Raw genomic sequence first — 576,716 nt, 5'->3', positions numbered from 1 at the left:
CGAGTCTTACCTCCAGCATGGGTGTGCGTGTTGTCCTTAGCGTAAGTTAGTTTAAGTTAGTTTAAGTAGTGTATAAGCTTAGGGACCAATGAAGTCAGCAGTTTGGTCCCATAGAACTTACCATAAATTAATTAATTTATTATATACTATAATTAGATGTTATTTTGGTCCCACTACTCGCTTTCAAACTTAATCTGTTATGTTATGACATTATATGTATATCAAGGGTGTCACAAACTCCTAGGGTCAAAACTATACAGAGCCGTAGATCACCATGAACTGAGTGCTACGAGATTAAGAATTAATGCTCGAAAACGAACATTTCAGGTGGTACAAGGTCTTCATGGGGAACTCATCCGAAGCACAGGTAACAGAAACTTGTTTTCTGTCACTCGTTTGAATGGATGGACAGGATGCCTTCTTCGCGATAACGGTGTAGAACTTGTAAGCTGCACCACTTGTTTCCAGGATGTAGCGGAGTGTGCGCTGATTTGAAACTCCCTGTCAGATTAAAACTGTGTGATGGACCGAGAGCAAACTCGCTACCTTTGCCTTTTGAGGGCAAAAGCTCTACTGACTGAGCTACCCAGGTAGCCTACTAATCGCGACCTTTCCTACATTCCAAGCTTCACGGAAGTTCTCCAGCATTCCGTGCCGGACTAGCACTGCTGGAAGTAATGATATTGCGGGTACTAAGTTTATCAACAGCCTAGAATACTGTTTCTGCACGGAATCTTTCGCTCTGCAGCCGAGAGTGCAGTGATCTGAAAGTTCCTCGGTCGGTAGAGCATTTGCCCGCGAAAGGTAAATGTTCCCAGTTCAAGACTTGGTCCAGCACAGTTTTAATGTGCCGGAAGTTTCGTACCACTTGTTGTGTATAGTCTGTCTGTAGTTTCAACATAGTCATGCACAATACCACTTCGATATTAATATCCGTGAGCACCTGAACAACTGATTCTCTGATTGCTGTATCGGGAGGTAAGGTACAGTCCTATGACCAGTGTGTTTGCTGGCACTCACTCCTCTGGATTCTTTATTACGGGGTTGCATGAAATCTTTCATGTATGGCAACAGAGAAGTAACTGAAGATTTATTTTATCCTAGTTGCCTGTCTCATTATTCAACAGAAAACAAGGATATTTGAGAGTGGGAGCTGAATTTTTGTGTAACGAAGAGACAGCGATTGCGATTTTCGACAGTTGTTCTTATATTACATTACTGTTCTAAGGCTTAATTTGTTTAGACTGACTATTCAATTGCGCAACAAGTTCCTTACATCAGAGCTCTTAGTTCAAGATCATATGTAACTCTGCGTTCGTTTAACTCAAATATGACATTAAATTAGTGGAACTGACATGTCAGCACAGCCTGCCAGTTATTCTCCTTCCAGCTGTATTGACTATTTAGTTCAAAAAAATGGTTCAAATGGCTCTGAGCACTATGGGACTTAGCATCTGAGGTTGAGAGGTGGCATGAGCCCCCTCTCATATTTCTATCTTACGATTTTCCTCTCTAATTGCATGCAGTGAAAAGTCGCTATTCCTTCACACGCGGACTTCCCACGCAGCGTCTCTCGTCACCCGGGTGGTCCGGTGACAGGCGGGCTTGCTGATCTGGAAAGGGTTAAGCCGACGGGTGTGAGGAAGTCGAGTGAATGCTTTGCAGACGCCGACACTGTCAAAAGACACGCCCGGAGGGGTCTAAAGTAGCGACTAGGCTAGAGGTTCCGTTACTTCGCAGAAACTTTGCGAAAACACTTTCTGGCGGGCTACCAGCGAGGCGTGGGAATGACTTGTGTACCCAGGCAGTTGTGGCGGGAAAATTCCCGCGCTTTCTGCAAAATAGTAACTGTGATTGGCTTGCTCAGGGCATAGCTCCGTGATGTAGCAAAATCAGCGCAGAAATCGGCGCCAAGAATCTCCATTGGTGGAATGGTAGTGCTCCGGAAATAGAGTGGAATTTTCCGCCGGTTTTCGAGTTGCTGATTGGAACGTTTAACCACGGCCACTATCGTGGGGGCAGGAATGTTGTGTGTTCGGCCTGTACGGGTGCTCTAGGTAGTCGGCTCTCGCCTTTCGGTCGAGGACGTCGAAGCAACCAGCCATCGCCTCCGGTACGCCAAATCGTGTTCTTGCAGTTAAGAAGACAGATTGGTAATGTATGTCCGCAGCACCGGCAGACAGGGATTTTCCTAGGTGATAATCAGAGCTCAGCAGAGCGCGCCTGTTCGTCTTTTTCTAACTTTGTTCTGTCTTGGGTAGCAGCAATTAATGTTGGGTTGGCTATGTGTTTTCTCTTAAGATTTGAGTTGCAAGGAATTGGCTCCACATACCACTTCGTCATAATCCTCACAATCTAGTTTAGGGACAACTTCACATTCACAGCGTTTGTTTGAGTATCCAATTTGAGCCAATTTGATGTATTATAAATGTTCCATGTGTATTTGTTTATTATTTTGTGTTTAGTCTTAATAAATCATATTGTTATTTTGGACAGAACTTTCATTCTGTTAATCGGTAGAGCAACCCTATCATTCCTCACTATGTTAATGAAACCTTCGTTTATTTAACTTATTTATCAAATTAAATTATTGCAGGTGCCAAACTCTCTTCTACTCCACTGGCAGGGTTGATTAGAGTCAGCTCGCATATTTTTTTTTATCCTTGTGCAACAGCAAAAGTCGGAGTTAGAATAGGGGGGGCTTAGAGCATCATTTACATATGTAGATTCTAGAAGAATTTAGTGTTAAATACACTGCTAGCCCCGGCACCTCACAAGGTCATCAATCTCCTAGACTTACAACTACTTAAGCCTAACTAACGTAAGGACATCACACACATCCACGCCCGAGGCAGGATTCGAACCTGCGACCGTAGCAGCAGCGCGGTTCCGTACTGAAGCGCCTAGAACCGCTCGGCCACAACGGCCGGCTTTGTAGGACATGGTCAAGATATTTAATCGATCTGGGAAAGAACAGAAGCTTAAGAATAATCCCGTAATATCAAGCCATTGCATTTTTTCTCCTTTTCAGGTGCATTACTATCCGTTCAGACACAGGACCTACCCGAAAAAAGAGTTCTATCGTGCAGAAAATATTGAGTAAACCAGCAAATAAGGCAAAACAAATTTCATAAACAATTTTTTTCGTCTGAGCTTGAGATACAGTGTCGTGGATCTTAAAGTGCCAAACGAACACCACCCGACAGGCTGACGACCTGTTCCCTTTGACGTTCCATGCCGAAATGGACCAAGGCCAGCAGCACCGCGCCAGAGTTATCTGGCAAACAGATATCCCAGGAGATCCGCAAAGCCCGTGACGAGAGGCGAATGAATGCCCGTGCTAAGGCGGACGACAGGAAAACTGCGTGAAAACACAGAGTTACCGCTTCCACCGAAACCAAACCGCATCTACGTAAATCACAAGGCATTTATAATAATCTTGGAGAGTTCATGTCAATCGTTATCAAATCATATCCCTCGCTTTTTGAGGATAACTTCCCTTGCCTAAAAATTTCACATTTCTGAAGACGACTGCGTTGTCTGGTGCTCTGATATTCATACATTTGTGCTGAAAATGTAGCCAGATATTTTTTCAGTATTTTGAGGAATTTTGGATGATCATAACATCTCGCATTATGTGATAAACAGCGACGTACAAATAAAATATATTGTCTCAAAAATAAAACCTCATCTGGATTTAAACGTGTTTCTAACAGAGTCAAAACATAATACATATTGTATTTTCTGAAATATGTAATGCGCCACAAAATCAGGACATTTTTCGAGAGATACTGAAATATTTGCATTATTTAAACCCCTCTATAAGGGCGGCAGTAGGACACTTGTCGAATACCGACCCGTTTCTCTGCTCACCTCCATTTCCAAAAATCTGAGAAGGTGACGTGCTCCGGAATAGTGTCCTAAAACAGCGACTATAATATCCCCAGTAAATCACAGTTTGGATTTGAGAAGAATGCCAATTATACGTCCACTGACCAAATGTTACAAGCATTACTACACAAAATAACACCAGTTAGTATTTTCTGTTGTCTTGTTAAGGCATTTGGCTCTGTGAATCACAATATTCTCTTAGATAAACTGAAGTTTATGAAATTAATGGTGTAACGAACCAATGGATAACGCCATATCTAACCAAAAAGAGTACAGAACGTTGTGCTTAATAATTGAAGCAATGTATGCAGGGGCGATTCGTCTACTGGGGAAAAATAAGATACATGGTTCCACAGGTGTTAATCTTTCGTCCACTATTACATCTCATATATGTAAGTGACCTTCCATCTAATATACAACAAACACAATTAATTCTTTTTGTAAAGGACTCTAGCACTGTAATCAAATCATACACACAAAAAGCAACAGAAAAAATGATAAATAACGTTCTTAATAGTATTATTGAATGGTTTCCAGCGAAAGGTTTCACTCACAATTTAAAAAAAGACACAATAAATTCAGTTCTTCACGGCTAGGCGTACTGCACAAATGATAGACATACACATGGTGAGGAAATAAGAATTAGGATGGAGATTAAAGATTTTTAGGAATCTATATTAATAAGAATTTAAACTGAAAAAAGAAACAGATTTTGAACTCCTAAAGCAGCTAATTTCAGCCACATTTGCTCTTCGAAGCATTACAAATTTTGCAGGGAATTTACCTATTTTCATTGAGTGATATATTATGGAATAATGTTCGGATGTAATTCACATTTAAGAAGAAAAGTTCATGGTGCAAAAATGTGCTGTAAGGATAACATGTGATGCTCACCCAAAACCTACTTGTAGACATATGTTTAAGAATTTACGTACTTTCAATATTTTTTCACGATACGTGCATTTTCACATACAGTTTGTTGTAAATAACTCACTAAAATTCAAAGGGAACGACGTGTAAATAATTATAACGTCATAAGGAAGACTGATAAATTATTCCATATTGAGGAATTAAATTTTGAATAAAAGTCACCGTTATTGGCGGCCGAGGACTTCCGGCATAAGAAGTCACTCTCATTGTGCTAACGGCCTTGTCAAAGAGGACAGAGGGGGCGGACAGAGTTTCGGGGCACTTTCTTGCCCTTGGGGCGGGAAACTGACCCTAAACGCTGAAGGATCACCAACTATCAAGAGCATGAGACTGCATAAGGTTGTGGAAACCACTGTATTAATGATACATAATGAGTATCCACAGGAAATGTGATATATAATTGAAAAAGTGTCATGATGATCTCTCCATTGGCAAAAGATTCCGCGCTAGTTTCCCATTCGGATCTTCGGCAGGGGACTGCCAAGAGGGAGATGGCCATGAGAAAAAGACTGAATAATCAACGAAAGGATAACGTTCCACGAGTCGGGACGTGAAACGTCAGAAGCTTGAACGTGGTAGGGAAGCTAGAAAGTCTGAAAAAAATGCAAAAGCTCAGTTTAGGTATAGTAGGTGTCACTGAAGTGAAATGGACAGAAGACAACGCTTTCTGGTCAGATGAATATAGGGCAATATCAACAGCAGCAGAATATGGTATAATGGAATTATGATTCATTATGAATAGGAAGGCTGGACACAAAGTGCGTTACTGTAATCAGTTTAATGACAGGGTTATTCTCACCAGAATAGGCAGCAAACCAACACCGATAACGATAGTTGAGGTATATATGCCGACGTCGCAAGCTGAAGACGAACTGGTAGAGAGAGTATATGAGGATATTGAAAGAGTAATTCAGTACGCCAAGCAAGATGAAAATCTAATAATCGTGAGAGACTGGGATGCGGTTGTAGGGGAAAGAGCAGAAGAAAGGGTTAAGGGAGAGTACGGGCTTGGTACTAGGAATGAGGGAGGAGAAAGACTAATGGAGTTCTACAATAAACTTCAGATAGTGACGAATACGCTGTACAAAAATCGCAAGAGGAGGAAGTATACTCGGAAAAGGCAGGGAGTTACGGGAAGATCTTATTTAGATTACGTCATGGTTAGGCAGAGTGTCCGAAATCACATACTCTATTGTAAGACGTGCACACAAGCTGATATAGACTCAGATCACAATTTGGTAGTGACGATGAGTAGGCTGAAGTTTAAAAGCCTAATCAGGAATACTCAGTCGGCAAAGAAGTGGGATACGGAAGTACTAAGGAATGAAGAGATATACTTGAAGTTCTCTCAGCTATAGATGCTGCTATAAGGAACACCTCAGTAGGCAGTACAGTTGAAGAGAAATGGACATCTCTAAAGCGCGCACTCACATAACTTGGAAAGAAAAACGTAGGTACGAAGAAGGTAACTGGGAAGAAACCATGGGTAACGCAAGAAATACTTCAGCTGATCGATGAATGAGGGAAGTGCAAAAGTGTTCATGGAAATACAGGAATACAGAAATACTGGGTGACACAGAAAAACAGGAACATTAGCACAAACCAATAAAATTAGAAGTGATGAAGGAAAGGAATTGCATTCATAGTAGTTGAAACCTTACAACTTTGCCATTTACGAAACAATGATGGCATTTATCATTTTTTTTAAATTATGTGCTTTAGATGGCGTCCTCCTCTGCGAATGTATACGTGAAATCTTCTGTTGAGATTCCTCATTGACCGCTGCAACATCTCAGTTGGGATATTGTAAATTGCATCCCAAATTCTCTGCTTTAACTCATCCAGGATTCCTGGTCGAGTCGTGTGGATTTTGCTCTTGAGGTAGCCCAACAAGAAAAAAATCACAAACGGATAAATCTGGCATTCTAGGGGGCCGGGGAATGTTACCGAATCGTGAGATCACACGGTTGCCAAACGATTCTCGTACATGTGCCATTGATTGCCGTGCAGTGTGTAATGTCGCTCCATCCTGTTGAAACCAGGCTTCTTAACGTTTGGAAAGTTGTTCAACGCAAGTGTAACGAAAGTTCGTAACATCTCCACGTAACGATCTACATTGACAGTTATCGTGTTTCCCTGTTCATTTGCGAAAAAAATACGGTCCGATAATCCCATGTGATGAAACACCACATTATACTGTCACTTTACTAGCTTGTAAAGGGTGCTCATGAACGTCATTGGGATTTGTGTTTGCCCTGTAACGGTAGTTCTGTTTATTTATATAAACTGTGAGATCAAAACGTGCCTCATCTGACATCCACAACTTGCTTAGAAATTCATCGTCATTGTTATTTTTGTTATCATTTGTCGACAGAATCCTAATAGTAACCGGTAATCGTTGTCCTTCAATTGTTGCACCATCTGTAGTTTGTACGGATGAAATTTTAAATCAAGATGAAGAATTCTGCAAATACTCTGCCGGGACATTCCAACCACTGCTGCTTGCTTACGAATTGAACGCAGTGGGCTCCGTAAGACAGACTCGCGTACAACGCCAATGTTCGCTGGAGAACGCACATTTCTTGGACGTCCTGTTGGTTTCTTCTTGAGGGCAGATCCAGTCTCTTCACAGTTGTTAATCCAACATTTATCGCATGTTTCGATGGAATGGCATCATGACGTCCTAAATTATAAAAACGTCTAAACTCCCTTTGCGCCGCTAGAATTGTTTTTATAAAACATTTTTATGGCTAACGCACGCTGTTGTCCGTTCCACTGATCCATGAGTGCTGAAATGGCGTACTGTTTACTCGCTAACACGAACCCACAGTGCTGCCACCTGCCTGTGGCTGCCCCTACTCATTTCAAACATCCCCGTTATTCTGTGTCACGCTGTACAAGTCACTTAGCAATGAGACAGGAAGCGCAGGGAATCAGAGCAGAAATGACTCCATGAAAAATATAAAGAAATCGAAAAAGAAATGATTGTCGGAAGGACTGACTCAACATATAGAAAAGTTGAAACAACCACCAGCGAAATCAAAAGCAAGATTAGAACATTAAGAGAGCAATGAGATTTCCACTGTTAAATGCAGAGGAGAGAGTGGACAGTTGGGAAGAGTACACTAAGGGGTGGAAGACTTGTCTGATGGCTTGGTAGAAGAAAAAAAGAGGGGTCGGAAGGAAAGAGATAGGGTATCTATGATTAGAATAGGACTTTAAAAGAGCTTTGGAAAGTTTAAGATCGTATAAGGCAGAAGGGATATATTACATTCCATCAGAATATCTAAAAGAAGGCGGTAACAAACGACTATTCCCGTTTGTGTGTAGAATGTGTGTAGAATCTGGCGAAATACCATCTGACTTTCGAAAAAACATCACCCACACAGTAAGACCCGACAAGTGCAAGAATTATCGCGCAATCAGCTTAACAGCTTATGCGTTGAAGTTGCCGACAAAAATAATATACAGAAGAATGGGAAATGAAATTGGGGGATGTGTTAGATGACGATCAGTTTGGCTTTAGGAAAGAAAGGGCACCAGAGGCATTTCTGACGCAGTTGGTAATGGAAGCAAGACTAAAGAAAAATCAAGACACGATCGTAGGATCTGTCGGCTGGGAAAAACGGGTAAAATGCAGTACGTGTATACAAATGCTGAGAGGGAATAACGAGATTGCAGGACCAAGAGCGAAGTGCTCGGGTTTAAAGGGGTTTAAGACAGGGATGTAGTCTTTCACCCTAGTGTTCAGTCTGTACATCGAAGAAGCAACAATGGGAACACGAGTGAAATTAAATTTCAGAGTGAAAGGACATCAATGATAAGATTAGCTGATGAGATTGATATCCTCAGTGAAAGTGATTAAGAATTACAGGATCTGCTGAATGTAACGAATAGTCTAATGAATACGGAATGTGAACTGAGAGTAAATCGAAGAAAGACGATATAATGAGAAGCAAGAGAAAAGAGAACAGCGAGAAATTTAACATCAGAATTGGTGTTTACGAAATAGACGAAGTTAAGGAATTCTGCTACCCAGGCAGCAAAATAACCCATGACAGATGGAGCAAGGAAAACGCTTACAAGAATGGACAGTATGGTAGCACATCCGTTAAGACATAACGAATAACTTCCATTGTACTAGAGGGAGATGCAGAGGTTAATAACTGTAGAGGAAATCAAAGATTGGAACACATTCAGCAAGTAATTGAGAACGTAGGTTGAAAGTGGTACGCTGAGATGAAGAGATTGACACAGGAGAGGAATTCGTGGTGGCCACATCAAACCAGTCATAAGACTGATGACTCAAAAGTTTAGGTTGACTCTGGCACAAAAGAAGGAGATGCACGATGCTGCAACCGCAATTTTTAACGAATTACATAATGATAAAAAAAAAGTCAGAGATTTGTCGAAGTTAAATTTGAAAACAAACTGATAATGTTTCTCCTTGATAACTTCTCCTACTCCGTCGTAGAATTTCTGTGTAGGTAATATGTAAAATTTGAAGGGTAGGAATTTATAATTCACATCATCAACAGACATTTGTAAGTTGATTAGTTACTTTTGTGTTCTGTGAATAATTTTCAAGATTAATCGCAGTGATGTGGAAGCTGTAAATTTTACATTCGCTTTACACCCCATTTGTAAATACGACCACTTTATAAACTGTTATAAATGGTTAGCATGTGTAATGTGAATGTAAAATCACTCGTCCCACGTCACTACGATTAATACGACAAATGATCGACAGACCATACTAAAAGACAGCGGAAAAAGTTCTGAAGTCCAATACATTCGTCCTCGAGAAAGGAAGGCGGTTCTCGAAAATTATTCTGTGGAAAACGACTGTAATATATTAATATTGTGCCTCATAGTAAAGGGAGGGAAGAAGTAATGTATAATGTCCTTTCCCATTATTCTATAGATCTCTGCCCTCTGTCTCTCTCTCTCTCTCTCTCTCTCTATATATATATATATATATATACGAGGGCGGTTCAGAAAGTAACCTCCGATTGGTCACAGTGCGGGTTGTGGGGGGAGTAGCGACGCCATCTGTGCGTTCACGCACTCAACAGGTCAGTCGGCATCAAGCCGTGGTCGAGTGAACGTCGTACCTGCGCTAGTTTAGTTTTTGTGGCAGTTTGAAATGTGTGCTGCAATAGAAAACCCCGCCAAATGTGAAGTGCGTGCTGTCATAAGGTTTTTTACAGCCAAAGGATATTCTGCAGCAGCTATTCATCGTGAGCTTTGTGCCGTGTACGGACCAAGAGTTATGAGTGAAGGAGTTGTCCGTGAATGGGTACGTTTATTTAAAAGTGGACGAGAAAACGTTCATGATGAAGAGAGGAGTGGTAGACCATCATTGGTGACTGACGAACTCGTTCAGACAGTTGATGCAAATGTTCGTGAAAATCGACGTTTCTCAATGTCGGAGTTGTCTACTGGTTTTCCACAGATTTCTAAGACACTCTTGTACGAGATAGTGACAGCAAGATTGGGTTACCGTAAGTTCTGTGCACGATGGGTGCCCAAAATTCTTACCGACCACCACAAAACTCAAAGAATGGCCTCTGCATTAGACTTTCTGTCACGTTATGAGGACGAAGGAGAACCATTGTTAAACAGAATCGTGACCGGTGACGAAACCTGGATTAAGTACGTGAACCCTGAGACAAAAGAACAATCAAAGATGTTAGCACAATCAAATTCGCCTACCAAACCAAGAAAAGCCTCGCAAGATTTTTCTGCCAGAAAACTGATGGCAACGGTGTTTTGGGATGCCAAAGGGGTGTTGTTGGTTGAATTCATGGAACGTGGTACGACCATTAATCAAGACGTGTGCTGTGAAACAATAAAAAAGTTACGACAGGCTATACAGAACAAACGCCGTGGTATGCTGACTTCCGGTATCGTTTTTTTGCACGATAACGCCCGTCCTCACTCTGCTCGCAGAACAACGGCCCTTCTTGAGTCCTTCAAGTGGGACGTTATCAACCATCCACCTTACAGCCCAGACCTGGCGCCAAGTGATTATCACCTCTTCATGCATTTGAAGAAATGGCTCGGGTCACAGCGGTTTGATGACGACGAAGAGCTCAAAGATGCGGTCACAGGCTGGCTCCAGGCACAAGTGGGTGATTTTTATGCAGAAGGAATTTCAAAGCTTGTGAAGAGATACGATAAGTGCCTCAATCGCTAAGGAGACTATGTAGAAAAATAGTGCAAAGATGTAGTTGTAAGATGTATATATTAAAATATTTTTATTTAACTTGGTGTATTTTTTAAATCAACCGGAGGTTACTTTCTGAACAGCCCTCGTGTATATATATATATATATATATATATATATATATATATATATATATATATATATTGTCCAAAGGTGATATGCGGTACGAACCGGTAAACTGAAAGCAACTGTCTTCCACAAGGTTTTCTGTTGATAACAGTGTTATTCTTAGCTTTATCCACTATAAGCCAATCTCACAGAAAACTTTATGCCACTGCTTTTGAGTGACCTGTATGAGCAGCAGTTTCATAAACTTTGAACCATTCACGCACATATCTTTCTTATAATCGGTAGGCGAATCATCTCAACGTCAAATTATCAAGACCAGCCCGTACAATCATTCACCGCGATCATTCGTCAAGGATTCTGCTGACTCCTGCTGCCCTCGGGACGAACTGTGATAAAAGGATATATATATATATATATATATATATATATATATATATATATGTGTGTGTGTGTGTGTGTGTGTGTGTGTGTGTCTGTGTGTGTGTGTATATAAGATTTAAGAAACTGAATCAAAATCCTCAAAAAATTTAAATAAATGTAAGTGAAAGGAGGGAAAAAATAGTTTACCGTATCCTTCATAATTGCAAGAAACCACGGTAATTTTCAGGCGTAACTGATTTTCCGCCCACCATCTAAGATTTCGGACCTGCTGGGATCAGTAAAGCATAATTTATTATAGCGGAAGGCAGGAATTTACAAAATACCTTGCCAATGTGGTATGATGTATTTAGGACAACACTGACTTCAAAGGTGCTAGCTCTTTAGGCGAACTATCTGCATCCGACACCGTATGGGCCCTGTGTACAAGGATTTTAAGCACAGTCATGGTTTGGGATGGGCTATGGAAACTTGGAAGAGTGCAAGTACGAATCAGTGTGAGTGGGCTTACGATAGACAGAATGTCCCAGAGAGCCGTCACTCTTCCGTCTAACCAAAACAGCCAGGCATTGGAGACAACTATCTTTCTCCATTCCCGTAATAAATCCAGTGATGTCTTGAATAGAGTTACGATGATGTAAAAACTCCATTAACTTGTCTTCTCCGTGGGGCCACTCTATGAAAGTTTAGTGAAATGGGCTGGTCTACCAAGAGGACAGATCTGAACCCAATGGAACACTTTTGAGATGATTATTGAGACGATTAGAACATCGACTTTGCACTAGATCCCAGCGTCCAACATCACTACCTTCTTCGGCTTTGGTTCTTGAGAACAACTAGTTACTGTTCGTCCACAGACATTCAGATGCTTCAATGAAAATGGCCCCAGTAGAGTTGAGGCCGTTGTAAGTGGACACCCCATGTTAATGTCCATTAACCTGTGCCCGAATGCTTTTGATCATAGTGTACGCCTGCGGTTTTCCCCATTTGCGCCCCGTACCGTCGATAATGTGAGACCACGTTAGTGTCCTGTCCTCACCACATGACAGGCTTGTAACAATACAGGCGGTTCTCAGTCTCGTGGTCGGCAGGGGTCATAATGTTTTGACACATCAGTGTAAGGTCGAAATAATGCCACAATGGGAGGGGAACGGCGAACGGTGTTTTTTCACTCTTTTTATCAACACTAAAGAGAAAATATTTAAGGATAACAGGGATAAAGACAGTGATCAACTTCTTTAATTTCAACTGACATCACGAACGCAAGTGCTAGCTCCTTATCCTGTAGCTACAAAAGAAACATACATACGAGATGCGACAATAAAATATTCAGACTGATTTTCTTTGCAAGATGTGGCAACCCTGCAGGCTTGCGTAGGCACAATGTCTTTGACCTTGGTCTATAAGCTGCTTCTAGTCCAAGCAGCACATCGATGCAACTGCTCAGAACTGCTCAGTCGTGAGTTGTGGTGTAGTAAGTTAACATGTGTTTGTGTCTCTCGTCACGGAAATGGAACCGCATGATACTGCGCAACGGTATGCCATTTCTTTTTGCATTAAATTTGGTGAAAACGAAACGACAACTTACGGTAAGCTTCAGAAGGCTTTTGGAGAGGAGGTTATGTCAAGAGCTCAAGTTTTTCGTTGCCATAAAATGTTTATTAAAGGCAGAACGAATGTTGAAGATGAAGACCGCAGTGGACGACCATCAATGTCACGGACGCATTTCAACTTGGCCAGGGTATGTGAACTCGTACGATCTGATCGAAGATTATCCGTGAAAATGATTGCAGAAGAACTGAACATCAATCGAGAAACGCTTCCTCTAGTAATAACTGAAGATCTTGGTGTGAGACAGATTTGTGCAAAAATGTCCCCAAAAATCTCATACCACAACAGCGAGAAACACGGAAAAATGTGGCAGCCGATCTGTCAGAGCAAACTGAAATCAATCCAGAATTGTTGAACCGTGTTATCGCTGGTGATGAAAGTTGGTTTATTCAGTACGATCCAGAGACAAAACGCCACTCTTCAAATTGATCATACAGACCAAAAAAAGCTCGCATGTCAAAGCCAGAAGTGAAATACATGCTTGTGTGCTTCTTTGATTGCAAGGGAATTGTTCATAAAAAGTGGGTGCCTCCTGGACAAACAGTTAACCAATATTACTACAAAGATATTTTAAAAGGACTTCGTAAAGGAAGGGAACTACTTTGAAGGAGACAACACTAATCTTGACTAAAACGGTAGGCAACTTTTTTTTTTCACATCAGTCTCACTACTTTATTGTCGCACCACATATAATTCAAAGAACAATAAAACTTGAAGGTGTCTAACATAAATTGGGTTGTGGAAACTGAGTGTCGCGGATAAGTCTGTAACACCACAGAAAACAGGTTTACTCCAATAGAAAGTTGTCTGTGGGTAGCAATTTCTTTTGCCCAAAAGAGTGTTCCGGTTAACCCTTTTCATGTACTTCTAAATCGTGTGGAATATTGTTAACTGCAAATTATATGTGGCTGATATCCTAATTTTAATCCGAAAAGGCACGGATTTAAATTAATTCTGGAAAGAGAGTACTCTACTTGTAATGCTAGTTAATGTCACGCGCCTCGTACCTTTATGTCACTTTGTATTTAGATAGACCCAAAAAAAATTATAGCTCCGGTTTAAAAAGCTTATTGCAGTACACACAGAAGCTAAAGTCAGCACGTATGATAAAACAATGAAGTTCGTTAAATGTGAAACATAAAGGATTTGTAGATACAAGCTCAAATATTAGTAGCTACTGCCCAAATATCTTAACTACTGCGACGCCTCGTTCGGTATTTTATGAGCAGAATCAGGCAGTGAAGAGTCACATTTTAGGCTTCATGTTAAATACCAGTCTATAAGAACGAATGCACTTGAGGGTTCAAGTCCGTTTTGTATCTTTCGCATACACGCGAGAGAAATTGTGAGATCACTGAGAACACAAAATTGTCTAGTAATAAAAACAGCAATTCAAATTTTTCATTCTTATTTTTGCGTGCCTTTTAATTTTTACCTCCATCACTTGTTCCACTGCTTTGCGAGGATAATGTTTAAAAATGCAGTGCTGTCGTAGGGAGTTTGTTGCACTTTATCCTGGCACACTCTAGCAACTTAACTATTTGCATGCAAATACCCCACTTCCAATCACAGTGTTAATCTGTATCAGCTGAATGGGGTATTCTTCTTGCTGCCGGTTTCGTCGATTTATTCGGTGCGTGCGAACCCGCTTGCCTTCCTTCTCGCGTCCGCTAGAGCTATACCCGATATAGATCAGGAGATTTATCTTCTGGACTCCGTCCTCTTCCGCACCCAGCGCACGTCACCCCGTTAAAGGAACCTTAGAACCCAGAAATCCCTCGTAAAACGTCCTCTAAAGTTTCCTCAAGGGGAAGATGCTTTAATGATCGTTTCATTCACATTCATGGAGAGCTATCGCTGCTATTGGGTAGTTTACGGCCGTTTATATTCGTATAAGGGGCAGTCAAATGAAATCGAGACAGATGGAAAAAGTATGTTAACTGTGTATTATTTCAAAAGTAATTCCTATCACTCTTAATTCATCTAGCCCATTGTGAGACAACACTGCCAGTGCCTTCAGAAAAAAAATTGCGGTTGCCTACGGAGTGGAGGGGGGCTGCTAAGGGGGAGGTGAACATGAAAAAAGATTTAATTACTAAAGAAAGGATAACGTTCTACGTGTTGGGCTGCGTAATGTCAGAAGTTTGAACGTGGTAAAGAAGCTAGAAAAAAATGAAAAGGGAAATGCTAAGGCTCTATATAAATACAGTTTTGGCAGTGACGAAAAACGAAAAGAAGACAAGGATTTCTGGTCAAACCAGTATCGGTTAATATCAACAGCAGCAGAAAATAGTATAATGGGAGGAAGATTCGTTATGAATAGGAAGGCAGGAGAGGGAGTAAGTGAACAGTTCGGTGACTGGGTTGTTCCCATCATAATCGATAGCAAGTCATCACCGACAACAATAGTTTGTACACGCTAACGTCCCAAGCAGAAGATGAAGAACTAGAGAAATTATATAGAGGTACTGAATTGGTAATTCAGTGCGTAAAGGGAGATGAAAATCTAAGTCATGGGGGGATTAGAATGCAGTTCTAGGAGAAGGAGTAGAAAGAAAGGGTTATGGGAGTATATGGGCTTGGCAGTAGAAGTGAGAGAGGAGAAAGACTGATTGACTTATGAAGTAAATTTCAGCTAGTAATATCTAATACGCCGTTCAAGAATCACAAGATTAGGAGGTGTACTACGCAAAGGCTAGGAGATACGGGAAGATTTCGGTTAGATCACAACATGGTCAGGCAGAGATTCCGAAATCTGATATTGGGTTGTGTAACGTACCAATATTTGATATGATAAGCATGACATGAAGTATTGCCCTCAGGTATCAGGCTGGCACATTTATGGGCTTATATAAATTTTTAACAACTTATTTCAATTATCTGGTCGTTTAGAATACAATTTATTATACTGGTTCAGATCCTGCAAGTTAATGTCATTCCGACTTTAGCAAGTATATATATATATATATATATATATATATATATATATATATATATATATATATATGCTCTGATGCGACTGTTACTAATCGATACTCGAACATAAAACATTAACAGTTCTCATTTTGCAATTGCGGGATAGTTTTTGTAAGGATTAGCATTCCGTCTGTATTCATGTCATAAACTCATAGAAATGGAACATTTTTCAGCTAATAATCTTCATTATAGGGGAAACTTCATAAAAAAGACATTGTTAGTGAACGCACTTTACGAATTTCAATATTAAAGGCAAAAACCGTGTAAAACTTTAAGCTGAAATGTGAGATGAGCGATTAAAGGCATAACTGAACGACGTCAGTCTGCATACACTAGCATGAGTTTGATTGTAATCCATAAATTTTCCGTTTCTAGTAATGGATGACGTAGGCAGTAATTGTTAGAAATATATAGAAGCCACGAGCGAGTCAGTTTTGCGACAGTTTTTGTCAGGCATTTCTGTTAAGTATCACGCAACAAAAATGCTATTTTGAAATCAATAGCTACACTGTCGAGCACTCAGCAAGTTGCAGCAAATTTTGTTGGGGCAGATAACTCGCAAATTCTTTTAAGACTACTGCAGCATTGGACATAGCCCAGAAATGAAGATAAGTATTTGCTAATTAACTGTTACGCCATGATACATTTCAATTGGAATGCGTACTCAGAAGCGGCTGTAGACTCATATCACAATTTAGTAATGATGAAGAGTAGGTTGAAGTTTAAGAGGCATCAGTATGCAAAGAAGTGGGACACATAATTACTAAGGAATGAAGTGATGCACTTGATGTTCTCTGAGGTTACAGATTCTGCGATAAGGAATACCTCAGTAGACAGTCCAGATTAAGAAGAACAGAGATCTCTAAAAAGGGCAGTCACAGAAGTTGGAAAGAAAAACTTATCATGTTACTTTAAATCCGTCTTGATTGCAAATTTTTTTTTATTATTATTCATATGATCGGTTTCGGTTCATTCAGAACCATCTTCAGATCTGAAGATGGTTCTGAATGAACCGAAACCGGTCATATGAAAAAAAAAAAGAAAATATTTGCAATCAAGACGGATTTAAAGTAACATTATAAAATCACTGATTGCTGTTATCCCATAAGACATTATGTCTGTTTTTGCAAAGAAAACGTAGGTACAAGGAAAGTAACTGTGTAGAAACCACGGGTAACTGAAGAAATGCTTAAGTTGATCGAAAGAAGAAAGCAGAAAAATATTCAGGGAAAGTCGGGAATATTGAAATGAAAGTCACTTCGGAATGACATAAGTAGTAAGTGCAAGTAAGCTAAGGCGAAATGGCTGAATGAAAAATATGAAGAGATCGAGAAAGAAATGATTGTCGAAAGGAGTGACTCACAGACAGAAAATTCAAAACAACCTTTGATGATATTAAAAGCTAGGGCGGTAACACTAGGAGTGCAATGGAAATTCCAACTGTTAAATGCAGGGGAACAGAGCCGACAGTTGGAAAAAGTTCACTTAAGTCCTCTGTCAGGGGGAGGGCTTCGCGCCCGGGTTCAGGGATTTTCTCTGCCTCGTGATGACTGGGTGTCGTGTGCTGTCCTTAGGTTAGTTAGGTTTAAGTAGTTCTAAGTTCTAGGGGACTGATGACCATAGATGTTAAGTCCCATAGTGCTCAGAGCCATTTGAACCATTTTTTTAGGGGGAGGGCTTGTTTGAAGACGTTACAGAAAAAGGGAGGCTAGTCGTAGGTAAAAGATAAGGTATGCATCATTAGAATCAGAATTTACAAAAGCTTTGGAAGAGTTAATATCAGATACGGCGGAAGTGATAGACAACATTCCATCGAAACTTCTAAAATCATTTGGGGAAGTGGCAAAAAACGACTATCCACGTTGCTGTGTAGAATATATGAGACTGGTGATTTACCATCAACTTTTGAAAAAGAAACGTCGTTTACACAATTCCAAAGATAGCAAGGGTCGACAAGTGCGAGAATTGCCTTACAATCAGTTTAACACCTCATGCGTCTAAGCTGCTGACAAGAATAACATACAGAAGAATGGAAAAGAAAATTGAGGATCTGTTAGATGACTATACAGGCACCGGAGAGGCAATTCTGACGCTGAGGTTGATAATTGAAGCAAGACTGAGGAAAAATCAGGCCATGTTCGTAGTGTATATCGATCTGGAAAAAGTGTTCGATAATGTAAAATGGTACAAGGTGTTTGAAATTTTGAGAAATGTATGGGTAAACGATAGGGAAAGACGGGTAATATACAAGACATACAAGAACCAACAGTGAATAATAGAGTGGAAGACCAAGATTAAAGTGCTCTGATTAAAAAGTGTGTAAGACAGGGGTGTAGTATTTTGCATCCACTGTTCAATCTGTAGGTCTGTAGACGGAACTAAAGGAAAGATTAAAGAGTAGGACTAAAATTCAAGTTGAAAGAATATCAATGATAATGTTCGCTGATGACATAACTATCCTGAGTGTAAGTGAAGAAGAGTTACATGATCTGCTGAATGGAATGAAGAGTCCAGTGAATACAGAATATGGACTGGGAGGAAACGGAAGTAAGGTGGAAGTAGTGAGAAGTAGCAGAAATGAGAACGCGAAAAACGTAACAGCAGAATTGGAGATCATGAAACAGACTAAGTTAAGTAATTCTGCTACCTAGGCAGAAAAATAACCCATGACGGACGGAGCGAGGAGGACACAAAAAGCAGAATATCGTTGACTAAAGCACTCCGTCTTCAGGCCACAAGTGACCCATCGGGACCATCCGACCGCCGTGTCATCCTCATTGAGGATGCGGATAGGAGGGGCGTGAGGTCAGCACACCGCTCTCCGGATCGTTACGATGGTTTTCTTTGACCGGAGCCGCTACTATTCGGTCGAGTAGCTCATCAATTGGCATCACGAGGCTGAGTGCACCCCGAAAAATGGCAACAGCGCATGGCGGCTGGATGGTCACCCATGCAAGTGCAGGCCACGCCTGACAGCGCTTAAATTTGGTGATCTCACGGGAACCGGTGTATCCACTGGGGCAAGGCCGTTGCCGTTGGCAAAAAGGACATTGCAAAAGAAGTCTGCTAGCATCAAACATAGGCTTTAATTGAGGAAGAAACTTCTGAGAGTGTACATTTGGAGCACAGCATTCTGTGGTAGTGACTCATGGACTGTGGCGAAACCGGAACAGAAGAGAATAGAAGCATTTTTGTGGTGCTACAGAAGAATGTTGAAAATTAGGTGGATTGATAAGGTAATGAATGAGCAGATTCTTTGCAGAATCGGCGAGGAAAGGAATATATAGGGAACACTGACAAGAAGAAGGAACTAGATGATAGGAAGAGTTTTAAGATACGAAGAATAACTTCCATGGTAGTAGAGGGAGCTGTAGAGGGTATACGCTGTACAAGAAGACAGAGATTGAAATGTTGTTGTTGTTGTTGTTGTGGTCTTCAGTCCTGAGACTGGTTTGATGCAGCTCTCCATGCTACTCTATCCTGTGCAAGTTTCTTCATCTCCCAGTACCTACAGCAACCTACATCCTTCTGAATCTGCTTAGTGTATTCATCTCTTGGTCTCCCCCTATGATTTTTACCCTCCACGCTGCCCTCCAATACTAAATTGGTGATCCCTTGATGCCTCAGAACATGTCCTACCAACCGATCCCTTCTTCTGGTCAAGTTGTGCCACAAACTTCTCTTCTCCCCAATCCTATTCAATACTTCCTCATTAGTTATGTGATCTACCCATCTAATCTTCAGCATTCTTCTGTAGCACCACATTTCAAAAGCTTCTATTCTCTTCTTGTCCAAACTATTTACCGTCCATGTTTCACTTCCATACATGGCTACACTCCATACAAATACTTTCAGAAATAACTTCCTGACACTTAAATCTATACTCGATGTTAACAAATTTCTCTTCTTCAGAAACGCTTTCCTTGCCATTGCCAGTCTACATTTTATATCCTCTCTACTTCGTCCATCATCAGTTGTTTTGCTCTCCAAATAGCAAAACTCCTTTACTACTTTAAGTGTTTCATTTCCTAATCTAATACCCTCAGCATCACCCGACTTAACTCGACTACATTCCATTATCCTCGTTTTGCTTTTGTTGATGTTCATCTTATATCCTCCTTTCAAGACACTGTCCATTCCATTCAACTGCTCTTCCAAGTCCTTTGCTGTCTCTGACAGAATTACAATGTCATCGGCGAACCTCAAAGTTTTTATTTCTTCTCAATGGATTTTAATACCTACTCCAAATTTTTCTTTTGTTTCCTTTACAGCTTGCTCAATATAGAGATTGAATAACATCGGGGAGAGGCTACAACCCTGTCTTACTGCCTTCCCAACCACTGCTTCCCTTTCATGTCCCTCAACTCTTATAACTGCCATCTGGTTTCTGTACAAATTGTAAATAGCCTTTCGCTCCCTTTATTTTACCCCTGCCACCTTTAGAATTTGAAATAGAGTATTCCAGTCAACATTGTCAAAAGCTTTCTCTAAGTCTACAAATGCTAGAAACGTAGGTTTGCCTTTCCTTAATCTTTCTTCTAAGATAAGTCGTAAGGTCAGTATTGCCTCACGTGTTCCAGAGATTGAAATACATCCGGTAAATAATCTTAGACGTAGGTTGCAAGTGTTACTCTAAGATGAAAAGGTTGGCATAGGCGATAAATGCGTTGTGGGACGCATCAAACCATTTAGAAGACTAAGGACTCAAAAGACCGGAGCCATGTTTGTTCTAAGGCGTGCACCTCTTCGTCCGAAGCAAATCGACGTCCACGAATGTCTTTCTTCAGGCTTGCAAAAATATGGACATCGCTTGCGGAGAGATCGGGACTACATGGAGGACGTGTAAGGGCTCTCCACGGAAACTATTTTTCCGTATGTCTCGTTTTCATTTGACTGCTCCTTATGTATATAAATGTGTATAAAGGCAGACACGAAAAAGCATTAATGTGCATTAACAGTCTCCTTTGTTTAGCAGTCGATCGTACGCCCCCGGTAGCTGAGTGGTCAGTGTAACAGGATGTCAATCCTAAGGGCCCGGGTTCGATTCCCGGCTGGGTCGGAGATTTTCTCCGCTCAGGGGCTGGGTGTTATGTTGTCCTAATCATCATCATTTCATCCCCATCGACGCGCAGGTCGCCGAAGTGGCGTCAATTCGAAAGACCTGCACCAGGCGAACGGTTACCCGACGGGAGGCCCTACCGACACGACATTTCATTTCAGCAGTCGATCATTAACGTTGGAGTAAGTCAGTGAACAAAATGGAATTCTAAACTGGACTCCTGTTCCAACTCTTACAACTCGACGTCAACGGCACTGCTGCGTAAAACATAATATGGGAGGGAGGGAGGTAGAGAGAATTGAGGAAAAATTATAGAACTGGAAACGTGTAATGTTAAATAAAAACGACCGCAACGTTTTGCGATGTGTATGTGGCGCTGTCAGAAAATGAAATGTAGGAAGAGTAATGCACCCTGTCGTTGCACTAGAACGGTAGGGGCAAATATATTAATGGTTCTGGTGTGTGCACCCGAAACGCGAAGTGGCCTGCAAACGACAACCCAAATTGCTTTTATTGCCACAGCCGAGTTTCATCGTTATTTCGCAGCATTACTGGGTAATCTTATAGACCAGGCAGCTTTTTTAAGCAGCAGCGCCCTTTATCTGTCACGGGCAGCAGCTAATGACGTTCACAGAGCCGCTAATGGGTGTCGCTTTCGCGTTATTAAAAATAAAATCGGCCGCCATTAAGCGGCGGCCTTTGATAGCGGTCAGGCAGACCCGTCCTCGGTGGCCCGTCACGGGGACGCCAATTAGGCCAGCGTGGGCGGCGATTTATGGGCCGTCCGGAGCCGGCGCGAAGTGAGGCGGAAAGAGCCGAACGCAGCCGAGCTGTGTCGTTTCGTGAGGTACGTATCGGACACATCCTTACACTTGCTGACTGGCAACCAACACAATCGTTGGTCAGTGACACGTTGACGTCTAACTATAATTTACCATCGGCCAGCACGATTTTTACGACTCGATTGTCCATATGTCTAACTGGTCCCTTTGCCCTACAATGCAGAACGGTTGGTTTAGTTGTTTGCCCTGGGTAACTATTACAATAATTTGAAATTCTAATCTCTTCCCCCTCCCCAGTCTCCGTCTAAACAGGAAGGATTTGTGCGACATAAACGAAAGTTGGTAGGCCTATTTCTACATCTAAGAGACGTCTACCCCAGTTTCGCGCCAGTTGCATGAAAGTAGCGCACCACTACGATGATACAAATCAAGTTTCCTTTAAATACACGTTGCAGCGGTCGAGAGCTTTACATACCTTTAAGATAGGACGTGGTGAGTTGACGTTAGCCAAGAATGCATTTAGGGCTGCAAAGACGCCACTTTCGACACCTTGCTAGGTGTGAACGAGGTCGTGTAATAGGGCTACGAGAAGCTGGATGTTCCTCCTGCGATATTACAAAAAGACTTCGCAGTAATGTAGCCACTGTACATGATTTCTGGCAGCGGAGGCCACGAGAATGTACGGTCGCAAGAAGACTGGGCTACGGACGGCCACGTGGTGCGACCAAGAGGGAAGTGGACCTGGAACATAGTACTGCATCTGCAGCAACAATGTCAGCAGTAGTTGGCATCACAGTGACACAACGAACTATTACAAATCGATTACTTCAAGAATAGCTCCTGCCAAGACACCCTTTACCGTCCATTTCACTGACCCCAATTCACTGCCATTGGCAACTTAAGTGGTGTCAAGCGAGAGCTCATTGGAGGGCAGAATGGAGGTGTGTTGTGTTTTCTGAAGACAGCTGTTTCTGCCTCGGTGCCAGTGATGGCCGTGTGTTGCTTAGAAGGAGGACAGTTGAAACCCTGCAGCCAACCTGTCTGCATGCTAGACACACTGTACCTACACCTGGAGTTAATGGTCTGGGTTTCAGTTTCGTATGACAGCAGGAGCACTGTCGTGCTTATCCCACACACCCTGACTGCAAACGTGTTCCTCAGTCTGGTGCTTCGACCTGTTGTGCTGTCATTCATGAACAATATTCCAGGGGGTGTTTTCCAACATGATAACGCTCACCCACATACCGCTCTTGTAACCGAATATGCTCTCCAAAGTGTCAGCATGTTGCCTTGTAGTGCTCGAGCAGTATATTTGTCTTCAGTCAAGCACGCACGGCGCATCATCGGATGGCAATTCCAGCCTCATCATTAACAAGCATTAACTATCCTTGTATTGACCGACCAAGTGCAACAGGCGTAGAACTCCAGCGCATAAACCGACATCCTGCATGTGTACAACACAATGCGTTCAACATCCCAGCGGTTACACAAATTATTCATGTACCAGCGTTTCATATTTGTAATGGCTTATCTCGCACCTATGATCTGCAATGTTAATCACACAAATATGTTACGTAGGTAAATGTATTACCGAAATTTTATTATTCTCCATTAATTATTGTTTGGTACTACGATTCTTTTTCTGTCAATGTATATACACAAGGTGATTCAGCTGCCCCTACGATTCGTTTAATGCAGCCCTCACTACGTCTGTATCAGGAACAGTATGCAGACATGCGACAGCCACGTAATCGATGTAAGTTCCCTCTCAGAACTTTGGGTGACGGTTAGTAAATGGAATCATACTGTAAAAAACACGAGTGGGTATTGGCTGTGCGTTACACGGTATTCTTGGATCAAGATATACCTTATGTTATGTTAACCGGGGACCTAGAAACGACGAAGAGGCTCCGTCACCCCCGCAGCCACAGTTGTCCGCAACCCTACCACGACTACCGCAGTCCATTTCACCCCTCCGCCGCCCCACACCGAACCCAGGGTTATTGTGTGGTTCGGCCCCCGCTGGACCCCTCCCAAGGAACGTCTCAAACCAGACGAGTGTAACCCCTATGTGGTAGAGTAATGGTGGTGTACGCGTACGTGGAGAACTTGTTTGCGCAGCAATAGCCGACATAGTGTAGCTGAGGCAGAATAAGGGGAACATGCCCGCATTTGCCGAGGCAGATGGAAAACCGCCTAAAAAACTTCCACAGACTGGCCGGTTCACCGGACCTCGACACAAATCCGCCGGGCGGATTCGTGCCGGGGACCAGGCGCTCCTTCCCGCCCGGAAAGCCGTGCGTTAGACCGCACGGCCAACCGGAAGATATACCTTACTTCAGCCATATTATCAGAAGAAAAGTTGCCCCTCACTATATAGCGGAGATGCTGAGTCGCAGGAAGGCGCCACAAAAAGACTTCCACAGTCAAAGCTTTCGGCCATTTAATGCCTTCGTCAATAATAGACGCACACACACACACACACACACACACACACACACACACACACGCACACTCACGCAATCGCAACTCACACATACGACTGCAGTCTCAGGCAACTAAAACCACAGCGTGAGTTGCGTTTGCGTGAGCGTATGTGTGTGTGTGTGTGTGTGTGTGTGTGTGTGTGTGTGTGTCTGTGTGCACGTATGTGCGTCTACTGTCGACGAAGGCCAAAGGCCGAAAGCTTTAATTGTGAGAGATTTTTTTTTATGTACCTATCTGCGACTCAGCATCTCCGTTATATGGTGAGAGGCAAGTTTCCTTCTCATAACATTGTTACATTACATCCTGGGTTTCCATTGTTTGATTTACTTCAGCCATACTTATCCAAGTGTCTCAAATCTTTCTTTGTGTAATTAGTTGGGTAGTCATACAGATTTTGGATGTCCCTGCAAATGTGTTCCGTTTATAGTAAGTTATCTTTCGTAAATGATTCAGAAACGTTGCCTGATGAAGTGTATTTCACCATCAGAACCAACGAAATTACCAGGAGATACAAAAAAGGAATTGTGGAAGTTACAACTTTCCGGTATACCACCTCTGAACCGTCTACCAAAGATTATCTACTATAAACGGAATAAACTTGCAGATACATCCAAAACCTATATGTCTACACCGCTAAATACACAAAGAAAGATTGGAAACACTTAAAAAAGTATTGTAGAAGTAAGGTATATCTTGGTCGAAAAATAGTGTGGAACTCATGACCAATTCTGACTTGTATATTTTACAATATAATTCCGTTTGACAACAGTCACCCAAAGCTCTGAGACGGAACTCATATCGATTACGTGGCTGTCGCCTGTATGGATACCGATAGCAATGCAGACGTAGTGCAGGATGCATAAAACGAAACGGTAGGAGGAGCTGAGTCATCATGTAGATGTCAGCCGGAAAGAAAAAAGGGACCTCTTGTTGGCAAAATCACTTGTTCAGTATCGTCCGAAAACAGTGGTCTGTCTCAAACATATATACATATATATTGCAGTTTAATACACTTTACTTTGTCCTCTACAATTTACAATTAATAACAAAACAATCTCGAATAGAGAAAACACTCACCTCCATACCATTAAAGTAGTGAATGTCGAGCCTAGAATAAGGTACCTCTCGTCACTTAAGAAGAAATAACATGACCGACAGCGGGTCCCTTTTCATTAACGCACCTTGCCAATACGCATCATTTTGAAAACTGGTCTCTCCTGGCAATTGAAGCAGCTATTATTGGTTTCTGTCAACAGAAGAAAGTTTCCTGATAAGAATAATGTCAGCCTCGACTGCAGGTCGTAGGTTTACAAATCGAGTAATATTAATGATATTCAAAATTTGTAAGGTTTACTTATTATGAATGGTTATTTATTTTAAAAATTTATTGTACCTTACTCAGCTTTTGTAAGCAAGTATTGATAACAGTGCAAACAAGTGGGTATCGATTAGCATAGCAACACATCTGCTTGCATTTTTTCTATTTTGTTGAGTGTCTATTTAAAATTAAAACTGATTATAAGGGTTTAGGTGTCTACCTAGAAGCGAGTGAAGCTAAAGGTTTCGATGTATTAAATAAGATAGATTTCGATAATTACAGTAACATCAGTGTTGAAGATTATAATGTGTATTCAGGTTATTTTTTGAAACATGTTTAAGCAGCGACGAATCAAGTGAAGATGAAGACCTGCCTGAACAAGAAATACCAGTTAACCCTGCAGAAACTTCTTTATTAAAAACATTCCAAATGTGGATGAACATTCAGTAAGTAATTTCGAAAACCTTGTTAACACTGACGACGCTATAGTTGAAACAAAGGGAAGTCATGATGTTGAAGACGTAACTGATGGGAATGCTGACCAAAGAAACCTGGTCACAACCGAAAAATGTGATAGTTTAGTTGACAGTTTTGATGTTGAAAACTATCATAGCCTTGTGGGCAATTTTCTAGAAACTGGTTACGAATATAAAAAAAATGATTGTCAGTTTTTTCTGCTAATGACTTTTTGCAAACGAACTCTGAATACAATGAACTGTATCATTACGATGACAATATTAATAAGACAGATCAAGTGAATTTAGATCAACTGTGTCGCCTCACTTCTGATGCTATGTTAACATGTAGTTTGAAGAAAAAAACACAGAAAGAAGTACCCAAACCCATCACATATGAATCTAGCTACATGTTTGGTCATCAGATCAAAATTAAAAGCCTGAAACGTCTTACTAAAGTGTATAATGCTACAGGATTGATTGCAAAAGTGCAAGGAAATTCAGGGAAACTGAAAAATGCTTTAACGTCTTTTTCGGACACTGAGTTTATGGTAAAATTTCTGAACAGTTACGCAGAACAGCACGCTATTATATTGCCTGACAGAGACGTTTAGAACTACAACCTTCTAGTGATTCAAAAATTAAAATCTTTGAAAGTTACGAAGACTCTTTTACGGATGACATGTATCAAAAGCCTGTACGTTCGAAGATATTTTACAACATTTGGAGGGAATTTTGTCCCGGTACAGCAGTTATGAAATCCAGAACAGACTTATGTTCTTTACGCCAAAAACATTTTACATTTTGTGCAGAAATGGTTTTCGATCCTAAAGAGAATATAATAATAATAATGTCGTGTGACTAGGGCCTCCCGTCGGGTAGACTGTTCGCCTGGTGCAAGCCTTTCGATTTGACGCCACTTCGGCGACTTGCGCGTCGATGGGGATGAAATGATGATGATTAGAACAACACAACACCCAGTCCCTGAGCGGAGAAAATCTCCAACTCAGCCGGGAATCGAACCCGGGTCCTTAGGATTGACAATCTGTCACGCTGACCACTCAGCTACCGGGGGCGGACTCCTAAAGAGAAAAAACTGCGAATGATTGAGAAAATGAGATCCCACCTACAGATTGTTTCAGAGAAGAGAACGTATTATTCCGATACCATAAATAAAATCAGATAAGAATATGTAAATGGTGACAGAACTTCTTTTCATTACAGTCTGGATATGACACAAGAACTGCACGTATCAAACAGTCCTCTGCAGCTGGGCCCTATTTCTTTTTTTTTTTTTTTTTGTGCCATTTGAAGTTGGTATTCTGGGTGTTATATGTGAAAGCACAGGTAAACATACGAACTATGTTATTCCTGAGAGTGCCAGTACATCTAAAGATTCTAATCTTATCGTAGGCTTCAACATCTTTTAGAAAATATCAGCTCAGTAGAAGAAACAATGTTTACTCATGCCGACAATTGCATTGGCCATAACAAAAACTTCATCTTGATGAAGTACTTGGCATGAAGGATTCGCCAATAGAAAAACAAGAAAATCGTTGTGTCATTCATGCCAAGAAACTATACAAGATTTGCTTGCGGTTGGGTCTCTGGCCCTTAAAAACAAGTTCAGAGTAACTTACGTCTCCTCTTTGTCGCGTCTGGCTGACTACATTGAAAAATCAACACCAATAACTAATGTTAGTTTCACTGAGATGGTTTAGAAAGGTGAAGTTATCGTAAAAATGCATGACTGCTTAAATTTTTTTCGCAACAATGGTGCCAAGAAAGAGCACCTTATAATTGAGTACAGCCGGTTGTGGAGAGCCAAGCTAAAGTGAATTGCAAAATCAAAATTGCAGGGACTTTGTTCGTGCGCCAGATATTTCCATTAGAAGATGGACATCACGGATTTCTCATTGAAGTACCCCGAAAAGGAATGACAAGGAAACGTCAAGAACGCCTCTTCAAAAACGCCAGATCATACACTAAAGACGAATTCAAACACGTTTTATATGCTCAAGTTGAACCTCAACCCATTGCTGAAACCAACAGTAATGCAGCTGCCGACCCCCAGTTTGATGATCCACAAGCATTTCCTGGACCATTACAGAAGGGTAAAAAATTCTCAGTTTACGGTGTAAACTGAATAGTTGTGAAACACAGTTTTATAATTTTAAAAGAGGACTGTTTAAAGCTGTGTTTTGGCCTTAATTTTTTCTTTATTGTAAAATATAAAGGTTCCGCGTTACTTTAAACTTTTGAATGCATTTTTCTCAAAATAACCATTTTCATTTAATTAACTTTAAATATCTGTAGCTTAAACAAAAAAAGAATAAAGTCGTGATTGTGCACCAAATTACACAGAATTTAACGCTTGATTTGAAAATATTAATAAGTGAAAATCGAAAATTTCCGACATAAGTACCTTTTCTTGCTTTCCGCCTCACATAAGTAGAATTTCTGCCTCTCCCATCCCGCCTCACTCTCTCTGTCTCTCTCTCGCTGTCTCTCTCTCTCAGTAGCTATGCATCGCGTGACCAAAAAATGAAGCAGCCAGAAGGAATGGTTGGAGGTTAATGTCATTTCATCGTACACACGTCGGCAGATATATAAATGTCTAGAATGGAAATCCTCAAAGGGACTAGAAAAAAATGGTTCAAATGGCTCTGAGCATTATGGGACTTAACATCAAAGGTCATCAGTCCCCTAGAATTTAGAACCACTTAAATCTAACTAACCTAAGGACATCACACACATCCATGCCCGAGGCAGGATTCGAACCTGCGACCGTAGCGGTCGCGCGGCTCCAGACTGAAGCGCCTAGAACCGCTTGGCCACACCGGCCGGCGAAAAGGACCTCATTTTGAGTCTCCATTTGAACAGTAGGTCGAAAACTGCCACATCCAGACTTGTGGGGCATTCGATGTCACAGTGGCCCAATCTTGGACTGCACTGGGACGTCAGGGCAGGCATACTTGCCGTCATCGATCAGGTCGACCGTGTCTGAAGACAACATGGGAGGATTGTCTTACTGTACAATAGCGTGCTGGAAAAAACCTACAAATTTTTTATTCTGTTCCCAACATTGGTTGAGGTATTACATATCATGCATATTAATCGGTCGACTTTCGTTTCGCTGACGCAAGTTATTGTTGTTGGTGCTACGTTTCCAAATCTCATTGCTGAGCGTGGTCTCTCCGCTCTCAGTAGTGGTTGCCTCAGTGATGCGAACGGTTAAAATTGTGAACGGTTTATAGGGCTTGGCGTCTTATCAGCATCGGATGACAATAATTTGTCCGAAAAGATATGACGGCTTGTGTGGAGTTACAAAGCCAAATTGCACCCAACGCACAGCATACCAGCTGAGGAATTCTATCTGGTAATTGTCCAGATCATTCTGTTCCTTTTTAATCATTTTCTTCTGTGCTCATGAAGTTCCTTAAAATGTGTATCCCTTCGTCGTTGATGCACTGATCAGCAATTTTTTTCTGGCGACATATCACTTGTCACTTGATATAGCACGATGGCATTTTCATGTGTATCTTTTATGTAGCATTTGCTCATAGCTTTTGATATATTTTCAAAACAGTTATTTGTAGGTTAACATTTAGGAATAGAGAATTGAAAATATACTGTTATGCTAAGTTTCTGTCTTGCAGGCGTACCCGTGCACCATCTCAACATCTTGTATCCCTCAGAGAAATTAACAGACACATTTGCATAAATTGTATTTAACTATGCAGCATACAGCTTTCTACAATGTTCAGTATGACACTATATACTACAGAGATTAAAAAGAATAGAAAGAATTACTATTCACAAAGCAGGAGAAAAATATTTCAACATGAAGTTACTTCGTATCATGAACTGCCAGGGCTTACCTGATTGTCAACACTACGCTCATGCAGGCTATTTAGCATGTCGCTGCACCCTTGTGGCTGTCCAATGGTACAGTCTGCCTATCACTTGTCACTTGCACTATAATATGTGACACAGAGGTTTTCTTGCATTTTTCAAGGGTGTTCCTCAGTACAGGACAGATTCTCTTAAGCAAATGTATTTTCCTTGAACAACTAATTATTTCTCTTTTACGTACCAATTCGTCTTGCCTAATATCAGAAGCATGTAATTATTCAGTGCTTTTGCAAGCGTAGCTAGGACAGATTGACGTAATTATTGCGTTTTATAACTACCTGTCATAACATTGTATAAGATTAATGTATATGGGAGTACTCGCATTTGTGCATATGTGGAGGTATGTGAAGTTTAGAGGACGTTAGTAACTGGCACAATGTTTTGCGTTCCTTCAAGGGTAAGGTAAAATATTCTTTCTGGCTCTCCTAGCTGTCGTATTTGTTTTCCTCTGACAGGTGAAGACACCTATATGCCAGGGTCCGTAATCATTATTTTCCCATTCTTAAAACCGTTTCACACAAAATAACTGCTTTACAAGCAGGGTCACAATCGTTACCTCTTCCTTAGCACTCCCTTCATAGAAAGTGGAACATGCAAAGCATCGTTTCCATTATTTTTATAAAAATAACTTAATTAACTAGTTAGATTCTTGTTTCCCACAGGTCATCAAGCTTGTTCATTCATTCATATTCATTGGCACAATGGGCTCCTATAGAATATTTAAAGAATATCTGCCAATAAAATGATGTGTTTATATTTGTATCCTTACAGATAGCAAGTATTTCAAGTAAGTTTATACTTCTTGTCCGTTGTCAGTCACATTTAACTTTCCATTATGATGTTTTTAATGATTTATACAGTTTCTCCTCCACATAGTACCCCTTTTTCTGGGAAGCAGCTCGTTTTTAGTATCATATGCTGCAACATATTATGGTTGTAGGTGTAGTATCTACCTTACTTTTAGTGTAATTGTTAACTTAGTGCGAGACTGTATTTACCAATATATAATTAGTTTGTAAATTATTGCGTTGTACACAGCTGTATATATACATGTATACTTGTCTATATCATGTAGCTTAATGTAGTGTTATCTGCTGTATCATATCCCAAAAATACGCCACACAATTTATGTGCATCGATTGCCTCTCATAGAATATTCCTATCTCTCAATATGTCGCTACGTAGTAGTGTTCTCTATGTTCATGTCTTTTATTTAGCACTTTCCCCAGATAATGTAAGGTCATAGCAAAGTTATATACTACATACATACTTTTCAAGTATGTTCCCTCGTAGTGATACGAAATGGATCTTTATCCACGTGCCTTCCTTCAGAAAGTGTTTAAAATTTACTCTTATCACTACCTCCATTTAAACTTATTACTAACTGTTTACATATTTACGCTGACCTATCTTTTATCCAATGCTTTCTGTGTTCACATGTTCGCTGAATAAACTTCTTCATGATTTTGTGTACATGCAGTTCTTTGGTCTTTTCCGTTTTGGGATATGCTAACAAATAACAAACTGGATGTGGAACGTCCATTATCAGGAAAGGTCGTGAATATAGTATCCACCACGTTTTGTTAATCTTTTTACCTCTACTAGTTTATGGATGTGTTTGTAACAATACCTGGCCTCCTATCTGGAAGGCACAAGTCTGGCCTAAATTCTGGTTGTACTTGGCCTTTCTTTTTTGTGCTTGTTCACCCAAATAATGGCAGTTTGTTTTAATTTCTCTTTGAGTGAAGGTTCATACGTGACAAAGGTTTTGACTACTCGTCAAGTTCACTTTTCCCCAGCATTAGCTCAGAAGATGGATATGATAAATTATGAATTGAAAAGGGGCAATGTGTTCTAGCAATTTCGTTTGCTTGTTTGGAATATAAGTCCTAATAAAACGATTAAATTCTTTGAATTTATGTTCAGTTGGGCTTGCTCTTGGGTGGAATCGGGCTTACTAAAATGCGTTTTACTTGTTGTTCTTTAAGAAAGGTTTTCCGTTTACGATTTGTAAAATGTGATGCATTGTCATTTAATATGATCTTAGGTTTACCTGTTTGGAAAAACAGTCCTTTACTATCTCCCAATTTGTATTAGTTACAATATTTCTCGTAGCATACATACATACAAGTTTTGTAAAGACATCGTACACGACAATCAAATAGTTGACACTTCCCATCCCTTGAGGAAACAGTCCAGCTGTGTCAAGTGGCACCAATTATACTGATTTCGTTGCAGTGATAGGATGTAATTCATTCAGGCGAGACCGAGTCGAGTGTTTGATCTTCTGATATATGACGTATAGACGCACCTTACAGCGCAAATTTGGAGAGTGGCAAGACGATATAATTTTCTCACTACACTTCTTTACTCCGTAATGACCCCACGTGTGGTTTGTAAACCAAATAAAATCAATTACGTAATGTTCAGATATATAGACGCACCAAAAGTCCGATTCTGGCGCTCGTCCGTGAAATAGCACAGTTTTGTATATTGTGTAATACTTAAAAAAATTGTTCAAGTGGCTCTAAGCACTATGGGACTCAACATCTGAGGTCATCAGTCCCCTGGACTTAGAACTACTTAAACCTAACTAACCTAAGGACATCACATACATCCAAGCTCGAGGCAGGATTCGGATCTGCGACCGTAGCGGTCGCGCGGTTCCGGACTGAAGTGCCTAGAACCGCTCGCCCACCGCGGCCGGCTGTAATACTTACCTAGCTTTCCTACTTTCTTGTTATTCAGTTTCTCTTTCACCTTTCCCCAACGAGGATCCTTTTCTTGTAAACTGCCCATTTTCTTGACACAGTTTTAAGTAATAGGGTCTATAATTTTCGTCTTGTGTTAATAAGATTCTAAAATCTGAGGTTTGTTCATTTAGATCTGTCTAGAAAGTGTAGCCGCTGTAATGTTTTGTTCCTCTTTCATATGTAGTATTTCAAAACTGAATTCTTCTAAAAATGAGAACCAACAAGCTATTAGTTTGTGCCCCCTCGTGAATATCCTACTACGTAACGAATCTTCTGGTGTTCATTCCAAGGGTACTTATAAATGGTGGGAAAATCGAATTTTTTTATGACTCTATTAAATTCAATAGTCTTTCCTGATTACATTGATCTTTCTTGATTACATTGATATACACATTATAGCGTTTCAAATGAAAAATGAGCTATATATACTAAATTTTAAAATTACGGTCATATAGACCACCACGCCCCCTTTATTTGCGTTACAGAAACCAGTATTATTTCGAAAGGAACTGTGAACTTTTTGTTTTCAGGGATTAAACGTATGACACATTGTATGTGTTGCTAACTGTACAGGTTTCTAGTATCTGTAAATGATTATATTTTCTAATATTTACTTTTGTTTCGCTGAAGCAGTTTGTTCATGTGTTACTGAACGTTTGTTGCCCACGTGCTACATATATTTGTGGAAGTACATATCCTTTAGTGCGCAATAAATACGAATTATACCACGCATCAAGAAATTCAATAGTAGGAAATTCCGTGGTAACCAGTTCACAAACAAAGCAAGCCACACTGTTGAAAGTGACTTATGTATCAGTTCTTCAGGGAAGAAGCTCCCACATGGCACTCCTCCTGGTGATTCAAATTTTTGTTTTAACAATGACGCTGTATGTAGTGAATTTGTTGTTGTTAATGTGAGCATCTTATCTTCTTTGATAAAGGAAGTGGCGTAATGTATACAATGTTATGGTGTGGGCTGTCTGGAAATAACTGAAAAACAAAGTAGCTGCCGGGTGTAGTGGCCGTGCGGTTCTAGGCGCTTCAGTCCGAAACCGCGTGACTGCTACGGTCGCAGGTTAGAGTCCTGCCTCGGACTTGGATGTGTGTGATGTCCTTAAGTTAGTTAGGTTTAAGTAGTTCTAAGTTCTAGGGGATTGATGACCTCAGATGTTAAGTCCCATAGTGCTCAGAGCCATTTGAACAAAGTAGCTGAAAGGGTTTAGCGTCAAAATTAGTTGCTCTGTGTAGATCCTGCAATAAGTCTACCTCGAAAATGACTTCGAACATTGTGCATAATTCATATGATGTGAATTTGAAGTTGTTGTATGCAATGCGTGCAATAGGAAAAGGAAAAAAGGCTGCTCAAAAGTTTTGTGGTTTGATGGACCTTCCTCCTCCTCCCAGTAGGTTCCGCAAGTACATAAAAATACTTTTAGGTGCCTTGACAGTTGTGTCTAAGGCATCTTTGAAACGTGCAGCAGAAGAAACTAAATATTAGTGGAACCAGGGGCATTGCTGTTGCACTTGATGGGACATGGCAACGTTGAGGACAACGTTCCTTGAATGGTGTTGTAACTGCTACTTCTCTGGAGAATGGAAAAGTTATTGATGTTGAGTGCTTATCTAAGTACCGCCACACCCGCCATGGTAACACTGAAGGACATATTGAGCATCAGTGTTCTAAGAATTATGATGGTTACAGTGGAGGTATGGAGTGGGATGGAGCTCTAAAAATATTTCAGAGGTCGGTGCCAATTTATAAAATTAGATATACAAAGTACCTAGGCGATGGGTACTTTAAGGCTTTCAGTAAAATTAATAAGTTCAATGTTTATGGTGATACCTTGGTAACAAAACTGCAGTGTTGTGGCCATGTGCGAAAGAGGACGGGTGCTAGATTCAGGAAGCTACAAAGAGAAATGAAAGGAAAGTTGCTATCTGATGGAAAATCCCTGTCTCGTCGAGGCTGTTTGACAGAAACTGAAATAGACCTTCTTCAGAGCTATTATGGACTGGCCATTAGACGAACTGCACCTCTGAATGGTGTTACAGCAATGAGGAAAACTGTATGGGCCACCTACTTTAATAAGTTGTCCACAAATTACCAACCAGTTCACGGACTTTGCCGTAAAGGAGCAGATTCTTGGTGTGGTTACCAAAAGCAAAAGAAAGTCGTCAAATATACCATCATAATTATTCTCTTCCTGAGCCTGTTATGAATGAAATAAAACCAATTTTTAGAGACCAGAGTGACCCAGTTTTGCATTGTAAATGTCTTCAAGGGGGCAATCAGAATACAAATGAAAGTTTCAAGCATTGCATAGGGTAAAGATTACCCAAGAATGTTTTTGTAGGACTAAACACATTAAAAGATGATGTACTAGATGCAGTGGTATGTTTCAGTGATGGAGTGATAGGAAGGTTGGAATTCCTGAGAAATTCAGGCATAAAATGTGCTTCTAATATGGAAGATCAATTACTTGCATGTGACAGGCAACAGGTGAATGAAGCTGAAAGATTCGCTCTTCAAGTTACCAATGAAGCAAGAAATGCTAAAAGGAATGCCAAGAGGAAGATTGAAGATGGTGAAATGTTGCAGGATGAAGACTATGCTTCAGGAATGTTCTGAGGCACAGTTTAGTTGGACTCATATCTTCATTCGCAATTTCCCACAAGCTGAATTTTCAGAATTCAGATACAAATATTTCCAAACATTTATAAAGAATTCCTCAAATTTTTTTTCTGTAACTTTCAATAGTCCATACGTATGTAGTAGACCTACGATTTATTGCGGAATCAACTAAATTATAGAAAAAATAACATTTTTACTAGAAAAAATTATAAAAATTAAAATGTAATGTATGATATTCTTTTATCCTTGTAATATACATCATGTCATGCACATCTGGTAAAAATTTGGTCTCCTTCAAACATATAACATTGGATTAAATGGTACCTCAATTTGAGGAAGCATTTTGGAAAAAATAATTGCATCGATTTCTTTGTAATTTTTGTAATAACCTTAAGCAGGTTCCAAAATATTAAAAATACTTCTAATTTGTTTAGAAAGTATGCTGCATTACCTGATATCAACAAAAAATCTGTAAAACGTATACATTATAAAAAGTGCCTGAAAGAAATGGGTGTTGATTTTTTTAATATTGAGGCGGAAAAAGTACCCTGTATCCTTAAGCGGTAGAATATCTCGAAAGATCTACGGGATGCAACTTCTTTGTTTCCGTAGAAAATGCGTGCACTGTTTATGTTTTAATGGGCTTTCCTCAGTCAAGATCGTCAACCGGCAAAATTTATTATCATGTCCATGCCGTATAGTTACCAGGGTCACGTATGCACAATACCCTTGCTGTACATAAGGTACTTATAACCGCTCACATGCCCCATGTTCTCCTTAGCTTCCATTATGTGTAATACCTGATGAATCCATCATCATTCATGAAAAGAGGCGAGGTTGGACTGTGTTCAGATTGGGAAAGTGTACGGGCGCTGATGACTGCGCAATTGAGCGCCCCACAAAGCAAACATCATCAACATTGTATATTTCACATATAGGCTGCACATTTTGTTTCACTCCTCTTTAAACATTGCGCCCTAAAATTATCAGTTTCAGCGTCATTTCCTTTTTACTCCATATTGATGGTACACATTACAATTACAGAACAACCTTCAGTCTCACTATCCATTCCTACATTCTCCTGTAGGATTTAAAACACCTCTAAGCCCGTCGTTCCATCATCGTCGCAAGCATCAAATATACTGTTCGCTTTCTCCGAATTAATGATATCAGTAACTGCAACGATCTCACAATTAACTACACAAATTATAGCCTTGTCTCTCTTAAACAAATCATCACTTATTTCCGCTAAATAACTACAAACTTTATTACAATTAACTCATTACCTAAAATGTCCATTACCCCCATCGATACATTATAAAAATCATCACATACGTCACTGTCAACCTCCGTCGATATACCATATATATTGACGATAAGGCATTGCTCAACATTAGAACTCACAGTACACCAGAATTCCTCCAAACTCGGATCTACCCTTTTTCCTTTACTTTTTCGTCCCTATCAGATGCCTCCGCCACTTTATGCTTTAACACACCCTCTAACATTCTTTCACATTCATACTTCAACATCAAATCAGAATACATGCTTTCATCCAGAGCCATAGGTTAACTTCAATCGGCAGAAGTAAATGCACGAACTCTTTCCTCCGAGATCTCTAAATTAGCAGACCTACGCAACATCAGCTGAAGAGACTATTGCTACACCGCCTTCACAAATACCTTGAGACACTTCCCTCGACACACCACCAAACTCATCTCCAGTTGTCTATGCTACAGTTTCGCCGCCTTCACGGATAGTTTCGTCTACTTCCTCCAATACAAAATTATCTATATTTCTTTCACTTACATTACTATAATTGCTGCTACTATCTGGTGCCTCATTAGAATGCGTCATACATTGCACCTCGAACAAATTCAGATCCACCTCGGCCTCCCTTTTCATCACAGAATCTTCCAACAACCATATATTCATTCCATCATTCACTTCCTTTCCACAAAATAGATTTTTCAGTCCAGTATCCTCATTATCGAATCTCTCAACACTGTTTCCAATATTTCTTGCGTCCTCTTGCGCTTAAAATGTTTCCTCATTTTATATTTGTTTCTTAGAACCTCCAACATGTATGGTTTTTTTGCCTTATATTCGACACCTACAGATTTTTTAAAAATAACAAGTCCTTTTCAGCGCCGGTTTACTTCGCCATCTTCGGACCTGAGATGCAGCGATCTCTAATTTCCCGACCTTGTATTCGGGCGTTGCATTTGGTGAGGCTCGTGCATTCAAATCTTCGTCCCCGTTATCGATTTCTGTTATGGATGGTCCTGTTTTCATTTCCCTTTTGAAAGTTATCATTACGGTGATAAGCATTTCTGTTACAGTCATTATAATTATGCCAGCCCTGTTGGCCTTGCGGTCTAACGCACGGCTTTCCGGACTGGGAAGGAGCGCCTGGTCCCCGGCACGAGTGCGCCCGGCGGACTTGGGTCGAGGTCCGGTGAGCCGGCCAGTCTGTGGATGGTTTTTAGGTGGTTTTCCATCTGCCTCGGCGAATGGTGGCTGGTTCCCCTAATTCAGCCTCACTTACACTATGTGGGCGATTGCTGCACAAACAAGTTCTCCACGTACGCGTACACCACCATTACCATGCAAACATACGGGTTACACTCGTCTGGTGTGAGACGTTCCCTGAGGGGGGGGGGGGGGGGGTTTCACCGGGGGCGGGCCGAACCACACAATAATCCTGAAAGAGTGATTCGATGTGGGGCGGTGGAGAGGTGAAATGGACTGCAGTAGTCGTCGTGGGGTTGGACCACTGCGGCTGCGGCGGGGACGGAGCCTCTCCGTCGTTTCTAGGCCCCCGGTTAACATACAATACAATACATTATAATTATTGTGAGTATTACTATTAACTCACATCGTAGTACCCATTTCCCAGTCTACTGTTCCAATTATGTAGCTTGAATTTCAACGCCTGTTAAAGTTTCTCAACAAAATCTAAAAAATCGTCAATGGAATTTGTTGGACTATGTACAACATCCCATTATAAAAATTCCGTTAAGCGTCTCTTGAGCATCGTAATTTCTGTCAACACTCCCAATGGTCAATTTATATGCATCTACCGAGCCAGTTCACGCACACAAAAATTCCACGTCGCCCCACTTCCATGCCTGAAACTTGATCCGTTTAGGAACTCATGCTGAACTCATGTTTTCTTCGCTTCACCTCAGAATTTATTCGGGAGACTACCTTCAAACACTTCACAGGTAGTAATTAAAGCTGTCATTAAATTTGCCCACGGTTGTACATTGCCATCGAGATGCCTTTTGGAGAACTCTTGCGACATTCCTTGCACAAAACTAGCTCTATATGCAACAAAAAAATCAACTGGATCGTATCTTCGATCGTCTGGAAAACACTTCGTCATTCGTGAATTGTTCCGTGGAACATCTATTACAGTAGTTGCCCGATTTGCTGCTGAATAATTTAATCCCGCGCTCCTATCTTTAAACTGCTGTTCATGCTGAACAGTTTTTGTAATTAATGCAACTTGAAAATGTTCTATATCTTTAAGCACTTCTTTCCCACATTCCACTACATTATCTTATGATGTATTAACTGACTTACTGGTCACTTCCTCAAGCTTATTGTGTCTCAGCATACAATTCGTGACATCCCTACCCAGCTCGTCCTGTACCTTTTCCAGCTTCTCTCCGACATCTTTTTCTACCGTGTCGCCTCTGATGTTTTCCAGAAATTTTGTACTTGTCTACTCTCACACTCCTAACTTCTAATTTTGTGTCAATAACCCCTTCAAGGTCTGATTTAATTTTTTACACTTCAGCTTTTACACTTTCAGTACCTGAACTGAAATCGGAATTTCCCTGTTCCATTTTTGTACTCAATGCCCCTATACTAGATTACATTTCTAGCAAAATTGGCATTAAAAGTGACGATGTATTGTCTGCAAGCTTACTTCCCCTCTCTGGTTATGGACTATCTGGCCCATCATTAAGTTCCATTTCAACATAAGCACGTTCCGATTTGGCACTAAGTGGCGCACTAACGTTATCTGAACCATTCAGACTGGATGATTGCTCATTCGTTGTAGGCTCCATCACTGACGACGTTGCTGCGCGTTCACACATATTAATACTGTCGGCTCATGTACTTCACTTATCGGTCATGCTGGTTGCTTCTGCTGTACTGATGCTGCCGAGTGTGTACATGCTGCCGATGCTGACGAAGTCGCCACTGGTGGCCGGCACTCCCGTTGTCGCCATCAATCCCCACTGCTGCCGGCCACTGCAGACACGAACTCAGTATGCTCTGCGGAGCCTTCACTCTTAAAGCACCGCACCTATTTTCCCCACACCTAACTTTTGTTACCAGCTCTAACGTACGCAACTGATGCAAAATCGTTTTGTAGAAGCCCTCATGCAAACTGCCTATAATGCAATAGATTTGGAACTTGGATCACATTGCAAAGTGTTAGAATTACAAATGCAGTTCTAAATGGATTAGATTCGTATCCCAGATAAGAAAACCCCGATATCAACGGTACCTAACGGTAACTACTAGCGTAGTTCCTCTTCCAGACAGCATCAATTGTGTCTTTACCTGAGTGAACTTGTACTTTGGATACTTAGGCTATGCAAGGCTCTGTTAAAAAAGAATAGCTCGGTGTAGTCATCGGGTCGATCCGCACACGTCTGCCTTTGTGCTCTGCAGCTAATTTACTGCAGATAACAACCTGTAGCTGCGATCCTGCTGTCAAATAGTCTCTCCATTGGCAGAACTGTTCAAATGGTTCAAATGGCTCTGAGCACTATGGGACTTAACATCAACGGTCATCAGTCCCCTAGAACTTAGAACTACTTAAACCGAACTGACCTAAGGACAGCACACAACACCCAGTCATCACGAGGCAGAGAAAATCCCTGACCCCGCCGGGAATCGAACCCGGGAACCCGGGCGGCAGAACGGTGACTTAATGAAATACACTGAAACACAAAATAAAACATAAACGAATTATTTAATAACAAAGCTTCTGTTCAAACATCTGTAATTAATGTAGACGACAGAGAATTAAATTTAATAACGGTTATCCACGAAAGTACATCTCAAACAAATGGGAAGTGATCCTATAATATTCAGTATAACTAGAGACAGAAAATACGCTTAGCAAATGCAATGAAGTTATGTTGAGAGTGTTACGAGAATGGTAGCAAAATCGCTAGACTAAGTTGTAATCAAAGAAACATGATAACTAAGTCAATTTCGTAATCACAATACACGGAACATCAACCAGCTCAAATCAGTTCACATGCGATACAGAGATTATTAACACACGTGACATTTCTCCGCATTTCCATAATATAAGCAGAAACAGTTAGAGTACTACTCTGGAGCACGTTCAAACCTCTCGAAATATGAAGTTCTTTCAGAAGTTAGTGTGGGAGCAGCCATTCGCTGCTCAGGACCTATCACCCACTCTATTAAAAACCACGCAATACCACAGGCAAGTCTTCCTGCTTCCAGAACGAGCTTCAAAGTGTCCAGAATCGCTTCCCTTGAGCTCTTCACTCCAAAAGTCCCAGTCTCCACTTGATTCCGGTAGTCTTTCACGATTATCTGCTTCGCCATTGGCTGAAGGCCGTCCCCACCAAAAATACGTTGTTCTTGCATCCTACAGACATAATTTGACTCATCCTGACCACCTCCCAGACTAAACTAATATGTTACAATAATATTTCAATAAAGAATTGTTATAAGTATTCGGTCACACTCAGATCATTCACAATAGTTACATTAAAGATTTGTTCATAAATAATAAGCTAATATTCTTGTGCAGGTGCACTCACGATAAATGACATCAGATTGTCGTTAATATTATTCAAACAATTATTTAGGCCTGCTTGTCGAAAGTGTCGCTTGGTATTCTTTTACAAAGGTGATGTTAGCTAATGAATGTGATTGACCTCTTCTAAAATTTCCGTGAGTCCGTATTATCACTTGTAGTTAATATTTAAATAAAGTTACTGGCAAAACAGTGACCTCTTCATTAAATAAATACACAAATATGAGGAAATATAATGAATTCAGGTAATATTCATTTGCTGTGTAATTCTGAAGGATACTATGTTCTGACAAACATTTGCATAATGAAAAGACATAAAAATGTAAAAAAAAAAATCCACAAGTAAAATTGATACACTTCTCATGATGGGGGTTCACAGTCATGTAGAATTTTGTAAAGGTCATCATTTCGTCACTGTCTGTAGATATTATATGTTTCACTATTGCAATTTCGGTCTTTGGGTATTTTCAAGTGCTACTGTGTAAGATTTTGCTTCAGCACATGTCAGACTTTAAATTCTTCCGACATGTGTACATGTTATCGTCTAAAATAGGCCTTTCAATTGTAGAAATACAGCAACATCAGAGAGGTTCCCACTCATCTGATGTTACTGTACTTCTACAACGAAAAGGTCTATTTCTGATGATGATAAATATTCATGTCGGAGTACTTTAAAGTCTGACACGTGCTGAAGCAAAACTTTTTACACTACCCTTGAAAATGGCCCAAATGGCTGAAATTTCGGTAGTGAAATAAATAATTTCTACAGTCAAGTGCGAACATGATGTCTTTTTAAAAAATAGATACAGATATGTAGCTTTCAGAAATACTGTTTGTTGAAGTTGCACAAAACATTTAAAAGTTGTTAATTTAAATGTTGATTGTGAAAATATTTAGTCACTGTATGTTATTTACAAAAAGAAGGGACCGGTTAGTAGGACATGTTCTGAGGCATCAAGGGATCACAAATTTAGCATTGGAGGGCAGCGTGGAGGGTAAAAATCGTAGAGGGAGACCAAGAGATGAATACACTAAGCAGATTCAGAAGGATGTGGGTTGCAGTAAGTACTGGGAGATGAAGAAGGTTGCACAGGATAGGGTAGCATGGAGAGCTGCATCAAACCAGTCTCAGGACTGAAGACCACAACAACAACAACAACATGTTATTAACTTTTGTTGTTTTAAATATATTGAAATTGTTAGTGTATCGTTCTATGAACTTCATTTTTCTACAGTAGCTGATGTATTCACATTTGCTTTAATAATTGACTCTAAATTATTATAGATTCTCAAATTTTTTGGTGGGTCTCCTGTTCAAAGGCCGTGCTAGCAACAGCCGTCCAAATTCCCAGCTTCGGGATTTACCCATTTCCGGCGACGCTGCTCGTCTTTGCAGCTGGTCAAGTGCCGCAGCTCGTCCAGAGCCCTGGGTCCACCAGCATTCACCCATACAACAATTTCATCTCATGACATCTTCATTATACTTTTACAAAATTAGCTACAAATATTTAATTTGTTTCGGCATTTGAGCTGTTTTCAGGTGTTTCTGTTGACATAATTATAAAGCATTTTATTCCTTGCCCATGTAAAAGATGCAAAAGTACGATGAGATTTTTATATTATACTTACATGTGGATGGAGTGACGTCTACGAAACATCTTGGAACGCAATTATTTTTATTTACTATGTTGTTACTGTAGGTCACATATTTACCTTCTATAGAAATTTCGTGTTACTTTTTGAAACTTATCAAATAACAGATCGTTCCATTCATATATTATGTTTACAAATAAATTATATTTAAGTAGTCAGAGATTTGTGTCAGTGACAATTTTTCGTTATGTAGGTGTTTGACCTTAATGTTGTCATTTGTTTTTTGTTTATCGTGTTGTGTTCATCCCCTTTTTTCATGTGTTATGTTAACAAATTTATCGAGAAATTTTTTATGTTTGAGTTCCATTTGTTCGTTTAGAATGTCATTAGGATATTTATATGTGTGTGTGCAAAATTTCTAGTTCTTCCAAAATGTTCCATGCTTGAACTTCTGGTATCCTATCTAGAATTTGCAAAGCGTTTTAGAATGTGTTCATTCTGTGGATTTTATTTCTTAAGTGTAGTTAAAAATTTTATTGCTTTATTGGTAGCTTTTGAAATCTCTAATGTTTTCTTTAAATCTTATACTATAGCTTCATCCTGTTTCTCCAATGTAAAAACTATTGTGGTCATCACAGGCAATTTCATGTACACCTGATTAAATAAATCACTCTTACATGTGTATATGTTCTTTTTAAAAGAATCCCGCAGGTTCAGTGAGAGCCTCGGGTGCTCATGCATTCTGTGCAAAATCATGGGTGCAGATTTTAAAAGTTGCCTTTGATTTCTGTTCAGTTAGGTACCCGAACTGGTGGACTGGGCCAGGCGTACGTCTTCCCCATTCCCCCCCTCCCCCTCACCTCCACCCCACCAACTCCAATGCCGGCCCTGATTGAAGGATATCATGCGTCAAGAAGTAAGTAAGCAGGGATATTTCAACTGTGTATGCCGAACCCTTAGGAGAACAATGAGTAAAAGAACAATGTATAGCCCGCATCTCGTGGTCGTGCGGTAGCGTTCTCGCTTCCCACGCCCGGGTTCCCGGGTTCGATTCCCGGCGGGGTCAGGGATTTTCTCTGCCTCGTGATGGCTGGGTGTTGTGTGATGTCCTTAGGTTAGTTAGGTTTAAGTAGTTCTAAGTTCTAGGGGACTGATGACCATAGATGTTAAGTCCCATAGTGCTCAGAGCCATTTGAACCAGCCAACAATGTATATGAGCAAATAAATTGTACAAAGCAAAGGTTGTCTCGAGGTGCGTATAGTGCAGATGATCATCGTACAGAATGGCTATGTCAAAATTCAGGTACCGAAATGAGATTCATAAGTTCAGTGTTTGGCATCACAAAAAGAGAAGGAATGAAAGCCGTTGACAAAGGGCAGCAGTAGAACAGCTGGAGCTTGGAGGAATACGTCATAGGCTACAGAAACGAACTGTGGATGCACATACAGAAAATATGCAGTAAAAGACAACCTGCAACACCCCTTCTTTTTCCCCGGGAGAATGAACAATTATTGACAAACAGACATGTACAACTCATCTGAAACTGGTGCAGTTATGCCTCCTCACACTTGACGGTACGGAAGAGGACGGTACGAAACGTCAAAAAATTACACAGTGCATTTCGAATGGCGACACTCACACAGGCCGTCAACAGAATGGAACGGTTTCGAACGAAACGGGACGTCAAAATCAGAGTTCCTCGGGAAGAAAATTTTGATATCGACTTTGGTGGGGAAGGGCATCGTCATCTGCTAACAAGGAAAGTTAGCCTAGTAATGCTTTTTAGTTTTCTTAGTCTTTATTTTATTATTTTGCTTTGTTTGCATGACAAAATGTAACTGTTCGACAAGGACTTGGATATTTTTTCGTTGTGCGTTCTTCTGCAAGAGTGGCCAGGTATCTAAAAAGCAAAAAAATATTTAAGTATTTGCAGTAACTGGATAGAGTAAAACCCTGTTCAGTGAAAATATCAGAATTAAGGAACTAGGTAAGATAAACTTTACTGATGGCCAAAGCAAGTCACGGAAAAGTGGAACAACACGAAAAGTGTCGCCCTAAGAATTCGAAATATCGATATTTACTTGTATCACGGATGATATTCCATAACATCACTTTCTCCGCTCCTTGCTGGGCTGACTGAAGTGACGTGTAGAGGTGTGGACGCTCCCTTTAGCCGCGAGCAATCCACAACTTGACGGTGACGCGCCGTCGGTTCTGTTACATTGACGTCTGGTGTAAATCGGCCATTCGTAAGGGCTACTGCTTGACAAAAGAAGAAAAAGAGCAGTTTGTTCAAAGCCACAACTACTTTAGAGTACCGCTCCACTCACCTTCACATTCCTGTAGGAGCGGTTATTCTGTTGCCGAAATTATTTACCAGAGCCTGATAATCAATGTAACACGTCTTTGTTCAGTAATGGTGGGTGTGTAGCAACGATTGTGTGTCCACTTGTTTAAAACTGTAATAAAAAGCAAACAAAAATGTCAAAAGGCAATCAGCACTATTTTACAACTCCACACCGATTCAGGTCGAAAAACGACAAAATTATTCCCACTTGACATCGTTTACCAAAAGAGGAATCAGCTGATAGAAACGCTGTCATAAAAACGTAAGAAAATCATTAGAGCCAGTTATGATAATAGATAATAAATGTAAACGTTCACTGTTTGCAGTCCTCTAAGCTCAAACTTGCTCGAGAGATTCTTTCAAGTACTACATGAGTATTATTAAAGTTGTGGACACCTGAGCATAAATGACGATGGCCTTTATCCGACGTGAATCATCGTAATTGAGGTAACAGTTTGAAAGAAATGCTGTCGTAACACACTGGTTCCTTCCTATTACGCTCGTTAAACACATTTATTTATCTTTCGCAGTTAGCATAAACATATTTTGTGAGCGTAATTGATTCCTGTGTCCTTTCCCTGAAATGCGTGAGCCGCGCCAATTGTAAAACCAGAGCGTTCTCGGAAAACTTCCAGCCTCCTGTTCTACTGTCAGGAAATTAGATGTATGGCTCCGTGCATTTCCTCCCCAATTTCACACGCGAACTCCGTATAATACAGTTCCGGGGTTGCAACTTTTCTCTTTTTCCGTGGAAGCAAATAAACGGTACGAACGACATGACTGCTCGACTTTTTCAGGCTCTGAACTGAAATGCGGTCGTAAAACACGGCAAGCTACTGGGCCGGTTATTTTTCTTCCCAGAAGAACGACGTCATTGTGGACCCTGGCGTGCCTGCTGACAACTGCTCCGGAATCGTAAAATGGTGACAGGTGAGGCAGAGTTTTGTGAGTAGGTGAAAGCGAGCGTGCCAGATCTGTGGTACTGCTCGAGACTGCATTATTATATGGCAGTCTTGCAGTGATGTACTGTCTTGGGACAAATAAGGTCTTTGGAAAAGTCATTATTAATTGGTTTTCTGCAAATGGGCTTGCTCTAAACTTTGAAAAAACACAGTACATCCAATTTTCTGCTGCAAAAAGTACAGTTCCTTCAATAAATATAACACATCAACGGAAGTCAGCAGACAGGGTAGAGCATACTAAGTTTTTGGGTGTACACATAGGTGAGAATCTTAGTTGGAAAATTCACATTTTGGATCTCCTAAAGCGACTAGGGTCGGCAACTTTTGCGATCAGGATAACTGCCAGTTTTGAGGATATAGAAATTAGTAAGCTGACATACTTTGCATACTTTCAATCTCTGATGTCATACATAATAATATTTTGGAGTAACTCAACATTTAGACAGAAAGTATTCACTGCTCAAAAGAAAGTGGTTAGAATAAGTGGGGTTCATAGTCGCACATCTTGTAGGCATCTTTTTAAAATGTTGGGAATTCTTACAACCACCTCACAACACATCTACTCACTAATGAAACTTGTTCACAACAACATGGACCAGTTTAAAAACAATCGTGATATTCATGATTATAATACCAGAGAAAAGAAAGACTTACACTATCCTTTGCTCAACCTATCTTTGGCACAGAAAGGGGTAAAATATGCTGCTATAAAAATTTTCGACAAATTACCAGACGAAATAAGGTGTCTGACAGACAGCAATAATAGCTTAAAAAATAAATTGAAATCGTATCTCCTTGACAACTCCTTTTATACCACAGATGAATTCTTGAATAGGAATAAATAAATCTATAAACATCATACATGCATTTTTTGCCATGTAAGAGAATGGTGTAAATAATGGAAATATTAATCTTTAACTCTGTATTGTAATATATATATATATATATATATATATATATATATATATATATATATATATATTAAAAATTTGTTTCATATGTGCATTTCTTGTGCATTTGACACGTTCCACACCATAATGGCTACTGTACCGTGCGATTGACCAATGGAACACGCAACCAACTAACTAACTAACTAACAGAAACGTTCTGTTTTGTTCATGAGGGCAAGGAACTCCTTATATGACACGCGCTCATTATGTTTATTAAAATGTATTTTCCATCTAGATTACGAAATAAGGCTGTTAGTCTTCATTACATTTTGCGGGTTATGCCAATCTGACGCAAATTTTTAAACTCAAATATACATAGCTCAGTCTCCTTTTCCCTCCATTATTGTTTCTATGTTTTGATACATTTTACCATTACTTCTTAATTTCAAGGCCTACACACTTCTTATTTAATCTAAAATACTCCTTGTAATTGTTTTCTCCAACACTTCTAATTTGTCTAATTTTTAATTTGGTTCTTGCCATCCACTTGCATAAGTAAACTCATTCTAATTTATCTACGGTTTTGTAATGTGTTAATTTTCAGTTTTTCGATATGCATTTTTTTAGTGTAAATATTATTAGTTATTCCATATGGACTTCCGTTTTTAAGTAACCTTACATCTATGGAAAATTACTGCGATCCATTTTCTTGAATCAGCTGTGCTATATAGTTCAATGTGTTAACATTCACAAAAAAGTTTGATTATTTTTTTATGTTATTAAAAAGATTTAGTTTTATCCGCCAATTTTCTTAAACTTGGAACTATCTGTTCTAGGAGACTAACTTCTCTTTGTAGTTATCCAAGACTGTAATATTAATTAAGGTCTTACGCAAAGGTCAGGCAGCTTATTTCAGTACACAATGTTCTTCCTAGCCACACTGCATTCTTTTAAACCTTCATTCCAAATTCTTAGTATTTTTTCTAATACACACTTGAAGTGAGGGGAGTTACGCCGTGACTTTTTCTTACAACTGTGTTTATTTTAAAGGATTGAGAAATCTCTCCCATGCGCTTCTGTTTCAAGATGGTCTCTGTAGAGGTTCAACAGATTACATTTGCCAGGTTAAGTGTAAAACGAAATTCATGGATTATTTAGTGTGGGGTTTCTTTCAAATGCTTTCCTGAAATCCTGAACTTTTAAAAAACCTGTATTGAATATTCAGTTTTCAACGATGTACCATATTCTTCAAACTGAATATTAGTTCTGAACTGAATCTGCCTTGACATTCATGTAACTGTTTGCAAAGAGAAGAACTATTTCATTTCTGCTCAGCATAATTTTTATAAATATTTTACTGGAATTTCCTGGGAGATATAGTCATCTGTATTTATTCTTTTTTTGGGTCTTCTTGTTGGGGAAAATCTGTATTAGGGACACTTTCTATGCAACTGAAATCTTTTTCAGAACCTTTTTGGAAACCTTTTAAGGCCTTTCTCTGTGCCCATTTCACATATTTAGCTGTTATGCAGTCATCCTCCACAGCTTTGCTATTTTTCAGAGTTTTCCTTCATTAATTGTTTGTGTCTTATTCGTTGTCACAGAAGTCTGAGAATTGTAATTTATGACTCAGTTATGGTAAATTTAGAAGTTTGTCAAAATTTTTTTTCTTTTTTCTTCAGTTTTATCTAAGCCAATTCCATATTTTTCTTCTTTAAAACAAATATTTGGTGCTTGATAGCTCTGTCATTTGTTCTTTTAGATCTGTTAGAAATATATGGAATTCTTTTCTGAAGTGTTTTTTCAGCAAGTTATGATTTTCCTGATCTGTCCTTGAATTCTCTCTGTTATGATAACTGTTTCTTATTTTTTGTGAGTAAATTATTCGTAGTTTTCATTGTCTTCAAATCATTTCCTTTTTCTATTTTTCAGATCTTTCCGTTAACACTTCTGTTCTTCCTTTCCAGTTTAATTTCCTTTTAATTTCAGCTAAGCCAAGTGTCTTGTTGGGTGTGATGCTTGTTTCCTTGGATAGATACTGCCCAGTACTGGGATCAGTTACTCGAACTTCATCTTGAAACTGCTCTATTACTTCTTGTGCTATAGTAATATGCGTTGTATTACTCTAATTTACACCTTATTTTTGCTCTCCTTGCACATGCATTTCTCCGAAGTTTTTAGAGTTATATCTAATCTTTGTAGTAAAGATTATAATTTTTCAGATTTCGCATGTTGGCGAAGGGGTGAATACAGTTTTAACATTAGCAGTGCATAACAGAAAATAGTTTTACGACTGAAATAAAAAACAGTGCATGGACTGCAAAGTTAATTTAAGACATATAGAGTTCAGAGTCAATTGATCAATCCAGCACAACGTTAATAAGAAAGTTTGTGATTGGTATTGTTTATGATCACCCATGTGACTCTCTGGTTCACGTCGCAGAGATAACATGAAAGCTTTTTTCGGCATTGTGTCGTACTGCTTCTTGCGATTCCAGAGATCTTTAACGGTGCCTAATTCGGGATAAACCACCTTTTTAGACTGTTGTACAGCAGAACTGATATTTTAGAATAAAGGTATGGCCTTCATTACTCTAACAGACAAACAGCGAAACCTGCTTGTCCCGATTCTAGAAATCTGCCATCTGAAACAAAGAACACATTATCTCACACATGTAACACTTCTAGTATATCACAAAGCTCTGTCCAGATTTCGTCATCTTTCACACATGGGTATCCTCGAAGGTCTCAATACTTCTGCTTTGAATGCGGAGCCACATGTTAATAAGATGCTGCTTTTTTTAAAAAAGCTGTCACATATTTCAACAGGAATTTTGACCAAAACTAGAACAAAAGTTCCTCTAGTGATTGTCCGGACACCAACACTTGTTGAAATATGGACTGTTACATAGGACACTATAGGCAGTACTGCTGAAACGGAACTTGTAGTCCCATTCCATATATTTCCAATAAATTCCGGTACAGGAAACTATAGCCACAGTGTTTTGACTCTGCAGAAGCGAATTCCGTGTATAACAAACAGAAGAGAATGGACTAAGTGGTGTTTATTTATTCATTTTATTTCATGTGTGGCACGTTTCCTTGTATCCTTTCCCTTATGCGACCTTGCACTGTATGGATGAGATAGTATGTGATGTAGCAGAAAGCTCTGGTCTGAGGTCGTAGCATTGCATGTATAGAGTCGTTCTGTGTTAAGATAGTACCAACCCCCTAAACGTGAACAAGTTCAGCAAAGATGGTGAGGAACTCAGGTCAGAGAGATCGCAAAGGCCCGAGGATTGGCTCTGTTAGGTTGGCGAACCATTCCCTCCACCACCTTTGAACGAAGAACGGTTAGGCGAGGTGTCCGGTGAAGCGCTTGTTCCTGGGTCACGGCGCTGGACAGACATGGAGACGCAGCTCTCGTTTTGGTAATGTTAACAAAGGTATTAGATTCCAGAATGAGATTTTCACTCTGCAGCGGAGTGTGCGCTGATATGAAACTTCCTGGCAGATTAAAATTGTGTGCCGGACCGAGACTCTAACTCGGGACGTTTTCCTTTCGCGGGCAAGTGCTCTACCAACTGAGCTACCCAAACACGACTCACGCCCCGTCCTCACAGCTGTACTGCCGCCAGTACCTCGTCTCCTACCGTCCAAACTTTACAGAAGCTCTCCTGCGAACTTTGCAGGGCTAGCACTCCTGAAAGAGAGGATATTGTGGTGACATGACTTAGCCACAGCATGAGAGCACTTGCCCGCGAAAGGCAAAGGTCCCGAGTTAGAGTTTCGGTCCGGCACACAGTTTTGATCTACCAGGAAGTTTCATATCAGCGCACACTCCGCTGCAGAGTGAAAAACTCATTCTGGAAACATCCCCCAGGCTGTGGCTAAGCCATGTGTCTTCAATATCCTTTCTTTCAGGAGTGCTAGTTCTGCAAGGTTCGCGGGAGAGCTTCTGTGAAGTCTGGAAAGTAGGAAACGAGGTACTGGCAGACGTAAAGCCGTGTGGACGGGGCGTGAGTCGTGCTTGGGTAGCTCAGTTGGTTAATATTTTGGAGGATGCCGGCACGGTAGCTCAGCGTGTTCGGTCAGAGGGTTAGCTACCCTCTGTAACAAAATACTGAGTAAATGGATCAACGTAGAACCTAAACGAGTGTCATCGGACGTCCGCCCCGAACAAATTACACGAACAATCACGAACAAAATGAGATTAAAAAAGAAGTTGGTAGAGCACTTGCCCGCGAAACGCAAAGGTCCCGAGTTCGAGTCTCGGTCCGGCATACAATTTTAATCTGCCAAGAAGTTTCAGGTATTAGATTGTTTGAAATCTGCCCAGTAATGAGGTCCAGATGTTGAAATCAGGTGCGAGATTACCACTAAACCCCATAAGGCAATTTATTTTCATAATTTAATCGGATTTCAGTAAAACTTTGCGTTTGTGCCTTGGTCAGGCCACACGCCATGGGCCTTAAGCTCACAGTCCTATTATTACTCTGTGCTTAACGGAAATTCACTCATTCAATGTATTTTAATCTGCTCTTTCCTTTACAGTAACATTTTGGGGGATTTTTATTTATTTTTCATATGTTTTCTTTGTGAACTTGCTTTAGCGCCACGTGGTCCGTTGGAGCAATCGCCACATTGATAAACTGGAGTTTCGGTCTGAAAATGTATTTTACACGGTTAATAATCATACGATAGTGGGCGCGTGTAAAATAGGGAAGGAATAATCTTGTGTGTCCGTAATTTTCTGGACTTCTGTTGGCTACCGAAACTTGGCCACGTGTGTTGAGTAGCATTGAAATGATGATGTTTCTTGTGCTCCCCCAAACTATTTGATTTGTTGTCGATGTTGTGCGATAAGTAAAATGCACGGTTTAAACTCGTGCCACTAGAAAAAGTATCAGATTTTAATGCCGATTAATTTGATAAAGGCTTGCGAAATACTCTTCCACCCTGACATAATTTTGTTGGTAGTATCTTTACTGAACTTGTTCTGAGTCACCTACAGCAATTGAAGATAATAAGCATGGGTTTAGGTATAACTGTGTGTTTGTGTACAATTACATTGAGGCCAGGTGTGCGCTTCCCTGTCCCATTCCATAATTACGTGGCGAAACTGATCCATGTTAACTAGAGAGACCAGTCATGATGATGTACCTGGTGATCAAAAAATCAGTATAAATTTGAAAACTTAATAAACCACGGAATAATGTAGATAGAGAGGCAAAAATTGACACACATGCTTGGAATGACATGGGGTTTTATTAGAACAAAAAAAAAAACACACACACACACACACACACACACAAATATTGCTAGACGCGTGAAAGATCTCTTGCGCGGGTCGTTTGGTGATCATCATGTGCTCAGCCGCCACTTTCGTCATGCTTGGCCTCCCAGGTCCCCAGACTTCAATCCGTGCGATTATTGGCTTTGGGGTTACCTCAAGTCGCAAGTGTGTCGTGATTGACCGACATCTCTAGGGATGCTGAAAGACAACATCCGACGCCAATGCCTCACCATAACTCCGGACATGCTTTACAGTGCTCTTCACAACATTATTCCTCGACTACAGCTATTGTTGAGGAATGATGGTGGACATATTGAGCATTTCCTGTAAAGAACATCATCTTTGCTTTGTCTTACTTTGTTATGCTAATTATTGCTATTCTGATCAGATAAGCGCCGTCTGTCGGACATTTTTTGAACTTTTGTATTTTGTCGATTCTAATAAAACCCCATGTCATTCCAAGAATGTGTGTCAATTTGTACCTCTCTATCTACATTTATTCAGTTTTCAAATTTATAATGACTTCTTGATCACCCGGTATATTGCAAGAGAAATACGACTAGTTGTTGAAATACCACCGGTACTGAATAAATATCAATTAATCTCTACCGTTGACTGATTACTTGCTACCTCCTTAGTAAAGAATAGGTGAAAATCAGTACCAAAGTTGAATCCTGGGTCATGAAAGCAAATAAAAGCTGTATACTGCCTACTAAGCCTTGTATAGGTGCCTTCTGTAGCGACTCAAAAAAATATTGTGTTATCAGTTGCGTTCAAATTTTTCCCGGTTGGTGAAAACCTTCCGCTAGAAATTATTAGTACCTGGCAATAACTCCCAGGGGCCAGTAATTTCGTGGACCACACGAATTTAAGAAACCATTTACTACAGACGGCAGCTTGCAGAGCTGTAGGACACGATAAGGCGACGGTAATCTTCCTACTTAGGTAGAGTTTTACCATCACCAGTATTCGAAGGTTACGTTGCACTGCATGTTGTTACCGTAGGTCCTGATCATACTACAGGCCTTCATCGCAGTGTATCGCACACCTTTTCTAATACACCTGGCTCCATTTGGATTGTGTCACGTGCACTGGACACACGCTCTTGTAACGACTCCACATTGTCCATTGGTTGGGCGTAGGCCAGTGCCCAAATGTCCCCATGGCCAAAAATCCAACGGATTCAGGTGCGGTGAACGGACAGGCCACCGCCCATGAAACGTTGCTATGAGGTACTGTCGCAAGAGCCGTAGATAACTGAACGGTGCTCCGGACTGCGTACACCACAGTCGTCTTGCTGCGCGGGAACCGTTCTCCAATAGCACTGATGACTATCGCGCAGACACCGGTGACACACGGCACCTGTCTGGTAATGTACGTGGCACTATAAGCCTGTCACCGAAAATTTATCCCCCTTCGTTGCTACAGAAGCGATTCTGAGGCCTCATTTCCATGATTGTTCGAAGATTTCCATCACGTACGTATGATAGTAATTTACAATGCAATCTATTCTGAATCCTGCCTTGTGTGTAAGTAAATACAAGTTCTGAACTGCGGATGTCTCAGCTGTTATTGATTTCCGGATATATCATTATAGGAGCTTTCCTTTAGTTTAGATCAGAACTACCTCCTGTATGAATTTGTGACACACTATTTAAACGCCATGCATACGCGAACAGATGACGGGTTTACAAAGTACAGGCTGTTTTGTGGGCTGTAATCAACAAACAGTACATCCATACCATTCTACTTGAGATGTAGCTTCACGCAGAGTGATTCTTTTGGAATGGATCAAAGGGAGTCAGTTTCGATGTCCACGACATGCCGACAACTCTGCTGTGCTATTATTATCCTCCATCTTCCTCTTAGATCTGTATGCCTGAAACAGTCTGAGTTCAGTGACATTGAGCGAGGGGATTTTTTGTCCTTTATTGTTATTTCAATACCTTATACAATAGGTGGGCTGGCAGCGGCAATATTACGCCGCTCTTCGTCCATAAGTAGAACAAATAGACACAAGGAAGACTCAGAAAAACAAAACATAATGGTGGACAAAAAACAGTAGACACTTAGTAAAAAACACAGAACCGTTCACAGGTGGAGTATAAGAAAAAATAACTTTCAGCACTTCTGCACGGACACTGATGACTGAAACAACACACGTGAATGATGGAGCGTGGACGGTGAAAACACTAAAGCACTAACACGACGGCACACACACAGAACCGATGGTGATGATCTCCGGCGCGTGAATGTTCACTTGACGTGTGTGAGTCCGGGGACCTGACAAAAGGGGAAAAGGTGGGGGAGGAGGGAGAGGGGAGGGTGTAGATACCAGTGGCAGTGGAGATGGGAGGGGGAGGAAAGAAGGTATGGGGGTAGGGGAAGCCCAGAGGAGGAGCGAGGGAGGAAGGGAGGAGGGAGAGAAGGGAGAGAGGGTGCCCCAAGGAAACACAGGGTGGGGATAGGGAGGATCAAAGTTGATAGGAGGGGTAGATGGAGAGGATGAGGGCATCATCAGGGAGGGGGAGTTGGTGGAAGTCACCTTGGGAGAGGGTATGGAGAGTGGAGAGATGGAGAGCAGGTGGGACGTGGGAATACAGGCACGCCGGCGGACAGGAGTCAGTAGACAGGGTAGAGCATACTAAGTTTTTTGGTGTACATAGAGATGAGAATCTTAATTGGAAAATTAATATTTTGGATCTTCTAAAGCGGCTAGGGTCGGCACCTTTTGCGATCAGGATAACTGCCAGTTTTGAGGATATAGAAATTAGTAAGCTAACATACTTTGCATACTTTCAATCTCTGATGTCATACAGAATAATATTTTGGAGTAACTCAACATCTAGACAGAAAGTATTCACTGCTCAAAAGAAAGTGGTTAGAATAATGTGTGGGGTTCATAGTCGCACATCTTGTAGGCATCTTTTTAAAATGTTGGGAATTCTTACAACCATCTCACAACACATCTACTCACTAATGAAATTTGTTCACAACAACATGGACCAGTTTAAAAACAACCGTGATATTCATGATTATAATACCAGAGAAAAGAAAGACTTACACTATCCTTTGCTCAACCTATCTTTGGCACAGAAAGGGGTAAAATATGCTGCTATAAAAATTTTCGACAAATTACCAGATGAAATAAGGTGTCTGACAGACAGCAATAATAGCTTCGAAAATAAATTGAAATCGTATCTCCTTGACAACTCCTTTTATACCACAGATGAATTCTTGAATAGGAATAAATAAATCTATAAATATCGTACATGCATTTTTTGTCATGTAAGAGAATGGGGTAAATAATGGAAATATTAATCTTTAACTCTGTATTGTAATATATATATATATATATATATATATATATATATATATATATATATATATATATTAAAAATTTGTTTCATATGTGCATTTCTTCTGCATTTGACACGTTCCACACCATAACAGCTACTGTACCGTGCGATTGACCAATGGAACATGCAACCAACTAACTAACTAACTAACAGAAACGTTCTGTTTTGTTGATGAGGGCGAGGAACTCCTTATATGACACGCGCTCATTATGTTTATTAAAATGTATTTTCCATCTAGATTACGAAATAAGGCTGTTAGTCTTCATTACATTTTGCGGGTTATGCCAATCTGACGCAAATTTTTGAACTCAAACATACATAGCTCAGAGGCAAATGAGACAACAAGTGCAACGTCAGTAAGAAACTCAGTCTCCTTTTCCCTCCATTATTGTTTCTATGTTTTGATACATTTTATCATTACTTCTTAATTTCAAGGCCTACACACTTCTTATTTAATCTAAAATACTCCTTGTAATTGTTTTCTCCAACACATCTAATTTGTCTAATTTTTAATTCGGTGCTTGCCATCCACTTGCATAAGTAAACTCATTCTAATTTATCTACGGTTTTGTAATGTGTTAATTTTCAGTTTTTCGATATGCATTTTTAGTGTAAATATTATTAGTTATTCCATATGGACTTCCGTTTTTGAGTAACCTTACATCTATGGAAAATTACTGTGATCTATTTTCTTGAATCAGCTGTGCTATATAGTTCAATGTGCTAACATTCACAAAAAAGTTTGATTATTTTTTTATGTTATTAAAAAGATTTAGTTTTATCCGCCAATTTTCTTAAACTTGGAACTATCTGTTCTAGGAGACTAACTTCTCTTTGTAGTTATCCAAGACTGTAATATATTAATTAAGCTCTTACGCAAAGGTCAGGCAGTTTATTTCATTACACAATGTTCTTCCTAGCCACACTGCATTCTTTTAAACCTTCATTCTAATTCTTAGTATTTTTTCTAATACACACTTGAAGTGAGGGGAGTTACGCTGTGACTTTTTCTTACAACTGTGTTTATTTTAAAGGGTTGAGAAATCTCTCCCATGAGCTTCTGTTTCAAGATGGTCTCTGTAGAGGTTCAACAGATTACATTTGCCAGGTTAGGTGTAAAACTAAATTCATGGCTTATTTAGTCTGGGGTTTCTTTCAAACGCTTTCCTGAATTCCTGAACTTTTAAAAACCTGTTTTCAATATTCAGTTTTCAACGATGTACCATATTCTTCAAACTGAATATTAGTTCTGAGCTGAATCTGCCTTGACATTCATGTAACTGTTTGCAAAGAGAAGAACTATTTCATTTCTGCTCAGCATAATTTTTCTAAATATTTTAATGGAATGTCCTGGGAGATATAGTCATCTGTATTTATTCTTTTTTTGGGTCTTCTTGTTGGGGAAAGTCTGTATTAGGGACACTTTCTATGCAACTGAAATCTTTTTCAGAATCTTTTTGGAAACCTTTTAAGGCCTTTGTCTGTGCCCATTTCACATATTTAGCTGTTATGCAGTCATCCTCCTCAGCTTTGCTATTTTTCAGAGTTTTCCTTCATTAATTGTTTGTGTCTTATTCGTTGTCACAGAAGTCTGAGAATTGTAATTTATGACTCAGTTATGGTAAATTTCGAAGTTTGTCAAGAATTTTTTTTCTTTTTTCTTCATTTTTATCTAAGCCAATTCTATATTTTTCTTCTTTAAAACAAATATTTGGTGCTTGATAGCTCTGTCATTTGTTCTTTTAGATCTGTTAGAAATATATGGAATTCTTTTCTGAAGTGTTTTTTCAACAAGTTATGATTTTCCTGATATGTCCTTGAATTCTATCTGTTATGATAACTGTTTCTTATTTTATGTGAGTAAATTATTCGTAGTTTTCATTGTCTTCAAATCATTTCCTTTTTCTATTTTTCAGATCTTTCTGTTAACACTTCTGTTCTTCCTTTCCAGTTTAATTTCCTTTTAATTTCAGCTAAGCCAAGTGTCTTGTTGGGTGTGATGCTTGTTTCCTTGGATAGATACTGCCCAGCACTGGGATCAGTTACTCGAACTTCATCTTGAAACTGCTCTATTACTTCTTGTGCTGTAGTAATATGCGTTGTATTACTTTAATTTTGCTCTTCTTGCACATGCATTTCTCCGAAGTTTTTAGAGTTATATCTAATCTTTGCAGTAAATATTATAATTTTTCAGATTGCGCATGCTGGGGGAGGGGTGAATACAGTTTTAACATTAGCAGTGCATAACAGAAAATAGTTTTACGACTGAAATAGAAAACAGTGCATGGGCTGCAAAGTTAATTTAAGATATACAGAATTCAGAGCCAATTGATCAATCCAGCACACCGTTAATAAGAAAGGTTGTGATTGGTATTGTTTATGATCACCCATGTGACTCTCTGGCTCACGTCGCAGAGATAACATGAAAGCTTTTTTCGACATTGTGTCGTACTGCTTCTTGCGATTCCAGAGATCTTTAACGGTGCCTAATTCGGGATAAACCACCTTTTTAGACTGTTGTAAAGCAGAACTTATATTTTAGAATAAAGGTATGGCCTTCATTACTCTAATAGACAAACAGCGAAACCTGCTTGTCCCGATTCTAGAAATCTGCCATCTGAAACAAAGAACACATTATCTCACACATGTAACACTTCTAGTATATCACAAAGCTCTGTCCAGATTTCGTCATCTTTCACATATAGGTATCCTCGAAGCACTTAATACTTCTGCTTTGAATGCGGAGCCACATGTTAATAAGATGCTGCTATTTTTTAAAAAAGCTGTCACATATTTCAACAGGAATTTTGACCAAAACTAGAACAAAAGTTCCTCTAGTGATATGGACTGTTACATAGGACACTATAGGCAGTACTGCTGAAACGGAACTTGTAGTCCCGTTCCATATTTTTCCAATAAATTCCGGTACAGTAAACTATAGCCAGAGTGTTTTCACTCTGCAGAAGCGAATTCCGTGTATAACAATCAGAAGAGAATGGACTAAGTGGTGTTTATTTATTCATTTTATTTCATGTGTGGCACGTTTCCTTGTATCCTTTCCCTTATGCGACCCTGCACTGTATGAATGAGATAGTATGTGATGTAGCAGAAACCTCTGGTCAGAGGTCGTAGCATTGCATGTGTAGAGTCGTTCTGTGTTAAGATAGTACCAACGTCCTAAACGTGAACAAGTTTAGCAAAGATGGTGGGCAACTCAGATCAGAGAGATCGCGAAGGCCCAAGGATTGGCCCTGTTAGGTTGGCGAACCATTCCCTCCACCACCTTTTGTAAGAAGAACGGTTAGGCGAGGTGTCCGGTGAAGCGCTTGTTCCTGGGTCACAGCGCTGGACAGACATGGAGACGCAGCTCTCGTTTTGGTAATGTTAACAAAGGTATTAGATTCCAGAATGAGATTTTCACTCTGCAGCGGAGTGTGCGCTGATATGAAACTTCCTAGCAGATTAAAATTCTGTGCCGGACCGAGACTCTAACTAGGGACGTTTGCCTTTCGCGGGCAAGTGCTCCTCTACCAACTGAGCTACCCAAACACGACTCACGCCCCGTCCTCACAGATTTACTTCCGCCAGTACCTCTTCTCCTACCGTCCAAACTTAACAGAAGCTCTCCTGTGAACCTTGCAGGGCTAGCACTCCTGAAAGAGAGGATATTGTGGTGACATGACTTAGCCACAGCCTGGGGGATGTTTCCAGAATGAGAGCACTTGCCCGCGAAGGGCAAAGGTCCCGAGTTAGAGTTTCGGTCCGGCACGCAGTTTTGATCTGCCAGGAAGTTTCATATCAGCGCACACTCCGCTGCAGAGTGAAAATCTCATTCTGGAAACACCCCCCACGCTGTGGCTAAGTCATGTGTCTTCAATATCCTTTCTTTCAGGAGTGCTAGTTCTGCAAGGTTCGCGGGAGAGCTTCTGTGAAGTCTGGAAAGTAGGAGACGAGGTACTGGCAGAAGTAAAGCCGTGTGGACGGGGCGTGAGTCGTGCTTGGGTAGCTCAGTTGGTTAATATTTTGGAGGATGCCGGCACGGTAGCTCAGCGTGTTCGGTCAGAGGGTTAGCTACCCTCTGTAACAAAATACTGAGTAAATGGATCAACGTAGAACCTAAACGAGTGTCATCGGACGTCCGCCCCGAACAAATTCAACGAACAATAGAGAACAAAATGAGATTAAAAAAGAAGTTGGTAGAGCACTTGCCCGCGAAACGTAAAGGTCCCGAGTTCGAGTCTCGGTCCGGCACACAATTTTAATCTCCCAAGAAGTTTCAGGTATTAGATTGTTTGAAATCTGCCCAGTAATGAGGTCCAGATGTTGAAATCAGGTGCGAGATTACCACTAAACCCCATAAGAGAATTTATTTTCATAATTTATTCGGATTTCAGTAGAACTTTGCGTTTGTGCCTCGGTCAGGCCACACGCCATGGGTCTTAAGCTCACAGTCATATTATTACTCTGTGCTTAACGGAAATTCACTCATTCAATGTATTTTAATCTGCTCTTTCCTTTACAGTAACATTTTGGGGGATTTTTATTTATTTTTCATATGTTTTCTTTGTGAACTTGCTTTAGCGCCGCGTGGTCCGTTGGAGCAATCGCCACATTGATAAACTGGAGTTTCGGTCTGAAAATGTATCGTACACGGTGAATAACCATACAACAGTGGGCGCGTGTAAAATAGGGAAGGAATAATCTTGTGTGTCCGTAATTTTCTGGACTTCTGTTGGCTACCGAAACTTGGCCACGTGTGTTGAGTAGCATTGAAGTGATGATGTTTCTTGTGCTCCTCCTTAACTATTTGATTTGTTGTCGATGTTGTGCGATAAGTAAAATGCACGGTTTAAACTCGTGCCACTAGGAAAAGTATCATATTTTAATGCCGATTGATTTGATAAAGGCTTGCGAAATACTCTTCCACCCTGACATAATTTTGTTGGCAGTATCTTTACTGAACTTGTTCTGAGTCACCTATAGCAATTGAAGATAATAAGCATGGGTTTAGGTATAACTGTGTGTTTGTGTACAATTACATTGAGGCCAGGTGTGCGCTCCCCTGTCCCATTCCATAATTACGTGGCGAAACTGATCCATGTTAACTAGAGAGACCAGTCATGATGATGTACCTGGTGATCAAAAAGTCAGTATAAATTTGAAAACTTAATAAACCACGGAATAATGTAGATAGAGAGGCAAAAATTGACACACATGCTTGGAATGACATGGGGTTTTATTAGAACAAAAAAAAAAAAAAACACACACACACACACACGCACAAATATTGCTAGACGCGTGAAAGATCTCTTGCGCGGGTCGTTTGGTGATCATCGTGTGCTCAGCAGCCACTTTCGTCATGCTTGGCCTCCCAGGTCCCCAGACTTCAATCCGTGCGATTATTGGCTTTGGGGTTACCTCAAGTCGCAAGTGTGTCGTGATTGACCGACATCTCTAGGGATGCTGAAAGACAACATCCGACGCCAATGCCTCACCATAACTCCGGACATGCTTTACAGTGCTCTTCACAACATTATTCCTCGACTACAGCTATTGTTGAGGAATGATGGTGGACATATTGAGCATTTTCTGTAAATAACATCATCTTTGCTTTGTCTTACTTTTTTATGCTAATTATTGTTATTCTGATAAGATGAGCGCCACCTGTCGGACATTTTTTGAACTTTTGTATTTTGTTGATTCTAATAAAACCCCATGTCATTTCAAGCATGTGTGTCAATTTGTACCTCTCTACCTACATTTATTCAGTTTTCAAATTTATACTGACTTCTTGATCACCCGGCATATTGCAAGAGAAATACGACTAGTTGTTGAAATACCATTGGTACTGAATAAATATCAATTAATCTCTACCGTTGACTGATTACTTGCTACCTCCTTAGTAAAGAATAGGTGAAAATCAGTACCAAAGTTGAATCCTGGGTCATGAAAGCAAATAAAAGCTGTATATTGCCTACTAAGCCTTGTATAGGTGCCTTCTGTTGCGGTTCAAAAAAATATTGGGTTATCCGTTGCGTTCAAATTTTTCCCGGTTGGTGAAAACCTTCCGCTAGAAATTATTAGTACCTGGCAATAACTCGCAGGGGCCAGTAATTTCGTGGACCACACGAATTTAAGAAACCATTTACTACAGACGGCAGCTTGCAGAGCTATAGGACATGATAAGGCGACGGTAATCTTCCTACTTAGGTAGAGTTTTACCACCACCAGTATTCGAAGGTTACGTTGCACTGCATGTTGTTACCGTAGGTCCTGATCATACTACAGGCCTTCATCGCAGTGTATCGCACACCTTTTCTAATACACCTGGCTCCATTTGGATTGTGTCACGTGCACTGGACACACGCTCTTGTAACGACTCCACATTGTCCATTGGTTGGGCGTAGGCCAGTGCCCAAATGTCCCCATGGCCAAAAATCCAACGGATTCAGGTGCGGTGAACGGACAGGCCACCGCCCATGAAACGTTGCTATGAAGTACTGTCGCAAGAGCCGTAGATAACTGGACGGTGCTCCGGACTGCGTACACCACAGTCGTCTTGCTGCGCGGGAACCGTTCTCCAATAGCACTGATTATTATCGCGCAGACACCGGTGACACACGGCACCTGTCTGGTAATGTACGTGGCACTATAAGCCTGTCACCAAAAATTTATCCCCCTTCGTTGCTAAAGAAGCGATTCTGAGGCCTCATTTCCATGATTGTTCGAAGATTTCCAATTCCAACCGAATAATTTTAGCTCTGCGATCGTCCTCCAGTAACTGATCCATTGCCTTCGATGCTGTGTGCCATGTTTACTCTAATCAGGCGAACTCCCTTTCCCAAGTCCACAGCTAGGCCTCGACCGCATGAAATGCACAGGAAGTATAAAGGCGCCAATAAGAACTTCCTCATACGGCCACGACCTATATTAATACCGCAATGTACCACTCCTAGCCCTTCACTCGTGATGATGTCACAACTCACTCCATCACACGACCGACGAGGAGAACACGGCAGGAGTCATCACCCGATTTCTCAGGAACTTCGCTCAGTGGAAGAGTAGTCGAAAACTGATCCGTAGATACTCGACCGTTTCTGAGGAAACAACGGTCAAAGTTTTGGACGTATTTTCGGTGTACTTTATTTGCTTGTTACCGGTCCGTATATGCAAATGAAATGGTGGCTCAGTGGTAAGCAGAGCAGCATCTTAATTTTGGGCCCTGTATTCGAAACCCGATTATCGTTTTTATTTTATTTCATTTTAGTTTTGTTGGTTTTGTTTGATTTTATATTTTTTTGAAGGTTACTACACGAATGTTTCTTCTCCGATTATGGGATAAAGGGTGTTATATTAATTGTAAAATTACAAATGAATTTCACAGTAAGTGTCGTTCATTTATTATGCATATAATACATATGTGTATGGTAAGTTGAGGGGTTACAATCTTTTTTAATTCTCATTTTTTTATGTCTCATTTTCTTATCAATTCTTATGTTAATTCTTATATTTTGTTCATATGTTTATCCTTCAGGAAGATTTTATATATTCCCTTGGATTTACTGATTATAAGAACATTCGAAACAGATATTCCGAACACCACGAGCATCGCCAGAATGCAAGTTTGCCTTAGTGACATTTCTTCGCATGAATTTCATCCGGGAAAGAAACGCCGTTAACAGTACTGAAAATTTCTCTTGTTGGCAATAATTTCACGGCAAACCATGCATAACGGAATACTTTCCAAAAACTGGCGCTTGCAATTGAATATAATTCAATATAAATTTACAGGAATTTCACCGTAAACAATTTAAATTAATTTTCTCGTCCTTTTTTTTATTTCATTGATCTGACCTAGAATCAGTAGACGAATAAGGGCAACACAATATCAGTGTGGAATGGAAAACACTCGTTTAGTAATCTTCTGTAGAAATGGGTATATAACTGAAAAACAAAGATAAATGTGATGAACGGGTTTCGAACACAGGGCACAAAATCAAACAGCCACGACGCTATCCACTGTGCCATCATCCCGTCCAAACAGAGCTCACGGTAAAAGGCACACAAAGTACCTCGGAAAAAACCGAGAAAACCTTGACTCGTTTTTCCAGAAACGGTCGAGTATCTACAGATAAGACTTGTTCGCCTATTTTGAACTCTATTCCACTGAGAGAACTTACTTGGAAATCTGTTGATAGCACTTGCCGTGTGCTCGTGAGTCGGCGAAAACGGTCGATCGGCTTATGTCGGCACTGCGCCGGCCGCCACCTGGTGGCGAGAAAGGTGAACACGATCTCGGCAGTTAAGAAAAGGTGTACTAATACATACAGGGGTGCCTGTCGCACGGGTAAAATGATACGTAACTATCTGTTCCAGCATTATTTGCTCATGGTTTTATTTTCCCCACCTACTGAAAAGTTGATACGTGTAACTCTCTCTCTCTCTCTCGTACTTCTCGTTTTCTGGTTTAACATTTAGTGTGCTCCAAGTGTCACCACGCTCTCCAGGCGATCATTGTAGGCAAAACCACCCCTTCCTTCCATCTCCTCGATTTCTGTATCACCATTTATGGCCGTCCTGTCGCCCTCACCCCCACCCTCAAGTACCTTGTCGTCACCCTTGGCCGTCGCCTCTCCTGGACCCCCCATCTCCAGACGATCCAAGCCAAGGCACGCTCCCGACTCTGTCTCCTCAAGCTCCTTTCTTGCCACACGTGGGGTCTGGACCCCTCCACCATCCTCCACACCTATAAATCCCTCATCCACCCTATCCTCTGCTATGCCCATCCTGCCTGGATCTCCGCCCCTCCTACCTTTTACAAATCCCTTCAAATCCTAGAACGCCATGCTCTCCGCCACACCTATCCCATCCGTCTCCTCTCCCCCACGCGGATCCTGTATGACCTTATTCCATTCCCACACCTCCTCGTTTTCCTCGAACGGATACAGATCCTCTACACCTCCCGTAAACTTGATCCCCCTCACCCACTTGTCTCTCCCATTCTCTCCCACTCCTGTCCGCCGCCACGCCCGTATTCCCACGTCCCACCTGCTCTCCATCTCCACTCTCCATACCCTCTCCCAAGGTGACTTCCACCACCTCCCCCTCCCTGATGATGCCCTCATCCTCTCCATCTACCCCTCCTATCAACTTTGATCCTCCCTATCCCCACCCTGTGTTTCCTTAGGGCACCCTCTCTCCCTTCTCTCCCTCCTCCCTTCCTCCCTTTCTCCTCCTCTGGGCTTCCCCTACCCCCATAGCTTCTTTCCTCCCCCTCCCATCTCCACTGCCACTGGCATCTACACCCTCCCCTCTCCCTCCTCCCCCACCTTTTCCCCTTTTGTCACGTCCCCGGACTCGCACACGTCAAGTGAACATTCGCGCGCCGGAGATCATCGCCATCGTTTCTGTTTGTGTGCCGTTGTGTTAGTGCTTTAGTGTTTTCACCGTCCACGCTCCATCATTCACGTGTGTTATTTCAGTCATCAGTGTCCGTGTAGAAGTGCTGAAAGTTATTTTTTCTTATACTCCACCTGTGAACGGTTCTGTGTTTTTTACTAAGTGTCTACTGTTTTTTGTCCACCATTATGTTTTGTTTTTCTGAGTCTTCCTTGTGTCTATTTGTTCTATCTATGGACGAAGAGCGGCGTAATATTGCCGCTGCCAGCCCACCTATTGTATAAGGTATTGAAATAACAATAAAGGACAAAAAATCCCCACACTCAATGTCACTGAACTCAGACTGTTTCAGACATACAGATCTAAGAGGAAGATGGAGGATAATAATAGCACAGCAGAGTTGTCGGCATGTCGTGGACATCGACACTGACTCCCTTTGATCCATTCCAAAAAAATCACTCTGCATGAAGCTACATCTCAATTAGAATGGTATGGATGTGCTGTTTGTTCATTACAGCCCACAAAACAGCCCATACTTTGTAAACCTGTCATCTGTTCGCGTATGCACGGCGTTTAAATAGTGTGTCACATATTCATACAGGAGGTAGTTCTGATCTAAACTAAAGGAAAGCTCCTATAATGATATATCCAGAAATCAATAACAGTTGAGACATCCGCAGTTCAGAACTTGTATTTACTTACACACAAGGCAGGATTCAGAAGAGATTGCATTGTAAATTACTATCATAATTGTAATTGTTGAATAACCCCAGAATATACGTAAACTGCTGTGAGAAAAAAGCTAGTTGGACATTTCATTTTTGTAATGGTTTTAAGACTTGTTAACAGAGCTGTAAGTAATATGATGATTTACATTTATGTTGTATAAACGAAGTTGGATAATACTTGCTGTTTAAATCTCGTTGTTTGTGAATCAATTGTGAATAATGTAGCTTTAACTGTCGGATGTTTTTGAAAAGACAAACTTAGCTTGCAATATAACTTTGCTAAAAAAAAAGAGAGTTAGTAATTCACTATAATCAGTACCGCCTCCCAGTCCACGTCATATATTTCTTTAAAGAAGCTGAATTTTCTTAAATGTTCTCGTTTATCAGCCAAATGAATTTCATGTCCATCTCAAGTATTATGGCCAGCACTGCACACTGCTGAGCCTGTAATTAGCATATTCATGTTTTTTATGAGCGACCAGAATATATCGTGTTACTCCATTGCTGCTTTAGAGGTAAGACACTTTAATTTATTTGTTTTTTGAACGGGGCCAGATGATTCAGTGCCTAAGGGGCTGAATGTATTTTGCAGTGACTGTATTTCTTTATTGGTATTGGGAGTTGCATTGGTCAATAGATTCGTGAAGTTTTGCTAACAGTAAGACAGAGTAAGCACATCACTTGCACTTCCCCTACACGATAATACGAGTTCAGCACTCATTCCACAGATCAGACTTCATTCAACATAATAGTTAAGTTACATCATAGATAAAAGAACGTTACAACCTTAATCTTACCTAAGCTTTGTTCATATTCTACAGAAAATTTTTAAATGTTTTCAAAGCATAAAGGGTGGTTCACCTGCCCTTCTGATGGGTTTTATGCAACTTACAACACCTTCAAAAACCACATGTGAGATTTTCATATTCGGTTGCTCACTGCAGACAAACTGTTAGTCCTACAGAAATAAAGAACAGGATACTTTTTGTAGGAAATTTAATGTCTTAAATTTTGTGCGGGATACGTTTTCCCTGTGGACCATAGGTTTTGAAGTTCAAGAAAACGCGCTTGAAGGTCACTTTTTTATGCTTTTGTTAAATAATTCGAGAACTACGACCTCTAACGAAAAAGTATCCCAGTACAAAATAAATTTCCTTCAAAAAGCTCCTGTTCATTTTTTTCTGTAGGACTAACAGTTTGGGCATAGCGAGCGAGACACTACGAAAATCTTGCACATATTATTTGAAGACGTTGCAGGTTGCATATAACAAATTGGTGGGGGAAGCTGAATCACCCTATATTTGGCATATTAAACTTTGTCTTGTTTAGCCATGTATAACTGGCATCTCCCATTTTTTTTGTTGTCAAATGTTACTAGTCGTGTAAACTGGTCTCTTATCGACTTCAATGCTTCTTTAAATTCTCTTTCTCTCTGTTACTGTTTTTATTATTTTTTACCTCGTTAATATAAAGGTTGTTAAAACTATTGCGAGGCTCGAGTTGGCTTGTTAGGAACAATGCATCATCATGTTGCGTGGTTTAATGCTTACGTCAATGGCTGTGAACCTAATTATTTGCCGATCGGAGTGGCCGAGCGGTTCTAGGCGCTACAGTGTGGAACCGCGCGACCGCTACGGTCGCAGGTTCGAATCCTGCCTCGGGCTTGGATGTGTGTGATGTCCTTAGGTTAGTTAGGTTTAAGTAGTTCTAAGTTCTAGGGGACTGATGACCAAAGAAGTTAAGTCCTATAGTGCTCAGAGCCATTTGAACCACTTGAACCTAATTATTTCAGAGATCCGTCTGTTTTACTAAAGTGGTAATGGAACTAAACTTCTTTAATGGTGACGATGTAAGAGTTACTTACTTAATTCAATTAGTCATTCGAAGGTCTTCATTGTTTGTTACTTTTAGAAATGTTTTCTGACAACTGAAGTGAGTAAATCTCGTTCGATTCATTTACTAATGTTGAGATCTGTTTTCAAGGAAAACATTGTATTAAGAAATTCTATGATGCGAAACTTTATTATTTCTGCTGGCCAAACTAATTTCGGTTGTTAAAATTGTTTGTTGTTAAGAATTGTACTTATTCATCGCCTGGTGCTTTACCACCCTAAGCCACCCTAAGCTGCCTGCCTGCACTCTACTATACGTAAGTTGTCATGTGAACTAGTCCCACCTGTTAAGGAACTACCCTCGGTAGCTACATGTTTTCGCTGGATCACCGCCTGAAAACGCTGATGTGGGAACTATTCAATAAAAGAATAGCCAAAACCTTCTTCATAAGTCCAGAATAGGGAGTTCACCAACATTTAACCACATTTGTAAGATACTACCAGTGATGACCAGGTCTCTTTAGTTCTTCTTTCATCACAAAGTAAAAGTTCATACAGTAAGGAGAAGTGAATAAGAATTGCTTCATTTGCAATTAAGTATCAAAAGTCACAGAACGGTAATAAGTCAAAAATGTTGTTCAAATAATCCTACAAGTATTTTGATTGTCTAATGGTTATTATTGTAAAAATATTCTCTGAGCACGATGTGCACAACTCAAAGGATTCCCGAGGCTATTCCAGGGACTAGATATTCCAGCCGAGGGCTATGAGCGAAATGAACAAACCGAAAATCGCACGAGCTTGGGCTTTATAAAGACCCGCTCCAGTATATTACAGAACTTTGATAATTTGTAACAGTTTACGGATTCCAAAGGGCAGAAAGTTCATCTTTTATTGATCACTGATTTTATCGTTATACAGGGTGATTCAAAAAGAATACCACAACTTTAGGAATTTAAAACTCTGCAACGACAAAAGGCAGAGCTAAGCACTATCTGTCGGCGAATTAAGGGAGCTATAAAGTTTCATTTAGTTGTACATTTGTTCGCTTGAGGCGCTGTTGACTAGGCGTCAGCGTCAGTTGATGCTAAGATGGCGACTGCTCAACAGAAAGCTTTTTGTGTTATTGAGTACGGCAGAAGTGAATCGACGACAGTTGTTCAGCGTGCACTGAGAATCCGCGGGAAACAACTCTGTATGAACGTGACTCGCCTAAGGTGAACGTTTTCTGTGCCATTTCAGCCAATAAAGTTTTTGGTCCCTTTTTCTTCGAAGGTGCTACTGTAACTGGACTACAGTATCTGGAGATGTTAGAGAATTGGCTGTTCCCTCAGCTCGAACAAGAAGCACAACAATTCATATTTCACCAGGATGGAGCGCCACCACATTGGCACTTATCTGTCCGTAACTACCTGAACGTCAACTACCCGAGGCGATGGATCGGCCGCCAGGCAGCCCGTGACAGAGCACTTCATCACTGGCCTCCAAGAAGGCCTGATCTTACCCCCTGCGATTTTTTCTTATGGGGGTATGTTAAGGATATGGTGTTTCGACCACCTCTCCCAGCCACCATTGATGATTTGAAACGATAAATAACAGCAGCTATCCAACCTGTTACGCCTGATATGCTACAGAGAGTGTGGAACGAGTTGGAGTATCGGGTTGATATTGCTCGTGTGTCTGGAGAGGGCCATATTGAACATCTCTGAACTTGTTTTTGAGTGAAAAAAAACTTTTTAAATACTCTTTGTAATGATGTATAACAGAAGGTTATATTATGTTTCTTTCATTAAATACACATTTTTAAAGTTGTGGTATTCTTTTTGAATCACCCTGTATTTTGTTTGCATATTATTTCGCGTGAGCAGTATCTACTGAAGTATGCGGTACTAATTTATACCATGCGGTACTAATTTATACCTATACAATGAGAATTTCGGATTTATGAGCATGGGATCCATCTTGTATGTTAAAATTTAGTCACTGGAAATTTATTAATTTTTAATTAGGTCTCTCATTAATATGCGTGTCTTTAGATTCACAAAAATCAGGTGATGAGAAGTATTTCAACAGAACCCGAAAATTTTCACTAGTTCAGCAATAATCGGCAGTGAACGTCTGGAGCAGGTGAAATATTTAATTAATGATATCTTTTAAACTAATTATGTTTGGGTTAATATAAACACTTTGCCGAAAATAAGAAAAATAGCTCTTTAATTAGGAACTGGTCCTCCCTTCTGAATTTACCTATTACCTCATTATATGTTTCCTAAGGATAGACGTAGGAAGTTTGGAATAACTTTTGACTGTCATCATTACTGGCAAAACTGATTAGCTCATTGTAACCAGGACAACAAACTGAATGATCTTAATAATATAGTTTTGTGAGGGGAATTTGTTACTATCATTTCGATAATGTGCATACGATGCGATTAATGTAAGAACTTTAACATGGAGATTTTGAAAAGAAAGTTAGTGAAAATTTTATATAGCTTTAATACATGCAACATGAGGGCATACAAAATAGGATGGTTGTGGTCAACCTGCTCTGTCGTGAAGTCTGCAGGTTTCATGGCCGCTGTCATTGAAAGTAAAATTTTCTTTCTAGTTTGTTAGGACCCGTCACGGTCCTCTTCAGTTTATTCCACACGATCGAAGTTCCGACCCTCTGCTGAGATCTTCTTCAGTATCTCCTGGTGCTCGCTGTTAGCTAACTTGAAGTAACGACTGGGAGGATGGGGAGAGTAAGTTCAGGATTATTTCGAGGAGAATCTGGAAGTGTACTTACACTGTGGGATGGTATGAACGTCAGTTTCCCAGTGTTTCCACGTTTTGCTCTCGTCGCCAGTAGGAAGGAGAGAAGCACTGCGGGCTGTTAGCTAACAGCGCGACGTCAGCTGTCGTTACGCACATTTGCTGTGCGTATGGCCGGCCGAGGCTATCTTTAACCAGTCGCGACGCATCCGCGTGCGTGGCAGCCGTCCCCGATAAACACAAGTAGCGGCGACACCTCCCGGGGGCAGCCACAGCTCCAAAGTCTAGCTACTGGGGAGCATGCAAAGAAGACAACGAACACCCATGGCTTCATTACAACAACCGAAGCCGCTATACTCATATCTGCGACAGGTAAATGGGCTGCATCTTGATGGCCAGCAAGTTGAAAAGACAATTGAGGATCTCTTGGCTGGCGCTCAGTTGGACTTGAAGAAGGGCAAAAGCACCAGAGAGGTCGTTCTGAAGTTGCACTTGATAATGAAGGCAAAACAAGAAAAATCATGACACTTTCATAGGACTTGTAGATGCAGAAAAAGCAACCGACAACGTAAAGTGGCACAAGATGTTTGAAATTCTTGTAAAAATAGATTTACGCCTTAGGGAGCGACGGGTAGTATCCAATATGTACAAGAACCAAGGTAGAACAGTTAGTATTGAATACAAAAAGAAAATTGTTCGGAGTAAAAAGGGTGTAGCCTACTGTATGTGGCTGCACAGGGCTTTTTTACTGACAGTTATTGCAGCAACGACATATGGTAAGTGTACATCAGAGTTTATTAATTTTAAGTATTATGTAGCAAACACAATGTTTATATGAACGATGTTAATTTTTTTTAGAACTACAAATGTGTGTATTTGTTCGTATACCAGTCAGGTTCCTCTCAGAGTATGCTGATAATATAGCTCCATATTTAGCAATTATATACAACCACTCGCTCACAGAAAGATCCGTACCTAAAGACTGGAAAATTGCTCAAGTCACACCAATACCCAAAAAGGGAAGTAGAAGTAATCCGCTGAATTACAGGCCTATGTCATTAACGTCGATTTGCAGTAGGGTTTTCGAACATATACTGTATTCGAACATTATGAAGTACCTCGAAGAAAACGATTTATTGACACATAGTCAGCACGGTTTCAGAAAATATCGTTCTTGTGAAACACAACTTGCTCTTTATACTCATAAAGTAATGAGTGCTATCGACAGGGGATGTCAAACTGATTCCAAATTCTTAGATTTCCAGAAGGCTTTCGACACCGTTCCTCACAAGCGTCTTCTAACCAAACTGCGTGCCTACGGAGTATCGCCTCAGTTGTGCGACTGGATTCGTGATTTCCTGTCAGAAAGGTCACAGTTCCTAGTAATAGATAGAACGTCATCGAGTAAAACAGAAATAATGTCCGGCGTTCCCCAAAGAAGTGTTATAGGCCCTCTGTTGTTCCTGATCTAAATTAACGACATAGGAGACAATCTGAGTAGCCGTCTTAAATTGTTTGCAAATGATGCTGTCATTTACCGTCTTGTAAAGTTATCAGATGATCAAAACGACTTGCAAAATGATTTAGATAAGATACCTGTATGGTGCGAAAACTGGCAAATGGCACTGAATAAGAAAAAGTGTGAAGTTATTCACATGAGTACTAAAAGAAATCAGCTAAATTTCGATTACACGATAATTCACACAAATTTGAAGGCTGTAAATGCAACTAAATACTTAGGGATTAAAATTACAAACAACCTAAATTGGAACGATCACATAGATAACGTTGTGGGTAGAGCAAACCAAAGACCGCGATTCATTGGCAGAACACTTAGAAGGTGCAACACATCTACTAAAGAGACTGCTTACACCACGCTTGTCCGCCCTATTCTGGAATATTGCTGTGCGGTGTGGGATCCGCATCAGATGGGACTGACGGATGACATCGAAAAAGTTCAAAGAAGGGCAGCTCGTTTTGTATTATCGCAAATTGGGGAGATAGTGTCACAGACATGATACGTGAACTGGAGTGGCAATCATTAAAACAAAGGTGTTTCTCGTTGCAACGGGATCTTCTCATGAAATTTCAATCACCAGTTTTCTCCTCCGATTGCGAAAACATTCTGTTGCCACCCACCTACATAGAGAGAAATGATCATCACGATAAAATAAGAGAAATCAGGGCTCGCACAGAAAAATGTACGTGCTCGTTTTGCCCGCGTGCCGTTCGAGAATGGAACGGTAGAGAGACAGCTTGAAGGTGGTTCATTGAACCCTCTGCCAGGCAGTTTATTGTGAATAGCAGAGTAATCACGTAGATGTAGATGTTTCTTATGTTTCCTGAGTCCTCTTAGAAAAGGGCTGTTTCTCCAGTCTTTTTCGAAGACGCTGATTTACTGCTTAAAAATCTTATGACTGCCATTACTGGGCCATGACTGAGTAGGTACTGACAGCAGGTACTGAAACAGAAGGGGAATACTATCAAAATAATAAGCTGTCGCGGCTTCGCGGAGGTTTCATGGTAGTTTTTTATGTCCCTCGCGCGTCTTGGGAGAATAGTTATTTCCTCGATGAGCGGAAGTCACAACGACGGAAGTCTTAGGCGGTATCTCTGTAGAAACTGCACTTATTGTTAGAGAATTTATCAAATCGGTGGACCATTTCTTAGTAATGCACTGTCTCAACGATGGAGGGGCCCCATTGGCCTACAAGATGCCTCATCTCACGGTACGTATTTTTTTTTCTTTTATAAGGGTTTGGGAAAGACTCCGCCTACGTGCTTACCCTTCCAACGAATACAGGTGAACTGTAATGCGGCTTACCAACAGTAATGAATGCAGGAACTACAGACATGCTCACAGGAGTGTGAGGCGAGTTTGATTATCGCCTACATGTTTGTCGTTTTTCGGTGGACGGTACATTCAACACCCGCGAAAGATAAAGGAAGTCTTTATTCTAAATGTAACTATCAAACGTATCCCAAGGTTGTATGTGCTTGCATGTCAAAAGTATGTCCTCGTAAAATACAAGGGTAATCCCAAAAGTAAGGTCTCCTATTTTTTTATAAGCACATAGACCTGTTTATTTCTACAATGGTTTACATCAGTTTACAGCTTCAACATTTAGCTATTTTTCGACACAATCACCATTTCTGTCGATGCATTTTTGTAGACGCTGTGGCAGTTTTTGTATGCCCATGTCATACCAGATCGCCGCCATGCTGTTCAGAAAGTTACGAACCTCTTCTTTGACCTCGTCATCGGAGCTGAATCGCTTTCCGGCCAAATGTTCTATTAACCAGTCCAAAAAGCTGTCTTGCACGGCTGCAAGGCGGTGAAGAAATGCGCGGGAAGCATCAACTCGTTGACGCATGTGGTCTTCAGCATGTGTGGCACCTATGTTGCGCAGACCTTCCGGTACTTCAATGTTTCCGTTAAAATTCTGTGAGCGGTGCTTCGGAAAACCTCAGGAACCAACGTGCAGAGATCATCCAGGGTGCTCCTCCGATCCTCACGCACGCTTTGCTCAACCTTCAACACTGTCTCCTCAGAAATTGACGGTCTCCCGCTCCTTTGCTCATCGTGAATTTCGGTCCGACCAGCTGCAAACTCTCTACACCACTTACGAACATTTTTGACATCCATGCACGACTCACCATACACTTCCGTCGATTGGCGATGGATTTCAATCGGCGCAGTGCCCTTTGCGTTCCAAAACCGAATAACTGCGCGCAATTCGCACTTGGCGGTAACATCCAACGGGAGCTCCATTCTCAACGTCTGCCAAGCCAAGACTAAGCGCCTCAGCGCGGTGTGCGCATGTTTACTCACAGCGCGTGAAGCACTCTTCATAACAGTGTGACCAACTGCCACACAAATAGAGTTCTGTACTTATAAAAAAATATGAGGCCTTGCTTTTGGGATTACCCTCGTAAAATGGTTCTATGAAAACTAATGTTGTCGAATGGATAAAATATAAAAATGCAGCAAATGACGCAGGGTAAAGGGAATACTGACGTTTAAAACGGATACTGACAGAAAGTCAAAAGTGTCAAAGCAGAAATTGCTAGAGGAGAACTGGAATACCTGTAGAAACGTGCATGAGTTTAGGAAAGTAAATTCTATGTGTATGAACATCAAAGAAATCTTTGGACAAAAGAGAAGCAGCTGTATGAACATGAAGACGTCAGATGCTAAGCTAGTATTGAGCAGGAAAGGGAAGGGTGAAGGATGGAAGTAATATGTAACACTTAAAAGAAAAATGTCGTACGCCATTGTTGGCTGTGGTATCCCTTGGGGTGGGTTCAGCCGCCTATAGGATAGTGTGTTCTGCCTCCGCTCATACTGGTTCCTTTTCTTTCGGATATGTGAGAGTTGTGTCTTATGTGTATTTGGGGTGTGCAGGTGAGTGCAACGGACGCATGTATACTTTAACGTTATGCCTGTGTTCTACGATGATCATTAGATAACGGAGAGAGGTAAACCAGGTGCCGGCAGAGATCCTACTCTTCTCCAAAATCACTATGGGGGCCGCCGAGCTTAATGTCCCCATCCGACGTACGGATCACCACCAACACACGTGCCCTCACATCATGAGACACTGCGAAGAGGCTTGGAATTTAATCTAGAACATTGGCACAAAGACTGGAAATCAGAAACTTTACGCCATTACTTCTCCTCTTACCTCTCCTCTCCTTGCTGGCTAAATACAGACAGTGAAAATTCCATCCACCACGAGGATTCGAACCGGCTTACCTCCGTGACGGCGGGACAATTCCAGATTTTATGTGGAGAAGATTGCCCCAGTCTTCCTTGACCGATATGACCATTTTTTACTTGGAGGCGACTTCAATTGCGTGCTTCCGCCAGAAGATCATTATCCACGTTATACCCCATGCCAGGGGCTGCAGTTGCTGGTGCAGGATATAAATTTGATCGGCACTTGGGAACCCGTGCGTGACGACTATCGGGGATATACGTATGTTACAAGTCGCTTAGCAAGTTGTATAGCTCGAATTTGCGTCACACATAGTCTCACAAATGCTGTCCTTGATGTGGAATTGTGCCCTGTGATGCGCGGTCTCATCCCGACGGCTGCGGGTGTGGTGTCACCGCCAGACATCACACTTGCTAGGTGGTAGCTTTAAATCGGCCATTAGTACATGTCGGACCCGCGTGTCGCCACTGTTAGTGATCGCAGACCGAGCGCCACCACACAGCAGGTCTCGAGAGACGGACTAGCACTCGCCCCAGTTGTACGGACGACTTTGCTAGCGACTACACTGACGAAGCCTCGCTCCTTTGCCGAGCAGATAGTTAGAATAGCCTTCAGCTAAGTCCATGGCTACGACCTAGCAAGGCGCCATTAGCCTTACATAGCAATTGATACTTATCGTATAAAGCATGTCTCATCAAGAACGATGTACACAACAAGGATGGATTAAAGTTAAGTATTCCAAAAGCTACGTACTTTTCTTTATAGCATTCATTACGTATCCTGTTTCAGACCTCACGCCATCCTTCGTGTGTTTATAGCGTGCATTGCGGTCCCCTCAAATCACACTGTGTCGGCACTTCTGTCGACACATCAGCGGGTGTGGAGGAGAAGAGGCACTTGGAAGATGAATGTAGCTCACCTCCGAGACCCGAAATGCAGATGTTTAATTGAAGAAACCTCGATTACATACGAACGACGTCCTCTGACGTATCTTTCGAAGCTTCGACGGTGGCTGGAATGCGTCAAACCTGCTTTGCGTCGAGCACTGGTTGCATATGGACGGGAGTAGTCGGTATAGAGATGGAATACGATGGACTTTTATTTCGCGGTGCTACGGCAGCTCTCTGTGTAGGCGCCTTCACAAGCTCGGCACGCTGCAATTAAGCGGACAGAGACCCAGATAATTTCCCTAATCTGAAGCAAATTAGAAGGAGCAGTGGTACGAGTGAGAGCTTTTGATCGAGGCCGGGGGGAACCACCGTCGATGTATCACATCAGCGAGAAACGACGAAGTCGGAGGGCTTTTTAATACACGACGTGGACATGCCGGATGGTAGAGATCTGAAATCGCAAAAGACGCCAATGCCTATTTGGAGCATTATAGTCAGCTTTACGAAGAAATGGAACACTACGTGGCAGCCTTCCACGAAGTTCCTCGGAAACTATATGGGATCCTTTATGGGGAATGTTAATGGAGGAGTTTATGGATGATTAAGTGGCGGAAGATCTATTTAAGGGCACAGAGAACTCGTCACCGGGACCCAGTGGATTTCTGTTACAGTTTTATTGGACTTTCACAGACCTCATAGCTCGTCGATGGACTGCTACATAACACAAATTGATGTCCCTCAATGTAACCTTCCCACATGTCCTTTTGGAAGGTATGATTTTCCCAGTCCCCAAATCTTCCAGCGGGACAGGGATACAGGACTACCGACCGCTGATGCTTCTTAAGAATTAAACCAGCATACTTGCAACGCGTCTAAAACGTATTCTGCTTCAAGTGATCTCACTCGACCAAACCTCGCTCGGTGGGAACAGCAATGCACAGACGACGTTCAGTCACTATCTCGATGTGGCAACAACATGTATTCTCCATGGTGTCCTGGCATCGGTATCGGTGTGAGGCACGTGTATCTCGCAGAAATAATGACGCACGTGAAGATTCCCACATAATTTTGCTATCGTCGTGGCGCAATTATTCTGTGGTGCCTCCTCCAGAGTGTTCGTTAATAGTCGTCTGGTCGGGCCAATCAGTAACTCGAGAGCGGTCAGACAGGGTGGCCGCTGTCGACGATACTTTATTGCATACCTCTCGAGCCGTTACTTTGTGGCCTTCGGAACGGACTGACAGGAATCACGATGAGGGACCTCACATTTATATGTAGAATGTATGCGGATGACCTGGTATTCGTAGCACGGTCGGAAGACGAGGTGCGACTGGCACTGAATTGGATCGGTCTGTACGGAATGGCTACAAGAATTTGGGTGAACGTGGCGAAGTCGGAAGCGATCAACATTGGCAGAGGGCTCCCAGTTGACAGTGCGGCACCGTTAAGGATGATGGACGAGATAAAAGACTTGGGGACTATATTCAATAACGAAGTTCGTCTCACGGCACCGCTCAATTATAGACGTCTCCTACAAAAAATTAGAACGATTGTTCGAAGTAAAATGTGAAGAGCTTTAGAATGATGCAACGGATCACCTCCGTCAAAACCTATCCGGAGTCACTCTGCCCACGTCCTCCCGTTGCCGGTGGTTACAGCGGGCCGGCTCCTTGCACCGTTAGGATATTTTGTGAGCGATGGTCTGCTTTTTAAAGTCAGCTATGGAAACCTTACCCTCCCCATTAGGCGGAGGGGCCTTGACCTTGTCCATGTCTGTGGATGTACAGCTGCGACCTATCTTAGCGACATGTCGTCATGATTAAGATGTGGATTCGACACTAGACACATTTGACTGGCACCGTGAGAGAGGAATAGGCACCATTCTCTCCCCTAGCGTCGATAGCGGTGGCTCGCATCTCACTGTCGCTTATTGTTTTGTCGAATACATTTCTGTACAAACGGACCTACCGACTATCAGGCTTGCAACGGCACGAGATATACAGTCTGTTACGTAAGAGCGTGATCGACATTACACGCAGATGGTAAAAGAGATCTCTTTCTTCCACAGCCCAATAGAGGGAACCTTTGTCTTTCATGCAGTGTCCCTAAAGTATTAGTTTAACTTGAATACTTGACTGAGGTGCACAGGAAGAAACATGAGTACAGATTTGTGTCTGCGTTTCTCTGTAGCCACCTCAAAGGTCCGAAAATGAGTCACTCCGTGGCGTCTAAATATATGAGAAAATCAAAGTCGTTTGTACAAGAGTGGGTAACCATTGAAGAGCCAAGATCGCACAAAATATTTCTTTTTTTGTTCAAGACAACCGGTTTCAACGGTCATAGCTGTCGTCTTCAGGTGTAAAAATTTTTTTTGGTAGTACAATGAGTTCATTTTACGCTGATCTCAGGCACAAGATATCAGTTGGGTAAAATCCACCACATTATAAATGTTTGTTATAGCTACAATACTTAAAAACATACAGCGTCTTGTCTCAAGGCTCATGCTCACAGCATGTATAAGAACATGATGCTCTGTGTTTTTAAATATCTTAGCGATGACAAACGTCTATAATGCACTAAGTTTTACCCACTTGACATCTTGTGCGTGAGGTCACCGTAAAATGAATATGTTCTACAACAAAGAAAAGTTTAAGACCTGAAGATGACAGCTAAGACTTGAAATTGGTTGTCTTGAATAAAAAAAAAATATTTTGTGCGATCTTGGCTTTTGAATGGTTTTTAACAACTTTTAGAACAACTTTACTGACGTATTAGAGATATCCATGTCTTTCAAATCTCTCTTTGATAGTGGAGTTAGCGGTTATTGGAATTACAAGCTTTTCACAGACTGATGAAGTTACGTGGTTCTCATTGCAGTTCAGTGCAATGTTTTGAATACTAATAGACATCACCTGAAATGGGAACCTTCTGCAGAAGTGTGGTGTTTGGTGGAAATAATGATAGCTTTCTTACTTCGAGTAGTAACGCAAGCTATCGAATCACGGATATTACTTTTCCCGGATAAGACATACTATCCCCGAGTGAAAACCAATGCAGTGAGTTGGATACGAGGTTTGACACAGTTTTATCTTTTCCGAGATGATTAGAAGAATGTACCTGATATTTGGGACTTTCGGCAATAACGTAATTTTTTACTTTTGAAAAATCCAAAATGACTATAATACGCTAACTTTTTAAGATGGTGACGATGATGATTTGGGTTGAGGGGGCGCTCAACATCATGGTCCTCAGCGGTCTGACGAGAAGTCAACATGCAAATCTCATGGGTGGGGAGATGGCTGTCTCCACATGCGGAGCAGTTTATAACGCACTAAAGTTTGCTGCCCTTCCCCAACAATTTAGGGATGAGGCCAGTTCACAAAATTTCACCACTCTTGTAACACTGTATCGGTATCTGCGAGGATGGTGGGCAGATCACCAGCGAAACCGAGGTCTGCCCTAATATCAGTATACAGGTCACATGTAGCCACAATATGCTGAATTGAAAGCGGCACGCCACAAACTCCACAGAATGGTGGATCCTCCCGCCGGAGGGGGAAGCCATGTGTGAAAGGGCTACGCCCGATGCGCAGTCTGGTAAGCAAAACCTCCTTCCAGCGGCGAGGCTGACACGAAGTCCGCCAAGCCTTTGTGATCGATATGAGTGACCGCAGTTTGTTGTCTGTCACCTGCAACCATTCCGTCACCCACTGACGCATGATGCATCTGTCAGAAAATGAGATGATGGCGTGCAACGGGATGGGACATTGATGGACAGCACTATCACAACATGCTTCCTTGGCTTCCAAATCTGGTGTGCAGCTTTTCTTGCACTGTGTCAAGCTTAAAATCACTTTGGGCCTCTGAAGATATCAAGGTGACAGTGCGTTCCATCTCTGGGTGTGTATTTTCATGCCCGAGAGATCCAGAATCTTGAGACAGTCTGTAGCACGTATACCAAATGGCTTGGTCGCTTGGGGCGGATTCCTGAACAGTCATTCGAATGTTGGTTGGGTCACTGGACTAAATGCCAATGACTGAGGTGACGCTGAGATTTTCAGCGCCTGTCGAGCCAAAAGTATACATCGCTGAATCCAGAGTGGTGGTTCACCAGCCTCTGCACATAGGCTCTGAACTGGGCTGGTCCGAAAAGCTTCAGTCGATATCCGAATGCCGTCATCTTCCAGGTGTGGGAGCCATGTTAATTTCGAGTCAAATAATAAACCGAAAAAGCGTACAGTGTGTTGAAAACGTATCCCCCATTGGAGGCACTGGTTGGTTAAAACTCCGACGTGCATGGTTAAAATTGACACACATAGTCTTCTCAGATGAGAACCGAAAACCAGTTGCTGGACTTAGGTTTCCAGCCTCCTAATGGTCAGCTGTAGCTGCCTCGTCGTCGTATGATCAGAGGAAGAGCAGAAGATTGTAAAGTTATCCAAAAACAAAGAGCATTTGACAGGGCTCCTAAATGTGGAGGAAATGCCATTGATAGCGATGGCAAACAATGTGACACTGAGGACAATGTCCTGAAGCACACCATTCTCCTGAACATAGCAGTCAGACATGGCATCGCCAATGCGATAACGAAAATGCCGGTCCTCGAGAAAGGATTGGATCAGAAGCGGCAGGCGTCCACATAGTTCCCATTCATGAAGTTGTCGAAGGATGTTGTACCTCCAAGTAGTGTCATATGCTTTTTCGAGGTAAAAAATCACACAAACCAAATGGTTTCTGCTTAAGAAGGACTCCTATATCGCCGTCTCCAGTAGAATTAAGTTGTCAATAGTGGATCGGTAGCGCCTGAAACCGCACTGGGAGCGGCTTAGGTGACCTCGGGACTCGAACAGCCAGACGAGGCGGCGGTTGACAGTGAGTTCAAGAGTCTTACCCATACAACTGGTAAGGGCGACACTCCGATAACTGTTAGGAGCGCTATGGTCCTTGCCTGGTTTCCAGAATGGAATTAATATTGCCTACTTCCAAGTCGTGGGGTGTTGTCATCAAACCAGATTGGATTGAAACAAGAGAGGAGCTGACCTTTCGCTTCAGGGCACAGATGACGAAGCGTGGCATAATGGATGTCATCACGTCCTGGAGCAATGTCTGTGGCTGCAGACAAGGCTGGATTCCAGTTCCCACATGGTGAAAGGAAGACTGTAGACTTTCTCATTACGCGAGAAGAAATTGAGCTGCCTCATCTCTGCAGCCCGACGGAATACCTGAACAGCAGGAGCCTGTCTGGATGACGTAGTAACAGTAAAGAAGTGTGCAGCTAAAACGTGGGCCATGTCTTCTGGCGTGTCCACCAAGACCCCATTATTTGACAAGGCTGTAAGGGGACGTGTACTACCCTTGAATGAAGTCCGTCTTATTGATTCCCAAACTTGCGCAGCGGAAGTGGACCAATTACTGGAAGTCGTGAATTCCCTCCAGGAAGCCCTCTTCCGTTCTTTGATCACTCGCCTCACATGTGCTCTCGCAGACCTGAAGGTATGAGGATTGTCTGTAGTTGGACAGTGTTTTAAGTTCCACAGAGCTGTCCGTCTGGCTCTGATTGCCAATCGACAGTCGTCATTCCACCAAGGTGTAGCCCATAGTCTGAGTGTTTACTAGACCTGGGGATGGATTCTGCGGCAGCCCTTTGGATCTCATGAGTAATATGGGCCACCGCCTCCTGTGCACAATCCGTTTGTTCCAAAATAGCCTGTCGACTGTACTGTAACCAATTTGCCCTGTGTATCATCCACCTGCGTGGTCTTCTGTTGACCATCGTCCTAGTCGGTAGACGAATCTGCACTGGGAAGTGGTCACTAGAATGTAAATCTGGAGCCGCTTCCCACTGAACTGAGTATGCAATAGCTGGGGAACAAAAATAAAAGTCAACATCTGAAAAAGACCCTGTAGCAGAAGGCAGATATTCTCAGAATGGACGAGTCACTCGATCATCCGACCGCTGGAGCAAGTGGTAGCCGAGCCCTACAGCACATTGTGGGCACTGAAGTCCCCCACAAGGAGGAATGGCCGTGGGAGTGCCTGGAAGAGGTCTGCCAGTGCGTCTGCATCCAACGTGTCATTGGGGGGGAGGGGGGGGCAGCTACAAAGAACACACTGTGATAGTAAAGGGTGCGATAACTTTCACAGCAATTGCTTGAATGGTCGTGGTAAGAGGGACAGGAAAAGAGTGTCATCTGTCATCAAGGAAAATAGCCACTCCACAATTAGCCCTGTCTCCAGTAGTATCGTCCTTCCTGTATATGTGGTAGCCCTGTAATGTAGGTGTGTTTGTGACTTTAAGATGCGTTTCTTGTAAGCAGCTGCAATTCTTCCAAATGTGGGCGATATCATTCAAATTCCACTGCAACACAGAAGTCCCTGTGAAAGCCATTGGTTAGCGATGGTTGTTATTTTCTTTCTCCCTCGGAGACGGTGATTTACCAGGAAGGTCAGGGGGAACGGTATCCGGTTCCGTGCTCTCTGGCTCCTCCGGAAAGTGAGAGAGCTCGTCGATCCGAAGGTTTAACTACCGCTTTCTTGGATATGGAACTACTTTTCTAAGGACGTTTTTCTTAACTGACAAGAGGAGGCGGTTTCCTGGGTTGGGAGGATGACTTACTTGGCTTCTGATGTTGGGGAGCGGCCTGTGGCTTAGGTGGTAAGCCTACTGCTGACGGCTTCCGAACGACACCAGTTGCAAGTGGAGCGTTTCCCCCACAGGTACATCGGCAAGTGCATGTGCTCGTACTTGAATCTGTGGTCTGAGTTTGTGTGGAGGCATCACATTTAGCGATTAGTGTCCTAAGGGCTGATGCAAAAGAAGTAACAAAAACCGGTGGTTGCATGGTTTTGAAAGCCTTTTTAGCTTCACCATAGGGTATGCGTCCCTTTACTTTCAACTCTTGAATTTTCCTTTCCTCGTTGTAAACCCCACAATTTCTGCTCCACACTGGGTGATCCCCAGAACAGTTTACACATTTCGGTGGAAGTGCACAAGAAGTCCCTGACTCGTGAGCTGACCCTCCAGGATTGCCACACGTAGCCTTCCCGTTACAGCCCATAGTGGTATGGCCAAATCTCTGACATTTATAGCATCTCATGGGGTTAGGAACAAACGGGCGAACCTTAAGGCGGATATAGCCTGCAAGGATATGTTCCGGTAATTCTGGACTACTAAAAGTTGGAATAAATGTTGCCGATTTTTTCAATTTACCATTGACTCTCCTCATATAATTCTGCACCTCCGTGACGCCCACATTCTTCCATTCGTCCTGTAACTCCGCGGGGTCCATCTCCATTATATCGGAGCAGGTAACCACGCCTTTACTGAAGTTAAGGGTGTTATGCAACTCAGCCTCGACTGGGTAGTCACCTCAGGCCTTACATCCGAGAAGCTTAGATATTTGGTTGGAATTAGCAGTTTCAACTAAAAGTGTTCCATTACGAAGTCGTTTGACACTTTTCAGAGACCCAGAAATATCTTCCAATGCCTTGTGAATATAGAAAGGAGATATCTTCTCAAAGCTTCCCCCGTTTCTCTTGATTACAATGAAAGTGTTATGGCACACTAATGCCCTGTTACTATGATTCTGAGGCTTCTTTTCGGGAGGACTGACCAACCGAGCTCTCTTTGAGGAGTGGGTGTAGGTGCTGCCTGACGGTACCACCGTCCCGTGAGGAGGAGTAGTTTCAAGAGACATTTCCATAGACATCCCAGAAGACGCTAGGGAAAAAACCGTCGATCCAGGCAGAGACTTGCATGCCTGAGCAAGCCTTATACAACTGGGGCGCGGCACGTGCCCCAGAGGTTGCCCGCTAAAGACTGTTTTACCTCAACAGCCATTCACCTCCTCAGCACGTAGCATATCTTGAGGTTGAGGGATTTTTACACAGGTGAGTACCTTCCTCGCGGTCCAAGCGGTGAAGCCAAGACCCCCGTTCTCCGAAACACAGAACATTCCATCCCTGCGCCCCACGGTGGTCGCTGAAGTATGCTCAGAGCTTACGGTGACAGAGGACTGGTGGCGCTTACCAGTCCTCAGCTCAGGAACCCCGGGGTCGCCAAGCTCGTGCTCAGCAAACGAATGCTGAGCCCCTGAGGGGAAACTTTTTAGGAAGTGCCTTTCTAGATCCCCCGCGCTGTTGTGGTGTACCGAGCACGAGAACTCAATTAATATACACTCCTGGAAATTGAAATAAGAACACCGTGAATTCATTGTCCCAGGAAGGGGAAACTTTATTGACACATTCCTGTGGTCAGATACATCACATGATCACACTGACAGAACCATAGGCACATAGACACAGGCAACAGAGCATGCACAATGTCGGCACTAGTACAGTGTATATCCACCTTTCGCAACAATGCAGGCTGCTATTCTCCCATGGAGACGATCGTAGAGATGCTGGATGTAGTCCTGTGGAACGCCTTGCCATACCATTTCCACCTGGCGCCTCAGTTGGACCAGCGTTCGTGCTGGACGTGCAGACCGCGTGAGACGACGCTTCATCCAGTCCCAAACATGCTCAATGGGGGACGGATCCGGAGATCTTGCTGGCCAGGGTAGTTGACTTACACCTTCTAGAGCACGTTGGGTGGCACGGGATACATGCGGACGTGCATTGTCCTGTTGGAACAGCAAGTTCCCTTGCCGGTCTAGGAATGGTAGAACGATGGATTCGATGACGGTTTGGATGTACCGTGCACTATTCAGTGTCCCCTCGACGATCACCAGTGGTGTACGGCCAGTGTAGGAGATCGCTCCCCACACCATGATGCCGGGTGTTGGCCCTGTGTGCCTCGGTCGTATGCAGTCCTGATTGTGGCGCTCACCTGCACGGCGCCAAACACGCATACGACCATCATTGGCACCAAGGCAGAAGCGACTCTCATCGCTGAAGACGACACGTCTCCATTCGTCCCTCCATTCACGCCTGTCGCGACACCGCTGGAGGCGGGCTGCACGATGTTGGGGCGTGAGCGGAAGACGGCCTAACGGTGTGCGGGACCGTAGCCCAGCTTCATAGAGACGGCTGCGAATGGTCCTCGCCGATACCCCAGGAGCAACAGTGTCCCTAATTTGCTGGGAAGTGGCGGTGCGGTCTCCTACGGCACTGCGTAGGATCCTACGGTCTTGGCGTGCATCCGTGCGTCGCTGCGGTCCGGTCCCAGGTCGACGGGCACGTGCACCTTCCGCCGACCACTGGCGACAACATCGATGTACTGTGGAGACCTCACGCCCCACGTGTTGAGCAATTCGGCGGTACGTCCACCCGGCCTCCCGCATGCCCACTATACGCCCTCGCTCAAAGTCCGTCAACTGCACATACGGTTCACGTCCACGCTGTCGCGGCATGCTACCAGTGTTAAAGACTGCGATGGAGCTCCGTATGCCACGGCAAACTGGCTGACACTGACGGCGGCGGTGCACAAATGCTGCGCAGCTAGCGCCATTCGACGGCCAACACCGCGGTTCCTGGTGTGTCCGCTGTGCCGTGCGTGTGATCATTGCTTGTACAGCCCTCTCGCAGTGTCCGGAGCAAGTATGGTGGGTCTGACACACCGGTGTCAATGTGTTCTTTTTTCCATTTCCAGGAGTGTAGATGTTAATACAGAGTAAGAACAGACCAGGACAATGGAACGGTCTCCACAATATCTTGCGAGAACGTGCCCGATTCCAGCATGAGTAGCATCGGGGATCGGCGAGACATAATTCCAATATGGCGTCAGCAGTCAGTTATTGACCTGTAATGAAAGAAGAGCAGTTATATGTTTTATTAATTCAATTGTTTTCACCTCCTGTTACCAGAATTTTAAAATAAAGTGATTTAGACGATCGCTCGTGTAAAGCGGGAAATCCGCGTTCGGTTCCCGGTCTGGCAGAAAATTTTCACTTGTCGCCATTGGATTTATTTCAGTGCCCAATTACGTCTGAGGTCTAAATTTCTCTTACGTCATCATATTTTCATTATTTTATCAGTTTGCTAGTAAACCTCTGCCCCGGAAAATACTAGGAATTTCGTGTGCTGGTCACAAATTACCGATAGTTTAAGAGGAAAGGAATTTTGAGCCCCGAGATGGCGCTCTTTCATATCGCAAACGTGTTCGGTAGGCTTGATATTCCACCTATCGAGAACGCCTTGTGAAATTCATATTGTTGCTTCCCTCTCCATTACGACAAGATACTATCCTGTGGCATGAGTGGATTGTCACCCGAAAATGCCTCGTTAAGCAAAAAACTTTGAATCGTGGTATCATGATTGGAACAAGAGACCGGGACATTAAAGAGGTGGTGCAGAATTGTTATGGCGCCTTTTGCTATAGCCTCCCTGGGAGATCAGTAGTGTATCACCGCCACCACCTGTCTGTGCACCTGAGTATGACGAGCAGACGGTCACTGGATCGACATGGTCCCATACGTGAGTTATCAGGAAGCGTGATTAATCTCACCAGGAAACTCGTTTCCACTATTCCTGTGCAATCACGAGACTCAAGTGCTCACTGCAATCGTAACTGGTGACATCAGCCACTCATTGGGAGAATACCCGTGGATCGTTTGCTACGTCACCCCTTTTCCAACAAAGTACGATAGTAAGGAGCAATGCCGTTGAAGGGGATACTAATCCGTTTCTCAGTAACAGGACTCTGCATGGATCTCGCCTGAATACTTTTCTTTAATGTTAGCTTTTCATCATAAAGGGTGAACTCTTGCTAATTTAGCGTAAGATAGAGAAAGGATGCAAATGTTGCTTCGCAAAAGAAACTGACACAGGGAGGACAAAAACGTAGTCCTTCACGTAAGCTCACAGATAAAACTCATAAGGTGTGAGTTCCGCAGAGCTGGGAGGCCAGGGTCGATGAAGTTCATCTTCTGCACCTCCACTGCCAAAACAACGTCCTAGAATGGTGTCATTCACGTAGCATCGGACGTGCTTAAAGAGGAGGAGCAGAAGATAAACTTCATCGCCAGTGGTCTCCAGACTCACACCTTGTGACTTTTATCTGTGCGGTTACGTAAAAGATAGCGTTTCTATCCCCTTACGCCTGACAATCTTGAAAGTCTGCGAAATCGCATTGCTGAAGCTGTGAATTCGACAACGAGAGACCAGTTGTTTCGTGTGTGGCAGTAATTGAGCCACAGTTTTGTTATTTGTCGTGTAACACACTGAATACATAAAAATTTGAACTTTGCTCTTTCCAGGAACGCTGGAGCTGTGTGTACGTATGTCTTTTGTAGTTTGGAAGCAAAAATTTTTGAAATCTATTCCTTATTTTTGAAAAGTCCTGTATTTCAAATTTTAGAACCATGGAAGTGGGATCTGAACTTCTAATTCGAAATTCATTAAAAAAAAATGATGACGCTCAGTAAGTAGCATACAGATCCATAGAGATAACTGCTATGAGATATAGGAATACAAACATACCACATTTTCGCTTGGCGGTAGAAGCAAGAATTACTATTTTTTCAGAATACTGTGCGAGCACTCCGATTAATACCTATGATGTTTCAGCGTCCTGCGATGTATAGAGACCGCATTACAGCACTCGGGACACCGTCAGTTTAATTGTAAACACCCGGTATGTTACAAAACTGGCTCTGAGCACCATGGGACTTAACATCTGAGGTCATCAGTCCCCTAGAACTTAGAACTACTTAAACCTAACTAACCTAAGGACATCACACACATCCATGCCCGAGGCAGGATTCGAACCTGCGACCGTAGCGGTCTTTCGGTTCCAGACTGAAGCGCCTAGAACCGCTCGGCCACACCGGCCGGCTGGTATGTTACATGATTTCCAGGTTTGCATATGAGTTTTCATTGTCCTCGACCCCTCGAGATTAGATTTCTTTGTTTCAGTCGTGGTATTTTCTATAGTACTAGGATCAACATTGGTTTTACATTAATTCATCCGTGAATATAGGTTGTGTTTCATGACACACTTTCGCACATATTTAATAGTAGTAACACAGGTACTTGTGAATATATGGGTTTTTTTCTGCTTTTCCTCCTGTAAGTTTTTCTAAGTTTTATAACATTTATGATCAATTTACAAGTTCTTGCTTAAATTTTTTTCCACTCACAGTCAATGTGAGCGTAGTTGACTGAAAACATTCTGCCAAGAAATAATATAACGAGAAATTTTTTTGTCAGATAGGTTTTCCTTCTTCTTTGCATGCAGCTTGTAGCAAGTTGTTCTGAGCGAACGTTTGTTTTAGGATAGCCTGCTGAATGTAACTTCGGGGGCTGAGCCACGCGGGATTAGCCGAGCGGTCTCAGGCGCTGCAGTCATGGACTGTGTGGCTGGTCCCGGCGGAGGTTCGAGTCCTCCCTCGGGCATGGGTGTGCGTGTTTGTCCTTAGGATAATTTAGGTTACATAGTGTGTAAGCTTAGGGACTGATGACCTTAGCTGTTAAGTCCCATAAGATTTCACTCACATTTGAACATTTTGAACTTCGTGGAAACTTCCTCTGCTAAATACCTCCACTTGGAGTTGAAATTTATGTGCGGCTCCATCTGCAAAAGGAAGATGGTTCAGATATGTCTCATAAATGCATATTAATTCTTATTTTGCTAGCTTAGGTGTACAAAGACTTCACAGAATACTAATCGCACTACGTCCTGCTATATTACGTTATAAACACAAACTACGATACCGTCGTGAAAATTAATGCCTTGAAACAAATGTTATTAATCTTCTACATCTGTATTCTCCATGTTTATATGATTATTTTTCAACACAATCACCCTGGTGACGAAAACATTTCTCCCAACGAGATACCAGTCTGTTGATATCGTCACTGTAGAATGTTTAACTTTGTTGATGGAGCAACAACTTCACCTCTGCTTGCACTGCTTGATCACTATGAAAGTGAAGTCTTTTTTTCTGTATTGTTATATCATACTCCTGCCCATGTACTCCGCTAGCCACCAAGCGGTGTGTGGCAGAGGGCACAATTCGCACCAAAGTCATATTTCCCCCCCTTCGTTCCACTCACAGATCGCTCGAAGGAAAAACGACTGTCTGAACGCCTCAGTACGAGCTCTAATTTCCTTTATCTTTGAATGGTGATCATTGCGCGATTTGAAAGATGGTGGTAATAATATATGCTTTACATCCTCGGCGAAGATCGGATTTCGGAATTTAGTGAGCAGCCCCTTCCGTCTTGCGCGTCATCTATCTGCAAGTGTGTCCCAATTCCAACTTTCTATGAGATTTGTAACGCTTTTGCGATGGCTAAATGTACCAGTCCCGAATCTTGCCGCTCTTCTTTGGACCTTCTCAATCTCTTGAATCAGACCCAACTTGTTATACGCAGTAGGTTACACTTACTAATATTGAGCGACAACTGCCAGTCATTACACCACACATTTATTTTCTGCTGGCAGCGGCACAATTCGCCGCTCTTCAGCCGAGAGATTACATAAAATATCACAGAGGAATGTTACATATATAAAAGACGGGGATAAAGGACGAAGTTTACACGTGAGGAGGGAAAATTAATTGGAGTTAAAATATACGAAACAAGGGGTAGTTTGACGAGGCACATTTACATAAAATCCACATATAATTAAAATGACACTAGACTAAGGCTTATCACATAAACAGCAGCGGCACGAAGGGCACAATTAAAAACGGCGCTCACAGTGGGGGACGATGACTGAGCACACATTGTATTTATGTAACATACATGGTGCTCACCAAAACATGACAAAGTAACTAGGTTAAAAGTGAGAGGACCTGTGAAGAGAGGGGAGATCAGAGAGTAGGTTAGAGAGGAGGGGGGCGCAGCAAGGAGCCGAAGGGGGGAGCCAGTAGCACACCAAGGGGCACGAGATGGGAAGGGTGGGAAAGGGAGCAACCCAGGCAGGAGCACAAGGAATGGGAAAGGAGAAGTGAGAAGTATTGGGGGGGGAGTGAAGTCTTCGAAGGTGTTCTTTCAGTTTTGGAAACAAAACAGACGAAAATCTGATGGGACCAACTCGGGACTGCATGGACGACGGTCGATGAAAGTATTGTTGCAGATGCCGCAACGCTCAAGGAGAGAGTGCCCCATGTGTGGACTATCTCTTGGAATTCGAAATTCGATTACAGTACGTTGTTTCTCACGTACCGACATACACTACTGGCCATTAAAATTACTCCAACACGAAGATGACGTGCTACAGACGCGAAATTTAACCGACAGGAAGAAGATGCTGTGATATGCAAATGATTAGCTTTTCAGAGCACTCACACAAGGTTGGCGCCGGTGGCGACACCTACAACGTGCTGACATGAGGGAAATTTCCAACTGATTTCTCATACACAAACAGCAGTTGACCGGCGTTGCCTGGTGAAACGTTGTTGTGATGCCTCGTGTAAGGAGGAGAAATGCGTACCATCACGTTTCCGACTTTGATAAAGGTCAGATTGTAGCCTATCGCGATTGCAGTTTATCGTATCGCGACATTGCTGCTCGCGTTGGTCGCGATCCAATGACTGTGAGCAGAATATAGAATCGGTGGCTACAGGAGGGTAATACGAAACGCCGTGCTGGATCCCAAAGGCCTCGAATTACTATCAGTCGAGATGACAGGCATCTTATCCGCATGGCTGTAACGGATCGTGCAGCCACGTCTCGATCCCTGAGTCAACAGATGGGGACGTTTGCAAGACAACAACCATCTGCACGAACAGTTCGACGACGTTTGCAGCAGCATGGACTACCAGCTCGGAGACCATGGCTGCGGTTACCATTGACGCTGCGTCACAGACAGGAGCGCCTGCGATGGTGTACTCGACGACGAACCTGAGTGCACGAGTGGCAAAATGTCATTTTTTCGGATGAATCCAGGCTCTGTTTACAGCATCATGATGGTCGCATCCGAATTTGGCGACATTGCGGTGAACGCACATTGGAAGCGTGTATTCGTCATCGCCACACTGGCGTATCACCCGGCATGATGGTATGGGGTGCCATTGGTTACACGTCTCGGGCACCTCTTGTTGACGGCACTTTGAACAGTGGACGTTACATTTCAGATGTGTTACGAACCGTGGCTTTACCCTTCATTCGATCCCTGCGAAACCCTACATTTCAGCAGGATAATGCACGACCGCATATTGCAGGTCCTGTACGGGCCTTTCTGGATTCAGAAAATGTTCGACTGCTGCCCTGGCCAGCACATTCTCCAGATCTCTCACCAATTGAAAACGTCTGGTCAATGGTGGCCGAGCAACTGGCTCGTCATAATACGCCAGCCACTACTCTTGATTAACTGTGGTATCGTGTTGAAGCTGCATGGTCAGCTGTACCTGTACACGCCATCCAAGCTCTGTTTGACTCAATGCCCGTGCGTATCAAGGCAGTTATTACGGCCAGAGGTGGTTGTTGTGGGTACTGATTTCTCAGGATCTATGAACCCAAACTGCGTGTAAATGTAATCACATGTCAGTTCTAGTGTAATATGTTTATCCAATGAGTACCCTTTTATCATCTGCATTTCTTCTAGGTGTAGCAATTTTAATGGCCGGTAGTGTGGTTACGTTACACACCGCCATGTTACACGCTACAGTTCGAAGCACTCTAGCGGCAGAGGGCTCAAAACATGTAGACGTGAAGAATAAAGACATAGAATGTTAGCAACGTTTGTTTTATTTAAAAAGCTATAAGAGTTTTAATTTAAGAAATTCTGAGGCATTTTTTTTCATCACACTAACTAATATTATTGTTATAGGACTTTTGTTATCAGGTCTATTTTTCTCAGCTACGAGTTACATCGGATGACAGGAAGCTCAGTGTACACATGACATTTCCTGGACAGTGTAAGGCACTGAAGAATCTACCGATTGTCGCTTTACAGCATTTCCCATACCAGGCCTACCATGACTACCTGAAGTCCATAGAAACCAGAGATCTGAACACAGTTCAAATAGTGACTTTTGATAACACTATTTCCAGTGTTTCAAGGATGTGTCTGTAAATCATAAAAATCAAAAGGTAGGATACATTAAATGCACGTGTCAGCATATCAACTTCCTGTTTTTTGCTTACTCCGTAAATCTTTACCCATCGTTAAGACGCAGGACAGATCAACTCACGGAACTATGCAGTTTTAGTGAACGCTCCGTGCGATGCGTACCGGTTTCTATTTGTGTTTGCCAAGAGGTTTCTCAAATACGCCTACATGTTAGCAGCTATTCTTGAACCGAATTGGTTTCTCTCGAGTTGGTGTGGTGCCAGATTCACATTAAATACTGCAGACCATCTGCCTGCTCTTCGAGAGGCTCCTTTTACTGTTTGTAATGCGGTTTGAGGAAGACGGACTGTTAGCTTGACTCAAAATTAAGGCTAGGGTCGCTAACAGGTTTCCAGATATAATCGTCTGTTGAAGCATTCACAGAGAACTGGAAGAGTTTCAGGCCATTGTTGAAATGCGGCGTGGTTACCTTAACATCAAAAACCGAATATGGGCACAAACAATAAACGGAGAAGAGTGAATAAGTCGCAAGGATTCAACGGCATAAAAACACCGCTCGTGAAAGGCAGGTATGAACATTTAAGTTCTGACTCAGATACATTTCTAGTTTGTTCGTAATTTTTAACACGGACAATCATCTGTTGAGATTTGAGCTACGGACTTTTTTTGTACATAAGTGTGTTTCGAAAAGATACGCTATCTGGAAACAGAGCTGACATACTTGTCGCCGTGGATGGGAATCTCAGATATATTGAGGAATAAATTTAGAATGCGCGCACAGTTGTTACAAGACGGAACTAGATTTGTAATTTCTGACTTAGAACACACATCGAATTCGTCTGCTGAAATTACTAAGCAATCAAAGACAATCCCAAGAACATATATTATCCAAACTGCTGAAATTACTAAGCCATCAAAGACAATCTCAAGAACATATATTATACAAACTGCAGTGGATGGAGGAGGTAAGGCATTCAGTTTCAGAGTGGCTTGTTGAACACAAATACAATATTATGAAAACTTGAAATCACTGTCAGGAATGTTTCCACCGAATAAGATGGTGTAGTGGAGAAATGAACTGAGTATGGCGTTATCATTTCTTAAGGTCAGTAAATAACATGAATACACTTGTTACAAAAATTTTATTGGCGTATTTCGGGCATACTCCATCAGACTATCGGAAATAAACTACACTACTGCCCATAAAAATTGCTACCCCAAGAAGAAATGCAGATGATAAACGGGTATTCATTGGACAAATATATTATACTAGCACAGACATGTGATTACATTTTCACGCAGTTTGGGTGCATAGATCCTGAGAAATCAGTACCCACAACAACCACCTCTGGCCGAAATAACGGCCTTGATACGCCTCGGCATTGAGTCAAATAGAGCTTGGATGGCGTGTACAGGTACAGCTGCCCATGCAGCTTCAACACGATACCACAGTTAATCAAGAGTAGTGGCTGGCGTATTATGACGAGCCAGTTGCTCGGCCACCATTGACCAGACGTTTCCAGTTGGTGAGAGATCTGGGGAATGTGCTGGCCAGGGCAGCAGTCGAAAATTTTCTGTATCCAGATAGGCCCGTACAGGACCTTCAACATGCGGTCGTGCATTATCCTGCTGAAATGTAGTGTTACACAGGGATCGAATGAAGAGTAGAGCTACGGGTCGTAGCACATCTGAAATGTAACGTCCACTGTTCAAAGTGCCGTTACTGCGAACAAGAGGTGACCGAGACGTGTAACCAATGGCACCTCATACCATCACGCCGGGTGATACGCCAGTATGGCGATGACGAATACACGCTTCCAATGTGCGTTCACCGCGATGTCGCCAAACACGGATGCGACCATCGTGATGCTGTAAACAGAACCTGGATTCATCTGAAAAAATGACGTTTTGTCATTCGTGCACCCAGGTTCGTCGTTGAGTACACCATCGCAGTCGCTCCTAACTGTGATGCAGCGTCAAGGGTAACCGCAGCCATGATCACCGAGCTGATAGTCCATGCTGCTGCAAACGTCCTCGAACTGTTCGTGCAGACGGTTGTTGTCTTGCAAACGTCCCCATCTGTTGACTCAGGGATCGAGACGTGGCTGCACGATCCGTTACAGCCATGCGGATAAGATGCCTGTCATCTCGACTGCCAATGATACGAGGTCGTTGGGATTCAGCACGGCGTTCCGTGTTGCCCTCCTGAACCCACCGATTCCATGCTAATAGTCATTGGATCTCGAGCAACGCGAGCAGCAATGTCGCGATACGATAAACCGCAATCGCGATAGGCTACAATCTGACCTTTATCAAAGTCGGAAACGTGATGGTACGCATTTCTCCTCCCTACATGAGGCTTCACAACAACGTTTCACCAGGCAACTCCGGTCAAGTGCTGATTGTGTATGAGAAATTGGTCGGAAACTTTACTCATGTCAGCACGTTGTAGGTGTCGCCACCGACGCCAACCTTGTGTGAATGCTCTGAAAAGCTAATCATTTGCATATCACAGTATCTTCTTCCTGTCGTTTAAATTTCGCGCCTGTAGCACGTCATCTTCGTGTTGGAGTAATTTTAATGGCCAGTAGTGCAGATATAAAGTATACTAAAAGGTGATAGAGAAACTAACATCGATGTTAATTAAGTCACCAGCTGATACGCTACTAAAGTACTAAGTTTGTTTATGATATTCTGATGATGAGCTATTCCCGAAATTCGTCAAAGAAGTTTTATTGAGGTGAGTTTTTAAAAATACAGTTGTAAAATAAAATTAAAAATAAAAGCAATATAATAACGATATTTTTACATGAAAAACAAAAGTGCTTCTTTAAGCTCAAGAGCAAATGATAGTCACTTAGTGCTAGGTCGGAGCTCTTGTTGACTAGATTCTTTCCAACCATATGACGCGATGAGACCTTCAGTGTGATGAGCTAACTGCAGGCCGATATGGTCGTGCAGCAAACGCTCTCCTTTTCTTTTGGGTTGCATGGCGCAGTTCGTTAAAGATCTCAAAATTTTCAGCGTTGACTGTGCTACCTAGAGATAAAAGACAAGCAAAACACTCTGACTATTCGCAATGACTGTGCACATAACGTTCCAAGCTGAAGTTGTTTACGGGAACTTCAGTCTCTTAGGGGATGTTGAAAGTGTGCATTCCAAGCACTATTGTTTTTATGTCGGTGTAACTTGAGAAACACATGTTTCGTCACATGAAAAGCCTTATTCCCTTCGACACTGTGCCTCTTTAGGAAAGTCAGTTCAGTGGATAAAACAATTGGTTTTGCACAGCTTGTGAGATAAAGGTGAAATTGTCTAGCCGCTGTATTCTCGAATTTTTTATCGAGTTCCTCCACAAGGTCATCACTAATGTCGATAGGTGGCCTGCTTCGTTTCTCATTGTGAACAGACACTGAGATGACCAAAGTCGTGGGATAGCGATATGCACATATATAGATGGCTGTAGTATGACATACACAAGTTATAAAAGGGTAGAGAATCGGCGGAGTTTTCATTTGCACTCACATGATTCGTGTGAAAGACTTTCCGAAATGATTATGACGGCACGACGGAAATTAACAGATCCTGAACGCGGAACGGTAGTTGGAGCTAGACGCATAGGACCTTCCATTTCGGAAATCGCAGGGAATTTAGTATTCTGAGATGCACAGTGTCTGGAGCGTGCCAAGGATAACAAATTTCACTTGTTACCTCTCACCACGTACAACGCAGTGACCGACGGTCATCACTTAACGACCGACAGCAGCGATGTTTGCGTACAATTGTCAGTGCTAACAGACACGCAATACTGCGTGAAATAATGGCAGAAATCAATATGGGACGTACGACGAATGTATCCGCCAGGGCGGTGCGGCGAAAGCTGGCTTTAATGGGCTATGACAGCAGACGACCGAAGTGAGCGCCTATGCTAACAGCCGGCCGCGGTGGCCGTGCGGTTCTAGGCGCTCCAGTCCGGAGCCGCGCTGTTGCTACGGTCGCAGGTTCGAATCCGGCCTCGGGCATGGGTGTATGTGATGTCCTTAGGTTGGTTAGGTTTAAGTAGTTCTAAGTTCTAGGGGACTGATGACCACAGCAGTTGAGTCCCATAGTGCTCAGAGCCATTTGAACGAAACCTATGCTAACAGCACAGCATCGCCTGCAGCGCCTCTCCTGGGCTCGTAACCATATTGGTTGGACCCTAGATTACTGGAAAACCGCGGTCTGGTCAAATGAGTCCCAGTTTCGGTTGGTAAGAGCTGATAGCAAAGTTCGAGAGTGACGTTGACCCTATGAAGCCATTGGCCCAAGTTGTCAACAAGGCACTGTGCAAGCTGGTGGTAGCTGCATAATGATGTGAGCTATGTTTACATGGGATGGTCTGGGTCCTCTGATCAAACTGAAGCGATAATTGACTGTAAATGGTTACGTTCGACTTTTTGGAGGCCATTTTCTGCCATTCATGGACTTCATGTTCCCAAACCACTGTGGAATTTTTATGGACAACAGTGCGCGATGTCACTGGGCCACAGTTGTTCGCTATTGGTTTGAAGTGCATTCTGGACAGTTCGAACGAATGATTTGGCCACCCAGATCGCCCAATATGAGTCCCATCGAACATTTATGGGACATAATCGGAAGGTCAGTTCGCGCATAAAATCCTGCACTGGCAACCCTTCCGCAATTATGAACGGCTATAGAGGCAGCATGGCTCCAATTTCTGAGGGGGCTTCCGACGACTTGTTGAGTCCATGCCACACCGAGCTGCTGCTCTATGCTGGGTAAAAGTAGGTCCAACACTGGATAAGGACTTATCCCATGGCTTTTATCACCTTAGGTCATCTTTAAATGCTATACAGGGCATTAAAAATAGGTACGGCCAAAATTTCAGGAAACATTCCTCACACACAAATAAAGAAAAGATGTTATGTGTACATGTGGCCGGAAACGCTTAATTTCCATTTTAGAGCTCATTTTAGTTTCGTCAGTATGTACTCTACTTCCTCGATTCACCGTCAGTTGGCCCAATTGAAGGAAGGTAATGTTGACTTCGGTGCTTGTGTTGACCTGCGACTCATTGTTCTTCAGCACTAGCATCAAGCACATCAGTATGTAGTATCAACAGGTTAGTGTTCATCACGAACGTGGTTTTGCAGTCAGTGCAATGTTTACAAATGCGGAGTTGGCAGATGCCCATTTGATGTATAGATTAGCACAGGGCAATAGCCGTGGCGCGTTACGTTTGTATCGAGACAGATTTCCAGAACGAAGGTGTCCCGACAGGAAGACGTTCGAAGCAATTGATCGGCGTCTTAGGGAGCACGGAACATTCCAGCCTATGACTCGCGACTGGGGAAGACCTAGAACGACGAGGACACCTGCAATGGACGAGGCAATTCTTCGTGCAGTTGACGATAACCCTAATGTCAGCGTCAGAGAAGTTGCTGCTGTACAAGGTAACGTTGACCGCATCACTGTATGGAGAGTGCTACGGGAGAACCAGTTGTTTCCGTACCATGTACAGCGTGTGTAGGCACTATCAGCAGCTGATTGGCCTCCACAGGTACACTTCTGCGAATGGTTCATCCAACAATGTGTCAATCCTCATTTCAGTGCAAATGTTCTCTTTACGGATGAGGCTTCATTCCAACGTGATCAAATTTTCACAGTCAACATGTGTGGGCTGACGAGAATCCGCACGCAATTGTGCAATCATGTCATCAATACAGATTTTCTGTGAACGTTTGGGCAGGCATTGTTGGTGATGTCTTGATTGGGCCCCATGTTCTTCCACCTAAGTTCAATGGAGCACGTTATCATGATTTCATACGGGATACTCTACCTGTGCTGCTAGAACATGTGCCTTTACAAGTACGACACAACATGTGGTTCATGCACGATGGAGCTTCTGCACATTTCAGTCGAAGTGTTCATAAGCTTCTCAACAACAGATTCAGTGACCGATGGATTGGTAGAGGCGGACCAATTCCATGGCCCCCACGCTCTCCTGACCTCAACCCTCTTGACTTTCATTTATGGGGGCATTTGAAAGCTCTTGTCTACACAACCCCGGTACCAAATGTAGAGACTCTTCGTGCTCGTATTGTGGACGGCTGTGATACAATACGCCATTCCCCAGGGCTGAATCAGCGCATCAGGGATTCCATGCGACGGAGGGTGGATGCATGTATCCTCTCTAACGGAGGACATTTTGAACATTTCCTGTAACAAAGTGTTTGAAGTCACGCTGGTACGTTCTGTTGCTGTGTGTTTCCATTCCATGATTAATGTGATTTGAAGAGAAGTAATAAAATGAGCTCTAACATGGAAAGTAAGCGTTTCCGGACACATGTCCACAAAACATATTTTCTTTCTTTGTGTGTGAGGAATGTTTCCTGAACGTTTGGCCGTACCTTTTTGTAACACCCTGTATATCATTTTCTAACCACCACTTGCGCTCACAGCCTGCGTAATCTTGACTGATCCTGAGATGAATTTCTGCAGCATTCACGACTATCGAATTTCAAAAACGAGGATCAGCCCCTGTTTCACAATAGGCAACATTTTCAACAGCGGAGCCATTTTAAACACACATAATTACACTTTCAAGCAAGCGAAAGATACAGTAATGGTGTTTGTGGATAAGTGAAAGTTGAAGATATTTTGCGATGCTTACTTACTTTAAAAACTTGTCTCGTATAAGACGGAAACTTTTGTTATTCAGCATCTGAAACAGCGTTATGGGCGTGCTCAGTTAATTACAGACTGCAGTGGTAGCAGGCGTCTTGCGCAACCTAGTGTCGTAAATCAAAAGCAGGGACCGGACTCATGCTCTGGAGGTCGCCGCTTTGTATCGTCGTGAATCCATCCAAAATAAGGTATTCTCTGGTTTTCATAAACTGCTTCAGGCAAATGCCGAGAGTGTTCCTTTAAAAAGCAAACAGCCTTTCACAATACGAGCTTGCGCTCCGTCACCAATGACCTCCCCGTTGGCGGTAAGTTAAACACTAATCGCTTACACGACACTTCGACGGTTGTGTATCTGTCTGTGTCGGTCGGTTGTAGTTTTCAGGCCTGCAGTGGACTGGACACGCTGTAGATTTTTTTCCTACGTTTAACTGTCGTGTGTTGTGCGGTGCATAGTTTAGGACCAGCCTGGGGTTTATCTACAAGAGTCTGGAGAGCTCCCAAAACAATACAAAAAAAAGACTCCAGTTGTTTGGACTATTACACCAGTTGCAGAGGTTCAGTCTAGTTCTGACATCCCATTCTGTGCGTTAGCATGTTTAGTGATTTGCTGTTACTGCCAGACAGCCTAGATGGAAAATATAACAAATTTTCCTGCAATTACAGAAAGAGCTACACTCCTAAATTCGTACTATAGTGGTCATCACAGACAGACTGCTCAAATAATAATGATAATCATAATATCTATAAAGGGCTGTTTATAGCCTTCTGCCCATGAAACAATACAGAAATGAATTACTTTAGAAACATGACGTGACATTCTACAACAGCCCATGACAGATGAGTTTCCAAATATCTAAAACTGTATGTTTCCTTTTCAACATACAATGAGTGGCCAAAAGTTTAAGAGGCTCTTAGATGTTGTTACGACGTAAAGTCAAGCGCTAGCACCCGCCAGTCAGGCACGACAGAGAAGAGAAGAGATGACTGTGAGACGAAGTCAGCCAATCGCATGCTGACCGGTCCTCTCTCCAGGACGACAACGCGCCAGCAGCGACTCCTATGTGAAGAGGACATACGTTCCACTACCGACTGATGACGGCCCAATTCAATAGCAGCTTCAAGATTAGGCACTTGTGTAGCAGCGTCAACTCTATTCACTTCGCTTGTACCTCTGTGTAGCACAGACTTGGAATTGTTTATACTGAAGAAGCTTGATTAATTTGTATGTTGCCTTTTGCTTGCGACACATCTGTGTAACTGCAGAAGTTAAGTATTGTCATTTTCATTTCGTAATAAGACTCATTAATACGACTTGTTCGAATGTTTGTCTAACGAACTGAATATGCAAGCTTCCTAGACATGACACATGTGATGTCAGTCTTCGGTTGCTGAATCACAGGTGTGGCGCATTTGTCTCCGTTCATTACCGGAAGATATGGTTTCCTGACGTCCCACATTCAAATCGGCTCGTATGGCTCTTCGGAGACGACGTGACGTTCCTTCGACAAACACTTTGCGGTCGTCCCGTGCGGCAGCAGGCGCTCGTAGAAACATTGCCTTCGTGATATTGAAGAGCCACCCTAGACAGTGCTGACCTCAGAAAATCTGAATTTCTTCAGTAATCCCATATACGAATATGTTGTTTCTTTGCGTCTAACACCGCTTAACATCTCACGTTCAAAATCGGTTAACTCGCCACCTGTTGTCATGTTCGCTCCACACCTGTGTGTGACAGAGTACTCACAAGGGAACCTCCCCAACTATGAAAAATATGAGCAAAATATACAAACTGAGTAGTCCATGTGCAAGATAGGCAACATCAAGGGTTGCATCAGCTCAGGAGCGCCGTGGTCCCGTGGTTAGCGTGAGCAGTTGCCGAACGAGGGGTCCTTAGTTCAATCCTTCCCTCGAGTGAAAAGTTTAGTTTTTTATTTTCACACAATTGTCACATCCACAAGAAAACCTAAATCGGTCAAGATAGAAGAATCTTTTTACCCATTCATGTACAAGTTAGGTGGGTCGACAACATATTCCTGTTATGTGACGCACATGCCGTCACCAGTGTCGTATAGAATATATCAGACGTGTTTTCCTGCGGCGGAATCGGTTGACCTATGACCTTGTGATCAAATGTTTTCGGTTCCCATTGGAGAGCCACGTCCTTTCGTCTACTAATCGGACGGTTTTGCGGTGCGGTCGCAAAACACAGACACTAAACTTATTACAGTGAACAGAGACGTCAATGAACGAACGGACAGATCATAACTTTGCGAAAATAAAGAAATTAAACTTTTCACCTGAGGGAAGACTTGAACCAAGGACCTCTCGTTCCGCAGCTGCTCACGCTAAGGACGGGACAAAGGCGCTGCTGAGCTCACACTATCCTTGATGTTGCGTATATTGCACATGGACTACTCAGTTTGTGTATTTTGCTTATTTTTTTTCATAGTTCCACACAACATCTTCCTGTTATCTCGATTGATCTGTGTTCAGTTTTTCAAGGCCTATCCACGTGTCAACTTATAACTAAATCTGAGCGGGGTGCGATGGGGAGGTTCCCTTGTCAGATACTGCATCATAGTCCTCATCGAGACGGGCGTCATACGTACCGCATCCTAACCCTTCCTGTACAATTTGGCTACTCACAAGAGGACCTTCTGGGAGGTGCATCGCGTTATGAGCTCCCACTCCGGCTGCTTATAGTGTGGGTACGCACCTATCACACCCTAAAACTGAATTTGCCAATGCGGCCTCGTTTTTGAAATATTGCCTGTTTAAGTTTCGGCAGCTCTGTATATACAGAAAAGTTTCACTCTCGTGGAAAGTGGGCGAGTAGCCGAGTGACAAGGGAGCGAGACTCCCGTCGAGGCGACTCTGGTTCGAGACCCGTCTACGCTACTTTACTTTACTTTTTTTCAAATGCCTTTTTTAATTTATAATTAACCATCAAAATTCCGCATGGAATTGATTAAAAAGAATTACAAGCCTGTACAAATCAAAATTGCACATTGAATGTCAAATTTTGTCAAAATTTGTTAACTCCTGCCGTTCTTCATTGTCAGGTGGAGCTCAGAAAAGACCTCCTTGGTCTTCCACCAAATGTTCAATATTGTCAAAATTGCACTGACAACTCGAGAACAACTTGCACGTTTTGCTCCATTTTAAAGGATAAACGTCTGCACACTCTAAAGCTAAGCTTTCAACTGGCGAGAAAAGTTTATTCGGCAGTTATAACCGTCCCTGCTCACGTACACAGACAGTAGAATCCCTTTATTCGAAGAACGGCAGATACAAATAGGGGAACGCCAACGGTCACACACCATAAACAGGATTAGGCGCGACGACGCGTCAGCGATCTGACAGGTATAAAATTTTCCAGGACCCTGTCCCAACATTTATATGGCGGGTTTATGACTATTTTCGAAGAAATATTTTAAAAACTTCTCTCAATTTTCAGGTAAATAGGCAAATTTATGAATGCCAACGTTTTAATTACGGTTAATTTCTTGTTAAAATAAAAGTAAACGCAAAAGATTGAAACAAAACGTGACATTCAATTTGTAATTTTGATTTATAGAGGCTTGTAATTCCTTTTAATCAGTTCCTTGCAAAATTTTCCTGAGTAATTATAAATTAAAACAAGCATTTAAAAAAAAAACAGAAGTGGTATAGACGGGAGTCTCGCTCGCTTCCCACCTTTTTTTTTCGGCTACTCGCTCACCGTCCACAATAGTGAAACTTTTCTGTATATAAAGAGCTGCCCAAACTTTAACAGGTAATATTTCAAAAACGAGGCCGCATTGGCACCTACAAACTAAGGGTGTGATAGGTGCCTACCCACACTATAAGCAGGCGAAGTGGGAGCTCATAACGCGATGCACCTCCCAGAGGGTCCCCACGTCAGTTTATCGCCACAGTCCATCAAGCATGGTCGGAATTCCACTTCTTCCTTTTTCACTACTAATCAACAAATGCCGTGGTAGTATTTAGGCCGTATTGCTGGACAATACAGTTCGCACCAGGCGAATTAGCCATAAATATTAGGCTACATTCGAATTCATCCAAGATAATAGACCAGAGCACACCTCACAAACAAACACTGTCCCAACACGCCTTGAAGGCCCAAAGATACCCACCGGCCACCGTGTCATCCTCAGCCCTTACGCGTCACCGGATGCGGATACAGAAGGGCATGTGGTCAGCACACCGTTCTCTCAGCCATTGTCAGTTTTCGTGACCGGTGCCGCTACTTAATCAAGGAGCTCCTCATTTGGCGTCATAAGAGCTGAGTGCACCCCGCTTGAAAACGACAGTTGGCAGACAAGGACGGTAACTCCCATCCAAGCGCTAGCCAAGTAAGGCAGCGCTTTACTTCGGCTATCTGACAGGAATCAGTGCTACCACTGCAGTAACACCGTTGGCGAAGCATACATTATACCTTGAAAAAGGTGTCTTCTCTATAACCGACCCAAAGTTATTCAGACACCACCTCATCGGTAATTCATGAGATGATACTAGGATCAGGGGAAATACGAACAAATAGAAAGACAACCTGAAAATGTTTCTGAGGGATAAATGGGAACTAACTGTGCTCGAGTAAATCGCAAAAGTCGTTGTAACACGCAACTGCGTTTGTAAGCAGTTACAAAGCAGGATAGAAATCCCTCGAAATACTGAGAACCGATGTTACTCCTACATTCAAGAACAGTTACGTTATTACCGAATATTGGAGACACTAATTTTTTACAGTGACAAGGTGTGAAATAATATTTCTGGAACTATTGCCTTATTATTTCACCTAACTACACTACTGGCTATCAAAATTGCTACACCAAGAAGAAATGCAGATGATAAACGGGTATTCATTGGACAGATATATTATACTAGAACTGACATGTGATTACATTTTCACGCAATTTGGGTGCATAGATCCTGAGAAATCAGTACCCAGAGCAACCACCTCTGGCCGTAATAACGGCCTTGATACGCCTGGGCATTGAGTCAAACAGAGCTTGGATGGCGTGTACAGGTACAGCTGCCCATGCAACTTCAACACAATACCACGGTTCATCGAGAGTAGTGACTGGCGTATTGTGACGAGCCAGTTGCTCGGCCACCATTGACCAGACGTTTTCAATTGGTGAGGGACCTGGAGAATGTGCTGACCAGGGCAGCAGTCGAACATTTTCTGTATCCAGAAAGGCCCGTACAGGACCTGCAACATGCGGTCGTGCATTATCCTGCTGAAATGTAGGGTTTCGCAGGGATCGAATGAAGGGTAAAGCCACGGGTCGTAATACATCTGAAATGTAACGTCCACTGTTCAAAGTGCCGTCAATGCGAACAAGAGGCGACCGATGTGTGTAACCAATGGCACCCCATACCATCACGCCGGGTGATACGCCAGTATGGCGGTCACGAATACACGCTTCCAATGTGCGTTCACCGCGATGTCGCCAAACACAGATGCGACCATCATGATGCTGTAAACAGAACCTGGATTCATCCGAAAAAATGACGTTTTGCCATTCGTGCACCCGGGATCGTCGTTGAGTACACCATCGCAGGCGCTCCTGTCTGTGACGCAGCGTCAAGGGTAGCCGCAGCCATGGTCTCCGAGCTGGTAGTCCACGCTGCTGCAAACGTCGTCGAACTGTTCGTGCATATGGTTGTTGTCTTGCAAACGTCCCCATCTGTTGACTCAGGGATCGAGACGTGGCTGCACGATCCGTTACAGCCATGTGGATAAGATGCCTGTCATCACGACTGCTAGTGATACGAGGCCGTTGGGATCCAGCACGGCGTTCCATGTAACCTCCTGAACCCACCGACTCCATGCTAATAGTCATTGGGTCTCGATCAACACGAGCAGCAATGTCGCGATACGATAAACCGCAATCTCGATAGGCTACAATCCGAACTTTATCAAAGTCGGAAACGTGATGGTACGCATTTCTCCTCCTTACACGAGGCATCAAAACAACGTTTCACCAGGCAACGCCGGTCAACTGCTGTTTGTGTATGAGAAATTGATTGGAAACTTTCCTCATGTCAGCACGTTGTAGGTGTCGCCACCGGCGCCAGCCTTGTGTGAATGCTCTGAAATGCTAATCAGTTGCATATCACAGCATCTTTTTCCTGTCGGTTAAATTTCGCGTCTGTAGCACGTCATTTTCGTGGTGTAGCAAATTTAACGGCCAGTAGTGTATATGCCACAATTTACATTTCGAAGAGAATGTGTTTTTCATTTCCTGAAACTCCATTTATTAATTAAATGTGTATTTCGAAATAAAACACGTACTACTGGAAATACTGAAAATGCTGAAGATTATCGACAGCCTCTGCTGGTGTTACATCCTTAGGTGCACAAACATACCTGATGAAGAGAAGTGCAACACCACTTTCTGCTTCTCGTGTGAGTGGGAGAAACAGGACCACCAGGGAACTAACACATTTTCCTGTCTCCCAAAGCCATGTTCAACAGTGTTACGGCGCTCCGGTTATGCACCGTCTTAAGATTTATCCCAGCAAAAATAGAAATTTTGTGTAATGAGAAAAAGTTACACTGCGAAGCTGCTATATGTAGTTGTTGCGCTAACGTATAGCAGCTGCCTGTAGGAGTTTATTCTAGTTACCCAAATGAAGATGACAGCTGCGAACGCAGCACATTTCACCGCAGTGGTGGAAAAGTCTCGAGAAAAGGACGTCTGCTCTTTCGACTAGATGTTTAGAAGCAGCAGCGTTTTCAAATCTCTGATATCAGATGAAAGCTTCTGAAGTAACCAGTACTGCTGAGCCTTCTAACTATAGCGCCAGAGGCTCTAGATATAACGAGAGTGCCAAATTCATGAGAAATCAATTAGTCTCGGCGGGAAGAGTGAGCGCTTCTGTAAACAGGGGGAGTGACTCAGAGGCACGAAGTGTTTGAACAGTTTTAAATGTCCTTCGCGGGATCTGCACTCAGCGAAATGGAAGGAGAAAAACACAACCAATTAATTAATTACGCAACCGTTATAAACCCTGTTTTTTAAAATCTGCTTGCGATCAAAAATTGCTGTTATTGTATAAATGATTTTTTTCGAGAACACGTAATATTGTTCATCAATAGTTTTTTACTTCACATGCGCGAGGTGCCTTCAAGAAGTAAGTTACACATTATATCTCGCGCTTAGACCACTGCACAAAAAGAGTGGCGCATTTTCAGCAGAGAGTACATGTTCTGGGTTTCCTGTAGGCACAGTTCTGCTGCGGTACGGATAACAGGTGAATCGCAGTGTGGGAGTAAAATGGTGCGGAAAACGTACTCCAAAGTTGAAGAGCGCGCGACGGTACGGTTTTTGCGGACAAAGCGTCTAAATAGCAGACAGATTCACCGCGAAATTCTAGTGGTACGTGGTCCATATGTGATGCCCTCTCCAGTCATAGCGTAACGGCGCCATAAATGTGATCAAGACCGCAGCAGAAACGTGGATGATGATGATCGGGAAGGAAGACGCTTGACATCGACCATAGGCGACCCTGTCTGGGGAACCGAGGAACTGACTCGCAGCAGTCGGTGATTTTCCAAAGATAAGGACGTTCACACAGCGGCTCTCGAATGGCTCCGTGACCAAAGAACGAATTTCTGTTGTCGAGGAACTCAACGATTGGTGGAATGTTCCGACCGTTATGTCGGAGACTTGGTGATTGCCTTGACAAACAGCGTCATGTATGTGTGTCACGTTGAAGTGTAGTGCAGCATTCAATACGACTTACCTGTTCATCTTTTGGATTTGCAGCTCTTATATTTCTTCTGTGTTCGCAGTTAAAGTTATTGATTACAGCGTCCGCCTTTTATGCAAAACACTGTTTTTTTCTTGTTATGCAAACATGTTTCAGCATCTGTGTGCCATAATTGGGTTTTGATTGTTGGACAAGTGTAAAAGTGAATATATTTTAGATTGTAACTCATCAAATAAAAAGAGGCCTGAAGACGATTTTTGTTCGTTTTTGTTGTTAACTTGATTTCACATCATATGGTTTTGCAGGACCATCTGTATGGTGTACTGCAAACCAAACGATGTAAATGTGAATTTTATAGCGAGTTCATCTATCCCTTGAGTTTCGCTACGGTCGCAGGTTCGAATGCTGCCTCCGGCATGGATGTGTGTGATGTCCTTAGGTTAGTTAGGTTTAAGTAGTTCTAAGTTCTAGGGGACTGATGACCTCAGCAATTAAGTCCCATAGTGCTCAGAGTCATTTGAACCTTGAGTTTTTAAAAACTTGATTTTGGGGTGGCTGTTTAAAAACAGAATCTATGCAAATACTAAAAGGAGCCCGCCAGGGCTTTATACTAACCCCATTACTGTTCAATTTGTATCTGGAAAAGATTTTTCGATCCAGTCAAGTCTCAGAATTATTTGATGTAAAAGTAAATGGAGTGAAGATCTGGAACTTACGGTATGCCGACTACACAGCTTTGTTTGCGCCATACGTAGCCGAGCTACAGAAATACTTACAGAAATAGATACAGCTGGTCAGCATAAATGCTAAGAAAACTAAATTGATGTCAAATGAAAGAACCCCTGGTCAAAACGAGTCCCTAGTCATTAACGGTAGTAAAATCGAGAAAGTAACCAAATTTAAATATCTACGGTCTGTGATAAGCTCGACATTTGATTGTGATGCGGAAATCAAGATTCGCTGTGGGATTGCCAAAGAAACGTTCCGAAAGCAACGAAAGGTGCTGATATACACCGATATGCCGCTCCATCTGAGAATAAGGGTGGTACAATCCTATGTTATCCCCATCCTACTCTATGGAGCGGAAACTTGGTCAATTAAAACAGCATCTGTAAAGAGATTAGAAGCAATAGAAACGTGGTTCTTACACCGGTTACTAAAAATACCATAGATTGAGAAAGTGAGCAATGCTGAAGTCCTGCGTGTAGCCGGTGTGGATAGAGAACTAATGGGGACAATTAAAAGAAGAAAGCCATTATGAGAGGAAATAAATATGAACTTCTGCAATTAATTCTAGAAGGCAGAATAGAAGGAAAGTGCCCACCAGGAACCGCGGGACTGCTACGGTCGCAGGTTCGAATCCTGCCTCGGGCATGGATGTGTGTGATGTCTTTAGGTTAGTTAGGTTTAAGTAGTTCTAAGTTCTAGGGGACTGATGACCGCAGAAGTTAAGTCCCATAGTGCTCAGAGCCATTTGAACCATTTTTTTGCCCACCAGGTAGAAGGAAGCCTCCTCCTTTCTCTGCACTATGCACACATATTAAATACAGTTTGCACTTCTTCGGTTTTGCAAATGTCTCTCCACCTCGCAAAACGCGGTGTACACGATGTTGTTGTGTGTCCTAACCCGTCGGTGTTCATTTGTTCCCGAGTGAGTTTGGCGCGGAATTTGAATTTTGTTTTCTTCTCTCTCTCTCTCTCTCTCTCTCTCTCTCTCTCTGTGTGTGTGTGTGTGTGTGTGTGTGTGTGTGTGTGTGTGTGTGTGTGTGTGTGTGTGTGCGTGTGTGCGTGTGTGTGTGTCGAACCACCCGATGATGCACCCGATGGCACACAAACAAGCAATCTTCAGATTCATGCTCCATAGAGTGAACAGAACAGCCACAAACAAACAGACTTACGCACACGAGCTAAACACAGTAAAACAAATACTAGAGGAAAATGGTCACAAGCCCCACTTGATAGCGAAATTAAACCAACAAATTTTGATTGGATTGGGTTGTTTGGGGAGGAGACCAGACAGCGAGGTCATCGGTCTCATCAGAAGGGAAGGACGGGGAAGGAAGTCAGCCGTGCCCTTTCAAAGGAACCATCCCGGCATTTGCCTGGAGCGATTTAGGGAAATCACGGTAAACCTAAATCAGGATGGCCGGACGCGGGATTGAACCGTTGTCCTCCCCAATGCGAGTCCAAAATGCTAGCAACTGCGCCAAACGCATTTCTAAAGGGGAAAACAGCGAACGCACCACACACACACAAAACCTTACACAACACACAAACAATGATCATATACAAGACACAGCAGTGCAACAACCCTCACACAAAACAAAAAGTCACATACTCACCTACAATAACAAAATAGCACTCAGAATAGGCAACATATTGAAGAAACAGGGACTTCAAATAGGATACAGGACAGACAACGCAACACAGAAGAATCTCAGAACACGGGAGACACCCACAGATAAATTCAACAGATCAGGAATATATGCACTCACTTGCAACACTTGCCAATCAGTATGAACAGGACAAACATGCAGGAACTTTAAGTAAGAGCAGGCTTAAAAATACTGAAATCCAGCCACAGCCTATACCACAAACTAACAATAGAAGCAAACTTCGACATACAGAAGACAAGAGCAGAAGGGAAACAAGTTTTAAATGAATGCACTCTTTAAAGGCGCATTATTTAAAACATCAAAGGAACTTTACGGAAAAGGCAACACAAACAGCTAAAGGAGCTTACACACACACACACACACACACACACACACACACACACACACACACAGAGAGAGAGAGAGAGAGAGAGAGAGAGAGAGACTCACTCTGGAACAAATAAAGGGCGACGGGGTTAGGACACACAACAACATCGTACACACAACATTTTGCTAAGTGATTGTAAAAGCGAAAATACGCAAAGCACATTTAACACCTGTGTGCAGTGCCTTCGGAGTGAGAAAGAAGAAGGGTCACTCACAACAATACGTAACAACAAATACGTACACAAAACAAGTTGCCCCACCAAAATCACGTTCTTAAAAAATCAAGGGATAGATGAACTTGCTGATAAAATTCACATTTGAATCGTTTGGTTTACAGATGACAAGCTATCATTGCAGGACACCATACAGATGGGCCTGCAAAATCCTATAATGTAAAATCAAAGTAAGAACAAAAAAAAAAAAATAGACTGTCTTTCGGCCTCATTTTGTTAGATCAGTTACATCCCAGAATGCGTTCACTTTTGCAGTTGCCCAATAAGCAAAAACCACTAATGATGACACAGAGGTGCTGAAACATGTTTAGATAACAAGAAAAAACAATGTTTTGCATAAAAGGCGGAACCTATATCCAATAATTAAAACGTAACTGTCGTGCCGTAGTAACGGTTAACTATTTGAAGTCACGGCGAATAACTTCAAAATAGTGAGAGCATAGTCTATCCTATTTGAGAAGACCACGAATTTTCCATAATGAAGACAGAATTTGGGATTAACTGCAACTTTCGCATCAAACTGCAATGTTATTTTCATAAGAGGCAATCGATTTAAGAAGGGTGTACCGTTTACATGCATGGCAAAACAACTTTTGTGTAGTTTTTATAGTTAAGCATAGAATCTAAATTTTAGTTTCCCTTTCGTAAATGTTAAATGTGGCCTCCATTGGACGCACGACAAAGAAACAGGCGAGAGTCAAATTCATCCCACACTTCTGAGAGGATGTGTGGAATTGCTGCATTCACTGCTGTCGCTATGCGGCGTCACGACTCGTCTAAAGTTGTTGGAACTGGAGGCACGGAGACGGAGTCTTTCACAAAACCACACAAAAAAAATGTACATACCGCGAAACCATGTGAATCTCAGAGGCCTGTGGTGCAATGCAAGTCCGTACGCCCCTTGCTCCGTAGGAAGTGCAGTATCGTACTCTCGAGGAAAGTCCAGCCGCTCTGCTCCGGTTGAAACGGTGAACTCAAAACGCCTCTTATAGCTTTGCCACCGCCACCTCGACGCGACACACACTGGGTAATGAACGAGCGATCGATCGAGTGAGCGAGCTGCACGTCTGCACCAGGGAGAACCCTACTGGCAACCACATGAACCGGCCAACTACAACTGTTGCCGAGGTAATCCCTTACTCGCGAAGAGTGAGTTAAAATTGATCTCAAGTTTCTGTTTTCAACTACATCTAGGTCTGCATATATACTCCACAAGTCACGGTAAGATGCATGTCGGAGGATAGCCTGTACCACTACTAGACGTTTGCTTTCCTTTTCCACTCGCAAACAGAGCGAGGGAAAAAGGACTTTCTATATACCTCCATAGCAGTCCTAATTTCTCTTATCTTACCTTCATGGTCCTTATGTGAAATGAACGTTGGCGGCAGTAGAACCTTTCTGCAGTCAACTACAAATGCCGCTGCCTTCAATTTTCTCTATAGTGTTTCGCGAAAAGAACGTCGTGTTCCCTGCTGGGATTACTGTTAGAGTTAACAAAGAATCTCTTTAACACTCACGTGTTAACTGAAGCTAAGGTAACAAATCTAGCGGTTCGCCTCGGAATTGCTTCGATGTCTTCCTTTATTCCGACCTGGTGGGGATCCCAAATACTCGAGCAGTAGTCAAGAATGGGTCGCTCTAGTGTTCTATACGTTATCTCCTTTACACATGAACCACAATTTCCTAAAATTCTCCCAATATACCCCTAATACAGCACCGAGCGAAGCGGCGCAGTGAATAGCACACTGGACTCGCATTCGGCAGGACGACGGTTCAAACCCGCGTCCAGCCATCCTCATTTCGATTTTCCGTGATTTCCCTAAATCGCTTCAGGTAGATGCCGCGATGGTTCCCTTGAAAGGGCCCGGACGACTTCCTGCCCCATCCTTCCCTAATCCAATGGGACTGATGACCTCGCTGTTTAGTCCCCTACCCCAAATCAACCAACCAGCAACCCCTTATGTGCTCATTCCACTTCATATCGCTTTTTAATGTTAGGCCTAGATATTTAATCGACGTGACTGTGTTAAGAAGCACACTATCACTGTATGGATTTTGCTTCCTACTCAAATGCTTTAACTTACATGTTTCTATATTTAGAGTAAGCTTCCATTCATCATAGCAACTAGAAATGTTGCCAAAGTCGACTTGTATCCTCCTACAGCCAATCTACGACAACACCTTTCCGTACGCCACAGAGTCATCAGCAAATAGTCGCAGATTGCTGCTCACACTGTCCCTCAGATCATTTATGTACTCGTATATAGATAACAAGAGCATTCTGTCACAATTCCCTTGGGCACACCTAACGATACCCATGTCTCTGATGAACACTTGCCATTGACGACAACGTACCGGACTCTGTTACACAGGAAGTCTCAAAGCCACGCACATATCTCGGTGCTTAAGCTGTGTGGTCAGAGCCTCGTTAACAGTCTGTACTGTGTCAAACACTTTCCGGCAATCTTCGTGCGTGTTGAAGATATGCTTTTGTCAAATCGGAAGAATCTTTTTGAAGCACTTGTGTTACAAGTGGCTGAACAATAATGTCATAATTTTTAAAGCAGCATTTTAAGATATTTTATCATTTCCACTGCAGATGTTTTAAAGATTTATCAACTACAAAAATTTTCGTTTTGTGTAGTTTGTGTGTTTATTCACAGAACGAAACTACAAAGTCCTGAAGCTTACATAATATTACTTCTTGATGATGTTAAACAAACTGAGCCGTGTGCGGCTCGTGTTGGTACAGTTGGTGGGTTGGCATCGTGTAATAGGGACAGTGGCGTCTCGTTTTCTTCTTTTGTTTACTGGCACTTTTGTTTACTGGCTGTCCGCGAGTGGCAGCAGCAGCGTTTAGTACCTGTACTATCTTTGGAAGGACGTGAAGTGTTTTTCCAGGTCGGCTGTGTCGGTAGTTCGGTTGGGACGGAGCAGCAGACAGGTCCGGCAGCGTGAGGACATGGGTAGGGTAGGGGGGGGGGGGGGGGGGTGGGACCACTGGCGGTCTGCAGGCATTGCCGCATCGAGGGGCTATAGTTGCGTCCACCGGACGCAGGACGTTTAGTTGAGTGAGCATTAATCCAGTAGTGAAACCTCCACTATTTTGTGATCATGCCGTTTGTTCGTGCGTTGCTGCTCGTAGGGTCACCGTTAAGATGAACAGCAACAAGCGGAGCATGTCGAGTTGGCGGAATCTATTAGCCATCTTCTGTTGCTTGTTATTAGTTTTTGAATTTTGTGTTATTATTGGTGAAGTGCAACCAGCGATATTTTACTGCCTAGTGGTCGCTAACGCCCCAGTTACCTGCCCTGTAGGTTAGCGCATTTTTGCGGTAGTGTACTTTTCCTCGTCTTGCCGATGCTGTCCGTCATGACGTGTAGTTCGACAGCCTCCTTGATTGCGGTGTGGATCGTGGTTTCTTTTGTCTGCCTTGGTTGTAGTAGTCCCTTCTGCCTTTCGATGTTTTAAACACGAGATTCTGAAGACATAGTGCTCTATGTCACTTCGCCCTTGCTTGAATTAATCCATCGTTGCACTGGTTATCACACGTTAGGTGGATTTGGTTAAGAGGATTGATGTGCGTTTAAACCGTCCCTAGTTTGAGTTCCCATCCTGTTACGTGAGCATAACTCTTGGCTGCCTCTCTCACCGCTTATCAGCTGTAGGGACTTTTTCTCAGGTCGATCCTTGGAGCACTATCTGTGGATCACTCCCTTCTTTATTCGGTCAGATTGTGTCAACTGTTTAAAAATAATATTTTATTTAAATTATTCCTATTGCTTGTGACCTTCAGACGACAAATAATTTGGATTCTTCTTAATAATGCCTTCAGCCGCCAGTGTAGCTTGTGTTACAGTCTATTCTTTAATGATTGTTTTAAAAATTATTTTGGTATTTTTTAACATGTAATTGTCTTCTTCATTTGTAATTGAGGCCTTCAGCCATTAATTGTTCTGAAGTATTGCTCCTCGCCTTCAGCCGACAAATAATTTGAATTCTTTCTTAATAAGGCCTTCAGCCGTCAATGTAGCTTGTGCTACAGTCAATTTTATTAAATGATTGTTTTTAAAAATTATTTTGGTATTTTCAACGTGTAGTTGTCTTCCTCACTTGTAATTCAGGCCTTCAGCCGCTAATTGTTCTGAAGTATTGCTTGTGGCCTTCAGCCAACAAATAATTTGAATCCTTTCTTCATAAGGCCTTCAGTCATTTTTTAAAATGGTTGTTTTTAAAAAATTATTTCCCTAAATAAAGTGTATGTGTTTACTGTGCAACCAACGGCAACTGATTAGGCCCCGTCCACACCTTTTCCTGCTTTCCTTAAGTCCCACATATCAGAAACATTCCCCAGAATATGGGTGTACTCAAAACACACGAAAAAAAATTTTCTGTAGCAGACGCATTTCTACACACAACACGGCAGAGGCGTAAAAATTGCTAAGTAAAACTTTAAAAATAGACTCATCGTAAGATGATCTGTCGTTATGACTGGAATCCCTACAATCTCTACAGCTTAGAAATAGATTGTTGTGGCTTCAACGCAGATCACATGAATCCGGTCGAGAAACAATGAAAACATAACTTACAATTTCGGACGGTGATTGAAACTGCCGTGCTTCTGAAGGATGATAAAGGACTATGCGAAGTTACTTGGTTCCTGTGTAAGGCGAAACAGCTCTACGATAGTAGTGCTGCCACATGAATTTGCAAAGCGCTGTTATCCTGACGTCATCATGCAGCTTTCTTATCGAGTCTGTATAATATTTACTTTGGAATATAACGTCATACAATAGATAAGCAAAACACAGCGAAACCTTGCAAACACTTCACTGTCGAACACTAGTGCACCTAATTCTTAGCTTCCGGTGTGATTGGGCTAATCTACACTACCCTACCGATTCATATGGAACTACAGAGCTATGTTCCGTGTAGTGCAACATTTCACAATCAAATATTTTTGGGACACTGTCGGGAAGGACAAATCCAGCAGGCAAAGCTACTGCGTGCCAACGTTTCTCTAGTCTCAAACAATACAACTGCTCTGTAATCCTTGAATCAGCCATTGCGACAGTGGAAAGCTCCATGTAAGGTATTGAGTTTCCTTGAGCTCGAAAATAGCGGCTTCCCATCGCACTGGACAATAGAAACAGCCATTTAGAAAGAACTCGATTAGAAAGTATTTTTGATCAGATTGGTGGAGCGAAAGAAGAAGCCTAGAAGTCAAATAAATTCATTAGACTATAAGATATTTGATGTGCATGTTGTGCGGTTACAGCCATGGGCGTCTGCAGACATGCATCCAGGAGGACGCAAAATTGTAAAATTGTCTTCTTCATACAACTGATTCGATGAGTTTCAGAATATATCGTGCCAGAAGGAATAAATTTCGCAGGAATTACACGGAACTTACAATAACTTAAACGTTAATAAGTAAATGATTTAAGACAGATTGCTTTACAACATAAAAGGCCATATATCATCGTATATGTGAAATATATATTTCTGTGCTATTAATACAAGTAAAAGTGGGTTCTATTTTACTCATCCATGTGAAATAACATCCTTCCTATGGTTAAATTCGGGGTGTGAACGAGTAATTCTAAGAAATATTATATACGAAGAACGTGTACATTGAAAATTAAAAATCTGAATCTGCTAAAAAAAGTGACGAACAAAATTATGGTCGATTGGTGACAAAAATGACTGCCAAAAACTACCATATTTATACTCCTCGAAGTAGAGAAACAGGGAAAGAACACTTTTATAACTTTCAGGCCATCGAAAGTATTGTTAATCAGATATCACACTGAAGTCGAACAAAATGTGTTTTGATAGCTACGTTCTCTTTTTTTTGTAAACTGTAACCCAGGACAAGTCTTCTATTAAATTTATATGGGAAACCTACCGATACAACCCTCAAATAGCCCGTAAACTTTTAAGCAAAGCTCATATCGTTTGATACATTAGTCTGCAGCCTTACCAAGGTGTATTTGCCGTCGGGCACGGCAGTTTTTAATCTACAGTTCTGTAGACTCACAGAGAACTTTGCTAAAATGCATTAATATTTAATAATGAATAAAAATTGTATACCTTCAGATACCAGGCGGGAGAAAGTGGTTCAGTTGCCTTCACTTCGCAGACGCTCAGTGTCGATTGAGTAATTCCTCCAACGTTCGAGCAACACAGCTTGTGCTCAAGTAAGCGGACAAAGTGGCTTATTGCACACCAGTACTCCAATCACAGAAAGCAAGCGATAATGGCGTCAAGTACTATACGGAAATTCTTGCTTGCTCTGCGGACACTGCGTTACATCCAGTGGCAGTGAACAGATCTAAAAGAAGGAAACGGTTACTATGAATGAAAACAGGATGGACAGACGGTAGGAGAGGAGAATCTTGACATTTCTTTAAAAATAACTTCTTTCAGAGGATGAATATTCATTTTCAAATGAAGTATAGATGTGTGAGGACTATCGGACCTTGTCGGACAGAAATCAATAAAGCAGCACACCGTAATGTGGAAAGCAGTTAGTTACCTCTTCCGAGAAATTTTTGGCTACCCTAATATTTCACGCCATTGGTGAATCGAAGTCAGTCAAAAACTGCATACCTTTGTATACACAGGTACACAGCCGCTGAGAATTTCTTGAGGGAAATCAGTTTCCTGCATAGGGTGGTTTTATTTTTGGAACAAACATTTCATTTCGTGCTTTCACTGTTAGGCAATTTCGCCCTCTTGGACACTTTTAAGTTATCCGGTACTGAAACAGTATGAAAAGTTACTGAGCTTTAGTAACAGGAAGAATACACAGAAAAAAATATTTACATACCTCTGTTAATTGTAACACAGTGAAAGACTACTCATTTAATATACTTACTTCCACACATATGTTTGGAGGAATCTTCACGTAATGGTGTCCTCAGTAAAACTGTATTATGACCATGGTTGTAACAAGCATAATCTGCATATACTTCACCACTCAGACGACTCTGCGACTATAATGGTTGCAAATTCATCGACCTCCGTTATTGGGTGGAGAACTGTAGGGCCCCCCTAGACAGGTCAGGCGTGCACTACACGCCGGAAGCAGCTACTAGGGTAGCAGAGTACGTGTGGCGTGCACACGGGGGTTTTTTAGGTTAGAGGGACCCCCCCTTGGGCGAAACGATAAAATACCTGACGGCTTACCAGAGAGGACATTATCATCGTTGATAAAGAACGTCCGTCCTCAGAGACCAAAAACAGGAAAAGTCAACGTAATATTGGTAAACTGCAGGAGTGTCCAGGGCAAGGTTCCTGAATTAGTATCTCTTATTGAAGGAAATAGTGCGCATATAGTATTAGGAACGGAAAGTTGGTTAAAACCGGAAGTGAACAGTAACGAAATCCTAGACACAGAATGGAATATATACCGCAAGGATAGGATAAACGCCAATGGTGGAGGAGTATTTATAGCAGTAAAGAATTCAATAATATCCAGTGAAGTTATTAGCGAATGCGAATGTGAAATAATCTGGGTTAAGTTAAGTATCAAAGGTGGGTCAGATATGATAGTCGGATGCTTCTATAGACCACCTGCATCAGCAACCGTAGTAGTTGAGCGCCTCAGAGAGAACCTGCAGAACGTCGTGAAGAAGTTTCGTGATCATACTATTGTAATAGGGGGAGACTTCAATCTACCAGGTATAGAATGGGATAGTCACACAATCAGAACTGGAGCCAGGGACAGAGACTCTTGTGACATTATCCTGACTGCCTTGTCCGAGAATTACTTCGAGCAGATAGTTAGAGAACCAACTCGTGAAGCTAACGTTTTAGACCTCATAGCAACAAATAGACCGGAACTTTTCGACTCCGTGAATGTAGAAGAGGGTATCAGTGATCATAAGTCAGTGGTTGCATCAATGACTACAAGTGTAATAAGAAATGCCAAGAAAGGAAGGAAAATATATTTGCTTAACAAGAGTGATAGGGCACAAATCGCAGAATATCTGAGTGACCACCATCAAACGTTCATTTCTGAGGAAGAGGATGTGGAACAAAAATGGAAAAAATTCAGAAACATCGTCCAGTACGCCTTAGATAAGTTCGTACCGACTAAGGTCCAAAGCGAGGGGAAAGATCCACCGTGGTATAACAATCATGTACGAAAGGTACTACGGAAACAAAGAAAGCTTCATCATAGGTTTAAGAGTAGTCGAATCATAGCTGATAAGGAAAAGCTGAACGAAGCGAAAAAGAGCGTAAAGAGAGCAATGAGAGAAGCATTCAACGAATTCGAACATAAAACATTGGCAAACAATCTAAACAAGAACCCTAAAAAGTTTTGGTCATATGTAAAATCGGTAAGCGGATCTAAATCCCCTATTCAGTCACTCGTTGACCACGATGGCACCGAAACAGAGGACGACCGAAGAAAGGCAGAAATACTGAATTCAGTGTTCCGAAACTGTTTCACTGCGGAAAATCGTAACACGGTCCCTGACTTCAGCCGTCGCACGGACGCCAAAATGGAAAATATTGAAATAAACGATATCGGAATTGAAAAACAACTGCTATCACTTAGTAGCGGAAAAGCATCCGGACCAGACGAGATACCCTTAAGATTCTACAGTGATTATGCTAAAGAACTTGCCCCCTTTCTATCAGCAATTTATCGTAGATCGCTGGAAGAACGTAAAGTACCTAGCGACTGGAAGAAAGCGCAGGTCGTTCCCATTTTCAAGAAGGGTCATAAATCAGATGCGAATAATTATAGGCCTATTTCGCTTACGTCAATCTGTTGTAGAATAATGGAACATGTTTTGTGTTCTCGTATTATGACGTTCTTAGATAATACAAATCTCCTTCATCATAACCAACATGGATTCCGCAAACAGAGATCATGTGAAACTCAGCTCGCCCTATTTGCCCAAGAAATTCACAGTGCCGTAGACACTGGCGAGCAGATTGATGCCGTATTCCTGGACTTCAGGAAGGCATTTGATACGGTTCCGCACTTACGTTTAGTGAAAAAAATACGAGCTTACGGAATATCGGACCAGGTTTGTGATTGGATTCAGGATTTCCTAGAAGAAAGAACACAACATGTCATTCTTAACGGTTCAAAATCTGCAGATGTAGAGGTAATTTCGGGAGTACCGCAGGGAAGCGTGATAGGACCTTTATTGTTTACAATATACATAAATGACTTAGTTGACAACATCGGTAGCTCCGTGAGGCTATTTGCAGATGACACGGTTGTCTACAAGAAAGTAGCAACATCAGAAGACTCGTACGTACTCCAGGAGGACCTGCAGAGGATTAATGCATGGTGCGACAGCTGGCAGCTTTCCCTAAACGTAGATAAATGTAATATAATGCGCATACATAGGGGCAGAAATCCATTCCAGTACGATTATGCCATAGGTGGTAAATCATTGAAAGCGGTAACGACCGTAAAATACTTAGGAGTTACTATCCGGAGCGATCTGAAGTGGAATGATCACATAAAACAAATAGTGGGAAAAGCAGGCGCCAGGTTGAGATTCATAGGAAGAATTCTAAGAAAATGTGACTCATCGACGAAAGAAGTAGCTTACAAAACGCTTGTTCGTCCGATTCTTGAGTATTGCTCATCAGTATGGGACCCTTACCAGGTTGGATTAATAGAAGAGATAGACATGATCCAGCGAAAAGCAGCGCGATTCGTCATGGGGACATTTAGTCAGCGCGAGAGCGTTACGGAGATGCTGAACAAGCTCCAGTGGCGGACACTTCAAGAAAGGCGTTACGCAATACGGAGAGGTTTATTATCGAAATTACGAGAGAGCACATTCCGGGAAGAGATGGGCAACATATTACTGCCGCCCACATATATCTCGCGTAATGATCACAACGAAAAGATCCGAGAAATTAGAGCAAATACGGAGACTTACAAGCAGTCGTTCTTCCCACGCACAATTCGTGAATGGAACAGGGAAGGGGGAATCAGATAGTGGTACAATAAGTACCCTCCGCCACACACCGTAAGGTGGCTCGCGGAGTATAGATGTAGATGTAGATGTAGATTCACATCAAAAAAGCAAAAATATGAATTTCATTACCGTCAAATGACGTTACAATTTACTATCAAAGATGGGATTTGCGTATGCAAAATGAGAAAAATGCAACCCTTATGCGGTTTTACCAGCGTACATAACACTAAAATACGTAAGTTACCCGTTTTAAAAGTTACTACAGATGACGTGGTCAACGTCTTAAAATCATATGATATGGCATACATGTCAGCGAATTTAACTACACGATTGTGTCGTTAGAGATGCAAAACGATAGCTTATACAAAAATAAATAAACACTTGGTGAAAGACACTAATACATATTCGTAATTATCTGAAAGTTTTGCAGAAAAATCTCGTAAGTGCAACATGATTATATCGAAACATGAAAAGTTTTAAAAAATGGGGGACGTTGGGGGAAGTCTCTTATTATGTTTGTGGGGAGTACACTCCAGCCCCTCTCTCATTTTAAAATGATATATCGGGATGAGGACATCAAACAGCATAAGGTACCCAGCAATCAAACGATACAGTGTACCTTAACTAGACTTTGCTGACGCAATATTGGGAAAAAGACAAATCAAAAAATAAATTATCTTGCTCCACTAAAACCGTGCCTTTGTTTCTTCATACAGATTCGGTACGGTTTCAAGTACAATAAATACATTTCACCTTTACGAAGAGCAAGCAGAAGTCTTAACTTGAATAAAATTCCGAATAATTACTGTATTCATGCCTAGGCGTACCTTTACAATTTTTACGACCCCAAACTCCACCACCCTCCAACCCATTTACGTCCTATCAGTCGATCCCTTTCATTTAGTGGTGCCATAAATGTCTTTTCTCCCTAATTCAATTCAATGCCTCCTCATTTAGTCGAATACAGTCTGGTGATCCTGAAGGAATGAGATTTAAAAAATCAGAGGCTAAAAGTAATAGATGAGTTTTTCTATATGAGCAGTAAAATAACAGATGACGTCCAAAACAGAGATAATACAAAATGCACAGTGTTAAAAGTAAAAAAAGAATTTTTTGAAAAGAAGAATTTGTTTACATGTAATATGAATTTAATTATTAATGAGTCTTTTTTGTAGTCATTCATCTGTAGTATACAGAACTGAAATGTGGACGGTTAGCAGATCAAACAAGATGAGAATAGCTTTTGAAATGTGATGCTATGGAAGAAGGCTGAAGATTAGATAGCTCGAGTAAATAACTAATGGGGAAGCACAAAATCGAACTGGGGGAAAAATAAATGTATGACATAACTTGACTAAAACAAGTGGTCAGGTCATATGATACTCCTGAGGCATGAAGGAATCGTCAGTTTAGGAGTGTAAGAAAGTGCGGGATGTGAAAACTGTAGAAGGAGACCAAAGGGATAAGTACATTAAGCAGATGCAGGTGGATATCACATCATCATCATCATCATCATCGTCAACAACAACAACAACAACATCCTCATTAGTTATTTGATCTGTGCTACAATCCTCAGCGTTATTCTATAGCATCACGCTGGGAAAGTTTCTATTATCTTTTTGTCTGAATTACATATCGTCCACGTTTTCCTTAGGCAAACACTTCACTCTAGACAAGTATCTTCTGAAAAGATTTCCTAACTTTTAAACTATCTTTATATGTTAACAAATTTCTCTTTCTCAAAGATGATTTTCTTGCATTTGTCAGCCTGCACTTCATAACTTGTCTGCTTTGTCCACCATCAATTATTATGCTGCCCAAGTACTACATTTTATGTCTCATTTCATAATCTAATCTCCCGAGTGTAGAATAATTTGACTCGGTTGCATTCCATTACCGCTGTTTTACTTTTGTTGATGTTCATGTTATAATCTCTTTTCAAGACGTTATCCATTCCATTCAATAGCCTTCGAAGTTCTTTACTGTCTCTGACAGAATTACAGTGTCACAGGCACACCTCAAAGTTTTTATTTATTTCCAAATTTCTCCTTGTCAATGTACAGGTCGAAAACTTCGGGTGTAGGTTACAACCTGCCTCATTCCCTTCTGAACCACGGCTTGCCTTTTATGTCCTTTGACTCCTATAATTGCAATCTGGTTTTTGTACAAGCTGTAAATAAACTTTCACTCCCTGTTTTTCTTTTCCCTCCTCCCTTCAAAATTTCAGATTCCAGTCAACATTGTCAAAAGCTTTCTCTAAATCTACAAATGCTATAGATTCAGTTTGCCTTTGTCCCAGCTACATATTAAGATAAGACAAAGGCTCAGTATTGCCTTTTCCTATATTTCTCCAGATCCCAAAATGATCCCCAAGGTCAGTTCTTTAAGTTTTTCCATTCTGCTGTAAATAAGTCAAGTCATGACCATGACTTATTAAGATGGTGGTTCGATAGTATTCACATATATCAGCATCTGAAATTATTACTTTCTTCGTGAAGTCTGAGGTAATTTCCCAATTGTCAAATAGCTAGAACACTAGGTAGAAGTGTCGTCTTGGATGGTTCATCTACATCTACATCTACATTGATACTCTGCAAGCCACCCAACGGTGTGTGGCGGAGGGCACTTTGCGTGCCACTGTCATTACCTCCCTTTCCTGTTCCAGTCGCGTATGGTTCGCGGGAAGAACGACTGTCTGAAAGCCTCCGTGCGCGCTCTAATCTCTCTAATTTTACATGGTTCTCCAAAGGATCTCAATAATTCCGAGGGAATTTTGTTCCAGCCTTTCGGCACTCCATTCTTTGCTTATCACTGGCTTGCCACATTAGCTTTTGTTATTCATTAAGTTGCTTCTCACTTCTCCAAGCGTCTGACATGATAACCCATTTTGTTCACATTTGTAAAAGGACTTGCAAATGTATTATGACGTGACAAGCCACAGCCCCCATATATGACGTCATAATCATGAGGTTGCAAGCCACACCCTCATTTTCATGACGCCATGGTGGTATTATACTATAACTAATGTCACGTCGAAACATTCGACAACGAAAGCGAGCACGCAAGTGTCCTATAACTTGATATTAGGTATCGAGATGAATATTACTGCATGCACTAAGCTTTCCAGTTTTAATACTGACGCTTGCACGTTATGTCCTCGCTTTCAAATGGAATATTTCGCCGTTTATTAACAGGATACGAATGGTACAACACATCGACACCTATTGCACTTGCAAATGGCCTGTATGGCCGAAAATGACCAATTGTGCAAGGTATAATAAATGGAATACTTAAGAAAGAACAGACAAGATGGAATACCTCAAAATGTCCTTTAACAAATATACCACCTTGGTGCCCCACATGAAGAAAATGATGAAAGCGTCAATTGCTCACATACCGTGTTGTTTGCAGGCAAATATATTTTGTGCTTATGAAACGCTTTAGACATAGAGTTAACATGGGGCACTTGACAGAAACGAGCGTGTGTGTGTATGTATGTGTGTGTGTTGCCAACTTCTAAAAGACGTTCCCCTTAGATCAATTTGAAATCGGCCTAAAATTCCGAATAGGCATCTGTGTTTGATTGAAACATTGAACTATTAATAAAAAAACTTTCGGGTACGAAAAAATGATGATTTTATTTACATAGTTGTATTTTATACAATGCAACTTATAATCTAAATATCCTATTATGATAAACACATTGGCGAATTTTTTCGACTAATTCTTATACGTTATAATGATGTTAACCGATATAAAAATAGACATTTTTATGTAAGGATGTTTGACTCATTCTTTGAAAAATTTAGTATTGCTGTTCGTTAACTAACTTCGAGGTTAGTAAATCTGAAAGTTAAGGGAATATTGATAATGGAAAAAAATAACGCACAGTACAAATTCTTCTAATTTAACATGAAACAAAAACATGTCGGAAATGGTAAAAATGTGCTCCGGCTTCGGCTTAGAAAACATTGAATATTTCGTCAAAGGCTTGACTATCATGTTGCGCTTTACTATTGCCTGCACGTTTGTGATCATACATATTGACGTTGAATAATTCGGGAATACGAGTGGATGGAACGAGTTTGACACACGAACCGTAGTCTCTTCGCAATGTAAATCTTACCATCATGATACTCTGAAGTACTTCAACAGACATAGTATTATGTAATTTATTTTTAGTTACACTGTACGTCGACAAAGCACGTTCTACACTTGAATTTGATATTGGTAGCGTGAGTAGTGCCATTGAAAATTTGGCTATATTTCCAAAACGCTTTACTCCAGCGGAATCACAATCTTTAAATATCTCGGTATAAAATTCAATAGAGTTGGTTACATTCGACCATGACTTATTTTACAGCTGATTCCATTCCTATTCTATTTCATTCTTGTCGCCGTATAAGTGAGTACTGCAAATTTTAGTGAAAATGCCAGACACACTGTTTTATTTGAGACAATGCAACTTGAGGGTGAAGATTGGCCATCGCCTTCAGAATAGACAAATTATCTGGCAATCTTTTTTGATTTTTGGCCTCAAAGTACAGAGAAATTTCTTGCACCGTTCTTTGACATATGGTAAGTCTTATTCGTCGATATTTTGTGCAGTGGAATGAAACTCATAGCCAAAATACATGATCGAATACAGACCATCACCCACTGCTTCGATCAAATCCTGAAGTATGCATGGACTAAGAATATTTTTAATTAAAATCGAACATTTAGTACGATGGAGTTTTAGATGCGAAATCGCAGGCGACGTAGGGTCTAGCTGTGCTAGTACCTCGATCATGTGGTCTACAGTCTGTAATGAATTGTGCTCTGCGATGTATGCAACAATTTTCAATTCAGCGATCTTGGTTCTTTCTGACAAAACTGGTTTGAACGTTGAAGTCAAAGTTTTGCACTACTTTGCATATTTGTCGAATGCTACAGTTTTCTTATATTTTTCAGTCTTTGCGTGAATCACGAGATCCTTTTTGTGCACTTTTTAACGTAATTCGATAGTACTTGCAAGTCGCGGAGCATGAATCAGTTGGATCTGGTCCTATCCAACCTGTAATATAAATAATACGATATCCAATAATATATAACGGTATTTATCAGCGCAAATTAAACCAGACTGACAAGCTTTAGACAATTTTTAATGAGTTGCAAAGACCACCTCAATTGCCTGCGGAAAAGAATAAATGTAAAAATATCAAACGTCACGAGTGCAAGCATGAAAATATTCAAAATGCCGTGCCTATAGAAATATTCCCATGATGCTAGACAGATTAACGAACTCATTAGAAAAACAAGTAAGCAAGTACATGCAAACTGAACAAAATTAATGTGCAACGTCTGGAAGTATTAGTCAGTAACTGCCAAATCAAGCTCCTGTTCGAAGGCATTCCACGAACTGAACTGAAACACGCTGACAACTGACATACTTAACCTATTTTACCTTTTATTGAGAAAATGTTGCGAAAATCTTGGCTGGCCTCCATTGTACCTTACATGTGTGGTACAGAGATCAAGCTGTGCTCTTTGAAAAGTGTTGTTTAATATGTAAGTATCAAGTTACACCGGTATTGTCAATGTATTTACCCATTTTTGATAAATAATCGAAAACTTTTACACATAACACGAAATTCAGCTCGGTTTGATACTTACGAATACAGCCAAGATGGTAGCTACATACTGAGTGGCCTGTTTCTTTTAATTTCTGTTAAAGTGGTAGGCTGTGATAGGATGTTTACTTTTAATAGGCAGTAAAATATTGTGCTGTGCTTGGATGTCTGCCATGGCGTCCTGGAAAAGAGGGTGTAGCTCGTGACATTTTGACGAAGACGTCATAGATTGGCTTGTGACATCACTGGAAGAGCATTGCCCATTTCCAGTGAGATAACGAATGGAAACAAAGTGGTTCAGGTTACATGTAGCCCTACTAGTTCTATAGGTGGCATCTATCTCTCCTCTAGTCACACATATTTCTACAGCTTTGCACTTGTCCTCTGACTTACTGCCTGGCCATATTGCACTTTCACTCTGTATTATCTTTTAGAAATTGCTGTTTCCTTCCAAGTGCTTTACTTGTTGCATTTTTTATATTTTCTCCTTCTAACAATTAATTTCAATATCTCCTGTGTTATTGTAGGATTTCTAGTGGCCTTGGGCTTTTACGTATGTGGTCCTCTGCGTCATTCATTATTTCATATTTCAAAACGATCAGATCGTCTTCTATTACTTTCTTTTCTTCTGATTCAGTTCATTGTTGTCTAATGCTCCTTCTAAATTATTAACAACCTCTGTTTCTTTAAAATTTATCTGAGGCCCATCTCGTTAGTTTCGTATTCTTCTAAGCTTTCTTCAGTTTTAATATGCAGTTCATAACCAATAAATTATGGTCACAGTCCTCTTAGGTCCCCTGGAAATAACTTATAGTTCAAAATCTGATTTCGAAGTCTCTGTTTTTCCATTACATTATCATTCTGAATCTTCCAGTATCCCCATGTGTGTGTAACGTTTAGCAGCCTTCTTTTATGATTACTGAACGAAGTGTTGGAAATATTTAAACTACGCTCTATGCAAAATTCTCGCAGGTAGCTTCCTCTTTCATCTCTTTCCGCCAGTCCGTGATCTCCTACTATTTTTCCTTCTATTGGTTTTCCTAGTAACTAATTCCAGTCATCTATCATAATTAAATTTTTCTCCCTTAACTACCTGAATAATTTCATTTACCTCATCACACATTCTTTCAGTCTCTTATTCACCTAAAAGAGCTAGTTAGCCCAAAAACATGTACTACTGTGATTGATGTTGGGTCCGTGCCCATCGTGTCTATGATAATGCGTTCACTAAGCAGTCTATAGTAGCTTTCCCATTTTCTTACTCATTATTAGGGCTGCTCCTCATTACCCCGATTTGAATTTGTATTGACAGGCCTGAACTCATCAGACCAGATGACCTGTTCTTCCTGTCACTGAACTGCACTAATTTGTGCTATATCTAACTTCAAAATATTGATTTTCCTTTTTAAATTCTCTAACCAACCTATCCAATTAAGTGACCTAACATTTTGATTTGTATTACACGGTTATTTGTCACTAATATTTGACGAGAATTTTCTTCAATTGGATAGGTGCCTTCTTCTATTTGTAAAAGATTTTGGAAAATTCTTGCACTCTTCTGTCTCCTGTGATATGCATTCTCATATTTGTTGTTAACTTTTTATTTTTACGAGCTACCATATGAATCACTTTATTAAGCAGGCATTTATTTCATTTGCTGGCGGCGTTTTCGGAATGGCAGGCAGCATTTGATGAAAATCGCGTGACATTATTAGTAATACATATCCCATTAAACTCGCATTAGCTCGTAAATCCTTGAGTGTTCTATTCAGTGCTTTCAAAGACATTCAGCAGGCCTTTATGCTTTTGTCCCATATGACAGCCTTGCACTGTTTCAATGTTTGTCAACATGATGATGATGATTTCGTTGTATCAGATATCGGATATTCATGTTCAGCTACATTTAAAGGTAATTTTAACACAAAATGTGCTTTTCGGCTGCTATCCACAAATGTATCTGCTATTCCTGATTAGAAGTGAGGCAAAGGGGGCTTCTGATGGACTTTTGATATAAAATTGATAAATTTAATTAATTGGCGTATGAATTTGATAAAAAAAGTGCACCAGAACCCCTTTGTCCCACTACTCTGATGATGAGAGGCTGAGCACTATTTCTTTGTTAGTGCAAATGTCACCTGGGATTAAGTTAACTAAAAATGTTTGACCAGCATTGCCAGGTGCATCCAGAAACATTATGTCACTATGTCGTTTTGACCAGTACTGCCAGGTGTATCCAGAAATTTTATGTCACCCTGTTGTTTCTTTATAATGACTCATTATTGTGTCATACGCCTCTTTTGATTCTGAATTAATAAGAGTTTGTTGTGTTGGACGTAGCACTGTAATTTGTCAGTATTGTAAAACTTGTATTGACATTCGAAATTCGATATATTCGATTAAGCCTTATACATCTCCAAGAATGGAAATGTAATATGTTGGTTTTGAATATTTTAGAATTTTCTATGAGAGTAAACCAAGGGCTATCTACCACCAGAAGCACGAGTGGGTACATATATATATACATATACATACATACATACATATATATATATATATATATATATATATATATATATATCAGTTGTAGTATAATCTATTTGTCCAATGAATACCCGTTTATCATCTGCATTTCTTCTTGGTGTAGCAATTTTAATGCCCAGCACTATATATATATATATATATATATATATATATATATATATATATATATATATTCATTGGACAAACAGATTATACTAGAACTGATATGCAATTTGGGTGGATAGATCCTGAGAAATCAGTACCCAGAACAACCACCACTGGCTGTAATAACGGCCTTAATACGCCTGGGCATTGAGTCAAACAGAGCTTGGATGGCGTGTACAGGTACAGCTGCCAGTGCAGCTTCACCACGATACCACAGTTCATCAAGAGTAGAGATTGGCTTATTGTGACGAGCCAGTTGTTCGGCCACCATTGACCAGACGCTTTCAATTGGTGAGAGATCTGGAGAATGTGTTGGCCAGGACAGCAGTCGAACATTTTCTGAATCCAGAAAGGACCGTACAGGACCTGCAACACGCGGTCGTGCATTATCCTGCTGAAATGTAGGGTTTCTCAATGATCGAACGAAGGGTAGAGCCACGGGTCGTAACACATCTGAAATGTAACGTCCACTGTTCAAAGTGCCGTCAATGCGAACAAGAGGTGACCGAGAAGTGTAACCAATGGCACCCCATACCATCACGCCGGGTGATACGCCAGTATGACGATGACGCATACACGCTTCCAATGTGTGTTCACCGAGATGTCACCAAACACGGATGAGACCATCATGATGCTGTAAACAGAACCTGGATTGATCCGAAAAAATGAGGTTTTGCCATTCGTGCACCAGGGTTCATCACTGAGTACACCATCGCAGGCGCTCCTGTCTGTGATGCAGAGTCAAAGGTAACGGCAGCCATGGTCTCCGAGCTGATAGTCCATGCTGCTGCAGACGTCGTCGAACTCTTCGTGCAGATGGTTGTTGTCTTGCAAACGTCCCCATCTGTTGACTCAGGGATCGAGACGTGGCTGCACGATCCGTTACAGCCATGCGGATAAGATGCCTGTCATCTCGACTGCTAGTGATACGAGGCCGTTGGAATCCAGCACGGCGTTCTGTGTTACCCTTCTGAACCCAGCGATTGCACATTCTGCTAACAGTCATTGGATCTCGACAACGCGAGCAGCAATGTCGCGATACCATAAACCGCAATCGCGAAAGGCTACAATTCGACCTTTATCAAAGTCGGAAACGTGATGGTACGCATTCCTCCTCCTTACACGAGGCTTCACAACAACGTTTCACCAGGCAACGCCGGTCAACTGCTGTTTGTGTATGAGAAATCGGTTTGGAAACTTTCCTCCTGTCAGCACGTTGTATGTGTCGCCACCGGCGCCAACCTTGTGTGAATGCTCTGAAAGGCTAATCATTTGCATATCACAGCATCTTCTTCTTGTCGGTTAAATTTCGCGTCTGTAGCACGTCATCTTCATTGTGTAGCAATTTTAATGGCGAGAGAGAGAGAGAGAGAGAGAGAGAGAGAGAGAGAGAGAGAGAGAGAGAGAGAGAGAATGAAGGGAATGAATGTGTTCACTGTTTGAGAAACAACCATGTTATATCTAACAAACTATTTAACTCCAAGGTGATTACCAAAATAGCTTGTTTTCCAATAAATTTTTCCAAAAATTCGTATTGTAATGCAGCTTCTATGAGTAAGGTTTTGAAAACTGCATATTTCTGCAGTTTTCTTCTTATTTAACTCTTAATAAGTATGCAAAAATATATAAAAATTCTGAAAGTAGCGTTTGGTATAGATCTGAATAATGTCTTTTAGTACGTCAGAAATCTTTTCTTAAGTTTAATTAGGGTCGGACTTACGTATTTCCTTGTAACAGGCGACGTTTTCGCATCAAGGAAAGTATACTACTTGAAGAGTTGTAGGCACAACGCTTTGCTCAACGGACGTGGCAACACGGTGGGAGCTGATAACGCCAGCCTTTCGTTGGTGTATTGGTGGTGGGGCAGTCGAGCCTGCTAATATAGAATACCAGCTGATTTAAATCGGGCTATAGGAGGAGAACAAACAAATGGCCCAGAGAACAGACTTGAGACGAATCTGAACTATGAACACAACTAAATTTAAACGGAGATGGGTGGGTCACGAACTCGTGGCTCAGAGAATGGTTAACAGGTGGGGAGAGGAAGTTCTTTGCTGGATTCCAAGTGATCAGGAATGACTAATAAAGTGACCTAATGGAAAGTCAGGAGATGACTTCGTGGAACACACTGGAGGAACATGAATGGTTATTGACAAGACCTTAAAAGCCAACTGTTGTCTATTAATTCAAATAAATTAGTGATATTTGAAATCTGCATGAAGCCGTTTTCCTGGCAGGTTCAGATAACTTCCCGTCTGTCAGTATTACGTGGTGACAACAGTTATCCTTAGTAATGTAAGCAAACGGAAATAATTTAGCAAGCATCAATGAAAATTATTAAATAATAATTATTCAGCCCTGGAAATATGTTCTAGAGTGATCAGTAAGGAACTTTCAGCATAAATGGACGTTCCGATGTAGGAACAGTCATTGCCGTGCACGTTGACTGCAGTTTTTGTGGTTCGTAACATCTTTGAGCAGATCTTAAACACACAGTATCCATCTCCCTGTGTACTAACAAGGAACTTTCAGGTGAACTTCTGTTCAGGCACGATCCATAGAAAGTGATGCGTGTGCTGTTGCAGTTACTAACAGATTCCTGTTCGACAATTGATCTCTATCCACCGAAAACGACAAAATACAGGAACGATGTCAACCGTGTTGGTGACTGTGCAAAACATTTGTGAACACTGGCGCTATTAAACAGGTAGGTCTGCTAGAGGGCGTGATCTCACTTAAACATGTGTTGGGGAAAAAACACGGGGAAATTTCAGAAAGCCAGTTAAAGGGAACACGAAACTTATAAAAAATTAGCCCTAATAGAAAAAGTATTATTTCGTAGGGTGAATCAGTGCATAATGAGGGTGATTATCAACATTATACCAAACCATCAAGTGAAATACCAAGTAGTAGAAAATAGGCTATACTATAGGAACAGTTTTCAAGAAATGTTTCTGCAAGTCTACCTGACTTACTGTCGATAGATTTGAGCCTTTATACAGGATAATTTTACTAAATTGGGACAAACTGTAGAAGAAGAAATGGTCATGTGGACATGTGAGCACAAATGCTTTCGAAGGAAAGTACACACAATTGAAGACAGAGACAAAAGAAGTTATTGTAGGTTTCAATGATTGAAAGGAAGCACACATGAGAACACAACAGGCAAGTGAGAACATTCCCAATGTATTACTATTTTAGCTCCACACACAAGAGGGGTGATATCTATAGTAGTGGGTCACAGTGTAACCAAGTCCACAGGTAGAATGGTCTGTGCATGTTGTAAGTGATATGGATGGTGGCAGCTTTTGTGGATAGCATTATTGTCCTGTTGAGTGTGGAGCTAAACCGCTAGCACAGACACTAAATTCCCATTTGCTTGATGAGTAGTATAACTTATGTACGATCCAGTAGCACTTGATTTACACCTGTGACAATGCTGCACCCTCTTTATTTGTGAAGTCATCAGATGAAAAGACGCCCCTCTGTCCCAACACACTTCCTCCCCCCCCCCTCCACCTCCCCTACCATCACTCCATCTCCCCTCTCTGGCCAGTCACAGCATGCTACTGAAATGAGTCAGCCAATCTCAGCTTAGTATTAGAATGAATCAGCGAATCAAAATGCAAGAGGCTGGAATTAGCTCAGTTGCGGTTTGTAATGTGTACCCACTCCTCCAGTCACAGCCTAGTATTTTATCTGACATTAAAATGAGAGAACTAGTCACAGTGTAGGCTAGAGTACCTATCTTTGTTGTTCTCAAAAATATCCAAATGGCCTGAATTATTTATCAAATAATTATGTTTGCAGTATTTCCACATCCTAAATGTCTCATCAAGACACACTTACAAAATACTTAACCTCTACCTGAAATGCGTAAAATAGCTCCAAGTTGAAAGAGTATTGTCCGCTGTGTTTTCACTACTGGCTACAAAAAATTTTGTGTGGACTTCCCTAGCAGTTGCATCTGTAAATTTCATTTGAAACTATATAGCATTATCTATGGGGTGAGTATAAAACATACTCTCCATAATTGGTTAAAAACAACGTTTGGTTGCGCAATATAATTAATTAATTAGATACATATAGTTGTCAAAGATAAGTTTTGTTTTAAATCCTATTCCGCATTACTTCAAAATGCGAAATAAAATCAGCCGCTGTTTTATGCTTCTGAGCTTTTCTACGCTAACAAATGACAGCGCTTCTAAACGTACAAAGTTCGGTTACTGTACTACGCTTGATACAGAGCGTCAAATTAAATATTTTCCTGATCTATGACGCTTGTCAAGTGTCACAATGTTTTTTCCAATCGAAAATGTCTACAAAAAATACGTCAGCAACGTAAAAAAAGTGCAGTGTATGTGTGATGCATCACAGTCTTATTTCTCCATATGTACGTCAAACTGGTGCACAAAACATGATTGTATACTCTAAAGTAAGTACTCCCATTGCTTTTTCCATTCCCAAACAGTTACAAATAACATGCTAAGTGGACAGCTGACATTAAAAGGTAGTCCTAATCATTGACGAGCTTTATAACAGCAGAAAATACATGTTAGCTAAAATATTACGCTAAGCAGGTAAGCACACAAACAAATAGGCAGTCTTAATTACTGTCAGCTACTGGAAGAACATAGTCAATTCGATTATTAAGCTCTACAGTAAGTGAATACCTCAAACTAAATTTTCCCACACCTAAATTGTACGATGATACTTGTCAAATGCCACGAGAGCAGTGGTATCCGCAAGTCTGAAATACGCAAAGAGCGCTGACGTTTCAATCTGAGGAAATTTTATTTGTGGTTTATGCAACATACTGTCCTCACACAGAGCTTTTACAAGTTTTTCAGTCATTGTAAATGACTGGGCACAGTCTACGTTAAGTACAAAATGAATTTCGATGAAGGCTGGAATATTCATCAGTCATAAAAAGGTATCAAGGCTCTGTAAAACGTTTACAAACGTTTCCTATAATCAAGAACTAAATAATGCCAACACGTAATAAAGCCATGAGTTGTAAAAATACCACAGTCACACCCACGATGTATGACATAAGCTGGATAACTTCACCAGTCTTTACACACTATACGATCAAAGATGATGACACAGTAAAATCATGCCAGCGAACTAAAATCATTTATCAAAACGCATGCAAGTTGACCGCAACTATAAATCTAGATCGCGAAAATTCGAACAATGCCAAAAAATATATTGTACGTTTTCGAGTACAAAACACACTTTTCAGATAAAATGAACATCAAAATTATAATATTTCCGCGTCTGTTTTACTTACTAAAATACACACAGATCGCCTATTCACACTGCATGAATAAATTATAGATTAGAGACGACCATAGTTTGAACTTTCTACCGTGTATGAGATTCGTCTAAATACATAAAAATCGGTTGCACAACACACACATAAGCAGTACTGCACGTCTAACTAAGAGCTTAAAGCGCACCTGCTGATGATAAATACCAAAGTAAACCATATTCCCACGTCTCTAAAACTGGAACTTCGATATACCTACCCACCCTGCAAGATCAATGGACCTTAAAATTGAATATAAGATAAGAGTGTTGAATGGCAGCTGTTTGTAAATATAGAATCCCTTTCATGAAAGGAAGAGCCCAAAACGTCTGTACATATCAGGATCTGGGTATGCCTCCCTTAGTTGTCATTAAGTGATGCGACACAAATAACCATGTGTGATGTAAGACACATAAGTTTTTGAGATGAAATATTCTTATCATTTATGCCAAGGCATTTTATGAGACCCAAGGGACCTCCCTTGATACTACTCGTTCATCTTTCCAAAAGCCAAGAGGCATAGGCGTATGTTGACGTGTATCTTTGCTATGAGACTTTGGTGTAACCTCAAAGCAAACAACTATAAGGGGTCTGGTCAGCAAATTCCAGCGAACTGGGAATGCTTGTGACGAGAAACGTTGTGGGTGGCCGTCGACGTCGCAAGAAACTGTGGAGACCATACAACAGGCTTTTGAGTAGAGATCAAATGCGTCGGAACGTCGACTCAGACGGGAACACGGCATCCCAAAGTCCACCGTGTGGCAGACCTTGAGCTTCGTACTGAAGAAAAAGGCGTATGACATCCAGATGCTCAGTCATCTTGAACCTACGGACTATATGGCACGCATGGGCATGGCCATGTGCCACGACTTGATTGAGGCAATAAAAAATGAAATTTAAATGTAAACAAGGACAGCAGGCAGCTGCAGAATCCGTAATTTATTGCAGATCTAGATTTCAATTACAATATAGTCATCATCGGTGCAAAGACTCACATAAACATTAACCTCAGCAAGTGGTGCAGATTCGAAACTCGGAGTCTTAAAACAAATCCGTGTACTGCTATGAAACATCAGAAAGCTTGTCTGCAGACTCATGTAATGAAGCACCTGAGGGAAACTCAAAGTCTGGCACAACTCTACACGTTCATCTGATTTCTACTCTACCTTGTAGGGATCTGTAACAGGGTGATGCTATGTGTACAGAGCTGATTTCTGCTGCTGCTCTGAAGTTTTTTTCCCCATAAGTATATGCTCTTATTGCTGCCTAGATGAGGTTCGGCACTATTGTTTACACCTATACTTTGATACGTCCCACAACCACGTCAGGACATCTGCTAACTGATTTTTTTTGTTCTAGTAATGATTCGTTAGTTGACAAGTGTCGACTGCACTCAGCATCCTTGAACTTGAGAGTGCAGCAACTTGCCTTGGTTTGTTGTTATTACTGGAGAATCTAGACAGCATTGCTACAAAACATCAGTAACATAACTAGCATCGAAGATGTTATGCTCTTTAGCAGTATGAATTTAAATTTGCTCGCTTCCCATACAGAATCGTTTTGCGAATAATTTTTCGCTATTTGCGGGGCTGTACCACTGTCAAACATAACGTGCAAGCGGTTAAACTCGAGACTTCGCTATTGGTAGTACGCATGCATAGTCTCTATGTGGATGTGTGTAGAGCTGTCAGTGGCAGACGGTTGCGGTTCGAGTGCATAAATTGCTAACTGTTCGTCTGTAAATTATGTTGCTGGGTGTGCGCACGGTGTCGGTACGGAGAGGGGCAACTCTCACATTCCACGATAGTAACTGCAGTTGATACATTGCCAACTAACGAATAACTTACTACTAAAAAAAAATACCCGAAATCAACAGTTTGCAGATGTCTTGACAAGGTTGTGGGAACGTATCAGAAGTGGACGATGTAGACAAAAGTAGCGAAGCACATCTGGTAAGCAATAAGTGTATATACGTAAGTATATACTTACGTAGAAAAATATCAGAACAGCAGCAGAAATCAACTATGTATGCACGTCCACTCCCTGTTGAAGGAAGAATCAGCAATGATCAACTGTATGAGGATGCAGAAGGCAATGGAAACCACTGCATCAAACCCACGTAACGTGTATCCACAGTACATGTGTCCTGTAATTGAAAAAGTTGAAACGTCCCCTTAGAAAAACTATAAATGACTGTGCTTAAACTGACACACAATATTTTTAGCGCAACGCAGTCTGACATTCAAAAATCCCTACAAAAGAATGGCCCTGACTAACATTAACCTATACCTTTCATGAATCACTTACCTCACAAAAATCTTCGTTACTCGAACTACTGCAACACAGCGAGCGCCACTACTGCCAGCTAAATAAAAGATTCTAACTACTGAAGTCACTAACTACTGATAGGCATAGTTAGCAAATGAAAGATTTTGATAGAGACCAAACAATGTATTTACCTTAACAGTGTTCAAAAGTCATAATAGATATATCAGTTCATGATATCCAGTATTACAAATTTACTCTCTCTGATGGACACACGTCCAGATCATCCGCTCTCAAAATTCCGCCATCTCTCTCCCCATATCCACCACTGCTGGAGGCTCACCTCCAACTGCGCAACGCTACGCGCTGTTAACAGCCAACTGCCCTACACTACGATAGCATATATTACAACAATGACAACCAGCCACAGACTGCACACAGCACAGTGATTTTCATACAGAGCGCTACGTGGCGGTTTTTTATTTTTATTTTTTTGGTCATCAGTCTACTGACTGGTTTGATGAGGCCCGCCACGAATTCCTTTCCTGTGCTAACCTCTTCATCTCAGAGTAGCACTAGCAACCTACGTCCTCAATTATTTGCTTGACGTATTCCAATCTCTGTCTTCCTCTACAGTTTTTGCCCTCTGCAGCTCCCTCTAGTACCATGGAAGTCATTCCCTCATGTCTTAGCAGATGTCCTATCATCCTGTCCCTTCTCCTTATCAGTGTTTTCCACATATTCCTTTCCTCTCCGATTCTGCGTAGAACCTCCTCATTCCTTACCTTATCAGTCCACCTAATTTTCAACATTCGTCTATAGCACCACATCTCAAATGCTTCGATTCTCTTCTGTTCCGGTTTTTCCACAGTCCTTGTTTCGCTACCATACAATGCTGCACTCCAGACGTACATCCTCAGAAATTTCTTCCTCAAATTAAGGCCGGTATTTGATGTTAGTAGACTTCTCTTAGCCAGAAATGCCATTTTTGCCATAGCGAGTCTGCTTTTGATGTCCTCCTTGCTCCGTCCGTCATTGGTTATTTTACTGCCTAGGTAGCAGAATTCCTTAACTTCATTGACTTCGTTACCAACATAAAAACCTAAACGGCCTACTTACATAGACCACTGCCGAAAACAATTTGTAAAATTTTTTGCGGGGAGCATGGGGGCTATGTAAGTAGGCTGTTTAGGTTTTTATGTTGGTAACGCCACGTAGCGCTCTGTATGAAAATCACTGACTGTGCTGTGTGCAGTCTGTGGCTGGTTGTCATTGTTGTAATATATGCTATTGTAGTGTTGGGTAGTTGGCTGTTAACAGCGCGTAGCGTTGCGCAGTTGGAGGTGAGCCACCAGCAGTGATGGATGTGGGGAGAGAGATGGCGGAGTTTTGAAAGCGGATGATCTGGACGTGTGTCCGTCAGAGAGAGTAGATTTGTAATACTGGATATGATGAACTGATATATATATTACGACTTTTGAACACTATTAAGGTAAATACATTGTTTGTTCTCTAATAAAATTTTTCATTTGCTAACTATGCCTATCAGTAGTTAGGGCCTTCAGTAGTTAGAATCTTTTATTTAGCTGGCAGTAGTGGCGCTCGCTGTATTGCAGTAGTTCGAGTAACGAAGGTTTTTGTGAGGTAAGTGATTCATGAAAGCTATAGGTTATTGTTAGTCAGGGCCATTCTTTTGTAGGGATTTTTGAAAGTCAGATTGCATTGCGCTAAAAATATTGTGTGTCACTTTAAGCACAGTTATTTATAATTTTTCTAAGGGGACGTTTCAAAGTGTCATGATGATCTCTCCATTGGCAAAAGAACACACAATGGTCCCCCATTCGGATCTCCAGGAGGGGACTGCCAAGGCTGAGCTGTCCATGAGTGAAAGACTGAATAATCAACGAAAGGATAACGTTCTACGAGTTGGGGCGTAGGATGTCAGAAGCTTGAACATGGTAGGGAAGCTAGAAAATCTGAAAAGGGAAATGCAAAGGCTCAATCTAGATATAGTAAGGGTCAGTGAGTGAAATGGAAAGAAGACAAGGATTTCTGGTCAGATGTGTTCCGGCGTAAAGTCAAGCACTGGCACCACAGTCGGGCACGAGAGAGCAGAGAGGGCTGTGAAGAATACGTCAGCCAACTTCACCCCGACCGACCCCTCTCCAGGACGACAACGCGATAGCAGCGGCCTCAATGCAAAGAGAACATACGCGCCGTGACCAACTGGCCGCGGCTCACTTCTACAGTAACATCAAGATCAGTCACTTCCAAGACCAGTGACTCAGGAATTATAGATCCTGAAGAACTTTGTTTATTTTGTCTGTCACCCTTTGCTTGCGATACAGCTGTGTAAATACAAAATTAAGTATCGTAATCATTTCCTTTCGTAATGAAATTCATTAATACGATTTGTTTGAATGTCGTCTAGCGATACGAGAAGGTAGGCTTCCTAGATCCCACATATGTGACATCAAGGCAGGCTTCAACAAGGTTAGTATAGGGTAATATCAACAAAAAATGGCTCTGAGCACTGTGGGACTTAACAGCGGAGGTCATCAGTCCCCTAGAACTTAGAACCACTTAAACCTAAGGATATCACACACATCCATGCCCGAGGCAGGATTCGAACCTGCGACCGTAGCGGTGGCGCGGTTCCAGACTGAAGCGCCTAGAACCGCTCGGCCACACCGGCCGGCGTAATATCAACAGCAGCAGAAAGTGGTACAACGCGAGTAGGACTCGTTATGAACAGGAAGGTAGGGCAAAGAATGTGTCACTGTGTATTGTTCAGTGATGAGGTTATTCTTATCAGAATCGACAGCAAACCAACACCGACAACAATAGTTCGGGAATACATGCCGACGTCGCAAGCTGAAGATGAAGAGCTGGAGAAAGTATATGAGCATACTAAACGGGTAATATCGTACGTAAAGGCAGACGAAAATCTTATAGTCATCTGGTCTGGAATCCAGTTGTAGGGGAAGGAATGGAAGAAAAATTTACAGAAGAATATGGGCTTGAGACAAGGAATGAGAGAGAAGAAAGACTAATTGATTTCTGTACTGAATATCAGCCAGTAATAGCGAATACTCTGTTCAAGTCTCACAAGGGGAGCATCTTGGACCTACTGATAACAAACAGACCAGAACTTTTCGACTCTGTAAGTGCAGAACAGAGAATCGGGGAATAAAGCCGTTGCTGCATCCCTGAATATGGAAGTTAATAGGAATATAAAAAAAAAGGGAGGAAGGTTTATCTGTTTAGCAAGAGTATTAGAAGGCAGTTTTGAGACTACCTAACAGATCAAAACGAAAATTTCTGTTCCGACACTGACAATGTTGAGTGTTTATGGAAAAAGTTCAAGGCAATCGTAAAATGCGTTTTAGACAGGTACGTGCCGAGTAAAACAGTGAGGGACGGGAAAAACCCACCGCGGTTCAACAACAAAGTTAGGAAACTACTGCGAAAGCAAAGAGAACTTCATTCCAAGTTTAAACGCAGCCAAAACCTCTCAGACAAATAGAAGCTAAACGATGTCAAAGTTAGCGTAAGGAGGACTATGCGTGAAGCGTTCAGTGAATTCGAAAGTAAAATTCTATGTACCGACTTGACAGAAAATCCTAGGAAGTTTTGGTCTTACGTTAAATCAGTAAGTGGCTCGAAACAGCATATCCAGACACTCCTGGATGATGGTGGCATTGAAACAGAGGATGACACGCCTAAAGCTGAAATACTAAACACCTTTTTCTAAAGCTGTTTCACAGAGGAAGACCGCACTGCAGTTACTTCTCTAAATCCTCGCACAAACGAAAAATTGGCTGACATCGAAATAAGTGTCCAAGGAATAGAAAAGCAACTGAAATCACTCAACAGAGGAAAGTCCACTGGACCTGACGGGATACCAATTCGATTCTACACAGAGTACGCGAAAGAACTTGCTCCCCTTCTAACAGCCGTGTACCGCAAGTCACTAGAGGAACGGAAGGTTCCAAATGATTCGAAAAAAGCACAGGTAGTCCCAGTCTTCAAGAAGGGTCGTCGAACAGATGCGCAAAACTATAGACCTATATCTCTGACGTCGATCTGTTGTAGAAGTTTGGAACATGTTTTTTGCTCGAGTATCATGTCGTTTTTGGTAACCCAGAATCTACTCTGTAGGAATCAACATGGATTCCGGAAACAGCGATCGTGTGAGACCCAACTCGCTTTATTTGTTCATGAGACCCAGAAAATATTAGATACAGGCTCCCAGGTAGATGCTATTTTCCTTGACTTCCGGAAGACGTTCGATACAGTTCCGCACTGTCGCCTGATAAACAAAGTAAGAGCCTACGGAATATCAGACCAGCTGTGCGGCTGGATTGAAGAGTTTTTAGCAAACAGAACACAGCACGTTGTTCTCAATGGAGAGACGTCTACAGACGTTGAAGTAACCTCTGGCGCACCACAAGGGAGTGTTATGGGACCATTGCTTTTCACAATATATTTAAATGAACTAGTAGATAGTGTCGGAAGTTCCATGCGGCTTTTCGCGGATGATGCTGTAGTATACAGAGACGTTGCAGCATTAGAAAATTGTAGCGAAATGCAGGAAGATCTGCAGCGGATAGGCACTTGGTGCAGGGAGTGGCAACTGACCCTTAACATAGACAAATGGAGTGTATTTCGAATACATAGAAAGAAGGATCCTTTATTGTATGATTATATGATAGCGGAACAAACACTGGTAGCAGTTACTTCTGTAAAATATCTGGGAGTATGCGTGCGGAACGATTTGAAGTGGAATGATCATATCAAATTAATTGTTGGTAAGGCGGGTACCAGGTTGAGATTCATTGGGAGAGTCCTTAGAAAATGTAGTCCATCAACAAAGGAGGTGGCTTACAAAACACTCGTTCGACCTATACTTGAGTATTGCTCATCAGTGTGGGATCTGTGCCAGATCGAGTTGACGGAGGAGATAGAGAAGATCTAAAGAAGAGCGGCGCGTTTCGTCACAGGGTTATTTGGTAACCGTGATAGCGTTACGGAGATGTTTAGCAAACTCAAGTGGCAGATTCTGCAAGAGAGGCGCTCTGCATCGCGGTGTAGCTTGCTCGCCAGGTTTCAAGAGCGTGCGTTTCTGGATGAGGTATCGGATATATTGCTTCCCCCTACTTATACCTCCCGAGGAGATCACGAATGTAAAATTAGAGAGATTCGAGCGCGCACGGAGGCTTTCAGATAGTCGTTCTTCCCGCGAACCGTACGCGACTGGAACAGAAAAGGGAGGTAATGACAATGGCACGTAAAGTGCCCTCCGCCACACACCGTTGGGTGGCTTGCGGAGTATAAATGTAGATGTAGATGTAGGTATACTTGGAAAATGCCGGGTAATACGGGAAGCTTTCCGTTAGATCACATCATGGTCAGACAGAGATACCGAAATCAGACACTCGATTGCTAGGCGTTCTCAGGAGCAGATATAGACTCAGATCGCAATGTAGTAGTGATTAAGAGTAGGCTGAAGTTTAAGAGGTTAGTCAGGAAGAATCAATACGCAAAGAAGTAGGATACGGAAGTACTACAGAATGACGAGGTACGCTTGTAGTTCTCGAAAGCTATAGATACAGCAATAAAGAATAACTCAGTAGGCAGTACAGTTGAAGAGGAGTTAACATCTCTAAATGAGACAATTACAGAAGTTGGAAAGAAAAACATAGATACAAAGAAGTTCGATGAAAGGAGGAAATACAAAAATGTTCAGGGAAATTCAGGAGTACTGAAATATAAGTCTCTGAGGAATGAAATAAATAGGAAGTGCAGGGAAGCTAAGACTAAATGGCTGCAGGAAAAATGTGAAGAAATCGAAAAGGAAATATTTGTCGGAAGGACTGAATCAGCATATAGAAACAACCTTCGGTGACATTAAAAGCAAGGGTGGTAACATTAAGAGTACAATGGGAATTCCACTGCCAAATGCAGAGTAGAGAGTGGAAAGATGGAAAGAGTACACTGAAAGCCTATACGAGGAGGAAGATTCGTCTGATGTGATAGAAGAAGAAACAGGAGTCGATTTAGAAGAGTTAGGGGATCCAGTATTAGAATCAGAATTTAAAAGAGCTTTGGAGGACTTAAGATCAAATAAGGCAAAAGGGATCGATAACATTCCATCAGAATTTCTAAAATCAGAGGGGGAAGTGGCAAAAAAACGTATTCACGTTGGTGTGTAGAATGTATGACTCTGGCGACGTACCATCTGAGTTTCGGAAAAGTATCATCCACTCAATTCCAAAGACTGCAAGAGCTGACAAGTGCGAGAATTATCGCACAATCAGCTTAACAGCTCATGCGTCCGAGCTCCTGACAAGAATAATACACAGAAGAATTGAAAAGAAAATTGAGGACATGATGGATGACGATCAGTTTGGATGTAGGAAAGGTAAAGTCATCAGAGAGGCGGCTGTTAACGGAAACAAGACTAAAGAAAAAGCAAGACACGTTCATAGGATTTGTTGACCTGTAAGAAGCCTTCTACAGTGTAAAATGGCGCAAGATGTTCGAAATTCTGAGAAAAGTAGGGGTAAGCTATAGAGAGGGACGGGTAATATACAATATGTACAAGAGTCAAGAGGGAATAATTAGAGTGACGACCAAGAACGAAGTACTCGGATTAAAAAGAGAGTAAGACAGGGATGTAGCCTTTCGACAGGTATGTAGCCTTCCGCCCCTACTGTTCAATCTGTACTCGAAAAAGCAATGACGGAAATAAAAGAAAGGTTCAGGAGTGATTTTAAAATTCAAGGTGAAAAGATGTCAGCGATACGATTCGCTGATGAGATTGATATCCTGAGTGAAAGTGAAGAATAATTGCATGATCTGCTGAATGGAATGAACAATCCAATGACTACAGAATATGGAGTGAGAGTAAATCGAAGAAAGACGAAAGTAATGAGAAGCAGCAGAAATGAGAGCAGCGAGGAACTTAGCATCGGGATTGATGGTCACGAAGTAGATGAAGTTAAGGAATTCTGTTATTTAAGCCGCATCAAACCAGTCAGAAGCAGAAGTCTGACGACCCAAGAAAAATAATAATAAGGCAGTGAAGCATTTTCTACCAGTTGTGATAGACTGTATTGGTTTCGATTATCTGGGCTGCAGGATGATTGTCGAGCAGGCGTCTGTAGCGAACTCTGACGTGAAACGGCGATGGACAAAGTCCTCGGCTGTATGCTTACAGGTAATACATTTACCAAACTTCTCTCTGTCCAATACCAGCATCTCCTCAGTTGAATATATTTCCCACCAAAAATATAGTTCGTTTCACTCCACCGTTTTTTTTCCGCCAGCTTGTAGGTGAAGGGTAGAGTTTGAGTGCGCCTGCCACTAGTTTCGAGTGGTATTGTGAATTTTTTTCCCAGAGGGATAACACCAGTTGTATGGCATCATCAATTTTTGAGCTGTATTGCGAGTTTAGGCAGCCCTTGTGTAGCACTATGCATACAATTGTGCACTTGTGTGATTAGGGGCGATCTTTGTGGTAATTACGTAATTAGGACCGATCTGTGCTTCAGTTTCCCAGCCAAAATAAAGAAAGTCCTCGCCTGCGTCTGAGTAGTTACCATGCGGTTGGGGGGGGGGGGGGGGAGAGGGGCAGGAGGCGCCATAGGGTTTTCCGTCCAGAGGGACTAGGGTTTGAGTCCCAGAAAAGGCTGTCGCCACTTTTTAATTTTCCGCCAATTCCCAGAGGGGGGGGGGGGGGGGAGGGTGTGACGTCAGCACATCCCTGGAACAAAGAAAATCCCTCCAAAATTCGAAATTCCCTCCAGATTTCGAAAGTCCCGCCAGAATTAGAAGTACTCTCCAAAATTCGAAATTCCCACCAATAGAGTAGGTAGTGGAGTGGAAGGTGGAGGCGTGAGGAGGAGCGGTCAGGACCCACGAGCAGGCTGAGGAAAACACATGACGTCATTTGCGGGTAGGGGTGGGGTTCGTGGTGGGGTGGGCCAATTAACTGATAAATTTAATACATTTGCACATCAATTTGATATCAAAATTGCACTCATGCCGCCATCAACCTACTGCTCGCCGCTCTATGCTCCTATAAACTGAGGGACAAAAGTCATGGAATTGCGATGTGTACTCATACAGCGGCCAGTAAGACAGCGCACACAAGGTATAAAAGAGCAGCGCATGGGCGGAGCTGTTATTTGTAGTCAGGGGATTCACCTGAAAAGTTTCGGACCTGATTATGTCCTCACAACAGGAATTAACAGATTTTGAACGCGGAATGGTAGCTAGAGCTAGACGCATCTTATATTCCATTTCGGAAATCGTAAGCGAATTCAGTATTCTGAGATGCGCAGTGCAAAGGTATGCTGAGAATACCAAATTTCAGGCATGAAGTCTCACCACGAACAACGCAGTGGACGACGTCCTTCACTTGACTACCGAGGGCAGCGTCGTTACCGTAGAGCTGTCAGTACTAACAGACAAGCAACATTGCATGAAATAACTGCAGAAATCAATGTGGGACGTAAGATCGTATCCATTTGCGGTTACGGCGAAATCTGGCATTAATGGGCTATGGCAGCAAATGGATCTTAGACGAGTTAAAAACCGTGACCTGGTCAGATGAGTCCTGATTTTAGCTGGTAAGAAAGGTGTGTGAAATCTTATGGGATTTAACTGCTAAGGTCATCAGTCCCTAAGCTTACACACTACTTAACCTAAATTATCCTAAGGACAAACACACACACCCATGCCCGAGGGAGGACCCGAACCTTATCTGGTAAGAGCTGATGGTAGGATCTGAGTGTTGCACAGCGCGAATCCACGGATCCAAGTTTTCAACAACGCACTGTGCAAGCTGGTGGTGGCCCCATAATGGTGGGGGTTTGTTTACATGGAATGGACTGGGTCCTCTGGTCCAACAGAAAGAACTGAGACCATTTTCGGACATTTACGGGCTTCATATTCCCAAACAATGATGCCATTTTTGTAGATGACAATGTGCTGTGTCACCAGGCAACATACTTTCGCTATAGGTTTGAAGAACATTCTGGACAATTTAAAAAAAAATTGTTCAAATGGCTCTAAGCACTATGGGACTTAACATGTGAGGTCATCAGCCCCTAGAACTTAGAAGTACTTAAACCTAACTAACCTAAGGACATCATCACACACATCCATGCCCGAGGCAGTATTCGAAACTGCGACCGTAGCAGCATCGCGTTTCCGGACTTAAGAGTCTACAGCCTCTCGGCCACAGCGGACGGCGGAATATTTAAGCGAAGCATTTGGCCACCCAAATCGTGACTTGAATCCGAGGTCAGTTCGTCCACAAAATCCTGCAGCGGCAACAGTTTCGAAATTACAGGCAGAGGACATGGAAGAGCAGTTGAATGGAATAGACAGTGTCATGAAAGGAGGATATAAAATGAACGTCAACAAAAGCTAAACGAGGATAATGGAATGTAGTCGAATTACGTCAGGTGATGCTGAGGGAATTAGATTAGGAAATGAGACACTTAAAGTTGTAAAGGAGTTTTATTATTTGGGGAGCAGAATAACTGATGATGGTCGAAGTAGAGAGGATATTAAATTTAGACTGGCAATGGCAAGGAAACCGTTTCTGAAGAAGAGAAATTTGTTAACATCGAGTATAGATTTAAGTGTCAGGAAGTCGTTTTTGAAAGTATTTGTATGAAGTGTAGCCATGTATGGAAGTGAAACATGGACGATAAATAGTTTGGACAAGAAGAGAATAGAAGCTTTCGAAATGTGGTGCTACAGAAGAATATTGAAGATTAGGTGGGTAGATCAAATAACTAATGAGGAGGTATTGGCTCTGATGGTTCAAATGGCTCTGAGCACTATGGGACTCAACATCTTAGGTCATAAGTCCCCTAGAACTTAGAACTACTTAAACCTAACTAACCTAAGGACATCACACACACCCATGCCCGAGGCAGGATTCGAACCTGCGACCGTAGCAGTCCTGCGGTTCCGGACTGCAGCGCCAGAACCGCTAGACCACCGCGGCCGGCGAGGAGGTATTGAATGGAATTGGAGAGAAGAGAAGTTTGTGGCACAACTTGACAAGGAGAAGGGACCGGTTGGTAGGACATGTTCTGAGGCATCACGGGATCACAAATTTAGCATTGGAGGGCAGCGTGGAGGGTAAAAATCGTAGAGGGAGACCAAGAGATGAATACACTAAGCAGATTCAGAAGGACGCAGGTTGCAGTAAGTACTGGGAGATGAGGAAGCTTGCACAGGATAGAGTAGCATGGAGAGCTGCGTCAAACCAGTCTGAGGACTGAAGACCACAACATCAACAACAACAACAATAGAGGCAACAAGGCTCAATGTTTTTGCAGCGGTCTTGAAACGGCTTGGGTCCTTGCTAATCGAATTGTTGCACTACCCCAGGTAAAAGGAGATGCGACACCGTGTTAGGAAGTATCACATGACTTCTGTCAAGTCAGTGTATTGGATTCTTGTTGTGTCGTTTACTACGCATAATTCACCTGTGACGTAATCCGAAGCAGCCCCACGCGCCGAATGCGAGGCATACTCTGCGTTCTCCATTGGTGAGTCGTGAAGTGCGTCTTTGTGTCCGTATTCGCACTGTGGACGCTGGAGCGAATGCTATGTTGCCTTTCGTGTGGCTGTTGCGTCGCTACAGCGAACGCTCACGTTTAGGGGAAACGGCAGAGCCTTTACACTCGAAGGGCGACGCGTTCTAAACGTCCATCAGGGACAAGTGGAGGCTACTGTGTCGTCCCGTGTGAGCAAGAGGTGTCACGTTGGGGTTACGTGTGTCTGGCGCCACTGGCAAAGTGCCCGCCCCCAGTCCCAGTGCGAAATGACTTCCACCCCCCGCGCAGCCCCTCGCATTGGCACGCTCGCAGTGCCGCGCGGGCTAACTTTAGCATTGTTTACGTTCTGTTCTGAGACATAAAGGTTTTCGAGTCGGAAATACTGCATCTCGCTGCGCGGCCTGATTCCAGCAAAGAGCGAGCGGAGAGTGGAAGTCCAGACAGGCTATCTGTTTTCGTTTCTTGTCAAAGGGTTCGCCACTGGCCTTCCAGCTTTTGCCGCGGTCGGCTTGCGTCAAAAAAAAAAAAAAAAAAAAACATTTTATGGGTTCCGACCGAGTGGCACAATGACGCAGCGCCTTAGCCGGGGTTTGTCAACGTCGACGGCTCGGCCTTGCCCCAGTAATTGCTCCGCAAGGACGCGAAGGCTGAACTGATTTGGGAACACAACCGAAAATATCTGTGCGGGAGGAGATATTTTAATATTTGTGACAGAGCACAGCGAAGTTCATCCGCGTAGTGGCTGGAGAAGCAAATCCGCGGCGGGCGGCAAAGGATTTGGGCGAGTGGAGAGAGCGTTGTTTGTGCGCCGCGGTGACGCACGGGCTGTGTGTGGCGTGTGTGCTGCCTCGCCCGTCAGTTATTTATATTGCTCCAGATGAGGATGTTCGTGTTTATCAATAAGCTCATCTAGCTCGTGTCCTTCTAGACTTCTCTTGAAAACTAAACAAAAGTGTTGATAATGTACACAGAAAGTAATGAATACATTCAGCATTTCCAAATAGCCTGTATCAAACTTGAATATAGATGGTTGCTGAATCCTATATATATATATATATATATATATATATATATATATATATATATATATATATAAGCATACCGGACAAAACTATTCGCCCCACTGAAGAGCGCACTGGTCACGTTGGTGCGCTGTAGATGATACAGATGCAGAATTAATACCAGGTGAACATGCCATCTTCAGCTGCTGATGGAAATTTAAGGTAGGTCAAAGCCGAGACAGGACACAATGGCAGTAAGAAAACCGTTTTTGGACGCGCTAATGAAGTTCCGCAATTTTTTACAATTCCGAAGTGGATTCGGGGACTGTCCAATATGTTCATAAGGATGTGTTAATGAATAGTTCTTTCCTGTTATATACTTAAACTTGACAAGAATGGGGGAAAAGAATACAGTAGAAGAAGAATGGGTAGCTTTGAGAGATTAATTACTGAGGCAGCAGAGGATCAAGTAGGTAAAAAGACGAGGTCTAACAGAAGTCCTTGGCTAACAGAAGAGATACTAAATTTCATTGATGAAAGGAGAAAATACAAAAATACAATAAATGAAGCAGGCAAAAAGGAATACAAACCTCTCAAAAATGAGATTCACAGGAAGTGCAAAATGGCTAAGCAGGGATGGCTAGAGGACAAATGTAAGGATGTAGAGGCGTATATCACTAGGGGTAAGGTAGATACTGCCTACAGGAAAATTAAAGAGACCTCTGTAGAAAAGAGAACCACTTGCATGAATATCAAAAGCTCAGATGGAAACCCAGTTGTAAGCAAAGAAGGGAAAGCAGAAAGGTGGAAAGAGTATATAGACGGTCTATACAAGGGCGATGTTCTTGAAGACAATATTATGGAAATGGAAGAGGATGTAGATGAAGATGAAATGGGAGACATGATACTGCGTGAAGAGTTTGACAGACCACTGAAAGACCTAAGTGGAAACAAGGCCCCGGGAGTAGACAACATTCCATTAGCCTCCTTGACAAACTCTACCATCTGTTGAGCAAGATGTATGAGACAGGCGAAATTCCCTCAGACTTCAAGAAGAATATAATTATTCCAATCCCAAAGGAAGCAGGGGTTGACAGATGTGAGAATTAACGAACTATCAGTTTAATAAGCCGCGGCTGCAAAACACTAAGACGAATTCTTTACAGACGAATGGAGAAACTGGTAGAAGCCGACCTCGGGGAAGATCAGTTTGGATTCCGTAAAAATGTTGGAACACGTGAGGCAATACTGACCCTACGACTTATCTTAGAAAATAGATTAAGGAAAGGCGAATCAACGTTTCTAGCATTTGTAGACTTAGAGAAAGCGTTAGACAATGTTGACTGGAATACTCTTTCAAATTCTGAAGGTGGCAGGAGTAAAATACAGGGAGCGATAGGCTATTTACAATTTGTACAGAAACCAGATGGCAGTTATAAGTATTGGGGGGGGGGGGGCATAATAGGGAAGCAGTGGTTGGGAAGGGAGTGAGACAGGGTTATTGCCTATCCCCAATGTTATTCAATCTGTATATAGACCAAGCAGTAAAGGAAACAAAAGAAAAATTCGGAGTAGGTATTAAAATCCATGGAGAAGAAATAAAAACTTTGAGGTTCGCCGATGACATTGTAATTCTGTCAGAGACAGCAAAGGACCTGGAAGAGCAGCTGAACGGAATGGACAGTGTCTTGAAAGGAGGATATAAGATGAACATCATCAAAAGCAAAACGAGGATAATGGAATGTAGTCGAATTAAATCGGGCGATGCTGAGGGTATTAGATGAGGAAATGAGACGCTTAAAGTAGTAAATGAGTTTTGCTATTTGGGGAGAAAAATAACTGATGATGCTCGAAGTAGAGAGGATATAAAATGTAGACTGGCAATGGCAAGGAATACGTTTCTGAAGAAGAGAAATTTGTTAACACAGAGTGTAGATTTAAGTGTCAGGAAGTCGTTTCTGAAAATATTTGTATGGAGTGTAGCCATGTATGGAAGTGAAACGTGGACGATAAATAGTTTAGACAAGAAGAGAATAGAAGCTTTCGAAATGTGGTGCTACAGAAGAATGCTGAAGATTAGCTGGGTAGATCACATAACTAATGAGGAGGTATTGGCTCTGAGCACTATGGGACTTAACATCTATGGTCATCAGTCCCCTAGAACTTAGAAGTACTTAAACCTAACTAACCTAAGGACATCACACAACACCCAGTCATCACGAGGCAGAGAAAATCCCTGACCCCGCCGGGAATCGAACCCGGGAACCCGGGCGTGGGAAGCGAGAACGCTACCGCACAACCACGAGCTGCGGACTGAGGAGGTATTGAATAGAATTGGGCAGAAGAGAAATTTGGGGCACAACTTGACTAGAAAAAGGGATCGGTTGGTAGGACATATTCTGAGGCATCAATGGATCACCAATTTAGTATTGGAGGGCAGTGTGGAGGGTAAAAATCGTAGAGGGAGACCAAGAGATGAATACACTAAACAGATTCAGGAGGGTGTAGGTTGCAGTAGGTACTGGGAGATGAAGCAGCTTGCACAGGATAGATGAGCATGGAGAGGTGCATCATACCAGGCTCTGTGCTGAAGACCACAACAGCAACAACAATTAAACTTTATTATTCTTACGTATTAAGCTTATTTCGGCTTATTGACGTTTCTTGTGCAACTTGCAATCATTATACATAGTACTGGTGTCGTCAGTTATGTGATATACTACACAGAATACATACAAAGGAATACTTACGTTAAGCTGTTCAGAGCGTATGTACATATTGCATCTGTGTATGGTCGCTATTTTCTTGCCGTCGTATCACGAACAAGTAGGTGTTTTGTATAACATTTTACACTTGGTTCTATTTTGACAGGTCATTAACTTGACCGTGACTTACTTGAGTTAAGTGTTATAACGTATTTATATACGGGATTTGTGTATAGTAATAATTTTGTTGCTCTCTTATACTGCGAATAATTACGTATTTTTCGTAAGATTAGATAGATTTATAGCTTGGTACTGAGACGCTGTATGTTTACATATGTTTATCTATAACTTAGATACTGCGGTTTGAGTTATTGGTTGTGCAATCTTTGGTGTATGCTGGAATCTGGTGTATAGCTTCCAAACGCTAATAACGTTTTCTTAAAAGTGCTAATGTTTTAGGTCTGTTTGTTTGTTTAGAATATATTCTGGGTTGTTTTTTATGTGTAGGTGCAATTCAATTTCTTCTAGAATATTCATACTTATTCCCTTTGGGCCGCGCGGGTTTAGCCGAGCGGTCTTAGGCGCTGCAGTCATGGACTGTGCGGCTGGTCCCGGCGGAGGTTCGAGTCCTCCCTCGGTCATGGGTGTGTGTGTTTGTCCTTAGGATAATTTGGGTTAAATAGTGTGTAAGCTTAGGGACTGATGACCTTAGCAGTTACGTCCCATAAGTGGATTGCTGTTTCGATGCTCTCTGTTTTATGGTTGCCGGTTTTTAGGTATAGAAACAAGGTGTCGGTATCTCTTGTGTGCTCTTTATATGTGATGTAGAAGATACGTCCCGTTTAATTTCGGGAAGTTCGAAAAAAAAATTACATAGGACAAAAGGGACGTAACTTCTACATCAGATATAGAACGCACACAGCAAATTCAGACAACGACCATCCACCTTCTTTCTATATCTAAGAAACTACACTCATAAAACAGAAAACATCGAAACAGCTATCCAGAGACTATACAAAATTTGAAAAAGGAACAGCATGAATAATCTAGAGGAAATTTAAATTTACCTACACATGAAAAAAACCTAGAAGTTATTCTAAACGAACAAACATACCTAAAACAAGAGCGCTTTTTAGGAAAATTTATTAACATTTTGAAACTATAAACCAGATTACAGCATACGCCAAAGACTGCACAACCAAGAACTCAAACCACAGTATATGTGTTACAGATAAACAAATGTAAAAATCCAGCATCTCTGGATAAGCTATAAATCTGTCTAATCTTGCGAAAAATACGTAACTATTCGCAGAATAAGAGAGCAAGAAGATTACTACCGTATGCAAATCCGGTATATAAATACATTATAACAACTTAACGAAAGTAAACTTCGACCAAGTTAATAGACTGTCAAAATAGAATAGAATCTTACGGATATGACAGGAAGAAAATAGCGACCTCATACAGATGCAGTACGTACACACCTTATGAACAACTTAAAATAAGTATACCTGTGTTCATATTCTATGTGAAAGACCATGTAACTGATGATATGTTTACTATGCATAATGATTGCAGATTGTACTTGACAAGTCCGAAATCACTTATAGTACAAAAGAATAATAAAGTTTAAGCAGTTAACATGAATTATCCATTCATTAATACGTTATACTGTGACATTTATTACGCTGCGGGCCCTATAATACTGAAATGTTTACAGGGAAACGAGTACGACTTGCAGCTAAGTAACACAGCCAACAACGATATTCGTAAAGAATAGCCTCGCCAATAGGGGCTTGAGACGAGTGTAGAGCCTTTTCGATGACAATCTGTTTCAAACACGACAGGAACTACTTCTGTCAGTGGAAACAGGCCTATCTCAGTCGGTTTACGAGTGGACACTGCGGAGGGAACGGCACGCAAGGACAGATGGAGTCGGGCATCCCGTAAAAGGCCAACTCTCTCTAACCCAATCGCATCAAATGACGAGCTGTACTGCATGGAAGTTGCTGCGGCATTCAAACCGTATGAGGAGCTCAAATCGCATATGCACTCTTCACTATTTCAATGTGTCGAGTTCAGTTTCCAACTAATAGATGGTTCTTAAATGTATTCTAAAGCGAAGCACAGGCTGAATGTCACAGGGTTGCTAATCGTAGTTAACATCCAACATGACAAAGACAGTAATTCGTGGTAGTGATAAGGAGGAATTACAGAAATTTGTTAATGTTGTTTCCAACAGTGACACTGAATTTAGTGGTTTGTCTTTCAGTCATTTAGATTCTAAAAAACCGTAAGCAGTAGTTCAAAGTGAATATAGTTCGGAAAATAGTGATGAACGTGACGATAATGATGCGTGTACACCAGCCTATTCAAAATGTGTTCGTACTACGTCGCAGATTGAGTAACATGAATGGGGCTGGAAAAAATATTATGACCTTTCTTTTTCAGCCTTCAGTGGTAACAGTAGGGCTTTTGAAGATTTGTTGAATAAATACAAATCACAGTCAGCATCTCAACTACATATTTTTTGGAATATAAGTGGTCACTGTTAGGACTGATTGCGACATAACAACACGAGAAAAAATTTTATCAATAAAGACAGGAAAAATAAAAATAACGATAATCGGTTGATATGTAAAACACTCATATGTGATACGTATTAGGTCTGAAACATCAATTTTATCCGATGATACATCCAAAACTTTTATGTGGTATGTTCATAATTCAAACATCCGCAACAGCTGTATAGTAATGTACTGAATGAAGTATTTGCACTACCAGGTTTCATGGAGTCAGCCCCATTTCCACTTCTTTATAAACAGTAGACGTAACGTCCATGTCCAAGGTAACTTCCAAGTTTTGAGTCATGTGCAGTGCATGTGTTGCCTTGGAAGTTAATTTGGACATGGACGCTGCGCTCTACTATTTATCCAGGGTATCTCAAACCTTTTGGGTCAAATTGAAACAGGTGATACTGGGTTCAGTATCGATTACACTCAGACAGGGAACCAATGGTCGGAAATACATATTTATTGTATTATGGGCATACACAGCGTACACAGCGTACACTGCATAACAATAACATAGCTCATAGCAGTTGTTCAAATTGACGACCACCAGTGTCAATGCATGCACAGCAACGATGCATGAAGTTATGTCGCAGTCTCTCAATGATCCCTGGTGCCTGTTGTACCAGCAGGCAGACATCTTAGACCATGACAAGCAGTCTTCATCCGTTTCTAAGGGAGTTTACGTCTTGACGTAACCCCAGAGGAAAAAGTACAGATCCAGCGATACCGCTGGTCATGGGACAGACCTTCTCTTCCAGTCCAACTATGAGGGTACGTGTTATTCAGGTTAATATCGAAGTGGGATGATGTACCATCGTGTTGAAACAAATTACTACCACGGACAAAAAAGGGGTAGAGTCTCCAAGAACCGTGGCAGCACATCTCGCAGGAACACCAGGTAGCATGGACCAGTCAACTGGGGAGGCAGCAAATAAGGTCCTATGAGGTGATATTGGGTAATACTTGCCCATACGTTGACAGACAACTGTTTCTGGTGGCCTTCGATTTGGTGGATTGTCCTCACTCCAAACATGGATGTTGCGGATTTTGATAACATTACCACAGGTAAATGAGGCCTCATCCGTGAACAATACATATAGTACGAAATTCGGCACTATAGCAATGCAGTGGATAATCCATTGACAGAAGTGAGCTGGGGGCTCAAAATCCGTTGGTCTCACTGCTTACACACGTTTTTTAAAACAGGGGTGTAATACCTGTTTCATGGTACTCTCCCCTCAGTATCGTTAGAAGTGTGTGTTTCACGGGCAAGCTGATGGGTGGCCATTGCTGGCTGGTCGACCACATGATCCAACACCATCTCCTCAAAGTCTGGTTTTCAGATATGTCTAACGATGGTGTCTTGGCCGGTTCTATGTGCCGCAAGTTGGTACCCACGGAGATAAACTTTTTCCAGTTAGTATGACGCATGTTGGGAAAGCGTTTCTTGCACATTCGTGCTGCTTTACAGGCAGTACATCTTGGTACAAATGGCTCTGAGCACTATGGGGCTTAACATCTGAGGTCATCAGTCCCCTAGAACTTAGAACTACTTAAACATAACTAACCTAAGGACATCACACACATCCATGCCCGAGGCAGGACTCGAACCTGCGACCGTAGCGGTATCGCGGTTCCAGATTGAAGCGTCTAGAACCGCTCGGCCACACTGGCCGGACATCTTGGTACACCATACATTAAATGCATGTCTACCGTCACGAGTAACGTTCCTTCTTTAACTATGCATCATGAACTGTAGACAGTGTCACACCTCACCTCTAACACATCGCCGGCCGCAGTGGCAGAGCGGTTCTAGGCACTTCAGTCGCAGGTTCGAATCCTGCCTCAGGCATGGATGTGTGTGATGTCCTTAGGTTAGTTAGGTTTAAGTAGATCTAAGTTCTAGGGGAGTGATGACCTCGGATGTTAATCCCCATAGTGCTCAGAGCCATTTGAACTAACACATCATAAGCTATCAGGTGCAATGGACAACTGACACCAGGGATAGTTGTTTACGTGCGGTAGGAGTTAATGCGCTGGTGCGATGCATTTGGTTGTCACATGACACTCATACTATGAGCTAAGTTGTGTGCAGTACGTCTATTTGGTGATTACAGGTGTACCCTGTTTGCCACCTGCTGCCTGTTCCAGTGTACAATAAGCATCCGGGATCTTTGAGAGAGTGTGGTGGAACTGCGTTCAGTTTTGCAATACTTGCATTGAGACTGGAAGTCTACCCTTTAAACAATTGCTACGAGCTTCATTGTTGTTATGCTGTGTACCCTATGCATGTCCATAACACACTAAATCTGCATTTCCTACCATTGGTTCTCTACTTCAATATAATCGGTTGTGGACCCTCTATTACCTGTTTCAGTTGTCTCACAAAGTTTGAGACACCCTGTAGGTACACCGGAAAATGGGGCTGAGTCCCTGAAACGCGATACTCTAGAAACTTCAGTCGATACATAACAATGTAACTGTAGCGAATGATTCAATCATGAACATATTAAACCTGATTTCACAGCAACTACTTGAGAATTTACATACGATCTTACTGAACACAGAGATTGGACGGTAGCTGACGAGATGCACCTAGAGTGGTCCAACGAGTAGCTGTTTTACTTCTTTCCAGTTAGTGCGAAGCATCGTGTCGAGGGGTGATCCTGTGTGACACGCAGGTTTTGTTGTATGTAGGGTGCAGCTCAGACCAGAGTTGGGTCTGTGATGTTATGGGGGTGTTTTTCGTTCCATGACGTGAGCCCACTCATTGAGGTTATCTTGAACCTGAACCAGGATTTTTATTTCAATATTCTCCATGACCAAATGGTGCCCCTTTCTACTACATCTTCATGATGATTGTTGTGGACACTCACGCCTTTCCGCATGGCGACAGACATGTTCACAGGTTAAGCGAACATTTAGGCACTCTACTGAAACTCGAATGGCCCGCTAAATCACCCGATCTTAATTCCATAGAAATTATCTGCGACTACGCTATCTGATCAAACCATCTGGACACCTGTTAGTGGACGTTAATATGGAGTGTGTCCACCCTTCGCCTTTATGGCGGCTTGCACTCTACCGTGGACACTTTCAGTGATACCTCTGGATGTCTGTGTGGGAATGGCAGACCATTTTTCTCAAGAGCCGAAACCAGAGAAGTAGTGATGTTTGACGTTGGGGTCTGAATCGAAGTTAATGTTCTGACTCATCCCAAAGGGGTTCCATTGGGTTAACATCGAAACTATGGGCAGGCTAGTCCATTTAAGCAATGTTATTGTCCACAAACGACTGCCTTACAGATTCTGCTTTACGGCAGCGTGCACTGTGATGGTTATACAATCAATAATCGTCTCCAAAATGTTACTACACTGTACATAGTACACAATGATGTAAAACATGTTCACATCCCTTCACATTTAGTATTTTCTTAAGCGCAGTAAGGCGACCGTACCATAAGCACGAAAAACACCCCCACTTCATAACACCACTTTAATTCGATGCCGGCACTACAAGTGGTGGGAGGTAACGTTCTCGAGGTATTCCTTGGACTCATCGGATTGTCACAGATCAGAGCCTGGTTCATCACTCTGAATCACAAATTTCCAGTCATTTTGTCCAATTTCTTCGCTCTTTACACCACGTTAGCGTACCTTGACTCTGACTACGAAAATGTGTACCTTATGAAGAACTGTTCGACCATCAAAACCTATTCTTTTTAACCCCTCAAGCACAGCCATGGTACTAGGACTACTGGTTGCAATTCGGAACTCATGAGTGATCGCCGGCCGCGGTGGTCTCGCGGTTAAGGCGCTCAGTCCGGAACCGCGCGACTGCTACGGTCGCAGGTTCGAATCCTGCCTCGGGCATGGATGTGTGTGATGTCCTTAGGTTAGTTAGGTTTAAGTAGTTCTACGTTCTAGGGGACTGATGACCACAGAAGTTAAGTCCCATAGTCCTCAGAGCCATTTTCATGAGTGATCGCTTCCGCTAATTTAATACGATTTTTTAAGACCATATTCCAAAACACTGAACAGTCCCTGCTTCTCAGTACATGATGTGTGTCTGCCTGACGATGGTTCAGCAGTGGTTGTTCACACACATTTCCACTTCACAATTACAACACCAACAATCGATTTTGGGAGCTTCAAAAGGGCTGAAATGTCACTGATGAATTTGTTACTCAGGTGACATCCACGTTAGGTCATAGAGCTCATCGGACAGACCCATCTGCTGTTAGTGCTTCTTTACTGAAAACACAGTACCCCTTGACTCAGTTTATAATGTCTGATCCGCCTCTCGTTGACATCTAGCGTTCACTTCCGCACTGTGTAGGGGTATCCGGATACTTTTAATTAGATGGTGTGTCTGGAACAGGTGGTGAAAAATAGCGAACCACATGCCGGTATTTTGACAGCTCTACGAGAGCTTATCATCAGTGAGTAGCTTCAGGTGTATTTCACATACTTGGTGAAACTTGAGGGCTCTCTTCCTAGTTGAACTGAAGTCTTTATGAACGATACAGGCAGTGTTACCCTATATTAGTGTAACTAACCACATATTACACTGATCAGCCAGAACATTACGACCACCTACCTAATAGCCGGTATATCTACCTTTGGCAAGGATAACAGGTGCAACACGTCGTGGTATGGAAACAATGGGACCTTGATAGGTCGCTGCAGGGAGTTGCCACCACTCCTGCACACACAAATCACCTAATTCCCGTAAATTGATGGGAGGGGGTATGAGCTCTCGTGCCATGTTCACTCATTCCCAAATGTGTTTCATAGGTTTCAGATCTGGCGAAATGGCAGGCCAGCACATCAATTGGAACTCGACACTTTGTTCCTAGAAACACTCTATCACACTCCTGGTCTTGTGACATGGCTCATTATCTTGCTGAAAAACGTCACTGCCATCCGGAAACATGATCGTCATGAAGGTTTGTACGTGGTCTGCAACCAGTGTACGATACACCTTGGCTGTCATGGTACCTTGCACGAGCTCCATTGGACCAATGGATGCCCTTGTGAATGTTCCCCAGAGCGTAATGGAGCCATCGCCAGCTTGTCTCTGTGCCACAGTACAGGTGTCAAGGTGCTGTTCTCTTGGAAGACGACGAATTTGCGCCCTCCTACCGGAGATGAAAATATCTGGATTCATCAGTCTATGCAACGCTCTGCCACTGCGTCAACATCCAATGGCGATAGTCACGTGCCCTTTTTAGTCATAGTTGCCAATGTCGTGGTGTTAACGTTGTACGGCCATGAGTCACTGGCTACGCAGGCCCATCGTTAGGAATGTTCGGTGCACTGTGTGTTTAGGCGAACTTGTACTCTGCCCATCATTAAGGTCCAAGTTAGTTCCGCCACAGTTCGCCGTCTGTCCTGTTTTACCAGAAGACCCAGCCTACGATGTCCGACATCTTTAATAATGGGTGGCTGCCCAACCCTATGATGCCTGGCCATGGTTCACTTTGGTTTCGTCACGTGTTGAAGACACTCACCACAGCACTCCTCGAACACCCTACAAGCCATGCAGTTTCCAAAATGCTCGTGTGAGCCTCTGGGCCGCCTTCGCTCAAACTCAGACAAATCGCTCGCCTTCCACATTCTACACACGGACAGCACGTTCACTAACACTATATGCACGGTGCGTGTGTCTGACTAGCGATCATTCCTCGCCAGCTGATGCTGCTATCGCCTGGACGGGTCTATATCGATAGTAGGTCGGTGGTCGTAATATTCATGCTGATCATTGTACGCTAATAAGTTTTATAGCCAAACAATGTTGTAGAGGAAACGTCATTCTCCAATGTCCAAACAAAATGTCTGCTTGCTATTTACTTCAGCCACCATTACGTCTATTATATCGTTCGCGTTCATATCTCTATACATGGTAACTCAACACTGTTCATATGGCATCAATTAATCCAATTGTGCTTCAATCGCGTAAGTAGGAGCTGCTACAATTGTGTTACGTGAAGTTCGCAACCTCATACACGGAAAAAATTATTAATGTGGAGTAACGAAATTTCTGGAATACATTTGTCTAGGTAACATTTTTACGTGCTTAACTTCACAAGATCACAGGTTAATATAAGCGTGAGGTAAGCCGTTGCAAATGTTAAATGTTGGTACAGTAATAATCGGTGTAACCCACAGAATGTTGAATGCAAACATGGCTGCATTTTGTTATTCGGATGCCAGATGTCAGTTTGTGGGTTGGAGTTCCATGGCTATTGTACTTGATCAGTCAATATAGGGACGGTTAATGCTGTTTGTAGATGGCGCTGGAGTTGTCTTCCCTGATACCCGATATGTGTTCGATTGGAGACAGATCTGGTGATCGAGCAGGCCAAGACAACATGTCGGCAATATGCAGAGCATGCTGGGTTACAACATCGGTATGTGAACGAGCGCTATCCTGTTGGAAAACACCCTCTGGAATGCTTTTCATAAATGGCAGCAGAACTAGTCGAATTACCAGAATGACGTACAATTCGTCAGTCAGGGTGATCCTGGACTATATCACCAGGCAGTTGGAAGCACTGCAACAACTGTCGCTCAGAATTGTTGCTTAGGGCTTTACACTGTGATTATTCTTTTATTTGTTACATTATTAACGATAGTATACTGCGGTCAAGGTAATAGAGGCCCGTCCAATGTGACACAGGTGGAGAACCCAATTTTGCCTTTACCAGTGGGTGTACACATTAAAGTACTGTAATAGTGTAAGAACACTTCGTCAGGTTTTCGTTCCCAAGTTTAGAAATAATTGACTTGCTCATAACTAACAATTAATTATGCACCTCACAAGTGCCACTTTACATTATTACTTACTATGTATTAGCATTTTATACAGTAGTGAAATTCGATTACAAAGTTTTACTTAATTTTACTTTTTATTTATTTATTTAACCATACCTTGTTGTTGCCATGAGGCCCCCTTTTACACTGTACCAGGGTTTCACACATGCAGTACTTTTATTCATCATAGTTACCTAAGAATAACAATTGTAGCATGACAAACAGTACTAAAATTATCCCAGTGTGAATACTGACGATGTGAGTAAGCAATACCGACTATGAACTAATAAAGTTAATACTGGCAGTAGTTGTACTATTACTACTACTGCTGATACTGCCACTTACAGGGATAACAACAACAACAATAATAATAATATAATGTTGACGATGAAGTCGATGATGATAATGGTAGTGGCAGATATAAGAAGAATTTATGGGAGTACAAAATACATGTTTTCTGACGAAGTGAGTTCTAGTAAAAGGTAATTTAAGGAGACTACGCCAGCTATGAATAGTGGAAAACCAGGGAGATCTGGTTGGAAAGAAGAATGCACAAGGGCAACGAGTGTTTACAGGGACAGTGGTACTCGTTATTGCTGCTTTAGTGGGTATATCACTAACTGTCTTCCGAAGCTAGAGATGTTATTCAGTTCTCTAATATACTTCGGGCGGTTATTTCAGAGTCAAGTTCCCGCTACTCAGGTGGACTTCGAGAAAGTGGCTGAACGATGGAGTGGGACAGAAGGGACTCTGCTCTGATGGGAACGGGTGTTTCTGCCATGTTGTTCAGAGAACAGGGTTAATGTCGAAGAGAGATGTGGAAGACAATGTACGTTGACAAGACGGTAGAGAAGACAGAGAATATGGAAATCTCTGCACTTGTCGGCACGCAGCCAGGATAGCTGTGCATGTGATGGTGAAATATGATCAGTGAGTCGAACATCACAGATACAACGAACGCAGGGATTCATAGCCAGTTCGGTGCCGTGAACTTTCTTGAGAGGGGCCAGCCGGCCGGAGTGGCTTAGCGGTTCTAGGCGCTACAGTCTGGAACCGCGCGACCGCTACGGTCGCAAGTTCGAATCCTGCCTCGGGCATGGATGTGTGTGATGTTCTTAGGTTAGTTAGGTTTAAATAGTTCTAAGTTCTAGGGGACTGATGACCTCAGAAGTTAAATCCCATAGTGCTCAGAGCCGTTTAAACCATTTGAAGAAACCGATGATAACGCACTGGTTATAAGACTAGAGAGAACATTTGAGAAAGGCCATTTGAGAAAGGCCATGCACGATAACGTTGTAAGAGGTTCGAGCAGATGTAATTTCGATGTATTGCTCATGCGCTGCCTGCGATATGCAAGGTCTCTGACCAGAGAGCAGTGTTGACTGCAGTAGGTTCAAATGGCTCTGAGCACTATGGGACTTAACAGCTAAGGTCATCAGTCCCCTAGAACTTAGAACTACTTAAACCTAACTAACCTAAGGACATCACCCACACCCATGCCCGAAGCAGGATTCGAACCTGCGACCGTAGCGGTCTCGCGGTTCCAGACTGACGCGCCTAGAACCGCACGGCCACACTGGCCGGCGACTGCAGTAGGAACTGTGTAGCTGTAGCAGTAAGTTGTTGCTAGTCTGTAGTCTGCTCTGGTCTGGTGTGGTGTATCGTGTTGGCTGGCACGGTCGCGGTGCAGCGATGCCGGAGCCTGAGTATTATTGTACAAGGTAAAAAGCAGCCTCGCGCATATGTAGTAATGTTATCTCAAGTCGCATGTAAATGTTTTAAAACTCTCGTAATAATAATCTTCCTCATAAAAATAAATAAATAAATAAATAATATGAATAAGATTCTAATTTAGTGTAGCCTCAAAACAAAATTCTTTCAAAGTGTAACCTCCCCACAAAATTCGTTCCCATTTATAAGCTCCCTACAGAAATTCATTCACATTTAGCGTAGCCTCACAACAGAAAAATTCCTAAACCTCTCAATAGTAAAAATTTTAGTTATGTCGTTCACATTCAGTGTAACGTCCCAATAAAAAAATAAATTCAGTAACCTGGTAATAAAACAACGTAACTAACCTCTCAATTAAATTGTCGCTCACTTATGACTTTTCAATAATTCACTGTGAATTTAACCTGGTAAATTTTGGACGACAGCAGTGCTGCGTCATGGCCCTGAAAGATCATTCTGAATAAAAAAAGGAAAAATTCTTACCTCAATGAAGTCGCCGGATATATCTGCTCTTACAATAATTTTTTCCGGCACAGCTCTGTGCAATGCTGGCCGACCTATCTGTCATTTATGAAAGAAAGGAACTGATTTTTCTATTGCAATAATCGGGATGATCATGGATGGGAGAAATTAGTAAATTCTTTAAATTGAAATGAATGGTTGTTAAAAGTTACTTTTTATGAGGAAGATTATTATTACGAGAGTTTTAAAACATTTACATAGGACTTGAGATAACATTACTACACATGCGCGAGGCTGCTTTTTACCTTATACAATAATGCTCAGGCTCCGGCATCGCTGCACCGCGACCGTGCCAGCCAACACGATACACCACACCAGACCAGAGCAGACTCCAGACTAGCAACAACTTACTGCTACAGCTACACAGTTCCTACTGCAGTCACCACTGCTCTCTGGTCAGAGACCTTGCGTATTGCAGGCAGCGCATGAGCAATACATCGAAATTACATCTGCTCGGACCTCTTAAGACGTCACTTTAATCAATAACTGGAAATATAAGTGTTTGTACAAGGTTCTTTTTCAGATCAAAAGGGAAAAGTCTTTTATGCTTTTGTAGGGCGTGGAGAGATACTGATGCCTTCTTCCGCACTGCAGTTACGTGCTCAGTCTAGTACCATTGTTCATCTACTATCACTCCTACACTCAATGCTGAAGGAGAGAAGTTAATATTTGTATAGTGTAGGGTTGAAGTGGTAGGGATTTCCAATAATTCGTGCTAACGAGCCTACAACGCCCAACCAGTACCGCTTAGGTTTTGGATGGGTTAAGCCTTAACCTGATATCCTATACCCATTTTGATACCGCGCGCAGGTCTGTGTTGAGATTCTCTGTAGCTGTCTTCAGGTTTTTTAGTTTGCAGGTAGATACAACTGGAGGTCGCCAGAGTACATGTGGTATTTGCAGTAGGACAAAACAGATGACACATCAGTGACATACAACCAAAAGCCTATAGGACCTAATACCGAACACTGGGGGACGCCGTATACCAACTCCCTCTTTTTCTTTGGTCATCAGTCTACTGACTGGTTTGATGCGGCCCGCCACGAATTCCTTTCCTGTGCTAACCTCTTCATCTCAGAGTAGCACTTGCAACCTACGTCCTCAATTATTTGCTTGCCGTATTCCAATCTCTGTCTTCCTCTACAGTTTTTGCCCTCTACAGCTCCCTCTAGTACCATGGAAATCATTCCCTCATGTCTTAGCAGATGTCCTATCATCCTGTCCCTTCTCCTTATCAGTGTTTTCCACATATTCCTTTCCTCTCCGATTCTGCGTAGAACCTCCTCATTCCTTACCTTATCAGTCCACCTAATTTTCAACATTCGTCTATAGCACCACATCTCAAATGCTTCGATTCTCTTCTGTTCCGGTTTTCCCACAGTCCATGTTTCACTACCATACAATGCTGTACTCCAGATGTACATCCTCACAAGGGAACCTCCCCATCGCACCCCCCTCAGATTTAGTTATAAGTTGGCACAGTGAATAGGCCTTGAAAAACTGAACACAGGTCAATCTTGAAAACAGGAAGAAGTTGTGTGGAACTATGAAGAAATAAGCAAAATATACAAACTGAGTAGTCTATGTGCAAGATAGGCAACATCAAGGACAATACGAGCCAACGAACGCCGTGGTCCTGTGGTTAGCGTGAGTAGCTGCAGAACGAGAGGTCCTTGGTTCAAGTCATCCCTCGAGTGAAAATTTTACTTTATTTCGTTCACTGACATCTCTGTTCACTGTAATAAGTTTAGTGTCTGTGCTTTGCGGCCGCACCGCAAAAGCGTGCGACCGTGCGATTAGTAGACGCTTTTGCGGTGCGGTCGCAAAGCACAGACACTTAACTTCCTGGTCCTGGACTATATATTATAAGGCCCTGGACGATTCAGGAAGAATGCAAATAGGTCGATAATCAGAGGGTCCTGTGGCAACGCCCTCTACATCTACATCTATATCACACTCAGCAAGCCACCTAAAGGTGTGTGGCGGAGGGTACGTCCGGTACCACTATCTGACCCCTCCAACCCTGCTCCACTCGCGAATAGTACATGGGAAGAATGATTGTCGGTAAGCCTCTGTATTGGCTCTAATCTCTCGAATTTTGATTTCGTGGTCAATACGCGAGGTGTATGTGAGGGGAAGTAATACACTACTGGCCATTAAAATTGTTACACCAAGAAGAAATGCAGATGATAAACGGGTATTCATTGGACAAATATATTATACTAGAACTGACATGTGATTACATTTTCACGCAGTTTGGGTGCATAGATCCTGAGAAGTCAATACCCAGAACAACCACCTCTGGCAGTAATAACGGCTTTGATACGCCTGGGCATTGAGTCAAACAGAGCTCGGATGGGGTGTACAGGTACAGCTGCCCATGCAGCTTCAACACGATACCACAGTTCACCAAGAGTAGTGACTGGAGTATTGTGACGAGCCAGTTGCTCGGTCACCATTGATCAGACGTTTTCAATTGGTGAGAGATCTGGAGAATGTGCTGGCCAGGGCAGCAGTCGAACATTTTCTGTATCCAGAAAGGCCCGTACAGGACCTGCAACATGCGGTCGTGCATTATCCTGCTGAAATGTAGGGTTTCGCAGGGATCGAATGAAGGGTAGAGCCACGGGTCGTAACACATCTGAAATGTGGCGTCCACTGTTCAAAGTGCCATCAGTGCGAACAAGAGGTGACCGAGATGTGTAACCAATGGCACCCCGTACCATCACGCCAGGTGATACGCCAGTATGGCGATGACGAATACACGCTTCCAATGTGCGTTCACCGCGATGTCGCCAAACACGGATGCGACCATCATGATGCTGTAAACAGAACCTGGATTCATCCGAAAAAATTACGTTTTGCCATTCGTGCACCCAGGTTCGTCGTTGAGTACATCATCGCAGGCGCTCGTGTCTGTGATGCAGCGTCGAGGGTAACCGCAGCCATGGTCTCCGAGCTGATAGTCCATGCTGCTGCAAACGTCGTCGAACTGTTCGTGCAGGTGGTTGTTGTCTTGCAAACGTCCCCATTTGTTGACTCAGGGATCGAGACGTGGCTGCACGATCAGTTACAGCCATGCGGATAAGTTGCCTGTCATCTCGACTGCTAGTGATACGAGGCCGTTGGGATCCAGCACGGCGTTCCGTATTACCCTCCTGAACCCAGCGATTCCATATTCTGCTAACAGTCACTAGATCTCGACCAACGCGAGCAGCAATGTCGCGATACGATAAACCGCAATCGCGATAGGCTACAATCCGACCTTTATCAAAGTCGGAAACGTGATGGTACGCATTTGTCCTCCTTACACGAGGCATCACAACTACGTTTCACCAGGAAACGCCATCCAACTGCTGTTTGTGTATGAGAAATCGGTTGGAAACGTTCCTCATGACAGCACGTTGTAGGTGTCGCCACCGGCGCCAGCCTTGCGTGAATGCTATGAAAGGCTAATCATTTGCATATCACAGCATCTTCTTCCTGTGAATGCTATGAAAGGCTAATCATTTGCACATCACAGCATCTTCTTCCTGTCGGTTAAATTTCTCGCCTGTAGCACGTCATCTTCGTGGTGTAGCAATTTTGTATAGTGTATGTTGTCTGCTCCTGAAAAGTGCTGTCCCGAAATGTCAATAGTATATCTCTCCGTGATGCACTGTAACCTCCCCACCGCAATTTTTAAAGAATATAGAGCAATACTTAATAGAAATGGGAGCCAAGTGTAACCTCCCCACAAAAATTTTAAAAGAAAATGACGATACTAATTAGAAATGCTGATGGACATGGCTCTATGCGTAACCTGCCCACAATGAAATGTACTGACAATGGCAACAAAAATGTGAAATTCGCAATCTGACTCAAATATAAATCCTTCAAAAAATTAAAGTCCATTCAGTGACAAGAAAATTCAATTAAACCGAAATATCGGTCTTTGGCCCTGTGTAAAACAATCAGAATTAAAGTCTTACCTCAGAATAAATGGATGTCACATATCTGCTCTTGTTGTTGCGCACCGCTTGGAGGAACTGCATTGCAAATAATAATATTCTCTTTTTTTGTGATTTTAGTGGAATTTTTCTTCAAAAGAAGTGGAATGAAATGGGAAGTGCAACGAAATCTTGAGTTCAATAAAAAATTAAATTTTTGAGAAAATGCTTTTGAAATAAAAAAATTATTATTGGGAGACTTGTTGGAGAATAATTACAATAAATAAAATTTTTCATTATCTAATGATTATATTAATTAACAATATACCTTATTCCTCATCTTGACCAGTGTTGCCGACCGCCTACATCACACAACCGCCCTGGGCTGCTACTACTGACCGACCGCTCTGCATGACGACTACAGACTGAGTACTGCTCTCAACTAGACAGAGCTACAGACTCGCAACGACTGAACTGACAGACTCGCAACGACAGACTGACTCGCCACGACTACTACTAACACACACTGAGAACCGCTCGCAACACTCGCGCGGTCAAGCGCATACTCTCTGGTCACAGATGCTACAATGCCTCGCCATCGCTGCTGCGTTACATACGTGTTTCATAACCCTCCACTGGGGGGGCAAAAATTTGGCAGCGATGGTGAGTCATTTGGACTTGCCAATCGCGGCAAATTTTTCTTTAATTAACAAAATCCTACAACTTACAGAATATTTAAATGTTGTGCACACGCACTAAGTACAAAATATATCAGACAAAGACAAAATGTGAATACTAAACATAGTAGCAAATCAGAAAAAAGTATATACAAATTTTTTGACAGATAAAGTGCACAGGCACTGAAAAAATTCTTTAGCATATTCAGAACAAATAAACAGACTGGCAAAAAATATTATGTTGACAAGTGTACATGCACTGAAAAATGTCTTTAGCATTTTCACAACAAATAAACATAATGGCAAAAAAAATCATGTCCAAAGTGCACATGCACTGAAAAATGTCTTTAGTATTTTCACAACAAATAAACATAATGGCAAACATCATGTCGACCAGTGACATAAGTGTACTCACACTGGAGTTTAGCGAATCGAAAAATGTATAACCTATGAACATAAATGATGTTACCAAAAAACTTTTTCTTTATGTGACAAGAATCAGGATAGGGAAGGGAAGGATTGCATCATGGTTGTAGCACTTTAGATTGCACACAGCTGCTCTGAAAGTCCATATCTTTCCACAGAAGTACAACACCAAGTGACACAACTTGAAGTTCTTTTCCCATCAGAATTTATCATTGTAGCCAAGACACTGAACTGTCGTAGTAATGTTCCATGTTTTCATTTTGGCAGTACATTACGTACACCAAACAGTGGGACCATAATAATGTCTTCATCGCTCATGGTGGTGGACAGCATGTCGTGTCAACACCACACTCTTACAAGGCACACCAACGTAGAATTAGTGCAAAACCAAAGATAGTGCTCCATGATCACTAGGATAAACAGGACAAATGGACATTGCAGTAATTCAGGGTAGTCAGCTTATGAGGTGAAGGACATCAAGTCACATAATATTGACAATTACAGACTTAATTAGTAGTTTGTGGCATTCATAGCCCAGTTATTGAACATTTCTGTACCAAGTATGTAGTATTACAGAAAAATGTTCATTAATTGTTTTACATAGAATCAGTAGCCTTCTTTTCCTGGTTACAAAGCATTATGAAATAATCGCATTCTTTTCAGTTACAGAGTATAATTAAGAATCATTAACCTTCTCCTAATTACAGTTAATTAATCATTTGTCATTCCAATAATCATTAGCCTTTTCCTAATTACAGTTAATTAATCATTTGTCATTAATTAATCATTTGTCTAATTACAGTTAATTAATCATTTGTATAATTACAGTTAATTAATCATTTGCCGTTAATTAATCATTTGTCTAATTACAGTTAATTAATCATTTGTCGTCAATTAATCATTTGTCTAATTACAGTTAATTAATTAATCATTTGTCATTTCAATATAGTAAGAATTATTAGCCTTAATTAATTACAAAGCATTATTAAACAGTACCATAGTTAATTAATTATGTGTCATTCCAATCTATTAAGAATCATTACCCTTCTCCTAATTACAAAGCATTATTAAACAGTAATTAAGATTCATTAGCCTTCTAATTACAGAACATCCTAATTACAGTTAATTAATCATTTGTCATTCCAATCTATTAAGAATCATTAGCCTTCTTCTAATTACAAAGCATTATTAAACAGTCACATTCTTTTCTGGTTACAAAGTATCAACATTGGAAACAAGAGCTAATCAATGGCATAATTAATCACAATTCTTCAAGTGACATTAATTATTGGCACTCAGTGGCCAGCAAGTATTGAATAGAATCATCATTCAGTATTATTCAAATTATTACAAAGTCATTATTAAAAATCAGGTAATTATAGTCATAGCATTAATAATCATGGGCATTACAAGTACTCATTACAATAAACAGTGTTCCTCCTTCAGTAGTATTCAGATCATTACAAAGTCATTATTAAAATCAGTTAATTACAGTTAAATCATTAGTAATCACAAGCATAATAAGTAGTATCATTACAATAAACAGTGGCAGTTATCAGCTAGTGACAAAGCATTATTTTGAATATAGTCTCATTAAGAGGTCATTACTCAAGTGACATGCTATTCATAGTTGATCAGTATTATTCAGAATTATCATAAACTAGTGACATTATGTGGGACTGGTAATACATTTTTTTGGTAGCAATGCATTGCGTTGGGATCGATAATTAATTGCTGAGGCATAATACTTTTTACTTTTGACGTATTGCTGCAAATGAGGATAGGTAACGTCATTCGTCATGAGTCAGCTGTAGCAAGATTATGTAACAAGGCAGTACATGTGATCACATTTATAAGTGATAAACACAAATGGGTAAAAAATAAAAATGCAAGTACTAGAACAGGTATAATAAGTAACAGGTTTAGTAAGTGTCATAAAAAACTTCTCCTGGAAAAAATACAAAAACGGATTATTGACCTGAAAGAAGAAACGCACACTATGCTGAAAAGTAGTGAACTTCGAATTAACAGGCAGTGAAGTGTGTATAAAAATGTGTTCCATAGCTGTCCTTTCCAAAACTTTCAGTCATCCTACTATGCAATGTAACACCTGCTGTCAAAGCAAACTGCAACAAATACCTAAATAACTACATAGCATAAATACATAACTTCAACATTATCCTCATCTGTAAAGAAAAACTTCATTATCCATATCATCATAACTTCACCATTATCATCACCTGTAAAGAAAAACTTCATTATTCATAATACCATTTCCTTCATCATTATTCATCAGTATTCACTATCATCTGCAAAAAATCACTTCATTACTCATTACACAATTATTCCTTATCTCTAGCATATTTCATCACTAAAACTAAGATGTGTAGTTCTCTCTGACAGCCTGTATCAATCACCCTGGTATTCTGAAAGAAAAAATTAGTTAAGACTGCTATTCTGTGATGAGTATAGTATATTCGTGTTAATGTTTGTTAATCCTGATCCATTTACTCTTCCTCATAAAGTTATCGCATCTCCTTTTGTTTATTCCGTAGGTGAAATTCCCATTTATGTTAAATTTATTTCTTAGAATCATCATTCCTTTCTGAAATTGATGAACAAAGATTAATGTCCTGCATTTAAATCATATACCCACTAGATAATGACTAGTTTATGGTAACATAATTAACCCTACAGCATAACATGACAGAAAACGTAATATGTCAAAAACATTGACAGTGTTCAAAAACAAAAATATACACAGAATAATACAATGCAGTAGCAAAAAAAAAATGTTAAACATTCACGATCTTGAGGTGTCATATGGCAACAAAAAATGTCAAAGTCGACTGGTGTGTGTTATATCTTAACTATTTCATAGTGCATACAAACAAAACTGGAGTACAGTCATATACAAAAAAAATGGAAAATGTGCACGGTCTGATGTGTAATGACAAGAAAAGCGACCTGCTAACCTTACCTTGCCGGGCACTTGCCAAGAAAAAATACGATAATCATCAGTAATTAGTCACGTGAAATAATTGCATTAGTAAATGGCATCATAGTGTGTTGAATCATACAGTGGTTTCACTCAATAAACGGTTTAATGTTTGATATATGGTGATTGCCTTTCGATTTTCTAGTTCTCAAAGTTTCGACATGTACAACATTGGGGTGAGGGATGCTGCGAATCCGATATGGACCTGCGTATAGAAGTTCAAATTTACTGCACTTACCTTTTAATTTACTGGATAAATAATGTGTACGTACTAATATTTTCTGTCCAACGTGAAAGTCTCGGCGTCTACAAACCTGTTTTTGCTGTCTTCTCCGGCGCTCTGCGGCACTTTTGATGTTGTTCAGCGCAATGTTAATTATTTCGTGGTGTCGTAGGCGACGACTTTTGGGAAATTCTATTAATTCTTTAATTTTGTTCGGTGGTTCAACGTTTTTCAGTATAACAGACGGAGATAGCATAGTGGATTCATTTGGAATGGAATTAATTACATCTTGGAATGAGAGTATGTGTGTATCCCAATCAATATGTCTTTTGTGGCAGTATATTCTACACAGTTTACCAATTTCCTTCATTAATCTTTCACAGGGGTTCGAAGAAGCGTGGTACTTGGATATATAGATCGGAGAAATGTTTCTAGCTCGTAACATGCGTGTCCATACGCTACTACGAAATTGAGATCCATTGTCAGAAATTACTTTCATTACATGCCCTACCTGAGATAGAAAATGTTTTACAAATGCTTTCGAAACAGTTTTAGCAGTAGCTTTGCGTAATGGAGTGAAAGTAACAAATTTTGAAATGAGCTCAACAGCGACAAAAATGTAGCAAAAACCTCTGTTAGTTCTGGGAATCGGACCAAAAATATCTACAGCGGCCATATGTCTTAATTTAACAGGTATAATGGGATATAATGGAGGAATATGTGAAGTGGTGTCTGATTTAGCTTTCTGGCAAATTTTACAAGACGCTAGAACTCGTCGTATACGTTTTTCCATGTTAGTAAAATAACAGTTCTGTCTCAGTATAAGAAAACATTTTCGTGCTCCGTAATGTGCGTAGCTCAAATGAGTGTACCAAATTAATTTGTTAACCAGTTCGTCAGGAATGCATAATAACCAATTGTTGCTGTCAGGATGAGAGCGGCGAAACAGAATGTCATTGCGTACAGTGTAGTGGTTCCTAATCGTAACATTTTTCCTATCTTGCCAAAGGTGTTTAATTTCTTTCCACACATTGTCTTTATTTTGTTCTTGTGCTATGTCCTGTAATGACGATGAAATAAAATTTTCAAAAGCAACTTGCTGAATGTACATGACACTGAAATTTGTTTTGCAGAAGTTGGTTGCTACGTCTTGCTGATTGTTGCCGAGAGAACGCGATAGTGCGTCTGCTATAACATTTTGTGTGCCGGGAATGTGAACAATTGTAAAATTAAATTCCTGTAAATAAAGTTTCCATCTACTTAACCTGTCGTGAGTAAATTTAGCCGAAAGTAAAAATTGTATCGCTCTGTGGTCTGTGTAAACGGTGGTGTGTCTGCCGTAAGGAAAGTGCCGAAATCTCGTGAAAGCCCATACAACGCATAATGTTTCAAGTTCTGTAACAGAATAATTTCGCTCAGCAGGTGACAAAATGCGGCTTGCAAATGCGATGTTTTTAATTACTGTGGAACCATCTTCTTCTATTTCCTGGAAAATGTGTACGCCTAAAGCGGTGTTGGAACTGTCGGTAGCAATGGAAAAATTTCTGGTAAGATCTGGGTGCGATAAAAGTGGAGCATTCAACCAAGCATGTTTCAAATAACATTCTCGTGAACAAAATTCTGCGTGTCAAAAGTATTGTTTGCGTTACTGTAATATGCAATCTGTGCTGTATCTGGTTAAAATCTATCGTACGTCCTGTTATTTACGGGAGGATGCTGTGGCATATCCACTATATGAACTGTTCTGTTATTTCTTACTGACGTGTTACGTTATAGATGACACCTATTGTCTGTTTCATTCGTGATAATATGTTGTTGCTGATGTTCTTGCTGCTGAAAGGATCGACTGTTATGAAATATACGCTGAAAATTGTGCTCATCATTCTTTTTACGTCTGTCATGATAGTAATTTCTATCCGGCGCATTGCGATACGAGTTGAAATGGTGTGTTGTCTGTACGTAGTTATTTCTTTGCTGCCATGCGTTACTATTTGTTGGAGCTGGAACTATACGTGCACGCGGCGAAACATTAAAGTTTGGTTGACCTTGTAGACTGCATTGTTGGTTAGGTATGCTAAGCGGTTGACTTTCATGCTATTGTGGTGGAAAACGTCTATTGTTACCAAAAAAATGCGTTTGCTGTTAATTTTACACATACTGATGATTACGATTTTATCTGTTATTAAAAATTACGGTGATTCTGGAGTGCCTACTAAAATTGTCACATTCGGTAAAGATTTGTCATATCCGGTTTTCATTACATATTCTTAATTCTAGATAGAGCAATAGTTAAAGAGCAGTTTGGATAGATATAAAGGATAGTAGAAGAGAAGGCAGCAGTGCAGAAAACTAAAGATGAAACAGCACTACTACAGCTCGGGGCCCTATGCTCGCTACGGCACATATTCATTAAAGCGTAATGAATCCCCTGAGGTCTTTTACGCACCGCAAATAAATTTTAGCTTTTGTGTTACAGGCAATAGCGGTAAAATTTCAAAGGCAAATTGTTGTATCCGTGCTAATTCAAATTTCTTCATTACAGGCAATGCTGTTGTAAATACAAAAATAAATTGTCGCATCTGGTTCAAAGCTAGTTTCTGCATTACACGCAATAGCGGTGAAAGCATAAAAACAAATTGTCGTATACACCTCAAAGCGTGTACCTGTGTTTTGTCATTATTAAATTCTTTACATTTTCTTACAAATACAAATTGCTTATTATCAACGCTCTCGTCACTGAATTTGAGAACACGTTCAGGTTTGTGTGAAAGTCTGTTCGTCTGTGTAATTACGGATTTCAAGTTGCGTAGCTTTTCATATTTTAAGTCGCGTGGCTTTTCGGATTTTAAGTCGCGTAGTCTCTGTAAATTGCTCACATTATACGTGTTGCGCGAGTCTGACGGATGTTCGCAAAGTGGCGTCTGCTGTGATGTGTTATTAACTGAAGTGTTTTTCATCTCTGTTACTTCTTGTTGTAAATTTGATAACTTCCGACGTAACGTGTTGTTAGATGAATCGATTTCATTAATTGTCTGCTGTAAATTTTGAAATTCAGGTGTTTGGATAAAAGAAACCGGTGCAGTATCGTCTGATTTATTGTCATTAGTATTTTCGATAACATCAATACGACTGGCCAATTCATCACATTTTTCAGTCAGTATTTTAACCTGATCATCGGTTTTAGAATCAGACGCATTAATCTGTTTTTGCAACTTGCGCGTAGTTTCGCTCAGTTTTTTAACATCAGCTTTGATGACATCGCAATCCTGTGTTAGATCTAGTTGTTCGAATCTATCTGTCACTGTTTGAATATTTACTGTGTGTGTATCTGTTTTTGCTTTAAGATCAGAAATTTCATCCCGTAATTCCGCGTTCAATTGTTCTATGGTATTAATTTTGTCGGACACTGTAGTAATATTATTGTCTACATACGTCTTCGCTTTCGCGAATATTTTACGTTTGTCCTCTTGTCTCTGTGCAGTGATTGTTTCCATGACTTGTCGTTTTACTTTGTTTTGATCTTGAATAAATCTGCGGAAACGCGTATTACTGTTCTGTATGTGCTGACTAAAGCGCTCGTTAATCTGAGTGTTCTGCTGTTCGAATTTCGCGTCTATCTTTGCGTCCATAGTGCGCGAAAGTTCTACCGTCATTGCTTTAAACTCGTCCCGTAATTGTGCAGCTTTTTCAGAGCATTGTTTAGCGACTCCGCTAATTTCGTCTCTGAGTGTTTCTGTTGCGACTGTTTGCATTTCTCTTAATTCTTGCGCAACAGACTTAATTTCTTCGCTATTTTTTTGAGAACAAGCCTCAATTTCCACGCGCAACTGTTCCTTAGTGTCATGGCACTGCGCGGCAACGTCTCTAATTTGTTCACTAAGCTGTCTGTTCTGTTCCCTAAGTTGTTTGAGATCTTCGGCATTATTGTCAAGTTTTTCATTTAAGTGTTGTTTGAGTTTTTCATTATCTTGTTTGATATCTACACCAAGATCGTTCTTAAACTGTAGCATTATTGTCATAAATTGATCCAAACTTAAAGTAGCTGTTGCATTCTCAGTACTGTTTAATGGTGTACCTGCAGTTGTCGCGCTTTGTGTGACCATTTGGTCATTTTGCAACTTACAAAAAGGATTATCAGTCGGATGTACACTGTCAGACATTATTTCGGAATTAAATGGATCCGTCATACTCTCACTACACTGATCATTTTCATTCGAAAAATTTGTCTGTACATTACTTGGATTTTCTAAATCGGGTGTGTTAAACTCGGCAGCGCTCATTACCATAGAGCATTCTGCGTCATCAATTGTCGTCAAGTTAACAGACGAGACAATTGAGTTCGTTTGTTCATCATTAAGGTGAAAGTCATCTTTAGTGGTTGGAATGCACTGATTGTTAGTGAACGCAGGATTGTCATCATTACGTTGCGTATCACAATTACTATCGGTCACGTTGTTTAAGTCGGTAATTTCATTCACAATACTTCGCGATACACTATTCACAGTCTTTCGCGGCATTTTTACAATAGTCAAAATTTTTCACAAAACAAATCAACACAATGCAAAAGCAACACACAAATACAACAAAGCAACAAATTGCCGTTGACCTGTAGAGAGAAAGTCACAAGATTAATAAAAGCGTAGCGCCAAATCCTAATTATACTTAAGCAAATAAGAGCAGATATCTGACTGTTGTTCAAAAGACTCTCAACGAAATACGATCCTGGACTGGGTGTCGCCAAGTGTAACCTCCCCACCGCAATTTTAAAAGAAAATAAAGCAATACTTAATAGAAATGGGAGCCAAGTGTAACCTCCCCACAAAAATTTTAAAAGAAAATGACGATACTAATTAGAAATGCTGATGGACATGGCTCTATGCGTAACCTGCCCACAATGAAATGTACTGACAATGGCAACAAAAATGTGAAATTCGCAATCTGACTCAAATATAAATCCTTCAAAAAATTAAAGTCCATTCAGTGACAAGAAAATTCAATTAAACCGAAATATCGGTCTTTGGCCCTGTGTAAAACAATCAGAATTAAAGTCTTACCTCAGAATAAATGGATGTCACATATCTGCTCTTGTTGTTGCGCACCGCTTGGAGGAACTGCATTGCAAATAATAATATTCTCTTTTTTTGTGATTTTAGTGGAATTTTTCTTCAAAAGAAGTGGAATGAAATGGGAAGTGCAACGAAATCTTGAGTTCAATAAAAAATTAAATTTTTGAGAAAATGCTTTTGAAATAAAAAAATTATTATTGGGAGACTTGTTGGAGAATAATTACAATAAATAAAATTTTTCATTATCTAATGATTATATTAATTAACAATATACCTTATTCCTCATCTTGACCAGTGTTGCCGACCGCCTACATCACACAACCGCCCTGGGCTGCTACTACTGACCGACCGCTCTGCATGACGACTACAGACTGAGTACTGCTCTCAACTAGACAGAGCTACAGACTCGCAACGACTGAACTGACAGACTCGCAACGACAGACTGACTCGCCACGACTACTACTAACACACACTGAGAACCGCTCGCAACACTCGCGCGGTCAAGCGCATACTCTCTGGTCACAGATGCTACAATGCCTCGCCATCGCTGCTGCGTTACATACGTGTTTCAGCACAAAGTCTCTCTTGTAACGTCTGCCAGTGGAGTTTGTTTAGCATCTCCGTAACGCTCTCTCGCCAGCTAAACGATCCCGTGACGAAACGCACCTCTCTTCGTTGAATCTTCTCTATCTCCTCTTTCAGACATACCTGATAGGGACCCCAGACATATGAACAATACTCAAGAATCGGGCGAACAAGCGCCTTGTAAGCCACTTCCTTCGTGGGTGAGTTACATTTTTTCCGATGAATCTGAGTCTTGTGTCTGCTTTTCCCACTATCTGTTTTACATGGTCATTCTACTTAAGGTCGCTCTGGATAGTTACTGTGGTGTCACCGCCAGACACCACACTTGCTAGGTGGTAGTTTTAAATCGGCCGCGGTCCATTAGTACATGTCGGACCCGCGTGTCGCCACTGTATGATCGCAGACCGAGCGCCACCACAAGGCAGGTCTCGAGATACGGGATAGCACTCGCCCCGGTTGTACGACGACTTTGGTAGCGACTATACGGACGAAGCCTTTGCTCTCATTTGCCGAGAGACAGTTAGAATAGCCTTCAGCTAAGTTAATGGCTACGACCTAGCAAGGCGCCAATTGTACCATTGCCTGTATCTTAATGAGTCTCACTTGTATCATCAAGAATGCTGTATTCACATGAACTATATAAAAGATAAGTGTTCTAGTAGCTACGTTCTTTTCTTTATCACATTCATTACGAATCCTGTTCCAGAATTCACGCCCGTCTGCGTTAGATAGCGTGCATTTCGGCCTCCTCTATCTACAAGGTGTTGGCACATTCGCCAACACATCAGTTACGCCTAGACATTTTACGGCAGACGCTGTCTCTAGCTGTTTGTCATCAATAGAGTAGCTGTACAGTAGTGGATTTCTTTTCCTATGTATGAGCAATATGATACATTCATTTACGTTCAGGACCAACTGCCAGAGTCTGCAACATTCATCAATTCTCTGCAGGTCGTTCTGCAAATTCTTACTATCTTCTGGCGTTGCTACTTTGGTATAAACAACTGCATCATCTGCGAATAGCCTTAAAGTGTATCCGACGCTTTCTACTAGATCATCTATATAGATTGTGAACAGCAACGGTCGTATCACACTTCCCTGTGGTACTCCGGATATTACCTTTACATCTGTCTATTTAGTTCCTTTAAGAACGACGTGTTGAGTTCTATCTGCAAGAAAGTCTTGAATTCAATCGCAGGTCTGCTCCGATATTCCGTAAGCTCGTTTTTTTTTTCATTAAACGGCAATGCGGGACGGTGTCATATGCCTCACTGAAATCAAGGAACACGGCATCTACCCGAGCGCCGTTGTCCAGTGCGCTGTGGATCTCTTGGTGGTACAGAACGAGCTGAGCTTCGCACGATCTCTGTTTGCGGAATCCATGTTGATTTTAATGGAGCTGTTCATTTTCCAAGAACTTCATAATTCTTGAGCATAAAACGTGTTCCATAATTCTATTTAGGTAGTGGGTTAACTACTCCTTGTTTTCAGGCCTTAGGGGAAATATTTGTGGTTAAGCAATGGTTGAAGATATCTCTTATAATGGACAGTAGTGGGTCAATAATAAGCTTCATCATTTGGACTGTGATCTCATCGTGTCCTGTAGATGCTGAACAGATAAACAGAAGGCTTTTTTGTCAGTATTGCAAGTAACATGCTTTAGATACAAGTTTTCGTTGTTGCTGTTGGTTTCCCCTATGAAGTAATCAATGAATCTCTGTTTGGTTTATGGTTCAACTGCGGTTGTAGGTAATGTGAAATACCAGTTCTGTTGTTCGGCTGGGACAGTTTTATTTGCTGCAGTTTTTGCTTTGTCTATACCAAGATCAAGCAGGTCTATACATAGGAGACCTGGTCTATTCCTGTTGTCGGTTAATATACAGGCATGCCTGAATTTTGTATTTCTCACAGCTTTACTGACTCTGTTCCACGGTTGCTTGTAAGCAACATGATTTTCAAGCACGGGGTCAGTGTATGTGGTATGAACGTTCGATACCGCACTTGTTAGGGGTTGCAGTTATCGACCGCGGTCCGTACTAGTATCGCTGGACTCGCGAATCGAGACTAGCGCTGCTCCGCGGCTTGCAACAAGTCTCTAGCGTCTTGCTCGGGACGTCAAGTAGGTAAGTAGTATAGCCTTTAGCTGATAGGAAGCAACCTCTAACAAGGCTCTTAGTTAAAGTATGGCCTATGTGATGCCTCTAAAGCTCTCTGTTTGCAATTATATTCGCCCTGACTATGAAGACTCCTGCACCACCAGTTAAGTACAATATATTATTTTTTACCAAAGACATGCCGGCCGCGGTGGTCTCGCGGTTCTAGGCGCTCAGTCCGGAACCGCGTGACTGCTACGGTCGCAGGTTCGAATCCTGCCTCGTGCATGGATGTGTGTGATGTCCTTAGGTTAGTTAGGTTTAAGTAGTTCTAAGTTCTAGGGGACTGATGATCTTAGAAGTTAAGTCCCATAGTGCTCAGAGCCATTTTGAACCAAAGACATCTAATTATTTTAGTCCTCGTAGATCCAGACCATGCATCCAGCTCCTTATCGACTTCACTGACAAACCTGCTGTATATGCAAAGACGAAATTTGTATGTTTCTATTTAGCATTGGCCACCAGTCATTCATAAGGGCGACGATTCGTTCGTCGTCATCATAACAGTTTGTATGCCCAATATGCAGTGACTCAGATATTCATGGGCTGTTTTAGGTTTTCAGTTAGTCAAGGTGCAGGTTTCCTTCTTATTTTTCGGGTCTTTGGGGAAGCATTTTTATTATACTGTTGAGTATGTTTGTTAGTAAATCCATGAAATCTTTCTTTTATGTCCGAGAAGGGAATAGGAGACGTCTCCTAAACTATTTATTGCGGTTCAATTGCATGTTCAGATAAATTAATGCACTTAAAATCCCGGTATGTAGTCATTTATGGTTTCGCCCTGGGACATTCTAGAGTAGGTCATGAAAAATATGTGATGGACAGACATTCCACGCGCAGAGATTTGAGAGGTATGAATCACTCTGGAGATTTCGTTGCAAATATATTTAGAAAGCATCTTCAATTTCACACTGGATGGAGTATTGTATAGAAAATTTTAGTGCTACGAGCTATAATTACATGCTTGTATGTCGATTCGAGACTTGAAACAGCAGTTTCGAACCAGGCAAACCCGACTTGTTTACGACGTCTCCGTAAACGACGCATGTCCGGCACTTTCTGTTAAGGAATTTGATCTTCGTGAACATATATTCCAAATTTTATCTTCATTATTGTTGGATATGGGTAGTGCAGTAGGTGATACGTCAGAGTGTGTGTGTACACCCCTACTTCTCCTCCTTGCCTGTCACATCTGCCGTGTCTTAGGAAGATGTTCCCTTCTAGATTACCGAACTTGTGGGAATACTTGGTTTGAGCCAGGTCCCGGACAGAAATATTACATGTATGTCTATTTCTTGAAATATGTGACGGAACTTGTCGAGATGAGATGGCAGAGACTGGCCGTTTGTGTGTGCCATGCGGAACTTGGTACATTCAGGTGCAGTACTCGCAAGGATGCCACGGCTGGGCATCAGCGAGTCTGGATCAGCACTGGCGAGGGAGCAGAGCATAGTCAAGTGCGCTGAGGCAGGGGCGCGGGTTCCCGGAAGTGAAGGCGGTAGATATCTCCAGGGAGGAGGTAGATTTAGTGGAGAAGGCCAGCGGGCTTCGTGGCAGTCGTTAAACAACCGACTGGTGACAGGAAAAGAAACTCGCTAAACAGAGCTAGAATAATCTGTGCACAACAGTACTGAAAGGAAGATATATGGAATAAAAATAGGGTGTACTAGTAATGGCTCTAATGATGAGTACCAACAATAATATAACAAATTTCTAAAGAAAATTTGGAGAGCGACTATGTTTGTAAGAGGACCGAGCAGATGTAATTTTATGTAAGAGGTCCGAGCAGATGTAATTTCGATGTATTGCTCATGCGCTGGCTGCAATAGGCAAGGTATAAGAGAATCTCTGACCAGAGAGCAGTGTTGACTGCAGTACGAATTGTGTAGCTGTAGCAGTAAGTTGTTGCTAGTCTGCGCTGGTCTGCAGTCTGCTCTGGTCTGGAATAGTGTATCGTGTTGGCTGGGCCGGTCGCAGTGCAGCGATGCCGGAGCCTGAGTATTATTGTATAAGGTAAAAAGCAGCCTCGCGCATTTCTAGTAATGTTATCTGAACTCCCATGCAAATGTTTTAAAAATGTCCTAATAATAATCTTTGTCATATAAAGTAATTTTTTACAAGCATTCATTTCAGTTTAAAGAATTTACTAATTTCTCCAATCCATGATCATTCCGATTGTTGCAAAAGAAAAATCAGTTGCTTCCTTTCATAAATGACAAATCTATCGGCCAGCATTGCACAGAGCTGTGCCGGAAAAATTTATTGTAAGAGCAGATATTTGTCGACTTTATTGAGGTAAGAATTTTTCCTTTTTTTATTCAGAATGACCTTACAGGGCCATGACGCAGCACTGCTGTCGTCCAAAATTTACCAGGTTACTGAATTTATTTTTTATTACGAGGTTTAGGAATTTTTCTGTTTCGAGCTTACATTAAATGAGAAAAGAATTTTGTGGGTACATTAAATGGGAAACAAATTTTGTGTGGAGGTTAAATGTGAATGAATTCCTGTAGGGAGGTTATAAATGGGAACCAATTTTGTTCTGAGGTTACACTATAACAATTAGAATCATATTCATATTATCATTATTTATACCATTTTGTGGGGAGGTTACATGTTGGTATAGTAATTGACAAAGTAAATAAGAAACAATAAAAAACATGAATTAGTGGTAAAGAAATAGAAAACTGTTAACAAATTAATTAAATTATCATTAACTGTAACTGAATCATTCAGACTTGATTTCTAGAGTTTCTTCTTTGCTCTGAAGATATCAGATCTTTCCCTGTAAGACACGAAATTCAATATTATTGGTCCAGTTTTTGAAGGGCTTGGCGTCCTACGTCCCACTCTATGACCTCTGTCAATGTCATTGAGTGTCAGCTGGAAGCCTAGCTTCTCGCAGAAGAGTTTCGTCAGTAACTCGTCTGTATTCTCAGTGCTATTCTCTGGATTTCCGAACAATCTGAGATTATTGCGTCTCTAATGTTGTTCAAGTTCATCAGTCTTCTCAAACAGTTTCTGTTCGAGCAATCGTGCCCTATTCTTGGTTTCGTTTAATGATTTGTTCAGAGCACGAACCTCGCTCGCATTCACCTCTAAAGTTTGCTGTATTTTGTCCGTCACTGTGTGACGACTGCGGTTCTACCCTGTCACTAAGTACTGCCAAAATACTCGAAAAGTACCGTGTTAACTAATGCAGTCAAAATCAAGTCGTATCTAAATATACGTTTCTCCAAATTTCACTTCCCAACAAAATATCTGACCGTGCATTTACCCCAGTTTAGCACAGAATAACCGTATTAAATAATATTTAATGACACTGACAAAAAAATTGCTTCTAACATCAATAAACAAAATAATACCAAAGTTGAGTGATGAACCCACAATTTTACACGACTCTCATTCAAAGTAATCACAACCCGTGTGGTTTGACAGCTACCCACTTTTGAATTACCCACTATAGAATGTTAGCACCAATAGCAAGCGAGCTTCACTGTCATTGGTCGACGTTTAAGAAATTAATGGCGGGCGCCCTTGTCCAAGTAGCATAACATTACAATACTTCTGGTAAATGCTACGGCACACGAATTTAGACACATACCCTCCAAAAGTTATAAAATATATACATGCAGTGGCAGCGGATTTAAAATGTAAAAAAAATGGAAATAATTAAAAGGGAAATGGCTACTGCTAATGAAAGTCAACAACGTCTACCTAGAACACACCATTTCGTGGAGAACACTTTTATTCTAAAGAAGAGGAACGTTATGTGAATGTCAGCCAAAAGGAAAAGAAATTACAAATTAAAATTGTTTGCAATAATTTTGAGTCTTTGAGAGGAGAGCGCTGCTTTTAAATGTTATCTTGTGTGTTGTGACGATGGTCGCGATATCGACGGCAGTTGGCTGATCCTGGTGAAACGCTGAGATCTGCTCCACGGTCGTGTGATGGCAGCTGATGATTTTTCCTTGTAATCGGGCGGGTGGTGGTATTCATTAAGCTGCAAATCTGATTACAGTGGCGTTTTGCAGGCGACAGGCTGGTCGATGTAATTGTTGTTAAGATGTCCGTATGTGCACAGTTTTAATGTTTCTGGCGCGCACAATTTAAGTTTACTTATGCCACCCACAGTTAATAAAACTTGCCTACCGCGAATTCTGTCGAAAGTCAATTCGTATTATGAGTGCCACGATCGCGAAAAACCGCCCTGGGCGAGAATGTACTCACACACAATAAACAGTTCGCCTAAGTTCAGAACGACTGTTACTGATTATAGGCGTCCGGTAGTTCATCGAAACGCGAATAAAGACGTAAGTTCACAGTACTTTGAGTGTACGGAAACACAGTCAAAATACAAGCGCAGTTCAATTCACAGTTACAGAGCTACAATACCGTCCATTCTCGGATGCATTGTCATAGTTACTTCGTCTCACGGCACAGTCTCAGTATTTACTTCGCCCAGTCTCTACACTCACTATCATCATATCACGTCCTGGTATAAAACAGTCATTAAAAACGTACATCGCTTGCCACTAAACTCAATCTTCACCAGCTCGTAAAAGTCACGACTCCCACAGTGAAACATGTGTCCGCCTCTCTAGCTACCCAACAACACACCCCCGCTTTGTTCGATCGAGTATCAATATTGCTCTCTCTCAATACTCTCGCACACAGTTTATACAACATCAAAGTAAATTACATATATCTTTACACAACTATTTTCTACCAAACTTATTGCAGTAAACGATAGACACAAACAAATTAAAACTTTTCACAATCAATAAACTCTAAACAGATTTATCTACTTATAAAAAAGAAATAATTTCCAGTTACATATTACATCTAGAAAACAACTTTTATCTCTATATTACAGGACAAACGAAAAATGCGCTACAAAAGATATATGAACAGACGTAAAAAAGGGAAAAAACAAGATAAATATACAGGGTGATTCAAAAAGAATATCACAACTTTAAAAATGTGTATTTAATGAAAGAAACATAATATAACCTTCTGTTATACATCATTACAAAGAGTATTTAAAAAGGTTTTTTTTCACTAAAAAACAAGTTCAGAGATGTTCAATATGGCCCCCTCCAGACACTCGAGCAATATCAACCCGATACTCCAACTCGTTCCACACTCTCTGTAGACTATCAGGCGTAACAGTTTGGATAGCTGCTGTTATTTCTCGTTTCAAATCATCAATGGTGGCTGGGAGAGGTGGCCGAAACACCATATCCTTAACATCCAGTTACAGTAGCACCTTCGAAGAAAAAGGGACCAAAAACTTTATTGGCTGCAATGGCACAGAAAACGTTCACCTTAGGCGAGTCACGTTCATACTGCGTTGTTTATCGCGGATTCTCAGTGCCCCATATACAGACATTGTGACGGTTGACTTTCCCGTTAGTGTGGAAAGTTGCTTCATCACTAAACACAATCTTTGAAACGAAAGATTCATCTGTTTCCATTTGAGCAAGGATAAAATCACAGAAATCGATTCTTTTAATCTTATCAGCTGCAGATAGTGCTTGAACCAATTTCAGACGATAAGGTTTCATAACTAACCTTTTTCGTAGGACTCTCCATACAGTTGATTGTGGAATTTGCAGCTCTCTGCTAGCTCTGCGAGTCGATTTTCCTGGGCTGCAAACAAATGCTTGCTGGATGCGTGCTGCATTTTCATCACTCGTTCTCGGCCGTCCAGAACTTTTCCCTTTGCACAAACACCCATTCTCTGTAAACTGTTTATACCAACGTTTAATACACCACCTATCAGGAGGTTTAACACCATACTTCGTTCGAAATGCACGCTGAACAACTGTCGTCGATTCACTTCTGCCGTACTCAATAACACAAAAGCTTTCTGTTGAGCGGTCGCCATCTTAGCATCAACTGACGCTGACGCCTAGTCAGCAGCGCCTCAAGCGAACAAATGTACAACTAAATGAAACTTTATAGCTCCCTTAATTCGCCGAGAGATAGTGCTTAGCTCTGCCTTTTGTCGTTGCAGAGTTTTAAATTCCTAAAGTTGTGGTATTCTTTTTGAATCACCCTGTATATCTATCGCAAATAACGATCTCTTCACAACTGCTGAAGTGAAAGCATCAGTGATGGTCTGACAACAAGCCCAAGCGTGTTCTGTGCTTCTAGAGCGGCCCTATGCTCAGTCTTGAATCGTGCGGCGAAGTCACCGGTGCCGAGCGATGCAGCCGGCATTCTCGATAACGGCTCGAATACTGCATTCACGGCGGCCTGGCTTTTGGTGGTGCTGGGCGTTGCTCGGCGGTTTTCCTTTTTGAGAGCAGATTCACGGAACATATACTCAGAATGAATTGCTAATGTGACACCAGGCATTCGTCATACGAATCTTGAATTTACAGAATAGCCTAAACGCTTAACAAAACCTTCGAACTTCAGGTAAACTTGTGAGCCGAACTAGTGTACATCACTCAGGTTTACATTTTACTTTATTCAACACATTATCATCAATAAATTTGCAGAATGCTTTTGTAGACATCGTATATTCCAGCTATCCAAACATATACACGTGATGGCTGGCATCTGCACGGTATTAGCTCTGTTTCAGCACTACCAACTTAGGGAAAAAGCATTCTGATATATGATGGAGCCATAGTCACAGACGTGCTTTTCAGTCCCCTCATAGCCTTAAAAAACACGCCTGAACCCATTCATGTTGGGTGAAACCAATTTATGCCCTTGACTTCGTTAGATAGTTGAGTGCATTAAAGTATAGGCTTTTCCTGTAAATGTCTAAAAATTGTAACTAAATTCTTGTAACATATAAACAGTTGCAGCATTTCGTAAGCTTTGTGCCAATATGGCGATAAACGAATTTATGCAGTTAAATCTAATTTAAAAATTTAAATATGAGTTATACCACCAAATTATGTGACAAATTGTAGAGTAAATATATTTTGTGCTCGTCATATCAAACTGTTCTTGTCACTGTGGATTTATATTGTCTTAGTGAAGACAATATAAATCCACAGTGGCAAGAACAGTTAGATATATACAATTTTAACTTAAGAAATAATTTAGAATTCTTGTTGTTGTTGTTGTGGTCTTCAGTCCTGAGACTTTTGTTTGATGCAGCTCTCCATGCTACTCTATCCTGTGCAAGCTTCTTCATCTCCCAGTACCTACTGCAGCCTACGTCCTTCTGAATCTGCTTAGTGTATTCATCTCTTGGTCCCCCTCTACGATTTTTACCCTCCACGCTGCCCTCCAATTCTAAATTGGTGATCCCTTGATGCCTTAGAACATGTCCTACCAACAGATCCCTTCTTCTAGTCAAGTTGTGCTTCAAACTCCTCTTCTCCCCAATTCTATTCAATACCTCCTCATTAGTTATGTGATCTACCCATCTAATCTTCAGCATTCTTCTGTAGCACCACATTTCGAAAGCTTGTATTCTCTTCTTGTCTAAACTATTTATCGTCCACGTTTCACTTCCATACATGGCTACACTCCATACAAATACTTTCAGAAATGACTTTCTGACACTTAAATCTATACTCGATGTTAACAAATTTCTCTTCTTCAGAAACGCTTTCCTTCCCATTGCCAGTCTACATTTTATATCCTCTCTACTTCGACCATCATCAGTTATTTTGCTCCCCAAATAGCAAAACTCCTTTACTACTTTAAGTGTCTCATTTCCTAATCTAATACCTCAGCATCACCAGACTTAATTCGACTACATTCCATTATCCTCGTTTTGCTTTTGTTAATGTTCATCTTATATCCTCCTTTCAAGACGCTATCCATTCCGTTCAATTGCTCTTCCAAGTCCTTTGCTGTCTCTGACAGAATTACAATGTCATCGGCGAACATCAAGGTTTTTATTTCTTCTCCATGGATTTTAATACCTACTCCGAATTTTTTTTTTTGTTTCCTTCACTGCTTGCTCAATATACAGATTGAATAACATCGAGGAGAGGCTACAACCCTGTCTCACTCCCTTCCCAACCACTGCTTCCCTTTCATGCCCTTCAGCTCTTATAACTGCCATTTGGTTTCTGTACAAATTGTAAATAGCCTTTCGTTCCCTGTATTTTACCCCTGCCACCTTCAGAATCTGAAAGAGAGTATTCCAGTCAACATTGTCAAAATCTTTCTCTAAGTCTATTAGAATTCTTATCTATTTCAGTGTGTCCCACGTGTGTGCTGTGCTCGCTGTAATTTTGTCTGGTTCCAATAAATAGTGATAATAATAAAAGTTACTTTACAGTATGTTAAATGTTAGTACGAGTGAGTTGCTTTGTCTTGTACATCTCATTTAAGCAAACCTGCCAGCGTCTATTATCGCCATCGGATTATTATCATGAAATATCCTAGATATAACGTTATTTATCTACAGCTTTTTTACAAATAAAGTTATTAATGCTGTAAACATGTTGTCATATTTTAAGTTCTCTGGTAAGTGTCGTGTGCTGCTTTGTACTTCGCTCAAAAACCTGAAGGAAATTCGACTATAGTGTTCATTTTTCTGGAAATGGTAATGGGTAAGTGTGAGACTTTTAGACTTGAAAAAGGTTAAATTTTCAATATGGCTGCATTCAAAGAGCATTCAAGAGCATACCATCAGCAGAAGAAGTAACAGATCGATTCCGAATTGGCAAAAGTGATTCATCAGGACCTTTTCGAAGTCTTTTTAAACAAAAAATGATGTTACAGCGTAATAAATAAGTAAATGCAAATAAATCTAACTGCAGTACTGTTGCCAAGGTTTGTATTACTGTAGTATACGCCATAAAGACTTCCATGAGATGGCCTTACTTTAAACAAACGAATTACAGAGTATACTGTACAAGACTGAAACGTTTTTGGTTTCAATTTTTCAATTTAGTAACTGTGAATACGAACTTAGTAATTATAGCTCGCACATTTGACGCTTTATTAATGGTTGCTATTCTCTTGCTGGTGAGATTCTGTGCTGAGAACTTGATGTACTGTGAACTTAATGAGGGTAAAACTTTGTATGTGAAATTCAGCGGTGTGCCACTTAATAAACTGTAACTTGTTGTCTGGAAAACTGGCTGACGTGTAACTTATGCTGTGAAATGTGTAAGTTGCTGTCTGAAATTCTGTATTTTGAAACTTCTTGTTATGAAACTTTGTATTCTGTGACTTTCTCATGTGAAACTCATATGCTCATACTTATAATGTGTGAAATTATAACCTATTCCTTATCTTTAATAACACTAGCCAACACAATTTTACTTTTTTCTGAAAGGTGTGCTGGTAACGAAAATGTTAATGAAAATTCAAGATAAGCTCTCGTTTCGAAGTTATGATAACTTTACTTTATTGCTTATATAAGCTTTGCATGTATTAACAATCGTGTTATCCATCGGACGAAGGTCACTAAAGGCGCAACCGCTTTGCCTGGCGTTTGTAATTTTCCGCTGGTGATTCCCTAATTAGTGTCCAGCAGTAATCAGCTAACATTGATGCACTCCATTTTCCCTGGTATCTCATTTCCACGTCCGAAATTTGGTAATGGAGGTGTTCTCCGTACTCTTCGGTTACAGCACCACAGTTGTCAGGAAAGAGGTCCAAATGGGAATCTAGGAAATGTAAATTTAACGACATGTTTGTAAGTAGGCTGTATAGTTTTTTTTATTGGTAACGCCACGTAGCGCTCTGTATGAAAATCACTGGCTGTGATGTGTGCAGTCTGTGGCTGGTTTGCATTGTTGTTGGCTATTGTAGTGTTGGGCAGCTGGATGCGAACAGCGCGTAGCGTTGCGCAGTTGGAGGTGAGCCGCCAGCAGTGGTGGATGTGGGGAGAGAAATGGCCGAGTTTTGAAATTTGTAAGACTGGATGGCATGAACTGCTATATACACTCCTGGAAATGGAAAAAAGAACACATTGACACCGGTGTGTCAGACCCACCATACTTGCTCCGGACACTGCGAGAGGGCTGTACAAGCAATGATCACACGCACGGCACAGCGGACACACCAGGAACCGCAGTGTTGGCCGTTGAATGGCGCTAGCTGCGCAGCATTTGTGCACCGCCGCCGTCAGTGTCAGCCAGTTTGCCGTGGCATATGGAGCTCCATCGCAGTCTTTAACACTGGTAGCATGCCGCGACAGTGTGGACGTGAACCGTATGTGCAGTTGACGGACTTTGAGCGAGGGCGTATAGTGGACATGCGGGAGGCCGGGTGGACGTACCGCAGAATTGCTCAACACGTGGGGCGTGAGGTCTCCACAGTACATCGATGTTGTCGCCAGTGGTCGGCGGAAGGTGCACGTGCCGGTCGACCTGGGACCGGACCGCAGCGACGCACGGATGCAGGCCAAGACCGTAGGATCCTACGCAGTGCCGTAGGGGACAGCACCGCCACTTCCCAGCAAATTAGGGACACTGTTGCTCCTGGGGTATCGGCGAGGACCATTCGCAACCGTCTCCATGAAGCTGGGCTACGGTCCCGCACACCGTTAGGCCGTCTTCCGCTCACGCCCCAACATCGTGCAGCCCGCCTCCAGTGACCGGCAAGGGAACTTGCTGTTCCAACAGGACAATGCACGTCCGCATGTATCCCGTGCCACCCAACGTGCTCTAGAAGGTGTACGTCAACTACCCTGGCCAGCAAGATCTCCGGATCTGCCCCCCATTGAGCATGTTTGGGACTGGATGAAGCGTCGTCTCACGCGGTCTGCACGTCCAGCACGAACGCTGGTCCAACTGAGGCGCCAGGTCGAAATGGCATGGCAAACCGTTCCACAGGACTACATCCAGCATCTCTACGATCGTCTCCATGGGAGAATAGCAGCCTGCATTGCTGCGAAAGGTGGATATACACTGTACTAGTGCCGACATTGTGCATGCTCTGTTGCCTGTGTCTATGTGCCTGTGGTTCTGTCAGTGTGATCATGTGATGTATCTGACCCCAGGAATGTGTCAATAAAGTTTCCCCTTCCTGGGACAATGAATTCACGGTGTTCTTATTTCAATTTCCAGGAGTGTATATTATGACTTTTGAACACTAGTAAGGTAAATACACTGTTTGTTCTCTATCAAAATCTTTCATTTGCTAACTATGCCTATTAGTAGTTAGTGCCTTCAGTAGTTTGAATCTTTTATTTAGCTGGCAGTAGTGGCGCTCGCTGTATTGCAGTAGTTCGAGTAACGAAGATTTTTGGTGAGGTAAGTGATTTGTGAAAGGTATAGGTTAATGTTAGTCAGGGCCATTCTTTTGTAGGGATTTTTGAAAGCCAGATTGCGTTGCGCTAAAAATGTGCCAGTTTAAACACAGTCATGTATAATTTTTCTAAGGGGACGTTTCATATGTCGACCCTTAGCCGAGGGCACCTCACTGGAATCTTCTTATTTTTTCTTTTAGTTTGTGTAATTAGTGTAGCTTTTGTTTATTGCTAGGGCGTAATTGTAGGGAGAATCTCCTTTGTAGCTGCAGTCTTTCATTCTTGTACAGTAAAACAGTTGTGGCATGCATGTAGATTTGCACCAAGTATTTCGCAGCTGCGCTTGCAATTAACTAGATATTATTTTCAGTGCTATGTTAATGAGTTTTCTTATTTTGCTCTTCAAATTGTGCTTTTATGTGTTGTCGTGTGAAATATTGTGACAATAATGGCGTGTGAAAAACGTAGTACTAGGCTCCAAAGTAAACTGAGAAATGACAGTGAAGAGGAAAACAGTGTGTTAGCGCCACCATGTAATGAATTAACTAAGTTCAAACTAGTAATTTGGTAATTGTGCATAGGGAAATGGAGCGGGCGGCAAATAATGGCGTAGACAGTGAAACAATTAGTGAACAGGGAAGCATTATCGATCGATCGGTCGGCAACAGCTCGCCTCAGGAATTCGAAATGACAGAACACAATCTCGCAAATACTGTAGATTCAGGTTGTGGGTCCTCACAGTTTTCTCAAATAAGTCAAGACACAGTTACTGCTTGTCAAAATGGAATGTTCCCGGTGCAAATTCGCTGCTGAAAAGCACTGAGGTACATGTTTTAGACACCAGTGCATTGTTGTTACAACTAATACAACAAATGGGACAAAAGCTTCAGAAGTTAGACACAATGGAACAAAATCTTCAAAAGTTAGACACGATGGAACAAAATCAGAGACAAACACAGCAACAGCTTCGGAAGTTAGACACCACGCGTGAACAAACACGTGAAGATTTAACTACTGAGTTACATAACATTGAATCGAAATGTCAAAAAGTCTGTAAAGACGTAAAAACACAAATTTGTGAGCATTTTCAACCTATTTTTTCGCGGCATGAAAATGCATTACAGAATCACGAAGCAGCCATAAAATAACTGCAAACTATTGTTCATGAAAATCATGAGACCTTGCAAGCTAAAATTGACTCAGTTGCATCTACCGATTCGGTTATGCAACTTGCAAAAACTCAGGAAAACGTAAAGGACACAGTAGATACGATTTCAACACAAATGGACACTCTGAAACTTGGTTCAGAAAAACACACTGAGGAAATCAGTTCACTATCGGAGAAAGTAGCCAAACTTTCGGATCAGTTCACTAACTTATCTACAAATGTAGACGATGATCCGAATGACACAAGACCCGTAGCCTTCACTGACACAGAAGAGTATGAACAAATTAAGAAATTCAAACAAAATCAGAATCAAATTAATACGCAACACAAAAGAGAAATCCGGGAAGTACAAGATCAGTCGACACAGGTAATACAAGAATTACATATTTCAGAGGACACTCGCGCTCCAATATGGGAAGAGGGACATAGAAATACGGAAAAGTCACAAAATAATAACATAGGGAATTTCGGAAATTATGAAAGAAATTGGCAAGGTGCACCGAATTTTGAGATGGAACCACCGAAACGAAGTAACAATGAGCGATGTGCGACTCGCCGACACGATGATTTTGACTATAAACTGTTCATTACTACACGTAAATTCAAAACATTTAAGAATTCTGACAACGACATTCATCCAAAAGCATGGCTTCATCAATTGTCTCATTGTTTTCCTCCCAACTAGTCATTGTAGCACAAGTTAGAATTTATGTGTGGCTACTTGGAGAATGAACCAGCTGTAAGAATGCGATCGGTCATTCACGATTGTCACAGTGAAGGAGAATTTTATCATGCCTTCCTCTCAGCGTATTGGTCTCAAGCTACACAAGACCGAGTAAAACATAGCATCATAATGATGAAACATTTCGAACAATCTGAATTTTCCAGTCTTATGAAATATTTTGAAGACATGTTGCATAAGAATCAGTATCTTTCAAACCCATACAGCCCCTCAGAACTCATCCGCATTTGCTTAATCAAACTGCCTGAACATTTACGACATATTATCTTAGCAGGACGTTGCAAAGACGACATTGTAGCTTTTCAGGGACTGTTACAAGAATTGGAAATTGACACTGACAATCACGGAACGCGAAAACAGAAACACAACAATTACAGATCACATCTGTCGCAATTCCGTGATGAAAGAAATAATAACTGGACACGACAAGGCTATTCTTACAACGCAAATCGTGACCAAAACAGACACCACCCATATGTCAATCGTTGGCAGAATAGTAGTTACAGAGAAAGATCGCATTTCCATAGTAATGAATATGACAGAGACAATCATAGAAACAGACAATAAGGGAACCAAAACAATTATTATCAATGGAGACAGAATAACTTCAGACGCAACAGTTCATCGCGCAGTACGATTCAGGGAGAAATTCTCCACCTCGTGACCGACAAGAAAGAAATTATGGAATCCACCGACATGCCGACAGACGATATAATCGTAACGACAGACCCGAATTGCACCAGAACTGGCGGGATTCAAACAGAGTAGGGCACTCTCGACAAGGTGAATTTGTAGAAGTTAGGTGTCCTAATCCTAACGATGCGCGCCAACAAAGAGACAGACAATGACCCGCACCGCAAGCAGCCACGTGCGCCGACTGGCTCAGTGAAAGTAACATAGACGCTAACCTTCAGAAAAATTTTAGTATTCCTTACCGACGTATACCGCATGATAATTGCGTTCAAGTTGGAACTCTGCGTACTAGGAAGGGTAAGGATTGCACCACTTTTCACATGTAAAACTGTTTATTGAGAGATACTGTTTTTTTAACTTAATTTTTGCTACAAAATTTTTCACTTTACATTACTAGTATGCTTTATCGGACTTAGAATCTGTTAACATGCAACAATGTTTGAAGTTAAATATTCAGTCAAGAACCAAGAGAACTTATTTAAACGGAAATTACGAATGCATTGTTATAGTGAACAGACTACACAGTGTTACTGTGTGTGTACATTTTGCTTGTTAGCTGCATGATTACGTAACGACTATAAGGCTTACATACTTAGAACATATACTGGTATTGCTAATGAGATTTTAATGCAACATTTTGGTTTACTTGAAAATACATTCTGGATTTAAAGTACTTTCTGTGAGATACCAGATGACACAGTGGTTAGTTTATGTGACAGCTACACGATTTTATCACGACGTTACTAATGAGTGACAATTTACCATGTTGCTTTTGCAGTGTTTCTGTTTTATATCTGCACAGTTTTTCTGAATTATTCTGGAAAGTAAAACAAGTTTTAGTAGTAACTTTTGTGGTATAGCTACAATGAGACAGCCTTTTCCATAGCACAACAATATGTTACAGCACAGTACTTTCTTCATCACGGCAATAAGCGTAATAACTAAGATATCTACATGCAAAGCATTTCACTTTTGTTTATCATGAGGTAAGTACATTGACTTATGCAGAACTTAGCTTTCGGAGGACGATAACTACGACACTTCCACAGAGATTATCTTAAAAGACGATGCACAGTTTAGCGCTACAGTACACGTATTTGAGTGATTAATTTTGTACTTAAAACATTTATTTTTAAAGATATTTGAAGTACAGTGATACAAAAGTTTTCCGTGATACATTTCATTCGATTGCTGTAATCTGTAACACCTGAGGGTATAATTACATTAATCCTCAGGGGGTACACGCCTACTTTGTGTACCATGTGTTTGGCAAGCACAAATAGCCCTAGCTAATATGGTATTTGCTTATACAACTTTACACATCGGTACCATATTTCTCTAACACACAAATTACACAGCTATCTGATCATTTAACTGAGAGATAAACATTTTTTTACTACATCAGTGACACATGTTTATGCAATTACACAGTTGGGTAACTTCACACTTATGAAACTGTATTTTGTCTGTACTTTGTGAACTGTTCATATTTTTTCGGAACCGTTGTGATGCTATGAGAGCTTTGAATGATGTATTTGCTATGGGATCATGATTTTTAAAGTACGTTTGAGGTAGATGACACTACTGAAATGAGCAGAGAATTTTTTTTAGATTTTGAAATTATTGCAGAAAGCTACGACATTTTTGAGATTTGACTGAGATGTTATGATATTATTACGATGACGATGTGTATTATGCTGTTGAGATATGTTTATGATCAATAAGCTGATGCTATATGAGGAACGTGATTATGTGTTTATATGTATATGAATAATGAATAGTGGTTAGGGACTCTGGTTTGTGAAAACGGATATTGGAAACCTAGAATCGTACTTTAAGAGTTATGAAATGTGTGTATATGCATGAATGTATCACTATGATGGCGAAAATTTTTTGGACACTGTTATATTTACAGGATTGTGTTTCTACACATTTGTAACACAAATTTTCGACCTGTGAAATTTTTATATGAGACTGCCGCTGTAGCAGAAACTGCTGTCGTAAATATTTCATTAAGAATGGTAAGTGACCTTGACGTAATGCGTTTTGGGCGCCCAGCTGAGAGGTAGTCGTCTGACAAAAGAAGGCCATTATCCTCGCCATTGACATTCCTTTAGAGAAAGCATAGCAAATGCGACACGCTCATTACTTTTGGAAAGATACTTACATCTGCACACCTGATTATGACAAGCATCTTTCTACGAGAGTTGAGAGAATTTCTACTAACTTATGAAATGTCACATGACTATTGAATGATATTTTTATGCTTTGCTTTTCATAGTTGCTTATTTCATTTGATATCTAGTTTCCAACTGTGTTGCAGCATTGGTTTTATAAAATAAAATGCATTTGCTAATGTGAACACTTTCTGTCAACAGATCTATTAAATAATAATTTTGTGATCCACATTCTTCAAAAAAGGAGCACTTGGAAAGGAAAGAACAATAAGAAGGGACTAGTAACAGTAACTGCATACATAATTTCTTTTCAAGTACATGGTAATATTTTTTTTACAATAAGTTGTTGTGGTGCACCACTTTAATTACATAGACACTACGATGTGACATAGGTATTAGACATGGCCATCTTAACTGTAATATTTTATCTGCTTGAGCTTTGTCATGTTTAGGTATAAGTTATTGCATTTGCTGCTGCTGTTTGCCATGCATAGTGCTACTAAATTTCACTTTGTATTACCATGTTAAGGTAGTTTTACTTCTGATTTATTTTTCTTGTTGCTGCAGATTAGCTCATGTTAGTTGTAATGTTGCATTGCTTGGTAATTTAGATTTACTGTAGCTTGCTTTGCCAATTTCGATTTTTTTGTCATTGCTGTTTGTGTTAGTTTTTTTGTGCTGCTGCATTGCCTCATCCCTTAGTTTAGCATCTGAGCTCAGTAGATTTAAGTTGGCTTAAGAGGGGGTAGACTATATAAGGGAATGAGTTGTGATGAAGTGGAAGGAATGCATTGAGAAGCTACAAGAAAATGGTTTGGCCAAAAAGGTATTTTGAAGGAGGATATGAACAAAAAAAGTATGGTTTAGGGACAACAGGTTTAGGTAGGATTTTCTTGGAAATAAATGATGAGGTAAGATAATGGAAAATAAATAATGATGTAAGAAAAATGTGAACATATAAATACAGATCACGTGCTTGGATAGGATTATTTTGGTGGAAACAAATGTTGAAATAAGAGGAAAGATCTATGAAATGAAGTTTTGGGTTGAACTGCAGTACCAAATGTTACACTGAACACGAACCCTGTCTTTCCTTTTGTATTATTCCGCTATGTGTTTATGTACCCTTGTGTATTTGTCTTCTTCCTGTCTTTATGTGTTTAGCTAATAAGATTTACATTGTAGAATTTTTCTGATAATGTGTTATTTACCTTGTAAAGATGCTTAGACATTATTTATTCTGTTTTCTTTTAATGCTCATGTGTAAAGTTGATGTTTCAAAACTTATTCTGATCTTTTATGTGTTTACTTACGTCATAATTCCTATAACACTGATGTATATGTTAGTTCGATTCTTTTGTAAAGCCCATATTACTACAAATTTTATCTGTATTGTTATGTTCTTTAATGATATATTTTGTACCTTTGTCATTGTATTCTCATGTTATAATATTGTAATTGACACCAGTTCAGCAAATTAAGTAACTTTTAAGCATTCATTTCACTGCACACATTTCTGTTGGTCATAGTATGTGGACAATATGTGAGAAGTAGGGACTGATAGTGTTTGCATGTGTGTTAACAACTCAGCAAGGGACTGGTTAGCAGCATTGCTGGTTCTAAGAACATTTAAAAAAAAACTTTGTGAGTGCACAAGTGGTGGTTTATGGACTTGCTATATTTTACGCAAGACTCTTCGATGGTGATTGTGCACCTGTACAGTCGCAACAAATGGCTGCTGGCCGTCTTTACAAGGACTACAGTGGGTCTGCATCTTTGGTGGCCCACCAATACCATTATTTCTACAAGGACTGCAGTGGGTCTGCACCTCTGGTGGACTACCAATACCGTAGTCTCTAACAGGACTACAGTGGTCTACTCTGTGATGACCTACCTACCAATATTCTTCAGAACTTCGACTGACTCTGATGTGGGTTTGCTCTGTTGTGGCCCATTACCTGTCTGCATGTCAATAGTCAGCACTGTCTTTCCGTTGGAAGGACAACACTACTTCTTCAAGACTGCATGGAAATCCACTACTTTCGTGTTCATTTTCTTTTACTGCTCAGACTTTGAGAAAAACACTGCAATTTTACTATGATGAATGATCAGGACTGTCTTTATGCACTGTGAGGAAATCTTTGCTTTTGACCAACAGTTTATCAATAAGTAGATGCATTTGATATCTTTGTTATTGTAATTATGAAAAAAAATTTCAAATCTGCATTGGCCACTGCCCAAAACAATTTTTAAAATTTTTTGTGGGGAGCATGGGGGCTATGTAAGTAGGCTGTATAGGTTTTTTTTATTGGTAACGCCACGTAGCGCTCTGTATGAAAATCACTGGCTGTGCTGTGTGTAGTCTGTGGCTGGTTTGCATTGTTGTTGGCTATTGTAGTGTTGGGCAGCTGGATGTGAACAGCGCGTAGCATTGCGCAGTTGGAGGTGAGCCGCCAGCAGTGGTGGATGTGGGGAGAGAAATGGCGGAGTTTTGAAATTTGTAAGACTGGATGGCATGAACTGCTATATATATTATGGCTTTTGAACACTAGTAAGGTAAATACATTGTTTGTTCTCTATCAAAATCTTTCATTTGCTAACTATGCCTATTAGTAGTTAGTGCCTTCAGTAGTTTGAATCTTTTGTTTAGCCTCCAGTAGTGGCGCTCGCTGTATTGCAGTAGTTCGAGTAACGAAGATTTTTGGTGAGGTAAGTGATTTGTGAAAGGTATAGGTTAATGTTAGTCAGGGCCATTCTTTTGTAGGGATTTTTGAAAGTCAGATTGCGTTGCGCTAAAAATATTGTGTGTCAGTTTAAGCACAGTCGTGAATAATTGTTCAAAGGCGACGTTTCATGTTGTACCGCAGTCTACTGTAGCAGTGCAAGAGATTTGGCACAAGATTCTTATAGAATGAGATTTTCACTCTCCAGCGGAGTGTGCGCTGATATGAAACTTCCTGGCAGATTAAAACTGTGTGCCAGACCGAGACTCGAACTTGGGATCTTGGCGTTTCGCGGGCAAGTTTCATATCAGTGCACACTCCGCAGCAGAGTGAAAATCTCACTCTGGAAACATCCCCCAGGCTATGACTAAGCCATGTCCCCACAATGTCCTTTCTTCCAGGAGTGCTAGCTCTGCAAGGTTCGTAGGAGAGCTTCTGTAAAGTTTGTAGAGTAGGAGACGAGGTACTGGCAGAGGTAAAGCTGTGATGACGGGACGTGAGTCGTGCTTGGGTAGCTCAGACGGTAGAGCTCTTGCCCGCGAAAGGCAAAGGTCCCGAGTTCGAGTCTCGGTCCAGCACACAGTTTTAATCTGCCAGGAAATTTCAAGATTCGTGTAGTTTCATGTCCTCTTATTTCGTAGGTTTGTTGACACTTGAACAAAGGCATCCTGGGCTAAATTTCTGTCACCTGTCGGGATGGTGTTGAAATTCTTATCTTTGTAGAGTTGGCGTATCTGGAGATCCACAAAAATCCACTCTTCTATTTTCGCCTCTCTAAGAAGTGAGAATTTCTAGCGCAAGTAGTGTTTGGTCCACGGCCTTAACGAAATTTTTCATTAGGCTCAAATTTATATGAAGAGCAGGGAGAATTCTGTTCTTGGATTCGACAAGTGCTTCGTGCATTACATCCCAGACAAACAAGCAGCAACAGAATTTGGTGTAGCCGTGTTAAAGCCCAAGTAATATGTCTATAAGTTTCAGATCCCTGGAAATCTGCTGTTTAAACTTCTCGTTGTTCAATCGAAATAATAGTGGTTTCATATTATCACATGTTTCTTTCATGTAAAGTGCGTTCCCAATCGGAATCGATCGGTAACACAGTGTCATTATGCACTAACACGCCTTTGATACTTACTTTGAAGGAGTCGGTGAACAACCGCCACCGATAACTATTAGAATCAAGGCCCTTAGCTGCCATGAGTCCCTGTACATCACAACAAAATACCAAATTCTTTTCACTTTCGAAAAATGGCAGGAAGGCCATAAGGCGGTTAAGCGGTTACGGAACGGTGACTTTTACCGTCTTATCAAGACAATTCCATTGTTGTAGTCTTGACGCCATCGTTTGGGCTTTACCTTTCGAAAATTCGTGATCCCTCACTAGGTCATTACGTTCACACATTTCTTTTTGTGAATCACTGTACAGTCTTTGTTACACAAAAAAATCAGGATGTTTCGAAGAACTGCGTTTTGAAGGTGATGGTGCAGCACTAGTTTCGCTACTGCCCTCCAAACTACCACAATGAGGCGGGACAGGAACAGGCAGTCCGTCTGCGTGAGACACTGCTGGCATGGCCGACGGTGGATTGTGACAGGTCAAGGAAGACTTCTCCTTCTTCTTCTTGGAAATACCAAGTGTTAACCGAGTTGTCTTACAAAAGTGACAATCATTCACATGGTTTGATGGTCCTCTCCAGATCATGGGTATAGCAAAGCCCATGGAAGATCAACCACGAATTAAGATTCGATACCCAAGATGTGCAACGTACGTAAGGAGCACAGTGCCTGTTCCCGATTTCACAGCCAAAGTAAAGGCTGTACGTCTTCCTAATACATAATGTTACTGGCCTCCTCTGCGAATTCAATGTAGCCTGTCAGCAAATGTCAGCACTGTTTACGCAGTTGCGAGACGTAATGAATTACAGGAATTATAGTTACCACTCGCACTAACTATTCTTCCGTAACTTCCCAGCACATGAACACAACACAGTGTGCAACAGAATGAAACTACACGTAAATGAAACATGCTCCGTTCCTCCCTTCCTCTTCTCCTTCCCTTGTTGCTACGAGCCCGGGCTAAAAATAGCAACAAAATAATTACAGCTATTGTTACCTGAAACTCAATCACTCTACCATCAGCGGGATTTAAAAGCCTATATGGAAAGTGACTGAACAGAATGTAATTGCAATTACATGCACCGTCCCTTCAAGTTGAAAACGAGAGCTAATTCGAGTTTTTCGTTGTTGTTTTCTTTATCAGCGTAGTCGGTATAGTTACAAACATTATTTCATCTCAATTTCATTTTCACTATTGGCTAGTGTAATGAGTGATTTTGTCTTGATAAACTACCTTTTGAGAAAGTTGTTAACCCATAAATTGTCTGTCAACAATTAATACTTTGCAATGTGAATGTGGTGTACTAAACTTTCTTCTGCCTTGTAACTTACACAAAAGTGCAAAGATATTTGAAATGCTTGGGCTAGCAGGACAGAGCTGATTAGGTTGTGGAAAGGGGCCAAAATTAGTTCCTGTCAGTTGCACTTAACATACAAACTTTATTTAGCAACATACAGTATCACAAGGATGCAAAACACTCAAAACTTTAATCGACCTCCTTTGATTAACTTTAGATCAGCTGAAGGCCACATTCAAAATCTCAGACACGAGGCTCAAGCAAAATTGAAATACAAGGTTCCTCTGGAGGTTTCACCCAAGAATATTTTCTAAATCTTCAATCTAATTGGCTGAAGGCCTTAGCAATTTAATTTTAATGGAAGTAGGCTGCAGGTCGCAAATTAAGCAATAAGAGGAGTTTCAGTCAAAAGGCAGAAGGCCTTATCTTAAAACATTTCATGCAAATTGGGCTGAAAGCCCCATTCAAAAGCATAACAGTCTTATGCCTTAAGGGCAAGAGAAGAAGATTAATTTGAGAGATATTAAAAGTATGCTGAAGGCCGCTCACCAACAAATAACTTAACGGCTTAAGCCCTAGAAGAAAAGTTTCAGTTTTAAAGGACAGAAGGCCATATCTTTAAAAAAATGATATAAAATCAAGAATAACAATCTTATGCCTTTCAGGGCAAGACAAGGACATTAATTTAAGAGATATTAACACTCAGCTGATGGCCACATATCAACAAAATATGTTTAATGGCTTAAGGCCTAGAAAGAGTTTCAATCTAAAAGGCAGAAGGCCTTACCTTAAAACCTCTCCAGTAAAATTCCGCTGAAGGCCCCATATAAAAATATAACACTCTCATGCCTTAAGGGCAAGACAAGAACATTAATTTAAGAGATACTGATACCCGGCTGAAAGCCAAACATCAACCAAATAACAAAAATCCAAACAGAGAAATTATTACATAACACACAAGGCTCTCAGAAGTTTCCACAGGTCAGCCAGGGATTGCAACACTAATGCCGTTTAGGTGAGACAGACAGCCTGTCCAATGACTTCTTAATCTGGAGGCAAATCAACCGACAGTCAGCCGACCGACCAATCAACCAAATCATTTCCACTCCACGCAACCAGCAAAACGACCACAAGATTTCAATACACGACACACAGAATATTGGCGCCCACAACGACCAACAACGCCTCAGCTATCGAACTACACGCCGCGCTGCACAGCAAGAACACGACGAGGAAAATGCACTGCCTAAAATTACGTCAACGACCAGGGCACGTAACCGGAACGTCAACGGCCACAAGGCAGAAGATACCGCTGGTGAACTACAATAAACGAAACTAAATTAAGTTAAATTTCACAGGAAGATGGCTGGAATCTTAGCCGACTTAAATACACACACGTTGTTGCTCACGGGAATGTCCCAAAAGCGACAATCAGGATGAAACGAAGAAATGTAAAGAGGTGAGGCCCGATAGTAAGTTAAGTGAGGACTCAACTTTCATGTCCAAGATCAGTGGGCGACGAACTTCGTAGCACTCGCAAGCAGCACACCACGCTCCAACCGCACGTGCACGCTGCCAGCGGCTCCAACCCGACTCCGCTCGACGGGGGCTTGCTTGCTGCTCTACGCCAACCGACCGACTGGACTACTGGTCCGTCCGCGACTGCTGCACCGTCGCAACTGCACTGCTGGTGCGTCTCGCACTCACTGACTACCTGACACACGACGACCCGGAAATACTATCGGTCGCTCCAGAGATGGTACTACAATGTGCTTATCGATACGCGCTGCTGCTGCCACTCACGGGCAAGTAAGGCAGGAAGTTAGTGACACCAGTAAATGTAATAAGAAAACAAGGCAGCACTACCGTAATATAAGATGACAAACAATTAATGGGATGAACATGAGCCGTGCACAGCTCAGTATTCTTTGACCCTGAAACACACAGAAGAACTTGTTATCATGGCCCTAAAAATGAAACATTGCCTGTTCATCAGAAGATCTGCTCTGCAACAGCGCCTGAAATATGATTGTCTGCAACTACATCTGAAATAAATCGAGCTGCTGCCTGTGGACCTGAATAAATGTGAACATGATGTGCCATGCAAGGGCACACCATGATGATCAAAAAGTCAGTATTAATTTGAAAACTGAATAAATCACGGAATAATGTAGATAGAGAGGTACAAATTGACACACATCATTGGAATGACATGGGGTTTCATTAGAACCAAAAAATACAAAAGTTCAAACAATGTCCGACAGATGGCACTTCATCTGATCAGAATAGCAACAATTAGCATAACAAAGTAAGACAAAGCAAAGATGATGTTCTTTACAGGAAATGCTCAATATGTCCGCCATCATTCCTCAACAATAGCTGTTGTCGAGGAATAACGTCGTGAACAGCACTGTAAAGCATGTCCGGAGTTATGGCATTGGCGTCGGATGTTGTCTTTCAGCATCCATAGAGATGTCGGTCGATCACCATGCACTTGCGACTTCAGGTAACCCCAAAGCCAATAGTCGCACGGACTGAGGTCTGGGGACCTGGGAAACCAAGCATGAAGAAAGTGGCGGCTGAACACACGATCATCACCAAACAACGCGCGCAAGAGATCTTTCACGCGTCTACCAATATGGGGTGGAGCGCCATCCTGCATAAACATCGTACGTTCCAGCAGGTGTTTATCAGCCAGGCTGGGGATGATGCGATTCTGTAACATATCGGCGTACCTCTCACCCGTCACGGTAGCATTTACAAAACCAAAATCACGCATTTCCTCGAAGAAAAAAGGCCCGATAACGGTAGATGTGGTAAATCCAACCCATACAGTGACTTTCTCGTCGTGCAATGGAGTTTCCACGACAGTTCTAGGATTTTCGGCAGCCCAAATTCTGCAGCTGTGGGCGTTGACAGAACCTCGGAGCGTGAAATGAGCTCGTCGGTCCACAACACGTTATTCAACCAATCGTCATCTTCCGCCATCTTTTGAAACGCCCACACCGCAAATGCCCTCCGCTTCACTAAATCGCCAGGTAACAGTCCATGATGCCGATGGATTTTGTACGGATAGCATCGGAGGGTACGCCTAAGTGCCAACCAAACAGTAGTGTATGGAATGCCGGTGCGACGTGCGACTGCACGATCGCTGACTTCCCCATGCATAGACGAACCCGCTACAGTCTCCATTTCTTCCTGAACTGTCTCAGCGGCATTACGCCTTGTCCTCGGCCGGCCACTACGCGGTCTATCGTCTAAACAACCCGTGGCTTCGAACTTCGAAATCATTCTCGCCACAGCTGCATTTGTCAACGGACTTTTACCCGTTCGAATCCCTTTCCTATGGCGATAGGATTGTAACACTGAACTAGCACATTCCCCATTCTGATAATACAGCTTCACTAAAAGCGCCTTTTCAGGTAACGGCAACATGCTGCGACTGCTGGCGCATCTGATTCTCTCTCTCATTGCAGCTCCTTTTAGCTGCGACTGCTGGCGCATCTGATTCTCTCTCTCTCTTTTTTTTTTTTTACTTTATTGTTATTTTAAAACCTGTACAACAGGCAGGCTGTCAGCAGCATACTACGCTGCTCTTCAGCCATAGAAGACACAAGCAGCAAAAACAGGGAGAAGACACATAAGTCACAGAGCGGTGGGCAATAAAACAGGAGACACATAGAGACAATCACGGAGCCGTTCACACTCGTCGATAATCCACACTGCTAGCTGATGAGACGACGCACAACCACTGAAGATGATGATGGCACTGGTGAACGATGGAGGGGACGGTGAACACTAAACACTAAACACTAAACACACAAAACACTGATGGCGGCGACCTCCGGCGCGCGAATGTCTACGTAACGTGTGCGAGTCCGGGGACCTGCCAAGAGGGGTAGAAGGGGGAGGTGGGGGAGAGGGGAGAAAAAGGATGCCAATGGCTGAGGAGTCGGGGGCAGGAGGAGAGGAACAGGGGAGGGGAGGCCCGGGGGAGGAGGGGGGGAGAAAAGGAGGAGGGAGGGAAAAGGGAGAGGAGGGAGGGAGGGTGCCCGGAGGAATAAGTACAGGAGGAGGGCGGGAGGATCAAAGTTGGTAGGAGGGGTAGATGGAAGGGAGGAGGGCATCATCACGGAGGGGGAGCTGGCGGAAGCCACCTTGGGAGAGGCTAAGGAGGGTGGAGAGATGGAGACCGGGTGGGACGTGCGAATACAGGCGCGGCAGCGGGCGGGGGTGGGAGAGGATCGGGGAGACGAGCGGGTGAGGAGGATCGAGTTTGCGGGAGGTGTACAGGATCCGTATCCTCTCAAGGAAAAGGAGGAGGTGGAGATCCATGCTGGATGGGCATAACAAAGGATGGTGCGGATGAGGGATTTATAGGTGTGGAGGACGGTGGAGGGGTCCAGACCCCACGTACGGCCGGAAAGGAGCTTGAGGAGATGGAGGCGGGAACGTGCCTTGGCTTGGATTGTCTGGAGATGGGGAGTCCAGGAGAGGCGACGGTCGAGGGTGACGCCAAGGTACTTAAGGGTGGGAGTGAGGGCGATGGGACGGCCATAGACGGTGAGATAGAAATCAAGGAGGCGGAAGGAAGGGGTGGTTTTGCCTACAATGATCGCCTGGGTTTTGGAAGGATTGACCTTGAGCAACCACTGGTTGCACCAAGCGGTGAACCGGTCAAGATGGGATTGGAGAAGGCGTTGGGAGCGCTGTAGGGTGGGGGCAAGGGCAAGGAAGGCGGTGTCATCGGCAAACTGGAGAAGGTGGACGGGGGGTGACGGCGGCGGCATGTCCGCCGTGTACAACAGGTACAGAAGGGGGGAGAGGACGCAACCTTGGGGCACACCGGCGGAGGGGCAAAAAGGTGTAGGAATCGGTGTTATGGATGGTGACATAGGAAGGACGGCGGGAGAGAAAGGAGCCGATCAGACGGACGTAGTTGATGGGAAGGGCGAAGGTTTGGAGCTTGAAGAGGAGACCGGAATGCCATACGCGGTCATATGCACGTTCGAGGTCCAGGGAGAGGAAGATTGCGGAGCGACAGGAATTAAGCTGTTCGGAAAGGAGATGAGTGAGGTGAAGGAGAAGGTCGTCGGAAGAGAAGGACGGCCGAAAGCCACACTGGGTGACGGGAAGGAGGCGGTGCTGGCGGAGATGCTGGTGGATGCGACGGGTGAGGATAGATTCCAGGACCTTGCTGCAGACCAAGGTAAGGCTGATGGGACGGTAGGAAGAGACGGCGGACGGCGGTTTGCCAGGTTTAAGGAACATGAGGATACGGGAGGTTTTCCACAGGTCGGGGTAGTAACCGGTGGACAGGACTACATTGTAGAGCCTGGCCAGGGTGGAGAGGAAAGAGACAGGAGCTTCACGAAGGTGACGGTAGGTGACACGATCGTGACCAGGAGCGGTGTTGCGTTTGGTGCGGAGTGTAACAATGAGATCCTGTGTAGTGATAGGGGCATGGAGTTCCGTGTGGGTAATGTTGTCCAAGTACTGGAAACCAGGAGCGAGGGGAGGGACAGAGGTGTCAGTTCGATCGCGGATATCCGGGAAGAGGGAGTAATCGAACTGGGGATCGTCGGGGATGGAGAAGACATCGGAGAGGTAGGAGGCAAAGTGATTGGCCTTACTAAGGGTGTCAGGGAAGGGGTGATCATCGTGGAGAAGAGGATAGTAGGGGGAGGGTTTAGTTCCGGTAAGGCGACGGAAGGCCGTCCAGAACTTGGACGAGTTGATTGGTAGGGTTGCATTTAAACGGGTGCATGTCTGTCGCCAGTCCCGGCGTTTCTTAGCCGCGAGCAAATTACGAACGTGTCGCTGGAGTTGCCGGTGGCGTCGTAGTGTGTCCGGGTCAGGCGTGCGGAGGAAGGCACGGTAGAGACGACGGGATTCACGGAGGAGGAGAACGGCCTGTGGGGGTAAGGTAGGACGGTGGGGGTGGATGGCGACAGTAGGAACGTGGGCCTCCACGGCCTCAGACAAGGTCTGCTGGAGAAAGGAGGCGGCATGGGTGACATCGTCAGGGTGGTGGTAGGTGAGAGGGTGGCTATCGACCTGGGTGGAAAGGGTATCCCGGTAGGCATTCCAGTCGGCTCGGGAATAGTCGTGGACATACTTAGGGGGAGGGTCAGTACGAGGGTCGGGGCGAGGGCGACGACCGTCTGAAACGGTGAGGAGGACAGGGAGATGGTCGCTACCAATAGGCTCCAGGACATCCACCGTTATGCGGCCAAGGAGCTTGGGGGAGGAGAGGATAACATCAGGAGTGGAGTTGGATTCAGGACGGGTATGCCGGGGGATGGGGACGAGGTCACCTTGAAGGGTGGAGAGGAACCGATGCCATCGCCGTAACTGGGCGGCGGAACGACTATGGATGTTGAGGTCGGCGGCAATCACGTAGGAGGAAAAGGTACGATCGACATGGGAGAGGAAGTCGAAGGGAATAGGAGCGTTGGGGCGGACATAGATGGTGGCGCAGGTAACGGTAAGGCCGGGGAAGAAGAGACTAAGGATCAGGTGTTCGGTGGGGTCGGGAAGGAGAGGTTGGAGCCGAACGAGGATCTGGCGGTGGTGACCAATGGCAACTCCGCCACGCGCAATTGGGAGGGGATTATCGGAGCGGTGGAGGAGGTAGGGTGAAGTGTGAATGGTGTGGTGGGGTTGGAGGAAGGTTTCATTAAGGAGGAAGGCATCCACGCGGTGGGTGGCAAGGGTGTGCAGGAAGAGGTTCCTGTTGGCGGGTAGGGAGCTGATGTTGTTGAAAAGGATACGTTGCTGTCGCGCCATGATAGGGATTTAGACGAGGGTGTCGAGGCGGGAGAAGGTGAAATGGGCCTGGTTGTTGGAGTAGGTGGCGTACATCTTGAGTTGGAATATGGAACGGGCGGCGAGGGAGATCTGTTGGAGGGTGTGCGGGCGCTGAAAGGGATGAACATTCTGGAGGACGATGGTAAGGAACCTGATGATGTCCTCAGCGGTGGGGGGGGGGGGGGGACGAAGGGAATTGCCAGGAGGGGTGGGGGCGTCCAGGGGACGGACAGGGACGGTGAGTTCAGGAGTGGTTGGAGGGGGTCGGGCTTTACACTTTTGGGAGTAGGTGGGATGGGGGAGATTGCAGGTATTGCAGGAAGGAGGGGATTGGAGGTTAGGGCACTGTCTGAGGAAGTGCGCTTGCTGACAATGCGGGCAGGTGGGGGCCTCGCGGCACTCAGCTGTGGGGTGCGCGTTATAGTGCAGACACCTCTGGCAGCGCAGGGATTGAGGAGGGGAACGGGAGGGGTCGACCTTGTACCGCTGGTTAAAAAGGAGGGCACCCTCCTTCAGGAGACGGTCAATGGAGGGGGCGTGCTCAGAAAAAACCCGCATAAGGCGGGTGGGGCCGGCAGCGTTATGTATGCGGCGAACCGCACGCACCTCCAAATGGGGATGCGCCTTGAGCTCCGCCAACACCTCCTCCTCCGTGATCACTGGACTAAGCTGAGTGATCACGGCGGTGAGAGTTGGCGGGCGACGCGGAGGTTGGGGTTGGCGGGAGGGAGGTGGTGAAGGAGCAGGGGTGAGAGAGGCATGAGGGCCAAAGCGGGTGACAGGGATGCGGGAAAGGAGGTAGGTGTGGAGGGTTGGGCTGGGGGAGGAGATGAGGACCGAATCTCGGCGAGGAGTGAGGAGGGAGATGGGGGCACCAGGACAATGCTGGCGAAGGAAGAGGGTGAGGTTCCGGGCTTCAAGGAGAGAGGGATCAGGACGGGAGAGGAGGTAGCGGTAGGAGGAAGGGGGAGAGGAGGAGGATGAGGGGGCAGGGACAGGCGGGGAGACTTCCATGGCATCATGGGTGGGGGAAGGAGGACGAGGCGCAGCCTTTTTAGAAGCAGAGGAAGCAGGAGTGCCACTGTGGCGCTTGACGGCGGCGGAGGAGGTGTGGGGGATGGGAACAACGGGAATGTGGCGGGGAGTGGCAGGTCCTGGGGCCGGAGTCGGCGCCGGAGATGGTGACGGTGACGGTGAAGGCGAAGGCGACGGCGGCGATGACGATGACGGTGGCAGCGGCGGCGGTGATGGCGAAGGTGACGGGGAGAGCTGGGCGTGGGCAGTGGCCCGACGGGCCACCACCCGAGCCGGAGCTGCAGTGACAGGCTGGGGGAGTGGGGGGAAGGGATCAGAACGAGAGGAGCGGGAGGAAGAAGCGGGAGAGGGGGCGACAAAGATAGAGGGTGAAGGGAGAGTGAGGAGTGGCGGAATGGAAGGAGGGGGGTGGGACTGGGCACACCAAGTTATAGTGGTGGAGGCGGCGGAAGGGGAGCTATAGACAATGGCGGTGGTGGTAGTAGTGACAGTGGTGGTGGGGGCGGACATGACGGGAGAGAGAAACAAGAACGAACAGAGCGAAGAGGAGAGGACAGAAACTGGGGACAGACAAAGACGAAGACGGATGAAGACGGCCGTAGACCAGGGTCAGGACGGCGGCGATGGCGGCGACCAGGCGGCACCGGATGGCGGCGGCGGCGGGCACCGGATGACGGCGGCGGCGGCGGGCACCGGCGGCGGCGGCGGGCACCGGCTGGCGGCGGCGGCGGCGGCGGCGAGCCCCGGCAGGCGGCGACGGCGGCGTCGGCGGCGGCGATCAGCAGGCGGCGGCGGCGGCGGCGAGCACCGGCAGGCGGCGACGGCGGCGTCGGCGGCGGCGATCAGCAGGCGGCGGCGGCGGCGGCGGCGAGCACCGGCAGGCAGTACGGACGGCAAGCAGACGACACGGCAGGGAAACGGCGGGGATCTTCCACGTCGAAGGTGCACCCTGAGAGTAGCCCAGGCAGTGAAACTCTTCGATGAAGAAGAGAGGGAATCCAACCCTCGAATCGATCGTCGATTCTCTCTCTCATTGCAGCTCCTTTTATACGCGATTGTCATTCGCAGTCACTGACGTTTTGCTGTCCAGCGCCATCTGTCGGACATTTTGTGAACTTTGTTTTTTTTTTTTTTGTTCTAATAAAATCCCATATCATTCCAAGCAGGTGTGTCAGTTTTTACCTCTCTATCTACATTATTCCGTGGTTTATTAAGTTTTCAAATTTATACTGACTTTTTGATCAACCAATACTTGTGCAAGATCGCTTTCGCAAGTGAAAAGGAAGTATGGAGGCGTGGGATATAGTGAATCGAAAATATATCTCAAGTGAATGCCCGTAGTACAACTAAGAAAACGCACAAACTTAAAGAGCTCAACTTACATCTGTATACAAGTGCAATACTCTTAAGCGGCATTGTAAGTAACAACCACATGGACACAAGCATAGAGCAAATGAATTCATAAAAAAATCTCTGTGTACAATGTATTTAAATTCTAAGAGAGAAACCGCTATTTCAATGTAATACTTATAACGCAACTATCAAGTGCGTGCTTTTCTTATGCCACATAGTCGGTTATAATAGTGAGGGCGCAAGCATAGAACATAGTACCATACTGATACAGCAAATGAATTCGTCATAAAATCTCAACATCCGATTATTTGAATTCTCAGAAAGAAAGGACTGACGTAACTACTTCCATATCACATGAGTGACAATCGTGAATCAGCTACCCAGGCAAATATTTTCTAATTCTGAATATAACAACATGAATAATATACCCAAAGCTTACTACACAACTATCGGCGATCGCAGCAGATGCAAAAGCGTTGATACATATTACACCATTCAAGATACACAGACAGGTTGTGGCAACGTCCAGCAAACCCATCTCCACTGTACATCCATCTGCCACTAACTTGGGTGGAGAACTAGTGATCAACTTAAGCTCTGACTGCTAAAGCGAACCAACCCACGAGTGTGTTCAAATACAAGGCTCTTTGGTTGTGCTAGCCTATGCTAGCTAGCATATAACATAGCTCTGATAATTGTGCTGTGATTGCCAGATGATCGATCCATCGTCGATACGGGACAACGGCTAGTCAGATATTTACCAAAGAAAAATCATCAGAAATTGTTATTTTATTTACACGACAAGTTTTGGCATCTCATTAATCCCATCTTCGCCGGCCGGTGTGGCCGAGCGATTCTAGGCGCTACAGTCTGGAACCGCGCGACCGCTACGGTCGCAGGTTCGAATCCTGCCTCGGGCATGGATGTGCGTGATGTCCTTAGGTTAGTTAGGTTTAAGTAGTTCTAAGTTCTAGGGGACTGCTGACCTCAGAAGTTAAGTCCCATAGTGCTCAGAGCCATTTGAACCATTCAATGCCATCTTCAGGCCTCTACATGTTAAAAATATGTATACCTGAAGGTGTATCACTGACTGTCATTACAGAAAACAAAGCGTAATAATAATAGCTCTTAAAACCTACCAAATGCAACCTGCAGCGTTAAGAAGAGTACCTGAGTGTACAAAGCACAACAAAGCAAAATATGTACACATACTGGTTAGCATCGAAACTATTTCGACATAACAGGGCTGTAATAGAACATTCCAGGGATTACCAAAAAAGACTAGCCAAGCTTTTTTTATATATGAAGTCTTCACGGGTTGTCAGCCGAGTAACGTCGTCGTCTCTAGCATCGTTTCGATTGAATGCGTCTCCATCATCCTCAGGCGAAGATGATGCAGACTCATCCCACCGAAACGTGGCTACGAGACGACAACGCTACTCGGCTGACAACCCGTGAAGACTTCATGTATGAAATTCTCCGAGAAAGCCTGCACTCAGATATAGCCAAGTTTTGTATGTTGTCTATTTGTTTGTAATGTTTGGCATGTCCCATTATAACCGTATTATGTCGAAACAGCTTCGATGGTAACAAGTATGTGCACATATTCTGCTTTGTTGTGTTTTGCGTACACCTCTCAACGCTGCATGTTGCGTTTTGTAGGTTTTAAGAGCTATTATTATCACGCTTCATTTTCTGTGGTGTCAACTAGTGGTATACCATATACTACCATATACTCGTTGGTTATAACATGCAGGGGCCTGAAGACGACATTAATAACATGCAAAAACTTGTAGTGTACACAATATAACAACTTCTCAAAACAGGGCTGTCTGGTGATTTTTCTTTGGTAAATGTTGAAGTATGGTATATAGTATATGGTTGACATTACGTCAGTCATTGTGGGCGAGCTGAAGGTTGTATTATTCTTGAAGAATCAAGTTTTCCAAGATCCCTAGTAATTCTTTTTATTACTATTACTGGTTTAGACATAGCTACACTTTCATCATCTTGTAACATCATTAGATGTGCGTGCTTTTTACAACACTGAAAACCACATAGTGATGTTGCATCAAATTACAACAAAAACTGGGAAGAAAAACCAGCATGTCACAAATAAATTACCAAACAGTTAAAACAGACAACATATTGTGCTGATGTTCCATGATACACTAATTAGTTGTATGTTTTAATTGTGTGGTCTTTCATTTGTGAGATTCTGGTGTTCCCTGCAACTCTTTATTACAATTCGATGCAACATCGTATGTGATTTTCATTGTTGTAAAAAGCATGTACAGCCGCGGGGTTTGAGGCGTCATGTCACGCATTGTACGGCCTCTCCCGCCGGAGGTTCGAGTTCTCCCTCGGGCATGGTGTGTATGTTGTTCTTATCGTAAGTTAGTTTAAGGGGAGTTAGAACGGAATTTTTTTTCACATTTTCAAATTTTTATCTCATTATAAAATTTTCAATTCTCCAAACCAAATGATATATGTATCACTTATAAACTCGGAAGTACTTTATTGTATTTTTTAAAATTTGATCTACACCGGTTGAAAATGTTAAAATTTTTACGTGCATTACTTCAAAATCTAATAAAATCGGTAATTTTTTGTATAGAAGGCTGTGGATTGCTGTGTTATAAAGGTCATGTCCAGAAAAGGATGGGCACCAGGTTGAGGAAGTTGAAACAAAGATTGAGAGACAAGAAACTTTCTGGTGGTAAAATCATAAGAGGCAGGCTGACAGACAAAATGACTGACGAACTACAGCAGTATTATGGGATGGCCCTTAGAAATAATACTGAGAATTTGTTGAGAATGAAGCAGGTAGTATGGGGTACCTTCTTTCACAGACTGTCAACTGATGAAGATCCAGTACACCACCTTTGCCCTCCTGGACTTCATTCATGATGCAATTACCTCAAAAGCCAGTACTCAAACAGTTCATAAACATTCCATGTCAGCAGCAGTCATGGATATCATAAAACCTATTTACAGAGACCTGGCGAATCCTGAATTACTGAAGAAGTGTCTGCATGGTCAGACTCAAAATCCCAATGAGTCATTCAATCATCTTATATGGACTCGCATACCAAAAAATGTTTTTTCGGAATGAAGACACTAAAATGGGGGGTCAGTGATGCTGTTATTGCTTTTAATGACGGCCACATTGGTAGGGTGAAAGTGCTGCAGCATATGCGAACTACTCCTGGATCAAACTGCATCAGAGAACTTGAACGGATGGACAAGGTTCACATTGATAAAGCACAGTATGCAGCACAGTTGGCCACTAAGGAGTCCAGAAAGAAGAAAAGAAGAAAGAACCTGAAAAAGATCAAGAGGATGATACACAGTAAGGTGTAGGGTGCTTCTGAGTGACTAAAAATAAAAAGAATTAAGCATATATTAAGTGAGATACAATCTTTTGAAACTTTAAAGCCATTCCTGAAAATTTACATTTTCTGTTGCATTTTTCCCTAAATTCCAGAAACCACTTCGAGTAGAGTATTCAAATTTTCAGGGAGTAATAACACACATATCCTGAGTCTTCTAAACTAAAAGAACAACATGATGTTACGTATAATTAAAATTATTTAGGTGACGCACAAAAAATACACAAAATTTTAAGCGTGTACTTAAAAAATTGTACTTCCGAAAACAGTGGCTGAAACTCAATCATCATTGTAGTTCAGTAGGCTCAGAACATACAGTTTAATTTCCTGTAAAACTTTCGTGTCAGTGGCTAAAGTTCTTCCTGAAATACAGAGAAGCCAACTCACTAAATTTAACATTATCGGGATAGGGCGTTCCAACTCCCCTTAAGTAGTCTAGGGTCAGATGATATCAGCAGTTTGGTGCCTTAGGAATTCATACTTATTTGAACAAAAGCACGTACATCTAATAACGTTACAAGGTTCGATGACGACAGCGTAGATCTGTCGAAACCAGTAATAGTGATAAAAGGAATTACTGACGAGCTTGGCAAGTATGGTTCTTCAAGAATAAAATGCCAGATGATGAGTTCATCTCATCAACCTCTGTGGAAATGTCACCGACTGAACTTCCAGGCGTGTGAGCGCTTCGTGGTGTTTGCCCAGCGTCTCGTCAGGACACCGGCGCCGTCGGCATTCTGCACACGTTTGGGTGTACGTCACGGCGCCCCCTGGCGAGCCGCGCCCCGCCCTCCTACGCCTTCAGTGGTCTGCAGCTGCCGCAGTCACGTAACGCCAGGAAGTCGCACGTGTGCGCTAACAGACGACTGCGACTCAAAATGGAAAGGCACGGATTTGAGTAGGCTGCATTCTGGAAACCGCGCCACTCTTCCATAGTTACCAGTTAAATACACTCCTGGAAATGGAAAAAAGAACACATTGACACCGGTGTGTCAGACCCACCATACTTGCTCCGGACACTGCGAGAGGGCTGTACAAGCAATGATCACACGCACGGCACAGCGGACACACCAGGAACCGCGGTGTTGGCCGTCGAATGGCGCTAGCTGCGCAGCATTTGTGCACCGCCGCCGTCAGTGTCAGCCAGTTTGCCGTGGCATACGGAGCTCCATCGCAGTCTTTAACACTGGTAGCATGCCGCGACAGCGTGGACGTGAACCGTATGTGCAGTTGACGGACTTTGAGCGAGGGCGTATAGTGGGCATGCGGGAGGCCGGGTGGACGTACCGCCGAATTGCTCAACACGTGGGGCGTGAGGTCTCCACAGTACATCGATGTTGTCGCCAGTGGTCGGCGGAAGGTGTACGTGCCCGTCGACCTGGGACCGGACCGCAGCGACGCACGGATGCACGCCAAGACCGTAGGATCCTACGCAGTGCCGTAGGGGACCGCACCTCCACTTCCCAGCAAATTAGGGACACTGTTGCTCCTGGGGTATCGGCGAGGACCATTCGCAACCGTCTCCATGAAGCTGGGCTACGGTCCCGCACACCGTTAGGCCGTCTTCCGCTCACGCCCCAACATCGTGCAGCCCGCCTCCAGTGGTGTCGCGACAGGCGTGAATGGAGGGACGAATGGAGACGTGTCGTCTTCAGCGATGAGAGTCGCTTCTGCCTTGGTGCCAATGATGGTCGTATGCGTGTTTGGCGCCGTGCAGGTGAGCGCCACAATCAGGACTGCATACGACCGAGGCACACAGGGCCAACACCCGGCATCATGGTGTGGGAAGCGATCTCCTACACTGGCCGTACACCACTGGTGATCGTCGAGGGGACACTGAATAGTGCACGGTACATCCAAACCGTCATCGAACCCATCGTTCTACCATTCCTAGACCGGCAAGGAAACTTGCTGTTCCAACAGGACAATGCACGTCCGCATGTATCCCGTGCCACCCAACGTGCTCTAGAAGGTGTAAGTCAACTACCCTGGCCAGCAAGATCTCCGGATCTGTCCCCCATTGAGCATGTTTGGGACTGGATGAAGCGTCGTCTCACGCGGTCTGCACGTCCAGCACGAACGCTGGTCCAACTGAGGCGCCAGGTGGAAATGGCATGGCAAGCCGTTCCACAGGACTACATCCAGCATCTCTACGATCGTCTCCATGGGAGAATAGCAGCCTGCATTGCTGCGAAAGGTGGATATACACTGTACTAGTGCCGACATTGTGCATGCTCTGTTGCCTGTGTCTATGTGCCTGTGGTTCTGTCAGTGTGATCATGTGATGTATCTGACCCCAGGAATGTGTCAATAAAGTTCCCCTTCCTGGGACAATGAATTCACGATGTTCTTATTTCAATTTCCAGGAGTGTATAAAACTTCAGTGACAAAATTATATGTACGATATAGTCTAAACTGAATACTTAGCTTTGACTCAAATCAAATTCCAGGATTCTTCATCTATGTCATACTCTGCAAACCACCTAACGATGTGTGGCGGAGGGTACTTTTGGCACCACTAACTGAGCCCCCCTTCCCTGTTCCACTCACGAATGGCACGTGAGAAGGGTGACTGTCGGCAAGCTTCTGTATTGGCTCTAATTTCTCGGATTTTCTCGTCGCGGTTCGCAGTATCTATGTGGGAGGAAGAAATATGTTGACCGAATCTTCCCGGAAAGTGTTCTCTCGAAATTTTGTTAGTAAACCTCTCCGTGATGCAAAACGCCTCTCCTGCAGCGACTGCCACTGGAGTTTGTTGGGCATCTCTGTAACGCTCTCGAGTGGATTAAACCATCTTGTAAAGAAATGCGCCGCTCTTCGTCGGATCTTCTCTCTCTCTCTCTCTCTCTCTCTCTCTCTCTCTCTCCTCTTTCTCTTTCTTTCTGTCTCTTCCAACAGTCCTACCAGGTAAGGATCCCAAATTGACGGACAGCACTCAAGAATCGGTCGAACAAGCTCCTCGTAAGCCACTTCCTTTGTGGATGAGTTTATTTCCTTGAGGTTCATCCTATGAATCTCAGTCTGGCACCTGCATTTCCTATTCGTATGGTCATCCCACTTACGATCGCCGTGGATAGTTACTCCTAGATATTTTACGGTAGCTGGTTGCAGCTGGTCGTCGTTTAGTATTGTATGGATACTGCAGACGAATATAGTTTACAGCGGACCACACCGGTATAGAGGAAATCGTACGAACAATTTGATACGGGATTACTTATGGTCTATCGAAGAGGGGAATTGGCCTACAAAAATCATCCACGCTATAGGGCACGCACGTCGCGTGAGATTTTCGAATTCTCTCGCTCGCTTTGCACAAACTACCAATCCTACAGACGTTTTGTGTAGGAAATTTTCTGTAGTTAGTTTGATTTTGTACTCGGATACATTTTTGCTAGTGGCCAACGCTTTCGAGTTATTCAAGAAAATCACACCAACGTAACTTTGAAATGCACCTCCAACGGCACACTCAGTCCACATCGGTCGCGATTTTTTTTAGTGTATTGTTCGTGCACCGCCCCCCCCCCCCTCCCCCACTTTCTACTTCTCTGCTCTTCATTGACTGGTCTATTACGCCGCGGCTTAGTCTTTTGTGTACATTTTATCACACTTTTCTTTTTAACTTTAACAGCATAAAAACTACAATTGAGGTGTCCAGAACCATAATCTTGCTGGAATGTAAGCACAGGATGACTTGCCATGAAGGGCAACAAAACGGGCAGTGGAATATCGTCGACGTACGGCTGCACTGTAAGTGCGTCGTGGATGACAACTAAAGGATCCTGCTATTACATGAAATAGCACCTTAGACCTTCACTCCTGGTTATTGGGCCGCATGGCGGGCGACAATCGAGTTGGTACCCCACCACTTTCCGGTACTGGAGTAGAATTGTTTTCAGTGAAGAATCCCGCTTCAAATGGTTCAAATGGCTCTGAGCACTATGGGACTTAACATCTAAGGTCATCAGTACCCTAGAACTTAGAACTACTTAAACCTAACTAACCTAAGGACATCACACACATCCACCCCGAGGCAGGATTCGAACCTACGACCATAGCAGTCACGCAGATCCGGACTGAAGCGCTAGAACCGCTCGGCCACCGCGGCCGGCAATCCTGCTTCAAACTGAGCCTCGATGACCAGTGAGGACGCTACCATGGTTTCGAAATCTTAGCTCTATCATCAGGTATATCTCAACTATGAAGTAAAACAACAGTCGTAACCTATTCCATTCAACAATTAAGAAATGTAAAAAATTAAATATTAAGATTTATAAATTGACAAATCAGATAAAACGATTAAAAAGTAGCCTACCTGGCAGTAGTAGGGCGTCATGTCTTAGCCCAGACAACTAGTACACAAACGAACATACCTATTGTTCCTGCTTCAACATGGTAAAAAGTAACAAGCTCTCTAGGCCCGAAAAACCACTGTACATAACGTTGTAATATACAGTGTGTTACAGAATGAACACTGTTTTAAAAAGTTGGGGGTCAGGTTACTTACACCGAAAGAAGAAAAAAATGTCGTGCAAACATGGGCTCTAAAATGGGTACGTTAAGAGCTATGAACACTTGTTCATCGTCATGAACGACGTCTTTTATAGTCCAGGCTCTTTGCTTTCCACATATTAGGAGGAGGTCGCATCGAGCAAGACAAGAACAACATCCAGTATGCATGGACTCTAAAATGCATACCTGAAGTGCTGTGAGCAATTCTTCAGTAGAAGAGATGTATTTCACTGAAGCGAAGATGAGCAAGTGCTCGTAAATCTTAAGGTATGCATTTTAGAGTCCATGTTTACTCGACTTTTTTTCTTGTAAGGAACCTGTCTCCAAATCAGTAAAACATCATTCTAGCTGTAGTATAATTACATTTGCAACGTCAGTTCTGTTCCTGCACAGCTTAATGTGTCTCAAACCATTTCATAAAACGAAGCAGACACTCAGTATGATTTTACTACTTTCTACCATTAACTCAAACACTGTAAATTTTTTAATGATAACACTAATAAATCTTTAGAAGCACGCCAGAGGAAGCAGTAGAAGTAACGTTCAATAGCACTCATTACGTTTTAGAAGCGACAGCGACGGAACAAGAAAAATATTGTCGAAATAATGTTGACATCGAGGAAAAACGCCACTAATATTACAGAGCGAGGGCAAATATTTATTAGAAATGTAGTGTCTCACATATTGCTGGTGTATATAGTATCTAATGTCAGTTAATGGCTACACCATTTTCGTCTGCTTATTTATACAGCAAGTTCTCCAAGCACTCAGTGTTACAGAATGATTCTGACCCGTAGCTGTTTTGTCTACTGCGACAAATCCGTTGTGGTAAAATAACAGTAAGAACATGGGTTTGTGCAGAAATTTGCCTAAGAGAGCGGGAAATTTTAAAATTGCCATTTTCTATATAACTGATTCCTTGAGTTTAGGAATACATCGTGCTCAAAGACCTAAATTTGACATGAATTACACAAAACGTACTGTATCTCAATCGACCGTTTAGTATCTATTAAATGTTTCTGAGCTAGACAACTCTGATACCTAAATGGTAAGCCTGTTTCATTAGTGTTTGCGAAGTACGTCTTTTGCATTATTAATAAACGACAGATGTTTGACTCATGGATGTAAAAATACATCGTTCTTAAGATTAACTCCAGGATGTACAACGAGCAAATCATAACAGAATATTTTTATTATTATATCTAAAACGTTCGATTGGAACTGAAAACGATATTTCTGAAATTGCAAAAATGAATGACTGATAAAATAGGCCGGCCGCGGTGGCCGTGCGGTTCTGGCGCTGCAGTCCGGAACCGCGAGATCGCTACGGTCGCAGGTTCGAATCCTGCCTCGGGCATGGGTGTGTGTGATGTCCTTAGGTTAGTTAGGTTTAAGTAGTTCTAAGTTCTAGGGGACTTATGACCTAAGATGTTGAGTCCCATAGTGCTCAGAGCCATTTGATAAAATAGGACTGCGACAAAAATTAACCAACACAAAATGCCACATCAATGTTCCTGAAAGTGCAAGACACAGGAAATGACCTTTAAAAAAGCATATTCAGTTTTCAATGGTGTTTATAACACTGTTTTTTTTTTGTTTTTTCTTTTTACAAAACTGTAAACTTAATGATGTTCACGAATTTACATCGAGGTGGCAAAAGTAAAGGGGTAGCAAGATGCGGATGGTGGTGGTATCACGTACACGAGATGTAAAATGGCAGTGCATTGGCGGAGCTCTCATTTGTGCTCAGGTGACTGACGTGAAAAGATCTACGACGCGATTACGGCCGCACGACGGCAATTAACAGACGCTGACTGTGGAATGGTAGTTGGAGCTAGACACATGGGAAGTTCAGTTTCGGAAATTGTTAGGGAATTCGGTATTCCACAGTCCACAGTGTCAAGAGCGTGCCGAAAATACCACATTCAGCCCTGGCGCAGACCGCACGCTTCTGAATACTGAGCTCGTGAACGTCAGTAGTTAATTCTCTAATAATTGTTAATTAAGTTAATATTACACCGCAAGGAAGTTAATTAGAGCCTGGTTCATCTTATCTATTGTTTCAATGTACAATGAATTTCTTAAAAAACAAAAACAAAAAAGAAACAAAAAAAGCCTTAGGGCTGATTTCCGCATACTTTAGACGTAAGTTTTCATACAAATTAAAAACTTTGCATAAGTATTAAGGGAAGAATTCAGGTTATTTTCGTTACACACATATTTAGTAGTGTCATAACTACTCGGAGAATTAAGGTTTTAAGTTCTTACTTATATTTCTTTTCAAAACGATTAAAGTCCATATAGTGCATAGGCGATCGTATGCCTAATTTTTTCGGGTATTAAAGTGCATTACGTTACTATATTAAAAGTATCCATTTATGTTAGTGTTCCACATAACTTTTAGAATATTATTGTTGTCGTCTACATAAATTTTGTAAAAAGATTGTAAACAGACATTAAGGAGAAATGTTTGAGCTGCCATAGCAAAGTTAGTTCTAGGGTTCTATGCAGCTGTTATGACAAATAGTTGCACACGGCGGAGAATATAGTGGAAAGGGAATTTGGGAAGTAATTAGGTCTCTTCTATTGTAATGCGAAGTATTTTTAAGGAATAGGAAAATAGCTGAATAGAAAGAGGATAGTACAGTTCTTAGGGCTGAACTGAATAGTGCTAGGGAGGAACTAATAACACTAGGGGGAAGAAGGGAGAAGACAGGGGGGAAGTAGTCATAACGAACAGGAGCTACAGAAAGGGAACGGCATGTGACAGTTTCATCATTGGCACAAACATAGATTTGTCTTGCTAAGAAGGGCAGAAACGTTATCAGTATTCGCCGGGGCAACATTCTAGATGATTGACTTATTTGGCCGTGTATCATCAACCGAAACGGCCTTGCTGTAGTGGTACTGCGAATGCCTGAAAGCAAATGAAACTACAGCTACAATTTTTACCGAGAGCATGTAGCTCTACTGTATGGCAAAATGATGATGGCGTCTTCTTGAGTGAAATATTTCGGAGGTAAAACAGTCCCTCATTCGGATCTCGGGGACTATTCGAGAGGATGTCACCAAGTGGAACAAGACTGGCGTTTCCGGATCGGAGCGTGGAATGTTAGATCTTTTAGTCGAAGAAGTAATTAGAAAACTTAAAAAGGTCAATGGACAGGCTGACGTTAGATATAGTGGAAATTAGTGAAGTTCGGTGGCATGAGGAAAAGAGCTTCTGGTCAAGTGAATACGGGGCTATAAATACAAAATAAAATAGGGAGAATGCAGGAGTGGGTTTAATAATGGATAAAAAATAGAAATGCGTGTACGCTACCATGGACAGCGTAGCGAACGCATTAGTGTATCTGAGACAGACACAAAGCTCCCATCTACCACAGTAATACAAGTTTATTTACCTACTAGCTCCGTACACGATTAAAACATTGAAGAGATATATGATAAAATAAAGAAATTACTCGAACAGTTAAGGGAGATGAAAATTTACTTGTAATAGGGATCTGGGATTCGATAGTAGGGAAAGGAGGAGAAGGAAAAATAGGTGACTATGGACGGGGGCAAAGGAATAAAGAGAAAGCCACCTGGTAGAATTTCGCACAGAGCGTAATTTAAGCGTCGCTAACATTTGGTTTAAAAAACATAAGTGAAGGTGGCATAGGTGGAAGAGACCTGGAGACACTGGAAGCTTTCAGATTGATTATATAATGTTAAGACAAAGATTTCTAAACCATATTTTAAATTGAAAGACATTTACAGGGGCAGATGTGGACGCTGACCATAATGTATTAGTTATGGACTTTACATTTAAACTGAAGAAACTGCAAAAAAGTAGGAATTTAAGGAGATGCAAATTGGGTAGTTTGAGAGTGTCAGAGGGAGCATTAGGCAACGGTTGACTAGAAAAGTGGAAATGGGTAGCTTTAAGAGACGAAATAGTGAAAGCAGCAGGTAAAAAGACGAGGCCTAGCAGAAACCCTTAGCTAGCACAGCAGATACTGAATGTAATTGATGACAGGAGAAAATATAAAAATGCAGCAAATGAAGCAGGCGAAGGAAATACAAACATCTAAAAATCAGAGTGACAGAAAGTGCAAAATGGCTAAGCAGGATTGGCTAGGATTTAGAATCATGTTTCACTAGGGGAGAGATAGATACCGCCTACAGGAAAACTAAGTCAGCCTGTGGAGAAAAGAAAAGCAGCTGTATGAATGTCAAGAACTCAGATAGAAACCAGGCCTAAGCAAAGAAGGAAAAGCTGAAAGGTGGAAAGAAAATATAGAGGTCTGTACAAGGAAGATGAACTTGAAAGGCATTATATGGAAGTGGAAGAGAATATAGATGAGGATGAGATGGGAGATAAGATACTACTAGAAGAATTTGACAGAACACTGCAAGATCGAAGTTGAAAGAAGGCCCCGAGAGTAGATGACATTCTGTCAGAACTACTGATGGCCTTGAGAGAGCCAGCCATGACAAAACTCTTCCATCTGATGAGCAAGATGTATAATACAGGCGAAATACCCTCAGACTTCCAGAAGAATATAATAATTTCAGTACCAAAGAAAACAGACAGGAATGAATATTACCGACTTGTCAGTTTAAGAAATCATGGTAACAAAATACTAACACGAATTCTGTACAGAAGAATGGAAAAAATGATAGAAGCCGACCTTGGAGAAGATCTGTTTGGATACCGGAGAGATGCAGGAACACGCAAGGCAATACTGTCCCCACGACTTATCTTAGAAAAGAGGTTAAGGAGAGGCAAACCTACGTTTATAGCACTTGTAGACTTAGAGAAAGCTTTTGACACTGTTGACTGGAATATTCTCTTTCAAATTGTAAAGGTGGCAGGGATAAAATACAGGGAGCGAAAGGATATTTACAACTTGTGCAGAAACCAGACGGCAATTATAAAGGTCGAATGGCATGAAAGGGAAGCAGTAGTTGAGAAGGTAGTGAGACAAGATGTAGCCTGTCCCGGATGTTATTCCATTTGTATACTCAGCTAGCGGTAAAGGAAACCAAAGAAAAATTTGGAGTGGGAGTTAAAGTTCATGGAGAAGGAATAAAAACTTTAAGGTTTGCCCATGATATTGTAATTCTTTCAGAGACAGCAAAAGACTCGGAAGAGCAGTTGAACAGGATGGACTGTGTCTTGAAAGGGGGTATAAGATGAATAACAACAAAAACAAAACAATGATAATGGAATGTAGTCGAATTAAACCAGGTGATTTTGAGGGAATTAGAATAAGAAATGAGACACTTAAAGCAGTAGATGAGTTTTGCTATTTGGGCGCTAAAATAATGCTGATGTCCAAAGTAGAGAGAATATAAAATGCAAAGTTTCAACGGCAAGACAAGAGTTTCTGAAGAGAAGAAATTTCTTAACATCTAATATAAAGTGTTAGTAAGTCATCTATGAAGGTATCTGTATGGGGCACAGCCATGTACAGAAATGACAAATGGACAATAAACATTTTGGACAAGAATATAATAAAAGCTTTTGAAATGTGGTGCTACAGTAGAATCCTGAAGATCAGATCGGTAGAGCACGGAACTAATGAGGAGATACTGAACAAATTGAGGAGGCAAGAAATTTGTGGCACAACTTGACTAAAAGAAGGGATTGTTTGACAGGACACATTCTGAGGCATCAAGGGATCACCAGTTTAGTACTGGAGGGAGACCAAGAGATGAATACAGTAAGAAGATTCAGCTGGATGTAGACTGCAACAACAACAACAACAACATTTCATTAACTAAGGAAGAGGCTTAAGTAGATGTAAGTGTAGTAAATAGTCGACAGATCTACATTAGAATCAACTCCTTAAAAATAAAAAATAAAGTAAGAAATTCTAGCAAAGTTCTGTCCCAAGGTAATAGCCATGGAAGAGGTGTGGACCAGATCTTGCAGGAAAAATTAGAAAAACTAGGTGGCAGGTATCAGGTCACAAGTTTTTTCAAGCCCAGTGTATGTCTTAGCCAAATAATAGAGGATGTAGGATCACTGTGCAAGGGTTTTACAAATCAGGGTCATGTTGTGATAGTGAATGGAGTAGGAAACAGTGTTGAGAGGGACCAGGGCTACAATATTGAGTGTGCCCTGGTAAAAATAGCATCTGCAACAACCCATAAAGATGTTGGCTTGATTTCTGCTTTCATGCAGTATGATAGGTCCCAACTGAACGGCTCAGTCAGGGAGATCAGTATGGAGTTAGATCAGCTGCTTTGAGTGCCTGCTTTGTCTGACATGGGTTTGCTTCCTGTTGATAATATTTGTAAGTGTGACTTCACAAGGTACAGTCTGTATCTCACTAGGGGAGGAAAGGGTGAACTGGCCTGAATGATAGCGCAATCTTTAGGGGGGTGGGCACTGAAACTCATGGGAGTATCTCTATTTTGGGCTAAGATCAGTGTCCAGTGATTCAACATAGAATGAAATTAAGCTTAATGAGAAGCTCAGACTGGCAGGTACTAGAGATGTTAAAATATCACAAGATTCTGATAAAGTACAGTGAAAAATAATGTTAGTATATCACAAGACTCTGATAGAAGTACAGTGAAAAATAATGTTAGCTTATTGCATCAGAATGTTATAAGATTAAAAAACAAAGTAGATGAGCTTCTTGTTTGTTTAGAAGATTTAGAAACTGGAGGTGGAATAGGTGTACTATGCCTGTTTGAACATAATATAGTCACAAACATGGAAAAGGTAAATGTAAGTGGATATAAGCTTTCAGAACATGTAAGTAGAGACACTATAGAGAGAGGAGGAGTTGCTATATATATTACAATTTATCATAGTATGAAAAATTTAGAAACTAAAAAAAAATGGGTAGAGCAAAATGTAGAAGCATGTGGCTGCTGGCTTAAACTAAATAAAGGTACTTTTATAACTGTAGCCATTTATAGGTTCCCACTGGAAAATTTTCAAGTATTTCTGAAAAACTTTAATTATTTGTTGTGTATCCATCAGATAAAAGGAAACAAATTATTGTTTGTGGGAATTTCAGTGCAGAGTTTTTGCAAGAGTCTGTTAGGAAGACTGACCTTGGGTATTACTTGGTTCTTTCAATTTGACATCAGTTATTAATTTTCCAATCCGAGTAGTAGAAGAATGCAGTGCAATGATAGATAATGTTTTTGCAGACCAAGATAAATTTAATCAAATAAAAACATTCCTTGCTAAGAATGGTCTTTCTAATCATGATGCACAGATAGATAGAGTATATAACATAGCTCCATACAGTAATGCAAAACTGTCTTGCAAATCGGTGTGTCCTGTTAACGATTTGAAAAATGCAAATTTTTGGGAAAGCTTGCAACAGTTAGACTTGGATGAGGTGTACAGAGAGCCTGATGCTAATTTAAAATGTAACCTATGTCATGATACCATTGAGAGTATACTTGGAAACAGTTTATTACATTATTGTAATAAACCATCGAAAAAGCCATGGCTTACTAAAGGAACAAAAATATCTTGTAAACAGAAAAGGGAAATGTATCTTATACCTAGAAGGAGTAATGATCCAGAATCAGTCAAGCATTACAAAAACTACTGTGCTGTATTAAGAAAGTTATTAAAAAGTCCAGAACTATGTGTTTTATGTCTGAAATTAGCACCTCTTATAATAAAATAAAAACAATTTGGAATATTGTTAAAAGGGAAACAGGGCAGCCAAGAGCAAAGGAAGATGGTATTTCTATTAAACTCATTAAAATATTTATTAACAAATAGTCAGAAGTACAAAACATTTTTGATAATCATGTTTAAGTGTTGTAGAGAAAATTGGATCCATCTGTTAATTAGAAAATACAAGGCTGCATATGGAAGGTGCAATACTTGTTCAATTTGATAAAACAGAAAATTGAATTCACATCTGCTATTGATATAATGAAAATAATAAGTTCACTCAAAAGTAAATCCTCATATGAAATTGATGGCATTTCCAACAGGGTACTAAAAGCTTGTTCCTAACAGATAAGGATTCTCAGCCACATTTGTAGTAGCTCACTGCAACACGGCATTTCCTGGACTGACTGAAATACACTACTGTTTAAATCATTGCATAAAAAGGGCATAGGTCTGATGTTGACAGCTACTGCCCAACCTCACTTCAGACAGCTTTATCTAAAATTCTTTAAAGAGTACTGTATTTAAGAGTAGCTTCCATGTTTGTAAGAATGAGGTAGCAACAAAATGTCAGTTTGGTTTTCAGAAAGGCTTCTCAGCAGAAAATGTTGTATATGCTTTCACAGATCAAACATTAAATGCTCTAATTAACCTAACGTCACCCATTGGGACTTTCTGTGATCTCTCAAAGGCTTTCGACTGTGTGAATCACGAAAATCTTTTAGATAAGCTTAAGTATTGCTTTATGTGTGGGACAGTTCACAAATGGTTTAATTCATTTTCATTGGAATAATGCAGAAAGTTGAAATTAACAGCACAGGTAGTCTGCAGAAATCAGCAGAGTCCTCTAACTGACGAGGTATCAAGAGTGGTGTCCCACAGGGTTCAGTCTTGGGTTCTCATTGTTCTTAATATATATTAATGACTTGCCGCTCCATATTCATGAAGATACAAAGATAGTTCTTTTTCCTGTTGATACAAGTATAGTAATCACACCCAGCAGATAAGAATAAGCTGAGGTAAATATAAACAATGTTTTTCAGAAAATTATTAAGAGGTTCTCTGCAAATGGATTCTCATTAAATTTTGAGAAAACACAGTACATACATTCTGGGAGATGAAAAAAATGCAGAACAGTTGCTTAGTCCACAATCTTTATTGTGTACACACGACAGATTTCGGAACAGTTAAAGTTCCATCATGTAGGGTAAATTGTATTAATAAAAATATTCTGTTACAAGCGAATGGGAGGGGGCTTAATGCAGCAACTCGACGTGTCATGGACTCAACAAGTCGTTGGAAGTCCCATTCGGAAATATTAAGCCATGCTGCCTCTATTGCCGTTTGTAATTATGAAAGCGTTGCCGGTGCAGGATTTTGTGTACGTCTCATAAATGTTCGAGGAGATTCATGTCGGGCGATCTCGGTGACCAAATCATTCTCTCGCATAGTCCAGAATGTTTTTCAAACCAATGGCGAACAGTTGTGGCGTAGCGCATTGTCATCCTCAAAAATTTCATCGTTGATTGGAAACATGAAGTCTATGAACGGCTGCAAATGGTCCCCAAGCAGTCGAATGATGGGTTCAGTTGGCCCAGTCCATTCTACGTAAACACAGCCAACGCCATTATGGAGTCACCACCAGCTTCCACGGTGCCTTGTTGTGAGCTTGGATCCATGACTTCGTGGGGTCTGCACCACAATCTAACCCAACCATCATGTCTTACCATTTGGAATCGGGACTCATCTGATCAGGCCGAGGTTTTGCAGTAGTTTAGGGTCCAACCGATTGGTCACGAGCATAGCAGAGGCGCTGCAGGCAATGCCGTGCTGTTAACAAAGACACTCACGGCTGTCGTCTGCCATTAACATCAAATTTCTCCGCACTGTCCAAACGGATACGTTCGTCGTGCGTTCCTCGTTGATTTCTGCGGTTATTTCACGCTGTTTTTCTTGTCTATTAACACTAACGACTCTAAATAAACGCTGCTGCTTTCGGTCGTAAACTGAAGACCGTCGGCCACTGCGTTGTTCGTGGTGACAGGTAATGCCTGAAATTTAGTATTCTCGGCACACTCTTGACACTGTGGCTCTCCGAATATAGAATTCCCTAACGATTTCCCAAATGGAACGTCCCATGCGTCTACCTCCAACTACAACTCCGCATTCAAAATCTGTTAACTCCCGAATATAGAATTCCCTAACGATTTCCCAAATGGAACGTCCCATGCGTCTACCTCCAACTACAACTCCGCATTCAAAATCTGTTAACTCCCGTCGTGCGGCCGCAATCCACCGTTAACCTTATCACACGAATCACCTGACAAGGGAACCTCCCCATCGCACCCCCCTCAGATTTAGTTATAAGTTGGCACAGTGGATAGGCCTTGAAAAACTGAACACAGATCAATTGAGAAAACAGGAAGAAGTTGTGTGGAACTATAAAAAAATAAGCAAAATATACAAACTGAGTAGTCCATGGGCAAGATAGGCAACATCAAGGATAGGGTGAGCTCAGGAGCGCCGTGGTCCCGTCGTTAGCGTGAGCAACTGCGAAACGGGATGCCCTTGATTCATTCTTCCCTCGAGTAAAAAGTTTAATTTATTTAATTTAATTTATGATTATAATATCCACAAGAAAACCTAAATCGGACAAGGTAGATGAATCTTTTTACCCATTCGCCAAGTGTACAAGTTAGGTGGGTCGACAACATATTCCTGTCATGTGACGCACATGCCGTCACCAGTGTCGTATAGAATATATCAGACGTGTTTTCTGTGGAGGAATCGGTTGACCTATGACCTTGCGATCAAATGTTTTCGGTTCCCATTGGAGAGGCACGTCCTTTCGTCTACTAATCGCACGGTTTTGCGGTGCGGTCGCAAAACACAGACACTAAACTTATTACAGTGAACAGAGACGTCAATGAACGAACGGACAGATCATAACTTTGCGAAAATAAAGACAGTAAACTTTTCACTCGATGGAAGACTTTAACCAAGGACCTCTCGTTCCGCAGCTGCTCACGCTAACCACAGGACCACGGCGCTCCTGAGCTCACCCTATCCTTGATGTTGCCTATCTTACGCATGGACTACTCAGTTTGTATATTTTGTTTATTTTTTTCATATTTCCACACAACTTCTTCCTGTTTTCTCGATTGATTTGTGTTCAGTTTTTCAAGGCCTATCCACTGTGCCAACTTATAACTACATCTGAGGGGGGTGCGATGGGGAGGTTCCCTTGTGAGTACAAACGAGAGCTCCGGCAATGCACTGCCCGTTTACACCTTGTGTACGCGATACTAGAGCCACCTGTATATCGATGACCCAAGGTTTGTGTCAACTCAGTGTATAAACACAGCAGACACGTAAAAAAATTGATTTTCAGATGAGAAGAACACATATTACCCAAGGAGCCACGAGTACAAACTTGGGGATTAACAAAATTATTCGGAAAGTTGCGGCTGAATATAAAAAAAAATGTCGTAGATTGTACAGGAAAGAAGTAAGATTAGGTTCTACCTTTCTGACGACGGCAATGTCATTAGAGAATAATCAGCATCGTTGCGCAAAGCAATTTAGAAAAATCACAGATAATCCAAACCTGAACGGTTGAACGGGTACTCCAACCCCTCTCCTTCCGAATGTATGTTTAGTGCCTTTTGCTCGGTGATGCAGCAGTGATATTCATGGTAAGCGCTAGTGCGTTTGTTAGTTAATGTTGCCAGGGACAGACACGTAATTTGAGTCGCAGAGGATAGTACATTCAAAGAGTGACATCTTGTATCATTTTACCGCAGAAAAAAAGAGTAGTTAAATAAAGAATAGTTATGAACACGCTAAAATGTTAGCAGAAATTAAACTCCAAGACGGTGCCAAGTCAGCATCTCTTGATATAGGCAGCTTATAAACAAATATCCCAATAAGAGAATGTATACGGATTGTAAAGTAAATTTACTCTCGCTTATAGCTCTTTCACGTTCAACTGAAAGAGATAGCACGGACAAGGCTGGCTCACTAGGGACAATAGTCTAGCAAGTACCTTCGCTGAAATATTCATGGATTATGTGAAGCACAAGTTCTTTAAAACAATAGTCCGCTAAGGCGAACTACAGCTTCCTGCAAATAATCTATGGATGACATTGCAATTCTTTTTAAAGGCAACTAATGTGACGTATATGGTTACACCAGCTTTTTAGGGGATGTACACCCCAAAATTAATTTTACTTTTATACCTGAATAGAACTGTTTCATTAATTATGTTGAGGTTAACACTGCTAGAAAAAAATGCAAGCGAGTCTGCACAGAGGTGCAGAGACGTTATAAATTAACGCGCATTCGTATCATCCACAGGGCCATAAGAAATTGTTCTTGACTCTATATCGCCCGTCTCCTGCAGTTACCTTTACAGCACGACGAAATCAACTTCGAGATAGAAATGTTTAAAAAGATAGCAAGAGCTAATGGGTACAAAGCTTCCGATGTCATTAACACTTAAAACAAACTTAAAATATAAAGCTCTCACAAAATGCTGATGGCACCTCCACTATGGACAACAAAGGAAAGCTGAAAACAAAGTACAGTATGTTGCCATGACATACAACAGCCAAGTATCGTGAAAAGTCGAACAATGCTTCCAAAAAACAAACGTAGAGATAGGATTCCAAACTACAAACACTTTCAAATCAAGTATTCGGCATAAAATTGGTTCAAAGGCGACACATTTCTTAGTATAAGTGTACAAAGCTTACTGCAACGACTGTGGCCAGTATTAGGCTGGCCATACATTTGAAAGACGTTTTAGACGCCACACGCATTCACAGAATAACCAGCTTTCGGTGTGCATATTAGTACGGAAAAGCATTCCGTGCAAAATATTAACCATTACATGGAACTGTTGCACACCGCACCCAATAGTAGTTTGCTAGATATACTGGAAGAAATCGAAACTGATAGTAAACAGAAAAATTCTCCTGTACTAATACTCGATGATGAACGAGAGTTCGTTTATAACTAATATTTCAATATTTTGGCAAAATGGTTCAAATGGCTCTGAGCACTATGGGACTTATTCCCAAAATTTATCGGATTTCTTTTAGAACCCATGTGGATGACCTCACACTTTTCTTTGTTTAGTGACAATTGCCACTTTTCGCACCATACAGAAATTCTCTCTAGATCATTTTGTAGTTGGAATTGATCGTCTGATGATTTTACTAGACGGTAAATTACAGCTTCATCTGCAAACAGTCTGAGGGGGCTGCTCAGATTATCACCTAGATCATTTATGGAAATCAGGAACAGCAGAGGGCCTATGACACTACCTTGCGGAACGCCAGATGTCACTTCTGTTCTACTCGATGGTTTAGCGTCTATCACTACGAACTGTGACCTCTCTGAGAGGAAATCACGAATCCAGTCCCATAACTAGACAATACTCCATATGCACACAATTTGATTAATAGTCGCATGTGAGGAACGGTATCAAAAGGCATCTGCAAATCTAGGAATATGGAATCGATCTGAGATCCCTTGTCGGCAGCACTCATTACTTCATGGGAATAAAGAGGTAGCCGTGTTGCACAAGAACGATATTTTCTGAATCCGTAAGTCATTTTCTTCAAGGTGATTCATAATGCTCGAGTACAATATATGCCCCAAAATCCTACTACAAATTGAGGTCAGTGATATGGGTCTGTAATTCAATGGGTTACTCCTACTTCCTTTCTTGAATATTGGTGTGACCTGTGCTACTTTCCAGTCTTTAGGAACAGGCCATTACTCAAGTGAGCGGTTGTATATGATTGCTAAGAAAGGCGCTATTGTGTCTGCAAACCCTGAAAGGAACGTGATTGGTATACCATCTGGACCGGAAGACTTGTCTTTCTTAAGTGATTTGAGTTGTTTCGCAACACCTAAGATATCTACTTTTATGTCACTCATGCTAACAGTTGTTCTGGTTTCGAATTCTGGAATATTTACTTCGTCTTCTTTCGTGAAGGAATTACGGAAAACTGTATTTAGTAACTCCGATTTAGTGGCACCATCATCGGTAACATTTCCATCGCTATCGCGCAGTGACGGCATTGACTGTTTTTGCCACTGGTGTACTTTACATATGACCAGAATCTCTTTGGCTTTTCTAGTACATTTTGAGACAATGTTTCATTGTGGAAACTATTAAAAGCATCTCGCATTGACGTCCGCACTAAATTTCGAGCTTCCGTGAAACTTAGCCAGTCTTGGCGATTTTGCGTTCTTCTGAATTTGGCATGCTTTTTTCGTTGGTTCTGCAACAGTGTTCTGACGTGTTTTGTGTACCATGGTGGATCAGTCCCGTCTCTTATCAACTTATGCGGTATGAATCTATATATTGCTGTCGATACTGTATCTTTGACTTTGAGCCATATCTGGTCTACACTTACATAATTAGCTTGGAAGGAATGGAGACACTCTCTTAGGAAGGCATCAAACGAATTTTTATCTGATGTTTTAAATAGATATATTTTGCGTTTATTTTTTTGCGTTTTGGTTGATCTGGTTTTGAGCCTCGCTACAATGACCTTGTGTTCACTAATCCCTGTATCCGTCATGACGCTCTCTATTAGATCAGGATTATTTGTGGCTGAGAGGCCAAGTGTGTTTTCGTAATCATTTACAATTCGTGTGGGCTCATGAACAGTTGTTAAGTAATTCTCAGAGAAAGCATTTAGTACAATTTCGGAAGATGTTTTGTGTCTTAAACCGGCTTTGAACATGTATTTTCGCCAACAAATCGAGGGTAGATTGAAGTCTCCACCAATTATACCTGTATTTATTTTTAAAGAGATTCAAGTTTTATTTGAGCCGTTCAGCTATTATATCATTTGAGTCAGGGGTCGGTAAAAGGAGCCAATTATTATTTTAGTACGGCTGTTGAGTATAACCTCTTCCCATAGTAATTCTCAGGCACTATCTATTTCACCTTCACTACAAGATAAACTACTACCAACAGACACAAACACACCACCACCTACTTGTTTTAATCTATCCTTTCTGAACACGGTTCGCGCCTCTGTAAAAATTTCGGCAGAATTTATCTCCGGCTTTAGCCAGCATTCTGTTCCTTTCTATTAGCGCTTGAAGCTGGAGTGCTTTTCCAACACAGCTACGACAATTTACAACTACGATACCGGCTGTTGCTTGGTCGATTTTCGTCGTTTCTTTGCCCTGTACCCTTTGAGACTGGAGCCCTTTTTGATCTTTCCCGAGACAGTCTAACCTAAAAAACCGCCCAGTTCCTGGAAAGGCATGCATTCCGCCTTGTCTTCTGCATCTACCTACCTCTCCCAGCTCACATCCCGTATTCACTCATCCGCTTCTCACATCTTCGTCTCTTCCTAGAGCACATACGGATCCCATACATCAATTACAAAACCCAATCCCAGCAACCAGTATCCAATCCACTAAGCACCAGTCCAGGTACCCTGCTCCACCATTACATCCATATTCCACCATCCATGCACCTCCATGGTCTCCCTGGTCGAATTACATCCAACTGTCATTTCCCAACGATTAAATTCCCTCTTTCCAACCCTAGTCACAAATCTCCACATCACATTATCCTTCCATTTTTCTCCCTCCTCTTGCCTCCACCTCAAAGACATTCACTCGTTACCTGCGGTTTCACAGGGCCCTGTGTACTGAGCATTCCTCCTCCATCAAGATTATGATCATTTTCATAAACCACCATCATCATTGCACCACAGAGTCGCTCACATTGTTACCAGTGATTATACTTGAGTAATTGGATGATAGGAATGGAAAGGAAACGGGATGGGAGAGAGACAGGAAGGAAAGAATGACTTCCAGTCGTACAGGGCATTGAGGCAATGCAAAGGCGAGAGTTGAAAATTCGCGCTGTACCGGAACTCGATCACGGATGCTGTACTTCTCTAGAACGGTTGCCTTAACCGCCTCGGCCGTCTGAACACGCGTTCCATCAGACCCAAACTCCCAACTTCTCGCTGGCGCCATCGCATCGACCCTCGCCCACTAACCCGCTACTCACAAATTTCTGATTGTCGTAGGAGTGCGAGCGTAGGTTGTGCATCAGAAGTGAAACTTGTTCATTAAACAGCCTTCATGAGCACAGAATTGAAGCTTCAAATAAAAAAGGCTCCAAGAACTATAATAAGGAATTTTGAGGTTATGGTTCAAATGGGATCTGCAAGCGGAGACCAGTAACGTATAAAACCTCCAACTGCCACGAATGAAAATGTCGTACTAAATGAAATGCAATCAAAAAATGGTATGCGGTTTAACAACCACCGCTGTTAACATATGAAAGGCTCTATGTTTCGCTCGCTTACTCCTTACTGTTAGATCAAATGGCGGAGGCGGCAAATATTTGTAACTTTCTCAGTGAGAAAGAAACGACAAATTAAAGGAAAAGGTGTAGTGGCAGCAATGAGGAAAAAGCTGAAATTGGGTATGTAAGTTAAAGTAGTAAATTTATTCTTGCAAAAGCACCTCCAGCACAGGAGGTAAGTCTCATTACTGATCGCTAACCCACATCATAACTTGACAGAATGTTTATTCTTGAGTTACGAAATGAAATGTTCCAGAGGATATAAACCACATGATACAGCAATCAAGACAAATAAAGCCATTTACCGTCAGTAACATGAATTCATCTGACAGATTTCGAAAAAGCTACAGGTTGTAAAATAAACCCATCAAATCTAAATATATCCAAAGTACAGTGGCTATAGTTGGATAAACATAAGCCACATATAGTTAAGACCAGGAGAAGCTTAAATGAAACTGAGGCCTGAGAGGGTATCCCTGTTGTGAGAAAAGACGTACGAGCACAGGACATAGAGAAAATGCAACTACCTACCCTGGATGGTACAAGCCACATCTGTGAAGAAAAGAAGAACTATTTAATTGAAATGATGCTGCCGGCCGCTGTGGCCGAGCGGTTCTAGGTACTCAGTCCGGAATCGCGTGGCTGCTACGGTCGTTGGCTCGAATCCTGCCTGGGGCATGGATGTGTGTGATGTCTTTAGGTTAGTTAGGTTTAAGTAGTTCTAAATCTAGGGGACTGATGACCTCAGATGTTAAGTCCCATAGTGCTTAGAGCCATTTGAACCATTTATTTAAAATGATGCAGTATATGAATAATAATGACCACAAACAGTTTTACAAAAGCAAAATCAAGTTTTACTGTCTTTTTGCCGACTATTGAACTATGGCACTTACAGATCTTCATTGCATTTCCACTTTCAGTACGTTTCTCATATTAGTAAAGTACTATGTTTGTAATTTCCTATGGAAACTAGATCCATAGTATGCTTAAATTTCCATTAAAACACATTAATAGTTTAATTATGACCATTAATTACCAAGTATACTTAAAATCCAGTTTCCTTACATTCATGATTTTGACATTCAGATCGTTTTTGTTTCAAGTCTTCAGTTATAGGTATGAGTTGCGATACCATTCATAGCGATAACCAGAGATTATAGTTTGACTATAGTATAATATCATCTAATAAGTTTAAAAATCATAAATACTTTCTACCGAGGTGTTATTTTAATCGTATATTGTCTCCTGTTTATTTTATTTTAAAACGTCTTCTAAATCTGTGTAAAGTTTGGCTGAAGAGCTGTTTATGCATTACTGGCCCATCCCTTTGTGTGGGAACTGAAATAATATTTTAAAACTTAAGTATGTTTTTTATACTTGTGTCTAGATTTCTAACTGTGTGTCCTAGCGTGCCAGCTGGTAAACCACAGTGGCCACGGGCAAGCACTGAGATGTCAGCCTCCTACTGGTTTTATACGTCAACACACATGCTTTGGCCAGTCTTACAGTATTGGCAAGTTACTCTTAGCAATGGTGTCCTTGTTGTTAATACTGTACTTACGTATCATTCACGGTGTAGGAATGGTAACTTTTTACTACTTTTACTATTTTTATACTTTTATAAAAATGTATTTTTTTAAATATTGTTACATGAATTGATGGAAGGTGTATGAAAGTTGATTAAAACACTACAGATTTCACACATCTCTAGATTTTATTGAGATAACATCTGCTTACCATTGTCGTAAAGAAACTAATTCTTCAGGCAGTACTCGAAACGGCCTTGCCGCAGTGGTTACACCGGTTCCCGTGAGATCACCGAAGTTAAGCGCTGTCGGGCGTGGTCGGCACTTGGATGGGTGACCATCTGGGTCGCCATGCGCTGTTGCCATTTTTCGGGGTGCACTCAGCCTCGTGATGCCAATTGAGGAGCTACTCGACCGAATAGTAGCGGCTTCGGTCAAGAATACCATCATAACGACCGGGAGTGCGGTGTGCTGACCCCACGCCCCTCCTATCCGCATCCTCCTCTAAGGATGACACGGCGGTCGGATGGTACCGGTGGGCCACTTGTGGCATGTAGACGGAGTACTCGAACCGAGCACGTCTGGCATGACCTACAGGAAGTAGTACGAGGTATGTCCACAAAGTACCGTTTGGTTATATGAAACAAACGTGTACAGATACAGAAAAAATATTTAATGTACAAAAATCTACAACTGTGAAACTACTTTTCTACATAGCTTCCGAAATTTAGTATGCACTTGTCGTAGCGTGGCACAAGTTTCTTCATAGAAGGTGTATTCAACCATGTGGTAACACGTTCTTTCAACTCGTCATCATCGTTGAAGTGTTCACCACCAAGGACAGATTTTAGGTGTAAGAAGAGATGAAAGTCGCTAGGAGCGAGGGCCGGGCTGTACGGAGGATGATCAAACGCGTCCCTGTGAAATTCCCGTAAGAGTTGTTTGGTCACATTCGCCGTGTGAGGTCGGGCATTATCGTGGGAAAAAACAACATCTTTTGACAGTAATCCTCGGCGCTTGTTCCGTATTGCGCGGCGCAACTTCTTAATGGTCTCGCAGTGCATTGATTGTTTGGCCTCGTGATAAGAAACCAGTCAGCAAAATTCCTTTTCTGTCCCCCCCCCCCCCCCCAAAAAAAAAGGTGCACATGTCTTTTCGAGGTGTAAAAATTTTCTTAGGCTTGCCGTTTTGTTTCAGGGGTGTCGTAAGATACCCATGTTTCATCCCTCGTGACTATCCGAGAAAGAAAACCATCGCCTTCTTCATTGTAGCGTGTCAAAAACTGAAATGCACTGCCCATCCGTTGTTTTTTGTGTTGTTCAGTAAGAACTTTGGGTACCCAACGTCAGCAAAGTTTTCGAAATTTCAGTTTTTCAGTAACAATTTCATGAATTAGTGATCGTGAGATTTGCGGAACTTCCATAGTAAGAGCACTAAGTGTAAACTTATGGTTGTGCTTAATCTTCTGTTCAGTTGTGTGAATCAGTTCATCAGTAACCATAAACGGGCATCTACTTCGTTCTTCATCATGCACTTGATCAGGTCCTTCATTGAACAGTCTGACCCATCTTCTAACCATTGAATCACTCATAGCATTACCGGGCGAGGTGGCGCAGTGGGTGGCACATTGGACTCGCATTCGGGAGAACGACGGTTCAATCCCGCGTCTGGCCGTCCTGATTTAGGTTTTCCGTGATTTCCCTAAATCGCTCCGGGCAAATCCCGGGATGGTTCCTTTGAAAGGGCACGGCCAATTTCCTTCCCTAATCAGATGAGACCGATGGCCTCTCTGCTTGGTCTGCTTCCCCAAACAACCCAATGTAAACCTCGCAGATTTGCCAATGACTTTCCTTTGGTTTAACTTTCTTTGCGTTTAGAAAATGAATCATAGATCTGATTTCACACGCGGCGGCATTTTCAATTACGGCTGACATTATAAAGAAGCACTACATGGCACACGTCGCCAGCAGCGATCTGAAAATGGCGTACATGTCTTCTCCTTGAGTCAGAGTAACTGCCGCGACTGCTCGGAATTGCGATCGCAGCGCTGCCGCGGATAGAAAGGGAAACGGAACTTACACTACTGGTCATTAAAATTGCTACACCAATAAGCAAAGCAGATGATAAACGGGTATTCATTGGACAAATATATTATACTAGAACTGACATGTGATTACATTTTCTCGCAATTTGGGTGCATAGATTCTGAGAAATCAGTACCCAGAATAACCACCTCTAACCGTAACAACGGCCTTGATACGACTGGGCATTGAGTCAAACAGAGCTTGGATGGCGTGTGCAAGTGCAGCAGCTCATGCAGATTCCACACGATACCACAGTCCATCAAGAGTAGTGACTGGCGTATTGTGACGAGCCAGTTGCTCGGCCACCATTGACCAGACGTTTTCAATTGGTGAGAGATTTGGAGAATGTGCTGGCCAGGGCAGCAGTCTAACATTTTCTGTATCCAGAAAGGCCCGTACAGGACCTGCAACACGCGATCGTGCATTATCCTGCTGAAATGTAGGGTTTCGCAGGGATCCAATGAAGGGTAGAGCCACGGGTCGTAACACATCTGAAATGTAATGTCCACTGTTCAAAGTGCCGTCAATGCGAACAAGAGAAGATCGAGACGTGAAACCAATGGCACCCCACACCATCACGCCGGGTGATACGCCAGTATGGCGATGACGAATGCACGGTTACAGTGTGCGTTCACCGCGATCTCACCAAACACGGATGCGACCATCATGATGCTGTATACAGAACCTGGATTCAACCGAATAATTGACGTTTTGCCATTCGTACACCCAGTTCGTCGTTGAGTACACCGCAGGCGCTCCTGTCTATGATGCAGCGTCAAGGGTAACCGCAGCCATGGTCTCCGAGCTGATAGTCCATGCTGCTGCAAACGTCGTAGAACTGTTCGTGCAGATGGTTGTTGTCTTGCAAACGTCCCCATCTGTTGACTCAGGGATCGAAACGTGGCTGCACGATCCGTTACAGCCATGCGGATAAGTTGCGTGTCATCTCGACTGGAAGTGATACGAGGCCGTTGGGATCCAGCACTGCGTTCCGTATTACCCTCCTGAACCCAGAGATTCCATATTCTGCTAAGAGCCATTGGATCTCGACCAACGCGAGCAGCAATGTCGCGATACGATAAACCGCAATCACGATAGGCTACAATCCGACCTTTATCACAGTCGGAAACGTGATGGTACGCATTTCTCCTCCTCAGACGTGGCATCACAACAACGTTTCACCAGGCAACGCCGGTCAACTGCTGTCTGTGTATGAGAAATCGGTTGAAAACTTTCCTCATCTAATAATTTCCGGGTATGCAGCCGGATCCCGTCGACATTCTGCCACGATATTTCGGCCCAGAGACGTCCGGCCATCATCAGGTGAGTACACAACTACTGAAGAGCCCAGGTGCAGTCGCGGTATTTATGCCGAATCACGCGCATGTGAAATGTACTGGCATCCTACAGCGCATGCGTCAGGTGTTGACATGCGCAGCATAGCCGAGTTGTACGTGCTGCCCTCGGTGGTGGAAATAAAGGTTCATCTAGTCATTGAGTATCGAATGACAGTGTCGATTCCGCTGTGATTGTATAATTTTAATAACAGGATTCCAATTTTTATCCAGCTGAAAGCCGTTGTCACGATTTATAAGATTATTGGCAAGACGTATTTCCACTGATTCCTTGATTACGGAATCCCAAAAACCGGACGTCTCTGGGCCGAAATATCGTGGCAGAATGTCGACGGGATCCGGCTGCATACCCGGAAATTATTAGAAGAAGAAATACGCCGGGAAAATTTCAGAAGTCACAACTTTCCTCATGTCAGCACGTTGTAGGTGTCGCCACCGGCGCCAACCTTGTGTGAATGCTCTGAAAAGCTAATCATTTGCATATCACAACATCTTCTTCCTGTCGGTTAAATTTGGCGTCTGTAGCACGTCGTCTTCGTGGTGTAGCAATTTTAATGTCCAGTAGTGTACCTTGTGGACGACCATCGTACGTACAACGTCATTTTGCAAGGAAGAACGCTCACTAAAAAACCATGAGCATGAACGGGAATAACTGGCAGCTATTGAAATTGGAAACTTGTACAACTGTTCTGTCTGCGATTAGAAAAGACTCATATGGGGGCCGACCCAGAAATGCAAGCTAGGTAACAGGGAACAATGGAAAAGTAAGGTCAATATCCTCCACTGTTCTTCATTTGTCATTTTTTTATCTACGTGTGGGTCTTGTGTGGCTGAAGATTAGCTTATGCTTTTCAGTTTCCTGCCTTTTGCACTCCCAAAAACGTTCCATGTTCTGACTTGTAGCCAGAGGCGGAACACATCGGTCTGTGAGCTCTACCTTGGCACCTACGCTGGATTTTGAAATTAGGTCGACTGACTAATCAGTTCGTATAATTCAAAATTTTTTTGGGATATTATGAGAATTTAAACTTATCTTCATTTATAATCATCCACACAACACTAAAATATATAATTAGTCATTCAGTTTTTAAAATAGCAAAAATATTTAGAGAATATCTACTTTCTAAGTTTTAATGTTCACGGAAACGTTGACAATGTCACTAATTTCAGTTTAAAGGAGGCTCCAATTAAACATAAGAATCACAAGTGATTAGGAACCTGTCACTCACATAAAATGGATATTGTTACGAGTGAAATACTGACAAAAGCTTATACTCAGCGAACAGAATGCGATACGCATCTTTCGAAAGATCCGTTACCCAGTCACGTATTTTAGTAATGACTTAATAAGCCTAAAGCTGTTACGGGAGAACGACGGTTCAAGTTACCGTCCGGCCATCTAGAGTTACGTTTCCCGTGATTTGCCTGCATCTCTCCAGGCGAATGCAGGGATGGGTTCCTTCGAAAAGGGTACGGTGGTTTTCCTTCCTTATCTTTGAACTAGTCCGAGCTCGTGCTTCGTCCCTAATATCCGCTCTGTCGGCGGGACGTTAAACTCCTTCCTTCTTTGCAAAGCTGTTTCCTGCCTGGAAAAATTTAAGTTATTCGTGTCCTTATTAAAATTTGGAATAAACTTTTCCAGTGCTTGGAGACACAGTAGAGGTCTATGCGAAACATGAATTTCAGATTTTGCGTGTTTTTTCTAGGAGTCAGAATTTTTAACGGGGTGGACCACGATGGCGCTCAAGTATGGAACCGATTTTCATGGTTCTTTTTCAGTAACATAAGAAACAATTTACAAAAATTGCTTTAGACGTTTATTCTACACCCTTAAGATTGTATTACGCATTTTCTTAAGTAATAACTTGCACTCAGAAGCTACTAGATGACATCGACGAAAGGCCTTCGCGGGGTGCAAGAGCAGCTGGTGGCAGTTCTGAATGTCTCAATACTCAACCTGGAACAAAATTTCAAAAACTGCTTTGAAACTGACGATATTATCTAAGGTAATACATAGGTATATTTTTAAAACATGTTTTTTTAACAAAATAGCGGCACTCCGAAATAAGTCAATGTTTTCGAAAAGTCGCTACAAAGACATCTTCCAGGACTCGCAGTTAAAATATATTGAAAAAATCCTACGTATTACGGTAGAAACAACGCCGACTCACTAGTTACAGAAAGGTATAACGTTAATGTATGTATATTTAATGAGTTGCAGCTCCTGCCAACTTGAAAAATGTTGTTTTGAAAAAATAAGCGTTTAAAGTTTCAACTTGTGTTTTGTAATATTGAAGCAAAACAAATTTATAATCAGTAATCGCAGCACCGTAAAACTGGACTCTTTCTTGGCGATGTCGAAACAATCTCATTTTGACGAAATTATGTCGATTAATTGGCTTCTGCTTAGCAGTCGAAGCGTTTTTGCACGACTGGGATTACTTTTTTTAACCTTTCCTGTCCGTATAAATGCGTTGGTTTGTAATTTTCACGTTTTACTTCGTATAAAAAACAAGCGAACTGTCAGGTTAAGCAGATGCGACACAAGCACGTGCTTTCAGACTCTTAACCGTAAAGAGTCATGTTACGAAGAAAAATCTTGTTCAAGTATAGTAGTTTCGTTGATACTAATGCTGTCTGCGGCACTACCCGAAACTAAAAGAGCCCTCACCTCGTCGGTAACTACTATAGTATTACATCTACATCCACATGTACATGGATACTCTGCAAATCACACGTAAGTTCCTGGTAGAGGGTTCATCGAACCACCTTCACAATTATTCTCTCTTATTCCATTCTTAACAGCGCGCGGAAAAAAAGGAACACTATGTTTTTCCGCGCGAGCTCTGTTTTACCTTATTTTATTATCACGATCGTTTCTCCCTATGTAGGTCTGAGTCAACAAAATATTTTCACATTCAGAGGAGAAAGTTTGTGACTGTCCCAACGTGGAGCGCCTTTGTTTTAATGATGTCCACCACAAAGCCTGTATCATGTCCGTGACACTCTCTCCCCTGTATCTCGACAATACAAAACGTGCTGCCCTTCTCTGAACTTTCTCGATGTACTCCTTTAATCCTATCTGAGGAGGATCCCACAACGCACAGAAGTACTCCAAAAGAGGACGAACAAGTGTAGTGTAGGCAGTTTCCTTATTTCGTAGATCTGCCAATAGAACGAAGTCCTTGGTTCGCCTTCTCCACAATGTTTTCTATATGTTATTTCGAATATGAGTTGTAATTGTAATTCCTAGGTATTTAGGTGAATTTACGGCCTTTAGATGTGGTTGATAAACTGAAGTTTAACAGATTCCTTTAAGCACTCATGTGGATGACCTCACTCTGGCTGCATTTGAGCGCTCGGATACTGCACACCTCCATGTAACAAATCACGGCTTTAACATTTTTTAAATAATTTATGGCACATTTTATATGACTGAATATTACAAGCAGACTATCTAAGTAACATTTTAAACAAATAAAAATTAGGTTAAAAACAATTTTACGCTGGTCTACCCCCTTGAAGCGATTTCTATTGCCGTGAAGATTGGAACGCTTTGGCGTTTCCTTGCAGATAGTACTTGTCGCAACAAGGCCGCAACTTTCGACCTTAAATCTCAGTTGCCAACTAATTTAAATCAGACTATAAGTTAAATAGCACCAGCGAGAATCAGTCGCCTTCTTGAATTATTTAGAGTATGGGATGGCTTCAAGAACTTTTTGCTGTGACTCGAGACATCAATGACCAGCGCTTTAGTGCGCTGCTTTGCACACGGCTGCCGAGCTCGCCGTGGTCAAGGTGCCAGCCGCGATGTAAACAAACAACGAGCGTCGCTAGTTTTCGAGAACGCCACTGGCCGCGCTGGCGGCGCAGCGCGCGCGAGCTGCGGCAACGGTGGGTGGCGGGCTTTCAGTGCTTGGCCGGTGTGCGGCGAGTGAGGTTTGTAGTCGGTTCTTTGGGGATGGTAGTTCGCGGACCGCTGCACTGATGGCCTCGTCCAAAGTGGCGCGTCTGCGCCAGCAGCAGGCGTCGGGCACCGCGTGCATCACCGGAAAGGAGCCTCTCATCTCTGCCGATGCCGGAGACTCCGACAGCGAGAAGGACCGCGGTCTTAAGGACTTTGACATCATCAAAACTATAGGTACGTTTGACAGCAGCCACACTAATCACAGCTAGCTCATCCATTATCTCTCACATTATGATTATTCAAAAACAATTTTCATACTTATGTTGTGTCATGTCATGTACTTAGATTTTGTCTTGCGAGTTATTTGGTTTTCGCAGGGTGTCATTGTCCTGTGTAGAATGAAATGTTGCGCAACATAACAGGATTTGTCATTTGAAATGTCGTCAGAATTATTATTTTTTTCCTCTCTTACCTACCTAATTCATAAATCGGTGCTAAATTAAGCACAGAAATTAAGCAGTCAGTTCTCTTTGTTTTCATTAAACGACATAGACGTGGATTTGTCGTCGTTGGTGGTTTCTACATAAAGAATAAATAGTTTTTGAGGAAATCTCATTGTTGATGTTACAGAGCATTGTCACGGCGTGTTCGTGGCCTTAATACCGCAAATGCTTTTCTCGAGAGTGGAAACTTTCCGGAGGAAAATTAACAGAAGACTGTGGTGTTGCGATTGCCTCCGTTATCCTGATGTGTCAAATCAGTTTCAAATGTGCCTTTTGAGACATTGTCTTCTTATGAAGTTGTATTTGCTTCAGTCTTGCAGACAGGATTTAGTAATTAGCTGACAACAGTTTTCACCTGTACTCTTTGAATATGTGTTTTCATTTGCGTTAGCTTACATGAAAGTAAATTTGCATTTAAGCATCATAATTAATTATAATCGCAATTCACGACGTATTTGTTTACGTAGGTGGTAATACATATACTTGTGCGACTACAGAACCACGTTCGTATTCTGTTCATTAAAGAAGAGTTTTTCTCAACTTTTATATTTTCTCTCAAATTCACCTGGCTACTACACCGACCGGCAGCTGAAGCAGCGTTGAAGAAACTATAACATCGGCATTAGCGGGCAACGACCCATGTCTCTTTTAATAGGTAAACGTGGATTAACATAAAAAGTGAAGATCGGGAATCAGTGACCTCTCGATGACTAGGAACGTATGATGTAAAAATAGGCGGTGTTGAAGGATTTGATAAAGGCACATATTCATTATTGTCCATCTGCTTGTCTTAAATACTACTGGGAGGCTGGAACCTAACGCGGAGTCAGCGTTTTCGCTGTTTCTAAAATTTCTTTCCTGTCATCTGTTTTTTGGCGGGTGTTAGTGTTGCAGCGCTACGGCGACGTGCGGAAGTGGAAATGCGTAGCTGTCATCGGCGGAAGTTTGATAAGCTATGCCCGACCAAAGGATGATATGCGCTCGGTCGCAGTCTTTAGATATACCCTTGCAACAAGATGGTTTATTTAAGGGGGTCATTCCATCAGATAGGTGACACAGAGTTCGCACGTTATTAAAGCGAAAGGGTATTTTATAGCACTGGCATCTTTCGTTTTTCGAAGAGTATATTACCGGTATTCTCTCTGTGATTCTGTACGCTTGCAACTAAATGAAGAAACAGAGAAACAAAAGAATATCAATCTGTGGAGATAGCGCCACTAGAGGCCCAGCTATAGCCCAGCTGGAGAAATGAGAGTTCTTTTCTTGAAAGAACCATCAAGACATTACCTGAAATGAGTTAGGGATACTATCTACGCAACTACCTAAATACAACACTACGTTGTAAATAAATGTGTACATCCGTAATCACAATATTTACTAAAAAAATAAGTGTTAAGTATAATTTATCCTACCACATCTTCTGTCTTCTGTATCAAATAACTCTTGCAATCGTGTTTAGTAATTGTAGTAGTTTCCACAGTTTCCCCATTTTTAATCTATGTTACTGGGAACTGAGCCATCATTACCCATAACATACCCTTTTTCCTACACCATAATATGCGTCACCAGTGCTGTGCCATTGCCAGTGTGTTTAAACTATTCACTATGGGAGATGTGGCACTGTTGTTTCTATGATTTGCACCTTTCCTTAACCTCTCATGTATGGTGTGGCAGGCACGTTACATGTACGTAACATAGGTAAGTTAAATCAAATCACTAGAAACACCAGCTGTAGTATAAAAAGGATGTTCAAGAATTATTGAAATCTTTTCACACATACATAAGTTACAAAAATTGTATTTCTAGTCGTACTAGCAAGCAGCTACACCACATGATCCCACTAGCAGTTAAAGAATATCAAGTTAGAAGCGTAAACAATAGTTACTCATTCGTGGCCTAACTATAAACAAAAATAATATTGTGAGTTTATAATGAAAATATACAAAAGTGTTTTTAGTACCCATGGTAAAGCATGTACTTGTTTTGCAGTTGAAATTCGGGAATCATGCAAGTAATGTCAATTTTTGAATCACTTTATGAAACAGGAAGCAACATCTAGAAAAAATCTGATAAAATATATGCTGCAGTAATTTTGACTAGTTAAACACTAATGGCTGACTAAACTGCTGAAAATCCAAGCAGCGAATCATGTCTGGTGAAGAAGCGAACATACGTGTTTGGCAGCAGATTGACCCATTCTCCAAAACTATTAAAAACCCAAGAAAAGAAACATGTAGTAGCAGTCTCATATCCGCTACAGATTATTATTCGTATGTTCCTTCGAGAATAAATGGCAAGGTCAAAGCGATTTGCTGCTCGTGTTATTGCAGAAGATCGTGTCTTGACCATGGAAACAAAAGAATTTTGGTTTATTCCAGCATTGGGAGTTTCAAAAAAGTATCTGTAACAAGTTGTTAATAGTGGGACATCGCCGTTGTTCTATTGAATATACTGAATATATACAGAAATAACTGTTGTTAAAATCATCTTGAACAAAAAAAGCGAGTTCTTCAATTTTGGAGTTCCCAGTCACATGCGACGAGACGCGACGGTGCTGCCAGTGCCCAATATCCAAATTTAGGCATTACAAAAAAATGGCTCTGAGCACTATGGGACTTAACATCTACGGTCATCAGTCCCCTAGAACTTAGAACTACTTAAACCTAACTAACCTAAGGACATCACACAACACCCAGCCATCACGAGGCAGAGAAAATCCCTGACCCCGCCGGGAATCGAACCCGGGCGTGGGTTAGGCATTACATTCGGCACACTGTACTCCGAATGTAGTTATGATGTACTGGACTAGCATCTGGATAGGAGATTGCATACCTGTCAACCTGAGTCTGGCAGTTCAGATCAGGTGTGAGTTAGCACGGTAATTCGAGCTTGATGCACTGAACTAAAGATAAATTATTTTAGATGACTTTTCCTTTGTTACCTGCTTGATATCGGCAAGTGACGTCGCACACCTTTCCCGAGAAATCTATTTCAGCATTTTAATTCTACAAGACTTAATATCCAAGGATTCGAAATTAAGATGCAATATTTTGGTAGGTTCCCGTTGCATTAGGGTTGAAGTTGATCGTATTAACGAAAGTAGTACAAGGAGAAGTGAGATGAGAGATGACATTACCGTATCAGCGACTGTGCTTATCAACCAGTGTTTTATTAATTAACAAGTTACGATCACCAAAGTAAATAAATTCGGACCTGGAAATTGAAGCCTCCAAAGATACTACAATCAGGAGTGCTGTGATATTTCGTTGTAGTTCTTCGGTTGGCACAGCTGTCGCAGATGCGGCCGTTATCGGGAGATTCCGTGTTGCATATAGTTCGTGTACCGAGCTGAGCTGTTTGCTTCTATTACGCCATTAAATTACCGAGCTACAGAAAGAGGTAAATTTACATTACACAACATGTAAACTTTCTAGTTTTCCTTTATTATGCTCAAAACTCGGAACCTTAGACATTTTGCGCGTTTTAAATATTGTATTACGTACCATTTTTAATTGTAGTCAATAAGTTTTATGTTCCTTCTAGTTTTTGTAGTCAACGGGGCTAAAAAGTTTAACATTTGCTTAATTGGGTAGGCAGTCCATGAGTAGGATGCTGCTGCTTTGTGATGTACAAACAGAAGTGTTCTTTTTGCATTAACAATTAAATTTCCTCCATTAGTTGCAAAACCAAGACGAAGCATTTGGAGAATTGTATTTTAGTTGAATTAAATTATTTCACATACGAGATTCGTAGGCAAATATACTGAGACTGCAATTCAGCCACGAAATTCGCAGTCGAGGAAGAAAATGATGAGACCATACTCAGTTAACAAGAGAATGAGTAGATGCGATATTTACGCTAAAATGTAGTCTAGTTTGCAATATTCATACGTTAGAGGCTTGAGTTACGGATGACGTTGAGGCCAATGTATAATGCATGTAAAACATGAGGACGCTGTAGAGAAGAATGCATGATTGATGAGGTATTATCAGTAGCAATTAAAAATTAAACGACGTACCGGCAAGTTGGAAGCCATTGGGGAAAAAAGCGTTAGCTGCAGGAAAGAGAGGAGGAAGAAATTTAATACTGTCCATCGACGACGAGGTCACAGAAAGAGAATAAGCTGGCAATTATTCACAAGGTTACAGCACGAAGTTTCCAGATAGCATTTCCAAGGAATGAGGCTCGCATACACTATAAGGTACTTTGGAACACCATCGATAACGAGAGAGTCGTACGGGGGTATGATCCACGCTCCTTCCGAATGAGTTAGGCGAAGAGCTGTTATATTATTACCGGAACTAACTGACCTCTTCGTAATGCCCAAAATCTTCTTTATCGCATTAATGTCTGAAGAATAACCAGTCTGCAGCAGCCGAATGCTTTTATTGACGTAAGGTATGGCAGTGGACAAGATCATTCAGGTGACTGGATGCCTCCTAAGCCTACCAGGATGCGTTTCACAGTTTGATACTTTGCTCACTATTAGTCACGATGAAAAAGTGGTAATTTCCAAAAATGATTGCCTCTTGAAGTCGCGGGGTCCAAACAATACATATCGAACGTGCGATCCTAAATCGGTCACGCGACCCTGGTGGCGGGCGTTATGAGTGTTTCCGGTGGTCACTGCAGCAATGACAAAAGAAGACCGTTACAAAAATACTCATAATTGCAAAGGAGATGACTTACCTTACTCGTCGCCGGTGTTGTCGTCACGTGAAAGGCCATGTGATGTGTACGCTACGGGAAGAATTCCCTTTTTGCCATAAATTTGCTCTGGTATGTAACTTAGAGCAACTAAGGGAACGACGGAAAACATGAAAATGACGATCACAAATAATTGAACATAACGCCCGCCACCAGAGTCGCATGATCGATTTACAATCGCACGTTTGATATGTATCGTTTGGATCCCGCGACTTCGATAGGCAATCATTCTTGGAAATTACTGAAAACTTTCTCAGTAGGTTGAATGGAAACCTCAGTTTTCGTGTGACATGTGAGATATTAAAGCACGAAACTGTTTCAACCGCTGACAAGACAGGCGTATTTTAAAATAAGGAATTAGTTGTGAATTATCGTAAAGTTGGCCATTTCAACCCTAAGTGTCTTATTTATCACAGTTATCCGCTCATTTTTCGTTTTCGGTGTTTGCGTAGAATAGAAAAAAAAAGTTTGTCATTGATTCAATTGGTCTGCCTCTGTAGCTTAGAGGTGAGAATGTCTGGCTGCTATGCAGGGGACCCGGGTTCGTTTTCTGGTACTGCCAAGACTTTTTCCTTGGCGGATAGACTGGAACGGGGTGCACTCAAATGGATGGGGCCAGTTGAGAAGCTACTTGGATATGAAGTAGCAGCGGAAGGGCCTAGAACACCAGCAATGGCTGGGAGAGCAGTGTGATGAGCCTTTGCGGCTATACACCACGTCCGAATGACGTCATTGGCAGGGGTGATATGGTGGTCAATCGGTCCCGATTTGCACGTCTGAGCTAGAACATGAGGCATTGCCTTGCTTATGATACGTCTGCAGTTGGATAGATACCGCATAGTGATAAAAAAAATCAGGGAAGAAAGAAACGACAATTATGATGTGCGGTTTAAAGCAGCAAAGTTAATATTTGTAGTAGTATGAGTAGGTCTTTTCCTAGCGCGGTCACTTCATAGAGAACCTTACAAATTTTCAGGAACTTCTAAAACTAGCTTGTGTATGATACACATCAGAGAACATAGCAGAATACCAGGTGCGGAGAGGGGGGGGGGGGGGGGGTGATTATATGGATGTGAGCGGAACATGCAGCCAAGTGAATGGGTACAACGTGAACGAAGTAGGTTCTTTGTTGTATTGCAAGAAATAGGAAGAGACGAGACGTAATGCAGGGTGGATTACGTCATTAGGAAAGATGCAGGTACAACTTGAACATATATTGCTTGAAATCGTAATGCATGAAAAAGTCTAGGGGAGTGTATTACGTAGCAGCAGATGTAAAATTGCTGATGGCGGCGGCGGCGGTAGTGGTGGATGCTCTTAAGGCGGAATTCCTCTATTCTTGGAGAAATAAGCGATGCCTTGCTTTAAATATCTACATTGGATCGGGAATCGAATCGTAACACTCGACCGTCTCGAATGCTTAAAGGTCTAAAATTTGCTTCTGGTTGACGCCCATCCATTACAAACTCAGCAGAAGGCATCTCAGGACGTCAAGGAACTAGCGTCCCAGCGAAGATTTTAGCTACGATGTTACTTTAAGGAAATTATTGTACGGTAGGTAGAATTGAAGGTTTGGATCAGAGCGTGTACTCTGGTGGAACCATTTGGTTAGCATTGCCGGGAAAGGCTAGGACTGGGTTTCAGTCCTGCCGCGATAAGGGTTCTAAGACTGTCATAATCGAGAGTACAATTTTCCCATAATACTGTTTCTTGTCGCAAAGGTTAGAGATGACAAGAAGTTATGACAATGTTTCTTAGTCATATCTGGTCCTCAGTTTTGGCAGGTTCTTTAGATTGTCGAAATTTTGTGTCAGTCGTGTAAAGTTCAGTATCGTTATGTGCGAGGAGTACGTATAAGGATGTTTTTTGTTATTGCTGTTCATTTATATGGCTTTGGCTGGTATCCTTTGCCGCCAGAAATGTTGTGTTTATCGAAAAAAATGAGTGATCTAGCCATTAGAAACTTTATACAACACTTAGCTAGTCATAGTCAAGTCTACTTGAAACAACATTTTCTAACAAACCGAGCAAGACAGAGCCAGAGGAAAATTCTGGAGAACTGACTTCAACATTTCTTCCTGCCATCCAGATTTAAATTTTTCGCACATTTGCTGAATCTTTGTCAGGTGTCAGGATGGTTTCTTTGAAAAGAGATGTCCTTCTCCAGCTTCGTTCTATCCGAACCTGATTTCCCTCTCTAATGCCCTGCGGTTTTACCTTACGTTGCTACACATGTACCTGGACGCCTGACAAGCATGCCTGATAAGTCGTTTTGTGCGAGTGTGTTGAAAACTCCTTCGCCTCCACACGGTGCATGCATCAGTTTGTTCTTGATGTATGTGGAGCTCAGGCGACAAGGACTGGCTCGTTTTAGCCGGCTTTGGCGTGGTGATTTTAGAAAAGAGGAAACATTGTTTGTGGGATAAAAACATTAACTGAACTGAAAACATATTCTCATAGTAAATTACTCTGAACTTAAGAAATATCCACACGAATTGTACGCTTATTTTAAGAAGAATAGAGGACAATATTCGAAGCTCCAATTATTCGCAACACCGATCGAAAATTGGGAACTAATCACTATAGAAACTGTAGTGTTACAACAATATTTTGATTTCCCAACTGCTGGAGAGAGTAAAGACTGCATAATGTGCACCTGCACTCACCTCTAACTTGTGAATGTTGCCTTACATACTTCATCTCATCGGACATATTTATTTCTTTCATTCTGTGAACAGTTTTCTGCGAATATATCTTTTTAACGACATGTTCGTTTGTCATAGGACCAGCTGTTTTGTATTTTGTTATATGTATAGCGACTGCGAAACCAGTCTTTGTCTTAGCGTGATGGGCTTTATATTTAACACTCGGGAAACACGGGTGACTGTGGTATAATACAACAAAGTTTCCCAGCAATTTGCTATAGATTTGCTTTATGTTGCAGTGCCGTTACAAAGACTGCCTCACCACTGGCCTTTGCTTGTACAAGCCTGCACGTTGACGATACACAGTCTCCACCGCATCGAGTTTGATATGGTTATACGAGCATAAATGAAGCAATACGGATCATATATCAGGCTACTGGAACAGTCTGAATGCTTCAGTAAAATCACCATACAAACAGTCGTGAATACTTGCAAAGAGTGCTTTGTCATATGGGCTTGTCAATTTTGCAGTTAACTCGTTTGTCTTTATAGCTGTGTCGCTCAAGTGCCTATGGAAAACATCTTTCTCTGACTGCAATCACGGGTCACACTTACTCGGCAAGAATCCCATTTGGCCTGTTCATGGCATGCAATCCTTGTAAGAGTCTGCGAACATTGTCACTGGCTAACGCAGTTTTCCGTCCTGGTCGCTTTTTTATTTTACATATTTTGTATTTATGCATCTTAACGAAAAGCAAAACGAGGATACTGGAATGTAGTCGAATTAAATCGGGTGATGCTGAGGGAATTAGATTAGGAAATGAAGCACTTAAAGTAGTAAATGAGTTTTGCTATTTGGGGAGCAAAATAACTGATGTTGACCGAAGTAGAGAGGATGTAAAATGTAGACTGGCAATGGCAAGGAAAGCGTTTCTGAAGAAGAGAAATTTGTTATCATTGAGTGTAGATTTAAGTGTCAGGAAATCGTTTCTGAAAGTATTTGTATGGAGTGTAGCCATGTATGGAAGTGAAACATGGACGATAAATAGTTTGGACAAAAAGAAGATAGCTTTCGAAATGTGGTGCTACAGAAGAATGCTGAAGATTAGATGGGTAGATCATATAAGTGATGAGGAGGTATTGAATAGAATTGGGGAGAAGAGGCGTTTGTGGCACAACTTGACTAGAAGAAGGGATCGGTTGGTAGGACATGTTCTGAGGCATCAAGGGATCACAAATTTAGTATTGGAGGGCAACATGGAGGGTAAAAATCGTAGAGGGAGACCAAGAGATGAATACACTAAGCAGATTCAGGATGATGTAGGTTGCAGTAGGTACTGGGAGATGAAGAAGCTTGCACAGGACAGAGTAGCATGGAGAGCTGCATCAAACCAGTCTCTGGATAGAAGACGAAAACGACAACAACACACCTTAACGCATTTCAGATTAAGCCGTCATCAGACTGGCCAGTCCTACTAGGGCAATTCCGTCTTTGATCGCCGGCCGGAGTGGCTGTGCGGTTCTAGGCGCTACAGTCTGGAGCCGAGCGACCGCTACAGTCGCAGGTTCGAATCCTGCCTCGGGCATGGATGTGTGTGATGTCCTTAGGTTAGTTAGGTTTAATTAGTTCTAAGTTCTAGGCGACTGATGACCTCAGAAGTTATGTCGCATAGTGCTCAGAGCCATTTGAACCATTTTTGAACCGACTTTGATTTTCCGTAGTTTGCTAATTGGTTGCAGATGTATGCCAGTTTACCTCTTCCGACTAGGCCACTGCCGTTTATCTCCCCTCTCCTTGCCTGACAGTTATGCTCCGTGTCAGTGTCGATGAGACGTTAAACTAGCTTCTTTCCTTTCTGTGTAGCCATGCACCAAGATTTATCGCTCTCAGCCTCAGAGACTGCATCCTGCGCATAAACGTTTCACTCTCTCCCTTCTCTGGAATAAAAGAATCTTAGTGCGTGCCCATATCATTCGCTTTAACACTCAGTTTAATGTCAAAGGCCCGACTGTAGGTGCCTCGCGCAGGCTTTTCAATATTCCCGCCCGTTTCCATTCGCTGTACGTCTCCGCTGAATCGACTGCTTTAACGCGTCGACACGGGCTCGCATTGCAGCGTGTCTTTACGGCAGTACTTGAGCTGATAATGAAAGGGAACAAACGCCGCACATAGAAGCGCGCCCGAGTGAAACCGCGGTCGTTGCTTTCGCCAGTGTCCCGATGACCTCGTTACCCCACCGACGGTGCAGGGCTGTAGCGGCTAACGATGACTATTCAGAGGAAGAGAAGAGGCGCCGGCTATTTGGACCCGCCTCGCGCCGGCTGGAAGGCGAGGTTCGGCGTCCGAAGCGCCAGGTGGCAGGTTGCGGAGGACACGCGGCGCGGGTTTCTCCGGTGTTAATTGTGGGCCGGTCCATAAAAAAGTGAGAGCGCCTGCGGTCTGGCTGCTGCTTCACGTTTCCTGCCGCTCGAGCTCCTACCTGCTGCCCCGGGAGGCCTCGCACAAACCACACTCCCATATTTAGAACGAGGCGTATCCGAAAAAGGGCCATTCCGTCACCAAAACTAATATATTCATTAGATAAAGCCTTCGGTGGTGCTCTTAGTTTTCTACAAACACGAAGTAGGCAAAGTTAAGGAATTCTGCTACTTTGGGAGGAAAGTACGTCAGACAAACTGCTCTGTATAATACATGTAGTATCCAGATGTTTGCTTTTAAAGTCCTGTGTCATATACAGGGTCTCTCAAAAAGGTACGGCCAAACTTTCAGGAAACATTCCTCACACACAAAGAAAGAAAATATGTTATGTGGACATGTGTCCGGAAACGCTTACTTTCCATGTTAGAGCTCATTTTATTACTTCTCTTCAAATCACATTAATCATGGAATGGAAACACACAGCAACAGAACGTACCAGCGTGACTTCAAACACTTTGTTACAGGAAATGTTCAAAATGTCCTCCGTTAGCGAGGATACATGCATCCACCCTCCGTCGCATGGAATCGCTGATGCTGCACTGGAGAATAGCGTATTGTATCACAGCCGTCCACAATAAGAGCACGAAGAGTCTCTACATTTGGTACCGTGGTTGCGTAGACAAGAGCTTTGAAATGCCCCCATAAATGAGTCAAGAGGGTTGAGGTCAGGAGAGCGTGGAGGCCATGGAATTGGTCCGCCTCTACCAATGCATCGGTCACCGAATGTGTTGTTGAGAAGCGTACGAACACTTCGACTGAAATGTGCAGGAGTTCCATCGTGCATGAACCACATGTTGTGTCGTACTTGTAAAGGCACGTGTTCTTGCAGCACAGGTAGAGTATCCCGTATGAAATCATGATAACGTGCTCCATTGAGCGTAAGTGGAAGAACATGGGGCCCAATCGAGACATCACCAACAATGCCTGCCAAAACGTTCACAGAAAATCTGTGTTGATGACGTGATTGCACAATTGCGTGTGGATTCTCGTCAGCCAACACATGTTGATTGTGAAAATTTACAATCTGATCACGTTGGAATGAAGCCTCATTCGTAAAGAGAACATTTGCACTGAAATAAGGATTGACACATTGTTGGATGAACCATTCGCAGAAGTGTACAAGTGGATTTTTTTTTTTAAGGGAAGGTGGAGCCCCTCCACGCCCACACCGGCATGATGGCCAACACAAAAGGTCTACTGCCATCTCTGCATAAGGGTTAGTATTCACTAATGTGAGGTGTCGCAGGATGTGGGTACTGCGATGTTTGCGTACGTCTGGTTAGGATTAACCATTAATACGCTCTCATCTGGAGATAGATTGGTCGAAATCTGACGAAAGGTAGCGGTTTGAAGGGCAGAGGAAAAAAAGTGCCAAGGCAAGAGCCAAGGGAAAAAAAACTCTGCGAAAGTTAGGTCGGGTGGTAAGAGCAGTAGCGGTTGTCTTGCTGCCTGCGATAGGTTGTGCAAGGATAGCCTTTGTTAGTAGTGGGTATCATGCATGTCGATACCTTGACGTTGTGCGTTTGAGCTGCTTGGCGGCTGGCGCTGGGTGCTGGTGCAGAGTCCTCGTTCAGCGTCAGCAACCTGCAACAGTTAGGTTTGTTATCGATCTTGTGTCCGATAGGTCATATACCGGAGGCACAGTGTGAGGGAATGTTGGCAGATTGTTTGTGCGTCTGTGGGCGAGCTCGTCGGTGTCCCTGCTGTGGCCTGGTGGTCGGCTCTATTAGCAGCTGGTAGTGGCCAGTCAGTGTTGCTGATATGCAGGGGCTTGCCGACGTTTGTCGCTGTTTGCGTATGTTAGTTTACCACAGGTGGCTATGCCCTAGCTAGCAGTGTCTTTGGCCGCTTGTGCTTCCACCTGTGGTTGTGATCGTAGTTTCCCAGAGTGAGGATGAAAGGATTGTTCGAGTATCTCGAGTTCCCGTATAGTCGTGTGGCGTGTTTTTTGAATATTTCCTTGAGGGTATCAAGGCGGTATTCATGGTGAAGATCCACGGTGCGTGTGTAGCGTGGAGCGTTGCTAATGATTCGTAGCACCTTGTTCTGTATGATCTGCAGGCGGCGCAGTCGTGTAGGAGCTGCATATCCCCAGACGGGAGCTGCGTACGTCATCAGAGGTCTAATCAGTGTCATGTATATGGACCTTGACACCCTCCTATTCAGTGTGCTTTCCCTGTTGAGCATTGGGTAGAGCTATTTGAGCCTCGCGTGCGCTCGGTTGGCAACGTATTCGATGTGGTCCCCCCATGTAAGTTTCCGGTCCAACCAGACACCAAGGTACCTGACTTTCTCTCGGAAGCGTATTGGGCGTGTATGTAGTGTTATTGGTCTACAGTATTGGTGTTTGCCCGCATCTCGTGGTCGTGCGGTAGCGTTCTCGCTTCCCACGCCCGGGTTCCCGGGTTCGATTCCCGGCGGGGTCAGGGATTTTCTCTGCCTCGTGATGGCTGGGTGTTGTGTGCTGTCCTTAGGTTAGTTAGGTTTAAGTAGTTCTAAGTTCTAGGGGACTGATAACCATAGATGTTAAGTCCCATAGTGCTCAGAGCCATTTTTTTAGTATTGGTGTTTGCGCAGTAGTTTCGGTCTGCGTGTGAACAGAACTGCTTCGCACTTGTCGACGTTTACTTTAATACGCCATCGCTCCAACCAAGGCTCAGCTGTTCTGAGTGCTGTCTGTATTCGTGAATTGATGTTCGGCGGTTTCCAGTCTTGCGCGAGGATGGCTGTGTCATCCGCGTAGACGGCTAACGTCGTGTTTTGTGTCGCTGGGAAGTCATTAATGTACAGGTTAAACAAGATGGGCCCTAGGATGCTCCCTTGGGGTACTCCAGCGTGGATACCATGTTGTGTTGATTGTTTATCCTGCACGTTAGTGTTGAAACATCTGTTCGTGAGATATGAGTGCATGAGACGTAAGAGTCCGTCCGGGAAACGAGCTTCGCTTAGTTTCCGTATGAGTCCGTTGTGCCAGAGACGATCGAAAGCCTTTTCGATGTCTAGGAACACGGCCCCTGTGGCTTTGTTCATGTTGTAGCCGTGTGTTATATGTTCGACTACGCGGAGGAGTTTTTGTGTTGTCGAGTGGTGATTCCTAAAGCCCAATTGCTCCGGTCTTAGGGTGTCGTTGGCGATGCAATGCCTAGTGATACGTTTTAGTATTACCTTCTCAAAAATCTTGCTGAGCGAACACAGCAGACTTATGGGTCGGTAATTTTGTGGGAGGCAGTGGTCTTTCCCTGGCTTCCTGAACATCAGGGCCTTGGCCGCCTTCCAAAAGTCAGGGAAGTGTTGGTGTGTCAGGATGGCATTCGTTAAGTGTGTGAGGTATTCTACGGCTTTATCCGTGAACTCCTGGAGGACACGGTTTTGAATGCCATCAGGCCCAGGGGCTTTTCTAGGGTTGGTGTGCTTGATAGCCCATGTGGTCTCATTTGTGCTAGTACGTCTTATTTCGTTGCGCGAGGGCTGGGCTAAAAGTCGTGTAACCTCCTGGTCCGTTTCAAGTGTGAATGCTGGGTCTGAAGGAACCAGATTCGGCATGAAGGACGCTGCAAGTGTTATGGCCATTAGCTCTGCCTTTTCCGTCGCGGAATAGGCCGGGCCGTCTGGTCCTTGTAACGTGGGAATGTATAATGTTTCTCCCTGGTGAAGTGTCTGGCCAGCTGCCACACGCCAGGACGTGTGGTATCCAGCCCAGCGAGTTTCTGTCCCCATTGCTCGTTTCTGAATGTTTGTATTTTATTCCGTATTATGCCCTGGAGTCTGTTGACGTGCAGTTTATAGAACGGGCGCCTGGTACGCTGCCAGTATCTCCTGAGGCGGTTCCTCATTGAGATAAGGCCCAGGATTTCCTGGGGCAGGGCCGTCGAGTGTTGTCTTGGTGTTGTAAATGGAATGGCGTCAGTCATTGCGTCTTGGACGGCAGTTGTGAGAGCCTCCACAGCCTCATCGATTTGCTGTGTATTGTACCCGTGGAGGCCAATCAGCTGCTGATAGTGCCTGCACATGCTGTACACGGTACGGAAACAACTAGTTCTCCCGTAGCACTCTCCATACAGTGACGTGGTCAACGTTACCTTGTACAGCAGCAACTTCTCTGACGCTGACATTAGGGGTACCGTCAACTGCACGAAGAATTGCCTCGTCCATTGCAGGTGTCCTCGTCGTTCTAGGTCTTCCCCAGTCGCAAGTCATAGGCAGGAATGTTCCGTGCTCCCTAAGACGCCGATCAATTGTTTCGAACGTCTTCTTGTCGGGACACCATCGTTCTGGAAATCTGTCTCGATACAAACGTACCGCACCACGGCTATTGCCCCGTGCTAATCCATACATCAAATGGGCATCTGCCAGCTCCGCATTTGTAAACATTGCACTGACTGCAAAACCACGTTCGTGATGAATACTAATCTGTTGATGTTACGTACTGATGTGCTTGATGCTAGTACTTTAGAGCAATGAGTCGCATGTCAACACAAGCACCGAAGGCAATATTACCTTCCTTCATTTGGGCCAACTGCCGGTGAATCGAGGAAGTACAGTACATTCTCACGAAACTAAAATGAGCTCTAACATGGAAATTAAGCGTTTCCGGACACATGTCCACATAACATCTTTTCTTTATTTGTGTGTGTGAGGAATGTTTCCTGAAAGTTTGGCCGTACCTTTTTGTTACACCCTGTATTTACGAGGGTAATCCCAAAAGTAAGGCGTATTTTTTTTTATAAGTACATAGGCCTGTTTATTTCTACAGTGGTTTACATCAGTTTACAACTTGAACATTTAGCTATGTTTCGTCGTAAGCAACATTTCTGTCGATGCATTTTTGTAGACGCTGCGGCAGTTTTTGTATGCCCATGTCATACAACCTCGCCGCCATTCTGTTCAGAAAGTTGTGAACCTCTTCTTTCACCTTGTCGGAGCTGAATCGCTTGCCGGCCAAATGTTCTTTTAACCTAGGGAACAGGTGATAGTCACTGAGCGCCAAGTCAGGACTATAGGCTGAGTGGGTGACTGTTCCACTGAAACTGTTGCAGGAGAGCAACGGTTTGCCGAGCGATGTGTGGGCGAGCGTTGTCATGGAGAATGTGTACGCCCTTGCTCAACATTCCTCTTCTCCGGTTCTGAATTCCCCGTTTAAGTGTTTTCAGAGTCTCACAGTACATGTCAGCGTTAATTGTGGTCCCAGCGATCCAGGTGTGTCCACCCTTCTATGATTGCTTGTACGCTGTTGGACACTTTCAATGGAAGGTCTGGAAGTATGTGGAGGATCAGGAGCCCATTCGCCTGCAAGAGCCAAAATTGGAGAAGGTAGTAGCTTAGGACACTGTCGTCTGAAACGAAGTCTTTCCAAACGTATTGCACTGCGTTCAGGTCAGGACTTAGGGGTTTCTATTACAGTTCAAGAATGTTATTTTTGACAAACCATTGCCTCAAAATTGCTGCTTTACTACCGGTTGCACTGCCATGCTGATAAATTCCGTCATCCTCTCCGTATTGGTCCTCTACTGTAAGCAGTTACCTTGCTCTAAAATGTCTTAATATCCTTCGACATTTAGCGATTTTTTTTCCGCAAAGAGGGAGCACGCCCTAACCACGAAAAAAAACCATTTGGGAACGCCACCTTCTCTGTACTGTACTACAGTAGACTTATTTTCGTGTCGAACGATCACTTCAGATACCGTTCGAATAGTAAAAATGGCAGCATTAAGTTTTTGAACAAGATCCTGAACGTGAGCTTCCAACGACAGTTTAGTATGTATCTGAACACCTGGAAATTTGCACTGTTCGGTTTCACTAATCATATTCCGATTCTGTGAAATTAAAACTTTGGGTTTTGTTGAATTGTGCGTTAAAAACGGCTCTATCAGCATTTCCGGTATATTATGCACATTTTACAGCAACGTTTGAGGTCTAGACATCATTGTCTAATCTTTCCTACCCTCACTGCTGTAGTCTTCCTGATCAATTTGAGCAACTGTAGATGCCTTCGCCCATAAAATTTTAATTACTGCGCGTGCTTCACAGCTGGTGAGAGCATGTGTTGTCCAGGCCATCGTTTGTTTCCACCCATAGCCAAACGGGCACTGAATCGAAACTATGACTTAACGTGGATTTTGATGTCTCTGTATAGAAGTGAATGTATTTTTACTGAGCTGTTGGCAGTATGATTCCATATATTCAAGCGAAATAAAAAAAATCGGTGATTGGCGATGCATTCGTGCAATTTTGCTGTTAGCTGCCAACATTTGAAAATAAGCAAATAACCATTACTCCTGAAAACACCATACAGACTAATGTATAAGATTTGTTTCTTTCATAGTTGTCGTGGTCAGCAGTGGTTGTGAAATACTCGATTGGATTTAAGTTACTATTTTCCCGTCGCTGGTGGCTACGTTTGCTTTCAGTACGTCAGTTCAAGGCGGGGTCTGTGTTCTTGGGTGAATGTCGCCCTCTCTTAAAGCTGGGCTGCGAGTTCGTGTCTTGCGTTCTTGGGATCATATTTTGTAAAATTTACTGTAGAGCGCGGTGCTCTAGAGGAAGATGAAATGGCTTTTCACAACATTTTCCAGACACATGTTGATGCCTGTTTTCCAATGTTTTTTACTGTTTTTTGAAACTCAAATTATCTCCTTCCATTACAAAGGTGTGGTATTCAAACACACAAGTTTACATGCAGTCTGATTACCACAGAAAGTGCGCATCGACTGATTGGAGGAGAGATTGACGTAAGGCACTTTGAACTGCAGTGGGAAGCAGTGCTTGGCATAGACACCATTCTCCATCCAGTAATGAGCTTTTTAAACATTTTCTCCACTATTCGGCACTTGGAACAAGTTCAAGGACATGTAACACAAAACCGGGAACACAATAGCACTGCAAACGGGTTTTGTGAAAAAATGGCATTTAGAACGTTGATATTTTTACTCTTATTATGTAGATGTAGGTCAGACCCATTGCCACACTGTTCATGATGAATTTCAGCCTCATTATTTTCTTCTGCATTGGGAAACGGAATCACGCCTATGATTCGTCAGCGGCGAGTTTTATTTTGTAGTGGTTAGCGTCGCTGCCTCTAGGTCGCAGGGTCCCGGGTTCGCTTTCCGGCTTCCTCGCTCTGGACCTGGATGTTTGTGATGTCCTTATCGTTTCGTCTCGTCCTCATCACGAAGAACTGCAAGTCACCAAGTGACTTCAAATAGAAAGACTTCTACCATGCGGCTGAACAATCTCTGACGGTGTCTCCTTGCCAATGTCATACTACCACCACCACCACCACCACCATTCATCATCATTAGCACTAAATTGAGAAACTTAAGCTATTCGCACACTCAGGATCCGTGCGTACTTCTACTCTAACACAAGTTGTCCGTTGTTATAGTTACGCGCCTCGTAATTCCATAGCGATCGAAGTCATTATATGGACTTCGAAGAGAGAAATAAAAGGTGAACGGTGTTTGATAGCAGTATAACGTAGAATGATCTAAGACTGCATCCGAGTGTGTACCTGGCTGGCTGCAACCGACAGACAGTCAGTCTGTCCCAGGGCAGCTTTAACTTCCTAGATCACCATAACCTGCATCCAACTTCTAACTCCAGCGAACTTGAGAGACCCTGATTACCGCCTGGCAGTCATAAAGGCCAGTAACTGAACTGCTGAACTTAATGAAGCCACTAAGATTAGGTCTGACTGGAAACTGTATTCGAACATCTTCGTCGTCTGATGCAGACAGTTATTTAGTTTAAATTATCCGGAGGGATCAGTTTGCGAATACCATCTTGTCAGTTCTTACAGTCACCAGTTTCAGCTGTGACTCTAAATTTAAGCAAAACCAATTTTGCTTGTTTTTCCCCCCTTATTTGTACGTATGAGGATGACTGTAGATCACAGTCGAAAACTGTGCTTGTAACAATAAACCATTTATGGTCGTCCGGTAAATAAAAGAATAAAAACGGGTTATTTTTTTTACCGTTCTCAGATACGATAGTTACGTTGTATTTCATGACGATCTTGGTACGCTATTCAAATTTCTTGCGGTAATGTGAGGGGAAAGCGGCTTCTTGTTATCAGATAATAACCAGAAAAAAGACACAGGAGAAACAAGATATCTCCACAGTCTGCTCCGCCGTAATAATAGTGTGTAAGATGTGACTAGTTACTCAATTTCTGAAGACATAGCAACTCCTTGGAATTTAGCGATGATAAAGGATTGTGATACAAGTTTTTGTAATGTCTGGGTGGTTCCATATAGGAATTATTAAAGTTTCTGATATAAGTTAAACATATTTCGAAGAAAAATTCATGATACACAATCACTTGTCAAGTATAAAGGTGATTTGAATGCAGGGGGGCTTTGCTACGGTTGATATCATAAGTGGTGGTCTGCCTTCATCTAGCCTATGAAACAGATCATGACGTCAGGAATCGAGGGACTGTTTAACATGGAATAGGGAGCGTGGTAAGACTTCGCTTTCCCAAACGCATAAAGTTTTTTTTTTCTCAGAAGAGAAAATAGTTTTATAGTGCTGACAATTCTTTGAACAACCAGTGATTGAGAAGTAAACAATATTCGTGATTTATGCATAACACACGGAGAAATTTCGTTTATCCGAGTGAAAATATCAATTTCGTCACCCTGTAAACATGTTCAAATATATACACTACTGGCCATTAAAACTTCTACACCAAGAAGAAATGCAGATGATAAACGGGTATTCATTGGACAAATATATTATACTAGAACTGACATGTGATTACATTTTCACGCAATTTGGGTGCATAGATCCTGAGAAATCACTACCCAGAACAACCACCTCTGGCCGTAATAACCGCCTTGGTACGCCTGGACATTGTCAAGCAGAGCTTGGATGGCGTGTACAGGTACAGCTGCCCATGTAGTTTCAACGCGATAGCACAGTTCATCAAGACTAGTGACTGGCGTATTGTGACGGGCCAGTTGCTCGGCCACCATTGACCAGACGTTTTCAGTTGGTGAGAGATCTGGAGAATGTGCTGGCCAGGGTAGCAGTCGAACATTTTCTGTATCGAGAAAGGCCCGTACAGGACCTGCAACATTCGGTCGTGCATTATCCTGCTGAAATGTAGGGTTTCGCAGGGATCCAATGAAGGGTAGAGCCACGGGTCGTAACACATCTGAAATGTAACGTCCACTATTCAAAGTGCCGTCAGTGCGAACAAGAGGTGACAGAGACGTGTAATGAATGGCACCCCATATCATCACGCCGGGTGATACGCCAGTATGGCGATGACGAATACACGCTTCCAATGTGCGTTCACCGCGATGTCGCCAAACACGGATGCGACCATCATGATGCTGTAAACAGAACCTGGATTCATCCGAGAATATGACGTTTTCCCATTCGTGCACCCAGGTTCGTCGTTCAGTACACCATCACAGGCGCTCCTGTCTGTGATGCAGCGCTAAGGGTAAACGCAGCCATGGTCTACGAGCTGATAGACCATGCTGCTGCAAATGTCGTCGAACTGTTCGTGCAGATGGTTGTTGTCTTGCAAACGTCCCCATCTGTTGACTCAGGGATCGAGACGTGACTGCACGATCAGTTACAGCCATGCGGATAAGATGCCTGTCATCTCGACTGCTAGTGATACGAGGCCGTTGGGATCCAGCACGGCGTTCCGTATTACTCTCCTGAACCCACCGATCCCGTATTCTGCTAACAGTCATTTGAACTCGACCAACGCGAGCAGCAATGTCGCGATACGATAAACCGCAATCGCGATAGGCTACAATCCGACCTTTATCAAAGGCGGTAACGTGATTGTACGCATTTCTCCTCCTTAGACGTGGCATCACAACAACGTTTCACCAGGCAACGCCAGTCAACTGCTGTTTGTGTATGAGAAATCGGTTGGAAACTTTCCTCATGTCAGCACGTTGTAGATGTCGCCACCGGGGCTAGCCTTGTGTGAATGCTCTGAAAAGCATCTTCTTCCTGTCGGTTAAATTTCGCGTCTGTAGCACGCCATCTTCGTGGTGTAGCAATTTTAATGACCAGTAGTGTAATATTAAAATGACGATTACAAAGTTGACCCTGGCTGTGAACGAACAGAAGTATGTTAATCCAAAAACCGAAATCCATTAAAACTCTGGAGCACAGAACACGATCGTCATGTACAGCACAGCAACAGTAAAAGTATGATAATCATAGACAAGTCTGCAAACAGTGACGAGTTGTGGATTTATGTACTGGTAAATAAAAAATAGGGAGCCGTCATGTGATCGGAATAGACGGCAGGCAGCGACGGCGCATTTACGTTCCACCACTGATCACTGAATTCGTCCGAGTAACACTCTTCCTTGAACGTGACCGCGCGTGTGCTCATGCATACAGGAAATTCTCATCCTCGTGGGATTCCCGGAGAAGCTTCCGAGCCGGAAACAGGAGAACTGGTAACAAGAATCGGTACACTGTACGTAGATGATGTCTAAGGGAAAGAGTGAAGACGTGTCTCTGTAACTGAGCTATCAGCGTGTCTCAGAACTCAGGCTTTGTTCTCGATGCAACCAAGGATGTTTTCGTCGAGAGTGGATTGGAACGGGTTTACTAGATCTAATAAGGGTAACTGAGACTACTTAAAGATAATTCAGTGCCCCAAGTTCTAAAGCACACCTGAACACGGGGGAGAATGGTGTGTTGAACGCACGACTGTCACGCGAGCTCCTCAGTCGAGAGGTACTACGTAGTTCTCTGGGTGTGGTCAGGAAGTGTAGCTTCGCTGAATCGTTCAGAGAAATGGCTGGTGGGAGGCTGCAAGCATTTCCTTCTCGATCCTTGCCCATTTAGAGGCTGTACAGTATCCTGAGTCGACCTTAAGTCCTGATGTTACATCTTTTCTTTTCTGGTCGCGGAGTTAGGTAAGATAACCTCTGTCCCACCCTTTACAACGGCCTAGGGAGCAAATGTGTACGTGATGGAATGCTGGTCGAGGGGTAATTGAAAAGCTTTACAGCAAGTACTCAAATATTGTACAGTGTTATGGAAGTTAGTATTCTAGGTTGCTACTCAGACCAATCGTAACCGACAACAGTAACAATGTCCTTCTTCGCCGATTCTCTCGACCGTCAGTATGGGTTATATGTGTCTGCCCTGCTGCCCCCTGGAGTCCGCTTTCGTCACCTGCTTCGACGATTGGATTTTGCCCTCCCTACCACCTTCAGAGAGGGTGAGAGCCCGACACCGCCGTGGCTCCAGGCTCCGGTTCCTATTTATCTCGACCTCAGCTCGCTCCCGAAGGAGGGTACTCCGGCTGCAGTGTATTGCTCACGGTTTGTCGAACTTCGTGCGCAACTTGCCAGTCACACCTTTATTTACACTGATGGCTCCAAAACTGACGATGGTGTCGGCTGTGCTTTTGTCGTCGGGGCCGGCACCTTTAAATACCGGCTCCTCGACCAGTGTTCCAGCTTTACGGCCGAGCTTCTTGCTCTCCATCTGGCCGTTCAGTATGCCCGCCGCCAACGCCATTCATCGTATGTACTCTGCTCTGATTCACTCAGTGCTCTTCAGAGCCTTGGAGCTCCATATCCGGTCCATCCCTTGGTGCAACGGATCCAGCAGTCCCTCCATTCTTCTGCTGCTGATGGCTCTCCAGTCAGCTTTCTGTGGGTTCCCGGCCATGTAGGAGTGCCTGGGAATGAGGCTGCTGATGCTGCAGCCAAGGCTGCAGTCCTCCTGCCTCGCCCAGCCTCCCATTGTGTCCCGTCATCTGACATTAGTGGGGTTGTTTGTAGGAGGCTTGTGTCTTTGTGGTGGGATACTTGGTCATCACTTCAAGGAAACAAGCTCCGGGCAGTAAAACCGTTCCCAACTGCTTGGACAACCTCCTCCCGACCATCTCGGCGAGAAGAGGTCCTTCTGACCAGGTTGCGGATTGGGCATTGCCGGTTTAGCTACCGCTACCTGCTCTCCGGTGACCCAGCCCCGCAGTGCCCTTGTGGTCATGCATTAACAGTGCGCCATGTTTTATTGTCCTGTCCCCGCTTTAGTCAATCTCGTGTTGTCCTGTCTCTGCCATCTACTTTACAGGATATTTTAGCTGATGACGCTCGAGCAGCTGCTCGTGTTCTTCGTTTCATTACTTTGACTGGCTTGTCCAAAGACATCTAACTCCTTCACTTATTTTATCTGCGTCTTTGTAAGAACTTTCTGGTGTCCCCCCCCCCCCCCCCCTTGAGTTTTACTAGATTCTATGTGCTCTAACAATTGTGACTGGGCGCTAATGACCGCAGTAGTTGAGCGCCCTTAAACCCCAAACAAACAAACAAACAGTAACAATGTAATACACACTATAAAATTTTCGATATGCTGGGGTGTGGATGTCTGTCTGCTCTGAAGGGATTGCTCGCTCCCCTGTTCTTTTTAATAAGCTGTCAGATGAGTCAGATGATTCAGATGAGTCTCGTTCCATCAAGTATCATCTCAAGCCAGGGGCAGTACAGTTTTCTTTAATTGAGAAGATACCAATAGGAGTGGAGACCCTAATGAACCATGCACGGTAAAAACAGTGAGCTGAACGTTCTAAGTGTCACTGTTTGGCGGTTTCATGTCAGGTAACACATCAATTGATTGTATCAGTGACGAGCCGTATGTATGACATTTTGAAGAAAAGTAATATTTGTTGCAAGCTAATTGTCACAGCGATTTCGCTCGTGATAACAGATATTGCTCAGACCACGAAATGTGAACTGTGATATATAGTAGTGAGGGCTCTAATGACCATGCTGTTGAGCACCCCACATACATCATCATAGAACAGAACGCTGCCTGCATCATATTCGTTTTTGCTTGGATCAGTTACAGTTGACAGTTGGGCACAGTTACCGTTCCCTCGTTACCCACACACCACCAGGGCTGCAGGAGCAATAGTTCTGCGATTGCGTACTGAAGCCGTTCATACGTTTCCCTTCAACGTACGTTACTGAATTAGCTTTGCAGGATTGTAAAGGCTTCGTCACTTATCTGTTTACTAAAACTGCTAACTTCGGACGTTCCGTTGCATAAAAAACAAACACTGTCTAAACGAATCGTAACAGTGTAGTTATCGGCAACAGTTGTCTGCAGCTGACGGCGGTAGACGGGATCTGTTCTTGGAGAGAGAGAGATATAGCAGTGAACAGAATAGAAGGCGCGACTAAGCTCTTTCTTTGGTTGGTTGTTGTCTATGTTGTGACTTGGCAAGACAGCCAAGCCACTATGAGATAGCCGAAAGGCACGCGTTTAAGCTCACGCAGGCTGGCGTGAGGTCTGGAACAGTTAAAGGGATAGAGACTAGCAAGAAAAGGTACGTAGCGTCTGGAATACTTAACTGTAATCCATAATTGGTGAACATCGGTCTGACGGTACATGCATCGCAAGATAAATAGCAAATGATAATGGCGCCTTGCTAGGTCGTAGCAAATGACGTAGCTCAAGGCTATGCTAACTATCGTCTCAGCAAATGAGAGCGTAATTTGTCAGTGAACCATCGCTAGCAAAGTCAGCTGTACAGCTGGGGCGAGTGCTAGGACGTCTCTCTAGACCTGCCGTGTGGCGGCGTTCGGTCTGCAATCACTGACAGTGGCGACACGCGGGTCCGACGTATACTAACGGACCGCGGCCGATTTAAAGGCTACCACCTAGCAAGTGTGGTGTCTGGCGGTGACACCACAGTCTAGCTGTCAATGACTTCGTTATTCTGATCAAGCTGTAGAGACAGTGTTTCACAGTAGAGCTTCTATGACGAGATGAGGTAGTGAGGGAGGCAAAGCTTGAGGACGAGTCCTGAGTCCTGCTTGGATAACTCAGTCGGTAGAGCACTTGCCAGCGAAATGCGAAGATCCTGAGTTCGAGTGTCGGTCCGGGACACAGTTTTAATCTCTCAGGGAGTTTTATTCTGTACTATTGCTGGCTCTGTACTTTCCGTGTGCAGTATCGCAGTTTCTCTACAGCTGAGGCACTGAACGGGCACTGGATTTACCGCAAGTTTTAGCTCGAGCTGTTGACAACGCCAATCCCTCAACCGACGGGCATGGCCGAAAGTTCCCTCATAACGACCCGCACTATACGACGAGGAGGGCGTGAAGGCTCGAAACGACCTCTTCCCATTGTTCCCGCAGCGCTGGTTGGCGCAGTTACCGCCGGGTATCGCATAATAAACGAGGCTCTTAGCATACGTAACGAGCGCGTTAAACGGCGAACGCGCCGCTCCAGGCGCGGTGAGCCCTGCTAATCCGGACGACGACGGGACGCCGCTAATACGGCTCGGCGCCACACGTCGTCACGTGACACACCGCCTCACTGCGGCGCTGGACCCCAAGCAGCCTTGGAAGCGAATTAGTATTTGCACCCAGGTGGCGCGGCAGCGCGTCGTTCTAATGCGGCAGTCTTGATACAGTTCCCAACGAATAAGAGTCCACAGCGCTGCAGTCATACTTGGGTCAATTTGCTACCGTTTTCAGCCCTTGCGCCTTGACATCTGCCCGATGGAGCATCCGTAGTTAGCCACTACGCCATTTATGTGAAGGTGAATTCAGAATGAATGTACGTATTGCGGTGTCGTCCATAGATGGTGGTGCCACACCGAAGTCGGCAACATACTTAGATAGCACAGACATTAGCTATGTCTCGCTGCAATCAGCAAGGAAGAATAGGAGAGGCTGAAGGCACACACTCTATCAGCACAGCGGCGCCCTCGCTCGGTCAGTGTAGAGCTAAGCAGAGCAGCAATCTGTGCAAGTTTGTGACCTCAGCTGAATCAGTCAGCACCATCGAGTAGGCTTAAAGAGTTAGTAAAGTCCCAGACGAAAATTTACTTTTGTGGATGTTGAAAAGCTGTAATGGTACACATCAACTGATGCTTTGACAGTGAGTGAGTGACAGCTGTGAATAATCAAGCGCTCCAATGATAGAGGACTATATTAAGTTTAGTAAATTTTTTAGTCATGCATGTAATAAAGTGAACTAATATTTCACACGTTGCAGTTCAGATAAGCCATCTCGAAGAGCAATTAAGGAACACGCTGTTATGGCCAGATCAGATGATACTAGTTTCGTCTCGTCACAATACATACATACGTACATACACATAGTGGAGACTATTCAGCCTTAGGATCACGCGCCGATCTTTGTGTACCTCTGTAAGTGGAGATCTTGTGCGTTTTGAATTCATTTCTCATGCACATCAGAACAGAAGGTTCTTCTGCAGTTCATCCATCGTTCCCTTGGTCTCCGACTGGGGTGGATACCATCAGGTTTTTCCACAAGTACAGGACTGACCAGGAAAGAGTCTGCTCTCCTACCAGTGTGTTCTCTCCGCTTTCATTTTTTTTGGTACAATGTTTCGTTGTTTCATCAGCTCATGCAGTTCTTCATACATATTTACGTGTTCTCCTCCGAGATTGGTCCAAAGATCTTCCTCATTTTTTCCGCACAAAAAACAGGTTCAAATGGCTCTGAGCACTATGGGACTTAACTTCTGAGGTCATCAGTCCCCTAGAACTTAGAACTATTTAAACCTAACTAACCTAAGGACATCACACACATCCATGCCCAAGGCAAGATTCGAACCTGCGACCGTAGCGGTCGCACGGTTCCAGACTGTAGTGCCTAGAACCGCTCGGCCATCCCGGCCGGCTTTGTCGTTCACAGATCAAAAAGTTCTTTCAGTCTTCCTTCGTAGTGCTTAAGGTTTCAGTTTTGTACGAAGGTGCAGCACTGAATTATAGGCTTCAAATATAAATCAGTGTAGCAATTACAAATAGCTATAATTAATGTATAACAATACATCAAGAAGAATTACTGACTGTAAAAGGAAGTTCAGTTTTTACATACTTCACAGGTGTTGTATATGAGTTCCCTTGGTCACACGGACAATATATAAATGATGATCCATTTCACATACTGATGCGAGTGCACCAGAAATGTAGTATTGGTCTCGGCGTAGGAGACATGTGTACAACGTCGTTCACGTAACTCCATGATAAGAACTTCGTGGGTACCAGTTCCGGAGTTCTAGGTTGCCAAGTCTAGAATGCAGCGTCGTTTAATCCAATACGACCTATCCAACAGGCTGGAAGCATTTGCGGTATTTAATCAAGTAGTGATAAAGCTTATGTCTGGAATTCGAAAGGTCAAAGAATTGAATCCCGGTCAGAGTTTGAAATTCTTCAGTCTACCTTTACACCAGCCTTCACCTCTGTGATGTGAAGATATACCAGGAACGACACGTGGTTAGACTTCCACTTTACACTGTAGGTCTCCTTTCCTAGATAGAAATAGTGGGGTGGTTCAGGGGCATACAAACAGCTGAGTTCGCCAATTCAAAGACGCGCATCATGCGCCCGAATATCCCTCTTACCTCAGGCCAATCAAGCCAAACTACATTTTTTTTTTTGTAGGGGAAGTGTGTAGAGATTTTAATGCACGAACATCCATACCCCCGTTTCATCTTGCTGAAATACATTATCCATCGAATCCTTTTCAGTCCGTAACATTAATCATTGCTCAAACATGTACACGTAAATATTTCTTGAAACACTTACCTCAACGAAGAAAAGTGGCCCATGCAATTTTTGTGCTGGCATCGCACGGAGGCTTTTTTGTACTCTATATTCGAATGTTCTCCCGGTTAAGTTTTCCACTTTATGAAAGGTTGTCTCATCGCTAAAAACGAAATGTCTAGCAAATGCTTCTGTCTCCATGGTTTCCAGTATTGATCCATCGCACATACACCAGCTTCCGATTCACTAAGCTTGCACAACGATCAAAATTTTGAACTTTCTTTCACTTTCCCTATAATTTTTATTGATGTGTCGCTATGCGTTAAATAGTTACATCTGTACTCATTTAGGGCTGTTTTGTAAATTGTGAACTGTAATGGTCCCATATCGCTACTCCCTTGTGGATCACACAATATCCTTAAGCCAGATTTCATTCCGGTAACCGTTACATGCTATGTTAGATTGCCAGGAACTCTTCTTTCCAGCCACCAAGCTATATAATGTTCTGGACACTTGTATTTAATTCAATAGATGACAGTGCCAATTGTGGCGTGTGCCTTTCGGAAGTCGAGGAACATGGCTTCAACCTGGTCACCGGTATCCATTACCTTCTGTTCTCACGGGCTGACAGAATGAGCTGGTTTCGCACGATCGTTGTTGCCAGGATCCATTTTGGTTCATAGAGATTTTCAGTCGTGATTCAAGTAAGTTAAATAGGACTACAGTTGTGTGCCATGCTTCGTTAACTTGAATTCATAGATTCTGTAACAGCGATAAGGCGCCTAGCAAAACCATGTCATGTGAGATTAAGATTAAAACGAACAGCTTTTAGAGACTTAACGTTAGTTAGGTCGTCGTAGATGGGCTCTACATTGTTAATGTATATGCAGGAACTAGTATAATAGTTAATGCCAGAACACTCGTAATGAATTGTTGATGTGGATATCCCATGGTGTTATTTGATACGTCAGCTCTTTACCTCATCTTTTCAGGGTGCCACTCAATAATTAGGTTTAGGTGTCTGCAGATATCTCCTGCCACTCTTCCTGCAACGGAGCGGTGTTGTGCAACTACTGTGGGAAGGACTGATTCCGGCGTATTACTTCAACGATTTTGTCATTCTCACCGAGAGATGTACAGTTAGTGTGAATTCGGGGCTCCGTGGGTATAGCCGGTTTGGTTCACTAGCATTTCCGTAAAATAACACTGTCATTATGAAAAAGAAAACTGAGTAATTCATATCATAACGTGAATCACAGAGAAGCTAACCTCGTTGTTTGGCAGGTTTCGGGTTTCAGCGTTCAAGAGCACTAGAACTACTGAACCACGATCAAACCAGTAAATGCGGGTTTGCGCCAGACCACTACTTTTCTTTTAGGAGTGATATCTGTTAGCTAAGGATAGGCCAGTCTGACGCAAATTTACTCTCTTCCCAAGCTATCTCATGAGCAAACACACATGGCGGCTTGTGTGTTCCGGACTGGCAACAATATTCAGTGGACAACGCCCTGGACTTGTATTCGGGCTGAATGAATTTCCTACAGATATCTAGCCGTCTTGTTTTCCTTCATGCGTCGCTAATACTGGGATGGATTATGTCAGGTAAACTCTGTGTTGATTGTTAAACAAGACGACTCCGATTTCCCTATCACCTCTTCTAATCTCCTCGCCGCCGAAGAATGATAAAAGCCAGATTTTCTTCGTTCCGAACTGGGACAAGAATGCAGAAAAAAGTACAGTTTTAGCAGTATTCTTCTAGTTGCACCGTTGAGTTAGCATTTGCTGTAATTACGGAAAGAGATCTGTCGTTATATTTCGTGCTGTGATAAATTCACTTCTTTTTCCAAACTCCTCATTCGTTAGTTGAGGACTAGATAAAAATAACCACAGTATAGATTCATGTGTTTATTTCCAGTGTGATATCACGTAAGAGCTCGCGACCTGGAGGTAGTATATCCAAATCCAAGTGGCAGAAGAAATTCTCCGCCTCTAAATTAAGTCCATAATAGGAGAAAAGCAGCATATAAAAATTTCACAATGATCACACTTTCGCTATATCTTGGGCACGATTCAACTCGGTTACGAAGAGCGTCGGATGGGGTGAGACCATTAAATGCTGCACATGTTCCGCGTGCCAGGAAGGACGTCAAGCTTTGCGATACCATTAGTACTTTCAGAGAATAGCAGTCTGTCTTCCCTTGACTCCACATTTACTGCATTTCAAACAGGACAGACCAGTACCCAGTACATTGCACCGCACTGAAGTTATGTATGTGACACGCCGTTCATAAGTCACAGGAAGACAGGTGAAGGGAATAATTACACCCGCTGTACACCTGTCTGTGGTGCTTCATTGCAAAAATTTTACCAAGAAATATAGAATTCCTGTGTTACATGTTAATCTTAAAATTTTTGTGCGCTATTGAGGATGCTGATGTTCGAAAGAGAATATCCTCATTCCACTTATCTGTTCGGTACGAATGTGTTAGAACTCGTTCACCAAGTTCACTTCACCTTGCTTTTTCACCCGCTCTGTTTTTGGGATTTGCAATCAGAAATATAGGTCTCACTCCGAAGATTGCATCAATAGTAGCAACATACATGGGGCAGTAAGCAAAAATCGTTGAACGATTGTGACTCTGATAAGGTATCATCTCACGACTCTATATTTCGTTATAGCTGGAGGTGATCTAGTGACTAAGATTCAGGGCTCTTCAGTAAGAGTGATTCAAGATTCCGGCCGATCTTAAGGATTTCTGTCTTCTGTGGACTTCCTCCCCCAACCTGAACGTGTGCTGTGTCTCTAATGACCTGGTTGTTGTCGGAGGGTTAAAACTTCATCTTTTCTTTTTATATCCTTACCTGTTTGTTTTCCTGTCGTTCATATAATGCAGCTACCTATCTAAGCGTTGTTTCGGAATCCATTTATTTTACAACTAGTTTATGATCTTGTACTGAAATCCACTGACAGTGAATATAAAGACTATTAACCTAACTTCTGCTTTGACTTCATTATTCATTCATCTTCGTAACACTAGAAACAAATTTAAACTTTTGCAGTGCTGAAAAACTTTTCTTTTGTAAATCGCAATTTGATTATTACTGCGGTAAATTTTTGTGCTTTCATGCTCACGTGGTATTCAAGTAACGTCACGATTACGAACAAAACGTAAGTGGCTCCTTTAGTGAGAACACTGTGTGGAGCCATGGCAGGTTCATCTTTACGAAGTTTTCCGAGGGATATAGCTTGGCCGATAGCATCAACCGTTGGTTCCACTTTTAGATCCCGGAAGGACAAGAGTAATTTAGTGGAACAGCGCAGCTTATCTGATGGGCCGTGAAGGGCTTGTTCCACTTCCATCGTTGCGCAAGCGAAAGAGGTAGGGTCCTCTTTTTCTCCCCGGTTTCATTTTCACAAATGACTAATAGTGTGATCTTTCTAGTGCCTCATCTAATACGATAAGAAAAGAACGAATTGAAGCACAGTACATTTGTGTACATCTCTTCTTCACGGTGTACGTTCACACAATTTATATTTGTACATCGCACTTGTTCTGACTACATCAGATCGAAAATGCACTGCTTGTGAGATAATTGTCTGTTCGTGGACTTCAGTAAAGTATGTGAACATAAAACTTATTAGTAGGAAGGTATGTAACCACCTTTTTTCAGAATCAGAGCAAGAACATTTCTGTAGATCGCAAAACGTGTAATACAAATTTATGTTAATGACAAATACTAGATAAATGTGCTCACTTTTCACGTCTTATTATATCGTATTGCCCTTTTTCGTTAGCCGGAGTTTTGAACTGTGGATTGATTGCTGTATGTCTTGAAAAGAACATCTTAGTGGCGAACATTTCTCTGCAAAAGATCATCTTTGCGGATAACAAGTGCCGACTACTTACGCATTCGCATCTCTTTAATTCAAAGTGGCTAATGCATGCCTCATGCTTGTGGTGCACACGTTAATATTTTGTTGACTGCGCTGATAATAGCGCAAAATGGCTCTGAGCACTATGGGAGTTAACATCTGAGGTCATCAGTCCCCTAGAACTTAGAACTACTTAAACCGAGCTAACCTACACGTCTATGCCCGAGGCAGGATTCGAACCTGCGACCGTAGCGGTCGCGCAGTTCCAGACTGAAGCGCCTAGATCCGCTCGGCCACTCCGGCCGGCAGATAATAGTGCACACGCCAGCGTATTCGACATTGCTAATTCACACTTGCACAGCGGCAAACGTTACGAAGGCAGCCAGATAGTATTCTGGAGCTGAAATCATTGTCATTTGCAGTATTTGCGCAAAAATTGATAATCAGGAACTTTACGCCGCCAACTCTCCACGCTTTGCCGGCCAAATGCTGGCAGTGGAAATTTTCCACCACCAACGTTCGGTTTACCTCCGCTTCGAGCGCAAGCACACAGTCATGCGTTAGAAACCTCGGCTACGGAGGCGGAACAATTACATTTAAGATACATTAAATGCAAGTTGTGACTGTGACCCAGAGTTCATAAAGGCTCGTAACTACGAGGGGGCGTCCAATAAGTAATGCAACACAATTTTTTCTGAAATCGGGTTAGTTCTGTTCGGGATTTCAGTACACCATATTTTCCACTCTTTTGGCTTCAGAACACTATTTTTCAACATAATCTCCGTTCAATGCGACGGCTTTGCGTCACCTTACTAGGAGGGCCTGCATACCCCCATAGTACGACTCGACTGGTAGACGTCAGAGCCAATCGCTTTCGCCATCAATAACCTTCCCCTGAACCACGTATTGCTTTCTACGTATTGCAGCCTTCATTGGGCCAAGCAATGGAAGTCGGAAAGTGCGGGATCCAGGCTGTAGGACGGATGAGGGAGAACAGTCCAGTGAAGTTTTGTGAGCCCCCCTCGGGTGAGGCACGTTTCAACATAGCAGAAGTCACAGCTGTGTGTGGCTGACAGGTACGCGCGGGAGGTTGGACAAGTTCGCTAGACAGACGGCCCAACGACTAACCGTGCTTTTGTTCTGACAGGTCTTCCTAGACATCCTGGAAGCGCCTGTGAATATCTGCAACGCTCTGGTTTCTTATATGTTTCAACTGTACGTTCTCCATCGTGTCCTGTTCTGAGGATCTTTCTCTTCCTCTTCTAATGTTACCAATCATTCCCTTCCAATTCTTTCCCTAGCTTTTCCCCTCATTATTTGCACTTTCCCCTCTATAATTCATTGTTGCAGACAATGCTTACACTGTTTATGTTCCAGCCAAGACTTTTTCTATTTCAGATTATTTCCAATGATCTTTTTTCCCCCTATTTCCTTCGTTACTTTCTCATTCTTAAGTTTGTCAGTCCACTTCACCTTAAGCATTCTTTTCCATAACCAAATTTCAGTTTTCTAAATATCTTTCTCTCTTTAACTGTCCGTGATTTACTTCTGTATAAGACTAGACATAACATTTAGTAAATTCTTTCCTCAGCTATACTGGAATTCTTCTAAATGTTAATAACTACGCTAAGGAATGAAATAATGTCTTTACACAGTTCTTATTGATTAGCTTATCAGTGAAATGGCTTCAAAGACAAACATCAGGTAAAGAATAGGCTGTCGATGAGTCTGTTACAAATACAAGTAAAATTACGAACTGATGCTCGGTTTATTCCATGCAACATTACTGTCTTATATAAAAGCTCCGTACAACATAACAGCTTCGAGCATAAAAGAGAGAATTTTTTCAGCCCATGTGTCGTGAATTAAGCAAATACAAGCCCGGGCCCTCACAATATTTGTACGCATTTATTTCTGCACTGATGTTCAATGGCTTCCCTATGACACCGGTCCTGGATTTTTCATGCAGTGTTCTACGGAAGCCGACAACTCCATAAATGAATACACTTAAATGAATTCACTTCCACCAAAAGAAACTCTTTGACAGCCCTCTGCTCTGAACGCATCTCCGTTACAGACGCTACTTTCAGGGCCACGTATAGCACAGTCACCTGTCGTAACTTCATGAAACTATAGGAGCTGAAGCGGGAATATTCCACGATGCCCCATAAGTAATTCCGCATTTTTTCAACCGAATTTTACTGAGAAAAAAATATTTCATTACTTTCTGAACGCCAATGGTACACTTTCCGTAAAACAGCTCTCAGTTGCGGTAGCAGCGAAGGCGGTTCTACACGGAGTTTAAATTGGGTAGGGGTAGCATTTCGTAGACAATGCAAGCTGTGGCGCGTTTTCTAGCAGATTTTCCGTCACCCACTCAATTTTACGTTCGAAAAAATTGCTGTGTATGTCATGAAATACATGTATTACGTGTTCTGCATAAGATCTCATTCCAAATAAACTCTGTGGTATTCATTTTACATCACTTTTATTGGAGTATTCACTTGCTGTCGTCTCAGTCTGCTGTTTAACTGTTCAACGGGAATAATTGATTGTCCTTGGCCTCGTAGTGTTCCGGAAATGGATTTTAGCTGATAGACCGGATTTCAGGTGTTCAGCTTACGTCGTACATTTTTCTGTGCAATGTTTTTAGTGTGCTGCGAGTCGTTCCTGTTTCACAGTGCCACCGCCCGAATCTGTTGCTTAAGAACTACTGAAACATTTTTATTTTTAAAAAGGAACCAAGTCGGTGTTCGCCTGAAGTTTGTAAAAAAAAAAGTCGCGAGCATGTTAGACACTGTATACATAAAAGTCCTTTGTTAGACGACTCTCATTACCGGTTTCGGCCTACTGGCATCACCAGTTCATACAGTTTTACAGGAACTGTGAATTAGTAAAGGAGGTGCGAAATTACATTATTTTTGACTTGTTCACTTTTGAGCATGACTAGCAATTGAATTCAGATAATAAATGTAGTTATTTCATTCAAGCTTTACATTTCTGTATGAAACGTCAGAGCTATACAAAGCTATTCTGCACTTGTATCATTCATCACATTACATCATCTTTCAGTGTACGTTTTTGCAAGACTGACGGTTAAGTACATCACATGTAGCTATCTTATCCGAAAGTGTCACTCATCCTGATGACTCAAATGGGGTCATTTAAAGGATACACCGGAAGATGAAGTGAAGCTGTGAATGATGCGTGAGAAAACTAGAGTAGCTTCGTGCATCACAGTTCGTGGAATACCTCTCTGACTTTTCATATAGAAATGAAAGTTGGAGTAAAGTAACTAAATTTATTTTCTGATTTCAATCGTTGATCATACTCTTAAGTGAAGAAGAGTCAAAAATAACGTGAGCAATTTCACACCTATACTGGTTCACAGTTGCCGTAAAACTGTTCGATCTGACGACAGTAAGCCAAACCCGTAATGTGAGTTGTATAACATACGTGATCAAGACGGACATCTGTAAATAAATAGGTAATCTTAAGCGAGAATTGCTGGATAGATGTTTGAACTCACGATAGGCGAAGAGCCGCAAATACTGGGAGAAGAAACGAAGACTAAGAAAAATATCAGTTTTTCGAGACCATTCGACTGTTGCGAATTACATTTTGTCTTTCTTGGAAATGCAGCAGTTTGGAGGCTGCAGGGTAGCTCGTGGCTCGGATGTTTATCTCGCTGGAGCAAATTGAATCTATCGTTTGTGGCTAAGGCTTTTTAGGTTTTTCTCCGTAATTCACCTTGAAGTCTTAACGGGCACTAGTAGGAATCAGAGCGTGTCGTCCTTAAATTGATGACAATCGAAGTGCAAGCCATTGATTCAGAACTTTTCTGCAATCACATCTACAATCTACAGATCACTGCAGAATTCTTAGCAGTGTTGCAACAGTGAACCGTGATTTATTTTCAAAGAATATTCTTAAGAATTTATTTTATTTACTAGCGATTCATCAAGAAAATAAACACATTTAATCACACTATGTAAGCATGGAAGTAGTTGCCAGGGAGTAGCTGATGAAATCATAACCATATTCCTTTTAACAAATGGGAATTTTATTAACTTTAACAGTGCCTAAAAGCATTTTTTAAAAGAAACAGATTTAAAATTATAATTAGAAAGCACCCTCTAAATATCAAAGTTACAATTTATTCAGAGGCAGAAAGAAACAAGTTTTGACTGTATGAGCTTTCGGGCAGAGAACCTTGCCACTCCCTTTTGACACGGCCGTAGTTACGGCCGCTCACAACAGCCTCTGAAAGACTACACAGATGTAAATCTGCAACACACCAGATAACTTTAAACTAAGAGTTTTAACAGTTTACACAAGCACACAAACTATGCACCCCCCCACCCCCCACCCCCGCGTAGGAGGGATGGAAATGGTACAAAACACGAACCATTAAAATATTAACCTTGCCACCGGAGGTGCAACTTGATTTTAACTTCTAAGAAAAGTCTTACGGGGAAAGGGTGGCAACATTATATACTAAAATGATCATTTAAATAAAAGCCCATGAAATGCAATCTTATATAAAATTCTACAAGGTTGGTCAAACAATAGTTAAGATGCTCTACAGTACACAGATACCGCCTCTCAAGATCATAGGCAATAATATCAAAGTTTCCAAAGATCAAAACATATTTCAGGTTTTAGGCCGTTACACTCCAAGCAATAAATTCGTTAACACACCAAATCCGACAAACATGAGAGGCAGCTACTAACGTACGGTAGATTGATAGGGAGATTACCGGGCAACCCGAACCGCAGGTTACTCTCTAACCCCCCCCCCCCCCCCCCCCCCGCTCCCCAACTCCACAAGGGAGAAACAGACCACCGAATTTATAAACAACCGCCTTCCCGCGGGTGGGCAAATTGAGAAGAATGGTGGGACGATCCCAAAGCAAAATGGCTGGTGACCTCACCAAGAAAACAAGTAGAATTTAACAAGAGTAAATCAAACAACGTATCACCAATCACTTAACTCCTAATAAACTGCGATTTCTCGAGAAGACCTGGCGCAGCACCCCCAAAACGCTCTCCCGAACCGTCCGCTGCCAGCCGCTTCAACGGACGCAGGAAGGCGCGCCGATCTCCCGTCTCACGGCGTCGCAGCTCGCACCTGCCAGACTGATGTCGTGGGTTGACTCCTGTTGTTCTCGTGTCGGCCGCGAAGTTACTACCCCTCGCTATACGCCGCGGCCCACTGGACTCACGTGGCGACCTCATATGTGCCGACGCTTAAGACGGACGAGTCATCTTGTGTCTCAGTGCGCGACCGACCAACCGATCGATCCAACCGCCAATGACCATTGCCTGAGCAAACTCGAGCAGACTGGCGGCCTAATGCGCAGACTCTGATGCAGGAACTAAGCCCCGACCGGGCGACCACTCGCTGAGTTCTCTTACTGACGGAGTGGAAAGACACATTTGCCGGCATTAAAGGTTGACCCGAACGACAGACACTAACTGCCTAACAAATGCGGACGAGAGACTGACCGACTGGCGAGCACTTAAATGCACGTGAACAGGCAACCTTTCCCCTTTCCCACCAGAGGGAGACACCAAAGCTGCGATTGCCACAGCGGCGCCACCGCCAGAAACGGAGGTCGATTGCTTCACACTACGCGCTGCGGCGCGCTCTTCAAAACAGCAATTTTTACCACGGCTCAAACAGCTAAACTTTAAGTTCCACTTTCGTTAGAAACATGGCTCGAACGACTTCTTTCCTTGTCTACAAATAAATGTAACCTGGTCTTTCTGATAATACTTGCACGATTATCGGTATCGGTTGCATGATATGGTTCAAATGGCTCTGAGCACTAGGGGACTTAACATCTGAGGTCATCAGTCCCCTAGAACGTAGAACTAATTAAACCTAACTAACCTAAGGACATCACACACATCGCTCGGCCACAGAGGCCGGCGGTTGCATGATATATTTGCTTCGCTCGGTGAAAACCCGTTCTTTAAAATTCGCTCATAAGATTTTAATGCGTTTTATAGTTTTGTTATTAGACTTTACTGAATGTTTTCCGTTTGTTTGGACAAGCAAGCACAGTTATGATCAGATTTCTCATCATGGAGGCCTCTCAATCCGAAAACGAACTCAGATATTGGCGGCACAGTCATTTTGCTCTGTAGATCAGTAGCCGTTTCCCAGCTAAATGGTAATGATAGTCTGCTCCTGGTTTGTGAATCACTCATTTATACATGATCATTTTATTTCCTCCTTAATTTTCATTCCAAATACACGTGTGTCATCGCAAATTAGAATCTATTCGTTAGCCCATCCCAACGAGTAGACGCATTGGTTACATATTTGGAAGGAGCAGTTAAAGATATTGACTAGATTATTCCTTCAAAAAAGTCACGATCGTATATGTTCCCCTTCCGCCCCACAATTCGTGTCTAGAAGAAGTCGCGCCCCCACCTCTAATGACTTCAGTGTAACGGACCATTAACTGTGCCCTTTCCTTTGCCTGACCTTACATCCTATTATGCCTTTTTATGATGAACATCGATATCAATGGAAATTCTTGTTATGATATTTTGTCGACCAGTTCGACGCAAAGATATAGATGCAGCTGACGCAAGGACGTATTGAAACTCTCGCGTGGCGGTTAAAGCCCTTTGCAAGAAAGCAGCGCTTGATCGTAAGGTAGTGGAGGCGGCTCAGACATCACGTACATGGTGGTTGGGTCGGCAGTGACCCCCCCACCCTGCACTTTCTCACGCCGGTAACTGATGATGTCAGCGGCCGCACGCTCTCACCTGGCCACGGGCATTGTACAATGTTGTCACCAGGAAGTGCAGACAGAGCTCACGAGGAAATGTCAAAATGCACATCTGACGTACGAACTTTGTCGTTTCCTTGGAACAAGTATTGCGACACTTCTTACCTGAGGAGATAAAAAAGACAGAAAAATCATAATTTAAGAAAAAAATATAAAACGGGTTCCTCTCCTTTGTTAACTTTTACGTAATGGATACACGTAGACTTCGAGATGTTATTGTTATTATTATTATTATTATTATTATTTGGAGGGACTTAATATATCCTCCGGTTCGTTTGCAAGATACAAAAAAAAAAAGAAATCAAATTCACATTGGACCAGCTTAGAGTTACGAATATCGTCCTGAACGAGATTCCTGCATGCTATTTGCTGTTACCTCACTACTTCAGTTCTTTTTTTATTTTTAGAGTTAGGCCTAAATCTGACGCAGGTTCTGGTTTTACCTTCTGTAAGCCTTTTAACTGGCTGTCTATAAATCAATTAGAGCACTAAATTTGGCAGTTGCACAAACCCAGTTAGGATGAATGATGTAACTAGGCAAAACAGGGATGGGTAGAAAAGGAAAAAAGTGTTTCAGAAGGCAATTTGAAACCGAACCTCGCAAGGGGTGGACAAGCGCAGAAAAGAACCGCAAGTAGTCATTCTTTTTTCTTTATGAACGACAGTCTAAGTTAGTAACTTCAGTTTTGTATGACATATAAACCCTCTTATTGTATGAGCATTTGTCACCTCTAGTCTTCATAATTTCTGAAAGTAATAACTGTGCGATATGGTGCTGAGCTATCGCTTCTGGTTTACAGTTACGTTTTTCCCGTACGTATCTTGACAGTCTTCAGTGCTCAGCCCTGAAATCAGTTCGCAAAATACCCAGGTCGCCAGTCAGTCTACACACATCTTTAATGGATATTTTACGACAAACTTGTAAACGAATGTTCATCCGAGTTGTTGTATCCATTTCATGTACAATATTTACACGACCGATCCAGTCGTCTTACTCAGTGCTTCAACTGGAAACAACTGAGCTGAACATCTGGAGGCAAACCATTAATTGATCACGCAGAGGAAACCTCGGAGATCACTACTTGTAGACCATTTCGAGTAGATACCTACCTGTGGAAGAGCCACGTTATTATCAAATCCGTGCTCCCTCCCTATCACGTACAGAAGCAACATAGTAACTCCAATGTAAGAACATATTTACACAATCGCTACCAGATGTGCATTATTCACTCCTCTTAGAGTAAAATGTTTTGTCTATTACTCAAGTACACATTGTCTAAGCGTCATCGGCGCTCACGATTCTGTCGCTTGTTCCACTACGAAAGAGTAATTTGTTGTTAGTGATCTTACAAGAAGACCTGATCTGGAGAGCTTAAACATGTGGAAAAATACTGCTTACGTTAAATCTGTTAACTGAGTTCAAGCTTGCAACTCGTTTGATGAAAGCCTACATTTAGAATCTGGTGCAATATGTTTTAGCTCACCATTTTTCTTGAATTGTTTGAGACTACCTAAACCATTTTATCTTGATGCAAAAGCATTAAGAGGGGATCAGTTTCAGAAAATGCAAAGCGTCAATATGTAAATAAATCCATGAGAATTAAATATATCATCAAATATGGCAATTCGTTCACGGAAGACGGTTGAGGTCGGTGAATGGATTGTGCGCTGGAAATGCCGTATGTCATTCGTGTCACGGAGATCTAATAATGCGTTTGCGTGCTGCATCGCGGCCCTCATATCTGTGTTGCGACACGGGCATTAAATTTACTGATACAGCACGCCGCCTGGAGGCTAGAAATAGCCTTAAAAGCAGGTGGCGCTGCCCTGTTCTGGCAGTTTCGTGTTACATTTTTGATTTGCTGCAGATAGCAAGCATTACTAGCCACAGAAAGCCAACAGAGGACACCAGGTAGGCGCGCCGTATAACCCAGTTGCCTCGCTCTGTGATCAGTTGCCGGCCGGTGTGCCCGAGCGGTTCTAGGCGCTTCAGTCTGGAACCGCTACGGTCGCAGGTTGGAATCCTGCCTCGGTCATGGATGTGTAAGATGTCCTTAGGTTAGTTAGGTTTAAGTAGTTCTAAGTTATAGGGGACTGATGAACACCGGTGTTAAGTCCCATAGTTCCAGAGCCATTTGAACCATTTTATTTTTGTAATTAGTTATAATATAACAAGGCAACTGTCGACCACTGCGGTAAAGGACTTTCAATGTCCGCCTATGACCGAATATTGGTAACGTATCTAATTTGAAATTTTTCATCGGCTGCTTAACAAGGTAATAGTATGTTCTTTAGCAAACAACTTCTCAGATTACTTCGCAAGTACTACGTGGATCTCTGTGAGTGTTCCAAAGCATATTCAGGAGGCTCGCTGAGAAGACCATATGGTGCCAGTACAGTAGCTAGTCACTGGTGCTACAAAACGTAATAGTGAATGAATTTGTCGAATACAGCAACCCTGTTCTCTCTTACATTTCGATTCGAAGAACTACCGTCGAGGCATCCCTTCCATGTTATTTCATAGTATCACGACTTACATTATCTTTATAAGGTACAATTTCGTGCTCAGTTCAGAATCACGACATTCTAGAGGACTGGGAAAATTCGTTACATATGGTTTCAGAAAAAGGGATGCCATACGAAAGAATTAGATTTTATAGGTTTCAGACATTAACATGCAATAATTCTGTCTGTCTGTCGTGTGTGTGTGTGTGTGTGTGTGTGTGTGTGTGTGTGTGTGTGTGTGTGTTTTGGAAGAACAGCAATGACGACCTGTGCCCTTTTACGAAGGACAGAAAACGCGTTCATCCGAAGAACAGGAGGAAAGTGTTCACAAGAAAAGAAAACGTACGTGCAATGCTGTATGAACTTTACTAACATAAAACTTGCCTCTCGAGAAACGTATGTCGCAACCAGCTAAAACCTTGCAACACCGCCGCCTCTGCCTGTCCCACGCACGTGACTTCTTGAATTCGTCAGTTCCCCGCACGTCACCTCTGTTAATTACCGCCTTTCCTGCGAAGCTTGCATATGCAACACGGACGCTTTCTTTAGAAGCGTCATCCACTTACAGTCGTCCATGCGACGGCCGTTGTTAACGAACATCGCCATCAGCAGCTTTATTCTAATCCTCAACGTTCGTTAAAGCTACTAGCGTGGTATTCCCATCTCTAATTTCACTGTTTGGACTGCTTTTTTATGACCGTGTCCAAAGGTAGTTAGTATAATATGCAAGTCATTGACACCTTCGGCATTCTGTGAATAAACTGCACAAGTAGTAAAGTTGAATAAGTTGTTTTAACGGGAAAACGGATACGCAGTACCGTGAGGAAGTACCGGTCTTCATTTCAAAGTGGCGATTTTTATGTTGGCGGAGAAGGGATCTTTGTTATTGGTTTGCCAGGAAAATATTATCCAAGTTTTAACTTTCATCTCTATTGCATTGCTATTTTCTTCATCTTTCGGCGTAAGTCAGCACAACTATTTCACAATAAACAAGCGACTGACACTTGTATTTTCACTCTCCCCAACTTATGGCGTTTGTACTGTATATTACGTGTGTGTTTGCGCGCGAAATGTTTCTCTCTAGTTATTGTCCCATAACAAAATTAGAAAGTAAACTCTACAGTTACACGTACTTTGGGAATATCATTATGTATAAACGCAGCTTTGGAAGTTTTTCCCTGTTACTACAATAAAATTATAGGTGTCTTAAATGTCAGATGTGCTTGCGTTGAACATCTGTGTAATAGAAATTGCAGATATAATATTTGAGTGTCCTTCCTTAGGTGAATCTTATCTTCGTGCCCCCATTACACCCACCGTCCTATGTAATGCTTTCGCGAGTGGGGTGGCACATTTGTCACGCTGCACTTGCATTAGGGAAAACAGCGATTCAAATGCCATACGGTCATCCAGATCCAGCATCTGCCAAGTATCGTATGGTGGGCAATGTTACTACACCTGAGCAGCACACCTGCTCGCATGTAAGCGCTGCATGAGAACACAGAGGCCCTCTCACAGTGTGCACACTTGCCGTCAGCAAGCTATAGACTTGGCGACTTTCTCACGTAGCAGACATTGCAGTCGTCTCTCCAGGCACAGATGATAAAGAATCGCAGCGCATAGGCGTGTTTACTGTTGCGGTACTGCCTGTGTGAGTCATTCAGCTGTGACAGTAATGTTAGTCATCCAGAGTGATGCGAACCAGGACTTTGCACCGGGTACAAAGGCTCGACTTCAAACCTTACTGGTGAACGTGACCTAACCTACGCTTACAAGCAATAAAGCTGTGTGTTACGAAGAAAGACTATGCCTCTTGGAGAAAACCGTAACCATTCTTGTTTCAATAATGAATATTCTGTTCAATATTGGGTGTTACATCCGTAGAGTTACAAATGGAAACAAAAAGTTGATCATCGTGTCTGCAAACTCCGTAACAGTCAAAATACTGGGAGCATCAGAAACTAGCCACGTACGCACATCAACAAAATTTTTTCATCACCTCTTTATTTCGAATTTCATGACATAGAAAATGTGTATACGTTGTTTGAAATGTGTCCAGAGCACCAAATAAAAAAATAAAGAAATCTGTAACGACAGAATCGTTCGTTTTCCACGGGGGTTTTCCACAACACGCCTGAGTATCGTCAATACGTTGTGGTACGTCCCCTTCTCAAATGCAGGCTGGAATCCGTCGTGGCATACCACTGATGAGATCATAAAGCCATTCCTGGTTCAAATTGTCCCACTCTTTAATGCTGACACTGCTTAGTCGCAGTCGTCCAAAAAACAGCTCGTTTTAATCGATACCATACATGTCGGATTGGGTTCGTGTCCGGGGAACACAGACCTTTCCATTCTGGTGATCCAAGCATATTGAAGGAACGTGTTCACGAGAACATCACTATGAGCATGTTGGTTATCGTCCATCAAGATGAAATTTTCTTTAAAATGATGACGATACAGTCTCACTGTTGGTTGCAGAATCTCTTCCCTGTACCGTAGGGCATTGAGAGTGCAGTCAACAACCACGAGAGGTTTACGTTGGCCCCATGTAACGCTATCCCAGAACATCACTCCATTACATTGTTGCACATGTGTGGGGCAGAGTGCTGGAGGCATTGATATTACTGGATTGCCCCCAAAAATGTTTTCTGCTATTATCACAGTACAAACCGATCAGAGTTTCGCCTGTAAACAATACTCGTTGCCAGTCCTGGGACGTCCGTTCTGCAGGATTTCTTGCCCGTCTGTAACGCAGTCGATGGTGTTGTGAAGTACTACGTGGTGCTCGTCATTGTCGTCCGGAAAGGGGTTTCACATCATGCAATCGTCTCGTAACAGGGTGATGCGATGCATGATATCATCTGGCCTCTTCGGACACCGAATTCAGTTCTGGAGCACTCAGCCCACGGTTCCTTTGACTCAAAAGTCGTAGGTATCGATCATTTTTTGCACAAATCGGACGTGGACGGCCTTGTGGTGTGTTCTCAACACTACTTGTCCATGTCCACACCACGTCAGTTTCACCCAGGTGCACACGTCGAGCAACTTCCCTGGTTAACTAACCTTTTACACGTATCCTGATGGCGGTGACCTAATCATTGGTGTCGATTATCCATCGTGGCTTGATGACCGTTCACGCTACAGCTCCAAAGACGTCTCTAACGGATCCCTGCTGCTGATTTACTTTCAGCTGAAATTCTGCAATGTATTAGAGTGCGACGCTCTACCCGTTCTCACGGTAAGTGTGTGTATATTTACAAGCAGCGTCAAGGGTGACCTTACGATCGGCAAGGAAAAGTCACAGTAACAAAATACCTGCGCTAGGTAACAAGGTGATGAGACACTTCTATTGATGTGTGTACAGGGCTATTACAAATGATTGAAGCGATTTCATAAATTCACTGTAGCTCCATTCATTGACATATGGTCACGACACACTACAGATACGTAGAAAAACTCATAAAGTTTTGTTCGGCTGAAGCCGCACTTCAGATTTCTGCCGCCAGAGCGCTCGAGAGCGCAGTGAGACAAAATGGCGACAGGAGCCGAGAAAGCGTATGTCGTGCTTGAAATGCACTCACATCAGTCAGTCATAACAGTGCAACGACACTTCAGGACGAAGTTCAACAAAGATCCACCAACTGCTAACTCCATTCGGCGATGGTATGCGCAGTTTAAAGCTTTTGGATGCCTCTGTAAGGGGAAATCAACGGGTCGGTCTGCAGTGAGCGAAGAAACGGTTGAAAGCGTGCGGGCAAGGTTAACGCGTAGCCCGCGGAAGTCGACGAATAAAGCAAGCAGGGAGCTAAATGTACCACAGCCGACGGTTTGGAAAATCTTACGGAAAAAGCTAAAGCAGAAGTCTTACCGTTTACAATTGCTACAAGCCCTGACACCCGATGACAAAGTCAAACGCTTTGAATTTTCGGCGCGGTTGCAACAGCTCATGGAAGAGGATGCGTTCAGTGCGAAACTTGTTTTCAGTGATGAAGCAACATTTTTTCTTAATGGTGAAGTGAACAGACACAGTGTGCGAATCTGAGCGATAGAGAATCCTCACGCATTCGTGCAGCAAATTCGCAATTCACCAAAAGTTAACGTGTTTTGTGCAATCTCAGGCTTTAAAGTTCTTCAGCGAAAAAAATGTTACAGGACACGTGTATCTGGACATGCTGGAAAATTGGCTCATGCCACAACTGGAGACCGACAGCGCCGACTTCATCTTTCAACAGGATGGTGCTCCACCGCACTTCCATCATGATGTTCGGCATTTCTTAAACAGGAGATTGGAAAACCGATGGATCGGTCGTGGTGGAGATCATGATCAGCAATTCATGTCATGGCCTCCACGCTCTCCCGACTTAACCCAATGCGATTTCTTTCTGTGGGGTTATGTGAAAGATTCAGTGTTTAAACCTCCTCTACCAAGAAACGTGCCAGAACTGCGAGCTCGCATCAACGATGCTTTCGAACTCATTGATGGGGACATGCTGCGCCAAGTGTGGGAGGAACTTGATTATCGGCTTGATGTCTGCCGAATCACTAAAGGGGCACATATCGAACATTTGTGAATGCCTAAAAAAACTTTTTGAGTTTTTGTATGTGTGTGCAAAGCATTGTGAAAATATCTCAAATAATAAAGTTATTGTAGAGCTGTGAAATCGCTTCAATCATTTGTAATAACCCTGTATATGGTCAAGAAGTATTTTTTTTAAAATGTGACACGTTCTTGAAGACAACGATTATGGCAGTTGTAGGAATATTTCGGGAAATGTAGAGCAGGTGAGGCAACGTGACAATTGTAAATTTTTGTCTTCAACCCTTTATTTGGCAATGTTGCTCTCAAGCAACATCAAAACTGCGAGGTGGTTTCTGTAATCTGTTCTAAGCTCCATCCTCGGATGGACATTAGTGCTTGTAAGCAACATTTAATATTTCATGTGCAGTGGTATTTTGTTGCCTCTGGTGAAATGTTTCTGAAGTGTGTGCATCTTTAGCAGACACTGGTGATGTTATGTGAGCATCAGTTACCGGTGCACTAGTCTTTCGATTTTGCAGTGCTATTTTTTCATGTGCTGTATAAACTGCTTATAAACGGTAAGAGCCAGTCTTGTAGTTGAATTATTATACAAATCTGTTAGCGAATGTTTACCTGGAATATTGCAAATGGAAATATTTTCTAGGAAGATAATACTACTTTTGACTACTGGATGGACAAGAAGCCACGAAGAAGAAAAAGAAAACTGGAGCTCCAGTGGCAATGAATAATACACAAGTGACAGTTTGGGGCACTGGCCAGACTTTTGGCCGTAAAGGAAGAGGTAGGAATGACCTTCGGAGGTATTGGACTGTAAATGGGAGAAAATGTGGCATTTTTCGATGCTTTATACCAAAAGATTATTGTTTTAAGTAATTTCACATGAAATAGTTTCTCAGCCACGGGAACAATATTGTAGTATTTATATTGTAGCATCAGTGCGCTTTTTGTGGGCAAGGATACTTCAAATCATTTATGGAAACCATGAAAACTCAATGACCTGATAAGATTTTTAACAGAAAGAAACAGGATTAAGATGTAACGTGGATATCGTGGTGATCAAAGACAAGGATGGGATAGAACATCTATCGTGGCCTTTTTGAAGGAACCATTCCAGAACTTGATGGTAACCACTGCGGGAAATTGCGGAAAACCAAACTCGGGATGGCCAGACGGGAATTTGAACCCATGTCTTCTCGAAAACAAGCGCAGAGTTTTCACTGCTGTTTCACCTCGTTAAGTATTCATATTTTGCAGTATTCGTACGATTAAAGTAAAAAGTTCTTCTCTTCGTACTAATGTGAATCCTGGCACCAATTACGAAGTGACACTGCATGAATGTATTCACTTGCACGGACAGTTAAACTGAATTTTGCTTTATGAAACGTTGTTGAAACATTTGGAGATTTTTGTTTTACGGGCATTAGGCCGTGCTCCGACGCCCATTTTTCTGCCTAAGGCTTCGTCTTCTAATGCTGGAGACTTAATCAGAGGCTATAGTACATCAGAAAGTAGTTAAAATTTCAAAGAAGTTCACAAACTTGCATTGTATGACTTGAAAGTTTCACACAACTACTAAAGCTGTTGCTTTTTAGTTTTCAGTATATGTTCCAGTCTTTAAAAAATGCGTGGTGTATGCAGTTTAAATAAAATCGTATTACTGAAAGATGATACCGGATCGCCCTACTTAGTTGGTGTCATGGTACGAGAGGAATGCTTTCCATGAGGCAACAGCAGTTACTAGGAAGTAAAAGCTATGTTAATGGAAAACAAAACTTACAAGAAATGTTAAAGTATTGTTTGTTACAAAGATTGCGCAATGAACGGTCAGTAAAATTCTCTATATTGGCATTATGCTGCTCTCACCATTCCAGCAGGCCTCTCCCCGCGCTACCAACGTATATGTCCCTGTTTCGGTTCCCAGGATCCACCTGAGACTTTTATGTGGTGGAAAGATCTGGAACGGGGTCCACTGAGCCTGTTGACGCCAAATGAGGGGTTACTCAATAAAAAAAGTAGCGAAATTGACACGCAAGGTGTTGAAGTGACAGCATATCGATAGGAGTCTGCTAGGCTGGGAGCGACTCTACGTTATTTACGTAATTTCATTTTATCCACATTTTGAAGCTGTGGGCGTGACAGTATTCAGTACACAGGAAGTATGAATAAAAACTACTTCAGTCAATTTTTTCGTTTTTTTAGCCGGCCGCTGTGGCCGAGCGGTTCTAAGCGCTTCAGTCCGGAACCGCGCGACCGCTGCGATCGCAGGTTCGAATCCTGCCTCGGGCATGGATGTGTGTGATGTCCTTTAGTTAGGTTTAAGTAGTTCTAAGCTCTAGGGGACTGATGACCTCAAATGTTAAACCCCATAGTTCTCAAGGCCATTTGAACCATTTTTTTCGTTTTTTATTAAATTACGCGTTGCATTTCGGACCCTGTGGATCCATCGTCAAGTGTAAATCGTCCATACATAATTGATATTTGCTCTTAAGTCAGGTTAAACGCATGTTCCTGATAAGGTTCGATATTATGCGGACAGTACATCGTGGCAGTCGGCCGCGAGCATAATCAAACGAGAACTTAAGACTGACCGGGGCCGCTGGGGGGGGGGGGGGGGGGGGGAGTAGGGAGGAGCGTATGCGGGGGATTTAAGCCCCGTCTCCCTCTCGAAGGGCTGTCATCATGCGTCCGCGTTCTGTGCTTTCACGAAAGCGCAGCTGACTTAAAGGTCATCGGTATCGTTGATTTCCTTTGATGTTGTGAATCGCATTCGAATCCATTCATGCCCCAGGATTGTTTTCACTCATTTCAAAATAAGAAATAAAAGAAAAAAAAGGTATCCACAACACAAAACAAATTGTAGTACACAAAGCATTTGGTAGTGGCTACAGCGCAATTGTTTGCTACTGTTGGCAGTGGTAGTTTAGGCCAGTTCTGTAGCAGCCTAAAACTGCTACCATATAGTGTCACCGTAATAGCAGTTTTTGTATTTCGTGAATCAGGTGCGGAAAATTTGTGAGGAACACTGTGTTACTTTCTATTCCAATTTTTTTATTATTTTTACTTATTTATCGTTTGTTCAGCAATTTTTTCACTTTTTCTTCCTGTTCCTCACATTGTCCGCATTTGATTTACGAAATACAAAAACTAACATCATAACAGGCTCATGCATGTCACCTCACTCAAGAGCAACTCTAAAATTACGCGTTAAGCTGCTTGTGCCCGACGATGGACCCACAGGGTCGGAAATACATCGTGTAATTTAATGAAACATAAAAACATTCTGACTGAAGGCGTTTTATTCTTACTTCCTGTTACTTATTTACTACCCCCAACGCCTTCTAACTGCGAGCATGCACCAAACTTTCAGAGAATCGCCTGCGTCCGTGAACCTATGAAGCTGCTTCTAATGTCTGCTCACGTGTGGTTACTGGACCAATGTAACGCCACTGTGCACACACATGTAATCAAGTCTACAAAATCTGCGACTGGTTTCCAAGTAGTAAACAGTAAACTGCACTGTATTTCATTGAAATTTTTTATCCGTAATGTTCCTCCCTCTGAAACTCTACACGCCAAAGCACAATTATCTTTCCGATGGAAAGTGCCCTCTTTGAAGGAATTGGTTAAGATTCGGAAACAGAAAGGCTTCAGAGCTATCCGCAAACGATCTGTGACGCACTGTATTGTTGCGGGTATCTGGTGCCGGCCTGGCTGCGATAAACGCGCGAAGAACCGTAAAAATAAAACTAAACGACCTTCAACCGGCGGCGTAAGACAATGCGCGCCCGTTAGCGGAGGCCATTGTGTATGCTAGAGCCGAGCTTGGTGTGTGGTGCGTGCTCAGTCACTCAAAAGGTCCTTTACCGCCTCTCTCTCTCTCTCTCTCTCTCTCTCTCCGGCTATAGTTCTCTTCTTTCTTCGCCTTTAGAGTCGCTGCCCTAGTAAAACATTGACCTTGTAATGTAAAAGGACTCATTTCCTAACCGGAGCCACTCGTCCTAAAGCGCTGGTTGTATAAGCTGTTTTTTTCTAAGCACTACGCCTTATTAAGTGCTCATCTGCATCCACCTTTTTTGTTTCCTTTATTTGTAGAGCTAAACAGACTGTAGTTCACCGTGTTGAATCAAATATATAGTGTGTTTCGAAGAGATTAATCCGTTTTCACAAGACTATACCCTCTACGCGAATGAAAACTGAAATTTTGGGTGGTTTCTAACTTACGCATCGAAATCAAAAGTTTCACTTCGCGACAGTTGTAAGCCGCTGGTACATGTGGTTGCCGGTGTGGTCTCCTTGGCGCAAGTTGCTGGCTCGCTCGTTCATCATCCAATGTATATTTCGTCGAGACAGTTATATCAGAGCTACACAAGGCGTTCTGCCTTCACCGAGCGAGGTGCTGCAGTGGTTAGCACACGACTCGCATTCGGAAGGATGACTGTTCAAACCGTGTCCGGTCATCCTGATTCAGGTTTTTCGTGATTTCCGTAAATCGCTTCAGGTAAATCCCGGGATTGTTCCCTCGAAAGGGCACGGCCGACTTCCTTCCCTAATCCGATGGAACCGATGACTTCGCTTTTTGGTCCCCTCCACCAAACCAATGCAATAGAAACGTCAGTCAAAAGTGTGCAGCGTGATTTTCGTCATGCCGCAAGGGACTTGACGTATCTCTTGCATTGCATCTCCCTCAAAGTGTGATTTATCTCACGGGGTTGTCCTCCTTGTGTTTATCAAAGACTGTGTGTCTCCCCTTCCAACAACTCTGGGTGAATTATGGCGCTACATAACAGCAGCAGGGATTGCAGTAATTCCAGATATGCTCGCACAAATACGCGACGAGTTAGACTATAGTTCCGATATTTGTTATGCATACAGTGGGGGGGGGGGGGGGGGGCACTTTCAATATTTGTGAAAGATAAATTAAAACTTTGCTTCTAAACGTAGCTGTAAGATGTACAAAAAGTTGTAAGTGCATGCATGTGAGAGATATACCCGTATAAAATCGGACGGTTCTTTTGCGGAAAATAAACTTTTGTATTCCAACGCGTAAGTTAAAATTCGCCTAAAGTTTCTATCTTTATTCTTGCAGAAGATATCGGATGTGTGTTTTCTAACATTGTACATTAGTTTGACAAATTTATGCCACTATAAAGGAAATATCAAATGATAAGAAAGTTAAGGGACGTTCAGACCAGAGTAGATGTGAGCGAAGAGAAATACCGGGCGGAAGCGCGTGGATGGAGGCAAAATTCGCTGCCTGAACGCGCCTGTATCAGGTATATGAGGTGCCCCAGAAGCTAATGGCAGTATTTGGGGAGGTGGCTTATTTGATTATTGGGAGCAGAAAAGATTATATATATCTGATCCGTTTCAAATGGTTTCAGAGTAAACACTTCTAAATCTTTGTCATTGTTTTTACGTGTTAGCTATTATTTATTGATCCAATTACGAATTCATAACATTCCGTAAAGTTTAAATGTTAATGTACAACAGCTTACAACTAATTATCAAAGCCAATCTCCATAAACTTCAGTATGTTTCAGTAATCTTAGAACATGCTGTGTCGCTGTTTCGCAACTAAGTTTGTTTTATGAGGGCAGCAGTGACCTAACAATTCACCTCGGATACCGGTTTCTGACTTTCTTCTGGCTTCATCCAGCCATCTAGACAAACTATAGTTAGTTCCGGAGATCTTTGGTGCCAGATGGTACAACCGTGTCATCGATTAGCGAAAGTGCCGTTGAAACTTTCCTTCAAATGTATGGCAAAAAGTGGAGCAGCTGTATCACGCTGGAAATTCGTAGTACGATGTGTGGTCAGTTGTTTAAAATATTTTTCAAAACATTCATTTAATTACGTTCAACCCTTTAAAATGAAACGACCTATCACGCTCATAGCCACTCTGGTGCAGCAGTATTTCCACTGTTCGACGTGGATTGGCCTGCCGCTACCAATCGTTGTTTGTTGTGCTACTGATTTCACTATATCTAAACCAGACTTCACCAGTAAATTACATCAACGGAAGCAGGTCAAGATCAGCCTTTAACGGGTAACAGAGCTCTTGCTGCGCAGCAATATCTACAGTCTGACAATGTTGCATACAATGTAGATCAAATGGATGGAAGAGCTACCAGCACCTAACGTTCGTCTTACAAATGTCAAGATATAGTAGCAAAAGCAAGAGGAAAAATTTATATAACATTTGTTCTCTCTCGGAAATCATCTGTGATGAAGAATGATGTGTGTTTTCTTCAAAATATTTACTGTTCCTGTCACCTTTCGATTATTGTCCCTTCTCCTTTAATACGCTATATAAGCTTTGTGGCATGGGTCGTAGGCTTCGTACTGAAAACTGACTCAGCCATTTAACACACAAAGAAATAATCTGTGAATTGCGAATACGGTTAGACTTTATCTGCAGAATTTATTAGTCACATATGAAAGTCTGTGCAGGGCTGGGACTCTAACCCGTATTTCTCGCTTTACACGAGTGGCCCTCTTAACCACTTATGCTATTCGAAAACTCCTCCCGGACCGAACCAAACCCCCACGTCCTGCACCCGCAGAGATGCTGTAGCTCCCGCACAGGGAGAGATTTATTTTCGCGGTCTATTTATGCATGCATCTCCGAAGGACATCGCATAGTACATCGTAAAACGCAGACGCTCCAAAATAGTGTAAAAGTTCTATGTGACGACAGTCCTCAGAAAACACACATACACATACACGCACGCATACACACACCAAAAAGATAAAAAGGAAGGAAAGATAACACCACGAAATAATGTGTTAAAGTCGGCTGCACGAGGTTGTCCTCTCTTCATAGAAAGAAAATTAGAAATGTCAGATGCCCTTGACTGTGAATGGAGGAGAGTCCCAATGAAGCTCATTACTAAACTGAACATTATTCATGTTGTCTGCCGATACCAAGCAAGATTATAGCATCTCGTCGGTACAAATATGGAGGCAGGAGAAATGCTGAGTCATTTGAGATGTGGATTTGGAGAAGATGAATGATAAAGCAAATGCTGGAAACAGATAAGAGAAGGAAAAATAAATTGGATAGAACACTGGGTAAGAAGAGTCTAAATAATAAATGATGCAATAGAAGGAATGGTATCTGAGAAACACCAGAGGAAGATAAAGATGAAGGCGAATTTGCGACATCAAGGTGAAGCGGCTGCTCAAATTGTGACTGAAAACAGGAAATTAAGGTGGGAGGGGAGGAGAGGACTGTAGAATGCTGAAACTGCAGTATAGACCTCCATTCTGGGCGGAACAAATCATCTACAGTGCCACACGGTGCCATATTACCACTTTCGGAAGACTGTTCGGCCTCGGTGAATATCACTGGCTGTGCCGTGACACTTCAGCCGTTGCGCTTAAGGCTGTGTTGCGTTAGTGAAAAAACGGACGAGCAGAGAACCCGGATGTAGGCCACGAATTGTGACATCAGCGCTGTGTAATAGGCCCTCACTCACATGACAGCGCCGGCCTGTAAACCTTCTCCTCAAGTGCTGACTTAACCTTCGGCCGTGGCTGCAGGTGAGCCGTTGGCCGTCTCCTGCGCCGTCGTTTGCATGCTCGTCTTCCTTTGCAAGATATGCCCCTGCTTCGCAACAGCTTAGAATGGGTGCAGACGGTAAAATGGCGACCGGCAACCGTTACGAGCGTATCTTGAATTAATGTACCTATTACAGCAGCAAACGTCGTTTTCGAGAGTTAAGTAGTGACACGTCAAACGAATGCTCAGCATAATGATTGGTGTCGTCACTACATACTGTCAGCCATACGCACTGCAGTGAATTCCTTGTATTCTAGAACTGGCGCAGTGAGACTGACGTACAGACCAATGATGTTAAGAAAGCTTGCTCGAACACCACTATCTTCGGCCATGGGTGGTGTTCAAGACACCGTATCCGTAGAAATGAAATAGGACACACAACATTCCTTGCCATCCAACTGGCTAATGAAGCTAAATGGAATCTACGTGGAGGGTGTACTAGTCAACAAACAGTTCAGCATGTTTCGCACTTCGAGAACTCTTGCTTTATCTACTTACAGCAAGGAGTGTTAGGTTATCTTGCATGCGTTCATTATTTTGGGAAATGACCTAGCGAAAGGTAAGTATTCAACAAAAACGACCAGCAAGAATGTTAAGCAATGTATAGCTGTAACTCAACATTTTACACAGGTCTTTTCAAAGGTTTCGAAAAAGTTACTTCCTAATGCATATCAAGAAATTAGACTTGCCTACGTCGTCTGAAATAAGTCTTAAACAGGCTGTCAGCAGATGCTAGGTGAGAATTCTGGGAATACTTACAAACTTAAAATAACTTGTAAACAGTTTACTAGCCACACATGCAGATTACAGAAGTAGCTAGATTCAAGGATTGTGAAAATATGATAGTAGCATGGGTAACCCACAAACATTGGAAGCTGCTTCCATTCTTAAATTACCAGTGTAGTCATTTTCAGACTAGTCACGTAAATGTTAAACCGTAGTTGATAAACAGCAGCTACCTATTGTAACTAAGAAAACAGCAGATTTGTTCAAAGTAGCTGCCTTCCTATTGGGATTCATTGCCCTCACTTACAGCGCGTGTCGGTGGCGTGTAACAGTGCCTTGGTAGTCAATCGTTAATGTAATGTTCAAAAATAAGTTATAATCACGCTGGTAATGTTTGCGTTGTCCCTTTTAATGGCTTCCGCAGTTATTTTTTTCTGACTGGGCCCACGAAACGTGGTGAATAAACGACTATCTAAAAGGGGTACTGTCCGCCACGATAGCTGAGTGGTCAGCGTGACGGATTGCCGTCCTACGGGCCTGGTTTCGATTCCCGGCTAGGTCGGGGATTTTCTCCGCTCAGGGAATGGGTGTTGTGTTGTCTTTACCATCATTTCATCCCCATCCGGCTTGCAGGTCGCCCATTGTGGCGAAATGGATCAGCAGAGCATAAATTTCAATTTGTAGGACAACAAAAAGGTTGAAGTTCACGCCGAAATTCTGAGTTGTCGATCTGAGACAGCGACCTCCGAAGCCGAGGAAACTGTTGAAAGTATCAGTTGATGATGCAGAGGCTTTTGTACATTAGATATAATTTAACTCTTCAAACGTGACATCTCCTTAATTTTGATGATTGACGTGTCCACCGTAAAGTAACTAAGTTAGTAGTTTCTGATTAACAAATAAAAGTATAAATCTGCACCTTTAGCTTTGCTATTAACAAGAATCTTTAGAAATTATAGTTCGCACAACAGAATACTTGACTGTAGAATCGGCTTGTTTCTTTGACAGAAAACATCGGATAAAATTCCGATGTTTAAGATCCTTGTGAACATTTTTAAATGCACAATAGTGGAGTTATCTTGAACCTGTAAAGCAAAACAGTTTACTCTGATCTCATTTGGCCACGTTTTAGCAAAGCTTTGCAGTTATAGCAGTAATCAATTTCTCATTACCATTCTGCTGCGTCTTTTCCAGCTATAGCCATCGTCCTGCTAACTGTACACATAGTAATTTCACATGCCATCATCTTTGCTCGATTGCACTGTATAAAAAGAATGAAGCAGCGGGAGACTGCGCGGTGCTAGCGGTGCAGGGAATGATGGAGCGGCAGGAAGTTCGAACCCCGTCACGAGGCATTTCGCGGAAGGCGGGACCGGTTTGGCTGTTGTCCGACAGAGCTTGCAAGCCCTTCGGGTCAGTGACTGGCGACGCGCTTGCTTTGTTTTAGGGGCCGCTGCAACGGGCACTGGACAGGCTTCCCCGGATACGGAGCGACGGACAAGGCTGGGCGGTTGATAGCGGGCGCGTCTTGTACACCATGCCCTCGATCATTTCTACAGAACTTATTGTCCTCATTTCGTAGTCTGGTGTTTAGCGTCGCTACCATTAGATGACGGGGTCCTGCGTTCGATTCCCAGTCAAGTTGGTGAGAGATTTTCTTCGCTCGTTGACTGTGAAGCGTAGCCGTATCTAGCGCTGTACTAATATGCCCTGGGTAGTTGCGGCTCCGTCGAATCTGGTTTTCTGAAGCAGACTATTTTAAATGATATGGAAACAAACTAAGTGCGCAGTAAGCATAACTTGGAAATAACACTGTTCAGTGCAACACTTTTGTTACAGTTTGCAGAATGCATTATTAGAAGATTAACACATTTCATGAAGTCGGTCATGGCAAAAGGGCACTGAATAGACTCTGGATACGGATTCTAGATAAAACTCTGCACACTGTACAAGTCGTAATTTAACTCGTCTCCATGCAGCGCTGGTTTAGCCGAGCGGTCTAAGGCGCTGCAGTCATGGACTGTGCGGCTGGTCCCGGCGGAGGTTCGAGTCCTCCCTCGGGCATGGGTGTGTGTGTGTTTGTCCTTAGGATAATTTAGGTTAAGTAGGGTGTAAGCTTAGGGTCTGATGAAGTTAGCAGTTAAGTCCCATAAGATTTCACACACATTTGAAGATTTTTTGAACTCTTCTCCGGTTCATTGTGCGATAATTTCGGGCACAGATCTTGCTCACGTTATACACCTTCGCAGACTGATCAAAACTGCATCCAAAATGTTCCTTTGATAATGTAAGCGTAGGCTTCCGCGGCCGTTGTTCCTGTCAATAAAATTCTTCTGGGCTGTTGACCCGCATTTTCAGTATATAAAATTGTCCGACGTTTCGGACACTGTTGCAAGTGGCCTTCTACAGGGCTTTGTGCTGAGCTGACTGCTGAAAGAGATACTTTTGATCTTATATAGTAGCGGAGGAAGAGCTGTTAACGCAATTTGAAAGGGTACTTGAAGATAGGAGGAGCGGTGTTTGGCATTGTTTATTGTTCTTTGGCTCTGGGCGCTATGGGACTTAACATCTGAGGTCATCAGTCCCCCTAGAACTTAGAACTACTTAAACCTAACTAACCTAAGGACATCACACACATTCATGCCCGAGGCAGGATTCGAACCTGCGAACGTAGCGATTGTTGTTCTTTATATTATTCCTTATCATTGTTAAAGACGTGCTTGATTGGTGTTTTCATTATTCCTTTCCATTGGTGGAAACAGGCGAATTAGAAACGGGCGGTAGCTGTGACGTAGGGCTGTTTACTTGTTGCCAGGTGTGGGATGTGGCTTGCCGGCGGTGAGTTTCTTTGCGCTCACTGTTCTCCGTAACGTTGCCATCGCTGGCGGCCAGGACACCGGAAGAAGCCTGTATCCGTACTCTCTACTCATGTTGACGGTTCGTTTGGCTATTTCTATCGCCTAATTTTCGTCCTCGGTGTAAATGGCTGTTTCGCGAGTACACGGACTTCACGGGATATTACTTCTTTATCGCACTGATCGTGGTGTTCCGCCACTGCTGACCTGGCGCGTTGTCCCAGACATATACATTTGATGCTTCGCACACGGCCGATCAAGCACACTATTGCAAAGGATGAAAGATACATGTCTGGGACAACGCATCAGGTCAGCACTGGCGGAAAACCAGGATCAGTGCGATAAAGAAATATCCCGTGAAGTCCGCGTACTGGCGAAATAGCCATTTACATAGAGGAGGAAGATTAGGCGATAGAAATAGGCAAGCGATCCGCCATCATGAATATAGAGGACGGGTACGGCATTGCGGCGTCATGGCCGCGAGCAGTGGCAACGCTACGGGAGAACAGTGCGCAAAGCAGGCGCACGGGAGACCGCGGTGGTCCTACGTACACAGAGCGCTGGCAAGCCGCATCCCGCACCTGGCCACAAGTAAACAGAGCCACGCCACAGCTACCGCCCATGCCTAATTCGCCTGTTCCCACAAATGGAAAGAAATATTGTCAACACCACTCAAGCCTGTATTTATCCACCAATGATACGGAAAAATATAAAGAATAATTAACAACACCAAACACCCCTCCTCCTATCCTCAAGTAACCTTTCAAATTACGTAAACAGCTTCCTCCGCTACTATACAAGATCAAAAGTCTGTCTCATGCAGCAGTCAGCAGTCTGTGTCATGCAGCAAGGCCACTTGTAACAGTGTGACTGTGCGGTCAACAGCGAAGAAGAACTTTATCGACAGTTACTTCTATAAGTTTACAATAATTAAACCTGCTCGCACATTGTTGTACACTTGTCTTTTTACAAGTTACAACTAAACATTTACGTTCCTTACTAACTGAATAGCTTAGAGAGATTCTTCTGAAAGTGAAATTTTATATACAACAGTACTGCAATTAAATTATGCTGTGTAGTTTGCTAAAATATGGGAATCTACAGAGGGGTCCAGAAAATGTATCCACTGTTTGCAAGTCCATAACTTGCAAGCTAATTGATGGTGTTGTCTCATATTTGGTGAAAGTGTAGCTTAAAGTCCAACTTACAGATATCACTGTAGGTGTTCGAAATTGTCACCATTAACATCCGCACACAAACGATGCCGCGGAACTGCAACACGAACTACTGACTGCAACGTGTTCAGTTGGATATTTGCACACGAATCTACGATGGATTCTTGAAGTTCATCGAATGTGCGTGGCTTGTCGATAAACGACGTCCTTTAGTGTTCCCCACAGGTAAAAGTCCTGAGGAGTTAGGTCTGGGGAACGTGGTGGATACTCCACAGAACCTCTACGGCCTATCCATCTTCCTGGTAGATTTTCGTCGACATACGCCCTAACACAATTTTGGTAGTGTGCTGGGGCACCATCTTATTGAAAGTAAACTCTTCCGTCTCCATACAAGTCTCAGATGGCAGGTAAAACGGATGTCTGAAGTTTCTGAAGGTACACCTCACCGATAACTGTGCCTTCAAAGAAGAATGGCCCAGTCCAACCCCGGTAAGACAACCCACACCACACATTTACTCCTGGCAAATTCTCGGCTTCGTCTACATGGACGTTCGGATTTTCGGCGGCCCAGTAGATGCAACTGTGGCGATTTACTGTATCATTGAGTTTGAACTGTGCCTCATCAGACCACACAATCATCTCTGCAAACTCTTCATCGTTGCGCACCATGTTAGTAAACCACTCTCAGTACTCCATTCTACGATCTGGGTCGTCCTCGTTCATTGCGTGTAGCAATCGTGGGATGTATCTCTTCCACTTTGCTGTCTCCAAAATTCGCTGAACACTTGAGCGACTCACTCCAGTTTCACGGGCACACTGTCTCACAGACTTCTGTGGTGAGCGAGTGAATTGTTGTAACACCCGACGGGAGTTACCTGGTTGTTCAATATCCTTCTCGCTGCGACGACTGAACGTTTTGTGTTTGAGACAAACCTTACCCTAGAAATTTTACCGTTGTGTCTACGATACACTCCGTCTCAGATGACCGCACTGCCAACGGGACCAGAAACTCTAACCTTCCTTCTTTTTTCCACGATAGCGACCTCATTTCTACCGGAACTGCTGTCCGTGGGCGGTGTCGTAGTTGGATATTAAAGGATATAACCTGCTGTCTTCAGTTCAAGCAGTTTGGCCCAGGGCAGTGATAGACGTGGCGTCGGTTTTAAATCAGGTAGTTGCCTGAAATTGGTTTCTCTTACACTGCACATGACTCTGATACTCAGGCTGAGGCAGTCTCTTAAGTGACTTATTAGAAATTCAGCAAGGGTACACTGAATAATCTATAGTCCATACGGAAAATGACACATACACTACGTGATCAAAAGTATCCGGACATCTGGCTGAAAATGACTTACAAGTTCATGGCGCCCCCCATCGGTAATGCTGGTGTTGGCCCTCCCTTACCCTTGATGACAGCTTCCACTCTCGCAGGCATACGTTCAGTCAGGTGCTGGAAGGTTTCTTGGGGAATGGGAGCCCATTCTTCACGGAATGTTGAAACGAAGAGAAGTATCGGCGTCGGTCGGTGATGCCTGGCATGAAGTCGGTGTTCCAAAACATCCCAAAGACGTTCTATAGGATTGCCAGGACTGTGCAGGCCAGTACATTATAGGAATGTTATTGTCGTGTAACTACTCCGCCGCAGGCCGTGCATTATGAACAGGTGCTCGATCGTGTTGAAAGATGCAATCGCCATCTCCGAATTGCTCTTTAACTGTGGGAGGCAAGAAGGTGCTTAAAACATCTGTGGCCGGCCGAAGTGGCCGTGCGGTTCTAGGCGCTACAGTCTGGAACCGAGCGACCGCTACGGTCGCAGGTTCGAATCCTGCCTCGGGCAGGGATGTGTGTGATGTCCTTAGGTTAGTTAGGTTTAATTAGTTCTAAGTTCTACGCGACTGATGCCTCAGAAGTTAAGTCGCATAGTGCTCAGAGCCATTTGAACCAAAACATCAGTGTAGGTCTATGCTGTGATAGTTCCACGCAAAACAACAACATGAAAAACGCGACCATACCATAACACCACCGCTTACGAATTTTACTGTTGGCACTACACACGTTGGCAGATGACGTTCACCGGGCATTCACCATACCCACTCCGTACCACACCGACACCCTGTAATCGGATCGCCACATTTTGCACCGTGATTCGTCACTCCACACAACGTTTTTCCACTGTTCAAATGTCCAATGTTTATGCTCCTTACACCAAGCGAGGCGTCGTTTGGCATTTACCGGCGTGACGCGGGGCTTATGAGCAGCCGCTCGACCATGAAATCAAAGTTTTCTCTCCTCCCGACTAACTGTTATAGTACTTCCACTGGATCGTGATGCAGTTAGAAATTCCTGTGTGATGGTCTGGATAGATGGCTGCCTATTACACATTACGACCCTCTTCAACTCTCGGCGGTCTCTGTCAGTCAACAGACGAGGTCGGCCTGTACGCTTTTGTGCTGTACGTGTCCGTTCACGTTTCCACTTCACTATCACGTCGGAAACAGTGGACCTAGGGATGTTTAGGAGTGTGGAAATCTCACATACAGATCTATGACACAAGTGACACCCAATCACCTGACCACATTCAAAGTCCTTGAGTTCCACGGAGCGGCGCCTCATTCTGCTCTCTCACGATGTCTAATGACTACTGAGGTCGCTGATGCCGAGTACCTGGCAGTAGGTGGCAGCACCATGCACCTAATATGAAAAACGTATATTTTTGCGGGTGTGCAGATACTTTCGATCGCATAGTGTATGTTACAAGAATACATCTCATGCACAATTTATCACTAAATCACTTTCTTAATGAGTAAAACAAGTCGTATGGAATTGTTGGCTGGTAGAACCCAAAGGGAAGATTTAGCCGCCTAATCGGAAAAGGCTTTTGTTGCGGTGCACACATTATTCCTTTTCCATGCAGATATGCTAGGGTTGTCACGTGAATTTCTTGAGTATAAGTTAGTGGGTATTGCAGTGTTATATTTGCGTTGGATGGTGGTGGTGGTGATAAAAGGGAGAGAGGTTGAAACCCAGTGCTGACACACAGCCTACTCCTCGCAAATAACACCGAGACCACAAGGCTCAGCGTTCCCATCCCACGGACGGATCAACGTAAACAGTGTCACATGCCCTCATTTCGTGGGATACTGAGGTACGGAATGTAATCCAGGACACTTCATCAGGAACTTCAGGCCAACATCGTTTCTCGCCCTGCCGGCCAAATAATGGCAGTGAGAACGTTATTCACCACCAGGCTTTGAACCGGCCTCGAAGTCGAGCGGCATCTCACCGTTGCGCGTTAGTGACCTCGGATACGGAGTCAGGTACTCGTAATGAGTAATTAGTCTGCACTGCTCACAGAGGCGCGCCGACACGTAACCTCAGTGCTGCCGGCGAGGCCGCGCAACTGCTGGCGCAGATCACTTCCTGGGGCATTGTTCCCGACCACTCGGCAACTCACGAAGTGATTAGTGGTGTCTTACTTAATAAATGCCACAGGCAGATTGTTTTAATAAGTACGTCCTAAAATGTTCACCGAAGCAAGGCTTCTTACCTTTTTGCAAATTCTTTTTCGGCATCTTATTTAATTAACACATAGTAGTGAAATTATAGGTTTCTGCACGCAAGCCGTACTCAGTAGCCAAAAAGGATGTAGCAGTCTCAGCTCGTTCCACAAGAGCTAAAAACAGAAGCTCACCGAACTGTAGTGCGGCATGCAAACATACGGGTGGCAGTTCTCCTTGGTTACAAACACTCACCAGAGCTTTCTTGTGATGTCAGATACTCACTATAACACGTAAGATGCTCTGTATGACAAAGTGATCTTGACTAAAAAAGCCAAAGACGTTGTAACCCGCCCCCCCCCCCCCCACACACACACACGCCAAAGTGAACAGTCATTTTGTACACGCATTTCAAGTAAAACATTGTTTGTGTAGAAAGGTTTTCAAAAAATGGCTCTGAGAACTATGGGACTTAACATCTGAGGTCATCAGTCCCCTAGAACTTAGAACTACTTAAACCTAACAAACCTAAGGACAGTCACACACATGCGTGCCCGAGGCAGGATTCGAACCTGCGACCGTAACGGTCGCGCGGTTCCGGACTGAAGCGCCTAGAACCGCTCGGCCACAACGACAGGCGAAAGGTTTTCACATTTAATATTTGCTGTCATGGGCGTACTCAGCGTGGGGCAGGGGGGGGGGGCAGCTGCCCGACCCCTTCCCCCCCTAGAGGATATTCGCAGTTTTTCACTAGTTTACTGTTTTACCTAGTAAGAAATGCTACATGTTTTCTCGGATTGTACAAGTGTATTCTTGTATTTAAAATGTTTATTGAAAGCAGTTTTTCACTGGTTTACTGTTTTTTTTAATAAGAAGTGCTGTATGTTGTCTCGAGCCCTTGTTTCCTGAGGCTAGGATGACCTGCCCCCCCCCCCCCTCCCCCTCCCCTGTTCAGATCCTGGGTACGCCCTTGTTTGCTGTTTCACGTTTTCTGCACGTTGGCTCTGTTTCACCACACAAAACACATTCTGACCTATCATCTCGTGACACACAATAGAGTGTGACTAAATCTTCAGCTGAATGGTCTCATGTACGAAGAAAACAAGACACAATTTCATTTTTTTCGCCCACCAAGTAATCTCTGCTGCGTACGCAAAACATTCTCACAGGCTACCCCATATCTGCCCTTTCTAATCAAAAATTATAAAAACTGTTCCTCCGATTTAGTGTGTGAATTCACCTGCGAAATTGTTTGTCCTGCATGAGCACGTGCGGCGGTTCAAAGTCCGTCCAGCGATCCATATTTACTGCTACTCTCCCTCCATTATTTCTGTATTTAAGTAGTTAATTAATATAATATGCTGTTGTATTTTGGAGCTGTATAAATTTTATTAACGCACTGTGGAGTGTAATGATGATAGTAACTGTGTAACACACCATGCAGTTGGTTGTACGGTGCAGCCATATTTAAAAACGGCAACTGATAAATAAATATCCAGGTTGATATTTTCTGTGGTTTTACTATATCGCATTGGAAGAGGCACGGCCAGTATCCTTTCTTGGGCCCCATTTCCAATGACCTCATCGTCGACGGATCGTTAAACTATAACTTCTCTTTTTTTCCCAGTACACGTATAGCAGCATCACTTCTGTCTCAATTTGTTACGAAATGTGAGTCTTTTGCGTGGCACGATTATTAACATTCGCTACGTAAGTTTGGTCACAATTCAGAAAGGTGTCTCAGCCTACACTGAAGTGACAAAATTCATGGGTTAGCGATATGTACATAATTATATAGATGGCGGTAGTATTGTGTACACTAGGGCAGTGCATTTATTTAGCTGTCATTTGTACCAAGGTGATCCACGTGAAAAAGTGTCACACATGTTTTTGGCTGCATGAAGGGAATTAAGACTGGACACGGAACGTTAGTTGGAACTAGACGAAAGGAAAATTGTTTCGGAAATCGATATAGAATTCAATTTTCAGAGATCCACAGAGTCATGAGTGTGCCGAGAATATTAAATTTCAGCATTACCCCTCAATGCGGACAATGCAGTGGCCAACGGCAATCGCTTAACGTCGGAGTAGTGGCGTTTGCGTAGAGTTGTCAGTGCTGACAGACAAGAAACACTGCGTGAAGTAAGCGCAGAAATAAATGTGGGGCCTACGACTATTGTATCCGTTAGGGCAGTGTGGCCATGAGCTATGGCAGGAGACGACCTTTGCTAAAAAGAGCACGAAATCGCCTGCAGCGCCTCTCGTGGACTCGTCACCATATCGGTTGGACCAAAACGACTGGAAAACAGTGGCCTAGTCGGATGAGTTCAGATTTCAGTTGCTAAGAGGTGGTGATAGGATATCAATGTGGCGCAGACCCGCGGAACCTTGGGCCCAAGTTGCCAACAAGGCACTGGGCAAGTTGATGGTGGCTCGATAATAGTGTAGGCTGTGTTCACATGGAATGAACTGGGTGCTCTGGTCCAGCTGAACCGATCACTGACTGCAAATGGCTATGCTGGGCTACTTGGAGACCATCTGGAGCCATTCATGGATTATATGTTTCCGAACAGCGATGGTATTTTTATTGCTGACAATGCGCCATGTCACCGCGCCACAGTTCGCGATTGGATTGAAGAACATTCTGCACAGTCCAAGCAAAAGCCTTTCAGCGTTCAGTCTGGAGCATAGTCCCCCTTATAAAATTCCTCCATCATCCCCTATTCAGTGCTAACATTGGTGCCTCTTCTGATGTTAAGTAGCCGGCCGGAGTGGCCGAGCGGTTAAAGGCTCTACAGTCTGGAACCGCACGACCGCCACGGTCGCAGGTTCGAATCCTGCCTCGGGCATGGATGTGTGTGATGTCCTTAGGTTAGTTAGGTTTAAGTAGTTCTAAGTTCTAGGGGACTTATGACCACAGCAGTTGAGTCCCATAGTGCTCAGAGCCATTTGAACCTGATGTTAAGCCTATTGCTTCAAAATCATTCTTAACCGAATCCAGGTACCTTCTCCTTGGTCTACCCCGACTCCTCCTACCCTCTACTGCTGAACGCACGAGTCTCTTGGGTAACCTTGCTTCTCCCGTGCGTGTAACATGACCCCACCATCTAAGCCTGTTCGGTTGGTTGGTTGGTTGGTTGGTTGGTTGGTTGGTTGGTTTGGGGAAGGAGACCAGACAGCGTGGTCATCGGTCTCATCGGATTAGGGAAGGATGGGAAGGAAGTCGGCCGAGCCCTTTCAGAGGAACCATCCCGGCATTTGCCTGGAGTGATTTAGGGAAATCGCGGAAAATCTAAATCAGGATTGCCGGACGCGGGATTGAACCGCCGTCCTTCCGAATGCGAGTCCAGTGTCTAACCACTGCACCACCTCGCTCGGTTAAGCCTGTTCGCCCTGACTGCTACATCTAAAGAGTTTTTCTTTGATTTCCTCATTGTGGACACCCTCCTGCCATTGTTCCCATCTACTAGTACCTGCAATCATCCTAGCTACTTTCATATCCGTAACCTCATGGTAGCATGGTTAAATATTTTTCAGGGGTCTTCCAGCTACTTGTTGACTCCATGCCGCGACGAGTTGCTGAACTACGCCTCTTAAAAGGAGGTCCGACATGATAGGAAATATTCCGTGACTTTTGTCACCTCATTGCAATGGGTTCGGCGATAAGTAACGCATTTGACTCTTTCTCGCTCCAGCCCCCCTCTCTTTTTCACATTTTCTCCCCCGCCGTCTCTCAACGCGCATTCGTGCGAATTTAACGGACGATGCATCATAAGGCAGAATTGTGCTCTCCGGTGTTGAAACTCCGAGAGCGGATGGGCGATGGTGGACGCCTCGTGTGCCCCAGGTTGCCTTGCCGCGCGGGCGCGGAGCGCGGGCTCTGTCCAATAAAACGACGGCGAGGCGGACAGGTTCCACGGCTCCCGGCTGCCGCCCCTGCCTTGTACGTCGTTTTGCGAGCTCGGCGCTGCACGACGCAGCCACAATCGCTGCGGTGCGCTGCGGTACGGCGCGAGACTCCCCGAGACGCAGCTGCCGGCGCTCAGGCAGCACGAAACGTTCTACAAATATGTGCTTACAACTTGTTTTGTGCGGTGGACCGGATTTCAGTGCCTGGGTAAAACGGGCCAAGCGTTTGAGATCCATATTAGGGTATACGTGGTGTACATTTATGAGTTGTCAGGAGCGTTTAGGCAGTCATGTGCGCTTTCGTTTTTTCAGTGTGTACTTGGAATCAGTTCAGATCAATTCTACACGTCCATGGCTGCAAACTACAACGGTTTGTTCGTAATTGTTCTGGATTTATCACCACAGTTATGGAGTTAGGGGAAGTTACAAAAGCCGGCCGCGTTGGTCTAGCGGTTCTAGGCGCTCAGTCCGGAACCGCGCGACCGCTACGGTCGCAGGTTCGAATCCTGCCTCGGGCATGGATGTGTGTGATGTCCTTACGTTAGTTAGGTTTAAGTAGTTCTAAGTTCTAGGGGACTGATGACCATAGATGTTAAGTCCCATAGTGCTCAGAGCCATTTTTTGAAGTTACAAAAATATTACGAAAATAAATATTCTACAATTTGACTTTAAAAAAAAAATCGGAAGAGACAGTGATTACATTTTGCTAATCAAATGCTACTGGTATGTTTTACACATTGCAATGATTTACCTGCTGCGTAAACAGTAAACCTATCCAATGATTTCGTCACCACAGCTTACTGGTCTAGGGGCTAGCGTTGCTGCCTCTGGATCACGGGGCCCGGATTCGATTCCCGGCCGGGTTGGGGATTTTCTCTGCCCGGGGGCTGGGTGTTTGTGTTGTCCTCACCATATCGTCATCATTTGTGAGAGTGGCTAGACTGGATTGTGAAAAGAAAATGGACTGTGTAAAAATTGGGAGTTTGTAAGGGCGCTGATGGCCTCGCAGATGAGCGCTCCACAAACCGAAGATCACCCCTGGCTTGCTAAAGGTGCGTTTACAGTGAGTTCGAAACAAATTCTGCACATTGTTCGCCACTCGCACGGAACCTCCGGTGTTCGCAACATGTTGGCAACACAACGGCTTTATTGGTTCAGATGAAAGGAACATTGTCCCTGGCCTACTAAGCAGCTCTAGTGTTTTTGCTATGTCTAGAGTGTTCCTTGTTGTCTTTTCGTTTGTTCCTTTACGAAGTTGAGTAAAATTTACAGTTTGTCCCACTCTGAGGCAGAAGTTATAGCTAGAAAAATAATGAACACCATATTAAAAAATGCGTTTCTTCGCACAACAGCAGTGACGTACGCAGAAAATTCCCTCATTTCTACGTGAACTGCAGCAGTACGAAAAGACGATGACGACAAAATATGCACGACGCTTCCTATCGGGCAGGAATGAATGGAAGGAGGAGGCAGCAGTCAGTAGTAAACACTGTTGTTGAAGGGAAATCAGCAGCATATTCCCCCGTCACATTCATTGGAAGTGTGGATGACATTGACGCTGTAATAGTTTTTTGTATTGGAGGTAATTGGGATGAATTTTTATATAATAAAAAACTGAGCAGCGATATATCTTCTTTGTTTAGGGTAACAAATAGTCTGAAATATAGCGTTTAAAGGCCAAAAATCAGGCTTCTAATTCTTAAAATTTTCTGGGATGAGGGGAGCGGGGGAGGGGGGAGGAGTGGTTCTCCTCCCCCCCCCCCCCCTCCATGTTTACCATGTGATTACTGGCAACCTCTTCTCAACGCTGGTAGCTATGCACATCGCGTGTTTTATGTCATTGACATTCCCAACGAAAAATGTTGATCTGTTTCTCTTTAGAAACGAAGTAGTTTATAAAGGGAATTTCACATACATATCTGAAAGACTGGTTCCAAATTTGTGTTGTGCGATATTCTGTTTAGCGATACGTATTAAAAAGGACAGCAAAACAGGGAATATAACAAGTACTCCAGTAGGGACTGGGTAACATTACTACTTGGCGGTGACCTACTGACAGAGTGGCTCGGAGCGGAGAATGAGACAAGGCAAATGGATAAGGAAGGCGTAATGCTCAATGGATGCCGGCATGTCATCTTGATTGTTGACCATTTTTACCACCTTTGGATGAATCTCGTTAAGGTATATTCTCGATAGTGCATCATGTCTTACACCTCTGTAGTGACGACCCAGTCTGGTCATCTGCGCTAGTAAAGAAGTTGGCAAGATCTTGTAGATGGCTGTGTTCAAGGCAAGAACTACACTGCCGTGGAAAAAAAGAGTACTGTACACCCTTTTGGAGGTTTCCATTTAATCATGATGTATTGTTGCAGCAGCGCATGTGGAGTACATGAAATGATTACATTTACAGATGAATAGCACAAGGTACCAGGTATCGACCCATACCGAAATTCCCATATTGGTATCGACCCATGCGGAAATGCCCATATTGATACGTAGTGAAGCCTCCACGGGCGGGGGCCCGCATCTCGTGGTCGTGCGGTAGCGTTCTCGCTTCCCACGCCCGGGTTCCCGGGTTCGATTCCCGGCGGGGTCAGGGATTTTTTCTGCCTCGTGATGGCTGGGTGTTGTGTGCTGTCCTTAGGTTAGTTAGGTTTAAGTAGTTCCAAGTCCTAGGGGACTGATGACCATAGATGTTAAGTCCCATAGTGCTCAGAGCCATTTGAACCATTTGAACCATTTCCACGGGCGGGAATGCAGGCGCTGCCTCTGGCATCCAGTCCATAGTACAGATGGCGAATATTGCTGTCGTATACGTAATCCCACGCCTGCTTGACCTGTTAACGTAGTTCTGTAAGAGTTCTTGGTTGGCGAGTCGTACCACCCACTTCTCGTTCCATCATATCCCACACGTGCTCGATTAGAGACACATGCTGGCTAGCTGCACGTCTTGCAGAACACTTTGAGTTTGACGAGTAGTGTGCAGGCGAGCATTATCCTGTTGGAACAACACAGAATCTTTCTGTTGCGAGAACGGCAAAAGGTCACGTCTAAGAACATCCTGCACATACCGAACGCCGGGCCGGCCGTTGTGGCCGACCGGAAACGTGCGCGGCCGCTACTGTCACAGGTTCGAATCCTGCCTTGGGCATGGATGTGTGCGATGTCCTTAGGTTTAAGTACTTTTAAGTCTAGGGGACTGATGACCTCAGATGTTAAGTCCCATAGTGCTTAGAGCCATTTGAACCATTTTGAACCGAGCGCCGGTTACCAGAGGTGAAAAAAAAAAGTTGTAGCTTATCGCACCCCAGACCACAAGTTCTGTGATGGGACCAGTGTCTCTTGGACGAGACAGCGCTCACCAGGTCTCCATCGTACGCGCAAACGAACATGACTTGCGTGCAGGAAAAAACTGCTTTCACCGCTCAGGACCACAGCACGCCATTTCATCTTCCAATCTGACGGCACCGCTCGAGCCGTGTAGGTGAGTGGAAGACAGGCTTGAGGTGTGCGTACCCGTAGTCCCACTGCTAATAACTCGTTCGCAACAGTTCGTGTTGAAACGTCTAGGCTCACAAGCCCCCCTCCTGTGTGCTGTGGCAGCTGTACGATCTGTCACTGCTGCCCTTACAATACCACGATGTAGGCGGTAGCTGACGCACCACGTCCAACTTGTGTGCCAGTTCTCCGAAAGGACAATCCCGCCACTCGGAAGGTCACAGTTTGACGCCTTTCAATCTCGCTCAATTGGCTGCAGGAAGCACGAGTGCGTCTCCATGGCATGGTTGTCTCGTTGCTCGCCTACTCCACACGCTAGCACCCCACTTATCCTTCTGGCAGTAAGCATTCCATATTAAAGGATAGGCGCAGATGACGCTCTGGTCGCTACGCCAGTACGCGATCTGTTGGCGGACGACGCTGAAACCAGCTTCAGTACATCCACTATCCCCCAGGTGGCATATGCTGTCATAAGATCAAAGTCGACGAAGTCTTTTCAGCTGTACTAATTTTTTTCCAGCCGTGTCTGTGCAGAGGCCTTGTTACAGTGAAGCAGCAAATATATCTAAATGTTGCATGGTAGACAGCAGAATAAACTGTATGGTATTCTCGATATAACGGGCGCTGTTAATTGTTCATTCAACATGTAAAAGATGTAGACAATGGCTCCCGACGTCATAAATCCACGAATTCGTCCTGTACAACGCCATCAGATGTTTTATATAATAAAGTTGTCGCCAGTATTATGATCGATACCGCATCGAATACCACGGGGTGAAATCTACTCTCATCACTAATAAAACTTTGCGCTGTACATCTCTCTAATTGACTTGCGCCACACCATAAGTGGTGAGGACACGATGATGTACAAATAGTCTATGATCGGAACCACACCTCCTAGTCCACCTGAGGGCGAACCGTTCCTGGTGTGGATGCAGCATTGTTCCTAAATTGCTCTGTTGTTGTGCAGTAATCGTGATGAGCAATACTGGTGTGAAACTGCGTCCCACTGCCTTCGTAAACACGAGCACGTCCACGTTTGAGTAACAGTATCAACACTCTTGTTACATGCCGTCTGTAACTTGGCACTCAGCGTGGTAGTTTCCGGGAGCGAGGGAGTAAAGGGAGTAGGCAGAATCCCATAGAGTTTCCCTGTGTCCCCACGCGGAGTCCCAAGTAACAATGCATGAAATGGCCGAATAGCGAGCCGAAAACGTCACATACGGCGTAGGGAGGAAACATACAGGAATACTAGCTGCGGACCTTCGACTCCCTGAAACTAATAACTGGATAGAATTGGAGCATAGAATGGTAGCAGTCAATCAAATCAAAAGGCAAAAATTAGGTCGAAATGAACCAAGGAGTAGGTACTAAGTTCTGGCAGAAGTGCCCCTGGAGATTAAAGGTCACGCCACCCATTCAACTACGGCTGCTACAGGAAACATAACATTAAGTTAGGTGTGTGGCATCCCATTATGCGACTGCAGTGAAGTTGTTCCTTGCCAGCTAGGTTGGATACGCCCACATAAGGCACGCGATCTCCGCACGATGTGCTTACTTCATCGATTTCTTAGCCACTGGTGCCCCCAATACTTATCTTCTCACATTAAACACCTATCATCATTCCACAACCGCAATACCAGATCGGATACGTCTAGCATCTTGGCTGTACCTTTACATAACACAAAATCTTTCTCCGTGTCATTCTCCATCTCAGCCATACGACTATGGAACGCGCTCCCCTGTGATCTGCGTCTTATCCAAAACCATTCAACATTCAAGAGGGAACTTAAGACTTACATATTAGGGACGGTATAGCCACCATTGTTGTGCCCCCCCCCCCCTCATCTTTTTCTTTCTCCTCTCCATCATAGCTTCGAATTTTACCATTCTATTTCTCTTCCTCTAACCTATCTACCTCTTCTATATCTCTTTCACCCCATTCCATCGTCTTATGTCTCTGCTTGATGAGAATAACTTACAAGCTGCAAGAATATAACGAGAAAATTCCCAACTAGCAATAGGACTGACACTCATATAAGAAAAATATGTTTACTTTCATATACATAGTCATTATTATTATTATTATTATCATTATTATTATTATTTTTATTATTCTTGATTGTTATAATTATTTTTTGATTGTTATAATTATCATTGTACTACTTTTATAATCTCTATTTTTTCTGTAACATTAATACTGTATAACATGTTATATGTCCTAATTTTCTGTAGACACTGAAATTTGTTGAATCTGAGTATGCGTGGTTAGGTGTAAGAGAGGGCCTGAAGGCCCTAATCTTGCCAGGTAAAATAAATGCATAAATAAATAAATAAATAAATAATACCCGGTTAGTTAGCTGCTGAGTTTCATGTTACATGCACCATTTTATACGATAAATCATAATGATGTGAAACTACTCATTTTACCTTCCATCGTAAATTAATTTGTGAACATTGCTAGATGCTGACCATTTCTAAGAATTTTTTTTAAAGATATACAGATGCGGCTTAGTATTACCTGCCCACCACCCTCGACACATTACAATACCAGAAATTCTTATAGGGAACAGGAGGTGTCAAGGAGAAACTATGAGTTCGTTTTCAGATTTTACTTTGCCGTCTCCTCAGATATTTTATATGACTGGATAAGTGATCAGAATTTTTTGTTACAGTCTTGTACTCCTCTTTTTGTGCTGAGACAACCTTAATGTGCAGTAATGAATGTCATTTTTCATTCTGGTGTTGCAATTACGTACATCAGTGTTCCTTTTGAACTGTAGTGGATTATTTACGACAAAATTCTCGAAGGAATAAGTATACTGCAAAGCAATAGTCAGAATACCCAACTCCTTAAAGAGATTTCTAAAGGATGATCGTGTCTTAGCACCACACATTATTCGTGCAGCACATTTTTGAGCAATGAAATCTGTCTTTCTTAAAGATAAGTTACCCTAGTATATTATTCCATTTGCGTTTTTCTGCCGGCCGGGGTGGCCGTGCGGTTAAAGGCGCTGCAGTCTGGAACCGCAAGACCGCTACGGTCGCAGGTTCGAATCCTGCCTCGGGCATGAATGTTTGTGATGTCCTTAGGTTAGTTAGGTTTAACTAGTTCTAAGTTCTAGGGGACTAATGACCTCAGCAGTTGAGTCCCATAGTGCTCAGTCATTTTTTTGCATTTTTCTATGCTGTTTGCCACACTTCAAATAACTAGGTAACATACGTACATTTACTGGTGGTGTCTCTCCCAAAGTTTTTCCATGATTCTAAGTGCAAGTGCGGCTGAACTAAGTTGTTTCGAGAGTTCCAAAACGTGATTTTTCCAGTTTAAACTCTCGGTAGTACGTACACTTCAGAATTATGAAGTTTACACACTATTTGTTTCTTCACCTTCTGTTACATTGTCATTGGTGCAGGAACCCTACATGTGCAGAATTGAATGTCGTCTTTCTAAAATTGAGATAGACCATTTGCAGAAAACCAGTCAATGATACTTTTAGGAACACTACTTATCATTTCTTCTGTTTATGCATGTATGCTTGGATTGCTTAGAATATCAGTGTCATCTGCAAAAAGAACCAATTCTACTTGTTTTAAATTAGATGGACTATCGTTTGCATGTGTGAGGAACAACTGTGGACCTAAGATTGAGTGGTGGGAACCCCATACGTGATTTCTTCACGGTCACAATTACATCCCCGTACTATATTGGTTTGAATACATAGTACAACTTTCTGCATTCTTTTGGTTAGGTATGACATTATACCTTGGTCGGCTGTACCATTATTACTATAAAACTTCAATTTATGTCAAAGAATACTGTGGTTCACACGGTCAAATGCTTTAGGTAGGTCGCAGAAAATGCCGACTGGTGCTATTTTATTATTTAATGTTTTTAAAATTTCGTGAGCGAACATGTGAATTGCATTCTCCGTATCAAACTCTTCTGAATCCCAAACTGTGATTCGGTGAGGATATTATTGTTGCTAAGGTGAGATACTATTATAGAACACATCACATTCTAAAAAATGTTGAAAAATTTTTGCAGCGTAACAGGTCGTTAGTTACTGACATCTCCATAATATGGTATTTGTTCATCATGTGAAGATGTGGTCCACCCTTTTTATTCGACACTAACATCCCAGTAGCAAGTTACAAGGTGACTTACACGTACACTCTTCTTGCTTGTTGACGCGGAGTTTGTTAGCTCTGGGGGTTTCGGTGACATAATATATATTTTTTGTAATGAATGATAGCTTATCTCAAATGAAAAATATAGAATAGTGCACATTAATGGTGAAAAACGTAGTAGGTATTGCATTAATGATATGCCTTTAGACTCTGTCACATGTCCGAAATATCTGAGCGAAACGATGCGATAGGATGCAAGACTACTGAAACACCAATCGCTGTAGATACAGTGAAGTGTAACAATCATGGCCAGCAGATTGAGAAGAGTCTTCAGCGAGATATTATTTGGAAAAAGGTTAAACGTTTTCTACAAACGATCTGTGTTACACCCACACACTACTTACGTAGTCATATTTACCATGTGTTTATCCCTTATTCCTCAACGACTTACAGATGTGGACTTCAATGAATTTCTTGAAACACAGCGGGTTGGAACAGCATGTACAGCAGCTTGACGAGAACAGCATGTGAACATGTTACATTATTTTCGCTGCATCGATACTGCAGTAACCTAGTATCAAAAGCCACATTATCGAACGATGCGCCAGGAATATCAACCTCTTAATCAGATCCTTCAATAAAATTCTTCAGGGTATCAGACCGCATCGTCATAATTTAAAATGCGCCAACGTTTCGGCCAGCGTTGCAGCTAGCCTTCATCAGGGCCTTACGTTAACTGCTGAATGAACACACTTGGTTCTTTAAATAGCTGTACGAGAAAACCGTGTCGTTACTTGATTGGCTGTAAAAGGAGGAGGAGGGGTGAAAGGTATGCTTTATTGGTGTTTCCTTTATTATCTGTCATTGGCTGAAATAGCTGTTTTCTATTGGTCAACGCTGGCCGAAACGTTGGCGCATTTTAAATTATGACGATGCGGTCTGATACCCTGAAGAATTTTATTGAAGAAGACAACGGCCGCGGAAGCCTACGCTTACTCTTAATCAGATCTTAGTCGCACGTAAGTTAAAATAATACGGTATCTCGGTGCAGAAAATTGATCGAAGCTAACCAAGTAAAGACTGGTGATGAAATATTGATCACGTCGCGTTACACGCTCCCTTTCATTTTGCAAACACCCAAAGTCAGCGAGACGTCCTACATAGAGTTCATACTGCAATAAAAAAAATTACATCCAAGGGTTCGTATTACTTGGTTGTTGATGGTGCAGCGTCTTTAACTTAGTGTCCTTGTCTGGAGGAACGGTTGAAACATCACGAAGAAGATTAGATTTTCGGGCGAGATTCTTTCTTCTCTTGCCGACGTCCTGTTACGTGCTGCAGCGCCCTTGGGAATAACCTTCGGACAGAAGAGCTGTACCACCAGATCGTCAGAATTCATTTACCCTTGACATTAAGGCAGTTAAGGAAGGTCGCAGTTCACTCAAGGCCAGGAACAATGGACACTCCATAGCGGTCGTGTAAGTAACAGTGTATCAAAGCGATGCTAGATGCATACGACAGGTAACGGAGGAGGAGACAATGTGATGCCCATGACACTTGTTTACAAATAAAGTGTGCCTAACTCTTTTTTGTGAGGTAGATGGTATACAGTGGCTGTTGGCAATTCCATTTAACTAACAAAAGTCCGAAAAAAGCATCTCCAGGAATATCACAGTTCCACCGGTTACTACTGTACGAGATTGATAACACTGAATTTCTCATAAGCAACGCGTTAAATACTACGTCAATATCGTGAACTTGACGCAAGTAATAATATTGTCGCTAGGTCGGGATCGCAACAGTGGGTTCCACGGTAAAAACTTAGAGAGATGCATACTGAACGAAGTGACATTTCGGGACTTTCCAGGCGTGTTGATAACAGACAACTTTCCGACGATCAGTCAGATTTTTGGTTCTCTATATATTGTAAGACATTTCGGTGTGTTACGCAGTCTTCTCACTTTATATATTGAGAAATAATTTATCCGATCTGCTCTTTTGAGACTTGCAGCATCTGAAGACTACATCTGTATTCCGTCTTAGAAATACTGCGTGAAAAATGCAAACAATAATCCTGTTACACGTGCTAAAATTTGTATAATAAGCGTCTGTTGGACATTAAACATTCTGTCTGTGGAGATGCATTTGAGCATTTTGCGTGTTTCTCCTGTCGGGAACATATTAACAGGATCTTAATTAGGCGGGAAACAACCGTAGAAAGTATACAGCGTTACAGAATCAACCAATGTACTGCTGAAGATAATTCCAGATCGTTTGCCTGGAGTAATTTTGAGAAATCATGAAACATCTAAGTAATAGCCGGAATAGGAAACCTGCTACTGTGCCTCGGAATAATCTACAGCTCTTACGATTTTTCATGTCTATACACATTTTTTTATAATTAGTAACTTCGACATTTGTGACTGCTTGAACACTGTTCTTTACTTCGAATTACAAACATCAGACGGGCTAATTGTAGATTAGGTGATCATAACTATGAGAACCGTAATTGGTGGTGACACAGACTGTTTCGAGTGATGAAGGTATAACATGCAAACTGTCTTCTTGCGAAGCGAGTGTGCCCAGGACCTGAGATAAGAGGTTGGGTGTGAGAATGGCGGGATAATTCCGCGATGAATGATGAAATTTTTTGGCAATTTCACGACTAATGGCTCTAGGTAGAGTTGCTACTGGTCAATATGCGTTACACATGCACTATGTGATCAAAAGTATCCGGACACATGACTGAAAATGACTTAAAAGTTCGTGGCGCCGTCCATCGGTAATGCTGGAATTCAATATGGTGTTGGCCCACCCTTAGCCTTGATGACAGATTCCACTCTCGTTAAATCAGGTGCTGGAAGGTTTCTTGGGAGTGGCAGCTTCTTCTTCACGGAGTGCGACACTGAGGAGAGGTATCGATGTCGGTCGGTGAGGCCTGGCACGAAGTCGGCGTTCCAAAACATCTCAAAGGTGTTCTATAGGATTCAGGTTAGGACCCTGAGCAGGCCAGTCCATTACAGGGAATGTGAATGTCGTGTAACCACTCCGCCACATGCCGTGCATTACGAACAGGTGCTCGATCGTGTTGAAAGACGCCATCCCCGAGTTGCTCTTCAACAGAGGGAAGCAGGAAGGTGCTTAAAACTTCAGTGTGGGCCTGTGCTGTGATAGTGCCACGCAAAACAACATGGGATGCAAGCCCCTTCCATGAAAAACACGACCGCACTGCAACACCACCGCCTCCGAATTTTAGTGTTGGCACTACACACGATGGCAGATGACGTTCATCGGCAATCGCCATACCCACAGCCTACCATGGGATCGCCAATTGTGTACCGTGATTCGTCACTCCACACAACGTTTTTCCACTGTTCAATCGTCCAATGTTTACGCTCCTTATACCAAGCGAGGCGTCGTTTGGCATTTACCGGCGTGATGTGGGGCTTATGAGCAGCCCCTCGGTCATGAGATCCACGTTTTCTCACCTCCCGCCTAACTGTCATAGTACTTGCAGTGGATCCTAATGCAGTTTGGAATTCCTGTGTGATGGTTTGGATAGATGTCGGCCTACTAAACATAACGACCCTCTTCAACTGTCGGCGGTCTCTGTCAGTCAACAGACGAGATCGGCCTGTACGTTTTTGTGCTGTATGTGTCCCTTCACGTTTCCACTTCACTATCACATCGGAAATAGTGGACCTAGGGATTTTAGGAGTGTGGAAAACTTGCGTACAGACGTATGACACAAGTGACACCCAATCACCTGAACACGTTCGATGTCCGTGAGTTCCGCGGAACGCCCTGTTCTAATCTCTCACGATGTCTAATGACTACTGAGGTCGCAGATATGGAGTACGTGGCAGTAGGTGGCAGCACAATGCACCTAATATGAAAGACGTGAGTTTTTGGGAGTGTCCGGATACTTCTGGTCACGTAGTGTATATGTTCTGGCTTCCTACAATCGGATACGAAACCGGAGAGGGGCGAGAAACTACACCTCGCCGCCCTTCGTACATAGAACGTTGACAAATTGAACCAACGTAAGTTGCGACTATCGGCAGAAACTCATTAAAATAACCCAAGTTTCGACGTCTGGCAGAAATTCGTTAATCGTTCCAACAGAAGCTAACTGTTCATCTAATTCAACATCGTTCTCATTAACCTAAAACGTAAGAAAATTTGAATCACAGTACATCGACGTCTAAACCCGAAAGATCATTTCATGGATAGCAGATAAATACAGTATGTTCGCAAATTCCCGTTACAAACTTCCAGGATTATAAGACGGTAGTGAGTACATAATATTTTGAATAGGAACCCATGTCCGAAACTTATAGACGACTGGACCTGTAAAAGTAGTTTCGCGATGATAAAAACTTAAGAGGATGATCGAGAACGATAAATTTATCAATTTGAGGTAAGGGTCGGTATGCAGGAAACGAACGAGTCTTAAGTTGTAAGCGAAAACGATTGTGATACCTCTGACAGTGGAATACATGTACCAGTACTGTTATTGCTAAGATTGTAGAGTAGGCAACTTTCTGTGGTGGTAGTGTGGACCGAAACAAGAAAAAATGTCTAGTAAACTTGGCCACTAAAATGCATGCCTTACAAGCTATGGGCACTTGTTCATCTTCGCTACTGTGAAACACATCTCTTCTATTGAACAAAAGCTCATAGCTTTTAGGGTATCCATTTCAGAGTCCATGTTTACTAGACATTTTTTCTTGTTTTTGTCCATACTACAATTTCTGGTCGTTGCCCACACTACAATCTTAGCTACAACAACAGTGGCAATGCATTCCACTGTCAAAGACATCGGAACGGTTTTCGCTCCTCCTTTCACCTCATTCATTTCTGGTACAGGGACCCTTACTTCCAATTGATACATCATCCTGGAAAGTGCGGAACATCACGGAATCACCCTGTATATACATACAATTTAGAGGCGCCGGAACTTATAATTTTGCAATGAAATGAACCCCTTAGCTGCTTACAGGCGTTGACATACGTCAACGGGGACAGATGAAAATGTGTGCCCCGACCGGGACTCGAACCCGGGCTCTCCTGCTTACATGGCATACGCTGTATCCATCTGAGCCACCGAGGACACAGAGGTACAAATGATTGAAGCGATTTCACAGCTCTACAATAACTTTATTATCTGAGATATTTTCACAATGCTTTGCACACACATACAAAAACTCAAAAAGTTTTTTTAGGCATTCACAAATGTTCGATATGTGCCCCTTTAGTGATTCGGCAGACATCAAGCCGATAATCAAGTTCCTCCCACACTCGGCGCAGCATGTCCCCATCAATGAGTTCGAAAGCATCGTTGATGCGAGCTCGCAATTCTGGCACGTTTCTGGGTAGAGGAGGTTTAAACACTGAATCTTTCACATAACCCCACAGAAAGAAATCGCATGGGGTTAAGTTGGAAGAGCGTGGAGGCCATGACATGAATGGCTGATCATGATCTCCACCACGACCGATCCATCGGTTTTCCAATCTCCTGTTTAAGAAATGCCGAACATCATGATGGAAGTGTGCGGTGGAGCACCATCCTGTTGAAAGATGAAGTCGGCGCTGTCGGTCTCCAGTTGTGGAATGAGCCAATTTTCCAGCATGTCCAGATACACGTGTCCTGTAACGTTTTTTTCGCAGAAGAAAAAGGGGCCGTAAACTTTAAACCGTGAGATTGCACAAAACACGTTAACTTTTGGTGAATTGCGAATTTGTTGCACGAATGCGTGAGGATTCTCTACCGCCCAGATTCGCACATTGTCTCTCTTCACTTCACCATTAAGACAAAATGTTGCTTCATCACTGAAAACAAGTTTCGCACTGAACGCATCCTCTTCCATGAGCTGTTGCAACCGCGCCGAAAATTCAAAGCGTTTGACTTTGTCATCGGGTGTAAGGACTTGTAGCAATTGTAAACGGTAAGGCTTCTGCTTTAGCCTTTTGCGTAAGATTTTCCAAACCGTCGGCTGTGGTACATTTAGCTCCCTGCTTGCTTTATTCGTCGACTTCCGCGGGCTACGCGTGGAACTTGCCCGCACACGTTCAACCGTTTCTTCGCTCACTGCAGGCCGCCCCGTTGATTTCCCCTTACAGAGGCATCCAGAAGCTTTAAACTGCGCATACCATCGCCGCATGGAGTTAGCAGTTGGTGGATCTTTGTTGAACTTCGTCCTGAAGTGTCGTTGCACTGCTATGACTGACTGATGTGAGTGCATTTCAAGCACGACATACGCTTTCTCGGCTCCTGTCGCCATTTTGTCTCACTGCGCTCTCGAGCGCTCTGGCGGCAGAAACCTGAAGTGCGGCTTCAGCCGAACAAAACTTTATGAGTTTTTCTACGTATGTAGTGTGTCGTGACCATATGTCAATGAATGGAGCTACAGTGAATTTATGAAATCGCTTCAATCTTTTGTAATAGCCCTGTATATATATATATATATATATATATATATATATATATATATATATATATATATATATATATATACTAAGATGGTATCTGTTTTTTTTGACATGTCCGAATATATATAATTAAGGCTCACCCCCCACTTGACCATCTTCTTCTTCTTCTTCTTCTTCTTCTGTGCGAATGCACAAACAGTGCCCGAACTCTTCCGGGAATCGGCAACGCGCCGCGAGTAATGAGTATAATGGGTGGAGTCACTACGAATGTAGTGCGGGACAATACGTTGAGAATGTGGGTTTCGCAGGAGACGTGCCAGAGATAAATCCATGCAGTCGCGCTATCCTCTGTGTCCTCGGTGGCTCAGATGGATAGAGCGTCTGCCATGTAAGCAAGAGAGCCCGGGTTCGAGACTCGGTCGGGGCACACATTTTCATCAGTCCCCGTTGACGTATGTCAACGCATGTAAGCAGCTAAGGGTGTTCATTTCAGTGTAATTTCACTCTAACGAGCTGGATGGTCACCGATGGTATCTTAGTATACCTATAATTTTGACGCTCTTCAGCCTCGTTCGATGACGTTTCTGGACAAGGGTTCGTATTCAGAATATTATGTATTCCTTCCCCTCTGCAAGTCCTAGAATTTGTAATGGTAATTTCCGAACACCCAATATGTTTGGAAGGAGTAAACCTCTCCTCTCTAAAGAACGCTTCGTTCAGAAACTGCCACGAAAGTGAACATTACTATTCCTGAATTAACCATTACTTGTAGAACTCTGAAGATAAGATTTCCTGTTTCCTGCGCATCTTTTGAGAGGTCATTGCTGTTGTTTCGTGGAATGGAAGGCACCGCAACAACGGTTGACAGGAGCAGTGAAGAATTAATCTGAACTGGCTGACGACAGAGCACCGTAATCGTTACGGTAACCGTGCATCATGTTCACACGGACGCAGCAGACCGTTCTCTCGTGCGCGGCGGTTCCGCCAGCCAGAGACGAGGTTTCCTGGAAGCAGAGTGGAGCGGCTCTGTGGCGGCACCGTTTCATACCATTCGGCGGCAGCTCCTCGTTTCTTTTTCTTCCTGTCATTTTCTCCAACCGCATATTGCTTCGCCAACGGCTTCCGCACAGCTGCCTTATTTACAAGGCCAGGCCAAGCATGCTAAGCGCCGTATTTCCCACAATCAGTGCTCACATATTGAGACAGGTTCGCACTAGTAGAAAAACTCCGTCGCGTTCGATATTAGTCTTGCACTTCCGATTTTTGGTTTATCGGAGTTCTTGTGATTATTGCAGGAATAATTTCTTCTATAAGGATCACCCTTGTTTAAACTATGCGAGTGACCAGTCTTCACGGAGGTGCTGTCAAAGACGACAAAGGAATTGCTAGTGAGTGCTGTAATTGGATTCTGTGGCATTACTGGCAGTTCATGGAATTAAATGTTAATTCTGTACTAGAAGCTAACAGTAACCTTGTAGTGGCTGCGCTACCACGAAGGAAGTGCAGAAATGAACATTAATTTAGCAGACTCCTGTTGAATACTACTAGTTTGAAAGCAAGTGGTACAGGCGACAATGGGAGCAAGCTGCAAGTAGGACACAAATTAGTCCAGTAACGTAACAACTGCGTAACCTAGTTCGGTTTCCTGCAAAGAGCTTTAATTATTCCAGTTTACTGTACAAATGCTTCCACACTACACCTCCGAAAATTGGATGACGCGGTGAGTCTGGTTTCTCCGTAGACGGAAACTTGTTTTGGAGTAGTTAGAACATTAATAGGGAAATGTCTGGGGCACGTTACGGTGTTGGATTGCATTTAAGCATCGTCTGACGACTCAGAAATAAGTCGACACTGGTAATGATAGCACTTGTGAGAATTGATGCTGAAATATAAAATAAAGTAGTTTCAAGACGGTTACTATGTTTTCCTAAAGCATTGTGCCTAATCCGTATGGTCACACAAGTTTTTAATTTCCTGTGTTGAACTTTGGACTAGGACGTAAGACATCCACTCATAAAGAAGGAAGAAAGATTAAAATTCCGTCGATGACGAAGTCATTAGAGATTGCGCACAGACTTGGTCTGGGGAGGGGAATCTGCCGTATTCCTTAAAAGGAAGTGTTTGCCCTTAAGTCTTTCACTACCAGTTCATTAATGTACCAGAAGCTAACAGTGACATTGTAGTGGTTGCGCTACTCTGAAGGAAGTGTAGAAATTTAGCGGACTTCTGTTGAATATTATTAGTTTGCAAGGAAGTACCGCGGAGGTTTCAGAAGAAGATTGCGCCACAAGTAAAAGACGTACAGAAAACAAACATCAGGAGAGTATATCTAAAAGTTTTTAACTCACATTATAGCGATGTAGCAGACGTCCGTACGTGCATGCAATTCGACACTGAAGTTGCGCTCCACCAAAACAATCGAACCGTAGTTCTCGTACAGCGTCACTCCGAAACGTTTCGGTAGTTATGGTACACTACATAAATGACCTAGTAAATGGTAGGCTTATCGATAGTATGGATGGATTTTGTAGGGAAAGAAACATAAATAAATGTGTAAGAGAAAAAATGAGAGCCGACGACTTTTTTTTTGCACGCAATTAAAACAACACATAATTGGGTGTTAGTCGATTGTGTGTTTTATGTCCTTACATAAAGTAAATTGCACTTTTAGTTTATCGCATAACTTACGCACTTAATCTAACCGAATCAATTACTTCTAATGCAAATACGGTTTACATGGATAAACATAAAAAATGAGTATATATAAGTATCGTTATTTTGTAATCAGTAAAACGTACTTAATGATGATCAAAGGCAAGAGTTTCCTGTTACTACTGATAAATGCTATAGTTGTTTATCAATAACAGAAGCCTGACCAACTCTTGAACCTATGTCTGATATATTTTTGGTTTGCAGTTTTTTATTTTACCATTTTTTTGAGCAAATTGCCATTTAAGGCGCTATATGGTAAATCTTTTTATTTTTACTGCAATAATCCTATTGTTTCACGCTACAAACAACAATTTTCGAATAACACGTCAATTAAACACTGACAATTTCAGTTACTGTTTATTCTCAAGTAACGGAGGATAACTGTTTCGAACAAAAGTGTTCTGTAAGTTACCCGGCTCTTCATATATCCTAACCGAGCGAGGTGGCGCAATGGTTAGAACACTGGACTTGCATTCGGGAGGACGACGGTTCAAAACCGCGTCGGGCCATCCTGATTTAGGTTTTCCGTGATTTCCCTGAGCTCCCCATCCTTCCCTAATCCGATGGGGCCGATGACCTCAGTCTTTGGTCCCCTCCCCCAAATCAACCTTTCTAGACTGTTCACTGCTTCCGCTTTTCAGGTGAATCTAGTAAGACATTAATCACATACGTAAAGAAAGCGATCGTTGTGGGCTAACGCCTGATGTATACAGCACAATCAACATTCAGGTAACGCGGCAACGACCTTAACTGGTCAAGCGACTAGATAACTACCGCAGTGTACTCGCACTTACGGTAGTCTGCGGTACTATTACTACTCTAATCGACACGAATTGTCCGGAAAGGCGCAACAGAAACCCGCTTTGCAAATCTGTTCATTGGGTTGCCTGTCTGCAGGCGCAAACTTATTCGATGCGACAACACGGCGCGGAGCAGAGGGTTAACAGTTGAACTTTTCAACAGCACAACCATCAGGTGCAACCTGTTTTAAATGAATTCTGCAAACCATTAGCAGGCTTTGCTTAACTAGTGGAATATTGACACATAGCAATAACATGCAATAATTTCTTAGTGGTTCCCTGATCATGTATCCTGGGACACGACGCAATCTTAGTTAAAGGGTTAAAAATTTAGTAATAATTCAGTAAGCCTTTGAAAGGGTTGATATATTTAGTAATGTTTCAGTAAACCTATATTTGGATGGGCGAATGGAGATTTGAACCTTCAGTCTCCCGATTCCGAGTCAAGTATCTTATAAGTGCGCCACCTCTCCAGATACAGTCACAAGTACTGAAACGTAATGAAGGGCATTGGGCAGTATCTCCATGGTGTTCCTGGCTCGCAGGGATTCCGAAGGTAGTGTTGGCTTAAATATACCTGCAGGGATGGTAGAGGTGTCGAAACATATTGTTCTATGTTTGCGTCTAAGCCACTTCTTGAGACTCTCTTTACTGTTCTGATTTTGCAGCTTTGTGAGAAAAGAAACGTGTGAAAATTATCAGCGTTTGTAAACGAGAATTGACACTAATACGCATAAAAACTATAAAATACCATCATCAGTGCTGTCAGCAACATCTCCCGTACTGCCATATAAATGAACCACACCAGGAAACAAATGTTTGTCTGAAATGAAATTTAAAAAAAAAGATGCAGAAAAGGTAAATTCTTAGCTCTCGTGAAGGACACGTGAATTGAGTAAGCTCTGCGTATAGACTGAAGAAAGCTGCCGGTTTCAAATAAACCTGAATGTGATGGTCGAGGGGCCGGGGAACGGAAATGGCGTGGTTTATCTGGTGTTGACGAACTTTCTTCATGAATCTGTTGCAGAAATTACGACTACGGAGCCACTACCGGGCCAATAAACTCTCATACAAAATGTGCTCGGGCAAGGCTAGCCTGTTGTGTACATTAAAATAAATAAGTAAATAAAAACAGCGTTTAACGTCTCGTTGACATCGAAGAGACGGGCCACTGTCTCATGTAGGCCTAAGGGGGAAGGAAGTCGCTGTGACGCATTTTAGCAATCATCCTGGCATTCGTCTTACATGCATTAGAGGTAAACACGAAAAACATGCAGACCTATTTCTGCTCTAAGAAATCATGGGAGAATCAATTAAAGAAGGATACTGACATGACTTCAGATTGTATCTCTTAAAAGAAATGAGTTTCTGGTGAAGATGGCCTTTGTTGGCTGAGCGTTACCAGGGAGATTCATCAATATCCTACCGAGCTGTGTGTTTGAAATAGGCTGCAGTATGTTGCACAATTGACTACGGATCACAATAACGGAACCTCCTGGCGGATTGTTTGCCGAAACGGCAGTCGAACCCGGAACCTTGGACTTAACGGGCTATACTCTTACCAGCTGAGGTATCCAGACAGCACTCATGACCAGCGCTCTAAGTCTCATTCCTGCCAGTATTACCTTTCCCTGCTTTCCAAACTTCACGGAAGCTTTCTTGTTTACTTTTGGGCAGTAGCAAAGAACTAGACTCTGAGAGAGGAAAAAAAAGGACGCACAATGAGCCAGCCGCGGTGCCCGAGCGGTTCTAGGCGCTTCAGTTCGGAACCGCGCGACTGCTGCAGTTGCAGGTTCGAATCCTGCCTCGGGCATGGATGTGTATGATGTCCTTAAGTTAGTTAGGTTTAAGTAGCTCTAAGTTCTAGGGGACTGATGACCTCAGATGTTTAGTCCCATAGTGATCAGAGCCATTTTTGAACGCACCATGAAGGAATTACCCGAATAGGACGCAAAGAAGTAGGTTGTGATGTGCATGTACAGACACATACGATAATCATTTCAGAAAAACTGGGTGATTTATTTAAAAGAAAGAGCTTCACAAGTTGAGGGAGACAATAATGCATTGGTCCACCTCTGGCCCTCATCCTTGTTGGATATCCTCCTGAGGGATATCGTGGCAAATTCTGTCCAATTGGAGTATTAGATCGTTACAATCTCGTCGTGGTTGGAGAGCCCTGCCCATGATGTTCCAAACGTTCTCAATTGGGCAGAAATCTGGGAGATCTTGCTGGCCAATATAGGATTTGGCAAGCACGATGACACGCAGTAGAAATTCTCCCAATGTGCTGGCGGGCGTTAATCAAAGCTCAGATTGGCTTGCCGTGAAAGGCAACAAAACTGAGTCCTGAATATCGTCGACGTACCGCTGTGTTGTAAAGATGGCACGGATGACAATCAAAGGGATCCTGCTATGAGATGAAATGGCACCTTGGAGTATCACTCCTTGTAGTCGGGCCGTATGGCGGGCGACAGTCACTGGTATCCCACCGCTGGTAGGGATGTCTACAAGCACGTATTCGTCCTGGAATCCCATTTGGATGGAGTAGAATGGTCGTCAGTGGTGAATTCCGCTTCGAATTCAGCTTCGGTGATCAGCTAAGGCGCGTCTAGAGACGCCCCAGACAGTGGTGGGATATCAGTCTGACTGTTGCCGCCATAAGGCCCGACAACCGGGATTTATCGTCTGTGGTGCCATTTATTTTCATAGCAGGACACCCCTGGTTGTCATTCGCGGCACCATTATAGCACAACGATATTCAGGGATCCGTTTTGTTGCCGTTCATGGCTGACCATCATGAGCTTACATTTCAGCAAGATAATGCCTGCCCGCACACGGCGAGAGTTTTCTACTGTTTGTCTTCGTGATCGACTAACCCTACCTTGGCCAGCAAGGTCGCCGGACGTCTCTCCAGTTGAGAACGTTCGGAGGATTATGGGTCGGTCCCTCGACACATCTCGGTGTTTCGCCTATGTAACGAGCCAGTGGGACAGAATTTGGCACGGTATCCGCCAGAACTGTTTCAATCAGTGCCAAACGGAATAAGTGCTTACATAGGGGCCAGAGGTGGACCAGTGCGTTACTGACCTGCGCAGTTTGTGAAGGTCTCTTTTCTTTTGAATAAATCATCCAGTTTTTCTGAGACTGTAATTATTTGTCTGGCTGTACGTGTACATCGCACCTGTCTATTTGCGTCCCAGTCGGATAATTTCTTTGTGGTGTTTCGTTTTTTTGTCTTGTTTGAAACTTATTGAGGACTCAGATGGTGAGAGTATTTCTCGCAAGGGACCAGGTTCTGACATAGAGCCCTGGTACGGTACATGTGTCAGGAAGTTTGGTTGGTTGGGGCAGAGGACCAAGCAGCGAGGTCATCGGTCCCGTCAGGTTAAGAAAGGCTGGTGAAGGAAATTGGCCGTGTCCTTTGAAAGGGACCATCTCGGAACTTCCCTGAAGCGATTTAGGGAAATCACGGAAAACCTAAATCAGGATGGCCGTAAGCCGGTTTGAACCGTCTTCCTCCCGAATGCGAGTCCACTGTGGTAACCACTGCACCACCTCACTCGGTCTAGGAAGTTCCATAACGGCGTAGTCTCCGCCGGAAATAAAAAGATTCATTCGGAGTACAGTGCTGGTGTCCCAGAACATTCAGTTTCTTCCACGTTGTTGTGAATGGGTGTCCGCACGATCTACCTGTAAATGTGACCTTGTTGAGCTAGTAACATATCTTTAAGGTTGCCGGTAGGGACAATAACGCCCATAAGATCGTTACAATGCTTAAGTATTGCTTTGTCTTCTCTTTTGAACCATTGTTTTGATTTACATTCGATCCCTACCTACTAATTTAAAAACGATGGTGTAGTATGAGAGCGTACAGGCAACATTTGTGAACTCCAGACGCTGGCGAACGAGCTAAGGAAGGCGGGGGATGTGGCGCACGTGGCTTTAACGACTGCTGCTCGTGACGTAATTCGCGAGCTGCGGACTGCAGAACCTCCACGCGGCTCCAAACTGATCGCCCAACAGCTGCGAACGCTTGTGTGGTGCAACTTGGCGCCAGTCTGCCCAGTGGTCACTGCCAGACAAAATATTTTTAACTAAAGGAGGAGTAATTTTTTATGTTGATATCGCAGAATCGTCTAACAATTTCTGCATGCATAAAAAATATGAATTATTGGCTGGCTAGATAATAAAAGCAAACTGCTGTCGAAAATTCCCGTTATTGTCACTATATCAGTGCGGCATTAGCATTTTTCCTCTTAGGCTGTTGTTTATTTCCATTTCTTTTTTCACAAACATTTTAAACCATATCCAGTGTTCAAGTAGAAAAGAAGTACAAGGCAAAAGAAGTTCAAGGCAAAATACATTATACAAAGTGAAATAATAAAAACGACTCTAGTCTTACTTCTGTGTTGATATTAAAATCCATTTGCTCGTGTTTTGTATAACACATGCTGTAATTACTGCATAACGATTAAGAAAACAAATTCTGTATCACGCAGCCTGAAATAACAAAATAAAAAAATTTACGTCCAGCCGCAGAATCGAATTTCAGGATTCTAAAACAAAAATCTACCTACTTCACTAATTGGACAGCACAGGTATACGGCACTGAAGCATGGGACTTGTATTGTGATTCCAGTGTTATCAAATCCCCATCAATTTGACGTCCTTTCTCTACTGAAAATATACACGGAACGAAGTATTGTTATATATTTTTGTAGTGTATACACGCGAGAAATCGCACTGTGGTGCTAGGATGCTCAATTTTTGCTGATTTGCGAGATGTAGTCATAAAGTACTACCATCTTGAAAAAATAAAGCTATATCATTATTTGCTTGTTACGAAAGTGTACCAGGAATGTAAGTGCAAACCAACAATCAGATAATTATATAATTTATTTTTTCGAGGTGATACAACTTAGATTAGCATTCGTAGTGGTTACGAGCTGACACAAGTTGTCACCAGTAAATGACGCAGGGCAACCTTCTTTTAAGCAGCCACATAATTCGGTGGAGGGGAACTCTAAACAGCATTTTATGATTCCAAGCTATTGCCACTGCCCACGAGAGAATTCCATTAACATCCGCTTTTCCTTTTCTTTGAGCTCCGTTGGAGGTTGCTATTGTACTTTAGCTAGCCCTTTAGTGGCAGGGCCCAAACAGTTACTTAATATAGGAAGTTAGATGTTTAAAAAAATTAAACTTTTATATTACCACACACGACCCTTTCTTTTTTTTCACTGTCTCCTCTGCTGTAACAATGGCACAATCCTTCGACCTAATACATGTACAGCCAGACGATTTCATTTCTGTAGCTTATGCCTTAGCAGCAGAATTATTTTCGCGTTACTGGTGACTTTCACTATTAATTATGACGAAACATATCTTAAAAGTCAACGTCTTACCGAGATGGCAGTCATTATAAACGTAACACTATCTGAATTGCATAATAATGGCTTAGAAAACACACGTGACGTTTTTTTAAGCAATATTCATTGTAATCGCGTGAAGCAGTTTAGGGAACAGAGGTGTGCGTTAACCAGGGTGCCTTTACAGCAGTGTGGGAATCCTGCTGCTTGTGTAGGATAGTCCAGTGTCGTAACTGCTGTACCACCTCACTGTGTGAACTCTTGGTTAAACTGTGAAGAAATGTTACATGATGATCTGACGTACGGATGGTATCTTACTTCCCTCTTTCGCTCGTTCGTGCTGACAACGCCCGGCGCGTTTATGGGGAAGTCATCGGCACATCAGGGCGTAGACGAGTCGTAAAAAATCTGTCGTCCAGTATCCTGATATGATCTGTGAGCAGCGCCAACTAGTATGAAAAAGAAAGAAAAGTTGTAGCTTATTGCTAATTACCATCAAACATTAACCCAGCTGAAGACAATCACGCGCGGTAATATCGTTCAGATGTGCCTTCAGTAGGGCAGTATTACTTCGAAGTACGGCAGTTTAGTGGAAGGTAAGTCCTTGTTAAGAGTTTCTCTATTGTCGATGTCACATTGTTTTTGTCTATCAGTTAATTATTGTTTGTGACAAGAGAGGTGGTCCGGAACGGCTAAACACACTTGCACTTTGAGGAAATATCTGCATTGGAAACCTCGTTTGGTAAGAAGTTTTTAAGAAATTTTCAAATTTTATAATGACATTGTAAAAGTAAACATGTTTCAGTAACATAAAAATGTTATCACTCAGGTTTTTTCGGCGCTTGGATTAATAGTGTGCTTTCGGATGTTATGTCGAGTTTTTGTTTCCATTTTCTGCACAATCTTTCGGCAGCCGACCGAGCCGCCTCCTTCAGGCGCTGCGATTTCTGCTGTTACTCTTCTTGCTGCCTCTACTCCCACCATACTATCAACTGTTGGTCTCTCTCCGCTGTTTATTGCAGAGTTCGAGTCCAGACGCCTACTACGCCCGACGCTTTTTTTGTTTTTCAGAGCTTGCACTGATATTCCGCGAAACGCAGATTCTCTCAGCGTTTTAAAACTCTGGTGAATGCGACAGCCGACGACATTTTAAGAAATTGAGTGCCGGGTCAGGAGTTATTTAAATTGAAAACTCCGTCCCTGCTTACTGACACTTTCATTTAGACTCCTTAATTATTCTGTCCCAGAAACTTTGCATTTATAGCACAATACTGGTCTTACCGTATTTCACTTCGTGATTATATTCGAGACGGTGCTCGGCGGCATTAGATTCGCTTGGTTCTTTTAATCGCGTGTGTCGCTGATGTTCCTTGTACCTCTCGTCGACTGTTCTGATTGTCCGGCCCACGTGAGCCATGCCATATTCGTATGAAATGCGTTACACTGCCGGCTTTAGGAGACTTAAGTAGTCTTTAACATAACAAAGAACAGTTTCTATCTTCGCCCAAGGGAGCGATGTTTCCGTAGGAGTCTACTGATCTTTTCAAGTGAATGTGGCGTGTCTTACGTGCGGCAGATCGCTGCAGGCCACATAATCAACGATTTACTCTGCCCCATAGTTTCTGCTGCGTGTTTCAGTAGTTTTTTTTTCAATGTGGCCAACCATTTTCTCTCTTCGATTTATTCTGTTTAGTAGGTATTTTTTCTCATTGACTTCTTACTACCTTACTTGATCAATGTAGAAGGGGAGATTAAAATGTTTCCGTTTGAGGACTTTGCTGCAGCGTATATGCAATGTAGCTCGGCTCTGTGGGTGTGTAAACACTGACTTTACATGAAACTTCCTGGCAGATTAAAACTGTGTGCCCGACCGAGACTCGAACTCGGGACCTTTGCCTTTCGCGGGCAAGTGCTCTACCAAAGCACGACTCACGCCCGGTACTCAAAGCTTTACTTTGCCCGCGAAAGGCAAAGGTCCCGAGTTCGAGTCTCGGTCGGGCACACAGTTTTAATCTGCCAGGAAGTTTCATATCAGCGCACACTCCGCTGCAGAGTGAAAATCTCATTCTGGAAACTGACATTACATGTTGGCGAGGGGTTAGTGTGGCTTCGTATCTTTACGACGTGCGTGCGGTAAATTTGGAAACGTGAACTTTGGCGACATTATTACCAAATGCGTTCAAACAGGGCCAACGTGCTGTTCTTCTCTTATTGGGTGCCGGACATCAATCGGGGAATGAAGAATGTGTATGGAGCAGTATGTCTGTCGAAAACAACCGTTGTGCAATGGTGCGCAAGTTCCGTGCTGGTCGCAGTTCGGCACCAGAGGCGAACTTCAACTGGGAGGCTGAAGAGGGAGACACTCGGGCACCCGCCCAATAGTAACGATCTCTCTCCCCGCGATTATCACGACGTCGGTCCCTTAAAAAGGGCCTTGCAGGGTCTACGACTCCTGTCTGACGAGGATGTGCAGCAGGTAGTTAACGGACTTCTTCACGCGGCAGGGCAGTGTTTCGCGAAACGGTTATCAACTTGGTCCGTCGGTAGTCCCCAGTAACATTGTATGCCATACGTATATAATAGTTTTATTGGTGTTTCCCCATTATCCACGTCTCATATCAATATAGACCAGTGCTCATAGTATAGATTTTCATGATTATTTTTCTGGTAATTGTAGCTGACCGTTTACTTTTAAATCAGTCTAAGGTACTATGTCTTAGTCGCTCTGTGGTTACTATTACATTAATTTTCCTGTGCTGCTTAGTTGTATGCCTCTATGAAATTCGTTGGTACTGTGACTGCCCACCGGAATAAAAGTACTTGATTCACGATGAGCAAGGACTCATCAGATGAAATACTGCAATGAGAATACGATTACTGTGCTCAGCAACATAGACTCATCTCCAGAAAAAAAGAACACCTTGATCGACTGCAATTGGACGTTCATATTTACAGGGCCTGTACATTAGTATGTTCTGTAGAAATGGTTAGCATTTGAACCCTGTCGGCCAGTGGGTTCAAGTTCAACGCCGACATCGCTGCGCAACACCACCTCTTTTAGATGTGCCTGGGGCTATCGTTGTCCCTATAAACCGAAGGTGATGGATCAGTGTGACTTGGGTAGACGTGCAGGATGCCTCGCAGACGTATGCTCGAACTGTACCGTCAGATCGGAGAGTCTGAAAGAGGGTGCATTATTGGCACCAGAGATTGTGATTCATCCATCCGGGAAAGTGCTGCTCGTGTGGAACGAAATGTTTAGGCAGTGCTAGGGGTGTGTGCTCAACGAGTCACGGAAGACCGTAGACCATGACGAGACGTATCAGGTCGCACCACCCAGACGACCCCCGTCCCCCAGGGAAATAGACACCTCATCCGACTAGGATTACAGGACATATCTGCGTCCTACTCGCCTCTGGTGCAACAGTGGGCCAGAGTAACACATCGTACACTATGAGGGGTGACAGTCCGTCGACGTTTTTTACGTTTTGGGTTATGTGCGCGATGTCCACTTCTCCGCCTACCATTGACGAATGTGCAGAAACATGCCCAACGGCAATGATGTGTGTAACGACGTCACTGGGAACAGGAACTACATCAGACAGTGCTTTCGGACGAATCCAAGTTCTGTTTGTTTGAAAATCGTGGCTGAATTTTGCTTCACCGCAAGCCAGAGGGAGCGACATCACATTGACTACATTCGCACAAGACATACAGCGCGAACCCAGGGCCTTACGATGTGAGGTGCTATTAGGTGCAACCACAGATCACCCTGGGTACTCTGACCAGTGTGACCTACGAAATGACATCCTGCGACCCGTAGCTATACCCCTTCCGATCAAAATCCCAGACGCCATTTTGTAACAAGGCAGAGCCTTCTTGGTGTCACAGGATGTCAGCCGTTCGCCCTGACTCGCCAGATCACCAGACGTGTCGCCAGTCGAAAATGTGTGGAATATGGTGAAATGACTTGTGCAGGGCTATGACTCAATGCAGACCACCACAGATGAACTTTGCAACCAGGTGAGTGCAGCATGGATGGCTATACTACAGGACGCCATTCGCACCTTATACGCGTCGAAGCCATCACGCATGGAACAAGTTATCGGGACCGATGGCGGACCCTGTGTCTACTAGGCAACTGGACACATGCTGAACCAAGGTGACTGAAATGCTAATAATTTCTGCATAACATAATAATGTGTATGTCCTGTGAATATGAACGTCCTATCTCTAGTCGTTCAAGGTGTTCTGTGTTTTTTTTAATTTTTTTTAACATGAGTGTACAGTTATATTTTTACGTCAATGTAGCTGGACATTCAGCTATATTTTTTTTTTTCAAGTATTAGGCGTGTACCTAGTATAGTACACTTGCTTTCCTCGGTTTCTCTACGTTCTTCTCCATTCAAATTTCCATCTTGTGAAGTCTAATTCATTGCTATTATCATTCATAAATTTCTCAGTAATTGATTATTTTACCATTCAGGAAACTCTCATTTGTCATAGAAGAATGAGATTTTCACCCTGCAGCGAAGTGTGCGCTGATATGAAACTTCCTGGCAGATTAAAACTGTGTGCCGGACCGAGACTCGAACTCGGGACCTTTGCCTTTCGCGGGCAAGTGCTCTAGCAACTGAGCTACCCAAGTACGACTCACGCGCCGTCCTCACAGCTTTACTTCTACCAGGACCTCGTCTCCTACCTTCCAAATTTTAAAGAAGCTCTCCTGCGAACCTTGCAGAACTAGCACTCCTGCCTGGATACCTCAGCCGGTAATCTGCCAGGAAGTTTCATATCAGCGCACACGCCGGTGCAGAGTGAAAATCTCATTCTGGAAACATCCCGTAGGCTGTGGCTAAGCCATGGCTCCGCAATATCCTTTCTTTCAGGAGTGCTAGTTCTGCACGGTTCGCAGGAGAGCTTCTGTAAAGTTTGGAAGGTAGGAGACGAGGTACTGGTGGAAGTAAAGCTGTTAGGACGGGGCGTGAGTCGTACTTGGGTAGCTCAGTTGGTAGAGCACTTGCCCGCGAAAGCCAAAGCTCCCGAGTTCGAGTCTCGGTCCGGCACACAGTTTTAATCTGCCAGGAAGTTTCTCATTTGTCATGTTTAAAATCTATTCTGTAGTTGTATTGAGCTCCAGATGTCAGTCCGGTACAGTGATATAGAAACAATCGTGTGTGTATGTGTGTGTGTGTGTGTGTGTGTGTGTGTGTGTGTGTGTGTGAGAGAGAGAGAGAGAGAGAGAGAGAGAGAGTTTTGCTGGTTTATTCTGTCATCAGATTGATACAGAATGTCAAAACCTAGATAGCTGAAATATTTAGTAAAATCAGGAAAATACTGAAACTGTATCATTTAAGCTGTAACACAACGATCCCTGTAAGGGTTCCGAACATACTGATACAGACTTTGTTGTGTGAACGTTTGTGGCTAGGCATCCACCAAAGAAACAATTACTCGGTGATTGAGCTTGGGCTGCTGGCTATTTACGGGCGCTATCTAGCGGCGCTCGGCGTTGCACACGCGGCGGGGCTGTGGGTTACGGGCTGCGCTTTTATCCGTGGTAATGTCATTAAACTCGGGGCGGACCTTCACGGTGTGCGCGCGCGCGGAAGACCGCAGCATTGTGCTGGCGGACAATGGCGGGTTGTCTGTTCCCGGAAAGCGGCTAGTTGCCCGCTGGCCTCCTTCACACTCTGTGGCTAGCCCTCGCCCCGGATTAAAAGCCGCGCTGTTGCTTTGTTGCACGGCGCCTGTGGTTCTCTGGGCAGCGCGCACCAGGACTGCACCGCGACGCGATACGGTTCACCACTGGTTGGGCTGCAACGACACTGCGAGTGGCTGTGACACTAATAATACCGTAGCTCTACTACCTGCACCAACTACGCTCTATTACACAAATATGTTTTTCAGCACTCCTGCCGTAGTTCCGTGAAATCTTCATCTCGGCGTTGCCCACTGCAGTATTGTAGAATAATTGAGCCCTCTCTAATTTCTGGTCACTGTTGCATATTAATCTCCGATCGTCGTCCTTTTTATACTTGCTCACCAATTGAGAACAGAATCGGACTTCAGCAGCTGGAGAGGACGATTAGGTTGCTGCAGAAATATTACGTATAAAAGTCGTATAGTCACTTCAACTAAAGACGCGTCCGCAGCTCTTGGTCTAGTGGAGCGTTGCTGCCTCTGGATCACGAGATACCGGGTTCGATTCCCGGCCGGGTTGGAGATTTTCTCTGCACGGGGACTAGGTGTTTGTGTCGTCCTCATCATTTCATCATCATCATCACCACCACATTTCGTAACAGTGGCTACGTTGGACTGTGACAAAATTGGACTGTGTAAACATTGGGACTTTGTACGGGCGCTGATGACCGCGCAGTTGAGCGCCCGACAAACCAAACATCTCTCAACTAAAGACGCGAAAGTTTGTCGTTCCCACCGGAAAACAAATTTTTCAATCGCTAGACACCTCTCGGGTTATTCTGAAATAGGGATTATGGAGCAAGGTTCACTCTGCCTAGTAAAAATCACCTGAGAAAATTTTCCAAATAGTAATTAATGATACTGACCCACAAACCGCCGATGAGCGTCTGGTAAACAGCTTAAAACAGGTTGCGTGTGACAGAATTTCTCATGTATGTCTGCTATGTACAGAGAATTAATAGGACCAAACAACAGACGCATGTTAAATGAAGTCTTAACTTTATTGCTCTAAAGACATAGATGCGAGCTTTCTTTAAAAGGAAACAGCAGTGAGCCCTCAAACATGAACACTAAGACAATAAAAATGAGAATTAAACTAACCAATCCAACTATAGGAAAGAAGGTGTGATTCGCTGCATGTCTCACCTCGGAGCTCGGTATGAACTTTACCAAGAAATTTCCGTTTAATCGGTAGAATCTAGCGTCACCTTGACAACGACGCAATATGAGTTAAGGCGGACGGAGAAAAGGATTACTATTATGAATTTAGGTAAAGAGTCCCTCCTTTGTCATCTCTATTCTTCTCTGACCACAATAGTCGTCTCAAAAGAATTACGTGGGTATTTTAGATCGTATATTCTATCAGCATCTCAATTAGTGTGGTACTATTCAAATGTGTGTGAAATCTTATGGGACTTAAATGCTAAGGTCATCAGTCCCTAAGCTTACACACTACTTAACGTAAATTATCCTAAGGACAAACACAGACACCCATGTCCGAGGGAGGACTCGAACATCCGCCGGGACCAGCCGCACAGTACTCTCAGATCTCCCGCGTAACTGCTCGCCTTCAATTACTATCCTGGCACTAACAATCAGTTCTCCAGGAGCATCTCAGCTAGGTTTGAGTGGCGACGGAGATGACGTGTCTGAAAAACTTCAGGGAATTCTTATTCAGGGAATCTGAGGCAATCTAGGTGGAGCTGAACTGCTCATTCAAGGAAAGAAATGTTATAAATAACCACTAGAGATTAGGCTTCGGAAACAGTTGGTTGTGGGGTTGTGTTAATGAAAGGTGAAGAAAGGTATTACACTGTAACGCTTGTTGCTGCCTCGACCTCGGGAATCTTCATAATAGTTCTTGGGTTCTCGAGCTCCAGGTTCGTACCTGAATTTGAATTTCTCGCAGTGTCATGCTTAGTCAACTACGACCATAGTATGGAGAGCGCCCGGTTTCAAACATGAAGCGTTGTTGCTACCAAAGTCTATTAATAACGCGATCCAGTGATAAGTTTGAAGCGTTTTCCTGGGACGATTCCTCATGTACTTGAGGTTATCCCATTACGACATGTAATGGTGACAGTCAGCGGTAAGAAGGGGCCGGCAAGAGCTTATAACCTGCAGAACTACTGATAAAACTTTAAATCCTAGCGGAAATTGAAGTGATCACTAATAAGTGACTAAGTAACTCAACAAATATCATCTGTGCCCATGAAAACTACTACAGTAAAACTTTCTCTCACAGAACAAAACTTACGTCGAGGAAGTTTGGAACGTCAACAAAGTAAAACGTGGAAATCTCAGAGAAATCATTGTATAAAACAGTGGAGTGGAATTGTGGGGCATATTCATGGAAACATCCCAGCTACATGGAAAACTAAGCACTTTGGGAAATTAAAGGGAAACCAGAAATACAGTTTTCAAGCTGAAGTGTGAAACGTGAGTCAGATGTTCTGGCTACATTAGATTACACCTTGTGGTGTATGGGAGGAGAGCTGACTGCATCGTCTGTCCTAACGGTGCGGCCTGCGGGAGCGTGGGCGGTAGTCTGTCTTTCTCTCCTCTCGCTCACCTACTTCCATCCTGCTGCCCCCGTTCTCTGCAGCCAGCTCGCCTCCCGTGTCCTTGCTAGGGAAGACAGCGGTTACTTCACAGCACAGGTACACCACACGCTTCGTATGTTTCCCACTGCGCAGGGACTCAAGCGACCGCGAAAATACGGCGAGTTACACGGACCGCCTAAACAGTTTGCATCGTACATTGTAGAGGTGGAATGTAAACTAGTGTTCGTGGAAGTAGGAGTTCAAAAGGTAGACTCCTGTGTGGAGTCTTTACGCAGTCAGACCTCCAATTAAGATGAGTCCACAAGACTCTTTATGCGGACCAGTCTTCTAGACACAACTGCTGATTTAGTACTGCAGATGCTCCAGGAAATTTGGCCGATGGTAGGAATGGTCGAATTTACATTCGATATTTCAATAATTACGTCTCTCGGAAGTAAATTTATCCATGGGTTCTTAGCTTATTATTAGTGTCGTAACTAACATAACAGTTCACTGACGTGACAAAACTCATGGGATACCTCCTAGAATCCTGTCGAACCTCGTTCCGCTCGGTTTAGTGAAGCAAATCTACGTTGGCATGGACTTAACAAGCCGTTGGAAGTCCCTGCAGAATTATTGAGCCCAGCTGACACTATAGCCGACCATATATTGCAAACGTTTTGCTGGTGCACGATTTTTTGCGCGAACTGACTTCTCGATTATGTCCCATAAATGTTCAATGGCATTCATGTCGAGTGATCTGGGTGGCCTAATACTACCCTCGAATTGTCCAGAATGTCTTTTTGACTACTTAGGTCCATGGATTTGTGGGATCTGCGCTATAATCGAACCCTACCGTCAGCTCTTACCAACTGAAATTGTTGTGTTGGCTGAACAGCCAACACCGTGTTACTAGAGGAGGCCGAAATGCACGCGTTTTAGCTCACGCAGGCTGGCGTCAGGAGGGAAGAACTATACTGACGTGAGGTCTGGAACATGACAAGGTATGAGAATTCAGAAAGCGGACGTAATTAGTTTGATACTTAACTTTAATCTATTAATGATGAACGTCGCTCTTGACGGTACATGAGTCACAATATCTGTTCAGAAGACACAGTAACTGAACATGGCGCCTTGCTAGGTCGTAGCAAATGACGTTGCTGAACGCTATACTAAGCTGTCGTCTCGGCAAATGAGAGCGTATGTAGTCAGTGAACCATCGCTAGCAAAGTCGGCTGTACAACTGGGCGAGTGATTAGGGAGTCTCTCTAGACTAGACCTGCCGTGTGGCGGCGCTCGGTCTGCAATCACTGATAGTGGCGACACGCGGGTCCGACGTATACTAACGGACCGCGGCCGATTTAAAGGCTACAACCTAGCAAGTGTGGTGTCTGGCGGTGACACCACAGAAATCATAATTCATCTGACGAGGCCACGGTTTTGTAGCCCTCTAGGATCCAACCAATATGGACACGAGTGCTGGAGAGGCGCTACACGCGATGTCTTGGTGTTAGCAAAGGCACTCGTATCGGTCGCTGCCATAGCCAATTAACGACAAATTTCGCCGCACTGTCCTAACGGACCGTTTGTCGTACGTACCACATTAATTTCTGCGGTTACTTCACGAAGTGTTGATGGTCTGTTACTACTAACAACTCTACGCAAACACCACTGATTTCGGTCGTTAAGTGAAGGCCGTCGGCCACAGCGTTGTCCGCGTTGAGAGGTAATGTCTGGAATTTGCTATCCTCGACAAACTCCTGACAATGCAGATTCCGAATATAGAAATCCCCTATCGATTTCCGAAATGGAATGTTCTATGCGTCGAGCTCCAATTACCATTTCGCACTCAGTCTCTTAATCCGCGTTGTAAACATTTATACATGATTCACCTGAGTACACATGACAACTCCAGCAATGCACTGCCCTTTTTTATACCTTTCGTAAGCGATTCTATCGCTATCCCATAACTTTTGCCACCTTAGTGCATACTGAATGAAGGGATATGTTAAGAACTTTCTTTCTTCATCCGGGCGATGCACGACTCTGTGAATGTGTCTATGATTGGGAAAAGGTGAATACCATTTCCATTGAGATTTCACGTTGTCATTGTTACAAAAAGAAAAAAATTAGAAAGAGACCAGGACGGGAGGAGATATCCAGTAGCGATTTGTTGCAAAACGAATCACACTTCTGATTGCAGAGACTACGAGTTAGTTACTCTAACAAGTGAATCCAAAGGAAAGAGTCGGTTCTGGGTAACGACGAAAGGATTGTGCTTAAACCTAGTTACGGGTGCTAGTGAAGCAGTTAGTTTGTTATATCGATTAATAAACTTCATCCGTTATCTTGTAGATCACCTGGAAGGGCCATACCACAATGATTAACCGGAGAGAGGTTAAATTTTCGGTGTGGCCGAGCGGTTCTAGGCGCTACTGTCTGGAACCGCGCGATCACTACGGTCGTAGGTTCGAATCCTGCCTCGGGCATGGATGTATGTGATGCCCTTTGGGTAGTTAGGTTTAAGTAGTTCTAAGTCTAGTGGACTGATGACCTCAGATGTTAAGTCCCATAGTGCTTAGAGCCATTTGAACCATTTGTAAAGGTGCCATGCATTTACAACTGATTCATTGAGTTCCCAGCTTAAGAAAGGTCACCACCACTTCTTTGCCTCTATCTCCTCACGATATGTAGCAGTATACTAGTCATGTTCATGTACACTTCCCATGTGTTTATTATAAGTAGTAAAGCACGGATGTTAAGAACTACAATTTTGCTTTTTTTCTGACTGTTCCAACGGACTGCGTTACTTACGTAACTGTAGATGTAGTTAGTTGCAGTTGTTACGGTTTTGTTGTTGTTCCATTTGACTAGCGTGATACCTTCTGTTCTCATTTCCTGAGATATGTGACATACGAGATTCAACGTAAGTAGAGGAAACACAATAACATCCACTGTTTTTGTAATCTTTGCCATTACTTCCTGACCTGGGCGCCCCTAGAAGAATAACCATTGCTCAGTTACTATAATCAAACTTCATAATGAAACTTTTATATACAAATGACAGGAAAACTTGCCAGACATAATCAGCAATAAAGTAAAGAATAACAATGAACAGGATTCCTTATAAATAGACTGTTATAAACTATAAATTGTCATAAATTTCAGCGTATATTAAAATATAGTGTTTAAATATTACATTAAGCGTCGCGTGAATACACTACTCACCGTAGATGTGGCTTGCCTTATGCAGATAAAAGAAGTAAACTGCAAACAAAAGTTACAATAGAAATGACATGTTGTTTGTTTGGAGGTCATGCCTGTTGTACCACCTCTGTTTGTATTAAAGTGGTTTTTATAGGGATAAACATGAACCAGCTGTACGTGGCAGGAAGTCTTGCCACTGGTATAAAATGGTTCTGGTATTTAGAATAATGGCACTGCTGGGTTACCACAAAGAGAAAGCGAGAGAGTGAGTGCGAGCGAGAGAACCGATAGTGGAACACAAGGGCGTGTTAGCGGGGCTTTATGCAGACTACATGACGACATGTAGCCGCAGGTTGCAGGTATGCACCTAATCTTGTGATAAAGTAAATTACGAAACATAATTTATACCTCGCGAACAGCAAGCGTTAAGATTGATATTAGTCTCCTGTGCCGGCCCATAGTGGGAGAGTCCTACCGCAATGAACGCCTTAGCACGAGGTCCATTATTGTGGACGTCGATACACGATGCGGACTTCACATGTTTGTCACTTCGGAAAAACGAAAAAAGTGAGGATGGGTTACCCTACTGGGTCGCATTTAATAACTGTCCCAGAACGAAACTACACTGTCGTGGTTGGTAAATTTCCTGTTGCCATCCTTAATGGAAATTATTACAAAAAAATACATGTGAGCTCTGAAAGAATTCCACAGATCTGTCGCTGTTTCCACTACCTGGTCGTCCTAACCGCCAACCATCTCACAGCAGAAGTGTCACTATGCTCGTTGTGTTCTGATCCGTAGAAAGGAACGTCTATAATGGTGTCTACCTTCTTGGTGAAAATAAAAAATTGAGATGTGGTGTCGTCAAGAGGCCGCGTTGCCGCGCCAAAGTTGACAACGCGAATCGATACCACAGACAATAGTGAGGGCTCGCTGCAATCCACAACGACGTATGGGAGACGCTCCCGAAGACCACGCGTCCCCTTTCAGCATAGCAGCGCCTTCATGCTGAGGTCAGTATAGTGTTGAGCATGCAGGAGCTCTCCCCAGTTCAAGAACTCAACTACAGCAGTCAGCATCAGCATATAACAATGCGACCGTTCAAATTTCTATTGAAATGTACTTCGTAAACGAGGCAGTTTGTCCTGCAAGAGAACAGTTTGTTAGTGCATCAAGTGATAAGTGATGCGTTGCTTGTCAATAACAATTGTGAATTATTCAGTACTGCTGTGGCGAAGATGTGTGGCAAAGTTAAGTAAATCTTTTATTAATTTGCGCAAGAGAGTGAACTAATATTTTTTGTATTATAACATGATGAGCCTTCTCCAGAGCAATCAAAGAACCCACAGTTGTTGCCGAACGTAAGTAGTTTCCTCTGGTCACAACAAAGAAGTGAAAGAAGTTCCATTAAAATTATCCACACACAATTCCACATTCAATGAATAATATAGAATTTTCGTCTCTCTCGTGTAGCGATCGTCCAGAAGATCCGGATGCTAATTCACATGTTTGTTAATTAAAAATGTATTAGTTAAACAAAAAATTAGTTTTTCCATATGTCGAGCCCACCTCTTCTACGTAATTTCTGACTACTGTTATCATCCCTCTGTCAACCGTAGGCTGTCAGAATTATTTTATACAGGTGGACAACATAAGACGTGATATAACAATGTTCATGTGTATGTAAAAGGAATCCTGACAGCCTATGGCGGACATAAAAACCGTTTCAGCATTCAGACCTAAACAAAATATCCAGTAGCAGTTATTACGTTGGTGAATAAGTTCGTAGCACTTTTGTTTGCGTGTTGGTATTAGCGGTGCTATTGATGTATTAGCGGTGCTATTGATTTATTTATCGATTTTAATTGTTTGAAGTTGGCTGTTGCTATTTGAGTTTACTTATTGCCATTTTGTCATTTGGAGATAGTGGAGCCACGGACGCTAGAAAATGGAATGCCAAGTGGAGAAATCGGAACATTTACTACATATTCTGCTGTTTGTGTACAGTAGGGAGGTGGCAGCAACTGAGGCATCCAGAAACATTTGCGTCGTTACGGGCACAACGCCATTGGACAGACGACGGCAAGGAAATAGTTTTCTCGTTTTACGGAGGATCGTTTTGACATCAGTGACTCTGCACGTTCAGGAAGACCTTCAGGATTTGATGAAGATCGTTTAAACGCATTAATCCACAATGATGCAAGTCAGTGTATTCTGGCAAATGTGATGAACTGTGATCAGTTCATCATCGTGCGATAGTTACATACAATGTGTAAGGTTCAAAAACGGGTATATATGTACCGCATGCTCTAAGTCAAAACCACAAAAATCAACGGGTGGCCAAAAAGTGCAGCCGGCCGAAGTGGCCTTGCGGTTAAAGGCGCTGCAGTCTGGAACCGCAAGACCGTTACGGTCGCAGGTTCGAATCCTGCCTCGGGCATGGATGTTTGTGATGTCCTTAGGTTAGTTAGGTTTAACTAGTTCTAAGTTCTAGGGGACTAATGACCTCAGCAGTTGAGTCCCATAGTGCTCAGAGCCATTTGAACCAAAAAGTGCATCTCTGCTTGCTCGTCATTAATAGGCTCGTGAACTTACGCTAAAATGAGGAAAAGAAAGGAATGGACGAGCCCAAACAAAGCAGCAACCCCCCGTATAAAGATCTGCACACATCCACAAAAGGTAGTGTTAAGCATCTATGTGGAAAGCAACGGTTTGTTGTACTACAAATTGCTTCCCTGAGGTGTGATAGTTTGCCACAGCTGAGGCGTGTTGCAGACGCAATCCAAGCTCAACGACCCTGTAGTCTGTATGAAGTGATGCTACTCCACAATGACTGCCGCCTGCAGTTTGCTAGGCCGACAAAAAACTGTACACAGGTGTTAGGTTGGGAATTCATTCCGCGCCCATTTTATTCATCTGATCATGCGCCCTTAGATTTTCATCTTCTTCTGCCTCTATCGAACTAACTTCAAGGACTTCCTTTCCGGATGAAAATGTGCTACGAACATGGCTCAACGAGTACTTCTCCTCATAACCATGTGATTTCTACAGTTGCGGAATAGAAAAGTTACCCCAGCGTTGGCAGACTGTTCTAAATACAGAAGGAGAACATACACTGAAGCGCGAAAGAAACTGGTATAGGCATGCGTATTCAAATAGAGAGATATGGAAACATGCAGAATATTGCGCTGCGGTCGGCAATGCCTACATAACGCAACAAATGTCTGGCGCAGTTGTTAGATCGTTTACTGCTGCTACAATGCCAGGTTACCAAGATTTAAGTGAGTTTGAACGTGGTGTTATAGTCCGCGCACGAGCGAAGGGACACAGCATCTCCGATGTAGCCCAAGTGGGCATTGTCCCGTACGACCATTTCGAGAGTGTTGAGTGAATATCAGGAATCCGGTAAAACAAATCTCAGACATCGCTGCAGCCGGAAAATGATCCTGCAGGAACGGGACCAACGTTGACTGAAGCCGGCCGCGGTGGTCTAGCGGTTCTCGGCGCTCAGTCTGGAACCGCGCGACTGCTACGGTCGCAGGTTCGAATCCTGCCTCGGGCATGGATGTGTGTGATGTCCTTAGGTTAGTTAGGTTTAAGTAGTTCTAAGTTCTAGGGGACTGATGACCACATATGTTAAGTCCCATAGTGCTCAGAGCCATTTGAACCATTTTTTGAACGTTGACTGAAGAGAATCGTCCAGCGTGACAGAAGTACAACCCTTCCGCAAACTACTGCAGGTATCAATGCTGGACTATCAACAAGTGTCACCGTGCGAACCATTCAACGAAACATGATCGATATGGGCTTTCGGACCCGAAGGCCCACTCGTGTACCCCTGATCAGTGACGACACAAGGCTTCACACCTCGTCTGGGCTCGTAAACATTGACATTGGACTGCTGGTGACTGGAAACGTGTTGCCTGGTCGGACGAGTCTCGTTTCAAATTGTATCGAGCGGATGGACGTATACGGCTATGGAGACAACGTTATGAATCCATGGGCCCTGCACGTTAGCAGGGGATTGTTCGAGCTGGTGGAGGCTCTGTAATGATATAGGGCACGTGCAGTTGGAGTGATACGGGACCCTTGATACTAGTAGATACAACTCTGACAGGTGACACGTAGGTAAGCATCACCTGCATCCATTCACGTCTGTTGGGCATTCCGACGAACTTGGGCAATTGGAGAAGGAGAATACGACACCACACACGTCCAGAATTGCTACAGAGTGGCTCCACCAACACTCTTAAGAGTTTAAACACTTCCGGTGACCACCAAACTCACCAGACATGAACATTATTAAGCATGTCTGGAATGCTTTGCAACGTGCTGTTCAGAAGAGATCTCCACTCTCTTATGCACTTACGGATTAAGGACAGGCCTGCAGGATTCATGGTGTCAGTTCCCTCCAGCACTACTTCAGACATTACTCGAGTCCATGCCACCTAGTGTTACGGCACTTCTGCGAGCTCACGTGGGCCCTACACGACATTAGGCAGGTGTACCAGTTTCTTTGGCTCTTAAGTATTTTATTGATGTCTCTTTTATGTCTATCTGTTGTGTTTATGAAACTTACGGAGTAACTCAATGAACTTAAGAACCAGCCCAATAATTGTCACTTTTGGGCATGCTGGTACATCAAAAATCTTCGACCATTTTGGTGTGATTTTGAGAGGTAAGAGTGTGTGATCTGTTTCATTTGTGGACGCGCAACAGACCCGATAAAGCCGCGCGCACATATTTGCTGTAGCTGCGGCACGAGCTTAGCTGGGCGTCGCCGGGCGCTGCCGACGACTTGCCGGCTGTCGCGTGTAGCGGCGTGGGTCCCCAAGGCTGCCGCTCGTGTCCCGCGATGGCTGCCGCCCGCCCGTTTGCACTCATAATCGGATCGGCGACGTCGAAGGCGCCGTCCCGTTAGGCATTCTGCCCACAGCGGCTGCGGGGCGTGGCCCTGCGTGCAAAATCTCTGATGCAAACCACTGCGGCCGGGGTCGCAGTGGAGGTTAGCCTCGAACTGTGCTGCGCGTGTGTGCAGGCTCGTACGCACTGAAACGGTAGTGCAGCGGCTGGATTATAAATGGGCTGATGGAGCTATACTAATCACCCAGCTCTCTCACCGGAGTTGTTCTGCTCTGTACTATAGTTTGATGAAAATTACTTGATAGTCGACACTTCACGTGTTGTAACTGATTTTCTCCAATCAGAGCGCTCAACGTCACGCCCAAACCGTTCGCCGTTGCCAAACGGCCACAACAACAATTTCACTTCAAATTACATGTCCGGCGACTTTCCTTGATGTGTTCCTGAATCCTGCATCGGGTCCTTCCATTTCCCATTTCATCTCACATAGTAACAACACCAAAACCAGCACACAAAGAACGATGCTAATGAAATACACACTTCTAGTGCACCCAGCATACTGTATCCTACTGCACAGGACGCGATTCAGCGTCACATACACAGTTACCGAAGTCACAGAGATCGATTTTGGTAAACATTTTTGGAAAGTTGACTGCGTAGCAGCGAGGAGAGCTCCGCCTACCATCCTAAGGGAGCCATGGGTCTGATGATGGTTTTGTAGAAAGAACCGAAACCGGTTACCTGTATCATCAAAACACACATGACGTGATCAAGACTGAACTTTAGTCAAAATATCAGAGATCGGTTTACATTAGATAAGCTTCGCACGACATTGCGTGAAGCCGAATTTTTGAAGACTGTCAATTAATCGTTGCAAATAGGACACAAAGGTTATAAATACAACAGCCTTTCTCAGTGTAATGACATAGAGTAGTGGATAGTGTATGAACCTGACATGTAGAAGATCGAAAGTTCGAATCTCGTTAAATGCAGCGAAATTTTTTATTTTTCTAAATTTAATCAGAGGCATTTGTCTATCATTTTTATTCAGTTAATTGGATTAAATGTATTTTTTTATTTCTAACACTTTACCGCGTCTTTTTCACCAACATATTGACGTTTTTATTTGCTCTTATTTTTCTTCCTATACTACTTTCTTCGTTTGGAATCTGCTAGTGTCGTCTATAATCTGCAACCAAGTGCCAACCAGAACTGCTCATCGATTGGTAATGCGGCATCCTGTGGAGACAGTGTGAGCATAGTCTCATGCAACCAATGACAGCAAGAAATCAGTTTGCTTTTACCGCTAAAACAAGTTTTGCTGCAGATGATGGCTGTGCAAACAAACATTATGAAATTCCAGACTGAAATTTCCACTCTGCAGCGGAGAATATTTCATATTATGAAATTTTTCTCCCTTGTGCTGGCCCGTAGAGGTTAAATTCAGTGAACATAACGATCGTGATTTTAGTTCTGCTGCAGATTGGTGATCACCGTTTCCTCGAATACAAAGCACATCACGAGGTTGTGGGTAGGTTAGGGTTGTTGTTGTTGTGGTCTTCAGTCCTGAGACTGGTTTGATGCAGCTCTCCATGCTACTCTATCCTGTGCAAGCTTCTTCATCTCCCAGTACCCACTGCAACCCACATCCTTCTGAATCTGCTTAGTGTATTGATCTCTTGGTCTCCCTCTACGATTTTTACCCTCCACGCTGCCCTCCAATGCTAAATTTGTGATCCCTTGATGCCTCAAAACATGTCCTACCAACCGATCCCTTCTTCTAGTCAAGTAGTGCCACAAACTTCTCTTCTCCCCAATCCTATTCAATACCTCCTCATTAGTTACGTGATCTACCCACCTTATCTTCAGCATTCTTCTGTAGCACCACATTTCGAAAGCTTCTATTCTCTTCTTGTCCAAACTAGTTATCGTCCATGTTTCACTTCCATACATGGCTACACTCCATACAAATACTTTCAGAAACGACTTCCTGACACTTAAATCTATACTCGATGTTAACAAATTTCTCTTCTTCAGAAACGATTTCCTTGCCATTGCCAGTCTACATTTTATATCCTCTCTACTTCGACCATCATCAGTTATTTTACTCCCTAAATAGCAAAACTCCTTTACTACTTTAAGTGTCTCATTTCCTAATCTAATCCCCTCAGCATCACCCGATTTAATTTGACTACATTCCATTATCCTCGTTTTGCTTTTGTTGATGTTCATCTTATATCCTCCTTTCAAGACACTGTCCATTCCGTTCAACTGCTCTTCCAAGTCCTTTGCTGTCTCTGACAGAATTACAATGTCATCGGCGAACCTCAAAGTTTTTACTTCTTCTCCATGAATTTTAATACCTACTCCTAATTTTTCTTTTGTTTCCTTTACTGCTTGCTCAATATACAGATTGAATAACATCGGGGAGAGGCTACAACCCTGTCTCACTCCTTTCCCAACCACTGCTTCCCTTTCATGCCCCTCGACTCTTATAACTGCCATCTGGTTTCTGTACAAATTGTAAATAGCCTTTCGCTCCCTGTATTTTACCCCTGCCACCTTCAGAATTTGAAAGAGAGTATTCCAGTTAACGTTGTCAAAAGCTTTCTCTAAGTCTACAAATGCTAGAAACGTAGGTTTGCCTTTTCTTAATCTTTCTTCTAAGATAAGTCGTAAGGTTAGTATTGCCTCACGTGTTCCAACATTTCTACGGAATCCAAACTGATCTTCCCCGAGGTCCGCTTCTACCAGTTTTTCCATTCGTCTATAAAGAATTCGCGTTAGTATTTTGCAGCTGTGACTTATTAAACTGATAGTTCGGTAATTTTCACATCTGTCAACACCTGCTTTCTTTGGGAATGGAATTATTATATTCTTCTTGAAGTCTGTGGGTATTTCGCCTGTCTCATACATCTTGCTCACCAGATGGTAGAGTTTTGTCATGACTGGCTCTCCCAAGGCCATCAGTAGTTCTAATGGAATGTTGTCTACTCCCGGGGCCTTGTTTCGACTCAGGTCTTTCAGTGCTCTGTCAAACTCTTCACGCAGTATCTTATCTCCCATTTCATCTTCATCTACATCCTCTTCCATTTCCATAATATTGTCCTCAAGTACATCGCCCTTGTATAAACCCTCTATATACTCCTTCCACCTTTCTGCCTTCCCTTCTTTGCTTAGAACTGGGTTGCCATCTGAGCTCTTGATATTCATACAAGTGGTTCTCTTCTCTCCAAAGGTCTCTTTAATTTTCCTGTAGGCAGTATCTATCTTACCCCTAGTGAGACAAGCCTCTACATCCTTACATTTGTCCTCTAGCCATCCCTGCGTAGCCATTTTGCACTTTCTGTCGATCTCATTTTTGAGACGTTTGTATTCCCTTTTGCCTGCTTCATTTACTGCATTTTTATATTTTCTCCTTTCATCAATTAAATTCAATATTTCTTCTGTTACCCAAGGATTTCTATTAGCCCTCGTCTTTTTACCTACTTGATCCTCTGCTGCCTTCACTACTTCATCCCTCAGAGCTACCCATTCTTCTACTGTATTTCTTTCCCCCATTCCTGTCAATTGTTCCCTTATGCTCTCCCTGAAACTCTCTACAACCTCTGGTTCTTTCAGTTTATCCAGGTCCCATCTCCTTAAATTCCCACCTTTTTGCAGTTTTTTCAGTTTCAATCTGCAGTTCATAACCAATAGATTGTAGTCAGAATCCACATCTGCCCCTGGAAATGTCTTACAATTTAAAACCTGGTTCCTAAATCTCTGTCTTACCATTATATAATCTATCTGATACCCATTAGTTAGGTTAGGGTATGACTTCAAATTCAGGGCTACAAAACATGTCATTGATCCCTTAAAATCAGCTGCCGACAGAGACTTTCGCATTCCAGTCGTATATCCCGGCGGGCGCTTCCAACATTGCTCCTCGTTAGAGATTAACGGCCTTTGTGAAGTGATCCGCCTTCTTTGCGTGTCGCCGGCGGCAGCCGGCAGCAGATGGTGCAACACTGTAGCGACGAGTGACAGACGTTAACTATCAAGTAATTTTAATCAGACTATAGTTGTAAATTGTGACATATGAATGTGTGTGGCAGAACCGTAATAGGCTCACTAATGTTAAGACACGCAAACCCCAAGTTTCGCAGTTACGATTAGATGTTTAGTGTTCTACGAAAATAACCTACGTTTTGGCGTATGAGTGGAAACAGTTCATAAACGTACACAAGTAACAGACGAAGTGTATATCCGACAGGTTACCGATTTTGCTGATATTTCGCATGATTGTCGTACATATGTACGAATGCTGTTCTATTAAGACGTACTTCTCAAGCGTTTTTCAAAAACTGTTTCTAATTATTATGAGCCGGTTGAAAGCCATACAAGATCGCCAACCATCGAGCAGTGGCGTTTGCGCCAACTGGCTAAGGCGGCAGAATAGAAATCTCCACGTCGTGCATTCATGTCACGCCTTTTTCTCTAAGCTTCCAACAAACACCTTTGTCGCTATAACTGGTCATGCTTCTTAGGAAACGAACGGTGCTAGTGATGATACATTTATGGCGAAATACGATCGATAATCGTGATGATACGATCGTACTTTTGTCTATAATTCATGTGTGTATCGCAAACACAGTGTATATTGTCCTAAGCAAGTATAGCTTTTAACACCATCTTTCTCGCGTATAAATATTCAACGTCTTGCTGATGGTTTACTTAGACACTTCAGACTCGCACCCATACCGGGAGTTGATGGGTTGACACGTTGGATGCATGTCTCCATTTTAAGGTAGAAAGGAAGGAAGGAAGGAATGAATGTGGGAAGCAAGATTGGCGTTTGATGTCCGTCGACAAAGAGTTCATTAGAGACGCAGCACAGGCGTCTGACAGGGGAGGTATACACAAGGAAATCCTCACAGCTATTTCGATGGAACCATTCTGGAATTCGCATTAAGCGGTTTAGGAGAGCCATGGAAACTCTAATACATGTCCGAACGGGTATCTGAACCGTCGTCCTTCGGAATACGAGTGTAGTGCGGTACCGCTGTGCCACTCCTCTACGTAAAGCGCGGACAAGCTCCCAGCTTTGCTAGACGGGTCTTAATGCCGTACCCACTCTGAGCAGTTGTTGGCTGACCTCCGTAGATGAGGTCACTATTGCTGGGTCGGTTCTAATCCTGATAGCGAGCCGGCCGGTGTGACCGTGCGGTTCTAGGCGCTTCAGTCAGGAACCGCGCTGCTGTTACGGTCGCAGGTTCGAATCCTGCCTCGGGCATGGATGTGTGTGAGGTTAATTAGGTTTAAGTAGTCTTAAGTATAGGGGACTGATGACCTCAGATATTAAGTATTAAGTCCTATAGTGCTCAGAGCCATTTGAACCTGATAGTGATAGCGGAATTAATTTTAATTAGTGTTTGGGTGGCTAGAGGAGAAAAGGCAGTCGAGTAAAATTCCTGGTCAACAGACTAGTGACCAGCTTGCTATAGTAAATTGCAAACGTCACCTTATTACCCCCGATGTCCTCCCTAGTCCATGTCCAGGATGATGATGATGATGATGATGATGATGATGATGATGATGACATGGATTGAACATTAAACTCTTACATTAATTCCTCTTTCCTGTTTCGATTATACTCTACCGAAGAAATTCCCCCACTTAAAAAAGCGAAATATGACAATTAGAGGAAAATATAATAGAAGTTAAGGAATTCACTTCCATGAGATGAGTTAAGCTAAGTATCAAACGACAGATTTTCAGAGGCAAATTAAGATTTTTTTTCCAAAATAAATGGGCAGGCAGTCATATGTCGAACTAGTGTAGAAGAATGAACTTCAAAAGCTGCGCTTATGAAGTCTAACAATTCGTGTGATAAACGTTTGTAATAGGGAGTAAGAAACTTGGATAAGAAATCGTAAGGATATGAAATTTAGTGTAACGGAATGTTGCCACAATTAACGTATCAAACACAGAATGAAAATGTACTTAGCAGAACAGACAAAGAAATAAGCCTTCGTAGAATGAATCTGTAGGAAAAATGACAGTTCATCTTTTGGCGAAATTGATACAGGAAATGGAAAAGATAAAAAAAAAAGCTGCGTTCGTTACAGGTTCATTTAACAAGGGCGAAAGGGTCAAGGACGTGCTGAGCGAAGACCAGCCTCAGAAGCAAGAAGAGTGACCTTCAGCATCACTATGTGGTTTCCTTCTAAAATTTACTGTACCTTCTTCGGAGAGTGAACTGATACAATACTTACATCTATGTACATCTCACGAGAAGACCACGAAGCAAGAATTTACGAGATTCTAACTCGTACGGAAGATAATGAGAATCGCTCTTCCTGCGGGCCAACAGTGGTGCACAAAGTACCTTCCGCTATGCACCTTAAGACGGGCTACGAAATGCGGATGTAGGTGGAAAAACGTTAGTGCACGATCAGGTTAAAAATACGTAGTGTAGGTGATAGGTTGCTGTTGGTGTGCAGAGATGAGATGAATACAGCAGCGAAAGGAATGCGTGACCACAACACCTCTACGGTGTTCCTCGCAAGGGCAGAGTCATTAGAGAGAACTTTGCCATTAAACCTTAACGAATATGTTCTCTATATTTCATTTTATTGTTAAACTGCCCTACGAAATAATCAAGATGTACTTGTCAGCTGTAAAACTGAATGTGTATGTATGTCAGGGTCTGTGGGTCTTTAAGATCGCCTACATTGATATTCTTCTACAGTTTTTCCCGTCGTTTGTCACGCTGGATGATTGATGACCCTTGATACTGTATACGAACGTTTATTTGTACGTCTGTCAACCAGTAGTGGAAGCCGGTACAGCGTAAACTTTGCGTGAAGGGCCGTGTGTTGCGGTCATCCGGCCAGGTGGCGAGTGGCGTGCTTTATCTCGCTATCCCGCCTCCGGCAACAACGCAGAGACCGAAACTGGGACAAAGTCAGGCCAGGCAAGGAGCAAGAGCACGCCTCTTTCGGCAGAAGTCTACCTGCCGCGAGAAAGCGAAAGCAGCCACTCGGAGTCCTCTTGTTGTTTACAGCTACGCATTCTTTACGTCCTATACAGCGTATAGTCACATTGCAGCAATAAGAACGCATATAATATACTGAAGTGGATTCGCTAATGTAAACTACCGTACTATGTATGTAACAGGAGTGGTATGTTGTCTGTAAGCATCTCGGCCTGTGCTTTCGTAAATAAAGGATGAAATTCAATCGAATTACAGAAAACCAGAGCATTCGATTTCACGGGCAAGTGTCACAATTTTTATGAGAAGTTAAAAAATGGTTTATGGGTGGAGTAATGACAGTATTGCAGATAACGTTCGTGGATACAGCAGAGTTCCACGTGCCGTTGATGTCAGAAGTGAACGTTGACTGTCACGATACGTGATACCAACGGAGACGTTATGGAGAAGATTTCTGAAGTAAACATGGACTGGGGTGGAACATCATACGTACAGATAAGTTAAACATCTTATCGTTGAAATAAAGCAGAGAGCAACCAAACTCGTTTCTGTCGCAACACTGAGCGGATACCTGCACTGCTTAGCCTCCGAAACTACTTGGCCTTACAGGCTCGAAACTACTTGGCCTTACAGGCTCGAAACTACTTGGCCTTACAGGCTCGAAACTACTTGGCCTTACAGGCTCGAAACTACTTGGCCTTACAGGCTCGAAACTACTTGGCCTTACAGGCTCGAAACTACTTGGCCTTACAGGCTCGAAACTGAACTGTTCCTGATAGACAAGTAGCTCTTTCAAGTGATGACCATGTACAGGGTGACAAAGTCCAAGTAACTGTACTTCACAAACATTGCTAGAATAATACACTATCGTTGAAGTGGGGGGAGGGGAGGGGAGGGGAGGGGAGGAGAGGAGAGGAGAGGAGAGGAGGAGGCAGAGCTCCAAAGTAGTACTGTCCGGTCGCTGTTGTGCCCCCAAAGAGAAATTCACTAAGCACCCCTTCAGAAGCATCGGACAAAAGAACCGTTGTCTTTCTACAGCTGGAGTCACTTCTTCCTCGATGACGATATTCCATGCCATTGACGATTTGTCTGTGGGTCGAACTAAAAAGAAATAATTTCATCCCCAGTCACAATTCGTTCGAACAGATTCAGGATCGTCATCAGCCACGGCGATGAAACGTAGGCAACATGGAGTTCTCTCTCTGCTCTTCCATCAATGAATATGCCACAACCAGGAACAAACTTTTCTCTAGTGCAAACCTTTCTCTGAAACGGACGTGGCAGTTACCTCACTAACAGTCTCACTGGTAGCTTTCTTGCGGTAATTTGTGTCACTGGCAATAATTTCCTTGCCATTTCCGTATGTTCATTCGCCAGGACAGAGACAGGACGTCCGAGGCGTGGTTAATCTTCTAATGATTCTCAACCAGTCTCAGATGCTGAAACCCAGTTGAATACTTGTGCACGACTAAGACAGTCGCCCCCCGTAAAGAAGTTGCACAGCTTTGTAAGCTTATGATGTCTTTTCTGCAATTTGCAGTAAAATTTTATCGCGTGGAACTAAGTTTGTCCGCCGCTATTTGCGGCTGCTCGGCATGCACTGCCGGAGTCATTGACACCATCAAAGCAGCTACGTGTTCATCACAATCTAGCGGGTGAAATAACCACATTTGGCGCGTTTCTTGAGTGTTCGCGGAAAAAGTCTAATTATTGGGTTGGTGCATAAGTTCGTATTGTTTTTCCGTAGCGTAATAAACACAACAGATATACAAAACAGAGACTTCAGTCATCAATAATAGTCTCCCTCACTACTTGCAACAATCTGCCAACGCTCACGGAACTTTTCGATTCCGTGACTATAGAGATCACGTTGTTTCTCGATAAAGAACTCGTAGAGCCATGTTCGGAGCGCATTTTCGTCTGGAAAGGAAGTTCCTTGAAGGCTGTTCCATAGAGAGCGAAAAAGCTGAAAATCTGATTCAGCAAGATCAGGTGAACAAGATAGGTGCGGAATGACTTTCCAATGCAACTCCTTTAGTGCTTTTTGTCAGTCAGGCAGAACGCGGGCGGGCGTTATCGTGCAGTAGCATCGCATCACGTGGTCTTCCTGGTCGTTGTTCTTGGGCTGCGCCTGAAACACGTCTCAGTTGTTGACAGCAGTGATGGTTACACCTTGCGGAAGCAATTAGTTGTACACCGCAGCGTCACTGTTTCACCAGATGCATAACAAAATTAGAATTGCATTAATACCTTCAGCTGCTAACCTGCGTTGATATACCGGATGATCAAAAAGTCAGTATAAATTTGAAAACTGAATAAATCATGGAATAATGTAGATAGAGAGGTACAAATTGACACACATGATTGGAATGACATGGGGTTTTATTAGAACCAAAAATACAAAAGTTCAAAAAATGTCCGACAGATGGCGCTTCATCTCATCAGAATAGCAATAATTAGCATAACAAAGTAAGACAAAGCAAAGATAATGTTCTTTACAGGAAATGCTCAGTATGTCCACCTTGATTCCACAAAAATAGCTGTAGTCGAGGAATAATGTCGTGAACAGCACTGTAAAGCATGTCCGGAGTTATGGTGAGGCATTGGCGTCGCATGTTGTCTTTCAGCATCCCTAGAGATGTCGGTCGATCACGATACACTTGCGACTTCCGGTAACCCAAAAACCAATAATCGCACGGACTGAGGTCTGGGGACCTGGGAGGCCAAGCATGACGAAAGTGGCGGCTGAGTACACGATCATAGTGCTCAGAGCCATTCGAACCATTGAGTACACGATCATCACCAAACGATGCGCGCAAGAGATCTTTCACGCGTCTAGCAATATGGGGTGGAGCGCCATCTTGCATAAACATGGTACGTTCCAGCAGGTGTTTACCAGCCAGGCTGAGGATGATGCGATTCTGTGACATATCGGCGTACCTCTCACCTGTCACGGTAGCAGTTTTGCTGTCCAGCGCCATCTGTCGGACATTTTGTGAACTTTGTTTTTTTTTTTTTTTTTTTGTTCTAATAAAACCCCATGTCATTCCAAGCATGTGTGTCAATTTTTACCTCTCTGTCTACAGTATTCCGTGGTTTATTAAGTTTTCAAATTTATACTGACTTTTTGATCACCCGGTATATCAACGAGGACGGGTGAAAATGTGTGGCCCAACCGGGACTCGAGCCCGGGATCTCCTGCTTACATGGCAGACGCTCTATCCCTTTGAGCCACCGAAGGCACAGAGAATAGTGCGCCTGCAGGGACTACCTCGCGCACGCCTCCCGCGAGACCCAAATACTCACCTTGTATGTTCACACATTACATTCGTAGTGTCCCACCCGAACACACTCATTACTCGTGGAAGATATTCTTATCAAGTCCTGTAAGAGTTCGGGGAATATGTGTGCATCCGGACAGAAGGAGGTCATGGCCGGTGTTGCCAGAACTATATACTTACATGGATATGGTGTTTTTTTTTCGGACATGTCCGAAAGAACAGACACCATATCCATATAAGTATAAAGATGCATAACATTCTTTTCTGGATGCGCGCAGAACTGTACGGGCTTTGTTTGGACTCAACCATTCCCTCCATTTCGTCACGGTAACATACAGACATTTAAACCCATGTCCGGCTGTCCTGATTTAGGTTGCCTGTGATTTCCCTAAATCGCCTCATGGAAATGCCGGAATGGTTCCGCCCTTTCCCGTCCTTCCCTAATCCGATGGGACTGATGGCATCGCCGTTTAATTAAGCAACATTTCTCGTCACCAGTAACATACAGGATAGGAATGGTCGATGTTGTTCACGAGCCAATTCATGAAGAGCAAGTAGACCGAGCCAATTTATGACGATCAAGTAGACATGCACAGATGGCCACCCGCAGATTTTTTTTTTTATGATTTTGGCTTACAGCATGCTGTATCCACACAACCAGTTTTTGAACTTTCGCCGTGGCATGCAAATGTCGCGCGATGGTGGAATGATCAGTTCATCACATTTACCAGTTCTCGAGTGCACTGGCGTGGGTCTTTGCATCATAACCCGAAGGTCTTCCTGAACGTTGGAGAGTCACTTCCGTCACAACGGTCTTCCTTAAAACGAAAAAAAATTACTTTAGTTCCGTGCTCTGCCGAATGGTATTATCCCTATACACGAAGCAAATGTTTCTTGGCTGCCTCCACTGCTGCCTCCCCTGTTTCGAACTCAATCAAAACAATATCTCGGTCATGTCGGATTTCTCCACTTTGCGCTCCATTTTATGGTGTCCGCAACGCCATCCACTGTCTCCAAATTATAAAATGACATTACGTAAACTCAAACAGCAAAGGTGAACTACAAATAAAAAAATAAGTCTATAAATAAACCCATAGCAACCGGAAAAACCAACACAAAAACAAAAAAGTGACGAATTTATGCGCCAACGTAATATTTGGCACACTGTGTGTGTATGTGTGTGTTAGATGTTCGGTAGCAACAACACAAAAATGTAATTTCTCCGAAGGCAATGGTGTTGGCCATTTGCACTGCCGCTCCTCTTACGTGCCAGGTACGTTTTCCATCCTTCACATGCCACAGCATTCCTCTGAGAGCTCACACGGTAGTTGCGCGGAGTACGTGGCGTGTGAATGCCGCTGCAGCCGTAAGCGCTTATGGTCATAGGGCGGCGGAACTTCTGCAGCCGCGAGGCCGGGCCGTGACCGCGCCGCGCGCAACTTTCTCCCGGCTCGCGCTTGTGCAACCTCGCGAGCGACTCTCCGGGAGGAACGCACGCAGCTGCCAGCCCACAGCCGTGCCTTACGGCAGCCGACTTCAGCACCACATTCCGTCCACGCGTCTTCAACGAGGAAAGTTACTTCCGTCTCACTTGCATACCACTCTGAGGAGCCAAAACGTGACAACTGCCAAACACGAAACAGAATGCGACCTGCTGGCTTAGCGGACAAGTGACGCAGTGCGGAAATTATGTAAGCGGAACGGAGACGCCTGGGGAGTACTTCCAGCTTCGATACCGGCCGAAAATGGGTGAATCCGCAGACATTAGCAGCTTTGACCAAGGACAGATTATTGTGGTTCTGCGCCTGGGTCAGTGCATCTCGGAAATGGCGAAGCTGGTCGGCTATTCAGGTGCTACAGTCGTCAGAAGCTGGGGGACAGTAGGCGACAAGATATTGGACGTCACGCCTCATAACAGAACGTGGAGGTCGGAAACTCACCCGTTCTGTATAGCATGACAGGCGACCATCTGAGGAGCCAACGATGTAGTGCACACACAGCTGTTCCGGAGCAGTTAGTTAGGTGCATCGTTATTGGAACATCGTGCTTTGTTCCCATGTTAACCAAACGACATCAGTAACGATTTCAATAGCCAAGGGATCATCTAAGTTTGACCTTGGCTCAATGGTAACATGTCACCTGGTCCGATGAATCACGTATCTTGATAACACCAGGTCAATGGTCGCCTCCGGATCCAGGCGAACGTTCGCTCGAAATGTACTGTATGAGAGAGGGGGGGGGGGGGGCGAAAAGTTTCTAGCCTAACAAATAAACAATGACAGAAATTTCATAATACCAATTTATTTTTCAGTATAACATTCGTGTACACTAATACACTCAGGTAACTCCTGGAAACCATTAAAATAAAAGGGCTTCGATTTAGAATCCAACCAAGCGTTCACAGCATCAACCACTACATCATCATTGTCATATCGTCCGCCCCCCGGTAACTGAGTGCTCTGCCGGCACGGTAGCTCAGCGTGTTCGGTCAGAGGGTTAGCTCCCTCTGTAATAAAAAGACTGAGTTAATCGATCAACAACGAACTTAAACGGATGTCTTACGACGTCCGCCCCGAGCAGATGCAACGAACAAAATCGAACAAAATGAGTTAAAAAAAAAAGTGATCAGCGCGACAGACTGTCAATCCTAAGGTCCCGGGTTCGATTCCCGGCTGGGTCGGAGATTTTCTCCTCTCAGGGACTGGGTGTTGTGTTGTCTTAATCATCATCATTCCATCCCCATCGACGCGCAAGTCGCCGAAGTGGCGTCAAATCGAAAGGCTTGCACCCGGCGAACAGTCTACCCGACGGGAGGCCCTCGTCACACGCCTTTTTTTATTGTCATATCGTCGTCCTATGAGGTCTTTTTTTAGGCCTGGGAAAATAAAATGTCCGATGGAGCCAAATCTGGGGAATACGGCGGATTATGTAACAATTCGAACCCGCAGTCACGCAGAAGTTCCCCGTGTTTCGAGGACTTTGTGCGCCGGTGCGTCGTCAGGATGCGAAAGAACTCAGCCCACCAAATTCCCACGCCTTTCTTTCTCTTCCCTCAAAGGACGCCGGAGAGTGCAATAGTATGATGCATTGATAGTTACTCCCTTTTGCAAGTAATCCACGACAATTACCCCTTCTGCATCCCAGAAGACCGATGCCATTACCTTACCGGCTGATTTTTGCACCCGGGATTTTTTTCGGGTAGGAGGCGAAGGATATTTCCGTCGTTGGGACTGTTGTTTTGTCTCAGGATCAAGTGGTGAAACCACGTTTCGTCTGTTATCACATACATTGCTAGGAAGCCGTTCTCATCCGCTTCATATTGGCGGACGATTTCTTCACTACACTGAACACGCTCCCGTCTCCGATCTGCATGAGTCTCTCAGGACCCACCGAGATGAAACTTTCTGCAGTCCCAAAATATCGACAACAATGCCATGAGCACACCCAAGGGAGATTCCAAATGTGGTTTCGAAGTGCTGCCACGTTGTTACACGATCCTCCAAAATCGTGTCGTGAATTGCAGTCACTGTTTCATCAGTGACAACGGTGACAGGCCTTCCGCTTCTTGGCGCAGCTTCCACACTCGTTTTCCACGTTTGAAGTCGGACACCCAGCTTTTCACTGTTGCATAAGACGGAGCACTGTCCTTAAGTGTGTTCCGCATGTCGTGCGCAATTTCCTTGGCGTTATTCCCTTCAAATAAAGATATAAAATCACAGCACGGTTCTTGATTCTCTCGATATTCACTGTTTTGCGTACACTACGGAATATAACGCATCTTAGCGACAAAACTAATGAAGCTGGAGCCGCGAAATTTGACTTGCTTATCCGTTAAGGGTCACCATAGAAATAGGTTATGTTGCTCGTGCGAGACATTACGGTAACTATCTCGGGCTAGAAACTTTTTGACCGCCCCTCGTATACTGCGCCACAGCCACAAGTCGCTGGAGGCAGTGGTATGCTATGTGGAACATTCACCAGGACTGCGAGGAGACATGTATTAGTAATCTTGCCACCATGACAGTTGCAGTCTATGTGAATATTGTTGGGAACATCCTGCATCTGTTAATTCTTGATGCCTAAATCGACGGCGATACCATCTACCAGCAGTGTAACTATCTGTGCCACAATGTCGTAATCGTGGCTCTAGGAGCATGATGACGAATTCAGCTGATGATTTGGCCACAAAATTTCCCTGATCTGGAGTCGATGAAACACAAATGGATCGCTGTCAGACGCCGGCTCCACACCTACAAATCACTAACCCGTAATTTACAGTAATTTCATGACCTGTCTGCAGACATATGATGCCTCATAACCTACCAAGGGCTTGTTGAAGCCGTGCCTCGCGGAATGGCTGCTGTTATACAGTCCGTAGGTGGACCAACACGCTATTAAGCAGTTGGCTCCTCAGCGTGCGTGTGAAAACGTGGTGCCTATATAGTTTTGTTTGAATCATTTTTATGGTAACTCCACCCAGTTTTATCTGCCAGTTACCCGGCTTTCTAGGAACTGCAGGCTCATCAGCAGTTGCTTGGTATTCACCACTTTAGCAGTAGCGTCAGTATGGAATTGAAACCGTGGCACTTGTCCTGGGTGCTTTTTGTGGCGGGCCACATCTGTGGCGGGCGATAACTTGAGGAAGAGGAGAAGAAGTGGGACCGCGAAGTAGGAGGGGTATGGAGAGAAAGGAGAAATGGATGAACTGTAGGCCACTAAAATGGGAATAGAGTGAAGATCTATGAAAGGGAATCGCAAGGATATTCAGACTGGATTATGTTGAGAAACATTTCCGTATTGTCTACCTTTCCATGGTACAGGGACGCTTGTTTCATCCTTTCAGCTATAGGCGGAGCCATTCTAATTACTTCAAGTGAGCCAACGCAACGAAAGTGTGAAGAGTATATTTTGAGTTCGTTGTATTTATCCTTCGCGAGTTCTCACTGAACGGCAATGAAACTGAAAAAACTACCGCTTTATTGTAGCAAGCAATGCGACTCTCTACGGATTGGTGTTCTACGTTTTGAATTGTCAGCATAAAATAATAATTATTGAAGCGTGTATTTTTGGTTTATAATAAAGTCGTGTTGATCTCAATCGACGAATAAAGAGGCTAAGCAGCGATGAGGATTAAACAAAATATTTGAAATGTCCGCAGGGGTAAGGGGAAGGACGCAAAGTCGAAATTTACCCTGAGCGCCAATTACCTCAGATATGCTGCCACACTGTATTTTGTGTCAGATGTAGCTACGTGCTACTGTGTAATGGATATTTTAAAAAGTACCATTCTCAAACTGCTCAACATAATGTGGATGTGATTCTAGTAACCGTCTGTTGTTGGTACAAAACATGAAATCTAAATATTTAACGTCAGCTGATAAGCCTGCAGGGGCTTTTCTCATTACTTATGTCTTTATATGTCAGCATAATTTCGTTAGTGGTCATAGTTGTTGTGATATTAGCGTTTAAGTAAGACGCTGCCCGAAATTTGAAAACGTTGGCAGTGAAAAATAGGGGTCGCTATGGTTTTTCGTTTGGGGCGTATGACGTAGTATGTTGTTGGATATAAAATTTAACATATTGAAATTTTCTTCAGACTTCAGTGGAGTTCTGTCACCTATCTCGAGAAAATGAATTTCATGTAGCACACTCATTTGCGATCGTGCGCGCCAGCGATAACCCTTTTGTTTTCTGCGGTATCTTGACGATACGTTTGTGGTGTGGCCACATGGACTGGATACTCTACCTACGTTTCTTCAACATTTAAATTCGCTCCATCCGAATATTAACTTCACTATGGAAGTGGAAAAAGATGGCACTTTACCTTTTCTTGGTGTTTTGGCACAAAGGAAAGCAGATGGAGCCTTGGGACACAGCGTATACCGCAAGCCAACGCATACAGATCTATATTTGTAGGCCACAAGCTGCCATCATCCAGCACAATGCGGTAGTGCATTACGTACGCTAGTTCATAGAGCGCGTGTGGTATCTGACTCTGAAAGCCTGCCGAGTGAGATGCAACATTTGAAGACAGTCTTCCGTCGAAAAGGTTATTCTGAGAAACAGATACGTAATGCATTCAGGCCCAAGCGAGTTCAATCTATGGAGCAGAATGAAGATACGAAGACACCCACCACCTTGGCCTTCTTGACGTACTTTGGTGCCATGTCAAGAATCGGAAGAGTCTTCGAAACATATGACATAAAGAGTATTTGCCGACCATCTGCAAAACTGAGGAACCTGTTAGGTTCGGTAAATGATGATCTCGGTCTGAGGAAACGTGGTGTGTACAAGATTCCTTGTCAGTGTGGGGCGGCATATATAGGTCAGACATGTCGCACAGTACAAGAACGTTGCGATGAACATCAGCGTCATACACGCCTACGCCAACCGGAGATTGCAGAACACTGTCTGAACACAGGACATATGATTTATGAAAAGACGGAAGTTTTATCCCCAGCATCCTCTTTCTGGGATTGCGTCATTAAGAAAGCAATACATATCCGTACAGCTGATAACCTTATCAACAGGGATGCGGGATTTCAATTGAGTACAGCCTGGAACCCCGCATTGGCTGCTGTTAAATCACGACGAGAAAGCAAAGAGCTTTCGATAATAGACCCGTCATAACGTTGGCAGCATGTTAGTAAACATGGCGTCAGCGCACGCGCAGGACGGCCTCTCTGCGTTTCCCGGCAGAGGGCGTTTGAGTCTGGCGCCATCTATCTGAAATTTTTGCACATGCGTGGTTTCCGCGCCTGCGCAGTCTTCACAGGCGTGCCCTATATACAGCGGCGTCGACATGCGGAACTTATCAGTCGTACCTAGCCACCAGCGAGGTTCAACCACCTGATGATGTCGGACAGTTGCTCCGAGGAAATATTGTGGGATTTGCACAACGTCATCCGGCGGCACACCCGTGAAGACTATTTACAACATATCCGCCGCGAAAGCCTGAAGAGTCACATTATAAACCTTGTCGGCATTGAATTGAACTAATAGGTGATTAGTTGAGTGGCATAGTTTCACTTCGGCTTGATCCGAAACGACCGTTCTGTTCTGTGCGGTGGAGATAGAAGTATTAGTTTTTCGTCCTTCAGTTACATCTTTGTATCATATGTCAATATCTGTTACATTTGGTACCTATAAATCTTCAGCAAAGGATCGCAAACTGTATTGCAAAGACAAAATCTGCTTTTAATTCAGTTTATTTTCCGAAGTTTTTTTTCTGCTCTGTTTCTCTGAAACCTGAACCATCTTAGATATTAGAACAAGGGCTCGATTTGCAATTGATCGGTGTGAATCACTCTTAGATTTACTTTACACACGTAAACCAAAGATATTTCCTTGTTTTGAGCTATAGAGGCCACTGTAGGAAAAGAGTTAAGAGAGACTCAAAAATAAGTAGCGCGAAGATGGGTAATTTTGTGCAGTGAACTCACGGTGTTTGACTCTTTCGACGGTGACTATGGCACACACTACGCAGGGGCTCTGCTTTTTACGTCACCAAGCCAGTGCCAATGTTGTGAAGGGCTTTGATGTTAAATTGAACAGGTCCTTCCACCATTTCGTAAGTTTGTACGAGTGGGAGTGTCGTTTGAAAACCGCAATGATGTCAGTGAAGTAGAACGAAATGCTACTGTCCGACTAAAAATAACTCTTTGAAGTCAAATCTGCTACTGCTGTGATGGCTTGTAACGTGTGAAACAGCGCTGCCGATCTAATACTGCAGCGGAAAATAGTCTGGTGTAGCAATTCCCTCAAAAACCGTATAATTCAGAATCCCCTAGACAATAGTGACAGATCACCATTCTCTTCTTAGGATACCTCTTAACAGAAATGAAATCTTAACACATACAACAGGAACGGGACCAATTTCCGTATATGCAGCGTGAACATAAGTAAAACCGACAAACTCCAAGGACGGATTCCTGACTGGAAATGGAAGAAAAAGGGTGCTATGAAAGTGCATCCTGAAATGCGTCGTTGCCACGGTAGATGGCACTGACAAATGAAAGTTCCTCTGGCCACATTCCGTGTGTTCCTAGTGTCTTGGAGGGTGTGCGATTGATGCAGTGTACTGTAAGCAGCAGAGTGGTCCGGTTTTCATGCTGATAACAAGCCGAGATGATGTTTGCGTACAGCCAAGCATATGGAAACGATCGAGAGGCAGCACGGTTATACCAAAATAAGTACCCCCGCAGACACATCTTTTGGGCGTGCGTCTGTCTTGTTTGATAGCCATTAAGCTAGTGTCTCGTGATGTTGAGGGCTTGAACTGTTCTGTGGTGCGGCTGGTGTCTGTGAGGATACTTATTTTGGTATACCCGTGCTGTCTCTCGGTCGTTTCCATTTGCTTGGTCACACGTGAACACCATCTCGACTTGTTCCCGGCATGAGTAGCGAATTGTTCTGCTGACTACCGTACGCTGCGTCGATCTCACAGCTTGCAACACACAATGACTACAGGGCACGTGGACAGAGGGACGATGCAGTCCCGGACAACATGTTCATAGGAACTTTTATCCTCCATTTCTAGTCAGGAATACGTCCCCACAGTTTGTCAGTTTATTAATGTTAACCTTGTCGATTGGGCAGTGGACTTTAGAGCTTCGGAAAACTATCATCTTAGGTAAGAATTTAGTGCAAAAAGCTTTTAAAATCAAGTTGGACCTTGTTGAAGGAGAGGGTGACAATAACAAAAATTCACAAACTATGCGTAATATTTCAGCTGCCTCGTATTACAAGCGCATGCAGCGAAATAACGTGAAACCATATTTTAAGCAAGCGCGCAGTATGTACTTAGGGCCGGTAACGAAATTTTCACCGGTGGAACAGTTCATAGATATCTATAATAAGGGGCGTGTTTCTACCCAGATGATGAATTCTGAGTCCAAGTGTATTTACGAATGCGCAGAGACCTTGCTTGATAGCCATTAAGCTAGTGTCTCATGATGTTGACAATGCTTTTAAAGTCTTATCAAGAGAGTGACTTTCGCGTGAGTCATGCAGGCTCCAAAGAGCTAGAAAGCCTTACTGCTGCCGCTGCTGAAAGAAGAAATACACGAAATGAAATGCTGATTGTCTTGAATAATGTTGTCGTCGCCTTCAGTCCGAAAGCTGGTTTGATGCAACTGTTCACGTTACTCTATCCTGTGCAAGCCTCCTCATTTCCGAATGACTAATGCGACCTACATGCTTCTGAACCTGCTTACTGTATTCATCTGTTGGTCCCCCTCCACCATTATTACCCCCCACAGTTATTTCCAGTATTAAACTGGCGGTCCCTTGATGTTTCGAAAAGTGTCATATCAACCGATCCTTTCTTTCAGTTAAGTTACCCCATAAATTTCTTTACTCCCCAATTCTATTCAGTACCTCCTATCGGATGTACCGTCCATCCATCTAACCTTCAGCATTCCTCTGTAGCAACACATTCCAAAAGCTTCTATTCTCTTCTTTCCTGAACTGTTTATCGTCCACGTTTCCCTTCCATACAGGGCTTCTCTCCAGAGAACTACCTTCTGAAAAACTTCCAAAGATTTAAATTTATGTTCCATGTTACCATGTTCACCTACTTAAGAAAAGCTTTTCTTGTCGTTGCCGGTCTAAATTAGGTACCCTCTCTACTTCGGCCATCTACTTCACTGCCCAAATAGCAAAACCCATCAACTACTTCCAGTATTGCTTTTCCTGATCTAATTCTCTCAGAATCCCCTGCATTAATTCTACTAAATTTCATTACCCTTGTTTTGCTTTTGCTATTGTTAATCGTATGTCTTCCTCAAGATTCTGTCCATTCCGTTAAACTACTCTTCCAAGTCTTTTTCTGTCTCTGGCGGAATTACAATGTCATCGGCAAACCTCAATGTTTCTACCATTCTCCTTGAACTTACATACCTTGCAAAAATTTTCTTCGATTTTCCTTACTGCTTAGCCAATGTACAGATTGAATTATGTCGGAGATGGGCTACAACCCTTTCAGTTCCTCCTCAACCACTACTTCCATCCATCTCAACTGTCCGCAGCTCGTGGTCGTGCGATAGCGTTCTCGCATCCCGCACCCGGGTTCCCGGGTTCGATTCCAGGGGGGGTCAGGGATTTTCTCTGCCTCGTGATGACTGGGTGTTGTGTGATGTCTTAGGTTAGTTAGGTTTAAGTAGTTCTAAGTTCTAGGGGACTGATGACCTCAGCAGTTGAGTCCCATAGTGCTCAGAGCCATTTGAACCATTTTTTTTATCTTCTAAGAGAAGCACGTGTTCCTACCTTTCTCCGGAATTCAAATTGATCTTCCCCGAGGTCGGCCTCTATTGGTTTTCTATTCTTCCGTAAAAAGATTCATATTCGTATTTTACAACCATGATATAGTAAACTAATTACTGGATATTATTCAAATCTGTCAGCACCTGCTTCTCTGATTTCTTTGGAACTGGAATTATTGAAAGATTTTCAGTAGCTCCGACGGAATGTCGTTCTACTCCACTATCCTTGTTTAGACTTTAAAAATTTCAATGATCTGTCAGATTCTTCTCCCAGAATCATATCTTCTATGCCGTCTTTACTTACTTCATCTTTCGATCTATAATATTGGCTCCAAGTTTATTTCCCCTGTATAGACCTTCTATATTCTCAAACGTAAGTTCAGTTATTTGAAATGTTAGTAAGTTAGAAAGGACTCTTTGTAAGAGAATAGGAAGATAATATAGAGACATATTATGTTTTGCAGATCAACTACACTCCTGGAAATGGAAAAAAGAACACAATGACACCGGTGTGTCAGACCCACCATACTTGCTCCTGACACTGAGAGAGGGCTGTACAAGCAATGATCACACGCACGGCACAGCGGACACACCAGGAACCGCGGTGTTGGCCGTCGAATGGCGCTAGCTGCGCAGCATTTGTGCACCGCCGCCGTCAGTGTCAGCCAGTTTGCCGTGGCATACGGAGCTCCATCGCAGTCTTTAACAATGGTAGCATGCCGCGACAGCGTGGACGTGAACCGTATGTGCAGTTGACGGACTTTGAGCGAGGGCGTATAGTGGGCATGCGGGAGGCCGGGTGGACGTACCGCCGAATTGCTCAACACGTGGGGCGTGAGGTCTCCACAGTACATCGATGTTGTCGCCAGTGGTCGGCGGAAGGTGCACGTGCCCGTCGACCTGGGACCGGACCGCAGCGACGCACGGATGCACGCAAAGACCGTAGGATCCTACGCAGTGCCGTAGGGGACCGCACCGCCACTTCCCAGCAAATTAGGGACACTGTTGCTCCTGGGGTATCGGCGAGGACCATTCGCAACCGTCTCCATGAAGCTGGGCTACAGTCCCGCACACCGTTAGGCCGTGTTCCGCTCACGCCCCAACATCGTGCAGCCCGCCTCCAGTGGTGTCGCGACAGGCGTGAATGGAGGGACGAATGGAGACGTGTCGTCTTCAGCGATGAGAGTCGCTTCTGCCTTGGTGCCAATGATGGTCGTATGCGTGTTTGGCGCCGTGCAGGTGAGCGCCACAATCAGGACTGCATACGACCGAGGCACACAGGGCCAACACCCGGCATCATGGTGTGGGGAGCGATCTCCTACACTGGCCGTACACCACTGGTGATCGTCGAGGGGACACTGAATAGTGCACGGTACATCCAAACCGTCATCGAACCCATCGTTCTACCATTCCTAGACCTGCAAGGGAACTTGCTGTTCCAACAGGACAATGCACGTCCGCATGTATCCCGTGCCACCCAACGTGCTCTAGAAGGTGTAAGTCAACTACCCTGGCCAGCAAGATCTCCGGATCTGTCCCCCATTGAGCATGTTTGGGACTGGATGAAGCGTCGTCTCACGCGGTCTGCACGTCCAGCACGAACGCTGGTCCAACTGAGGCGCCAGGTGGAAATGGCATGGCAAGCCGTTCCACAGGACTACATCCAGCATCTCTACGATCGTCTCCATGGGAGAATAGCAGCCTGCATTGCTGCGAAAGGTGGATATACACTGTACTAGTGCCGACATTGTGCATGCTCTGTTGCCTGTGTCTATGTGCCTGTGGTTCTGTCAGTGTGATCATGTGATGTATCTGACCCCAGGAATGTGTCAATAAAGTTTCCCCTTCCTGGGACAATGAATTCACGGTGTTCTTATTTCAATTTCCAGGAGTGTATTCACACTCAAATGATTTATTTTGGTAAGATGATTATACTGAAGTTTAATACCGACCAGTATAATTTCGAATGAACGAAGCGTTGGCGCGTTAAGTCATTCAAGTTCACCTATACAGGGTCAACCAGAACTCAGTCTACAAACTCGGAGAATGTGGTGTGGGGCCACGCGAGATTAGCCGAGCGGTCTTGGGCGCTGCAGTCATGGACTGTGCGGCTGGTCCCGGCGGAGGTTCGAGTCCTCCCTCGGGCATGTGTGTGTGTGTGTGTGTGTGTGTGTGTGTGTGTGTGTGTGTGTTTGTGTGTTTGTCCTTAGGGTAATTTAGGTTAAGTAGTGTGTAAGCTTAGGGACTGATAACTTTAGTAGTTAAGTCCCATAGGATTTCACACACATTTGAACTTTTTTTTTATTGTGGTATGGGCCAAAACAAGGAAAAAAAGTCCAATAAACTTATCTCTAAAATGCATATCCTAAGAATTGTGAGCACTTGCTCATCTTCGCTACTGTGAGACACATCTCTTCTACTGAACAAATTGTCATAGATTTTACGGTATGCATTAGAGCCCCTTTTTACTAGATACTTTTTCTTGTTTTGGCCTATATTGCCACATCTGATAGTTTGTTGATGGAGTTCTGTAGCATCTTGTTAACATTGAGCAAGATGGCATAGTCGTAAAGCCACTGGACTTGGGTTCGTGAGGATCGAGATCGTTATATCCAGGTCTCCACATAGTTTTCCATGGTTTCGCGAATTCTTATTGTGCCATTCGCTTAATAAAATTCGTATTATGTGAACTAAGATGGATATGAGTTTGTTTCTGTGAATCCCGGAGGATACCTGTTGCTCTTCCTTGCTAGTTTGTACTACCATACCAACTGAAATATTTTAGAAGCCTTTGAAAATGACTCTTCAGTCTTCAATGCTTGCAGTTATTTCTGGTCTGGTCCACCTCAGCTATCTGAGTCTCAAGTAGTTGAGGCTCCTTCTTGTGCTCCATGTGCCTTAGAGCAGCGGATCCCAACCTTTCTGAGACAATTCTAACTGAACAAGATCAGATATTAGCAAAAGCCTGCTTTACGAAGAAAGAAATAAAGTTTCTATTTCTAAAGCAACGAAAGATAACACCTAGTAAACGTTAAAAAATAAGACACCTATTTCGCCAGTCTTCAATAAAACCAGGAAATAAAGATTTGTTGTGATGATGATTGGTACTGCTCATTTCGAACAAACATTTTTTTATATCTTCGGTTTGGCGTCGGCGAATAAATATTGAAACTCATACTGCTTTCTCCTTCAACTTGTGTACTCTGTATCCACAATTTATTTGTTACTTTATCAAAATCTATTTTGCGTGTGTTGTCTCCACGAAGTCCAAGAACACAAACTTTGGCTTTAATTTTACTGTGAAAGACCGCCCCTTCATTCGCTGTAAATGATCCCAGAAATCATTTACTCGTCGATTTTCCGACTCAGGAAGATAGTTTTTAAAACATGCTTTGCTGTTGTCACGAACTGAACTAAGACTGGAGGGGTAGTAAAAAAAATAAACAGACGAGTATAAATGGCGTAACAGTTCTGAGTTCGGATACGAGACATTGACTTCAAATTTGAAAATCATTTAAAAAACTGAAAGTGGCACAGCGAACGGTGGACAGATGCAGGTTGGGAATTGCTAAGAAAGGAAAATAAATAAATTTATTACGGACGGGACTGGAGTGGAAGATCTGATGAAAATGAGGAGGCGGCGGCTGAAACATGAATCCAGGCGAATGAATGCTAGATGGACAGAGTAAGTTCTTTGTTGGCTTCAGAGAGGATAAGAAAACGCCGAGAAAACATCGTAATATTGGGTGGATAGGTCATATTAGTAAATATCCAGGAGTAAATTGGTTGTGTATCTCCGAAGTCTGCAATTCACGGAGAAGTGGAGAGCTTTAATCAGCAGTGGATGTCAACTCTCTGATGATTTAATTAAATATTAACGTCTAACTAAATGATAATGTAGATTAATTTTAAAACATATTTGAGGTATGACTCTATCCTTCTTGTTTTTACTTTAAAAAATTTCATTTTACCCCCACTGTTCTGGAACGAAGGTTATTCGTCGTGAGTCACGGGAAGTAAACGGAGTCTTTAGTGACGGGCAATGTCATCAGTCGCTATCTGCCATTAGCAGCTCTTAGGTTTCATGGCGCAGCATTTGTTTACTGTACGGTAAAAGCAAATACTGAAAATCATACAACGCTCGGTACGTCATCCGTTGCCAGTCCTGCAGTCGTGTCAGCACATTGAGAATGAGGTCCGACTCTGACACGTATCTCACTGGGACATTCTATACAACGAATACGAATCAGTGATGTTCCATACTACACTGTATCGTTCAGACACTGTGCAGAAACATATCGGCAAGAAAAGCTTATTACTCAGACACTGTATCCGTGTATGAGAATGTCCACGCCGATGATACCTCTGTCGCACTTCCTGTCTCTCCGCAGTGGTAAGACACTAGACTCGCAGTGGTGGGACAGAGCTTCAAATATCCATCGAGCCATTCAGATTTAAGTTTTCGTAAATCTCCTAAGATTAATGGCAGGATACTTCTTTTGATATGGTCAATGACGATTTCGCTCTCCTCCCATCGCTCAGTATGTAATGAAAGAAAATTAAACCATTTCTCGTTCGTTCGTTCGATCGCTCGCTCGCAAGCTACAACAGATCTTTCCGGTTTTTCCATTATTTCTAAGTAAGGACAGTGTAAAGGGTTCAGTACGACATATCCTTAAAAATGAGGCAAGCTTCTCCTTGATAACATTTTTCATTTTTAAAACGTGCTTCCGGAGGATGGCTCGCAGCGGCGAGGCCGGTAGCTAAGCTTTCGCTGCCCTTTGACCTTTGAGGTAAGCCTTCTTTGTGGCAACCTTTTGGTTTTAAAACGGTCTTTTAGGCAACGAGAAACTCCTGGCTTGTACTGGCGGATTTTCAAAGTACGCATCAGTCGTAAGTATGGCTTTTGGACTGTGCGCAGTGTTAGTAGCCTGCAAGCCATACTTACTTGAAACCCTTGCACATGACGGCCGAGTACATGTTGCCCGACATGCCACTGCATGCCTAATCCAGTTGAAATATGGGGAAATTCTTTTAGTTATTGCATGTTGTCATAGCTAATAATATTTTTAATAACTACTGAAAAAAACTGAGTAATACTAGCGTTATTTATTTAATCGAACTTCAGCTAAATTAAATGTGTTGAAAGAAATCATTTTCCTGTCATGCTGTTCCTTTGTTTAGATTACTAGATTTTTGCAATTAAAACATATAACGGCGTCTCCTGTACACATGCAAAATAACTGCCATAGCCAGCATGGCCACAACAACCACAGATAAGAAGAAAAAGCCTGAGCTCGCACCGAGTTTGAGTACGACAAGGACTTGCAGAATCTTAAATTAATTTTAGGTCAGTTATTGTGTCTTCTTCTACGATAATTGTGCCCAAGAGCCACAATGGTTTTGCTGCGTTGTTACTAAGAACGCCGTTACTCTCTACGACTGTGCTGATCATGCATGCTATAAGCATATAACTTAGTTTTTTGTAATGTCGATTGATAAATGTAAGGTGCCGAAATGAGCTAATTACAAATGAAGAGAAGTAATGTATTTACTTCAAATAAGAAAACAGCCCATCACAGGAAAACAACTTTTCTCAAGCTAAGGAGAATGTTGTTACTTTGTCAATGTGATTTTGTACCAGAAGCCTTTACTCAACGTGTTGTCTGTCTGACGTTTTCTGTTTTTCTCAGTGGAAAAGCTAACAGGTGAAAAACGCTGAACAGTAGTCCTCGGTAGCATCCTTTGACGCGATAACTATTGAATCCAAGAAAAACCAGTATGGTGATGACCTGGTGTTAATATCACAGAACAAAGATACAATAAGCACTGAGAGAGTACAGTCAAGTGACCTGAACATACTGAATCGGTACTCTTGCAAATGGAGATCCCAGTCAGACACAAAACAGAGGTCACGGTGTTCCATCTCCATGATAGAGAGACTCAGGAGAATTTACACTTGCTGTTTGATTGGATCGAAGTTTCCCGTAACTACGTTCCTGAACATGTAGGTGTCAATCTCGGATACTCCCATTAAGAGCTGCACTGAAAGAAGCTTGACTCACCAGTGAATCTACTCCACAAATGGCTCTGAGCACTATGGGACTTAACATCTGAGGTCATCAGTCCCCTTGAACTTAGAACTACTTAAACCTAACTAACCTAAGGACAGCACACACATCCATGCCCGAGGCAGGATTCGAACCTGCGACCGTAGCGGTCGCGCGGTTCCAGACAGAAGCGTCTAGAACCGTTCGGCCACTCCGGCCGGCTCTACTCCACATAATAGCCGTAAACACCTGTAGAGCAAATTCAGAAATGCTACGCTATTCCGCAATTTCACATGTATACCCAGCTGCTACATACTCTGCCCTTACTTGGGAAAACCGCACGTGTACAACTAAGGAAGGTGTATATCTGAATGAGGCCATGAAGACTGTTGCTGGCAACGCCGTACCTACTCCTATTCAATGGCTGTCTGTTCTGTTTAATACTCCTCCTCAAAATTTCATAAGAAAAACCGCCAACGAGGAAGTTCTTAATAACATATGGTCTCGTAAGAACTCAGTTCTAAACAGCGCTTTCAAACCAGCTGTACGCCTGAAGTCACCTTAGGTCGATCTTTGGGTCACAGACTTCTTCCATGTCACGGGTAGGTGGAAGGAACGCCCACCTACTTCAAAACCTAACGACTAAGGCTGCAGGGTTCGATCTACCACGTCACGATGATAGACTAAGCCGCATCCGAACCGGCTAAGCGAATTTCGACCACATCTTGAAGTGGCTTTACGCGATGGTGGTGCGTGTGAGAGTGGTGCGGAGGTAGAGACAATAAGATACGTTGCAATGAGCTGCCCACTCCAAGGTCTTAAAGGAAGTCCGAAAGATTTACATGAAGTGACTTGTGTTGCGATATGGTTGTCAGATTTAAACACTAATCTACAGGGTGTTACAAAAAGGTACGGCCAAACTTTCAGGAAACATTCCTCACACACAAATAAAGAATAGATGTTATGTGGACATGTGTCCGGAAACGCTTAATTTCCATGTTAGAGCTCATTTTAGTTTCGTCAGTATGTACTGTACTTCCTCGATTCACCGCCAGTTGGCCCAGTTGATGGAAGGTAATGTTGACTTCGGTGCTTGTGTTGACATGCGACTCATTGCTCTACAGTACTAGCATCAAGCACATCAGTACGTAGCATCAACAGGTTAGTGTTCATCACGAACGTGGTTTTGCAGTCAGTGCAATGTTTACAAATGCGGAGTTGGCAGATGCCCATTTGATGTATGGATTAGCACGGGGCTACAGTTTACGAGTACGACACATGTGGTTCATGCACGATGGAGCTCCTGCACATTTCAGTCGAAGTGTTCGTACGCTTCTCAACAACAGATTCGGTGACCGATGGATTGGTAGAGGCGGACCAATTCCATGGTCTCCACGCTATCCTGACCTCAACCCTCTTGACTTTCATTTATGGGGGCATTTGAAAGCTCTTGTCTACGCAACCCCAGTACCAAATGTAGAGACTCTTCGTGCTCGTATTGTGGCCGGCTGTGATACAATACGCTGTTCTCCAGGGCTGCATCAGTACATCAGGGATTCCATGCGACGGTGGGTGGATGCATGTATCCCCGCTAACGGAGGACATTTTGAACATTTCCTGTAACAAAGTGTTTGAAGTCACGCTGGTACGTTCTGTTGCTGTGTGTTTCCATTCCATGATTAATGTGATTTGAAGAGAAGCAATAAAATGAGCTCTAACATGGAAAGTAAGCGTTTCCGGACACATGTCCACCTAACATATTTTCTTTCTTTGTGTGTGAGGAATGTTTCCTGAAAGTTTGGCCGTACCTTTTTGTAACACCCTGTATAAATCTGGTATATTGTGTATGTGTAAGGGTATATTTGGTAATACCATTCGAAAGAGCAGTTATCCTTTGAGCTTATTGGAAATCTCAGGGTATTAATTTTTAACCTACGGCAGCTTGTTGAAAACACATCACACGTTGTTGGTAAGGCGGGTACCAGGTTGAGATTCATTGGGAGAGTGCTTAGAAAATGTAGTCCATCAACAAAGGAGGTGGCTTACAAAACACTCGTTCGACCTATACTTGAGTATTGCTCATCAGTGTGGGATCCGTACCAGATCGGTTTGACGGAGGAGATAGAGAAGATCCAAAGAAGAGCGGCGCGTTTCGTCACAGGGTTATTTGGTAACCGTGATAGCGTTACGGAGATGTTTAATAAACTCAAGTGGCAGACTGTGCAAGAGAGGCGCTCTGCATCGCGGTGTAGCTTGCTCGCCAGGTTTCTAGAGGGTGCGTTTCTGGATGAGGTATCGAATATATTGCTTCCCCCTACTTATACCTCCCGAGGAGATCACGAATGTAAAATTAGAGAGATTAGAGCGCGCACGGAGGCTTTCAGACAGTCGTTCTTCCCGCGAACCATACGCGACTGGAACAGGAAAGGGAGGGAATGACAGTGGCACGTAAAGTGCCCTCCGCCACACACCGTTGGGTGGCTTGCGGAGTATAAATGTAGATGTAGATGTAGAACCAATATTTAGTTTGTACTGTAATCTACACTAAACGTAACTACTGCGCCGCACTTGGTTGTATTCCACGTCCTTATTATCGAGACTGTTCAGTCTGGTCCATAATGTCTCGTGCGACGGGACACATGTTATTAGGAAGGCAAAAAGTATGTGGTATGCAGATAGAATAGCTAAGTCTCAGGATAAAATTAAAACCATATGGTCAGTCGTAAAGGAAGTGGCTGGTCTGCAGAGACAGGTCGAGGATATAGAATCAGTGCGTAGTGGGGATGTCCGTGTTGCTGATAAGTCGCATATATGTACAGTACTTAATAATCACTTTCTGAATATAGCAGGTGAACTAAATAGAAACCTAGTCCCAACAGGGAATCATACAGCGCTCTTAGAAAAAAGTGTTCCGAGACTGTTACCTGAAATGCTCCTCCATGATACTGACAAGAGGGAGATTGAGTTAATAATTAAATCACTAAAGACCAAGAACTCTCATGGATATGACGGGGTATCTAGCAGAATACTGAAGTATTGTTCCACGTATATTAGCTCAGTACTTAGCCATATCTGTAACTTTTCCTTTAGCAGTGGTCGGTTTCCTGACCGATTAAAGTACTCGGTAGTGAAGCCACTTTATAAAAAGGGAGACAGGGATAATGTTGACAATTATAGACCTATTTCTATGCCATCGGTGTTTGCTAAAGTTATCGAGAGGCTTGTATATACAAGGTTACTGCAGCATTTAAATTCACATAATTTGCTGTCAAATGTACAGTTTGGTTTTAGAAATGGCTTAACAACTGAAAATGCTATATTCTCTTTTCTCTGTGAGGTTTTGGACGGATTAAATAAAAGGTTGAGAACGTTAGGTGTTTTCTTTGATTTAACGAAGGCTTTTGACTGTGTTGACCACAAAATATTACTGCAGAAGTTAGAACATTATGGAGTAAGGGGAGTAGCTTACAATTGGTTCGCCTCCTACTTTAAGAACAGAAAGCAGAAGGTAATCCTCCGCAATATTGAGAGTGGTAATGATGTTCAGTCCCAATGGGGCACTGTTAAATGGGGCGTTCCCCAAGGGTCGGTGCTGGGGCCACTGCTGTTCCTTATTTATGTAAATGATATGCCTTCTAGTATTACAGGTGATTCAAAAATATTTCTGTTTGCTGATGACACCACCTTGGTAGTGAAGGATCTTGTGTGTAATATTGAAACATTATCAAATAATGTAGTTCATGAAGTAAGTTCGTGGCTTTTGGAAAATAATTTGATGCTAAATCACAGTAAGACTCAGTTTTTACAGTTTCTAACCCACAATTCAACAAGAACTGACATTTTAATCAGACAGAATGGGCATGTTATAAGCGAGACGGAACAGTTCAAGTTCCTAGGCGTACGGATAGATAGTAAGCTGTTGTGGAAAGCCCATGTTCAGGATCTTGTTCAGAAACTAAATGCCGCTTTATTTACCATTAGAACAGTATCTGAAATAAGTGACATTTCAACACGAAAAGTAGTATACTTCGCATATTTTCATACGCTTATGTCATATGGTATTATTTTTTGGGGTAATTCTTCTGATTCAAAAAGGGTATTTTTGGCTCAAAAACGGGCTGTTCGAGCTATGTATGGTGTAAGTTCGAAAACCTCTTGTCGACCCCTATTCAATAGTCTGGGAATTTTGACATTGCCCTCACAGTATGTATTTTCTTTAATGTCGTTTGTTGTTAGCAATATTAGCTTATTCCCAAGAGTTAGCAGCTTTCACTCAGTTAATACTAGGCAGAAATCAAATCTGCATGTGGAATGCACTTCCTTGACTCTTGTGCAGAAAGGAGTGCAGTATACTGCTGCATCCATTTTCAATAAGCTACCACAAGAACTCAAAAATCTTAGCAGTAGCCCAAACACTTTTAAGTCTAAACTGAAGAGTTTCCTCATGGCTCACTCCTTCTATTCTGTCGAGGAGCTCCTGGAAGAGATAAAAAATTAAGCAAATTCCAGTGTTACATTCTTGATTTTCTTTATTTAAACTAACGACTTGTTTCATTTTATCTGTTTCTACAATCGTGTTATAATTTCATGTATTGACTCGTTCCATGACCATGGAGACTTCTCCTAAATGTGGTCCCACGGAACAATAAATAAATAAATAAATAAAAAAAAAATAAACATGTCGCCTCTGAGCAGCAATTTTTTCGTTAGGCTAGCACGTGAGCCGCTGCTGAGGGGGCCCCGTCCTTCGCCCCGCCTCCCAGCCACTGTGCGACGTGACGCGGACGGCGAACGCAGTGCCTAAGCGTAAACAGCCGCAGCTGCCGGCCATTTCGTCAACACTCGGCACAAAGCCCCCCCAGCCATTGGACAAGTTACGTACTCAGGCGAACTGTGCTACCGTGAAGCGCACATGAATAGGTCAGAAACATACACCTATGTGTTTAATCAGACTAAGAGCAGCCGACCAGTTGCAAAGGATAAAGTAATCTTTACCTAGGTTTCAATAGATATAAATCTATCTTCTTCAGAAGACGGCAGTATTATAACAACATGAAGTGATATGTCCTTATCGTTTAGGCAAACATCTGCATAGTTACATTAATTATATAAAATATAGCCCTGAAAACAGGGTTTGTCAGACAAATAAAATCTGAAGAAGATAGATTTATATCTATTGAAACCTAGGTAAAGATTACTTTATCCTTTGCAACTGGTCGGCTGCTCTTAGTCTGATTTACGTGGAACCGTTGTTGTAGCGCAGCTATGTTTAAAGTACCTGTGTGTTTGTTACTTCGCTAACAGCTACACAACTTGCGACAGAGGGTGCGTGGAGAGCCAATACCGAGCGTGGCAGCGCTGTGGTTAGCACACTGGACGTGCATTCGGGCGGTCGACGGTTCCTGGTTTAGGTTCTCCATGATTTTCCCAAATCGCTTCAGGAAAATGCCGGGATGGTTCCTTTGAAATGGCACGCCCGACTTCCTTCCCTAATCCGATAACACCGATTACCTCGCTGTTTTGTCTCGTCCACCAAATCAACCCCCACACACAGACTCCACTCCAGAGGAGAACCAATGCCTTTATTAATAAAGTTGCAATTTGCATGAAAATGGTGTGAGACGACGCGGCTATTTGGCTACACTTTTGGTAATTTTTCTTATGTCTTGACTACTTTTTCATTTATCCATCAATCTGACGCGTTTCGACTTCGACATTTTCAAAGGCAAAGTACTAACTGTACCCTCAAATAATTCATGCTGCGACCATGAAACTTCGTGCTGTAGGTCCTTCTCTTAATATTCTTTTCAGTGTGACACATTATTCCCAACTGTCGATGACTTCACCGAGACCTGGGGGTTGTTGAATTCTGCATTTTGGTTGTTAAGAAAATGTTCTCTAAATCACCTCGTCGTCATTCTGGAAATGGCTGCCGCTCAGTTTAGCCATCTGAGAAAGTAGGGAGTGGTCACTGGATGCTATATGAAGAGAATGTGTGGGACAGGCAAAATTTGGTAGCCCAAAGGAAGATAATGCGTGACTGTGTGTTTTTCAGAAAGACCTGGGCGTACCGAGAAGCAAAAACACCCCCGTCGAATTGGTTCCCGCGATGTTTCATCTTGATAGCCTCCGTTCTTCATTAGTATACTTGTATCACGGTTGGCGCCTTACGAGCATAACCTGTAAGTACCACACATAGCTAGTCCCAAATAACTGGATCACCATGCCCAATGACAGTTGGCTCTCCGCCTTCTTCCCCGCTTCTGAATAATAGTTTCTACTGCTGGCTTTGCTCCTTCGCCTCGGGGTCATAGTGACTCGTCCAGCACTTGTCCATTGCGGTCACCGGCTAAGGAAGTCATCTAAATAGGCCTCACACAGCTGCAAAACTTCCGCTGCTGCTATTTTTTGACTGCCGTAGTTTACGGACCATAAGACGCACTTTTTTGTTCGACAATTTGGCTCCAAAATCCAGGTGCGTCTTACACTCGAAATTAATATAAAAATGTCTAGTGTTCGATTTAAAGTTCACGCCAGTTATAAAAATGGGCATACGTTCGATGCTGTAGCAAATCTCTATCTGGCAATATTGGGTTCAACTAGAAGCAGCAGTTCACCGATGCGACGAACAGGAGTTGCGGGGAATCACAAGCTTCCTAACACTATCGCCCTCCCGCCACATCACAAACCCAGAACACTGTCAAGCCTGTGATGCGTCTTCGCAGTCTACGGTGCCAGTGAACTTGAAAGGGATTTGGGCTATCGTTAACAGTAAACTGTTTATGTTACTAGCTAGTTTTTAATGGAATAAATAAAAGGCAATCATATGATGCAGAGCAACATGGAAACAGAGCAGCTGAGCGGAATTTCAGCCCTCCACCAACAGAAAAAACCATTAGAGATTGACGGATTAGTAACAAGAACTGAAAAAATGGGGAAGATAAAATGTGTAAATAGAGGACTGAATGCAAAATAGTCAAAACTAGATGATGCCGTATTAAAATGAATTCAAAGACACTGTCAAAATGGCGTTGGAATTAATACAACAATGATTCAGATATACGGTTGTAAACTTTTAGTTTGGCTTTGCAATCTAACAATGAAAAGGGTAAAAATGTTATTAAAATGCTTAAAGAAAGTGCGTCTTGTAGCCCGTAACGTCTCGTCGTCCGTAAAATACGCTAGATGTGAGCAGCCTCGGAACCCAGCCGTTGACCTTTCTCATGTTCAAAATTGTGCAAGATGTTGAACTACTGACGGATAACTGATTTTCACTTGAACCATTGTGCCTCGATTGTGATATTCCGGTTTTGAGCTTCAAGACATCTACTTCCCTTGCGGTTCTTCGCAGAGAGATGGCTGTCGCATCGTTCTTCGCCATTCAGACGTGTTCCATAACACTGGAAGCGTCTGCGCCATTTCACCACGGTCATACAACAGTGCATTCTTGCTGTGCGCATCCTGGGAATGGTGGTTATCGCTGAAACAACCGGTTTTCGATTACACCGGTTTTTTTTAATCTCCAGTTTAACCCGACTGCTAAAACAACTCAAAAATCGCTTTCTTAAATTAAAGAGTTTAGATCTTTTAATGCTATTATTCAGCGATAAGCGTAGACATTGAACAGAGACTAAAAATTTCTAAGACTTCTTTAGACTTTTGCACTATTTGTTCCAAGATACACAGCATTAAAATATCAAATGAGAAAGGTAAATTAAAGAAAACTTATCCCCATCACTGCCGGATTGAAAAGTAAGCAGGAGGTCAACAGTATAAAAAATTCACCAGTATCCTTCTAATGGTGCTCATTTTTCAAATATATGCTCAAAGATGATGTTATAATCGAGAATCATACCACTATCTGCGAATTACGAGTAGTCAAGACTAAAGGGTGGAAACTGGGGTTTGAGGACTATTATTTGTCGTGTTAAGTTGTACATTTCCAAGGGCTACAAAAAGATAGACATGTTATATACATACAAGCAGCATCCTGCTTCTTCGTATGTTTATGGTAAACTAAGAATGAATTGTTAAGCTTTTATTTTGTTTCTGTTGCTATAACTTCCTTTCTCTTTCATTATTTAATAGAAGTGGCAGAAAAATAAGTTTTCGTGTAGAATTTGTAGATTCCTTTTCTGTAATTATTTAGAGTGGAAAAACTCGTTTATTAGTCAAATGTATCTTTTTACTGGGAATTTGAGTGCAACTAATTTTTGACAAAACCAAAAATGCTCTTTCAAAAAATATAGACGAACAATTTTGTTAGTACACAAAATATTAGGTTGGTGCTTAAGTTCGTAGCGTCGTCGTTTTGAATATTGGTATTCCGAGTGGTACGGGTTTATTTATCGATTGTCATTTTTTATTTGCAGTACACTGTTGCCATTGGATTTCACTAATTGTCATTTTGATATAGTGACTGCAGCTGCGTAGTCTATAGAATGGAATGGCAAGTGGAGAAATCGGAACATTTCCTATATATTCTTCTGTTTGAGGTCAGTAGAGGGGTTGACAGCAGCGGAGGCAGCCAGAAAAATGTGCGCCGTTGTTGGGGACAATACCGTTGGACAGAGGACGGCAAGAAGCGGGATCATGTCGACGTTTAGTGACTCTCCACCTTCAGAAAAGGCCTACGGAGTTTTTGAATTAATGCGTTTAAACGATCTTCATCAGTGATCCACTTCAGTGTACTCGAGAACTGGCAAATGCGATGAAATGTGATCATTCCACCATCGTGCGACATTTACATGCAGTGCGACAGGTTCAAAAATCGGGTATGTGTGTACCGCATACTCTAAGTCAAAATCATAAAACTCAGCGTGTTGCTATATGTGCAGATACTTGCTCGTCATGAGTTAGCTCGTGAACAATACCGACCATTCCTACCCTGAGGAATAAAAAGGAACGGGTGAGCGCAAACTAAGCAGTAACTCCAGGTACAAAGACCTCCGCGCATCCCCAACAGATAATGTTATGCATCTGGTGGAACATCGACGGCGTTGTGTACTACGAATTGCTTCTCCGAGGTGTAACAATCACCGCTGACATTTATGGTCAACAGCTGAAACGCCTTGCAGACAAGACTCCAAGAACAATGTCCAGGAAGAATGCTTAAAGTGACGCTACTCCACGATAACGCCGCGTCGCATTGCGCTAGACTGACAAACACTATATAGGAGTTGGGTTGGGAAGTCATTCTGCACCCATCTTATTGACCTGATGTTGCATCCACAGATTTTCACCTTTCCCTCTCCTTGACGACAACATTCAAGGAATTTCCTTTCCGGATGAAAATGCGCTTCGAAGTGCGGCGAGTGCTTCACCTCAAAAGCAAGTGACTTCTACAGTCGCGGGATCAAAATGTTACCCCTGCCTTGGCAGACACTTGTACGATTTTATGGAGAGTATATTATTGATGACTAAAGTGTCTGTTACGCGTACCTGTCGTGTTTTATAAACCTACGGAGAAACGCTAAGAACTTGTGCACCAACCTAATACACCATTTACCAGTAACAATTAAATGACAGTAATTACGGTATCAGTAATGAATTAATCCATTGCCCACTATTAATGTTCAATGTGGTCATAAATATTCTTTCTACGATGTGCTGATCTGTAACTTTACTCGTTTCATCTCCATACAAAGACGATACTGATCTTCCAGAAGCCGCAAAATTTCGTACTAAACTCATTTAAAAAAATTTTGTTTAAGGACTTAAAATTTTGCTACGGCGAATCGATGCATCGGTTATACCCGGTTATTAATAAAAAAAATTAAAATGGCTGTGTCTGTATGACTGAATCCAAGCACTGAAAAACAGCTGTTAATCAGAACTAAAACACCGATATCGGTTCTAACTGTTCGGTTTTTACCATCCCTATTTCGTGAGTAAGAACTTCTGTAGGATTATGTTCATTAAGGCTTAAACATAGATGTGGGCTGAATTTTTCAAAATACATGTGAGAACACTCTCGGTTTTATAATATAATCGAAGTATGGTAATAGTAGTGTAGGTAAGCATGAGGAGGAGGAAAACGCTTACAGAAAGAAAAATTAAAAGTTAAGGTTTTCTAGATTTTATAGATTTTCTGTTGAGAAGTCTACTACTTTGAGAGTGTTTCCATGAGCGTGTGGTTCGGCTTACTGACGTAATGAAATGGCGCAGTGGTCAAGGCAGAAGAACGTCCTTGAGAGAAGCAACTTTCAGTTGCCTGTTACGAAACTTTAATTAGGTTTCCTGCTGCTTCCTTATATTAACGAAGCTGAATAATACAGGTATGATTCAATAACATTGCGGCCTTGAACAAGTAAAATTTGTGCTCCATCTCTAACGATATTACTGTCGACCGAGTTGTAAACGTGACATTCCTACCTTCATTGATAGTGCTGGGGACATCTAATCCAAAAAATGAAATGCATCCTCGTCTAGACCATTTCTGATACGCAATCTCTTATACAGTGACTACGCAGTTCTCTAGTGACAACAAATTAACGTTACTTTCTTGTTCTAGGTACGTGGTTACAAAATGCTGATTCAGACGATGCCAGTGAGTGAGTACATACTACAAAATTATTTAAGTAATGAAATGTTGTAAGCGGTGCACCCTATGTAGAATATAACAAATTTACTTGGGTTTTATTGACGACTTCGAGGAATTTTAAGGTAAAGAAAATGCCTAGATCTGTCATCACTTCACAAAATAATTTGTCACCCCTATGTACCCTTAGTTATGCAATTTTTTCTCCAACTGCCACATCCTATCGTAAAACTTACATGTGTGTATCAGTGGTTATTTCGATGTAATGCTAAACTCACATTCCTACATTCCAGTAAAGATAATAACAACACGATCATTCGACAATTGGATTTTCCCCTCCCTACCACCTTCAGAGAGGGTGAGAGCCCGACACCACCTTGGCTCCAGGCTCCGGTTCATATTTATCTCGACCTCAGCTCGCTCCCGAAGGAGGGTACTCCGGCTGCAGTGTATTGCTCACGGTTTGTCGAACTTCGTGCTCGACTTGCCGGTCACACCTTCATTTACACCGATGGCTCCAAAACTGACGATGGTGTCGGCTGTGCCTTTGTCGTCGGGGCCGCCACCTTTAAATACCGGCTCCTCCACCAGTGTTCCAGCTTTACGGCCGAGCTTTTTGCTCTCCATCAGGCCGTTCAGTATGCCCGCCGCCACCGCCATTCATCGTATGTACTCTGCTCTGATTCACTCAGTGCTCTTCAGAGCCTTGGAGCTCCCTATCCGGTCCATCCCATGGTGCAACGGATCCAGCAGTCCGTCCATTCTTTCGCTGATGATGGCTCTCCTGTCAGCTTTCTGTGGGTTCTCGGACATGTAGGAGTGCCTGGGAATGAGGCTGCTGATGCTGCAGCCAAGGCTGCAGTCCTCCTGTCTCGGCCAGCCTCCCATTGTGTCCCGTCATCTGATGTTAGTAGGGTTGTTTGTAAGAGGCTTGTGTCGTTGTGGTGGAATACTTGGTCATCCCTTCAAGGAAACAAGCTCCGAGCATTAAAACCGTTCCCAACTGCTTGGACAACCTCCTCCCGACCATCTCGGCGAGAAGAGGTCCTTCTGACCAGGTTGCGGATTGGGCATTGCCGGTTTAGCCACCGCTACCTGCTCTCCGGTGACCCAGCCCCGCAGTGCCCTTGTGGTCAGGCATTAACAGTGCGCCATGTTTTATTGTCGTGTCCCCGCTTTAGTCAATCTCGTGTTGTCCTGTCCCTGCCATCTAGTTTACCGGATATTTTAACTAATGACGCTCGAGCAGCCGCTCGTGTTCTTCCTTTTATAACTTTGACTGGCTTGTCCAAAGACATCTAACTCTTTTACTTATTTTATCTGCATCTTTGTAAGGACTTTCTGGTGTCCCCCCTCCCTCCCCTTGAGTTTTACTAGATTCTATGTGGTCTAACAATTGTGACTGGGCGCAAATGACCTCAGTAGTTCAGCGCTCTTAAACCCCAACAAAAAACAACACGATCATGGCAGTATGCAACGTAAGTCATCAAAATGTTCAAATGTGTGTTAAATCTTATGGGACTTAACTGCTAAGGCCATCAGTCCCTAAGCTTACACACTAGTTAACGTAAATTATCCTAAGGACAAACACACACACCCATGCCCGAGGGAGGACTCGAACCTCCGACGGGATCAGCCGTAAGTCATCTGCACAGCTGTCGGAAAATGATACAAACTGAAGGAGCGGTACTAGGTTAAGATTTGTCGTCGTCGCCGTCGCTTCTGATAATAGAGGCGGAGCGCTTGTTCAAAATATTGAAGAATATGTATAAAAATCAGCTACGGCATTTAAGAATTATCTCGACAGCATATCTAAATGATTTGGGAAAAAACAGGAAATCTAAATAAAGATAGCTGGACAGAGTTTTTAGTCTGCTGCTCGAAGAGGAGTCGCTGAGCTGGCGCGCGTTGGTTGAGCCACTGTTGCAAGAACGGAGTTAGTCTCCGTCCAAACACGCAAATTTAAAAGTGTTCAGTAAAGAATGGTCGTAACGCTTTTTACGGTCAGACTTTCTCACGTTAGAAGTTAAACTTACGATATTGTATTAGCTTTGTGTATTAGAAACAGGCCGTGCTAGTTTCATTTTTGGCACTCAAGGTTCGGGCCTGAGAGATGCGGGCAAGCTGGGACTTGTTCAGTATCGTCTATGCCACAGTGGAGCTCACGAACGATGAACAACGTGCGGTTTGAAATTCTGCTCTAGTCTCATCAAATCTTCAACTAAGGCCTACACAGTGTTTCAGGAGGCCAGTGGAGAGCCTGTTCTTTCGATTAGCACAGCTCCAAAATGATATGTTTTGAGAGGAAACAGTCCATTTCAAAGAAAGGTGGATCCGGCCCACTAGTTACTGCTCTTACAGAAGAAAACATTTATACAGCTGCTGCGACTGTGAGAGAGGCTCGACTAACAATCTTAAAAAAACACTTTCTGAAATATTTAAAATTTAATTGGGTGCCACCCACCGTTTGGTGACAGGAAATTTACACGAGACGTGTTTGTGTACGATGGGTTCCAAGACTTCTGATTCCAAAACAAACGGACTTCCGCGTACAGGCGTGCAAGAAGTTGAAGTGGATATTGGAGGAAGATCTGGAGTTTCTTTCAAAGGTGATAACTCAGCCATATTTTCTTGATCCCGAGGGCAAGATCGAAGCTCAGGATGGAATTCCCTTCATTATCAACCCCTAAAAAAAAGCGAGTGGTTGCTTCCGCTATGAAAGTTATGGTCATCTCATTTTTTGTGGAATGGTTTATCAGCATGTTGTTCAAAAAATGGTTCAAATGGCTATGAGCACTATGGGACTTAACATCTGAGGTCATCTGTCCCCTAGAACTTAGAACTACTTAAACCTAACTAACCTAAGGACATCACACACATCCATGCCCGAGGCAGGATTCGAACCTGCGACCGTAGTGGTCACGCGGTTCCAGACTGAAGCGCCTAGAACCGCTCGGCCACTCTGGCCGGCGAGCATGTTGTATCTGCACACAAGTCAGTAACTATACAATACAACGGGGAAGTTTTTATCTGGCGCAAAAGACCACTTATCCGTGAAACAGGCTGGATCCTGCACCGCGATAATGCACGGCCCATAATGCAAATGTTATTAATGAGTATCTAGCAAAAATCAATGTGAAGTGCACCTCCCACCCTCCCTATAGTCTGGAATTAGTCCCGTGTGATTTTTTTTTCTGTTCCTTAACCTGTAGAAATACCTTTGTGCATGATCAAAAGCAGGAGTGAAGACTGTGGAGGCGATTCCGAAAGACGTCTCCCCCCCCCCCCAAAAAAAAGTATTGTAGCATCTATGTTGTTCCGATGGACGGTGTAAAGTTTCTTCGAATTTGCTTGCATGCACTGGGACTCGAACCTCGCAATAATCGGGAAATCCGGATTAGCGTCCTGGTCCGGCACAAATTTTCATTATCATTCCATTATACAGCTCATAATTGTCCATATTCGCAACAGCGTATACATTTCATGTATTTCAAAAAATGGTACCCAGCGTGTCCTTGGAGACTGGACTAGTGCATCGCATCCAAAGGAGACAATTTTGAGGCGGACTATCGAAATTGAGGGTGAGTAGAGATACGTTGTCAGAAAGAATTGTGATCATTTTTTATTGAACGGTTCCCGTAGGGAAACCGCGGGAAACCTACAAAGATTAATGCGGAAGCGGGATGGTTCCATTAAAGATGAGAAGTCAGTTTTATTCTTATCGTAGTCCTATCCGATCTTACGTTTCTCTGACGGCTTCGTCAAAGATTTTACCCTGTACGTTATGTTTTCGAAGTGCAAATAAAATATCTTCAACAGATTATTGACCTCCGATGTTTAGGTTTGAATATGTAACTTGCCACTGTGTTCCAAGATGACATTTATATTTCCCCGATGTGAAGAGGATTTGCCTTTTGAACATGTACACGTTTGTGGGTCGCTATTTTCGAGGCGCTGTGTGTGTTTATCAAATTTGCATGCCACGTATCGCTGAAAAAAAGACAGCTTCACGCGTCTGCTCCGAAAATAAGTTACATAATGTACCCACATGTATTCTGGAGTAGTTGACAAGTACAGAATCACGCTGTGGATGCTGTTTACCCTCAGCTGACAGTACTGGAAATGTACTGCACGCGGATGGAGAAATGTGATAAAAATACTGCAGTCTGCTAACACAATGGTAATGTTTGAGTTTGTTCCTTCTGCATCTAAATGTCCGAAATTTAGGCGCGTAATATTTGTATCCATACCTGTTATCATGGTTAACCTTTGTGCAAATGGGAGCATTTCTGTACGTAAACATATCCATCAAGATGTAACCATGCCTTCTCAGACCAAAACCAATCACTTTTTTTCTGTCTGGCGTTACAAATAACATGGACCTCTAGCACTCAGCTTCACATTTTCCATTGACTTCACGCAAACTCGCTAGAAGAACGAATTCTAGAAGGATGTTCCTTTAAAAAGTTATGTAATGCCGTGTGGTCGCAACTAACGAATAGATCAGACTAGTTGGATGACCGTCACAGACTTTGTAGGTCTCTGGGAATGTTACAGCTTGCATATCGATCAACTTTTTGATTTGGAACTGTTGTCGGGTATCCGTATGAGTGTCGTGGTACAGATGGTGCGATATTTCGGCATGCTGACCTGTTGCCAATCTCCTGGTGACTCTTGTCACTCCTGCCATCCGGATATCGTACAGCTGCGTCGTAGACTTGTTTTGATGCATCCTTAACATACTGTTCTTTGAAGGCATTCGTAGCGTCGAAATAAGTGGCCAATGTAATTTGGAACCCCTTTCTCCCATAACGTTGCGGTACTATTTTTAACATCTGATTATTTACCTGTTTATGTATTGCATACTTAAAAAGCTATGACTTTGCACTCTTAAAGAGACCGTTCATTTTACAGTTTCGTTCTATAGTTACGTAAGTTATTCCGAGTTCCAAATTTAAGTAGTATTTAGTAGTGATATTTTTTAAACATATTACGAAAAGGAACAGAACTGGTGATGAATAACCAAGACAATTCCGCAAGTTATAAATCGTAAATTAGTTAAATAAAGATGGAAGGCATTAATAGCAAATAATTCAAGAGGGTAAAACAGAAGACAGTACGACAAAATATGGATAATCTTCCCAGCAATTCGAACTGGAGATGGAGACCTTGGAACATCCATCTCTAGTAATGTCGATTAGCAAGCCCATATTGTAATTTAGCGACTCTCCACAACGACAGCGATTTTCCGGGTGGCTAGGATTCTCGCTCCACTCACAGATGGCGTGCAAGGGTAGTAATTTATGTGGTCTTCCTGTATTACAGTTAATTGCTGTTAGTCCTCTTATTTGACCTTATTCTATGTTAGCATTAGTGTATATTACTCACATGGATGAATATTTTTCTGTTTTATTGCCGCGTCATCTTTAAACGGCTTCCTCTGTCGTCGTTGTCAGGACTTACATCGTAATAACAGACCTTGTGCTATGTTTGTGTTTAGCTGGCCGAATTGTCACGGACATGTCATGAAGACAGGAAACTTCTTTATGATGCTACAGCTTGTCGATGCCTATGATGGAAGATCACTAGTAGCGATGTTGATCTGCAAATGGATGACACAGCTAATTTCTGTTCCTTTCATAATGAGGCGCACACTTCCATACCCGACATGCTACTGTCCCTGTTAAACCTGTTGTTGCCGAACACAGCCTCATCGATAAAGATACGATTATGTTGGATGAAACTGAAATCTTATTCTGTTTACCCTCTTAACGGGATTCTGTCATCAAAGCAGCCGTTCAGATGAGAATGTGCAACAACTTTAATGGGAATGCGGCAATACCCTCAGTAGAGCCTGGAATTGACAGAAAGGCACCAGAAAAACAGCGAGATCAACGTCGCCACCAATCTTCCTCCTTTATAGAAATCGACATAATTTCTGACAGCACGTGCAAGTTTCTGACTTCAACGTCTAAATGACATAATTCGGCCAACTAAAAAAGGAAATACACAGCCTGTTACTAAGAGATAACTCCTGCTGCTGACGACAGAATTCGTTGAAAACTTGAGTTTAGCAACCAATGCAACACGGAAAGAAATCCTAGAAACATTTACCCATAAATCTTGCAGTGAGAAACTACGTTGTCATGTATTTATACGACATAGAGAGCGGAAGGAAAGGGAAAGGATGGGTAGGAATTCGTGACTTTCTGCTGCACAGGGCATTGTGGTAATGCAATAGCGAAAGTTGAAAATTTTTTTCAGACCGGGACTCGTGCATGTCAGAGAACAGACGCCACACAAAGATGTACATTTCTGTTAGAGCGCGATGGCTACTTGACGGTTGAGTGCGGATGCACTAACATCGTCCGAACTCATACGGGAATCAATAATTTGCAAGTAGAAGGTTAGTGGACAAGGGCTGCTGCGTGCAGCGTGCGGTAATTTTGAAATTTGAAGCCGTCAGGGACCTCGTCCGGATGGCCGAAGCGGTCTCCGGCACGGTAGCTCAGCGTGTTCGGTGAGAGGGTTAGCTGCCCTCTAAATAAAAAAAATGGAGGGAATGGATTGTCGATGAACGTGAACGGGTGTCATGGGACATCCGCCCCGAACAAATGCAACGAACAACATCGAACAAAAAGTAATTTTAAAAAGGCGGTTAAAGCAATCACTCTTGATACGCGATAAGACCGGTTCAAGTCGCGGTTCACTACAAATTTTCAGCTTTCGTCAGTGCTTTACCTCAAAGCCCTGTGCGGCTGGAAGTCACGAATTCCCAATCATCTATTCCCTTCCTTTCGCCATCCTGTATTCCATATAAATGTTTGTAACAGCCGCATCATTAAGAGTAGTGTGTCTGCTCGGGGACTGGGTGTTTGCGTTGTCCTCATCATTAATCATCATCCGTTCATCCGTGACAATGACTTACAGGACTGTGTAAACATTGGGACTTTGTATGGGCACTGATGACCGCGCAGTTGCGCGCCCACAAAGCAAACATCATCGAGTGGTGTACGTTCTGTCGGACGTGTACCACAGAGCAGCCGCGTCTTAAATGTATAGTGTTCTCATATATTATTCAAAATTTTTACATGGATATTTGAGTACAATAACCAGTCATGATCTGTATTTACATTATGTGCTTTTGACGTAACCTAGTGGCAACAGGATAGTCGCGATCTGTTATATGTAAAACGTACGTGTGATGAGTGAGAGGCCTGTGATTGTTCGTATTATCCTGTTTTCATATGTTTACACGGTGCCAGTGTCTGCTTTGTGCCATTCGGATTTCTCATAAGAGTTATTTCATAATACAGTGTTTGTCTGCACTCTTCATGTACTGCCGTTGATAATTTGCCAGCAAGTTGACTTGAAGTCAATCCATTTGGCCGTTAAAATTGCTACACCACAAAGATGATGTACTACAGACGCGAAATTTAACCGACAGGAAGAAGATGCTGCGATATGCAAATGATTAGCTTTTCAGAGCATTCGCACAAGGTTGGCGCCGGTGGCGACACCTACAACGTGCTGACATGAGGAAAGTTTCCAACCGATTTCTCATACACAATCAGCAGTTTACCGGCGTTGCCTTATGAAACGTTGTTGTTATGCCTCGTGTAAGGAGGAGAAATGCGTACCATCACGTTTTCCACTTTGATAAAGGTCGGATTGTAGCCTATCGCGATTGCGGTTTATCGTATCACGACATTCCTGCTCGCGGTCAAATGACTATTAGCAGAATATGGAATCGGTGGGTTCAGGAGGGTAATACGGAACGCCGTGCTGGATCCCAAGGGCCTCGTATCACTAGCAGTTGAAGTGACAATCATCTTATCCGCATGGCTGTAACGGATAGTGCAGCCACGTCTCGATGCCTGAGTCAACAGATGGGGACGTTTGCAAGACAACAACCATCTGCACGAACAGTTCGACGACGTTTGGAGCAGCACTGACTATCATCTCGGAGACCGTGGCTGTGGTTATCCTTGACGCTGCATCACAGACAGGAGCGCCTGCGATGGTGTACTCAACGACGAACCTGGGTGCACGAATCGCAAAATGTCATTTTTTCGGATGAATGGAGGTTCTGTTTGCAGCATCTTGATAGTCGAATCCGTGTTGAGCGACATCGCGGTGAACGCACATTGGAAACGTGTATTCGTCATCGCCATACTGGCGTATCACCCGGAGTAATGGTATGAGGTGCAATTTGTTACACGTCTCGGTCACTTCTTGTTCGCATTGACGGCGCTTTGAATAGTGGACGTTACATTTCAGATGTGTTACGCCCCGTGGCTGTACCCTTCATTCGGTTCCTGTGAAACCGTACATTTCAGCAGGATAATGCACGACCGCATGTTGCAGGTCCTGTACGGGCCTTTCTGGATACAGAAAATGTTCGACTGCTGCCCTGGCCAGCACATTCTCCAGATCTCTCACCAATTGAAAACGTCTGGTCAATGGTGGCCGAGCAACTGGCTCGTCACAATACGCCAGTCACTGCTCTTGATGAACTGTGGTATCATGTTGAAGGTGCATGGGCAGCTGTACCTCAACACACTATCCAAGCTCTGTTTGACTCAATACCCAGGCGTATCAAGGCCGTTATTACGGCCAGAGGTGGTTGTTCTGGGTAGTGATTTCTCAGGATCTATGCACCCAACTTGCGTGGAAATATAATCACATGTCAGTTGTAGTATAATATATTTGTCCAATGAATACCCGTTTATCATCTGCATTTCTTCTTGGTGTAGCAATTTTCATGGCCAGTAGTGTATTATTTGAACGCCCTGTAGTTCAGACCACCCGTGGACAGAGGTCGCTCTCCCGCTAGGTTTGTGTGCCAGACGGCGGGAAGTGGTCGCACAGCGATCCGCCGGCCGTGTGTTCTTCCAGTCCGTTCCGTTTCCGCGCAGCCCACGGCGCACATGTGCCCGGCAGCAGCCCCGGCGTGAAAGCTGCTAGAAAGCGGCAGCTATCGGCAGTCGGCGCTTACACACACGCGCGCGCATCCGAGCCCAGCCCAGCCCAGCGACGGCCGCCGCAAACAAGTCCCGGCGCAGGCAGAGGACTCACACGCACGTGCCTGGGAACAGGGCTATCTCGTCACTATCGCAGTCTCTCCAACAGCCGGTAGCCGCCTGCAGGCAGTTATCGTAGTAGGCCACTGTCGAAGTAACACGGTGGTGGAGAACAAATAAGTTGAAGGTATCGGAGACTAGGGGATTGTTGTGCACAACTAAGTACGCTGGAAAAAGTAGTAACGACAGGAGACATGCCGCTAATAACGTGCAACACCGCCTGTAGGCTTGATAAAGACTTCATTCGGGGAGTATGAGATATTGAAAGTTTGTAAGGCATGCTACACACACATACAAATGGCGGTAGTATCACGTGTACAAGATACAAAAAGGCCAGTGCGTTGGCTGACATGTCAGTTGTACTCATTTGATTCATGTGAAAAGCTCTCCAACCTAATTACAGCCGCACGATGGGAATTAAGATTTTGAACGCGGAATGGTAGTTGGAGCTAGACGCATGAGAAATTCCATTTCGGATATCGTTAGAGAACTCAATATTTCGAGATGCACAGTGCCAGGTGCGTGCCGAGAACATCGAATTTCAGGCATTACCTTTCGTCACGGACAAGGCAGTGACTGACTGTCTTCACTCAACGACCGAGTGCAGCGGCGTTTGCGTAGAGTCGTCAGTACTCACAGACAAGCAACAATCCTTGAAATAACCGCAGAAATGAATGTGGAGCATAGGACAAAAGTCTCCATTAGGACAGTGCGGCGAAATTTGGCGTTAAAGGGCTGTGGCAGCGGACGACCGATTCGAGTGCCTTAGCTAACTACATGGCATCGCCTGCAGCTCCTGTTTTGGGCTCATGACCATATCGGTTAGATCCTAGACGACTGGAAAACCGTGGCGTGGTCTGATGAGTTATTATTTCAGTTGGTAAGAGCTGATGGCAGTGTTAGTGTGGCGTAGACCCCCACGAAGCCGTGTCAAGGAGGCACTATGCAAGCTGGTTATGGCGCCGTAATGGTGTGGGCTCTTGTTTTCATGGAATGGACTCGGTCCTTTGATCCAATTGAACCGATCATCGACTAGAAATGGCTATGTTCGGCTACTTGGAGGCCATCTGCAGCCATTCATTGACTTCATGTTCCCAGACAACGAAGGAATTTTTGTTGTTGACAGTGCAGATTGTCACCAGGCCACAGCTGTTCGCAATTGGTTTGAAGAACATTCTAGACACTCCAGTGAATGCTTTGGTCACCCGTCAGACATTTATGGGCTATTATCGAGAAGTTAGTTTCTGCACGAAATCCTACACTGACAACACTTCTGCAAACATGGACGGCTACAGAGGCGGTATGGCTCAGTAGTTCTGCAGGGACTTCCAACGACTTGTTGAGTCCATGTCAACGTCGGTTTGCTGCACTGCGCCGGGCATAACGCGATCCAACACCACAATAGTATGTATCCCTTGACTTTTTCACCGTCAGTGTGTGTAGAGTTGAACTCATTCACCGATCGTTAGATGCAGTAGAGCTGCCAAATTGCAGGCGTTTCGTTGGCTAGGTTTCACCTACTGTTCCAAGTAGCTCCAGACATTTCCTGTTGGAGTAAGAGCGAGTGATTAGTGAGCCAATCAAGCTGCAGTAAGATGACCGGCTATTCGTCAAACCAGCAACTTACTGCGTGCAGCCCATCGAAACGGCTGTCGTCATCTAGCATCTAGCAAGACGGGAGTATCCACAGCATACACGTTATGAAGGTCTAAAAGGTAGGGCAACATATGGTCAGTAATAATTTTGGAATAAACGTCACATGTTCACGATAACCTGAATCAGTGGGCCCGAGTTATGGGAGGAGAAACAACCACAAAACGTCACAGAACGAACCCCGTCCGTGCACTCGACGTTTTGTAGCATTCTCAGAGAGACAGAATGTAACTCGTCGAACCGTATCACACTCCTCCCAATCAGTTCCTGTTCATTTTATCTGTTGTTTGGTTCATTGATGACGGGAGATTTATGCACAGCTGCTAGAATAGACTTTTAAGAAATACTCCAAATGACCATTGCACACAGTTCCTTGTGCTTGTAAACTAGCATGATACGGACATGCATTCACTGGCGGCAGCAATCCTTGATCGTTTAAGATCACTGAATAGGCGCGACACTAGTACCTAGTACATGTCGGGTACGATCTCTTTCTACAACCACTGCTCTTAACGCCATGTTGCGTTGCTACGAGTGGTGAACCGTTCCTTGTAAACACATTTCACGGCCCACATAGCCACACCAACAAATTAAGCAATTTCATTTGCGCCATCCGGTGACGTATCCACGTCGACCCAACTTACGGACTGCATACCGCCGACTGACACATACACACACTTCACTATCATTAAATACGCCTGCTGTGGTCGTTCGCATTGTGGTATCGTTCAGATATCGCTATACCACACCAAAGTCAACAACAGGAATCGATACCACAGACACTAGCGAGAGCTCGCTGCAATCCCCAACAACCAGTGGGAAGCACATGCAGAGGACCACGCCTCCCTCTCTACGTAGCAGCGCCCTCAAGCTGAAGTCATTATAGTGGTGAGCATGAAAGAACTCAGCCTAGTTTATATCTCAGCTACAGCAGTCAACATCATCGTGTATGACAGTGACAGTTAAAGTTTCTGAAGAAGTGTGCTTTCGTAAATGTTGCATTTTGTACTGCAAGAGAATAGTTTGTTAATCTGTGCATCAAGTGGTGGTTTGGTAGCCAATGGCAGTTGTAACTTTTGAAGCAATCATGTGGCAATGGACTTCGTCAGAAGTAAGTAAATTATTTCTTCATTTGTATAATAAAGTGAGCTGATATTTCGTGTGTTACAGTTTGATGAGCCTTCTCCCAGAGATATCGAAGAACCCACAGTTATGGCTGGACAAAAGTAGTTTCACCTGGTCACAATACACGTGAGCACCTAGCATCTTTTCCATGCCACCTACAGTGCTCAAAAGCGAGTTATGTGCTCTTGTAAAGAGCTGCTAATGTTTTGTTCAGTGACATTGTTACATTGATAGGAAACATTGTGACCGCTTGCATAATAGCTTGTTTGTCCGTTTTTGGAACGAAATACGTCGCTGATTCTGCGCATCAGTGATCGGAAATTTTGTTGGTGGGTTTGTGAAGATATGTGAGTTTAGATGTCTGTAATTCGCGTAAATAACGGGCGGGTGATAGCGCCCGATAGCGACCTAGGACAGTTCCATGGGATTTACATCAGGTGAATTTGGTGAAACTTACTGGCAGATTAAAACTGTGTGCCGGACCGAGGCTCGAACTCGGGACCTTTGCCTTTCGCGGGAAAGTGCTCTACCATCTGAGCTACCCAAGCACGACTCACGCCCCGTCCTCACAGCTTTACTTCTGCCAGTACCTCGTCTTCTACCTTCCAAACTTTACAGAACCTGTAAAGCACTTGCCCGCGAAAGGTAAATGTCCCGAGTTCGAGTCTCGGTCCGGCACACAGTTTTAATCTGCCAGGACGTTTCATATCAGCGCACACTCCGCTGCAGAGTGAAAATTTCATTCAGGTAAATTTGGTCGTCGAGACATTAATGTGAGTTCACTGTAATGGTCCTCAGACCACTGTAGCACGGTTTTGGCTCAGAGACACGAACAAATATATTGCTGAAAGATGACGTCGCCTTCGGAGAAGACATCAAGCATGAAGGGATGGAGTTGGTTCGCAGTTGTCAGCGTGTCTTAACACCACAGGGCCCGTGCAAGCGCAAGAGAATGTCTCCCTTAGTGTAATACTGCTCCCAACAGCCTGCGTCCGTGTCGGGACGCACGTTTCGAGCCGCCGTTCACCTTGAGATGGTCTGTTGCCGACCTCCACGTTCAACACTGTGTGATGAACTGTGTAACCAGAAACACTTCTTCGTACACCAGCGTTGTGCTCTTTTTAGGCATAGATGCCGCAGATCAGAATCTATCCCACTTTGCAGAACAGACAAGCCTCTTAATCCCACGTTCTGTGAAGAGTCGTGGACGTCCAACCATTTAGCGCCTTATGGTAGTTTCACTGTCCTTCTACCTCTTTCCGTAGATGCTCACGAGAGTAGCACTTGGACATTCGACCAGCTTCCCCGTTTTCCAGACACTCATTTATAGGCTCTGCATAATAATAAACTGGACTCTCATTCGGGAGGAAGACGGTTCAATCCCGCGTCCGGCCATCCTAATCCCTAAATCGCTCCAGGCAAATGCCGGGATGGTTCCTTTGAAAGGGCACGGCCGACTTCCTTCCCTGTTCTTCCCTAATCCGATGGGACCGATGACCTCGCTGTCTGGTCTCCTTCCCCAGACAACCCCAGCCCCCGCATAATAATAATCTACCCTTTGACAGAGGCGCTTATTTCAACAGATTTCTCCATTTGCTGCCTTTATGTCCGCTATGGTGATCCCCGTCCGTATGTGCTCCGCTTTCGTATTTTTGTTACCGCGTCAAGTACCCGAAAAGCCAACAGGCGGCATCCAACGTCGCGGTGGGAAATGCTTGTAATGTTTTGACTTGACAGTGTATGTTCAGGAGGTTCTTCATTAGTTGACGCATCCAATTGGTGGCGATGTTCAGAGCACCACTCATAGCGCCCGCAGGAATCTTTATCGAGGCGCCGGCTACGGTAGTGTCGATAACCTACGGTACTACGTATCGTAGCTTACTGTATAAGAAAACTTAGCTGTACGGTTGTTCTTCTCGCTGATGTATTCACAGAGTACCGCTAGATGCACCGTGCGAGTTGACTTTAGGGGACACTGCACTCTAGTTTGGTAGGTTTGGGACCCATATCCCAGTCCGGTCACCTAGATTTTGACTTCGCGTGGTTTCCCTTAATAGGCGACGCGTGGGGTAGCCGCGTGGTCTCAGGCGCCTTGCCACGGTTCGCACGGCTCTCCTCATCGGAGGTTGAAGTCCTCCCCGTGTGTGTGTGTGTGTGTGTGTGTGTGTGTGTGTGTGTGTGTGTGTGTGTGTTTTGTCCTTAGCGTAAGTTAAAGTTAGATTAAGTAGTGTGTAATCCTAGGGACCGTCCGCCTTCGTGGTCTCGCGGTAGCGTTCTCGCTTCCCGATCACGGGGTCCCGGGTTCGATTCCCGGCGGGGTCAGGGATTTTTCCTGCCTCGAGATGACTGGGTGTTGTTGTGTCGTCTTCATCATCATTCATCCCCATTACGGTCGGAGGAAGGCAACGGCAAACCACCTCCATTAGGACCTTGCCTAGTAAGGCGGTGCGGGTCTCCCGCATCGTTCCCCTACGCTCTGTAAAGAAGCATGGGACTTCATTTCATTTCCATTTCAATCCTAGGGACCAATGACCTCAGTATTTTGGTCCCATAGCAACTTACCACCACCACCACCACCACCACCACCACCACCACCGAAATCGGCAGAGGCCGGAAGAATTGGTTACTGCGTAAAAGCCGCGACCGATTTCCTCCGCCATTCTTGTCCAACAGAGGAACTCTTTCGTCTCTAATGTGATTGACGTTAGTTTGTGTTTAAGTGTTTTCTACTGTGTATTACTACGCACTTAAACAGCTATTTTCAGAAGTAAATAAAATACAGGGTAGAACATGATAAATGTAATTATACACACACACACACACACACACACACACACACACACACACACACACGAGACTGCTCAGTTGCCAGAGACTGGAACATTGTCGACCAATTTTTAACGTAGCGTACAGTTAGACTGGCTGTAATGGTGAGGCATTCACAGGGTTATCGTGTTCCACAATTGTATTCGTTCATTTCAGTGTGGTTTATAGTGTGGCAAAAGATCAGATTTCACATCAGCCTGCCATATTTGCCACGGACAAGTTGTTGTCCCATACGATGGCAAACTCTTATTTATTTTTTTTTATACTGGTGCTGGGGTCTTGCGAAGCGTTCAAATACCGTTAAGAGAGAATTTCGCTGTACACAGAATTATGATCACTAGTGAAAAGTTTGCGCTGAACGTAGGAAAAGAGGTCACTACCAAGAAAACGTGATTATCCGTGTGGGTGGAAAATGTATTTCAAAGTTGCCAAAGTGAAATATGTTGTTGTTGTTGTTATTGTTATGGTCTTCAGTTCAGAGACTGCTTTGATGCAGCTCTCCATGCTGCCCTATCCTGTGCAAGGTTCAAATGGCTCTGAGCACTATGGGACTAAACATCTATGGTCATCAGTCCCCTAGACTTAGAACTACTTAAACCTAACTAACCTAAGGACATCACACAACACCCAGTCATCACGAGGCAGGGAAAATCCCTGACCCCGTCCTGTGCAAGGTTCTTCATCTCTGAGTAACTACTGCTACCTTCATCCTTCTGAATCTGCTTAATGTAGTCATCCCTTGGTCTCCCCGTGCGCTTTTTTCCCCCTCCACGCTTCCCTCCAATACTAAATTAGTGATTCCTTGGTGCCTCAGAACGTGTCTCAAACGTACGACATAAAACCGCATTAGTTAGCCCATCACACGTTGGCGATTTGACATTGTGGTTGAAACTGCTGTGTGGAGTGGAATCTTGGAAAAGTAAAGCCTCATTGACAGGGTGAGTGTACGAAATTTGGTTGTATCGTTGCACGAAAAAAAGGCCCATCGTATTACCGACGATGAGGTATTTCGCCGTGATAACGTTCTTCAGGTAATAATATCAAATTATGAAAATTAGGGTATTTTGTGCAAATTTCCTGAAACGAGCTAGAATAAATTCATGCATCTCGTTACTGGAAAAAGAAGGAAAATAAGGACCTGTTTGGAGAATAGCGTTACACTTGCAGAATATAAGAAGTGAGATGACATACCATTTACTGTCACAATGATGAGAGCAGCTGAGAATAGCGAAGATTAGCTCCATAGTGGTCAGAGACTTTCTGTAAAGAAAGAAATTGACATTACACTGTTAACACAATTAAGTCATCGAAAACCTGACTTGCATGTTACATTTGCACACAGGAATATTGTTTCAGTATGGAACTAAATGTTTAACTGTTTACTGTTTTGTAAGGGTTGACTGAAATAAACTAGAACCTATTTGGAGATGGAACAACTACACTGCTGATCATTTCAGTGGTGAGGACCACTTTGGTAATTTATTAGATGGAATAGTAGTAATTGATACCTATTCGTGATCCGGCATATCTTGTTAGTAGGTAATAGAAAAAAAGTGTTCCACGTAGCAAAGTGACAGTACCTTCCTGTCTAGTGAGAGGGCGTCAAGGTCAGGACACTGGACACCTGTTCATTGCGTGGAGGTTGTTTCAACTTTCCGCCCAGTCACACCTAAAACATATGGAGCCAGTCATGTGGGACTCCTGATGCTCTTCTTCATCCGTACTAGAAATAGGCTGTAATGATGTATGTTTTAATGAAGCAAAATTGTGATTTAAGAGTTGTTTTATCTCCGACAACATCGTTGCATATGGGACGTTACATTGTAATGTTTGGTTTCTTTCCGTCCTTATGGTCGTGGGTTCCTGCACCGATTGGCAAGATTGGAAAACTGCCGCGGCGTACGCCGGTTGGCATTGTACGCCGGTTGGCGTTGTTTTAAATGTATCGGAGCCCTTATTTTCTTCCCAATTGCTGTTTTTAATCGTTACACACTAATGTTAATAATTCTATCATGAAAACACAAGGTTTGTGGCAATAGCTGACGCCACAGTCAATTTATTTCCGTGGAATAAATTAAACCAATAAAAAACATAATAAACAGTACAGCGAGTGAGATGGTTATAGGCGTAATAAACGACTCTTTCCACTCGGTGTTTTAGTCTGGATCATTATCCCATATTTAGTGCATCTAATAGTCCACACCAGGAGAAATGTGCCACACCTGATTTATTCATGTGCGTATTCTTGTCGTTTTACTGTCTGTTGATTGTTGGAAACATTACTTCACAATTGATGTTTAAAACAAATTCTGCGCCTCATTTGGCACATCTTCGAACGACGCGTCTATACTTGGCCGCTACACTTTCAAGACGGTGTTTCGGAGCGACAAGTTCTACGTTATCTCAGGCGGAGACCATCGTACAGAAGAACGTGTTAGTGAACAGGATCACAAAATGGGCTGCCGAAGCATCCAGCACGGTCACTTTGATTTAGTTGGTTATGAAACGTTAGCAAAAACTAGCTCGGTTTGTCGCGACAACTTGACGGCGCACGAGGAAGGCGGGAAGCCCGTGGTTTCGCGTATCTTATCAGGTGCCTGCTGCTTATCGCGGAGTTGCCGAGCACTTGCGGCTGGCTGCGTCGTTTTCCCTGCCTCCGCCTCCCCCCCCCCCTCTCTCTCTCTCTCTCTCTCTCTCTCTCTCTCTTTCTCTCTCTCTCTCTCTCTCTCTCTCTCTCTCAGCAGTTGCTAGCGCGCGCATGTTTACAGATTCGTTTATCGTAATGCCCTTAACGTGAAAAGTAAATAACCCTTGCTAGAACTCTCACTGCCTCAAACGAATTTAAAGATACTTTTATCCGAACTGAAGACGTAGAAAAGTTCCCATGGACGAAAAGGTGCGGCAAAGATTTCTTGTTTTGTGAATACGGCAATGGTTAATGAATAGATGGCGCAAAGAAATGCACCGGGTGCTTATAACTGACGATTATCTTTCATAGAAGCCGAGGGATAAAAGGTTGATCGTCGAAGCTGTAACCGACAAACCTCATGGGTTCAGTACTTTTTCAATCAGCAGTCCGCGCGATCCTTAACGGGGTTATGAAGTTTTATTAGCTTACGTAAATATAGTAATATTGTTGCACACTATTAAGATTAGTGCCGATACTCCTCCAAAAGTCGTTAATATAGGCCATTTAAGCCTTGACATTATTTTTTTTCCGGCTCCATTTCCAATTTCTTTCTGTTGTCTAAGTGGTTTCGGTCGGAAGACATGACCCACTTAGAAACCGACGAATCCGTTTATCCTGCCCGACGGTTGATAGGCCTGCGGCCGATAACGAAGACTAGCCTTTCCTCTAATGACCCAGTTTGTCCCCGCTTACGTATTGTCTTTGTGTCTTAGCAATTAGGTTAGGACGCCGTTTTTAGTGTCTTCTCAAGAAGTCGTCACTTGTTTGTTCCCTTTCCTATTAGCATTCTGTAGGGATACGTGTCCCTGCATGTAATTGTGGTAATTGAAGATTTACACCAAGACTAGGATGCTACGAGAGACATTTTCTTCATAATGTGAACCTGATTGTTCAGGATCTGTCTTAGCAGATACACTACTTCAATGGCTCATTAAATCTGTTTTCACAAGTTATCTGAAAATTGTCAGTAGCTGCTCAAAATATTTTGTTTTGTTCTTTTTGAAAGGATTAGCAACTACGAAGAATTACCATTGTAACAGTCAGCGCAGAAGAAAATGGTGTAGTTACGAAGACGAAAAAGTCTTGCTAGAGATACTGTTTCATATTCTGCAACAATGAATTTGTCTTGCATTGCAGGCACGAGGATGTCGTAAATATTGATAACTGTTAACAGCAGCTCCTTAATAGTTCTGCTCCGTTCTAGAAAGCTGTCAGCTGAAGATATGTAGAATTTCAGAACCCTGCAGTGCACGTGATGCATCACGCAAAGAAGTGGAGGTAACGCCTTTCCTCGTCAATCAAATGCTGCTACTCGCGCAATACCCGCTGCAGTTTCTACTGTTGCTGCTTTATGCGATAGGCAAACCTCCAAAACATAAAAAAAGAGACTATATAATAAACTGGTGTTGCCTTAAAGCTAATTACGCAGTTATCTCAAGACAAGCAAATTGAAGTAGCCCGTTGGTAATATAACACATGAAACTTTCTGGCAGATTAAAACTGTGTGCCCGACCGAGACTCGAACTCGGGACCCTTGTTTTTCGCGGGCAAGTGCTCTACCAACTGAGCTACCGAAGCACGACCCACGCCCGGTACTCACAGCTTTACTTCTGCCAGTACCTCGTCTCCTACCTTCCAAACTTTACAGAAGCTCTCCTGCGAACCTTGCAGAACTAGCACTCCTGTAAGAAAGGATACTGCGGAGACATGGCTTAGCCACAGCCTGGGGGATGTTTCCAGAATGAGATTTTCACTCTGCAGCGGAGTGTGCGCTGATATGAAACTTTCTGGCAGATTAAAACTGTGTGCCCGACCGAGACTCGAACTTGGGACCCTTGCTTTTCGCGGGCAAGTGCTCTACCAACTGAGCTACCGAAGCACGACCCACGCCCGCGAAAAGCAAGGGTCCCGAGTTCGAGTCTCGGTCGGGCACACAGTTTTAATCTGCCAGAAAGTTTCATATCAGCGCACACTCCGCTGCAGAGTGAAAATCTCATTCTGGTAATATAACACATGCTTGTCTGTGTTAAAAGTCTTTAAACCACCTAAGAGTGCGCGATGTTGATTTGACGCGGCAACGATATCTTTGCTCTGAGCGGGTGCCATCCAGAGAACTTGCCATCAACTGACAATGTAGGGATTTCGTGCTGCTTATGGCAGCCACTCGCTGGTTCTTTGCGTGTTATACAAAGAATTAAAATGGACTTGAGAGCCCGCCTCTTGACCATCACTTCTGCCTACTTCATCCCAACATCCTCACTAATTCTTGCTGACTTCACTCCTTAACTGGCTATTGTTACTTGTTAAGGTATGATATTCTGAAGAGACAACAAAGTGTTCTTTAGTAATACGAACTACAACCTTTATTCAAAAGACTGAACTTCATATCACCTTGTGTGAAACGTGAAATTAGCAAATAGCCTTCAACTATTCAAATGTAATTTAATTATTGAACCTTCAGCTCTATTTTCTTTTATATTTTCGCTTATATCCAAATGTTGGTTTGTATCCAAATGTTGGTTTGTATATGTTTTGTGCTCTTATCTCGTACACAGGATCAATAACGGAATTTAATTATTTCAGTGTTTTTTCACTACACAAATTGCAACATGGATTCCTTTACGAACTCCGATTGCCAAAGTTTGTTAACATTATTACGAGATTCAAAATTATTTCTACCATATAGGATTTGCGAGGCAGAGTGTCAGTATACATTCTTGGACACTTTATGCGATCGGATAAGTGTGTAGCTTTTTCTGTGACTCTACTTTTAATGTGGGTCAAAATTCCCTAAAGTGATTGTGATGAATGATTCCTTTGGATGGACAAATCCTTCGTCATCCTCATGCTTCAGTATCGTAAGTATATTGATTCAGGATTGTTTTAACAAGCATCAGGAGGAGGGCACTAGCGTACGTAATGTAGATTGGGCGTCAGAGAGAAAATACATTAGCGTTCTTCCATTGTATAGGGTTCTTGAATTTCTGTAAGAACTGATTTTAATTTCTAATCCATCGCATGAAATAACGCCGTCCTGTATATTTCGGTCATAGACTCCATTTGACTACTTAACAAGAAGAATTTGGCAAACATGGATCAAAAGCGAACATTCTGTATTATTGAGATTTGGAGGTAATGGTGGAGTCCTACAGTGATTTCATAAGGCTGTCGTGTGGGTATATTATATTTTATTCTTCCAGCTCCTACTGTTGCGATGACTCTTCAGTTTGTTTACACCGATGGATGGCTCTGGATGCGTTTTGAATAGAATCGGATATTGGGGCAGGAACTCCTATCGAGGATTTAGTCCACCGTTCCCGAAAGTTACCAAAGGTGAAATGCCTAAAAATGTCAATTTCACGTCTTACAGACCCAGTGGAGGGATTTGAAAATTATCCTAGGAATGGCCGCGTAGTTTCGTGCTCAGCATCTTCATTCGTTCAATCAAGCATTCATAATGTTCTATAAATCGCTCCCTATAGGTTAGCTGCCGGCCGTTGTGGCAGAGCGGTTCTAGGCGCTTCAGTCTGGAACTGCGCTGCTGCTATGGTCGCAGATTGGAATCCTGCCTCGGGCATGGATGTGTGTGATGTCCTCAGGTTAGTTAGGTTTAAGTAGTTCTAAGTCTAGGGGTCTGATGACCTCAGATGTTAAGTCCCGTAGTGCTCAGAGCCATTTGAACCATTTTGAAACGTAAGCTCGCAGGGATGTATAAATATGTTAACATGCTGAAGCAATCAGTTTGACTACATCTGTAAAGCGTGTTAACAATAAATTATGGCTAATCCTAGGCTACTCACATCGATAATTACGATAAATGCGTGTAGATAGGAGGGAAATAGCTAGTTTAAAGAAAAAATCTACTAGTTTTTTTTTCATCTACTGCTCTGCTGCTGTTATTTGATACTTCTCTCAGAACATATATGTAGCTTTACGCGGACCACAGTCAGCTGTCTACATACTGGCAAAGTGGAGATACATGTAGTAGGCACCAGAAGACATTTTAATTTCCACTGTCTATACTTTTACGAATAAATTCATAAAACTTTGTCCAAATGGACAGAAAGGATTCAGGATTTACACTCATAGCAGTGGAAGTTCAAAAATATAAGAAAATGATTTTATCTTACATTTGAAATTTGACCTTTTTCACTTACCATTGGCTGCATTTGTTGCTATAGGTACATTTTTCTTCGTGAGTAAGGGTGATTCTTCGATAAATTTTGCACAGCATACAAACCACCCTTACAGGTGTATGAAACTCTAGAATTTTCCACATCTATTGAAAACTGTAGTAAAAATTGAGATGATTAACTATAAAATTTGAGTTTTTTCTAAACATGAAGTTTAAAATGTAACAGCACCTTCATTTTTTCATAAATTAAATAATTTCTAGAGTTTCATACACTTGTAAGTATGGTTTGCATGCTGTGCAAAATTCATCGAAGAATCTCTCTTATGAAGAAACGCGTACCTACGGCAACAAACGCAGCCAATAGTAAGTGAAAAAATGAACTTTCACATGTAAAACAAAATTAATTTTGTTTTGTTTTTGAACTTCCACTACAATGAGTGTGAATTCTGAATCCTTCCTGGTCATGCTGACAAAGTTTTATGAATTTATTCGTAAAAGTATAGACAGTGGGAATTAAAATGTCCTGTGATGTCTCTCCTGCTCAAGACGGCCCGTTTGATGTCCTAACCCCCTTAAACTATAGTATAGAAGGACGGGATGGTGGTATATTCTGTCACTTTGATTTTGATTATTTCGGGATATTCATTTTGCTCTCTATGGGCAGGCCCCAGTCTGTTACATAGACTTCGGCACCGTAATGTAAACCTTCATTCTCTATCTTAGAGGTGCATAGCCTATATTAAAATATTATTTACTGTTAATTTCGTCGTTGGGAATTGCAAAGTTCCTCTTAAATTCATTGTATTTATTATTTGGAAATTAAAGAGGCCTGTACGAGATGTTCGGTTATCAACTTAACACTGTATTCTGAATACACACTTTCGTGGAATAATTATTTTATTCGTCTAAGCTGGATTGCAAAAAAAAATGGTTCAGATGGCCCTGAGCACTATGGGACTTAACATCTGAGGTCATCAGGCCCCTAGAACTTAGAACTACTTAAACCTAACTAACATAAGGACATCACACACACCCATGCCCGAGGCAGGATTCGAACCTGCGACCGCAGCGGTCGCGCGGTTCCAGACTGAAGCGCCTAGAATCGCTCGACCACACCGGCCGGCAGCCGGATTGCAGGCAATCCCTATAACGAGTGAGTATTGGCGATGAAGATTTCCGGGAATAGTAAACAATCGACTGACTACTTCCGGGTCTAGCGCCAGCCGCAGCTTGGCAGCGCCAGCCGTAGCCACGTACGCAGGTGTGGAAAATCCGCTGCCCCGTTTTCTTGCTCTCGGGCAGCTGCGAGACGTGGCGCGTCCTCTGGAAGAGTCGCCTCCTTTCTTTTGCTCGGCGAGCGCCAGGCGACGAAGTAGTCCGCGCCGTTTTTCTGCGGGAAAGAGAGAAAGGCCGCGCCTGCAGCCCATTACCTTAATACCCCTCCGCGGGATGCACTGTGCCAGCTCTGAGGCGGAGTCGCGGCTTTTTCTGAACGTCTGCCCTACTTCCAGAAGCTCTGCTTTTAACGTATCTGCAGTTAGGTGATACGGCGTGCAAGGATATCCCCTTGTAACTTTAATTCACGAGGGACCTACCGAATGGAAGATTGTGTGGCTTAGTTGTCTGTGAGAATCGTTGTGCTTTGATCACAAGTATTCTTCAAAAGAAAACTCTCAAAACTTCGAAGCTCAGGTTGGAAATAACATGGAAATAGTACGAATTGAGCTTTGTATCGGAGCAGTATAAGTAAATGTGCTGTACTTACGAATGAAAATGGAAACTTGCAATTTAATAATAAGGGGAAAAAGGAATCAAGGTGGTGAGGATAATAGCAAAAAAGAAAAAATTCTTTAAAGTTTAGGGAAGAGTAAAGAGTATCCAGGTGTAGACAGTTTGAGTGAACACGATTGAAGAGGTGTTTAAGTAACATTACAATTACTGAAGGTTCAAAATATTCAAGATATATGTGTGATGTTCTGTGTGATTCATTAAAACAGGTGGAGCAAAGGAGTTTAAGCTTGTTCATTGTAAGTGATGTAGGAGAACTCATCCCGCATTTTGAAGAAAACGTTACGATTCCACTTCTTAAAGAGGCACGTAATTTTAAATTTAATATATCAGGAAACTTAGTACAGTAAAAATGGCGTGTAAGTAACTGCCAGTGTTGTTCTTTATAACTAGGACAAAATGTAGAAATCCAGTTCGTGAAAGAGAAATACTGTTTTAAGAAGTATCGCGATACTAGAGGCAATAGTAATTCGAAAATTGCAGAGCAAAGAGAGGAGAGTATTTTAAAAGTATGTACGGGGTGTCCAAAGCGGCACGCGTGTAAGTAATATTTCATAACAACGATACCAGGTTTTCGGCAGATGAGCTAGTATTTTGCCGTGTACTCACCATCTTTCATAGCCAAGGTGCTAACATAACTTTCGTGATCTTCCGTCCGGAGACTAGTTGGTGCAGTTCTCCACGCTTGTCTATCCGGTACAAAGCTCTTCATTATTTGCATAAATTCTGAAATCTATATACACTGAGATGTCAAATGTCCCGGAGTAGTGCAACAGTTCGACGCGGCATGGACTCAGCAAGTCGTTGGAAATCTCCTGCAGAAACGCTGAGCTATGCTGCCTCTAGGTCCGCCCACAATTCGGAAAGTGTTGTCGGTGCAAGATTTTGTGCACGAACTGATCTCTCGATTATGCCCCATAAATAATAGATGGGATTCATGTCGGGCGTTCTGGGTGGCCAAATCATTGGCTCGTTGTGACCAGAATGTTCTTCAAACCAATCGCGAACAGTTGTGGCATGGCGACATGGCATCGTTGTTTGGGAACATGAAGTCCACTGAATGGCTGCAGATGGTCCCCAGGTACCCTAACGCAACCGTATCCAGTCAATAATAGGTTCAGCTGGGCAGGTAAACACAGTTCACACCGTTATGGAGCCACCACCAGGTTGCACAACGCCTTGTTGACAACTTGGCTGCCTCGCTTCGTGGGGTGTACGCCACGCTTCAACGCTACCTGCATCAGCTCTTAACAACTGAAGTCGGGACCCATCTGACCAGACCACGGTTTTCCAGTCGTTGGGGGCTCCAAACGATATGATGGTTCAAATGGTTCAAATGGCTCTGAGCACTATGAGACTCAACTGCTGTGGTCATCAGTCCCCTAGAACTTAGAACTACTTAAACCTAACTAACCTAAGGACAGCACACACATCCATGCACGAAGCAGGATTCGAACCTGCGACCGTAGCAGTCGCACGGATCCGGACTGAGCGCCTGAACCGCTAGACCACCGCGGCCGGCAACGATAAGATCACGAGCCCAGGAAAGCCACTGTCAGCAAAGGCACTCGTGTGGGTCTCTGCTGCCATTGCCCATTAACGTCAAATTTCGCCGCACTGTGCTAACACATACGTTCGTCGCACCGTTTTCTGCGATTATTTCAAGCTGTGTCAGTTACCATTTACAATTCAGCGCAAACACCGCTGCTCTCGGTCGTCAAGTGAAGGCCATCGCTCACTGTGTTGCCCAAGGTGAGAGGTAATGCACGAAATTTGGTATTCTTGCCACACTTCTGACACTGTGGACCTCGGAACATCGAATCCTCTAACCATTTCCGGAAATGGAATGTCCGATGCGTCCACCTCCAGCTAAAAATGGCTCTGAGCACTATGGGACTTAACATCTGAGGTCATCAGTCCCCTAGACTTAGAGCTACTTAAACCTAACTAAGCTAAGGACATCACACACATCCATGCCCGAGGCAGGATTCGAACCTGCGACTGTAGCGGTCTCGCGGTTCTAGACTGAAGGGCCTAGAACCGCTCGGCCACTCCGGCCGGCCCAGCTCCAGCTACCATAACGCGTTCAAAGTCTATTAATTCCCATCCTGCGGCCGTAATGATGTCGAACACCTTTTTACACGAATCACCTGAATAGAAATAACAGCTCAGCCTATGCACTGCCCTTTCATATTTTGTGTACGCGATACTGCCCTCATCTGTATATATGCGTATCGCTAACTCATGACCTCAGTGTACATTCGAGCATGTTAAAAGTTCTCAAACCTTCGTCTCCCATTACAATTTTTTACAGAATTAGGACTCTTTGATGCTTCAGGATGTGCACTATCAACAGAATTCTGCTTTTAGTCAAGTTGTGCTATAAATTATTTTTTCTGTAATTCGATTCGCTACCTCTCCGTTAGTCACCCGATCTACCTATCTAATCCTAGCATTCTTCTGTGGCACCACATTTCTAATACTTCTGTTCTCTACGTGCTACATTGTTTATCGCCCACATTTCACCTCCGTGCAAGGCTAAACTCGAGATGAGTACCTCCAGAAAAAGTTTTCCCAACATTTCAACTTACATTTGGCTTTAATAGATTCGTTATTTTCAGAAATGCTTTTCTTACTTTTGACAGTCTGAATTTTATATCCCCTCTACCTAGGCTTTCGTCAGTTATTTTCCTGCCGAAATAGCAAAATTCTTCTAGTACTTCTTTGGGTCTCATTTCCTAACTTAATTCCCTCAACATCGTCCGATTTTATTCGACCACATTCCATTACTGGTCTACATCTGTTAGTATTCACATTATAGCCTTTTATTAGGCTCCATCCGTTCTGTTCAGTTTACGTTCCAAGTCCCTTCTCGTCTCTGTCATCGGCAGACACAAAACTTTTTTTTTTTTCTCTCCCCGAGCCTTAATTCCCTTCGCAGATTTTTTCCTTCGTCTGCTTTACTCCTTTTTCGATGTACATGTTACAACCCTGTCATGTTGCCTTCTCTCAACTACGGCTTCCATTTAATGAACTTCGACTATAACTACAGTCTGGTATCTATACAAGTCGTAAATAACCGTTTCGTCCTGTGTGTCATCCCTGCTACTCAGAATTTCAAAGGGTGTAGTCCAGTCATTGTCAAAAACTTTCTCTAATGCAACAAATGCTGTGAACGTTGGATTGCCTTTCTAAAATCGTTCTTTCGAGATAAGTCGTGGGATCAGTATAGCTTCGTGTATTTCTGCATTTCTCCGAAGCTAAAACTGATCTTCTCTGCGATCGGCTTCTACGTTTCCCATTGTTGTGTAAATAATTCGTGTCAGTATTTTTCAGTCATGAGGCAAAACTTGATAGTTCGTTAATATTGACACTTGTAACAGTATCCTTGAAGTCCGAGGGTATTTCGGCTGTTTGACATACCTTGCATACCAGACGGAGTAGTTTTGTCATGCCTGGCTTCCTTAAGGATCTCCTTAATTCTAAAGGAATGTTGTCAAATCCAGAGGTCTTTTATAAGGAAAAACGCTAACATTTTTCCGTTCAAATGTCGTAAGATCATGTCCAGGTTCCAAAGATTCTGAAATACCTGTACATTTATTTTCCTCTTGTAGATTTGATGATAGTTGTAAAGCCGAAACTAGTTGTTTGTACAAGTAAAATAAAAGATGACCAAGACTGAATTCTACGATCTGAATCTGTAGCAGATTCGAATAGGCATTTGCTGCTGGTATTCAGCAGTGTAACTGGTAAAAGAAGATTAACAATATTATTTATCTTCACTGCTTAGATCTTTGACACACAAGAGTTAACAATTTTCGTCAACAACAACAAAATTCGAATTGTGTATAGCAAGATTATTGCAAATCGATATTCTGGTCACGTACTTGGCTAAACAATCATTGCTATTTGTTTGGGCTACTTTGTCATTACTTAGACATGTTACCAGAGTTATAAAATTGCCATAGGATACCGTAAGTTATAGTAGGTAAGCCCATACTACAGTGTTTTTTCTGCTATGTTTGGTCAGTTACGGTCGTAACCGCGCTACGTGTACCTTAGGTATGTTGCTTACCTATCGACCGTTAACTCTTATAACGATCTGTACCTTTACGTATATGATCAGTGTCTTACTAGTGTCCCCTAAAAAGCGATAGCGATGAACCGTCTAGAACATAAGTGAGGATGTACACGATCAACCAGAACATTATGATCACAGACCTACTATCGATATAAACCCGTCCAGGCGATAGCAGCGTGAGCTCGCGAGGAATTACTGCTTGTCAGACACACGCACTGTGCATGTAGTATAGGTGAGCGTGCTGTCCGTGTGTAGAATGGGGAAGGTCCGCGATCTGTCTTACAAGAGGAGACCACGACGTTTAGAACGCGGTTTTACTGCAAACTTCGTACACTCTTAGTACTCCACGAGGACAACAAAATGTGTAAGCAGTAGCTCGTACTTCTCAAGCGTTATTGAGAAAATCGCAAGATAATCTCGGTCGTCAAATATATACCTGTGAGTGGCCCTGTTTACCATGAAGTTCAAATGGTTCAAATGGCTCTGAGCACTATGGGATTCAACTGCTGAGGTCATTAGTCCCCTAGAACTTAGAACTAGTTAAACCTAACTAACCTAAGGGCATCACAAACATCCATGCCCGAGGCAGGATTCGAACCTGCGACCGTAGCGGTCTTGCTGTTTCAGACTGCAGCGCCTTTAACCGCGCGGCCACTTCGGCCGGCTATCATGAAGTGCCGGCAGCCGAGTGGTTAGCGTTCAAGCCCTGTAATCGCTGGATCGAGTCCCGCTCGTCAACTTTTTTTTTATTTCTAACACAGTCATTTTCTTTACAATTTATATTACAATTATGTAGTGGGAAAAATACGTGTAATCGGATGAACTTTTATTAAATTTACAATGTTATTTGGCAGTCTACAAATTTCTATTATCACAAATAATATAATATTCATAACTACCGACTATTAAACGGCCAATCGCATGAAGTGATACTGAAAGTGTATGCTTGTCCGAGATTTGAGAAATCCCTTATACCTGGAAGGAGCCCGAAACGACTTGTTACCTACAAGTTTTGACCGGGACAGACGGCTTTCGAAAGATGTACAATTAATCGTCGCTTTCGACATTACAAGTTGGGGGATGGTATTTTTCGTAAAAATATGAAAAACGAAGTTAAACGGCACCAGCTGCATTTAATAAATGCTATGTTTGCGCACATGCAAGGTATTTTGAGGTTTTCCGTGGAAAAACAAGCCTCATTAACATTTTCAGAAACCTCTCTTTCAGCCTATAATTTGGAAGCAAACCATGCATAACGCAGCATTTCCTTAAATATCGGCGCCGATCATTGGTCATGCAGTATCGAGTGTGTTTTAATAGCGTCTTCAAGAGAAGCAATTTCCCGTTCTCTACACGGACAAGCATACATTTTCAGTATCACTTTATGCATTTGGTCGTTTACTAGTCGGTAGTTATGAATATTGTATTATTTGTGATAATAAAAATTTGTAGACTGCCAAGTAACATTGTAAATTTAATAAAAGTTCATCCGATTACACGTATTTTTCCCATTATATCAATTGTAATATAAATAGTAAAGAAAATGACTGTGTTAGGAATAAAAAAAAAGTTGACGAGCGGGACTCGATCCAGCGACCCAGCGATTACGGGGCTTGAACGCTAGCCACTTCTTTTTTTTCTTTCTTTTTTTTCCACTCGGCTGTCGGCGCTTCATGGTAAAAACGGCCACGAACAGGTATATATTTGACAACCGAAATTATCTTGCGATTTTCTCAATAACGCTTGAGAAGTACGCGCTACTGCTTACACATTTTGTTGTCCTCGTGGAGTACTAAGAGTGTACGAAGTTTGCAGTAAATCCGCGTTCCAAACGTCGTGGCCTTCCCTTGCGAGTTCGACCGAGGGCACATTTGATGGCTCGGAGGCTCGGGCACGAGCCTTTCGGAAACAGCACGACTGTCAAGTGTTCGAGGAGTGCTGTGGTGAGTGTCATCAATACGCTGTGAACCACGTCCAGATGTCATGGGGTTAGACGACCACCCTTCATTACAGATGTCGGACGTCGTTGGCTGGGCAGACTGGTTCAACAGGACAGGCGGGCGAAGTGTGGCGGAACTAACATCAGACTTCAATGCTGGGCAGAGAACAAGTGTCTGAATACACAGTGCTCCGAACACTCCTAACGAAGGGCCTTCGCAGCCGACAACCCATGCATGATCCAACGTTACACGCCATCGGGAACTGCGACTGAAATGGCTAAGTAACCAGCGGCAATAGACGTTGGTGCAGTGGCAAAGTGTTAATGAATTCCAATAACTTCATCATGCCGATGGGAGGGCGCGAATCCGTTGTCTTCCAGGGCAACACCTCCTTGATACCTGTGCTGCAGGTCAGAGACAAGTTGGCGGCAGTTCCATTGTACTCTGGAGAACATTCACCTGGACATCCATGAGTCTAGCTGAGCTCGTGCAACGTACCGCGACGGCAAAGAAGTATCGGACACTGGTTGCAGACCACGTACACCGCTTCATGACGGTCATGTTTCCCAACGGCAGTGGCATTTTTCAGCAGATAATGCGCCGTATCACAAGGTGAGGACTCTGATGAAGTGGTTCGAGGAACACAGTGGCGAGTTCGAGTTGATGTGCTGTACCCTCCGGATCTAAACCCGATCACACGCATGTGGGATGTCATTGGACGTGAAGTCAGAGCTCATCGCCCGGTTCCTAGGAATTCACAGGAATTAGGTGGCTTGCGCGTGCAGAAATGGTGCCAGCTCCCTCGAGCGACCTACCTAGGTCTCAATGCTTCCATGCCACAACGCATCGCAGTTGTTACCTGTGCCAGAGGTGGACATACCGGCTGTTAGGTAGGCGGTCATAATGCTCTGGCTGATCAGTGTATAAAGGGCCGCGTAACCCAAGCTACGTTTTTGTTCTACATAGTTATCCCCGTGCATGTTACTTGAAAGTAGCCGGCCAGTGTGGCCGAGCGGTTTTAGGCGCCTCAGTCTGGAACCGCGCGACCGCTACGGCCGCCGGTTCGAATCCTGCTCGGGCATGGGTGTATGTCATGTCCTTAGGTTAGCTAGGTTTAATTAGTTCTAAGTTCTAGGGGACTGATGACCTCAGATGTTAAGTCCCATGGTGCTCTGAGCCATTTGAACTTGAAAGTAGACAGTGTTTAAAGGCCAAACTGAAGTTCAGTATTGAATTTGTGGTTTTATTTGAAACTTTTTGTTATGTAATGTGAAACCGAGGGATATTATAGTAAAAATAAAGAAACAATATAGATTTCTCATGCAGCGTTAGAAAATGCAATTTACTTAATAAAAAGCGAAAAGAAAAGAGCAAAACAAAAATATATCACAAATCGCTTCAGGACTGCGTCGAACTTATTTAAGACGTGTTACTATTCTTCATATGTAATTTTACCACTTATCAGTAACCACAGGGAACTCTTGCCGATGATGATGATGATGATGTAAAACTTTCTATTGACTACAAAATAAAGACTATAATTATGTATATATTTCTTACGTTTCTGCATGTAAACTGTACTTGCTTCAAAAGTAATTTCTTTAGTTACATAGCCGGCCTGAGTAGCCGAGCGGTTTCCAGGCGCTACAGTCTGGAGCCGCGCGACCGCTACGGTCGCAGGTTCGAATCCTGCCTCGGGAATGGGTGTGTGTGATGTCCTTAGGTTAGTTAGGTTTAAGTAGTTCTCAGTTCTAGGGGACTGATGACCTCAGATGTTGAGTCCCATAGTGCTCGGAGCCATTTTAGCTACATAGAAGCGCAGAAATTAAGCGATAAACTAATTTTTATTACTTGTTCAAAAGTGGCTCTGAGCACTATGGGACTTAATATCTGTGGTCATCAGTCCCCTAGAACCTAGAACTACTTAAACCTAACTAACCTAAGGACATCACACACATCCATGCCCGAGGCAGGATTCGAACCTGCGACCGTGGCGGTCACGCTGTTCAGACTGAAGCCCCTAGAACCGCACGGCCACACCGGCCGGCTATCACTTGTAAAACGCAGTTTATATTCTGTAAGGATATGAAAAAGCAGTGGACTAGCAGTGAACGATTTTCGGTCCAGATTATGTACGAAAGAAACAACCGGACAAACAAAAAACGAGAAGTAGTCTTCGACTCCCATTTTCTCTCTTACACATTCATTTATTTTTCTTTTCCTATCAGTGCTACCAGTAATGCTACTGTTTACTGCGTCAGTTACATAGAGCACCAAAACTATCGAACAGTAGCTTTGACAGAGCGAACTCTACGTGGTGCAGTTACTTCCTGAGTACGGCACTAAATATTAAAAGAACTTGCGGCAGAATCTCCATGAGCCGTACAGACAGGGAATTACTTTCAGGCAACTGTCGAGGAATGTCGTAAAAGATGAAGTCACGACTAAGCTACAAAGAGCGCTTCTTTCGGTGGCGGCGTCCGCCTCCAGAACGTGTCCTGCTACTCGACGTGTGCAGTTTATGCGGCCGCGCCTTTTGAAGTCGCGTGACCTGGCGGCGAGTCTGCACGTAACAGGAGCGCCGGCCGCCGCGTAAGGCGAGCGCTGGCGGGCTGGCGGGCTGGCGGGGCACCGCGTGACGTCACGCGCAGCTGCCTCTGGCACTGCCCGCCGCTGCGGTCAGCACTCCTGCGCGCCGGAAGCGCGGGGGCGGCGGAAGTCCCACGCACCGCTGCGCATGCGCCACCGCGTGTGGCGTCCCGCCGCTCGCCTGCTGGCGCTGCTACATGTTTACGAAACGTGACTGCCGTGCCAAACTTCTCAGAGCTGTGAAAAATCTTGTGAACGGCTGGAGACCGGCCCCCACAGTATGTGAACAGAATCATATATGTGCGAATGGACAGTAGAGGCGAAAACACACACACACACACACACACACACACACACACACACACACACACACACATATACATATAAGGATGAACTTTTTCACGACGACACGCCGGTATAAAATGTTCTCGGACTTCTCGCCGCATCAAGTTTGGGTAAAACCTCGAGCTTTAGATGATTAGCACAATCGTCATGTCCGGAACAACTGGCTGTCTTGGCTTCTGCGTCAGCGGCTTGTGATTGGTCAGCATTTACGTCATGCTTCCACAGGTGATGCCAACGTTTGCGCACGTGGCACCACCCCTCCTGTAGGAAAGTAAACAGTACGGTGAATTTGCCTGTTTCTTGAAACTTCCTGCCAGGTTAAAACTGTGTGCCAGACTGATACTGTAACTCGAAATCCTTGCCTTTTAAGGCAACTGCTCTACCAGCTGAGTTACTGAACCACGACTCACGACCCTTCCTCACTGCTTCACATCCACCAGTACCTCATCTCCTACCATCCAAACTTTAAAGAAGTTCTCTTGCGAAATTTGTGGGACTAGCACTTCTCTGAAGCTTGGACGGTAGGAGATGAGGTACTGGTGGATGTGAAGCTGTGAGAACCGGCCGTGAGTCGTGCTTGGGTATCTCACCTGGCAGAGCATTCGCACGCGTGAGGCAATTGTCCCGAGTCCGAGTCTTGGTCCGGCATATAGTTTTAATCTACCAGGAAGTTTCACTTCAGCGCACATCCCGCTGCAGAGTGAAAATTTCGTTCTTGTCTGTTTGTTATCAATGTAGAGAGCTCGCTATCTGGCACCACTAAGATTATATCCCGGTTGAAGTTGCTCTCGCACATTCTTACTTCTACTGCCCCTGTAAAAATAGAAACCGTGTATGCAGAAGCCAAGACCAATAATTTTGTTCCATCAAACAGTATATTTTGTTTATTTGTGGAGCTTTGCTCAGCAGCTGTTGATTTCTCAAGTTATTTATTTTTAATGTGCAGTTGATTCTCTGCACAGCAGTCAGGAATGGCACGGAGGCATTGATGGATGTAAAATGATTCAAATGGCTCTGAGCACTATGGGACTTAACTGCTGTGGTCATCAGTCCCCTAGAACTTAGAACTACTTAAACCTAACTAACTTAAGGACACCACACACATCCATGCCCGAGACAGGATTCGAACCTGCGACCGTAGCGGTCGTGCGGTTCCAAACTGTAGCGCCTAGAACCGCTCGGCCACTCCGGCCGGCATTCGATGGATGTAGTTGCTTCCACACCCAAAGGAGGTGTTATAAATCCCAGGGATAGTGAAGTTGTCTGTTGTAAACTGGGTGCAGAATCACCATCTTCCTCGACGCTGTGAAAGTAGGTCTTATTCCTCTTCTTCTCAGGACTCTGACTTTTGATATATGCAGAACCGACAAAAGGTAGCACAATCGTTTGCACGTTATTTGATCGTTACATATTTCCACATTTGCGTTTCTTATTTGTCTGGGTTAATGGGTAACGTTGACACACATATATTTTACAAATAGGTCAACTTCCACTATTTTCCGACCAAGAATTTCGGAAGATTTTCCTTGGTGATCAGGAGAATGCCATAGCTGGAAACACCCTCCCAAATGTTCCTAATTTGGAATCTCTGTGCCCCACTTCCAGCTTACTGGGATATTTGTCTGAAAAGAAAAAGTTCCGTAACGCCTCGTCCTGGTCTTATCAGTAGGAAATGGGAAAAAATAAAGGTACTTACCTAGATAAAACGGCTACAGATTCCAATGGTCACTCGTGCCAACGGAGAACTTTTAGCTGCCACGTACTTGTAAACAACAAGACTCACTGGAGCGTCTTTTCTAAATATAAGCGTTTTTCCTAAATATAATCTAAAAAATAGACGTGTTACTGAGAGCTTGAAATTGACCAGATATCGTAGTAAGAATTGCGTTTGACTTAGTCACTCCAGAGTCAACTAAAATAGCTGTAACGTTCTTCTCTTCCATAGGAATAGTGTGTTAACTTTGTCAGCTCTACACTTACGAATACACTAGCGTTTATTCTACATGGATGTAGCGCCACGAGAACTACAGTTTACTACTCTAAACATCTCTGGGATGCTGTAAACAGTAAACATAGTGCTTGCTGACAGTTCCACTTGTACAGCTACACTTTGCGATTCACTGTACGGGCCTTACGTTTCAAGTTTTCATAGACAAGCAGTAGATGAGTACTGTTGAGATGATAAATTACTGTTGCTTTAAAATTTGTCATTTCTGTTAAAAGAATGGCAGCTCAGCCGTTGGCCTAGTAGTATAAAGAAACGCAACTTAAGAGTGGAAAAAGTGTTTCCAGAATGCAACATTTTGAAGGCGGTTGTAGTGAAACACAATAAAAGATTTGTATAAAAGGCATATTTCTTTCTGTCTGTTTGTAAAACATAGTGGTGGCCTTCGGAAAATATATGTGATGGAAGATATTTTTTATTCTACCACACATTAAGAAGCCTACTTACAGTCCCTTACACGGATAATGACTGGGGAAAAAGATTCTTATAAACCTCAGCGAGAGGTGGCAAGTGGTAAGCCACTGGAAGCCCCCCCCCCCCCCCCACAGTGTTTTCACAAGTCTCTCCTGAGCTACCACGGGGCTCCAGCCTTAGCAGCATTACTTCCTTTTCGTGCTTCAGGCTTGTACTTAAACTACCCGTTTCTTCGTCTTTCACTCCATCGGTTGATTTTCTTGGTACAGGACCTTCTTGGATATGGTTTATGATTGGGACTCGAGTTTCTACTTCTGAAGTTTTTATAACTTTCCCTCAAATAAATACATGGTTCCCATTGTTAGGATTGACCTGCCACCAATTTTCAAAATACTCCAGAAGTGCGGATCGTGCAGGGAAGGTAGCCAAACGGGGTATCTGCTCCACCTTTGTGCCTTTCCATCTTTGCACACTTCCCTTTAATAAGGTAGTACACCCAAAAACCCAGCACGGTAGCCATCCTGCTGTGGGTGGGCGGTCAAGTACCTGCACGGTTGTACCCCCTGACCACACAGGGATCACACTGCTCGTGCCTGAGCTGAGAGGAGTATGTGCCAGTCGTGACTGGGCATGGGGATTCCAAGCAGCAGATTACTGGCCAGGCAGCCGTTGCTGAGGCAGGATGGCGCCCATGGAGAGAGCCTCCGTTGGTAGTGGGTGGCACGATGACGGATGAACTGCAGATGAAGCGGATGAAGTTATCTCCTATTGGCGGCCATACGATCCCAGCAGTCGCTGTGGGAGGAAAGCCCTCTATTAGTGTAGAGAGATAAAACACTAAAATGAGCTCTTCGCTGCTTACATCGTGAGATGAATGTAGGGATAAGTGGCAAGCAGAAAAATACTCCCTCCCAATACTTAGTTGGGAAATCCTTCTCGGCCACAAAGCCGGTATTCTTTGCGGAGAACTTGGAAGACAAATTTGGGGAACGTCACGTGGGCTTCACATACTAACCCGGCACATAATGAGCTCCGCTTCTTGCCAGGTGGCTGTAATGCTTTCACTGTGGAGTGGTAGCCTTTTCTCGTGCTCTTGAGCCTATCCATTCCTGCACAGGTGGTTTCTTATTTGCAGCGACTCCTTGAGCAGTTTGCAAGCTCTAGACCAGTGTTACTATCGCCGTACCTTGGTCACTGCTGTCCAGGATTCCCTATATGCCCTTGAATAAATGTGGACGCTCAGTGACCTTTGTCTGGACCCTGGGCCATGTCGTAATCCTGCTGATAACCTGGCCAAAATGGCTACCAGTAAACTGACTCTTGAGATCGGTATTTCGCAAACAGACCCCCCCATCGGTATTACTCCGTCAAGTTTTAGGAATCCCGAATATGGGGTGGCTAACTCTGACTACAGGTGATAAGGGAGACCATGAATCTGTGGAAGTCCTCCATGCAGGCCTCTCACAAGGGCTCTACCGTATTTTGCCAGCTCTGCATCAGCTGTGCTTGGCTGGGTCAGGGCCATCTCCGATGCGAGGACCCACATCACTGTCGTTGTGGTTCCCATTTGACGGTGGTTCACAGTTCCGCTCCAACCAAGCCGCCCTGCGACGGACTCATCTCCCTGACTCACTATCCCTGGTGTTAGGAGACGATGCTTCAGCGGCTGACGTAGTTTTACGTTTTTTACCACTCTCTTTAAGGGAGGGCCGTTTACTAACTGGTCCATTGAGGGGCTGGCAGAACACACTGTTGCCTCCTCTGCAAAGACCGGGCTGTGGCTGTTTGGCCTTTGTGGTCCAGTCTGGCCCTCTAACTGTAACTGTCTGCTCTTTTATTCTTCTTTCCCCCCCCCCCCCCCTCGTGTGCTCTGTTAGACTTGTCCATCTGTTGTCTTCGTGTGCTTCTCTTGCCCTGTTCGGGTTGCTAGTCCTTCCCAGGCAATTTATGAGCGGGGTACCTGTGGTAATGGCGGAGGCTGGGGGATGTAGGTCCCTTCATTGCACTCTGCTTTCAGGGCCGCTCCCTAGATGGGGCACCTCGCCTCCTTTTCTTCCTCTGTTTCCCTTTCTTCTTCCTGTCCCTTATCTCGCCTTCGTTGACCTTTCGCAGACCGTGAAATTTTCTTCCCCTGGATTTTCCGCGGTAGGCTCTCTATGATCTACAGTCATGCAGACCTGTCAGCTCGAGGAAAAAGGCACTGATCATCCAGTAGTTTTGTCCTTATAATCCTCCAACCAACAATTGATTCGCTTTCAGGAGGACAGCGATTCAATTCCACAGAACTTGTAGTGATGTATGTTTAGCCCCTTAATGCAGAGTGTTATGTATTCTCATCATACCAGTGCTGTGCTAATAACGGCAAGGTTAACTTTTCTGGAATGCCAGTATCGGTAGGTGCTGATTCTTCATGAAGCTGTCAACGCTTCTGACAAATGCTGCATTTTCCTGAGTGTTTCGGGTACGTCTAAAGCACCACGAGTTTTGATTTTTATCTTTCGGTTAGAAATTTATTCATGAATTAAAGGGTTAATCAAGTCACATAGATTAACTCATAACTTACTTATTAAAATTATAACACGGAAATCCACAATCTCAAGCTAACTCATGCTCCAATTACATAAAGCTGAAATAATATATTGCAACGAAATCTTTCGAATTAATACTCAAATCATTCGGCCCCTTCCTTTCTGTACAACACGTTCTTGCGAGATATCAGGATGGCTTTAGGCTAGTGTAGCATGGTTCTGTGAAGCAATGTGGAAACTACTGTTATCGACTTAGTGACATGCGGATTAAGTATAACAAATAGACGAGTCAGTGGTAACTAACAACCAACACCCCATTAACATTATCTGTTACCGAAGACGGGGCAGTTTTACCTTTACGTTATCTATCGCACTCAGAAACTTATAAATTAAATTCCTGTTAAATTGAAGTTAAGTAATAGTTACTGAAGTCATCTCTTTGATTAGCACAAACAAAAACGCCGGCGAAAGGGAACCGGCACAGTGAGTTTTGTTAAAGTTACTTAGGCGCCTCTGTCAACTGTGAGGGAAGAGGATGGTAGCAGAGAGCAGTTGGAACGCGCGAGACGCTACCACCGCCCGCGGCGTAAACACCGCGCAAACAAAACAAACTCCACCTGCCGCCGCTGAGACACCTGTTGAGTGCAACGGCGCGCCGAAAACCCGCGCCGTAAAGTTGCGGAAAGTAGCCATGCCGTCAGACTCCACGCAGACTGTTAGGGAGACGCAGCAAGATATTACACTAACACCAGTTACCACGCACCAATAAACGTTCCCAAAGCTCTTGCTTTACGGGAACGACTGCAAGGTCCATCTCATTTCCGAACTTCAGAGTCCGTACACTAGGACGAGCATGATCTAACCTCCATTGTGGAGCTGTATTGTTGGCTAGTCGTCCTCAAAACGAAGCAGTGATGTAACTTCAGAATGGTTCAAATGGCTCTGAGCACTATGGGACTTAACATCTTAGGTCATCAGTCCCCTAGAACTTAGAACTACTTAAACCTAACTAACCTAAGGACATCACACACAACCATGCCCGAGGCAGGATTCGAACCTGCGACCGTAGCAGTCCCGCGGTTCCGAAAACTGAAGCGCCTAGAACCGCACGGCCACCGCAGCCGGCGATGTAACTTAAGAGAACTTAACAAACATAGGAAATAATGAAAATGATAATTCGTGTTTGAACAAGCTTCTGAACTAATATCAGTTGCCTTTAACCAACTGTTCACCATGCAACGGTATCTGTGGAATAATGTGTGTTTAATTACGCAATTTCAAACAGCTATGATTTACATTTGGGAAAGTAAAATATTTGATTCTAAATATTGACGCATGTCGTGAAAGTTACGAACTGGAACGAACAAATTTGAAGTGCTTACATAGACTCCTGTAGATAGTAAGAGATTTCATGTAGAACTTCTATTAAACAACTATTTCTTGGACACCAATAAGAGCTGAAAATTGTACTCCCTTTGTATCCAGTGTCAGGATATATGGTTTCCGGGAAATCAGTCTAGTTCTTGTAAATCGGAGATGCGTACGACTAACACAAAAAGATCTGGGAGCACTTTGTTTCACTGAATGCGTTTTATGGTTTTGTTGGAGATTGTTAAAAAGTCCGACAAAAGGACTGTTTTGAAAGATATCTCTCAAATCGAAAACTGACTTTATAAAACTGACGCGAATCAGGTAACCCCTGTTAACGCTGCAACGTAATTCGAATAATTTTCTCATGTCCTCAGCAGTCAATATTTTTATATTCCAGCTTCGTACGTCTATTACTCGCCAATCTTTTCTGTTCCATTAGTTCACACACGCACACACACACACACACACACACACACACACACACACACACACACACACACACACACAGAGAGAGAGAGAGAGAGAGAGAGAGAGAGAGAGAGAGAGAGAGAGAGAGAGAGAGAGAGAGGTGGGGGAGGGGGGGGGGAGGGGGAGGGAACGACTGAATTTTTGCCTACGTTCGCGCCTTAAACTCTAGCGTGAACCTGTCGCGCTGAAGTGACACACATGGGTAAGGTAGAAAAACTTTTTATACGCTCAGATAAGAGTTCCAACAGCACATTCGGAGATAAGTTTTCTTCCATCTCACTATTGGCATGGAGATTTTTTTAGCATCCATGTACGATTCTCTTACTGATCAATTCGAAGAGTTAAAAGTATTCCAGAATACAGACAGCACACCATTGAATTGTAAATTACTTGCATTTTTTTTTAGTGAGAATCCCAAACAATCGGGCAGAAGTTAAAAACACGGCTCATGAGTCCAATATGCATGCTCCTTGGCGCTTGGGCAGCACTTTTCCAAAATTTTCTTAATGAATGGAAATATTTAGCTCGTATTTCCTGGTCTGTGTTCCGTCTACGCTACATTTAATCTAGTGTAGTAAAGTTGCGACTTTTCTGCAATCGAATGCCATTTGAGAATTTTCCTAGATTTATTAACACTTGCATTGCAACTCACTAAATCAGTTCAAAATTTATTCTAGTTGTTTCAGAATTTCCTTACAGTTAGCTGTTGTAAATAGAGGACATTTGGAATGGTCGCGGATTGTTGCATTGGTGGGAGAGAGTGAAAGTTACGCCGGAAAAGACGCATAATATTAGGAGATTTAAGGTACTCATTTTCAGGTTGGAATATACAAATATTTTGCAAATGTTCCCAAAGTATTTCGCTCCTGAAGATAAAATTGCATGTGAAAGAAAATTAGGACTTTAACCCTGTCGAGAAAGAAGTCATAAGAAGGAAGGTAGGTTAGGGTTTAACGCCCCATCGACAACGAGGTGATTAGAGGTGGAGCACGAGTACGGATTGTTTTAAGGATGAGGAAAGAAATTGGCCGTGGCCTTTCAATGTCTCGAGAGACTTCGGATGGACACGGAAATCCTAGATCTGGATAGCCGGACGCGGATTTCAATCGTCGTTCTCCCCAGTGTGGGTGAAGTCATTAGAAAGAGGACATAAGCTCGGAATGGGAAGGATTGTGAGTGAAACAGGCTTTGTCCATGTTTTAGATGACAGTTTGTCTCGGCAGAAGACGTCAGACAGAACTTTTGGGTGCGAATAACCATACTCTGATGCATAGTCGAAATCCATTCCAAATGGTCGTCGGTATTGGGTACTGCCTTTGATGGATTGCGAACCTCCGCATTACCTGTTCTAGATTGACTGTGTACTAGCTGACTGGACTAGGACACTATATGACGAAAAGTATCTCTACATGCATACGCAATGCGTAATTGACCACTAGATGTCACTAGAGAAGAGCTGGCCAGTGTAGAAGGAGGTGGGAAGTATTGTGTTGTTAGTAGATACTCAGTAACAACAGAACGAATCGCCCGGAGAGAGCAGTGAACTCGAACGCGGACTAGTCGTTGAATATCGCCCGAGTAACACTTCCATCAGGGACATTTCACGTATCCTTTGACAATCCTATGGAAGGATTTGCCTGGAGAACGCTACCCGTCACCATGTGTAGTGCCAAAAATTATGTAATGGGTGGTGTGACTGTATGGGAGTTTCTTGTGATTAAAGAATGTGGTCAGTTATTACGCTGAAGAATGTAAACACATTTTGCAGCGTTATATACTGCGTATAGTAGAACAGTTCAGAGACGATGACTGTTTGTACTAGCATGGCAGTGCACGCTGTCATTAATCAGCATCTGTGAGGCAATAATTTTTAGACAGTAACATTCCTGAAATGGACTGCCCTCCGCATAGGCGCGAACTGAACCCAGTGGAACACCTTTGGGAAGAGCTAGAATGCCGACTGCGCTCCAGACACCAGGATCTAACCTTGTCTGGTTTAGGGTCTTGAGAAAGAATGTGCTGCCATTCCCCCAGAGATAGTCAGATACGTCACTGAAAGTATTCCTTGCAGGGTGGCAAGCATCATAAATGCGGAAGACGGCCGTCACTGAAAGTATTCCTTGCAGGGTGGCAAGCATCATAAATGCGGAAGACGGACACATCGCTCTTTATGTCCACTAACTGGTGTCCGGATACTTTGATCAGATCGGGTATACGGGAAGAGCGGTCTCATTTTGTTGCTGGGGTTATTCTTCTGGAAGGGGGCTGGCGATGTACTACCACATTCCTCCCCAATCCGGACTTGCGCCCCGTGTTAAATGACCTCGCCTTCGTCGGACGTTCAGCCATGTTCCTGCCTTTCTTTATGGTGGGTTGTGAGAGTTGTGTTTGTAGCTGACGCTAAAGATACAGTCCACGCAGCAGCTGAGAGGTCCCACCGTCAGCTGGTGTTGCGGCAGGCGTTGTTGGTGTTGGCGTGTCAGCCGCGTGTTCATCGCCCTCCAGGTCAAGGGGCGGAGCGGCTCGCAGTTCAGTCTGCTGCGGTAGCTTCTCCGGCGTACGCGGTACTTTCGCTACCCGAGGGGGCCCCATGAAAAAAGAGTTATCACAGGACAATGAAACTTCGTGAAAGCGTTTGTAAGGACATACGGAAGAGAAATAAGAAAAACCTTTTTACTACCTCTTGAGAGAATTACATTTGTTAATTACATATCATGTTTACGTTCCATATTACAAACGTTGCTCAATGTGACTGTCATCTGCTTGGAACCAGAGATACCATTTAATAACTTCTCGCTGCACTTGTCGAACTGTGGACCATGGAATGTTCAGCGGTCGTGACGCAGCTCGTGCACTGCTTGAAGATCGCACGTTGCGTCCAGCATTCTGCATTCGGGAGGACTATGAGATTTTGTTTTTCCGTGATCTCCGCTAAAATAGGCCAGCCAAATGCCGGGATGGTTTCTTTGAAAGGGTACGGCCGATTTTCTTCCCAGTCCTTCTACCAGTCAGAGCTACCGCTCAGTCTCTAGAGACCTCGATGTCGACGAGACGCTAAACCCTAATCTTCCTCTCCTCTTTCCAGCGTTCTCGGCCATGGAAACAGTAACTTATTCAATAATTAGTGAGGCAATTGGCCGTCCGCCTCTCTCAAGAGCCATTCGGAAATCGCCAGTTAGTTCGAACTGCCGAATCATGTTCTTGAACAGTGGCAGTGAGAGCGGACCTCTATACGTATTCCTTTAATGCGTCAGTACCCGCAAAGAGCAGCTGCACTATTCCTGTTGTTTTGATAAGACAGCTATACGAGTAAAGCCCTGCTCACCTTTTCCAGACCCATCTTGATTGTAACTGTAATGCACACTGATTGTTTCAACCCTTCGTTGCCGTACCAGTGTTGGCGCCTAACGGCAAGTCACGATACTAACACTACGAACAAGGCAAATACTGCAGCGCACAGTCTATAACATCATTCGTAAAACGTTTGGTACCTATACGATAAATAGTTCTCCATTTACAGTGGCTCAAGTAGCCAGAGTTTAATTATAACCACCATCTACAGCGGCAGGTCAATAAGTAATGGCAAACTTCAAGTAACTTGAAATTTATTCCTGAAATTTATTGTAACTGGGATAGCTATAGATATACTTTCTACAGCGACATATGGAAATTTGTGTAGGACAGGGCCTCTTAACCCTCTAACGGTAAGATTGGGGTTGGATCCGACCCCACCTTACTGTTTACGTCACACTTATTAGTTTCTTTTGTGGGGAGGATTCAACCCCATATTGATATTTGTATTACATCTAATTTTTGTTTTCTCTTGTGGTATCTTACTGAAATGGCGCATCAACTCCTTATAACTCCCGAGGACATATACAACGAGTTTCTCCGACAGGAGGCTGAGTCAGAGGATGGCGACAACATCGGTGCAGAAAACTGTTCAGAAACAGAGGATAATGTATTATCTAATACCGATGACTAAATCTATTGATTTTTACTATGTTTTCAATAATTTTATAGAGAATATTTCTGTTAAGGTATTTTTTTGTAATCAGGTTCCTATTTTTTCCAAACTACTTTATATTCTTACTTATTGACTATAAAAATAAAAAAACTTGTTGTTATAACAAATATTATATGTGTTTAATTGATAATAAAACTTTTTCCCATTATTCATTTTTTATTTTACCCCGAATAAACGATACTTGGAGGGTGGGGTCTGATCCAACTCCACCTTACCTTTTATGCCAGGAAACTTCACCTTACCGTTAGAGGGTTTTGTGTTTCGATAACGTGCCCCTGTAGTGTCAGGGGACGTACGACAGAGCTCGCGCATAGTAATGTGGTACCGGTAAACACATTCGTCGCGCGACTCAGCTTTGTGTCGGCTGGCGACCTGCAAACTCCGCGTTGCTCTGTCTCCTTACTACACAGAATGGCTCTGCTGTGTTCGAACACCATAATAGCATGGAAAGTTCTTCATAATCAGGGGTGTGTATCTACAGGCAGAGACATTAAATTTTTGTCGGAAAAGACAAACGAGGAAGTAAAAAGCTATATAAAAATTATGTTTGATGGGCCTGCAGGAGTCACTAGCTATTCCAGTCGCTCAATAATGAGAATAAAGTATACCTGCAAGTGCTTCGGAAGGCTTCGCTACATCGCAAAGATGCATAAGAAGGAAAAGAATTTTATTTTTAGGTAATATTGCCGAATCGGTTTACAGGGAATTGACGCATAATTTGCACGTGGCACATGTTCTTTATTTCACGTTGTCATTATTTTAGTAACGAAGTTGTGGGCTGCGATACATTCTCACCACTTTCACAGATTATATTTCCTTCTAGTAGCTTGTGATCAATCTTGTTTTCCTTTGGGTGATCTTTTGTTATGCAATTTTTTTTCGGTGGTCTTATTAATGGCGTAGTGTAGGAACACGCAGATCGCCTAAGTGGCGTTCAATGGAAAGACTGCCACCAAGCCGTTGAAACACACATAATTGTACACACAATTTCTATTTGACACTGTAGTGAGAAAGTATTGGCCGGCCGTTGTGGCCTTGCGGTTCTAGGCGCTTCTGTCTGGTACCGCGTGACCGCTACGGTCGCAGGTTCGAATCCTGCCTCGGGTATGGAAGTTTGTGATGTCCTTAGGTTAGTTAGGTTTCAGTAGTTCTAAGTCTAGGGGACTGATGACCGTAGATGTTAAGTCCCATAGTGCTCAGAGCCATTTTTTGAGAAAGTATTGACTTAGACGTTTGTATTTGTCGAATTATTGGCCCTACTGACAAGACCTCTTAAAATGATCAGCTTCAGACGTTAGTGGTAGCTGACAAGTCACTCGAGATTTTAGTTTGTACATAGTTCTCAATTGTCGAAATGCACTTCCTCAGCCCTGCGGTTGGTTTCCAGAATGTAAACCCCCACCACTCTCATTGTCCAATCACGTAGTGCTCGGTCTGCACAGGTACGGTACAGGTCAGGTTCTTTTGTGTGCACTGTACTGTAAGGGGAAATGCTTTTAATAATGAAATATGAGGGATACTGTTTTTATTTGTATTAATGTATACATAGCATAAATGTTTTTGCGTTCTACGAAGTAAGTTAAATCTAAGATACTGGCGCGAACGAAATTAAATTTTAAACACACTACTTTTCTCAGATATAATTTCCGCGCTAAAGTTTCGAATTTTTGCCACCATCTGTATCTAAAAACTTGACACCTTCAAAGAACTGGCTAACTCTAGAAGATTCCTCTCGTATTATCAATGATTGTCGCAGCAACAAAACTTTCTGCAAGTATCTCTTCGTGAGGGTCAGCTTCATCACACACGGCACGAAAGATCTGTCTTATTCGGTCGAGGCTCCACAACGGAGCATGTAGATTATAAGGCGATCCATCCCTGCCCATATATCCATGTGTTTTCTCCAGTACCTATTTCCTTCATTTGTTGACCGGATTATTCAAGTTTCAAGATAATTTTTTCTGTTCTTATATTCCTTCAAGATCAAAATAACAATGTATTCAAAGATGACAAGACTAAAAAGTACCATAGATAGTTGACAGCATCATAATTAACCTCGAAACCAGTCCTGTAATAGCCTCGTCTTCTATTCGGGCTTTAATAATCCTGTGGATTGAATGCGACCAATTATAGCGTACAGCAGAACTTCAAAGGACACCGAAATTAAGTGTTCGTGGATACCATGATTTCAATGTCCGTCATCTTTGCGGGACCGACAGCATTACGACATCAAAGGAGTGTCACATGCCGGCAAGATGAGTTTTTTGTCGAGATGCGCTCGCGGGCGATTTCGTCATCTGAAATTATTTTTGGCCTAAGGGGAGAAGTGCGAGAGAGCCTTCGTTAGAATTAAGACGACGGACACAGTGTGCTGCAAATGTTCATGCGTAAAAGAGGAATTAATTCGATCACAGTACAGACCTATATTTACGGGTAAATACTTTGTTGGTATAATGGGCGCCGACCGTTCTAGTTAGAAGGCAAACTAGAGTAGCAGAGAATAAAATGTATGCCGGGCAGGAAATTTCTACGGAAAGATAAGTTGTCTGAGGAAGACAGCTCATTAAAAATTCTTAATTAGATATAGAGATGCTATTTCCCCACACCTCTCCTTAAACCATTACGTACCAGGAAGTCCCCTGATCGATTTAGATCGTAGCTGCGGCGCTTCCCGCGTACTTGCTCGTATCTTGACACTGGCTGGAATAGCAAAGAACCGGCACAAGGCGCGCGCACACAAAGCTTGGCACGCAGTAAATGGTTTCTAACGTAAAAAAAGTACATGACTCGTGTAATGTGAGTCGGAACTGCGAGTCTGAAAATTTTTGTCTTCAATTTGTGCTGACAACACACACACACTTTGACAGTATGTTTTGGTGGTGAACATTGCAACATCCGATGTGGAGGTGACCCTTCCGTGAATTGAAATTTAATAAAACGCAGCTGGTACTGATTGAGTTAAATCAAAAATGGTTCAAATGGCTCTGAGCACTATGGGACTCAACTGCTGAGGTCATTAGTCCCCTAGAACTTAGAACTAGTTAAACCTAACTAACCTAAGGACATCACAAACATCCATGCCCGAGGCAGGATTCGAACCTGCGACCGTAGCGGTCTTGCGGTTCCAGACTGAAGCGCCTTTAACCGCACGGCCACTTCGGCCAGCCAGAGTTAAATCGAAGTGTGGCATGAATTCTTAAACAGGAATGCCCTAACTATTGGCTCAAGAAATTTGTGGGTGCATATTTTATGTGTATATATTATGTTGAAGGAAGGAAGGAAGGAAGGAAGGAAGGAAGACTGGGGTTTAGCGTCCCGTCGACATCGAGGTCATTAGAGACGGAGCACCTTTCGGATTGTGTCAAGGGCGGGGAAGGAAATCGGCCGTGCCCTTTCAAAGGAACCATCCCGGCGATTAAGAAAAACCTCGGAAAAACTACTTCGGGATGGCTGGACGCGGATTTGAACCGTCGTCCTCCCGAATGCGAATCCAGTGTGCTAACCCTTCCATCCGCCTCGCTCGGTTGGAAATGTTAAATGATCTTGTTAGTGTCAGTGCCGAAAGAAAGTTCGAAATACCGTCGACATCCAGATTGCGAGTCCAGAGTTTGGGGAAGGGAACTATGTGAGGGTTTACTGATGTGGCCGTCCCGCCTTCGTCTCAAGTGTTGCAGAGACGACGGAAAAACTAAACCGATAGGCCGGACGGTGACCTGAGTGAGAGAGGTGTGGCCTAACATCTTAGAGGAACGACTGAGGTTTTGATATCTAAATAAGAACATGTCACTGGTTCAAATGGTTCAGAAGACTATGGGACTTAAACATCTGAGGTCATCATTCCCCTAGAACTTAGAACTACTTAAACCTAACTAACCTAAGGACATCACACACATCCATGCCCTAAGCAGGATTCCAACCTGCGACCGTAGCGGGCGCTCGGTTCCAGACTGTAGCGCCTAGAACCGCACGGCCACTCCGGCCGGCAACATGTCACTGAACAGTAGTTTTGAGGTATATTGGATAATTGTATAACCATAACTAGTATTATTTCCAAACGTTAGATTCTCCCACATTTTCATCAGGAAGAATACAATCTTACACCGAAATCTGTAATGTTAGAATAAAGGCAAATAACAGACAATGAGCCGGCCGAAGTGGCCGTGCGGTTAAAGGCGCTTCAGTCTGGAACCGCAAGACCGCTACGGACGAAGGTTCGAATCCTGCCTCGGGCATGGATGTTTGTGATATCCTTAGGTTAGTTAGGTTTAACTGGTTCTAAGTTCTAGGGGACTAATGACCTTAGCAGTTGAGTCCCATAGTGCTCAGAGCCATTTGAACCATTTTTGAACAGACAATGGTAACAGAAAATTAGTGACATGTCCCCTTTTTGATTTAAACAAATCATTTTCTCATAAATACCATGTAACTAAAAAATAGTATATTTTCAAGCAGAATATTCTTGTTAATCATTTCAAAGTGTTCGTACACATTTCTGTTCCTTGTATAAATATTCATAATCAAATAATACATATCGAAACAGCGGATATACTGGAAGACATTCTTTTTAATGGCATGACTTGTACCACGGTTGAGTTAAAATGACAAATTACAACTCCTTCAGCCGTCTAGCTTTCCAGTCTCATTTTATTTTTGCTACCAGCTAACCGTACATTAGGCCTTTTTTAGGCCCTCCTGACCTACGTTTACGATGGATCCCACCTCAAACACAATCCAAGCAGGGACCAGCATACAGTCACTGGTGTCCGTAGACTTCTTTTTTTAACACAGCGACGCCTTCGATCATCACTTGTACACCCACCATTTTCAACATTCTGGCGGTTACACTGGTTACTAATGTACCAGCGTTTCACGTTTGTAACGGCTTATCTCGCGCCTTACATTAACCTGTGATCTTGCAGTGTTTACCACGTAAATATGTCACCTAGACAAATCTGTTGCCGAAATTTCATTACTATATATTAATTATTTTTTCGTGTTGGATTTTTTCCGTCTGTGTATTATGTACAGAGGATACAAACAGTGAATACTGCATGACTGTTTACCTGCAGTCTGCACCTGTTTCCCTTTTAGGAGCAATGGTTCCTTTCCAGTAGGTATGCTACCGACCCAGGACTTCTTTGTTTTATCACATTTCTCTACCAGAATTCAGGCGCCGTTTCTTCCTTCTACATGCATGCAAATTGTGTCCGGACACGACTGACGACTTCATCACCGAAGCAATTTTGAAATCTAAAAACTGTTCACTGCATCTCGCTAAAGTGCTGCTGCCATCAGGTCTGTAGATCTCACATACGGTAAAGGGACTTGCCTCTTTGACAACTCCTCTTTCTGCACGAAAGGAAACTTCAGCACTGGTTCAGACAGGGACAAAATCACTCAACAAAGTCCCATTGTAGAACCAGCATACGCGGAATCGTGTGAAGCAATCTATTGCAGTAACAGCTCATATTAAAAATAAGTACTGTTTTTTCGTAGCGTCTCAGTACGTTGGTGCTTTAGCTTTGTTAGATGGTAAAGTTCGAGAGAGGAACTGACTGTTTGTAGTGTCTGCGTAGTGAAGGTTGGAAGCAAAAGGCTTTGAAAACTTACCGGTTAAGTGTAAAACAGAGAGAGCTGGAGACGCATAGTAAACCAAAAGCTACTTCCCTAAGTTGGAAAACGTGGTCGCAGTGAAAGCGCGGCGCAGTAAAGTACCACCTCGTTTCCATTTGCATCGCGCAGTTGGCGGGTCTTTCTATTTACCCGCTGACCGCAAATATTTGTCTCATATCAGTGACGCTTTCACAATAAGTGATAGTCGCTGGCACTTCATGAACTCACTGATCAACACTGCCAGCTGCTTCGCTTCCATTTTGGTCATCAACGTTCGGAAATAATCACACTGTTTGCGTCGGACTGTATCCTGCAGTGAGATGGCACAATGTGTCACTGATAATTTCGCTCTGCTCCTGGCGCACAGAGGTCAGCAAATAAAACAAACACAAGGTGTTTCAAAATTATTAACCCTATTTCACAAGTCTATATTTTCTTCTTGAATTAAGAAGGAAACTTGGGGTCAATTTTAACTTACAAATCGATGCTAAATTTTGCCGTGGCGCCGATTGTACACACAGGTGACAAGTCATGGGATAGCGATATGCACTTGTACAGATGGCGACAGTATCGCGTAGACACGTTACAAAGAGGCAGTGAATTAGAGCTGTCATTTGTACTCAGGTGATTCATGTGGAAAGGTTTCCCTACGTGGTTATGGCCGCACGACGGAAATTAAGACTTTGAACGCGGAATCGTAGTTGAAGCTAGACGCACGGTAATTCCATTTCTTAAATCGTTAGGGAATTCACTATTTCGAGATCGACAGTGTCAAGAGTGTACCGAGAAGACCAAATATGCCATTACATCCCACCACCGACAACGCAGGGCCGACGGCCTCCACATAACAACCGAGAGCAGCGGCATTTACGCATAGTTGTCAGTGCTAACAGACGAGCAACGCTGCGTGAAATAACCGCAGAAATCAACGTGGGATGTAGGACGAACGTATCCGTTAGGATAGTGCGCCGAAATTTGTCGTTAATGGGCTATGGCAGTAGACGACCAACGTGTGTACATTTGCTAACAGCGCGACATTGCCTGTCCTGGACTCGTGACCATATCGGTTCTAACGAGCAGGGAGTTAAGAAAGTCGAAGATAGCACAAGATTCAGGTGCAAGCTGTAAGTAAAGGAATCGTACACACCGTTGTTGTTGTTGTTGTTGTTGTTGTGGTCTTCAGTCCTGAGACTGGTTTGATGCAGCTCTCCATGCTACTCTATCCTGTGCAAGCTTCTTCATCTCCCAGTACCTACTGCAACCTACATCCTTTTGAATCTGCTTAGTGTATGCATCTCTTGGTCTCCCTCTACGATTTTTACCCTCCACGCTGCCCTCCAATACTAAATTGGTGATCCCTTGACGCCTCAGAACATGTCCTACCAACCGATCCTATCTTCTAGTCAAGTTGTGCCACAAACTTCTCTTCTCCCCAATCCTATTCAATACCTCCTCATTAGTTATGTGATATACCCACCTAATCTTCAGCATTCTTCTGTAGCACCACATTTCGAAAGCTTCTATTCTGTTCTTGTCCAAACTATTTATCGTCCACGTTTGACTTCCATACAAATACTTTCAGAAACGACTTCCTGACATTTAAATCTATACTCGATGTTAACAAATTTTTCTTCTTCAGAAACGCTTTCCTTGCCATTGCCAGTCTACATTTTATATCCTCTCTACTTCGACCACCATCTGTTATTTTGCTCCCAAATAGCAAAACTCCTCTACTACTTTAAGTGTTTCATTTCCTAATCTAATTCCCTCAGCATCACCCGACTTAATTCGACTACATTCCATTATCCTCGTTTTGCTTTTGTTGATGTTCATCTTATATCTTCCTTTCAAGACACTGTCCATTCCGTTAAACTGCTCTTCCAAGTCCTTTGCTGTCTCTGACAGAATTAGTGTCATCGGCGAACCTCAAAGTTTTTATTTCTTCTCCATGGGTTTTAGTGCCTACTCCGAACTTTTCTTTTGTTTCCTTTACTGCTTGCTCAATATACAGATTGAATAGCATCGGGGAGAGGCTACAGCCCTGTTTCACTCCCTTCCCAACCACTGCTTCCCTTTCATGTCCCTCGACTCTTATAACTGCCATCTGGTTTCTGTAGAAATTGTAAATATCCTTTCGTTCCCTGTATTTTACCCCTGCCACCTTCAGAATTTGAAAGAGAGTATTCGAGTCAACATTGTCAAGGGCTTTCTCTAAGTCTACAAATGCTAGAAACGTAGGTTTGCCTTTTCTTAATCTAGCCTCTAAGATGAGTCGTAGCGTCAGTATTGCTTCACGTGTTCCAATATTTCTACGGAATCCAACGTAGTCCGCAGCTCGTGGTCGTGCGGTAGCGTTCTCGCTTCCCGCGCCCGGGTTCCCGGGTTCGATTCCCGGCGGGGTCAGGGATTTTCTCTGCCTCGTGATGACTGGGTGTTGTGTGATGTCCTTAGGTTAGTTAGGTTTAAGTATTTCTAAGTTCTAGGGGACTGATGACCATAGATGTTAAGTCCCATAGTGCTCAGAGCCATTTGAACCAACCAGCCAATCCAACGTACACACCATTGGAAGATTTTTCGGCCATCGGTAGGTTTTTCTTTACCAGTGGGACGTCGATACACTGCAACACCGTGCGGTATATTCCGACTGGTTCTCCGCTGGCCTATCGTGTGACACGTAAGTCGCAATGTAGGTGAAAGGTTTAGGGAAATCACGGCAAAGGTAAATCACAGCGGGCGGATAAGGCTTTCAACCCTTCTCCACCCACACAGCAGATAGCATCGTAACTAGCGCGCCAGCTCTCCCTGCCAACTGAAGCAGAGCTCGAAGGAAGAGCAACTGCGAGCCGTCACGTGGTGGGCGGTGTGCACAGCAGATAGCAGAGGCGAAAGTGGCGCCTTGCGGCTGGCGGCTAGTGGCTGGTGGCTGGTGGCTGGTGGCTAGTGGCTAGCGGCGCAGGCGCGTGGCCGCCCTTGACGCCTGCGGGGGGTCATGGGCGCCGCCGGGCACAACACAACACAACGTGACCACTGCGTGCCTCCTCTGCCTGCTGACCATCAAGAAATGGGACGTCAGCTGTACATTTTATTGGCGACACATGAACATTTGTGCCGGACCGAGACTAGGACTCGGATTTCACGCTTTTCGTGAGCGGTCGTCTGAACCACTTCGGCTGTCCGTCCACGCCTCCCGGACCGATCTGAACTTCCATCTGTTTATACCCTGAAAAGCCAAAGAAACTTTTATACCTGCTGAATATTGTGTAAGGCCCCCGCAGGCTCGTAGAAGTGCCGCCACACGACCTGACATGGACACGACTGATGTCTGAAGTATTGCTGGAGGGATTTGACATCATGAAACTTGCAGGGCTGTCCATAAACCCTTAAGACTACGAGGGGGATGGAGATCTCTTCTGCACAGCACGTTCCAAGGCATCCCAGATATACTCAATAACGTCCATGTCAGGAGAGTTTGGTGGCCAGCGGAAGTGTTTAAAATCTGAAGTGTGTTACTGGAGCCACTCTGTAGCAATTCTGGGCGTGTGGGGTATCGCATTGTTCTGCTAGAATTGCCCAAGTCCATCGGAATGCACAATGGACACCAATGGATACAAGTGATAAGACAGGATGCTTACATATGTGTCACCTGTCGGAGTCGCATCTAGACTTATCAGCTTGAACAGTGCCCGGCTGTCATGCAGGAGCCGGCCAGATTAGCCGAGCGGTTCTAGGCGCTACAGTCCGGAACCGCGCGACTGCTACTGTCGCAGTTTCGAATCCTGCCTCGGGCATGGATGTGTGTGATGTCCTTAGGCTAGTCAGGTTTAAGTAGTTCTAAGCTCTAGGGGACTGATGACCTAAGATGTTAAGTCCCATAGTGTTCATAGTCACTTAAGCGATCAACAGTTCAATGTCGGTATTGATCGGCCCAGGCAAGGTGTAAAACTTTGTGTCCTGCAGTCGTCAAAGGTATACGAGTGGGCCTTCGGCTCCGAAAGCTCATATCGCTGATGTTTCGTTGAATGGTTCACACGCTGACACTTGGTGATGGCCCAGCATTGAAATCTGCAGCAATTTGCCGAAGGGTTGTATTTCTATCACATTGAACGATTATCTTCAGTCGTCGTTGGTCCCATTCTTGCAGGATCTTTTTCCGGCCGCAGTGATGTCGGAGATATGTTTTACCGGATTCCTGATATTCACGGTAGACTCGTGAAATGGTCGTACGGGAAAATCCCCACTGCATCGCTACCTCGGAGATACTATGTCCCATCACTCGTCGCGTATAGCACCACATTCAGACTCACCTAAATCTTGGTAACCTGCCATTTTAGCAGCAGTAACTGCGCCAGACACATGTCTTATATAGGCATTGCCGACCGCAGCGCCGTATTCTGTCTGTTTGCATATTTATTTGCCGCTTCAATGTATGTCCGTATACGGACAACATGACATACGGACGTCTGGGTCGGTCTCAGAGACGTGCATAGATAGCCGAAATGGTTAAAAGCCACCACTCGCGATAATCGAGAAATCCGGGTTCGAATCCCGGTCCAGCACAAATTTTTATGGGTCAGTAATAAAATGTAAGGCTGACGTCAAACCGTATTCGCAGTTTTCGACTCCATTTCGTAATATTCCAAGAGCTGTGAAATGTCAGCGTTTGTTCCTTCAGGCATGTATGAATGTCTTAATGACAATTGTAATGTAACAGACACTGTATAAACAGAGACATTGTGTAAATCATGAATTGCTGCACGTAACAAAGGTCATCGTACTCTTCGTAGCATAGAAAACCCAGTACGTTGTCCTCGATGGTGAGTGTTCATCGAAGGTGAGGGTATCTCCTGGAGTGCCCCAGGGAAGTGAGCAATGTGCGGCTGTTTTCTGATGATGCTGTGGTGTACGGGAAGGTGTCGTCGTTGAGTGACTGTAGGAGGATAAAAGATGACTTGGACAGGATTTGTGATGGGTGTAAAGATTGGCAACTAACTCTAAATATAGACAAATGTAAATTAATACAGATGAATAAGAAAAAGAATCCTGTAATTTTTGAATGCTCCATTAGTAGTGTAGCGCTTGACACAGTCACGTCGATTAAATATTTGGGCGTAACATGCAGAGCGATATGAAGTGGGACAAGCATGCAATGGCAGTTGTGGGGAAGGCGGACAGTCGTCTTCGGTTCATTGGTAGAATTTTGGGAAGATGTGGTTCATCTGTAAAGGAGACCGCTTATAAAACACTAATACGACCTATTCTTGAGTACTGCTCGAGCGTTTGGGATCCCTATCAGGTCGGATTGAAGGAGGACATCGAAGCAATTCAGAGGCGGGCTGCTAGATTTGTTACCGGTAGGTTTGATCATCATGCGAGTGTTACGGAAATGTTTCAGGAACTCTGGTGGGAGTCTCTAGAGGAAAGGAGGCGTTCTTTTCGTGAATCGCTACTGAGGAAATTTAGAGAACCAGCATTTGAGGCTAAGTGCAGTACAATTTTACTGGTGCCAACTTACATTTCGCCGAAAGACCACAAAGATAAGATAAGAGAGATTAGGGCTCGTACAGAGGCATATAGGCAGTCATTTTTCCCTCGTTCTGTTTGGGCGTGGAACAGGGAGAGAAGATGCTAATTGTGGTACGAGGTAACCTCCGCCACGCACCGTTTGGTGGATTACGGAGCATGTATGTAGACGTAGATTCTCAAAGAAGGGCGTTCGATTCTGAATCTGATCGAAATGGCTAGAATATTATTTTTCGGCCATATAGTTTTTCCATCGAGTTTTCACTCAAGTAATACGTGATCATGTAACTTATAAATTCGCCTACGGCTGCTATAATTTTATCCTAATATCCCAACTACTAACATCCTGTAGACGATATAAACTAACTTCCGAACTTCATTAAAATAAAGTCTGAAAACGCCCCAGTGTACAGCGCACACTTTAAACTACTGAAATGCGCCGCAACAGCCTCTGGCGTGTCGAATGTGCACCGCAGTCCGTGATCCGCGGATGAATGGCGAGAATCTGCCGGTTTACGGCATAAACCTTAGGTACAGGCTTCCGATACAACTGAGACTAGATCCAACGGGCAGAGCCTTCAGTTTAGTGGAGCAACGTGGGCCTGAGAGTGGCAGGCTGGATCGGTCAAAAATATACGCTGTACTGGCTCGTCCCAGAAACCTGCTCGTCTGTGGCAATCTAGTGCTCTTTAAATTAGGCTCGTAGGTCGGAGTCTAAATCTTGACCAATCCAGATGTAAAACATGTAGGCCTTTGAAAGCCGATGAAATGTTTCGTGAAACATACACTACTGGCCATTAAAATTGCTACACCACGAAGGTGACGTGCTACAGACGCGAAATTTAACCTACAGGAAGAAGATGCTGTGATAAGCAATGATTAGCTTTACAGAGCATTTACACAAGGTTGGCGCCGGTGGCGACACCTACAACGTGCTGACATGAGGAAAGTTTCCAACCGATTTCTCACACACAAACAGCAGTTGACCGGTGCCTGGTGAAACGTTGTTGTGATGTCTCGTGTAAGAAGTAGAAATGCGTACCATCACGTTTCCGACTTTGATAAAGGTCGGATTGTAGCCTATCGCGATAGCGGTTTATCGTATCGCGACGTTGCTGCTCCCGTTGGTCGAGATCCAATGACTGTTAGCAGAATAGGGAATCGGTGGGTTCAGGAGGGTAATACGGACCGCCGTGCTGGATCCCAACGGCCTCGTATCACTAGCAATCGAGATGAGAGGAGTCTTATGCGCATGGATGTAACGGATCGTGCAGCCACATCGCGATCCCTGAGTCAACAGATGGGGGGGACGTTTGCAGGACAACAACCATCTGCACGAACAGTTCGACGACGTTTGCAGCAGCATGGACTATCAGCTCAGAGACAATGGCTGCGGATACCCTTGACGCAGCATCACAGACATGAGCGACTGCGATGGTGTACTCAACGACGAACCTGGGTGCACGAATGGCAAAACGTCATTTTTTCGGATGAATCCAGGTTCTGTTTACAGCATCATGATGGTCGCATCCGTGTTTGGCAACATCGCGGTGAACGCACATTGGAAGCGTGTATTCGTCATCGCCATACTGGCGTACCACCCGGAGTGATGGTATGAGGTGCCATTGGTTACACGTCTCGGTCACCTCTTGTTCGCATTGACGGCGCTTTGAACAGTGGACGTTACATTTCAGATGTGTTACGCCCCGTGGCTGTACCCTTCATTCGGTCCCTGTGAAACCCTACATTTCAGCAGGATAATGCACGACCGCATGTTGCAGGTCCTGTACGGGCCTTTCTGGATACAGAAAATGTTCGACTAATGCCCTGGCCAGCACATTCTCCAGATCTCTCACCAATTGAAAACGTCTGGTCAATGGTGGCCGAGCAACTGCCTCGTCACAATACGCCAGTCACTGCTCTTGATGAACTGTGGTATCATGTTGAAGCTGCATGGGCAGCTGTACCTCAACACACTATCCAAGCTCTGTTTGATTCAATACCCAGGCGTATCAAGGCCGTTATTACGGCCAGAGGTGGTTGTTCTGGGTACTGATTTCTCTGGATCTATGCACCCAAATTGCGTGAAAATGTAATCCCATGTCAGTTCTAGTATAATATATTTGTCCAATGAATACCCGTTTATCATCTACATTTCTTCTTGGTGTGGCTATTTTAATGGCCAGTAGTGTACTGTGTACTTCGGAAATGGATGACTGATATGTCGCTGAAAGGAGACCAGAGAAGTAAACTGGCCCAGAAAATGGCAGAGTGAGCACGCTTAACGCTTGGGAAGCAGTGCGATCCCCGCGGTCGTGCTGCGGCTAACGGCTCGGCGCGCAGGCCGTGGCATTCGGGCCGCACCGCCGCTTGCCTTTGCCGTCGCTGCCACTTCGTGACCCGTCGGCCTGCCAGCCATTCTAATTGCGCGAACTACTTACAGCGGCGCGGGCGCGCGTAACTTTCCAGCCGCAACGCTTCATTAGTAACTAGTCGCTGCCGCTCAGCCGCTGACGACGGGCCGTATCTCGGCAGCGGCCGCGGGCACCCTGCTGCCACTGTCGAGCTCCGTGCAGCGCCTGTCACTTTGTGTGAAGCCAACGCCGGTCTGCAGTGGCGCCTAGCTTGTAGTGCAGCACCGTAAACCCACGTCTTACAGTTACAAACTTCATCACGGTATGAATTGGATAACAAAAGACATACCGAATTTAATTGATGAAAGGAGAAAATATAAAAACTTTGGAAACGAAGCAGGCTGAAAGGGTCCTGTAGCCACCTTTCATTACTCCGGTAGCCCAATTTCACTAGCATTTCTCTTTCTTTTCCTTGTTTCTACACTCCTGGAAATTGAAATAAGAACACCGTGAATTCATTGTCCCAGGAAGGGGAAACTGTGTTGACACATTCCTGGGGTCAGATACATCACATGAACACACTGACAGGACCACAGGCACATAGACACAGGCAACAGAGCATGCACAATGTCGGCACTAGTACAGTGTATATCCACCTTTCGCAGCAATGCAGGCTCCTATTCTCCCATGGAGACGATCGTAGAGATGCTGGATGTAGTCCTGAGGAACGGCTTGCCATGCCATTTCCACCTGGCGCCTCAGTTGGACCAGCGTTCGTGCTGGACGTGCAGACCGCGTATGACGACGCTTCATCCAGTCCCAAACATGCTCAATGGGGGACAGATCCGGAGATCTTGCTGACCAGGGTAGTTGACTTACACCTTCTAGAGCACGTTGGGTGGCACGGGATACATGCGGACCTGCATTGTCCTCTTGGATCAGCAAGTTCCCTTGCCGGTCTAGGAATGGTAGAACGATGGGTTCGATGACGGTTTGGATGTACCGTGCACTATTCAGTGTCCCCTCGACGATCACCAGTGGTGTACGGCCAGTGTAGGAGATAGCTCCCCACACCATGATGCCAGGTGTTGGCCCTGTGTGCCTCAGTCGTATGCAGTCCTGATTGTGGCGCTCACCTGCACGGCGCCAAACACGCATACGACCATCATTGGCACCAAGGCAGAAGCGACTCTCATCGCTGAAGACGACACGTCTCCATTCGTCCCTCCATTCACGCCTGTCGCGACACCACTGGAGGCAGGCTGCACGATGTTGGGGCGTGAGCGGAAGACGGCCTAACGGTGTGCGGGACTGTAGCCCAGCTTCATGGAGACGGTTGCGAATGGTCCTCGCCGATACCCCAGGAGCAACAGTGTCCCTAATTTGCTGGGAAGTGGCGGTGCGGTCCCCTACGGCACTGCGTAGGATCCTACGGTCTTGGCGTGCATCCGTGCGTCGCTGCGGTCCGGGCCCAGGTCGACGGGCACGTGCACCTTCCGCCGACCACTGGCGACAACATCGATGTACTGTGGAGACCTCACGCCCCACGTGTTGAGCAATTCGGCGGTACGTCCACCCGGCCTCCCGCATGCCCACTATACGCCCTCGCTCAAAGTCCGTCAACTGCACATACGGTTCACGTCCACGCTGTCGCGGCATGCTACCAGTGTTAAAGACTGCGATGGAGCTCCGTATGCCACGGCAAACTGGCTGACACTGACGGCGGCGGTGCACAAATGCTGCGCAGCTAGCGCCATTCGACGGCCAACACCGCGGTTCCTGGTGTGTCCGCTGTGCCGTGCGTGTGATCATTGCTTGTACAGCCCTCTCGCAGTGTCAGGAGCAAGTATGGTGGGTCTGACACACCGGTGTCAATGTGTTCTTTTTTCCATTTCCAGGAGTGTATATTCTCTTTACTCTCATAGTAGTGTGATTGAATGAATGTGGTTGTGTGTCACGTTGCTAGACGGTGGCGTAGTCTTCTGCAGAAAGTCTGCGATAGTCATACAGATTCAGCAGCAGTTGTACAGAATAGCCAACTCTCGTAGTGGTCAAGTAGGTAAAGAGGTTTGAGCTACTTGTGAGAAATCTGCTTGTGTTAGGTTGGTGGCGGAAATGGCATCTTTGGGTTTCCGGCCCACACGGAGCGTGGAAGAGGCTGGAGAAGAAAAAGGGAGGCAGTCTGCCGCCGGTACGGGAAGCGTCCACAGCTGTGCTCCAGTTGTTACTTGGCGAGGGGAGAGCTGTTAGCTCTTGGTCTCGCTTTTCAGCTCTGAAAGATTGCTTTGCCTTGTCGCAGCAAGGAATGCAAAACTTTGGCAGATTTTTCTTTTAGTAAATTTCTATAGCAGACTTGGATCCGCCGGAAGAGCGCCACACAAAGGTGTTGATAAGAAGTGAGCACTCGCTTCTGTTTGAATGCCTGTCTACCTTCAGCTGTGCCTGTATAAGCTTTCATTTTTCTAAATATTAATAGCTTTGCCTGCTCGTAAATTTTCCTTCCTCTATGTATCTTTCGTCCGTGGGGAACCAACCACGTGGTTGAACATTAGCTTGTTGGGCTACCGTCATCACTAACTGTCCGATTTCATGTTTGTTTTAAAGAATGTTAACTATTCATGATTGTGTGATGTGATATTGTTGCAGTTGGCCACGATACCTAGAAATTGCGTCTCCACAAACCACGTGGCATGCAGATGTACTGCGAAACGTGTACCGCTTTACGAGTTATTGCGATCTGTTATCAGGCAACAGCAGTTGTATGAATGATTCACACCAATGATTTTAGGTGTAGATTATAACGGTGAATGTATCGATGCTTTCCTTTAATGTTTTAGGAATTAATGTTATCAGGAATTGTGTACATGCCTCACATCCATGTCTTAGGAATAAATGATTTTATCTACAATTTTCTCTTGTGTTCCGAGGTTACGTTTTTGCACCAAAGCCACTCACCTCGTAGCTTTCCCGTTAGCACATCCGACGCGTTTCCTTACGCACAGGGTGAGTGATTAGTTTCCCCTTTTGTTTTAAAACAAATGTTTTAGATTAAGTCTTATTTTCAGGTGTGTTGCTGGGAGATGATCTTATGCACAGTGTTGATGCATTTTCTATTTTATTTTAAAAGTTTGATTCTCGTCAACAGTGCACGGGCAATACTATTAATTACATCGCATCCCCCATGAGCGGTATCACGACGTATACATTTTTATGAGTTTTTGGACTGTGATAAAATTAATTTATTTTCCGACTCGGCCAAACCTTTGATTAGTTGTATGGTTAGAGTAGGTGGCGACACTAATCTTAACGTAATAACCCGTAGAAACAGGTTAGTTACAAGGCGAAAGGGAATACAAACGCTAAAAAATGAAATTGACGGCAAGAGCAAAATGGCTAAGTAGGGATGGCTCGAAAACAAATATAAAGGTTTAGAAACACATTTCACTAGGCGAAAGACAGAAAAATTAAATAGGCCTTGGGGCGAAAAGAGAAGCATCGGTATGCATACCAAGAGCTCAGCTGGAAAACTAGTTCTTACCAAAGAGGGAAAGATAAAACCTGGAAGCAGTGTATAGGGGGTCTGTACATGGGCGATGGAACTTGAAGCCAATATAACAGAAACGGTAGTGGACGTAGATGATAAGATCGGAGATATGATACTGGGAGAAGAATTTGACAGAGCACTGAAAGACCTAGGTCGAAACAAGGCCCCTGGAATAGACAGTATTCCGTCAGAACTACAGATCGTCTTGGTAGAGTCTACCATGACAAAACTGTTCCATCTGGTGTCTAAGATGTTTGAGACAAGCGAAATACTCTTAGACTTAAAGAAGAATGTAATAATTCCAGTTTGAAAGAAAACTGACAGGAGTGAATATTACCCAACTGTCAGTTTAATAAGTCATTGGAGCATAATACTAACACGAATTTATTACAGAAGAATAGAAAAACTGGTTGAAGCAGACCTCAGGAAGGATCAGTTCGGTTCCGAAGAAATTTAGGAACACTGGAGGCAGAGGCAATACTGACCCTACGACTTATCTTAGAAGATAGATTAAGGAAAGGCAAACCTACGTTTATCGCATTTGTAGGCTTAGAAAAAGCTTTTGACATTGTTGAGTGGAAGAGTTCAAAATGGTTCAAATGGCTCTGAGCACTATGGGACTTAACATCTATGGTCATCAGTCCCCTAGAACTTAGAACTACTTAAACCTAACTAACCTAAGGACAGCACACAACACCCAGCCATCACGAGGCAGAGAAAATCCCTGACCCCGCCGGGAATCGAACCCGGGAACCCGGGCGTGGGAAGCGAGAACGCTACCGCACGACCACGAGATGCGGGCGAGTGGAAGAGTCTCTTAGAAATTCCGAAGGTAGCTTGAGTAAAATACAGGGAGCGAAAGGCTATTTACAACTTATATAGAAACCAGGCCGGCCACTGTGGCCAAGCGTTTCTAGGCGCTTCAGTCCGGAACCACGCTGCTGCTTCGGTCGCAGGTTCGAATCCTGCTTCGAGCATGGATGTGTGTGATGTCTTTAGGTTAGTTAGGTTTTAGTAGTTCTAAGTCTAGGGGACTGATGACCTCAGATGTTAAGTCCCATAGTGCTTAGAGCCATTTGAAGCATAGAAACCAGACGGCACTTGCAAGAGTCGAGGAGCATGAAAGGGAAGTTGTGATTGAGAAGGGAGTGAGACAGCGTTGTAGCCTAGCCCCTATGTTATTCAATGTGTACATTGAACAAGGAAACCAAATACAAATTTGGAATCGGAATAAAGTTCAGGGAAAATAAATAATAACTTCGAGGTTTGCCGATGATGTAATTCTGTGAGAGACAGCAAAGGGCTTGGAAGAGCAGTTGAACGTACTGGACAGTGTTTTGAAAGGAGGATATGAGATGAATATCAATAAAATCAAAGAAAAGATAATGGAATATAGTCAAATTAATCAGGTGATGCGGAGAGCATTAGATTAAGATCGAATCACTTGAAGTTGATGCGTTTTGCTATTTGGGGAGCAAAATAGCTGATGATGGCTGAGGTAGAGAGGACATAAAATGTAGGCTGGCTATAGCAAGGAAAGCATTTCTGAAAATGAGGAATTTATTAACATTGAATGTAAATTTAAGTGTTACAAAATCTTTACTGAAGATATTTTTCTGGAGTGTAGCCTTGTATGGAAGTGAAACATGAACGATATATATATATATATATATATATATATATATATATATAATGTTTCGTAAGAGAGCGCCTTGTAGTGGATATCACATCAGTGGAATTAATCTGTAGTTAGATTGCATCACATGAAGTCAGAAAATGTCAGGTAATAATGTTTGAATTTGAAGCAATGTTTCGTAGTAAAGCACTTAAGTGCATCTGTAATTTGATTAGCAAATCTAGTTCGTAAATTACGCCAGATCATGATGTTTGTAACTTTCGGGTGCCGTAATTCGTACGTGTTGTATGAAAAAGATTGTTTATGTGGCATGTATGACCAATAACGCAAAATTGTTTAAAATTATTTAAAGTGCTTGAGTATTGGCATTTTGGTAATTGTCTTATGTAATTTACAACAATAAGACTCGCACGAATGCATACGCATTGTGAGTAGAGGACAAGGCGATTTCAAAGTGTTGGCGTATAACGAGATGCCGTAATGATTATGTGCCGTGAGACGCTGTTTTAGTAAGACTATAACTGTTTCTTTACGAAACTTTTTGGCCAAACAAATAGTATTTATTGGTCTTTAAATGTTTTATTCGTGTTAGCTATATATGTATGCAGACTGCTGGAAAACAACCAAATGTATGCATGACGCAAAAGTTGTAATGGAGCAACAGATCTGAACTATTATTTGTTTTTATTGTACTTTCTATTAATTCTGAGTGGTTAATGAAGGCATTGCTTGGTTAATGAAGGCATTGCGACGCTATCAGTTTTAATCAGATGCACCCATTGACTGCGGACGCACACCTCAACAAGAAACCCTTGTCTCATGTTCAAGTATGTTACATGCACGCCGGCACTAGTAATTATGGTTGTGTAATACTTGTACATTTGCTATTGTCATTGACTGTATTGATGCCAAGGTTTCTAAAGATGCTGAAACGCATCCACATTTAAAACGCGACACGTCCATTGGCTGCGGGCATGCGCTTGTATATAGTTTGACAATAGCGCCATCGAAGCGTTCCTGGTGCTGTTGGCTATGTTGAGCTCTAGTTTCATTTTGACTTGATAAGAGGCACATTTGGATTGTGTCCGTCATTCTGCAAACACTTGGTAAAGCATGTTCCCATTCTGATATTTATTATTACGATCTGGGATTATCAGTGCAGGTGTCTTTGAATTCAAATAATTTCTGTTACATTTGAACTATTTATTGAAATTCCATCTTTGTATTCATTGTTCAATGACAGACGTGTACTGGTTCTTTTTTTTCATATGGTCTGCAACTGCTGACAGCTGAATTATTAAAAGTTTCAGAAATACCGACTCTGTAACTTACCTCAAAAGATAGTGAAGAAATGCAGTCATACGTTCATAGCATTGGTAGATTTAAGGGAAGTTTTGACGATTTTTATGTCTTCGAGATTCTGAATTTAACAGATATAAAATAAGGGAACGAAACCCATTTAAAACTTGTACAGAGACAAAATTGCAGTTAATTGAGTGGAAGGATATAAAGGGAAAGTAATAGTTGAGAAGAGAATGAAACAAGATTGTAGCCTACCACAGATGTTATTCGATCTTTGTACTGAGTAAGCAGGAAAGGAAACCAAAGAGTGGAGAAGAAAAAGTTCGAGTTTCAGCACTGATAGTATAATTTCTGTTAGGGACAGCAAAGGACTTCGAAGATCGGTCGAAAGGAATGGAGAGCGTTTTGAGACGATGTTGTAAAACGAATATAAACAAAAGTAAAAGCAAGGATAATGGAATGTAGTCGAATGAAATCAGACAATGCTGAGGATTTAAATTTGGAAATGAGCAAGTAAAAGCAGATTAGCTGTTTAGGAAGCAAAATAACTGCACTAATAACAAAACTTCAGTTCCTTATTCCGCAATCTAATATCCACAGCATAGCCTGATTTAATTACGTTAAGTTCCATTAACTTTGTTTTGCTTTTTCCGGTGCGTCTTTATTAAGCAAGCTCAAATACTTAGAACAAGAATGAACTTCGAAATTCTCACACGTAGTGGTAACAGAGCGGAACCAACTGTGTGATTCATTTTACTCGAGTTTCACTATTTAGTTTCTTAAGTAAGATCGTATAAGATTTTAGTCACATCCTTATGCAGAATCTGCTGGGAGACGGTCTGTAAAATTAAAGTGCTGCCGCTGGAAACAGAGATCCAAACGAAGTGAATAAGAGGAATTATACTCGTTGTGTGACGTTTGCAGTAGCGTACGTACTTGAAAAGCCATTAATATATTGCGCGCGTAGTCCACCCACATACGGAGTCCTGCGCCGACTATGGAGGCGTTGGTCATATTTTATTCGTGTTTTTCAGTTGGCAGCACAGACTCGTGAGGCATACAAAATACATAGCCAAAAGAAGGGACATTTTCAAACGACTTTCATTTTTCCCTTACCCTTGCCGATGAAAGCAGCTTACATACCAGATGCGTCTCGTGGACGGTGGGCGGTGTTTTGCGATAAGCTCGACATGCCCGGAATAAACGAAAGAGGCCGCTTTAGTTTTCAACACACGCAACATCACGAAGTCGAACATCAGAGGAAGCAGGGCGTTTTTGATTTGCACAGCCATATTAAGTCATGTAATCGTCAGAGGAAAAAACAAGGTGTACAACCAAAACACACACACACACACACACACACACACACACACACACACACACACACAGTCTCTCTCTCTCTCTCTCTCTCTCTCTCTCTCTCTCTCTCTCATACGGCTACCAGTGAAAAATTATCTCCCTTCTATCCCTTAACAGTTAAATGGTATGAAATCAAGAAATATGATTTAGCGAAATGAGTTCCGCTTTCGCTTTAGGAACGTATAATCAAGATGAAAATCTAAGATACTCCGATGAAAAAAAAGAATTATTAACGTAAAGAGTGGCAGACAAAGTACAGGAGACACAAAATTGGAATCCCTGTCCCCGCCTGCGAAGAAAAACAAAAATAATCGTCATTCTCTCCCTGTTTTACATGACTTGGCATTGTTGCAGTAAATTAGTATCATTAATACACGTAAAGAAGAGAAACTCCATTCCCATGATACTACAATGTTGCACGACCAGTCTGTGTCAGAGGCCATTATTAGTCGGTACAAGCAATTTCGCGCGTTTTAAAATTTTAATTCCGTTTTAATTTAAGTACTCATCGTATGCATTTTACATCTCGTATGTTAACGTTCTATTACTGAATAGTGCCCATAAATTAATTAGAGAAAGCCCTCCACAAGACCACGTAATGGAATATCGTACCGCTGAAGTCAGGTGGCGTTGCGTCGCTACTTCATTGTCGACACTGTCTCACACTAAAAGGAATGAGAAAAAATAATGGAAAGAGTAGTTAAAACTTACTGGGCAACAGCTTTGTTAACCGGTTTTGCCCTCCCCCTCCCCTGTCCCCTTACCCCATGGCACCTCCCGTCCAACCTCACCGGCCGATGTGGCCGTGCGGTTAAAGGCGCTGCAGTCTGGAACCGCAAGACCGCTACGGTCGCAGGTTCGAATCCTGCCTCGGGCATGGATGTTTGTGATGTCCTTAGGTTAGTTAGGTTTAACTAGTTCTAAGTTCTAGGGGACTAATGACCTCAGCAGTTGAGTCCCATAGTGCTCAGAGCCATTTGAACCGTCCAACCTCCATGCACGCTCTTCAGGTAAATAGCATCGATTTCATATCTCATCGTTGCCCACCTTAGTTATTGCCCTATCTCTAACGTCTTCGTGGTTGAACAGAGACATACACATGTATCGTATGGATTTCAATCCACTTTATAGTCATAAAACGTAATCGTTTGCAAGTAATTGCTGTAAGTACAGAAGGTAGTTTTTTACTATATCTAGCGCTGCGAGTTGACGCAGACTGCAGTTAGACTGCCGGAAGAACCAGGTATCGTGTATTATGATGTTGCCTACATTTTCGCTAGCCAAATGTCTTCACTTCTTCACGCAAGTTACCCTTTAATTTCAAAGTTTCGCATTAAAAAAATCTAAGTTGAAGGGATTTGTTCATTTAAGTGATGAAATTTGGCTGTAAATGAGTATTCAGTAGTTGAATATTAGTGTTCACATTATGCGAACTTCATTTCGAATTGTGAATCACTTGGTTTCCACCTCGCACTCCACGAGACGCTGTAGAGAGTTATAAGATTATACCTTGAACGCTGGTGCAGATTCAGCAGGACATGTTCTCCACTCTTTACCATGACTACCGTGCGATAATATACACATTACTATTAGGTTGGTGCGTAAGTTCGTAATGTTTCTCCATGAGTTTAATAAGCAATTACACATAAGAGACTTAAGTCAATAATATACTCTGCTTCACTATTTACAACAGTCTGCCTACACCCGAATACCTTTTCGATTCTGTGACTGTAGGAATCATGTGTTTTTGAGGGGAACAACTCGTCTAGCCATGTTCGGAGCGCATTTTCATCCGGAAAGTAAGTTCCTTGAAGGCTGTTCGATGGAGCGGCACAAGTGAGAATCTGAGGGCACAGAATCAGGCGAATAAGGTGGACGTGGAATGATTTACTCACCGAACTACTGTATAGCGTTTCTTTGTCAGTCTAGCGGAATGGAGGAATCGTCGAGTAGCATTACTTCTCGCGGTCATTCTGGTCGCTTTTCTGGGACTGAGTCTCGAAGACATCTCAGTTGTCGACAGCAGATACCAGCAATGATGATTACACCTCAGGGAACCAATTCGTAGTACACCACACCGTCGATGTGCTACCAGATGCATAACATTATCTTGTCTGAATGCGCGCAGGTCTTTGTACAGAGTTGCTGTTTTGTTTGGGCCCAGCCATTTTTTCTTTTTGCTGATGTAAACACAAAGACGCTATTTCTCGTTGCAAGTAACGGTACAGGATAGGAGTAGTCGGTGCTGTTCACGAGCCAAATAATGACGAATAATCAGAGATGCACATATGGCCACCAATTGATTTTTGTGATTGATTTTTGTGATTTATGCTTAGAGCATGCCGTACCCATACACCCAATTTTTAGACATTCTCCATTGCATGTAAATGTTGCACGGTGTTGGAATGATCACAGTTCATCACACCTGCCAGTTCTCGAGTACACCGACGTGGATCATTGCGAATTAATGCGTTTAAACGATCTTCATCAAACACCGAATGTCTTCCTGAAGTTGAGGGGTCACTAATGTCAAAACGATCCTCCTTAAAACGAGAAAAAATTTTTTTCCGTAATCTGTCCAATGGCATTATCCCCGAACACAGCGCAGTTGTTGCTGGCGGGCTCCGCTACTGGCACCCTGTATTGAACTCTAACAGATGTCGGATAAGCTCCAATTTCTGCACTTGGCACTCAATTATATAGTGTCCACAACTCCACTATCTCGAAATTAGAGTGACTAGATGTATACTCAAATAGCAACAGTGAACAACAAATGAAAAAACGATAAATAGGACCATAGCAGCTGGAATACAAAAATGCAAAACAAAAACACTACGAACGTAAGCAACAACCTAATAGGTACTCACACGCTACGGTATCTTTTTTTCTTTTCTTTTTTGTAAGATAACAGGGAAGTACTCTAACGACGGTGAGTTTCACTTGTTTCAAAGTGAACATGAGAGGCCGCAGTCAGCGAATCGCCATTAAAATTGCTACACCACGAAGAGGACGTGCTGCAGGCGCGAAATTTAACCGACAGGAAGAAGATACTGTGATATGCAAATGATTAGCTTTCCAGAGCATTCATACAAGGTTGGCGCCGGTGGCGACACCTACAACGTGCTGACGTGAGGAAAGTTTCCAACCGACTTTGATAAAGGTCGGATTGTAGCCTATCGAGATTGCGGTTTATCGTATCGCGACATTGCTGCTCGCGTTGGTCGAGATCCAATGACTGTTAGTAGAATATGGAATCGGTGGGTTCAGGAGGGTAATACGGAATGCCGTGCTGGATCCCAACGGTCTCGTATCACTAGAAGTCGAGATGACAGGCATCTTATCCGCATGGCTGTAACGGATCGTGCAGCCACGTCTCGATCCCTGAGTCAACAGATGGGGACGTTTGCAAGACAACAACCATCTGCACGAACAGTTCTACGACGTTTGCAGCAGCATGGACTATCAGCTCGGAGACCGTGGCTGCAGTTACCATTGACTCTGCATCACAGACAGGAGCGCCTGCGATGGTGTACTCAACGACGAACTGGGTGTGCGAATGGCAAAACGTCAATTATTCGGTTGAATCCAGGTTCTGTTTACAGCATCATGATGGTCGCATCCGTCTTTGGTGACATCGCGGTGAACGCACACTGCAAGCGTGCATTCGTCATCGCCATACTGGCGTATCACCCGGCATGATGGTATGGGGTGCCATTGGTTACACATCTCGATCTCCTCTTGTTCGCATTGACGGCACTTTGAACAGTGGACGTTGCATTTCAGATGTGTTACGACCCGTGGCTCTACCCTTCATTCGATCCCTGTGAAAGCTTACATTTCAGCATGATAATGCACGGCCGCATGTTGCAGGTCCTGTACGGGCCTTTCTGGATACAGAAAATGTTCGAATGCTGCCCTGGCCAGCACATTCTCCAGATCTCTCACTAACTGAAAACGTCTGGTCAATGGTGGCCGAGCAACTGGCTCGTCACAGAACGCCAGCCACTATTCTTGATGAACTGTGGTATCGTGTTGAAGCTGCATGGGCAGCTGTACCTGTAGACGCTATCCAAGCTCTGTTTGACTCAATGCCCAGGCGTATGAAGGCCTTGATTACGTCCAGAGGTGGTTGTTCTGGGTACTGATTTCTCAATATCTATGCACCCAAATTGCGTGAAAATGTAATCACATGTCAGTTCTAGTATAATATATTTGTCCAGTGAATACCCGTTTATCATCTGCATTTCTTCTTGGTGCAGCAGTTTTAATGGCCAGTAGTGTAAAATAGGCGCGGTACCGGAACTCTGTCTGTGACGCAGTGGGTAGTCGCTGTGGGCGGCGGTCACCGCCCCTGCCCATGTCGCGGCCGCATTCTCCACAAGGACGCTACGCGTGTGGGCGATCGCAACTGCCCCACGCGTCTCCGTCCCACACTTAGCATTCTTTTGCAGGCGAAGCGCTTAAGCGCTTACCTTCACGCGTGGACCGCGCGCTAATGGTTTATTTTGAACTTGTGTGCTCACGCTGTTCATCCATTCAGGTGTTGAGGGCCAAGTAATTGGGATGCTACAAATTTGCTTCCATTGTCGTACAATTGTTTATATAAACGTATACCAGTAATCAGCTAGAGTTTGTGGATTCATCAGTAACTTCAAGCATTTAGTCGCGCAGTTACCAACTTTTCTTCACTGTTGCTTTATTTCAGATTTATTATAAGACCACCTAAGTGAAACAAAGCACAGTTTAACATAGCGTGACAGTAAATTCAAAAATTAAACACTGTTACCAAATAAATTGTTTTTTTCTTGTGGACATACGCTTGCACATCAAAGTGGGCAATGCGCATCGGTGGCACAGGCCTTAGCGAGGCCTCGCACTGAGGCCATGTAGTACTGAGCATGCGAGAGCTCAGCCCAGTTCGAGACTTCAGCTACAGCAGTCAACATCATCGTCTAGGACCAACGAGTAGTTGAAGTTTTATATGAACTTACAGCGTTGTTGATGCTGAATGTTGTACCTCAAGAGAACAGTTTGTTACTTAGTGCATCAAGTGATGCTTTGCCAGTTCATGACAGTTGTAAATTATTCTGGCAAAGATATGCGTCAAAGTAAAGTAAATCTTTTTCGTTTATGAAATAAAGTGAACTAATATTTCATGTGCTCTAGTATGATGTTCTCCCAGAGTAGATTCGCCTGGTCGCAACATATATAACAACTGTTAATTAACTGTTAACCTCAGAAATAGTTCATTAGTGTACTGTCCAAGATGCGTGTGTATCGTATTTTCTGTCCGCAGTAAGCGCGGCATCATTTTCATACGATATTAGAGGTGAGAGAAGCTATATTATTCTAAATCTTTCCGAAGCTCATCGCCGAAGGAACCCCTGGAAGTCCATACTGATATAGTCCTAAATTTCATGTGTAAAGCGTCTGTAGAAAGTAGCAAATAATTAGTAAGTAACCAATAATCTTCCCATCTCCGATTCTCTATAAAGTCTAGAACTCCCATGTATAAAACAGCTCCGTTTTAAAAAGAGTTAGTTCATGTTCATGACGTCATATCTTCTGAACTATATTTCGTACAGTGATAAGATTTATTTTGTAGGTCATTTCTTTGGTACATGTGGGTACCGTCTGCAGAATGTTTTCGAATGGAGTTAATAGTGATGAAATAATAAATTTAAAAATCTTGCCTGATGCTGAAGTCTTACCTCTTGCACAGCGTAAATGTAGTATGCGATAAACTGTCTTCTTTTCAGTATTTTGAGGCGGGTGCCACCCAGAAAAAGTTCGAAAAGATTTGTAACTATGTTTAAAGTTTGTTGGAAGCCTCTATGTGGTGTCATTTCCAAATACTGGATGAATATAATCATAGTAATCTGCACGCCTGAACTAACTTTAATATATACGCTATTGTATTTATTGCATAAACGTAAAAATGGCAGCGAACTAACGTTCGTGATAGTTTATAACTTTTAGCGCATACGCTACTATTCGTGATTGTTTACAGTCCTTTATCAATAAATTTATGACTGTGATACCCTCTGCGATGAAGATTTGATGACGTTTTAAACATTTACATTAGAAAGCTTGGTCGTGTGCCCAAATAACTGATTAATGAAGTATGTGGACATTAAGCCGTCAATAGAGAGTATTTGTGTATTCGTATGATTTTATGGGTAGCTGAAACACAAGCGATGAAACAAGCATCAGTCGGCGACGTGACATCACACGGTTGAAATCGTTGCAAACGTTCATGGAGGGCTACCGGATGTTGCGGCGTATTAAAACATGGGCAAGGCAGCGGATCTTGTAGCCATCCCAAATAAACTAGAACTCTGCAACTTGCACGAAAGAGAGCACATGGCACATTTAAAATGTGTGCTGAATGACACTATTGGTTACTTTAATGGAAAAAAAATGCGCGAGAATACTGCTACACAAAACCTGTCAATGTTCAGAGATAGACTGCACGAATTCGGGACGGTGGACAAACCTTGATTCCATATGATACTATTCATACAAAAAAACTGTGAAGGAATGTTGATGAAAATCACTGAAGAAGAGCTTCCTGACATTTGGAAATGTAATGTTAGCAATTTTTTGAGGTTCTGATAACACTGACCCTGAAAAATAAAAAATTATAAATAATGCTAAAGCTCGCACATCGTAAGTCAAATTATGGTTTCGTATTCAGCATGTTTTCTTCTTCCGTTGGTGATTTTTATTGAATAAACTGAAGATGTGACATATTTCACTCGATGGGAAGAAATTTTCGAGAAACGGAATAATCACGTTGGTAGCTCGCTGGTGGCTGGAACACTTTCTTTTGTAGTGTAACGAAATATTTCCCAGAGTTGACGAAACCTGCTTATACATGGAATAACAGATTCGGGTACCCAGTCAGGCCACAAGTGGCCCATCGGGGCCATCCGACCGCCGTGTCATCCTCAGGTGAGGATGCGGGTAGAAAGGGCGTGTGGTCAGCAAACCGCTCTCCCAGTCGTTATGATGGTTTTCTTTGACCGGAGCCGCTACTGTTCGGTCGAGTAGCTACTCAATTGGCATAACGAGGCTGAGTGCATGGCAACAACACACGGTCACCCATCCAAGTGCCGGCCACGGCAGACAGCGCTTAACTTCGGTGATCTGACGGGAACCGGTGTATCCACTGCGGCAAGGCCGTACCAGGCATCATATGAGACTAATAAGAAGTAATTTCGTAAATACCCTTCACTTTTTTCTTTTGGAACTGCGAAAATTAATGGCTTTGCATCAGTTGTTAGTGCAATAAATGTTATAGGCTTTTCTAAAAAAAAAATCATTTTATCCTAAGACAGTGACTGACTTCTTTATTGTTCACTTAATATGTTATCTGACCCAATCACACAAGAGTTTTATTTTCTCCTAGCGGGTATCAGGCAGCATTGGCCATTAGAACAATCAGTACAATGATGTACTAAGCATTACCTGATGATCGTCTTCATGCTGTTTCAGCTGTGCTGACTTGCGAGTAGTGCCTCGTACTGGTCAACAGTATAAAACTATTATGTGATTGCATCAGATAAAATACTAGAGTACAAATGGCCATGTCGTTCAAAAATTTTCTGTTTTGTTTAGAGAAACATTCATTGAATTTGAAGATTAATTTTATGTGCAATTTACTAAATTTTGTTGACTGCAAATGTATTTAATTGAATTAGCTGCATAGAACATATTTAGGATTTCACGAACCACTGCTCAGTTAAAAATTAATACCTCCAAAACCACGAGGTCTAGAAGGCTGTGATACGATGTAAGTTCTGGTGGAAACCTTGCTGCATAACTTGATAGGATTGGGATAACAGCTGTGATTCTAGTTTACCTTGAGCATGCGATTTTCTTGCTATTACGGCCAAAGCACGGCTGTTGACGACACCACTGTGCGATGGCAAGACCATTAGTCGTCTGCTGTACAGGACCATCAGTTACCTATCAGAATACTATGCTGAAACCCAAACAACAAACGAAAATAACCTAGATGGTATGAAAGAGGATCTGTGGGCAAACGTTTTCCATAAAGTATCAACAGGTGAACAGATGACAAGCCCATCCACAATCTTCGTTCAGAGGAGTGGTGTAAATACAAAAAAAAGCAGAAACAGCTGTAACTTTAGATCAGCTTACTAGCAATAAAAATGTTGAAGATGATGGCGACCGCAGTGCTACTACAGTTTGTTGTTTCTGTTGAAACGTGAGTCTTAATTTGAATTTATTTGTTTTGCGTTAGCAGAAGAGCCAACACCGTGTTACGAGTGGAGGCCGAAATGCACTTGTTTTAGCTCAAGCAGGCTAGCGTGAGGAGGGAAGAACTATACTGACGTGAGGTCTGGAACATGACAAGGAATGAGAATTCAGAAAGCGGACGTAATTAGTTTGATACTTAACTTTAATCCATTAATGATGAACGTCGCTCTTGACGGTACATGATTCACAATACTATCTGTTCAGAATACATTCTAGAAGATAGTACTTATAGTAACTGAATATGGCGCCTTGCTAGGTCGTAGCAAATGACGTAGCTGAAGGCTATGCTAAACTGTCGTCTGTGCAAATGAGAGCGTATGTAGACAGTGAAAAATCGCTAGCAAAGTCGGCTGTACAACTGGGACGAGTGCTAGGGAGTATCTCTAGACTAGACCTGCCGTGTGACGGCGCTCGGTCTGCAATCACTGATAGTGGCGACACGCGGGTCCGACGCATACTAACGGACCGCGGCCGATTTGAAGGCTACCACCTAGCAAGTGTGGTGTCTGGCGGTGACACCACAATTTGTAACTAATTTCTTAAAAACGAAATTTTCTCAGACAAATGACCCGTTTTCTCAAGAACTATAGATACTACTCCAGATTTTTTACATTTGCTTTGTAATATCTTGTGATGTCTAGAATGATAGAGATGGCCTTATTTTTCCAGTAAAATGCACAAAAATTTAAGGAAAAATGTAACAAAAATATGCAACAAATTTTGCCCTAATTTCTGGAGCACATAATTCAGACTGGAGGACGAAGTACACGAAGCACATACTCCTATAAGTAACATGCAGAAGCTTCATAAGTTTCATGAAGTAGTTCTTGAGAAAATGGGTCATGAAATTAGCTATTTAACGTTTGCGGGATAGGCCATTCATACTTCCCTAACTGTACAGGTGTGAACTCTTCGATGAAATGTTATGGCAGTCGGTAGAAACTGCCCCCTCCCCCCCCCCCCCCCATTCGCTACACTGCGGGGTCGCAGCGGAAGCCGCGACAGAAAGACTGCGTCGGCCCGTTGTGAGCTGACCAGCAGGAAGTGACGGCCGGTGACGTCACAAAGGCTGCGCCCAGCGACTGTTGGCGCGCCGCACCTGCCTCTTCCATGGCTAGGGCTTCCAGCAGTTGTGTCCCGGCTGCCGGCAGCACGGCCAGAGGCGATGGCGGTTCCGAGAATGAGCAGGGAAGCGGCACAGCAGCATTCGACCAGGACTGCAATCTCGTCACTTGATTTTTCTGTTATTTCTCCACATACTAAGAAAAAGTCACACGAAGAAAATAGCACTAAGAGAATTAGATGTTTAGTCATGGTCTTTGACTTGTAATATTAAAGTTTGGTGTATTTGTAAATCTGGAGACCAAAAAAATTAAGGGAACCCCAAGATGAACAAAAATACATTCCATCGTGCCGGCTGTTAACTAAAACGTGGCTGTAACGTATGAGACGAATCTAATTTTGTGGCCCACAGACTGCAAAGCTCTAAGGAGTAACGAGTTGTGCAGCCTTCCTGTAGATTTGTTCAACCGCCCTAGGTAAATGCTGCATGGTTTCTTCACAAAAACTTCTGCCCACACGGATAGTACCAAGGTTCCCTATAATTGTGGTCGACGTCATTCTTGTTTGACAGTGTCTGTCTACTGTAAATTAGTTGGCATCTGCAGTTTAACGTCCGATGGTGCGACATCGTTGCCATAAGTACTGTGCTCAGGCAGACGCCACAATGCCCCGTTCTCCTCGGTAATAGAAAATCAGTATATTTTACGAAGATCTCTCGAATTAGGTCAAAAATCTATCCTCAGTTTCCTCAAGTCTAACGTCTGTTACGTTAATTTTGTTTTGTATAAGATCAAACTTCAAACTTACCGTATCTCGAAAAACTATTTAACTCACTGAAGCTCTCTTTCTACACTCATGCTCATAAATCATGGATAATTGGAGGATGTGGTGCCACACAACGTGGCACTACACAAAACTGGCGCTGATGGCATAGGCCCATAGGGAACACACACGACACAGATCTGTAAGTTCACGGTATTGGTGATACGTTGAGAAAACCGTCCCGAAACACTCTGGATCAGGTGGTCGAGCAACTGCTGGGGTATAGCCTCCCATTCTTGCACCAGTGCCTGTCGGAGCTCCTGAAGTGTCATAGTGGTTTGAAGACGTGCAGCAACACGTCGACCGAGAGCACCCCAGACGTGCTCGATAGAGTTTAGGTCTGGAGAACAGGCAGACCACTCCATTCGCCCGGTATCTTCTGTCCACGATGGCAGCTCGTTGGGGCCGTACGTTATCATCCGGCAGGAGTTAGGTGGGACCCACTGCACCCCTGAAAAGGCGGACATACTGGTGCAAAATGACGTCCCGATACACCTGACCTGTTACAGTTCCTCTGTCAAAGACCTGTAGGGGTGTACGTGCACCAATCATAATCCTACCCCACTCCATCAAACCACGACCCCCATACAGGTCTCTTTTAAGGACATTAAGGGGTTGGTATCTGGTTCCTAGTTCACGCCAGATGAAAAGCCGGCGAGAATCATTGTTGAGACTATACCTGGTCTCGTCCGTGAAAATAACCTGGGACCACTGTTCCCATGACCATGTGCTGTGTTCTTGACACCAGGCTTTACGGGCTCTCCTGTGACCAGGGGTCAGTGGAATGCACTTTGCAGGTCTCTGGACGAATAAACCATGTCTATTCAGTCGTGCCGGCCGCGGTGGCCCCCCTGCGGGTTCGGGGGTTAGAATAGGCCCGTGGTATTCCTGCCTGTCGTAAGAGGCGACTAAAAGGAGTCTCACATGTTTCGGCCTTATGTGATGGTCCCCCTCTCGGGTTTGACCTCCATCTTTCTAAATTATTCCGAAGAGCGAGCCACTTGGGGAAGGGCGCCTTACATGGTGCATTGTATCCGTCGTGCAATTAGACCTTTAGCCGTCTTTCTCGTCGTTGCAATGGTGTCCCGCTCGTTTTCGATCTCTTGGGCGATTACCACGCTGCACTCTGCAGTGTTTCTTTTAACTGCGACGACGACCTTGGCCATTTTTGCACCTAAGATCCAGCACGGTAGCCAGTCCGTTGTGGTGGGGCCGCCATGTACCCTCTTGGTTGTAGCCCCCTGACAACACAGGGATCGCTCTACTGATGCCTGCGCCGTTAACTCCCCACGTATGCCAAGGAGTAGATGCCCATCGCCCTGGGGCATCGGGACTCCCGGCAATGGCCATCCTGCCAGGTGGCCTTTGCTGTGGCTCGGTGGCGCCCGTGGGGAGGGCCCTTGGTCGGAGTAGGTGGCATCAGGGCGGATGACCCGCAATGAAGCGTGGTACATCATCTCTCGCTGGCGGCCAGCCGTCAGCAGTCTCTAAGCGTTCCAAAGCTCACTTTAAGGCTAATGTGTATGACCCCAAATCGTTCCCCTCCCTGGCCACACCATGGGAGGAACGAAAGGCTGTGAATGAGAGCGAAAGATACTCGCCCCGGTATCTCGTCTGTACCAGAGCTGACGGGGACTCGTTTGTGTCTGTGAAGCCTCAGTTCTTTGTCGAACATTTAGAGGACAAGTTCGGGGAGGTGCAAGGCTTGTCCAAGATGCGGTCTGGATCGGTGTTGATAAAAACGGCATCCTCTGCCCAGTCACGAGCCTTGCTGGCTTGTACGAAGTTGGGGGATGTGTCTGTTACTATCACCCCACATAACAGCTTAAATATGGTCCAGGGAATTATTTTTCACCGCGATCTCCTTTTACAGTCCGATGACGAGCTGCGCGCCAACTTGGAGCGCCGAGGTGTCCATTTCGTCCGGCGCGTCCACCGGGGTCCGAGGGATCGTCAAGTTGCCACCGGTGCCTTCATCTTGGCCTTCGAGGGTGACACGTTACCTGAGAAGGTCAAGGTGATGGTGTACCGTTGTGATGTCAAGCCGTATATCCCTCCCCCGATGCGGTGCTTCAAGTGTTGGAAGTTCGGCCACATGTCTTCACGCTGTGCTTCCGACCTCGTCTGTCGCGATTGCGGTCGACCTTCCCATCCTGATCATCCCTGTGCGCCGCCTCCAATCTGTGTGAACTGTGGTGCGCACCATCCGCGTTGCTCGCCAGACTGTCCGATTCTGCAGAAGAAGCGGAAGATCATGGAAATCAAGACTCTCGACCGCCTGACGTACACTGAGGCGAAGCGGAAATATGATCGGCTTCATCCAGTGCGCATGATAGCTTCTTATGCCGCAACTGTCACTCCTTCTACAATTCCATCCACTCCAGTCAGCTCTCAGAGTCGAAGTCCCACACCTGCCCCCTTGATGGTGTGGGGCACTAAACCTCCTGTTGCTCCTGCTCCATCTACTTCAGGAGCAACACCCCCCCAACCATCGGGGACATCAGTCCCCTCTTCCCAGCCGGAGAAGCGTAAGACTTCTTCGGCTACTCTCGTAAGGAAGGGGTCCCTTGGGGACTTCCCTTCGCACGTTCCGACCGGTTCCAAAGCCGACAGCCACAAGTGGCTCAAACAACCGCCAGTCCCTGGTCGTCGGGACACACGGTCATCGTCTGTCCCTGAGACAGAGTATTTACCTTCCACCTGATGGTGCTGTCGCGCAGCATGTCCTGGCTGCTCTGATAGCCGAACTGCCGCCACCTTTTTTGCTGCTGGGCGATTTCAATGCCCACAACCCTCTATGGGGTGGGACTGTCTCCGATGACCGCGGTCGGGCCGTGGAGCATGTGTTGGCTCAGCTCGACCTTAGCCTCTTGAACACCGGTGCTCCCACGCATTTCAGTGTGGCCCATGGCTCGTTCTCGGCCATCGATCTCTCTATTTGCAGCCCTGGACTTGTCCCATCCCTCCACTGGAGAGTGCATCCTGACCTGTGTGGTAGTGACCATTTTCCCATCTATTTGTCACTGCCCCAGTGTCATTCTTCTGGGCGCTTGCCCCGCTGGGCTCTCCACAGGGCTGACTGGCCAGCTTTTACTTCCGCTGCAACCATTGAGTCTCCCCCACAGGGTGACATTGACGAGGTGGTGCGTGTTTTAACCACGTCCATCATTTCAGCGGCCGAGGCTGCCATCCCCCGTTCTTCTGGCCACCCTCGGAGGAGGGCTGTACCCTGGTGGTCGCCGGAGGTTGCTGAGGCTATTCGCGACCGTCGGCGGGCTCTCCAGCGTCATAGGCGGCACCCGTCTCTTGAGACCCTCATCACCTTTAAGAGGCTCCGTGCCTTCGCCCGTCGTCTTATTGCACGGCGTAAGCAGGAGTGCTGGGAGAGGTATGTCTCATCCTTGGGCTCCCATGTCTTCCCCTCGCTCGTGTGGTCCCGGATCCGGCGGATTTACGGATACCAGACCCCTATGGGTGTCCCTGGGCTCTCCTTGGACGGCGCTGTCTGCACGGACGCTGCCGCCATTGCTGAACGGCTTGCCGCGCACTTTGCTCAGAGCTCTGCGACTGCATCCTATCCCCCCGCCTTTCGCTCTCTAAAGGAGCGAGCCGAGCGGACGCCGTTCTCATTCCACAAGCGTCGTTCTGAAACATACAATGCTCCTTTCAGCGAGAGGGAATTCCTCGCTGCCCTCGCCGATTGCCCTGATACAGCACCAGGCCCAGACTGCATCCACGCGCAGATGCTGAAGCATCTCTCCAGGGACTGCCAGAGACACATTCTCGCGATATTTAATCGCATTTGGAGCGAAGGCGTGTTCCCGTCGCAATGGCGAGAGGGTGTTATTGTCCCCATCTTGAAGCCCGGTGCGGACCCACTGGCGGTGGACAGCTATCGCCCCATTACCCTCACCAACGTTTTATGCAAATTGCTCGAACGTATGGTGGGGCGGCGTTTGTGTTGGGTCCTTGAGTCGCGCGGTCTCCTCGCTCCATACCAGGGTGGCTTCCGTCGGGGCCGGTCTGCCACGGACAATTTGGTGCGGCTGGAATCTGCAGTCCGTACGGCCTTTGCCCGACGTCAGCATCTCGTTGCTGTATTTTTCGATGTGCGGAAGGCGTATGACACCACATGGCGGCATCACATCCTCGCCACGTTGCATGAGTGGGGTCTTCGTGGTCGGCTCCCGGCTTTTCTTCAAACCTTTTTATTGCGCCGCTCTTTCCGGGTGCAAGTCGGTGCCACCTCTAGTTCATCTTATATACAGGAAAATGGGGTCCCGCAGGGCTCAGTGTTGAGCGTCTCCTTATTTCTAGTGGCATTAATGGTCTGGCTGCAGCAGTGAGGTCGTCGGTGTCTCCTTCTTTGTATGCCGACGACTTCTGCATCTCATTTAGCTCCACGACTACGGGAGTCGCCGACCGCAGGCTGCAAGTCGCCGTTCGCAAGGCAGCATCATGGGCTCTGACTCATGGTTTTCAGTTTTCTGCTGCCAAGACTCGAGTTATGCACTTCTGCAGGCGTCGGACGGTCCACCTTCATCCTGAACTTTACCTCGACGGCCACCTGCTTGAAGTGGTGGACACTTGCCGCTTCTTGGGACTCGTGTTTGATGCCCGGCTCACATGGGTTCCTCATGTTACTCAGCGGAAGCAAAAATGCTGGCGGCACCTCAACGCCCTCCGCTGCCTTAGCCACACGTCTTGGGGTGCAGATCGCTGCACGCTGCTGCGATTGTACAGAGCCCTTGTACAGTCCCGGCTTGATTATGGGTGCCTGGCCTATGGGTCTGCATCACCCTCAGTGTTGAAGTTGTTAGACCCCATACACCACTGTGGGGTTCGGCTTGCAACTGGCGCTTTTCGTACCAGCCCCGTAGATAGTCTACTGGTGGAGGCCGGGGTTCCCCCGCTGCGGATTCGCCGCCATCGACTGCTCGGCGACTATGCTGTCCACGTGCATTGCTCGCCAGACCATCCCAGTCGTCGCCTGCTTTTCCCTGCCATGGTCCTCCATCTGCCCGAACGGCGACCTAGGTCTGGGCTTTCCGTAGCTGTCCGTGTCCAGTCCCTGCTGTCAGAACTGGGGTCATTCCCTCTTCTGCCTCCCTTCCGGGTCCGTACACCTACGCCTCCCTGGTGTTTGTCCCGGCCGTCCGTCCGTCTGGATTTGGCACAGGGACCTAAGGACTCGGTTCCGCCTGTGGCCCTCCGTCGCCGTTTTCTTGCGCTCCTCGAATCATTTCCGGGCTGTGAGCCTGTCTACACTGATGGTTCCCTGGTTGATGGTCGCACTGACTACGCTTTTGCTCACGCTGCCCATGTTGAGCAACGCTCCTTGCCGGCTGGCTGCAGTATTTTTACTGCAGAGCTGGTGGCCATCTTGCGCGCTCTTGAGCATATGCGTTTCTTCTCAGGTAGGTCCATCGTCATCTGCAGTGACTCCCTGAGCAGCCTTCAGGCCATCGACCGCTGCTATCCCTCTTCTCCTCTGGTGTCCTCTATTCAGGAGTCTGTTTCCCGCCATTGCCCGTTCTGGACGTTCGGTGGTCTTGGTTTGGACGCCAGGTCATGTTGGCATCCCGGGGAACGAACGTGTTCACAGGCTGGCCAAAGGGGCGCTCGACGCCCCAGCTTTGGAGATCGGCCTCACGGCTCCCGATCAGCAGCTGGTGTTGCGCCGTAAGGTGCTTGGGATGTGGTCTGCTGAGTGGCGAGGCTTGACAATGCCTAATAAACTGCGGGCTGTCAAGGAGACGACCGATGTGTGGCGCTCCTCCCTGCGGTCTTCTCGCAGGGACTCTGTTATCCTGTGTCGGCTCCGCATCGGCCATACATACCTGACGCACGGCCATCTTTTGCGTCAGGAGGATCCCCCCCTGTGTCGGTGTGGGTCCCGGCTGACGGTCGCCCACATTTTATTGGAGTGTCCCCGACTGCGCACCCTTCGGCAGTCTTTTAATTTCCCGGGCACCTTGCCTTTGATTTTATGCGACGATGCCTCCATGGCTGACAATGTTTTACATTTTATCCGTGCTAGTCCTTTTTATGGATCCATTTAGGGGGGTCCTGCACTTTTCCGTTTCTGTGTCTTTTGTCCTCGCGTCTCTCCATATTTGTTGCTGTTTTGGTGTCTCATCGGATGGTTGACTCTTTCCCTTTTTTGTTGTCGTGGTCAGTCAACCAGTCTCCGGCCATCTTCTTTTCTTCTATTTCTTTCTGTCTGGTGTTCGTCTGTACTCTTCTTTTCTGTAGTGTTCGTTGCCTAATTTGTGTTCTTTAGCACCTTGGGGGGGGGGGGGGGCGCAGTCTCCTTCCCCTTGGGGTTTTATCTGCTCTGCGACTTTGTCTCGCTTGTTTTTGGAATGGGGGACTGATGACCTTAGCTGTTTAGTCCCCCTTAAACATCCCAACAACCACTACCACCGCCGCGGTGGCCGGCGGTTCTAGGCGCTCCAGTTCGGAACCGCGCTGCTGCTACGGTCGCAGGTTCGAATCCTGCCTCGGGCATGGGTGTGTGTGATGTCCTTAGGTTTAAGTAATTCTAAGTCTAGGGGACTGATGACCTCAGATATTGAGTCCCATAGTGCTCAGAGCCATTTGAACATTTTTTTGTTCAGTCGTCTGTAGACTGTGGAGACATCTGTTCCAGTGGCTGGTGTAAGGCCACGAGCAAGGCCACCTGCAGTACTCCGTGGCAGTCTGCGGGCACTGATGGTTAGATATCGGTCTTCTTGTGGTGTTGTACACTATGGACGTCCCGTACTGTAGCGCCTGGATACGTTTCCTTTCTGCTGAAATCGTTGCCATAATTTTGAGATCACACTTTGTGGCACACGGAGGGCCCGTGCTAGCACCTGCTGTGTTTGACCAGCCTCCAGTCGCCCTAGTATTCTACCCCTCATAACTTCATCAATTTGTGTTCTTTGAGCCATTTTCAACCCAGTCACCATTAGCACGTCTGAAAACGTCTGCACACTTACTCGCTGCGCCGTACTGTGACATGCACCCACACACCTCTGCGTATGTGGAGTGCTGCCAGCGCCACCGTGCGACGACCGCAGGTCAAATGCACTGCATGGTCATACCTCGACGTGATTTAAACCCGCAAACTGCCCACCAGAGCGTTGTTTCACCATGTATCAGCATTATCCTTAATTTATAAGCATGAGTGTATGTTGTTGGTGGTGGTGGTTCTCTCTCTCTCTCTCTCTCTCTCTCTCTCTCTCCCTCTCTTTTCACGTACGTAAACCGCTGGACATTGCATTTTAAATGTATAGCTTCGGAACAACGGTGAACGGTGTTTATTTCTAGTGTTAATATTTAACTTGTAATGAGTATGAAGTTCAAAGTCTGCATCTTCTAAGAAAATCACACAAAAATCCTGAACTTTGTGTGTTATTGTTCTTTATCATGTCTCTAAGTATGTCAGAAATCGATCAGAAAGGATTACGACTCGAGAACTGGCAACCACAGTTCTTCACACGGAGAGGGTAGCAACACAGGGGAGCTGAGAATGCAAGGTCCCCAATTGATGTGTTGCTGGTGGGAGCAGTCGTGCCCGATCACTGTCCATAAACAAGATCTCTCGGTTTTGAATGCTTCAGTTATATACATCACACGTATTTTAAGTTAAGTTATTGTTTAACGCTAGTAATCAGAGTGCGGAAATTTTGATTGGTTTTTACTAATTCTGGGTGAAAACTCAAACCTGTAGAGGAAACCATTAACGACAGGACCGTATTCCACGAGAGAACTCAGAATAAAGAATTAGACCTGGGATATTACTCAAAAACAGGGAAAAAGGAGAAGCACACATACGAAATTCGTTAATTTGTTCATTTTCGGTAAGAGAGGGTACATCAAGCGTAGAACGCAAATGAACTGACCCGAACTGTACACCTTACGCCCGCAAGGCGAACCCGTGCTGCGTTCATATCCGGTAATCACATGAACCAAACGAACTCAGCTGTTACTGCTCAGTTAACTGGTTTTATAGCCATGTAGTTCACTCATTTCCGAGTCTCATCAGGAGAGGGTAATAAAGATGTGTAATGACCCCATTGCCTACAAGACACGAAACCTTAACGACAACAATAACAACGAAATACTGCGGCGCCCCGAGGCACAATGGCTGCTAGAAGTAGAGCGGTGCGCCTGGGAGGTATACCTCGCTGCAAAGCAGAGTTCGCGCAGGCCAGATGAATGGCCGTGCAGAGAGCGAGAGGTCCCTGGCAACATTTCCCACATCCTAAATCTCCCTCACTTACTGGGCACGCTGAACTATAACCGGTTTCGGAGGGAGGCGATCGTGACCACCAGAGTGCATATTGCGGCTTGCTGGTGCCTTATTGTAAGTCAGAATCCTAAATTACTGCCGCTAATGTTATAACGAATTTTGTTTTGTGTAACAGGCAGAAATGATTAAAGGTTTTCTATGCAATGTAATATTTCGTTCTTAGGAATACGACAGAACTAGACTCATTTTCAAAGCTTTCTTACATTATCCTTTATTACCGATACACGAATATGTTTCGACTACAGCTAATATTCCAGAATGGTATCCAAACCAATATGTAACGAACTATGCCTCAGCATTGGGTCTACTTGCTGATATTCAGCTACACAGAGAACCTTAAGGGCATTAAGACCTGCAGCGGTAGCGCAGTAGTTAAGAAACTGGACTTGTATTCAGGAGGATCCTTGTTCAAATCATCGTCGGGTTATCTAGTTGGATTTTCCGTAGTTTCTGTAAGTCATTTATGGCGAATGCTCAAATAGTTCTTTCGAAATAAACACAATACATCTTTGAACATGGCTGACGTTTGCAGCAACCGTATACACAAATTTGAAAAATATGTAAAAATCAGCCAACCGGTTGCAGAAGTTTTCTGTATACCTTGACCAGGTTTCGTCACCTTTAAGGGTGAAAACCTATGCAACCGGTTGGCTGATTATTACATATTTTTTTAAAAAAAAAAAAAAAACCCACACAATACATTTGCTTCTCCGTCCTAGCCCTGTCTAAGTTTCTCTCTAATGATCCAACAGTCTGCGGGGTGTTGAACTCTTACTACATTTCTTGCTTCCTTTCCTCAATACTTAGACAAGCTGTAACGTGAGAGAAGAGGCAAACTGCAAACACTGCCATTCGTACTCCTCCCGCGAAAAATCATTCTATGATTAAATTTGTGTAATTACTGTAACCTGTGTAATTAAAGTAGGCCTTAAAGTCGCTTCTCCGTCACTCAATAGACTTCAAAACTTACTTTTGCATAATATTTGTAGAATGGGATTCTATAGGTGAGCCAGAACTCCACCAGAAAACTTTGAGGTTGTTGAGGATAGCTTCTCACTATTTTGGCGTAAGGGAACGACGGATTCCTGCGGCTCGATACAAAATGATAATGTAATTTCAAAAAAAAAAAAAAAAGGTTCAAATGGCTCTGAGCACTATGGGACTCAACTTCTGTGGTCATAAGTCCCCTAGAACTTAGAACTACTTAAACCTAACTAACCTAAGGACATCACACACATCCATGCCCGAGGCAGGATTCGAACCTGCGACCGTAGCGGTCGTGCGGTTCCAGACTGTAGCGCCTTTCACCGCGCGGCCCCTCCGGCCGGCCAATGTAATTTCGATTTATTCGATTTTTGCCGTAACCACCCTTGTTTCTGTGAAAATACTTTCACAACACTGAAGAAGCGTGTAACGTGCAGTGACCAAAACGTACAACACACAACACAGAGTAATAAAACAACCGTCTGACGAAACATGTACACTTTAACACAGTGTGTTGAATCTATTCTGTCAGTGGTCACTAAAGCACCCAACAAATTTAGAGTTGATCCTAACAGGTATTGTTGAAAATTTCGACCATCGTGATCACGACAGCGTGTACTGTGACGCATCATCGACAGTCCTACACGCTGAAGAATTCCGGCAGTTTGGCGCACTACTTCCGCAGCTGCGATAATTCCAGCAACCAGGTCTGTGTATCTACCGAGGTCACGTGCTCCCAGAAGACGACGTACATTTGCCTGATGTCCGACGACAGAGAAGGCAATGGAACACCCGCGCGGGATTAGCCAAGCGTTTTAAGGCGCTGCAGTCATGGGCTGTGCGGCTGGTCCCGGCGGAGGTTCGAGTCCTCCCTCGGGCATGGGTGTGTGTGTGTGTGTGTGTGTGTGTGTGTGTGTGTGTGTGTGTGTGTGTGCGTGTGTGTGTGTGTGTTTGTCCTTAGGATAATTTAGGTTAAGCAGTGTGTAAGCTTAGGGACTGATGACCTTAGCAGTCAAGTCCCATACGATATGACACACATTTGAACATTTTTGCTGTGGAACAGGACTACCGCGACCATTGCATTGTCGTCAAACGAAATGTAATAACGATGTAACGAGCCTTAAGCGACCGTGTCTCTCTTAAACCAAAATACTTGGAAGGTATCCCGGATTTCTAATGTTGTGTAGGTCGACAACGCGCCACTTTTAAACTACAGAAACTTGGCACTACGCTCTCCGATTGGCCGTGGTATTGCCCTGTTGTCGTTCGTCGGTTGACGGGCAGCGCTGTGTTTGTCGGTTCACACATACAGACGTCCCTGGCACCGCACGCGTGTCGAATAGGTCTTGCTGTTTGTCTCCACCTCACGTCAGAGGCATTCACACGTAAGCTTCACTTCGGAGCACACACACGTCACCTGCGATTTAGTCATAGAGTAAGAACGGCGGCACAGTATTCGTTCGAAGAACGAGATGTGGTTTTTGTTTATGGAATAGCCGACGGTAACGCGCATGAAGCTCGACGGTTGTGTGGGGAACGGGGCCGACGGTAACGCGCATGAAGCTCAACGGTTGTGTGGGGAACGGGGCCGACGGTAACGCGCATGAAGCCCGACGGTTGTGTGGGGAACGGGGCCGACGGTAACGCGCATGAAGCCCGACGGTTGTGTGGGCAACGGTACCCAGCAAGACGCCACCCACACTCGCAAACGTTTACAGCAATTCAACGGTGACTTGGCGAAACAGGCTCGTTAGCCGGATATCATGGTGACTCTGGAGGACCTCGAATACTACGGGATGCTGAATTTGAAGACACAACTCCCGAGCGCTTCGAGGAAACACCTACGACAAGTACTCCAGCGGCTGGACACGATATGGGGTCACTCATCGGTTAGTCTGGGAGGTTTTGGATGGCGGCCATCATCCATTTAGTTTCTACTCTGACCAAGACCTAAATCCTGTGGCGGACTATGAACACAGGCTACGGTTTTGCCGGTGGTTTCTGCGACGTGTTGCAGAGATCCAGACTTCACAACACTGGAAACGTTCATTATTGGGCAAGGGGAAATCCTCACGTCATGGACACCAGAACCTATTTTCGCTCAACATCTGAGCATGCATTGTGGGTGACCATCTGATTGGGTCAGTCCGTCTAGCTCCTCGACTTACCGGGGCAAATTACCTTCACTTTTTACAAGAAACTTTACCCGGCCTGCTGGAAGATGTTCCCCTGGACATAATGGCTATGCATGTGGTTGCAGCATTATGGGGCGCCCGCACATAACATTCGTGCTGTGCGCGGATATTTGAATGAACTCTTCGACGGCCGGGTAATTGGCAGAGGTGCTCCCGCGATCACCAGACGTCACGCCACCGGACTTTGTCCTGTGGCGATTCTTCAAGGTTCTAGTTCACACACCCGGACGCGAACCACCTGCAAACGAAGAGGAATTAATGGATCGCATTCAACATGCCGCCAATCACATCAGGGCAGTGCCAGGAATCTTTGAAAGAGTTCGGCGAAACACCGTTCGACGTTACCAAGCTTGTGTCAGAGGGTCGCCAGTTCGAGCACCTGCTTTAAGTTCAAATGGCTCTGAGCACTATGGGACTTAACATTTGAGGTCATAAGTCCCCTAGAACTTAGAACTACTTAAACCTAACTAACCTAAGGACATCACACACATCCATCCCCGAGGCAGGATTCGAACCTGCGACCGTAGCGGTCGCGCGGTTCCAGACTGAAGCGCCTAGAACCGCTCGGCCACTGAGGCCGGCTCTGCTTTAAGTAAACAACGTCCTAGCTACAAAAAAAAGCCCTTTTCAGGCCGACACAATTTGTAAAAGACTCTCTGTACGCGGACCAACAATTGTTGACGGGTTTGTTCCCGGTACGTCTTATCATGAAACTACAATGGATGTGTTGGAAGTGCGGCGGATTCGCCCACAAGCCCTTAGAGTACACGATCGTCTAAGGGACTGTATAAAATTAAGCATATCACTGTCCCTAACTTACCTAAAAACGATTGTAAAACATAATGGAAAAACTTCAATTATTCAATCGTAAACTGTAGTTCATCCCTCAAAATATCCAGTATAAAACTGTTTTGAGGGTTATCACGAAAATGACAAACTTAAACAAGGCTGAATAGCGTGTGGTACCTAAACTGCTTAATCGGCAGAAAGTAACTCAGATGACAAGAGCTGCTCTTACCATTGCAAGCGCGCATTGGTTGTGTACTAACAGGCGGCGTGTCAAGACGGAACTGCGGAAGCGCAATACAGCGACATGGAGAGGAGGTTAATGTGGAGCACGCACTCGCATCCGCTGATAACTTGTCGTATAAAGCAATGACTGGGTTGAGGAGATAGCTGGGTTACTGAAAAAAGAGAAAGATATAGGAATGAGAGAGCTTAAAAATTACAAACGTAGTTTCTTATCCGTTCTTTAAAACGACGGTTAAAGGAAGAGTACAGTTAAAATCTGTGCACTGAAATTTAGGTAATATCTCAGTCACCCAATTTTTTTAAGGGGGGTAGGACGTCATACGGGCCGACTCGGAGCAGGAGAGGCACCACAGGACATTTTAATTTCCACTGTATCTACTTTTACAAGCAAATTCACAAAACTTTGTCAGCATGACCAGGAAGGATTCAGGATTCACACTCGTAGCAGCGGAAGTTAAAAAACATAACAAAATAATTTTTTTACATGTGAAATTTCGTCATTTTTTCACTTACTATCGGCTGCATTTGTTGCTATAGGTGCACTTCTCTTCATAAGTAAGAGAGACTGTTCGATGAATTTTGCACAGCATACAAACCATACTTACAGGTGTCTGAAACTCTAGAATCTATTTAATTTATGAAGAGATGAATGAGCTGTTACGTTTTAAGCTTTGTTTAGAAAAAAATCAAATTTTATAGTTAATTATCTCAATTTTTACCACAGTTTTTTATCGATTTGGAAAATTCTAGTTTCATACACCTGTAAGTATGGTTTGTATGCTGTGCAAAATTCATCAAAAAATCTCTCTTACTTGTGAAGAAAAATGTACCTACAGCAACAAATGCAGCCAACAGTAAGTGAAAAAATGATGAAATTTCATGTCTAAAAAAACTTATTTGTTATGTTTTTTTACTTCCACTGCTATGAGTGTGAATCCTGAGTCCTTACTGGTCATGCTGACAAAGTTTTATGAAGTTATTTGTAAAAGTATAGACAGTAGGAAAATAAAATGTCCTGTGATGCCTCTCTGGCTCCAAGTCGGCCCGTTTGATGTCCTACCCCCCTTAGATCCATTTTACACTCGTACAGTCATCATGTAAAATAGAAAGTAAGCGTACAGCTAACTGCACGGATGGCCTCGCATCAGTAAACAAAATACAATCACCTAAAATGTGGGATACTGTCAGTGGTACGCCACAGGCACTGCAGACTCGTGGGTTCCCTCTCAGAGGGAGAGACAGTGTCACATGCCCTTATTTTGCTGTACCCTGTGCAGAGTTGTTTAACCCAGGAAAGCAGTGCAGCAGTGTGTGTGTCCAGGAGCCGGACAGCCATTCCTAGAACTGGTGCTTCAGTTGTCGCGTCCGCCTTACGCAGCAAGAAGCAACATACGGGTAACGGAAGTTCGACCACCTGCCACAGTTACTGGGTCTGTGTTATGTCTGGCCAAGTGCCACTCTTGACAGGGAAGCTGGCGCTGTCAGAAATAGCAGAGTGGCGGGCGAGACGGGAAAGTCGGCAGTGGCTTTGGCCAGCAATTAGCGGCGGCGCTGTCTGTCGTTTCGCGGGCCTGGCGCCGTCTCCCGTGCTGTTCTACCTCACCGGGAACGTTTGTAAATGTCCGCCGCTTAATTAGGCGCGCACTACAATGCGGCCTCCGTGAGGCGGACGGGAGGTTTATTTACGCCAGCGACACTGCCCACAGTTTCTTTCAGCCATTTAGAGTGGCCGACGTTAAATTGTGAGGCCTTCCACCAGTATATAAATCACAAATTGTCACTTAATAACGTGTAAGGTCAGTCTACAGGGTGAAAAGTATTTAAACCGACAAACTCTGGGAGGTTGTAGGAGACATCAAAACAAATATTTTTCCCTAAAGTCATTTTTTCCTATGAGGAGTATTTAAACCGGTACAGGAAGATTTCTCTGGCGGCTAATTAATTAAACCAACAAACACTTTTCCATTTTTTATGACCAAGAGACGACAACTAGGTAGCAGATACGGCCCAATTAAAAGGTCCCCGACAACACCGACCCACACATTAACGAAGAACCGCACTTGATGAGCGCTAGTAACTGCGGCATGTGGGTTATCCTCACTCAAAACATGCGAATTCTGCATGTTGAAGACTCCATCACTCCCGAACGTTGCTTCATCGGTAAACAACACAGAGGATGGAAATGAAGGATGCATTTCACACTGTTCCAGATACAACTGCGAAAACTGTGCTCTGGGTGGATAATCAAATGGTTCCAGGTTGTGGACACGCTGTAGGTGAAATGAACGTAACAACTGCTCTCGAAGGACTGTTCTTACATTCGTCTGATTCGTCCGCATGTTACGTGCAATTGCACGATCCCGCTCCACATGCTGCAAGACAGCTTCAAAATGGTTCAAATGGCTCTGAGCACTATGGGACTTAACAGCTGTGGTCATCAGTCCCCTAGAACTTAGAACTACTTAAACCTAACTAACCTAAGGACATCACACACATCCATGCCCGAGGCAGGATTCGAACCTGCGACCGTAGCAGTCACACGGTTCCGGACTGCGCGCCTAGAACCGCGAGACCACCGCGGCCGGCTGCAAGACAGCTTCCTCAAATTGCAGCGTTCTTACCTTGCGACAGCGTCCCTGTCCAGGTAATCTGCAAAATGACCTGATCTCATGCAGATGTTAGTACACCGCATCAAAGTTCGTATGATGCGGGATACGGCGATTAGGATATTGTTGTTGATAAACCCGCTGTGCAGCTCGTCCGTTGTGGTGCGCTTCGTCGTACGCACCAACCATATCAGTGTACTCCAGGTGTATCGCTACACTAGTAAACAGAGACAATGCGCTACTATACTGGTGGACAGCAGTTGCCTACAACTGAAGAGCGTAACACGCCCTCTAAAAACTGAAGAGCGTAATAAGGCCTCCACCGGTTTAAATAATCCTCATAGGAGAAAATGACATTAGGGAAAAATATTTTTTTGATGTCCCCTACAGCCTCCCAGAGTTCGTCGGTTTAAATACTTTTCACCCTGTATACGTAGGTCGATGGAAATAATAGGAGCAACTAAAGGATATAACTAATGAGCCGGTACAATACATCTTAGAGCTACTATTACACGCTAACTGACTTTGGATACTCCTCTACATGTATGCTCCTCTAGCCAATTTTGTGTGTGTCGGTGGGTATCTGTGGTACCACAATCTTTTCCTCTATTCCCTGTTCCATTCACGAATGGTACGTGGGAGCAATGACTGTTGATAAACCTCGGAATGAGCTGTATTTTTTTCTTATTTTCCATTTCATGAGAGCTATGTGGGAAGAATTAGTATGTTGCTCCATTTTTTTTTTATTCTGTTGAACTTCGAACATTATAGTTCTTGAGTTGCCTGAGGCTTTCCCGACGGACTAGTTGCAAATATGGTTGTCGGGCGAGGCATCGGATGTCATTGCGAAATTTCCACAGTATTTCATCGGTGCAACTGTCAGGTACCTTCAGGTGCTGCGAACACACTACTGAGGCTGTGACCGAAGCCACCTGTTTATACCCGTCTCAGAAGAAACTGCGCAGTTGTCGCCATATTCGGTGATCAGTAGCGCAGATATTCTATTCGGTAGCAAGAGACAGCTACGCCAACGGTCGGACGATGAACCAACTACTACATAGCACGCGCAGAGACTGTCATACTCTGCGCTGGAAGATTTCGAAGAGAGAACACACCTAAGAAGGGATTTGAAACCTACGTGCTTTAGGCGATATGTGGCTGACACCTTTATCCGGCCCCATGGCATTGTATCGCTGGATTCATTTTTCCAACTCCTAAATTTTACATAAAATAGAGAATGGGGAAAGGAAAGGAAGGGATGCGTGTCAATTCGTGACTCGCAGCCACACAATGGCGAGAGTTGAAACTTAGTGTCTGACCGGGACTTCTTATGAGTTATGAACCGTTGCCTTTACATCTTCGACCATCCGGACACTGTCCCTGACTTACTCACATTTACGTCGTCCATTGACACACTGCTGGCAAATTATTGATTCCCGAAGAAGTTCTGACGATATTAGTGCATCCGTACTCAAGTAAACGTCAAAGAGCCATCCCACTGTTACAAAAAAATGTTTATCTTTGAGTGGTGTCTGTTCGGTCGGACTCGTTCTACAGAACAGATACCACTCAAATACATGCTTCTACATTCTCTTCATTGTAACTTCAAGTTTACGATGGAGAAGGAGAAAAACGGCAAACTAACGTTCCCGGACGTGTTGGTGCGGAAAAAAGGAATCGGCAGCTTGGGTCACGCTGTGCACCGTAAACCTACACGGACGGACTTACACTTACAGGCCACCAGCTGTCACCACCCTGCACAACCAAGTGGCGTGCTTAGGATGTTGGCCCAGAGAGCACGAGCCATATCAGATTCAGGCAGCTCTTCGACGAGCTACGCCACCTCTGTACCGTGTTTTTAGAGACTGTTGCCTGTTACACAAAGTGAGGACCTGGAAGAAAGTGAAGAACAAAGAAGAATGGTTGTCTTTCCATAGTCGGCGGTGTTTCTTCCAAAATAGGAAGGTTATTGGAGAGACAAAGTTAAATACATCTTTTATCCACAAAGAAAACTCAAAAATCATACATTGGACGCATCATGGAGGACAAATGCATCGAATATTGCCGACATACACGTCTGCATCACCCAGAGAAATCCGCAGTCAGCGAGCGTTGTCACAGTACAAGACACAGTGTGGAACACAAAAGCACAAAAATTCGCCCGTCAACATCTTCGTATAGGGATAGCCTTGTTATAAAAGCACTGGAAGTTCGCAACTCGGACAATCTGGTGAATAGGAAGACAGGGTACCAACTTAGGGCAGCATGGGATCCAGCGCTGACCATGTTAAAATTACAGCGACCACAAAGAGGACGCTGCAGTGGTGACTAAGATATTCTGTAATAAAATGCAACACCTACAGCCGTGCTTTCGATGTTAGATATTATATGGCTACCAGTTTCGGTGATTCATTACACAATCTTCAGGCATTAACTCATGCAGAGGGGGTTAACTCCAGTCGTATACACTGTTCCCTCAGTGGTAAGCCGGCCGGAGTGGCCGAGCGGTTCTAGGCGCTACAGTCTGGAACCGCGCGACCGCTACGGTCGCAGGTTCGAATCGTGCATCGGGCATGGATGTGTGTGATATCCTTAGGTTAGTTAGGTTTAAGTAGTTCTAAGTTCTAGGGGACTGATGACCTCAGAAGTTAAGTCCCATAGTGCTCAGAGCCATTTGAACCATTGAACCTCAGTGGTAAACATCCACGTGCCGCATCTGCTTAAGAAAGGCGTTTAAAGACGAAAATAAGTTACTCTTCATCAACAATGTATATTTTCAGAATCATAGAATTTTATTAAATAAAAAAATCCATTTTGTACCCTCATGACATCCAGGTCTCCAAAACAGACGTGACTTTTATTGTTGAGTACGGTATAAGAGTGTATCAAACGCAGATATCGCCAGCAAGGGACACAGCGAGTGTTGTAGTTAATGTGCAGGAAAACAGTCATTAGAGCGATAAACATCTTAGGATTATGGTGTCTGACGAGCAGAACTTACTAAATAAATCAAATTACGCACAGCGAGAGGGTTAATCTGTACGTTGTTGATGGTGAACGGGTGAGGGGTGAAACTTGATACCACAGCACACTTAGAGGAAAGGGTGATGGAACTGCAGAAAATACCAGGTAATGACAATCAGATAAAACTCGTCTCTACAACATGGCTATAACTGAAAAAAGGCACAGAAAGGAAGATAATATGCTAACATCACGTAGACAGAGAGATAATTGCACACGAAACAGTAAGTGGCGGTGGTTTCTTTCCAGGGCCCTCTCTGTCATTCGTGGAAATTACTGTACAATAAAATCCACTGTTATTGCTAGAGTTGCGCTGTATTGTAGGATTACCGGTTGCAGTGGTAGCGAGAGAAACATAAATGAATGTGTCAAAAAACTGGGAGCCGAAAACTTATCTTTGTTTTTGTTTGCTTTTTTGTTTTGCACATAATCAGAATCGCACTCGTTCAGTATTAGTCCACTGTGTATTTCACGTCCTTCCGAAATATAAATTGGATTTTACACATGATTAAAATTAGTGGATCGCATAACTTTCGTAACCATATCAATTAATTTTCATGCAAGTAGAGTTCACATTCACAGGCAAAAAAAATCAGTGTAATTGTCTTGGTTATTTTATTAATCAACAGAACGTACTTCATTGTCTATTTCAAGTTTCCTGTTATTGATATTTGATAAGGATGTTTATGAATAACAGTAACTTGGTTTATATAAGCTCGAGGAAGTATTGAAGTGCTGTTTGATAGTTTTCGTTTTGCAGAATTTTGCTTCTGACATTCTTCAGAAAATTGCGTTTTCTAACGCTATATAATACATATATTGACAACAACATCCCTATCTTTCATATTACAAATCGACAATTTTCAAAAACAACTTGAATTAACATCGAAAAATTTCAAAATAAAAAAAACCAAATGTATGTGAAATCTTATGGGACTTAACTGCTAACGTCATCACTCCCTAAGCTTACACACTACTTAACCTAAATTAACCTAAGGACAAAAACACACACACACACACACACACACACACACACACACACACACACACACACACACACACATGCCCGAGGGAGGACTCGAACCTCCGCCGGAACCAGGCGCACAGTCCATGACTGCAGCGCCCCGAACGCTCGGCTAACCCCGCGCGGCGAAAAATTTGTTTTGCTATAAATACAGTTATTTTTTTCCTAACAGACGGAAGGATTACAATGTAAGACAGAAATGTTCCTTAGGTTAACGCAGCTCTTCATGTATCCTCACTCAGCTTCTAGAAAATTCATCACTTCCGGTTTCTAAGGGAATCTATTAAGTCAGTTATCGAATACGTAAACAAATCGATGGAAATGAATCCCTGGTAAATATGCCACACACCTAACATACAGGTAACGCTGGGACGACCTTAATTATCAGAAGGTGTTCGGAAAATTTCCGTAGCCTACGGTTACGTCTGGTATTCTACGGTAGGTACGGTAGTTTAACAACTCTAGTTATAGCTAGTTGCAGTTTATTTGCGCTTCAACCGGACTGACGTGACACATTATCCTCGCCGACGCTCGTAGCGTACAGAAATTTTGGGAGCTTCGTTTGGCAGTAGTTGCGCTGGCTGCGGGCTGGTCCCTGCGCGGGAAGCTAGGCCACGCAGCGCGAGGACAACGGCTGGCGTCCGCTTCTCGGAAGGATCGAGGTTCCAGTCACGTGTGATGGCCGGCGATTTACAAACAAGAGGCGCCTCTCTTCCGCAGCCGGCGTGGCGGTGGGCTCGGCCGCTCCGTTGCAGCAATCCGTAGCGGCGGCGGTACCGCTCTGTGATGCATGCGCGACAGCGCGTGCCCACACACGCCGACCCGGCCTCAGAGTAACGGCAGCGGACTCAGTAAGGGTTTGTGGGGCTGTTGGAAGGGGGGGGGGGGGGGCTGTGAGGTATTTGTGCGCCTGACAGCCTGACACAGCGTCATAGACACACAGTTCGAACTCGACGGTATCTTCTCCAGCACAACAAAAGGAATGAAATCTGCCGGAAGAAAACGATGAGGTCGGCCGCTGTGGTCGAGCGGTTCTAGGCGCTTCAGTCTGGAACCGCGCGACCGCTACGGTCGCAGGTTCGAATCCTGCCTCGGGCATGCATGTGTGTGATGTCCTCAGGTTAGTTAGGTTTAAGTAGTTCTCAGTTCTACGGGACTGATGACCTGAGCTGTCAAGTCCCATAGTGCTCAGAGCCATTTGAATCATTTGAAGAAACCGATGATACCGCACTGGTTATAACGCTAGAGAGAACATTTGCTGACTCCTCCTAAAGCAGCGCGTTGTTATAATGGGTATTAAAAAGATCGTGTACCATATTCTTAAAATGGATAATTCAATGATAGTCTCCTGGTGGTATACCTGGTGATCAAAAAGTCAGTATAAATTTGAAATCTGAATAAATCACGGAATAATGTAGGTAGAGAGGTACAAATTGACACACATGCTTTGGAATGACATGGGGTTTTATTAGAACGAAAAAAATACGAAAGTTAAAAAAATGTCCGACAGATGGCGCTTCATCTGATCAGAATAGCAATAATTAGCATAACAAAGTAAGACAGAGCAAAGATGATGTTCTTTACAGGAAATGCTCAATATGTCCACCATCATTCCTCAACAATAGCTGTAGTCCAGGAATAATGTTGTGAACAGCACTGTAAAGCATGGTGAGGCATTGGCGTCGGATGTTGTCTTTCAGCATCCCTAGAGATGTCGGTCGATCACGAACACTCGCGACTTCAGGTAACCCCAAAGCCAATAACCGCACGGACTGAGATATGGGGACCTGGGAGGCCAAGCATAACGAAAGTGGCGGCTGAACACACGATCATCACCAAACGACGCGCGCAAGAGCTCTTTTACGCGTCTAGCAATTTTTCTTGGTTCTAATGAAACCCCATGTCCTTCCAACCCTGTGTGCCAATTTTTAGCTCTCTATCTACATTATTCCGTGGTTTATTAAGTTTTCAAATTTATACTGGCTTTTTGATCACCCGGATATCAGCGGACGAGAACTCCAGTGTCATCCAGAAGCAGCATTAACCGTCCCTGTACTGACAGGACCAAATTTAGCTCTAAGGCGCTGCAGTCATGGACTGTGCGGCTGGTTCCGGCGGAGGTTCGAGTCCTCCCTCGGGCATGGGAGTATGTGTTTGTGCTTAGGATAATTTAGATTAAGTAGTGTGTAAGCTTAGGGACTAATGACCTTAGCAGTTAAGTCCCATAAGATTTCACACACACCAAATTTAGCACCACGTATGGAATTTGACCCCACAAACTGACATCAGACACCTGTGCAACACAACATAATGCATGCACATGTGCATGCTTGCATTCAAAATGCTGGTGGTTACAGCGGTTATTAATGTATCTGCATTTCACATCCGCAATGGCTTGTCTCGTGCTTACATTAACCTGTGATCTGGCAGTGTTAAATATGTGGCATAGACAAATGTATTCCGGAAATTTCATTACTAGAAAATGGTTCAAATGGCTCTGAGCACTATGGGACTTAACATCTGAGGTCATTAGTCCCCTAGAACTTAGAACTACTTAAAGCTAACTAACGTAAGGGCATCACACACATCCATGCCCGAGGCAGGATTCGAACCTGCGACCGTAGCGGTCGCGCGGTCCCAGACTGTAGTGCCTAGAACCGCTCGGCCTCTCCGTCCGGCTTCATTACTCTACACTGGTTTTTGATGTTACGATCTTTTTACATCAGTGAATTTAGCACCTGAAAAGCATTGCCGCTTTCGTTAGTTGATTTATATTTATCGGAATCCAGAATGAGCGGAGTGGGTTGGAGTGACGGGTATTCAGATGGAAGTAAAGAAACTGTCAGTAGGCGGTTATTGCTGGTCTTTCATTGCCCTTTGGCACAGCATTCAGTGTCTTATCTCGTAAGTGACATAAGCAGACACACTTGTATCCGCCCATTAGCTGCTGGCACCGGCAGAAAGACTGCACGTCGGGTGTAGCGCCAGCAGAAACTCGCCAGTCAGTTTGCCAGCTTGCGTGTCGGGCCGAGTTCTCGCGTTTCCGCGGCTCGCACGTGCTGTCCGCCTCCCGCACCGCGCCTCGCAGCTTGGCAACAACTCTGCCGCAGACCAGTCCAGTATTTATAGGAATTGCGCGCTGGCGCGGGAACAGTGGAAGCTCTGTGCGGGCGGCCACCTACCACTGACCACGCTACATACGCTACATACGCTGCTTTTATTCCGATCCACTTACCGAGCCAGGAACACCGTAAGGGTCCGCCTGTTGCCGTAATGTTAACGCGACGTTCTAGTGACGGGATCGGGTGAATGACGTAGTTGGTGGATGGGCAGTGGAGTACACACATGGTCCAAGAGTGCCTTGTTTTAAAATTATGAAGTATGTTAATGAATGGAAGGATAATTGCGGGGCCCGATGGCAGTCACAAGGGGATTGAGTACCTGGCCGCTGATGGCTGATAAACAACGACCGGTCGAGGATGCTACTAACGCCAAAGAGACATTATCGACGGCCGCCTTCGAAAATGTATACAAAATATAAAATAGAAAGTCAGTCCTGTTACATCATTATTCCTGTATTGATCTAGCAGAATCATGGCATTTCCTCTGGCTGAACTTCGATTGTGGTTAATGGTTTTAAGAGTAGTGCGGGATTTTTTCCCTCCAATTTGCTGGATTTCAGGACATCCCATACAGGCATCTCAATAGTGGAATGTCAGTTACGACCCAGCACCCAGTTCACGACCGGAGAAAATCTCCCACGCGGCCGGAAATCGAAACCGGCCCACTTCGCTTAGAAATCCGCCGCGCTGACAGCGTAGCTATCGAGGCGGACTACTCTGGGATTTGACAGCGCACTTGCATGACTTCCATGAAAACATAAATATGTTATTTGCTTTTCGACGTAATTTAGTTGCTCACACATTGACCCGCCGCTGTGGTCGAGCGGTTCTAGGCGCTTCAGTCCGGAACCGCGATGATGTTACAGTCGCCGGTTCGAATCCTGCCTCGGGCGTGGATGTGTGTGATGTCCTTAGGTTAGTTAGGTTTAAGTAGCTCTAAGTCTAGGGGACTGATGACCTCAGATGTTAAGTGCTATAGTGCTTAGATCCATTTGAACCATTTGCTCAGACATTGCTGATTGGACTGGATGAGTGGAGTGTTTTTTCAGGTGAGGATTTTTCAGTGAGTTTGTGATAAATTCATTTATGATAAAATAATTAGTCATTGCGAGTTATGTGATTTATTCCGAGTAAATTAATTATTCCTCGACTCTTACCAATTTTTCTTTCTCTCACATGGTCAAAATAGTAAGGTCTCGGATTCGACTTTTTTCTGATTACTACGACTTAGTCAGGGGGTGCTCACGGTAAATATTTTTGCAGTTAGGCTCTGATTTGTGTGGATTCAGTGTGACGAGGTAATTTACAGCTAGAAGTCCTCAGATGTCAAATAGATCGGATAAAACTAGAAGCCCGCACATTTCAAGTAGATTGGAAGGTGCACAGGACAGTTACTACAGAAGCAAATAAAAAGACCGACAACTCATGTACTACTGAAGCTTCAGAAGCTCCCGGGTTTGTATAGAAAGTAATGAGCCCTATTTGTTTGTGAGGTGACGGTATGTCGCAGCAAACTCGTTCCATACAGGTTCGATGGAGGCGTAAAGTCACTTTCAAAACGCGTCTGACGTCAATCGCCTACGAGATCACGTGCTATCCGTATCCTGGTTTGTGACTGTTGCCAACAGCCTCGGTAGAAAATTAACATGCAGCAGTCTGTAGAACAGGACTACGGCATGTGTGTGGGACTCGGAATATCGGCTCTGCAGAGGTTGGCTGTGATCCAAAAACCGTTCGGAAGAGAACGCGTATCACAGGCTGCTGTCTTGAGTTGGTACAAGTGCTTCAAAGACGGAAGAGAACGTCCAGAAGACGAACCATTAGCAGGGGTCCCTTCAACGTCCAGAAACGAGGCCTGTGAACGTGTACGTGATGTGTTGAACAACAACGGCGGTTAAGTGTTCAAATGGTCGCAGACCACGTGGGAATCGATAAAGTGACTGTGCAAAAGGTCAGGCTAGTGGGGACAGGCATTGCCGCCTGCTGGAAGCTGCGTAACGGCAACCACCAATCCACACGTACTTTGTGGCCAACGACAGCCTGGCATCGCAAAACTTCACCGGCCCCATGCAGTCTTGATTTAGCCTTGGCTGACGTCATTCTGAAGACAGCACTCTATGGACGTCATGAGACCGTAGTAGGTCATTGTCGTTTCGACGAGTCGCTAGAAAGACATTCCGAAAATAAACTTCCAGGGCACGTTCCAAGCTTGGAAAACTCTTAGGCGGAAATGTATTGAACATAAAGCCAATTGAGTCTTGGGCGTCGATACAGTTCTTGCCGAATTTATACTAATTCTTTTCTGTACAAAACCATGCAGCTGTTGGATAAACATCTAATCTCAGTGCGGCATACAGGTACATTAAAATATTAAACAGTAACTCCCCCACAGTCGTGATTCTTTAAAGAATCGAAGTCCCATATTTAAAACAGCATCAGACGTCTGATTACTTTTTTAAGTGTGTTGGAAGTAATTAAGTGCTCTCTTTCTCAAATATTGGATGCATATAATGTCGATAATTTGATCATCATGACCTATGCTGTCTAAAGACATACACACAGTTTTTGGGTTAAATGCGTGACTTGTGTTACATCTTCAACGTAAGATTCTACCTTTCAGCGAGTAGGTTAAGAGCTTTTTAAATTCGGTCGTTAATTAATGAAGTACTGAAAATAAAATTTTTGTTGCCCCCTGGAAGCCGTTATCTAGGTAACCTGCAACTGGTCCCGGGTGACTGATTTAGGCATGTAGTGGTGTGGTTTGACAGGTGTCTGATACCACTTCTATCATTGGTCGGCAGCCCACGACCCGTCAAACCATTTCGTGCGGCCCACATAGACATCAGTGTTTGGCTTACAATGTCTGCCAAAGAGAACTTTTAAGAACTGGTGAGGACGACAACACAGTCCTGTTTACGCCTGAGAAGTAGCAACATTATTGTTAAGTGGTGCGCTGCCGCACACGCCTACAGTGCCGACCTGGCTACTTCCAAAATTATAGAAGTAATTTTTTAATAATTAGTGATTAAATAGCCACTTAAATAAAGTATCCCCTGTTAGGCCTGGGTCCCACATACTTGGACAACATTCTAAGATGGATCGCACGAGCGCTTTGTAAGCAAAGACTGCATCCAGTCGCCGGCCGCGGTGGTCTAGCGGTTCTAGGCGCGCAGTCCGGAACCGCGCGACTGCTACGGTCGCAGGTTCGAATCCTGCCTCGGGCATGGATGTGTGTGATGTCCTTAGGTTAGTTAGGTTTAAGTCGTTCTAAGTTCTAGGGGACTGATGACCTCAGATGTTAAGTCCCATAGTGCTCAGAGCCACTGCATCCAGTGTCGACGAAAATCGTCGGTGTGTTTCCCGGTACAGACAAAATGATTTTTACAGCGGAATTTTACTTGCCCATTCGATTAAGCTGTCTCATATTAGTCTAGTCCGATACTCATTTTGTCGAAACGAATATCGGACTAGAATAATTTGGGAGAGCTCTATGGAATAGCTACGTAAAATGGCGGCATAAAAATAGTTTTGTTTATGACGGGAGAGAAATCGGCGGTTTCTGTTCACACTTCAGGCTGCGTGAAAGACGTGACCAGTAATAATTGTTTCTGCTGGCTCCAGCTACACAATGCAAAAATGAATTGCAGATATCTGCCGAAATACCACATAAAATATGACGCTTAGGAGAGAAACCCGGTGTATGCTGCTCTTGAAATACACCTCATGAAATGCTGCTACATACTGGCTACATAAGGAAAGCCTAGAAATTTTTCCAGAAGATGACTGCAGTCACGATCACCAAGAAATTCCAGTTAAAAATATGGAAGTGAGATACCCAACAGAGTGAGGTGGACAGCACTGATAAGTGCCGAAGTGTTGATGCCGGAAAAGTTGGAAATGCATCATTCCAGACTCAATTGGAGTACGGTGGTTATTTTGATGGAACTCGACCCCACAATCAGGTCTCAAAGAGAAGTGCAGTTACTGTGATGTCACCGCCAGACACCACACTGGCTAGGTGGTGGCCTTTTAAATCGGCCGCGGTCCGCTAGTATACGACGGACCCGCCTGTCGCCAGTGTCAGTAATTGCAGACCGAGCGCCGCCACACGGCAGGTCTAGAGAGACGTACTAGCACTCGCCCCAGTTGTACGGACGACTTAGCTAGCGATGCAACACTGACGAAGCCTCGCTTATTTGCAGAGAAGATAGTTAGAATAGCCTTCAGCTAAGTCAATGGCTACGACCTAGCAAGGCGCCATTAACAGTATATTGCATGTATCTAAAGAGTCTAGCTTGTATCGCCAAGAGCGATGTACACCAATGATGGATTAAAGTTAATTATTCCAGCAGCTACGTACTTTTCTTTATAGCATTCATTACGTCTCCTGTTTCAGACCTCACGCCAGCCTGCGTGAGCTTATAGCGTGTATTTCAGCTTCCTCAAACAACACGGTGTTGGCACTTCTGCCGACACTTCAGTTACCACCTGAGGTAAAGGCTAAACTCTGACACTTAGACGATTACTAGCATTAGATTAGTGTCACACTATTACTCCTAAGATTTATTCAGTGTGAAACCTAACTTCTTTCAATTTGTAACTCTTCAGGCTTTCCCGGCGATCTAATGACATCTTGGGTTGTCGGGTGTTCTGCCGGATATCAGCGTCGTACTTGCACGATATTTCGGTCACGTAGCTCGAGACCTTCATCAGGTGCGACCTGAGACTGCTCCTCGAGTGGACCTGGTCCAGTATTTATGCCTATGGCCTTCCCCCTCCACCAACGGCTGCAGGCGCTTCCTCTGTGGTCCGCGCCCATTCCCTGCGACCTGCTGGAGCGTTGCTGCTCCGTTTTCCGTCCGCTGCGGTTCTAGGTGTTCCCTCTGCGGTCCGCGCCCACCAAACCCGCTCCTGGGGGTTTCATCTACGGTCTGGGGTACCAGTCGTTCCCCCTGCGGTCCGCGCCCGCTCACCACGACCTGTTGGAGCGTTGCCGCTCCGTTTTTCGTCCGCTGCGGCTCTGGATGTTCCCTCTGCGGTCCGCGCCCACCAGTCCCAGTTCTGGGTGTTCCATCTTCGGTCTGGTGCTCCTGGCAGTCCGTCAGGGGCTCGTTTACCATCTCCATGTCTCTGGTTCTTCTGTTTGTGTAGTGTTGCAGCTGGCCCCGTTGCTCCTTTAACAATTCCAGAGCCGGATCCCAGGCTCTGCTTAGCTGGTACCCTGTGTCACGATTCACAAGATCGTCAGCCATTTTAATCTCAATCGATTCTCTTATAACACTGTCCCAAAATCTGGGTGTTTGTGCTAGAATCTTGGTATCCTCATACTTCATGGTATGATCTAGTTCTAGACAGTGTTCAGCAATGGCTGACTTAGTCACCTGTCTTAATCTAGTGTGCCTCTGATGTTCTTTGCACCTGATCTCCACAGTTCTTGTCGTCTGGCCAATGTAGGACATGCCACATTGACAAGGTATATTGTAAATCCCTGGTTTTCGTAACCCCAGGTCGTCTTTGACACTCCCCAGCAGTCCCCCGATCTTGTTGGATGGACAGAAAACACACTTGATATTGTGTTTACGCAGGATCCTACCGATTCTGGCAGAAATAGAGCCAGCATAGGGCAGATATGCCACCTTCTTTGCTTCATCTTGGTCTTCTTCAGGAACCTGTGGTATAGTGGCTGGTCGGAGTGCCCTCTCAATTTGTCTGTCCGTGTATCCATTCTTGGAGAAAACTGTTTTCAGACGTTCTATCTCTATGGGTAGATTCTCTTGGTCTGATAGGGCACGTGCTCTGTGGACCAAAGTCTTCAGAACCCCATTCTTCTGTGCAGGGTGGTGACAACTGCTGGCCTGCAGATATAAATCAGTGTGTGTTGGTTTTCGGTACACACTGTGGCCAATTGATCCATCTGCTTTCCTCTGTACTAGTACATCCAGAAATGGCAGCTGGCCATTCTTCTCCAGTTCCATGGTGAACTTGATATTAGGGTGGCATGAGTTAAGATGTTCAAGAAACTCATTGAGCCTGTCCATCCCATGTGGCCAGATCACGAAGGTGTCATCCACATACCTAAAGAAGCATGTGGGTTTAAATGTGGCTGTCTCCAATGCCCTCTCCTCAAAACTCTCCATAAACATGTTGGCAACCACAGGGGACAGTGGGCTGCCCATAGCTACACCTTCAGTTTGCTCGTAATATTGGTTTCTGTACAAGAAATACGTGGATGTCAGTGTATGACTGAACAGGTCCAACAGAGCACCATCAAATTTCTCTGCAATCAGTTCTAGTGAGTCCTTCAGTGGGACCCTGGTGAACAGCGATACCACATCAAAACTAACCATGATGTCCGAATCTGTGATGTGCAGTTGCTTGAGGCGTTGCAGGAAATCTCCTGAGTTGCGGATGTGGTGAATACATTTCCCCACATATGGAGCCAGGAGACCTTTCAAGTACTTGGCTGTTGTGTACGTAGGTGCCCCAATATTACTGACAATAGGAGGTAGGGGCACGCCCTCCTTGTGTATTTTAGGCAGACCATACAGTCTAGGTGGCACTGGCGCTTTTTCCCGTAGTTGTCTGATGATCTTATCAGGCATCCCTGTTTCCTTCAAGCGAGCACTAGTCTTCTTGGCCACCTTGTCCGTGGGGTCACACTCCAGAATTCTGTATGCAGGGTCCTCCAGAAGTTGGCGTACTTTCTCATCATAATCCACCCGCTGCAAGATGACCTTAAAGGTACTCAGCAAGGGTCTCAACTTTGCTACGACCCCTAGAAACGTACCCATTTCAGGTTTCGTCAGTGCAGTAGAGCAAGTTGCAGCCACACTTCCACCTAATGTGGCAGAGGAAGTCCGCCGAGAGACGTGCAGGGCCCTCACCAAGGCGCAAAGTTTGGTATTATTGACAAAGTGACTAACTTTACTATTGTCTCCATGCAGAAGTAACGTCAGGACCCATTACATCAAAAATACTTTCAAATTTTTGTATGTATATTAGATTCGATAGTAATAGGCTGCTTAGTATATAAGTGAAGTTGTTAGTAAAATATTGTACACTGAAACTAGGTCGTGTAATCGAATTGTAGTTGTATGCTATGCTTGTATTAAATATTATGGACTAAGACTGTACATTTGTCTCTCATTTACGGAGTAACATTCCATCATAGCCTATCGCAGAAAGTATTTTTTGCAGGAAATAAAGAAATTTAAAAATCGCCTACACTGAACAGTTAGGCGTGAAACATTACCGGTTTAACAGCACTTGCATAAAGTCATCGTCACAAAAATATTCCTTGTCTCGTAAAGACAGGCAACGGTGGTACTTGTTCCCAGCGTTGTCACGGGTTCGTTTTTCTATTTCACGATTTGGCAATTATTTCATTTTAGCTTTTGTGTCGGAAATACTTGGCCGCAAACAGCTGTCGGTGCACTTTTAGAGAGGAACTCGCATGCTCCATCAGTTCGACTCTTCTTAATTTTGTTCGAGTTTTATACTGTTTTCGCTAACCGTGTGTCGTGCTTTCTGAGGAGGCGGCGGCGGCTAGGAAAGAGCCCGACATTTGCTTAAACGAGCTTGAAAGCCGCCTGTAGAAAGGGACCGAGCTGGCCGAGGTACTAAACGAATGGCGGTTAATTCGAGGCACGAAGTCGATCTGGATCTGCGCGTTAAGATTTACCAGGAGGTATAAACTAGCGTCCCCCATATGTACGGTAATCTACACTGCAATCTATGTCAAATACATCTCATACATATTGTTTAACACTTGTCATAATAAACGCGTATACGAAACAGCTGCAGCAGCTATTCAGTTGAAGAGTAAGCTACAGTAACTAATCTCACCACTTCATAAAAATATACATCTACTCTGTACATTGATTAGTACGCTGCTAAAGAGGAGCATAGTCTTATTTCATTACTGTAGTTCGCACAGTTTCTTTCCTCTGTATATACTTTTTCCTTTCGTAACAACAAAATCTGTAATCGAAAGTTGATTGGTTGTTACGTTCACAGCTAGTCACAGGTTTGTTACCACGTAACTGCTTTCTGTGGGAGTTTCCATCGTTAACTGCTTCGCACCTATGATTTCTTTATATCTCGAATCGTTCTTAAGAGCAAGGATGCGACTGTAGAAGCGTATTTTATCGTTGTCGTATGTGAAAAAATTAACGGATGTCGAAGATGTTGTTTAATTTGCCTAGGACACTTACAAGGGAACCTCCCCATCGCACCCCCCTCAGATTTAGTTATAAGTTGGCACAGTGGATAGGCCTTGATAAACTGAACACAGATCAATTGAGAAAACAGGAAGAAGTTGTGTGGAACTGTGAAAAAATAAGCAAAATATACAAACTGAGTAGTCCATGGGCAACATAAGCAACATAATGGACAGTGCAAGGTTAGGAGCGCCGTGGTCCCGTGGTAGCGTGAGCAGCTGCGGAACTAAAGGTCCTTGGTTCAAGACTCCTCTCGACTGAAAATTTTACTTTCTTTATTTTTGCATAGTTATGATCTGTCCGTTCGTTCATTGACATCTCTGTTCACTGTAATAAATTTAGTGTCTGTGTTTTGCGACCGCATCGCAAAACCGTGCGATTAGTAGACGAAAGGACGTGCCTCTCCAATGGGAACAGAAAACATTTGATCGCAAGGTCATAGGTCAACTGATTCCTCCACAGGAAAACACATCTGATATATTCTATACGACACTGGTGACGGCATGTGCGTCACATGACAGGAATATGTTGTCGACCCACCGAACTTGTACACTTGGCGAATGGGTAAAAATATTCTTCTACCTTGCCCGATTTAGGTTTTCTTGTGGATGTGATAATCACTCCCCAAAAAGTGATGAAAACATAAGAGTTTGTCACATAAATTGAAAATAAAAAATTAAATTTTTCACTCGATGGAAGATTTGAACTATCGACCTTTCGTTCCGCAGCTACTCACGTTACCACGAGACCACGGCGCTCCGGCTTTCCTATAGTCCAAAATGTTGCATATCCTCCCTTGAACTACTCAGTTTGTATATTTTGCTTATTTCTTCACAGTTCCACACAACTTCTTCCTGTTTTCTCAATTGATCTGTGTTCAGTTTTTCAAGGCATATCCACTGTGCCAACTTATAACTAAATCTGAGGGGGGTGTGATGGGGAGGTTCCCTTGTTAGTACAGTCCATTTTGCCATTCATCCTCGAAGAAGTGTGCCATTTCGATCCCGTTCAGTGTCTGCTTAATTCCCTTACTACCACGGAGGAAGCAGTATGGAGCGAGCTGGATGCCTTATTAATATTGTTATTTCAAGTACTATTTGCAGGACTACGCCGCTATGAACTTAAGAACTGAATACGACATTGGTTGTCTGTGTGTTTGCAGGCACTGGTACGTTCGGGCGCGTCTGCCTGTGTCGTGAGAAGTCGACCGGCAAGTACGGCGCCATGAAGATCCTCGCCATTGGCGACGTCATTCGGCTCAAGCAGGTGGAGCACGTCAAGAACGAGAAGAACATCCTGCAGGAGGTCCGGCACCCCTTCATCATCAGCCTGTGAGTACCACAGCGTGCATTTTTCCTATACGTATATGATCCTTCAGTCAACATTTAGAATATCTACAAACTCACCTCTGGGGTCCATCTGATTTTTGTTGGCAGTATAATTATGTTTATGTGTGAACCGTGGATTTACTTTCAAAATCTTTTCTTAAAGAATTTACTTTATTTGCTAGCGATTCATCAAGAACATTAACACACTCAATCACACTGTGAGCGTGGAAGTAGTTGCCAGGGGGTAACTGATGAAAACAAATTTCTTTCAATAAATGGAAATTTTATTCCTAAAAACCCTTTCTCTTTAAAAAAAACATTTAAAAATTATAATCAGAAAGCACCCACTAAATATCAAGTTGCAATTTATTTAGAGGCAGAAATAACTTTTTGTTTTGACAGTATGAGCTTTCGGACTCAGAACCTTGCCACTCCCTTTTAACACGGCCGTAGTAACGACCGCTCACAACAACCTCTGAAAGACTACACTGGTGCAAATCTGCAACACACCAGATTACCTTAAACTAAAAATTTTTAACAACTCGTACTAACACACAAACTATGCATCCCGTGGAAGGATGGAAATGGTACAAAACACTCACATTAAAAAATATTACTTGCCACAGAAACTGCAACTTGTTTTTAAAAGAAAAACTCTTACTGTGGAAGGGTGGTAACTTTATATACTAAAATGACCATTTAAATAAAAACCCATGAAATGCAGTCTTACATAAAATGTACAAACATGCTCTAGATGACACATATGCCGCCTCTCAAGATGATAGGCAAGAGAAAAATATATTTCAGGAATTCTGCCTTTACACCTTAAGCAATAAATTCGTTAAGACCGAATCCGACAAACATGACAGAGGCAGCTATTAAAGCATGGCAGATTGACAGGGCGATTACCGAACAACCCGAACCGCAGATTGCTCTAACCCGCCCCTACTCCACAAGGGACAAACGGACCACCCAATTCATAAATAACCACCTTCCCGCGGGTGGGCAAACGGAGAAGAATGGTGGGACGACCGTAAAACCAAGCGTCTGGTGACCTCACCAAGAAAACAAGTAGAATTTAACAAGTTCAAATGGCTCTGAGCACTTTCCGACTTAACTTCTGAGGTCATCAGTAGCCTAGAACTTCGAACTAATTAAACCTAACTAACCTAAGGACATCACACACATCCATGCCCGAGGCAGGATTCGAACCTGCGACCGTAGCGGTCGCTCGGTTCCAGACCGTTGCGCCTAGAACCGCACGGCCACTCCGGCCGGCGAATTTAACAAGTAAATGAAACAACGTTTTCCCATCACTTAACTTCTAATTAACTGCGATTTCTGGCGAAGACATGGCGCAGCACCCCCAACGCTCTCCCGAACCGTCCGCTACCAGCCGCTTCAACGGACGCAGGAAGGCGCGCCGATCTCCCGTCTCACGGCGTCGCAGCTCGCACCGGCCAGCCCGATTTCGTGGTTTGACTCCTGTTGCTCTCGTGTCGACCGCGAAGCCACTACCCCTTTCTATGTGGCGCGGCCCACTGGACTCACGTGGGGGACCTCAAGTGCGCCGACGCTCAAGGCGGACAAGTCATCTTGTGTCTCAGTGCGCGACCGACCAACGGATCGATCCAACCGTCAATGACCGTTTCCCGACCAACTCGAGCAGACTGGCGGCCTAACGCGCAGACTCAGATACAGGAACTCAGCCCCGACCGGGCGACCACTAGCTGAGTTCTGTTACTGGCGGAGTGGCAACACTCTCATTTTCTGGCTTTAAAGTTCGATCCAAACGACAGACATACTAGCACTCCGACGACAGACAGACACTAACTGCCGCACAAATGCGAGCGAGAGACAGACCAGCAACTGGTGACGAGTGACTGACTCAGCCTCACTCCGACTGACCAACTGCCACTGACGCCCCTATAGCGCCCTTTAAATGCACGTGAACAGGCAACCTTTCCCCTTTTCCACCAAAGGGAGACACCAAAGCTGCGATTGCCACAGAGGCACCACCGCCAGAAACGGAGGGCGACTGCTTCACACTACGCGCTGCGGCGCGCTCTTCAAAACAGCAAATTTTACCATGGCTCAACGTGGTGAATAATGTTACCCCAACTGATGTTTCATTCCCCCTTTTTTCATGCGCGCCGCGCCTTCCTCCATTATTCACGTATTCAATTGATTGTCGCCAGTAGTTAGTGTTGTAGAAGTATCTGAAAAGATTATATTTTTGTTTTGTTATGTTGAAGTTGCTGTTTCGAGTTTTACGTTTGTAATTGATTGGTAATTGTACTCACATGATGTAGTCAAAATGTTCAGCTTCTTGAAGAGATCTCTACAGTGAGGTCGTTTACTCTTTCTTCCTTATTATTTATGCGGCCCTTATCTGTAGTTGGCAACGGCCTTGCCGCAGTGGATACACCGGTTCCCGTCAGATCACCGAAGTTAAGCTCTGTCGGGCGTGGCCGGCGTTTGGATGGGTGACCATCCAGGCCCCTTGCGCTGTTGCCATTTTTCGGGGTGCACTCAGCCTCATGATGCCAATTGAGGAGCTACTCGACCGAATAGTAGCGGCTCCGGTCAAAGAAAACCGTCATAACGACCGGGAGAGCGGTGTGCTGCCCACACGCCCCTCCTATCCGCATCCTCACCTGAGGATGATACGGCGGTTGGATGGTCCCGATGGGCCACTTGTGGCCTGAAGACGGAGTGCTTTTTATCTGTAGTTTGAAAACTCCGTTCATGTTATGTAAATTTATTACACACAAAAGACTTCCATTGCTAAGAACGGGCCTACGTACAGGTTTTCTGGTGGCTACATATTAAGTTTTTATATAAAATGAAACAGTAACATTTCTCTACAAATCGTCATATTGTTTCTCAAAATATTCACCTTTAAAACTTACCCAGTTTTGCATGCTGTTGTGGAAACATTTTTCCACACGATGTTCGTACCTCAGAAGCATGTTTTCAAAGGATTCAACAGCTGCTTGAAGTTATACGCACTATCTGACTGGAAGTATCGGGACACCAGTTGGTGCACATTAACATAGTGTTCCCATCCTTCTCCGTCGTGACGCCTTGGACACCCGTGGGGCACTTTCAATGCGGTCTCTTCATGGCTATGGAAGAGCGGCACCCCATTCGTGAACGTAGTGAAGTTAGTCGCTGAGATCAGGGGGGAAGTCGACTCTCCGACTCATCCCAAAAGTGTGCCATTGGGGTCAGGTTGGGACTCTATGGAGAACAACATTCCTGGAATGGACTGGCGTGTTCAGACTGTAGACTCACAGGTGCTGCTTCATGAGAAGATGCGTTGTCATGCTGATACAATCATCGACTCCAAACAGTTCCTCTGCTGTATGCAATGCGCTATACTGTGGAATGTGTTCATATCCTTTCGCATTTAGCTTTCTTCGACGCAACAAGAGAACCACACCCTAACTTCGAAAAATACTCCCATACAGTGACACCATCTCCTCTATACTTCACTGTGGTCATGGCAGCAGATGGCGTACTCCTTTGCCGTGATGGCAGATGACATTCTTCAGGCATTCGCCGAACCAGAACCCTGCTCGACTGATGTACCCATTCTTTTTAACTCACTATGGACATTCATTGTGCTAACTGGACTGCTATTAGCACTTCGGGACTCGAGTGATTCCTTCCGCTGATTTCATGCGAGTTTCTACGACAGCTCCCGTGATGCTAGAGGTCCCTGACCGTCATTGCATGAGCTGTGATTGTTCCTTCGCGTTCCCATTTCACTATCACATACCAACAGTCGAATTGGGCAGATCTGTAAGGGCTGAATTATCCTTGATGGATGTGTTACTCGGGTGATATAAAATGACTCGTCCATGTTCGAAGTTACTGAGCTCTCCTGTCGGACCCGTTCTGTGGTTATTGCTTCTCTAACGACAGCACAGTACTCCCTACGTTCTTTTATACTGCCGGGTCCGCCTCTCGTGGCTTCTAGCGGTCAGTTTCGCATTACATAGGGGTGCCCAGATACATCTGGTCGCATAGTCTCTCTCTCTCTCTCTCTCTCTCTCTCTCTCTCTCTCTCTCTCTCCCCTCCCCCCCTCCTCCAACCCTCCCCCCCTCCTCCAACCCTCCCCTCCCCCTTCCCTTCCATCATCCCTCAGTGCATTTGTTACTTGACATCACGGAAAAAACCCCTCAGGGGCCGCAAGACATTATTCATGTGTTTTTTCTTCGTCAAATAATGAGTTTCGTGACGCGCCATGTGAGAGCTGGCATTGTCATTATGAAGGATGCAGCGCTTTAGGTTTTTTGCCGGATTTCAACGAAGATTTGCAACAAGGAAGTGGTTCTAAGCCATTCAGAATTAACTGTTATTCGAACCTCTAAGGGAAGGCGTCCACCGAGGTGACGATGGCAAAAAAATCTGACACGTGGCGTGACAAAAGGCACACATCTAACTGTTGCTTCAGATGCAACAAATTCAGTCGATCCTGAGTTAAATATTCATTTTTTTTGTCTTATGGAGAAATGTCCATCTATTTACCATCACAGCTTTGATGAATACAGCGAAACTAGAACTATATAGGGTGGTTTTCTCTAAAACAAGTTTGCTAATGTTGTTACTGATTTGCTGCATTTAATGTAATACCACATTTCGGAATGCAGCAACATAAACACTTAGTTTTGGCAAGACAATGTTTTACTTGGACTAAGAAAGAAGATACAGAACAGATTTCTGAAATCCACAGTATGTCGCTTTTGGTTTTTCTGGTTCTGATGTGAGTTCTCTACAGTGTGATCCATATTGTACTGCACAGATGACTTCGAGCATTCACTATTATGAAACACACAAACAGCTTGAAGTATCACATAGGTTTCATTCCTATCACAATTAACTGAACTTCGACACTAATATACCAAAATAAAATTATAGAGACCTTCCTCTACATGATTCGTAATTAAACCTGCACCTATGATTGGTAATTAAATCTGCACCTTTCAAGAGCTAATTGTCTGCAAGTATATGGTGTTCATTCGCAGCAAAATAATGAGATTTCGCGCGAAAAGTTGTTACGGTACGGGGCGAGCACATTCAAATTACCAAAAGAACTTACTTGCAACATTCTTCCAGCGTCGTTGCGGCCATTCTTTGTACGGAAGGAAAACCTCTATAATTACAAAATGTTGAACCAGATTCATCAGGAGCTTTAACTCTGATGTGCTTTCCGTCTAAGCTACGGATCATTTCGGTAGATTCCATAGTTCCTAGTAACGATCAGCTGTTTTCTTCCCGATTTCTTGAGTTGTGGTTGGTAAATTTACAGGCTGCAAATATTCTCATATTAACTTTGACGGTTGAGCCACAGTCACCTCAAATAGCACTGTATCCTCAGAAGAAAGCCAGGAAAACGGATACACATTCAACTCTTTTAATAACTTATGGACACAGCGTTCGTACACATTAGTATGCCTGTAAGGATGTACCCAACAACTACTTTCAGGCTTTTCTTGATTAACATTAATTACATGTACTGAAGCTAGAACCCATTCATCGTCCGAAGGAGGGATGGTGCTGCGTTGCTAACAACACATCACTTCTGTTGCCGTCGAGCCACATGCATGCGGCTCCACTGCCTTTTACCTGCCATGCCACGCGTCACGTCACTCCACACATCACGCTGGTGGTCGCCCCCGACCAAAGCAGTGGTCACTACATGTCCAGAGTTACCAACCAAACAATCGATCCTTCTCGTGGAAACACTTGGGTTCATGTTTTAACCATCAGGCTGTTGATAGCTCCTTAGAATTCAGCTTGTATAAATACACTAATAAAAAAAGTGAAGTCCCTAGAAGACATTACAAGTAGAATGGCCACCAGAGTGCATTTGTGTTGTTCGTGTTTAGTGTTGTTCGTGTTTAGTGTTGTTCGTGTTTAGTGTTGTTCGTGTTTAGTGTTGTTCGTGTTTAGTGTTGTTCGTGTTTAGTGTTGTTCGTGTTTAGTGTTGTTCGTGTTTAGTGTTGTTCGTGTTTAGTGTTGTTCGTGTTTAGTGTTGTTCGTGTTTAGTGTTGTTAGCAGGCCTGGTGTGGTATATAAGGGGAGTGAATGACGTCGGATGTTGAGTGATCACTTTGTAGGACACGGAGATACTGTTTCCTCAGTGACACATTACAATCAGCATGTGGCAGTGTTTCGAAGTGGGCCCATTGTAGTTCTCCATTTTTCTGGCTGGTCATATCGTGCAATATGCAGACTTGAGGCATTTGGCCACATGTTGGGCTGCATGGGAGCATCAGGAAGCGCATATTCGTCCTCAAGGGTTCAGTCGATTAGAGGAGAGACGACAATATCGTGCACTAAGCACCTTCATTATCGCTCCACATCTGCGCCTCCACTTCCTGGAACATTCTGTGAAATCCTGCACCATTAGTCGGAGACTTTAAGCAGTTGGACTAGGGAATTAACGCCCAATGCTTACGCTGCCGTTAACACCACAACACAATTGGCTGCGTTTGGAATGGTGCATTAAAGGGAAGCATAGGCTACTGACGAATGTCGTCGCATTGTATTCAGTGAAGAACCGCTGTTCTACATTGCCCCAGAAGTCCAACGTCAGTGAGTATGTCAGCGACCTGAGGAGAGGTCCCATCCTTCCAATATTATGGGGAGGCACAGCTGCGTTACTCCAGGCATAATGGCGTGGGTATAACTTCAGATCAAAGATTATGATAATTGACGAAATTATGAGGGCACTACTGTACGTTAGGCACATCCTGAAGCCTTGTTTGTTATCCGGCATGTGACAGTATCGTGGTGACATTTTCCAGCAGGTCAATACTAGTTCACACATGGCACGTATCTCTACACAGCTATCTATATACTGTCTGCGTGATATTGAGGCACTCTCGTTTACAAGATCCTGAGATCGGTCGCCGTTAGAACCTGTGGATGACGAGATACGACGTAGACACCGTCCCTGTGCTAATGTCCAGGATATAAAGGCCAAGTTAGAACCGCCGCTGTGGGCCAACTTGTCTGAGGAGAGTAAACAACGGCTTCCCATCCGAATGGGTGCATGTATCCAGCCAGACGTGGTGCTACACCCTACTGATAAGTAGGCTTCCACTGCCAAGTTCTTTGCAAATTTCACTCGATTTTGTAATCACTCTAATAACGTTACGTATCCTCTCAACCCGTTAAGTTTCATTCTGCTTCTTCCTCCCCTTATGGGTGCTTCACTTTTTATACCGGATTGTACATATTTCCAAATTTTATTACTCCACTCTCTCCTTCGACCCTTACCATCTCCACCTCCTCCTACCCCCTCTATCCATCTCCTCTTCCACCTTCAGTCAGTCCATCTTCACTTCCTCTTTTCTCCTTCTGTCCATCTCCTATTCTTATCTTCATCTGTCCATTTGATACTACGCCTCTCTGTCCATCTCCTCCTCTCTAATGTTTATCTCCTCCTCTGTCATGTTTGTGTCCATATTCTACTCTCTTTCTGTCCATGTTTTCCTCCCTTCCTCCTCCTCTCTTCACGGTACCAACCCCAACCCCAATAGGTGGCCACTGCTTCTTGCCCCCACAGTATTTCTTTCCACATAGTAAGTAATATGTATACCAAGTTTGGTCAAAATCGAAAAAAAATTTTCAAATGTGTGTGAAATCTTATGGGACTTAACTGCTAAGGTCATTAGTTGGTTGGTTGTTTCGGGGAAGGAGACCAGACAGCGAGGTCATCGGTCTCATCGGATTAGGGAAGGACGGGGAAGGAAGTCGGCCGTCCCCTTTGAAAGGAACCATCCCGGCATTTGCCTGGAGTGATTTAGGGAAATCACGGAAAACCTAAATCAGGATGGCCGGACGCGGGCTTGAACCGTCGTCCTCCCGAATGCGAGTCCATAAGGTCATTAGTCTCTAAGCTTACACACTACTTAACCTAAATTATCCTAAGGACAAACACATACACCCATGCCCGAGGGGGGACTCGAACCTCCGCCGGGACCAGCCGCACAGTCCATGACTGCAGCGCCTAGACCGCTCGGCTAATCCCGCGCGGCGGTTGAAATCGATTCAGGGATATAGTAGTAGTAATAGTAGTCTACCGTTGCCGTCCGTAATTGCGAAACTGTTGCCAGTACGATGTGCATTGACCGACCTCTCCATTACTCTCATAAATGTTCGATGGGTCTTACGTCGGGCGATCTGGGCGATCATTTGCTCGAATGGTCAGGAATGTTCTTCAAACCAGTTACGAACAATTGTGACCCGGTGACATGGCGTATTGTCATCCATAAAAATTCCATCGTTGTTTGGGATCATGGAGTCCATGAGTGGCTGCAAATGGACTCAAAGTAGCCGGACATAAACATTTACAGTCAGTGATCGGTTCTGTTGGACCAGAGGATGCACTTCATTTCATGTAACCACATTCCACACCATTCTGGAGCCACCACCAGCTTTCTCAGTGCCTTGTTGAGAACATAGGTCCATAGCTTTGTGGGATCTGCACCACACTCGAACACTACCATCAGCTCTCACCAACTGGAATCGGGACTCATCAGACTGGGGCAAGGTTTTCCTGTCGTCTATGGTCCAACTGGTGCTGTCACGAACCCAGGAGAGGTGCTGCAGGTTATCTTGTGCCGCCAGCAAAGGCACTCGCGTCGGTCGTCTGTGGACGCACTATAGCCCATTCACGCCAAGTTTCGCTGCACTGTCCTAACGCATACCTTCGTCTTACGGCCAACATTGATTTCTGCGGCTATTTTATGCAACGTTGCTTGTCTGTTATCACTGACAACTCTACGCAAACGCTGCTGCTCTTAATAGTGTCCGTGGTGAGAGGTAACGCCCGAAATCTAATATTCTCGACGCACTCTTGACACTGTGGATCACGGAATATTGAATTCTTACAAACGTCCGATACGGAATGTCCCATGTCTACCTCAAACTATCATTCCGTGTCAGTCTGTTAATTCCCGCTGCGCGGCCATAATCACGTTGGATACGTTTTCACACGAATCATCTGAGTACACATAAGAGCACCACCAATGCACTGCCCTTTTATAACTTGGGTACACGATACCACTGCCATCTGTAAATTCATGTGCATATCGCTGTCCTACGACTTCTGCCACCTCAGTTTATTTCGTATACTGCATGTACAGTGTACTAGCTGACAAACTCGCATAGCCCAGATAGTCATTTTCCCAGTTTCTATTAGAAACGAAACAAAAAATGAACTATTTCTGTAGTGTAATATGGAAAAAACTTGAGTTGCATGGATTCGTGTAACGGCCTTAGACATTATGAAGCAATCGTACAAGGAAATATACTTGTGTATATGATGCCTAAGTGTAGTATGCAAAACAATGAACATAGTGTACAAAATGCAAATTCTGTGCAACGTTCATTTAACTGGGAACTTGATTACTAGCAGTATTTCTAAAACGATGGGTGTAGCTGCTTCGCCTATCTACAATGCGATTTTGTTAAGGTCTCAATAGCAACATATCTTCATAGCTCTATATACAGCTGTTATTTTCGCCTACAGCCGTTTGCACTTCGCAGTTGAAAACTGTCAGGTGTCAGGGATTTCCTCAAGTAGGCTCGAGTGTACGAGTATCTTAGAAGTGTGGTACCATGATATAATTTTTTAGATGCATTTAACGACATATGTGGACGTTTACTGCGAAACTTGTTACGAATGGTTAGTAGCAGAGAAGTAATAAATTCAAGCGTCATGCCTGAGGCGTCACTTTAACTGCATGAACAGCGACAATATAGTAAGCGTTAAACTTTTTACATTGTATAATGTTGTGGGGGTTGCCAGCGAGAAAAAATTTGGTTTGAAATTAGATATAAAGTTAGTTCCAAGTTACTAAGTTCTCTCATTCTCAAATACTGGATGAATAAATTATGAGTATTCGCGCGTTGTGGACTACGCGTCTACCCCTTTGATAGGTAGATGGGTTTTACTTCCACGCCGATTCTTCTAGGCGGTAAGTGATGTATAGCAAGTTTGGTTGAAATCGGTTCAGTGATTGAGGAAGAGGTGCAGACCATGTATACATAAATCTTTAAAATATGTGTGGATTACGGTGTATACAGATTTTTCATTTCCTCAGTCGAATTTTTTTAAGCAATTTCTTACACTTACGTAACAGGAACATATTTTTGATCCGGGGTCAGACTATACATCATCCATCGCTAACAGATTTTTTCCACAGCTAAGTGTTCATAGAATATTGAATGTAATGTAATCTTCGATCTGCCTAACTATGCCTTTTGTCTTACGATGGGTCGATGTTATTTGGGACATAATTCTGGTTGACCTTCCCGAAATTCACCGTTGGCGGGTGCAGTTTTGCAAACCAAGTGTAAGCAGTGTTTCGTGATTAGTAAAAGAAGAACGAAGCTATTTGAGGCTTTATTCTAGAATTAAGTTTATATGAAAATAGTAAAAAATCATCTAGTAAAAACCTCTACTTGAAGTTTCAACATTTTAACGTACACGCTATTTTTAAACGCTCGCAAAAAACAAAACTTATGAGACGGCCTTGTTTTAACAGTAACAAACGGTAAATTTTAGAACGATGGCAATGTCACATTGCAATAGCACCGTCTCGTTGTTATTCGTGAAAACTTAGAAGGTACGCTCCCTAATTAATTAAAGTGGGTTTGCTGTTAAGCATTGATGCAGAGCTCGTAAGGGCGTAAAATCGTGATACGAGGGTAATCCCGAAAGTAAGGTCTCCTATTTTTTTATAAGTACATAGACCTGTTTATTTCTACAATGGTTTACATCACTTTACAGCTTGAACATTTAGCTATTTTTCGACATATTCACAATTTATGTCGATGCATTTTTGTAGATGCTGTGGCAGTTTTTGTATGCCCATGTCACACCAGCTCGCCGCCATGCTGTTCAGAATGTTATGAACTGGCGTGATTGTTGCTCGGTCTCAGGTGTAAAGAGGTATGCCCAGGTTTCGTCACCCATGACAATTGAGTCCAGAAAGTTGTCCTGTTCGGCTGCAAGGCGGTGAAGAAATGCACGGGAAACATCAACTCGTTGCCGCATGTGGTCCTCTCTCAGCATGCGTGGCACCCGCACACACTTTCAGGTAGTTCAAGGTTTCCGTTAAAATTCTGTGAACGGTGCTTCGGGAAACCTCAGGAACCAACGTGCAGAGATCATCCAGGGTGATCCGCCGATCTTCACTCATGCTTTGCTCAACCTTCAACACTGTCTACACACAAACTGACGGTCTCCCGCTCCTTTGTTCGTCGTGAATTTGGGTCCGACATGCTGCAAACTCTCTACACCACTTACGAACATTTTTGACATCCATGCACGACTCACCATATACTTCCGTCAATTGGAGATGTGTTTCAATCGGCGCAGTATCATTTGTGCTCAAAAACCGAATAAGTGCGCGCAATTCGCACTTGGCGGTAACATCCAACGGGAGCTCCATTCTCAACGGCTGCCAAGCCAAGACAGCGCCTCAGCGCGGCGTGCGCATGTTTACACACAGCGCGTGAAGCACCCTTCATAACAGTATGACCAACCGCCACACAAACAGAGTTCTGTACTTATAAAATAAATAGGAGACCTTACTTTTGGGGACTACCCTCTTAGTTGATCTGTCTCGTTCAGTAAACTTAACATTTTTTTTATTTTTATGCAGATTAACCCCACTTGTCATACAACAAGAAGGAAAAGAAAAAAAAGTCTCTTTGATTGTTACACTAGAATTTAAATTTAAAAATTACAAATGATGCATTCGTGGAATGAGGACTATTACACAATTTGCAATAGAAGTTTTTCAACTCCTATTTGAGATTATCATCGCTATCTCTGTAAGAGATGACATTTCTGTGTCTCCTTTTTCTTTCTGAGTACGCAAGCCTTATTTTACCATTCTGTATTTGTTGCGTTTCACTGTGATTGTGTTCGGGAAACAATGTCTACAGAAAAACTCTCAAACTGCAATTTTCAGATGTTTCTTGATTACATGCTTCAGCCATCAGAATCATCTAGTACGTATCGGATTTCGTACGTTATTTTTAATAGCATACATGAGACAAAAAATGGTTCAAATGGCTCTGAGCACTATGGGACTTAACATCTATGGTCATCAGTCCCCTAGAACTTAGAACTACTTAAACCTAACTAACCTAAAGACATCACACAACACCCAGCCATCACGAGGCAGAGAAAATCCCTGACCCCGCCGGGAATCGAACCCGGGAACCCGGGCGTGGGAAGCGAGAACGCTACCGCACGACCACGAGCTGCGGGCATACATGAGACAGTTGCCTATGATCTGACGTACTCGTGTTGCTGTTGCAGGAGGTGGCACTACCGGGACGACACGTGCCTGTACATGCTGTTCGACTACGTGTGCGGCGGGGAGCTGTTCTCGTACCTGCGGAACGCGGGCCGCTTCAGCAACAACACAGGTTGGTACTGGTACAGGTAGTCTGCCTGCAGTACGAGCCCAGCGGATGTGGCCGTGTTGACAAGGTGTCCCGGCCACCTGCCACACATTGTAACCCGGGCTCGTATTTCAGTGGTGGCGTTGCGCAGGGTAGCTGCATACATAATTCTACGTCGTCCCATCTCTGTGACAGGTCGGGAATCAAGTCCTTTCCCAAGTTCCCTTTTTTTCGCCAACACCTGCACGCGAAGTCGCTAAAAGTTGTCAGTAAGGCGGTCCTGGACTGGAAGGTAGAATACTGCCAGCAAAAGAAATCTTCACCGCCAATAGTTAGCTGGCAGGGGGTGGGGGGACGGTGGCGGCCTACTGTTGCTTTGACTTTGCGTCAGTCTTCGATTAAATTCCAAACTTTCCCACAGGGTTTCATCAAATAAGGACTTTAGACACTTTTGATAGGGATCCGTCCGTCATACTGGGACGTTAAGGCCGGCAATGTCCTTGATGCTATTAAGAGTGGAACCAGCACTTGGTTTGACTCTCTCCCTTCCCTCATCATCGTACAACATAATCATGATACCACAGTATAATCCCATCCAGTGCATACTGAGGCATGAAGAAATTGTGAGTTTGGTAATAGAAAGAAGTGTGGGGAGTCAAAATAGTAGACAGTTTCAGACCCGAGGGGCGTTCAGTAAGTAAGGTGCTGACACACACGTCCACCATTTGGGGTTCTCAAAGGTGTGTGACCGCTGGGTTCCTCGCTCCTTAAAAAAGCATGAAGAACAACGAAGGAACATTGTGCAGAGTTCCTTGCGTGTTACGAGGCTGTTTTTGTCGAATATCGTCACAGACGATGAAACATGGGTTAATAGCTTCGAAGCTGGAACAGAACGGCAGTCCATGGATTGGCGCCACACCACCTCTCCTCCGAAGAAAAAGTTCAAAATTACATTCTCAACCTGTAAAGTACTGGTGACTGTCTTGTGGGACTCTGAAGGGGCTACTCTGTTTGATGTCCTCTCTCTTGTTGCAACGATAAACTCTGAAGTGTAGTTTTGTGCTACCGTCAAGAAATTGAAGAAACGACTTTGTCCGTCGCCATAAAAATGCAGTCGAACTTCTTCTCCATGACAGTGCAAGACTTCGCAAAAGTCTTCCTCATCCACCCTACAGCTTGGATCTCGTACCTTCCGACTTCCATCTGTCTGACGCATTCTGCTGGAAGCAACACATGGATGATGGGGAAGTTATTGATGCAGCGAGACATTGGCTCCAACGTCGACCAGTAGAGTGGCATAATGCTGGTTTACAGGCCTCCCAGTAAGATAGCGTTAAGTCTGTCGCATTGAACGGTGATTGTTTTAAAAAGGTCTTTCAGCCAAAGGTATGGTGAATAATATGGTATGTTGAATCCTGAATAAAACAAATCCGCTTTCACAAAAGAAAGTGTTGCGTTACTTATCGACCGCCCCACGTAGTAACAGGTTCAAATAGATGCTGGCAGCGGTAGCTGTGCAGAGACAGAGATTTGGCGCAGGATACATTATTGTGGAGAGCGGCATCAAACCGAAGGGACGAGGAGGAGGAAGACCCTAGCAGACTGAACAATCCCTAGGTATCTCCCAACCACCAGTGCCATGTGACTCTTTGTTTTTCGTGCGTGCTGTCTCATTGCGTTCTTTCAGTACGCAGTGCATCACAAAATTTAAACGTTGTGTTAGACATATAATAATTTTGCATCACCCCGGTTCCCAGTACTCCTGAAGATAGATATTGACTGTAGATATTATATGATAGATGCAGTACCTTTGACTGTTCAGAGATACCACTAAACCCGCCCAAAGATGTAAACAACCATGCGTGAGCAGCGCCTATTAGACGGAGGCGGTCCGACAGCTGATCAGTTCCAGTCATTCCACGAGGAAGGAGGTACACGGCTCGTGTTGTCGGTAGTTCAACCACGCCTAGACGGCCAATAACGCGGTTCGATCGCGTCCGCATTGTTACTTTGTGCCAGGAAGGTCCACCATTGCAACCACGACACCGGGCAGCGCGGCACAGATGGGCCCAACATCATGGCGAAAGGACCGCTCAGGATTGGCATCACGTTCTCTTCACCGATGACTGTCATATATGCCTTCAACCAGACAGTCGTCGGAGACGTGTTTGGAGGCAACCCGGTCAGACCGAGCGCCTTAGACGCACTGTCCTGCGAGTGTAGCAGGGTGGTGGTTCCCTGCTGTTTTGGGGTGGCATTATGTGGGGCCGACGTACGCCGCTGGTGGTCACGGAAGGCGCTGTAACGGCTGTACGATACGTGAATGCCATCCTCCGACCGATAGTGTAATCATATCGGCAGCAAATTGGCGAGGCATTCGTCTTCAAGGACGACAATTCGCGCCCCCATGCTGCATATCACGAGTTCTTCAGGATAATGACATCGCTCGACTAGAGTGACCAGCATGTTCTCCAGACATGAAACCTAACGAACATGCCTGGTATAGGCTGAAAATGGCTGTTTATGGACGACGTGACCCACCTACCACTCTGACGGATCTACGCCGAATCGCCGTTGAGGAGTGGGACAATCTGGATCAACAGTGTATTGATGAGCTTGTGGGTAGTATGCCACGACGAATACAGGTATGCATCAATGCAAGAGGACGTGCTACTGGTAGAGGTACCGGTGTGTACAGCAATCTGGACCACCACCTCTGAAGGTCTCGCTGTGTGGTGGTACAATATGCAATGTGTGGTTTTCATGAGCAATAAAAAGGGCGGAAATGATGTTTATGTTGGCCTCTATTCCAATTTTCTGTACAGGTTCGGGACCTCTCGGAACCGAGGTGATGCAAAACTTTTTTGATCTGTGTTCCTTTTGTGTCTTAGGATATGCAGCTGTAGCTTACATATGATTGAGCAAAGTCTTCATTAATCGGACCTACATGTCCTATACGGCCACAGAACTGGCGATCACCAATTAGGCAAATGGAATTCTGCTACCTGGTAAGTAAAATTACCCAAGGAGGCCACGAAAAGATTACACAGGCAAAGAGAAGTTATCGGTACAGAATAATAGCCTTAATCTGAGAAGAAAAGACACGGCAGGAGCCGAAGAACGCATTTGTTTAACGATAGCCCGAACTCACTTAACATATCCCTCCCTCCCTCTCTCTCTCTCTCTCTCTCTCTCTCTCTCTCTCGAGGTAGTAAATTATTTTCTACGATATGGTCCCATTTGAAATTCTTTGTAATCATAAACTGTAGATATCTAGTTGAATTGTCAGCCTTGAGGTTTGTGTTATTAGTAGTGTAACTTAAATTTAACAGTTTGTTCTGGTACTCATGTGGAGGGCGTCACACTTTCTATTGTTTATGGTCAGAAGTCGCTTTTTGCTACATGCAAATTTCTTGTCTAAATGATTTTGCAATTCGTTTCAGTCTTGTGATGACTTTACTAGACGGTGATCATCATCATCTGCAAGTAATCTAAGAGGGCTTCTCAGCGTGTTTCCTCGATAGTTTTTGTAGATTAAGATTTTTGGTTAGTATAGCGCGGTGTCGGATACATAGTTAGACAGAGCACCTCGTGTTGGTGCTAATAAGGCGAGTACACCGTTCGTTTGTTACCTATTTTTAAGAGCTTCAAACAGGAGTGACTGCAGTAATGGATAGGAACTGTGATTGCTGTGCACATATGCGAGCTGAGTTGGCGACCATTTCCTCACAGCTCCATACTGCGTTGGCTTCCATCACACAGCTTGAGGCTGCTGCCAAGGGTCATCACTGTAGGGAGTCGGACGCAGGAATGCGAGAGACGTCGAGCACGTCCCATGTGTCCCCCGATCGGTCCACTGCTATGGCCGCCCCAGGTACTTCGTGCACTTAAGTTGACCCCCTTACCCGTGGTCGAGTGGGAAATCATTCCAATGTCTGACAGGCAGCGAAAAACTTTGTGGGGCCAATCGTAGGGCCTCCCCAGTTCGTTATCTGTGGCTGACGATGCCTCTGAGCCGGATGCAGTCGTCCACCCTGTTCCAGAGGAAGCTTCTCGGCCCGCAAGGTCTGGGCATTCACAGAGGGTGGGTTTGCTCGTAGTTGGGAGCTCCAGCGTTTGGCACGTAATGGGGCCCCTTAGGAACCAGGCTGCCACGGAGGCCAGTGTGCACTCAGTGTGCATACGTGGGGAGTCATTCCGGATGTGGAAAGGGTGCTTCCGGTTGCCATGAAGAGTACAGGATGCGGCCAACTACAGGTGGTGGCTCATGTCGGTACTTATGATGTGTGTCGCTTTGGATCGGAGGAGATTCTCTATGGTTTCAGGCGGCTAGCGGAAATGGTAAAGACTGCCAGTCTTGCTTGCGGGATTAAGGCGGAGCTCACCATCTGCAGCATCGTCGATAGAACCGACTGTGGTCGTCTGGTGCAGAGCCGAGTGGAGGGTCAGAATCAGAGGCTCATGCGGTTTTGTGACCGTGTAGGCTGCAGATTTCCGGGTTCCGCTTAATAGGTCAAGAGTGTCCACTATACACAGGAAGAGACTACATGGTTAGTGGGGGCTATGTGAAAGGGACTGGGCGGTTTTTTAGGTGAGGTGGTCTCAGGGAACCATAAAAAGGGTGTCCGTCTAAAAGGAAGCAGGTAAAACGCAGTAAGATAGCTGTAGAAACGATTGGTATTGTAGTCATAAATTACCGTAGCTGTGTTGAGAAAGAACCAGAGCTCAAGCCCTAATATAAAGCACTGAAGCTGAAATAGTTACAGGTACAGAGAGTTGGCCAAAGCCGAAAATACGTTCAGCCGAAATTTTTTCAAACGATTTAATAGTGTTCAGAAAGGATAGATAAAATGCAGTTGGTAGTGGAGTATTTATTGCTGTCAATACTTTACACTCGGACTAAACTGTTAATTGGATCGTTTTACCGACCCACCGACTCAGAAGATATACACTCCTGGAAATTGAAATAAGAACACCGTGAATTCATTGTCCCAGGAAGGGGAAACTTTATTGACACATTCCTGGGGTCAGATACATCACATGATCACACTGACAGAACCACAGGCACATAGACACAGGCAACAGAGCATGCACAATGTCGGCACTAGTACAGTGTATATCCACCTTTCGCAGCAATGCAGGCTGCTATTCTCCCATGGAGACGATCGTAGAGATGCTGGATGTAGTCCTGAGGAACGGCTTGCCATGCCATTTCCACCTGGCGCCTCAGTTGGACCAGCGTTCGTGCTGGACGAGCAGACCGCGTGAGACGACGCTTCATCCAGTCCCAAACATGCTCAATGGGTGACAGATCCGGAGATCTTGCTGGCCAGGGTAGTTGACTTACACCTTCTAGAGCACGTTGGGTGGCACGGGATACATGCGGACGTGCATTGTCCTGTTGGAACAGCAAGTTCCCTTGCCGGTCTAGGAATGGTAGAACGATGGGTTCGATGACGGTTTGGATGTACTGTGCACTATTCAGTGTCCCCTCGACGATCACCAGTGGTGTACGGCCAGTGTAGGAGATCGCTCCCCACACCATGATGTCGGGTGTTGGCCCTGTGTGCCTCGGTCGTATGCAGTCCTGATTGTGGCACTCACCTGCACGGCGCCAAACACGCATACGACCATCATTGGCACCAAGGCCGAAGCGACTCTCATCGCTGAAGACGACACGTCTCCATTCGTCCCTCCATTCACGCCTGTCGCGACACCACTGGAGGCGGGCTGCACGATGTTGGGGCGTGAGCGGAAGACGGCCTAACGGTGTGCGGGACCGTAGCCCAGCTTCATGGAGACGGTTGCGAATGGTCCTCGCCGATACCCCAGGAGCAACAGTGTCCCTGATTTGCTGGGAAGTGGCGGTGCGGTCCCCTACGGCACTGCGTAGGATCCTACGGTCTTGGCGTGCATCCGTGCGTCGCTGCGGTCCGGTCCCAGGTCGACGGGCACGTGCACCTTCCGCCGACCACTGGCGACAACATCGATGTACTGTGGAGACCTCACGCCCCACGTGTTGAGCAATTCGGCGATACGTCCACCCGGCCTCCCGCATGCCCACTATACGCCCTCGCTCAAAGTCCGTCAACTGCACATACGGTTCACGTCCACGCTGTCGCGGCATGCTACCAGTGTTAAAGACTGCGATGGAGCTCCGTATGCCACGGCAAACTGGCTGACACTGACGGCGGCGGTGCACAAATGCTGCGCAGCTAGCGCCATTCGACGGCCAACACCGCGGTTCCTGGTGTGTCCGCTGTGCCGTGCGTGTGATCATTGCTTGTACAGCCCTCTCGCAGTGTCCGGAGCAAGTATGGTGGGTCTGACACACCGGTGTCAATGTGTTCTTTTTTCCATTTCCAGGAGTGTAGTTTCTGAACAGTTCAAAGAAAACTTGCGTTTGATTTCAAATAGGTATCCCACTCATACAATTATAGTCGGTGGCGACTTCAATCTACTATCGATATTATGGAAAAATTATACGTTTAAAGGCGGTGGAAGGCTTAAAACATCATCCGAAATTGTACTGAATGCATCCCAGAAAATTATTTTGAAAAATTACTTCATGAGCCCACTCGAAGCGTAAATGGTTGCGAAACCATACTTGATCTCTTAGCAACAAATAATCCAGGACAAATAGTGAGTATCGTGACGAATATAGGGATAGGCGACCACTAGACAGTTACTGCTAGGCTGAATACCGTAACACCTACAACCATCAGAAGGAAACGTAAAGTATATCTATTTAAGAACAGCTGATAAAAATGCTCTTAACGTCTTTTTGAGAGACAGTCTTCACTCTTTCCGATCTAATCATGTAAGTGTAGAAAAGTTGTTGAATGATTTCAAAGAGTTAGTATCGACAGCAACCATATAAATCAATAAGTGAGGGTACTGATCCCCCATGGTTCACAAAACGGGTCATATCGCTATTGCAAAAGCAGCGAAAACAGCATGCCAAATTTAAAAAAACGCAAAATCCCCAAGACTGGCAAAGTTTTGCAGAAGCTCGAAATATAGAGTGTACTTCACTGCGAGATGCTTTTAATAATTTCCATAACGAAATTCTGCCTCGAAATTCTGTCAGAAAACCCAAAGAGATTCTGGTCATACATAAAGCACACCAGTGACAAGACGCATTCAATACCTTCACTGCGCTATAACAACGGTGAAGTAACTGGTGACAGTGCCACTGAAGCCGAGTTATTAAACACGGTTTTCCGAAACTCTTTCACCAAAGAAAACGAAATAAATATTCCTGAATTCGTAAAGAAGAACAACTGCCGAGATGAGAAATGTAGAAATAGATATCAGTGTAACAAGGAGCTTAAATCACTCAATAAAAGCAAGGCCTCCGGTGCAGATTGTATACCGGTCAGGTTCCTCTCAGAGTATGCTGATACAGTAGCTCCATATTTAGCAATTATATACAACCGCTCGCTCACAGAAAGATCCGTACGTAAAGACTGGAAAATTGCTCAAGTCAAACCAATATCCAAAAAGAGAAATAGGAGTAATCCGCTGAATTACACGTCCATATCACTAACGTCGATATGCAGTAGGGTTTTGGAACATATATTGTATTGGAACAACATGAAGTACCTCGAAGAAAAAGATTTATTGCAACGTCGTCAGCACGAATTCAGAAAATATCGTTCTTGCAAAACACAACTAGCTCTTCATACTCATGAAGTAATGAGTGCTATCGACAGGTGATGTCACATTGATTCCATATTTTTAGATTTCCAGAAGGCTTTCGACACCGTTCCTCACAAGCGTCTTCTAAGCAAACTGCGTGCCTATGGAATATCGTCTCATTTGTGTGACTGCATTCGTGATTTCCTGTCAGAAAGCTCACAGTTCGTAGTAATAGACGGAAAGTCATCGAGTAAAACAGAAGTAATATTCGGCGTTCCCCAAGGAAGTGTTACAGGCCCTCTGTTGTTCCTGATCTATATTAACGACACAGGAGACATCTGACTAGCCGTCTTAGATTGTTTGCAGATGACGCTGTTATTTACCATGTTGTAAAGTCATCACATGACCAAAACTAATTGCAAAATGATTTATATAAGATACCTGTATGGAGCAAAAAGTGGCAATTGACCCTAAATAAAGAAAAGTGTGAAGTTATTCACATGAGTACTAAAAGAACTCCACTAAATTTTGATTGCGCGATAAGTCACACAAATCAGAAGGAAGTAAATTGAGCTAAATAGTTAGGGATTACAATTACTCTAAATTGGAACGATCACATAGATAATGTTGTGGGTAGAACAAAGAAAAGACTTCGATTCATTGGCAGAACACTTAGGAGGTGCAACAGGTGTACTAAAGAGACTGCTTACACCACGCTTGTCCGCCCTATTCTGGAGTATCGCTGTGCGATGTGGGATCTGCATCAGGTGGGACTGACGGATGACATCGAAAAAGTACAAAGAAGGGCGGCTCGTTTTGTATTATCGCGAAATAGGGGAGATAGTGTCACAGACATGATACGTGAACTGGAGTGGCAATCATGAAAATAAAGGCGTTTTCCGTTGCGACGGGATCTTCCATTGAAATTTCAATCACCAGTTTTCTCCTCGGATTGCGAAAACATTCTGTTGGCACCCACCCACATAGGGAGAAATGATCATCAGATAAAATAAGAGAAATCAGGGCTCGCACAGAAAAATTTAAGTGCTCGTTTCTCCCGCGCGCCGTTAGAGGGTGGAACGGTAGAGAGACAGCTTGAAGATGGTTCACTGAACCCTCTGCCAGGCACTTTATCGTGAGTAGCAGAGTAATCACGTAGATGTAGAGAACAGCAGAAGGCCAGAAACATTTCCCATGGGAACCCCGTATATCACTTAGGTTCGCTTGATGACTTACCGTCAAGTACTGCGAACTGTAACCTTTCTTATAGGAAATCATGAATCAACTCGCACAGATGAGACGTTACTCCACAGGCACACAAATTGATTAGAAACAGTTCCCAAGGAACGGTTGCAATAGCCTTCAGAAAATTTAGAAATACGAAACTAATTTCAGGTCCCCAGTCAGTAACACAAACTGTGAATACAGTGGCAGTTGTGTGTCTGAGGAATGATATTTTCTAAATCTGAGCTGGCTGCGCGGCAGTAGGTAGTTTTCTTGGAGGTATTTCATAATATATATATAGTTCCAAAATCCTTCTGCAAATAGATGTCAATGATATGGATCTATAATCCAGCGGATTACTTCTATTTTCGTTCCTTCGTATTGGTGTGACCAGTTTAACTTTCGAATCTTCAGGTACGTATCATTCGTCTTCCGAGCGGATGTATAAAACTGGTAAAAATTAAGCCACCTTTATTGACCAAAGTTGCTCAGCTACACCAACGGTATCTACTTCCAAATTACTCATGATGGCAGCTGTTCTTTATTCTAATTCTGGAATATTTACTGTACCTTATTTGGGGAAAGACTTTCGGAAAATCATGTTTAAAAGCCCTACTTCAGTGACTCTACCGTTGGTAACATTGCAGACCATTATGCAGTTAATGTGTCTTGTCGCTGCGATACATTACATACGATCAGGAGCTCTTTGGATTTCCTGCCAGATTTCGAGGCGGTGTATTGTTGTGGAAACTACGAAAAAGCGTCTCGCGCGAAGTTTCGAGCATCTGAAAACCGTTCCAATCTCTGAGAGGATTTAGGTTTTGTTGTGGACTGGCAAGACAGCCAATCCACTATGACAGGAAGCCGAAAGGCACGCGTTTAAGCTCACGCAGGCTGGCGTGAGGTCTGGAACAGGACAAGGTAATTATACATAGCAAAAAACGTACGTATCTTCTGGAATACTTAACTTTAATCCATAATTGGTGAACATCGCTCTTGACGGTACATGTTTTATAGCATCAATAGTGACTGGTAATGGCGCCTTGCTAGGTCGTAGCAAATGACGTAGCTGAAGGCTATGCTAACTATCGTCTCGGCAAATGAGAGCGTAATTTGTCAGTGAACCATCGCTAGCAAAGTCGGCTGTACAACTGGGGCGAGTGCTAGGAAGTCTCTCTAGACCTGCCGTTTGGCGGCGCTCAGTCTGCAATCACTGATAGTGGCGACACGCGGGTCCGATGTATACTAACGGACCGCGGCCGATTTAAAGGCTACCACCTAGCAAGTGTGGTGTCTGGCGGTGACACCACAGGTTTTCCGGGATGTCCCTAAATCTTTCCAGGTAAATTCCGAGGATGGTTCCTTTCACAGGTCACGGCCGATTTCATTCCCCATCCCTGACACAGTCAGAGCCTGTGCTGCGTCTCTGATGATAGCGCTGTCGACGGGACGTCAAACCCAATCTTCTTTTCTTCCTTTGGGATGTGATTCGTCTGTTATTAATTAGTTTGGTATAAAACTGTTTCCGTCAACACTATTTCTTTGAGTCCAAGCCATATTTGGAGATGCTTATGTGTTAGAAAGGAATGGAGACCGTCTTTTAGGAAGGTGTCAAGTGTGTTTGTATCTGCTTTTCCCTCGGTCGCAGTCTTCCCACTAACACGATACAAACTTTACGACCTGATGCTTTCTGCACGGCCGTAACTTGCACGACTAAGTGGACTACGCCTTTCAGTACAGACTAACCATTTCGCGTCCACGTCTCCACTCTTAAACACCTGACCTGTTGTGCAGGGGAAAATAAGCATTAATGACTTGAACTTGCCACATGTGCTTGGATGTACTACCCAACAAAAAATATACGCCTTGTAATAGCTATAATTACTAGTCCGCAAATGACGTAAATACTGATGATGTAATATTGTTCAGTACACCGTCGTCAGTCACTAATAGAAATGTGAGCACTTACACCCGTTAGTGCATTCGGATGTTAACGTAACAAATATGGCTACAAGGACCTTGTGGTCGCTAATATCAATATTCTTCATGACACGCTCTATTGTGGGATCGTTTGCCGTGTAAGCTACTGAACCAATTTCTGAAAATAACGTTCGGAGAGAGCATTTAGTAAAATTTCGGACGATGTTTTAAGCCTTCCACCAACAGTTATTGAGTGTGTCTGGTACCTATTCGAAATGGGACACACATCTTCCTTGAACCTTTCTCCAGCTACATCATCCGAGTCAGGAGGGGGGGACGTAAAAGGAGATAATTATTAATTTTAAACGGGTTAAATGAAAATAAAGGCTAGATCGAGGTGCGTGTGATAAATTTCTTCCAAATTGCTTTCCATCAAAAACACATTGCTAAATCAACATTTTTTTCAGTGAATCCAACAAAAAACGCATCAGCGTTCATACACAGGAAACTCGCATCTAATTATGGTGATATTAGAATTTAAATCCAGATACAGTTTTAAGCAGTTACATAGTTACTTCTTCACAATTTTCTCGGTAGATACAAGATGCAAGCTAAAATAATTTTAGGGAAAGCAACTTCACAGTCCTAACCTTTTTAATAAAACAGTATGTTTGAAACTCATAATCTGTAAACTACCTAGTATCCGTGGATGGATAATACGTTCAGAGTTGGCACAAATTTAAGCCCCGTTGTCGGACATAACCTCCACGCATACTGCCTTACAGCTACTTCAATTTCAGCACAGGATAAGTACCGGGCTCCGCGAGCTACTGTAACAAACACACCACCATCAGCTGAATTTAGCGTGTCCGTTCTGAAGGCCGTTCCGTGTTAGGTTAGTGTATAAGTTCGTAGCGTTTTTGTGTTGCATGTTTGTATTCCAGTTGTTATGGGTTTGTTTATCGATTATCATTTAGCTCACTGTTGATATTTGAGTTTACATATTGTTTTTTTCTATCGTTTAGAGGTAGTGAACGGAGCTGTGGATGCTACAAAATGGACCAAATGGATAAATCGGAACATTTCCGACGTACTCTTCTTTTTGAGTTCAGTAGAAGGTTGACAGCAGCGGAGGTAGCCAGAAACATTGGCGCCGTGGTTGGGAATAATTCCATTGGCAAAAAAATAGTTTTCCCATTTAAGGAGGATCGTTTTAACTTTAGTGACTCCCCAGGTTCAAGAAGACTTTCGGGTTTGTCGAAGATTACTTCACAATGATCCAAGTCGGTGTAGTCGAGAAGTGGAAAATGTGATGAACTGTGAACATTGCATAATCGTGGGACATCTGGACGCAGTGAAGAAAGTCCACAAATCAGGTATATGGTTACCGCATGCTCTAAGCCAAAATCACAAGTCTGCGAGTGACCATATGCGCTTAGCTGTTTGCTCTTCATTAATTGGCTCGTGAACATCACCGTCCCTACCGTGTATCATTTCTAGTCACGAGAAATGGTGTTACGCAAACATATGAGAAAGAAAGGAATGGTTGAGACCAAACGAAGCATCAGCTCCCCGCATAAAGACTTGTCCGTATCCACAAAAGATAATGTTATGCATCTGGTGGAACAGCGGAGGTTTGGTGTACTAAGAATTGCTCCCACGAGGCGTAACCATCGTAACCATCACTGTTGACATTTATTGTCAACAATGAGACGTATCGCAGACGCAGTCCAAGAACAACGACCAGGAAGACAGCTTGAAGTAATGCTACTCAACGATAACACCCACCCGCATTCCGCAAGACTGACGAGAACCACTTTACAGGAGTTGTATTGGGAGGTCATTCCGTACCCACCCTAATCATCTGATCTTGCGCTCTCTGATTTCTCACCTTTTTCCGTCCTCTATCGAATAATCTCCAAGGAACTTGCTTTTCAGGTGAAAATGCGCTCCCAACATGGCTCGAAGAGTTCTTCACCTCAAAACCACGTGATTTCTACAGTCGCGGAATCGAAAACTTACTCCAGCGTCGGCAGAACGTTGTGAATGGTGAAGGAGAATATTATTGATGATTAAAGTCTCTGTTAAGAGTGTCTGTTGTTTATTGAACTTAGGGAAAAACGCCGTGAACCTGTACACCAACCCAATACTTCGGTAGACAATTCGGGTGAACGTATCTCGTCCTTCAGGTATCACGGCCAATAACAATTTGTGCTTCATTGGTTTCAGTGAGCGCTTAGAATTCTTCTTTCTATCCTACTTTTTTTCACAAAACGATGACAATTTAGAGCTGTAATAACGAAGTTTCCTAAATCAACCACCATCCTGCTGACTTAGAGACTATGTCCCTGTTGATACTGTCCAGAGACCCTCTAACCTAAAGAGCCATTCTGTCCACTACACACAGTTCCCATTAGCCACCTAACCGCCTGCTTAGACGGATGTGTCTTTATACTGCTAATGTTCCCGAGAATGGAGTATGAAACGAGTCGTTTTTCCGTCTGTTTTGGCAGCCAACTTCTACACGGCGGAGATCGTGTTGGCGCTGGAGTACCTGCACAGCCAGTCGGTAGTGTACAGGGACCTCAAGCCGGAGAACCTGCTGCTCGACAGGGACGGCCACCTCAAGATCACAGACTTCGGTTTCGCGAAGAAACTCACCGACAGGTAAGCTGGCAACTCGCTGACTTCTCAGTGACCACAGCACGGAGACAGGAAAGACGTGGAGTCGACAAAGTACTGCTATCATTCCAAATAAGCATAACTATGAAACTGTTAGAGATAGAGCTTCCTGTTTTATTGGAAAAGTTTAGCAGCTCTCAGTTTTTCTCCCGTTATGGCAGAATTTTAATGGGTGCCCCATTCGTTACTTCTAGTACATAAAGGAGGTAATAGAGATTTGCCCATGTGGGGGTCAGCACAGCAGCATCACCAGTTCTCGTGGGTTTATTCATCCGTGCACGGAGGTTAGCAGTGTCACTGATCGGTGTTGTGTGCACGCGATCCTTCACGTAACCCAACAAAAAGAAGCTTAATGGCGTGACGTCGAGAGTGCAAGGTTCATGCAGTGGGACCGTGACAACCCATCCACCGCCTTGTTCTGAACGGAAGTACTTTAATACTGAAATGCAGTACCTAATAGTAGGAAAAGACATCACATATCGCCGAAGAAAGAGTAAAAGCTCAGATTGGCCAATACATAAAAAAAAGAGAAATGCAGATTAAGAGGAGGCAAAGGACCGAGATTGAGTAACACTATGTCTTTCGTAAACGGGTGAAGTAAACGTAAAAAATACATAGTTTCAAAAAGTATACACCTATTGCAAAGAATTAAGTTGTCAAAACTATCTATCGCTGCGCCAGTGCTCAGTTATTGGGGGAACGAATCCTTTGTCCGGTTTTTATTCATTGCCGCTTGATGTCGGTTGTCTTGCGTTTGTGTCAATACCGTCACATGTTAGAACACGGCTACTCACCAGAAAAATCATTGTGTGTTCTCGAGTTTGCGAAGTGTAATTCCGTGATTACACTGTAAAGTCGTTTCAGGTTGAGGTGCCAAACTGATCCACCGAGTGGTATCTACAGTTTGTTAACAGAGGATATGTGTGTGTGTGTGTGTGTGTGTGTGTGTGTGTGTGTGTGTATAGAGGAAAGAGTCCTGGCCGCTCTCTTGTTTCCGATGAAAATGTCGCACGAATTGAAACCGCTTTCCAACGTAGTCCTACAAAATCATCTTGTCGTGTCAGTCGAGAGTTACAGCTGCCTACAGCAGCAATTTGTCGGGTTTCGAGACGTCGGTTGATTACTAAACCTTAAAAGATGCTACAGAATCTACGTCTTGACGACAAACACATACGTTTGCCATTTTCTGATGAGCTTCAGAATAGTATTGACAGTGATAATACTTTCGCACAACGCGTCGTTTTCGTTTATGAAGCGACTTTCCACCTTAGTGGGAAAGTAAAGAAAAACAACGTTAGAATTTAAAGCCTACAGAATCCACATGCACACACTGAATATGTGAAAGATTCACCCCATGTGCGTGTTTCGTGGGCTATCCCACTCAACTATTAACAGCCGTTCTTTGATAGAAGTACCGTTAGCAGGCAGCAGTATCTTGCTATGTTACAAAACTGTTGTTTCCAATACTGAACGAGGATAACTTCATTTAACAAGATGGGGGTTCCCGCTCACAGGAGTCGACAAGTGTGCATTGGTCGTCAAACAAACGGCGACGTAGCATTTCTCAGATGGCCTCTACGGTACGGGATTTGACGCCCTGTTACTTCTTCCTATGGGGTTTCATTAAGGTAAACGTTTTTGCAACAATACCACAAAACCAAGAAGAGTTGTAGAATCGAATCCGTACTGCCGTAAGATCAGTGACGAATATGCTTACTCGAGTGTGGGAGGAATTTGAGTATCGATGTGATACTGTTCGTGTCGCTGGTGGGCATATTGAAGATCTGCAATCTAAAGTTGAGAGACTCCTAAATATGTGTCCCAGCTTTCACAGTCTTATGTCTTCCATAATTTTTTAGTTTAATAAATATATGCGAACGAAATACATATATTCTTTTTTAAACACCCTGTATTTCAGGAATAGATTCCCATATTAATATGACGGTCAAAAAATGTTAAACCGAAGGGATGAAAGTTTGGTTTTAAATTTCTACGAAACGCTGAGAATAGAAATTGATACTAACAAAATTTAGATGATGTATTATACAGGGCTGTTTAATTTTGTTGCTAAAACATGGTGAAAAATAATGAAGATTATCAAAACAAGGAAAACGGAGTTAACAAGTAAGGACTTTAAAATAAATTTTACTGCCCAAATAGAAAAGCCCAACTAATTTTAGCACCTCATTTCGTAATCCGATTCCCTCAGCATCACCTAATCTGCTTCGACTCTGTTCCGTTCCACTTGCTTTACTTTTATAGTTGCTCATTTCACAACTTCTTTCCAAGGCACTATCAGCTGCTTTACCAAGTTTTTTGCCGTCTCTGACAGAATTACAGTGTCATCGGCAAACGTCAGACGTTTTATTTCTTCACACTCAACTTTGATTCACTTCCAGGATTTTTCCTTGGACTCCTTCACTGCTTGCTCAGCGTACAGATTAACATTGGAGATATGTTACAAACGTGAACTGTACTGACTGTTCATTAACAACGTGATTTTTGTTAATTCTTGTTCGTCACACAATTCCGTAACATGTGGCACCCAAACAACTGCTTAAGAAGAAAGCACCTTTCCTACAATGTTTACAAGGTACACGCTGCAGAGTGATTTTTGTATTAAACCAAGAGCGTGTCAGGGTAAGATAATAGCCCAGACAAGATACGTCCAACAGAAGTGATGCTGGTAGGCAGTGCTAGTTGCCACCCGTACACTCCTACATTGCTAACACACCAAGTTACTTCCTAAAGTGTCGATACAAATGAAAATGCTCTCCTGTGCTACAATACTATCATTGAGGTGAAGCTACATATATTACAAAGCCTAAGGAATTTCCTCAGCCACATATGTCTTATAAACTAGAGGAGATAATTTTGTTTTTGCTGACTGCGTAGGATGTCAGTAATTTTGAGAAAATGTCACCTCCTCGACTAGCCTTATTTTCAGTATTTCAGTGCTCTGTCAAATTATTCTCGCAGTGTCATATCTCCCATCTCACCTCCATCTTCTTCCTCTATTTCTATAAAATTATTCTTAAGTTTATTTCCCTTATGTGGATACACTGTATATTCCTTCCACCTTTCAGCTCCCACTCCTTGGCTTAGTACTGGTTTTTCATCTGTGATCTCTTGATATTCAGACACTTGCTTCTCTTTTCCCCGAAGGTATCCTTAATTTTCCTATAGGCTGCATCTATCTTTCTCATAGCTGCGCATACATCTACTGCCTGAAATTTGTTTTCTAGCCATTTTTCGTAAGCCATTTTTCGTAAGCCATTTTGCACTTTATATCAATCTCATTATCTACATGGGTGTATTCACATTATCTGTAACTAAAATTGGCCTGTTAGTAAATTGTGTAACCTAGCATGGCGTTGCTTACGAGGAGAAAACTGCAAGTGCTATCACTCGAGTTCCCAAGAACTGCGCTCAGTAAAGAGGGGTCAAAATAAGCGAACACTTGTCTCGGCGTACCCATAGGTACTCGACCGTTTCTGAAAAACGTCGGTCAAAGTTTTCCATGTATTCTCGAGGTACTTTATGTGCCTTTTAACGCGCGATATCCACAGACGAAATGATGCGTCAGTGGTTAGCGTCATGGATTCTTAATTTTATTTAATTTGAAACCCTATTCTTTTTTATTTTTGTTTTCGATAACTACCTATGTCCGTCGGAGGTTATGACACGAATCTTTCTTATTAACTTAGGGGATACAAGGGTTTCATATTAATTGTAAAATTACAACTGGATTACACTCTCTCTCTCTCTCTCTCTCTCTCTCTCTCTCTCTCTCTCTCGCGGTAGCGTTCTCGCTTCCCACGCTCGGGTTCCCGGGTTCGATTCCCGGCGGGGTCAGGGATTTTCTCTGCCTCGTGATGGCTGGGTGTTGCGTGATGTCCTTAGGTTAGTTAGGTTTAAGTAGTTCTAAGTTCTAGGGGACTGATGACCATAGATGTTAAGTCCCATAGTGCTCAGAGCCATTTCTCTCTCTCTCTCTCTCTCTCTCTCTCTCTCTCTCTCTCTCGTCGAGGGGTTATCATCTTTTTAAATTTTCGTATTCTGATGTTTCATTCGCATATGAAATTTTACATTAATTCTTACATTTTATTCATATGTTTAGTCTTCAGGAAGATTTGATGCATTCTCTTGGATGATCTATAAACACAGATATTCCGAACAACATGTAGTCGGATTTGCCACAGTCACGTTTCTGCGTATGGATCTAACTCAAGAAAAAAAATGGTTCAAATGGCTCTGAGCACTATGCGACTTAACTTATGAGGTCATCAGTCGCCTAGAACTTAGAACTAATTAAACCTAACTAACCTAAGGACATCAGACACATCCATGCCCGAGGCAGGATTCGAACCTGCGACCGTAGCGGTCGCTCGGTTCCAGACTGTAGCGCCTAGAACCGCACGGCCACTCCGGCCGGCTCTAACTCAAGAAAAAAAAGGCCTTAACAATGGTGAAGATTTCCTGCGTTGGCAATAATTTCGCGGCAAACGACGCATAACTGATCACTTTTCCGCAAAATGGCCCTTGCAGTTGATTAGGAATCATCAAGATACACAACGGAATTTCACCTAAAATAATATCAGATAATTTGCTCTCCTCTTTTCTTAAAGTTCATTCATCTGAGGTACAGTTAGTAGACTAGTATCGACAACGTCATATCAATATCCACTGGAAAACTTTTGTGTAGTAACCTTCTACAGACATTGGTATACAAATGAAAAACAAAAATAAAAGTAATAATCGGATTTTGAACTCGGAGCGCCAAATTAAGATGCCGCGACGCTACTACTGTGCCACCATTTCGACTGAGGGTGCAGCGCCGTGAAGCACATAAAGTACCTCGAAAACTTTGACAGTCGTTTTTTCAGAAACGGTTGCGTATCTACGGATAAACAGAGACACAGGTCGCTTATTTTCAACCTTCTTTCATTGAGTAAAGTTTCTAGGCAACTTGCCGTATTCGCCTCCTTAGATTGGACAGAGAGAAGTGGGGAATGTGACTGAGAAGTTGCTTCTGGTAGCGACGTGTTCTGATTGTGTTCTGTCGCAGGACGTGGACGCTGTGCGGCACGCCGGAATACCTCGCCCCCGAGATCATCCAGTCCAAGGGGCACAACAAGGCCGTCGACTGGTGGGCTCTAGGTGAGGTCATCAGCTGCCTGTTTGTTAAATGGGGTCACAGGGTAGGTGTCCTGAGGCACGAGGCTGACTGGTCTAATTTTTGTTTCTCAGGAGTACTTATCTACGAGATGCTGGCAGGCTATCCACCGTTTTTCGACGACAACCCTTTTGGAATATATGAAAAAATTCTTGCTGGTAAAATAGAATGGCCTCGTCACCTAGACCCAGTAGCCAAAGATCTCATTAAGAAGCTGCTAGTCCAAGACAGAACTAAAAGACTGGGAAACATGAAGGTTAGTACCTTATTGTTCTACATGCAACCACGCAGTACTTCTTACTCGTGTTAGAGCTTTTCATCGTGAGCGGATCAACCGGAAAGTAAAGATAAAAGGTTCAGATAGTATATTTTACACTTTTGTGTTGACATACCGTCTGTTTATATTATAACGCTAGTCACCTTTCCATATGATCATAAATAATAAAAAAAATTACGTGTGAGTTTCAATGCTGCCTTTTTTATGTCAGCGTTTAAAATTTATTCGGTATAGTCTCTCGGCTACATCATCTCCCCAAGTACCTGGTCTTTGTTTGGAAAGGTCTTTTTTCCCGCTTACGCCTTCAAAGTTGTAAACCATGGAAAGTAGCTTACTGCCAGGTATGAACTTAAGCGATAGATGCGCCAGGAATTCTAGACTGAGAAACTGCATCAGCTATTCGCGCTCTCGCAGTTTTTGATGGAGCGTTGTTGTGCAGCGAGTTAGTTTCCGAGTTTAGTGCTCCTCGAATATTAGTTAGAATTGCATTCAAGTAGACCTCTAGATCAATAAGTATATTTGAGGTGGAAAAAAGTTTACTGTAATTCATCGTAGAGAAATGAAAAATTTTGTCTTTTTCTGTGGTGAGCGTATGTCGCTGCATTTAATTGACTAGAGTATTCTATCAGTTTAAGAAATAGCAGTGACATCAACTACATCAACTAAAATCGTTAGGATTGACTTTACTCTACTCTCACAATAATCGACCTGTAGAAAAACGAGCTAAAAACGTCAGTAAAGATTAAGTAGTTGCTTTGTGAAGTTTGTGTGTTACTGCCGTACGATTTTAGTGCGGTCTATATAAAGACATACCAATAATATATTCAATTTTACAAAAAAGAAACCTACAATTTGTTACAGAATGGAGCAGATGATGTAAAGAGGCACAGGTGGTTCAAAGGAATTGAGTGGCAAGACGTTTTCTATAGGAAATTGAAGGTAAGTGCGTCTTACAACATTAGTTGAATTACAATTGTGTCATGGCCACAGGTTTGTATGATGAGCGACAGCAATATTGCCATGTGGTAGTATCAGAGTAAGTTCAGTTACGCTTTACAAACTTAATGAATGTGGAATAAACCTAAAAAACGAATTTTCAGTCGCCTTTAAAAGGGTAAAAGCAGATATATTGGAATAAGATAACTAAGGACCTTGCGAAAATGGGCGTAACAGAATACATCATGCATACAAAATATTTAGCGTTTCCACAAGGAGAATTAAAAGAGCGTTCTGGGTAGAAAACCAAAACTGAAAGAATGTTTTTATCTACAGTAGCTTCATTTAAAGCCGAAATATACAGTATTCGAGTTCATCATTCTTGTTATTACTTAAAATAAATATTTGTTGCAATTAGATTATATGAAGGGGATGTTCTATGTGGAGCTGTACTGCTTTGAGAAAGCAGTTTCGATATTATTAAAGGAGCTATATTACTGTAACACTTACTAGAATATATGAAAGCAAGGATGATTTGAACATAACAGAGCCTTATTAGTTGACTGTTTGTGATCGTCTATCTTGTGTTCTGGTAGTATGTGAAGCTACGTGTAAATTGATGAGTGTCTTTATTAACATGGAACACAAATTAAATTTTTAATATGAAAGCATGGTACTAGGTAAAAGTCACATAATGTACCTCAAAAAAATAAAATAAAAAAAAAACATAGCCCTGATCAGCAGTAGAAATCTTTATATTACTACTCTAGACCCTAGTTGGCGGTGTCTGACATGCAGTTATGACACATCAATGAGAACTGTTAAGTGATAGGAGTATGTTAATTGGTATACCACAACAGTAGGGATGAGATAAACAAGATAACAGAGTGAATGGACGTTTGTGACTCATAAATGGGTATAGAAGAGGCTAGTTACAAAATTTATTGAGACAAATATTTTTATGATAATAAGAAAACTATCATATGCCACCAAGGCTGTTGTTTATTTGGGTTATTTATGCTGGTGAGTTTTTCACCTCTCAATTTACAAAACTTTGCCCAAATATAACGTGAAGGAGAATGAATTTAATGGTAAGGCCTCAATTAACAATTATGAGATACTAATTACTGTGAATTGAGTGGTGGTCTAGAAATTTTGTCTGAGCTTCTGTTCTTCAAAATCATAAATCATTAGTGTATTGCAGTGCAAACACTGTATTGTGGCAGTCAGCTTGTGAGCATAAACAAGCACAAATTCAGACCAACCGTGGGGAGGGACGGGGGGGGGGGGGGGGGGGGGAGGACGTGCAGGAGGAACGAGCTCCACCTTCATCTCACAGGGCTAGCAAGCTACATCCATGATTTGTGCTCCTGCAAACAGAGCTGGCACATGATTACAGGGACATAGCTATATGCTAGTGTTTAAAGACATGTATTTGAACCATATGATGAACCAGGGTTAGTCTCCGCACACATTTCAAAATAAGAAAAGAGAACTAGCAACACACAACTAGAAGTAAAGCAGAGTACACACTCACAGATCCAGGGAGGAATTTTGGGTGGGGGGTGGCGATTGTGTCATGTCTCCCCGCCCCCTTTATATAACATACTGTCACACCAATATTTAACATGGTGCAGGAGCCTAGGAATTTAATAATAATCATATAATATAATAAAATATATTCATACAAATTTGCTTACATCAGTAATTAATACAGGTGCTTTTGCTTTTTGGGGTTGGTATGAGACCCAGGATTCACTTTGGATCCTCACCTCAGTACACAAAGCATTTGGGAACATCCATTGCTTGCTTAAGCTGGCAGCATCACAGTTTAGCCCCAGTGTCTAGCAGTATCTCGTGAAACCATACCTCAAATCACCTTCCACATAAAACTACCATATTAAAGTGTCCACATAATACAGGGTGTACATGATGTCTGGGAACACTTTCAATTATTTGTTGCACAAGAACTAAATTATTGTACAGATGTCATACATATTGCATTTTGGAGAGAAATTCAGAAGGTTTTTTTTTACAAACATTCTACATGCGAGCCATGAGTGATTCAGCAGACGTCAATGGGTATTCGATCGAATTCTTGCCATGCCCGTCCCAGCACGGCATTGTCGACTGTGGCAGTTGCTTCCGATATTCTCTCCTGGAGCTGTGCTACATCACTTGGTAGAGGCGGCACATACACCAGATCTTTAATGTATCCCCACAGGAAAATGTCGCAGGGAATGAGATCTGGTGATCGGGGAGGACATGTCATGAAACAGCTGTCCCCTTCTGTAGCATGGCCAATCCATTGATGCAGCAGCTCTGTTTCAGGTACGCACGAACTTCACGATGAAAATGGGGTAGAGCCCCATCCTGTTGAAAGATGAACAGAGAGTCTGATTGCCTTTGAGGCATCAGCCATTGCTGTGACGTGTCCAAGTTGGAATATCCAGTGACAGTGCTCTGAGCGAAGAAGAACGGCCCGTACAGTTTCTGATGTGACAAGGCACAAAAACCATTTAAGTTTAGGGAATCACGCTCAAATTCAGTGCATTCGTGTGGATGCTTTGTGCCCCAGATTCAACAATTATGCCTGTTCACTTTTCTGATAGTGTGAAATGTGGCTTCGTTGCTAAAAATTAAGCAATCAACAATGGCATCACCATCCCCATTCAGTTGTTGGAGCTACAAACAAAACTCAAAATACATGTCTCTATCGTCATCATTGAGCTTCTGCACAAGCTCCAATTTGAATGGTTTCATAGACAGCTTCTGTCACATGACTTTCCACACAGTCGTTGGAGCCATTTTGAGTTCACGGGATGCACGGCACACCAGTTTCTTTGGACTCCTTATGAATGTCTCTCATATGCACTCCAGATTCACTTTACTCACACTGGAACATCCACTTCTCTTTGCTGGGCACAACCAACCCGTCATAATTAATTTGTTGTGCCAGTGGTAATGAATTTGTTGTGGCAGTGGTAAATGGCCTTCCTTGTTGGTGGCTTTTTACGTACTTGGTTCTAAACATCTGTTAAACAGCTGTAGCACACTTGTTTTTGTCAAACTCGCAACACACAGAAAGCTCGCCCGACACCTGAACTCACCATGTTTGCAACTAGTGCTGACTATCAGCAAATTACCAAACTACGCTGTGGCAGTCTACATGAAAAATCATTTCAGGGTTTCTCTTCAAAATGACCTATTTATGATACCTGTACAATGTTTGGTTCTTGTGCAATAAATAATTGAAAGTGTTTGTGCACTTTATGTACACCCGGTATTGCGATTCCTCTAGTCCTCTGACACAGGGGTACTTGGTTTAAGCGTGTGTTTTGTGAGAAAGACCCAATTTGTTTTCAAATGTAGTAATCGATTATCTCATCAGTGTTGATGGAGGAGGATAGACACCAGATGTCCTAATTGTTGATAAGGGTATGAAGAAAACAGTGTGTTGATTGTGTCTTTTGATTTGAGTAGCCAAAATATTTATCCACAAGAGGAAGAAGTTAGGGAACAGATACATGTCAGTTATGTGTGTGATACAGGAATTTATGGGCACGTTAGAGCTGTGAGAGACATCACTGTTTGGAACCTATATTCCAGTGTCTGGTTGTTGGTATAATTTCAATATTTGCTTGATAAGTTTTGATCTGTTCTGTTCCCATCACATGAATGAGCATTAATAACTAAAAATGTGTAGTTAGGTGTTTCACAATGTTAACTAACTTGCTGCCGTATCCTTTCACAGCCACCTATTGTGCCTCGCATCAGCTATGACGGGGACACGCGGAACTTTGATGAGTACCCTGAGGCTGACTGGAAAGCAGCGCCCAGCGTAGCCGAGGCTGATCAGAAGCTCTTCGATGACTTCTGAACCTCTGCAGTGACATGCTCGTGTGTGTGTGACAATGTGTGTGTAAATTATCTTCAGAACACCAAGACTTATGTGGCACACAAATGTGTGCCTTCAGCTGCTTAAATTATAGGGACGCCGTTATCGCCCCTGAGTCTCTGTTCGTCTATTTCCTCATCAAGTGCATCTGTTGTGATAGAGGTGAAGGTGGCTACCACGATGCTGTACCTAATATGATATATACGTGGCACCTTCCAACTTTAGCTTAGTGGGTATTCCTAGCCAAGATGCAGGAATCAATGAGTTGTTTGTGTTCAGAATTTTATTTATAGAACATATATATAATTAAAGGGGAGCTATATGCAGCTTCTGCTTGAACCATTGCTTTGCTTGTTCAGAGATTAATAGCTATTCTCTGAAGTGGTTTTGTGTGCTTTAACGGAGGTATGATACCTGTCATCACAAAGACTGTTTTGATCCAATATCACATGTCATGTGATTCATCAGATATTTTTTTCAGCAAAGATAAAAATACTGACAACCAGATCTACTGGCACATTTAGGACACTGACTGCTAGTAAATACTGTTAAAATTCTGTGGTTGCTTTTTTCTGCTAAGGAAATGGGATTAATATGTTTAATGTTTTGTAACATGTTTTGCTGGCTGATTTCAGAATGACAGCTGGTGTTCATGCCTGTGACACTAATTAATAGTTTCATCTGTTATATGTCTTTGAGCATGAAAATGTGTTGCAGTGTTGAAATGGGTTTCATATATGGGAGAAACAAGCTGCGTACTTATTGTGTTTACTGACAGGGTTCTAATTACAGTTTTTCTACAGATTTGGTGTACACTTGATGACACTATTAAAGTTTAATTAGTAAGTATGTGACAAAGTTGATTTCTGTAACAGCCAGTTTTACAAATACTTTGCTTGACATTCCCAACCCCATTACCCACCTTCTAAGACTTTCACATGGTACTGAAAGAAAATGATAAGAAAAACAAATTCTCATACTTGGTTAGCAGCAATTTCCTGGCAAGAAAGTAAGTTTACCAATCAGTCTAGTTCTGTTGGTCTTTTCTTTTATATATTTAGAATCTTTTTCCACTGTAACAGTAATTAATTGAGGTACACTTTATTATGAGAACTGTCAGTATCTTGAACATTTTATTGTTTAGTGTATGTTTGGGACAATAACTGCAGAATAATTTTTGGAGGGTTTTGCTTGTAAAATGACAAATTAAGCACTAATTACTGCATATGACAAGAAAGTAATTCTAGTCTTTTAAAGTTTAGAGGATATGTCTGAAATATTAATGAGAAGAAACAATTCTGTGACCGGACAAACCAAGTAAAAGCAGGTGATGCCAGAAAAAATTAGAATGCTGTTGTGTTTCCATTATGCAGTGCATAAATCAGTATGTTAGATAATTAATGTTTATAAATTCTAAAGAACAGAAACTAATTTTTTGAAAAAGTACAAAGTTGAGAAAGTAAATTAATTTGAGAGGACATTTATGTAAAAATTATGTAAATAAATGTTGTTTATATATAGAGTTTATTTTGTTGTTGGTGCTGCTGTTGTGAATGCAATACCTGTGCTCTCACTTTTCCTTAAAACAAAATTGCCAAATCTACATATAAACAGTCACTGGAGATGCCCCTGTCCATGTATTAATGAAAATGACAGTTTTTTTACAATCTTTGTAATACCTATGAAGAATTTCCTATTTCTGAACCTTACTTTTTTTAATTAATAAGGCAAAGTATAGAGATGACAAACATGAGCTAGCCTAAAATTATCATCACAATATGTTAGAACACTATAGGCAATATTTAATTTCATGTAAATGAAATGAGTTTGGTATCTACAAATAGTACTACAAAATATGAATTGATTGAATTTATCTGTGCCACTTCGTTGTTTGTCATAAGCAGTTAAGTGACATGCAGTTGTGAAGTTAGGCATCATCTTCCATGAGAACTATAGTGAAAAGTAGGGAAACATATTAACAAGTGATTTTGAATGGTGAAGCTAGTGTTCTTTTAGTACTAGTACAAATACAAATTCGGTTCCATTCTCATCACTTTTTGATCCATAACACTGGATATGTTGAGATACAACTCATCAAGAAGTGTTTGCAAAGATTGAAGTAGTATAAACTCAAAAAGCATCATTGTGGAGAAGTTGCATTGTAGTTTCATTGAAAGGCATCACCAGATATCAACATTCATCATTTTATGGATTTCAAGAACTATATTATACTTAAATGATTTTATATCTCACGAAAGTAGTTTTCATTTCATTAGTTAAATATACACCAAAAGTCACTTTCTGTAAACTGTCAACAGCTATTTTTTAAATAATGTTACTAATCAGGACTAATGTGAATTAAAATGGAAAAAAATGAAGTGAGTATTTGGCAAAGGTAAATATCTGAAGCTCCATTTTAAACAAAAATGGGGCTTGACACACACTTCATGTACTGTCTTACGAGTATGCCACACACACTTTTCAAAAACCTGACCTTAAAACATATATATGTAAACACCTTTAATAGTGTTTCTGAGCTTACAGTGAGGATACAGCTTCTCAAATGGTTCAAATGGCTCTGAGCACGATGGGACTTAACACCTATGGTCATCAGTCCCCTAGAACTTAGAACTACTTAAACCTAACTAACCTAAGGACATCACACAACACCCAGCCATCACGAGGCAGAGAAAATCCCTGACCCCGCCGGGAATCGAACCCAGGAACCCTGGCGTGGGAAACGGGAACGCTACCGCACGACCACGAGATGCGGGCTACAGCTTCTCAGAAACATGCTCGGAAGAGAAGTTAATACTACAGTCCATAACTGATTACATCATAAATATCTAACCACTAATTCATTGTGTTACTAGTTGACAAGAGATGTGTAAGGGATTTCCCACTTAACATTGCTTTAAGTCACCACTGAAGTTTCCAATCAAGGTAAAACAATGCTTTATTTTCAAATCAGGTTTTGCATAATAATGTAATAGAGATTTCTAAGCAACTAAAGTTGCAAGTTACATATAAAAATTCTTGATGATTCCAACTCTTCAAAAAGAACCCATATTGGAATTACATTTGGTGACAACAGAATTCAGTTTGTATGTATAGTACTGCAATTCAAGAATTCCAGGGTAATTTATGTTTCCTTCCTTCAAAAATATAACCACACATGAACCAAAATTTACATACAAGTGTTAAATGTAATTGTAGTTAACTACTTCAAAAACATAGCTGCACATGAAACAAAATCGTCATACAAAAGTTAAATGTAACTGCAGTTTACTTCCGTCAAAAACATGACCATATGTGAAACAAAATCGTCACCTGAAATACAACCAATCGTACTCCGGACCACCCTCACGTGCATTCATTTCAAGTTAAAACCAACAACTTCCTATTTCTTCTTCTCTGCTTTCAGTTGTCCCATCACACAATCAAACTCTCAATAATTGCATGCGAATTCTTTTAGTGTGTCATCTGGTGCTCTAGCAACAAAATTGTGTGTCATTGATGCACAAATGTCTTTCAAACTCTACCAATACATATGAAATACAGCTTCTGTTATGATTGCCAGAGTCAATATAACTTTCTGGTATTGGGCGTCATCACCATTTTGTTACATACCCAAATCTTTTGACCACTGTTGAAAGAGGCCTGTGTGAGGGCAGCATTTTCACTACTTACTTAGCACCACTCCAGATTTTATCCACTGTTTTATTATGCCCCTGTCATCAGCAGTTAATAACGTTATAGATCTCCCTGTTTGTGTGAATGGAATTCACACCCTTTATTTATGTCGGCATTATTTAAATTATTGTCAACTAGTGGTGTCAAGCATGAAGCAATACAGTGCCAACAATGTAGTACTGCTCTTGCAGTTGACAGTGCGGGTGCATACAGTGCATGCATTGTAAGAAAACTCAGTTAGGTGGCTGACAGGAGTTTCTGAATTGATGGAGACTGAAGTATTTTGACCTGTTTTAAAAGCTTTCTACTTGCTACCAACTTAGCTACAAGTAAACTCAATATTTAATGCGTCTAACACAGTGGTCATCAAGCCGTTTTGCTTAAGAGCCAATACTGACACTGTCGAGCAACATGGGCCGTATAGGAAACAATTTGGGAAAGGAGGGGGGGTGCAGGAAATGGCCACTCAAAGAGAAATTAATTTTAACCAAATCATATTTATTGATAGCTTACCACTTGAACATTTTGAATCCAAATATTATAAGATATCATCATAAGGAATCACACCTAATACATTTTATTGGAAAAAGAAAATATGTTGGAAATACATGCATTTCCATACTGAACATGGTAATATCGCCAGTGCCATGACAACAGGGTTCCATGTTTGTTGCACAAGTCTCCAGACATATTTTCTAGGCACCTTCACACCGTTTTGTGTGAAAGTGTATCAAGCAGATGCAGCAGACCATTTTCAGTTGGATGTTTGTGTTAGGTTATATATAACAGAAAATTTGTGGCTTTAAATAATACAGTCTAATAACTTCAAAACTGTTATAAACAGATAGAATGGTGGATGATAGCTTTGTATGTAAATGTGTTTATAATTCAGTTTTATGAATTGTTTTAAGAGTGTTTCTTGGAATTAAGTAACTCTTACTGGAGTAAACACCTTGACCATTTTTCCGATGACTAGAATGGCCACTTTTCCCGATCGGACGCCATGTTGGCATTAGTGATCCAAAGAAAAGACCATAGAACTGAAATAAATGACAAGGAACTACAGTTGTAGGCCAAAAGATGTTGTTTAGACTTCCATATTGTAACAATTATTACTTTGCAAATAAGTGACGTAACCAGAAAATATAAATAACTTATCTTACATCAGACGACTCAAAAATAAAAATGTTTTTACTAAGAAATAACGGAACAATGTTCCTCTGTCAAACTCACTAACGACTATGGCGAAGTCTGACCACTTGTGGGCAGGCAGCAGCATTGTTCGGGGACAAAAACTGTGAAATGGCCAGTTCCACTGTCATGATAAATTTACCATACCTTCCCTTATCGATGTTACTATTAAGTGGTTGTTGTTGTTGTGGTCTTCAGTCCTGAGACTGGTTTGATGCAGCTCTCCATGCTACTCTATCCTGTGCAAGCTTTTTCATCTCCCAGTACCTACTGCAACCTACATCCTTCTGAACCTGCTTAGTGTATTCATCTCTTGGTCTCCCTCTACGATTTTTACCCTCCACGCTGCACTCCAATACTAAATTGGTGATCCCTTGATGCCTCAGAACATGTCCTACCAACCGATCCCTTCTTCTGGTCAAATTGTGCCACAAACTTCTCTTCTCCCCAATCCTATTCAATACTTTCTCATTAGTTATGTGATCTACCCATCTAATTAAGTGGTAACCCCCATAAATTAATGTGTTACATTAATTAATTAAACTAATTCAGTAGGAGACATGATCTCAAACGTTTTGAATTCTGTTACTCATTCCAGTGTATTCCAACAGCCTTAATTTGATTCCCTATTAATTGCTACAAACGTGTACCACATTTGAAGCATTTATACCAAAGCAGATGACTTGGTTGCGCTCTCCCGTGAATTTTCGGCACTGGGAAACAAATAACAAAACATTTCCCCTCTCTCTTCTAGTCATCACGCAGTGAACGCGCTACATACCACTCTGCCCCTGACGTAAGCGACAAAATTTACTTAGCTCACGGCCGAATTCAACGACGTAAATGAAAATCAGGCAAATATTATTTTTGTTTGTTACCGAAGAAAAATAAACTTGCAAGAAGTTTGGTTTGGATGCTGCTGTTAGCAGCTAGAAGCATATTATTACAAAATAAGTCAAGAACCACAGTTCACACGAGTCGGGCCGCTTGCCACAGTTTGACGACCACATTATTTCAGACTGTCACATTTATGTTTTGTGACTGTTGACTCCACGTGTTGGTTCCACTTGCGGGAAGGTAAGTGCAATGAACAGTGACGTCCCTACTTGTTTACGCTGAGAGAGACCGGAAATCAGACAATAACAAAGGACATCATTCGATTTTTGTCGAATCGCTGCACCCATCAGTCATATCGACGAGAATCCTAGAATGAAATTACAATGAAATGAACACCCTTAGCTGCTTACAGGCGTTGACATACGTCAACGGGGACAGATGAAAATGTGTGCCCCGACCGGGACTCGAACCCGGGATCTCTTGTTTACATGGCAGACGCTCTATCTAACTGAGCCACCGAGGACACAGAGGATAGCGCGACTGCAGGGATTTATCTCTGGCACGCCTCCCGCGAAACTCACATTCTCAACGTATTGTCCCGCACTACATTCGTAGTGCCCCCGACCATTATATTCATTACTCGCGGCGCGTTGCCGATTCCCGTAAGAGTTCGTCCGCCATGTAAGCAGGAGATCCCGGGTTCGAGTCCCGGTCGGGGCACACATTTTCATCTGTTCCCGTTGACGTATGTCAACGCCTGTAAGCAGCTAAGGGTGTTCATTTCATTGTAATTTCACTCTAACGAGCTGCATGGTCACCGATGGTATCTGTTCTTTCGGACATGTACGAAAGAACAGATACCATCTTAGTATATATAATCCTACGCGTGTTGTTATGTGCCTTCGAACGCCATGTTTACAGTCGCGCCAAATGGAGCAGGCTTAAGACTGCTATTGGTCCGTAGGGCGCCCAGTGCTGGCAAAATTGACAGCGGGAGCCTGTGATATATGTTGACAAGATACTTTATGACCATAATCGCCTCCCGTACGGAAAGCAAGTGCCATAGCTGTTCACAAGACGGTTAATCGTTGTTTGACAGAGTTAATTTTTCGAGTAACGGATTAAATTTTACGCTAGTTTCAACAACCTTTAACGGACTCTCTACCTTAAGTTACCTTCCTTTGAGTTCGTAAATCGTTAACTACGTACCTGCTGGTTATGACGAAAATGAGGCCGCGCCGCCCATGGGCGACAAGTTGTGACATGTTCGGGTCGTATAGGCGTGTGACTACACTGAGGGTGCACTCGTTGATATCAAGAAACGAGTACGAACGAGAATAACTAGGCGTTCGCTATTTATTGTTGTTTGTTTACTTAATGTCAAAAGAAGCGTAGCGGTAATACATCTGTAAAAAATAAAGCCCAGAGTAGTCAAAATGGGGTTGGACATGAAATCAAAGTACTTATTCAACGTTGCGGTAGTTCTTGGGGAACAGATTTTAGTAAACTTGTTTATTAGATATAATAAGATGAACATAAAAAATAGCAAAACGAGTATAATGGAATGCAGTCGAATTAAGCCGGGTGTTGCCGAGGGAATTAGATTAGGAACTGAGACACTTAAAGTAGTAAAGGAGTTTTGCTATTTGGGGAGCAAAATAACTGACGATGGTCGAAGTAGAGAGGATATAAAATGTAGACTGGCAATGGCAAGGAAAGCATTGCTGAAGAAGAGAAATTTGTTAACATCGAATGTAGATTTAAGCGTCAGGAAGTCGTTTCTGGAAGTATTTGTATGGAGTGTAGCCATGTATGGAAGTGAAACATGGACGATAAATAGTTTGGATAAGAAGAGAATAGAAGCTTTCGAAATGTGGTGCTACGGAAGAATGCTGAAGATTAGATGGGTAGATCACATAACTAATGAGGAGGTATTGAATAGAATTGGGGAGAAGAGGATTTTGTGGCACAATTGACAAGAAGAAGGGATCGGTTGGTATGACATGTTCTGAGGCATCAAGGGAGACCCAATTTTGCATTGGAGGGCAGCGTGGAGGGCAAAAATCGTAGAGGGAGACCAAGAGATGAATACACTAAGCAGATTCAGAAGGATGTAGGTTGCAGTAGGTACTGGGAGATGAAGAAGTTTGCACAGGATAGAGTAGTATGGAGAGCTGCATCGAACCAGTCTCAAGACTGAAGACCACAACAACAACAACAACAACAACAACAACAACAATACCTCTATCCCTCGACTGCTGTGATCGGACGACTCTTTAATGTGGGCGAAGACATTTTGTCTCCCAAACGAACTTCACTTTCGGATGAAAACTTTTAACATGTTCATGTCCAGAAAGGGACATATGCACCCCTATGTCAGATGCTATCTGATTCTGCTGTTATTTAAAATATCTAAATAATTGTAAAACTAAATGATTAATCTTTTTCTAATGTCTCGTCAATGTTCTACCTATACATCCCAACCAAAAATTTTTATTCAAGCAAAGGTAATACGTTGATTCACTTGCTCGATTCACTACACCCACAACATAAAGTTTATTGTTACGAGTTAACCGTTAATTTTAACTTCTAATAAATCTCCGGTGAAGTAATGCTTTAAAGTTTAGCTAAGTAAACATTTTTAGTGACGGATTAGCCATTAACGAAGTTAACTTTTTGGTTAGCATAGCCCAGCTGTGGTAAGAGCCTACCCGTTTAGCAGTGGAGGGACCCGTAACTATATTGACATGGAGCATTCTCTGTGATTTTTCCTGCAATGCTCTCTGTGACCGATAGACTGGTGAGCCAAAACATTATGACCTTTTCTATAAGAGCGCGTTGGTTCACATTTGGAACGCAATACAGAAGCTGTTCTGCATGGGATGCATTCGACATGTCGTTGGTAGTTGCCCTGAGGTGCGTGACACCTGATGCGTACGCATAGATCACGCAACTCCCGCAAATTACGGACCGATGTTTTATGGGCGCGGAACTGGCTTCTGATTGCGCCCAGATATCTTCCATAAAGTTGAGGTCATACAGTTCTGATGGCCAAGATATCGACGTATGGCCACTATCATGCTCCTGAAACTACGGCTGCATGATTCTGAGTCTGCTACACGAGTAGTTATCCTGCTGGAACATGCCATCACCATAGGGGAAGGCATTAAGCACGAAGGGATGAAGGTGATTCACGTAGTCAAAAGGCGTAATTGTTCCTTAGATTACTTCGACAGGTCCCATGGAAGCTCACGTGAATACTCCCATAGCATAACACTGGTTTGCCCCCATAACGCGGTGTATATTCCGAGCAGCCGATTACCTCGATGACGGTGTTTTCGGACACGACCATCGAAATGATATAAGAAGAAACTTTTGAATCAAGAGACATGTTTGTATAGATCCACGAGCCGATGTCGATAATCCTACGCCTACTACAATCGTAAATGAAGTTTAGGTCAACATGGAAACACGTAGGGGCCGTTGTCTGCAGAGGCCCATGACTTACAACATGAACTGAACGGTAATCTCCGAACTAATGTGCCTGCACGAGCACTCTCGCTTCAAATCTCCCACAGATCTCAGTCTATCGCACTTAACACAGTGGGCAAACCGCCGACATCCAACACTTTTCACCAACTCGTAGCTTCACCGTCCTGCTGCCCTTTTATGAAAGTCACTCACGTCTTTGGTCTTCCACATTTGCATCCCGTATTATCGCTAGAATTATTCCCATTCGTCTCTGCTCCGTTTCCTTACTGTGTTACGCACCCCCAACGATACCAAGCAGCATTCAGCCTTGTGATGGGCAGAGTTCATGACGTTCCGGTTTATCATTGTATGTGACTGTGTGTTCTATTAGGCGAGAATTAGTAGATCGCCTTGTCACATCGATATGTTACTTAGTACTCAATAGTTCATAGTCTCCAAGTATATGTACCTTTGTAGAGCAGTGGGTAGTGGCAGAGTTGTCGACAGACCTGCTCTCTGTTTTAAGTAGCTTTCCAACGAATGTGCCTAGAGTTTTAAAGGTTTGTGAATTGTCCAACGTTTTTCCCAAGATATAGGAAGATTGTCTTGATGAGTTAACAGGGTAGTTGCCTCATGCCTGTTTTTTGTAAGTGGTCAGCCGATCACATTTGCCTACGGCATTGTTTTAGCTCCTCTGTTGTTTTACTTGCAATTTAATCCCTGCTATAGCACTTTACGCCCTTCCTCCATTGCCTTAAGGCGTGTGAGAAACGATGACTGTGTAGGTCATTGTGAATGAGGCGTGAGTGCATGAGTGGCATTTTGTATGTTTCATCCTCACCTTGCGCAACAATTTTAGAGGATTTTATCTCTATTCGTTTCTTTTAGCGTTGATAACCTCGCCGTTGAGCGTAAAAAAAAAAAAAAAAAAAAACACACACACACAGTGTGTTTTGGCATCCTTGCATCCTTCATGGAGCCGAAAATAATTCTAAATATATTAACGTTACGTCTGATCTGCTTAATGCCGCCGGCCGCTGTGGCCGTCGGTTCTAGGCGCTTCAGTCGCGACCACTACTGTCGCAGGTTCGAATCCTGCCTCGGGTATGAATGTGTGTAATGACCTTAGGTTTAAGTAGTTCTAAGTTCTAGGGGACTGATGACCTCAGATGTTAAGTCCCATAGTGCTCAGAGCCAATTTTTTTTTTTTTTTTTTTTTTTTTTTTTTTTTTGCTTAATGCCCATTCGGCAAAAGCCGTTAACAACTGAAGTAAACACTGACAAAAACAGTCAACAACAGCTGAAATAGTAAAGGGTTTTGTAAGAATCTTGCCAACTGATAGCGTCAGGATGTAAAGGATGTAATATCTATATATAAGACCTGACGTGGCACTGACCAAGTAATGAAGAAATCGCCACGCTGGGGTAGCCTCGCGGTCTTAGGTGTCTTGTCACCGTCCGCGCGGCTCCACCCGTCGGAGGTTCGAGTCCTCCCTCGGGAATGGGTGTGCGTGTCGTCTTTAGCGTAGGTTAGTTTAAGTTAGATTAAGTAGTGTGTAAGCTTAGGGACCGGTGACCTCAGCAGTTTGGTCCCTTACCACAAATTTCCAATTTCCAGTAAAGAAATCACCTTATTGAGGTCACTTGCAACAGTGCAATATAATGGTAAATCATTTGAAAATTCTAAGTCGGATCTGCATGAGGAATGCAGTCGTGCTTCAACTCCCTAATTAAGAGTTTAATTATGCGCAACTTTGTCGAAAGTATGACATTGAGTGCAGGAACTGGATTTATGTAAGTTATTATTTATTACATGGTCAAAGGTCATTGGGCGCTCATTGCTGCTGTTTTGAGCAGAGTAGTTATTAGTGTATGGTGTACTGTTCCTACTAAAAATGGCTCTGAGCACTATGGGACTTAACATCTGTGGTCATCAGTCCCCTAGAACTCAGAACTACTTAAACCTAACTAACCTAAGGACGTCACACACATCCATGCCCGAGGCAGGATTCGAACCTGCGACCGTAACAGTTGTGCGGTTCCAGACTAAAGCACCTAGAACCGCACGGCCACACCGGCCGGCTGTTCCTACTAATATGACGTTCAATTGTCGGGACACCTTTCCATTATATATGAAATACTGAAGACGCCGTTCGTTTCAGTTGCTCCCGAACTTGGTGAATAGTGAGTAGCAGGCATTTTAGCGAGTTGATGTGGTGCGCAACTCATACTATAGTTCACCTTCATTATGTTCCATACAGTTTCTAGTTCGGTTTGAACGGGCTGTAAAACAGTTTTTGATGTTGATATTTCCGTTGTTTGTTCGTGGCTACTACTGTCGCTTATGCTACATGGAGTACTGTCTTTATTTTTACTACATACTACTCGTAAATGGATAGTGTCTTGAAGGAAGGATATAAGATGAACATCAACAAAATCGAAACAAGGATAATGGAACGTAGTCGAATTAAGTCGGGTGATGTTGAGGGTATTAGATTAGGAAATGAGACACTTAAAGTAGTAAAGGAGTTTTGCTATTTGGGGAGCAAAATAACTGATGATGGTCGAAGTAGAGAGGATATAAAATGTAAACTGGCAATGGGAAGGAAAGCGTTTCTGAAGAAGAAAAATTTGTTAACATCGAGTATAGATTTAAGTGTCAGGAAGTCGTTTCTGAAAGTATTTGTATAGAGTGCAGCCATGTATGGAAGTGAAACATGGACGATAAATAGTTTAGACAAGAAGAGAATAGAAGCTTTCGAAATGTGGTGCTACAGAAGAATGCTGAAGATTAGATGGGTAGATCACATAACTAATGAGGAGGTGTTGAATAGAATTGGGGAGAAGAGGAGTTTGTGGCACAACTTGACTAGAAGAAGGGATCGGTTCGTAGGACATGTTCTGAGGCATCAAGGGATACCCAATTTTGTATTGGAGGCAGCGTGGAGGGTAAAAATCGTAGAGGGAGACCAAGAGATGAATACACTAAGCAGATTCAGAAGGATGTAGGTTGCAGTAGGTACTGGGAGATGAAGAAGCTTGCACAGGATAGAGTAGCGTGGAGAGCTGCATCAAACCAGTCTCGGGACTGAAGACCACAACAACAACAACAACTACTCGTAAACTTCCTAGAGGATTAAAATTATGTCCCAGGCTGGAACTCGAACTCAGTACTTCGCCTCTGACGTCAGTGCCCTAACCGACAGAGCTGTCTAGCTTCAGCCGTCAGGTACCTGGATCCCTCAGCCAGTAAGTACATTGAGTCAGCGGAAGTACCGAGGGAAACCCGGTTTGACTTACAGTTTTGCCCCATCATGATGTTTCAAAACAACGTACACTCCGCTGCAGCGTGGTGGATTCATTTGGGAAACAAACTACTTCATCACAATGTGAACGTGGATTAACTAAAGAGAAAGAAAAGAAAAATAAAATGATACAGAGAAGAGATGCTCCTAGTTCATACTTGGAATAGACTCATTTCGTTATACGTGCATTAGATCAAAAATTATACAGGTGATAGATATCCACACACCCGCGTATTTAGCTGAAGTCGCTAACGAATGTCTGTGCGGTGGTGCTTGATTGGGAAGTAAGCCGGTTTGAATCCTGGTGGTGAACTATTTTCACTGCCGGCATTTGGCCAGCAAAGGGAGAAAGCTGGTGACAAAGTTTCTGATCACCATTATTTGTACCAATGTCTTGAATTACATTTCAAATCCAGCGTCTCATAAAGTGAGGACACGTTGATGGTCATCCGTCCGTCGGATGGGCACGCTAAGTTCGGCGGCCCCGTTGGTGCTATTCGAGAGGAGCAGCCGATGTGTTACCGTAATGTTTCACACCCTCCCTTTGCTTTATTGAGAATAACAGAAACCCAACTCTCCAGTGTATCAGCACTTATCATAGTCATCCACACGACACAGATACACACTTGTTAATCCATAACAGATTTAAGAAAGACTGTGGAAAACAACCTTCATTAAGACATTGCCATGAGCAGCGATGCAGGATTCCTGCATCTGTTCTTCTACATTCATGTCCTGAATATCGGCGCCGGCCGAGGTGGTCTAGCGGTTCTAGGCGCTCAGTCCGGAACCGCGCGACTGCTACGGTCGCAGGTTCGAACCCTGCCTCGGGCATGGATGTGTGTGATGTCCTTAGGTTAGTTAGGTTTAAGTAGTTCTAAGTTCTAGGGGACTGATGACCACAGATGTTAAGTCCCATAGTGCTCAGAGCCAATATCGGCCTGCTTTGACTTTTCATAGACCCACGCAATCCATGCATCCCGCATCAGTATACTGCCTGTCACTGTGACTCGTCAATCCATAACCTTATGCCGTTTTTTTGTGTCAGTTCAAGCAGCAAAGCTCATTGCTTCGTACGATCATTGACGTCTGTGTAGAACGGTAGCTGTTCAAAGGTATAGCTTATGGGTTCTGTGCGCGTTACTTGATTACCGCGTTATTCAGCCGTGTATCATCATTGACTCCTCGTCATTTAGCTTGTGAATATCAACAGTCGTTGATAACCAAAATCATGTCGTGTACCTGACAGAATAGTGTTGACGCCATGTTTTTCGAATCGCTTCCCAGGAATGTAATGGTATCTGCTGACATTTTCTACCATCGACACTGCGGCTTTAACAGAAATTAAAGAAAATGGACGGAGAAGAATATGTCAAACACTGCAGCTACACGATAATGCACACGGGAACGCAACATTACGCAGGCAGCTTCCCGGAACGTAACCGTCCTCTAGCCAACAATCTTTTTCGTTACCATATAAGCTTTTAAAAGTAGATTTGACGGGAGCTGTAAGTCGGTAATATTGAGAAACCGTGCCAGCAGCGTAGATATTCGTGGATGATTTATCACTGAATTATTAAACCATGCTGTTGATGTCGAATAAAACCTTCAGTGAAAGGTGAGAGACGCTACAAACTTGTACACCAGACAGTATGCAGGGGGAACGTATCGACCACTAAAGGATGAAGACTGGCACATCTTGTAACGCCCACCTATCTTTCTTTGGCCTGCATCCAGTTTTCCAATTGGAGGCCGCTACAGTTGTTTGGGCTAATGGTGCCTGACAGTCTTTTGAGCTGTTTTCAATTGCCAGTGCATTGTACAGTCCATATGTCGGAACTGTCACGTAACAGTCAAACTCAGCATTCTGGGCGGAAGAGAACCATTTCGATATACGGCAGACAGGAAACGTTATTTTCTGTTGTCCATATCAACGTGCAGTTTCTCAGATCCTTTTCGGTGTGCGTAAGATTTCCTTCCTGTATTATTTTTTACGGCGACAGGAATTCTATTTTTGATCGTGAAGATCAAATGCATCATACATTACTTGATTTGGTTCCCATACCAGAGCAGTTTCTGATTTTAATCGGGGTAAGGAGAAAATATTAACTGTGCAGCAATTTAAGCCTTTTGAGAAAAGAGAAGCAGCTGTGTCAGTATCAAGAGCTCAGATAATAAGTCAGAACTAAGCAAAGTAGCGAAGTTTGACAGGTGGAAGAAATATATCGGAGGGCTTTAAGAAGTAAATAAATTCGAAGGCAGTATTATGGAAAAGGCAGTGGAAGCTGGTTCAAATGGCTCTAAGCACTATAAGACTTAACATCTGAGGTCATCAGTCCCCTAGAACTTAGAACTACTTAATCCTAACTAACCTAAGGACATCACACACATCCATGCCCGAGGCAGGATTCGAACGTGCGACCGTAGCAGCAGCAGCAGCAGCAGCAGCGCGGTTCCAGACTGAAGCGCCTAGAACCGCTCGGCCACCGCTGCCGGCAGTGGAAGCTGGTGAAGCTGAGATGGGAGATGTACTGCAACTAGAATTTGATGGAGCACTGGAAGAATTAAATAGATAAAATGTTACTGAAGTAGACAGCAAAAAATGGCTCTGAGCACTATGGGACTTAACTTCTGAGGTCGCCAGTCAAGTAGACAGCATTCAATTCCCGTAGAATTATTGAGGGCTTTCCGAGTCATAAAAAAAAAAAAATGGTTCAAATGGCTCTGAGCACTATGGGACTTAACATCTAGGGTCATCAGTCCCCTAAAACATAGAACTACTTAAACCTAACTAACCTAAGGACATCACACAATACCCAGTCATCACGAGGCAGAGAAAATCCCTGACTCCGCCGGGAATCGAACCCGGGAATCCGAGTCATAACCGTGGCCAAAGCAATTCAGCTGGTATGCAAGAAATATAACACAGGCGGGATGCCCTTAGACTTCAAGAAGAATTTATGATCCCAGTACCAAAAGAAGGCAGTTGCTGACAGGAGTAAATACTACTGAACTACCTGTTTAATAAGTTGCGGTTGCGAAATATGGCACGAATTATTTACAGAGGAATGGAAAGGATGGTAGGAAACGACCTTGGGGAAGGTCAATAATCTCTTACCTTAGAAGGGAGACTGAAAGAATGGTAAATGTTTTTTTCCATTCTTTAAATCATTTATAGAAATCGAGAATGTCTTTGGAATAAACTTTTTGGAATTCTGAAGGTAGTAGGGACAAAATACAGGGAGATAAAGATTATCTACCGCTGGTACAGAAACCTGACTGCAATTACAAGAGCTGAAGGACATAAAACAGTACCAATAGTAGCGAAAGAAATGAGACTGGGTTGCATGTAGCCTATCCCTGATGATATACTGAACAAGTGATAAAGGAAAACAAGAAGAAATAAAAAAAAAAGGTTCAAGTGGCTCTGAGCACTATGGGACTTAACATCTGCGGTCATCAGTCCCTTAGAACTTAGAACTACTTACTCCTAACTAACCTAAGGACATCACACACATCCATGCCCGAGGCAGGATTCGAACCTGCGACCGTAGCGGTCGCGCGTTTCCAGACTGAAGCGCCTAGAACCGCCTAGAACCGCTCGGCCACACCGGCCGGCATAGAAATACAGAAGGAGAATTAAAGATCAGGGCGAAGAAGTAAAAACTTCGACATTTGCCGATGACATTATAATCCTCTGATGGCAAACGGCTATGAAGAGTAATTGAACGGAATGAATGGTGTCTTGAAAACCGGTCATAAGATGAATATCACTAAAAATAAAGAAATCTAGGTCATAAGTCCCCTAGAACTTAGAACTACTTAATCCTAACTAACCTTAGGACATCACACACATCCATGCCCGAGGCAGGATTCGAACCTGCGACCGTAGCGGTCGCGCGGTTCCAGACTGAAGCGCCTAGAACCGCCTAGAACCGCTCGGCCACACCGGCCGGCGTAGAAATACAGAAGGAGAATTAAAGATCAGGGCGAAGAAGTAAAAACTTCGAGATTTGCCGATGACATTATAATCCTCTGATGGCAAACGGCTATGAAGAGTAATTGAACGGAATGAATGGTGTCTTGAAAACCGGTCATAAGATAAATATCACTAAAAATAAAGAAAGCAAGGATGACTGAAAGTCGTCGAACTGCACACATCAACATTGTCTAAGGAATAATTTAAAAAATAGAAAGAACTAAAAAAATGACCTAGTTACAAAACTGAATGGAAGTGAGTACTAAAACACTAGTCATCTGTCATTCTACCAGGTTACCGCAATAACCAATCTTTTTATTTTACACTGGAAACAATTACGTGTGTTTTTAACTGGATACATACGTAACTAATAACTCTGTACAATCGTAATGAAACAGTTTAAAAATGGATTTAATGACGGAAGAGCGCCGCCCTTTAAACCGCGATGAAAAGCTTAAGGCGACTGGCGTAACTGAAAATGCTGGAACACGCGCTGATGCTGCAAGAGCTCTAAACACGGGAAGAGGTGTAATTTCAAGAGTGTGGAGCAGTTATCAACAATTTGGCAGGCCAGAGGCAAGGGCACTAAGGAACACCAAGCGTTTCCACTATAAGATAATACATATTTTTATGCCATAAGGGCCTCAGAGTAAGCACTTCAGCTGCCAGAAAGTTAAGAACTGCCATGTAGAATGTAAGTAACGTAATTGTTTCAACCCAAACTATCAGAAACAGACTACATGAAAGAGGCTTTTGTATCAGTCGACCGTAAAAGTTTGCAGCTATTTGTTATGGAAATAGTATACCTAATGTTTTGCGGTTCCAACAACGTAAAAATTTGATAGTGGATCAAGGTGGCAAGTCTTCTATACAGATGCATCACACTTCGGTTTGCACCCATATCCAAGAAGGGTGCCTGTATGAGGGCGACGAGGTGATGCACGGAGGTTTAGAACCGCACAAAGGAGCTTCTGTAATGGTATGAGGAGAAATAATCAATAGAAAAACCGATATCGTTTTTGTAAGAGTAACACAGCGAGCAAGTCTCTACATTCAAAACATTGTGCAACCTTTAATGCTTACGATCGCTGAAGACTATTGGCCTGAAAACCTCCACGTGCAATGATAATGTCTGTTGCCGGACCAATGTCTGAATGGTTTGAAAGGCACAGTACTCAAGTGTTACTACACTAGCCTGATCAGTCTCCTGACCTAAACCCCATACAGCACCTCTAGGTAACCTTCACAGAAAAGTTTCGGAGGTAGACACATTCCGTGTCTGCATAAGCTGTACATTCGGTTTAGGCATATGTCTAGATTCCCCAGGACGAGACGTTAGTGTCAAGGAGGTGCCTCCACTTACTGATGCAAAGAAAGTACTGACAATTGAGTGATATTTGAGCTTCACAATTCTGTAAGTGTTTCTTTATAATATTCATTCTGCGTTATTTATTTTGAAAAAAGTTGTTAATACCGTCACACACTTATCTAACAGTGTGTACATATGATTTGTTACATGTATGAGGGCTGTTTTGTTTTACGATCTCCAGTCAGACATGAAATTAAGACCACAATGAAAATCCGTTAAAGCTTTGTGCAGAAGTGTTCTGCAGTGTCTCTAGTATGCCCGTCGATCGCGTCATGTCGCCCTTTTCACTTCTTAGCGCGCAGTGAGCGAGTAAGGTGCTTAGAACAAGAGTGTCACCCCATCAAGTGTGACGTGCTTGCTGAGGAGCTGAGTCTGATTTCATGCAGCCTGTAAAAAGTAACTGTGATGCGTGTGCTTCCCCATGACAGTGCTCGGCCGCACACTGCCGGTGCAACAACGACGCTCCTGCAGCGTTTTCGATGGGAAGTGTTTGATCACCCGCCTTACAACCCGGACTGGCTCCCTCAGATTTTCATCTCTTCACTCACATGAAATGGCAGAGAGCACAGGTGGCTGTTTTCTATGACGACGGTATTGGAACCTTGGTACCACAACTTGGGAACTGGGGGCAGGTGTAAACTGGGGACGTGTGAAGTGCGGACAGAAAGATCGGTCAGTCAGTTGGCGTTACCTGAGGGACACCACGAGGAGGTTGACTGATTGTCTCCCGTATTTGCCACCGAAATTACAGCTGAAACATCATTCAACAAAAACACGCCATTGTCAAACACCAAATCGTAAAAAATACACTACTGGCCATTAAAATTGCCACACCACGAACATAACGTGCTACAGACGCGAAATTTAACGACAGGAAGAAGATCTGTGATATGCAAATGATTAGCTTTTCAGAGCATTCACACAAGGTTGGCGCCGGTGGCGACACCTACAAGGTGTTGACACAAGGAAAGGTTCCAACCGATTTCTCATACACAAACAGCAGTTGACCGGCGTTGCCTGGTGAAACGTTGTTGTGATGCCTCGTGTAAGGAGGAGAAATGCGTACCATGACGATTCCGACTTTGATAAAGGTCGGATTGTAGCCTATCGCGATTGCGGTTCATCGTATCGCGACATCGCTGCTCGCGTTGGTCGAGATCCAGTGACTATTAGCAGAATATGGAATCGGTGGGTTCAGGAGGGTAATACGGAACGCCGTGCTGGATCCCAACGGCCTCGTATCACTAGCAGTCGAGATGACAGGCATCTTATCCGCATGGCTGTAACGGATCGTGCAACCACGTCTCGATCCCTGAGTCAACAGATGGGGACGTTTGCAAGACAACAACCATCTGCACGAACAGTTCGACGACATTTGCAGTAGCATGGACTATCAGCTCGGAGATCATGGCTGCGGTTACCCTTGACGCAGCATCACAGACAGGAGCGCCTGCGATGGTGCACTCAACGACGAACCTGGGTGCACGAATGGCAAAACGTCATTTTTTCGGATGAATCCAGGTTCTGTTACAGCATCATGATGGTCGCATACGTGTTTGGTGACATCGCGGTGAACGCACATTGGAAGCGTGTATTCGTGATCGTCATACTGGCGTATCACCCGGCGTGATGGTATGGGGTGCCATCGGTTACACGTCTCAATCACCTGTTGTTCGCATTGACGGCACTTTGAACAGTGGACGTTACATTTCAGATGTGTTACGACCCGTGGCTCTACCCTTCATTCGATCCCTGCGAAACCCTACATTTCAGTAGGATAATGCACGACCGCATGTTGCAGGTCCTGTACGGGTCTTTCTGGATACAGAAAATGTTCGACTGCTGCCCTGGGCAGCACGTTCTCCAGATCTCTCACCACTTGAAAACGTCTGGTCAATGGTGGCCGAGCAACTGGCTCGTTACAATACGCCAGTCACTACTCTTGATGAACTGTGGTATCGTGTTGAAGCTGCATGTGCAGCTGTACCTGTACACGCCATACAAGCTCTGTTTGACTCAATGCCCAGGCGAATCAAGGCCTTTATTACGCCAGAGGTGGTTGTTCTGGATACTGATTTCTCAGGATCTATGCACTCAAATTGCATGAAAATGTAATCACATGTCAGTTCTAGTCCAATGAATACCCGTTTATCATCTGCGTTTCTTCTTGGTGTAGCACTTTTAGTGGCCAGTAGTGTAAGTCGTCTGGTTTCTTCTTCTTTGTTTCACGTATGTGTCTGGCTGGACATCAAGCGGATCTCCTCAAGAGGGTAGACAGAAGCATGGGCAGAATAAAAGAAACAGCTCAGTTTATAATGGAAAGATTCACAACTGTTGGTGGTAGATTTGCAGCTGAGCGAGTGTCCGGTCTAGATAACTGGCGGGAAAAAGGCTCTGGGGGACATGTTGAACCTGGAATTTGAAACACCTACATGAGTAGTGAGTTAAGAAAAGTGAATAAAACTGAGTGGATGAGCAGAACGACGTGTTTTTCGAGTGTGAGTAAATGAGTGTCAGCAGTTCACAAGCTTCGGTAGTGGCAATAGAGGAGCGATTTTGGGATTATCTGCTAAGCCGGTTCGGTCCGCTGTTCACATGGCAACATCACGAGACCGAAGCCGGCGAACACAGTTCACGAGCAACCGTTGACACTACTGTACGAAAAATGTCTTAAGTCGGAGACGCCACTATGTAGATAAATAGTTGGAAGGTGTAGCTAAATGAGACAAATAAAACGTTTTAAATTGGCACAGTGGTTTCCATTTCGCGACCGGTCGGAGGTTGAAGCACAAAATAGCTCTCTTATATATACCTGTACATACCATACCAAACAGACTTCCTACGAATTTTCATTAAAAGAAAAATAGTTTGTGTCTTAGACAGTTTTAATGAGTGTAACTCAGACAATACCGAGGGAAATAAATTAATAAATGAGACACTAAAAGTAAATACATTAGTCTTTCTACACGAGCAGCAAAATAACAGACGACAGCCGAAGGATAGAGGATCTAAAACGATGACTACCAACAGATAGGAAAGCGTTTGTAAGAAATAGTAATTTATTAATATCGGATATAAGTTTAAGTCAGGTTACCTTCCATTCGGAAAGTGGGTGCGCTCAGCGACTGTTATGTGACTTACAAATTACGGAGTGCACCAATCAGTCGTCCTTTTTTAGATTTTATTACGCAGATCCAGATTTCGGCTAGTAGCTAGCCATTCTCAATGCACTATTTTCTACTCTCAGTGCATGTAAGTCCTTGTTGTTCGGGCGTCAGTCACAGTGACTCAAGGAACTGTGACTGACGCCCGAACAACAAGGACTTACATGCGTTGAGAGTAGAAAATAGTGCATTGAGAATGGCTAGCTACTAGCCGAAATCTGGATCTGCGTAATAAAATCTAAAAAAGGACGACTGATTGGTGCACTCCGTAATTTTTTTAATTTTAAATGTGAGAATGTCTTTAATGAAAGCGTTGAAAATTCCAGCGTTGAAAAAAAGTGAACGTGGACGATAATGAGTCCCGACAAGAAGAAAACAAAAGCTTTTGAAATGTGGTGTTGCAGACGAATAGCTGAGAATTAGATGCTTAGATTGGATATTTAGTGAAGTGATCGTGATCTGAATAAGGTACAGAAGGAATTTATGGCTGAACTTGACTAAAAGAAGGAGACAGTTGATAGGACAAACCCCGAGGCATCAGAGGATTGTCATTTTGGTAATGGAGGGAAGTGTAGGAGGTAAAAAGTTTCGGAAACCAAGGCTTGACTGCAGTAGGCAGTTTCATCTACATCTACATGATTACTCTGCAATTCACATTTAAGTGCTTGGCAGAGGGGTCATCGAACCACAATCATACTATCTCGCTACCATTCCACTCCCAAACAGCGCGCGGGAAAAACGAACACCTAAACCTTTCTCTTCGAGCTCTGATTTCTCTTATTTTATTTTGATGATCATTCCTACCTATGTAGGTTGGGCTCAACAAAATATTTTCGCATTCAGAAGAGAAAATTGGTGACTGAAATTTCCTAAATAGATCTCGCCGCGACGAAAAATGTCTTTGCTTTAATGACTTCCATCCCAACTCGCGTATCGTATCTGCCACACTCTCTCCTCTATTACGTGATAATACAAAACGAGCTGCCCTTTTTTGCACCCTTTCGATGTCCCTCGTCATCCCGAAAGGATGTAGGTTGCAGCAGTTTGGGTAGATGAAGAGGGTTGCACAGATTAGCCTAGCGTGCATCAGACCAGTGCTCAGACTCTATGTGGTATCACATATGAGGACCACCCCACTGGCGTCCCACAATTGGTGACGAAGTTGCAAGTTTCCATTAGATGCCGACAGTGGCAGAGCCAGTGATGTGCAGCCGTTGAGACACGCCTCCAGCGGCTCTGGACTACGAACGGTGGTGGTGGTTAGTGTTTAACGTCCCGTCGACAACGAAGTCATTAGAGACGGAGCGCAAGCTCGGGTTAGGGAAGGATTGGGAATGAAATCGGCCGTGCCCTTTCAAAGGAACCATCCCGGCATTTGCCTGAAACGATTTAGGGAAAGCACGGAAACCTAAATCAGGATGGCTGGAGACGGGATTGAACCGTCGTCCTCCCGAATGCGAGTCCAGTGTGCTAACCACTGCGCCACCTCGCTCGGTGACTACGAACGTCCTCTGCCGCTGCAACATAGGACGGTCGGCAGCAACGACTCAACCCACTTACACTTGGAGCCACTTTACTACAACACTGTCGCTCGTGCTTAGTTCAGTGAGCCTTTTACTGGTTGATATTGTGAGAGCTGGCCTCTATTTCTTGCTACAATATTTGTAATGAGTGTTTGTATGCTTGAAGAAATACTTACTAAGTAACTCTTCTATTGGTTGTTAACTTGTTTGCTTACATTTCGCTCCTTGCCAGCTTTACTAACCTACCACTTTCGACTTAGTAACTTTTCCTTTACCATCTATAACTGTTGTATTCCACGCAACGTACTGTCCAGTGACACTTATCTAAATGAGAGCTCTCTTATTACTAATGTGCCTACAGAAAGCACTCAGTAGACAAAATTGTTTCTTCCACGAGGGCATGCAGCCGTGTTGGTGAGGGAATGCTCCTGGGTAAAATATTGTGGACATAAAATAGTCCCCCATTCGGATTTCTGGGCAGGAACTGCTCAGAACAATTTCCACGTCATTAAAAACCTAAACGGGCGCTCTACAGGTTGTAGACTGGTATGTTTGTTCCCTTAATGTAGTAGATACGCTAGAGAATTTAAAATGAGAAATGTATAGGTTGAAGTAAGATGTAGTGGAAATTAGTGAAGTGCGGTGGCAGGAGGAAGAGGACGTTCAGGTCACATCAGTATAGGGTTATCGACACAAAATAAAATAATGGTAATCCAGCAGTAGGCCCAACAAGGAATAAGAAAATAAGGATGCGGGTAAGCTACCATGAATATAGTGAATAAATTATCGTAGCCAAGACGGACACAAAGCCAACAACCACTACAGTAATACAAGTTTAGGTGCGAACTAGTTCCGTGGATGATAACGGGAACAAAAGAATGTATGAAAGTGATATAATTCAGATAGTTGAGAGAGACGAAAACTTCATTGTAATGGGTGACTGGAATCCTGTAATAGAAATAATAAGAGAAGGAAAAAAATAGAAGTCGATCACAGGAAACATCTCATTTTGGGTTTTGGATGAATGTAGGAACTCGCAGAGCAGCATTGACCCTACGACTCACTTTAGGAATAGGTTGAAGAAAGATTAACTTACGATTATTTCATTTGTGGATTTAGAGAAAGCTTTTGGCGACGTTGACTGAACTACATACTTTGAAAGCAGAAACAACAAGACACAGGGAGCGAAAAGTTACTTACAACTCATTCATAAAATCAGGATGTGAGACAGGGTTGTAGCCTCTCCCAGTGTTATTCAGTCTCTACACTGAGTAAATTATGAAGGAAACCAAGGAGAAATTTGGAGAGGGAATTAAATCTTAAGGAGAAGAAACAAAACTTCGCGGTTTGTCGATTGCGTTGTAATTCTGTCAGAGACGACCAAGGTCTTGGAGGCGCAATCGAACGGAATGGATAGTGTCTTGAAAAGAGATTATAGTATGAACACCAACAAAAGGAAAACAAGAGTAATGGAATGTCGAATTAAGTCAGAAGATGCTGAAGGAATTAGATTAGGAAAAGAGTCACTGAAAGTAGTATATGAGTTCTGGTATTTGGGCAACTGATGATGGCTGAAGTAGAGAGGATATGAATGCAGATTGGCAACAGCGCAGAATGCATTTCTGAAAAATAGGAATTTGTTGACATCTAATACCAATAATTTATATGTTAGGAAGTCTTTTCCGCCGGCCGGGGTGGCCGAGCGGTTCTAGGCGCTACAGTCTGGCGCCGCGCGACCGCTACGCTTGCAGGTTCGAATCCTGCCTCGGGCATGTATGTGAGTGATGCCCTTAGGTTAGTTCTACGTTCTCGGGGACTGATGACCACTGCAGTTGAGTCCCATAGTGCACAGATCCATTTTTTTTAAGTCTTTTCCGTAGGTGATTATCTGGTGTGTAGGATTGTATCGAAGCGAACTTGGACGATAAGCAGTTCAGACAGGAAGAAAATGAAGCTTTGGAAATGTGGTGCTGTAGAAGGATGCTGAGGACTGAGTAAATTAAACAACAAACGAGGAGGCACTGAACCGACTTCGGTAAAAAAGACATTTGTGGCACAATTTGACTAAAAGACGGGATTCACTGATAGAACACATACTGAGGTGTCAAGGAGTTATCAGTTTGGTAGTGGGAGGAAGTATGGTGGGTAAAAATTGTTGAACGAGGCTAAGGCTTGAATATAGTAAGCAAATTGATGAATTGGCAGAGATGAAAGGTTTGCAAAGGATAGAATAGCACGGAGAGCTGCATCAAAGCAGTTTCCGTCAGAAGACCGCAACCACAACAGCCCTCAACTATCATTTATGCATGTAAGAACGTTAATTTGGTCTTGCTGTACCTTTTCCAACTCACACTAGTTTCGAAAACCTCCAAAATTATTGAATCTGTCCAAATTTTTGAACGCTCACTCCACTTCACTTTCCACACACCCTTCACCTCATCAACACGAATCCTTACACCAACTTACCCCTTTGCCTCCTCTATTCACCAACCGTTAAAAACCTACCCATATATAAGACTTCTGTATCATACCGTTGTTGTCTGCTAGTTTCCATTTCCAGTACTCTAACACCTGTAGCAACATGTCCGTCCAACCCTACAAAATATAACAAGCCTTCCCTTCCCGTCACCATACCAGGAGCCCTCTTCTTTCATAAACATTGGGCTGTGATAGGTACATGCAATATCTCCGCTCCTCTGCACCATATACTTCATAACTCTCGTACCAAAACAAACTCCTACTCTACTTACTATACTACATTAATGGTCAGTACACACTTAGTATGTAAATTCTTAGTATTTATTTTAATTCAAAACTACGGATTATTTTAAATTTTTCTCTCATATTTTTAAATGACGTAAATCACTTGAGTGAAGTTTAGATGTTACAGCCTCTCTCTTCTTCCATGTCACTGGAGGATTGTGGATGCAAAAAGGAGAAATAGTTTATGACCCGATATCAGCACTTGTCTCTCATTATGTTATCCTATAAAAGGCGCATTTCTTGTTTTCAGTAGCTCGTTTCCACATTCAAGTTTGGTGCTATCGGTATCCTGATCTGTTTTGTATCGCTCAGTTACCAGAATTTACTTCTTCTATACGAATAAATAATAATAATAATAATAATAATAATAATAAGGCCCGGGAAAAGAATAGGCCTCCGGTATGTTCTGCCAGTCGTAAAAGGCGACGAAAAGAACAAACCACTAATAGGGCTAACCCCCCTTTTAGTGTGATTACTTGGTTCAGGACAGAACTAAAGAAGCCTCGGACAAGCGCCGTCATGGTCGGGGACGACGCTTGAACCCTATGCCCGCCCACAATGGTAACGACACTACTAGCCACACGGAAAATTATTTAAATCCAAATAGAGGTGTTTTGCAGGATATGCTTCCTGCAACCACCCTAGAAGGAAAACAAAGACAGAGGATGAGATGGTCAGATGAAGTCAATCGACACCTCATGTTCTGTTATTACCAAGCAACAAATCTAGGAACCAACACAACTGGATACAGATCACAAGTATACACAACATTTATTACCAGATACCCAGAATTAAAATTTTTAACAGAACAACGTCTAGCTGATCAGATTCGTGTAATAATAAAAAATAACAGGATACCCCAGTCAGAATTAGAAAACATCAAACAACAAGTACAACAAATACTGGAACAAAATAATGTGCAATCAGAAGAAGAAGAAAATACAGTAATTGACTCAAACATCCCAGAGCAAACAAACAAAGAACAACACGCATCAATTAAACAATCAGAGGAAAACGAAATCTTAAGACAGTCACCAACACAAGCACAAATAGAACATGAAGTGACACACATGTTAGATATAGAAGAAAAATTTCAGTTGACATATATAGAATACAAAGACACAAATACAGACATTAGACCATTCTTGCATAGACCACCAAATAGCCCACAAGTCGAAACAACAATAAAAACTATCGACACAATCATACACAACAAAATAAATGAATACACAACTATGGAAGAGTTACAATTACTGGTTTATGTAGGAGCACTCACTACACTAAATATACACACTAGGCAGAGATCAGAACGAACCAACACACAGAAGAAACCCACAAAACCAGCATGGCAACACAGGCTACAGATCAGAATAGAAAAACTGAGAAAAGACATTGGACAGCTAACACAATTTATAAGAAATGAAATATCAGACAAAAAAGGAAAAAGGTTAGGTAAAATCTCACAACAAGAAGCAATAGAGCAGTTAGACGAAAAGAAGCAGAAACTACAAGCTTTGGCCAAACGACTTAGAAGATACAAAAAAAGTGAAAATAGAAGGAAATAAAACCAAACATTCAACACCAACCAAAAGAAATTTTACCAAACAATAGATAACACACACTAAAAAATAGACAATCCACCAAACATAACAGACATGGAACACTTCTGGAGCAGCATATGGTCAAACCCGGTACAACATAACAGGCATGCACGGTGGATACAAGCAGAAACAGACACATACAAGATGATACCACAAATGCCTGAAGTGATAATTTTGCAACATGAAGTCACCCAAGCAATTAATTCTACTCACAATAGGAAAGCCCCTGGAAAAGATAAAATAGCAAATTTCTGGCTAAAGATGTTCACCTCAACACATTCACATCTAACTAAATTATTTAACAGTAACATTGCAGACCCATACACATTCCCTAATACACTTACACATGGAATAACTTACCTGAAACCTAGAGATCAAGCAGACACAGCAAACCCAGCAAAATATCGCCCCATAACATGCCTACCAACAATATACAAAATATTAACTTCAGTCATTACACAGAAATTAATGACGCATACAACACAGAACAAAATTATAAATGAAGAACACAAAGGCTGTAGCAAAGGAGCATGAGGATGTAAAGAGCAACTGATGATAGATGCAGAGGTGACATATCAAGCTAAAACTAAACAAAGGTCGCTACACTACACATACATTGATTACCAAAAAGCTTTTGATAGTGTACCCCACTCATGGTTACTACAAATATTGGAAATATACAAAGTAGATCCTAAATTGATACAGTTCCTAAACATAGTAATGAAAAATTGGAAAACCACACTTAATATCCAAACAAATTCAGATAATATCACATCACAGCCAATACAGATTAAGCGTGGAATATACCAAGGAGACTCATTAAGCCCTTTCTGGTTCTGCCCTGCTCTGAACCCACTATCCAACATGCTAAATAATACAAGTTATGGATATAATATTACTGGAACATACCAACACAAAATCACACATTTGCTATACATGGATGACCTGAAACTACTGGCAGCAACAAATCAACAACTCAACCAATTACTAAAGATAACAGAAGTATTCAGCAATGATATAAATTTGGCTTTCGGAACAGACAACTGTAAGAAAAATAGCATAGTTAAGGGAAAACACACTAAACAAGAAGATTACTTATTGGATAACCACAGCGACTGCGTAGAAGCGATGGAAAAAACAGATGCCTATAAATATCTAGGATACGGACAAAAAATAGGAATAGATAATACAAATATTAAAGAAGAACTAAAACAAAAATATAGACAAAGACTAACAAAAATACTGAAACAGAATTGACAGCAAGAAATAAGACAAATGCTATAAATACTTATGCTATACCAACATTGACCTACTCATTTGGAGTAGTGAAATGGAGTAACACAGACCTAGAAGCACTCAATAAACTTACACCATCACAATGCCACAAATGTAGAATACATCACATACATTCAGCAACAGAAAGATTCACATTAAGCAGAAAGGAAGGAGGAAGGGGATTTATCGACATAAAAAACCTACATTATGGACAGGTAGACAATTTAAGAAAATTCCTTATAGTAAGAGCAGAAAGTAGCAAAATACACAAAGCAATCACTCATATAAATACATCGGCTACAACATTGCAATTTCATAACCACTTCTACAACCCTTTAGATCAAATAACATCAACAGATACGAAGAAAGTAAATTGGAAAAAGAAAACACTACATGGGAAGCACCCGTATCATCTAACACAGCCACACATCGATCAAGACGCATGCAACACATGGCTAAGAAAAGGCAATATATACAGTGAGACGGAAGGATTCGTGATTGCAATACAGGAGCAAACAATAAACACCAGATATTACGGCAAGCATATTATTAAAGATCCCAATACCACAACAGATAAATGCAGACTTTGCAAACAACAAATAGAAACAGTAGATCACATCACAAGCGGATGTACAATACTAGCAAATACAGACTACCCCAGAAGACATGACAATGTATCAAAAATAATACATCAACAACTTGCCATACAACGTAAAATAATAAAACAACACACTGGACTCGCATTCGGGAGGACGATGGTTCAATCCCGCGTCCGGCCATCCTGATTTAGGTTTTCCGTGATTTCCCTAAATCACTCCAGGCAAATGCCGGGATGGTTCCTCTGAAAGGGCACGGCCGATTTCCTTCCCCATCCTTCCCTAATCCGATGAGACCGACGACCACGCTGTCTGGTCTCCTTCCCCAAAACCAACCAACCAACCAATAAAACAACACGTTCCACACACAAGTATGCACCACAAAATGTACTGGAGAATGATGAATACAAATTATACTGGAACAGAACCATTATAACAGATAAAACAACACCACATAACAAACCTGACATCATACTCACCAATAAAAAGAAGAAATTAACACAACTAATCGAAATATCCATACCCAGTACAACAAATATACAGAAGAAAACAGGAGAAAAAATAGAAAAATACGTCCAACTGGCTTAGGAAGTCAAGGACATGTGGCATCAGGATAAATGTGACATTATACCAATTATACTATCAACTACAGGAGTCATACCACACAATATCCACCAGTATATCAGCGCAATACAGCTACATCCAAACGTATATATACAACTACAGAAATCTGTAATTATCGATACATGTTCAATTACCTGAAAGTTCCTAAATGGAATGTAACATATACCGTACAGTTAAAAGGAAGTCACGTTGATCAAGGTCCGCGCCACTTTCCATTTTTAACCAAGCACAACGTCTGAGAAAGAAAAGAAATAACATAATAATAATAAACTATCTAGAACAATCACACTGAGGTGACAAAGTCCGGGGAGTGATATGTGTATACAGGGTGTCCCATTTCAATCTATACCGGCCGATATCTCTGGGGCGGCACACTTCTGCAAAAAAAGTCTCTAGCAAAAGTTGTAAGGTTTGAAAGGGGTCATGGAGTGGTTACCTCGAAATGACATTGAACCTTGTTTTCAAGGTCAAACCAAGGTCAAGTTCATTTTTGCAAGTGGTAACCCCTATTATTTATTCCATATTCGTATTCTACGTGAAAAAAAATACGCATTGTTTGTAGGGAACATTTTTTTCGAAAAACCAATGATTTGTCGCCAGGGGCACTTCGTTATAACTTTCCCAGGTTACCAGTATCCTGAGAACGAAGCGAGATCGGGAAAAATTTTCAGTGTAAGTCTTGTATGGTTGTTGGTAAGTCGATCGAGAGGACTGTGCAGTCGAGCAGCAACGAGAGTGACATACTTCAACTTTTGATTGTACTTGGGATAATTTTGTGAGAACGAATTACGTTCTTTTACTTTTCATTAGTGTCTTCAGGGTCGGTTTTCCGCGACTTTATGAACTGTAACGTTGTTTACGCGATTCGAGGCGGCTGGAAATTGTATTTGTTTGCTGCAATTGACATTTACATTCGTACGTGATGACGTGCATGTTTTTGCAACCTTTAGTGAGGAAAATGAATTTCAGTTTACTTTGTAATTGGTAATGGAAAACTGTTCTTTCGGATTTGTACTTACTTTTGATTGCCGCGAATTCTTTTTTTAATTTATTGCCTTTCGGAACGTGGTCATGCAACCATCTCAGTAGTGGAATGTCAATTATGACTATACCAATGCGACGACAATAAAACACCCAGTCTCAGAACGGGAAAAACTCCGCCCCGGCCGGGAATCGAACCCGGCCCTCTCTGGCCAGCAATTCGTGAATTAATGTCCAGTTAAACGAACTTTACTGGGCAGTGTTCTTCCATTCGATGCTCTGCTGGCACTACATACATTTATTGTTAATGTTATTACTATTATTTCGTTGTAGCCATCTAGGACCTCGGTAAGTCTTGCTACATTTGACAGTGAACTTTGTTTCCTCCGACCCCAGATTTCGTCCGTTCTTTGTCAGTGGTCTTGCTTACGGTCCTTCTCCAACGGACACCACGTTTTCTTTTTGACTGATCATCTCGATGTAGCAGTTCGTCTCTTCCATTTTTATTATGTATCGTTCAGTTGCACTACTAAGAATTCTATCTAGTATACCATATTTTCCAGGTTAGTGTTTAAGGAAAACTTTAAAAAGACAACGACCTCTGAAAAGACATAGCATTTCATCAACTGTATTGTGAAGTCCACTTCTGAAGTATCATGGGAATATTCCATTCAGTTCTTCAAATAATTCACGCGGCGGCGCAAATTTGTCACACGTATGTGTGTCCTGGTGCCTTTATCATCAAAGCGAAGAATTTTCAGTAGCTGATGTGCTCTTGTCTTTCTCACAGTTCCTCTATATACGGTTCTTCCCAATAAATTTGACCATAAATCAGATAGCAAAATATTGATGTCCTGGTAAATTCCCATTAGAATTAAAATTCCCTTCAAAGCATGTATTTCATAAACGCTAGTAGGAGATACTTTTTTTCTTTCAGCTTCTTAATCTGTATGGTCAACAATTTTCTGTACTATTTCCGGAGTGAAAAATTTCTTGAATGATTCACATATACTTGTTACTTTCCCAGCAGTAGTATTCCCTGATGGTCACGGACAATGTTGGCAAAATCTCTTTTACAATGCCTTGGAGCTTCTGCAAGATATACTCTACCATAACTTGTAACATATTTGTTTGGAGCGTTACCTGAATGGTTTGTTTCTTCATTTATTCCGCTTCTTCATTTGAATTTTCTTCTACTTCTGTGTGGTCCGTCTCAAAACCATTGAAATCCGATAATTCGTCGTTTACTAAAGTTGAGCAAGAATTTCTTCGTAGTTCGAGTCTCTGTAACTCATTTTAGAAAATCTACTTTACAAGGAAGACGTTTGCTCTACTGTGACAAACTGCTAATAATAATTATAAGTAATCAACAATGAAAACAAAACTCAACAATTACACTCTCAACAAGGTACTGTAAAACTCACATTCGAGGAAAAGAAAACTGTACGGACAGTTTTTGTTCCTGCTAAATGGTTATAGGGAAGACAATAAAGTTATGGTTCAAATGGCTCTAAGCACTTTGGAACTTAACATCTTAGGTCATCAGTTCCCTAGACTTAGAACTACTTGAACCTAACTAACCTAAGGACATCACACACATCCATACCCGAGGCAGGATTCGAACCTGCGACCGCAGCAGCAGCGTGGTTCCGGACTGAAGCGCCTAGAACCGCTCGGCCACAACGGCCGGCAATAAAATTATGGTCGCATGTAGTACCAACCCATGACAAAATGTGCCCTTGGCCATAAAATATTGGAATTTTTAAAATTTTAACAATAGAAATGTACAGTGTAGTACTTTATAAGGTGAAAGACAAATAGAAACAGGCCTATAAACACAGAAGGATATTTGTTATGATTTTTTAATAAAAGAAAAATGTACGGGCTATTTTTGCCCGTGCTTGGTGGTTGTAGGGTTGAGATGGACTACTGTATACAAAATGCAGTCTGTACCACCTTTTTATTTTCATTGCCGGTTTCAGGCTAATTAGGTCATTTTCGGACCTAAAGATACAGGAGGACGATAACATGTCGTTACATCTTTGTAGTAATATACGAGCAACACTCTCAATAAAGACTGCGTCCTGCAACTAAACACAGCTTGGAACCCAACCACCGGAAAGTTGGAAGGGGGTGCAGCAAGTGCGCAATGAAAACATTACCATATATGGAGCGAGCACCAGTGACATCACTGAAGACAGCACGGCTATATAAGGATGGCAGCAGCAATCATTCGATAGTCACCACTTGACAATGGGCGAGGAGAACTCGGCCGAAATCTCGTGGATTTTAAACCACTGGACGCGGCTGGAAGCCCGAGAAAATTTTATCAAATGGTTCAAATGGCTCTGAGCACTATGGGACTTAACTTCTGAGGTCATCAGTCCCCTAGACTTAGAACTACTTGAACCTAACTAACCTATGGACATCACACACATCCATGCCCGAGGCAGGATTTCAACCTGCGACCGTAGCGGTCGCGCGGTTCCAGACTGTAGCGCCTAGAACCGCTCGGCCACCCCGGCCGGCAAAATTTTATCAGTTTACCTTTATAGTAGGATGCAGACGTAATTGATACATGGACTCTAAACTGGAAAAATGTTTATTGCCCCACTATGTTGAATGCACACAGTTCTCAGCCTTTAGCTAGATATTAACAACACAAAAACATGCTTCTTGAAGTGTCTTCCAAAACTAATCTTTTACCACCACAGAAATTAAGTACTTCTTCAGAAAATTTGCTGTGGCAAGAAGAGCTATTCTTAAAGTCGGCAGTATACAACAAAGTCGTACAGAACGTCAATGATTGGAAAACAAATAATCAAGTCCGTTGCCGTACGGTATAGCGGATAGGACAAAAGTTAACGTTTCGACAAGCTACTGTGGAGCACACTCGTCATGAACGCTCAGTCCGTGCTGAGCATGAGTAATGAAAAAATTAACGTTCTATAGCGTCCCCAGTGCTATATTACGAAAAGAGATAAAAAACAGTATTGATAAAGAAGAGACATTTAAAAATTGAATAATATATTTTTATCATGTAGCCGTAAAACAATAATTTCTCTGTCGAGAAATGCAAGGAAATGCAATGCAAAGAAATAATTTATGACAAAATGATCTAAAGAGACGACAAGATACTCTCTTTTGTTAAATTTTTTAGTCGACTTCACTTCTTCACTTGTCTTGATTATGTACAGACGGACATCTTGCGAGTGCTGGCAAATGTAAGCATATTTGTATGAGTTAAGCATGTAATATACTGATTTAATATTATTGTGCACTTTTAATTTGTAAGAGGTGATCCCGATTTCATGTCCGCCTTCCTTGAATTAACCTACATTCAAGTAATTTACAGTTCAACAATCGCAGCGGCCGATGCAGCCAACGACGCCATTACGCGGCGATATTAACTTATGAAAATTAGCGGAAGCGAAATACTCGCCCGCTATTAACATAATATTAATTTTTCTCCACAGCCGCCCGACGTTGCAGAAAATACTTAGCTTTAAGATTCTTATTTTCAGTACCATAGCCGAGACCCAGAGCCAGGACTCTGACTACAATACAATGGTTAACGGAGGTAAGAAAAATACTCTCGCGCGTGTGTGGGCCGCAATTGTAATTAATAACTAAAGATCTTTTGCTTTAAAGTGAGCTGCCTAGCCGAGGAAATTAATATGAAAAGTTTATTACATTGTACAACTTATATGCTCATGTTTTAAGATTCAGCGAGTCTAACATTCATTAACGTAACAAATAATTTAAGATTAATATTGTTAAAAAGGAGAACTTCAGGAAAGCATTTAATCGTAAAATCAAAATAAAATGAAATATCATTTTTATTAAGGCCCACCACGTAAGTCGGCAACAATCAAAAAATAATAATAACAATAACAATATATTAAATTACGACGGCCGACGGACGCGAGAGTTCCTAGCTGAAATCGCCGAAACGATGACAAAGTCCAGACGCTAGGAGCTGGCAGGATCTGGGGGCACGACGTCTTGGTTAACAAGCGACGATGGAAAGCGACAGTGACGGTGACTGTAATAAAGTTCATTGGTTCCGGGCTGCCGATGGCACTGTCTTCTGCTGCCACGGCGCGAGTTTAAATCCTCGATGTGCGGAGTACTGTCTGCGTGCGACGATTGAGATTTTGACGAGACTGCCGGCGTCGCCTTCTGATGGTCTACTGGCTGACTACTTGGCTCTGCCGTTTGAACTGAGTGACCGGCAGACAATCGGCTGCTGGCGCTCCGCTGTACTTGCGCCACACCACGTAGTACCAATGGAAGCTATTAGCTGTTTGAATGAATCAGCTGGGAAGAGTAGCAGTGGGTGTTCGGAGACACTGGGGCACATAGTGTGGGTGTTGATGGGTAGTAGTAGTGAACAGTGCTGCTGCAGTGATAATCCTACACTTCGTCTGGTGAAAGACGAGCTGTGATGGCACTCCTGTTGCCAACTTTCAACTGTGAAGTGCAAAAGGCTGCTGGCTGTCGTGTTATGTGGTGGGTTGTGTGAGACACGGGAAACGGCTGCACCAGAACCACTGTATCTGCCAGGGCTTTACTTTCGCCGTACGGACTATGGCGTGCATCCCGGGTGATGTAGGGAAATCAAAGAAGAGTGTATCGGTGCGTGGAATTTAATTTCTCCCAACTTACGCCGAATCTGACCACACCAACTCGGTTGTTTTCTTCAGTGCACGCTTTCATATACTTCAGATGAATGTCTCCTCCTGACAAAACTAAAGAATGTTGTAAGACGTATGCATTGCCGGCGATGGCCGAGCCATGGCAGAGTCTCTGACCAGAGAGTAGTATGTAGTTAGTTGTTGCCTGTCGCGAGTCGGCGTCAGTCGGCTGTAGTCGTCAGTCCGTGCTAGTATGCAGTAGTCTTCAGTAGTCGACAGTAGTCGGCGCGTGCCTGCGCGTGTCGGCAGTCTGCTCTGGTCGGAACTCTGGAGGATGAGTATTATTGTAGAAGGTAAAGAAGCAGCCTTGCGCATATCTAGTAATGTATATTAACTGTCATTAATTTCTTTAAAAAAAATGCCCCCAATAATAATTTTTACAATATAAAGTAATTTTTTAAAGAAAAGCATTCATTTCAATTTAAAGAAAATTTCGAATGCATGATCATTCCTTCCAAGAATATATATATATATATATATATATATATATATATATATATATATATATATATATATATATATATATATACGCCAGCATTGCACGAAGCTGTGCCAAAAAAAATTTCTACATAAGAGCAGATATATATTTGCAGTTTTTATTGAGGTAAGAATTTTTCCTTTTTTTATTCAGAATACAGGGCCGAGGCGCAGCGCTGCTGTCGTCATAAAATTTACCAGGTTATTGAATATTTTTTATTATTTTTGGGTTTAGGAATTGAATTTTGTGGTTACATTAAATGTGAATGCATTTTTTGCACAGAGATTATAAATGGGAGCTAATTTTGTTCAGAGGTTACATTAAAATTAATTTTGTTCAGAGGTTACATTAAAATCAATTTTGTTCAGAGGTTACAATATTTAAAATTCATTTAATTATTATTTCGTGTGGGGAGGTTACAATGTGCTTGATAAAGTTATTTGACATAATAACTACTCGATGGAAATGTATGAAAGTACGGGAGCATAACTTGGTATAAAGGCTCCTTTGAAAAAAAATAAATTTTGTTTACTACTACTACTACTAGGCTAATTACTGTTTAGCTCTACAGGACCTTTATACTGAAATGTTTCCCGCACCACCTTGTATTGTCTTACTAGGTGTGTGAGTAACTGTATGTTCACTGTTGTGGGTAAATACACACAGCGTACACAGGGCGATGTGTGAAACTGATAGGGATTACACGCTTCCACTGTTGTAGAAATCTGCTCCAGATGCTGCAGATACCGTGTGGAGCTGAAAGTGGTAACCAAAGTACCGAGAAATATTCTTCGGGGCTCTGTTGCATAGCAATCAGATTGCTTTCAGTTCTGAGAAATGTCCAGGTACTATTGTGGATTTGAATGATCCATGAAGTGACTTCTTTTCCGAAGAAAACATCGAACTATTTCACTAGAACTGAACGCTCCCGTCGGAACTGTTCTCAAGCTGGTATCTATTATTAAATCACAATAGAAGTATACGCTGGGTGTAGAATAACACGTATCTTCTTGAAATGAACAATATTTTATTGTTCTATTAACTGATTTCCTTCCATATACACACATATTTTACAATGTGAATCAAAAACTCGCAATGGCGTCGATTTTTACATCACAAGAATGGCTCTCTTTTTGTAAAATTACTCTTAAGAAGAACAAAAACCCTATATCCGAAGAATAATTATGTGAGCGCTGACCACCACAGAGTAATAAACAATATTTTTGTCTCTCTCTCTCTCTCTCGCACTGTCACAGCAAGTTACGCTGCCTGATACATCATACTGGGGACGGTGAATACGGCGTTAAATGAGTCTGGCCCTGCAACATGGGGCAGTTGAAGAACTGGGTGTTAGTCAGCGAGCAGTTACGGCGCACTGTGTTGCTCATTAGGACATGGCCTGGAGACAATATGGTTGAAATGGCTTTAAGCACTATGGGACTTAACATCTGAGGTCATCAGGACCCTAGACTTAAAACTACTTAAACCTAACTAACCTAAGGACATCACACATATCCATGTCCGAGGCAGGATTTGAGGAAGAGAGAGAGAGAGAGGGTTTTTTTTGGGCGCACGACAGCAAGGTCTTCAGCGCCCGTTCAGTAACATAGTGAGACGGGTGTCAAGAAAAAAACTCAGAACATTTACATAAAACGGAACATAAAACACGGAGAACAATCATTGAAAAATATGTGCTCACCCACACCGAAGCGTGGGATGAAGCAGGGCGTCAGCAGTAAAACATGGACAACACTGGAAGAAAATGGTAGAGGGAGCTAAAACAATGTAGCAGATGGAAGTGGCTGGCTGACCGCAAGGAAAAAAGGGAGGAGTCAGCCACTCTGCAATACACTAAAACCTCCAGCCTAAAAGTTTAGGCCAGAGTCCAGACGCATCACAAAACTTAAAAACCCTAGACACACACGTCTCATCGTTAACTAACACACAAGGCAGGTCCCCAACAACTTGTGCTTCTGCCCTTGCATCACGGTATAAAATGCAGTCTTTTAAAATGTGCCGGACAGAGATGTGCACACCACAAGCATCACAAAACGGAGGATCCTCCCGCCGTAATAAAAAGCTATGTGTAAGAGGACAGTGCCCGATCCGAAGACGTGTGAAGGCCACCTCTTCCCGCCTGAGCAACCGGCAGGAGGAACGCCACGGCCGAGTGGTTGACTTTACCGACCGCAGTTTATTGGCCGTCACCGCCAGCCATTCGTCCTCCCACAACTCCATGCACTTCCTGTGGAGTGCAGCGATGACTGACTGCAAGGGGATAGGACACTGGACCACATCCTGCTCTCTGCAGGCCTCCTTGGCAGCCCGATCAGCCTGTTCATTGCCCCATATGCCGACACGACCAGGCACCCAGCAGAAGGATACCTCTTTACCGTGCCGTTGGAGGAAGTACAGTTGGTCATGTATCAGCTGGACCATCTCCTCAGTCGGGTATAGGTTCTGCAGTGATTGTAAGGCACTAAGAGAATCGGAGCAGAGAAGAAATCGATCGCCCCGAACACGATGCATCTGCTCCAGTGCCTTCAGGATCGCGTGGAGCTCCACTGCGAAAACGGTATATTCAGCAGGGAGGCGAATCCGGGTAACATGATCAGGGAACACCACAGAACAGCCAAGGAAAGTCTCCTGTTTGGAGCCATCAGTGTAAACGACAGTGAAACCGTGATGCACATCTAAAATGTTAAAAAACAGAGATTGGGCCGACCGCGGTGGTCTCGCGGTTCTAGGCGCGCAGTCCAGAACCGTGGGACTGCTACGGTCGCAGGTTCGAATCCTGCCTCGGGCATGGATGTGTGTGATGTCTTTAGGTTAGTTAGGTTTGAGTAGTTCTAAGTTCTAGGGGACTGCTAACCACAGCAGTTGAGTCCCATAGTGCTCAGAGCCATTTGAACCATTTGAACAGAGATTGGAATGTAAAATCTGGTGTGCCATCTTTCTTAAAATTAGTCAAATCTAAAATAAGTTTGGGTCTCCGGAGGAGCCAAGGTGGAGATCTGCTCCAACCGCGACGTAAAACACGAAGACCAGCCATAGACAACGCACCGAGGCAATCCTGTGCGCGAATCCCATAGGGCTGCGTCGCACGTTGCCGGTTATGAAACAATCGTGCCAGAGGAGGCTGAGCAACGGTATGGTATGCAGGGGTGTATGGTATGGACAAAGCTTTATACGCCTGGCGCACTGTAAGTAGCCGTCGCCGCATATGAAGTGGCGGTTCACCAGCCTCTGCACAGAGGCTTGGTATGGGGCTAGTTCGGAATGCCCCAGTGGCCAACCGAAGCCCTTCATGGTGCACAACGTCCAACAACTTTAAGTAAGAAGGTCTCGCAGACCCATACACCGTGCACCCATAATCGAGCCGAGATCGCACAAACGCCCTGTAAAACTGGAGCAGACAAGTCCTGTCAGCTCCCCATGTACTGTGGCTAAGACATTTTAAAATACTTAAAGCCTTAAGTGACCGCCGTTTCAGGTCTTTAAGATGAGGTAACCACTTGAGCTTCGAGTCAAAAATGAGCCCCAGTAATCTCACCGTGTCTTTAAAAGTAAGAATAGTGTCCCTCATCCTCAACTCAGGAAAGGTTAAAATCGAACGAGAACGGTTAAAAAGAACACATACAGACTCCTCGGTGGAAAACTTATAACCACTCTTCTGCGCCCAGTCATCCAAACGCCTAATCGTAAGTTGCAACTGACGAGTTGTCGATGCAAGGCTTGAAGAAGAGCAGAGCAAAGAGAAATCATCCACAAACAAAGAACACTGGACAGGACTTTTCACTATGGACGTAATGCTATCAATAGCGATGGCAAAGAGAGACTTAAAACGCTACCCTGAGGGACACCGTTCTCCTGCGCAAAGCGATCAGACAGGACATCACCAATTCGGTATCTAAAATATCGTGGCGAGAGGAAAGACTGAATAAAAAGAGGAAGACAACCACGAAAACCCCATTCGTGAAGCTGCTCCAGGATTAGATGCCTCCAAGTGGTATCGTAGGCCTTCTCGATGTCGAAAAATACACCTAGAAGGTGATGACGGCGTAGGAAAGCTTGTTGTATTGCCGCCTCCAGGAGGGCACGGTTATCGACGGTGGAACGAAACCTCCTGAACCCACACTGAAAGCGACTAAGGAGTTGCCGGGATTCTAACATCCAGACAAGGCGGCGGTTGACCATCCGCTCCAAGGTCTTCCCTATGCAACTAGTGAGGGCAACACTACGGTAGCTACTTGGGCTCGTGCGGTCTTTCCCAGGTTTTAAAAAAGGGATTAAAAATGCCTCACGCCACGCATGAGGAAAGCGACCCGACGCCCAAATGGCATTAAAAAGTGCTAGAAGGATTTCTCTGTTGCGCATTGTGAGATGCCATAGCATACTGTAATGGATCCTGTCGTGACCAGGGGATGTGTCACGAGCTCCAGACAATGCAGAATCCAGCTCCCACATAGAAAATGGGCAGTTGTAAATTTCATGAGAAGTGGACTGGAAGTCCAGACTACATCTCTCAGCAACGGCTCTATGGCGCTGGAAACCTGGATCCTGACTGGTTGTTGCAGTAACTGTGGCAAAATACGCTGCCATAGTCTGGGTAATGTCTCACGGATCCGTGTGGAGAGTGCCGTTATTCATTACAGCAGCTATGGGGCACCTCCCTCCTCTGCCAGAAATTCTCCTGATGGTCTCCCACACAATGGAACTGTTGGTGGAACGATTAATGGTGTTCAGGAACGTTTGCCACGACCTCTTCTTGCTCTCACGAATAATGCGGCGACATGTTGCCCTCGCCACCCGAAAGGTCGGTGAAGGCCGCTTCATCAAGTGCATCATGTGGGGGCAAGTAAAGCGAGCATACAGTCAATGGATGACGCACGTGCACGGACACAGCGAGGGCCTGTAAAGTCGTCGTAAGTGAGAGAGGCGAGGAGGGGTAGTCTGTCCTGACGAAAATACCTACGCCTCCTCTAGCTCTCTCTCCACGCAGGTATTCCTTTTTGTAGAGTGTATAGCCTCGTATCTCAGGGGAGTATGATGGATGGAAATAAGTCTCCTGGAGACAGAGACACAGTGGTCTACCCTGAGATAGTAGACGAAGTTCCTCCACATGCGTCCTGAACTCTTGCAAGTTCCACTGGAGTATGGGAGCCATCTATGATGGGGGTAGCACCTTCATCCTGTCTCTCCGACGGGGCGGGGAGACTGCAGCAGGTGGAGGGGCAGGCGTGGGGCGAGATGATTTCCCCACACATACATCGGATTCCATCAACTCTGGGGAAGAGTCAGATGAAGCCGCACAGAAAACAACATCTGCATGGTCAGACGGTTTACCACGGGATTTGACCTGCTGTTGCTGCTGTACGGGAGCTTTCTGCGGTTTGGTGGGCTTTGGGGGAGCTGATGTGGGAGTGGTAATGGCTGTACTGGGCTTCGGAACATCCTCAGCTGTTGGAGGCGCCAGGGGCTGGCCCAAGTTCGCCACTGTACCTTTGTCTGCCGTTTGAATAGGGGCTACTGGCTCTGAAACACTGGCTGCGTTGCAAGTGCACTGACAGCTGCATGTATTAGTGCCAACACTCACCACCTCTGTCTGTGTTCAGGCATCGACTTTTGGAGTAGGCTTCTGAACCAGGGATGCAAAAGATGTAGCAAATGTGGGAGGTTGCATCGACTTATAGATCTTCTTGGCCTCACCGTAGGGGATACGCTTGGTTGTTTTTATTTCCTGGACTTTGCGTTCCTCTAAAAATATTCGGCAGTCCCTACTCCAAACAGGGTGGTTCCCAGAGCAATTTATACATTTGGCTGCAGAGGAGCAACAACTTCTTCATGAGCAGCCTTACCACAGTTGCCACAAGTCGCTTCGCCTGTGCATCCTAAGGTGGTACGCCCAAAACGCTGGCATTTGAAACAGCGCGTTGGGGTCGGGAAATAAGGCGTCACACTAAGGCGAAGGAAGCCAGCTTTAACATGTTCAGGAAGTTTCGTGCTACTGAAGTTTAGAATAAAGGAGTCGGATTTGACAAGATTGCCATCAACCCTCCTCATGATTTGTTTAACATCAACGATACCTTCCGGAGCCCACTCACGTTGCAGTTCTTCCTTGGGAATGTCAACTAGATCCCGGCACGTCACAACACCTTTGCTGTAGTTCAAGGTGCTGTGCAGTTCAGTGTCTATGGCATACTCTCCAAGGCATTTAGCTGAATGAAGGTTAGTTGCTTGCTGGGAAGTGGAAGTTCCCACTAGCAAGGTCCCATTACGTAAGCGCTTCACCGATTTTAAGGAGCCACAGATTCCCTCCAAACCCTATTGTATATAGAAGAGCGAAACCTTCTCGAAACTACCCTCCTTCCGTTTCACAATGAGAAACACATTCGGGTTACCAGAATGCATTCTGTTCCTTAAAACTCGACTTGTCAAAGAAGTGCCGGAGTCAGGGGGACTGACTGCACGAGCCCTCTTAAGAGACTGGGTGTTAGAACCTTCCAGCGGCCCACCCTTTCCGCTGGGAGGAAGAAAAGAGGATTTCGAAGGATCCATCTCGGTCCCACGAGCAGCTAGGGAACTAGAAGTCCACCTAGACAGAGCCCCGCATGCCTAGGTAAGTGATATATACAACTGGGGTGCGGCAGGTGCCCCAGAGGTTGCCCGCTTGCGACTGTTCCACCCCAACAGCCATGCATCTTATAGGCGCGCAGCACACCGTAAGATTGAGGGGTTTTTATAGAGGTTTACCTTCCTCGCAATCCAGGCGGTCAAGCCAAGATTACCATTCCCCGCAGCACACAACATTCCACCTCTGCACCACACGGTGGTCGCTGAAGCATGTCCGGGGGTTACGGTGACGGGAGACTGGCGGCGCTCACCAGTCCCCAGCTCAGGACCCCAGGGTCGCCAAGCCCGTACTCAGCAAATGAATGCTGAGCCCCTGGGGGCGCAGGATTCGAACCTGCGACCGTAGCAGCAGCGCGGTTCTGGACTGAAGCGCCTAGAACCGCTCGGCCACAGCGGCCAGTCTGTAGACAATGTTTGGATTACTTCACACAGGGAAGAAACATCGGGAAATTAGAAAAAGGACGCACTGTGGTGAGTGTAGCCCAGGAGTGTGCTATTGCCGAAAGCAACCACAGTCAACTGTAGCAGCAGATGAGCGCTACATTGTGCAACAGGCATGAAGGGACCCACCTCAAATAGTGGACGCAATTGCAACGTAATTTAACAGGACTGCAAGGCACGAAATCCCACCCTCCACACTTACATGGCGACTTCAAGAGGGAAGCCTCTTTGCCCAATGACCAGTACATTGTGTTCCGATCTTTATCTACAACATAAGAGATGTTCTTATTTAATTTTGAATCGTCATCTCACATTACGCTCAGGCATTTGTGAGAGATAACAAAGAACAGTTTTGACTAAACATTATACTAATAATATTCTACGTCCAAGTCATGGGCTGTAGCGCCGAAGTGCCTGACTTGGAGGTATCCATTTTGAGTCCTAGTGGTAAAATGAATTTTCATCAGCTATATTTTTTATTAGCAAAGAAAGTAAAGTATGTGGCATAAAGTCGTGAAAACTGGGTAGTTCACCAGTTGTCTGGGTTTAAATTCCAAAACTTAGGCGCAATGGTACACTGAGAGAGGTCACTTGATGCAGTTGATGAATCGACTGTCGGATGGAGACGTTAATTTGAAATAACCCTTGCTGCTAACAAAGAGGCGTAGTTTAAATGTTAGTACCGACTGTCATTCACTTCCTCCTCTCCCTCAACGAATCGACTACTCAAAGAGGACTTCAGAATCACTTAAAATGATTAGTTACACATATGAAAGCAATTTCACACTGTGAAGAAGTTAGAAAAATCATTGCGGTTTGGCGAATGTAGGCTGCATCTCCACTCATTTTCTTCTTCTCCTCCTGTCCTTCCTCGAAGTATTTTTGCCAATGATACTATCCGACTTACTATACTCCTGTAATCAAAGACTGTTCACACGCAACTTTTAGGGGCAGCTGCGAGGCCACACATAAGGGAAGTATCTACTGAGGGCACACTAAGTTTTAACGATTTTTTTCTAGCAGTGCCTTTCCTTGTGTAATCGACAGGAAGATGCCAGCAGTTTAAATTATCTATTAAATATGTCGTAATAAATGCCGATCTTTTTTTGGGCACTAGCGAATGGCTCCACCTCTGTTGTCTTTTCTCTGCCTGCGATGAGCTTTAACGTAATGTATTTGAAGAAGTTCCCGTATCGATCATTATTACAGCTCGCTATTACACTGGAGCCGGTAGCTAACGTTGGCTACACAAGGCTGGGTGGCGTTACATCCACAGGCAACCTCGTTACATCCTGGTTGGAGAGAAAACCCGCCTTCAGTATTTAGTACGATGATTAAGAGATGTGGCTGCGTTCAGTTCATGACTGGCGGATTATGAATCACTTTTCTAGGTTAAAGTCTATACATCGTCTCATGGAGTGGGGGCATAAGAAGGTAATATTTACCTAGTATAAAGGAGTAACGTAATGTACCGGCCTTCACCCTAGTACTTTCTTAGGTTTTCAGCATAGTCCAGTAAATAATAATACTAACCACCACAAGCACTTGTAACCGCTAACCACACGGCGCAGATACCGTATAAATACTGTGGTGGTACTGTGCAAAAGGAAATTTGGCTAGCGCCGATTGACTGATCTGAGTTACCAACCACAAATCTTGGAAGATTCCTTGAAATAACAAGTTATACACAGTTTCAGCTCCAGTAATTATTTTAAAACAATAAAGTAAAAACAAGAAAAACAAAAAATTTACTCAAACATCCCGAGGGTGTAAAAGGAGCTTAACAACTGTTAACAATGGGCAGAAACCAGAGCATTAAAAACACAGGTCAACAGTAATAAATTTGGAAATTTTGTGGTAAGATGTGGGGCCAAACTGCTGAGGTCATCGGTCCGTAAGCTTACACGCTATTTAATCTAAATTTAACTTACGCTAAGGACAACACACACACCCATGGCCGAGGACTCGAAACTCCGACGGGGTGAGCCGCGCGGACCGTGACAAGGCGCCCAAGACCGCTCGGCTACCCCGCGCGGCTCAATAGTAATAAAATTAATATATAAACACATCAAAATAATTACTGAATCTGACAGTTATAATACAGGTATCTTCCCCTTTCTAATGCTTGGTTCCAGGGTGAGATCTCAGTCAGTAATAATTAAATCATGCCACTAGTAAACATTCACCTGCTTCCGTCATAATTTAGGTAGAACAATTAACTATCCCGGTTTACATCAAAACTTGCCATGATCCAAACATTTAACTAAAACATTTCAATATTAGACGCAAGACATAATGACATGTTAACGACACCAATTTAACGTTCATCTGTCTTGTGTCGATAATGCAGTATTTTAGATATGTTAAGTCGTCACGTATTCAAAATACGAGGAGGAATTGGAAAATATGTTTCCCCTGTCGACTGTGGGCAGAGTTGTGTGATATGTGCGAAAGACGGCACGGCAGGTGAACGCGCACGTGCAAGACACCAACACCGATACACCATTGGTTAGAGGTCGGCCGCGATCAAGCAGATGGCTCTGTCGCAGTGCCTGCGCAAAGCGGAGGCCAGCCGCTCAGTCTTTTCCCGGAGCTATGGAGATAAGGTGAGTTTTGGAGTCGTGGTCAAAGGCGGAAGTGAGAGCTGGTATCCGCTACGAATGGGCACGTGGAGTAATCAGGTACAGAAATTCATAACCGCCTTGTTGAGGTGTATGGGTCAGGTGTGATGTCGCGGCAAATGGTGCGGAGATGGTGCCAGCAATTCAGTGACGGACGTCAGCCAAGTGCAGGACATACCGAGACCTGTACGGACGCGCACGGCCACTACAGATGCAAATGTCAGGAAGGTGGATGACATGATTAAAGCGAACCGGCGTATCACCATCGATGGAGGAGCGGCAGAACTTGGAATTGGACATGAGTTAGCTCACGCGATGATCCACGCCATTCTTCGATACAGGAAGGTGTCAGCATGATGGGTGCCCCGCCAACTGACCCCGACACAAGTGGAACAACGTATGACGTTCAGCCTGGAAGAGCTCGTGCGTTACCATGAATCTGGCAATGACCTTCCGTTTCGGATTGTGACGGGGGATGAAACGTGTGTCCACCATTACAAGCCAGAATCGAAAGCCGCATCCATGGAGTGGAAACATCTTTCATCAACTGTCCGAAAGAAGTTCAAAAGCACTCTGTCGGCAGGTAAAGTGCTACTCACCGTTTTCTGGGACGCCAAAGGAGTTTTGCTGCTGGACTTTATGGAGGATGCAACCATCAGTGTTGCGCGGTACTGTGTCAGTCTGTCGAAATTGAAAGAGGTGATTCGGAAAAAGCGGCCTGGCCTTGCATTCTGCTGTTGGATGACAATGCGACACCACACACGGCGACGGCAACCCAAAACCATATTGCCACTCTTCGTTGGGAGCGCCTACACCATCCGCCTTACAGCTCGGATCTCGCACCAATAGACTTCCATCTGTTTCCTGCTTTGAAGAAGACTCTCTGCGGAATGCACTTTGGCAGCAATGCTGACGTCAAACAAGGCGTTCAACGCTTATTCCGTATGCAACGTCCTGATTTTTTCCTGGAAGGCTTTTTGAAGCTTATAAAGCGGTATGACAAATGTCTCATAATGTCTCATTCCTTTTTCTCCCTTTCACACACAACTCTGACCACAGTCGACAGGGGAAACTTATTTTCCAACTCCCCTCGTAGTACTCGAGGGCCACCAGGAAGACTTCAATAAATATACATGTGTGCAAAATGTAAGGAGGAAAGAAAATTTTGCGTGATGTGTCACTGCCAAGTAAGACATCTCGATGAAACTTGGACCATACACAAAAAGAACTGCTACAGTACAGTACAGGAGATAACTGAAAAACACGCAATGAGACTAACGGAAAAAACATTTATTTTCAGTGACAATAATTACACTGAAGTCACCGCGATTTATGATGGTCCACTGGCCATTACAAAAGGTGGCACATAGCACTTGAGGGGGTGCGTGATCACCACGGATGGTAACACATGCTCTGCAACGTGTCCCCATGCTGGCCAGTTGCGAAGGCGTTCCATTCCTTCACCAGCGCCGCTGGCATTTATATGGTGGGTATGGACGTTCTGCAATGCGTCTCCCAAAAGCATCCCACACGTGCTCTATGGATTTAAGTCGGGACAGCGCGCAAGCCAGTTGATCCGCCGAGCACCCTCTCACTTCAAGAGCTCTTCCATCTATGCAGATCGATGCGTAGTCCGTCATCACAGTCCCATTTGCGCTCTCTAACACCAGCGAACCACAAGTTCGAATACGACATGGGTGTACTGTTCGCGATAGGACCGGGAATTGCTTCCGCTGCTGCGATCGTCACCTGGCGCAGTTCACTGCCAACAGCCAACCCCGCCCCGCTCATAGCGACCTCCGCACAACGCATCACCTCTCGCAGCCGCGATGTATAGCGAAAGTATCGCCAGAAGGAGCGTGCACCATCTTTGGCAGCGACTCGCGGACTCCAAATGACGCCAACCTTGGTACATAAAGAGAAAATAATGCCATCCTTGGCACCATACGTAGACCAGCTAAATTAGTGTATCCTTGAGCAACGCCAAAATGACGATTATGTAAGTATTTTAACATTTTAAGTATATTACGAGCTTTCTCGAGAGCACACCCAGAATGACTGTAAAGAGACTCGGCACAGAACTGCACGTGACACAATACGTTTAGGAAAGAAGCGGGATCCTGCGCAGTACTTCAGTATGTGAGTTTACGGACTCTAGGCCTTGCCTTTGGTGAATGCCTGGATTGTAGGAACGGGCGGTTTTTCCAGGGAGAGACAAAGAGTCGCTCAGTTACCTGTACAGACTATGCGAACATTGGTACCACCAGCAGTGCGTGAGGGAGGTTCGTGTCCCCCCACGGGCGGCGGGTTGGCAACACTTAGTCGAAACATAATATGCCTCACTGTTTCCGCTGATGTTCCGATCATCAACAATTTAGAACAGTTGTGGATATCGATTAAATGATGGTGTTAACTTCGAAACTTAGATGTATGATTTGGTAGGTGCATACGCCTGTAACTGTATCACCTGCGGTTTTTGTTTAGAAACAGTGGAAGATAGTTGACAAGACTGCCGGACTTTATGCAAGGATTGGTGCTAATCTCTAAACTGCAGGATTATCTCAAGTACAAGGATCAGTCAGAAAGAAATGCCTCGAATTTTATTTATTGTATCCAGCTGAGTACTAGCCGTTACCTGAGTACCCCTAGAACTACTTAAACCTAAGGACATCACACACATCCATGCCCGAGGTAGGATTCGAACCTGCGACCGTAGCGGTCGCGCGGTTCCAGACTGAAACGCCTAGAACCGCTCAGCCACACCGGATGGCCTCTCTCAGTCCATCTCCTCCTTTACCTCCCACTCTCTATCCATCTCCTACGCCCCCTCTCTCTGTCCATCTCCTCCTAACCATCTTTTTGTCCATCTGCTCTCCCCACCTCTCTCTGTCCATATTCTCCTCCCCCCTCTCTGTCCATCTCCTCCTCCCCGTCCATCAACTCCTCTTTCCTTCCTCTGTTCATCTTGTCCTCCTGTCTGTGTCCATCTTCTTCTGCGGCCCCCATCCCGCCCCCCACCTGCATGCCTGTTCATCTCTTCGTCCCACCTTCTCTCTCCACGCTATCACCATCACCTCAATACGAGGTTGGTAGTTCTTACCGCCATAGCATTTCTCTCCAGATCATAACTATTAGTATACCAAATTTCGTTGAAATCGTTCCAGGGGTTTCGGATGAGCTTTTTACTCGTGGAATAACCCGCGCACACATATGTCAGATGTATTTAACATTTTTCACACATATTTGTACACATATTTCACCTGTATAGCTAGTGAATTTCATGTAATTCAATGTTTTTGACGTTGTATTTCCTGAACTATGTGTCGTACAATGATGTAATGTTGCAAGTACATCCAATGGTACACAAGTATGTGGGCACTGATGGCGAAATTTTTTGTGAGTAGAGTTTGTAGTAAACACGTAATAAACTGAAACGTCATGCACGATGTGGCAGTTTCTCCCACATCACAGTGTTTACGACGTCATCTTCTGAACTTTGTGTCGTACAATGATACATTTTTCTAGGTACATTCAGCCGCATATGAGGATACTGTTTGCAGAATGTGTTGTGAATAGAGTTAATAGCAATGCAGTGATTCAATTAAACGTCGCGCATGATGCGGCAGTTTTTCACGAATCTGTGGGTTTGATATCATATCTCCTGAACTACACTCCTGGAAATTGAAATAAGAACACCGTGTATTAATTGTCCCAGGAAGGGGAAACTTTATTGACACATTCCTGGGGTCAGATACATCACATGATCACACTGACAGAACCACAGGCACATAGACACAGGCAACAGAGCATGCACAATGTCGGCACTAGTACAGTGTATATCCACCTTTCGCAGCAATGCAGGCTGCTATTCTCCCATGGAGACGATCGTAGAGATGCTGGATGTAGTCCTGTGGAACGGCTTGCCATGCCATTTCCACCTGGCGCCTCAGTTGGACCAGCGTTCGTGCTGGACGTGCAGACCGCGTGAGACGACGCTTCATCCAGTCCCAAACATGCTCAATGGGGGACAGATCCGGAGATCTTGCTGGCCAGGGTAGTTGACTTACACCTTCTAAAGCACGTTGGGTGGCACGGGATACATGCGGACGTGCATTGTCCTGTTGGAACAGCAAGTTCCCTTGCCGGTCTAGGAATGGTAGAACGATGGGTTCGATGACGGTTTGGATGTACCGTGCACTATTCAGTGTCCCCTCGACGATCACCAGTGGTGTACGGCCAGTGTAGGAGATCGCTCCCCACACCATGATGCCGGGTGTTGGCCCTGTGTGCCTCGGTCGTATGCAGTCCTGATTGTGGCGCTCACCTGCACGGCGCCAAACACGCATACGACCATCATTGGCACCAAGGCAGAAGCGACTCTCATCGCTGAAGACGACACGTCTCCATTCGTCCCTCCATTCACGCCTGTCGCGACACCACTGGAGGCGGGCTGCACGATGTTGGGGCGTGAGCGGAAGACGGCCTAACGGTGTGCGGGACCGTAGCCCAGCTTCATGGAGACGGTTGCGAATGGTCCTCGCCGATACCCCAGGAGCAACAGTGTCCCTAATTTGCTGGGAAGTGGCGGTGCGGTCCCCTACGGCACTGCGTAGGATCCTACGGTCTTGGCGTGCATCAGTGCGTCGCTGCGGTCCGGTCCCAGGTCGACGGGCACGTGCACCTTCCGCCGACCACTGGCGACAACATCGATGTAATGTGGAGACCTCACGCCCCACGTGTTGAGCAATTCGGCGGTACGTCCACCCGGCCTCCCGCATGCCCACTATACGCCCTCGCTCAAAGTCCGTCAACTGCACATACGGTTCACGTCCACGCTGTCGCGGCATGCTACCAGTGTTAAAGACTGCGATGGAGCTCCGTATGCCACGGCAAACTGGCTGACACTGACGGCGGCGGTGCACAAATGCTGCGCAGCTAGCGCCATTCGACGGCCAACACCGCGGTTCCTGGTGTGTCCGCTGTGCCGTGCGTGTGATCATTGCTTGTACAGCCCTCTCGCAGTGTCCGGAGCAAGTATGGTGGGTCTGACACACCGGTGTCAATGTGTTCTTTTTTCCATTTCCAGGAGTGTATATGGCGTAGAGTGATACAATTTAGCTAGTACCTTCAGTGCTACATGTGAACACCTTCTGTAAGACGTGTCGCGAATACAGTTAATAATAATGAAGTAATAAATTAAAACATCATGCTGCATGCGGCAAATTTTATTGCGTGAACAGCAAAAATGTGATATGCGATTTTTTTTTCCTTTCATCTTTTTGTGACGGTTGTCTGCGAGAGAGAGTTTCGTAAAAGTTTGGAAATTATGTGTAAAGTTCTCACTTCACTAAGTGCTCTCATTCTCAAATACTGAATGGCTATAGTAAGGGTACTCGCTTGTAGTGGGCTACACTGCTTTTTCACTGACACTTCTCTGATAGGAAGCTGGTGCTTACCTCCCACCGCGATTCTTTCCAGACAGTAAGTGACATGTGTATCAAGTCTGGTTGAAGTCGGTCTGGTGTTTAGGAGAAAATATTCGCTGTCTTTGACCCCTGTTCTTTTCCTGCTTGAAAAATCTTAGTCTTCCCCCTCAGTCAGTAGCCCACAGAGTTTTTTAAGGTCCACGTATCTTGACAGTGATGCCTCCGAGGACCTTCTTTGAATGGGCCGAACAGCTCCGAGGAAGTCTGATGGTGCATGGCCAGCGCTGTATGGTGAAAGGGGCAAGACTTTCCTGCCAGTTTATTTCTTCTTTTCACTTTGAGCACTACCTTCACCTCTCTTCCTCCGTTGTGGTGCAGTTTTCCTTTCTATTTAGCAGTACTGTGTGTTATTTACGTGTAATAGTTACTTCAGCAATGCCCTATTGTTGCAAACAAACCACGGAGCTACTTCAATTGTCAGCAGTTAACGTAAGTAATCATTTGTAGACTTAGAGAAAGCTTTTGACAATGTTGACTGGAGTACTGTCTTTCAAATTCTGAAGGTGGCAGGGCTAAAATACAGGGAGCGAAAGGCTATTTACAATTTGTACAGAAACCAGATGGCAGTTATATGAGTCGAGGGACATGAAGGGGAAGCAGTGGTTGGGAAGGGAGTGAGACAGGGTTGTAGCCTATCCCCGATGTTATTCAATCTGTATATTGAGCAAGCAGTAAAGGAAACAAAAGAAATGTTCGGAGTAGGTATTAAAATCCACGGAGAGGAAATAAAAACTTTAACGTTCGCCGATGACATTGTAATTCTGTCAGAGACAGCAAAGGACTTGGAAGAGCAGTTGAACGGAATGGACAGTGTCTTAAAAGGAGGATATAAGATGAACATTAACAAAAGCAAAACGAGGATAATGGAATGGACAGTGTCTTAAAAGGAGAATATAAGATGAACATTAACAAAAGCAAAACGAGGATAATGGAATGTAGTCGAGTTAACTAGGGTGATGCTGAGGGAATTAGATTAGGGAATGAGACACTTAAAGTAGTAAAGGAGTTTTGTTATTTGGGGAGCAAAATAACTGATGATGGCCGAAGTAGAGAAGATATAAAATGTAGACTGGCAATGGCAAGGAAAGCGTTTCTGAAGAAGAGAAATTTCTTAACATCGAGTATGGATTTAAGTGTGAGGAAGTCGTTTCCGAGAGTATTTGTATGGAGTGTAGTCATGTATGGAAGTAAAACATGTACGGCAAAAAGTTTAGACAAGAAGAGAACAGAAGCTTTCGAAATGTGGTACTACAGAAGAATGCTGAAGATTAGATGGGTAGACCACATAACTAATGAGGAGGTATTGAATGGAATTGGGGAGAAGAGGAGTTTGTATCACAACTTGACTAGAAGAAGGGATCGCTTGATAGGACATGTTCTGAGGCATCAAGGGATCACCAGTTTAGTATCGGAGGGCAGCGTGGACGGTAAAAATCGTAGAGGGAGACCGAGAGATGAATACACTAAGCAGATTCAGAAGGATGTAGGCTGCAGTAGGTACTGGGAGATGAAGAAGCTTGCACAGGATAGAGTAGCATGGAGAGCTGCATCAAACCAGTCTGAGGACTGAAGACAACAAGAACAACAACAACGTAAGTGTATGCCAAGACACTAAGAGAGAGTTGGCGCATGACTCATTGTATGAACACCTATGTTGATCTTCGACGCAAGTGCAGTCTTCAGACTGCTGCAAACACAGTTTCTGCCGTTCAGGTGTTTGAACCAAAATATATGTTATTGGCCTTGGTATTTACAGCGCAATTTCACCATAACCCAGCTTTCAAAAATGGGTCAAATGGCTCTGAGCACTAAACATCTGAGGTCATCAGTCCCCTAGAACTTAGAACTACTTAAACCTAACTAACCTAAGGACATCACACACATCCATGCCCGAGGCAGGATTCGAACCTGCGACCGTAGCGGTCACGTGGTTCCAGACTGAAGAGCCTAGAACCGCACGGCCACACCAGCCGGCAACCCAGCTTTCCAGTATTTGGCGCTTGACTCGTTATTTACATGCATGCCGCAATTCATAATTATTACATTATTAAGTTATTGAAGGAGAGAAAAAGAGGAGGCATTGCTTTCTGATTGGCACTTGTATGTCCAGCAACTCGCGTTACGTGATATTCGGGGACGAACATGTGACTGCGTCAGTTGTATGCGTACATTGCCTGCAGGTATCTCTCACGTGGAACGATCCAAGAAGAGGAGCCCGCGAAGTGAGCTGTGCTCACTGTAGACGGCGGGCCCGCGGTCCGCGCGCCCAGCCACGGCTAATCCATCACGGCCGCTATCAGCCGGCCGTCGGCTCTCCATCCATCACGCTCGCTGGCCTCGGACGCGTCGGCGTCGGAGGCAGCCGCCCTCTTTCCCTGTCTGCGGGCCCACGCA

The 576,716-nt window shown here is 43.4% G+C and overlaps 1 protein-coding gene and 2 pseudogenes across 1 annotated transcript; all 3 read left to right on the top strand.

The window, feature by feature from the left end:
* Positions 1-233,232: 233,232 nt before the first annotated feature.
* LOC126458856 (5S ribosomal RNA) lies at positions 233,233-233,350 on the top strand (annotated as a pseudogene).
* A 6,974-nt stretch (positions 233,351-240,324) lies between these two features.
* Positions 240,325-525,119, top strand: LOC126458460 (cAMP-dependent protein kinase catalytic subunit 3-like). The gene is made up of 8 exons (XM_050095531.1): positions 240,325-240,565; positions 487,233-487,401; positions 499,755-499,864; positions 513,139-513,292; positions 518,376-518,467; positions 518,558-518,739; positions 519,622-519,699; positions 523,451-525,119. The coding sequence occupies exons 1-8, from the start codon at positions 240,412-240,414 to the stop codon at positions 523,574-523,576; spliced, it is 1,065 nt and encodes a 354-aa protein (XP_049951488.1). The 5' UTR covers positions 240,325-240,411; the 3' UTR covers positions 523,577-525,119.
* LOC126459091 (5S ribosomal RNA) lies at positions 489,799-489,915 on the top strand (annotated as a pseudogene).
* Positions 525,120-576,716: the final 51,597 nt, after the last annotated feature.

Source organism: Schistocerca serialis, chromosome 2 (assembly GCF_023864345.2).
Source record: "Schistocerca serialis cubense isolate TAMUIC-IGC-003099 chromosome 2, iqSchSeri2.2, whole genome shotgun sequence".
Lineage (NCBI taxonomy): Eukaryota > Metazoa > Arthropoda > Insecta > Orthoptera > Acrididae > Schistocerca > Schistocerca serialis.
The sequence above is the reverse complement of the archived record's forward strand: the minus strand, read 5'-3'. Positions and strand labels throughout refer to the sequence as shown.

What these genes read in the sequence shown, in the direction of transcription:
- LOC126458460 (XM_050095531.1), top strand. Translation starts at nt 240,412, where the DNA reads ATGGCCTCGTCCAAAGTGGCGCGTCTGCGCCAGCAGCAGGCGTCGGGC. An exon ending in CACCCCTTCATCATCAGCCT is followed by an intron (nt 487,402 to 499,754) that starts GTGAGTACCACA and finishes TTGCTGTTGCAG; the next exon opens with GAGGTGGCACTACCGGGACG. An exon ending in TTTTCTATAGGAAATTGAAG is followed by an intron (nt 519,700 to 523,450) that starts GTAAGTGCGTCT and finishes ATCCTTTCACAG; the next exon opens with CCACCTATTGTGCCTCGCAT.